This window comes from Ammospiza nelsoni, chromosome Z (assembly GCF_027579445.1).
Source record: "Ammospiza nelsoni isolate bAmmNel1 chromosome Z, bAmmNel1.pri, whole genome shotgun sequence".
NCBI classification, from domain to species: Eukaryota; Metazoa; Chordata; class Aves; order Passeriformes; family Passerellidae; genus Ammospiza; species Ammospiza nelsoni.
In genome coordinates this window covers 31,108,508-31,685,223 of record NC_080669.1, presented here as the reverse complement: position 1 = coordinate 31,685,223, position 576,716 = coordinate 31,108,508, and the positions used below count along the sequence as shown (strand labels likewise).

Sequence of the window (576,716 nt, the reverse complement as noted above, 5' to 3'; positions counted from 1 at the left end):
CATTCAGCACAATCAAGTGAGAGACTCACAGTTTGGAACTCTTTCTAAAAAGCCTCGCATGATCATGTCTCCCCTTGACCAGTTAATATGACTGACCCCAGCCATCACTCTGTTGCTGCCTGTTATTGCCTACTTGCCCTTATCAGTTGTGCATGATATGAAACAGTATATGAACTGACAACACACCTGGGTGTGTGTTTCTTCAGCAGCATCACTTGGATGAGCTACTCTGGACATAAGACTTCTGTTAATCTTCTGAGTACAGATACTTCTGTGGTTTCGCTGCACCTTGTGCTGCAATTTCATGTTTGTGGCTACAAATAATTTGCTTTTATTTCTTCCTGTGATGCCAATCAGACCGAAGTTTGCATGTTACAAGATGAACTCTGCCTTGCGTGTGATAATTACTTGCACCAGGACCGATACCAGTGTACACTACAATTGTGAAAGTGACAGATTGCTGGGTGATGAACAAAGACTTGCCTCCAAATTGCTAGTTGCACCAGGAGTATTTAAGATCGCAACAAGTTGGTTGTTTGTTTTGGGTTTTGTTTTTAATCTCAGAGGTTCTAAATCTCTGAATAAAACCGAAATGGCCATATTGATTTCTCCCATGTTACAACACTTTCAGAAAAACATTTCTCAGACTATTTCCCTGTTTCCAGGCAACCTCGCTGAGAAAGAGAAACTGAACATTGTGCTAACAGATTGACATAAAACCTTGACAGCTATTTTTAACAATTGTGAATCTAAAATGCTGCACCAAACAGCTTCATTCAAAATCTGTGATCTCGGCTACTATAATACCTCTAATTTATTTCTTTTCACTTTTGCCTGACACACACAATCCACAGAAAGCAATCCAGATTTACAATTATTGGCAGGATCATATAGGGCAAGCATGGTGCTTGTTAAAAAAATATCTCTGACAGCTTTTTCCCCATGTTGGGAATAATCTAAACTAAAAAGACAAATTGATTGCAGACCTGAAGATAGCTAAGAGAAACTGTGTCTGGAGTTAACAAAAATACTGAAATTTAGGGTTTTTTCTCTTTTGTAGATGCTCTGGAGCTCAGTGTCTACACAAGTGTGATCTGTCATAGGTAAAGATAGGAGAACAACTGTGAATCCATTGTCAAGATCAAACAAAAGTCCTGCTTCCCTCCAACCCAGAACAAACATGAGTAGGTGGTTCACTTCATCCACATGATTGAGACCTGAAGAGCAATTGTTTGTGGGTAACTGATAGTAAGCCCAGTCGCCACTTCTTGGCCTGTCCGAGGGGACATTTTGCCAGGCAGGGCAAAATGGGGATCAGCATCCCCAGCTGTGGCTGAACTTCTTCTCCCAGTTTTGTGACAACTAGAACATTGACTTACATGAAAGTATTAGCTAGTAGAGTATACTAAAATTATATTAAAAGTATATTAAATTATATTAAAACAGAATAATGAAACATAACACAATATTTTATTCTGCTGAATATCTGATTCAAAGGGGTCAGCCAAATACTACATATGGTACCTTAGTGTGAGTCTGTGGAGCAAGCACTTCAGCACAGGTAATCACCACCAAATCCTGTGAGTCTGATTCTCTTGCTTCTGTCCTGAAGGCAAAATTTCCATGAAGTAAACCTAATTAACACACAATGAAATTTTGTTTTATTTCTATGGTGATTACATAACTTTTAAGTCTAGCTAGGTAACAATAAGATAAACACTGAATAGAAATGAGCTAACAGGGGTGCTGCTTGGATCAGGAGTCAGTGAAGATAATTTCACAAATTTTGCCAATCTGTTTCTCTTAATGTCTGATCTATTTCTCCCTGGTTTTGGTTTGTTGTTGTCTATTTCTCCCTGTTGTTGGTTTCAATGTCTTACCTTTGCCTCAGATGTGTTAGCAGAAATCTGCTTTTGGCCTGTTGAAAAGCAATTGTGCCCTATTACATGTGTCATGTTTTGGTAGACTTTAGCTACAGGGCCTTCATGCTGAATAATACTTCAGAAACTAAGGTGATCCTGTTTTTGAATTGCTGTGTGGTCTGATCAATGACACTGGATGGTGTACAGTCTCTTACCTCTCCTGATGCAGCAGTTCACAGCTTCGGGTCCTGACATTTGGATGGGCCTCTACATTAGAATGGGCAAGGGTTCTCCGTTCCCCCAGATCCCTCAGTTGGTGGTAGTTGATGCTGCTTCAGTGGTAGTTGATGCTGCTTCTGGGGTCTCATCACTGTTCATACATTTTAATTGAGAATTACTTTTTTAATTCAACTCCTTTGTTCTGTGTTCATCAATAGTTTGTTCATAGTATCATAGTTACATCTTGATCTTTGTGTTCTCTTTCCCTCTATTTCATGGAAACTGATTTAAAGTAATTGCTTCCAAGTAACAATGATTGAGAGAATGTCTAATATGACCATCATTAAAAGGAACATGTTTTTCATTATTACAAGAGAAAAACACAGAGCTGTCTTTTAGCCCTGAAGAATTTAAACCACTTAAAACAAGGGTCAATTTGGTGGCTATGGAAACTGTAACTATTCTGCTCTCTAATAAAATGCATGTACCATGCTATCAAGTTGGCTGGGTAACTGCATCTTAATGCTTACCATGCTTCATTAATGAAAGCAGAAGTGTAAGCCAGATGTGGGGGCATGTACTTTGGCAAAGTAGCTTCAAAGGATACACTACCTAACAAGACAAGAGCAGCAGCACTTTTGATGCTGTTTAAGAGTACTGTTCTTCTAATGATCAGGACATGAATTCAGGAATGAGCACTCTTGCTTAAGTGGTAGGGCAGTATGAGCATCTGGTGTCCATGAGTTATCTGGATGTGTGCTACAGAAAGGGGTTTCATTAATCATAGCAGAATATTGGATGTCATTTACAAAAAGCTGCACTTTCACATGAATATGGAAATATAGGTATCATAGTTATGCCTTATATTAAATAAAAAATCCGTGAGTGTCAAGTTCTTTCACAGGTCAAAATAGAAACCATTAACAATCTGCTAATTGTTTCTAACACTGGGGAGATATTTTACATTTTCCTTTAAAACTCGAAAAGCTTTCCAAAACATTTTAAGTGCCTAATAATTCTGTTTCAGTAGTATCATTTTAATTTTCAAAACATAAAAATTACTTGTAAGGAGTTAGAAGTGCAAAAAGCTTTATTATCTAATGTTAGTGCTCCCATGGACAAGGAACATGATCTTTAACATGCAAAGCACAGCCATAAGACACTTGCAACTTCTGCAATGGCAAGAGAGACCTTTCCAGTCCGTGGGAATTCCTCTTCCCACATTTGGTATTAACTATCATATGCAGGTAAGTAGAACTCAAGGCTTCCCAACCCTTATGTTTTGATTTTAGAATATGTAGCCTCACTTTAGATAGCTAAGTGTTCAGTCCACAATTAAATACCTACTGGTCTTAGCCTTCCGAGGCATGGGTCATTCATATTTCCCTTTTAATGCCAGTGGAAATTACTCATCACTGTTATGTAAGAGTCAAGTGCATGGAAAGTTCAGTATCCCAGTGGTACCCAGGATAGGTGTGACCCAGGTAGTCTGAAGTGCTGGATGGCCTATGTCCCACTCCTTAGCAACATTTCATTTAGACAGACTTCTTCATTTTTGGAAAAGTACTTGTGCCACATTGAAATATTATATCATTTGGTGTCAAGATGATTCCAGTGGATCTGCTTCAAATAATCAGTTTGAGGTATGTAGGAAAATCGGGTTTTTTCTTGCACTACACTGTCAGGAATAGAGAGGCCAGTGGGTGGCAGAGCAGTACATCAAAGGGCAGGAATCAAGTAGCACTGGTGAAGAATGAAGGAGCTCAGGCTGAGGCAGAAACTGTCACATGAAACATGATGCTTAAATGCATCTGTGTGTCTGGGATTCAGAGAAAATGGTACTTTGCACTGAGCATCCAGGTTGTTTCTTCATTATTCTAAGATGGCTGCCTAATGTTTACCTAAATTAGTTTTTTTTTAAATAGAACTCATGGTTTTAAGAGAAGTTTCTTCTTTCCGTGATTTACCTGCTTAATGTGACAAAGAGACAGGTATAATAGCAGGTTTCCTGACAATCTAAGGGAGAAAAATATTGTGAGATACTCTTAAGCCTTTTGACAAGTTGTTGTATTCAGCACAGTGTGAAGACCTTTCTCCAGGATACCCTTTGGCTTTTTTGTGCTGAGTAGAGTGGATTAAAGGTTTTCACAAATAGTGTCACTGGAGCATTAGATGTTAAATTAAGTACTGACTTCTATGAAATAAATTCAATTTTTGTGTTAAACTCTGAAAATACTAGTTTTTACACACTCTCATCTATATATCTGCACAAGGGAAGATTTTTAGTGGAAATCTGTATTTTTCACTGGTTAACAAAAAAATAAAACAACCCTCTAGCTGCAAACATTAAAATATAAGCACTTCATTCACATATTTGTGACAGAAAACAGACTTCCTTCACCTGCCTAGTTCCATGGAAAATATTACCTTGAGTCATCATTTGTCTTTTTCTCTCTTTCTCTTCCTTAAAGACTTCTGGTGGTTCTTACTACTCTTCCCTACCCTGAAATACAGGATACCTGGCAGTATGTTTAGTAGCAGAAAGGAAGTTTGGTAGAAAGACTGAACTGGATGCATTCAGCAGTCTGAAATGCTTCTTGAGGGAGTGAGGAAAAGCACCTTTACTTCCACAATTAAGATCATTTAACAGATAAGTCTGTTCTGGTTTGGAGGAAAATCTGTACTTGAGAAAGTAACTGAGCTTCTGTTACTTGAGAAAGTAACAGAGCATAGTGGAGCACTGATGTCATCCTGCACTTTTTTGCAAAAAGTGAAGAACAGTATCTTTACCTTAACCTGTACCTCTAGAGAGTTGCAGTACACAGGGTGCAGCACTCAAGGCAAGACTGTCCAAGTGCAAGTGGGAAATGCTACAAAAATTCCATTTGTCAACATAGATCATCAATGAAAACATGTCTTAGTGAACCAATTTCAGTAATGCTAAATGATCTTTTTACCCAAGATTTGTTTCTCAAGGGTGTTTCTGAACAAAGAAGATACTGCTTTTTTAATTTCCAGTAGAAGAACATGTCCATTTCCAGTAATCCATGCACTGAGAAATCCACTTATAGAGATCATTGTGAGTAAAATACACAAGTATTCTTGGAACACAGCTGTACCATGCAAGTGTCTGTGCTATTTAGGTCGAACTGTAATAGGAATTTCTAATTTCGCTAAAGTTCTTCTTAGGAATCATTATGAAATATGGAAACAGATTTTTCTGGCTTGAGATAAACAATAATTCTATATCAGATAGGACCCAGCAAAAGTAATAAAGATTATTAAAACCCTAAGGATAATAAAAAAATCTGCAGATAAAACATCACATACCATATTGTATAATATTTATTACATTCATTTTCTTAGGGAAGACTGGATTATATGATTTTATCAGTTGCCCACAGTTAGAATGCAATGAGAGCTTTGAGAGCAGAATTGCTGGGGAAGATCCTGAACTGAACAATGCATACTGATGATGAGAAAAGGAGCAGTTTAAGGAACATATATTGATATTTTTGCCTGGGCAGAAGTCTCCTTATCACTGACTGACAAATCAAGAGCACTAAGGCATGGCTGATTCATATCAAGGGGAAGGATGCAGTCATAGAATAAGCAGTGAATTTTCCATTTTGAAATCAAAAATTCCCAGTTTGTGCAGCTACAGATGCAGACAGCTAACTAATCCAATTACCTGGATCCTACTTAACCAAAATTCCCATGCTTTTCACTTTAAAGAAGTACGATTAATGAAGCAAGGCTTTTACCTTTGATGTTTCACTTCGTATAAAGTTCCTCAAACTTCTGTGAGAAGGGAGGCACAATTTATTGGTTAAAAACCTGCATGGCCTGATCTGCAGTTCAGCTAATGCATTTTATGCCACCGGCTTCCAGACTCTTAACACAATTAGCATATCTTACAATGAAGCACATAAATAAGGAGTGCAACTTGAAGCCAGAAAATGAAAAAATCTATCTCAAAATACATGTTTATTTAGGAGTGCAATCACATTGAAAGATTGACATAATAGAAATGTGCCCCTCTAGTATTCTGTGACTTGAAAATTATTTGTGTATCACCGGCTGCTATTGCCAATGGCAAAGATTTGTTGTCATGACATTTCAATTTTCATTATCTTACTGCCTTTTGGCTATTTAAAAAACCTTCAATAAAAAATAAACAAAACCAAGCTCTGGACCATAATAGCACACTATACTTCATAAATGTTGCAATTTTCAGAGACAAATAATTACTTGTATCATTTGTTATTCCAGAATGTGTAGAATCTGAGCAGAACACTTTAATTACTGGCTGAGTTCTTTGGTCTCCAGTTTCTAGTATGTCCAGTTGTTGATGTGTCAAGTTTATCAAGACTGGAGATGCTCATGCAAGAATTCTACAGATTATATATTGGAAACCTAAGAAGTTTTGTACTTAATGCACCATATGACTGTGGAAAACTGTCCGTGATTTGCTTTAATTCTAGCTTAAAAAGCTAAGATATGACCACCCCACAATTCCTATATCATTCTTGTGTGTATTCTGAGCTGACAAGCATTTTAACCTGTATTTTGCAAATTGAAAAAAAAGAGCTCTCTTTTTAAAAGTGGAACAATAGCAGCTATACATCTAAAATGCTCTTCACCTTTGATTGTAATCCTTAATAGTCAGCGCATAGAGCTCTTCATTTAGCCTTTCCTGTACTCTGTGAAATGCAGAGGATAAACAGAACTGCCTTTATATTATATTTCAGGAAATTTGCAGTGACTTTCCCCAAGGCTGTTGGCTAGCCAGTCCGGAATATAAAAAGCAAACTTCTATGTGACACTAGAGAACAGATTCAGCTGTTAGCTTTTGTCGGCTAGCATTCTGCAACTAAAGTCTGTTGCTGAGATCCTGTTGAAGGACTTGTGGAAAGTTGTTGCTTGGATCTGGGCATCAAGATTAAATGGGACAACTCTGGAAAGACCAGTCCACCATTTTGGTAGCTGTTTTAACAGGTGGGTTTACTTTGTCAAACCAAGCCTACTTGGCCAGGGACCATTGTCTGGCATTGATAAAAATTTGCCTTAAATTCTTATTACTGAGCTTTTTTGCACTCTGGAGTAGTTTATTTTCATCTGTGGGGCCCCTTTAGAGAAGTTCATATCCTGTGGCTATTCCAAGGCATGTGAAAATATTGCTTTGGAAAGGACTAGCTGGTGGCAGACAACTCATGCCAATGCTCAGACACTTCTGCCCCAGCCTTGTTGGGGCAGCTTTTTCATTCAGGTCCCACTCTATATGTGGATATACTATATAGAGTGGTTGCAGAGTAAGATGTTGGATATAATATAGTGTTCATTTTATTTTCTTTTACTTTTTTTGAAATGTAAGCTAAAAGACTAAGTGAAAAAAAGGAGCAACACCTAATAATCTTTCCATTTCTAACCTTTATAGTCAGACTGGATGTCACAAAAATGGCAATGAGATCTTTTCAAAACATTTCCCCAGGGTAGGAGCTGCTTGGCTTTAAAGAGCAAGAATGGATATTTTTCCTATTAAAAAAATACTCAAGGCAATCTTGTACAATATTGATATATTAAATTATAATCTTGTGAACATGTAAAAGATTTCAGATGGGTATATGGGGTCCTGTGTACTAAATTCCAGCCCTTTGGCAGTGGACATATTTCCCTCACCTTTTCAGATCCTTAGAAATAGTCCCTAAATCTGCAAGACTAAAATACTGAGAATAGAATGGAATGGAATGGAATGGAATGGAATGGAATGGAATGGAATGGAATGGAATGGAATAGAATAGAATAGAATAGAATAGAATAGAATAGAATAGAATAGAATAGAATAGAATAGAATAGAATAGAATAGAATAGAATAGAATAGAATAGAATAGAATAGAATAGAATGGAACATTTCCATTGGAATGGACATAATACAATCATCTAGATCCACTACTGACCAATTCGGGGCTGTATAAAAGCAAATTATGAAGAGCCTTGTGCAAATGCCTCATAAACTCTGCCAGCTTTGGCATATCAGTTACCTCCTAAGGAAGCGTGTTCAAGTGTTTGACCACCCTCGTACTAAAGAAATGTTTGCTGATATCCAGTCTGAACCTCCCCTGATGCAGCTTTGAGCCATTCCTGTTCCATGTTGCTGGATGCCAGGAACTCAGCAGCATTCCCTCTCCAGGTCCCCTGCCCAGGGAGCTGTACAGAGCAATGAGGTCACCCCTGAGCCTCCTTCTCTCCAGCCCAGACAGACCCAGAGCCCGCAGCCCCTCCTCACAGGATGTGCCTTCCAGCCCTTCCACCAGCTCTGTTGTCCTCCTCCGGACCATTCCAGGACCTCCTTCCCACCCTTCTCAGAGCGTGGGGCCCAGCCCTGCACACAGGACTCAGGGTGAGGGCAGCGGGGCTGAATCCAGCAGGATGATCCCAATCCCAGCTGGTGATGCTGTGTCTGCTGCCCCCCGGGATGGGGTTTGCCCTCCTGGCTGCCCGGGCGCACACTGCTGGCTCACCCTGAGCTGCTGCCCACCAGCACCCCAGAGCCCTTTGGCAGGCTGCTCCACACGCACTCCTCTCCCAGCTTACACTCGTGCCCAGCCTTACTGCATGCCAGGGGCAGAATCTGGATTTGTTCTTGTTTAATTTCATGCCGCTGATAATTTCCCAGTGCTCCAATCTATTTCAGATCCCTCTGCAAGGCTCTTGTGCCTTGAGAGAGTCAGCAGCACCTCTCAGTTTGGTATGATTGGCACTCTTGCTAATGGTGCATTCAAGTCCTGCATCCAGATCATGGATAAAGTTGTTGACCAGAACTGGTCCTAGAGTGAATTCCTGAGGAATACCACTGGTGATTGCTCACTGGGCAGATGTAGGCCCACAAACTAAAACCCCTGAAGTTCTGACATTCAGCTGGTTTTTTATCCAGCACCCAGTGAACCTGATCATTTCACAGCTAGATAACTTGTCCAGAACATGCTGTAAGTGACAGTATCTAAGGCTTTACAAAGATCTAGAAAAACCACACTCACAAATTATGATGAAACCCAGTCATCTAGAAGCTTTCTCAAAACCCTCTAATTTTATAGATTCCAACACATTTTACTGACTTTTCAAAGCTTTCTGAATTAGCAAAACAAAGAAACCCACATGAATTTATTACTTATCATGTTTTGTTACCATTTATTTCTGGTGCTGTGCTGCAAGAACAGTATCTGGCAGTATTTTTACCCAGGTGCCTAGCTTTCATGTGGTTTTCTCTCCAGAGCTATTACTATCTGACTGTTCTTTCTTAATTTTCATTTGTATTACTGACCAAACAGATGCTCTCGGAGCAACAGACCGACAACACTCAGAGAGTTCATGGCGTAAAACCTTGGGACCAGATCAGCCAGGAGAGTGGCAATAAATAAATAGGGATTGGAATGACTGAAGCACCTGAAAATCAAAGTTTAATAAAGGAAAATAAAAGGGTGCGAACAAAACATAAGCTGTACACTAGGTAGAGCTACTCCAGAAGACAACAAAATAAAGCAAACATAACCTTATATAGCCATTAAGTCAGGGCAGGGAACCAATGAACAAAGAGAAATAGAAACATTACATATGGAACCAATCAGAGGGCAGGGTTCAGAACATAACCTCATAAGGAATAACTTAATTTAGAAAACTGTTCCCATCATTGTTTTCTTCTCACCTACCTCTCACCATAACCTGAGTGGATATTATCTATCCTGGCATCCCAGTGTCCATGGTCCAATACTGTTACCTGTGGTGTGGCTGTTTCACAGTCTGTCCTCTCCAGGATAGACCACCACATCAGAGAAAGATTTTTTTTGTCAGTGTTGGTGCTGAGAGGGGAGATTGTATCATTCAAGAATGAACAGGAGTTGATTTCATCTCAAATATTAACTATTTACTATGAACTAAGAGACTGTGATAAATGCCAGGAAACAACACATTTCTGTGGGAAATAAGTCTTCATCCATGGCATAATAGAAATAGCTTTTTTAGCAGTGGCCTTCCTTCGTTGGCATTGTTCTCTGTGCTTCCCTTTCATTTCTGACCAAGCTGTCAGAAACCTGTAGGTTTCTTTCATATTTTCCCCTTCAAATATTGCTGTTCTCCTACATACTCCTCAAAATACATTCCCTGAGTAAAAGTAGGAGGTGATTAAGATACTGATGAAAGAATGGCTTTAAAGTATAAATAGAAGCTTTTGTATGTTACTCTGACCAACACACTAGAAAGTTCTGACAATGTAAATTTCAATAACATACCATAGCATCTGGTATATTCCATTATATTTAAAACAGGCATCATTCTCCACATGAAGCAGTCATATGAAGATTTGTTTCAGAAAATAAATTCAAAGCATTTTTCAATGGTTTTGGGATCTATTCCAGAGTCCCATTGCAAGGATTATGCTAAATAGGCCAAATAAAACTCTGAGAAACTCTGAGAAAGAGAATCCAAGATTTAGAATCGTGTTGATGCTTAAAGAAACTATGCATGCAGTTAAAACAAGGCATTCCTTAACATTATTCTGTTGCTATGTTTTCCACCTTTGCTAGGGCTTTGGTTAGACAAGCCCTAGCAAAGGTGGAAAACACAGCAACAGAATAATGTTAAGGAATGCCTTGTTTTAACTGCATGCATAGTCGAATGTTTGCAATGGTGAATGTTTGCAATATTGCTCTTTTACTAGGTTCTCTACAGCTTTCTCTTTTTAACTTGGGCTCTTCTCATACATGGATCCTGTCTTACTAGATACAAGACATGACTGGAGAGGAACAGCTGCATAAGGAGCTCTGGCCCAGCAGTTTCTAGTGGAGCCGTGTGCCACAGCTCCTGGTAGACTTTTCATACATGGCTGCATGACAGTGTGTTGCAGTTCTCTGTTGCCCCAAGTAGCCAAGCTGCCCTATTGATCTACTGCATTTGCATTATCCATAGTACAGGAAAGATGATGTGACCCTGCAAGTACCAGGGTGATTGTGGTCAAGGCCACTAATATTTTTATCTATCTGCAGCTTTCAAGAAATTAGATTGTATTTGTGTGAGGTAAAAGGAGCCTTATCAATCAAAAAAGGCAAGGCTCTGAAGGGAGGTCAGAATGTGTGACTGCTCTACCTTCAGAAGTACAGGACATTGAACTGGAAATACAGAAAATGGAGAAAGAGGAACATACACTATATTGGAGCACTTGTTTAAAGCAAGGCAAAATACTGTGGGTTAAGGCTCTAGGGTCTGAGCGTAAAGCCTTAGTTTGGGAAGATACTGCATATGTAGCTAGGTCTGATAGGCAGTGTTTGCTATTTTACACAAGTATCTGTGCAAATTTCATGGCTTGGTATCAAGGTTTGCTTGTCAGCAAGGAGGTAGCTCTTGAAAGGATTTTTTTCCACGAGGTTTTGTCTAACCTGGTTCCTATTGTTGTAGCGCAAATCTGGAGGAGAGATGGTGAGCCCTGCAGAACGAAGCCTTGTAAAATCACAGCTATTTTATGAGAAAGTTGTTTATGAAGTGCAAAAAATAGAACAGGGACAGTACAAGCAGAAAGCAGTGCTGTATATCCTTTAATCTCTATGGATATGCCTTCATGCTCAAGCTACATTTTCAGTAGTGAGGGTAATTCGTACCATGTACAGCAGATGCACTTGTAATGAAAGCAAATTATTTGTATGGCTTTCATCTCTCTTTAGCATTAGACCTTTTTTGAACTTACATAACCTTAGTCTTCTGAATTGCTTTCTGTCTAGCAGGGTTTTTTCCATAGCAGATCTGCCCTGATAACATTTTTTATTGATATGCACAAAGAATTTGGTTTTTATGATAATATCTCTTGAAGGCAAAGCACACACAGTGCTGGGGCTTTTTTCCCCCCATTTGCCTGTGGTTTTTAGCAATTAATAAAATGCTAGGGTATGTATGAGGTTGGTAGATCTTTAAGGAAGAAATCACTCACCCAGTGACCATCTTAGGCCTGGCATAGGTCTAATAAATAATGAATTACAATATGAATGGTAGGTTATGGTTGCATTATATGTAGAAAAAAAATCCTTGTATAGTATTAGGGAGAAAAATCCAGGTAAAAGAGGAACCTGTAACTCCATAAGTAATTTTTTAAGCAATTCAGCCAACATACCTAGCCAAGAGATGAGGAAATGTGTGCCCATGCCAGCTGGTCACTCTAGACTTGGAAAAGTTAAAACTCTGCCGGAATACAAAGTTACATGTTGATAAGGCACAGCCACAGTAACTGCTGCCATGGTTTCTACTTAAGTCTTATGGCAAAGGTTTACAAGGTTTTCTCACCTCAGGGCATGCTGTGTTAGGGTGGTCAGAGAACTCCCACAACTCTTGGGATGGTGCCGACCAAAAGCCTCTTTGGTCTGTGTGGTCACTTTGGTCTGTATCACACACCTTTTGAAATGGCACATTTCCATAAGGCCTGCTGCTCATGATATCATTAGGGCAAAAATCCTACCATCCTCAGAAGTTCCGTGTGATGGTTGACAATGTGATTCACCTTCTGTCATTGTTTTTTGTGCATCTTCTGTGCTTTGCAAAACTAAATGTCTCCAACAGCAGTTTGCAGTTACCCATGCCAGTGTACAACAGTTTCTAAATTAAAAAACAAGACAGGATTAAAAAACAAGAGCTATCCTCATCTAGTCTTCCAGGATAAAAAAACACAGATCAGGCTTTAATTACCAAGGTTAATTTTACTTAAATTTCTTTACTTAACCCCTGCTTTGTGAGCTGGGTGGATGGGAACAGAACCTAGTGTGCTATCAGCGATCCTTGCAAGGGCACCCATCTAGCCAAGAACTTTTAACCAGCTTGAGAAGTATATTGCAAAAGCTGTTTTGTCTGCCAGTGTTTCCAGCATGTCTCATTGGAAGCTGGACATCCATATACAGTCTGCTCAGATCTCTGCATTGCCTTTCCCATGGCTTCCCATGGGAGGTGGAAGCAGGTTGTGGCTTCTCTGTGATACTCCCCCACTCCCTAATACATGCACAAACTTTTTTTTTTTTCCCCCTGGCTTGTATTCTAGCATTGTGTCTTTGTAATTTTGGCTTTCTGGCCTTCAAGAAAAAAAGGCTGGAGGGTCTAAGGTGTTGCAAACTTGTTTAATCCTTTTATGTTTTTAAAAGAGTATTGTTACCTGCTAGTTATTTTGTTGGGGGTTTCTTTCTGGAGTCAACAGTCTCTGTCAATATTAGTAAAGTGTTAGTAAACTTCTCCTCCCATGTGTTACCAAGGTCTGGCTTCAGAATACAACCTTGCAGATGCAAAGCAATCAGGCCAGTTTTTAGAACCAGTGTTCTGGACTTTGATTCATGTGGGACTGCTTCCTGGCTACTCTAGAGGCTGGGCACTGCATAACAGAATTAATTTGTAGCACAGTACCTTTTATTAAATGATATACTTCAATGAAAATGTTCATCAGCAAGCCATAACTAAGTGCTTCTTTGGATGCAAGTGAAAAGCCAAGAATTTTATAGGAGAATTCAGATGCATGGGATGATGGAATTTTCCTATTTAGATCATGAAATCATAGAATATCAGATTTGGAGGGGACCTCAAGGTCCAAATTTTGGCCAATGCACAGTCTAGACAACATAGCACAGCAACTTGCCCCACTGAAAACTGTTCAGTGTTGGGAAATCCAAAACTTCCCTGGGGCGATTATGCCAATGGCTGACTCTTCTCATGTGTTAAATGCGTGTCATATATTAAAACCACCCCAGGAGTAACTTGTACATATTATGCCTTGCCTGTTCTGTGTGACTCCTTGTAAAACAGAAGTCTCCATTTTCTTTGTAGCCAGTGCTTGAAATAGTGGAACAGTTACTAATCCTGATGTATCTCTAGGAATAGATAGAACTTCAGTATCTCTTTCATGACTAATTATAAAGCATGTGAGGAAGCAAGGGATATTCTTCTCTTTTGATATTAGCATGTGAGATTGAGTAGGCATCATTGCAAGGCAACTTTGTTTTTGTAATCACATCACATTTACTTACAATTTTCCAGTCTTTTTTTCTTTTTTTAAACTCGGTATTCTGGGTGAAAATAAAATTTTCCAGCATCTTGCATGACAAAACAGATACTCCATTATAAGATGAGATATGGAAAGGAAGTGTTTCTCTACATTCTTATTGCCACAAACACTTGTTCCCATTATGGTGGTTACTATGGTCACCATCTTCTCTCTTAAAGGCAAGGAAGGCTAGTAAAAGACTACATTACTCAATATCCTCTGCCTGATTATTCGGCAGGCTGCAGGGTAATGACTGAGGAAGCAAGACATGGGACAGTGACCAATACAGCAAGCATTCTTGGAAGAGAAGGATTGCAAAGGCAGGAGTGCTGGTTCTGTCTTGTGCAATAACATGTTACATTTGTCAGCATTCATGCTGAACCGATGCTGTCTGCATAGTTGCTGATGTACTTCTCATCTTGAGCTTGCATAGAGAGAAAACTTGCCTCTTGACCTACTGCCAGAGTAAGAAAAATGTCTCTGTGTGCATTAATTGTGTATCTTAAAAGAAGCTGATCATCCTTTTGATGATGGTACTGTTGTTTCCGGGAGGCAGAAAATACCATATCTTGTCTACTTTAAAGCTGAAGGTCTGTGACAATAAGGAAATAGAAACGACTCTAAATTAATCCAAATGTACTATCACTTTACTGAAAAAAACAATAGTATAGGAAATTTACCATCATTTTGATTGAAGGAGACAGTCTTTCCTCAGAGCAGCTGCACTGTATGGACTTAGAGATCAACAAATACCCATATTCTATAGTTAAAAATGCTACTAGCTTCACTCTTGATGAAAAGAGAGCTTACCCAAACAGAAAAAAACGTATATTTCCTCTCAAATATTTACTTTTTGCTATCAAATTGTGCTGAAAAGTCTCAGCAAACAATACTTGAACCTATGTAAAATGCCCCTACTAACAAACTTTAAAAAAATGTAGCTTGTGTTTTTCTGTATTTCTGTATTTATGTGCTACTCATCTTTTCCAATAAACAGAAATAAATAAGTATGCTAAATACTAGCTCTCACACAGTACTATTGTGTTTCAAGTGTGACAATTAAAGGACCAGAATTAAAGCATTTACTTAATTTCATAGGAGTGTTGACTATCAACATGGAATGCACAACATAGAAACAGCATTTGTCTGAGTAACTTATTCCTTCTGAAATATTTATATAGAAAAAAGGATTAAACAATAAGTCAAAGTATAAATTGTTTAATTGTAAATTTATACACCCTCAGTGTCTTTTAGTTTTAGAAACAAGCTTGGCACAATGAGTGAATATTCATGCTCCAGAGCAAGCACTTTTGAAGAGAGTTGGAGTAATGCATGTCAATGAACAATAATAGGATTCAAAGCATTTTCTCTGACATGAATTGATAATCCTGCTGTTTTTAAGAGCAGAGTTACATACAGAGACAGAGTTGCACAGTTGGTACCTTAGGATTTATCAGATCCAAACTGATTGGTGGGGAGATGGCTAACTTCCATGTGCAGGAGAGAGGCCTGAAAATGAAGAGTATAAAGCTGCCTGGAGTCTTTCTCAAAGAGATGCCTTAAGGCTGATGGTTGCACAGACCTCTTTGGACCCCAAAAGAGAATGAGCTGAGGGTTGATGCTTCACATAGTTTTCTTTCATTCAACAAACAGACAATGCTGACATGACAAATAGGGATCAAAGGGCTCCTTCCATTCAAGCAGCAAGAACTGTATATTGTGAGCGGAGAGAAGGAGGCAGAGTAAGTCAAAAATACAGTAGGTCTGGATAGAAATAACTCTTCCTGAATTGACAGAGTACTTAAAAGAACGGGATTAGGAGTATTGCACACCCCACAGTTTTTTGAATCCTCATTTTTTAATGCATACATGTCAGAGCACTGCTTTTATAAAAGCAGAACCTCAGTGTCCAGTGAGCTCTGAATCAAATCTTAGAATCTTACTAATGAAAGAACTTTCTGAATTCAAAGAATATAAAATAAATCAGCATATATGAGTCTTCCAGCTTTACATTAGACTTATTAATGAAATGCTATATTTACTAAATGTAGCAGTTATAAGGCAATAATCCACTACTTAGTAGGGATCAATCTGTCTTTGTCCTTGTGTTTCCTTTCGATTTGCTTGCTCTGGCTTCCAGTTAGGAAAAGTGTTAAGGCTTATATTACGTATGCATTTTCTTCTAATTAAATATTTATATAATGAAATTCATAGAAATACAGTATTTGAAAATTTACCTCCTTGTAAATGACACTTAGGAAGAGTCCAAGTAAGCACATAATAGCAACTGATAATAACTGTCTAGATGGTTACATCATTCTACATTTTATCCTGACAGTATGCAGAATATTGTATCAATTTATTTTCAGTGTGTAAAAGTATGACTAAAATCACCTGAATCGAATCCTGTTTCATTTTGAATTAATTCTGTCACATTTGTAGACCCTTGACTTAGATTTGGAAATAAATATTTAGAATGAAATTATAGATTAAATAGTCACACAATAGTTGTCTATGCATAATAGTCAAATGACTGTTTTCTGACCTTTGCATCAATAGTACTGTAGGAAGTGTTTTGGACTTACATTCAAGTATTTTTTTAAGAGCAGCTGAACAGTGTTACCATTATCTTCTCATAATTCTGCACAGCAAGTCAGAGAAGAAAATAATAACTCTCAATCTCCAAGATAAATCCTCATTCAGGAATGTCTGGGACTTGTCCCACACAGTTTGTCTGTGCACTGTGCTATCCAGGTATACTTTGATCTGCATGTTACATTTACAGTGGAATCCATAATTACCTTGCACAGCAGAGATCACTTGCTGAAAGACTTGTAGCTTTCTGACACCCGCTCAGATAGCCTGTAAACCACTGTCAGATTTGGACTTGGGAAAGATTTTCTCTCTTGACACTGGCAGGACCTATGAGGAAGAGGAGCATTAGCTACACTGCTGTGCTTTCCTTCTTGGGCATTTTTGGAATAGCAAATGCCTCCTTACCACACAGCTGACTGGAGGGCACAGCAGCAGCCTTGCTGTTGAGGTAGAAACTCCCATCCCTTCCTTCCTGAGACACTCAGGAGTGCTTTTTTGTGAGGATATACACAGGCCAGACTTTTCACTGGAGAATTCACTGGCCTAGCACTGCTGCTCTTAAGACCAACATTAACTGTAGATGATCAAATGCATAATAATTTGCAAAATGCAAGTCTTGTTCCACCCTACTTTGTGTCCTGAGCTACTAAGCAAGAACTCATGCAGAGTTCTTTCAGAAACAGGGAACGGTTTTTCATAAAAGGCATGCCTCAATTTGTCAAAAGATCTTAGAAAACAGTAAGTGAGCAGTACATTTTTGCCTGCCTGCATAAAAGAACTGCATTTGGCACTATGTTTCATGTTCTTTCAAACCCGCATAAGCACAGTGGGGTGGGTTTTTTCTTATCAAAAGAAGCACAAATTCAACAACAGGCCTTAAGCCATAACAATTTTTGAAACATACTGTGAATTGTAAAAATAAAGAAGATAATGCCTGTTCCTCCGGCAAATGTAAGTTCGAATTTCTTCCTAGGCTACAAGCAAACACAAACATGTGGCTCTGATCCTGTTTTTCCTCTTTTGCATATATTACAGAGCTGTTGCAAACCAGCATGACTTGGAACATCTATTAAAGGCACCAAATGCTAGTTAAGAAGGGCAGTTTGTAAAGGCCAGGGTGCAGTTGTAGTGAAATGCCCTGGGGATAGGAAATAAGTGGTCAAGGAGAGTGAAGGTACAGAGGGAGTGATGTAGAAAGTAAGTGCATGTTTTTTGCCTTCCACTGTAAACATTTAGTTGTCTTCACCAGTTAATGACCAGTTTTGCAGAGCTTGTATTTTTTAATCCTTTTAGTTAACATCCAAACCTGAACATTCTGTGCTGGCAGCAAATACTGCAAACTGCCTTGAATTATAGAGAATTTCCTTTGAATTTCTGCCTGATAGTATTTAACTCTTGCAGACATGAAGTTGTCATTTTTCTGCATCTAGACACTAAAACAAACTTGTGAACAATTTGCCTGAGAGCACCAATGTTTTACCTTGATTCCTTAATTCCTTATATCCTGGGCAAACTGCAGAATCAGGACTTGTCCATCCAAAAGCTACATATGCATGAAAGCACATGTGCACTGCTTCCAGAACTGACTGTAGCATACTAAAAAAAACTAAAGAAAAGAAAAAGAAAAAAGGGAAAGAGCTGCTAGATCCTGCATTCTACAATTTGTCTGGTTTTTGGTTTCATGTTTTGGAAAAACCTAAACTTAGGAATATGCACTTAACTTCGTGGCCCAATACTCAGATCTCTTCAGACTCCCATTTCCAATTGTTAGAGTTAGGCACCTGAAATGCATTGGAACAGAAATCTGGAATCCAAAAGTGCAGAATAGTTCTAAAGAGAAGTAAACATTATTTGGTAAGGGGTAAATGATATTTGATGGGAAGTTTAGAGGGAAGTAAGAATAAGCAATTTTTAGACATTTGCCTACCACCAAAACTTTCTCTCTCAAAATCTCACATTTGTCAGTGGAGAACTGAATGAGCTCATTGACATGGCTCCTCGCCTTATTTCTCACCCAGTTAGGTGGACTACATGGGTCCACCTAGAAGTGGTGCTAGACATGGGTTTTATTCTTTTATAAAATTGTTTCCTTGCAAGTAATCTCCACAAGGATAGTGTACAGTGATGAAGAAGAGTAAGAGATCCTCAGATTCAGAAAGCAAAATGTCTTAATAAGGCAGCGTGGGCAAGTTTCAAGGCCAGGTTGTGCCTTTCCCCATTGCTACAATTGTCTCTTTTTTTTAAAGGCAAAACAACTGCAGGATTCCATCTTGTGTCAATAGGTAATGGTGAAGACAGAATGTGATAAATATTTTCTTTTACAAGCTGTTGTCCTGGACCATGTAAACAACTCTGATACTGTAATGCTAGGATTGCCTCAAAAGCAACAAATGAGAGCAGGATGAGGCTTTCTGGAGAAGCAACCATCAATATAAAGATATTACACAATCTCATCAAGCCATATCAGGGGTATAGTTTCTTGGAAGTCGAACCAACTCATGATAGTCCCATGGCAGGATGGGGGTGAAGTGCCCCAAGCCAGCACTGACAAACCTTTGTTAGCCTGGATGCTAGTTCCGTGCACAAATACGTTAGTTGCAGATGTCTCCTTTCCCTGCTGTTAGATCTTCAGACTGCATTCCCACTTTAGTGCACTTAACCTGGAAAAACATATAAATAACTCATGCTTGAAACACAGTAGCATCTAGCAATGAATCGCTGGAAATGCTGAAGGCCAGATTGGATGCAGCTTTGAGCAACCTTGTCTAGTGGGAGATGTCCCTGCCAGTGTCAGGAGTTGAAAATATATGATCTTTAAGGTCCCTTTCAACCAAATCCATTCATGATTCTACTATATGAAGAGACATGAAGGTGCTGGAGAGAGTCCAGCAGAAGAACACAAAGATAATTATGGGACTGGAGCATCTCTGTTCTAAGGAAAGGCTGAGGGAGCTGTTCCAGCTCAAGTGATGACTGAGAGGGGACCTCATCAATGTCTGTGAGTATCTGAAGTGGGTGGTTCAAGGGCATGGATCCAGGCTCTGCTTGGTTGTGCCAAGCAATAGCACAAGAGGCAGTGAGCACAAACTGATGAACAGGAAATTCCAGCTGGACATGAGGAAGAAATTCTTTACTGTGCAGGTGAACAAGCACTGGAACAGATTGTCCAGTGAAGTTGTGAAATCTACCTCACGGGAGATATTCAAGAACTGGCCCGACACAATTCTGTGCCATGTGCTCTGGAATGAATCTGCTTGAGCAGGGAGGTTGGACCAGATGGCCCATTATGGTCCCCCCCAACCTTGCCCATTCTAGGACACACAGAAGGTTAACAAACCTCTATATTAAGTTGATAGATTCCACTGTCACTACAGCCTGGACAGCCAATTGTTTTTTAGTTCTCAGTCTTTTCCATTACACACATTTAAACAGATCTTACACTTCCCTGTAACAGAGGTGGAGGCACTTTCTGATCACTGATAATTTCCCCAGCAGGAAGCAAAACTTTTTTGGCATACAGAGTTATCTGTGTTTACACAGTCATACAACTTAATTATTGACCATGACAGCATTTCTTTCAAGGCCTTACCTTTCTTAGATGGATTCACCTTCTCCATCATTATGATGTTTTGCTGTGTATTAAGAGATGTTCTACTAATCTGGGACATAGGATTTCTTGAGTTTGGATAGTGAGGGGTTAATGAATGGCCCATTGTTTTTTATTACTTCAGCTTCCTTTTCACCTCCTCAGAAACAAACATATGTTTCAAAGCATCTCCATGGAAGAGTATTCCATTGTCCTTTACCACTTTTCTGCTTCCTGTATCACACAGTTTTTTTCTTGAGCTTTTTCAGTGCGGAAGGGCGTACCATCCTCTGAGATTCTGTTAAGTTCAGATCTATCACAAGACAACAGAGTGTAGAAATTTGCTGTAAATAGAAAGGCATTGAGTTCACTGCTGGTGAATAACTTTGCAGTTGTAAAGTATTTGTCCCAAAACAACAACTAAGATTAGCTTTCACAGGAGGAAAGAGCGGGGTGACTCACCACTAAAAGGCAAAGGTACTAATCAAAGGCAACTTTAGCAGCTTCCTCAGTGAGCAATCTTTTCTCCTGTTGGGAGAGAATTATAGAACCTGACATAACCTACCTCATTTGGAAGTGGACTCCATCTCACAATCTGAACTGCACAGAAAGTAGATGAAAATGTGATGTAGAAAATGTAGTCTAGCTGAAGAAAGAATGAAGCAGACTGAAGGGAGATGAAGTTGTGTGTTGGGCTGAAGGATCTAAACTGTATAACTGAGCTACCTGTAGTGGTCACTCCCTGTAACTTCTAAATACCCAGAATCAAATTATGAAAAGATTCAAGCCTTACTACAAGGAGAGGCGCTGTCTTCCTAAAGCCCTGCTCTTGGAAGTAAAGGGTTAAAAGGGGAAGAATGGCAAGGAAGATGGTGGATTCACTTGAGTGACCTTACAGCTGGGAATGCCAAGGCCTGGAGAATATCAGTGTTAAACCACATGTTAAACCTACTGCTGTTTACCCCCTGTCTGTTTGGAGAAGTAGAATTTCTGTGTAGAGATAACAAAGATGTTTACAGAGACTTGTAGGCCCTATCCCAGGCATGCTTCAGCTCCCTGTTGGGAGAAAGATCAAAGCAGAGACCATAAAAAGCACAGGGAGGCCACTGCACGGTGCTAAACTCCGCGTGCTCAGGCCCTGGAGAAATGGGCACAGCAGCAGCCCTGCCGCTGCCAGGATTGGACTGAGCCTGATGGTGCCTGTGCCCTCACTCGTGTCACTGCTGCCCAGCCTTGTTTCAGGACCCTCCAGTTAGAGACGTCATGGAATAAACTTATTCTCTGCATTTCAGCTGCAGGGTTTTTGTGGTTACCCTAAGTCATCTGTGTGATGATTCTGTTGATTCACACAGCTGCGAACAGGTGTCAGGGGTCTATTTATCAGCAAACTTTCTCAAACAGACAGACCTCATGAGCTCTTAGATCTGGAGCAGTTCACAAACATAGTCTCATTCTGGACAAGGAAGACCTTTCCCTCTCATCCTTTCTACTCCTTCTCCCTACCTAATGAATGAAAGTAAGACACTTGTTTTGATGAAGCATAACTTTTCAGCTCTTTTCATAAGTGTTGAAATAAGAGTACTTCTGTTTTTGCAGGCAATAGCTACTCTATCCACTAGCAGCTGCTCACAACAGTTGAGAATAGGGAAAATGGGAAACAGACGTTACTGTCCTCCTTTCCATAAGGAAGGTCCACTGGGGCCTTTTAAGACTAGTATAGGGGTCTTTGCTGGGAATCTCAATGGCTAAAGTAGTCGAGAGGTAAATCCTGGCAACCATGGGTATGACTTCTGTTATCTTGTTCTTTTATCCAGAAACTGTGGGGGAAGGCCTTCTCTCTCTTATGGTCTGCAAACTGGGAACATTTTGTAGAAACAGCAGAAGTAATCTCTTAGGTCAAGCTCCTGGTGTTGGCCATTGATCTTTTCTCTTCTGTTGCAGGTGCCAACTCCATTGTTATATGAACAATTGCATGAAAACCCCAATGGTCCAATGTTTTGACTAATCTGCAAATGTTTAACTGAGGTTGCTCTTTGTGTCCTTTACAACTATATCTGAGGCAAGAGATTCCCCAAAAAATCTCTTGCTCTCAAAACATATATAACTGCTGTGGAAATCTGCTTCATTTGATGGATTTGCTTTTGTTACCAACTTCCTGGATACTATCTACTTTATTCAAGAGGCAACACTTTTTTCCACCATCCCATCATCATTTCAAGCACCTGTTTGTCTCTTTTCCATTTATCTGTCAGTGGCATTGCTCCTATGTTTCCCTTTAGAGTCATAAAGAGCCAGGTGCTACAGTGGTCCCTCATTTTGTGATCAAGGACAGCAGCATCATATAAGACAAATAGGTTTTCATGAGATGTAAACAAATTACCACTCAGTGATTGATTAATGTCAGGAAGAAACAAGGTCTGGTGTCTGGTGCTGCCAAGCACTGCAAGGTCCCACTAATGAGCCCTGTTAACAGAGGAAATCAGAGGCCAGGAATTCATTATTGTCTTTGAGAAATAATGACTGCAAAGTAGAATTAAAATAGGAAAGGTGTCAACATCCTTTTTACTAGGATTTTCACAGAAAAATCAGACAGATGCTGACAGTGTCCTTTCTAATTTCTAGAATCACTGAAAAGAGAAAGAGGATCGCAGGCCAAGGCTCAAAGTTCCCTGGTCCCAGACTGATAGAACAAGAGCAGTTCATAACTGATGGTCCAAGGCCATAGGAAGGAAGCACAGGGCTGTACCAGGGTGCAGCTCTGGCCCTGGTCTGCCCACAGTGCACTGAGACAGAGCCCAGGTGCTGGGAAGTGTTCAAGGCAGAAAGAGCCTCTAGCAACCAAAAACAGCAACCGAAGTTCAGGAGAGGAAGGCAAGCCAGATGAAGAGATAAAAGGAGAGTAAACTGGGTGAAATGGATATAAAAACAAGCTTACTATAGAAATAAATGAATAAATTTCAAAATAAAGGAGGGTTACACAATGTTAGGCTCTTCTAGATAGTCCACCTGTAATTCCAGGAAGAAGAAATCCCAGGGGAATCAGCAAGGGCACACATTCCTCCCTGGAAGACTTCCATAATCTCTACCATTTCCTCAGGATGCCCTACCTTGTTGAGAAATAATATAGATAGTTCAGACTGTAAGGAACTGTGGCTTACTTGCCAGAGCTGTCTACAATATTTAATAAAGATAACTGATGCAGCATATATACTACATAATACCATGTAGATAAATCATGTGAAAAAAAAAAAATGTTTCTCTTACCAGTTTCACATTAGGGTAAGGGAGAAAGAACTGCTAAAAATTTAGAGCTTTGACCTGGACTGCTCAGCAGTAAAGTATGTTAGTATTTCCCTGAAAGCAAAACACTTGGTTCAGGCACAAGGACAGCATCACTCACCTCTTTTACCTCTCTGTTAACAACACAAATGAAAGTGTGAAGTATGGATGTGACTTGACCACTATAGAATGCCAGGACTAATTTTTAACTACCCATAGCCCAAACTTCCTGAAATTCTGGAGGTTACTGCATGCACATGTGGAACCACCACCTATCTCTGCACAAGAGTGCATAGAGATTCTTTCTTGTAACACTGACAAGAACTTACATTTCTTTCCATGTTCTTTAGTTATGATCTGAAGTACTATTTCTTTCACCTACAATGATATTATATGCCTCATCTTCATCTTTACTGTAATTTCTGAACCCTTGTAGTTTAGCTCAACTGTCTGCTGTATCAAAATTAGTTTATTGTCAAAGGCCACATTTTGAATTAGGATCAAAAATGTTCATGTTCCCAGCAAACCAATTTTCATTTGGAGGATGAAGAACCCTGAGGCTTTTTTGTGTCTACAGCACTCTTTGTCTGGCAAAGTTGAGCTCTTAAGTTAGCACTAGCTTTCTCTTTGCAGTAGTATCTATGTTGCCATATGCCAGAATCAGTAATTTAAATTTAAGTGTCTCTTCCATTTTATGAAAATTTATAATGTATTTGATGTAATATTCCCTCTGTTTTATTGCACAAAGTCAGTATGTTTTTGTTGCCCTCTACATTGCATGAAGATTTTAATGTGCATTTTTCCTTTTCAGCCAATTTCATCTAAGTGCAGTGGCTTTAAGAAGTGGTATCCTGGTTCCTGGTTCCTGTCCAGATCAGTGACAGCAGGCCATGTTATTAAATACCATCTTACATCAATGCCAGGGCAGAGGGAAAGGCACTCTCACTCTTCTGAAAATGGTGGCCCTTTCCAGTCAGGACAGCAAGCATGGCCATGGGTGTGGCAAGAGTCCTTTCACCATTGTTGTCCATGTTCCTGGCTTTGGTGAGCAATTTCCATGTATATCAGCCTCTCTTTGTACACTTTTGTTATTAATATTGTTGCTGTAGCTGTTCGTTTTCTTATCTCATTGCTGTTTCCCATAAATTGTTTCTATCTCAACCTGCAATTTTCATATTTTTGTGCCTCCAATTCTCAATTCCATCCCCAGAGAGAAAAGGGGAAGGGGAAGTAGGGTGAGCAAATATGTGGTGTCTCATTTGGGAGAGCCTTGGTGGGGGACACTGAATTGAGGAGTGCTATTCCTAAGTCATGGCAACTGGTTATTTTACACTTTGAGCAAATGCATGAACTAATACCAACAACAGCAGACAAAATGAAATAAATAGATATTTATGGTTACCTTGTATTTTCCTGCTTTGTCTCCTCTCTGTGCAATAGTTGACACTGTGGTAGATAATTTCATAGAGAAATTGTTAATGAAAGCATTTCCTCTTGCACAGAAGTTTCAGGGCCAAATGGAAGCAGTAGCTCAACCAAAATTTGTAAGATCAAGGACTCATGCTAAAGTTATTCTTCTACACTGTCAGCATTGTCTTTCTGTGTTGCTATGTACGAGCAAATTCCAGCACCATCTTCTATGTGTTTACCTGCCAAAGCAGAGGATAACAAAAGCCTCACTACACCAATTTCACCCCTTTGCTTTCTTGGTAGGCCTGATTGAGAGCAAATTGCTGTTCACTAATTCTATTGCATTTGTGAGGGAAGAAGTGAGGAGTGTGTAGACCTGAGGTTCCATTCTCTAACCCGAGAAGAGCATAGGCAAAGCAAATCGCTTACTCTCAGGAGTAGCACTGCTCCTTCTCTGGAGTTCTCCTGAGCAGTGCACACAGCGTGACCTGGTGAGCACAAAGAAAAAGGCTAGCCATAGGGCTTTACATTGTTCAGGCACAATAACTCCCTACATTCCTTCTTATTCTTAGGAAAGTACATTTGAAAAGTATTATTATAAGTGTTATTTCTTTATTTTCTATGCCATTGCACAACCAAGGCTTTCTGTGATTAAAGCTCAGTGTGCGCTAATATCTGTACAGGCACCGAGCACAAAGTGGTTCCCACCACAGAGAACTCCCCCGTGACTCACACTGAAGCTGGTAGGACCGCTTTGCAGTCCTTCTTTTCACTGTGGTGAAGAGTAGAAGGGCAGGACTCATACTGACAGTGTTTTTTGTATAAACAAATCTCAGAAAAAAAGATTGTCACTCATGGATATTGCTATGATACTAGAATCACATAGGCTCAGTGTCATTCAGAGAAGTGCAATCCCTGAATGTACACTAGGGTTTCCTGCAGCCCACAGGCAGACACAATCCCAGCTCTCACACCACAATATTTATTAAAACCTACCTAAAAATATGTTCATTTGCTGAACCCTAAACAATAATCAATGCTGAAGTAGTGTAGCTGTACAGTATAGTGTGGGTTGTATTGTTGTTTTGGAGTTAAAGAATGAGCATCCTATTTATCTTCTTTCTACCAGGCTAAAGCTGTGATGACATCCCACGCATTCCACCTTTTCTCCCCCTGTTACACTGGCACTGCTATGGTGCCCCACTATAAAGGAATTTAGATTTTGGATTGTCTTTTGGTCCCAGAAGAATGATACCTATGTAAGGCAGACTAAAAAATAACTTTTAATTGTCCAGTAAAATTATGGTGCTTGCAATGCTTAGCATCTATTTCCAGTACCAATAGCTCAAAAACCAGCATTTAGGGGAATTTTCTATGGAGTTTAATAAGGAATGACAAGCTTTCTATTGAATGCTCAAAACAACCCAGAGAATGCTGTAACAGGGATGTAATTCTCCATTCATAGCTATTGGCTGCACAAAATTTTTATGGAATATTACTGATTTCTTTCTTGTTAAATTCAATAAGAATTTTACATAGAAAAAACATGCACACTTACTGCAGCCTACACAGATACAAGGCAGAATATATCTGTATTGTTTAATAGAAGGTAAAATTGCTACTGTTCTGTTACATACAAGGTGGGAGGTTTCTGCTGCATAAATTCTAAGCATTTGATATTCAACAAAAATCAGTTCATACTAAACACACTTTGTTTCAAAAAAATATTATAACTTAGGCTTAACTAACAGCAACCTCAAAGTACTCCACAGTATTCACTGAGGTCTCTTTATTATCAGCCTTAGAAGAGGAAAAAGAGTGGATTTGTGCCGGCCATATATTATTGCTAGGGTGTAGTTATAGCACAGGTGAATTTAGGTGCTCGTGGTTAGTGCTTAAAAAAAAAGTCAAGTACAGCTCTGAAAAAAACAATGTGAAGTTCTGTATAAACACATAGGAAAGCCATGCTCATTTAAAGCTCCATTAGCAGCACAAAGGGATAGAAGAAGCTGATACTCCACTTGACACTAGCAGCAGTGCCAAGGCTCACTCACATCTGAGGGCCTGGGCTTCCTGCCAGAGGGCCTGCCAGCAGGAAAACTGGTAGTGATGTTGTGAGAACAAGAGCACATAAACATTAAAAGCAGATACCAGGCCAAAAAGCACATAAGGTTGTCCCTGTTCTTTATGCAGCAAGAACTCTGAGACCAAGTTTTACTTCTTCAGTGTCATAGACGTGTAATTCAGTGCCTTTCCATCCAGATACAAGTATTGCAGTTTCTGTGAGCAGTAATTCTGTGGCAGAATCTTTGTCTGCCAGACAGAGTACTTTGATTGAAAATTCATAATTTATAGGCAAGACACTTGAAGAGAGAGTGAAAATTGAGCTTAGAAAATATCTCAGCTGATATTTTCTGGTCCTTGCAGATGTTTTTTTCTGGACAAAGGCTGACACTGCATAATATGCCCTAAGAGGACTTCCCTCTTTGACAGAGATTTTCATTTCAGGACACCTAACACATGCTAAGGTTTGTTTGCAGCCTTGTTTGCCAACAAAGATGAGGAAGTGTGTGCTCCAGAGCTGTATGAGTAAGGTCAATGTCAACCACAGGTTCCTATCCTCAACAACCACAGATCCCTCTATGCTACTCAGGTCCCAACAGCTTTTTGAAATGGTCAAAAGGTGAGTAATGCCTGCCAACCTAATCTGCTATAAATGCATGCTAAATATAATGAAAATGTGGTAAATTAAATTTCTGCACCTCCCAGCTTGGTAGGTACTTCTAAACCTAGTTTTTTAACAGAAAAGCATCCTTCTTTCATCATCATATTGGAGGGAAAAACCCCTTAGGGTCCTATATCAAAGCTAATATATATTAGCTTTGTCTTCTGTCAGATTGAGTCCCTGGCTCTTATTTGTTCTTCTCTGTTCTTGTTTCAGTTTGGGTCTGGTTTGTTTGTGTTTTATACAAATTAGTCATACAAAGAAATTGCTCTGTTTGAGTCAATGTCTCTTGTCATAGGTGTGCCGACTTTCTTCACTAAATTTGTATTTTAACTATCAATGTTATTGGTGCTCCCAGGGTTTTTTTGTTCATGGAGCTTAGGGTATCTCACAGCAGCAGATACCTCTTTTGGGAGATCTGTGTCAGAAAAAAAAAAGTGTGGAAAAGTATAATTTTAATATCATACAAAAACTTGCAGATATTTCAAAATACACAATATAATAAAAAAAATAGAATTACACCTGGTGTAGGGCTAAAATAGTATAAACATGAATACACAATTGAAATTAACATTGTTTCTGAGCAAAGATAGCAAATTTTTTTCCATAGTGCAGGCATTAGGAGAACAGGGTGAGATAAAGCCTAAAGTCGTGAAATGAAGATGCCTCAAAGGGGAAACAGGGGAGCAGATCTCCAGTAAGGCTAATCCTTTGCTCATCTAGCTAGTAGATCACAATCCTCATTTAAACCCTGAAGAAGGAAGAAAACCCAGAACTGGTCACTCTTCCTTGTGTCAGCAGCTTGTCTCCAACAGACAGAGTGGTGATCCCAGGGCTTTGGCAGGCATTGCTGGCCCAGAGCCATGCAATATTAATCTGGCATTCTGATAAAAGGCTTTAATTCTTCCTGAAGAGGCACGATTAGAACTGCTCCTTCATTTAATGTTGTTGCAGAGCTTTAACCTTTCTCACAGAGAAAATGTAGAAAATCAGCTCCCTAAGCACCTATTCATATCCCAAGCTGCTGCAGTTCCTAAAGAGAATTGTTGCTGCCAGGGTGTCTTGTAATGGCCATCAAAACCTACTTCAGTAGCTTTAACCAGAAGTAATCATTTTCATTAATTTTTTATCTGTATAGAATAGAAAATGGTGCAGGCCAAATTCTGACCTCAGTCACATCTTGTTAAATCTCAAGAAACACTTCAGTAGCTGTTAAAGAAATGTAAACTGTAAGTGGTCTATAGCCTGGACACTGAGAACATAAACAGGAAATTTGCTGTCACTTCACACCAAGTCAATAAAACTAACACAACCATACTTTATTTCTTTTAAGAGAAATATTAGTGGCCACAAACATTTATTTTTCATATTTACAAATATTCTGTACAAATTAATACAAATACAAATGAAGAAAATACAAGCAAGGAAGAGGAAGGTTTTGTCAAAAATGTGATTTCTCCTTTTGTGATACTTTTGTATTGAACCCTATAAAAGAAAAAAAAAAGAAAAAAAAAATCTGTTCTTTGTTGCCATGGCAATAGATTCCCAGGGTGAAATTATATCATACTGCCTTTCTTCTAGGTTTCTGCTATGTGCTATCACCACCCACTCTCCTTCATTAGAGTCAATAATCAGCAAAACCTCCCCACCCCCAGCCTTTATTCATCTGCATGTTTTGGGGTGGAGGATGCAATAGTTGTTGTTTTGACAGGTGTAGAGAAGACAAGTGAATTCTCAGTGTGCTGAGGAAGCACAGGATGTGCTGCCTGAAATGTTTCCAGTCCGGTCCCTTTTGACAATGCCTGTGAGCAGCCGTCCATCCGCAGTCTCATATCTCTTCTGCACATGCACTAACTGCTGGTGTCAGCTCTACAGCACTGCTCTCTGTCTCCTGGGAGAGATGGAAACAAGCACCTGCACTAGCCTCGCATTGCCAAAACAACATCAGATTTGAAGTACAAGCCTGATTTTCTTAGGTAAAGTGCTGTTGCATTAATTCAGTGTGTCACCTTTCCTTTGCACCACAGCAACTTCAAAATTAACACCTACATAGCAGACAAACAGGCCAAGAAGAGCTTGCAGAACACACTCCAAAGTCTGAACACTGGAACACAATGTAATCTAATTTTAACAGGCTTGTACCAGGAAAGGAAAAATCCTGGCTTCCATGTAATTATTCTGAAACAATGTACCATTTCCACTCTCACGCTCAGTATCTAGCCAGGCATTTGAACTGTCTGGATATTTCTCCAATGCTGGATTCATACACGCCTTTTCTTTAGCACTAAATCCTCCTAAGTCAAGTAGTTAAGTTAAACAGTTAATTCCTGTTAAATACTGACCTTGTTTAAATTATCCTGGTTCCATTACTTTACCGAACTGAACCAGTTTATCATACTGATTAACAGCAGCTGAAGAACTAGCCCTGGACAACTTTCTGATGTTTAATATTACAGAATAGTTTTCACTTCATTTAGAATAGACACTAGTGTTCTCTGGTGTTTCTTCATGTTCTCACTACTCATGAAAGACAATGCACCTGCAGATTTTCCAAGGCCATGGCAGAGACATGAGCTTCCTCATTCTTCCTCCTCTGGTCCCAGTCCTTTTCCATTACCACTGCTTTTGCTCCAGAGCCAGAGGTCTTGTTTGTGCAGCTGAGTCACCAACCCACCTATCTCGCTCGCTTGTGTTCAAGGCAGTCTCTCGCCTTGAGCAGTACTCACTCAGGTTTTAAATAGTAATTTCTAGTATTTAATCTGAATTTACTAATATGTCTTTGTTATTCTTTCATGTATCATAACTAGATTTTTTTTTCTCGTTGGCCAGATTGTAAAATATCTTTGCTTGTTTAAATACTGGTATCTAATGTTAAAAAAAATAAAATAGAGAGAGAGAGAAAGAAAAAGAAAATGGAGCTTTGGAAGTGCTTCACATAATATTATGCATTAGGTTTTTGCAACAGCCTGATAGCTGAAGGTCATGTCTGTACGACAGAACTCTTTCTCTTTGCCTGTCAGTTAAATTAGTTGCTAAATATGGTTTCAGGTACAAGACCCATCGTTGTTAATGCGTGTCTTTGTTAATTCAAGAATAAGATGTTCTGAATGCTTACTAACCATTTAGTAATTCTTTATGGATACAATGGTATCTATTTGAGCAATACGCATATAAATAATGTATGATTTTTGTAGTGTGAATAAGAATGAATCATGATGCTACTGTTCTTATGAGAATGCTATAATGACATTCTGTATTTAAATGGTGGACCCATGCTGCTCCCTATGTCTTGAAGTCAGGGTGAGATTCTGGATTTGAAAAGCAGTCCCTTTATTTAAGCACATAAGTTTAACTTTCACCCTTCATTCTACAGGATACTGCACACTGAGATGCCTGCCCAGCAGAGTGATTACAAACTCTCCAGCCTGTACTAATGTAAGCTGTGGTTTACTCCACCAGATTAACAGCTTATACTGTTATGTCTAACATCTAGACCTCCATACTTGCTTTGCTGAATCTCAGGTTCAGATTACTGTTAGAAGTTTCCATACCATACTAATAGGGAGTTGTGACAATTATTAATAAATAATAAAATATATATATATTGGTTTTTGCAATACAGCAGTACCCTCACTTTTCACACCTGTTCTGTTTGTAGCTGAGAAGCCTCTAGGGTATATGGAGAAGGAAAATCCTTCAGGGACTCAGGATGTAAAATCCTACTGGGACAGTTGAGAATGTATGTATATGGCTGCTGCTTTTCCTTTGAAAATTATACATAAAGAAGATAATCACTAAAATATACAATAGTAAGCCATCCATTGTAGTACCTGAACTCATTAAGTCATTTGTTCAGCTTTATTTGTGATACAATAATAAATCAGTTTAAGGGATGAAGTACAAAATTATTTGAAGGCATGCTGGAAAGGATTCATTCAGCTGAGAAAAATGGTTTTAACACTCCTTTTAACACACTCTGAACCACACATCATGGGAAGTGCTCAGTACTGGTCCTCAACATTACACATACACCCTGTGTTAATTTTGAAATTATTATTTTATCCCAGAATCCTTCCTCAACCATTTTTACTCCCGGCTACACCAGAAAAGAGGTGCTATGAGGTAAACTGTCTGACTCTCTGATCCTCATCAGGCTTTTGTAACCATCCAAGCAAGCTTGGACATATCAAGGTTGTGTTACCTTGAACTAACAATGCAACTAGGTAAAATAAAGTGGAGGGGGAGGGTCTGGGGAAACAAACTTCAGCAGGCAGTGGCTGAGCATCACAACCAGTACCACTTATACCAGGCAAACTTAAAGATCAAGCTCTGAAACTAGAATTTCATCAGGACAGACTTTTTTCTATACCACAGGAAACTTACAAGTGACTTGATTAGAGTATTTGAACAATATACAGAATCTCTTAATCAGCTCTCCAAGATTATGTGTCATTTACATAACAGAAGCCTTTTGTGGGTTTTTTTTCCTCTTGCTTGATGAATCCCCAGTTTGCAGAAGTTTAGTTGTGCTTCTGTCTAGCTCTCTGTAAGACATACACACACACAGAGAAGCACTTAGCACAATCAGATTGTGTTGTGGGCAATATCTGGCAAAGGAACCTCATACAAAGGAAACTGAACACAAAATTCCAATTTCTCTCTTCAGAAATTAAGCACAATTGTTTCGTTGTCTGGTGTACATGTAAGCAAGATAGGCAGATGGAATGTATGGGCATGAAACATGCCCAAGATAATTACTTTAGCTCCCTAACATCTACATGACAATTCTATACAAGTTCTGTTTGTTGGAGATTCATGCTTAGGGTTGATTTGTTTTCAGAAATGCCCAAATACACAGAGCAAAGGCTGCAAGACAGCTTTTTTTTTTTTCATATGTCAATGATTTCACACATAGGCATTTCACAAATAGCTGGAGAGTGCTACTCCTTTAACACAACACCTATAGCTTCTCAGGGTGCTGGGCAGCTGATGCATTCATCCAGTTCATGATTTTCAAACTGCTGCCCTTGATTCCCCAGTATTTTGAGCAACCTGGATCCTGTACTAATCCCACAAAAGAAGTCTCCCACATTTCTACCTTTACATATCACCTGCTAAATCTGTTCTGGTTTAGCACTAGTCTTGCATTATCAGCTTTTCTCCAACAAAAATTGTGACAGGCAAATTCAAGCACCAGTGTGAAGACTGAGGTTTTGATGAGTGTACAGATTTGAGATTCCTGTGGTAAATGTGCTTTCAAAACCAAAGAGATAGTAACACTTGCTGTAGTAACAAGGTATTTTTTATGGACTCAACAGTAGTCTATCTGTCAAGCCAGATCTGCTGAGACAGGAAAAATCCAGGGCAGCATTTAAAAGCATTAATGGCTTTAAATCCAGATTTTCACAGTGCATCCTTGAAGGAAACACTACTGTGTAGGTGTCTTGTCTCATGGTATCTGACAGAGACCGTCTTAGAGTCTAATTGGAATAAGGAGTTAAGTGTTAGGATAGCATCTTTTTTCAATCATCACTTATTTCAAGTCTTATACTGTGCACATCATGCAGATCCTACAGACATTCTTCATGTACATTTTAGTCATGTTTAGCTAAAAAAGAAAAAATATTTTCAGCAGCTAAATATGCATCCATGGTTTGGGGATTAAACTCTATATGCAGCCTGCATTTCCCATGCCTTATCTGTAAAATTATACATTAGACACTACTCAGCATTTATTTCTAAGGATAAGGTTATGACCGCCACATTACTTTACCGTGCCAAAGGAATTTGAACCCACAGGTGGCTTTGGCAGGCAACGAGCCAAGGCCATGTGTCAGCAAGCACATTTACCTTCTAACACCCGACATCAGCAGGAAAGTGGTGTGGGAAGTTTGGTGAGTTAGAGCAGCAAAATAAACCACCACAGGCACTATCCCACCAATCTCTTCTACCGTTCACATGGATTTCTCTAAAGCTGGTTCTCATGTATGGTGAATACATGGAGTACCTGTTCAGAATTTACAAGTAAAATTACTTTACACCTAACTGTTACAGAGGTGTAGGAGAGGATAATTAAAGGAACCAATGCATGCAAAGTATTTGAGAAGCACTGAATGAAAGTAATTGTATAAATTTAAGTTCTCTTGTTAAATGTTTTTTTTTCTTTTGTACATATGTATACCTTGATTTCTTTGTTTCTATACTGATTGGAACTGTAGAGATTCCCTTAAAAAAGAAAAGAGAATAAATAGACAAGAATACAGAACAGCAAATGCTCCCTCATCCTGTCATCCATTACTTCATGAAACTTACTGATCAGTGCAAATAAGTTTTTGTTGTATCATACATTACTGATAGGCCTGATGAACTTTAATATTTCAAAACTGAGTGGCAGGAAATCTAATGCATATTGCATAAAAGCTGATGCAAAGCTCATGGTTTTATCACAGCAAATGTTATAAAATTTATTATTAAACATGCATATCACAATATTGAGATGCCAGTCAAGTTCAAGGTTTATAGTGCAATATACAGTACAAACAAGTCCCTCATGGTCCCTGTAAATTTCTTGAGGTAGCATGGGAATTACCTGTGTTTGGTTGACTTCTTCTTTCAAGTGTAGATTTAGAATATCCTTTGGCCTGACTGAAGAAAATTTATGAAAAATATAGTTACATATTTGATTTATTTTGTTTTTGTAGGAAACCAACTGTTTGAGCTCAGAATTAAAAAGTCAAAAAACCAAAGGATTTAGTTGTGCTACTTTACAACATATATATTTTTGCCCCACAGAATATGTTATCCAATATGCAACAAAAAGGTATACTATTAAAAGTGATATTTTGACTAAACATAAGAAAATATACATCTACCTTACTGAAATGATAGATTAACACAATCTTTGTCAAAATGTTTTGATTTGGAGTAAACATTCTTTTCAGAAAGAAAAGTTCTGACAAAAAAATTAAAATCAAGCATTTGCAGATTATTTTGCAGATTATTTTGTATTAAAGAAACATACAATAACACAGAGACCAAACCTACAAGTGAGAATTATTATAATTCAAAGGAATGTAATTGCTATGTAGCCCTGATTTTGATTAGTGATTATTCTTGGGTCATTTGTCAAAGGCTTTCATGATCACAGTTCAGCTTCAGGGAAAATGATCTCTCCACCACAGATGTAATTCTTCCTATTTTCATCAACAGCTTGTATTTTTCAGTAGAGAAGAGCATGTGTTGGGATATGTACATGGTACAGGTCCCTCATGAATAAACACATGAGTTGACAGGTGCTAGGTTAGCTGTAAGTCTCTTGGGAGATGAAAAAACTTTTTTTTTTTCTTTTTTTTTTTCTGAGGAACTGACCTAGAGAATAAAAAAGGCACTAATCACTAAACCTACTTAGAGAATAAAAAAGGCACTAATCATTCTGAGATGCTTCCAGAACAGTGATGCTGATAATTTTTTATGAACTTTATTTCTATGTGTCTTTCAAAATACAGCAATTAAATGAACTTTTGCAATTTTAAACAACATAGTGGGGTTTTTTTACTGATTGAAAGGCTAAGGAATTATTTTCCCACCTAGAAAAACTTACTCTGCACCACTTAGTTACTGCCCTAAAAGTACTGCCTTGTGAGGCTAGAGGTCCTAACTTGTCAGCAGCTTCAGGCCTTTGTGAATCAGTGTTTTCTGTCTACTTTCTGAGTGATGCAAGACCTAATCACAAAATGCACTGGCACACCCGGAGCAACTTTTCTAGGAGACGTGCTTTGTGTTTACTAAATCTGAGTGGCTCTATGACACTGATTGTCACCCTTCAATTGTGCTATCATTCCTGATGTTTATGATGGATAGAGAAGCTCAATTTTTGAGACCAGTAATTAGACTGCTTTGTGAGAAATTAAAATAGGGATGGAAAACCTATAAATCAGAAGAGGTTATCACACATAACCCAGGAAATTGCTTCTGTAGTCATGCTGAAAACAAATGCGGATCTCAAAAGGAAAACTATATGCAGAAGAAGTAATATCCAGCCTAAGTAATTTATGTTCTTTGCCATAATTGGGATCTTACATTGTTAGGAGAGATATGTTACCTGGATGCCAGAAAATAATTTGACAGTGATATTGAAAAGACTTATCCTGAAACAATACACTTAATATGCCTCCTCGTCTGTTGACTTTGTGTACAAAAGGCTGGGTAGGTTCAGGAGCCAAGTGGCTGAAGAGTGCCACACATCACTTGACTTGCAGAAACAATGTAGCTTTCTTGTCACTTAACACTGCTGGGAGATACACATATTTGCAATTTTGATTCTTTGTAATATTTACTGAGAAACAGAACACTTGCTTTTCAACACAGCAAAACGTACGAGACACTTCACGTAGTAATCTGGCAGGCACAAATCATTCCTTTGAAAACACATTTGTTGTTACTAATCTTGTCGCTGAGCCTCTTTAACACTGAAATAATCACTATCACTCCTGATTTACAATGGTGTTAGTAAGGAGTTAATCTCACTTTATTATTTTTGCTATATTACAGTAAGTGAAAAAATCACACTGACTTGAAACCATGGAACTATGAAATCATGGAGATTCTGCCACCAAGTTTATTAGGGCTGGACTTCATCCAATATGCTATTAAACCTGTAAGCATAAACCAAAATCACAGTTGCTGAATTACATTTGACAGCAATTTAGAATTATTTATTCCATTTACTACATGTACAATCCAATAATTCTCATAAACGTCGATGAGCATTTTGAAGGCACAGCAATGGGACTGGGTTCTCATCTGGACTAACTATTCCCAGACTGCCAGATGAGTCCCACCAGGAACTGGCAAGCCCTTTAAAAGTTGACGGCATCAAACAAAACCAGGTGAATACTTCTCTGAAAAAACAGGAATGGCGCTTCTGTTGGCAACCTCTTCTTTTGTACCTGTGTACACCATGGCAGGGATACGGCGTTGTGGCTGACTTCAGTCACGTGGAGCATGACTCTCCCTCATGCATACAACGTGGTCACCTGTGCTGTTGCGGCTGCCACAAGAGATTCAAACACAACCCTGTGGACACTGAGGGGCTGGACAACAGAATTCAGGCATCCCAGAACTAGATGGACAGATGTCAGTTGCAAGATTTCCACCTTCTGATAGAGTTATTTAATGAACGGGGAAAGAGAAACATTTAAGCAATTAATTTTTCTGCTGTTCCTTTGCATCTTGGTAATTATCTCAGTTGTTGTGTATTGATTCCAATGTGCACATGCTTTACTTGCATCAATGGCAAAATTCCATTTCCTTCAGTTGAAGCAGAGTTGGTACATAACGAGTACTACTCAATTGCATGTTTGAGCACTGCTTGCAATGCAAAATACATACAAGGTACAAGAAATGCTATTCTTCTGTGAGCTCAGGGCTCTCATAAAACATCCTGAGGTAATGAAGTTAAAAAGCCCTGAAGAATCAAGCAAGGTTGGAGTGTTGGAAATTCCATGGACTGGCTACACTGGTTGTCCTTATTTTCAGCAAAGGAACAATCTCCAAAACCAAAGCGAACTTTTGAACCTGTACCCTGTGTTTGTTAAAACCCTGGAGCTGTGTTGAAAATCTGACAGCATAAACTGTGCGAGTCATGACTTTGAAAACCTGTTAAACATGTAGAAGATGGGCTGAAGAAAAGGCAGAGCATCCATACTCCTGCATCTTTGGCTGCAAATGAAAGAGGGGTGCATAGTTCTTGATCTAAACTCTTTGCATGTGGTGTTGTGTAACTCCACATCCAGCAATCCAACCAAATACCCTCCCTTCAATTTACAGATAACTTCAGTGCAGGTGAAAAACATTTCTGACACTTCCACAAGGTCATGCTGTAACTCACTCAGAAAATATCGGGGATTCTGTACTTGTTGACCTGTATCTGAAGGTTAGGCTCTTTTGAAGAGCTAAATCAAGTAGGAGTGAAATCATATGAGTGCATTGAACTTCCTGTTACCTTTGATGAGCAATTCTCTCTCTGAACACCTCCGAAGTTCAGATGGAACTTTAAAGTTGCTCAGTTATGTGACGTCATGTACTTTTCAAAGGCTGAACAAAATGGATGGGAGGAAAATAGAGCTACTAGGAAAAACACTTGTGTCCAGAATGTAATCAGTACTCAACTTGGCATGGGATCAATATACTACAGAAAATGTGAAGTGCTGGGAAATCTGAGCCAGAGAAGTGACAGAAGCACATAAGATGACACGAAAACGCCAAATATAAGGTTCAACACCCTATAGAGGGAATAGACTGTATCTTGTATTTTGGAAAACAGTGATTATTTTGTCCTGGTGAGAGAATACCTGCAAACAACACGTAAGCATTTGCTTTGTGAGGTGCCCGAAAGCGCTGCCAGTGGCTGAGGCTCCCTTCTCCGTGCGGGCCGGGACCATTCGGCGTGGGCACGTGTGCCAGACAGGCTACAGCCACCCTCCTGAGCTCGCCGCTCCTGGCGCGGCCCGGAGGCTCCGGACGGGGCGGGCACTGGGCTGGGGACCTTTTTTTCGGTAGAGCAGGGAGCCAGCAGCGGCCGGGCGGAGGGCAGCGGCCGCCGGTCTCTCGGGGCTCAGCCTGCCCGGGGCGCGGGCTGCGGGAGGGCGCGGCCGGCGGCGCGCACACAATGGCCGTGCCGGGAGCCGCCCGCAGACCGCGCTGGGCGGGTCCCGCCGCCGCGGGCTGGCCGTGCCGGGCCGTGCCGGGCCGTGCCGCGCCGAGAGGGGCGGGGCGGGCGCACCTGGCCGAGGCGGCGGCGGAGCAGGGGCGGGAGGCCGCGGCGAGGGGCGGAGGGCGGCGCGGCGGGCGGGCCGCTCCCCATTGGCCGCGCGGCCACACCGCGAGTGCCTGCGCGCCCGCCGGGAGCGGCCGCGGCGCTGTCGCCGCTTCCCAGGGCGCGGAGCGGCGGGAGGGCGAGCGGGTAAGCGGGGCGCGCCGCGGGAGAACGGTGCCGTTCGCCCCGGCCCGGCGGCTCGCCCGGGGTCAGGTTGCGGAGGTGTCCGGGGCGGGGGGGGCTCCTGCCGCAGGCCCCGCGGCACGTCCCGGTTGACAGGGCAACGGGGCCACTGAGGAATGCGGCGGGCGGGCGGCCGGGCTCCGGTGGCCGCCGCGGCAGCTGGGCGGCTGCCGCTGCCGGGGAAGGGGCGGGGGCGCGGAGCGCCGCTTTCTTCTCCCGGCGCTCGGCAGGGACAGGGGAGGCGCTCTTCGGCTCTTCGGCCCGCGGGTGCCGCTTCCCTCGCGGGTGAGGAGAGCCCCCGGCGCCGGGAGGGACCGCGGGCAGGGGCGTTCACCTCCGCGCTCCTCCGCAGGGCGCGCAGCCAGCGCGGGGCGGCTCCGGGGCGCTGGTGATGAGGGCGCCGAGCAGGGGCTGAAGCCGGCGGCGGGCGGCGACCATGACGGTGTTCCGGCAGGAGAACCTGGAGGAGCACTACGAGACGGGCGAGGACCTTGGCAGGTGGGTGCGGGCGGACGGAGCCGTGGCCTCTGAGCGCGGCCGGGCAAGGGGCGAGGGCAGGCTCACACCCGCGTTGCCTTTCCACGGTGTCTGAGGTGCCCAAAGAGAGAAAGGGATTGGGATTTGAAGTTACCGCGCCTTTGCCTTTTTAGCACGGGTCTGATGAGATTTTTGGACAGGGACAGTTCCGAGGTGGGACCTGCTCAGCCCGACGCCCTCCCGGTGCTGTGGTGGGCTAGCAGGGGCGAGCCCGCTGTCGGCGGCGCAGCTGTGGCTGTGCGAGCCTGGCTGCTGTTCGCCGGGCGGGGAACTGGAAACGGGCTGGGCTTGCAGGAGGGAAGTTTGCATTGTTCATGGTGTGAAGGACTACGTCTGTATGGCGTGTTGGATTTTGCTTTGAGAACGCGATTAAAGCAGTGAGAGAAGCTCTGTATTCCATCTGTATCTGTGGCAAAGATGACTGTCTGGGCATCGCTGCTGGAGCTGGAAGTCAGATTAAGGGATGAGCAGAGCGCTGCAGATGCTGAGCTGCCTACTTGAACCTTGATTCTTGAATGCTGTGTAATAATGAGCCCCTCCGAGCCCACAATATTAGTCATGCCTTGTTTTTTCAGTGCTTTCCATGTTGTCAGACAGTTTAAACCACTGCATTGTGTTACATGAGAGCCTTTTTCATGTTCTGTCCCCTTTCTTTAAGGAGGAATCCAATGGCATTCTTGCAAACCAGTATGGCAGAATCCCGTTCTAGTGTTCATCCTGGTGATTTCAAAGCAGAGGGTCAGTGTTCAGTTAGCACAGGGCATTCAGTACACATGGAGCAGATGCCCCCATCTGCTCTGTGTACCTTCCCAGTGAAGCGTCCAGTCATAGCAAATGTTGCGAACAAGTTACTTGAATAGGCAGGAACTTAGAAATATTTCATGATTTCTTAAAAATAAATAAAAATACGAATAAACTAAAACAGAAACCCCAAACAACAACAACAAAAAACCAACCAATGAACCAAAAAAAACCCCCGAAACCCCACCCAAACAACAACTAACCAACCAAGAAGACCCCCACATTATAAGGAAGTTAATTGCACTGTATTTTTAGTAAACTTCATCCCATTTTTAGGCAAGTTTTTTGATGTGACTTTGACAATATACACGTACTTTTATTTCCACATAGTATTTTGGGTTGACATTTTCATACATCTAGAGTAACGTACTAGGACTGTGTTAGACTATGAAGGAATATTAACTTGCTGGACAACCTCATAGGAAGATGTATTTTCATGCTAAGGCATAAGTTTGGATTTTGTGATCTAAACAATTATTTTGGCTCCTAAGATTGCTCTATTTGATTTCCAGGTTGGTTTTTTTTTTTTTTTTTTTTGACACGGATACACAGTATTCCAAAATTCAGGTTTGGGTTTCTGGATTTTTAAAAATAAAACAATTGTTGTGCTTACAGATACTGATAAATTATTGGCTTCATGGAAGACAATAAAGACGCACATATATTGTGGGGTTTTTAAGATTCTTCAGGGAGAAGACAATGTCTAATAATGTCAATATTAGAAGGTGCTAGGGTTTATGTAATTTCTCCCGTATTTTTTTTAAAGAGGAAGTATCAGTGCAGTGTTTGGTCTCTGATGCATATTTATGAAATAGAACAATTGCCCTTAGGCCAGTTACATAAGAAGTGTTTAAATACATGCAGGTTTTTTTTCAAATAAATGTTCTTTGGAAGTCACAAGTCACAAGCTCCTGAGCACAGCAGTGGAAAGCAGGCATTTCGTTTTTACAGTATGAGAAGTGCAAACACTGAAAACGTTAAATAGTAAAAGAACAACCAAAAAAACCAGAACAAATGGAGGGTTTCAAACTGGCAGAGTGTTAGGTAATGGCATTCAGTTTAAAAATGGTATATTCATTTTATCATTTACCAACAGGTTATTACAACACTGGGGGTTTTATCCATCCTAATGCTATAGAAGCTTGGCATGCATTCTAAACCTATAATATTTTATGAATTTTAAAGAATGTTAAAATCTACTCTAGTTTTCACTTGAAAAAGAGTAAAGAAATCTAAGAATCTCATCAATTTTATCTACACATGTGAGAAAATACCAGTGGATGGTAAAACATTGTGATATGTTTGGCAGGGTTTTACTTTTAAAATGGAATATAGCTATTTAAAAGGGCCAAAGCTTTCACTTCAGTATCATTTTAAGAAATTGGGATTATTCCAGTGAGAGTTGTCATAAAACCATGAGAGTAAACAAATCTCAGGATATGGTTGAATGGTTTATTTCAGTGGTGTTTTAAACTTCTTTTTGAACTTAAATGTCTAGGGTTGCTCAAACTACTTTTTTGTAAATCTGTCACTTTCCATTCCTCATTTACCCCTTAGCAGGTTTCTGACTGTTAGGTTTGCGTATAAATGTAGTTGTCCTGAGGCTCAAAACTCAAAAAACAGTGAATATTAAAAACATCTTTGACTTTAAAATTTATTGTATTCATTTGGGAACCCAATTTGTGAATTAATACTTCAGCTAAGCAATGATGAAAGGTCCCCTTTTGCAAAATGAACTGATTTTCCCCCTTCTCCTGGAAGAATGCTTTATTTCCTCTTACTTAGCTGCAGGCATGAAGCAAAAAAGGTGAATAAATTAACAGGTGAGTTTTTATTGACAGACTTGTGTTTCAATGAAAAGATCCCTAAGTTCCTAGGCCAACCTGCCTTTTCAGAGAGCTCCGTGATTTTAATTTTAATAATCTACATTGTTTTCCCTTGTAAATTATTTTAGTCTTTGTTACATTATAATACTTCTGACAGTAACTAGAATAAAAAATCATTTAACTATGAAAGGCGTCTTGAAGAAAGCAAATGGGCTGTGTAAATTAAATTTTTGATAGAAAGTAATAAAAGAGGTTTAAGTGTTGCTTAGCATAAAACCTAGCATTATTGAAAATAAGAAGGGATGATGGTGTGCCTTGGCTAAAAAAAAATTGTGTTCTCTAGTTTTCTGGTATTCTACTGTGCTTTTGCAGAAAAGGCAATAAACAGTCATAGTCCTATTACCAAAAAAATCTGAGTTTTCTTCTAGTCTTTAGTTAGTTTTCACTTATGCCTGAATAAGAGAGAATAAGAAAAAAGAAATTTGCAAGTGTGAATACTGGTAGAATCAACCTTATTTACTTTTCTTGCCCACACCTGATTTCTCCTGACAAGTTCATGGCTGTTAAGGTTGGTTTATCTTAGGCTTTTGTACCAATGCAGTCTTGGGAGACCTATGGATCTAATGCTATCTTTGGAACATATAAGATTGCTCTTGATTAGCCTATGGTGTGTTGCATACACTTTTTTTTTGTTTTCCATCTTTCTTGCAAATATGAAATTACATGTGTTACTTGTTCACATGCAGGCTACCTGCAGACGTGTTAAGTAATCATCTAACCATGAAGTTTCAAGGGGTGGTAAACATTATCATGCAAGAGCAACGAATTCACTAAACACAGTTTTGTCATTTTAATTCTGCCTGCAGTTGCAGGTGGTGTGACTGTGCATTTTAAATACCTTGCTGCAGTGCTTTTAATTCAGTCCTCCCAAAAGTCAGGAATTCAAGTTCAGCAGTATTAAAAACCTCACTATGGTGAGCAAGCAAGTAAAGACCTTCAAAGTACACTGAACCTTTCGAGGTATGTTTTTTACCATGACTGGCCTTGCTTGGGAATTCATACAGTATTGTGAGAAATGTGGTGTTGTTTAAATAATTTAAGGGAGAGCTATCCAAAGCTGTGTTATAAATACATACTGTGTTTGTCTGTGTGAGTTCTTGATCATATAGACAGCTTCTTCTTCCTTCACCCCCAACACCCACACTTGGTATTTTTGGTTGTTTTATTTTCCTTCAAGCTTTCATGTGCTTTCTAAAAGAGATGCAGAGTGTTAGGGTAAAGTTTTGGAACTGAAGAATGGTATTTGCATTGCACTGTGGTTCACAATTTTTAGACTCTTGTTGATTCAGAAAGCAGGAAGAGATATCTAACAGTTTTGAATGTCAGGCTTGTTTGGACCTGTTGGAGTCACTAGGGAAACACTTGTAACTTGTCAGAGGAAGGCTACACTGAATCTTGCCAGTTTTGGAGACTGCTCTGACTCTGCTTGGTAACTCACTAGTCAGAGATGCTAAGAGTAAAAAGTAGCAACCTAACCCTGCTACCTAATGTACCTAATGGCTTTATCAGTCGTGAGAGAAAAATGCCTAGGCTAACATGCTGAAGATGTTGATAAGAGAGAACAGAGAGCTGTGCAAATATGTATGTACATTCTGTTAGATGTTCCTCTACCTTTCAGAGTTGAGTGAAAAAGGATTGTTTTTTTATTTTTCCAGGAAAATTATTTCCATTGTAAACAGGGAGTATGTAGGCTGAATATACAAATATATATATATATGGGCATGAATGTATGTGGTTTTGATTATTCAGATATTGGATTTTGGTAGCACTGCTTTTTACAGCTGCAGAGGCTGCCTGTCATCTATCCAAACACTGCAACTACACTGCTCTTCTGTATTGGGAGGAAAGTAAAAGCACTGAAAAAACCCCCAAACAAACGAACCTGAATGGCAACTAGATTTTAACCTTCATGGCACTTTTCAGGCTTGACAATCTAAGTTAATCTTGCTAACTAGCCCATGTATTAAAATTGCCAGGCTCTGTTGTGAGATTTATAGGATGTGAAAGACATCATGAATATCACAAAGGGGATACTTCCTTTCAAAACTGTCACGTTTAAAATCCATGATAGCCATCTTTAATAATCTTATAGTGTAACATTTTTTCCTATGTATCAGAAAGTCATATGGGGGAGGGGAAGGAGAAGTGTGAAGGATGGTTTCATAAGGCTAAAACTAGTGCATGTGAGCTACAAACGTTTTAACTGTGGTACATTGAAATTTCCAGTTTCTGTTTACTTGTGTTTTCTTGATATAAGAAAGAAAATAACATTGCTCCATTACAAGGCATGTGTTAACCTTCATTTTCATGCAGCAGTAAAATGGTTAAACTGCAAAAGCAGAAGGAGCAAACCCCTGCAGTCCCATTTCCTGTTTTTTGTACAGGCATGGTGATAAATACTGCAAGTGTATAATTCACTGGTTTTACAACTACTTTATTCACATTTTAGTAGTACATGATAATTAATTAAATTGAGTGGACTATCGGAGCTTTTCAGGGAAAAGGACCTAAGAAGGAACTCAAAATGTTGATGGCAAAGTCCCTGACCAGGAAACTTGGTTGATTGGTGTCTCTGTGTGCCCTTTTGACTTTTTTCGAAGAATTGAAAATGTAATTTCAATGATGTAATTCAAATTACATCAAATAACTCTTTTTGTGCTGTTTGTAAACCGTGGCCATGATTTATCAGTCCACTCTTGGAGGAGAAGTTGGTTGTTCCATGCTTGTCTTTAAGTCATGGCTTTGATGGTTGCATGGATAATGAAAAGGAAAGTTTCTTAACTGGAAAGCATAGTTGCAAAAATTATACATCTCAACTCAGTTTGCCTCCCAGACATGCCTTAAAATGTTTCCTTTTTGGAAATGCACAATAACCTGCAAGCTGCTGATTGCGCAGCCTGCAAAGCTGTCACCATACAATGCCACTGGTGACAATTGCTGCCGTATAAAATGTGCTGAGAGGTTTGCTTCATGAAAAGCACAAGAAGTGCTGATGCTTTTTTGGGTATAACTTGGTCCTGCTTACTTTATTTCTTTCTCTTGGGAAGAATAATGGCTGCTTTGTATTTCCTTTAAAATACAGTGTAATAAAAACTAGAGCTTGCTGATTATTCGGTGCTCTCAATTTAAATGCACAAATCTTTGTAAATCTAAACTCATCAGGAAGAAGATAAAAATGCTTGTCTGATTTTTCTTCTAGCCAGGCTCAGTGAGGCATGACCAGTACCAGAGCAGGTGTGTTAGGGGTGTGCTGAAGCTCCAATCTGTCCTTCTAGCTTTCCAGGTTAGTCCTTCTGTGTTGTGGGGATTTTTAGGTGTTTGTTTTTTTGCTCCCCATTTTCTCTCTTTACAGATGTTGAGTATGTCATTTGCTCTGTTGGAATTATGTGTACTGAACAGAAGTTGGCCCCTTTAGCCTAGGAAGGGGAGGCTGACACCACTGTTTCATGAGAGCTTTGTTCAAAGCTGAGGCTGCATGCAGTGTTGGTGGTTGAAAGGATCAGTATCTCTTTCCTCTGCTGTGTTTCTCTGTAGGCTGTTTTGTTTCAGGGTTGGTTTTTTTTTAGGTTTTTTTTTAGTGCTGCTGTCAAAGGGGAAAAATACCTACCTTGTATATAATTTATGGCAGGTGTACACTCTCAGATCAGCTGAAAGCACTGTGAGATCTCAGCCTGCATGGAGTTGCGATTGCCTCCATAAATCTACTTTGAGTTAAATATGCAGGAGGGACCAAGATAAAGAGTCACTTTGCCACAAAGACAGAAGAGCATAAACTGACAACAAGGAAGTATAAACTGGAAATTAGGAGAATTATGGGAGATGCAATAGCAGTTGAAGTAATCTTCACAAATGGTTGTTGCAGTTAGTCAGAGGTATTCAAAACTGGACCAGTTTTTGGAGGAGATTGTGTGTTTCTCATGAGACCTTGGCTTAATGTCCAATTGTCTTTCTGTTTTTAACTGGCTTGGTTAGAGTACCTGTGCAACTTGTTGATACAATTTTATATTCTGAAGAAATCATGCCAGTTAAAGCAGTGGCTCAGCACCTTGTGTCCTGGATGGTAGTGGCTTTGAAGGAACTCTGCCTCAAATAAAAGTGTTTCTCAAACTCTGTTTTGTCCCCTTGCATGAAGATAGGTGACACAAAGGAGGGATATGCACTAAACCTGAACAGCATTCATTGACTTGCCATGCAGTATAATAAGTCATACTTAACTATGATGAGTAAGTGGCTGAGATGGGTGAAGCTGAGAACAGTGCCAACAAAGCCTAAAGATCTTCAAGCCTTTACTGTTTAGTTGCATGTCTACCTTAAGCAGTCAATTTTGGCATAATGTGAAATTTTGCAGAACTGTGTGCAAAGGCCAGTGCCAAGGAGTCTAATACAGGTGATGTTACTAAACTCTGAGATCTTGTCTAGGAGGTGACACAGGAGGAGTGGAGCCTGGAACATTTTGGTTAGTTGTTGGGTGACATTTCTGTTGGTTTTGGTACAGTCATGGAACAGATTAGTGACAGAGATGAATTGTCGGGGCAGGAATCTCTCCATATCCTTGTGAACCTTGGTATGTCCTTCTTCACATGTTACTTGCAGGTCTTGTCCCTCCATTTCAAAGAGATGACTGCTGTCCTTTTCTAAAGTGAATAAGAGGTGCTAAGCTAAGGTGGTGAAGCTGTGAGATGAAGCTGCTTGAGAAAGAATATTTAAGACTTCAGTACATTTAACCTTGTACCACTATGCTTGGAGTGGTATGATATTATTAATACGCTGCAAAAATTAAAATGGTTGGTGAAACAAACTTTTGAAACTATATTTACATTTGCAATTTTCACAGATGGCTCTGCAGGCTGGAATTGAAAGGCTTCCTGCCTCAAGGAAAATGACCTTATGGGACCTGTTGAAATGAACCAGTATGAACAAGGAATCTAAATTGTATAAAGATAGAGCTTGTGAAATTAAAAGAAAGAATTACATGATACTGGAAAAGGAGAAGGCTGATAAGGATACAGTCATTGATGATATTTTGGATCAGTTTAAACATTGTCTTTCAAAGTTTCCAGGCATATTATAGTCCTTGAGGATGTTGTCCTGTTTTATTAAAAGTGTGACGTTGTTAGCATGCTGGGGTTTTGTGTTGTTTTTTTTTTTTTGTTGTGGCACAGGTTGATGTTGGAGGGAATATCTTGTAATGAGTACTTTTCCCTCAGTCCCAGAACAACTTACATGGTTTACAGCAGTGCTGTAAGACACTACAGTGAGTAATACACATGGTGGCCTGCAGCCTTACTCTCTTGGTATCAGAAGTTTAATTTCCTTCCCCTTCTTCCTTCCCGTTTGTGCAAGCTGATGTGCCAATCCATTTCTGCTTCCAGAGGCAGGGGTGCTGAGGAGGAAGCATGGCTGCGGGGCTGACCATACAGGGACCCTGGTGTGCCACTCTACTGGAGTGGTGTGCCACTCTTCTAGACCAAACCTCCCCCAGTGCCATCTGCCTACAGGTGCAAGTCTCTGTTTGTTATGAAGCTCAGGTGGTCTTCTATGTGTTTAACAGAAAGAACAACTGGGTGGTCATGAGCTTATGGGGATCTGTAAGCTTTATCCAAAGCTGGAGATTTCATTGTGTGAATTATAACTGTTTACATACTGATTGAAATTACAGTTTGAGATTTATTTTTTTTCTGAATTATACCAAGTAGTGAGGTTTTGGAAAGGATGAAAATTACTTGGGGCAATAGCATTTGTCTGTGCATTTGTTCCCTAAACAGGAGGATAAGAGCCTGTAACTGAACCAATGTACTGGAAATATTTTATTTCCACTATGTATTTATTTGTGAGCTATCAATGGTATGCTTCTAAGTTTACACAAGTTACTTGGAGTCCTGCTTTCTGCCTGGTATATAAATTGGCTTCTGGACTCTTGTACCTTTCCTCAGTCTTCTCTCAAGTGTCAGTGGTTGTTTTAGCTTTGAGATACTGGCTAGGTGTGCCTGTAGAAATATGCACTTAGAGTGCCTGCTCCTATGCCATGGGAACTGATAGCAGAGGGACATTTTCCCCTGACCACAGTCTGTTGGACTAGTGCTCTGAAGTTGTAAACACTTATGGGACAGAGAAAGGCTGTTCATTTTTTGGAAACCGGTGCTTTTAACTGTCTTGTGCTTATGGAGAAGTGATGCGGACACTCATCTCTTCCCTCCTATTCTTTCTGTTTGCTGAAGTTTTTAGAGAAGAGAATTGAACTTCACTGCTGATATGGTATTTTGTAATCCTGTATTTCTAAAGGAGACTAAGAAAACTAATGCATAGATTTTCAAATCATGTCTATCCTTTGTGGTGGCTGTTATTTGGCACTGTGCTTACTTTGCCTAGCTATGTAATAACTAGGCAAAAAGGTATAATAAAGTGCAGCTAAATTCTGTGCTAATTGATAATGTTTTATTCTGACATCGTTTACAATTAAGTTATTCTGCCATGTTAAATCATTCTGTCAGGTTTAGTGGGTGACAAGGTGTGTGGCTGCTGTGAGAAGCTGCTAGAAGTTTCCCACCATGTCCAGCAGAGCCCATCCCTAATGGCTCTGAAGATGAACATGCTGTTGGCTAAAACTGAGCAAATTAAAGATCTGTGATGACATATTTAAGAAGAAAATGAGATCAAAGTGGGGCACAGGTTTGGGGTTTTTTTCCTCTAGCCAGAGGAGGAGGTGAGAGCACATGAGAGAAACAACATGGAGGCACCAAGGTCAGTGGAAAAGGACGGCAGGAGGTGCTCCATGCACTGGAGCTGAGATTCCTCTGCAGCCCCTAGTGCGGACCATGGTGAAGCAGCTGTGCCCCTGCAGCCCGTGGGGGATGCAGAGATCCACCCACAGCCCGTGGGGGATGCAAAGATCCACCCACAGCCCATGGGGATCCATGGGGATGCAGAGATCCACCCACAGCCCATGGGGATCCATGTGGGATGCAGAGATCCACCCACAGCCCATGGGGATCCATGTGGGATGCAGAGATCCACCCACAGCCCGTGGGGATCCATGTGGGATGCAGAGATCCACCCACAGCCCGTGGGGATCCATGGGGATGCAGAGATCCACCCACGGCCCGTGGGGATCCATGGGGATGCAGAGATCCACCCACAGCCCGTGGGGATCCATGTGGGATGCAGAGATCCACCCACAGCCCGTGGGGGAGGTGTTCAGGCTGAAGTGGGTGGATGCCTGGAGGAGGCTGTGATCCAGTGGGAGACCTGGTGGAGAGGGAGGGCCCTGATTCCAGGCTGGAGCAGCCTGTCCTTGGAGGGCTGCACCCCATGGAAAGAGAGGCCCGTGTCACACCAGTTTTGGTAGGACTGCATGCCCATGGGAGGGACTCAGTTCCTGCAGTTTTGGGAGGACTGCTGCTCATGACAGTGGACCCATGCTGGAGTAGTTTATGGAGAACTGTCTTCTGTGGGAGGAAGCCCATGTCTCACAGGGGAAGGACCCTTCTCCCAGAGCAGCGGAAGAAAACCGTGGGTGGTGAACTGACCAAAGCCCCCACACCCGGTCTCCCTGCTCTATTGGTGGGAAGGAGGGGTTGGCTGGGGGAAGAAGTGTTTTAAGGGCTTATTTTACTTCTCATTATCCTCCTCTGATTTTTTTGGTAATAAATTCATTTTGTACCTCTAAGTTGAGCCTGTTTTTCCCTTGGAGGGTTTTCTCATAGTTCTTGTCAACTCATGAAGCCTTGGTTAATTTTTTTCTCTCCTCTACCCATCTGTGGCTGGAGAGGGTGACTTTTGTGGGTGCCTGGTGTTTGGCCAGTGTCAAACCATAACGTGGCTTTTGTCCACCAAGGAAAATAATACTACTGTGGATCTTACTTGGGTCCTAGAACTTGGAGGCCAAGAACTCAACATTGAATAACTCTGTCAACAAGACTGGGAGTTTATTATTGTATAAGGCAAAAAAAATATATGAAAGTCTTGAATGGTAACAGATTTTGTCTTTCAATACCTCTCTTCTTGCTGACTTGGACTCTTTTGTTAGGACACTTGGCCCCTGTTACCTTTAAGTAAGGTGATGCAGATGTAATCCTAAAGATAGATACTTCAAATTCTCTCCTTCAGCTTTCTCTTTCTTTTAGGGATTTAGTTTTGTTTGCTTTGGGTTTGATATGTGTTTTTGTTTTGTTGTGGTTTTTATTCCTTGCAAACGCAGACTTCAAACATTTTGGTACGGGAGTGTTGATTTTGTTGGTATATTATCTGTCTGGCAATATTTTCTTATCTCCATGAGCGGGACCATCTGCGTAGAATTGCCGCTTATTCCCTGGTGAAGGAAAGCACGTCAGGGAATGGCTCAGTTCCTTATATCTCATCTTTTCTCATGGTTTTTTATTTGAAAGGGCCTTCTGATACTATTTGCTTCACATTCTTGTCTGAAAGGAGGATATCGCTTTTCCTGGCTTTGCTGCCAGTTCTAACATTAGCTGAAGAACAAACCATTCCAGATTCTATCTTGCAAAGCTGGTCTACTTCTGCTGCCTCTTTTGTTCCTCTAGAAAGAAACCTTCACATTACTGTTCCTCATGAGGGTGTGTTAGCTCCTGGTCGGTGCTGCTCTGCCTGCCTGCGAGCCCCCCCGGCGTGGCTAAGCCAGCCTAGCGCCAGGGTCAGAGGATGGGATGGTGCTGTTCCTCACCCTCCTGTTCCTCACTGAGCAGCATTCTCCCGCCCTAGCGCTGGCACCATCCTGAGCACAGCCTGGAAGCGGGAGGGGATTACAGATTGAGCTCTCTGAACTGGGTCAGCACGGGCATGTCAGACGAGGATCAGTGCCAGCCAGCAGCACAGCACAGGAATGCAGGGCCTGCAGGATGAGGAAGCCTCTGTTTGTGACAGGTACTGGCTCGGCCCACTACAGCACGCTGAAAGGCCTGCACCGATGTGCTGTGCCTCAGAGCTGTGCAGGTCCGGCCAGCCAAGGCCCTGTGGAAGAGCTGCTCTGAACTGGGGAGCAAAACCTGACCGTGATTAACCCTGGACAATGAGACTGGTGACAGCACAGTCTGAGTATGTTTTCCTGTGGCAGCAGCTAGCCAGACAAGCCCTCCTTTGCACAGAGGTCAGAGAAGACAACTTGGAATTTTTATTTTTTTTTTTTTTAAGTTTTTGGGGGTTTTTTTTAATGTTCTAAATTCTGAAGTGCCCAAGCTCATCTACAGACTTGAATAGCTGTGAATCTGTGAATAAAAGCTGAAGATCTGGGGAAGCGGACAATTACTTGGTTTTAATTAGTGGCTCATAAAACCCTAATGTATATGTGAGTTACTAAGGCACTTAGCATGAGAGCATTGTGTTTGTGACACAAACTGCTTTGTTTGTTATGCCATGTCATCTTAAAAAGCCACCTTTAAGTCACGGAAAAGCATCACTGGCTTAAGTGATCTGTTTATAGCTCAGTGAGTTTCTTACATATTTAACTAACATCAGGTTAATAACTGGAAGAGAAAATCCAGGATTTTTCTACACAAAAAATTATTCCACCATCTTCTGTGGAACATAAGTAGGTTGTTTCTCCTTATGCTCTAATACTAAAAGGTTAGTAATGCACCTGTGTATTTTAGTGATTCTTCATACCTGGTAGAAGTAGAAAGTAACCAAACTTTACATCATTTCCCACCTTCAGTTTGTATAATTTCTAGACCTGTATAATTTTATAACCTGCTTGCAGTCCAACCTCACTTCTGCTCCTAGTGATTAGGTTTCATCATTTGTCTAGCAAGCATTTGAATGATCCATACTCTATGACTGCATTAAATGGGTTTTTTCAATTATACTGAAAAAAACCATTTTCTGACATTAGCATTGTTTAATGTATTTACAGCTGTGCTGTAAAAGTGATGAATTTCTGTGTTTTTGTTTGTGGCCATTGAACATAAAAACCTCCTGGAGTAAAACTCTCCATAGGAATGATGCTTATAGGCACAGTGTTATTGCTCATAAGGATGGTAGGTCATACACCACTAAATAGGGAATTTCTGAAAATGTGAAAGGAAGAAAGGCTGTTCATTGTGATGAAAGAGTGGATCACACAAGTGAGGTCTGATAAGAATTATCATTAGACTTTTCTTTCCCAAGTTGAAGGACAAACACCGATTCAGGCATGCTTCAAAACCCATTGCTGAAAAGAGAAACGCATAACTGAAAACACTAGTTATGAAATAGCAGCAAGAACAGCCTTTAGCACCACCAAAATCAAATGTTTGTTCTGCTCATATGTTCTAATATTCACACCAATCTCCTGGTTTAAGATTTTCTGAGCTAGTGATAACTGAGCTTTTATGATCAGTTCGGAGTCAGACTTATGTCACGTGTCTTTAAACATTTAGCTAGATTAACTTATGATTTAATGTTAATTGCTGAGTTAGTTTACAAATTTCATGAAAAGCCCTAAAGAAGGGGAAAATGAAGTATTAAATAACACTAAAAGCATTTAGACTAAAGTACTCACAAGGTATTTAAAGTTCTGTATTTATATCGCAATACTTAGGCATTGATTCTTAAAGTAGCTGTATGTGTACATGTACTTTTTAATACTATGAATGGTGGTTGCTTGAAAATCTCTGGCTTTCTTTGCATTATTTCTTGTTTTTTCTTTTTTCTTTTTCCTTTTTTTTTTTTTTTTTTTTTTTTATTTTCCTGTATGTTATAGCTGTAGCTATTACTTCAACTGCTTACAAGTGTGAGTACTCCACTTTTTGTAGTGCAAGATGATTTCTGAAAATACTTTAGCAGATGTGCATGTATTCAGACCAAACAGGTTTCTACAAACTCCAGCCCAGGCATCATTAATAGGAAATGGGTGATATACACATTCTTCCAGGCTGTACACTAAATACCATTACATTTTGACATGGACTTTACAGCTGTGTTTTAAACTCCTTTGTCTATGAGTAGACTTCTGTTAAAACTATTTTCTCTAGCACTTTCTAGCTCCTCACATTCTGTAGTTTGATAATTACTTAAATATTTTGTTAAGGCATTTGAGGCATAGGGGCATCTCACATTTTCACTTTTGTGTTCTTTTTACTATCCTCAAGTTTTACCCAGAATCGTACCTGTGTTTAGACTGAGTTCACTTCCATACTGATTGTGTTCATTTTACATTTGTGACGTCATCACATTCAGTGAATTATTATTGTTCCCACTGTAACTGCAAATGAGCAGTTCCAAATTCCTCTAGAACAGGTCAGTGCTTTTAGCAATGCACGTGTCAAAGGTTAGTGACTCAGAAGTGTCGCTTGGGAGAGAACCACAGAATACTAAGATTCACTCAATCTAACATGACATTTCTTTTTGTGGAAGTGGGAAGGACAGCACTGCTGTGAAAGTGCATTGCAGCCCTGCTTTTGTCCATATATGAGAAAGCAAAGAGCTCTTGAGCTTTGCAGTATTGCTTAGTCTCATATTAAAAGAAAAATTTAAAAAAAAATTGAACATATCACAGAGAAGACTGTATATACTAACTCAACTTCTCTGTCTGTATCACGCCTCTGCATTTATGTCACATTGAGCTATATTACATGAAACTCTAAAGTGAAATGTAATCCTATGGTAAAATGAATTCTCAGGAAGGAACTAAGAAAAAATGTTTATCTCCTGAGCAGTGAAAGGTTTTACTGTACCTGAGGTGTGGAAGTTACAGCCGTTAGATATTATGCTTTTGCTTGCAAAGTAATAGCCAACAGCTGGTTTTTTTTCTTTTTTTTTTTAACCCTCCTTTCCCTCAATAATGTAATTGCTGTTCCTACTAGGCAGTAACTGGATTGGACAGCATAAAAATAGTGTCTGACCACTACTCAGTCTTTTGTAGGGGGTTTCGGCAATGTTGATAACTTGCATTTCTTGTCTTGTATACTGGCACAGTGACAAGTATGCATGTTTGGTGTTATCCAGACTGTACAAGTGAGTGCTGGATAGACAATATGAAACTGGAGACAGAGCTGAATTGTTTATATACATACAGGAAAGAGGGAAGGTTTTGTCTCTGCCTGTCTAGTGTTTGCCTCTCACCCACCTATTCAACATGTTGTTTGTTCAAAGCTCTAGAAGAAGCAGAAAAGAGAATTTAATTTTTGGCTACTTTCAGAAGAATAATTCTGTCAATTTCTTGCAGCCATGGGTAAAGCTGTTAGTGTGTCTCTGTTTTGTATTTGCAGTAATCCATGGGTTTCCAGGAGAACAGAATCATCAAACCTTCAGTAATGCTTCCAGCTTTTGAAAAAAGTGTGTGCCTTTTCTTCTGAACATCTGCTGCCAACATAGACCCAGAGCACTTTACTCATTCAAATTTGCATTCCAAAACCCAAATGTGAATATAAGAAAAAGAATCTGACATCAGAATTCCTGCTTATGTAAAAGAATCTGGTTGGGTTTTTTTCCTAAGAATTACAGAAGTCTGTAAAAGCGTGTAATATCTCTTTGTTCTGGTTAAAAGTAACAAAAATCTACTTATTTGCCTGACAACTAAGCCATTGACAAAAGTGTAATTTAGAATGAACAAGACAGTACTGGTGAGCACATTGATGTGAAAAAGTTCCTTTTTGTTTCTGTGTACAGCTTCTGACTTGGAACACTTTTTCTATTTGTACACAGATGCCAGGTTTTCAGTGCCAAGAATGTTCCTTTCATACACTACAAAGTTCTAGCAACTGTGCAACTCCTCTTTCTGGCAAGGGCTTTGTATGTGCTTTAGAGTTAAATCCTTCTACTTCTTTTCTGCTTCATCTCCCGCGCATGCCTTCATTCCTTGACCTTCAGTTGCACTAAACTAATTTTCAAGAGCACGGTTTGACCTAATTGCTTAGCAGAGTATGATCATGGAGAAACCCATATATTGTCTGATAACCCTGTGGTCATAACTTCTTTAAAGTCATGTGCTCCTTTGAAAGAAGAAGACCACATTGATTGCAGGGAGGGCTGTGTGCTGGTGCTGTCTGTGGAGGATTTAGTAGCTGCAAGATCTTTCCTTTCTCTTTATTTTTAGTCTAAAATACTATTGCCATGCCACCTTTTCTTCTAGAAAATCCCTGTCCTTCATGCTGCACACCACTTCAGAAAGACAAACTCTTGAATCTGTGCCTGTGTTTCTGCACATTGTTTTTTATAAGGCTTATGTGCAGGCGTAATGCAAATTTGCAATGCTGTCATGATTTGGAAGCAGGTAACTAATAAGGGGTCATAAGTCAAAGTAGAACTAGAGATGCAATGACAGCTATTAACCCCTATGTTCTGAAAAGGTTTTAAGCACAGCAGCAAGCAAATGCAGGAGGAAGAGAGGGAGCATGATTGCCTCATGTCAGCAGTGCCTTCCTTAGCTGCACCTTGCTGCAAACCTTCTGGTGCCTTTTCAGTACTGGTGGTACTTTATGTCTAGCTCATCACGGCCATCTCTATAAAAATCTTGAAGGTGTATTGTGCTGCAGAGTGAAGCTTTCATCTACTGAAGCCTGTGTTACCTACCCTTGCTCACTGTATTGTTGAATGTGGGGCTGCACTGTAACAGGGCTACCCTGTGAAGAGTCCCTTAATGCACTTCTGGTTTAAGCTTTGTGTAATGGTAACGTAAATGAGAGAGCCAAGTGAAGGAATGTTTTCTCTCTCTTCTTTGCAAGGCAGATGGAAATTGCTTTCAATTTCCTTGTGTATGTCTATCTGTACTAAAACAAGCCACAGATTAAGTGGAGGCACAGGAGTTTTGCAAGCTTATGGAGTAGCCTAGTGACAGGAAAATTCACTTGCTAAAATAAGACTTTTACTATCAAGTAGGAAGTGTTTTAGGATTATTAAAGTTGATGATCTGTGATGTAGGGTGCAAGGAAGAACATCATCGTTTCTGAGCTGCTGTTGGATTCATTTGTTAAATTAAATAATTTTGAGATACTAATTTTTATCTTTTCTTGCAGAAACAGTTGTGCCTCTGTAGGAGATTTTATTGCTTGAATTGTGCAGAGTTCAAAGTAGGAGCTTTGAATTGTATTGAGTTGTACTTGACTTGTAGCACTTAGTAGTGTCCTTTATGCTGTCACCATGACTGCTTTTTGCAGGGAAAAAGAAAGCTGAGGCAGGAGAGCTCTTCTGACTGTCTCTTTAATTTGAAAAGTAGTAAGCAAACTATAATTTTTTTTTTTTGTTTATGTGTTCCGGTATTAGACAGTTTTTCTGTCTTTTTTGTAACTTCTTTTTTAAAAAGTTAGGGACAATAGGATGATGCACTTTAAGTGTCATGTGTGTACTGCATGCTGTGTGTTGCCAAGGATGTCTTTTCAAATTAATATTATTCATTTTATACAATGCTGTTGGTCTGTAATTTATGCCGTAAGGTTTACAGCCCATGGCCCTTGAGCATACAACATTAAATACTCTTGTAGCTGGTCTTTTAGAAGCAATGAGAGGGTAAAAGCAAGTGGGAATATATTTGTAAGGCAGATGACTCCCTTTTTTCTTAAAAATAGAGGAGGAGGGGATGAGGACTGTATGCCTTTTTGTAGAGACATGCAGAATGTATGGTAGTTGTGTTTCTGTGCTTGGATTTTCATCAATTTTTACCATACATGTACTGTTATTGGTATATTTTGGGAGGTCTAGTGTTTAGTCAGCTGCACAAAATTACTTGATAATGAAGTTCTGTTCCTTCACCCAGTTCTCTTGCTTGTTTGGAAGGACTATGAATTTTTAAACTGCTTTTAACATTTAAACACAACTTTCTTCTATCTGCTAAGTAGTGTTATCTTTAATACTGTTTATGGCTGGTGGTTTTTCATTCTCAAGAATGACAAGTAGCTGGCATAAAGAAAAAAGAAGGATCTTTTGAAACAGTTTCCTAGTTCATTTGGACCTGAAACTCTGGAAAAAGCAAGATAACATAATGTGATATCTATTGAACTGATAATTGAATCCACCCTCAAGGGAAAGGGGTGAGCTTTATGGATATGGTTGCTACCACCTTGTTGTAGTTACTAAATGTGCATGAGAGTGTTTGAGTTGCTTGTAGCTGCATGGAGGTAGTTACTGCACATTTCTCAGATACACAACATAGCCTTATGCTGGCATGAGAGCAGGTTTGCTCTGGCTTTACTATAGGTATTTATAATGGCTTTTCCTTGTGTAGTGTGGAGCAGGGGGCTTGCTTTAACAAAAGCAAAGAACTGCAAGTTTCATGTCTGCTGCCTGGAGTGCTGCTTTCGCCTTATCTTTTCAGTAGATTCCTGTATTTCAAGATTGCACGGGGAAGAAATGGGTTAATCTTTGTAAAGCTCAGACTAGGTTGTTAAGCACATTTGACAGCTTGTTTGTGTGTAGCTTTTTAAAAATCAATTGTGTTCTCTACCCATTGTTCTTCCTTCTCTTTCTTCCTCCTTGTATTAAGGTTCAGTTTTTTCTATACACCATCAGAAGCAACACATCACTGCCTTCTGGTCTGCCTTGGATGTTATCTTTGCTTACATTTGCTTTTTGCCCTCTGCACTTTGGCAGCTATTCAATGTCAACATGATATTCACTTCCTGATGCCTGTTGGATATTTTCCTTGCCTTTATCTCCAAGTGTCAAAATGCACCATGCTGTCCTTAATCACTCAATAAACAGACAGGAGCTGAGATTTTCCAGGATGTTAAAAGGTTGAAAACATCTTCAGATTTAGTCTGAAATAATCTCTTCTGCCTGTGTTGTGCTTTTAGCCTATTATTTTCTTCCTCAGAAAGCTGACTCATTTAGTGACAAGCACACCTTGGTACACAGTGAATTCCTGTCAACTGAGTTTTGTGGTTGCCTAAAGTTTTGTTTTCTTAAAGTTGATATAGCTGTTTTTACCAAAAGTTATTGGAATATTAAAAAAATCCATCTTCCCCAACACCTCAGCTTAAAAATCAATCACGAGACAATAGTGGAGCTAGGATCATTGTCATCAGAAGAAATATTACAGGGAAATCTTATGTATATTAATTTTTAAATTGCTAATCATTGTTTCCCTTGGTTATTCATAATTAAGTGATGGAAATTTTATTTTCTCTTTAAACAATTAGAATCTTTGTTCTGAAAATTGGACAGTAACTGTTTTTGTACAGGGTAGGAAGCTGCTGAGAAAAGAAATAGTGCCAATATTTTAGCATTTTTCAGATTCATCTGCATTTCATGTTTTTTGCATACTTTGAGAGGTCTCTAAAGGTCAATTTACAGTCTCTTCTTTGCCCTTTGCAGTTGCTGCATTGCTTTTAAGCAGTGCAGTTTAGGTATTTGGAATGAGCATTCCATTGTGGTTCTAGTTGGAGGAGGTCACTCTGCTTCTGTCTGAAGAGCTATTTCAGAGACAGAACTATAAAGTGGCCTGTTGATCTGATCATAATGAAGCAACTGTTGAATTAATCACTTTTTTCCTTTGGAGACACCAAAGTTGGTCCTGCATACAACATCACTATTGTCTGTTCAAGCCTTCCTGCTGAAGTTCCCAAGCATTTAAGCTGCACATCAATACTCTTCTGGGATTAGAAGGTGATGTAATACAGGAGTATCTTTATTGTATTATGCATTTCTGTTGAATTTCAAGTTACAGGGGCAGTTATGCAGTTTGACTATTCTGCTCACTTGACAAGGTCTTCACAACCATTGCATCATGGCCCCTTAGCTTTTCTGTGGAATTTGGGTATAACTTGTCAACAGGGAAAGCTGATGAAAATATTTGGAGTTGACTTTGTACTTTTTGACATACGTGGTTTGGTGCTACTGCTGTAAAGTTAATGTAACAAAGTGTAATGTTTTCAATTCTGTCCGCTCAGCTTCGTAGCTCAGGGAGCAAATCATCTACAGGGAAAATTTTCTGACCTATTTTGCATATTCTTTCAGTCTTAATTTAAAACCACGAGCTTATATTTGATTTTAGGTGATCCATCTCTGTCCTGTATAAAAAAAATCAAATTTGATGTTTCCATAATATTATCCCAAATGTAGTGAACTAGCTATAATTAATTTCAGTTTTGTTTCTTAACCTGAGAATAATTAATTTTCTGTGGTTGGAAGAAACTGAGCTGCCTAGTTGCAGTGACCATGCACTGGTGGAGTTTGCAGTCCTGAGGGATATGGGTTCAGTTAGGCTCCTGGACTTTAGGAAAGCAGACTTCATGCTCTTCAGAGAGATAGTCACTGGCCTCTCCTGGGAAACTGCCCAGAGGATCAAGGGAGTGGCACAGAGATCTCTGAGGAAGTCTTCCATAGAGCAGAAGAGCTGGCAATCCCCAGGAAAACTGGGCAAGGAAGGTAAGAGACCAGAACGTCTAAGTAAGGTATTGCTGGTCAAACTGAGATTTGAATGAATCAAATGCAGAGGCAGTGGAGACAAGGACAGATGAGCTGGGAAAGGCATAGAGATGAAGTTCAGTTGAGCAGTGATGAGGTGAGAAAGGCCAAGTTGTACCCTCTCTGATAAATAACACTGGCAAATGGTACAAAGGATGAGGAGAATCCTACAATAAAGATAAAGATTTTACAAGAGCAGATAGTCACAGGACAAGGGAGAATGACTTCAGACTGAAAAAGGGTTGGTTTAGATTAGACACTAGACAAAAACTCTTTGCTGTGAGGGTGTTGAGGCACTGGCACAGGTTGCCCAGAGATGTTGTGGGCGCCCCTTCCCTGGAAGTCTTTGAGGCCAGGTTGGATGAGGCTCTGAGCAAGCTGGTCTAGAGGGAGTTATGAATGCCCTGGGTGGCAATGGGGGACATCCCAGGACATGTGGTATGAACAGGGTTTGGGGTTTTTTAATTATCTTTTAAGCTGGATCATTGAGCATTAATGGTTAGAAGTAAATCTTGGTTTTGTGAGATCAGTTTAAGAAGAGATATGATAACAGGAAGAAGTAGCTGGGCATGCAGAGGCTAAGTAGGGTGTGCACAGATATTACCTAGGGCTTCACTTCTAGGCAGACAAGAAACATGTGAGAGACCCTTTCCAAAAAGCCATGCGCTTGCTGCAGGATTGTCACTGTGCTAGCAATCCAGCTGAACAAATGTTTATACACTGTATGATGCTAGTAGGAAAATTAGTTAAACTGAATTGTGAAAAAATACTATTTTGGGAAGACTGTGAGTGGAAAAAATTATAAATTAATGATAAATTGCGTAGAGAAGTCTCATAGGTCTTGATAGTACTATTTTTTAGCCTAATTTGATGGACTCTCCTGATTTATTGTAGATATTTGTTTAATGTGTGGCCTACAAAGGCTTTAACTTTGAAGCAGAGCGTAAAATTCAATAGAGTTATGGTCATCCCTTCTTTCATTTCTTGGAGTTCTGGTAGTATCTTTTTTGTACTACCCTGGTGATATTGCCCGATGTTTATTCCTTCTGTTAGTCACATGGCAGATGGGGAAAAGAGTCCCAGCATTATAGCACGCAAAATCACGTGAGGCCCGAAAAGTGGCTGTTTTGTGGTGGCTGTCTAGTTTCCACGTGATTGTCAGTTTCCTGTTGCATCTGCAGAAGATGTTGCTTGTGCTCGCTGTGATTCTGGTGACCCTGTACTTGTGAGAACACTCTGTGTGTGCACAGGCAATGCCAGTGGTTCATGTCTGCAGTATGCTCACTGTGTGCCACCACCTTTCATGTGGGTGCCGCTTCAAGCCCTTCTGTCATCTTGTTTAATCTTACTATGTTCCCATCTCTGATAAATTGTATTCTTTTAGCACATGCTGAAATGGCTGTGTACAGGGATGTCTTACAGCTGCATGGAAACTTGCACCATGCAGCTGCTGCTGGATTGCATCTTCCAGAGGGACCTGGATTTCTGAGGAACCTTTGTTGGGAGGTGTTGATACTCACTGTGGAGTCAATTTATATTTGTATCCCTCACAAAGGTTGTGTCTGGCTGCTTGCAGCAATGCCTGTGCTTACCGTTTTCACTCTCAAGGGGAAGGCTAGACTCACACATGTATTAGGATTTCAATTTGTTTACTCAAATGGTCTTTGATTCACAGTTGGAGAGAAGTGTTCTCTGATGCTGAAGCTTTGTTTGGTTTGTCTTTTTGGTTTTTGGGGGTTTGAGTTTTTTTGTTTCCATGCTTTGAGGAAGCTTTCAAAAAGAGCAATAAGTGTCTTCAGTTGTACGTAGTGAATACATTAAAAATGACAGTGAATTTAAGCCTAAAAGCTGTTTATAAAACAGCTGAGACTCTATGGTGGTGTTGCCAAGACAATAAAAATTAATTCAGAAGCTTTTCTGACTTTTTATGTGATTGTGCAGTTTCAGAAAGGAAGGTGTTGGAGGATTCCCTATTCCATTTGACAAATTCTCATGTCAAGCCTACAAGCTGATTTTTGACTGCCAACCCTGCAGTAGTGTACTTGCAGCAGCTGAGCTCAGCTCTCTGCCTGTCACCACCAACACACTATCACTTCTGCCAGCTAGACAGTCTTATGGTTACACTTGGAGTAACACCTGTGCAAACTCATTAATTGCTAGAAAAATTTCACTGATGTCGCTTTAGGAAACAGGAAGAGAGCAGTCTGTATTTTCTGGCAATCTTTTTCAGTTTTGCCTCTGAAAACTGATTTTCCTTCCATTGTTGGCATTCAGCCATGAGGAAGCTGTGAGGCCAAAGCAGCTCTTGCTGCCAGACCTGACCTGTGAGGGGAAGGAAGACTTGAAGAATTGTTGCTCTGCAGATGCAAACTTGGGTGCCCCTACGTTTTCCGGACGTGCTACCAAGAGTGTCTTCCATTAGTTTTTTGTGGCTGCCAAGGAGTAGCCACATGGTTGTCACAGCTGGTCAGAGTAAACGTACTGCACAGGTTGCCATAACAAAACAGCATTTTCTGCAGTGAGAGACAATCCATCCTGAATCCTGAATTGCATGCCAGCACACTTGCCTTCCTGACATGTTAGGAGGCACTTCCAAGCGCAAGACAGTCAAGGGCAGTTAAACCAAAATATCCTGGGAGCCCAGTTCTACTTTCTTTGGGCAAATGGGGGTTACTTTCTTTGGGCTCCAAACTCCCAAACTGCAGAACAATGAAGATGATCCCCTGTTGTGGCAGGTGCGTGTCATCTGGCACTGAGGGCAGTGTCTCAGTGGGGTAGCAGTATCTGTGGAGGGCTGGCTATTGCACCCTTGGCTCCTGCCAGCCAAACTCTTCGTTGCGTTCCACGGAGAACGCTGGGCACAGCAGTCCCAGCAGAAGGGAGTGATCCAGAGGTGATACTGGCCCCATCTGCAGCTCATCTCCCCTTCACCAGTAGCTGGGCCTGCCTCAGGACCTCCAGCTCTGCCAGCTGCTTCAGCAGCCCCTGATCAGTGCAAGGAAGAAACAACCATTTTTGGCATCCAGCATCTTGGAACTTGGTGAAATTGAGCAGCCAGAATAGTTTCAGAAACATGGTAGTGTAGAGGGGTAGCGGGATTCTGGTTTGAGTTTTGCATGCTGAGCAACTGAGAAGAAGTACAAAGTGGCCTTGAGGCAGGTTAGTGAGACATCATTAATAGGAGGGAGCCATCCTGCAAGACCCTGGGCTGTCTCCTGGCTTCATGGAGCTGCGTTTGAGTGCTGACTTCCTGACAAGTAGCTACTGCTGCCTCCTCTAGCTGGGCATGAGATCTTACGGGAGGAGAAACATGAAAATGCTCCCTGGCACACTCTGTCTCTGGCAGCACAGGTTTTCATACCCAGTATAATAAATCCTTCTTAAAAGATATGTTTCCCTAGAATAAAAAAGGACTATTAAAATTTGTTGTCCTTCATCACACTGTTTTGCAAGGCCATTTGTGGCAAATATACTACCACACTGGTCTCTTTCTGAAAGCTCCTCGTTGACATTTTAATGTGAAAAAGAACAAAACTAAGCTTCTCCCCAGGGGACAGCACATTGTGCTGGCCTCCCTGAGACAATTTGTGTTGGACTGGAAAGCTGGTGGCTGGCAGAAGGAAAGGCAGGCTGCTTACAGTGCTGGCACAGGAGGTCTGTGCAGGAAGCAGTCATGAGGCACATTGTCCTCTGACACAGTGTTTTTATTAGAGTTGGGCTTCTGTGGAGGAAGCAATAGCAGTCCCTGCTAAGGGAAACCTTCCTCCAGGTAATGTTTCGAGTAGATGAAATTTACACAGATAAATGCTGCTTGATGGCAGAAAAATGAAGGAAATACATAAATGGAATTTGTATTCTTGAAGTCAAAATAAAATGCCCTTGTGAAGTAACAAAAAATTAATAAACATTAGTTACGCCTTTGTACTAATTGAGCTTGTGTCATTTCTGTTTCCTTTGTCAAGGAGGCACCAGATACAAGAAAATTTCAGGAATTTGTGCTGTTTAATATTTGAAATCTTAACTCAAAAACTCTGTCTATAAAATCAAAGATCGAAGTAGCCTGTGGTTTGGAAAGTGAAATATTTCAGGATTGTTTGCCTCCTATTTCCGTGTGCAAAACTGTGTAGTAACTACAACAAATATATCTTCCACAAAGCAAACAGTCAATTGTGGAAATTTTTTTTTTTATTTATTTACAATACCATATACTGAAGGAACCCAAAACTTTCCAAACTTTCTGAACTTTACAGCTTTGTTGTAGGGTTAAAATCAACTAAAAGCCCTTTATATCCTTCCAGCATGTGTACAGTACTGTTCCCTAAACCTCTTTAAAGAGTTAACACTTTCAGGAAGTGAATTTGTAGTTAATTTTTGAGGAAGTTATAACAGCAAAAGAGAATGCAGTAAAATACCTCTGGAAAGATGGAGAGGGAACTGATGTGCAGAGAAAGTTCATTGGGAGCACTGAAATGCCTCTGGGTCACTGGTTCTGCTTTTTTTTCCAGGGCCTTGGTTATTTTCAGTTTATATGTGGGGGGCTCCTGAGTAGAAGCAAGATGAGGAACTGAATCTAGGGACTCACTGCTGCTGATAGCAATGAGAAAAGCTCACAACTCCTTGCTTATACCTAACTCTTAGGCAGGATGGATTTGGATACTGCTTTCTACAAGCGTGTTACGCTTTTGTTTGAAAGCTGTAAAGAAAAGACCAGTTTTCTGGAAAAACACACTCATTGAAGCTCCATTTACAATGTAATTTATTAATTCAAAAATCATTGCTTTGTTTTGGAGCTGTATTTAAACACACTTTATCTCTCCTCCAAATATGTCCAAGTCTCTGCGCTTGCTTTATTTCTGGTGCAGTATTGCTTATCTGTAGCTGATGAAGCACAAGGATGGAGGGTGGCAAAGCCAGGTTGTGTAGGTCACTTACAATTCCACACTGCAAAATTCTACAGAAATGCATCTAGATTAAGACTATAATTTCTAAAGTGCTTCCTTGTAGTTTGTAGCGTCCTTTTCTCTCAGCCCTTGCAAGAGGAAGAAAACCTTTCAGCTGCAGTGACTGCTAAGCTGAAATCCATGTGAAAGTGTTTTTATTCTGATGCCTACCTCTTCATCTGAGTAGGAAGAGCTGAAGCACTGAGAGCTGGAATTGGTGCATTAGAATCTCTTAGAGACTGACTGTTAGCAATTCTAAATATGCAGCTGTTTGGATGACAAATTTCCTTAGTCAAAACTAAATGTAGAAAAAAAATTATATTTTGAGAAAGAAGCTGAATTTAGAAAACCACTTATTTTTAGTAATGCTGATATGGACTTGCAACATTTTCTTTTTCCTTTTTTTTCAGTTGTATTAATTATAACTGCTAATATTTGTTGAGCATACTCCTTGCATTAATAAAAGTGTCAGCATTGTTTACAACAGTCTCCAGCCTTTCCTTCAGTGTAATAGTTTTTCTAGTGTTTGTAAAGATCACTGAAATAGGCATGTGGACTTCTGACTGTTTCAAAGCCCTGACTGCTGAGGTCAGAAATGGAGGTGGTGTTAAGTCAAACCTAACTTTCAGGGGAGAGCTTCTGTGCACAACATCCAGTTGCAGAAGTGGAATGCCTTCATGCTCTAGCTTCATACTTTAAAAAACCATCTCTAGAAATCACTTAATCCATTTCTCTGCTTTAAAAGAAGATCAACTCAGCTACCTGTAAATATAAAGGAAGGTTAATGGTACTCTCTGCATAACACTGAAAAATGAAACATTCAGTACTCTTTTCTTGACTAAATGCATACTGCTAGCTTTTTTATGATAAGTCAAAGTAAGTTCTTATGGGGAGAAATCCTATTAAAAAACATGCAAGGAATATTTTATGTTTTTTGAGAGAAAGTGTATGTGTTGCTATTTTTTTCATGCAATGAAAGAGGCCCAATAGATGAATAAAGTGATGATGCATCTATTTCTCATATGAATTTCATACAAGCTTTTTAATTTTCAGTGATCTGTTCTTATTTTTCATTTAAGTTCTAAAAAAGTTAAATAATCAGACCTCCAAAAACTGGATGCTTTTCTGTATTCTCAAATTCCCTCTAGGAGTCTGGCTGGAAACCTCATTCTTGTTCCACAAGGAGCACTTATGCAAATAAAATGCGTGCTTAACCTGGGCCCATGTAATTATTCAGCAGTCATGCTCCAAATTTGCTGTCTCTCTAGTGCTGTACAACAGCACTTCCAAATCCTACCAAAGGAAGAGAACACTGTGTTTTTAATGAAGTGAGCTGTTTTGGCACCGGTGAATTTCATCCATTACTTTCAAAAGAATGCTGTGATTGTTGCTGTAGCACAAAGTTCTAACAGAATGTATTTCCATGTTAAACAAAACCATGTTATTACCAAAGTAATAACAAGCAGCCATCTTCAGTTCAGCATATTTTAACATAAAAGCTGCGTAGATTGAATTGCTAGGTCATAGGCTTTATTTTTCCTTTAAGAAAGGGGGTTGGAGACACTTAGAGGGATTTGGCTAGCAGTTAGCTATATAAAAAGAAAAATAAAATCCTTGTCACTGTTCTCCTGGCTCCAGCGATTGAATCTGTGCTGTGTTCTCAGATTGAACAGCATTCAGGTGCTGCAGTTTTCTCTGTCTTCAGAGTTAGAGCTATATGCATGCACTAAGCCAAAGAAAAATTATTTTAGTGTGTTTTTGGATAATTATGCCATTTAGTTCAGTTATGGTGAGACTGTTTATAAAGGAAGGAAGTAAAAAAACCTAAAGCTAACTGGAAGGAGTGATATTTACATCTTTGAAAGAATAGTGGATTGAAATTAGAAAAGAAATGTGAAACTTCCTACATAACAGAATTTCTGTGAGTGAAATATCTTGGCAAATGCAGGAACTTCAGAAGGTTTGTACTTTGAAGTAGGGGCACTACTTAAAATGAACTGAGTTGGACCCAAAAGCAAGTGGGTAGGTAAATGTCCAAGAATTTCTCATTGAAATACTATTGCTTAGGGAACAGAATTTTTTTTAATACATGTGAGAAGGGGAGGATGTTGGGGAGGGGGAGATGGATAGTTTCTATATTGATTCTGGTTATCCAGCAAGATTTGTAGAGCAGTCCTTTTACCCATGTTGCAGATTGATGGGTAACTGTGTGATGTGCCATCTGCTTAAGTGTTTAACATCTGTTTAACTGTTAAGTTAAACTTAGTCTTTGTGCATATATGCTCTTACTTTTTATTTATTCATTAAAAGACCTCTAACAAGTACTTAAGCTATCTAAATAAAAGGGAGTAAATAACCTTAAAAGCAGCAGAATTGCGTTTTTAATGAGGTGTATGGAAGCTTCACATTAATGACTTGGATTACTGTTTGATCCCTTTTTTTGGTAAAGTATTTGTTTAAAACTGTGTGTGTTAACGGGAACATGCAATGAACATCTATTTCATACATCCATAGTTGAGAAAATAATAGGTGCTGAAGAACTGTTTCTATCTACATACTGAATAAACCCTACTGAGTGTTAAAAGTACTGGGTGAGTGTGAACATAATGTTTGGGATTCAGCCCACTGTTTAATCCAGAACAGAAGCATAATTATCAGGATGGTTTGGGTTTGGTTGGTTTTTCTTTTCAGTTAAGTTTTTGGTGTGCTTTGCCATTTTATTGTGAAGGTGAGCTAGGTAAGTTGGGAGGAAAGCAAGTGTCAAGCAGAGAACACAGTATAGGCAGCCAGAGAGTGATTTGGAGAAGGGTGTCTCTCCAAATCTCTCTCATTCATCTCTCATTAGGAGAGAGATATGGGGACTACTGATTCATTTCTTTAATTGAGCTTCTGGAAGAGGTCTGAATACCTGGCCACTGTGCTGGAGTCAGGTGAATATGTAGAGACAGGAAAGAGCTGTAACAATGAGAGCAGAGCTGAAAGGAATGAGGAGAAATTTGTAATTTTCCCTAGTTTTGGACAGCAATGACTTGAGGACTGAGATTTATTGAGATACTAGAGAAGGTGGACTTGCAAGTGCTGAATCTGCAGATGAAGGAGGAGGTCTTAAAAATCTGGAATTTAGACAGCTGAGTGAGGAAGATAAATACAGGGGACTGACAGTGGTGAAAATTAGAAGGAAACCTTCCTCTTGTATTAAAAGAGCACAATGAATGGGATGAAGAGGACTGAAGCTGGTAAACACCAGAGGTAAACAGTCCATGAAAGCATACAGCTTGTTCAATAAGAGGGAACAAGTTTTAATAAGAAGGGAAAGGCAAGCAAGTAGTAATTCATTTGTACTGCAGAATTTTGACCAAGAAAGACCACAAACCATAGAGCAGAAGAAACGGAGCACATTGCACAGCGTGGCACCCATTGCCACCGTGGCGAGGGAGAACAAGGCTGGGGTACCCAAGAACAAGGCTGGGGTACCCAAGAACAAGGCTGGGGTTTCCAAGAACAAGGCTGGGGTACCCAAGAACAAGGCTGGTGTATCCCAGAACAAGGCTAGGGTATCCAACAACAAGGCTGGTGTATCCCGTGTACTGTAACCAGGGATCCCGGTTAGGGCAGAAAGGATGGGAGAGTGGATACCAGGAGGTGCTATGCTCCAAACTCCCTTAAATCTTGGGCTTGTCAGGTTTGTTGCCCCTACCATTATTTCTAATCAGGAGGTGGAATAAACTCATGGAACGGTTGCAGCTGCGTGTTGAAAGTAACAAAACACTTTATTCAAAGGTCTTCATTTGAAAGCAGACACAGCATTGCATTTAACAGATGGGAGCTATTTCTGTGACTCTTCAAGTGCTTCCCAGAATGATTCCATTGTATCAGTGTTGAAAAGAGAAATCTACCCAGAGAAATAGTTTGAAGAATTCTGTGTGATTTTTTAAATCTTATTATAGTATTCACCGACTTTAAGTTTTACACTTTTAGATAGCATTTTGTATGAAGTTCTGTCATGTCTTGATCATAAGGTAATGATTTCATGTGTGGGTTTTTTTCATTTACTTTGCACATGAATTTTACAGATCACTCTTTCATTGAATATGAAAAAGAAAATTTAAATGTTATTTTTAATGCCATAAGAGGTTTGAAGAAAACTTGGGAAAACAGAAATCAAATTAATTTTACAATTATCTAAACTGAGAGAAATTGAGTCATTGGAAGTTCTTCTTGCCCTTAAAAAATGAAAAGTCAATAAAAATGTTAACCTGAATTTAAGAATAATGAGGCACAGAGAAATACAAAATTTAGGCACAATCAAAGCTTAAGCTTAAGGACTGATCAGAGCTTAAAGATGCCTCTTTCTCACACAGCATTTTCTTCTGAGCAGGTGGTTTCTGAAGGGCTTAGTGAAATTTTTATTACATTATTGAGTTGTTACCTGTCAATTTGAGTTTATGGGTGTTAATTCTTATTTAAAGTCCTAGGCAAACTTCATTGTCTAATAATTTTAAACAATTATGAAATGACTTCATAAGCCTTGACTGTCTCACAATTACATGCTTTATATGGCAGTTTAAATAAGAAATATTTGTTGAAATACTGTACATATTGGAAAACAGAGCTTTCCATTCTTTGCTGTAACCCCCATATTCTTCTTCCTCATTCTTTGAGCAATGGTAATTTAAATAGAGTAGATATTAGGAAGAAATTCCTAACTGTAAGAGTGGTGAGGGACTGAAGGAACTGGTTGCCCGGAGAAGTTGTGGATGCCCCATCCCTGGAGATGTTCAGTGCCAAGTTGGATGGAGCTTTGAGCAATCTGGTTTAGTGGGAGGTGTCCCTGCCTATTGCAAGGGAGTTGGAACCTGATGTTTAAGGTCCTTTCCAACCCAAACTATTATATGGTTCTGTTAATGTGTGACACAACTCACCTAAACATTCCTTTAAAGAGGTGAAGCAAACCACAGTTCAGCCACATCTAATTAAATATAAAGGGGTTGAACTAAAATACAAAAAATTTCTGTTTTGAACCGTTAATCAATGCATGCCCGTGACGGAGAGCAGCCAAAAACAACCACAGCTGAAATGCAGAGAATAAGTTTATTCCATGACGTCTCTAACTGGAGGGTCCTGAAACAAGGCTGGGCAGCAGTGACACGAGTGAGGGCACAGGCACCATCAGGCTCAGTCCAATCCTGGCAGCGGCAGGGCTGCTGCTGTGCCCATTTCTCCAGGGCCTGAGCACGCGGAGTTTAGCACCGTGCAGTGGCCTCCCTGTGCTTTTTATGGTCTCTGCTTTGATCTTTCTCCCAACAGGGAGCTGAAGCATGCCTGGGATAGGGCCTACAAGTCTCTGTAAACATCTTTGTTATCTCTACACAGAAATTCTACTTCTCCAAACAGACAGGGGGTAAACAGCAGTAGATTTAATATATGGTTTCCCACACTGATATTCTCCAGGCCTTGGTATTCCCAGCTGGAGCAAATTCACCATCTTCCTTGCCATTCTTCCCCCTTTAACCATTTCTTCTGAACACAAACTGAACTTACATCACTTTGTTCAAGTGTTTTCATAGCTGTTTTCACATTGAATCACATAATAAAGCATCTCTGACTCTACTCTTCATAATTCCTTCCACTCTTCTCCCCTCTTCAAGGTCACCTGCCAACACTTGGGAATCACACTGAGCACATCTACTTGTAGCTCCATGGGACAATTGGTTAACCCCATCAGAACACAGGATTTCACTGAAATCCTGTTCAGTTTTGAGCTGTGGATTGAAGTGAAGACATTTTTAAAAGGAAAAAATGGTGAAGGCATTCTCCTTGGATAAAAGAGAGGACTGCATTCTCCTCTGGTAACATAGCAGCCATACCTGGCAAGGGCTATGCATTAGCTTTCAGACAAACTATAGCAGCAGGATGAAAATATTGCAGGCATTTTGACTTTAAATTTCTTTTTCAAGGTGCTATATATCTAATTAAAACCCTTTTCAAGGACAGAAACTCAGTTACTTCTTATGATAAAATGTATCTGATATCTATTTGCTTCACACTATAATGTGTATAAAATAAACAGTAAACAAAATATAATCCCAAAATATCATCCATTCATATTTTTTATCCTGTTTAAAATCCTCATATTAATGTATATAGAGATACTGTGCATATTTATATGCACACAGAGAGTGGCTGAAACTTGTGCTTTATTCTTCTTTATGAAGTTCAGCCTAATGGTGAGATTGCATTATTTCTAAGCTTCTTATTTGTAAATGCGAAGAGTTTTTCAATCATCTGCAATTGATGTTTACTGCCAAATTGCTGATGCAGGAGCCTCATCTCTGCCTGATGGCCTGTGCTAGTTAATAAGTGCTCTTCAGCTCAACAAATGTGTGCACAGGTGCGTGCATGTATTCTTGCTCCAGCTGTGTAACTTTTTTTACATTAAGTATGTTGGAAAAACTTGATCATGTTTCTCTCAGTGGAATAATAAAATCCTGAGCAGATGCTGATCTTCAGGTGAGGGTGCTGGGGAAAGGACATGCAAAATTTTACAGGCATGCTTGGTCTTACTTTTGACATGGAGGCACAGTATGTAGCTGTCTTTCTGCATCCCCTTCTCTCTGGGCCAGCCAGAGCCATCTGATTATTCTGATCAAGCTTAACTAATCACTGTACTGAGGAGCTGTGTTCAGTGAGATGTGATCTTGACCAAATCCAGAAATGGATAAACGGGCACCATAGGAAGCCTTGGCAATGGCAGGCACTTGCCTTTTTAAATGTGTGGCACAGAAAGCAGTTTAATTCTATGATAAACCACCCTCACCGTAAGGAATTAAAATACCTTGTTGCACTCAGTACTGCATACACATCCATATCTGTACACGGACAAAGTAAAAGTCTCTTGTCCTTTCATCACTTTTTCTCTTCTTCCCAATCTCCAGTATAACTATTTCACTAAAATTTTTCCTACACTTCTTGGATAATATGAAGCATTTAAGAAATAATAATAAAAACCAGTAAACAATGTATATTTTTCTGAGATACCTTATTTAGATCTGTCATAAATTTTTTTGTCATGCTGTTATGTCATCCCGTAGGACTAGTGGCTCTTCTGGGTATCTGAGAAAACAGTGAAGAAAATCACTTTTCTGTAAGCTTAGCAAACATCTAGAGAAGTCTGTTAGCAACCTAATGAAATTACAGAAATCAGCAGAGCAACAAAAATTTCCAATTTCATCAGTTTTAGGTGCTGAGGTTGACAGCACAAGACAATTTCTGCAGGATATAAATACATAGCTAAAAGGCATGATTTGTTTTTAAAATAACCAAACCACAAAAATATGAGGCACAAGCTTTAAAATGTCGTGGAAATTAATAGATTGGACAAATTCTCTACTTCTTTGTGTCTGGTTTCAGCTGTAATAGGGTTAGTTTTCTTCTTAATAGCTCTTACAGTGCTGTGGTTAGGATTTAGCATGAGAATAAAGCTGGTAACACACTGAGGTTTCTCAGCAGCGCTTACCTTAAGGCAAGGACTTTTCATCTTCCCATGCTCTGCCAGCCAGAGTCTGCTCAGCCAGGACAGCTAACCCCAACTGGCAAATTTTGGGCCATGTTATATACCATACCATGAAAATCATACCCAAAATATAATCCAGGGGGAGTTTATCATAAGAGAGGGGCAGTCATTGCTGGGGGATGGATTTGGACATCGGTTTGTGCTGAGCAATTGTATTGTGCATTACTTTTCTCTCTTGGGTTTTTATTCTTTTATTCTTCTCTCTCTTGGGTTTTATTACTCTCTCTCTCTCACACCCTCTTCTTTCCATTGTTACTGTTGCTGTAATTTGTTTTATTAGAATTTTTATTATTATTGCAGCTATTATCTGTTATAGACTGTTCTCATTTTAACCCTTAAGTTTTTAATTTTTTTCCTGATTCTCCTCTGCATCACAGCATGAAGGGGCTGGGGAGAGGTACCTGACTGCCATTCAATTGCACAAAGTTATGGTAGGCACTTTAGTCTATAAATATGTTTTAAAATTTAACTTAGCCCACCTGCCTCTTACATGGCTTGAAACCTCAGATTCTGAGTGCTTCATGTTGACATGTCTTAGATACTCTAAAAATGCTTCTATTAATTTTTAAGTTACCAGTTACACCGTTCCAACTGTATTTGTATAGATAGTACAAGAGAAGTATCAGTTGATATATAGAGACAAAAAGATATCTAAATAAATTATATAGTAATAATAGAGTTCCTTTTGAAAGTTGAGGTTTTATTCATTTAAAGTATTACATAAAGGTATGATTATTTTTTATACTTTGCATATTTTGGGAAAATAGCTTTCAATTAAATATTTGATATATTAATAGTGAAGGGTAATCAAACAGCATCACATACATACATTGAGTCTCTATGGTGGAATCTTGGAACTTTTGGAACTTGGTAATTAGACACCAAAAATTATTCTAAGACAGAAATAAAGAAAAATAATTTAAAAGATGTATTATAAGTGTACAAATTCATCTGTGCATAACAAGGAATTTGGAAGTTGGGAGTTATCAGAACTCAGAAATACCAGGTGTTAGTACACTTGGGTTTTTTATAAATGTCTGGTTTTCCCCTCTGCTTCTCCTTCCTTGCTGTTGTTCTTTTTGTCTTTGCTGCTTTTCCAAAATATTTCTAAGGAAAGTGTATTGGCATGCATTATATTGATGGGTGTAAATTGCAATTTCATTTTAACTCTGCACCTGTTGGAAATGTACTGCACAATTGCCTAACACACGTTCCTTTCCTGCCTGTGTACTTGCAGCACTCCACTTTTTATTGTTCTACAGTCAGATCTAGATAAACCCTTATGTTTGCTTTTCTGTATTAGTTGTACTTGAAATAGCCAGCTCTTAACAGTGATCTCTGTGGCCCACCATCAGTTTCCAGCTGATTGTTCTTCTGCTTAGTTACTCATATATCATTTGAGGAGTATTTTCTCTATAGCTTAAATACTGTATCATGTTTAACTTCTCTTTTCTTCTTTTCTTTAGTACTGCTTTTTTTCATGCGACTCCCAAAATTATTACTTCTGTTTTTCTATGGCCACTTTGCCCTTTCCTATAACAACTGTTTACGTGCAGCCTGAAACAAGTTTGTGGTGATTAATAGGCTTCAGGTGCTTCCAGCTCCTTCACCAATCAGGTATATAGATGCTGTTCCTTCATGTTGCCAAGTTTGTGGACAAGTGCTCTTGTCCTTTGGAAAAGACTTGGACACTGTGAGTTTTGTGGGAGCTAACCTTATTAGCAGAAGCAGGTCAGCTGCCTTTGGTGACAGGCAGTAATGGATAGCAGTGGCTGCTGATGAGGCTGATGCTGGCGTGCTCCTGGGGCTGCACTTCCACGGCTCCATTGCCCTTCCCTGCAGGAGATCTCTGAGGAAAGACAGACGTGTGTGTAGTGTGCTGATAGGTGTTCTGTCGGAGGAAACAAGTAGCCCCATCGTCAAGTTGCAGTTTCTTCCACAGGCTAATCTAATGGTATTATGTAAATCTCTTTCTGTTTGATTAGTGTAATTTTAAAAAGGGAAGTAGTCAAACAAATAGTAAAAGTAGTTGAATCTCAGTACATTATGTTTTCAGAGTTGTGTACTGAATATCAAATTTTTAAATAGGAAGAAAATGCCTGCATGTCAGAAACATACTGAGGCACCTTATTACTCTGATGGCAACTTTATGCCTTTTCCTTACTCCTATTTCCTGCTCCCATTAAACTTTGTAAGGCAGTCTTCTGGACCAACTCTGTGTCCAGCTTAGAACTCTTTCACCAGGTTCTTGGAGCAAGAGTTTTACTCTTCAAAGAACAAACTACCTGAATAGAGCTGGTGCAGACAGCTGTGAGTGGGAAAGAATACAGGGTATCTGCCACCCCTAATTACTATCATCGTTGTGGAAAAAATGGAAGTACTCTTTTGTGTTTTCCCTTTGATTCTAAGGGAACTTTTATATTTCTGTATTTAAAACTTTCCTTGATTCATGCTGATGAGCAGTTTTTTTGTGATCCCACTAAACAAGGACCAATAAAGGTTGACATATAGGGGGCTTTATTGGTGCTTCCATCCCCTATCTGCATGACTTTTGCTTTTACATATATTTATTGTTAAGGGCAGTATGTCTCATGATGTAAAAAGGATACAGAAATGTCATGATTAGGTAATGGGTAACTACTTGTTCTGAAGTGAATCTGAAAAAATCACTGGATGTGGATGTATGCCAAGTGTCCAACAAAGAGTAGGTTTAAGGTAGTAATTAAGGGCTGGTTGAGTTAAGGATTACAAGATCACAAAACAAATTACTATTATTAGCAGAAGTATTTGTTCTTACATCAAGCTGTCATCCTTCCTTGCTGTTTAACCTGATTCTGCTATGTGGAAAAAGAATGATGTCGGACACTTTATTAAGTGTGAATTTGTGATTTACTTCGGGAGAGGGTGCAGGGTGGTTAGCGTGATTTTCTTCTAAAATGGCTGTCATTTTTTGACTCCTTGTGCTTTAAATCAAACCTACAAAAGCAAGGAAACTTAAAAAACTAAAGGACTTTTCTGACTTTGAAGATGCTGTATGTATGAATGCTGAATCTGAAAATGTAGGATCTTTGGGAAGATATTACTGGATATTATATGAGTGTTATGTGTGCAAAGCTGATTTATACCAGCTTGTCACTGCAGTTCTGCAAGGGAAAGCCCAGTAAATACATTTTGATTTACACATCTCCTCTGCTTTTAAAACAGGAGTTTAGAGAGAGTTGTAAAATGGTGTGGCTTAGGGATCACAGGCATGAAACAGCCCCTTTGATTGCAGCTTAAGTGTGATCTGCATGTACAGCATTTAATAACAAGCAGCTAATTGTGCGGTTGTGTGCTGAATAAGTACCACAACAGCAACAACAAGAAGGTTATTTGGTGTATAACTGGCACTTACTCACGATACCTGTTAGTTGATGAACTTCTTACAGTCTTGAGCAGTGTCAAAGATTTTTGGAGCTTCACCTCCTGTCAAACCGTGGATGAGACCAATCTTTAAAGTAATATGTTTTAAACAATGTATTGGACTTCTGATAACACTTTTATATTGAATAGTGATAGGTCAGGGCATCCTTCCAACAGGTGGTTGTGGACAGAGAAAATAGTGAACGACTGAAAAAATAAATGGCATATCCCAGGAGAGAGGAGATCTACTTGTTGTATGTAGCCCCCTTTGTTCCAGGATGCCAACCTCATGCTGTAACGTCATAGTTGACCCATTGCCAAAATAAGATTAAACAGTCTTAGCCTTAAAGGCATTGGAAGCATGAAGTGGCTTTGGGGAATGGTGTAATTTGAATATGCATAATACTATGTAAAAATCATCATGCCAGTAAAACACAGACAACTCTTAATCCCCGCCAACTTTTATAATTAAATCTTGGATATCAGAATATATTGTATGTCTGTGTAGTTCTGATTTGTTTTTCCTTTTTCATTCCAGAACTGATGTTAGATGTCATTTTGGTTCTAATATTTTATTTTGGTGGTTGTTGTTTCTGTGTTTGTTTGATTTGCATTGTAGGGATTGTGCAGGGATTACAGGGGGGTGAGGGTGGGTAGAGGGGAGGGTTGTTTCTTTTTTTTGTTTTGTTGATTTTCCACTGTGAAGCAGTAGCTTTTGCTAAACTTAGATAAGACAGTGGTTAGCCATGCAGCATTCAAGCCTCTGGATGAATCATAAGCAGAAATATTTTTCTTCCTCTATCAGACGTTTTAGATTTCTAGCCTGAAAGCCAGCCAGGTGGTCAAAATACAAACAGCAGCTTTTGACTTCCTTGTGATCTGTGAGCTTAAGTAGCTGCTTGGAGTTGTGATGATGTCTGCATCTGTCTACTACTCCACTTTGTTTTTTCTTTGAAACTGAATTTTCTGCAAAACTGACTGCTTTTTAAATAAAGCTTTGTATCTCTGTGGAGATGTGCATGCTGTGGGGGAGAGTGTGAGACAATCACTTCCTTTTCTCACTGGAAGCAAGAGCCAGAAAGGCTGTGTTTTCAATTCAGCAGTGCAAATACCTCTACTCTGGCAGTGCAAAATTGCTCAGACCATGGAGATCAAACTCAGTTTTTGTGAAATTGGACTGAACCAGGCAGAGAAGGCTGATGACCTTAGGATACCATGTCTAGCTCTCTGCTGTCAGTTTAGGATGACATGGGTATTCCAGAGGTCTGTGCTTTCTCTTTCAGTCACATATGAAAGTGTTACATGTCAGAGAGTGTCTCTGATAACACTAGCAGGCCGAGTCTGGGCAAGTGATGCAGGTCTTCCAGCCTGTGTGTGATGGAGAAGAGGATATGGTGTGGTCTGAAGCACTGCTCTGTCCCCTGCAGTTTGTAATAGTAATGTGGGGGTCCCCATTTGGAAATCTGATCCTTAAAAACTTTGCGTGGAATTGAGGGCAGGCAGAATTTAAGGCAAAGTCACTTTTCATGCAATATAACATCGTCTCACAAGTTTATGAATTGATTTCATTAAACAGTGAAGAATTAAACATGAATAGTGATCATAATACTGAAACAAATCTAAACCTCACTTTTAGACTGTTGAGGTTTAAGATTTCTCTCAAAGTTTACTTCACTCACTACCCATGGCTGCATTCAAAGATGTCCCAGATGGTGGTGGCTACTCTACAGCGTCTTTCTAAGAGTTCACATGAGAGGTCCTGTCTTTGCCCTGCCCTTCCACGAGTGACAGTCATTTAGCCTTGCCCAACTGCATGTCCCAGTTCAAGACAATGTGTCATCACTCAGGGTACTGTGTGGGATCAGCGTAGTAATGGTGGCGTGAAATGTGTAGCTCTGAGTGCTTTATGGCTGTTCAAGTAGTCAAACGTATTAAGGCTAGCTCTGATTTAATTGCTGTTCTAAATCTGCTTTAGAGAACAGATCTTCTTCAGTTACCAGGGTAGGGTAACTTCAAAAAATGTTCTCCTTAGTATCATCCTGTAATTCTATTATTCCTTCATATGGTAAAAAAACCAGAACAGAATTTCCTGAGAATTCTCAACAAGAGATTAGGGAAACTTAAAAGAAAAACACTTCTAGAAATCTTGTTCTTTCTTTAAATCAACATTAGGCTCCTGGAGATTTCTGACCTACATCCGTGTGTACATCTAGCAACAGCAGGCTTGTACATCAATGATGGTGTGCTGGAGCCAGCAGCTTCCTGGAGTTTCTTCTGTTTTGTAATACAAACACAGGTTTTGTTTCTCAGTGTCTCGGTACTTTTCTCATCTTCAAACTTGTCCTTAACAAGATGAGTAATTCTTGATACTACTGTATTTAGACAGTGCTTTCAAAATCCAAAGCAGTGTCATGAAACCAAGTTTTGTTTTAAATTTTTTTTAAAAAACAAACTTAAGGATAGAATATATATAGAATAAAGTGAATATTGACAAATAATGTAGATTGTAAAAACTACTAATTGTCCCAAATGAAGAACAAAGAAAAAATATTCAACAAACATACTTTTGCCCAGTAATCCCCAGTGCACAGATTTGTCAAAAATCCAGTGGTCCTCACTGGTAAGGTGCTACCTTTTACTTACTGATGCACTGAAATGTGTACATTTGTGTGACAATTTAAGATTTAATTAATCTTAAATTACATTTCCTGCCTCTTCTAGGTTTTCTTCAAGTGTTATTCTAGATGGCATAAGAAGCAGTTATATACTTAGCCAGAGTTAAAAGCTGATTTCCCCCACCACAGCAAACAGGCTACTCTTAACTCTGAATTGTCCTGAACTGAACCCTCGTCATCTCTTTGTTTTTCAGTGGGCAGTTTGCCGTAGTGAAAAAATGCCGCGAGAAAAGCACCGGCCTGCAGTTTGCAGCAAAATTCATCAAGAAAAGGAGAACAAAGTCCAGCCGTCGTGGAGTGAGCCGGGAGGATATCGAGCGAGAAGTTGGAATACTGAAAGAGATTCGGCATCCCAATGTGATAACGCTTCATGACGTCTATGAGAATAAAACAGATGTCATTCTCATTCTGGAGCTGTAAGTAACTCTGGAGACCCACTGACTAGTAGGAGAATATTTGTTTCTTTGGTTTTTAAAAACAAACCAAAACTTGAGAATTGCAGTGATTCAATGGAAGTTCCTTATCACCCCAAAAGAAAATAGGTAATAGCCTTAGAAATCTTTGGGTTTTAGTCAGTGTTATAGTTTCCTGATTTCACACATATTTTTCACTCTGAATGCACTATGAAGTTGGTTTTTTTTTAAATCAGCATATTTAGCATTTCTTTTTTTCTGCTTTTTACTTTAATCACTGTTGATGTTATGGATCCAAAAGAATAGCCTGGAACTAAATATACTGATTTGAAGATCAGAGCACAGGAAAATAGAGATTCTTTGTGGAGATTAGTTTAGGAAATTTCACTGTTTCGTGTTGGTGTAAAGTGGCCTCAGTGAATGCTTTTTGTCATTTTGTAATCCACATGAATTTTCCCCACAGTTGTCTCTTGTTAAAATGAGAACTGAACTTGCACATTGTTTCATACTGGTTTAGTTACCAATTTTTCACCCAATGTCATTGCTAATAGATTGAGCGCCAGCAGAAGCTACTTCTCCATTTTTTAGTCTGGCTTCCAGTTTCTCAAAGACTGCAATTGCAGGAGTTAAGCCTTAGTCACCTGTTAAGAGTTTGTCAGTGGTGCTGCTGGAATGTGCATATCTTTGCACACTTGGCATGCCTGGCACTTTTTTATTGCCATACCTGCTCAGTATCAGTTAACCATACTGTACAGTAAGAAATTCATGCATGCAGAAGACTTGGTACCAGAATCTTGGGCAGCACTTTTGTCTTTTTGTGGGCTGTTCATGTGGTTTTTCTTGTGCAGGTTTTGTCTTCCTGTTTACTAGCTTTGATAAATTGTATTTCCACTTTATAAAGATACTTCAGTGTTGCATGGTTTCAGTAACATGTATATTTACAGTATAGATTTAAAAAGGAAACTGGGATGTAGCTTTTAGAGTTCCATTTTTTTCTATGGTCTATATATGCATGATACTACTTTGTTATGTTATGTGTTGTTATGCAAACATATTTTTACACTTCTAGTCCAGCGTATGATATTTTATTGTAATAGTTGTAGTCTGGCTTGGTTTTTTTTAGTTCCAGTTGTATACACTTGAATTAGTTTGTCAAATGTAGGTAATTTAAACAAGTATTTTTTTCCAAACTAAATTACCATCTGGTATAAAGTAAAAGTTCCTTATATTCTTACTGTTTGTTACTTGGATTTTGTTCAGAATTCTTTGAAGTGTGAAGTTGAATACACAGCAAAATTAGTGTGATGCTTCTTCCTCTCCCTACTTGGTACTAACTCTCATGTTCTCTTGCTCTACAACTTTGCTGTCAGAGTATTGCTGCTTCTGCAGCTCTTTCTGCTCTGGAACCTGTGCAGATGAGATCAGGCCAGTGTCTGTACTTGAAAGCTGTGAGGGAGACTTGGCGGTGGTAGGAGCAGTGGGGCTGCCCCAGCCACCCCCGCCTGAGGCATGGAATGGGAGCTCTCTTGGCAGCAGGGCTGCTGTGTGTGTGTCAGTGTGCAACCACCCCTGTCCACTGAGCAGAGGAATGACTGTCTGCATGTTTCATAAGCTCAATGCCATGAAGCTCAGCAAATTATTTGTATTGCAATTTAGGTAATTGTTTTGCAAGGTGAGCAATCCCTATATAGTTTCAATCTGAGATTTTTTATTTTTTTTTTTTTCCAAATTGCTTTGTGAGTCTTTCAATTGAAGAAGTGCTGTTTTGGATATCATAAAGGTAATGCATTTATTTATTTAGACAGTCAAAGAGGAAAAGATGATGTTAGCAATCCCTTTGTAAACTTGAATATGCTAACTGCTACAAAGTTTTGTAGTTCTCAAAATCACTGTGATGTTACATAAAGCTATTGAATAGACAGGATTGTCATTTTAATCGCATGCTTTAGACATTTAGACATTAAATATGTAATCCTTTTTCTCTAATGTTCTAGTATTCACATTTTGCCTAGGGACCTACCCTCTTGACAGTCTTTGTTCTTACAGAGCAATTTCGTATGAACAGAAATAAAGCTGAAATCTCATTAAATAACCTGTTTATCTTCAGAATCTACCCTAAGTGTCCATTTTCCATTTTGATTAGAACATAGTGTATTTCCTGGCTCTTGTGTTCTGTTCTGACTACAATTATGAGGCAGTATACCACGCAGAGACACAATTTTGTATAATTGAGCAACCACAGCTGCCCTTTTGTTGCCATATGTCAACATGCACAGTCCCAGGGTGACAGGGTCTATGGCCTGTTCACTATTGATTTTTATTTTCTGCTTCAGCAAGAGGTTTGCTGTATTGCCTACAGCCTCCTAAACATTTTTCTGCCTTACTAATTGGCAGTTTCTCAGAGGTGAGCAATTGACTGAACAAGGGGGGATGGCATCACATTGAAAAATGGCACACTCAGACTGGTTATTAGAAAGAAACTCTTAACTGTGAGAGTGGTGAGGCACTGGAACAGGTTGCCTGGAGAACTTCTGGATCTCCACTCCTGGAAGTGCTCGTGGCCAGGTTGGATGGGGCTCTGAGCAACTGGTCTAGTGAGAGGTGACCCTGCTCATGGCAGGGGAGTTGGAGCTTGATGATCTTTAAGGTCCCTTCCAGCACAAACCATTCTCTGATTCTGTTCAAGGTCATGATTTATATGCAGGAATATGGGGGCAGTTGGTTAATTATTGCAGTGCCAAGTAGGTCCTCACAGCACCGAATACAAAACAGAGCTACTTTATCCACGTAGGTGTTTGGAAGTTTTTCTTTGAACTGCTTTATATCTGGAAACTGATTTACAAAAAAAACCCAAGTTCTACGAAAGATTTAATTTATGAAACTTTTAAAACCAAATCTTTCCTTAGAAGATTCAGTGGCCAGGGACAAGCGTGAAATATCCTTGAAGAATCTTACTTTATTGCAGTATTTTGGTATATTTAGAGCAGTCAGACATATTTTCATAACTCTAGGTCTTAGTGAAAAATGTCTCCTTTCTTGACTTGGAAATAACCTTTTAAATTTGCACTCTGTGAAATTTTACATCATCTTGAAAGGAATGTTATGCATATTACATACAAACTGGAAGCCACTGTCTTTTCCTCATCTAACTTAAAACCTGAATAGTTTTCTTTCTTTTTGCTTTTATCACACAAATAATTGAATTAGTCTGAATTTTTAGGACTAGTTTAAATTTTTCTGTCCAGCTGCAGCTATTAGAGTCTGTTATATGTTAGTTGTACTAAGCTATTTCTAGTGAGCTCTGCTGAAGCCATCATTTTTTCAGACTTCACAGACTAGAAAACACAGATGTCTCTGCAGTGATAATTATTTTCTTTCCTCAAGCATGTTTTGCACCTACTTGGTTCCTCTTTTCCTGGCCCTAGATGCATAATTTCTCTCTTTCATTGTATTTTCTCTTCCACTTTATTAGGTCTTTATTTAGAGTGCAGATGTAAAATATACTCAGTTTGTGATTCTTTGTGGAGCCTTGGTTATGGTTTCTTGCTGCAACACAAAAAATAAATATTTTCATCCTATATTGTACAGTAGTTCCTTAAAATTAACAAAAGGAATGCAGGTGGCCTGTTTTCTAAAAATGCTTGATAGCAATACCTGACTCTTTTTACTCGGTAGCATGGAGTTAGGTATTTGTACTTTTCTCTGCAAAAAGCATAACTTCATTTCTGAATTTGAAATCTTGATTTAAGACAGTTATCTCTTCCAGCATGGTTCTGAGTGACAATTATCTGTTTTATAATTTTTTTTAAATAGAAAGTTTTGAAAGTATTAGAAGCATTTGTGCATTAAATATTAGGATTTATACTTCATTTGAAAGCATAAACTTTATTTTAGACTTAGTCCTGTATCTCACACTGTCTCTGACTTTCTGCTTTGGTGGTAGCTTCATATTGTTAATTGAAACAGAACAATTCAAGAGGATGATACATCCTTGTGTAAAAAATTATGACTATTTCACTAACTGATCATTGAAGAGCAAATAAGAGCAAGTAACTGTGAACTCTTGAAATTCCTTTTCTGTCTTATTTGGGCTTTAATTTAACTTTTTACAGTTATGCTTGGGAAGAGACTTAAAGCCTGTCTTCCAGAGAAACTTGAAGTCTTCACAGAGCTTCCTTAATTTTTAGTTGTCTTTTGGTAGAAATACCTCTGAGATTTTTGTAAATTTTACCCATAAGTAAATAAGAAAGTTATTATCAAGTGGCTTTGCGCTGCATTTGAGAGGAGGATTAAATATTTGGTGCTTCTGGCACGTAGCAGGCAGTTAGCAAACCCTGTTACACCAATTTGTAGATCTTGTACCACCTTTGGATTTCAAAATCCTAAATTCCAGGCCCACAGATAGATGCACAGAGAATATGTCGGCAGGTTGGAACAAAGGCTTGACAGGGCTGACAGGACAGGCTCGAGAGCTGGTGTGACTCTGCCACACAGTGAGCAGGTCTCAGAGGGAGAGTTGGTTTCTATGTGCTGCATTCCCCAAGCAAAATCATCGCCCCTCCTGTTTGGTAAACCCAAATGCTCCTCACTTATTAATCTGAATGTTGTAGACGAGATCAAAATACTAAGGCACTCTGCTGGGCCAAGGTAGCCACCTGCTGTATGCAGACTTTGGGCACTTCAGGAATTTCAGTGATGAAGACCTAAATACCAGTGGTGTTTGAGTGCAGAAAAGATTCACAGGAGTTCTTATGCCCTCTCCCACTCACCCAACCCCCCTTAGTGAGACTTAACTGCTTAAAATATAGTCCATGTTTTGGTGCATGTGTTCTGGCTGACCTTTGAGGCCAATGCTTCTTGTTCAGTATAATTGAAGAATTTAGGCACACTAAAGAGAGGATTTCATGACAGTTGATGTCTCTAATGGAAGCTGGACAAATGAAAACAAAAAGGCATGATGATGCTGGAACATGTCATCATTTTTCTGATAGCTAGATAAAGAAAAATGTAAGTGCAATGTTGTTCAGCCAGTAGGTAATTTAATGAGCTAGCAGCCCTGTTCTGCTGTTTCAAAATGTTTGGTACACTTTGTACTTCTGAGGAGTGGGTTGGTAACTGCACAATTCATAAAGGCAGTGAAATGAAGTGGATGCAAACCCCCTTATTCTTACGTAAAACAGAAGTAAATATATAAGTCTAGTCTTGGGCTGACAACTGTATGACTGGATGTCATATAAGGCAGATTTGACCAAAGAATCCCTAGGGAAAACATTTATTTTACAAGTTGACAGAATAAATGTTTGTACTAGAGAAGAATTCAGGTAATTTATCAAATTGCATCTGTTTTAAAAGTGGAATAAATTGATGGCATGCTTCTTTAACTTTATGTTGTTTTGAAATCTAAGCAAGATAAATGTTCCTTCAAGGGGTTTGGGTCTAGATTTTAGGGTTCATTTGTAGATTTTAAAATTCATTAGAAATCCTTTGATAATCATTAAATATCATTTAGGTGCTGCTGTTGCATAATAAGCAGTGTGATCATAGCATATGACTGAGTCATTACGAGGTGACCATGCTGACTTTGAAGGTTAATTGATTCTAAGTTCCCTGAGTAGGTTCCCATAATGACTTCCTCTGAGATCTGGCGATAGTTCTGTTTCATAGTTAAGAAAGCCTGGCAACTTGCAAAAGCACTATACAGAAATCCTTTTTCCATGGGCGTGATGTATTTTATTTCCCAGAGGGAGGTGTGTGGGTTGCAATCACATCTGTCAACCTTCCTTTGGGGAGGCTGGGAAATGCTTTTACCACTATTGCTTTTTGTAAGAAAGAACACAGTCAGCTGAAAGCTTTAATTTACTTCTCTCATTTCAGGAAAGATAGCACTTCTGCCTAGAAGTATCAGTGAAATAACACATACCAGCTTTGCTCTTAGTGAAAATGTTTATACAAAATACTTCTAAAAACATGTGCTCTGCTACTTTAAAACAATATAAAGAGTTGTGTTATAATGATGAAATAGATTTTCTCAGCCCTTATGACTTTCTGTGTTATAACATGGTCAATAATGTGTTAGAATTAGGTGGTATTAAGATGTGACTGCCACAAAGCACAAACTCTTACTTTATTGAGCATGATATTTGAACAGCATATTATGACTGCAGAATTATTACTAAATTTAAATGTAAACAGAAAGGTTTTATACAGGAACATTGAAGAATTAAAGCTTTAGAGGAAAACACCATGTGAAAGAGAACATGGAGGCTTTGCAGCCGTAAATGAATTTTGCTGTGACTTGACTTGTAATTAAGTTTCTCTGTTAATAGGTTGCTGTCCATCCTTTACATACTGGCATTTTGGCATTTAGAGTTGTCTTAGGGTACAGAAGAACTGATCAGGAAGCTGTCTGGTAATTCCTACCAGCAAACTGAGAAATTGAACAGAGAAAAGCTCTATGCTTCTTAGGGATACCAGGTAGAGATACTCCAAAGTCCTCTATAGGAAGATGGAGTAGTGCTTGGTGAACCTCTTGCCTCTGCTCCCTTCAGGAAGCGCCTTTATCCAGTTGGTGGTTGGGGGCAGCGGTCTTTTAGGTGTTGGTTGTGTGGGCCCTCTGTAGAGGCCCAAAGGCAGGCTGGGAGCCAGTTTGTGTGGCTTGGGAAACTCACACAGTGGTCTGGTTTCAGTCAGATTTCAGCAGAGTGTTTGTGCATCAGCATCCCCAAAGCCAATTTAGAAACAAAGGCCCATTGTGATTGAGGTGGAAGCAGTGTTGTTCTTGGTAGAAGATGATGTTCATAAAGACCAGTCAAAGGGGCTGACATATGGAATTACCTGTGCCGCCTTCTTTAGATTAACACTGGTCCTGTGTGTGAGATGGGATATCCACATTAGTGGAATAGGGCTCTCTCCTTGCTTCTGGCTCCACTTTGAAGATGACTCTGATTTACAAACACATGCAGTGTTTATGTATTGTGGGACTGTGTTACGCTGTCTGAGGCACAGGACTGGACTTGATGCCCCAACAGCATTTTAGGAGGCTTGTGAAGGCTGCAATAGCTTACACAGCCAGTGTCTTTACTGGCTTCTTCTAACCAATTTCTTCATCTGTGATATCTGGAAGTCTAGTAAAGATCGTCTAGTTATTCTACACATATAATCCAATTACAAAATCTGTGAAACCCGGGTCTGCTGATAAATCTGAGGACATTGTATTTCAGCCAATTAACTGTGGAAATCAAACTTGTAAAGTATGTTGAGTGTAGACGTGTAGTAACCCTCCACGACTCACTTGAAGCTTGCCCTGCAGCGATAGCATGGGTTTTTGTATGCCCATGGTAGCGCAGCTTAACATCAGATATTCCTGAGTCAGCCAAAGGGTAAGGAATAAGCAGTCTCCTGACAAGCATGAAGAGGAAGCTCAAAAATGCAACCTCCCATGGGGTCACTGCCTTACACTGTGAGAAGGGCCTCCCTTGGAGGTTGCCTGGTGCAGAGGAGCCAGGCATTTCAGAGCTTCCAGGTGAAGTTCCTTATGCATGCTGGTATAACCTTTTACTCACCATTGCTATAAAAACCCTTTTCCCTCATGCTTTATGTCTCTACCATAAGTAGCAGCAAGAGCAGCTAGATGGGCACTGTGCTTTCCAGCTATGGCAGCCCCCCAGGGGAGAACACGGCTTCCAGAGCTCGCCCCCACAGCTGAGGAGCTACCAGCAGGAGACTTCACCACGGCCCCCTCTCTGAGGCGAACCCACGCAGGATCTCCTCCTAGACATCAAGAGTGAGATGTGTAACATGAGGGGGCACACCAGAGTCCCACAGAGCAGGAGTACAGCTGCTCCTGGAACAACACTTTGAGTGCATTACAGCTCGTCCCTCCTCACTCGCCTACTCGTTCAGCAAGGGCTGCCAAGTCACTTAGGGTAACACTTAGTGCTTAAGCATCAAAGAAGCACACAACAGATTGCAAACATCTACCACTTTTGCTAATCAACTTTCAGTTTTAAAAAAGAAAAAAAAAAACATTTCAAGGCTTTTACCTTCCCAGGCCCTCAGTTTTGAGATTTGCAAGCACTAGGTATATCACCTGTGAAACACAGATAATGTTTTATTGCACACAATTATAAGGCTTATGGTGTGTCATTAAAGAAAGGTCACTACAATTAATCTGTGGTAAAGACAGAATAATAGTACTCAGCAGTATAGAATCAGAATAATTGCAGATAAGAAACTGAGGAGACTCTTTCTGTTTTACACAAATGCAGGTATCTTGAAAAGTTGCAAACTTTATGAATTAAATCTTTTTTGGGGGGGGGTCTATAAGGAACGTGTATAATAAGTGACAATCATAGATGACTATTAAGTTTTACAGACTGCATGTCTTTAAAGTGCCAAGCAGAGTTAAGAGCAGGTTTTGCCAGCCATGAAGCATAACACCACCTCTGTGTCACTGTCACAGTCTGCTTTAGACTGCAGGGTGGACAGCACAGTGCTTGGAGAGGCCATGGCTGCAAATGCCTGCCTGAGCACTTCTCTGGTATTTGTGACAGCTGATGAAAGGTTTAAGCACCAGCAGGAGATTTTGCTGTTTTTCAGGGTTTCCAGCTGCTTGAAAAGTGCGACCAGATGCAGTCTTTTGGTGCAGTCTTACAAGCTCTTACTCAGCTGAGGATCCATCTTCTCTGGTTCCCCATACTGATAGCTAGCCCAGTGCCAAACCACGCTGAGTGCCTACATTTGATGGGTTTTGATGGGGCAGTAGCCACAGTGAGTCTGCCTGCTCCATGTGGCAAGGCGGTGCTGCAGTTCACAGCCACTCAACAGCTGCAGCCAACACCGTCATGTAAACATGGGGGAGCAAGCTTCACGTGATGCTAAGGCCTTTAGCCCAGTAATTGGAAATGAATGTCACCTTTCAGTGCAGTGCTGCAGATACAGACGTTATCCTGAAAATATTTTCTTTTTTTTTCTTTTTTTTTTTTTTTTTTTTTTTTAATAGTCAGAAGCAAACAATGAGAGAATATGCGTGTGTGTCCATTTGGAAGACAATTCTGACCAGTCTCTGTAAAATAACAAGTTGGATTTAATCATTAGGAATTTCATTTTAATGTCCCTACAACAACAAAAAAATCATTAAAATGACCTCTCATCCTTACAGTCTATAATTCTTATATTTTAATGGCACTTTGTTTCAATAATTGCTTTCATGCAGAAAATATTACAACACAAATAATACCCTAAACAATACTCTTATTATTGTCTAGGCAGCTCAATGAAAGCTTCAAGAACTCATTAAAATACACTTTTCATGCAATTTGCATTACAATAATGCAGATTAAGTCCCTGAAAAAGTAGACATGATAAAGAAGTCAAATGTATTTCAAGAAATTTGCCCAAACTGTTTACCCATTGTTATATGTTAATCACCACCTAATGTTTCATAATCAGAGCTTTAAATCGTGAACAGATTATTTTCTTTTCCTGCAGAAAAGCAATAAGAATTAGAGTGCACTTTTGAATTTGTGTTAGTATCATTACAATGAAAAACACAGGAGATATTATGACCATTTTTGCAATCTCTAAGACTTTTCTAAGTAGTATCCTTGCTTTCACAGATGGGAAAAGTAGTTTGCCACAGTGGGCAAACTACTGTGTCCTTCAGCTGAAGTGTGTCTGTTATTTGGGAACAGTTGTAGTTCTATCACTTCAGTATCTCTTCATGCTGTTGACTGGGTTAAGAGCTGCTTGACTGAGCTGAGAAGAGGATCATCTTCTCTCTATTCCTCTCTCTCTCTCAAATGCAAAAATCCAGATGTGCTTATGTACTCTGTCTTACCTCTTTTTGTTCTGCTGGGGGGGGGCTAGAACACTTGCTGGAAACAGTCTTAAGGACATTCATTGTAGAAAAGGTTTCTCCGTGTTAGAGTACAAATACAATATAGGTGCTGCATGTAATACAGTATTTCAAAACCAGAATCTATTTTCAAAAGTTGGATGTAGGACAGTTGCCAAAAATATTTCAAAATAAGATTTAAAATGTTTATTTTTCAATGAGGGTGTAGAAATCTGGTGTTCTACTGATATGAGCCAATTCATGTTTTATTTTCTAGATAATGTCATGTCCCATTGTGTTGGTATGTTTTGAGTCTTGTTACTTCATATTTAATGGTATTCTTTTAAATGCACATACAGAAGAATAGGAGGCTTTTACTTCATTTAAATTTAAATACTGTTAACTATATTTGTTCGGGTTTTCTAAACATTTTTTAGAAAGTTTTTTTTCTGAAAGTAACACTCTTTTTACTGTATTCTTTTCAGGGGAAGGGAGGGAGCTATTAACTCCTTTGGGTATTGAATTAAGTACTTTTCATCATTGCTTCTGATATTTGAAACATTTAAAGCATCTGGATCCTTTTTAAGGCTCTTCAGGGTTTGAGGACAGCTATACTAAAAGGAACCCACTGGTTAAAGCAAGCTTGTCACTAACTCTGCTTCTACTCTCACAGTGTTGCAGGTGGGGAGCTCTTCGACTTCTTAGCTGAGAAAGAATCTCTCACGGAGGAGGAAGCCACAGAATTTCTCAAACAGATACTTAATGGTGTTCAGTATCTCCACTCTCTGCAAATTGCCCACTTTGATCTTAAGGTGTGTGGAACAGATAAAAACTTAAACTGTAATCAACATCCATTGAAGTCCTTTGTAATTCTAGCCACAAATCAGTCATCATGATCTTGGCCACAGTTTTGTTTTGCTAGCTTATGTAGACAGGGGGAAGCTCAGCCATTGGAAAGAAGTTACTGAACTGTAAATAGTTCCCGTCTGGGAAATGTTTCTTCAGGGGAAATGGCACCTTCTGACAAAATTAAACCATTCTGAGAAAACAAACCTGAAATAAAAATGAGGACTATGATTTTTATTTTTTTTTTTCAATGTGAATGGGATCTGGGTGAAATATTCTGACCTAGATGCCTTTTTCAACTGTGGGGTTTTTTTAAGTGCTTAATTGAAACTGCACTGAGTTAAGTACAAGGATTTTTGTGGAGCAGGCAGCAGATTTCCACTGACGTCTTTTTCCTTTTTTGGGGCTTTTTTGTTCATTTTCAGAGAAGTTATTAATTGCATCCTTTTGATAATAAAAGCAGAGCTTTTTGTATCTAAATTCAGCAGCTGCTTTTAAATGTTTCAATTTCAGCACATTTTCCCCCAGAAGATGTTATTTTTCAAAGGTAGACAGCTAAACATTCCAGAAGTCTCCTGAAGTGTGCAGCTATGTCTGTAAGAGAAAAAGGAGGCATGATTATTTCATTACAGTTGAAATGTAGTTCTGAAAGGGGGATGAGGTAGGGAAGGGAATGGATTTCAGTGTAAGCATACCTTTTCCAGTTTCATCCTCATCACCTCAGTAATATATTTGGTCTTTGTATGACAGTCAGCAAGAGAAAAAATTTGTAAAGCTAGAAAGAATGGTATTTCTTAGAGTATGAAATGTGAATTTTTGCCAATCTGTTTGTAATTGAACAAGTCATCCTTGGATACCAAAAATTTGTGCATTAAAGTAGGCAGTAATGTGTAGACCAAAAAAAGTATGGAACAGAAATGCAGAAATTACTTTTGCACGTATCAGGTCCTGTGATTGGGAAAAGAAGGTAAAAGAAGGGTGACGATGAAGAGCTGTACTTTATGACTCCAGAAGCTCCTAACACTCTGAACAGGATAGATGTAGCTACAGAACCTCTTCAGAGTACACCAGCTTATGGGCATAACAGGACATGGTGACTGAGTAGCTGGTTCTGTATGCTCATTAGAGTGCTGCAGTGTAGAGACAGCCCCCTTTGCTGATAATCCTGGCATTTCATCTTCTTTGTTCTGGATTTGCAGATCTTTGGTGTAAAGTAATGTGAAGTCCATATTTCAAAATTAGCTAGAAAAGACAGGAGAACCTGCTCTTTTGCCTTCCTTTTAAGTATGTTGAACCTTAAAATCTGGGAGCTGGACCACTCCAGAAGTTTCCCTGGAAGATCCAAAGGCAACAAGATACACGTCCCTGATTGCTTATGTGGTGTGAAAGAAACCTCTCTCAGGGACTAATGTAAACCAGACCCAGTAACTAGTTTATAGGGTTTTGTTTCCTGCAAGCTCCCAGCCGTGCTGGAATGGCTGTAGCACAGGGTCTGTGATTTTTGCTGGGGGACAGTGTGTTTCACTTAAGGTCAGTCCACATGAAAACTGCAACTGTGGTATCTACAAGAAGTAAAATCTTGGCCTTGTGGAAATCATAGCGCTTCAACATCAACATGGAGTCCTAATTTACTGTAGTTATGTTAAGCATATGTTTCATCATAATAGGAAAAGTCAGGATTTTTCTGCCTAAAATACAATTCAAGTGTCTAACAGAGGTAAAAAAGAATGTTCAATGGTGAAGAACACTTGTCCACAGTTTGTACCTATATGTAATTTCTCTTTCTCTCCCCCCTTCCTCCTTCTCAAAGCCTGAAAACATAATGCTGTTGGACAGGAATGTACCAAAGCCTCGAATCAAGATTATTGACTTTGGTTTAGCACACAAAATTGACTTTGGAAATGAATTCAAAAATATCTTCGGAACGCCAGAGTTTGTTGGTGAGAAAACTGTTGTTTCTTCAAACTATTCTTTTTCAGTCTGTGAAACAGTATTTATGGCTTATCTTGGTTTGGCTGATTTACAGAGTATGAAATTTGTGTGTAATTTGTGACATTTTGAAATTTAAATAAGCAATTTGTAGCATTTGATTTCAAATTAGACTTGCATTAAGGTGTTTTAATCTATCAGCATCTTAGCTTATTATCTCTGACATACATGGACTCAGAGTGAGACTTATACCTGTTCTTTGACTAGGTACTTACCTTGCTGCTTTTTCCTTTAGCTCCTGAAATAGTAAATTATGAGCCTCTTGGTCTTGAAGCAGATATGTGGTAAGTTATTGGATCTTACTTGAAATAAATCTCTCATGATTATGCTTATGTTCTAACCTTTTTTTTTTCTCCTCTCTCTCTTTCCATCTATTTTTCTCTCCTCTCCCTCATCCTTTTTTTGTTTGTTTTTCCTTCAACCCAGGAGCATTGGTGTAATAACTTATATTCTGTAAGTACCAAAATCTATGGGTGTTTCTTGCAAATGCTGTTGTTTTTTAATTCTTATTCTATCCTCTGGGGTGTTGGTGGTGTCTGTACAAATCAAACCATTCTGATTGCACATCATGATTCAAGTTGTATGATCTTAAAAGCAGTAGAATAATTATGGAAAGAATTGCTGTCAATCAGCATTGAGCTAGGATGGGAAACTGTCTTCAAATCTGTAGGTGACTTTCCTGCAGCTATATCTTAATAGTAGTCTTTGAAATTACAGCAAAGTTTTTTGCCCTGCTACATCACATCTTCCTGAAAGTAGATCTGCAGCCTTAAAATGGAAAAGAAAAATGTTCTCTTTCTACTGTTGTTTGATCTCAGAGGGCCAAAGCAGCAGTGTTACAGTATGTACTGAGAGGAATGTTCTGTCTCTCCTGCAGTCTAAGTGGTGCATCTCCATTTCTTGGAGAAACCAAACAGGAAACACTGGCAAATGTGTCTGCCGTGAATTATGAATTTGAAGAAGAATTCTTCAGTAATACCAGTGCCCTAGCTAAAGACTTTATACGAAGACTTCTAGTCAAAGACCCAAAGTGAGTTGTTATTCTTCTGCATGGCACTTACATCTCTAGTATTTAAAATTACATGATATTAGGAGATGATAGTTTAATAAACATAAACCAGTATGTATTTTATTAATATCTGAAACTGTTGCATCTTTTATTCTCTTAAAGGAAGAGAATGACTATTCAAGACAGTTTGCTGCATCCTTGGATCAAGGTTAGCATGTCATTCATTCTCTGTTGTCTTGTTTTTAATCATTCTTCATTTCATGCTTTTCGAGTTCCTTAACATGGAATATTTTCATAATTGTTTAATGTAACTTACTTTATTGGAAAGCTGCTTGTATGAAAGCTAACACATACAGAATATGGGCTTCATTAATATATGCTCTATGTGAATTAGCAGTAGGGAAGTAGCCCCTTGTGGGAATTAAAGTCATGGTCAGACAGAGAAGCTAATCTTCACAGAGCATTGCACTGACAAACATACAGTCTCTGAATCCAGTCCAATTCACACTAATTTTTCTTCTTCTAATGCCCTTATTTAGACTGGTAAAAAACTAGTAATTTCTCTTCTGTCCTTCCCCTTACATGGAAGAGAGCAGTTGATGTGGTGGTCCACTTGCTTCTTCAGTGTTTCAGTGTTTGGTTTGGATTGAGCTGTTGTGAAGCTGCCAGGGTGAGAGGGAGGAAATGGCACCCATCATACTTCTTAATGTGTGTAGTGCTACCTGGCAGTTTATTGTTTTAATTCCTATCACATTCTAATTTGATATGATATATATATATCTCCATAAAAATGACTTCAAGGATGGGACCATAAAATGCAAAATTTTGTGTACTCCACTAGTCATTGGTGCTTAGTATCAGCCCATGAAAATTTGAAAGGATGAGGGCTTTGAGCTTGCTGCACTGGTAGATGGGGTGTGATTTTGTTTGAGGAGGGAGTAATTTTTCAGCAGTGTCCAGGTGATTACACTGAGACTATAACAAAGATTGACTGCATTTAAAATCAGTCAGGAGATCTTCCCAGAAGACAGGATTTATCTTGGAAATCAAATGCCTCTATCAGAGAGGGAGGTGAAGGACAAGGCTGAATGTTCTGATGTTTGAAGGGGTTTTTGTTTAAAATGAAAAAGCACATTTTAGTATTGCATTCTTAGGTCTTTCCCTTACAGCATTTTCTTAAGAAATTCCATCTGTATGCCAGACTAGACTCTGAATATTAAAAATATGTGCTTACAATTACTTCATTATTACAGTATGATTGGAGTACTATTATAATGTAAATGGAAGTCATCACTGAGGGACAGAGACATGCAGAAATTATGGAATTTTTTGGAACATCTTTATTTTCCCTTTGCTCACAGCCAAAAGACACTCAGCAAGCACTCAGTAGAAAAGCTTCTGCAGTGAATATGGAGAAATTCAAGAAGTTTGCAGCACGACGAAAATGGAAAGTAAGTCTTTCAATGACACATCAAATGCTGGTGACATACAAATGCAGTAGAATTGACTGTTCCAGGGAAAGGTCAGCACATTTAAGAGTGGAAAGGAAGGAAGAAGAAACATGTTCTTCTGACACTGGGAATAAACTAAGTGCTTGAGTATGCTAGTATGGGAGAAGACCTTTTTGTCAGTGAGGTCCAATGCTTGAGTGTGAATTGTTTGCTTTGTGCTTCTGCTGGATTATAATAAAAAAAGGTTTCAAATTCAATATAAAAAGCAGATGGGGTATTGAAGTCAAACTTCAGTTTGTTTTGCTAAGTCCTTTAAAATCACTGCGATAGCATCCTATCAAAATTTCCTAATTTTTTTACATGTAGCTTTTTTCTTGTTATTTTTGTAAAGCAATCAGTGCGCTTAATATCCTTGTGCCAAAGATTATCAAGATCTTTCTTGTCCAGAAGTAGCATGAGTGTCGCTAGAAGTGATGATACTCTGGTAAGTGTGTTCTTATATATTTAGAAAGCTTTATCACATGTGAACTTTGCCAGTTTCTAGCTCACAGAAATATTAGTCTCTTGAAAATTTGCATAATTAACTAATATCATAAGTAAGAAGAAATAGATTTTAGGTTACGAAGGTCAACTTTCCATAGTTTGATCTTCTGCATCTTGAAACCTTGACATTTAACTTACGGTGTTGAAACCTTGACATTTAACTTACCTGGTGTCAAAAATTCATTTCTTGGTCTTGAAACTTGATTCATGAGTATTTTTTTTCACCATAACAATTATATGGTGAAAAAGTGTCATCCATAACAATTATCTGGTGAAAAAGTGTAATCTGAATTTTACTCATTATTTACATCATCATTTTGTGGACTAAAATAATTTTTTTTTTTTTTACCAAATATTCAAAACCATTGAGGCTGTTTTAAATCCAATGAATGCTAGACAGCAGTGTCACAACGAGCAGTTATTTAAGGAGGAAACTTTAGAGTTGGCCAGTATTCACTTTGTGGTATTAGATATGACTACAGTTGCAGTTAGGAGCAATTGCTATATGTTTTGTAATTACAAATACTTGTATATCCAAAAGCATTCTTCTTAGCTTACAAGTTTTAATACACAGTTCACAAATTCCCTGTGATCAGCAAGGAATATGTGTTAATATGTTTAGACCTGGGGAATATAATATTTTCTGTGCATTAATAGGATCAACTTCAAAAATTCTGCAAAGCCCTTTTTTGCATACGGTCTTCCCCGTGTCCCTCCTGTGCGACTGCATGCTCATGTTTCCACTTTTTCTCCTCTTATCTTTTGGCTTCTGTGCTCTTTGTTCTCCTCTTGCTCTCCTTTCCCTACCCAACACCCCCCCATTCAGCTATCTGTATGCCTTTTAACACTGGATCAGCTTTTCACACCTGTGTTCCAGCAGAAAGGATTATAGCCCAATGTCAGTGTCCTAAAAAATCTGAAACCTCGGGAGAGAGGGAGGTAAGAGCAATCCAAATAATGGGCTCTGTGAATTTCAGCTCTTTGAAATTCTAGTGCACAGAACAAAAACAAAGTTACACCTGCAGAGGTATCTAGGCTTATTACTTAGGTTCTAGATTTTTAACTGATCCATTTGAATAGATGACAGCTTGGACCAAAGCACCTCTCTTGCTGATGGCACAAAACCTGATACTTCAGCTGGTATTCATGCACCACTTGGGTTTTTTAATCGTCACATGTATGCATGGAATAATTTCATTTTGTGCGAGTATTGCTTCTGTTGAAATCTATCATCTACGTTTCCTATGAGGAAAAAAAATGCACATAATTAAAGAAACCTGTGTGGAGTCTCAGCGATTAACAGGCTTGCGTGTGATGAAGAGGGAAGTATACCAGAAAACATGTCAGGGGATTTGGTGTGGGTTTTCAGATAACATGCATACATGCTAGCCATATGCTTCATGAAAGATTACAACTTGTAGCTGAAGCGTTCTTTTACAAAGAAATTTCAAAAAAAATTTTTTTTTTTTATGTCTTTGCATCTGTTACATACAGATTTTTTTCCTAAAGCTAACAATTTTTTTTCTTTCACATTTAATTGCAAGGATGAGGAAGATTCTTTTGTGATGAAAGCTATTATTCATGCCATCAATGATGACAATGTTCCTGGATTACAGCACCTTCTGGGATCTCTGACAAATTACGATGTCAATCAACCCAACAAGGTAGTGTGGGTCTGCTTTGAGGTGTGAGGTGTGGGGGGGACTAGCTAACACCCTGTTGAATAGAGCAGTGTGGTTGTAAAATAGAAATGTAACACCTGAAATTAAAAGGCAAGGGAATGGGAAAAAGTTTTGCCTTTTTTCTAGGAGAAATTTTCACATGTTTTATGTTCAGCCTTCTTGAGATTCATTAAAATGGAGCCCAAATGACCCCAAATTTTTTTGCCTAGGCATTTCAAAAGTGTAACTCAAATCTATGGTCAGGAACTGACCATAGATTTGTGGTGTATCAAATATCTGCCTTCACTCTTGGTGGCAGTTGCTGTTTCTTGTGGTCAATGAAGATGGCAGAATACTTAAGAATAACCAGACTGCTAAAACTGACTTTGCAAAGCAGTGTTAGAAACAGAAGTTGCAAACTGCAGAAGTGGGATATGTGAACATGTTAGATGGTGGTGTTCACTTTCAGTAATGAAATTGCTTGTCCACTACAGTATTTCAATGCATCAGCAACATCTAGGAAAGTGAAATGGGACTGTCCGTTAAAACAAAAAATACAGTGATTTCTTAAATGGCTCAAGACAAGGTCATGCTTTTTTGCATGGTTATAGTGACCTGCAATACAAAGTACTTTCAGAAATGTGAAGAGCAGTATAGAAGTAAAATGTTCTTTGACTGTGATAGATATTGAACCATTTAAGAAATCACTGGGTTTTTTTGTTTTATATGTGGTCCCATTTCACTTTCCTAGATGTTGCCTATGGCTTGTGTCTGAGGTGGTGTGGTGGCTGCAAAGAAATTGCAAGGGGGAATGTTCTTGCCAAACAAGGCTAATAGTAAGAGCTTAACATTGATATTCCTAATTTTAAAAGCATAAATGTACTGTGTGATATATCATTAATTCATCTCAAAAATATGGAGAATTGTTGTGCAATAATTTTTTTTTAAAAAGGAATAAATTCTTTCCATGCACTATTTCCTACAGATTTAATTTGAAGGTGGAAATCTGAAATGCTATTCAATGCATGCCTTCTATTCCACTGTTTCCTTAATCCTTCAACAATTAACTATATAATTCTTGCTTGTATTTCATTGTTAGCATGGAACACCTCCACTACTGATTGCTGCTGGCTGTGGAAACATTCAGATGCTCCAGCTGCTGTTAAAGCGTGGATCTCGTATTGATGTTCAAGATAAGGTTGGGGTTCTGCTTTTCAACTGCTCTTTATAAGTTTTTTAGTACAGTTAGCAGGAGACAAGCAGTTCAGAACAAGTGGTATTGGAAATTAAAAACTCTGAGCTGTAGATCCTGTTTTCTGCCTTCCAAAGCAAAAAACATAAGACCAAGTTTTTAACAATGTCATTTGTTACTAATACATATCCTCTGATTTTCATCACTTTATTAGCTGAAATAATTTGAATTATACTAATCTTACAATGTAGTTCATGCTTACAAAACCACCTCAATTAGTTCAAATTAGTGATTTCCCTAAAACACAACGGTGAGCTTTATTTAATATAGATAGATAATTTAATATTTTAGCCGTGGGGAATATAGCAATTAAAATTCATATTCGATGGAGGATACAATAAGCTTTTTTCCCCAGTGTGCTGTAACAATTCATTTAAAGCAAGCTTGAAGAACTGTCTGCCTCTCCATTTGATAGATGGTAAAGCAAGCAGAAGAAAGGTTTTTATCTCATGACTGTTCTTTAGAAAGTACTCCCTAACAAGGGAGAAGAGGATTATCCTTGCAAACAGTTAGTAATCCTGTTAATCATCCTTGCATAGAGAGGTTTTTGTTGTCACTGTTGGTATGTAGTGTTGTTGAATCAATTTGAAATTTTTTTAAAAGTGAATGTGTTCATATAAGCTTGAATAGCTTTTCAGTGTGTCTGTGTACATCTAAGTGCACATGTACCTCAGCTGAAAACCTAGAATTAGGATTTTAACTTGATCAATAACATCTGAAATGAACCTTTTTTGATAGGCTGGATCTAATGCAATCTATTGGGCTTCTCGACATGGACATGTAGAAACACTGAAATTTCTCAATGATAATGAATGTCCTCTGGACATTAAGGATAAGGTAAGAAAATAACTCCTTTTTTACACAGAGGGCCTTTTCCTATAACTTTATCTTAGCAAAGAGAGAAGTCTTTCAATTGAAATGGTTTTCAGCTCTGCAATAATTCCAAGAATTTAACTGGCTCTTTTAGTGTGGTTTTTTAAGTTGACTTATAGGGCTGTGATAACCGAGCTTTAAAGTAGCTGGATGTACTGATTATTTTTATGACAAATGTTAGCCAAGTGTGCATGTTAAATGTGGTGACTACATGGTGGGTAGGTGGGGAAGTACAAACCTAAATTAATTTTCACTTGAAGAGTTGATTTCTCATTGGAACTCAGAGTGAAATCGTGATTTGGTTTTTCATTCCTCGATTGAAAATCACTTTTGTCTGACAAGTAAATTTGACTGTTATTAAGTTGAGTATGAGGAAGCCTAACAATTTATAGCTGATGAACACTTATCTTGTCTTTAGCAGTGTTATTTGAGCAACATATGCCCTAGAAACTAGTTGCTGTTAAGTTTTTATACCATAGCAATGATTTTATACTAGCCAGAGCTCCAATACAGAAGAAATTGTACTCGTGAAACACAGTTTAGTTTGTTGAGGGAACTAATGTAAGGCAAGGTACATTAGGAAAATTGTTGTATGACTCCTAATAAGGCTACTATGAAAGAGGTTACTCTGTTAATGAAAATACAGTTTCTGTATTATATAATTTCAAAAAAGCAAGTGTTGCAAATAGTTAGACATAGTGACCAAAATGCACCAGGGTATACAAATGTGTTAGGCCAGCTCCTTACCTTGAATAAACAGGGGAGGGGGGAGCATATGGAAATATTATGAATAGAAATGGGATATCTGTTTCAACACAATTGCACACACAGCTTCCTCCTCATATTGCTCAGAAATCCCATCATGTCTGTGATCTGGAACAAATAAAGTGGAAAAATAAGTTCTGGGAAAAGAAAGCCTTGAAGAAATAACCTTCCTGCCAGGTGGTGCTGTGTCTGTCACGTACAACAGCCAGTAAGCTCTGCTGACGGAGCTGTGTGGCTGGGCAAGGGAGAGGGAGGAGTATCCTGTGCAGGATTCAGGGCATTCGGGCTGCACAGGGTGTGCAGGCAGTGTGCATCACGGTGTGACACAAGGAATTACACCGGAATTACACCGGAATTTCACCGGAATTACATGTTCTCCTGTAATTGCAGTCCGGGGAGACCGCGCTCCACGTGGCAGCTCGGTATGGGCATGTGGATGTGGTTCAGTTTCTCTGTAGCATTGGATCCAATCCAAACTTTCAAGACAAGGTGAGTCATGAACACTGTCTGCATTTTTTTCAACAAATAAGGCTTTATGTAAAGTGGTCAAAACTTCGAGTCTCGCGTTTAGCCTCTGGCATGTTTGCAAACCAGAATTATGGAGGTTTTGGTAGCTCTTAATAAATAGATAAAGATTATGTGATAAATGAGAGAACCAACAAGTGCTATAAAACACAGGTTCTCTCAAAACTGAAAGCTTCACAGAGAAACAACTCTGTGAAGGTGTGGGTGGTGTGTACTCTTTGAGTTCAGCTAAAGATTTTTATTCATTTTTGCCTTGAATTCTGCTTGGTTTTAGCAGTTATAGGATTTTTCTACAGTGTCAAGGACTCATTTTTGAAAGTGAGAGGAGAGTTTCTTTAGAGGTCTGAACTCTTGCAAGAAAACAAGGAAGAAAAGACATAACAGAAAAAGAAAATCCATTTGACTCAGATTTGACTCTGTGTTTGTGAGTTCCACAAGCCTCTCCAAGTGCTGTATTTTCTAGGACTTCCTTTTCATTGTTTAAGGAGCCCTAGGCTGAGGGAGGAGAGAACATGGTCTCTGTCTGTTTCTTCACACTCAGATTTTTACAGAAACCTTTAATACGGTCCAAGTCCTCTGCTATTATCAGTCTCAATTGTCTCTTTTTTGATATTTGCCAGGTACAGAAAGGCTAACTCATTTCTTAGAATTTGATAGAGCTTTTAGTGGATTTTAATTCTCCCTGCTTTTTCAGTAGGCTGCTTTCAGTATATTTTTGTCAAACATTTCAGGTTTTTAATGGTGTTCCATGTAACTGCTCTGACATACAATGAATTGAAGTTTAATGCTTTGAAGTTTCCTGGGTTCAAGCAGAAGGCAAATTAGTACTTCAGTCAGAAGTGAACTCCAAATGCAGACAGTTTCAAAGGCATGTTGTGATGTGTTCCCTAAAGGACTTGGGTTTTTAAGTATCTTCACTCCTAGAACATTGGGGTGTTCTTTCTCAACATGGTAAGCAGAGTGACCTGCCTCAGACTGCAGGTCTAGTGGGATTTGCATCGTCGTTCTAATCACTCTGTTGTAGACACTGGATTAGTCACAGCACACAGGATATAGAAGTTGTTTGTGAACAAGGGTCTGTTTACAAGTGAGAGAACCAAGACAGTTAGCCTCAGGAACAAGGATAGATTTAAACTACTATTGCTGACAAGGCACCATGATCACATGTATGTCAGCTGAAGTTATTCTTGGTTTTAGAATGTCAGCATTAGAAATTACAATATCTTTTCATGGGACTTACTTAGTAGACTGTCTTTTCTTTTTCATACTGTCTTTGTGTATTTTTAAGCTGGGGAGTTGTTCTTCCTGAAGTTTGGTTCAGTGCTGTTTTTTTGATTTTCGCTGTTGATAGGAAGAAGAAACCCCCCTGCACTGCGCTGCTTGGCACGGCTACTACTCTGTGGCCAAAGCACTCTGTGAAGCAGGGTGCAATGTGAACATCAAAAACAAAGAAGGGGAGACCCCGCTCCTGACAGCATCTGCTAGGGGTTACCATGATATTGTGGAGTGCTTGGCAGAGCACAGGGCTGATCTTCACGCAACAGACAAGGTCAGTTATGTCTGGAGATCGCAGGGCTGTGTCTCTCAATTGCTTCGTTTGAGTGCTGCAAGTCAGCATTGTTTCCACTATGTGAATTTTCATAGCAGTTCACAGAGGGCCTATTGATGGCTGAAGCAGTCTTTAGGGTTGTCCATTGATCATTATTATTCCATGGTTGGGTTTTTGCTGATCTATCATCTCCTTATCATTTATCACCTCATGAGTAACACTCTTTGAAAAATTACAGGAACATTAGGTTCTGTAATTGGCAACAAACTGTTAACTTCAGAGAAAAAGATGGATTTGCTGTTGGCCTTTGATTACTCTGGGTTGGATAAATCAAATCCATTTCCAATAAGAACTGTTTAAAAATTTGACTGTATTTGTTTCAGAATAAATTTTTGTCCTTCATGATGTAATCCAAATGAATCAATTTGGAATTTATTTGCTTGTATTTTTGGTATGGCGGCCCTTTTAGGTACCTTTATTAGTAAAAGTTAATTAAATAGTTATTAAAGCAAGTTCAGCAGAAAGTTTCTAAAGCTTCTAAAATAATTAAATTGTTTCTTCTGGTCTCTTTAAGTTGTTCCACATAGAGAAAGCTCTGTCTTTAAAGTGACTGATCAGAAGGCAGATTGCATGACTTTTGCATCACTAATTTCTCTCTAGTAAACACTAGAGTTTATAATAGTCAGCTGGTTGTTACTATTGATCACTCTCCTCCCTCCAAGGAAAGTTGTTAGAAGAAAATGTGCATTTGTATTTCATCCATTCCACTGCAAAGACCAGTGGCCTAACAGAAATCTGCTTTCATCTCATGGCTTATTTATTCAGACAGATATGGTGCAGCTCCCTGCCTCCACCTTCAAATTAAAAACCACTGTGATTCTTGAGGCAAGGAAATGCACCCTGTTACTTGAGATGGTTGTGAACTTTACTAAATGTTTTGATTTTTAGTATTATTAGATCTCACTTACTAGCTGTCTCTTTATTTCAGGATGGTCATATAGCCCTGCATCTTGCTGTAAGAAGATGCCAAATAGAAGTAGTTAAAACTCTCATTAGTCAAGGATGTTTTGTAGATTTCCAAGACAGACATGGCAACACTCCCTTACATGTGGCCTGCAAAGATGGGAATGTGCCTATTGTGACGGCACTCTGTGAAGCAAATTGTAGTTTGGATGTCACTAACAAGGTAAATGGAATATGGATGCTGAATTACATTGTTTATTAGCTCACCTGTTGCATTAGATGACCTTTTCAAGTTCTCTGATATGAAAAAGTCTTTTTCTAGATTTTTCTGTCTCTGAAAGTGGCCAAATGCAAAATATTAAATGACTCACCTCACAAATTTACCAAAATCCATTTCAGTGGAAGAGATCATTAAACATCAATAAAGAAAAAACCCAGGTGAATTATTATTATTTTGCCAACCTTCTTCCCTAGCCATTTAGCTTTGCATTATGCAGATTACATCTAGTGCAAAAGAACAGAGAAAATGCATTGCAGCTGGCTTTGATTTTGTATGTAACATTGAGTTATACACAGAATTGAAGACTGCTATGTTTTCTGCTACAATATTGTAACTCTAAAAATGGTGATTGCAATGGTTATTGGTAGATTAATGCCAGCTAAAAATGCAAACAATCTGTAGTTGGTTCCAAAAAGAATATTTCATTACATGCTCCTTAATTTCAAGTCCCTAGTGCCTTTTATGTTGCTTCTGTTGTGCTCATGCTGCAGTGTATGGGATGACTAAACATAATGCTTTGCAGGTTTATATTATGTCTTTTATCCTGGTCTTTAAGGGAAAAGTGGGCTGTTTCAGGATACTTTCTTTACATAGTTTATATGTTTGAATAGGTCAAGGTCAGCCACTGAACTCTGCTGACAGGCTGTGATGCTTATGGCTTGATATGTAGCTCTGAATGTCTTTCTCTGCCCTATTTAAATTTTATATGTGCTACAAAGTTTAAAAGTTACTTATAGGAATCTTTATGTTGCTATCTGCAATTGCTTTGATTCAGGTAGTTAGCTTCTTTGTGTTTTTTCCTAGTTAAGACTTCCATTGATTACCAAAGCATTTACATTGCATTGACCAGATAAAAGCCAAAGAAAATTAGTGAGTTTTTTGAGGATTGTCCATGCAATCACTTCTGGTTTCAGCAATTAAACTCATCAGCTGTCTAATGAAAAAAGTTAAAATAATGAACTCCCCAGTCCCGCTTCTCAGCTCAAATCTGATTGACTAGGCAATTAAATCCAGATTCACAGATAAGAGCACATTTTAGAGAAGTTGTGTTAATGGACCACGAGGCTCTTGTCCTGTTTGCTAATGGCGAGTGCTGAGCTAGGATCACCTCTGACATGCTGCGGAAAAAATAATTAGCCCTAAAATGTTCAGTGAGATCCTGGCTACAGAAGCTGTGGTTATAGTTATTCTGATTTTTATTCTTTATATTATTTTTATTCTTTATTCTGCTTTTTATTATTTATATTCTGTCCAGAATACATTATTCTTTTAAGAATAATGTATTCTGGACAGATTTTTAAAGTGCCCTTTATTTGAAATGGGGAGTTTGAGTGTTACTAAATATAGAATATTAATTTCTACTTCCCCTCTTCAGGAGCAAACCCTGTATTAACAGGGCATTAACAAAAAACATTTGGCTTTGTCCTACATGTATGTAATACTGATTAAAGGCATTGCTTTTTCTTTCAGAGATTCAGTACAGCAGACCATCACATGCCTTTAGAATCATAGAATCACAGAAGCATTTAGGCTGAAAAATAACTGTAATATCAGAGTCTAACCATTAACCCAGCACTGCCAACCCAGCCACTAAACTGTCCCAAGTCCCCACATCGATGTTTCTTAAATACCTCCAGGAATGGTGACTCCACCACTTCCCTGACCAGCCCATTCTGGTGCTTGACAACCCTTATAGTGAAGAAATTTTTCCTGACAGCCAATCTAAATATCCTCTGGCATAGCTTGAGGCTATTCCCTGTACTCCTGTCACTTGTTTCATGGCACAAGAAAACCAATACCCAGCTCACTACACCCTGCTTTTAGGCTGTTGTAGAGAGTGACAAGGCCTCCCTCGCATATCCTTTTCTCAAGGCTAAACAATGCCATCTACATCAGCAGCTCCTCACAGGACTTGTGCTCCAGACCTTTCACCAGCTTCATTCCCCTTTTCCAGCCATGGCACAGCGCCTCAATGTCCTTCTTGTTATGAGGAGCCAAAAACTGAGTACAGGATTTGGGGTGTGGCCTGCCCAGTGCCGAGCACAGGGGGACAATCACTGCCCTGGTCTCGCAGGACACACTGTTTGTAAAAGGATGCTACTTGAGTTGAGGGGTAGGGTCTGGAGGAACCTGAGCATCTTTTCAGATTCCAGTTGTCAGAAAGCTGGCTTTGCTCTCCAATACTTCTTTCAGTAAATGTTATGGGTTTGTTGCTGATTGTAGACAGGAAGAACAGTATTGAAAGCATAAAAATGCGAAGTAATAGTAGGCTACCAGCAGAGAATATATGGTAGTTTTTGTAACAGTAGCTCTGAACATGCAAAACCAGAAGTGGGTGTCATGAGGACCTGTTGTCAGTGAAGAGATTGATGGAAAAATGAAAAAATTGGATAAGCAATACTTTAAAGCACTTTCCCTCTTCACTGAAAAAAATATATTATTTCATGCTGACTTCTTTCATTCATTCTTTTTACTTCTTTGGGTGAAAGGGGGAGATATTTAATCTTCAGTAGCTCTTGGGATGAAGTAGAACCCAGAGTTCTAAAGGTTATGAAATTAGTGTTGTTTAAGTGGTTCATATTTAATTAAGTGAAAAGGCAATTAAATTTTCTGGAATTAAAAGACATTATCAAATATAGCCAAAAAAACCTCTAAAGGATTACTCCACAGCTGTGAGGGATTTAGCTAGAAAATTGTTTCCCCATTTTTTAAATAGTCATCCAGCCTTTGTTTTTAATTGCACTTTTGGCAGTTGTGCTTAGGCTGCAATCACAAGTACTTTTTCTTGCAGTTTTTGCAAAACCTGTCCTGTGTATCAGTATGTATAATTGTATAATGTGCCTGATTATTACACATAAAATTTGAAGTGAAGTTCTTTGACTAATGTAGTGACACTTCTTTCCTCATGTTAGTATGGAAGAACACCTTTACACCTGGCAGCAAACAATGGCATCCTTGATGTTGTCCGGTTCCTTTGCCTGACCGGTGCCAATGTAGAAGCATTAACCTCTGTAAGTACTGACAGATGCTGTTCTTCTTTTGTGCATGACAGTTGAAAGAGAACTCATGAAAGAGACAGGTGTAGGAAAAGGACATTGAAATTTTTTTTAAAAGGCCTGTTATATTTTATACAGCATGAGTTGTCTTCTATCTTTGGGAATTGTTCTATCTCTTGTCTACTTGTTCACTTCTTGCAACTGAATTTGGAACAGTACAGTTCCAAACTGTATTAGTTGAACTGGATTATGGTACAGTACAGCTACCACTTTGTCTAGCCCTAATAATTTCTTCATCTAAGAATTACTTGTATCATTGCATTTTCTATAAGTTTTGAGTCACTTTCTATATGTTCTGAGTACACTTAAGAGGGACGCCATTTCACATTTGAGAAACGTACAAATGCATTGTATGTATCTTAAATATTTTTCTTGCCTTGAGGGGGTTGCAAAGTTCTAGTTTTATGGTGGGAGATGTGTGGTTGCATGGACGAGGGAACTGGCGTGAGAGTATCCTTGTAAAGGAAATAATTCATGTCAGATCAGCCAGCACCACTGCTTCCCGTTAGTAACACAGAGGGCATTTTTCATTCTCAGTAGGGTGAGAAACATCCTCCTAATGACATATCCACAGCAGGAGTGAAATGTCCTTTGTCACATGCATGATAAACTATAGACATCGCGTACACCACTACGTGTGTTTTGAACAAACTAATCATGTTTTGTACTAAGATGCAGCGGATCATTTTACATTGCTACTCACTGTAACCAGTGTAGTCTGCTTAGAAATAACTACTGGTACATATGAGAAAGACATGTCATTAGATTTTAGTTGAGTCCACATTTTTCAGAGTTCTTTTCCTAACAATTTTTTCTGAGATGGCTGAAATGGAGAGGGGAAAAAAAGAAAATTTCTATTTCATTTGCTATACCATTTGGTAGAAAATACTAATTTTTGTGGTTTTTTCCTCTAGATTTAGCACTGCAGTTTTTTCTTTTAAGCACAGATCTTATGTAGGAGGAGAATGCCAATAAACCTGGAATTGGGGCTTAACCAAGTTTATGACATAATAATTACTTTCCTATAACTATTGGATTGTATATTGCCATGTCCCCTATTAATAATAGTGAAATGTGCATGCAGTGGACTTGGTAGGATGCTCTACAGATTTCTTTTGTCATCCGTTTTTGTCTTTTTTGTTTCTTTGTGTGTTACATCCCGTTGTATATATGTATTTACACTACTATGTAGTGTAGATGAGATGAAAATAAAAGGGTGATGAGGGAATTCTTCAACTGTCACACTTCATTTATGTCACGAGAGCTGTGTTGGTATAATTGCCTGCATGGACACTGTCCTTCCATGGTAAAAGTACATTTTGTCTCTTCAGTTTAGGTTAGTTTGAAGGACATAACAAAATAAATAGTGCTGATACTAAATATATCAGGAGCAGTACACTGAATATACGTAACCATCCATTATTCCAGCAGCGTGGTGGCAGAGAAAAGGAAAAAGGAAGAGACGACTAAAGGAGCTTGCATGTTGTAATATTAATATTTCAGTTTTCCATTGGTTTGCTAGAAGGCTATTAAACTGTTCTGAAAAGTTTATTAACAGCTCTTTCTGAGCCAGTGCGGTAGAATTAATGGCCTTTTTTTCCTCTCATTATGCTATTCCTGTAGGAAAAAGAGCTAACTTTTCCAACACCATTAAGTAACTGGGCTGTATTATGAATTCCTTGCCTTCTTCCTGCGTTGAAGCCCATTTTGGAACTAGTCTATTTTTAATTTGATTTCTTGGGTGGTGTTAAGTGATCTTAGAAAATCTCCCCCTCCTGGAGTATACAACAATTTCAAATGTTTGAAAGGTGCCCCAAAACATCTGTTGTGATCACATGTTAACTAGCACCGTGTTGTTGGATTCTCCTCATGGAAGTTTCTAAACCAACTTTGAAATTGTCAGTGATTAAAAGTTTTGGTACTTACAGATGCTTGCAAATGTGATTTGAACTCAGGATCAGCTCTTTCAGGCTGTATGATTTGCAATATAGGAAGCCAGTCAGCAATTGTAATGAAATTTACCAGTAGGTGTAAAATACACTTTCATGGATCCTGTAACCAAGCCCTTTCTATATGTCAGTTTTTTCCTACCTATTGCTACACCATTGTGTAGAAACTCTGTACTTTTCAGGAAAGCTTGAATAGGAAAATAGCTTGCTATTTTTCTTGTGGATGTATTTTCTAATTCTCTTATCTGAGATAGTGAAATAAGCAAAGTACTCCTAAATTACCTCTTACCAAAATTTAGAACAATAGAATAGCGTAAAATAGCTGAAAGAATCAAAGTAGTGGGCAATTTTTCTTTTAATATTAAACTGCTGATCTGTGAAACATTGGTAACTAAATGGCAAGACCAGAATACTGAAGGCAGCTTTGCTTCTCCTTTTAGACTTGCTGATGCAATTTAAACTGCATCCCTTACAAGTTTCTTGCTTTCTGGAATCCTCCAGTGGCTGATATGCCACTGTCAGTCTTTATCCATTGGTAAACAAACATTCACCTGCTATTCATGTGAGTCAATATGCTGATGTGTCCCTTCTTTGTGACCTTTTAAATCTATTCAGTGGGCAATACTAGAAATCATTATCAGTCTCTAATTGCTAAGAAGAGAGATGGAATTCAGGGGGAGGAGTGTTGACTTTGCTCTCAGATTCTGAACTCAAAGTATCTTGTTACAGTGGCATCCAGATGCCCATTTGTAAAAGAAAATTAAGGAACTACTGCTAATAATTTGTGTTTTAACAGGATGGGAAAACAGCAGAAGATCTCGCCAGAGCAGAGCAGCATGAACATGTAGCCAGTCTGCTTGCAAGACTTAAAAAGGTTGGGAATACATGAATTTTAAGTGAGGTTTTCATCAAAGCCACTCTAAAAACTGTTGCAAAATTCCTTGCTGCAATGCTGTATTTTTTTTTCTTTTTCCTTTTTATATTTTTAATTTGAAATTATGCCCTCAATTAAAGCAAATATGCACATATTCAAGAAGCAAGTATGCACCACTGATTTATATCTGTCAGTGTCTGACAGTGCCTGGCAAAGCATCTAAGGTATTTAGTAGAAAATAAGCTATTAAGATTATCACATCCCCTGGATGACTTATCTCCTCACCATCACCATTTCACTTAGATAAAGGTTATGAAGAATGGGAGGTTTGGGTCCCTTACGAAAATACCAATACCATGTGAAATAGTTGCATAAGTTCTCAATGTCATCTTTTAATTCTGCAGTTTCCAAATATCCAAATGTCTTGCTAACTAGAACAAAAAGTGATCTGGGCTTGTTGTAAGGCAGCGTGTCGGACACATCTGATACACATTGATTAGTCAGATAGGCAGCATCACTCATGCTGGGAAGGTTCCAGAGCCTACTTGCCTGGAGATTGCAGGCAAGAGCCAGGCCAATTAAAATAATCCTGTTCTAATTACAAAGATGAGTCTGTGATTGGAGAAACTGAAATAAATGACCATTTCTATTGCTAATAGAAGATGTTACACATAATGTATTGCCAAAGTAGAAGTAAAATCATGTCCTTTAGGCCTGCCAGCAAATCTATACTTCCTAGGAATATAAACTATATGTGTGTGAAGATGTGAGAAAGTGCAAAGTTCAGACTTCCTTTGCAACGACAGCATTGGTAAAGTTGTCATAATAGGCTCCATTTTGCATTGTTACATCCCCACACCAAACTCTTATTTGTGTCTGCATGCAGGCAGATAAATTAATGATTTATTCATAATGTAAATATGCAAATAATACAAATTTATCTAGAACAAAGGAAGAAGGTCAGATAGATCTCTTTTGAAAGAAATATTAGTCAGCTGTAACTCTCTTCTTGATTGTGGAACATAACATCACTGAAGGCCTGTCTCTATATATGGGGAAAATTACTAACTTGCTAAAGAAATGCGTGCTGGTGAGGAAGGAACAAACTTGCATGACTACTGTTTCTGTCAAATTTCTCAGCTCAGTTGATGCATGCTTATAATTAAGGGGGCCTCATCCTACATGTAAATTAGGTGCAAATGCAGAACAACAGAGCCTCTCTCTCAGCTCCAAATGGGGGAATGAAGAAAGGAAAGATTAAGCTAGTTCCTTTGCCCTCACACTTTCCTGCTTCCTCCCTGTTTCCTTGAAATTCACCCAAACATGAGGAATTCTGAAAAAGTTGATGTAAAGAAAAGAAGAGAAGAAATGCACATTGAGTTGCTGGATGGTTCAGGTGATAGCTGTCACAGCAAAGTTCTTGAGTTCTGCTTGTGTATTCCATAAGAATATGCATATTGGTTAACCTTCTGAGACTGGTGAGTTAGGAGAATGGGCACTGAAAGAGACTAGTTTTGACACCTTTGCCCTCTCCATTGGATATCAAAATAATTCCATTCACTGATTTGAGCCTCAAGACAGGGGATTTTCATGAAACGTCAAGGTGGCTCTTGAGAGTGAGCATGAAGCTCTCCTGTCTGCCTGTCCAGTAGCTCACAGCTTGCATGATGAACCAGGTGAACAGCAGTCTGGCAAGAACGTGTATCTAAACCCCACACTGAGTTTGTTGGGAGGCAGAAGTTCCCTGCCACATGTTCTGATTTCTTCTTTGTGTTGAATTTTAGGATGCCCACCGGGGGATTTTTATCCAGCAGCTGAGGCACACACAGAACCCACAACCCCGGATCAAATTGAAGTTGTTTGGATACTCTGGCACTGGGAAAACTACTCTGGTGGAGTCCCTCAAATGCGGCCTGATACGAAGCTTTTTCCGAAGACGTAGGCCTAGGCTCTCCTCCACAAACTCAAGCAGATTCCCCCCATCACCTTTGTCTTCCAAACCTTCAGGTATGGTTTTGAGCTATAATGCCTGTATGAGAAAACAGTTTCCTCTTATTCTCTAAACTCCTAAGAAGAAGCTGTTGGCTGCACTGCAGAAGACAGGACAGCCTAATCATGTAAGAAACAAAAGGAAAAGGGAGAAGAGAAGGGACTGACTTCTCTGTGCACAGGTTTGTACCTAAAGTAAGAGGAAGAGGACCAGCAAGTGTGAAGGATGCATGACTAGTTAAAGGTTTGGGTTTTTTTCTTATATGCTATATAAGTGAACTTGTACAGCAGAGGACAAGGCTTGCAAACACTGCTATTTATTTGTCACAAAAAGTCCTAGGCTGCAAGCATCACTAATAGCTTCCTTTCTGCTGGAGGAACTTGAATAAACAAAATTGGAACATCTCTATGTGATTTTTAAGTAGTAACAGGTTTCAGAACTGCCTCTGATGCCTTGGAGTGCTTTTCCCTAAGATACAGGTTTGAATTAGACCAGTTAGTGGTGTCTAAAATCATCTTCAAACAAGCTGGAAATGGAAGTTTTCCAAACTGAAGTAAATGTTTACCAATATTAGGGAATAGATTGCTCATGTAGCACCAGCTGGCCTGTGCAAAGTGGGAAGAGCTAGAAAGTGTAGAGGAACTGGTTAGGTTTACACTTAAGCCTGTGCCCAGTTTTTGAAGAACCCACAGGGGGACGGTGGATAGGCCATGCCCAGGTCCCTTTTCTAACACTGGGAGCTTACACTAGCAAGTTAAGCATGTTGAGCAGCTCAAGTTTAAATTGATATTTAGAAGTGGTCTTACTGTGTAAGTTTTAGATGAGGCCAGGGTTGCCTTAAAAAAAAAAAAAAACCCTTTGGATAATACTTGCAGGTTTGGATTTTGTTCATGATTTTTAAGTAATATTAGAACAGTGCTAGTAGTAGTTTTCATCTCTACTTTCTCTCTATTCACCTGAGGAAGCTGTAGGGCATTCACAAAGTGGCTTAACAAGGCAAGACCCATACCACAGAGATTGTTACTGCATTTGATGATTACTTAACACAAGGGCCTCACACCTGTGACAACAGGAAAAAGAACTTGATTAAATTAATCAATCAAAAGTTCTTGATTTATTTATCTTAATTTACTGGGTCATACAAAGGGTGATAAATTACTCAAGGAATATCAGTTCCTGGAGGCAGTACAGGAAGGTTTTTATTAAGTTAGATTTTTTTGTGTTGGTTGGTAACAGAACCAAAGAAGAGGTTTTATGTTGCTCACACCATCATAAAATCAGAAAGACTGCCAGTCACACTGGCAAATCAATGTAAAAATAAAGGTGAATTTGAAGCACTTCAAAAGAGCTTACCTATACAAATGCCAGAAAGACATGCTGTTGTATACATACAAAGCTACTAATGGGTTGTTTTAGCATCTGGAAGTTTGGGTTTTGCTTCTTTCGGTATACATTCTTTTGGGACGTAAATCATTATATAGCATGTAAATTATATTCTAGGCTGAGTGACATAATCAGATAAATATTTAAATCAGCACAACTTGATCTATATTTGGTGATATAAGATTTGTTTGTTTATGTGTTTGTTTAAATTCTGTAAAAATAATTGTGTGAATTCACGAAGTATTTATTTACAACAGCCAAAAGATGTAAAGTATTATCCTAGGAGATCAAACATGATAGTGTAGTTTGACAGCTAACTGGTAACCTCTTTCAATTGTAAAACCCAGATATTAGAAATTGCCAACTAGTGGAGGAAAGAAATCTTTATCCACTAGATGGTGCACGTCAGTTAAAAAGCCCTTTTGTTCCTCATTTGCACTCTGGGAAGCTGAATAAACAAGGAATTTAAAATTTGCTTATTAGTAAAATCATTTTGGTTAAGGGCCTGCTTTTCTCCTCCACCACCCCAGTGACACTTGTTACACAGTGATATATTTTTTATCATTACTTACAGGAAGCAATAATATGAATATGTGACATTTCCATGCCAATAAAAAGTCATGCAATGAAACTGTAGACTTTAGCTTAAATAAAATAAAATTTAAAAATTTAAAAGGCAGCATATTTTGCAACATAGAACTTAGGACATAGTTTGCGAAATAGAACATAGGACATAAGTGCTTTATAGGATCATTCTAATATTCTCCTTTTAATAATTCAGAATAAGAATGTAGTTGTGTACACCCACAGCTTCAGAGACATCTCCTTTCTTTGAAGAGCACTTTGGGCTTTTTAATCTGCTTTTATGGCTTGCATACTTGTTTTGAAGTGATCTTGTTGTGATTCTCACATGGTTTGTAATCTCATTTTCCTTTCCCTGACCCAGTTTCAGTAAGTATTACGAATCTTTATCCTGGCTGTGAAAATGTCAGTGTGAGAAGCCGCAGTATGATGTTTGAGCCAGGCCTCACCAAAGGGGTATTAGAAACTTTCGTATCACCTGCCCATCACTCTCCCTTCTCTTCTGATGACCAGTCCACCAAGGCCATTGACATCCAGAATGCCTGCTTACATGGTAAGAAGAGCCCTGGGCTGGGATGCCTCAATGCTGTAAAGCAGTTAATGCCATTTAACTTGTTTTTTAAAAGAAAAATGGGGGGAAAGTCTGACTTGGCATGGTAGTGACTGTGTTGACAATCCAGCACTGGTGGGATTTAATTTGTTTGAGAAAGTAAATCTGCCTGAAGTGCTGTCGCTGTTGTAATACACAGTTCAATCACTCATGTCAGATCTTTACAGTATTACGTAGAAATACTGAAATTCATTTCTGAGGTGAGTAAGTGGGAGAGTAGGAAAGAGGAATTTGGTCTGACAGGAGCAGGTCAGCAATGTGGCTACTAGTATGAAGGCTTCTTCACCTATACTAGAGGTCATCTGGGGATTTTATCAGATTTAGCCTGGTCCCATTTAGTCCTCACTATTTAAGTATATTCCCAGCTATGCAAAGGACATACTGTTCTCACTTTGTGTCAGGACTGGAGCATTTTCACTAAGTCCTGGAGCTCATCAGTCATTGTGAGTGGAGCTTCTGATTTAATTTATGTTTTTGCAAGGAAACTAAGTGCTCTGCACTTGAAGCCAGTTAGCAGTAAGAGGGGTCAATCACAGAAGGTGTCGTAAGTACACATGGCTTTTGGCTCTGAGACCACACAAATTGTCTCCACCAGCCATATTAATTGTGATTTATATCGGTGGTCAGATCTCTTCTTCATAAGGAAATTGCATGCCTTAGCAGCTGCAATTTTGAAGCTGAATTAGTATTAATTAAGAGTTTACTTTGGAAACAGAAACCTGCTTATCAGTGCATAATAATGAATGCAGTGACAAAGCTTTTATCCTAGATGCTGAAGACTTTGCCAAGTAGCTAAAACTTGTTCTTTCTGTAGGGTAATTTCTTCCTTCAGTATAATTTGAAGTCCAGTCAAATTCTGGGAAGGAAACAGAGTTGTGCCATGGACTGTCAGAAGGACTTTTTTTCTTTCTGTGTTCTGTACTATACAGACCAAAGTGTACACACAGATGAACTCTGAGTAGCTTTACTCATAACAACAGGCTGGAGTGTTCCGACTTCTCTCCTTCTAGAAGTCTGAGGTGCATCTTAATCACCATGTATTTAATTAGAAGCAGAACAGGTGAGGCAGATATCACCCTAATCAGATGGTGCATCTGGGAAGTGCAACATACTAACACTTTTCTTACTCAAAGCTAGAGATGGCAAAAAGAAGCAGGGAGCTCTTGGAACCCTTAACATGGTGATTCTTCATCCCTAATTTACCAGCACAATGTGAATAGTCCAGTTCTGTAAAGCAAAGTGGCTTCTTTTTAGAATGTGATTCAGTGGTTTTTGAAATCAGTGGTGGCTTGTTAAGAAGAATAATTAATAAAAATATTAAGTTTTTTTGAGATGAACAGGGAAAAGAATGGGAGCCATTATTCTTGGTTTTCAAGACAATTACAAGATCTGCTGCTGTTGTTCAAGGCAAAACTCAATTTAATTGCATAAGACTGTATGCATTTAACACAGGTGCTTACATATGAAATCAGGCTAAATGTCCTAGAGAAGGAGCGTGAGAGAGGAACAGACTTTGAGGGCCCAGCTGCTAAGCCTCTAAAACTGACTGAAACTTGTTCCCTTTGTCCAAGATTGCATTTTCAGCCTTGCTTTCTCACATGCGTACAGTTTATGTTTGTGACAGTTTAAATTAGATTAAATGTTTTGCTTGTATTTCCATGGCCAGAAGATATTTCGTGCTTACTGATGATCTCTTCATATGTTTGTCTGTTTTTCAGGAGTTGGGGATTTCAGCATTTGGGAATTCTCTGGGAATCCTGTGTACTTCTGCTGTTATGATTATTTTGCTGCTAATGATCACACTGCAATTCACATAGTGCTTTTTAGCCTTGAGGAGCCTTATGAAATCCAATTAAACCAAGTGACCTTTTGGCTCAATTTCCTGAAATCATTGGTCCCAGTTGAGGAGCCAATAGGTATGTTCTTGTAAATGAAGTATTAGAGATATAAAGCTTCTTGTATTTCTCTGCAACTCTGTACATCATCCGTGTTTGGTGTCGTCATCCCCATGTATGCAAACAAACTTGACATTAGGTTTCTTGGCAAAAGGGAATTTTATCTGTGGAAGAAGCCAGAAGCATTTCACACACCACTTAGCTCAATTTAAAATGTCACGAAGTACAGTGCAGTATCTTGTGGCACTGGGATTTACATCTGTACATGGCAGATGAAGTTTTATGTCAGATAAGCCATCAATAGTGTTTCAGAGGGCTGGAACCATTCAGAACCAAGCTTAGACACTTTTCTTGAATTCCTCTTATATCTAGCCCCAATAAACAATATTTTCAGCATAAATTAGTCTTGTCAGTGACAACAGGACAGAACAGTATTATGGAACAGTGTTACCCCTCAGTACGTGCAACTTTCATGTGTTTAACTAAAGTTCTGTTTGGACTTCAAATATGGTAACTTTTTGGTGCTGATGCACAGAAATCAGTATTTCTTGTAAATTTCACATATGCTCCAATTTTGCACAGGTTTTAAGTAATTTTATTTGTTTTTATATTCAGGCTTACTGAAAGTTACTTGGTGGGCAAACTTAAATTAACTTAAATAACATTTTTCTCAAAAGGTCTGGTAGTCCAGGTGTATATACAGTAACTTATTTAAACATGTTTGTGTTTGTAGTTGATTACTGGTCTGCAGACTGTTACAGTCTCTTGGACTAAGCAAGCTCTGTCATGTGTCTTGGTTCTGTGATCTGAAAAATTATTCCAGCCAGTGGATCTAACTCAGCACTAAAGGACATTTTTAGCAACGCTAGGGATTCACCAGACAAATGTGTTAAGTACTTAACATTGTGCAACGAGTTATTTTCTCTCCCTTTCTGTATGCATTATCTCAGCCAGACAACGAGCCAAGGCCAACCCTTGGTTTTCAGTTCAAGCATCTGCATTTTTTTATTTTCTGTTTTAGATAAAATCACAGTGCTAATAATATCATAATTTGGATCTAACCAACAATAAATGACCTGTGAAAGTTAAAGCTCAGAAATTTGCAAAAAAGGTGACAAAGCTGCAAATACAGCTAATTTGCAACTGCTGAAAGCTTTTCACTGCTCCTCAGTCTCAGTTGATTTTTTCTTCTTGCTTATCTGATTATCAGCATTATTTAGGTACTTCACTTAAATCTGTGTTTATACCAACCAGCTCAGTCTGGGTACCCATCCATCTCTGTACTGTGACAAATCTCTCAAGTAATATATAGTAACTGATGTGTGCAGAAAAGTTAAAACTCTTGGAATTACTTTCCAGTTATTTTGTCTAAGTCCTTAGCTGCCAATTAAAAAGAAAAACAAAAAGAAGATAATTGCAAAATACTTGCCTGGAAGTGTTATGCAGAGATTTGGGGAAATGGGGCTTTTTATGATTTAATGAAGATTATGTAGCTCTTAGTTGATGAGAACTGAGCAGTGATGTAAGCATGTGACCTTTTTTAAGGCTAAAAGAGCATGATAGGGTGTACTGTCTCTTTTAAAAATAGTTTAATGATGTCTTCTATTTTCTGGAATATGAACATGAGAAAAGAGTGAAAACTGTGTTCTGTACTGTCGCCTCATTCATGCCATTTGTATATTTCTTTCTTTCTCATTCTTTTTCATGGCTTCTGCCAGGCTTTCCTACTTAACTCTCACCTAAGTGAGAGGTCATTGTTTGTGTAAGTACTGCAAAATAGCATTCATATCAACATATGAATGCTGTAAACATTTTGTGTTCTTACAATCTTCTATTCTGCACCAGTAATATTAAGGACTATGCAAACATTATGCAAAAATCCTTTTATGAAGCTGCTGTTTCTAATTTTTTTCCCCTCATGCTGTCATAGTTTGTAGTTAGTAGCTATATCTTAGTGCTTCTGATTACTGTTTTTGTTAAACCAATAAAGTTACACAATATAAATGTATCTGATGTTATTCAAATTGTCTAGCTATTAAAATTGGGCCTTTACAGTCCTATAAGCAGATAATTGCCAGAGCATCAACAGTTACACTGTTAGTGGCTGTGCTTAGAGTTGGTAAATAACTACAAAAGTGGTTGGTATGAAGAATGTAAAATGTATTTCTGCTTTTCTGGGTCAGTGTCAGCCATCTCCATAGACATGCCTTGTAGTGAGAGAGTCCTCTTGTTTCTCTTCTAGCATTTGGTGGAAAGCTGAAAAGTCCCCTGCGTGTTGTTCTGGTTGCCACGCATGCTGACATAGTGAATCTGCCCCGGCCAGTTGGGGGAGAGTTCTGGTATGACAAAGACATCTCTTTGTTGAAAGAAATCAGGAACAGGTAAGTGGAAAGTATACTTATATATATATAAGTGTTTAAACAAGCTAATTGGAAAGAAAAATACTAAAATGCATTGGAATAGGTAAAAGGTTTTTACATGGCTTATATGATATTATGATATTTTGCATATGTTTAGGAAGCATATGTTGTGCTAAAATTGAAACATTTACCAATATTACAGTGAGTAAGCTGCCCTGAGTGAGCTAAAATGAGCCAAGTGGTGTCAAAATTAATTGTGGTGTTGGCAGTGTCACCCTGTAAACACTGGGCTACATCCAAAGACCCATTCCAAATTTCTGTCTAACATTTTGGTTCTCAGGTTTTGCACCAATCCCAGAAAAGTAGGCCATTTGCAGCTAAAAACCTTGGATGCAAAAGAGGAAAATTTACCTGAGAACTACCCTTAGCTGTTTACTGATTTAGGACACCTATGAAAAAAACTTAAATGAGGCCTTACTCCCCACACTTTGCAAAAAGCTGGACATTGTGGAATCACACAAGTGACAAGGTCATCCAGGAGGTACACAGAAGTTAGTGAAACTTCTAGAATTCTTCAGCAAATGTCTGGAGCACATGCTAATGGTAGATGGAAATGGGGAACTTTCCATAAACATACTATTGTTTAAAGCAACAACACCTTCTATTCAGAGTGAGCATGTAAGCAGGAGCACTGGGTGTGAGAAATCATCCATACCTGTGAGTATGGACGCTTGTCTGGGCTGTACAAGAAACAGATTTAGGAATTCCAGCACAATAATTGGGGGGGGGGGGAGGCAGTATTTTAATAAATTGAAATAAACCAACAGAAAAAAACGTTGTGTCATCTTTGGTGCTGGAGTCCTTTTAAATGCAAATCTCCCCAGAGCTAGGCAAACTAGCTTGTGTGGTTGGAAACTCAAAAGGAGTGGAAAGAGAGCAGTCAACAGCAATGACTACTGAGCTATTTAAAGTGAGAAGAAAGCAAGCAACAGACATTAAGATCTTAAAAGAAATAAATTAATGTAGTCTTTTCTCTAGTAAAATGTTTTGGCTTGTAATTACAGGTCATGTGATGCAGTCACAATTTGCTTACACATTTTCACTCTTCATCCTGAGAGAAAACAGTTTTCTCTCAATACCTCTGCCTATTTTCAAGAAAATTACACAGCAACTGTAGTGTCTGTGCTTATAAAATATCTCAGTATAATCATTACTTAAACTTCATCATTCCAACTCTAGTGTCATTTAAGTAGTACAATTTAATTTAATGAAGTACAATTGTATTAAGAAATAAACTGGATTTCGGGCTAAGTTAATAATAATTATTTTTTTTAGATTTGGAAATGATTTGCAAATTTCAGAAAAGTTGTTTGTCCTGGATGCTGGAGCATCTGGGTCTAAAGATATGAAGCTTCTCCGAAATCACTTGCAAGAAATAAGAAGCCAGATAATTTCTGTAAGTAATGTCTAATAGTCTGGGTTGGATGAGCCAAAATGTGAATGTCTTGTGTAATGATCTACCGTAAATTTCAAACTTAGAATAATGAAGCATTCAGAAACCACTGTTGTTCCAATGTTCTAACAGCACGCTTGACAGGTCTTGTGATAAACAAAGCCTTGACATCAAAGATTCAGTCAGCATTTTGAAAATAGCAGTTGCTCCAAGCAGATGACCAAAATAGTCTCTGTTGAAAGGAAACAATTTGAGATATCAGTTCAAAGTCATAATTTTGTTTTTTGATTGGCAGTGACTGGATTCCAGCATTGGTCCCCCCTTTTTGTTGTTTTTTTTTACTCAGCAAAGTATTATAAAAAACAGAAGTATATTATAAATATATTTCAGGAAAACAGGTTTTTTCACTTAAAAAGTCACCAGAGTAGAACAGTTTTCTCAATTGTTAGAAAGATAATTCCAAATATGGATATGTAAACTGAATATGTATTAACTTTTGACTGCATTTTTAATTGAAAAATATTGCTTGCAGTTGTATCTGTATGTGTAGGTATGTGCATATGAGACTAAAGGTAAAGTGTAGCCATGGTTTGATGTTATCACCCTGAATCCATGGAGACTTTCATAATAAGGGTGACCAAGTCAAATTTTTTGTAGCCTGTGCTAAATGGAGTAATATCATGTTACACACCAACAAGATTTTCTGTAGCTACTTTTGAAACGTATTTTTTGTAATTGATTAAAAGTAGATGTAATACAGAGTTAATTCTGTGGGTTGAGGAAATTATTTAGATTCATGCAAAATTCAGCCTATTTTACATTTCTGATATTGTCTCTTGATTTTATAAGCTTTTCTTCTCTAAGAAAGCTTTATTATAGCTATAGTCACTAGCTTGAAATCTGAAGGGGTTTACTGCATAAGAAGTGGAGGCTGTGGCTTGAGGATAACAAGAAGGCATCAGTGAAGACTAAGGCAATCAATACATCAAAGAACCATTTTTGCTTTTTAGTCGGCACCCTGCTGTCTCACCTTTTGAAGTAAATTGGTCCTGTAAAGATATTGATGAGTACAAATTCTAAACAAATTCTCATTATTTCAGAAATAAGCATTAACTTACAGATACATGATATCAACTCATGGTGGTATTTGGAAAATTTGCTTATTTCAGTGAAAAACTAGTTTCTGCAATTCACTTTTTTAAGAAAAGGTAGATAGATCTTATGGCAAGTGAATGCCAGGTGAAAGAGTAAGGGTCCAGCACAAAGGGAGCTCTTTAAGTCTGAATATTCATTAAAAATGCATTAAACCTCCATATTAAAAAAAAAATAGTACCCCTATTCTCAAGTGGATATTTTCTGTGCTTTTCTAAGACTTGCCCACCTATGACTCACCTATGTGAAAAAATAATCTCCACACTGCCTTCCTGGAGAAAAATAAATGGGCCCAACCAGCTGATGTCCTTGCAGCAGTTTGTGTATGATGTACAGGAACATCTCAATCCCTTAGCCAGCGAAAACGACCTACGGCATATTGCACAGCAGTTGCATAGCATAGGAGAAGTAAGTATTTTTATCTAAATTCCATTTGTTTATTTACTGTTGTGGTAGAATATTTCTTTATGAGTTTAAGCAAATGTCTAAAGTTGTTTGTTTTTTTCACTTCCTCTTAAGACATCATAAGAAGTAGAGAACGCTTTCTGTTATCATTATGTCTTGTAGCTTCTATTTTGTTACCATAATCTCTTTGAGACAGGAAGAATTACAGTTTATTGCTATAGTTGTAATATAAAATACTCAGAAAGGATCACTATGTTATCACCTTCAATGCAGTGTTCACTGCTATTTGTGTCCACTAGAAACTGAGTGGTAGGATAACTCCTTTGCATAAACAGCTTGCAGGGCATGACTAGGCTTTCCAGCTGTTAGGCTGTAACCATCTCGTTAGTAGTGGAAAATAACAAGATCTGTTTTTTGTTCTAAGTACTTGCCATATATTTAAATGCACTGTTGTTTTTTTTCCTGTGAGCAGTTTTAATCAAATTGTCCGGTCAGTGTGTTAGGAAGGTGAGAACGTGGGCTATCATCTTGTACTTCACAAGATGTAAACGGTAACTTTCATATTTATAAACAGATTAACATTATGCAGAGCGAAACTGTCCAAGATGTTGTGCTTCTGGATCCTCGCTGGCTCTGTTCTAATGTCCTTGGAAAAATCTTGTCAGTGGAGAACCCAAAAGCCCTCCATCACTACAGAGGTCGGTACACCATGGAGGACATCCAGCGTCTGGTGGCAGATAGTGACGTGGAAGAGCTGATACAGATTCTGGATGCCATGGATATTTGTGCAAGGGACCTTAGCAGTGGAGCAATGGTGGATATTCCTGCTCTCATAAAGACTGACAATCTTCACAGGTCTTGGACAGATGAGGAGGATGAAGTGCTGATTTATGGTGGTGTTAGAATCGTTCCTGTGGAACATCTTACCCCATTTCCTTGTGGAATTTTTCATAAAGTTCAGGTGAATCTCTGCAGGTGGATTCATCAGCAGAGCACAGAGGGAGATGCTGATATACGTCTGTGGGTAAATGGATCAAAGATTATGAATCGTGGAGCTGAGCTTTTAGTGCTGCTGGTCAACCATGGGCAGGGTATAGAGGTTCAAGTTAGAGGACTGGAAACAGAGAAGATCAAGTGCTGTTTACTTCTGGATTCTGTGTGCAGCACCATTGATAACTTAATAGCAACAACCTTACCAGGTCTTCTGACTGGGAAATATTACCTTAGTCCTCAGCAGCTGAGGGAACATCATGAACCAGTAATGGTCTACCAGCCCAGAGACTTTTTCCGTGCACAGAGTCAAAAGGAGACATCACTAACTAACACTATGGGGGGATATAAAGAGAGCTTTAGCAGTATACTGTGTTTTGGGTGTCTTGATGTTTACTCCCAGGGAAGCCTAGGAATGGATGTTCATGTTTCTGATCTGAATCTACTTACCAGGAGAAAACTAAGTCGACTTTTGGATCCACCTGATCCAATGGGCAAAGATTGGTGCCTTCTTGCCATGAACCTGGGCCTCCCTGATCTTGTTGCAAAGTACAATACAAATAATGGAACACAAAATTACTTTCTTTCAAGCCCAGTTCATGCCCTTCTGCAGGAATGGAGTAATGCACCTGACAGCACTGTAGGGATACTAATGTCTAAGCTGAGGGAATTAGGTCGCAGAGATGCAGCAGATTTCTTACTGAAGGCATCTTCTGTATTCAAAATTAATTTAGATGCTAATGGTCAAGAGGCTTATGCCTCCAGTTGCAACAGTGGCACATCTTACAACTCAATTAGTTCTGTAGTGTCACGGTAAGAGGAGGTGTTTTGCATGGATATCCTTTCAAAGTGCAGAAAGGATAAAAAATACATAAATATAAAAGTTACAGTGCATACTAATTTATGAGCTTTTGCATCAGAGGATCCTTCTCTGGCACCACCTTTTTTTGTGCATAAACTTTCTACTCCTAACTGTGAGTTGTTGCTCTTTATTAAAAAGACTGGTGTACTTCTGGTGGTTTAGAACTATTTCTGATTGAGAATGTGCTGCTTAATACTGCCATTTCAACTGGAAAGTCTTAACTTTTAGATTGCGTACTGCAACTGTTTTATATAATTCTCCCCATAAAAGGTAGGGGGAGAGGAATAGCACATAGTACCTTATGTGTCTGTTTCTTACACACTTTTTTTTTTCCTTTTCACTGTGTCCTCTGCTTAACTTCTTTTTATATTTGTAAGGAGAGAAATCCACCATTTGTGGTCAATCTGACCAAACTTAAGTGCATCGTTTTTAGCTGAAAAAGTGAGTGCCTTTTGCAGGAGGGAGGGTGCAGTTGATTTGAATGACCCTGCTGGAGTTACGAGAACATGCTACCTCTGTTTCACTTAAATTGTCTGCATGCTTATCATTGCAAGTGGTGCTTGCCTATTAATTTTTCCTGCACTTCTAAGTCATTGGTGATGACTCACGCAGAGCATTCTTGTGCCAGTACTATAGGTATAGGTGTGATACCTAATCAACTTCAATTACAGTCAAATCATAATGTGAAAATCTCTTAAACTTGCCAATTATCATGCTTTGTTATTTCCATGCACCTCAGGTAAAAGTTCATATCATTATAATAGAGTTCAAAAAATACAAGTGTTGGATACTGCAGAATAATATTGTCTAGCTGTCAGTTGTAATTTGTGTATAACAAAGGTTTTCTACTATTAGATCCTGCATTACTTACTTCCTGTACTTGAAAACTTTGATGGGGATAAAAAAAAAAAAAAAGGAAGCAAGGTTTCTTGCAGTGATAACTTTTAAATTGATATGAGGGAATATGACCCATTCTCTGTTCTAAAAAGCATGTAATTTTCATGGTGCGATATGTGTTTGTTTATATATATTGTATGTATATATATTAAGACTATTTTTTCCTTAATCTTACATTGTAGTAAATTTTAAAGGATTTTTCTACAAATAAACTGTTGCTTGTTGCATCCTTGTTGATCATATTCAGTTGCTGAAGGGTATCAAAACTTCTTTTCTTTACAGTCAGAATTGAGGAGAGGCAATGCCTGCCTTCTGAAGTTCTTGGCACCTCCTGTTTGACTTCAGGGGAATTTCTTAGTATGCTGCAGGAATATTTATGGGGGTTTTTTAATTGCAGAGGTGGTCCCTGTACAGCAGAAGAATCTGCATTCGTTTTAACAAATGGCAAGCCAAAGCAGTTTGCTACATAGCTTTTCCTTTGTGGTTTTTCATAATGGAAACCAAAACAGCAAATGTGAGTCTGTCATCAGGAATTCTCCAGATAATGCTGTGATGCAGAGAGAGAGGGCACTGCATTAGAATTTGGGCTGCAATAATTGTCCTTTACATTAAATTTCCCCTCATCACACAAGGGACTCTGTTGGTGCTGCTTATTTAAATCTCAGCATTATTCCCTGATAGCTGCAGACTCTTGGTGTGGCACACTCTGCAGGCAGCTTTGCACAGTACCTCTGCCCTATGTATGCTGCAAAGGATTTAAGAGAGATCTTCTTAAAATGCTAATGCTTGTTTCCCCCTGCCTTTCTTTGCCTATTTTACCCTTGCTTAATTAAATCTTTCCCGAGGTCCCAGCTATTGCTGGACTCCACAGTTAACCATTCCTTATAAGTCTAGTCCTCAATAGGAAGTACGGTTTATGAGCAGTCTTACCCTGAGCTGTCTGTGTTTTGATGTTCTGCTTCTGACAAACTGCATTCAGCATCTCCCACTGCTGCTCTAAGTGGCCCACTGCAGAGCCCAGCCCTACACAGCCTGTATTTACCGCTGTCAATTAATGGCCACTACCATATTTCAGCTTCCAGCTGCGGACACGTTCACTACTTCTGTCAGATTCTAGTAAGTGGAGGGGTGTTTTTCATGTCATAAAACTTCCCAGGTTTCTACCAGAAAAGGTTTGCTCACCTGCCCACCCACCCAGATGCTTTATGCACACTTGAGATGTGTGGTCAACTTACCAACACTGATTAAACTACTCCTTTTACTATATTTTTGTTTTTCCCTTCCCAACAGCATGTTTCTCATAGTTCCCTGCTTCCATTTACTGTGAAGTGTAGACCTGGGAGAATAAATTACTTTGTGGACTCTATGATGAACCTTTGACTAGCAGTCACAGCCTATTGCATCATTTACAGTTTTCATGGTAATAGACTCAGGAAAGTGAATCAGAGTCACAGGATAGCTTTGGATTCCTTTCTTATAAATCCTGTGCTACTGATCAAAAAACTAAAAAATTTGTTTCCTAGATGACAATTTGGGGATAAAAAAAGGCTAGCCAGATGTTACAAATGAACATCTCTTCTGTTGCTTCACTTTTATTAATTGTTTCATTTTATGAATGCAGCTAGGAGCAGAGCTTCATTCTGTGGTTTTTAGAACTGAGTTAAAAGATGCAGTTTTTAGAACTGAGTTAAAAGATCCTGCCCTTCAGAGAAGAGCTGCTGAAACATAATTTTGAGGATAAATCAATGAATGACAATTTTCATTTTGTCTTCAAAATCTATAATATATACAAACTCTGAAGTTTGCTGCTCAAGGCCCAGAGGCATTACAGATTATCCTGCAATTTAGGAAAGTATTCTACTGGCACTCAGATTCAAATCTTGAAAAAATTTTCTGAAGAAGATAGGGAAGAAGCAAACACTTTGATGCAGGCTATTTTTCCAGTGATTTCTCCCCAGCATGCAGCAACATGCATCAAATAAAAGAAGTACTTCATATGGCTGTTTTTACTGGCTGTTATTGGTTGTACTATTTTCAGAAGTTTTGTTACTGACCTAACTGCTGAGTTTAGAAAGCCAAAAGAGATCAGTGGTTACATGGAAATGATTTTAAGGTAGGCCAAGGGCATCCAGAGACAGCATCAGGTGGAGGTGGATATATATTATTTTTCTCACCTTAAAAGGATGAGGAGACAAGGGTAAGATGAAGATAGTCACACGTTTTAGGACCTTTGGGATTCAAGTGATTGAAAAAGTTATGAAACTACAAGAGTTTTGAAACTCCCAAATGTCACATGATTGACAGAGCCAGGAGGTTTAGAAAGGAGCCAGTTTCCTAAATGGTCAGGTCATTATAGAGAGCAACAGTGAAATTTTTAGAGCAGCTGTGATGGAGCCAGTTTCAGGTCCTAAAACTTTGTTGGCTGTGTTCTTCCCTCAAAGGAGAAATTACCTCCCTAATTCATTGCAACCTGTTTATTGCAGAGATGCTGTGTTACAGCATCATGTAAAACAGTGCCTCAATTTGAATTGCATAACTATTTCAGCTTTGACAATGAAATGGAGGAGTAATGCCCAAATTGTAACTCCAAGAAAAGTAAATGAAGCCTGCTGTTGGCTAAGTCAGAGGAGATGGATTGCAGTATCTTTGAAGCTAGCCTAAAAGCACTGTGCTCAATATTGAAATTTATTTCTATTTGATTTTTTATTTGTTAAACTCCGTACACTGTGTCAAACAAAAAAAAAAAAAAAAAAGAAAAGAAAAAGAAATTCATTCACATTTCTTTTGAGGCATTGTCTGACTCGGAAGACAAGGCAGTGGGTGGAAAAAGAGAAAGAAAACTGGTTTTAAACAATGCCTAAGGTTTCCAAAAGGGTTACAGCCAAGCCACTCAGACTTTGTAGGTAGAAGTACTTGGGTCTTCAAAAGTCAGATGAGCGGTATATGGAAGGGAATGGATGGTATTCCTCTGTATGGCTACACCATTCATCATAGCAAGCTTCACAGGAGCAGTGGGACCAGCAGATACACTGCCTCAAAGCCAGCTGAGGACCTCGGTGGACCTGGTTCAGTTTTGCATTAACCAAACTGACCTAGTGTTCCTGCATCAGCCAGACTACTTTGGGTGGGTTCCAAATCCAACACAGGCATATTTACAGATCCTTTTTCAGAAACCAATTATGTTGCTGAGTCAGTTTGATGTAGCTTAAAATTCACTGGCCTGCCCTGAGACAAGGCAGACGTGGACCACCCTGCCCAAACTCTGGCTCCTGCTGTCACCAAGCCTAGGACACCTACACTACCAATATGCACTCACATATGCAAGGCAGAAAGGAAGACTAAGAAGAATTTAGGGCAGGGTGACAAGGGGGGTCTCAAACAGGAATGAATGCTTGGACATGCTGCGTCTTACATGGACTTAGCAAAGAGATGCTGACAGCCTGAGCCCCCACATGCTCCTCCTGCAGAAATGTAACTCCTGCTGCAATGGTCTAGGCATGTCTGGTGGCTCTGTGTCCAGGCTCATGAATATTCTCTCTGTTGTATCTGCACAGGATTCAGAATGCAGCTTGGTGAGGTATGTTCCCTATGGATTCAGGCACGGTCACAGGTGACTGTAACACACCTGGACACTATATGTGGACTGGAAGCATATGTGTTATCTGGAAGGTAACTGGAAATATGTGTTTATTTCCGGACTGTATGTGTTGGAAGTATAGTCAGGATGCTTCTGCTGCACCTCAGCAATTGAAGGCTGGAGGGCTGGGGGAGAGGGTTGGAATCTGCATGAGTAAGGACTGAGTGAGACACCAGCATGTGGTGCACAGGGAGGGGAGGATGAAGTTGTGCTTTTCAAAACTGCTGTCAGAGAAACACGGGAGAGAGGGGAAGGCTCTTGCATTAGAGGGGCCTGACTGCTGATGTTAAAAGACAGCCTGTGTATGACTCTCTGAGTCATCCTGTGCTTCACTTTTTAAGCTGCTCATTGCATTGCAAAATCAACTTTTTTACCCTGGCTACAAAGAATTATAGTTTGACTAGTCCATTTCCCATGAAAGATGAATCAGCTTCACTTTCAGACCCCCTACACAGGACTGCTTACAAGTCAAAACAGATGTAGCAATCAGCTAAGCAAAAGAAGCACAGAGAGAAGGTTAGCAGCGAATCCCATTATCACTAAATTTACCTACAAAGCTCTATAACTTTCTATGATCTTTCTATTAGCTGCAAATGCAAGAAAAAAGTATTCTGCAGAGCGCTGAGTGCAATCAATTAGTGCTAAGCCAAAATTTTTATTACTGGAAAAACAACAAGTACAAGTCTGGAATTTTGTGCCAAAGGCAATGTGTCAGTGCATATGAAAATCAGTGTAGGTCTGGATGAGTTGTAAGACAGAAACATCTCTTACTCTCCTAAGCCTACAGTATGGATTATTTCATCATTCCTAAGGTATGTATCTGCAGAAGAAGCAGGAAAGATATTTCTTTAGAAGTGTTTCCCAATAATACCTGATAGCTAGGATTAGACTCAGATTTAGTTGTACTTAAGAAATTAACCACCATCCTCTACAATTAGAACATATAAAATAAATATTTTCTACAGACCCCTGGGGATTGTGTTGCCTGCTAGAGAATGTTGTAACAATTACCCTGGAAAACATGCATGGAGGTGAGTCACCATAACCAAATTAGAATCAGATAGGATGGGCTAAATTTCCTCAGGTGCTTACAGTCAGAAGGAAATATCACTTGCAGCTGCTAGATCTGGTAGTCAGGTACCAGTATAGGTTTCAGAGGCATCATCTGCAGTATCAATCTGCTTATAGAAGCTCAGAAAGGGGCTGCATGAATGTTTCAACTGATGGATTAACACAGTTTCCATGCAGGCTTCAAGAACCGAATCAAGGCACAAAGCTTGCAAGTGCTAATGGAAAGAGGCCTTTTTATCCCAGGTAATAACACCTGCCTGAGAAATGTTTTGCAAATCACTTTTTGCTGCCATTCCAGGAAAATACAGAAGGAACCTAATCAGCTGCCAATTTGGTTCTACATCTAATAGATGAATACAAAGCTACCATGTAGCTTCCCATTTGCCATTCATTGTCCAAGACATACTGTTGGTTTGTACTTAGCAAAACAGGGAGAATATTCTTCAGCAGAAGGTAAAGGAGACTTACAGGATGAACAACCTCCCCAGCTGTGACTTAGCATCATGCAGTTTCCCTATTTCTCACTCTCATGGCTAGGAAAGCTCTACAGAACTCCCACAGTCACCAAAGAAAAGCATGCCAGAGAGAAATTCTGCCTTGTTTTATACATTCATCTTCTATAAGGATGTTCAGTTATTTAATTGTTCAGTCTTCCATGCTAGCATAGTATTTTCACAATTCCCTTATCAGACTCACCTTTCTGCTTTAAATTGCTCACTGCAGGAAGGAGTACTACATCAGTCATGAGAAACACTGTCTGTGGCACCAGGTGAACCAGGCATTGCACAGGAGAGCACAGGTCAGAGTGAGTGCATTGGGTGCCTGTTAGATAAACATGATAGTCCCAAGGGCCTCTTTCTACCACCAGCTCAACCATGTGCCCAACTCCAGCAAAATTCAGCTGCACAGTGTGGATGTGATCTCTGAATTTCCCATGGATATACCTGTAAATACCAAAACATGGCATCTGGTGAGGAGAAGAGAGGTCCAACTGTTTTATGTTTTTCTTTATGGTGCGCTAGACTTAAAGCATCTTTCACATTCCACTAGTGAGATCAGGGGCACACTTCATAATCACAAAGGGGTCTCACTAAACTTAAGTTTGATGTTTGTCTGTAGTTGTACTACATTAAACACTAAGGGAAACATTCCTGCCTCTTTCACTGGTCATTGGGCTACACCTTTTTATTTCTAGAAGTGAAGCCAATATATATAAAAATTGTTGGAAAACACTTGTTTTCGGCAAATATTTATCATCATCTCTGATGCACATTGTTTTTAATGTGTTTCACTGAAATCTCTAAAAGAAAAGTTTTCTCCAATGGAAAAACAGAAATTGTCCATAATCTCCTAAAAGAGACTTTTCTGCCAACTGTTACCTTGACTGGTAATTGAAGTAACAATTCTAACAATATGCAAATTGTTTCTGTTGTTAGAAAAATTAGTTTCAAAATCTGGTATTAAAAAAATCCTGTAATCCACTATCAGTCTGAAGCCACAACCCCTTGATACACATCTACCACAGTGGAGTCATGGCTTCAGTGTGCCTTTGCATAGCAGACAGAAGTCGTGGTGGTTTAACACCAGCAGGAAATTAAACCCAAATAAACCACTCCCCTTACCTCCGAAGCTTCCAATAAGGGAGGGACAAAGGCAGAGGCAATGGGCTGAGATTACAATTTCCTGAATGCAGAAAACAAAGGAGTGGAAACACACAGTAACAACAAAATGAATACCAAAAGTATACCAAGAGAAGAAGGTTTTTTACCGACAGAAATGTACTCGCCCTCAGGAACACAAACAAGAGGGCAGGTGCTCCCCAGAGGTCACACCCACATGACTTCCCAGACCAAGGCACTATGGCAACCTTCCCATGCCCTGCACCACTCCAGAACAAGGGCCAGGAGAAGGGCGGGGGACTCCCACAGACAGTGCTTCCCAACACCTTCCCACTGGAGAGGGGCAGGCAAAGCGAGACCCTTCTGCTGGGGCAGCTGCCGGGGTTTTCCTGCCAAAGCCGCGCTCCCAGGCCTGCTGTGGGAGGGGCGGAAGCACAGCCTGGGCAGGCCCGCTGCAGCACTCAGCCCCACCTCTCCCTGCCCCCGGCACAGCGTGAAGGAACACCACCTTCCCTAAGAGGAATTTAGTGCCTTGCATCCACAGGTACACAGCACGTATGAAGACTGTTATGCCACTGCAACCTTATTATTAGCATCCACCCGGCCCAGAGCCGCATTTTGCATGAGCTAAAGCAAATTTCCATTTGTAGCTTGGAGAAACTGATCTGCTGACCTAATCTCAGCCAACTCAAGGGCTTACATTTCTATGCCAGTGCTGAGGTTGACCTCAAAAAGTTAAGTGTGCAAACAGTGCTAATGACAACTTTGGGAAGCAGATTAGTTGCGTATACAGTAATTTTAGTTGTAACAAGAAGCTGTTTGTATTCTCTTTCTGCAGTTTCCACTTTTAAAACTTATCTCCCACGTTAATTAATTTGTCTTTTTCAAATCTAGGAAACATAATGAAGTATGGGAATCTTATAGTGTAAGTGATTTTGGCTATATTGTGAAACAAGACAACTAAGAAGCTGGGCTGGAATTGCTCATTGTAAATATTGTCCAAGGACACAGTCTTTCGATCCAAGAGAGTCTGATTTCTGCCTCCTCTGCTTAGTAGAAGTGTTTCCTCTGTGTGCCCAGCAGAAGACTCTCTACTGTGGACCAGGGGGTGCTTCCCAGCACTTAAAAATCCCATCTGGAGACATACTGTGTCATGTTTGTATTTCTGACAAGGCCTTTATTAGCACTGCCAACAACAGGGATCTTTTGAGTGCTCTGTTGCCATCAGGCGGGGTGTGGTGGAAGGTTATTAAACTGCCTCTGCCACTTAGTTTTCATCTGACACATGCTTAATTGCGAGGATGTCCTTCCTCTTATTAGTGTTTGAATCAGTCCCACTGTTGATGAGAAGTGTTGTCCAAATCATGTTATATAGTAAAACATATTTAAAGCCACAGCCATAGTGTTCCACAGTATTAGGGTAGAGGGAAGTTCAGATGACACGTTGTATCCTCACATTTCCCAGCATCAGCCAGGAATATCTCTGTCTTATTCCTGATGGGCAGAGATGCAGTAGGTGACATGACAAAGGGACTGGCTTGGATGCCCCTGTGGGGAGAGGAGGGCTGCAGTGTAACCCTTAAGAAGGACTTCATTCAATATTCTCTGTCATCTCCTGCTATTTCTATTAATTACATGGGAGGAAACTGGTGTTGAAGGTAGAATGGGAATGTGAAAAATAAGGAAATCTGTGAATTATGTGGCTTCTCAACCTTGTTGATGTTTGGGAATATTATGTACTAGTAGCTGTTGATCAAAGGTGCAGTGTTCAGATGCTAAGGACTGAAGTCAGAGTTTAGGGTCAAAAAAAGGTTGATGTTCTTGCATGAGGAACAAATTTCACAAGCTGTGTAGCTTTGCTATATCATAAATAGCTATAGTCTTTCCTTCCAGCTTTTAATCTATCAGGGCATTGAATTACAGTGACAGTTTCAAATCTTGGAAGCCAGATGTGATTCTCCTAACCTCCACTCCCTGAAGCATACCTGTGATTGCCAGCTCCAACAAGCCAAGTAAATAAAACGCTCAGGGGAGTGGGAATGGAATAATTAAGTGTTGAAATAATCAGACTAGAAAATGGCACTCACCTTTGGAAAACCTACACTGCTTTCTGCAGGGAGCAGAGACAGTTTTAAATGGCAGCTGGAGGCAAATACAAGTCCTCTTCATTACTCCCCATGATGTAGAAAGAGTCTTGGGAAACGAAAGGCCCTTGTTCATCTGCAGTCCGGGTAAACAAGGCACTTGGAAAATAAGATAAGCCACTCTTTCTAAAGCCAGACCACGTTCTGGTATGGTTTCCTGGAGAGCCCTGTACGTCCAGTTCTGACAGAGTCCCTTTGGACTGATTGCAAGAGGGAGTCTAATTCTGCCAGCTTAGTAAGTGCTGTGTTCAGCTTACCTAAGTGTCCTGTAAAAGTGTAGTTAGTGGGAAACAGTAAATAAAACTAAGCATGCTGCAGCTAACATAACTACATATTTGGGGCAGAGAGGAGCAGGTGCTCTTCTGGATGATAGCCACAGTTCAAAGCCTTAGTCCATGTGTTTTGATCAGGAGACTGCTGGCAACTGATCAACAAATGTGACCAAGGCTGACGTCTCCTGTTTGGTGTTGGTGTGAGAGTGCATGTGTGTTTACAGCTGGAGTCAGGACGGATGGCAGCAGTTAGGTACTCTGTTGCAGCAACTTCTGTGCTTCTCATGTTTTGTTTTTTTCTACTTTTTAGTTTTACTTTAGTCCAGTATGTTTTGGCAAAAATTGAGAGGGAGTAATAGAGAGTTTATATAGGATGTGTATATGTAAGGCTAGGTATATTAGATTCTGGTTGGTGTGAATCTCTGTTGCCTAGCCTGCAACAGAAGAGATTTTAACCAGGTTCTGCCATTAGTCAGCACTCTAGTCCCAACACTGTAAATTTTGATCATCCACTTTTCCTGGGTTTCTTAAATTAATCTAATGCTGTATTGCACTAGAAGGGGAAGACCTGTCCTATCCACCCTTGCTTTGCAGTCTTTTGGGTGCTGACTAATACCTGGCATGCTCAGCCAGTTCAGCTCACTCATCCAGCAGGAAGAAGCTGTCACTTGGCTTTGAGGGCATTGTTTGCAGCCCAATGAGCTTGCTGCTACAGCTTAGAAGAGAAATGAGAATTGACAGAAGAGGGAAGGGCCAGAATGTAATTTTTTCAGCACTAATCCTGGTTCAAATCAGACAGAACTGCTTGGTAAACAACACCCATAAATACTTTCAAACTATATAAAGGTTTAACTTCGGTATTTGTTTTAGCTAAAAGTACTTCCATAAGCTCTGGTTAAACTGTCTAGATGCCAGTGGCTCTTGGCAGAATATAAAAGAGTCCTCTACCCACTTCCAGGGAAACAGCAGCTATCCCAAATCCAGGAACACTAGCAGATGTGAGCTGGGAAAGCCTGTACCCTGGAAAATGTCCAAACAGGAAGGCAAGCCCTGAGTATCAGCTGTACCCGCTCTGGAGAGGACAGCACCACAAGTGCAGCACTGTGGGACTGACCTCTCCTGACTCACGGTGCTCTCTTCAGTACCAGGTTACTCCTGTTAGAAAATGGAGAGTGACATCCACAGCCCTTTCCTTCTCTCCTCAAGCTCCTGGGTACAGCTAATTCTGGTCCATTTGGTGATGAAGGCAGGGTTAGTACTGAAGAAAGGAAAAGGAAGTTTTCTGTGTTCTCAGATTTCTGTGCCCTTCTGTGCCTGCAGGATTCCTGTGCTGATGTTGCAGAGTCCTTCCTCAACCCAGCTCTCTTGTGGGGTGCTGACAGTCCTGCCCTGCCTGCAAGGGCTGGGCTGCAGCTCAGCTGAGGGAATGTTTCTGAAAGTAGTTCAAGTCTCAGTGCTGCAGCAGCTCTTGGGCTTTTAAATGACCATTACTTTTGCTAAGCTTCTGAGAGTTATATAGGCTGTGCACGTCCTGCAGCGCTGTCATGGGTGCAGGACCTGAGCAGATGTGAGCCATTGCCACTCTGCCTCAACAGGCCCTGGACTTTACAGGCTGCGACAAAACAAGCACTGTCAGGAGAGAGGCCAGATGGAGGTGTGGATGAAAAGGCACAGAACATGAAGAAGAAATGCGGTACTACTCACTATTAAACATTCTTAAGCAAAACTCATCTGTGTGTCATCTGTCTCCCTTCATCTTTTTCATTATATCCATCAGATATTTTTAGTCTATTGGCTTTTGGATTTGTTATTTTCCTTTCAGTCTGAAAAGAAAAGGGAAAAAACACATGCTTTTATAGATAGGCAGCAGCTGCTGAAAATGTTGCTTCCTAAACTAATATAATCAGCAAGTTTAGTTTTAAATTCAAAGTACTGTTATAAGTTGAGCAAGATTCAGTTTTCCATTTATTGCACAACTAATACCACTGGTGGTTTCAAGACCTGAGCCTACATCACTCGGTCTGGGTTCAGTTATCCATTAAAAAAATAAGCCAACAAATCATGCTAGTTCTGTCAGTGACTCAGAAAGCATCTTCCTGTATTTGAACAAATCCCTGATGAATTTAAGGGATATTCTATGATCCTGCTTCTGAAGAACAGTCTTCATTTAATCTGTTCACTCTTTGCCCTCAAAGCAGTGAGGTTTGCCATGCTGAGGCTGGCACATGGCCCCAGGTGTCTGCAGGGACCACGCTCCAGGACCAGCCTTCCAAGAAAGGCATCACACCCTGAGAGGCAGAGCAGAGGTCAGCCAGCTTGGACCCTGATACCAGGTCAGGTATGACCAAGGATTAAGGCTTGCTTTTGGATGGTGGGTTTCCCAGGTATTGCAGCTGGATGCCAGACTGTGGACAGTGTCACAGCTAAACTGTTTCTGTAGATCAGGGTGAACTTATTCTCTGAGTGCTCCAGGTTTTCTTACTAAAGAACTTACAGCACCTCTCTTCTCACAATTTGACCCTGCTTGCTGGGAAGAAGGCATTTTTTTGTGTAACAATATCAGCTGCAGACTTACTAATGATGCATCCTCCTCACATTTTTCCCTGTCCTCAGATGTTTTCTGCATGGTGGGGAAGATACGCAGATTGGGAAAGTGACACTTCATGTGAGTGGAGGATGGTATTCATTTTTACAGCTTCCAGAGTCTTTGTGTCTCTAAATCATATGTGTAATAAAAAGGAGTACAGAAAGCTATTTGTAATTGTATTAACATGCATGTTTTGTCTTTTATTTACTTTTATTTACATTAATTTATCACGGCTCTGGAAATCTGAATTTGTGAATTATTTCCTCCTCATGTATAAAGCAAATGTACAGACCCATCAAAATAAATAAACAGAAAGGACTGGGCTGTGCTGTGGGGAAAAGGTGCCCAGTTCACGACAGGCAAAGGATCTGTCATTGCTTCAGATGTAGATAACAGCAGCCTTTCAGCCCGCTTCCAAAGTGCAGAGGTACAACTTTTACCTCTCCAGCAATTAAAAAAATACACTAGCGAGGATATGAAATACATAAGCAATGACTTAAAAGACATAAACCTGAAATGGAAATTAAAAGAAACAAGAATTGTTCAGGATAAAGAAGGACGGGGTCGACTGAAAAGGCATTTAAAAGACGGTTTATTTCAAAATCAGTCTCATGGAATAATCACATTAGAAGCCATACATTAGAAACCTTGTATCAGAAGCCATTATAATTCTAGTTAAAATGTCTTTCGTACATTTCTTATTCTAAACTTCCACAAAGCTCACTAGCACCTTCATAATCAATTGCTAATTGCTGCATTTTACTTTTTCTATCCAATCATATAACTCTACAAAAACTTATTGCTGTATCTTCTACTTTTGATCAACTCTCTAACAAGTTCTATTGCTAAACTTTAATTGTATTCTACTATTTTGCTTAGCATAGTCATTCTCTTATACGAGGCCTATATCTACTTGCTTAAAACATATTTCTGCTTAAACAACAAATCTTTATTCTTATTTAATCTCTCTGTTCTAATTTTAGTCTATTCTAAACCTTCAAGCCTTCTCCAAGGTCTAAGGTCAAACACTGTATCCATCTCTATCTCTGAGCTTGTTTGCTCAAGGCCTTGGAAGCTTTCTGTGCCTGCATTTCCCACAAAGAATTCCTTCAAGTAGAAAACTAGAGACAGGTGAGAAGTCAAAATGTAAGCAAGCAGGTTTGTCACGTAAGCAGTTCTTCCAGGCTCTAGATTAGTCATTTTTCTGTTTTAAAAACTGTGGCTTTTCTTAATTTTTTTCCTGCCTAAATGTTTATGGGTGTTTTCTTTAAACAGTTCAAAACTAGCTTCAATAGTTAAATAAAGGGAAAAACTAAGAGAACAAGTAATGCTAAGCAGAGGAGTCACCCAACCAGCCAGTGTGAAGATCCTTCCCTGCACAAGTACTTTAGGTAGGAAAAACCCACTAAGTACCTTTGAGGACTAGACTGAGAAGTCCAATGTTGAAGATTTTGTTGGAAGCAAAGATCTTCTTGGAGGAAGTAATCTGTAGGCGCCCCCTTTCTGATCTCATATTCCCTTAGTAAGACAGCCAGTAAGACAGGCTTTTTCTCTAACCAGGTATTTATCATTATTATTAGGGCAGGAGAGGAAGAACAGTCTCATATTCTGAAGCTGAGTTTCTCTAAAGAAATAGGAACCTGACTTTTTGATTCCCTCAGAAGAGCTGTTTTTGTAGTGTAAAAACATGCAGCTCCCACTGGTGTCCCCTGGAATTTGCTGAGTTTCTAGAAACTGCCTTTTGACAGCATCAATAACCAGGCATACAAAGCATCTCTGATGTCTTCCTGGCTGTAGCAGTTTGTTTATCCAGTAGCACTGAGAGAATAACATGCCTGTATCTCTCTGTAAGGAGGCTTCCAGGAGCTGCCTGCAGCTGACAGACACAGGCACTGTAGCTGGCCCTTTAGCATAGATGCAGGTTCAGTCTTGTCATCAGTGAGGAGTGGGAGGCAGTGTAAGGGACTTTCTGAGAGCATCCTCAAAGGGCTCTAATGTGATATATGCCAGCTAAGAGTTTCTTGTAACAGCAGCTGTCACATAAAGAGAAGAAAAACTGCAAGTGAATACAGAGAGATAGACAGTTACAAGTAACATGCACCTGGCAGTGCAGATGCTTCCAGCCAGCTCTTACACTACTCTAAATCAATACCGTTCCAGAGCCAAGAGCAGCTTTGATGCTTGCTTGCTCATTATTAAACGTTAGAATAGTATTTGCTGCTGGTTCTATCCTAAAAGTCATCCAGACTAGAACTTCAGGTGCTGCACTTTGGTATGAATCATAGCGTAAATATTGCCACAGTCACTGCTTGTCACAAACAGGTTTATTTCAAAATGACCATTGCCAAATTCCTCCTTTGTTTGGCTGTTTTACAATTCTTCCTTGTGACAGCACACTTGCAGCTGAGAGATGAGAGGGTCTTGGTTTTGTCCCTCATCACCCTTGGAGGCACAATCTGTACAATTTACCGGTGAAAGGTGAGGGCTCTCTCATATGACCATTCCATACGATAAACAAACATGCTGATTTCAAACAGTCTTTTTTTTTTTTTTTCGTAATATAACCACAAATCTATTTCATCGGATTTCCTGCACAGCCCGTGTGCAATGCATTCTGGTAAAATAAGGGGAGGTGTCTGGTGCAGGGAGACCTTGGAGTGCACTGCTGCACTGGCTTAAGTCTCTGCTTGGGGATGCAGCATTGCACAATCATCAAACTGCATAGCAAAGCTTGCCCTGACCCCATCTCCTCCCCTCTCTCACCTCCTGTCTGTCTGTACAGGGGCTTCTGGGGAGATACAAAGGGCGTTGCATCAAGAGGGACATATCTCTCATCAGACCTCCAGCCATCCCACTCTCCCTTTGCAACACCGTGCCTTCAGCCTGTCAGCCACAGTAAGAATCCAGTAAACAAGAGCACAAATCAAAAAACAACATTGTGACCTATTTAATGGGAAAAAGACTATGTCGACTCAAGCTACTGGCAAAACTAGTTTCATTTGCCATAGCTGCTAGCCAAGTAAGTAATGTGTGGGCACATGCATTTAAAGTTACTGTGCTAGCAGGGCTCCTGCTGCACAGTTTTAAACATCTCTGTGAAGGCTTGGTTGGATAAGAATGCATCTAGGCACATGCTGCTTCTGCAGCAGCAAGAAGAGTCTGAGAGCTGTTTCTCGAAGGGAAGCATAATGCCTTTCTTGACCAAGCATTCTCGGAACCCTATCTGCCCCTGATGGTGTGTGGATGTACCCCTGTGACCAGGCTCCGTGCCAAAGAACACACTATAGAGGACACTGCTCTCCACTCCATCTTCTGCAGAGTGCTTTCAGTTACCTCCTCCATGCAGACAGAGAGCTGGGCAACAACATGAGAAGAAGGAAAGGTAAGGTTTGCAGGGATGTTTACAGCACAGGGGATGGCTTTTGAGTCAAAGAGAAGGGGGACAGGCAACAAACCAAACACATCTATTCCAGTCTAAGGAACCTCCAAAGAAATCAAATTATTCCAGCGACAAAAGAAAACTCAACGGAGACAGTAAGACAAGAAAGCCTAAAGCAAGGCTCAAAGACAAGTGAAAAAAAAAGCCATAAGAAGGTCTGTGTAAAGCAGCAGCTTTGATCTTCTGCCCTAACCCTGCCAATTTCCATGTACAAGTAATGTGACTGCTAATCTCATCTGTGAGCAGCATAGCTTCATCAGCTCTTGCCTGAAGAAAATGTTCAGCTTGTGATGCTAATTTAAGCCCTCAGTTTGGATCTTTTGGACAGTGGAGATACACACATACATACATACACACACACACACACACACACACACACATATATATATATATATATATATATATATATATATATATATATATGAAATATTGCTGTAACACTTGTACAGGTTGAAACAAAACACTAGAGATCCTCATACACTTCATTGCAGAAAGTAACCCTGGCAAAAGCTGCTGTGTTGCTGTGTGGTCTTCACAGTAGCTTTGGGACAGGAAGAAAATTTCTTAACAGTTCCACTTGGCCTCTGTAGTATACAATTTGCTTACACAACTCTTTGAAATTTCTTAATTTCTCAAGTCAGGTGTCAAAAAATGTCAGGTTACTCTCCTTTTAGTCTTCTGAGAAATACTGTCTTAAATTATACACTCTTCAAAAGACACTTTATTTAGTAGACTGCATATATGTGCCCTATAATTAGTTTTTTAGTTTAGTCTTCCTGGAATTTAGTACAGGGCTGGGGAAAAAAAATTATATAGCACATTACAAGAGCATAAAAGACTTAGTGTTATCAGCTATTCCCCGAGCAGGAAAATAATTCTTCCATCCCACTGAAGCAGAGTGCTTAGGTATTTAGGGCTTAGTCCTGCAAACATTCAAAAGTGTGTGTGTCTGTGTGTGTGTATTTATTCATGTGAATAAAATGTGAATTGACAGAATTATATGAGATCGCTTCTGTGGATAATAATACAAGGCATGGTTTTTCAGTGTCTTCAGAAAATGACTGGGGGTTCCTGCCAAGTGTTGTAGAAATGCCATCCATGGAAATGGGAAAGTTTCTATCTCTTAAAAGTGTACTGAATAATACACTTTAATACACAATAATAATACTAATTGCATACTCAGGCAATATATTGACCTTTAGTGACGATTCTTTAATCTTAACTGCTTTTCTAAGATGCTTTCTTAGGAAATCTATTTATGTTTATTGTCATCGTCAGTTTCTACTACTGATGAGAAGCACATTGTCACATCACACCTGGCAGTCCCAGGATGCTCAATCTTTAGTAATTTCACTTACTCCAGATTTTACCTAATCAGAAGCAGCCAAAGAGAAAAGCAAAACTCATCCTTCCTTTGCCTCCTTCTTTGTGTGTAGGATGCCTGCTTGCACTGCGAAGTCTTGAGCTCTGCAGGAGCAAGGATATTGCACTGCCCATTTACTTCAACTTATTTCAGTTTCTTTACATATTGTTCTTCTTAGCTACAGTTCATCAATTCCAAGAATCCATCAGACTTCAGTAATAACACAGAGGTATCTGTGGGATCTTTTCCAAGTAAATGAGAGAGCAGCTGTGGAGATAGAGATCAACATGGATGGCAGAAAAAGTAGTGTAAGGGCAGAACCAATGCATTTTCTTTATGTTGGGACTCACTTTTGTCTCCTATTCATTCTTTTCTCTCTGTATCTCTTCCCATCCTCACTGAGCAAGCTGTGCCAGATTGGAGCTATAGATGCTCAGATCAGGAACACTGCAGTGCAGCTGCCAAGCACTGGTTTGTGGCAGCCGTGGTCTCCCTGGCTTTCCCCCAGCAGAGGCTCTGGTTTGGTTTCTTCTCTCCTATCAAAAAGCTGCCTTCCAGGCAAGTTGGAGATTTCTCCCTTTCACACCTGACTCGTGATGGCTAATCACAAGATACAAGATATCGTCCAAAGATACAGCAGGGAAATGGACACGTGGATGATAGGTGCCCTTGGTCTTACATTCTCTATGGGAAAAACAAGCACAAGGTACTGATGGTCTGACTAAGGGAATGGAAGCAGGACAAGTGTGAATCTCACCATTTATTCTGCATTGCCTACCTAACAAAACTCTTACTCAAACTCTTACTCACACACTTTCAACTCAGCCTATGTTAGGATGCAGGGTAAGGCACTGTGTGCTTCACTATGATTCATGTGAAACTTGCAGATTTTCTTGACTAGGAAGGTTGTTTGAGAAATGTGAGGTAGCCCTGTGGTTCCCAGAACCAACAGGAGAGAAGAACAAAATGGAAATACAGAGAAAACAGGCAACAAGCAAGTGAATTATGCATATACACAATTGCAAGTACATAACTGAATGTAAGGATAAGGTTGTCCAGGGACCTGAGGATAAAACTGTTGCTTTATATCTCCCTTGCTTAGCATTCATAAAGAGCACCCACAGCCCTAGTATCTGCAGTATTATTAAAAAAACTCACTGCACGCTACAGCTGGGAATGTACCTTTGGTACATTCGCTAGCTGTCACTGTACCTTTGCTCCAATATGTGAGAACAGTATACTCTTGGATTACTCTGCTTGAGGAAGAGAACAGCAAAAGGGCAGCCAAGACCTCACTGGGCCATGTCTGTAGTGAATTTAGGATGTGGAACTACATCTGAGCTGAACCGAATTAAAAATGCAGTAGATTAATTTTTTATTTTCTTTCCAGTGTTTTGCATAAAAAATGCTTCAAGCCCTTGTTAAACATACTAGCAATTCACCTTTAAAAAATTAAAATCAAATTTTGGCTTTCATCTTCTTCCACTAAAGTTGGGCAGTACTGCAGCAACACATATGCTGATTTGTCAGCCCAGAAAATTTGTTTCTGCAAGCAGGCTCTATCTAGCAAAATATGTAGAAACAAGTTCTGACAGCTGTGTGAAGGTCTTATAGAGACACTAGTCCTGAATTATTCTCAGGCTTGATCCCCTACTCCCTCACAGGTCTTGGTTAACAAAATATTTTTAGTTAATGTTCGTGGAAGAGAAATTCAATCAATGCAAAATATTGCCTTTAATAGTGATACCACTACAGTGAGGTGTTTTTTCATCTCTTTTTTATTTTGTTTTGATTATCTTCAGTCAAGATCTAGCCAAAAGCACACAATGTGCATTAACACAATATCTAGGGTGGCTGCTGACCTCTGCTTTTCTCAAAGGATAGTGATAAGGTAAGGCTAACACTTAATGAAATCAAATTTGACCGAGTGAATGGTCTTGGTGATAAAGCTTGGGGACAGGGGGGAGGAAGAGCTTATTTTTGCTATTTTTATTTTGAAGAATTTGAGGCATAAAAGAGCTCTAAAAAGGACTATGAGCTGACTTGATGGGTGGAAAAGTCAGGGGAAATATTAGAAAATCACACATCTTCTGCTTAAGCCAACTATCAGTCACTTCTAGCAACTCTGTCCTTTGTCTTCATTTTCACTCTGAATCAGGAGCTGTCAGCATACAACTTCAGTCATCTGAGGGAATATTAGGAGAAAGACCACTGGCGGCAGAGGGGCTCAGGGCTGAGGAGATGGACTTCTGCCTCACTGAGGTTACCGCAGGAGGAGCAAACAACCTCAGTGGCACTGGGTTCATACAGGATCATCAGACAGGCACAAAATCCTCCTTGAGTCCAGGTGAAAAGGGCATGTTACAGCCAGAGCTAAAACATGCAGACATATCCATGCTAGACATTCTGGTATCATTTAAAAATATGTTCATGTCGATTCCAGTTTGAAAGCTAACAAGAAAAGCCAGACAGTTGTCTGAGTCAAAATTTTCTAAACTATTTACCATGGTTTGCAGAAGCACAAACATCATAATCAAACACTGAAAGATTTATACTTCTCTGAAAGACTCTTTTTGATGACTCTTTGATTTAATGTCTCCAGTCCCCTTCAAACAAGGCAACTGAAGACTTGCATACTGGGCAATAGACAATGTAGTTCTTAAATGTGGCCAAACACAGGAAGAAGTATAGGCTTGTTCCAGCTGGACTTTGCCACTTCTGCTTGGCTTTTTTTTTCAGTGAGAAGTAAAGAAGAGAAAATAGCTTTCTGTATGGTATTAGAAATCTTACTAGAGAACTCAACTGAGTCTCATCCAGCATATGATTACAGAATGGTGTTGTTTTAGTTTTAAATACTGCTTCAAGGGGAGACATTTTTATGCTCCATTTATGATGGAGAATTTTAATTGAAACTATTATAGTACACTAAATACAGAACATCACTGAAGTATATTTTTCCATTAATAACAAACCCTTCTTTCTAGGAAGTTTAATTTACAATCTGTGAATGGTTTAGGATAGTACAAACTCAGTCTATTGAACAACAGATGACATAATATGTGATCTCAAATATGAGTTCTGGATACATTTTTTCATGAAACCCAGGAAGAAGATAGCTGTGCCAGTATGGAGTGGGTGTCCTTGCTTTGTTATAATGTAAGACTATTTAGAGGGGATGTCCAGCTGTGCTAATGTAGTGCTAATACTGTGTGAAAAAAAAGTACACAATTCAAGCTTATTTGCTAGGGGGGGAAAAAATTAAAATTTTTTTTATATGCCATTGTACATATAATCAAAATGGTCACAAAATTAAGGGTGTTTTAGGTAAACTCTAGATGGCTAGTGTGTTGATTCTTTTGTGTATTTCTTCACTGTCTTTCACCCTTTCTTCCTCTATGTCTCTCTTTATCATAGTATTTGGGGATTAACCTTTTGCAGATAGCTTGTGAATGTACCTAGTTCCAGATCCAAGTGTCAGGATTGAGGGCCTCTGAAAATTTGCACTGAAACCTGCACCAAGGAAAGCTTTTGTTAACAGACATGGTAGCTGGAGCAGACTGGAAAAACCCCTAAACACAGCCTCTGTTTTGAGCAGTTACTTGTTTAGCCAAAAACAAAGTCCTTAAAAAAAGTCAGCTGGGAGAGAGGAAACAGGCGGATAGCAGTGTGTGCTCAAGTGTCTGCCCTTCATGCTAATGGGAGAGCTTGGGACAACTATCAGGGGGCCGGAGAGCAGAAGGCAACCCAGGTACACAGCACTGGGACAGCCTCTGAACAAAGGGGTTTCATCATCACCTTTCCAGCCATGAGCAAAGGCCAAATTTTTCACATTAGATCATGGATATGGTCAGTAATGAGTTGTTTGCGGGTCAGTGTGTAAAACAGCTTACTTAGCTAATATCCAAGTCTGACTTTGAGCAATAGAGCTTAGGGAGGGAGGAATCTGCAGGTAGAGTACACTGTAATGTGAATAGTGAGGCTTGGCTTGAGCAGACCCCAATATTAGACAGTCCAGCACAGCTGTAAGCTACTGTAGGCACCATCATGACCACTCCAGGTCAGCCCACTTTTCTGGTAATGCGCACCCACCATGCGATAGCCTGCTATAAGAGCAGAGGAAGACTCTGGTGACAAGGATGAGAAGTGATTCTATGAATACTCTGTCAGTCACTCACTGTGCTCTTCTGCAAGCCCAAGGGCAAGGTCTAGCAAAATCCCTATGGATGTTTCCCTATGGAGCAAGAGGAAATTGCATAAGCTTATATATAGCTGCTCATGAGACAAGTTTGAGAAGCAGCGTTCAACCTTCAGCTCTGCAGCTGCTGCACTATATATGGCCTTGTCATGGAGCCATCCAGACACTGCTGTGATGTGAGAGTTTCCAGAAGTATCTTGTTTCATGCTGGCCACTAACTAAATCAGCTTCACCTCGTATCCAGATGAATGTCCTCTTGCACACACTCACTTTCAGTGGCAAATGAACAATCAGTGCAGAAGTCATTTGCCTTCTGCTGTGCTGTCCTGAAGCTTGTGGAATATATTTAGGATGCGTCATGGGCTAAGGCTGACCAAAGGAGAGATCAAAAGAAATTCTGCTCTACTGATAGTGCAAAGACTCAAATCAAGAAAGTCCTTGGTGGCCATAAAAGTTCTACAAAAGACCTGGTGTAGTGTCTCTGCCACAGTGATTAAGAAGTTATTAAAATATTTGAAATTATAATGTAATTTTGTCAGCAATTGCCAGCATCCTGAGGATCAATGGGCTTACAATGCTTCAACTGAATTTCAGAGACTGACAAGCCAATGCATATTTCACTCATTTATATCACCTGTATTCCCCAAACAACTCTGGCACTCGTCATGACTGGCAGAAATAGGAGAAGAGATGTGATGCATTACAATTTACCATTGCTAATCGTGGTATTGAAGAGCCTACAGTGATTTGTTCATAGTCATTAATTTGATTTCAGTGGCCACAGCTGCACATTACTACTTCTCCTTTCCTCAGTCTTTCTGTTTGTAAAGCAGAAATAAAGGCAGGTGTGAGTCACCACTGCTCTTACCACAAAAGCACATGCAGTCATTTTGCTCTTACCTGATTTTCAGGAAAACAAACTTTAGACCTGTATTCGATTGTTTCAATAGCCTCTCTCCTCTTCTGCAAGCAGCTTTTGTTTAACCTTCTCTCACATGATCTGTTAATGAAGCGCAGCCTGTAACTTTTAAGGTTAAAAACAATTCCTCACCTCACTCACAGTCTCTAACCTTATCATGGGAAATACTTTCCAGCATGTCAGCTTGAACTTTAGACACTACAGGTCTAAGAGACAGATTTGTCTTTCATGCTGTGCAGCTGTTTACAATGGTTTGCAGAAGCACAAACATCACAATCAAACACTGAAAGATTTGTACTTCTATGAACTTTATTACTGTTTCCATCTCAAAATAGAAATGTTGGATCACTAAACCAAAACAAAATGTGATTTCAAATATTAAATAGTATGTGAAATCCTACCCACACCTTCTTTGAAATCTGTTAAAATGCTTTCACTGTGATCTGTAGAGTACTGATGGGCAGTAAAAAATTTATCTTGATCAGAGGAATCTTACAATACTGACTGGATTTACAACTTCCAACTTGTTAGAATAAAATTTTAAATTGGGAGAGTCAGGAAGTGGTAAATACTTTCGAGAAATGTTTAAAAATATCCTTCTTAGTATAAGGAGGAAAAAACACCATTTACCTTTAAATTTTAGACAAACATCAATACAATGTGAAAATTATTCTATATTTGTAAACTTCTGTATCAACAATTCATGACCATACTTCCTTGCATACTCCCACTATTTCCCTCCAGTTAGCTTTCAAATCTCCCAAAACACAAAACACAGAAATTACCACCTGCCAGAAATCAGGAAGAGACATTGAGTAATGAATCAGGAATCAATCAAAGTTTAGAATGTGAGTTACACAATGGTCAAAGCTTCAAAACTGACTTCAAACTCAGTATTTAACCTCTATTTTAAAAAAAGGTAAAAGAAAAAGGAGAACAAAAGAGCTCCTTTCCCCCCCAAACACATACAAAAAATACCTTCATCAAAAAACCTCACAGAAACAGAATATTGCTTATGAGAAACCCTAACCCTGAAGTAATGGAGGACCCCCACCCGGTCTTTCTTGCCAGGCAAGCAATCCCTTGCATCATTTCCCAACTCCCGTGACTGGGTGAGACATTGAGATGCAAACGAAGTCGTCTCGGTCTTGTGGGCCAGCAGAGAAGCTGGAATGTGGTTTCTTATCTAGCACTTGAGTGAGGAAATGGTGATTCTGATAGATCACAAGACCACTGGAAACAAAGAAGTTCAGAAGGATTGTGTCACTGCTCCTCAGCCATCTCCCAGGTCTTCAGAATACTCACAGAACTCTATCTGGGTTCCCTTGAAGCAACTGCCGCTTCTTTTCTAACCTAATAATGATGCAACTAACCTCATTATGCTCCAGCTGAAGCAGTTTGAATCTTATATTTTACTAGGGAGAATCCAAAACAAAGATTCTTAAGAGGCTACTTACGAACGAATGTTGTTAATCCCAGAGGGACATTACAAACTCAGGAGCCACCTCAGATCTGTGGTGAGGAATGTCTAGGCTGGAGGAGAAAGTTGGTTATTTTCATGGAATTGCACAGAAGAGGAGAAACATCCATGTTTATTTGGTAGCCTTTTTCCCAGGCATGCTCAAGGTAAAAAATATCTGCAGTTCCTAAAACTTTTCTGAATGTACCACTAATAGTAACTATTAAAGCAAGGACATAGGGATATCCCTACTGAAACTGTTTTCTCACATCCTCCCACCTTTCTGAAGCAATCACTCTGATTTTGGAAGCTTACAATGCTTTTTCTCCTGCAAGAAGAACAGTTACTATAAGGCAGAAGAAAATCATGATTATTTTTTGGAAAAGAAAATTGCCCTGTATTTTTTAAAGTTTCATTTTCCTGAAGACAAATATGACTGGCATTTCTTACACACAAATCCAACTCTGGGATGTAACATCAGCACAGTGTTCTCTGCAATGCAACTCTGATTTTCTAAACTGGATCAATTTTTGGCTAAACAGAAGTACACATGAATTTTTAAATTTGTTTTTATTTTCTTTTTTGTTTGTTTGTTGTTTTGTTTTGTCTTGGTAGCATCTAATGGAAGCTGGTCAGTAAAAGCCTGCTATGAAATAAAGTAATTTGCATTTTAGACTATAAAACACTGAAATACATCTTGACTGAGACCATACTCCTGTAGAAATCTATTCTTAAGCCATAGTGTAGTATGGTGAAATGACAGAAACTGAATTGTAAGCTAGAGGACTTTAATATTTGTATAAACAAACATGTACACATGCATAGCTTTTTAAGTAAGCCAGTTCAATATTTTTATTTCAGGAACAAAAATCCTGAATTTAGTCTCAATAGTAATTGAGATCTCCAGCATTTTGACTAAATAAAATAAATATCCTACCTTTGCTATTCAGATAAAATAGAATGCAAACAAGCCACTTGTTTTTACTTCAGTAAAGATCATGAGTTATCTTGAGATTGCTGGTCTAGGGGAGCTGCTTGTTCACACAGTCTTGTCACAGTTGAGTGTGACATAGCTTATTTTGCTTACATTGCTCAGATGGTTTTCACATAATGCCAGTCTCCAGTAGCTTGGCAAGTCAATTGCCATTACAAAGGAGCTTAGCTTTTCTGATTGCTGGGTTGTCTTCTGGCAGATGCAGATTGGTCCCTTCCTCTGTGTATTTGTACCAGGAGAATGAAGGCAAGGATTTTAAAGTACAAAAAAGTTTCTAAAATCCTGGATTCAAATAAGTAGATTGGTTCCAAAGGGGGAGAGAGCATTGTGCTACACACTTTGAAACAGCAGAAGCACATCTCGTGTTAGATCTGTCCCTGGAGATTCAATGCTGAATTGACTCCTTCAGCTTCAGGGGCAACACATGGCTATGCAAGTTCTTGGCACTATTTAGAAACTTATAGACTCTGTTATCTGGTAACTTGTAGGGCTTGATAGCTGCAGTGGAGTTGGCAAACTTTTTGGCTGTTGCAATGGTGACATGACTAGTTATTAAAAGGTGTTGTTCCTGCCTCTTAGAAGAGTGGTATGCCTTTGGCAAAATACCTGGAGTTGTGCATATGTAGAGTTCCTCAAAAGCTGGGGTTTTTAAAAAAACAACTTGGAAAGTTATCCTCTGAAATTGAGAGATTTAAAGTAATGGACAAATGTCTTCCTTCCAAGTTTTGATCTTTGGATTACTGCAGACACTTCGCTGACTACTGTGATTAGCATAGGTAGCTACATCTCTTCTGGACTGGAAGGCTTCAGCTGAGCTTTTAAGCAGAGGAACTGAAGGAGCTCTTGATTTCACCCCTTCTCTCTGCTAACATAGAAGGAGCGCATTGCTCAGTCCCCGCACAGAGGTTTACAATATAGCAAAGGCTGCTACAGCTGGTGTGACTGCAGCATACTGTCAAATGGCTGCCAGTTAGATGGAAAATTACTTCTACCAGAATCTGCCCAGTTATTACTTGTAACTGCTGCCACTGGCCCTCTGTTCACTTCAGCAGACCAACACCACACTGGGCTTACAGTTTGGCTTGTGAACACATCGTGGTACACAGGCAGGAGCAGCAGGGACAGTAACAGAGGGATGCCTAGTAGCTGTGTAACACAATGTTTTTACCTTGCCTGAAATAATGAACAGCTGCTGCAACATGACTGTCAGCGTTCATGTTGATGCATTATAACAAAATTCTCAGAGAGGAAATGTGCATCTAGGAGTTGGAGAGTTGGAGGTGGTCCTAGTTCAACTTCCTATCACAGGCTTCTAAATGGCCACTCTTGTGATGACCAAATTCTGACCATGGTGGTTGCTGGGCTGATTTCCCTTGCATATGCTCACATTTTTCCACCTGGGCTCTCTCAAATGTCCTTAGCAAAATATCTAGGGAACTGCTATATCCACACAACACTTATGACTCGGTACAAGCCTAAGTCAACATGCTGAAGGTGAAAGTATTCCTGTCTCCTCCAAGGACTTCAACAAATTCTCAGCTAAGATTTCCCTATGTACAGTAAATAAACTGGTAGGGTGAATTTATCTTCATATTAAAATAGTATTTGACTCCTGTGTGCGTGCGTGTACGCGTGTACGTGCACCAAGAGTGCTCAGGAGGAGAGAATAGCACAGTGGTATCATATGTTAGCTGACTGCACGGTAACTTCCCCAAAGAGACAAGACCTCATATCATCTAGAAAAGCATCAGTTTCTCTTCGTGCATCTCAGGGCACATTACGGAACAGCAGACATGTGACTTATGGTGCAAGACCTTCTGTAATTTAGACATTACCTCCTGACATGCCAGCTAAACATCTCATCCTTTAAGAAAAAAAACTTCTTGTCCATAGTTCATTGATAATGTACTTGCAGTCTTTCAATGCTCAGGCAATACTAGATACAATTGCATAAACAAAAGTAACTTAAACAGGACTGAGAAATCCAATTGCCCAAAAAAATATCAGCAAAAAGCTGTTAAGTAAAATATTTTCAAATGCCACACATCTCAAAAAACCCCCAAAACTCAAGAAAAAAAAAATCCCTTATTATAAGTTAACTGAACTAGATGATATATCTAACTCTCCTGAGGTATTTAAATGTGAATTGATTATGAAGTGAAAAGTTTTATGGTGGAAAGACACAAATGCATAGAGGACTTCCACAAGTACTTCCAAAGACAAGACAACTCCTTCAGTATATCTGTATGTATTTCGGTCTGTCCAGTTTACTTAGGCCAAAGAATGCTCCTGAGATTATCTGGGTAAAGAAACATGCATTGCTTGTTTTAGCAGTACACTGTGTGTCTTAAGACATCAAGAAAGTGAGAAGTATGTATCATGATTTCTTCCTTTTCACTGTTGCGTAACAGTCTGCAAACCCTGATTTTTACACTAACTATATGTTCTGAAGTTTATAAGCTAAAGGCATCAGCAATGCTGCCTCTACAAGGGTTTAAGGGTGAACCTCACACAATCTGCACTTATTCTACTGGTGTAGACAAGTTCCCTGTTAAAAATCAAAGTTTGTCTACTACTGCTTACATGAACACCAAGTCCATCCCACTAGTATCTCATCTGTGCATCAACTCTTGATGTCACAGTGTTTTCCAGTAGGTATTATTGGATGTTATGCACATAAACACTAGCCACCACTGCTGTTAAAACACCTTTTACCGAACTTCAGTCCAGAAGCAGAACAAATAAAAAAGCAAAACAAACAACAAAAACCAAACAAAACCAAAACCAAAATACCCACCAAAGCAATTTTCAGATACTAAAACATGGGGGAATAAAAGGACTTTCCTGGAAATGTTTCTGGCAGCAGTGTCACCGCCATGCTGCTGCACCCAGTGCGGGGGGATACTTTGCCTGGTGCCAGCCTCATGGCCATGTCCCTGCCGGCTGTGTTCTACAGAACCTGTGGCAGATGTGCAGAGGCAGCAGCTGTCCCCGCCGGGAGGAGCGGGCTGGGGCTGCGGGGACAGCCACGGCCAGAGCCCGCCGGGGCAGCACGGCAGCGCCGCAGCAGCCTGACCGGGCAGGAGCCCGCACCGGAGCGCACGGACGACGCCGGGGCTGCCCACACCCGCCATGCATGTCTCTTTGCCTCCAGTCTTAATTTTCCCTTCGTTCTGCCAGCTGCCTACGGTAAGGCCCTCCGGGTTAAATTCCACCAGCCTGCTGCCACTATCTCCGACCCGACAGCGCTCGGAGTAAATACCTGGACAAACATTGCCCAACCTAGCGGCTCCGGCACTAGGGAGGGCCCCCAGGGAGGCCCCGCATCGCCCCGGGCGCTCCCGGCCCCGTCCCGGGGGTGATGCGGGACAGCCTCGGCAGGCCCGCCCCGGCCCGGCGGGAGGCGCGGCCCGGCCCGGCCCGGCCGCCAATGGGCGCGGCGGGGCGGGCACGGCCGCGGCCGGGATAAGAGGGGCCGCGGAGGCCAATTGTTGCCGGGCAGAGGAGTTGGGAGAGCTGCGGAGATCGTCGACCGTGGTGAGCATGGGATGCGGGATGGGGCTACGTGGACAGGGCCGGTCTCGATGGCGTCCTTGTCTTGCAGCGGGGCGGTTTCTGCCGGGAAGGAGCCGCCATTCCAGCCGCTTCCTCGGGAGGCTGCCGACTGCGCACTCCGCGTCCTGGCCCCGCCGCCCGGGCTTGTTTACAGGCGGGGCGGGCAGCGCGGCGTGCCCGGCTCCGGCCCATCGCTGGCGGAGGACGCGCGGGCCGCCTCGGGTCTGGCATCCCCCGCGCTCAGAGCGCCCTGCCTGACCGCTTTCCTCTGTCCTTGGCAGATCGGCCAGCATGAACCCGTTCCTGACCACGCTGTGCCTCTGCTTGGGCGTGGTTCTCGGCGCGCCGAGGCTGGACCCTGAGCTGGACGACCACTGGCAGCTGTGGAAGTCATGGCACAAGAAGGACTATCATGAGGTGAGCCCCGGGCGAACGCACGGAGCTGGGCCTCACCAGCTGAGTCATGGCTGCTTTGTTACAACGCCGGCTGTGGGCAGGGCTTGGGAAGCATAATCCTTCTCTTCCCAGGTTCCTTTCCTGTGTTTGTGTATTGACTCAGCTGCACTCTGCTTGTTGTTTTTCTTATGAGGGCGGCAAAAAGACCACCGCTTAACACCGTTCGCGCTTCCCATTCGAGTAGTGTACATTTGGCCGGTATTATGAGCCTTAGAAAGCTTGTTGTGCAAGCAAACTTGTTTTGAAATGTCTTCTTGAAGTACGCTGGTTTTTTGTCCCCTTAGAGAGAGGAAGGCTGGAGGAGAGTGGTGTGGGAGAAGAATCTGAAAATGATTGAAATCCATAATCTGGATCATGCATTAGGAAAACACAGCTACAAGCTGGGAATGAATCAGTTTGGCGACATGGTATGTATAGACATGTAATGTACAGGTCTTAGTAATGGTGTGTAACAGATACAGCAGCAGATAGTGACTGCATATATTGATTTTTTTCAGACAACTGAGGAGTTCAGACAGCTCATGAATGGTTATGTACACAAGAAGTCAGAAAGAAAATACAGAGGATCCCAGTTTCTCGAACCCAACTTCCTGGAAGCACCACGATCAGTAGATTGGCGAGAGAAGGGATATGTAACTCCAGTTAAAGACCAGGTACTATCTGATGGTGAATTTCTAACCAGTTGTAGGTTCAGTTTCCTGAATGCTACATGCACTTCATAGGAGAAAAACACTGTACCTGTTTGATGGTGTCTGGTCCAAGCTTACTAAACTGAGCACCATTTTGTAACTGTCTGGGTTTGTAACTTATGATTGCACTTTATACTTCAGGGTCAATGTGGCTCTTGCTGGGCTTTCAGCACAACGGGAGCTCTTGAAGGGCAGCACTTCAGAAAAACTGGGAAACTTGTTTCACTGAGTGAACAGAATCTGGTGGACTGCTCTCGCCCTGAGGGGAATCAAGGATGTAATGGTGGTCTCATGGACCAGGCTTTCCAATACATACAGGATAATGGGGGCATTGATTCAGAGGAGTCCTATCCGTACACTGCAAAGGTAAGTGGAATAGCTGAACTTGTGTTGCAGGTGTCATGTCTTTTGTGTGGAAAAAGTTGTGTTGGGAAATTCAAATACCTAGAAAGGAAAATGTCTGTAGAGATCAGTGCATCTGTAATTCCTATTGTGTCTTTGCTAAGACAACTAGCATGACTGCTAGCCCCGGTAGGAATCACATATTGCACGGGTCTTTGAGGTCAAAATCTTGACAGACTAGTTAGAAAAACTGGAGCAAGAATACTTGTTCCTCCCCCTCGTTGCTCCTCTTCTATCATCCCTTATCTTGGTTGCCACACCAAACCAAGAACCCAGCCCTTGCCAACAGTGCTGCTTAGGGTTAGGACAGCAATTCATCTTCCTAGAACTGACCTATTAGAGAGTTGCTACCTATAGACCACCTAATTCTTGTGGGTCGTGTCAATTGGATTTTTAACAACAGTTGTTAATGCCTTGAGTTCTGTTTCTGGACTAAGTGTGCATAAGTGGAGATAATGGACAGGCTTTTAAAATCCCTGTAATGTTAAAGAGATACCACAACTGACTACTGCTCTTTCATCCTCTTGTATCACTTGAGAGCCAGTAGTGTGTGATTTTTCACCTTTTAAGAATTCTGCTCACTATAGAGGATCTTTTCTTTCAGCTTGTTTTGTGTTGTCTGGGCAATAGAAATACTATTTGTTGTGAACAACATGGGATCTGAGTTCCTGTTCACCTGTGTCCCTGTAATCTCAACTCTTTCTAATCTTGGCTGTTGTAGAGATCAGTTGATTATAGGAAGTGCCTAACTTGCTGAGTATGGAAAGTAAGCAACTGAGCTATAGTCTGTGTTCCTTTAGTTGGAGAAACAATTTTGGTACTAACCTACAGTGTAGGTAAGGCAAGGATATGCTTGCTTGAATCTGTTTCAGTTTCACATGACCTGACTTCCAAACTAGGCCTCACCTTTCTCCTGCTGTAAATGTACATGACATCAGCAGTTCAGGCTTCACTTTAAAAATCAAAGAAAAAAAATAAACAAAAACAAAAAAAGCCTAATAAAACCAAAACCAGCACTCTACTAGAAATACCTCAAATACCACCCCCAACTGTTGTATGTAAGGTCATGTAACACAAATTCCTAGCTTTCAAATCATTCTGTACAGCTTTTTGAACTATGACATGTTAAAATTGTGGATTTGAAGTGCTTGCTCAATGAGCAATTTCTGGATTGCTTTGTAATTAATGATACTTGGCTTTCTTCCATCGCCCATTAATGCATTCTGGGCTTCTTTCCTTCCTGTAAAGATACTTGTCCTGCCAACCAAGGAGGGCAGTGTTCCAGAATGTGATGGCCCTCTGCAACTCTCATCAAGTTGGTGGGGACTTTTTGGGCCCCCATGTCATCTACTTTTCTGTACTTTTGAGAAGCTCAGAAGCAGTTCTTCTGTATTCCCTGTAATCCTTGCAAAGTCCTGCTTAGGTAATTGGATCCTCTTCAGTCCCATGCTCTCAAAGCAGCAAAGTCACACAATGTATGGTAGTTCTGTGCTCGCCTCTGTGTTAAATGGAAACCTGTGTAATAACTACAGCTTTCTCTACTTAGGATGATGAAGACTGTCGCTACAAGGCAGAATACAATGCTGCTAATGACACTGGCTTTGTTGACATTCCTCAAGGACACGAAAGAGCTCTCATGAAAGCAGTTGCAGCTGTGGGTCCAGTGTCTGTTGCTATTGATGCAGGCCATTCTTCATTTCAGTTCTACCAATCAGGTGGGGATTTGTAATTAATTACATTTATCCACATAACTGTTTTTTTTTTAATTACTCAGTATTCATTACCCTGCAGTTAAATAGATGAAAGAAAAGCCAGGTATGATAATTCAGAAGTCATTTTAATTCTAGGTCACGTTTTTTCCCACATGTATTTCTCTTGTATATGTGTCTACTTGTCCCTCAGTTTCAAGGAGCTGTGCAATGTTGGAGTCAAAACACACAAAGCTTCTTGTGAGGGAATAAGGGTTTTGTACAGATAATTTTGCTCATGAGTGAATACTTTGCAGGTATCTACTATGAACCAGACTGCAGCAGTGAAGACTTGGACCATGGTGTTCTGGTTGTAGGTTATGGCTTTGAGGGGGAAGATGTAGATGGGAAGAAATACTGGATTGTTAAGAACAGGTAAGATCTGTGTCATGTGTCTGGGGGAGAATAAAAGGAAGTTTGTCACTTGTAAGGGAAGAGGTGGAGACACAACAGTAATTAAAATCTGTATGTGGGAAATCTGGAGATTGATTTTACCATTTGTCATACCATACAATCTCATGCTGCTGGCAGCCTAATAAAGTAAGCCCAAAGCAGCCATCTTATTCTGCTTGTTCAGTTAATTTAAGGGAGCTCAGTGCTGAAACAGCCTGTGAACCTAGTAGATAATAAAGCAGTGGAGCAGAGGGGGGAGCAGGAAGAAGCCTGCTTGTGGGGGTGTAATGGATTTTTTTTATGGAAGCGGAGTGCTACTCACTCCTGTGAAATAGGATGATACTTGAACTTTAAAAATGACATTACCTCCTAGGTTGGAGGGAATATAAATTAATGCTGAAGGGCACATCACATGAGCTTGTCTCATGTTCTCAGCATTATTGGGGCACCACCCTCAAATGCTGTTTGCAGCCTTTGACTTCCCTTAAATTGCCTGGGAGCAGTGTCTGAGCTTCAGGCACCTGTAGTCAAGGTTTGCACATCAATGTGACTACCTTGTGAGAGAATGACTACGTTCTTCAGGTCTGTGGACTCAGGATGCCTCCTGGGATGATTTTAATTGTTGCAAAACACTTAAGGTTTTGGCTGCAGCTATCTTGGACTTTCTCCACAATATGGAAGGTAGCAGTTTTCAGTTTTAAACACTTAGAGAGAAAGGCAGTAAATAAGTAACTTCTGAATGTATAAACAAGCCCTTTGCTTTTGTTTTCAGCTGGGGTGAGAAGTGGGGTGACAAAGGATACATCTACATGGCCAAGGACAGGAAGAACCACTGTGGAATAGCAACAGCTGCTAGCTATCCACTAGTATAATTTGAAGACTGAACATTTCAGTACAAGAGGGGATTTTAACTGAATGACCAAACCCATGTTCGCATGTGGTAGCCTTGTGTCTTTCAAAACTCAACTTGATTTTTAAAACTCTATTTTACATGTTGGTGACATGCCACTTGTTTAAATTAATGTAAATGTTGGTATGTAAACAGCTTGTAATATTGCTAGCTTTTGACTGCTTAATCCAATAGATTCTTTGTATTTTTCCTTTTTTTTTTTTTAATTGCAATGTGTCCAAAGGTTTACTTTTTAAATAAATACTTAAATTCCACTACATACATATGACTTGGCATTTTGGTCTTCTTTTCTACTTGGGACTTTTGTCAAATAGGCATCCTAAATCGTACTCTTAGGTAGAGTCGATATGTGTGTACTTCTCTCTCCATTGGTCACTAAAATGCAGCCCTGTCTGGGAATGGCTAGTAGCTGTTACAAAAAAGAATGTAGAATTCGTGACACAGATCTATTTAAAATGAGAAGTGGAAAAATATCCCTGGTTCCTAGTGTCTCATAGCAAAGATCTTCAGTCATGTCATCTTCTGTATGCAGCAGGTGATCTTCACTTAGCTTTTAATTCTGTTAATTTTCTTAATGGTGCCTCAAAAGCAGCACATGTGTGTAGCTTGTGCAGTCATGTCCTTTTGAGCATTATGGCAGGAGCACCCAAAACACACCTGGCCTGTTCAGAGGGCTTGTTTCTGGAGATATGTAGGACACTAGATAATTGTCTTCCCCATGTACCAGCTTCAGATTGAGAAGGAAGAGGGGGGATAAGGGAGAAATTATTTCAGTATGGAAAGTGACATTGGGCTGCTTTGTTACCTGTATACTAGCTGGCTGACTGAAGTGAGGTGATTCACACAGTGCCCTTTATGTCTTTTTCTCTCTGCAGGTATCAGTGCAAACATGAGCATTAGCTATTGCATCCTACTGTTCAGGTGCCAGTAGCCAGGTTTGGGTACCTCCTGTGGAGGATGGTAAATAACCAAAAACAGCAAGGGGAGAAGGCTTGGCTTGGCTTTTGGGTATTGACATCAACTCTTGCTCTTGGGCAAAGGACGTGTCGTTCTGTAGCATAACTACCACAAGCACCAAATTTATGGACCCATAGTTTTTTGTGCACAAGTTTCAGAAGCTGATAGCCATTGATAGGAATACTTAGACCAAAACTTATGGATGGGTAATTTCCTTATTGTTGATAATGCAAGTCTTTAAGTTGCATTTAATAAACTCTTTTAAAGAGAAAAAAACAAGGTGAGTTATCCATAATAATAATTGTGAGTTGTTCATGTGCTGCTTGCAGATGAATTCTTTCAACCTGAATTTCCTGACAAGTTTGCTTTATTTTTTTTAAAGGAAGAGCCTCACTCATCCCAGTGGCTATATAACAAGCCACAGAGCAGAAATACTGGTTAGAACTTAGCTATTAAGTTGACTTGCTAAGCTAGTTATGGAAAGCATCCAAACTGCTTGTGGAAACTATGGAGTAAGTATTGTGGAGCTCACCAGGTAGTCCTCTAAGGGCTGATACTCAGAAGGAAATGGCACTGGTCTGTATATTCAGAATGAGAGCCAGGAGCAAAATGCTGCTGGAGAAGTGACTGTATAAGCTCCTTACGCAGAAAATTATTTTCATTCTTGCTGCCAGAACTGGGAATGGACTGACACTTGTCTCTCCTAACACTTTCTAATCCTGGAAGCTGATGTTACTGTGAGCCTGGTAGTGCTTCATGCTTTGTGTTTTCTTTATTGGCTAGAACAGAAGTGAGACCAGTAAAAAGCCTGCTGGGACTTGAGCTGCTAAAAAAATGGGCAACAGGGAAATGTGTTTGGTTGCAAAATCCAGGGTTCAAAAAAGTTGCTGGGAAAACAAGGTATTTTTTTATGACCAGATGGGAAATGAAAAGGAAATAACTTTCCAAAGTATCTGCATGTGAATGGGCATGTAGTTTGCAAAACAGCCATCAGCCTTTAGCTTTTTTAGAAAAAATGTGATAATACGGTTATTTGTGGATTAAAACTTGCTGACTCTTCTGGCTGAACATCCTCCTGAGAGTGAATAATAAAGAGGGGGACAGGGTAAGTCAGGTCATGTAGATAACTCTGTATTTATACAACCTGAAGTAACAGCTTCACCCAGAATTGCCTTACATGACGCCATAAAGACTAAAATTTTTGTACAAGTTGCAGTCAGTTTGTGTAAATTTTTTTTTCCCTTAGGAATATAAAGAAGACATTTCAAGAACAATATTGAATCTGGTTTTGTGATTCCATTGCAGTGGCCTTATCTTTGGCAAAGCTGTTTAATTTACTTCAGAAATACTATAGTAAAGTAGCAAATGATTCCATAGTGGTATATGTTCCAGTGGGGGAAGTGTTGTCTCTGTTCAGCATTCTTCCTTTGGGAAGATACAGCAAATGCACATTATGTGTGGTCATGGAAAGCTCCAGAGTTGCTCCACAGAAAGCTGTGGTAGTTAAAGCTCTTGATTACTAATCGAGTGTTTTCTCTCAAAAGCTTCCACTGGTTATATGTTCCTGATAGCTGAAGCTGCATTTATTAAAAAATGAGTGAGTTTAAAGTATTCTAGTGCACATGCATTATCAGTAAAAGATACACTAGTTCACATTTTATTATCAGTAAAAAATCCTATCTATACCTGGTTCGGGTCCTGTCTAAATTGCAGCTACTGTTGTTACTGGGATCTTACACCTATTGAAATATGTGAGCTGGGCACTATTGCAGTTCTGTATAGTGATAAACCTTTGCAGTCCTTGTTTGCTAGCATTTTAATTGTGAAAATACGCTTTTTAAAGGGAAGAAAAAAGTTTTGCATTTGGTTTTCATATGCTGATGCTTCTTCGACTGTTCTTGTTCTAAAGGTCTCTTAGCAGTTTCTCTTCTCTGCTTGTTGTATTTTATCCCTCACTGAACCTGAGCTTTTAAAGGCATGTATTCTTGAGGCAAAGAAAATTATGAAATTAAATTATTTCACTTACACATAAAGTTCTTATTATTTAGAGTCTGGTGAGAAATTAATGTTAACTGTCATGTAGGAAACTATTTTCCCTTAAAAGCACTCAATTTTTCATAATATCTGTGACTGCTGAGTAGAACAGAATTTTAGGGGTATTTTTTAAATTTGATTGGTTTTTGGCTTTGCTAAAGTTAAATCAATTTCCAAACATTGACAGTGAAACAAATAATTTTATTATTCTGCTTCACAAGCCATGCACTAAAGTAATTTTCAAAATGCTTTGAAGAACTATGGTAAAAAAATACTTATAATTTCATGCAGTGAAAAATTTGCAGGAAGGGCAAACATGATTAATTGTATCATTGAAGGTTTTCTGTAATGAAAGATACACTGTTGACCTGCATAACAGCACTACAAAAACAGTTCTGAGACAACCAGACACACAGGAAAATGGGAATATCCACTTCAAAAAAAACCCAAAATGAGCCTCTGAATATCAGTTATGCAGCATTTGCTCCTTAATCTCCTTGATAAAATAACAAATATGTCATATATGTTTTAAGCTTAATGCCAGCTAATTAGTTTTGGCATATTAGAGATTGACAGCAGTTTCTGGCTATTAACCAAAGAATTGAACACAGCCTGAAGGGTGTCATAATGTAACCCGATGTTTCTGCTTTCTAGCTCTCTTTGAACTTTACCGAGATGCACGACAGAGTGAGCACCTGTTTTTACTTGCGGTCCATCCAATGCTCTTCAGTCTTTTTGCTGGGAAGTCATAGCAGGAAATACTGGCTCAACTAATACACTGTTTTGAAGAAATAATTGTTTAAATCAGTAATGGGGATTTTATTATCTTGTGTGCTAATCACAGTTTTGTCAAATCATGAGTGAAATTTTGGGTACGTGCAGGGGCACCTAAAGCATTTGGAAGAAAGACTAAAATCAAAAGCAAAATTTCATTCACAATTCATAGAACTGAACTTAAATGATAACAAGGCTCTTCTGAAAACAGACAGGGAGCCCAACCAGGAATTTAGTTTGGGGTTGAAAGGGTTGGCCACAGGGTGGAGACCTGATCCATGGATTGATTAGTTTAGATAGATTGGGAGTTTCAGAAGAGTCTCAGAAGATGCCACCTTCATTTGTGTTCATAAACACAAGTGACTGTTTTGGGTTCTTTTTAAAGCTTGGTTGTGCAAAGATTTATTGTCCAGTGGCCTTAAGATATGATTTCTGCAACATTCTTTGCTTCCATCCTGCCTGTTTTCTGCTGAAGAGCTACTGCCAACCTCTGTGCGCAAAGGAGCAAAGAAACCATGGCGATGGCCATTTGCAAAATACTGGATTCTTTTTTACAATCCTTCTTCCTTGTTTTGTTCACTGATGGTTCTCACCACCTCTAGAAGATCCAAAACGTACTTCTGAGTGAGACCTGTTAGAATTTCCAAATAAAATGAATGCTGGGAAGCACATTGTAGAAGTAACACTGTATGTTCAGGTGTAGTGCTGCAGTGCTGATACCTGGTACCTTCTGCAGTCCAGGTTTGGGAAGAAGTGGTCAGAGATGGAGCAGAGTTGGAGAGGGAGCTATTCCCCTCCCTCCCACCTTAAGAAGGCTGTTCTGGTTAAGGGTGGCTTTGTGAGGTCCTCTAGGTTCTCTAGTCCTATGGTCTGAGAGCTCAGCAAGGAAGAGATGATTTTCAGGCCTTGTGTTGTTCGTATGCTTAGTGATACTTTGGACATTCACCTGGAATTAGCATTGTCTTTCAAAGTGCCTTGTCTGTACTATTGTGTGTTCTCTCGAGGTGAGAATGGTTTAGGTGTGCTTCCCTGGCGTGCCACTGAGGGCCCTCTGAAGCTATTACCACTAGTTGCTGCCTCTTCTAGGAAAAACTATAGTCTCAGAAACTACGTGCTACTAAATGCCATGGAAATATTCTAATATTCTATAGAGTAAGAGCTTTTATTAAAAATTATTGATGAAACCCTCCTGCACAGCATGCATGCCATGACGTAGAACTGTTTAAAATAAATGCGGGGCTACTAGATGGTCAAACTGGCTTAGAGTGTCTGAGAAGTTGATGCTGAAATGGGATGTTGAGAACTCCTTGAGGTTGTAGGATGTCTTGGAACATGCTTGATTTTGCTGAAAACCGAAGGTCAGATGCCATGGCTTCAGAGCTGCCAAGTCAGGTGTTTTTTCCCACAAAGGGTACTTCTAAGCATATCTCTGTAATATATCAGTTTATGCTGCTGGTAACAAGGCACAAAAACACCCCTAGACAGGACTGCCCACAGAACTCTTAAACCAGTTCATTGCTGTGTGTGCAGGTGCCCATTTTTGCTAGATATAGCAAAACAAAAAAACAAAACCAAAACAAACCAGAAACAAAAACAGAAAAAAAAAAAACCAACAAAAAAGAACAAAAACCACCAAAACAAAAAACCCCAATAAAGCCCCCAGTCAAACCCACCAAAAATAAAACCACATAGCACAATCTGTTACCATATTAGCACAACAATGCTAGAATTGTAAATGCAAGTTCTTCTCAATAGCCATCTTAACATTCCTTCTACTCAGCATGTTTAGCAGTATTGCTTTCCTCAGTCAAGCATGAAGCACAGACTGACAGCTGCGTTTTTTTGGAACAGGAAATATATACTGGAAACATCAACTGTGTTGTAAATTGCATAGGCTTTTGGAGATTTCTCTTGTATCTCTGTTTATACAGAAATTCCAATGCCTTGTGCAAAGGTTAAGAATAAATCCTCCTGTCTTTTTGCTATTTGTTGCTTGCTAGTCATGGGAAGAATTGGAGAGGACCCGTGTTTTCTGCTTCAGTGCTGTTATGAGTATTTCTGTCACATTTCTCTCACAAAGTAATAGAGCATTTCAGAAACAAACCTTGTGTACACAGAGTGCCCATCAGGAATACTTTTGAAATGGTATTTCTGTAGCATTACCAGACATTTCAACGAACTTTATAGCCCCTTTTTGTTAGTAATTCTGCAAACCAAGAGCAAAAGAAACTCCCCCCACACTGAATTTTTAATCGAAACTGGCACACAGCTGGAAAGTGGGAGAGGAAGAAGGCCAAAAGCAGTGAGGGCGCCTGCCAGAGGGCAGGCAACTGATTAGCAGCTGTGGGTGTGGATTTGCAAGAAGGCTAGCCTCCCCCTTTGGCTTTGTTTTCTCCCAGCATATCTTAAAAAGAGCTAAAAGTAAACATCCCCATTCTCAGCATTCTTCTGCTGAGTTTAAATTTCAGGTCTACGTTTGTCTGCATGGCCCTTCCCACTTATCCTCCCTGCTTTTGTTTGAGCAGTCTCCTTTGTCTCTTTCTGTGCCAGAATAATAAATCATGCTCTGTTGTTAAAAGAGGGAGAAAATTGTCCACGCAGAGACAAAACAGGAAACCTGGCGATCGAAAGGGCAAAGGACAGATGGTGTGTCACCCGGTATGGTGTCTCAGGGCTGTGCTCCTCAGAGCACACGATGACAAGGCCAGTGTGGCAGCAGCTGGGCGTGGAGACAAGCTGACCTCTTTTTTCCCCGGGCATGTGCCGACGGTGCACTGGAGTGACTGCTGAATCCATGAGACACCGGGAATGGTCATGCCCGGGCCGGGGCTAGGCTGGCCACACACGTTCAGCACCAGCATAGCTGACCCAGCAACTGAGCAGGCACATTATCTCCTTCAGAACTGTCCCTTCAGAAGTGATAAAATATTCACTGGGTGATCTGCTCAGCAGCTGACAACAATTCTTAGGCCAAATTCTTGTTTATTATCGTGGGAGTACACAGCTCTCTTGGCTAACACCCTCTGCAAGCTGGCTCACCAAACTGCCTTTACTGAGTGCAGTGGTCAGAACTACAAAAGCTGCTAGTAGAAAACAGGTTGCTGGGCTCCTGATGAACAAAGTCTTGCAAAACCACGATGCAAATCATTGCATCGGATGAAAGCAACCTCCTCAGGGCAGATCGCAGTGGGAAATCCTATCTCTATGAAGTATTAAAATTAGTTAATTAACTACCTCATAGATTAATTAAAATCACTTGAATCAGATCACATGCTTAGTTTGAGGTTTTTGGTTTTGTGTTTTCTGAAACCACAGCTGTATTTGCAGAAAGCTAGGAACAAAAACCAAAGGTGTTTTTGGTACTGATACATAGGGTTTGCGAAAGCTGTCCGTGATGACATGAAGCCTGAGTGGCAGGGAATGTCTCATCAAAACTTCAGGTGTTCTGTCCTTTTGGGTAACTGTGTGCAGATCCTCTATCTCAATGTTCATTTACTCTCTGCTATTCCCACTTTTGGGCCCTGGATGTCTCTGGAAAATAGATACTTTTACCTTTGCAGTCCCACAGAAGTTACTGACATTATAATCTTTCCTTTTATTAAACCTCTTCTCTTCCATGGGCACCACACCCCCTTTTTTCACAATGAGTCTGTGTGGTATAATGCATGTAAGCTAAAAGCTCTTGCTTGTTCTCTGTCTCTAAATAGCTGGCATTTTATAAATGAATAAAACTTTTGCCTGACTTTTCCAGAAATATGAGTTGGCTTTATTGAAAAACCAGCAAAACTACCCATGTGTGTGTGTTTTCTTGAAAACAGAATAAAGTATCAACAAATGTTCAGACACACATTTGACCCTACATTTCAAAGACCATCTTGCATTTCAGCTGCCTTGCCTTCTCAGGGTGGAGAGGTCCTGCTGCAGAGTGTCCAGGATCAGCTCCTCAGCGTGCTGGGCTGGCAGGGAGCAGCACAGGCAGCCAGGGTGCCACGGGACTGGTGGGAAGCCTGCCAGCCCCAACCTGTTCTCTGATCCCCCATCTTGTGATTGCAGTCACAAGGCCACCTCTCTGCAGCTGGCTGCTCACACTAGCTCAGTTTCCAGTCAAAGTGATTTGTGAACAACTGCTCATTTATTAGAGGCTGGTGGTGGACTGGTTTTCTTGTGTTATTGGACGCCACTAGGTTTAGGTAGTTTGCCTTTATTTTACTTCTGAAATAGGTGCAAAGTTCCCAATAATTGTAATGAAGAAATAATTGTGGCAACAAGTTTGACAACCGGTGCTTTAACAACAATCACATGTATATATATGTATGTATATATATATATATATATGTGTGTGTGTAAATATATATATGTGTGTGTGTGTGTATATGGTACAGTACAAATAGTATCATTTCTGCATCTTTCTCCAAAACTAATAGGAAGCCAAATGGGCATTGATTATTCATGTTTTTATAATTTTATAATTTTATGCCGAGAAGCTATTAAGTACTGATACAAAGGCACATATGTGAACTAGTATTTAGCTCATATATGTCTTACTTGGCGCTTCCATGTATTTTTAATTTTGTATCATGTTGATGAGTATCTGAAGAATAATATCAGGTATTGCTGCCTTCTGCATCTGGAGGCAGTCACAACATCTTCATCATGAACACTGCCTGATTCTCTCAGCAGCCTTGATGGCAGCTTGTGGTGTGTAGCCTTTCACACCAGTCCACTAAATAACCACTAAATAGTCTCTGATTCTTTAAAAAAAAAAATCTGCCCTACTTTCTCAGCAGCTCTCAGATACCTTGCAAAACCGTGATGGGAGGCCACGGAAGGAAGTTGTGGCCTGGTGTTGCAAAGGCTTTGTAGGTGGTGTCCCCTCACCCCACAGTTAGTGTGAGAGAGCTCTGCAGAAATGGTCTGAACTAGTCTCACACTGCAGAGGGAAGCTTTAAAACTCACCCTGAGCCTTTGAGAAGGACTTTGTGAGGGGTGTGCTTGCAGGGTTGTATGTAGCAGAATACATACAAGTACTTAGGTAGGTTAGGTAGATCAAAGCAGGACTCCAGCAAAGGGTATCCACTGTTCGCACTGAATAAAGTAGCTGCTTTCTTAATCTGCATTTGAGGTTTGTATGGGTTGTTTATACAGAGCAGGTATGGATCTCTTTGTAAGCACCAGCCATCCAGCAGCCCACAAACTAGGAGAATTTTCATTTATGTGTCAGCGGCCCCCAAGCAGCAGTTATTAGTCAGAGCACTAGCCCCTTCACTATTGTGTGCTTTTGGTGCAAACTGAGGAAAAAAACCAAAATGTGGGGAAAATAGCAGCTGGGATTAGATCCAAGCTTTTCTGTGAAACTATACTTCAATGGAGGCAAGTGGGGTGACAGTAAGTAGGGCACTGAATGACTGACGCGTTGCAGTGTGCAGTGTATCAGCAGAAACACAGCTCTTAGCCACTAGACTGGGTACATCCACTGCAAACAAACTTTCAGCATGTGCCTCAGTGGTGGTTTTAGAGGTGCTGTGGTTACGCTGAGGAATGCCACATCTCTGTTCTTGCCTTATCATCTCTCCTGGCCCCAGGGGACAGGACCAAGTGACCAGTGATCCTTCTGATGTAAAACTAGTATTGTTAGCTTACTTAGACTGGCCTCACATTAAACTTGGCTTTAGGTTTCCAACTTAAAAAATGCAGTGGAATTCCTCGATAAATTAGTGACATCAACCTCTCTTTGTGTATCTACATAGAGCTCTGAGAGAGAGAATTACTATATATGTATGTGTGTGTCTAAAAAAAATATTATGTATATGTACTCTGTGCACATTTTTTTTCACAGGGAAACTGATTTATTAGTTTCCGTAATCAGGGTGCACAATTCCATCATGCAGTAAAAAGATTTTATTATTACCTAAACCATCTTTTTTTTTTATACTTCCTCTTCAGTCTCCAGGATTTAAGTGTTGTTTGTGTTCTGCTGCTGATAGCAGAGCTTTGGGAAGCACGTGATGAGGAACAGAATAAACAAGTACACGCTGTACTTGCTGATCCTGGGCAGTTGTCACAGCTTTAAAAAGTGTCAGATAAACACCTGAATGAAGAGTGCTTTGATACCTGAGGCAGCACTGAAATCACATCCTCACCCCCTGTGATAGCAGTAACTAAGGGTAAATACTCATCCTGAATAATTTTCTGTCTGCTTTTCTTCAGCCTGCCTCTTCTTTAGAAATATTAAAACTCATTTGTAAGTTAAAAAATAACTTGGATTTTCTTGGCAGGAGTCTTCTTAACTCCTCTCTATGTCCTAATGTAATTCACAGAATGTTCTTAATAAAGTTTTGTACCAGCACAGTGGGAGGGTGTGGATCAAGGGTGAAAATGAGAAGAGGGTGCAGGAGTTGTTTACATCAAGGAGTAAAAAAAGTTCATGAGACAGGAGAGATATAAAGGGAGTTAGATAGAAGGTCTAATACTTAAAGTGACCTAAAGCTCAGTTTTCATATCCTTATCATTTAATGTAATCACACATTTCTTTTAATTGCTAATTTTTGCTCTCATTGGCCAATGACTGCTAGATTCACAGTGAATTTCTGATCTCCTTAGGCAGTGTCAAGTCTGAGATCTAGCCCCAGAAAACCTAGAGGATGGATGGCTATAGAAGCCCAGAAGTGTGAGAATCACAGAATCGTTAGGGTAGGAAGGGACCCCTGGAGATCATTCAGTCAAACCCCCCATCCAAGGCACAGTCAGCTATGGCAAGTTACACATTGACCTGTTCAAATGGATTTTGAATGTCTTCACAGAGGAGGACTCCTGGACAACCTGGTCCAGTGCTCTGCCACCCTCAGTTTAAAGAAATTCTTCCTCATGCTGAGGTGGAATGTCCTGTGTTTTAGTTTATGGCCATTGGTCCTTGTCCAGTCCCTGGGCAACACTGAAAAAACTTTGGCACAATCCTCTTGGCACCCACCTTTGAGATACTTACATGTGTTAATTAGATCCCTTCTCAGTGTTTTCTTCCCCACACTAAACAGACTCAGTTCCTGCAGTCTCTCCTCATAAGAGAGATGCTCCAGACCCCAAATTATCTTTGTAACCCTCCACTGGACCCTCTCCAGTAGCTCCTTGTGTCTCTTTTACTGAGGAGCCCAGAACTGGACACAGCACTCCAGGTGTGGCCTCACCAGGGCTGAGTAGGGACACAACTCCCTCCATGACCTTCTGGCCATGCTCTTTCTGATGCACCCCAGGAACCCTTGGCTCTCCTGGCCACAGGGGCACTGTCAGCTCATGGATGGCTTGTGATCCACCAGGATCCCAGGTCCTTCTCCACAGAGCTGCTCTGTAGGAACAGCCCCTGGCTGTGCTGGCACTTGGGGCTGTTCCTGCCCAGGTGCAGGACCCTACACCTGCCCTTGTGGAGCTCATTAAGCTTCTCTCTGCCCAGCTCTCCAGCCTAGCAAGGTCCCACAGAACCACAGCAGAGCCTTCAGGTGGATCCCCACTCCCTCAGTTTAGTGCCATCAGCAAACTTGCTGAGGATACATTCCATCCCTTCATCTGGGTCATTGATAAACAAGCTGAACAAGACTGGTCCCAGTATTGATCCCTGAGAATGTCACTGGCTGTTGGTCTCCAGGTGGCTTCTGTTCTGCTGGTCATGACCCACTGACCTCTGCCCTTCAGCCAGTTCTCCATCCACCTCACCATCCCTTCCTCTAACCCACATTTCCTGAGCTTACCTGCCAGGATGTTATGGGAAACAGTGTCAAAAGCCTTGCTGAAGTCAAGGCAGACAACATCCACTGCTCTCCCCTCACTGGCCCATCCTGCCATGCCACCACAGAAGTTTATCAGATCGGTAAAGCATGAGGTCCCCTTGGTGGATCCATGGTGACTACTCCCAATGACCTTATTGTCGTCTACATGCCTGGGCATGACTTCCAGAATGGGCTGTTCCATTCCCTTTTCAGGTATGGAGGTGAGGCTGACAGGACATACCTTCCCAGGTCCTCCTTCTTGTCCTTTTGGAGATGGCAGTAATTTTGACTTTGCTCCAGTCATTGGGCACGTCTGCTGCTCTCCATGCTTTTGCGCAGATAATGGAGGTTGGCTTATCAACATCTGCCAGCTCCCTGGGCTCCCATGGGTGCATCCCATCAGAGCCCATGGATTTATGGATGTTAAGTCTCTGTAGCTGATCTCTAACCCAACCCTCTGTGATCACAGTGAAGTCTTCCTTTCTCCAGCCTTCCTCTCTTTCCTCTGAGGTCTGGGACTCCTCAGGGCTGGCCTTGCCAGTAAAGACTGGGACAAAGAAGGCATGCAGTAATTCTGCCTTCTCTGTGTCTTCCATCACCAGGACACCCATCTGATTCAGCAGTGGCCCCACATTTTCCCAGTCTTCCTTTTGCTGCTGACGAACTTGTAGAAGCCCTTTTAGTTGCCCTTACCAGATTCAATGCCAAGGGGGTCTTGGTCTTCCTCATCTCATCCCTGTATGCTCTGATGATGTTCCTATAGTCCTCCCACAGGGTCTGGCTCTTTTTTCACATCCCAGAAATTTCTTTCTAGAAACTCTGTGCTCATCCATCCGGATCTACTCTCCCCTTTGCCTTATTTCCTGCTCATAGGGCTACGCTGATCTTGAGCTTGGAGGAAGGGGTACTTGAATATTGACCTGCTCTCTTGGGCCTCCTTATCTTCTAGAGCCTTATCCCATATGATTCTTCTAAGTAGGTCTTTGAAGAGGTCCAAGGTGACTCTCAGGAAGGTCATGCAGGATCCCGATTCCCTCCCTAGGAAAATGGGCCAATGTGTATGTCTCAAACAGCAATACCCAGATAGTTGTGGAGCCAACCAAGGATTGTTGGTAATAACAACCAGTGATTGTTGGTAACACACGCTGTGAGAAAGAACGGGGTGTGGCTGGAGAAGGTGGCCCTACAGAAGTAGGGCAGCACCTTTCCAGGACAAACATCCTTGCTGTAACTCTTGGACATAAGGACAACAGAGTGCAAGCACCAGAATGGGACTGAGAAGGGGGCATGCATGGACTATAGGGAGGGATCAAGACCACCCAAGACACCTGAAGCCCTCTGATCCATTTACAGAAAGGTCTGAAAGAACTGATTGTGCATGATGACTAATTTGCATAGAAAATGAGAAAGTTGTATTCATGGCAGGGGTAAAAAAGGTATCCTCACAAAGACCAGGCACATGTGCACCACCTGTCCCTGGACTTCCCATCAGCTGGAGCCATGCTGGAAATAGGACTCTCTCTCTGGGTCTCCCCACTCCTCTTTAAATCACCTCTCTCTCTCTGTCTCTCTGTCTTCCTCCCTCTCTCTCTCCTTGCCTCCTGCTCTTTCCCCTTTTGCCCTACCTCTTTATCCAAACTCTGCTGCTGTGTGTGTGTTCTAGGAGATCAGGGACTAACTTGTATCAATTCTCATGCCAAGTGTGGAATTTACTAATAAGCTTTTGTAAGCTTCTGCAGACCATCTGACTTTTGTTGCTCTCTTTGACCACAAGCGTCTACAAAACTTGGGTGTTCCCTTCCACTTAAGGACAGGACAACACTGTGACTAGTGATGGCAATATAACGTGTAAAGGGGCAAGCTTCAATCTGAAATAAGAACCTTTCAAAGTAAGAGAAAATTGAGGTATAACAGTGTCTTTGTATCCTCTTCCAGAGGACAATGGATCAACAGAATAGGCATGATTTGGGTGTCACGTTCATGGTTTATTATAATTTGTGCTTTGAAAGGTGTGTGTAAATAACACATTATATTTCCTGTTCTTGTGAGAAATTAAATATCCTGGCAATGCTGCAGCCTTTTCATCTCTATTAATTACCCAAAATTTATATAATTTGCAGCTAAAAATATTGTTTCAGACAGCATAAGACTTTTGCTCTTCTTAGGGCTGTCAAGATAAAAAGCATCTGCAAGAAAGTCTCTGACAGAAAATCCAGATAATGACATTGCAAATACTGATGCAGAAATCCCGTTGCAAACAATATCATCCATGTAATGTTAGATGTAAAATTTCAGATCAAATGGGGATACTGGCACAACTCACTTCCTTTTGTTAATATTATATAAAGTAAGAAGTTTCTGTTTGTCATGACTCTGTCTCTGCACTTGCCCTGAATAAATCAGAATTAAAGGATTTTTACACTTGCCTGCAAAGAGAAACAAAATCTCACTATTTTTCCTGCTCTTGTAAACTGGGACTTTCACTGAGAGATTGGTGGAAAATGCTAGAATCCACTATTTTGAAAGGTAAAGCTTTTCCTGAAGACTGAAAATGGGCAAGCAAGATCTGATGTGGAAAGCCTTTAGCTGCTCTTCTGGTGTCTCTGTACACAAGCAAGGTATTCTTGCACATCGTCTGGAGAGCCAAGGATAAAAGGAACTCTCTGGTGAATATTCTCAGGTTTCACATCCAACACTGCTTCGGTCCCTGTAGTTGCTATGCCACCTGCCTGCTCAATGATGAAAGCCATAGGGTTGCATTCGTAGAGAAGTCGGAGCTAGAAAGAAAGAGGAAACACCTGATTGCCTATGGGGGAAATTGTATCAAAGGACTTGCCAAAATTTAGCATTCTTTTTGTGATTTTAGAAAATTTTGTACCAAGCTGCAATTGATCTAAGTAGCAATGTCTTTCAGAGAGCCCTTTTTTCCCTCTCCTCACCTTTCCTAAAGTCCTCTGCTTGGAGGAACAGTGTGCTGACCTTACATCCAGGCATCACCATATAATTTCCAAGCTGACATACGGACGTGCACCACCAGTGAAGCTGTATTTTGTCAAAAATGTCAAAAGTGGGTGTCCCACAGGCATCAGCAAAACAATTAAGCTGGCTAAGCTAACAGTACTGGGAAAGAAAAGCCAAAATATCTTCTCATATGGAGTCTTTACATGTTAACTCAGAGCTTGGGATAATCATGTTATGTTTAGTCAGGATATTTTGGAGTTTGAAACTTGATGGTCCCAGTTTCAAATTTCAGGATTCTATTGCTTCTCTTCAGAAATGTAGATAGATATTAGTGTCCTGAACTTATCCAGATTGTGGCTTCAGAAGGAGCTGCAGTTATTTATTAAAGGCAAAATTTCCCTTTTGGTTTGGACCCTGATATCTGTTTACGCTTTTTTAAAATGTTACCTCTTGGAGTGAGTGTGTTCTGGTGGAATGCAAATTTATTTAGGACATATGCCAAAGGTTTCTGTGTTTAAATGAACAGCAGCGAGAGCTGGTCAGTTCTGAACAAATATTATTTCTGTAGGTTTATCTATGAAGTGCTCATGTTCAACAATATTAGCACATGTTTTGTTTAAAGGACTCTTGACGTGTTCAAAAGAAGAAAAGTTTTCTGGGAAAAAGGAAGTGTGACAGAATGCTACTGTATAGAGAGACAGAGAAAAGGGTTGGGCACACAACTTCACTACCCATCACACCTTTAGCGCACTCCAATAAAACCATGATATACCACAACTTAAATAGCACTGTATTACCTTCTTTCTTATCTTTAAAGCCCACTGAAGTGCTACTTCTGGTACAAGGACTCCATCTCTGAGGCAACATAGGACCAGTATCTTTCACTCTTCTTCCTACTGCTTGGCCCAATTCTGGAAGGTCATGAGCCAGCAAAGAGCAGTGGTATCACCATGGAACCACGTTTCAAGTGTCTTGTTGCTACTGTGACTATGCAACTTGAGGAATGCAGTTTTTCATCAGGTAGCAGTGCAACTGCACTTAGGGATCTTCAGATGGGCTCTGTCTTCAGATAGGTTTAACATTTTCACCTATTAGAGAACTATAAGCTTAAAGTTTATAAAAAATATTATTCAAAATATACCATTTGAAAAGGAGATTTATTTGTTGTCTTGTCCTGTAGTGTTTATTGTGTATTGTTTATAACGAAATAGCGTTTAGTTTTCTTTCTTTAACTTAAAAAAGTATCTGTAAATTTTAGGGCCTACACCCATGTAATTTGCATTTACTCTAAATACTTTTGATCAAGTCCTTTTGATAATTCCAGTGACATTTATTATTTTCAGCTCTTTAACCAAGTGCATAGACTGTCTTTCAGGAGAGAGATGATCAGGGCACTTGCCACAAGAGTATTATTTCTCCAATAAGAAAAGATACCTATGAAAAGAACTATATACACCTGCACTCTGAGACAGAAAGAAAACTTATTTTTAATGACAGCATGTTTTGCTTCTTCCATTACTCTCTTTACTGTGGCAGTTCAAGCCAGAGCAATCCAATAATAAATGTGGGTTAACTCTGTGGAAACGTTTATTTCTATAAAGTTATGTAAGTGCTTTGTTCCTTTGTACTTTTGTCCTGTTTTTCATTCTCTCTTTTCAACAATAGTTTCGTACAGATTTCAAAACAAAAAGTTTCATTTGAAGAGGCCAGTCAGCAAACTCACTTTTTTCACATACAGCAAATTCCTTTTTTGTCTCTTTCTCCTATGTACAAACAGATCCACATCATTTAGTGAGGGCTTTTTGTAGTGGTGTTTTGGGTTTTTTTTCTGTGGGATGGTGATTCAAAAATTTAAATAATTTTTGCCTGGACTAACATGCGGACATTTTTGGTTGTATATGTTGAAGATAACTATTTTCCTGGTTTTACTTTGAAGACCATTTGGATCTGCTGGTATTTTGGTAAATACAAGCTCACCATGATGAAACCAGTAGTCCTCTCTCCCTAAAGACAGTAGATATTGGGATTTTCTGAGACCAGTGTGGGAGATGAGGCAGATTCCTTCATGTACCAGCCATGGATGCAAAAGCATTTGAATAGAAGACTTTAACTATGGTGTAGATCAGGAAAGAATTCTTGGCGTCAGAACACCAGGTCCAACCTATTATGTACTAGGACATTGATTTCCTAATGATGACCTGGAGGTTACTGCTGGTCTACACATCATCTGTATGACTAGGTCTCTTAAAAAATAAGTGTTTAGAAAGTTGATAATGAGGGTATTTGATACTGCAGAAGAGAAGTTGAGGTTGACAATGGTCCGTGGCCCATCTCTTTAAAGACTGACTGCATTGCATTGCCCTGCATTGTCACAGTGCATTTTGTACTGGTGTCCAAATAGGAAGTCATATTTTCCTAAAATACTGAATGAAACCAACCTTCCACTATAATCACCTTTTCTGACCAGGTAGTAGAACCCTGAATTTGCAGAGCTGGTGATGTAAGTGTCCTTTGGAAACACAAGGTAAGAAAACCTTTTTTTTTAGCATTAGACAAAACCCTTTCTGGGGCTGAGCATGTCCCACCGGCAGGTGAGATAACTCTAGCTGCCAGTTTAAAGTGCAGAGGTTTTCCTTAGACCCGTGTTGCATCTGCCAGCCATGCACAGGTGTCTCAATGGTTTTCTATGGCGCTGAAATACTACCTTTAGAAAAATCATTAAGTCATTGGTTGCTGTGAAAACCACTTGAGTATTTAATAATATGAAAACACAGAGGAAGATTTCTGGCCTAAATTTGCAATTGCCTAAATTTCTTTCCTAAACTCAATCGCTGAGCGTAATTTTCATTAATAATTTTTTCCGCAGTGGAACATTATTATTTGTTTATTTATCTAAATTATTGCTCTGGTAATACCAGAGATATTAGGTTGCCTAAGCTCCCCAGAAAGGAATTCAAATTACATACCTTTCCTTTAGGACTCTTCTGATTAGCAGGATACATGAAGATCCCACCGTACATCAATGTACGGTGAACATCAGCTACCATGGAGCCCACATACCTGGCACCGTATGGGGAGCTGCCATCCTGAAAAACATACAGCAAAGCACTATGTTTACCTGGCTAGACAACTAGTAACGTGGTAAAATCTAATTTTGGTATGAAGCAAGAATCAAAGCTGCTTAAATCAATGGCTGCTTATGGATACTGCAATATAATTTAGTACTGCAAAATACCAAAATCAGTCCGAAGCTCAGCCTTTTGTAAGATGTGATTGTCTACAGCGTTCAAAGATAAGAGTTTTAAAGAGCTGCATTCACAGTATGCAAACCAGAGTGCCTGTAATTTGGGTGCACAATTTGGAATCAAACCCCAGCCTGTGAAAAAACAAGGGACTGAAAACTTCTTCACCTTATCAGAATAAGAATAATTTGATTTTTGGTCTTTTACGGTTCCTAAGCCAGAGCATGAGGAGTGGTGTCACTCCTCTACATGTCCAGATGGTTCCAAGAGGACTCCAACTTTTACCTTCCAGCTTATTTGTCAGGTAGAGAAATTGGTCATAGCACTCATTCTGCAGCTTAGTTTGGGAGATTGCAATTTATTAATGAATGATTTTCCTTGCTTTTAGCTTAGAAATTGATGTCATTGAAGGACAGGCCATTTTAACAAGGTCAGTCAAGGAAGTATTCATGTCAGTCCCAGGTCTGCTGGTCATGAAAATGGGTAGGTAGAAGATATAGAAGACAAGCAAGGTGTCTCGAACAGATAGAAGTTCATATGGTCGACCAAATAAGCTTCACTGAAGAAATTTAACATGTCACTATACCTTTATGAAGGGGAGATACAAATACAGATATAAACAAAAGGGAAGCTTCTTAAGAAAATAATTTTGCTGGTCTTTTCATGTCTCTCAGTCTGTCTTCAATAAAGCTGAGGAAGAATTTTTTATCTTCCCAGAACATTACTAGAGACTGAACTTCATGAATGTTTAGTGACATATGTTTTTTATTACAATGCTAAAAGTCTGAAAAGATCTCAGTGGGTTTTTTTTCCTGTCTGGGTCAGTTTTCTAATAAAAGATCTCAGCACTTTCTACAAAGCTCATCCTGTACTGATATTCCATCTAGAAAAATACATAGAAATCTTGTTCAGCAATGCCAACTCCAAGACCTTCAGACATTACAAGTTAGTCATCTTTCCCTGTAAAATCATAAGGTAAGCTGGGGGAAAAAATCCACAACTGGAAGGAAAATAGAGAAAAACATAATTCTATATTGAATAATCTTCTCAAATTGTTCAGTGTGACTGTGAAGTATTGATAATTACCCTCTATTAAAATGGAAAAAAACTCACATGAAATTACATAATATAAAGCAACAGAATGCTAGGAAGTTAAGCTCTATGCTGCTAAACATAAGATTTAGATTTTTGATATGGCTGATAATAAAATTAGAAAACAGACCTATTCCAGGCCTTGTTTATATGTTGGTTTTTATGATTCGTGTTGCACACATAAGAAGAACTATGAAAAATTCAGAAGAAAATAATGCAAACTATGAAAGACTGATGGATAAGGCACAGCCTAGAGCTTTTACATTTAGTTTTGTTTAAATCTGGTCTATTAATTATAGGCATAAATGAACAAAGCTTTAAAGTATTTGCTCCCTTGTTTTTCATGGCTGATGCCCAAATAATTGCATATTTAGGCTTCATATGATAGCTTCTCCATCTCACAGCTGTTTGTACTTGTGACTTCACAATTGTAAAAACCTGACATCAGGAAAAACCAAGCACCTTAAGAGGTATTAAAGAGAGACAAATGTGAGTTTTCAGTTAAAATCTGAAATATATGATTATGATCTCAAATTACCTTTAAAAATACAATAAAAAGAAGAACTTTGTTTTGTGGTTTTAAAAGGTAATGAACTGAGTCTAAAGAAGAGTTTGTTAAACACCAAAAAAAGCCATAACATATTAACAAGCAGCCCCTGAACCAGACTGCTAAGGATTGCTTCTATTATATTATCAAATAAGGACTCTGTAAACCACAGAAATGAAGTTTAGTGACCATGAGCTGCACAGCTGAGCCACCTGTGTACACATCATCTGACAGGTTTGGAATGTGCTAGATTTCCTATTCACTTGCAGATTATTTACATAATTCGTGTGTACATGGACTGTGTTATGCAAAGGATGCTTTGTGGGTTCCCTTCCAACTCAGGATATTCTAAGCTCTAAGCATGAGATGCCACTGACAATTTTAGTTGCTTCTTACCCAGATAGATATTCACCAGCTAGAGACACAGTGCTGAGACTGTGCTGAGAAAAATACAGATAAATTCCTCCCTTCTGATAAGGTTATCACTTGAACCACATATTGAAATAAAATTTTTACTTCCCTTAGCATACAGCTGTCTGCATAGAAGATTAAATACTCATTTTAGTTAGTGAAATGTTATTTCTTGTTTCTCCAGTTTTGTTGCTCATGCATTTTTTTAAAGATAGGAAAGTTAATAGGTGTTGTATGTACATTGGCATATTGCCCAGGTGTTCTTCTCAAACAAAATAATAGAGCATAAATGCTAGACAGGTTCATCCCAAGTCCTCAGTAATGCCAAGCTCTGTGTTTGCTCAATAAGCACTTCTGATTGCTTAGTTGATGCCAATGAAAGAGCTGGAGATCCTTCATGTTCCCTTGGTCAGCATCCATGTTGAGTAAACTTGTGGCTACTCTTTGTTTTACCCCTTCTGCTGCTTTTTCTTTTTTTGCTTGACTCAAAGGAACAAAAATTATACATAACAGATAGGTCCTGTGATTTTTTTTCCTTCACATTCTGATAGCAGTCAATTTTTCATTTCTTTCTTCTACTGTTTTTGACAGCCCTGCTCTTCCACAGCAGAACAAGACCAGGTTTTTCTTACATAAATATGATGACTTGGGGGGGGGGGGGTGGAAGAAATTTTTTTCTACAGACTACAACAGCAATACCCTGCATCTCCTACTCCACATACAGACGTGGTGACAAAATAATAGTAGTTTAACTAGTTTTTTTGTATCACTTGGACACATCTGGGCTTCATACTGAAATGTGTTGTTAAGGCCATTTTTAATGGCACTGCTGAGACAAATTCTTAACGAGGGAGTCTCAATTGCATAGCTCTCATCATCAGCAAGCTGTGATGAGATTCAATTTCTCTTGTGCCTGACTGTAGGAAGCAAAGATAAAAGTAGGTGTCATAGCAAAGTGTGACAATGTCCACAGGGTATTTCAAATTCTACCAGTGCCAGAAAAAAGCTAGGGGGAGGAAGAACCCATTTTAGGGAGGAGTTGTAGTAAAATTTGTGCAGAGATGGTTTCTGGCCCAGCAGTGCCCACTAAGCATTGCAGACTGGAGTAAACATGTTGCATTACAGGCAACTTTGCAAACAGAAGCTTGCTCTTCAAACTGGTTAAGCAGCAGTGTGATTTTGTCATGCTAAATAAAAAATCAGCTTCACTCTCATACCAGAAGAGATGTGGTTAGACATATGTTTCCCACTACATGATAGTAGTAGGAGGCTTAGTCTGGCCTGCAGAACATCTGCATTTTTCTAGTGCTTTTTATTCAGAATTGATGCCTTAGGTAAATGGTGATCCACAAGAAAATTTGAAAGTCAATGTGGTTTTGTAGTCCAAACTGTCTGATGTTAGATAGTAAGGAGCAATCTGTCTTCTACTCATAAATGGTTGATTTTTAGTGTTTTGTTGCTAATGACAATGATATATAACATAGGATATCTTATGGATTGCATTGTACTTTTGATTCCCTGTTATATTTTTAACTTTTCAGTTTTTCATGGCAATGTCAGAGAGTCATCTGAACAGCATGTTGACCAAGAACTACAGAAAGGAGTTAATAGAGGTAAGATCTAAGAAAGAAAAATGCAAAAATGTGACAGGTAGCTAAAACTGATGCCCGAAGAGTATAGGGTGAATGATCTGCCTGAATAAGAAGGTGTTCCTCCATGCCCATGTCAGCTCCTCCTCATGCTACAGGCATATTCAGCAGACACCCTCACTACCCTTCTGCATGCTGCAGAGAGGGGGACAGAGACTGAAAGTGTGAAAATCTCCACCTGGCTCCTGTAGGGACATCACCAACGTGGCTGCAGCTGAGTAGCCTTACAGATGAGGCCAGGAAGCACATTTCATGCTAAGGAAAAATGACAAAACCTCTCTAGTCCTCCCCACAATGCAACTATTATGTCCTTTCCAAATCAAGGAACTGAGTTATGCTGGTTCCAAAACTCAGGTTCATAACAAGCTTCTGATGGGCAGGGCACTTCCTTGTGCTTTGTGGCTATAACATTCTTGCGTCAGCCCTTCTCATGCTGACAGCTGTACAACTCAGAGCAGCAAAAAATGTGATTGTTCAGCACAACTGAGAAGATTTCCTGTGCCCCAAATAACCCATGCACTTCTGTGGTGCTTGCTTTAAAGTAACAAAAATATCTGCCAGCTTCTCTTCCATTAGACAAACAATTTCAATAGACTTGCATCGAATGATGTACAGATTTGAGATAAAACAGTGTTTGCAAATGAGTTTTTTCCAGTATGTCCTAACTTTAGGATTTAGGAAGTCACATGATAGAGCAGTCCTCACTGATCCTGTGGGGAAATACCTCTGTCTGGTCTTTCCGCTGAGTTTGAAATCTCTTCAGTCTTTTCCTCGTTGCCTGGGGTTGATGCATTTGTTCAAGAATTTTACTTTAAACAACACTTTGGTGGTTTCCAAAAACCACAAATTAATAACTCCAGTCTTAGTGCATGATACTGAATACATAGCCTGGTATAACATTAGCAGAATGAGAAGCACAGATGTTCTTCACTTTCCCAGCTGGATTTAGGGAAGTATGAAAGTTGTGTCACGGGCTTCTGCTTCTCTCACAGCTGAACTGAATGCAGACTTTGAAGACTCAAAATAATCTCAAATATTCAAAGTTAATATATTTAGAATGCTGTGATGTTAGACTCTCTGTAGCTACAATCTGAGTAGTATGCAAAGGAGGGTTTGATATTTAGTCAGTAGTCTTACAGCTATAGCTGATAAGCTAAACACAGATTTTTTTAGCTCAGAAGGAGGAGCTTATCATGGGACCACAGTTTAAATGCTTTCTCATTATATTTCCCTTTTACTGCACCCTGAGGTTTTAATGAATCCATTTATTTAACACAGACCATATTACAAGTATCCTTGACAACTAATAGCTTAAAAATAATATTTTTTCTTAATAGGAAGAGTTTTGAAACCAGCTTCCTAACCAAATTAAGTCCTGACTTGATCCACATGACCATATTTCATTATAAATTGCTTTTCACAGCCACACATTTTAGAGAGCTTCCAGTTTTCCACATTGAGAGCTTGTGTTGTCCTCCTAGCATTGATAAGTTAATTCCAAACTGTATTTGTCTAAGGAAGTTCATCAGACATGGGATGTCTTTCTCCAAGAAAGTTCATCAGACATGGGATGTCTCTCTTTTAACCACCAAATATAGTTAATTTGTGCCTCACACCATTAGTTTTGGTTTTCTCCCCAGCCTATAGGTTGTTCATGCTCAATATGATGCAAGTAGACTGTGCAAGAATGATACTGCATTTTTCAGATGCAAGAGGGTGCAGGAAGGAGAAGGTGATGCCACCCAGATTCCTGCAAACACAGCACATGGACAGCACATGGAATCTAGCCCTGAACACCCAACTGCACACATTACTGAACTGCATATTCAGATAAAGCTAGAAAATGAGAGTATCCCCAAATTTGGCATGCATATTTCTGGAGTTTTGTTGAAAGATCTAGTTCTCCAGCACATTTCCCTTCACACAAACAAGTTATGATTTTATTTACGAAAGTCTAAGTTATAAAAGATGTCAGGATGCCAAAAAAAAGTTCCATTACACACATATCCAAAATAGACCAGCTGCTACGAAAGGGTTACATGGGTCTGAACTCAGGAAGACCTTCAAATCCTTTTCCATCAGGCAGGACTGCATGGAATGCAGTGCTTGCCAGTGCACGGTACGCTGGGTACAGTGCTAATATTTTCTTACCTCAGGGAATTTCTTCTTTTGTAAATATTCTGTTATTGCAGGATCAAAATACTTTGCATAACCTTCGTTGAGACTGTATACCTTCCCCTTCTTCTTGATTTTAACATCTCTGTCCACCAAAATAAATTCACCAAGACCCTGCAGGACAGGATAAATTAGGTATTGGCATACAATTTTGTTGGCTTTCTGTAACAGTTGTCACACTAGACATGGCAGAAATACTAGCACAGTTTGATCCTTTCAGTACCAGTGTAGTGTATAAACTTACAATATTTCAAAAAGAGCAGAAAGCAGAGAACTTACACTAACTTAATGAAAACTTGTCACATCAGTACTATAAACAAAATCTAATTGGAATAAACCAGCAAAAGAACACAAATCAGCCCTGAAAGCAAATGGATCATGAATCTCTGTCCTCAAATGAGAAGACTGCAAATCAAGAAATGACACTGCCTTCTGACTTCTGGACTCTTTTTGCCTGCCTTGTCCAAATAACCTAATGTGAATGTGGTCAGCTACACCCATTTGTTGCTCTCTGCAGTTTAATTGCAACTTCCACCTTCTCTTACTCTGTCTCAAGCAGAGCAGTTCATCTCCCAGTTCTTTCCACTTGGAATGAGACTATTTACAAACATTACAATAACTTCTGGTAATAATTCATCCTTTTATTAAAAACAACCCCACAAAACCATAAAAGACCACAGTATGTTATTCCCCACATCTAATTCTGATTTTACAAATGAATGATCTTCCTAGCATTCCCACAGTAAGACTCATTGTGTTCTGGGCATTCAAGAGTGGCACATGTTCAATTATACAGGTGGTGTTGTGCTTTTGCAAATTTTTGGGCACGCACCTTAGGTGACAGCCATAAAACTCTACTGCACTCAGGAAATGAAACATCACTTGGCTCAAGCTATCAAACAAATGGTCCTTGCTTCAGGCTAAACAGTGAACATGTTGATGCTCTTATTCAGACAGAAAAATCAAGAAGAAAATAAACACAGGTTCCTTTAAGTGAAGACAAAAACACAGTACAAATTAAATTTTTTAAGTGTTCGTTTGAATGAAGAGGGTTTCAGACACTTAATTTAAGAGAATTTAAGTTAATTTTACTTCTATTGAGCAGGAAAAAGCCAAGCAGGTATTGCAACCAACATGCTCATATATTATTAAATATTTATAAAGAAAAGGTGGGATGATCCAGGGTATGGAGAAAAGAATTGCATAAAGTGGATAGATTACAGAGACAAGGATTAACAAAAACAAGTAAAACTGAGCACAGAGAGCTCTAAAAGACAGTGGCAATGTGATTAACACCATGACTGTACCGGATCAAGCATGAAGCAGTCCACTCCTTGGCCTGTGGAGAGGGCAACCAGCGTAGCACTACCATACAGGGCATAGCCTGCAGCAACAATATTGCGTCCAGGCTGTAAAGCATCTTTTTCAGAGGGCTCATCATCTGTTTCCTGAGGAAAAATTACCATTTGAACCAAAGGTTAAATTCTGATAATGAACAATAGAAACAACTTTTCAATAATAATGTGCGACAGATTTCCTTTTTCTGTCTATGCAGGCCTTTGAAGCAGCAAAACCAGAGATTGTTACTCCCCCCACCCCTCGTTCAGGGCAAGCTTGGTATTGGTACGTGTACATGCTGGGACAGGATGTTGAGAGTTTGTTATTCTATACATGTCATGCAATCAATATGATACATGCCACAAAGCTGATCCCTTAGCATTATATCCTCAGCTATTAATTGAGGATCATCAGAAAACTGAGACAGAGCAGCGATACTAATCTTCTGTAAATGTAACATAAGCTATGATGCTGACATCCCTCAGAGGGAATAACTGAGAGATAAATGCTGTAATTAACATTACCAAAAAAATGCTCCCATAGTACAGAATAAAAGGGTATATGGTGCAACATGATGTAACCAAGTTTTTGCATTGGTCTCTTGTAGTGAAAGGATGCTTAACTGAAGGAATATAAATGTTCATCTATTGTGTACAAATGCTCATCATATTTTATACAAAATAACAAATGCATTTGGTTATGTAAAGTGTGCACGTGTGCAGGTACTCACCTATAAGTCTACACAGAATATTCAGGTGGCATTTTACTTCAAGTTTTTAACCAATTTCTGACACTCATCTTTTGATTTGGCACTTTGGTTATCATGGAGCAACAGTAGCCCAAGCACACAAGGTGCAAATATTTCCAGCCAGCTCTAGGGCTGTGCCTCAGCCATGGCTTACGAGAGTTTGTCTGGTGGGGTGGGTAAGAAGGACAGCCAACAGTACTTGGGAAGGCTGGTTAGAGCCTTCATGTCCTGCTGCTACAGAATGGGCCAGGATTGCTTGATATTAATGTTTCTTTAAAAGTTCATCTGTTGTGATGATCTCGTATGGATATTTTGGTGGTGATCCATGGGGAATTGAAATGAAACACTCCCCTTTCTTCAGACCATGGCTTAGTATTTTATTGTTCCCAACTCAGACAGTTTCTCAGTGATTGTATAGGCTTATTTAGATTGAGTAGCAACTAAATAGAAACAGCAAGTCTAGCCCTGAATATTTGGTTGAAAAAAATTAAAATCCATGAAGACTGTCTTGTGTAGAAAATAAGATATTTGCCCATTAGGGTCCTAGTAAGGTGTTCCCTTTCATCGTTGTATGCCAACACCTCAAGGAAAGCTGATATGTGGGACACTAAAACAACACCTTCTTGGTACACAAAGATAGCAATTTCACATCAAAAAGTTTTCATTTTCAGGTGAATTTGTTACTGAAGTCACTTCACTCACAGTCTTTAACTGTATTTTGCTCAAATCCTTTTATTACTATTTTGCCAAGTCCTTCTGTGGAAATAAAAAATCCAGTTGACAACCAGCTTTTCATGAGAAGAGCTGAAATATAGCACGTACGAATGTATGTATATATATTTGTATATATATTTGTACATACTGGGGGACTCAGTCCCTCAAAACTATGTCAAGCTGCCTATTCTGGGAGGTTATAATGAAGACTAGTTTAAACTTTTGTGTGCATATTTCAGAGCTTCAAAAATTGACTAATATTAGCTAATACTTTGTGAAACAATCCTTACAGTACCAACTATTATGGCCTAGGTAACTTCATCTATTTTAAAAATACACCCCTATGGTACATACATCTCACCATTAAAACCAATGGTTGTCTATAGGAGACAAATTATTTGCAAGATCAAATGCAGAATTTAACATTCATTTAGACAGTTAATTTCAAACATATTTTGGTTGTCATAGCTTTTTGTATGCTCCTCTCATTAAAGAACAAATAATTTTGTATGGAGCAAAGTGGTTTGTTTTCTAGAATACAGTATACATAAAATACATGCAACTTTGGGTTATATACGATATTGTTTTAAAATATATTTTTTTCTGAGATGAGCTTTTCAGTCCTATTTCTTAAATGCATTTTTTATGTTAATATGACTGAGAAACTATATATAATTCTGAAAAAAGCAGGGGAACTCCTCCCTCAAGGTATAGTTGGGCTGAGTTCACTTGTTTTTTCATCCTTATTCACAATTGTGTTTCCAAGAGCTAGCTTCCAAAAAGAAGAATTAAAAAGAAAACATTTTGCAGAGCAAGTCAAAATGTGAAAAAGCTACAGATCAGCTGATACTTCAATGTTAGGACTGCAGGAATTTTGTCTGCCAAGTACCATGTACTGATAAACAAACCAGGGAATTAAGATGGGCAGTGCACTCTGATAATTGCTATTTTCTCTTCTTTCTGGTGCACAGATGGATTTCCTGTCCATTATATTTTGACTATGATGGTGGTAGTGAAATACCTTTAGAGGCCTTTATGCAAAACAATAAAATAGACAGATGGACTGCAAAGAATGAGTTATAGTGACTCTGTCACTATAACTCATAACTGGTGTGAGGTAGATGAAACAAAGGCTGCAGTGTTTGGCTATAGGGGTACCCTCAGGTGATATCTGGGTCTAAATTTTTTTTTGTTTGTGATTTGCCTGACATCACACAAGGGAATTCTCATCAGCACTGACAGCAGCACTAAAATGACTTGATTTCCAGGTCTCCATTTTGTATCATGTGTTTCATGAGTAGCCTTTGTGTTTTTACTGTATTCTTACACCTTCTCTGTGAGGGACCACATGAAGGGGAGGACACTGTACTCACAATAAGGAAAGGTATCAAATAAAATACATCAGAAGCATTGGGCAGAGTTACAAATTAAAACCAAAATGAAACAAAGCGAGAGAGTTTCATAGCATATTTGTGCAGTATGAATTAAGGATTGTAGATTTAGCTCAGTGGCATGAAAACCTGGGAAGAACCCAAGTGAAAAGCATTTATTGTCACTATATCTTGACACTTTGGCAGCTGAGAGCCCCCTGCTCAGTGGCAGCAGCTGCCCAATCCCCTTCTGATTCAGCAAGGCTTCTCCCTCAGCCCCACTTTTCAGGTGTTTCTGATTTTCAACTGCACCACTCTGGTTTCAGAAAGCAAAGGCCAGGTGGAAAATTAAATAAAGCTGAGATACTATTTATTTCCTCATGGATTTTTCTAAAAAACTGATAGAATGCTTTTGTGACACCATGAAATGGTCTCTCCCACTGTGGTGGAGGCTCTGGATTGGAAGCAATCAGACAACTGTTTTCAGGATTGAAATGTATTGTCCAAGTCTGGCCCTTCTATAAGAGTGCTTATTATCTGTTTTGTTTTTTTTTCTAAAATAAGCCTAACATTTCTGCCCTGGAAAGGGTGCCTTTGGAAATGAAATTAAGGTGAGACATGGTGAGAAAATCAGCTCATCTCAATTTTCGAGGCTAAGGTTCATCCTTTGGAATCACAATGATTTTACCTTTTCAAAAATGTTATTCATTAATCTTAAATGGCCTAAAATTATGTTCTCTTTCTTAAGTGATATTTATCAACTGGAATGAACATCTCACTTTTATTCTTATACACTGCCCTTTAGTAACTATCAACAAAGCACTTCTTATTTAATAATTTCAAAGAAAAATGCAGCTGTTGTCTACTGTAAATATTGGGAGATGCTGTTGTCCTTTAGGGTATCTTTGGAGAGATAACTGAAAAGGGTGGAGGTCCCTTAACATTAGAGCACATTTAATGGATTTCATGAACACAGATAAGATCTTTTCCCTGCAAAAAGCAAGAAACTGCATGGTACTGGAGGTAGTCCCAGGAATGCTCTTTCAAAAATCATACCCAGGCACCATCTCAGTGCTGTCTGGCCTGCACGGCATCTGTGGTGTGGGTTTGCACTAACCATTAACAGTGTGGACAGCCAAATTCCAGGACTTGTGCCACAACCCGCTTGGCTTGTGTCATAACTATTTGATTCACTAGTAGATGCATATTCTCAACAGTAATGACTATTGTATTACCTACAAGAAATGTAAAAACCAAGGACTAACCAGTTGAAAATTATGAGCTAAAAGGAGACAGACTTAGAAAACATATCTTCATTCGCTTGAAGTGTAACATCTGAGTCTGCAAAGACTTCTTTGAAGTCAGAAGTACTGTAAACTGTTGTTTCACAATAGCAATGACTGAGGGTCTCCCACAGTCATATGACTGTGAGCTCAGGCTTTGGAAAAAACACCAACTGCTGGGAGATTAGCAAACAAATCACAAGACTTGGCATGACTGGAGCTCTCAGTGTTTGTTGCTGTACTGTGCAGCCATAGGGGAGCAGACATGCTACCGGGCCTGATGACTGTAGGTGAATGCTTCCTCCAGCCCCCAGCGTTTCCATGCTCACGGACTCCCTTCCATGGCACGCACAGCAGCTGGCTCTGGCAGGTTGCATGGTCCCGTCCATGGCAGGCACGGCAGCTGGCTCTGGCAGGTTGCATGGTCCCGTCCATGGCACGCACAGCAGCTGGCTCTGGCAGGTTGCACGGTCCCGTCCATGGCAGGCACGGCAGCTGGCTCTGGCAGGCCGCACGGTCCCGTCCATGGCAGGCACGGCAGCTGGCTCTGGCAGGTTGCACAGTCCCGTCCATGGCAGGCACGGCAGCTGGCTCTGGCAGGCCGCACGGCCTCGTCCATGGCACGCACAGCAGCTGGCTCTGGCAGGTTGCACAGTCCCGTCCATGGCACGCACAGCAGCTGGCTCTGGCAGGTTGCACAGTCCCGTCCATGGCAGGCATGGCAGCTGGCTCTGGCAGGCCGCACGGCCTCGTCCATGGCACACACAGCAGCTGGCTCTGGCAAGGCACACGGTCCGGTCCAGGGCTGCCAGCCGCCCGCAGTGCGTGTCCGGGAGGACAAACACTGCCATTCCTCGGCACCTAAGGCTGAGTCAAGCATCACTGAAGGAGCTAACCAGCTGCCCTGGGGGTGAGATCACGTTAGTTAAGTGCCTTTGTGTGCCGAGGAAGGAAGTGCTGTCGCCTAACAATTTCATGGGGCTGGGTGTCCCCTTCCAGTGAATTCAGGCAGCATTTTAGCACACGTGAATATGGAAGTGTTTGTCTATCCTTTCTAAGGCTCCCTTTTGCCCAGAGACACCTAAGGGACCATGGAAAGAAACTAGGCAACATGATGAACTCAAGACATTTTGCTTTCACCAAGCAAATCATGCCATGTGTGATTTGCTCCTCTTACCTTTTTGTAGATAGCAAAAATTGTTCCTATTGGTGCCAAGCAGTCTATATTGGATGAACCGTCAAGGGGGTCAAAGCACACCACATATTTACCCTAAAACAGAAGTGGCAAGGGAACCATTTAATTGGAAGTTGCTTGGTATTATTACTTCCTTTTACTTGAAAACTCCCTTGTTTTTATGTCTGCATTTAGCCCTCCAATTGTGCCTGATACAGCTCGTCAGAGAAGGCTGCACTAACCCAGCTGGCCCTGCAGCACAACACCGACTCCCCAAGGGCCTGCCAGAGAAATTGGAGAGGACATGTTTCTGCTCAGACAGCACAAATGGATGTTACAGAGGAGCAGTCCTCTGCTGCCAAGCAGGGCAAGAAGTTGTTTTAAAGCAAAAGGATTGACGCCTTTTGGAAGCAAGCATCTTCCTCTAATGAATATGTTTTCTTTTGCTACTTTTACTGTGAATGAGAGGATTTCTCTGTGTTGTGAGGTTTGAGGGCAAGAAGGCAGAAAGAGAAAAATCTTCGGGAAAGGGCAGGTTACATCAGCATGAACAGTAACTCGCTGTAATAGGATCCCCTCCAGGGGGAAGCCTGATGAAGCAGTCAGGTGTTTCCTTTGAATATGTAACATAACACTCCCTTCTGCCAGCTTCTCATCTCATTTTATCTTTCTAAATACTAGTGTAATCCAAAACCATCGCACCAGCGGTCAGGGAATGTAACAGTACACTTCCACCTGAGATTTGGGATGTGTTAACAAGCTTAAAAATAATTATTCTCCCCCCTTCACAAAACTTTAATAATAATTTTACTCTCCACATCTCTTTTAGCTGTTGAAATCATCCCACCCACTACAGTTATTAATCAAAACAACGCAGAAACGGCGCAAATTTTCTGAATTCCCGCGGGAAGGGTTGGGTTTGGGGGCCAGGGCCAGGTTTCATACTTGAAGCAAGAGTGCCACCTGCTGCTGCCTGAGCCGACAACCCCCCTGAATGCCGGAGCTGCACAGACCCGCTTGTCTTTCGGGGTGATGATGGCCTCCTTGTTCTCCTCCGTGACCAGGACACAGGTGCTGTAGGAGGACTGGAGCATGTTAATCACCAGGGAGTTGGATAACACATCCAGCTTCTTCACCTCATCACCTGTCACATTCACTGTGCCAGCTATACCAAACCTACAGAAGAGTAACAATGACAAGAAACCTGAAGGAGGCAAATACTACAGGTTTTTACAAAAAACACCTCAACAAGTCAAGGTTATTCCTTCATCTTATCTTCCTACACCTTTAGACAATCTTTGAATGACACAGCTGAGGTGCATTATAAGACTGTTGCTGCTGTAGAAAATAAAAGCATGTGCTTTGAGGCCTTACCTGGGTCCTCTTGTTTCTGTGTAGATGTTCCCCAGGCCAGAAGCAGAGCCCACAGCCCAGGTGGTGAGTACCAGCCTTCCCCAGCAGCCCCATGAAGCAGCTGGCTGCAGTTTTGAGGAAGCAGAAAGTGCAGTGAGCATCTGCAATATTTTCTGTCACTAGCTGCTCAGAGCTCCATGGTGGTCCTTTAAACCACATTCACCCTGCCAGCCCCAAATCAGGACTTTAAAGGCATCCCCAGGGAATTTGCCAGATAGAACCGTATCTCTGGACCAAGGTCTGTTTTATTTGATGATCCTCAGCTGAGTTAGGATGACACTTTTCCCTATCCTGATTTTAGCAATATGCTAATAACATGGTATAGTAGTATATATGTTTCTGAGACTTCCAGTTGAAGAAGCACTGTTGAGGCCCAATGTGCATGTTCTGGGCTTCTTAAAAAAATACAAAGACCTTACAGGGAAAAGCTACAGCTTTTTTTATTCATTAAGGGAAATTAAATGGGGTATTTTGGGGAGTGTGGGGGAAGGGGAGGGGTGGTGGTGGAGTGGGGATGGATGTGGGAAAGAGGGGAGGAGAAAGAAGAAAGTAATTAGTCCATAGAATGATATTGGTCAGTGGCAGGCCTGAGCTGGGAGTGGAGTAGGTCTTTTGTCTTTCTCAAAGCTGCCTGTGCCTTTCAGCAGTATTGAGTGTTTGGGATATTTTATTTTTGGGTGCCAAATTTAAGGTTTTGAAAAGGACTATGATTTTCAGGGAATGGTAAGTGCCTACTCTCCAGTTAGTGTGTTTTCACGCACAATCACAACTCAAGAGCTCAAGTCTATGACTTGGAAAAAGTTCTTCACTTTTGAATTTAAAATTTGTCAAAAATTCATGCTTAGTACTTTAACATTAAAGAAGACACTTACAGTCTCCTATTTGGAGGAAGTAGAAAAATCAGGGCTCTTTAACTGCACAAATGCAGATGAATGCAAGCCACTTTCACGGTGGTTGAAAGTTTGCCATGGGAATCCCTTAAATTCCATGGTTAGTTTCAGTAATTTGAATGGTGGAAATTACTAATTTGTATGTTTGGATACTTTAGATATTTCTGAGATAACATCTGAAGCTTTTTTGTTCATAAAAAGAAACATTTTCTCCTTAATGTAATGTATGCTTTGGGGTTTTTTCTGAAGGGGAAGAAGGATTACTATTGTTATTATTAGAGGCTATTCCACCAATAGCCTAGCAGTTTCTCTGCTGTTACAAACTATTTCAAAGATTGTCTACATAAAAATAAAAATTATATAAGGTAAACTCTTCCTTTAAGTCAAGGAGGCAAAATTGCTCAGTTTCACCTAGTAAGGAAACTAAGAGACAAAGCATAATTTAAGAGTAAGAGCATAGGAGACTGAAACTGTGGTTCACTTTGAGTATGTCTCATGTCCTCTCTAGGCAAAATAAAGTGAGTGCAATAGTTCTGAGACATTGAATTCATGATTTGCCAAGATGATATAGGACTTTGACCAAATAATCAACAGAAGCACAAAATCCCCCCCCAACTCCTAGGATCACACATTTTGGTGTTTCTGTGGAAGGAAAGAAAATCCAAAATCCCTAAACAAATAAATGTTGTCTTCCTTTCACAAATATATTCCTGGCCTCTTTCATGCATGCAGGTGTAAGTACATACTAAAGCATGTTCAGAAAAATATCTTTTGATACATATCAAGAACTTTCTATTTGAAACACACAGTTTTATTAGGGCATTCCATATCTCTGAACTCTTTCAGATAGATCAGCATTAAAAGACTTAGACTGAAGTCTATTGCACTTGTCCATGTGGAACAGCTCAGTACATTCCAGGTTTTGGTAAGGCCATTTTTTATTCTATCTGCAAAAGCACTAGATGCCAAATTGTTATGTTTGGTTTTCCTAGAGGGCCTTTTGAGACCTCCTGCCTGTAACCCTACACGTGGGATACTGCTTGAGGAAGAAAAGAGAAATGCAGCCAGGCACAGCAGCGCATGGGGCTTCTCTCAGGGCTGTTGCTTTAGAGCATTGCTTATTCAGCAGACAGGCAGAAAATCAGCTTCCCAAGATAAGCCAAGCCCTGACTTGTACAGTTCAGCAGAGGGCTTGGATGCTAGCAGAACATATCACAGTGAGATATTCTGCATTAAAAATATAATGGTGTGATTTTTACCAAATTCACAGTAGATATAAAAATAGATCAGTTTCAACAAGTGCAAGAGATAACAAGGTGAGCAGTGCATTGAAGTTCTGCTCTGACTTACATTTTTAGAGTAAAATATTACAGAACAGCAGTTAGCTTAAATGTCTATCTTGCACCCAATATTAGAATACTCCAGAAAGAAAGCTCTCCTGCTTCCCACTCTTGATAATCCAAACTCTGACCTTGCTCAGCTTAAAAAAGACACTTCCAAGCTATTTATGAATCTCTGCCCACTCCCCAGCCTTGCTATGCCAGTTGCTATCTCTCTGCCTCCACTTCCTCCCGGTAGTGCAAGGTAGGACTCACATGTGGGCAAGGCCTGCCTTTCTGACAGCAGCAGAGATGGCCTTTATGGCAGTCAGCATGGAGTTGAGCAGCTGCGTCAGCTCCCCCGTCGCTCCCTTCACGCGGCGTCCCTTCTCCATGACAAACCGCGTCAGGGTCAGCATATCCGTCTCGAAGGGGCTTTTGTCCGTCATTTTTGCGGGGTACCAGAGCTCCTTCTCAGCTGGACAAAATGCTCTCTTGCCGTATTGAGATCCTGGGCAGCTGTTTTATTTTGAGGCAAAGCTGTGTTTGGCTCTGTGGCTGGTCAGAATTTATTAAGATGTTTTTGAGACCATGTGATTGAGTGCTCAGAATAACTGCAACCCAGGCTGGCTCCACGTCTCCACTGGGGTGCAGGAAAGGAGCCTGAGACAGGACTATAGCTGAGCAACTACTGCTCATCTGGGCTTCCCCTGTGCTGAAATTAGCTCTGTGCAGATCTAGCTACATATTCTCACTGTACATCAGACTGATTATAATACAAAACTCTCACTGTCTGCGTTCTTGGAAATGGCTTTCCTGTAGATCCTGTTCAGCAACGGGTTCAGCATAGCCAGGGCTGTGTTTACAAGGCACCAGAAATGAAAGCACCAGACACCAGTAACCATATGTGCCACAGTGTCCCACAGCACTGTGACTCCAGACAGTGAAGTTCCCTTCCCATAAGTCCTGTTTTTTCACTCTCTTTTGGCCTCCACCCTGAAGGAGGGTTTTGAAGGGGTGCATTGAGACATGCATTTTTAAAAGTGTTTTATGTTGCTAGTTGGTCTGCTGCAGTTCTATTTTAATGATTTAATTCCTGGTCTGGGTTGTTTGTAATGTTATAGCGCTTGAATGAATGAGAAGTACTGGTTAGCTGTGGCTTGACTAGTTACAAAGTAATTATATCTTAAATAATTTACAAATAAGGCTCCTCTGATTGAAGCATATCAATGGCATAACTCACAAAATGAAATTTTATGTTGGCTTTCATATTGTAGTGCACCACGCAAATGTAGGTATGTCCAAATTTGCAATTATGCTGCCAGTAACTCCTTACAAGCAATATGCTAGGAGCACATGATGCCAAGTGAAGGTAGGCAGAAACTCTCCAAGTAATGTATTAGATTTTGCATTACATACATGCTGTCGGAATGCTGGAGTTATGGATTTCAATTACAGCACTGTCTTCCCACTCTGACTAGGCAGTAAGAGAAACTATATGCTGCTACATGCTGTAGCCTTCATTTTACTTATTAGCAGCACTCTTATTTTAAAGCAGAAGATATGGAAAGCCCCCCAGCAAAACAAGAAAAGCTGGAGTAACAGCAGAAAAATTTTATTAAGTTTCACTGTTATTCCTTTAACAAATTGCTGCACTAAAATCTTGCCAGGAAGACAGAAACAAAATTCTGTATCAAAACATATACCTAATGTGTTTTTGTTAATAGGAACTTCAGCTGAAGCATTTATTCAGATTTTCCTAGAAGTGTCTCTTCATCTAATGACAAAAATACATTATTTGTAGGGTTTTTAAAGGGATTTGAATGCTAAGGTTTTCTACTTTGAAATCATCTGCAAGAAAGGGTTTTAGAGATCAACAGCACTGAACACTAGCCACAAGCAGAAAGACAGAGTTCAGTGCTGCTTCCATCCCATGTGCTTAGCTTTGGAGATATTTTTCCAGTCCTGTTCCAAGGTGGAGAAAGAACTGGTGAGTGAAGTTGCTCCGATGGAGCAACAGGCAGGTTTTATACTGCATCCTCTATAGCAATGGTTGAAGAAGAAAGAAGTCTTGAAGATTTCTCTTTTCTACTACAACATATAGTTAAATGTACTGTTCACATCACGAGACAAAAGTTACACAGCATGTTCTGCCGGGTTAGGAAGCTTTCTTCTTTTGAACAGACTGTGTAGAAAACCAAAAATAAAATATGTGGAGCTTTGGGATAGCACATGGTAGGATCAACAAAAGAAGGTTTCACGTTATACATGCAAAAATACCTGCTGGCCTAAAGTACAACCATTACATTCTGCACATTATTTCATCATCATGGCACCTGTCAGCCTGACCCATACTAGAATGCTTTTAGTGCCAAATCTCTCTGCTGTGTTTCTGGAATACCATGAGCATACCAAATCAAATTAGTAAATAAGAAATGGGGTAGGGGTTGGCCTATGACTTCTAACTTCTGTCAAAACATCACATGCAGACTTTCTGTTGATTCCAAGTAATCTTTTACACTGGTCAAAAAGACAAAGTTCAGATCATCTTCTAACAGAAAGTTTGTTTTGGAGTTAGTGGTTCAAAGAGTGTTTTCAGAGCTGATAAGTCCACAATTTGCCCCCCCCCCCCCTTTTTTTTTTGGTAAAATAATGGTCCTTAAATAAGAAGTTAACTTACACTATTATGTAAACACAAACTCTTCAACCAATCTTTCCATAAACATTGCACTCAACAGCACAGCAAAAAGAGAAAAAATACTGGATAAAGGCACAAGATTGGATTGTATGAAAGCTTCACCTTTTATTGTTTTGTTAATACTGTGATCCCACTGAAACATAGCAACCCAAATGATTATACGGAATTATTAGGCTATACAAATAATTACCATTTTATGGAGGTGGGGAGAAATCAGATTGTGGGAAAAAAGTGTGATGATTTTCTATAAGCCTGAGAACTTCTCAGTACAAGGGTTGGAATAATATAGGAAGGCCAAAAAAATAAACAGCTCAATTTGACAGATCTGGGAGATTTGCCCTTTAATATAAAGAGCTCTTGGGGATTATTCCCACTTGCACTGGTGCATGGGCCAGTCTTGAGCCTTAAAGGTGACACCTTTTCTAATTGATATGAAATGTTAGTTGCTTGGATGGCGCCAGCTGAAACTGGAGCCAGTGACCTTTCACCAAAGGGCACAATGCAGCCACTGAGGAGGGCAGTGGGTAAAAGTGCTGTGGGGGCTGACAGCAGACCCTGTGACAAATCCACCTTCCAGCTCTGCACTGACAGGAGGGAGAACTCTGGAAAGGGGGATATGGAAGGAGATTGCTAAGTAGTTTTCCCACTGGTGGCTAGACAGAGATGTTTTTCAAATATGGGCTTACATATTACTGATTAGAAGATAAACCCATCTCACAATAGATAAATTGCTAAGTATGAAATGTCAGCCCACAGGCAAAACCAAACCACTGAGTACTGACCCAGCAAGCATGGACAGTATTGACTTTCCTCCTATAACCTTTACATGCTGTCAGAAGGGTGTATTAAAAATAGATATATGCAGTCCAGGATTCCTGTAAAGATTGAGGGCAGAATACAGACAAGGAATTCTGGTAAGACGGCAAAAATCACTGCTGTGGATTCTGTCTGCTGAGTCATGACAACAGACCACCGAGGCACTGTAGTCCAAACTGACTACTGCCGGCACTCTCACAGCCTTTTAAGGGCTCAGGTCCCTGAAAGTTGTCTCCACTAGCAAAGTCTCATTAGAATTGACATTTTCAGTAGAAACTAGGCCATTCAGTCCTTGACAGAAACATCCTGTCCCACCAGTTTGGAGAACAGATGCATATGTACAACTGTCTAAGGTTTGCCTGTATGACTCCAAATGCCCCAGCATGACGTGTCAGAACGAGGGTCCTCAGGTTTTTGTCTGTCTGAGCCCTCACAGAGTATGCCCTTGCACCCTGGATTTCAGCTTCCCCATACCTCTCTCTTGTTTCACAAGAAGAACCATGCTCAGTCAGGCCATCTGCACTGATGCTACAAACAGGCAGGTTTGTAGCTCATGGCACCCCTAGACAGGACCTCCCAGACCACGAACTTAGTCAATGTACGGTGGCAGTTCACCCACAGAAAGACCCACACGATCCTTACTTTGAGTTTGGGGAAGGCGAGTGGGCAGTGAGAAATATCAAAGATTTGCTGATTTTAATAGACTCAAAAACTGCATCCACACAGTGCTGGACAGCCCATCCAGCTCCCAAGCACTAACATGCTCTCACCAGCAGCATGCCCCGAGTGAGCATATTAAATGTCAGTATGCTTTGGGGGGATTTTTACACCTCCCAAAATAACACAAAGAACATCTGGTGGAGGTTGCTAGCAATACAAAAGTTCATGTTTTCATCAAGTAAGGAGGTTACTTTTGGCAAAGATAGTCAGATAGTCATCACAGAAGAATCTGTGTATGTACGAGCTGTCTACACATACTCTTTATCCCATTACAACCCCTCCACACTAACATGTCATTTTCCATCCTTGTGTAACTGGATCTGATAGAGTCTAACATCATGTGTCAGAATTAACATACGCTACTGCCCATGTTTCACAGACATTAATTCTCCATCAGAGTAACCCCAGTTCAGTGAACAACTGCTGCAGTGTAAACACTGGTCAGGAAAGGTCACTCACTGTAAGAGGCTGCTGAATCTTCTTCCCAGGACTTTTAAAAGAGGACAGAGTTAGCTGTATTCTGATAGTCTGTAACTTGTTTGAGAAAGGAGAGATTCTTTCCCCTAGATATTGAATGCACACAGTATTTCCTTGCAGCACATGTGGTTCTTCTGTAATCACAAATGATAAATGAAGAAAACATATTTTTCCATTGCTTTAATTTTAATGCTTCCTTTTATGCAATCTTTTAATGCCTTTCATTGCACAATGCAGTTGCACAAGATTTCACTTTAAAAAATCTTATGAAAATACGGCTCATTTGCTCTTTTGCTACAGAAGTCAGACAGCTCAATCTCACAGTACTGCAGCATATTCTTTGGTTCAGCTGTAAGACATTTTATCCCCTGTGCACAGTGAATTCAGCAAGCTTTGTTTACTTAGCTGAATGTTTCTTGACTATCTCAAGGTACTCCTTCACATCATCAGGAGACCCCAAGACAACAGGCACTCTTTGATGGATATCCTCAGGCACTATATCTAGTACAGCTTGATAACCAGTTGTAGCTATGCCCCCAGCCTTCTCAATAACAAAAGCCATAGGATTGCATTCGTAGAGCAGTCTCAGCTAGAAGACAAAAAGTCAAAATTGCAGAAGTCAGGCCAGGCAATGCCAAAAAACATGCCATGCAAATATATTTGGCATACAATCTTAAACCAATCAATATTCTAAGTACTCTTTATTGCATATAAACATTGATGCAACAATGAAATTGTGTGGATTTTCCTTTCAAAAACACAGTGAATGCTGGATTTTCCCCAATCTGAGCGCTTTCTCCATAGCCCATGTTGGCATTGTGCTATCTACAGAGAGATAAAGCTTGTATGTTAAGACACAACTGTTAATGAGGCAGACCCACATAGAACTGTGTGAAAATAAAAACATGAGCTCTGAGCTTGCCACTGGGGTTCTCTAATGAATAACTGTATCTTATCTGCAACCTGAGGCAATATTTTACGGAGAATTACAAAACAGATCAAAGGTCTTTGCTGAATAAACAGTCCCCTTGTCAGCCTGTAAGTGCGTGATCTTCCCTGACTGACCATTATCCTGGCAGATGCAGCCAGGCACAGTTCCTCCAGATGACATCCACACACAAGATGCAGATGGTTTTCACTTCTCCCAGTGGGTCAACTACATTTAGGCTTCTTACAAACTACCTTGTGCTAGAAATCTCAGGGTAATGTGGATTCTTTGCTTTGTAATGTTCTACTCAGCTGGGACCAGAACCACCAGTTCTAGCTGATATGGTGCAGGGGAGCCTGTTTGAGCAGCCCATCCCTGGTATGTTCCAGTGGATATGTTTGCAGGCAAAGAAAGAGAAGTCACTGCAGTTGAAATGGGTGAGTAGCAGCCCTAGAATAGGTGTCTGACAACAGGCTGCTGTCCCTTGTGACAGCGTGCAAGGGATGGCCATATCCCCACACACAAGAAATACAAGCTACCAAGTTACAGACCACAGGCTCTGTAATCAAAATATTGATCTTGATAGTGAAATGCCTAGGTAATGAAATATTTTCTATAACTGGGCTTATTCAGGCTTACCTTTCCTTTGGGACTTTTGGAGTTAGCAGGATACAGAAAGATTCCTCCATACACTAGTGTGCGATGCACATCTGCCACCATAGATCCTACGTACCTCCCACCATATGGTGAACTGCCATCCTACAGAAAAATATTCCAATAAAAGTAACTGGACAGCACACCAGGTCAACCTCCCCCACATGCCCCTTTAGCAGTCCTAGCATCTTTCATCTCCATGTTGTGCTTCATTGATAATACTCAAAGTAGTTTTGCAGAGTGTGTCAGTATCCTCTTCATTTCCTAACTAGGAAAATCCAAGGAAAAGGAGTGACAGAAGACTTCAGCATAGATAAGCAGTAGTATCAAAACCAGAAAATGTATCCCAACTCTCCACTGGCTCTAACACTTGGAAAACACCACTTTTCCAGTAGCAAAAACTCAAGTGCTAGGAATTTATACTGGGGCCTTGTCTTTTTTAGCAGAAAAATAATCAAAGAGCAAAAGAAGTGATCTTCAATACTTCTTCCAACCATTTTTGCCAGCTTCTGCAATTTTTTGTTAAGAATAAGTTAATAGTTGACTTCTGATGTTACTTCCTTATTCTGCTCCCTGGACTACATTTTAACATCTACACAAACAACAGCTGAAGCCTGGAAAGATAAATGATGAAAACATCAATCCTCTTTCAAAGCAAGATCAGGAAGTCAGGATGGGACACCAACACCTGACAAGAGTAGTTCACATGTCATTTCCAGTGAAATAACTTCAGTGATGAAATGTGTAAGGCATGAGAACCATTCATGGGCACTCCTTGGAGCTTTGGGCCTCCTGACACCAGGAAGTAGCACAAACACAAAGCAGGCCTCGAAACTACACTAGATTTTCAAGAGAGAGGCTCTCCGAGGACACAGCTCGTGTTACCAGTGCACAATAGCCCACTGTCATCTCCATGCTGCTCTCCAGCCACTCAGATGTTGCAGTGAGGAAGCAGCAATGCAACACGTGTTGATCAAATTTCTTCATCACCAGACAAGATTTTCTCTCTACTTGATTACCAAATGCCCAGTTTTGCCTCCAGCACCATTACTCAGATCCTCATTCAGGAAAAAAGATTTGAAAAAAGATTCAAACAAAGAAAAAAAGGAAGAAAATAAAAAATGCAAAAGAGGCGCAGTGCAGTATTTGGAGAATGCTGAAATATCTGGTTATATCAACTGTTGCTCGCATTAGCAATCATACATCAAGTTATATTTTAAATAGATAGGAAAGGAAAACTAGCTCTGAACAGTTCATGAGAGAATGAGTGATTGATGAGTTGGAAATCATTAATGGTGTTTGTCATCAGAGAGTTTCTCTGAAACAGGATCTTTTACCTCAGGGAATTTCTTCTTTTTGAGATACTCTGTGATGGCAGGATCAAAATATTTAGCATAGCCTTCATTGAGACTGTAGATATTTCCCTTCTTTTTGATTTTCACATCTCTTTCCACCAAAATAAATTCTCCAATTGCCTATCAATAAGAAAGAAAAATATTTGTTAACTTAATTGCTCACTTATTTGCAAACCAAGGCAAAATGCAATAACATGCACAATTTAATAAAAACTTACTACCACTGTCAATTTTTAAAATAATTCAGTACCTACAAAAAAAGTAGTCTTTGCAGTCTACATGCAAAGTATTTTGTTTATACATAAACAGAGAGAGCATGAATCCTGTCATCATACAAGCTTCCTCATACTACCATTCTCTATTTTCTACGCCCAAAAAATGCTACTTGTAAATTTCTTTATCTCTCCATTATTCGGTTAGACTTAGAACAATATAAGTAGTTTCAGAACTCCTGGGAGTTTGGAAATTGAGAGTGCTGGCTGAACCATGTATAAACATCTTCAAATTGCTGCAGATACTCCAGTTCTTTTTTGCTTGGGCCAACAGGAAGTGTGTGACCAAGGGCTGGTCTGTTTAGTTTTCTCTAAAGTAATTTTCCAAGTTAGTGCTAAGAGCAAATGAAATAACATTCATGCATACTCAAAGTCAGATCTGTTACTTGAATAAAGTGAAAAACACATGCATATATTTAAGCTGCTACTAAACAGAGAGTACAAAGTTATATTTCCTGCAGCTTGATCAGTGCAGGTCATAAAAATTTAAGACTAGCAGGTGGCACCCTGACTGATCACAAAGAAACAGGCCTCTAAAGCAAACTACTTTCTGCTGTGATCAACATGACTTTTGTTTTAAAACTCACGGCAAATGCATGCTAGAAGGTCACATCACCCATACACATCACTTACTCTTTTACATATCATGGTGGGATCTCAAAATACAGAAAGATGGTTAAATATTTATGCTCCTCTGGTTTACTAAGGTCCTAGCATTAAGGAAAAGACAAATAAGACTTAAAGGGTATTTTGTACTGCAGAAAACTGCTTATTTTAAATATCACATGGTTGCACATGCTGTGTATTTGCTCTGCTGACTCGGCTGTCTTCCTGTTGTTCAGTCACACATGACACTTCTGCATCAGGCAGGTGGAATGCAAGTCTCTTGACTTTATTGCTGGTGGGTTATAAGTACAAGATTTATTCACGCTACCTTGAAAACTGCTCCTTTTGTTGATTTTCCTGGGGTCAGACAGTTCTTATAGACAGTACCTGTCAATCCCTAACACAGAAACAAAGAAAGAGAAGATATTCTCACCGGATCCAGCATGAAACAGTTGACACCTCCAGCAGAAGTTGCCAGCACCAGCATGGTGGCACTCCCATAGAGTGCATAGCCAGCTGCCACGAGATTGCGTCCAGGCTGCAAAGCATCTTTCGCAGAAGGTTCATCAGGAGACACCTAGAACAAGAAAGAGTATGGTCAATTTTACTTCATTTCTCCTGCTGGTACATGACAGGACTCTGGGATAGGGACAGTCTTCTGCTCTATATCCATGCCATGTGGTGGCACAAATGTTTCCATGATCCTCAACTAAGATTCCTACTGGATGCACTAATACAAATTATACATAGGATACAAACACATCGATCTAGAAGTGCACTTCTAACTAAGCCTAGCAGGAATGCAGGAAGCAGGAAAGGATTAAGGAGATAATAAAGAGCTATGCACCTCCTTGTAAGTGATGATGAACACAGCTCAGAGGAAAACTCAGAGGCGCAGTTGAAAAGAAATGAAACGTGACTCATGAAGTTCAAAGTTGATCAAAAGTACTTGGGATTTTTTTATTTTCTTTTGCTTCACACAAAAATGAATTTGAAAATAGCTACTTTGGGATATATGACAACATACAAAAGATGACTAAAATGGACAGTTGGGTGTGTTTTATCTGATTTGCTTTTTCCCCCATGTTGTGACCTGTAAGTCTAGTATTTCAACCTCCTTCAGACTGCGTTTCTGCCTTTCAGAGTGAATTAGACACTTCAAATGCATATGACATGTTTCAGCTCTGGTTTGTTTTTGAAGCCTGTCCTCAGGCCAACAGAACTATTAGCACAGAGAACAAGAAAACCTGAAAGCACATTCCCCAAGTAGATGACAACCACGTGGTATTTTGCCTCAACACAAATATTCATGAAACTTAAGACATGATCTTTTCCAAGGGGTAATTTCATTAGCTGGCTAATTAAATATTAGCTAGGCTTCCATGTACACACAGGTTCTTCTTCTTCTAAGAGACTAATTCAAATTCAAATTCATGTGTCTGTGAAATACCAGATCTAAATTAATGCTGGCCCTGAGTCTCTTTCACAAACAAGTTTAGTTAGATTTTATTGTCTTCCCACGTAATTTTATTTCACCAAAAGCTGCACAATAATAGTTTTTCCTATCCTACATGAAAGAATTTTACCTTTCTATAAATTGCAAAGATGGTCCCAATGGAAACAAGACAGTCAATGTTCGACGAACCATCTAGAGGGTCTATGCAGACTATGTATTTACCCTAAAAAACACAAAAAAGGAGAACTAGATTAGTGACAGCATTTATCCACTTCCTCCAAATAAAAACATTTCAGTAGGTAAATTTTCTCAGAGACTTACACAGCAATATAAGCTAAAACACCTTTATCGATTATGAAGGAACCAAATTCAAATGTCAGCTATTCTTTGGCCCAGATTTCAGCCCTTAATTACAACCATGATTTGTGCCAAACCAGAGGAGAAGCTAAGAAATCTTTAAAGTACATCACAGATGATAACACAGGAAAAGTGAAGTTTTCTCATACACTTTTAAATGTGAGGAAAAAAAAGGGAATACTTTTATTGGTTTGTTTCATCTCTGTAATTGAGGTCAATCCTCTCATATCCACCGTCTAGGCTAGGCTGCACTTTCTCTTTGGTTACAACATGTCTTTCTGAATAGTAAGGAGAAAAAACAAAATGAAAATCAGCCTTTTTCATGTAGAGCTAAAAACCATATTTTACCTCTACCTATAGAGGTACTAAAAAGCTCTTTAATGGCTGCCATGCCTAAACTATAAATTTTCCTTAATCTGTGCTCTGAAATGGCCAGGTACTACTTTAGACAGACTGATCTTACCCTGGGTTTTGGGGGATCAAAAAGAAATCTCTACCTTATTGCTGGATTAAGGAATCCAGTAGGATTCCTTAATATAGGAAATTGACAGTACAGGGAAAAGCTGAACTAACTGTACCTTTTAAATATTTTGTTCTCCCATCATTTTATTCATAGTTGTCTTAATAATAATATGTAACAACAGTGTTCATTTGTTTTTCTTGGATTTTATCCTGCATGTCAGAAATTTAAATTTAAGTTCAGCAATGCTCTACTCTGCAAGTAGGAATTCCTGGTATGCATTGATAAAAACAGTGTATTGGCTCACATTTAGTTTAGAAAAGCATTAATACTTAGACTCCCTCAGTGACCTTTGAGAATATTTGTTCAGATCTAAGGAAATCCAATGCCTAGAAAATAAATTTTGAAGATTTCTTAACAGGGAGAGAAAGAACTGCTTAAACAAAGCAAGCCTCATTATATTTTGTAAACTATGTTTTTGCTGATTGTTTTGACTAAATTTTTACTCAGGTTTTTACATGATCAGAATTTTAGCTGGGAAATAGAAACTATCCCACAGCAAGCAAAGGCAGGCTTGTGAATATAAAGAATAATAAATGTAAAAAATGCTCTTTTTTTCATTGTTGCTGAGTCTTTCACAGCCTTCAAGGAGAATTTTCATCAATTAAAGACCTCGAGATTTGACCTGCAGAGAACAGCTCATCAGTGTCCCACTTCAAAAGGGCTTGACTGACTCAGAGCATAGTTCCAGAGATCAGATGGGGATGAATGAAATGCTTTCCCCACAATAAGAAAAAGGTGGAAGAAAAAGAAGGTGGGGAGGAACAACACCTAGAAAATAAATAAAACCAATAAACATCAGTCTAGAGAGCAGAAATGATAGAAAGAACCAATGTTGACTAACACTCTCTCCACCCATCACCTCCACCTTCATTTCCCAGTTTAGGAAAGTACCTGTTTTCTGAAACTTTTAGTTCAGTTTTACCTCTTTAGATGTGGAGCAGTACACCTGTACAGGCTGATCTGAAATCAAGCAGGGAGAACTTTTAAAGTTACTAACCTGTTTTTCAGTTTCCACTATCACAGCATCTTTGTTTTCTTCAGACACGATAACACATGTACTGAAGGATGACTTGAGCATGTTAATCACCAGGTCATTGGAAAGAATATCAAGCTTTTTTACTTGATCTCCAGTCACGTTGGTAGACCCAGCAATTCCATAGCTAGAGCAATTGCAAGAGAGAGCATTTCATGAGAACGGAGCACTGCATCTTCTAAATGGTTCTGTTTGTTACACCAGTAAAACCTCCTGTAAACATCCTGCATTTTCAAATGACACGGCAGCTCTCTAAACCTCTTTTATATTTACTGGCCAGTGAATTTTTGCTGAGATATGTTTTCATTAGCTGTGTTTGCATATCTAGAAGTTGCTAAGAAATACAAAACAAGGAATTGCATTTCAACAGTTTGTTAACTATAGTTAAACACAGCCAGACCTGTAGGCTGAGTTACAACTGTGCTTTTTAATGAGCACTTAAGACCTATGTATTATTCCTGAATTCTAGGCTCTGCATACCCTAAAAGCTAGGAATTCATTTGAATATTTTATGTTTTAAAAGCATATGTATATGTATACTTTAAAAATATGAATATATATATATGTGAATCTGACCACACTAGTTATGCTATATCCTCTGTATGCAATATACTCCTGATGAGCAATATGACGTGGAAATTGCAGCAGAAAAAGTCTGTTCAAGATAAATCAACCTATTAATGATTTAATGTTTTCAGTTTTGATTTGAAGTAAATGTCTCCTTGGGAAAAGAACTGAGAAACAAATAAGAAATGCAAATAAAATGTTGCAAGCTAATCAGAATCAAACCATCTGGCATACGGAAATATCAGGAGACCTTATGATAGGTGATTACAGAGAAAGGGGAAATTTAGCTCTTTGAAGGGGAAAACAATAGCCAGCTCAGCACACATTCAGATGACTCTTAGGTCTTTCAGCTACAGTTCATTGATTAGACTGAACACTGGTATTTCAGGTTTTAGGTAATAACACTGAACACATTAATTTAGCAATGCATTTCTTCAGTTTTATGCATGAGACAAAGACCTGGCATAGCTCTATGTCTTTCTGTACCTCTGCTACAGGTAGAGAATATTTTTCTGCCACTGTGAAAGTGCTTTGAGAAAAGAAGTACTTGGAATATTGAGTGGAGGCACAGCAGCAGAACAGCTTATGTACCTCATCTTTTGGGGAATCCTGGGAGGAGGAGATGTATCAGGTGTAGAACCTGCAGCTGGGAAGGGTCTGTATGTCTTCCACAGCTGTTCTGCGCCTCCCATGCTGAGCAGCACTAAGCACATAGTTGAGTCTGAGGATGCTCCAAAGAAATGGATTGCAGGGATCCCTACTTGCTCACATTCCCTGACAGCAAAGCAAAATCTCACCACTGCTTATAAAATGCAGTTCTACAGCAGGAGATGTACTGTTCAAGGAGGCTTATGAATCCAAAGCCTGTTACCCCAGCATTGATGGAGAGTGGAACACACCATGCAGGGGATCACCAGGCAAGTCTATGGGCACAGATACCAAACCTGTGGGCAGCTGCCAACAGACACACATGTAAGACACTAAAGGAATAGGTCCCTAAGCTTACCAATCAGATTAGAGCTGGGACACCCTGGTCTCTATTGATAGATACAAGAGGCATATAAAAGGACTAGCACATCACAATTAAAAATTACCGCAGTTACATGCAGTCTGAAGTCAAAACAGAAAAATAGCTCAAACATACATAAGGAGTATTTTTGCCTTTTTTTTAAATATATTTTCCTCTGAATAGCTTGTAGAGGCAAGTTCATTTTCTCTTTACAACATTTTCCATTAAGTAATGAAGTAGTCAATGTCTAAAGCCTTGACCAGCACACAACGGGGCATATGAAGACACTTAGTAATTTACTTAGTAAGTAAAATACTTATGAGGAGTAGCTACCTACAAGTAGTTTCAGGGATTTCGCATTTCAAGAGTTCCAAATTCCTTCTGATGCATCTCCAGAACAACATCCTTCTCACTGGCTGATTACAGACACTACTGTTCCTAACCAGTGCACTTTCTAAAAACCTTAGATATCCAAAATTTCATAAAGAAAGTCTAGTTGCTATGATGCACTACGGAAAAAAAAACCACTCTGAATTTGATTTGACACCTCAAAGGATAAAATGATGCTTTGTTATTAAGCAATATTCAATGAGCAATAATTCAGCCTTATTTTGCTAGGCTTTGTCTTTCAGTATATTTGGTCTTATGGCTTCAGGCACCTGCACCTACTGAAAGTATTAACTAAGTTCTAATATCAGCAGGCATTTCGCAAAGACTGGGCATCTTACACTGTTGAAAAGTCAAAGGACCTGTGTCACTTGAAAAAAATCAAGGATGGGTTGACGCAACCCTACTGACAGGCTTTTCTGGTGAAAGAAATACCCATTCCCATCCTCATCCCGATATCCACCACCCCGGAGGCACCAGGATGCCCTGGACCCGCGGGGATGCGGAAAGGCTGGGGGCGCATCCCGGGACTCACAGGTTGGCAATGCCCGCTTTGCGGACAGCGGTGGAGATGGCTTTGATGGCCGTGCAGAGCGAGTTGAGGAGCTGCGTGAACTCCCCGGTGCCCTTCGCCCGCCTGCCCTCCTCCATCACGAAGCGGGTCATGGTGATGACATTGGTGTCGAAGGTGGAGCGGTCCGTCATGGTGGCGGCGGTGCGAGTGCGGCCGCGGCCGCCGGCACTGCCACTTGCCTCCGCGGGGCGGGACGGGACGGGCCGGGCCGGGGCGGGACAGGCCGGCCCCGCCACCGCCGGGGCTGACCGTGAGCAAAGCGATCCCACCCCTCCCTCCCACCGACATCCTGAAATATCCGCCCTGGGAAATCCCCGCCGCCGCACCCTCTTTTTTTTTTTTTTTTTTTTTTTTTTTTAACCAGTTCTTGTCTCATACATTGTGCGGGGAGAAGCGAGGGGGATGCTCGGGGCACTCATTATGTGAAGTCACGGCAAGGAGTCGGTCGAGACGTGATGGGTGCTGGGAGTTCTGTTCTAGTGGTCGCACTTCAACGCTAACGGTCCTGAAATTGTGCCCCAAAATTCATAAGTCAGCTTGGTTTCACCACTTGATTGCAACACTCTGTGTGTGTGATTGTAGATTGTAGCGAACTGCACACGGCCTACAGAGCAAGGTCAGTATCTTCTGCTGCACAGGAATGCTCTCATCCTGACTCTTCAGTACAGGAAAACCACATATTCAGTAACCGATTCTATCAAGTATTAACTTATTCAGTTTACAGAGGTCATGTTAACCCCACCTGTCCCAGCCTTATCCAACACCATAAAAAAGCTGCAAGGAAAAAGCCCCTGGCAGCTGGACCCAATGAGACTTGTATAAAAAACTATCCAAACCTGTTCAATAGAAAGACATAGGTTGAGTCCCACTTCAAAAGCTAGAAGTTAAAGCACCTCACACAAATACTGCTGCAAGAGAATCAAGATCCTCCTGAATCTCATTTCTTTTGGTTCTAGCCTTTCTGATTTTGCAGCAAAATCAAGCAATATGTTTTGCTGCTTATGTTTGATCAGAAAAATCCAAGCAGTAGTAAAGGAAACCAGGTTTGTCTAACACCTGACCCTAGATACACCCTTTTACATGATAATTTGAAAAACACAAACCTGAATACAAGTGTACTACTCAGATTTTTTTGTACTAGCTATTATTTTATATTCATATTATCTAAGAAGATGAATATTAAAAAATATTTTTCAATAGAATACATTCATGAGTTGAATAAGCACAGTCTCAAATCCTAAATTGAAACCAAAAATTGAAATAATTCCAAATAGTGTCAAACGCAGGGCAAAAGTCTTTTACAAGATGCACATCTTTGCATATATGTACATTCTATCTTCATGCAAAGTACATTGCGTATCTACGCGTTAAATACTTGGAAGGCATGCATAAATGTCTTCTCCTAAAAGTGTAAACAACTTTGGCCTAATTTGCCCATGCCCAGTATTACAGACACTCCTGAAGATATTAGATATGAGTAATAGTGCTTTTCTGAACAAGACATTTTAGTCTTTGGCAAGTGGTCAACAGCCCAGTATCATAAAGATTTTCCTTTAGAGGCAGGTGAGTTTGGGAAAATTTACAAAACATAGAAATTACCTCATTCTTTAAGGGTAAGCAATAATCTAGAGCAGCTATTGTAGTCTCAGTAGTAGAGAACAGCAAATAGCAAAGACTCAGTAAAATTTTGGATGAGTGCACTGAAACTGGGTAGCCGCAAGGAGGCAGAACAACCTGGGGATATATGACTTACAGTAACAAACCACCAAGTCTCTGATTAGGGACAATTTGCCTTAAATGTGGAGGCTCTAACAAGCACAACAGTAATCTGCAGAAAGAGCTGTACTTCAGTATAAAATAGTCAAGATCAGTTCAAAATATACCTAAGGTTTTGGTATCTATGCCTGAGGATAACTATCTTTTATCTTACAGGGAAGATATACTGTCCATGAGTTGATGATGAGATTTTATCTCTGAACTTTTGGGATTTGTGAGATGAGTGGGAGATGAGTTTTAGTCCTCCATTCCCACTATGGAAGACAGGTAGAAAGAAGTATTGTGAACTGAAATTGCAATCATTTGAAAGGTTAGTGGTTTCATACAAGTCCATCCAAATGTGCATTTTCTATTGTGGAGAAGGAGAATTATTTTCAGTGTATTTAGCATGTCCTTAATCTTCTGTATTTGAGGCAACTCAACAGAAGATTGAGACTAATCCTCCTCCACACTCCTGGCCTTAGAATATATGCATACATTGGTCATTTCTGGGATAGTATAGTTTCACTCTTAGTATAGAAAGCTGACATGACATAAATTATTTAATATCAAATGGTTGAGGGTAGAGAAGCCATGTAGCCCTACAGAAATCATGCTGTTTGGTAACTATAAAATTAAGATTAAAAGATTAAGATTAAGATTAGGCTTTACATGTTGTGAACCTTTGGCTTTAGAAAACAGTAGTTAAACATTTATTGAAAATGAATCTGTGGATTTGAGAAGGTCAGTTAGTACTGGTTGATTAAACATTGCTGAAACAGCTCACTTCTATACAGAAGAAAACAGGGACTTGTTTGCACACAGATGACGTCAAGTAGACGTGGTTCACAGCAGTTTTAGAACTCTAGATTGCAAATCCATGTAACTACTTTGAAACAAACTTTTCCCCCAGCACACAGAATCCCAGTTGCATAATTATCTTGAAAATAGGACAAACACAGATGAGAAATCCTCCATTATAAAGGTTGCCTCTTTTAGGTTCAAATGCCAGACAAAAAGACAACAGGAGTGAAACCCCTTCACAAAGGACATTTTTTTCCCCTGAAGTAAGAGTGTCCATGTGGGAAAACCAGCTTTAGATTCCACCTTTGCTGAAGAAGAACTTTCTTTGTGCAGGAGTGTCACAACTGCAGAAGTTTTGTGCTGGTTGGGTGGACAGAAGGTAAGATCAGGCAAGTTACATGGAAGTGATTTGCAAGGCAATGCCACTCCACCAGTGCAGGTGCTCTCTGCTGTGTGATGCCATGATGATTAGGGTTGGAGCAGCTTCAAGGGCATTAATGAGGCAGATACTGCCTGCTGCAAGAGATGGTGAAAGGTGAAGGTGAAAAGGGCACATATGAAGATTTCTAGATGTACAATCAATTTTTTGCCTTGTTTGTTTCAGAAAGTGCTTAATTTTGCCTATGTGAATTTCCTGTGTGAGAAAGGGTCCACACATAGTCAATAGACTGGAACATCGATTTACAACTGTGATAGCAAAGTACCTCTCTGGACACAGGTGAAATATAACAAGTGTCATAAACCGATGTTTAAACATAGGTAATTAGGAGTACAAATTGGCTAAAAGGTAATTTCTCTGTGTAGTAGACGTAAAAGGGGCTTCATTTGATATTATGCATTATAGTACTATAAGTGATTAAGAAGTAGAGATTAACTATAAGGTTGATGTTAATGAATGTGAAGGGATTTTCCTGTGCCTGGTGCCCTCTTGTGGGAACACTGTCAGCATTTCAGTGTGAGACCAGCTCATGTGAGAGTACCTTTGCAGTATTCTGGAGGGGGACAAAGCACTTAATGCGCAGGCAGTAGGTCCTGGAAATAAAGTCTATATGCCTCTGAAATACAGATATTGAACCATAAGTTTTAAATCTCTCTATTTTTTACTTATTCACAATAAGATTCTACCAGGCAAGTAAAATTAAAACAAGATATCAAATTTAAGTTATTGCATTTGCTATGACTTCTCATCTTATAAAATGTATGAACTAAAAGTATATTAAGTAATCATGCCAACTCTATGTAAAGAAAAAATAAATTTAACTCCCCCAAAAAAACCAACAACAACAAAACAAAACAAAACACAAACAAAAAATAACAACAACAACAACAAAAAAAATCAACCAAAAACCCCCCAAAAAACAGAAAGAAACCCAAAACCACAGTTAAAACCAGATAGAGAATTCAGTGCTGAGAGATGAGACTTCAAAACTAAGCTAAGAAAGTAATTAAAGTGGAGTTACAATTATATAATTATAACAGTTCCCTTTGTGGAAATAAATAACTTCTGTCAGTACTGAGTGATATGTCATGATTACATGACACAGTTTGTCAATATAACAATCAACTAGAAAAACAAAAAATATTTGTTTAAAATTTAAGCTGTAAACCTGCAAAAATACTTCCATTCAAGGTGGATGGAGGAAAAACATATAAATGGTCAAACTCCATTCTCAAACCCTACTCATAGGTTAGATTGCTGGGAGACATTTTCCATTAATGTCCTTGCAGATTTATTTGCTGTGTTAAATAAATATTTATATTGTAGTATTTCCTAGTATAATCTGTCTAGATTTTCAGATCCTGTTCTTCTGGAAGCATTACATGGACAGTGTTACAGAGGTTCAGAGGTCCAACTCATCATTTTTTAGCTATGGTAATTTTAACTGTACATGATTCAATGCAGAATTTCTAGATAATATGTGTTAATCAGCATAACTAAAACTGTTTTCCTACATAAAGGTTCAGAAGACTGGATGGCTTTTCCAGGTTTATTGACAGTGTGAGGAGGATCAGATCTGAATGCTTCTAGTAGTGATATATGTACTATGAAGAATGATGCAGAAATGCAACATAATATCCACAAAAAAACCCCTCCTTTTGTGTAAGTGATGAAACACATGGGCAAAAAATGAATGAGTGATGGTTTAGAAGCTCATTCCCTGTTCATCTCTATCATAAGTATTCTGTTCCATGCCTGAAGTACAGTCAATAAACCTATTTAAAATTACTGATAACTATTGCATTTTAAGAAATCATTTTATCCATTGTTTGCATAGTCTGCCACAGCTTCTGAATTCTGAATAAGAATTAGCTAATCCTTATAATCATGCTGTGATGTAGGTAGGCTGGTAAGGAAAATCAAAGGAATAACTTTATCCTGTGCTACAGAGAAAAATTGTGATTTCATGAAAGCTGACTAGTTACTTTGGGAATTCACTCTGTTTGAGAAAGAATGAAGGGAAAAGGGATTATGATGTATTTAACTCAAATATACAAGAATTGCATTTGCGTGTATTTTCTTTTGCTCTATAAACTTGATATTTCTTGGGAGATACAACTGTGAACAGTATAGAAGAAAGTGGAGAAGGGACACAGAAAGCACATACCAGGCCAGATCCAGAGAACTGAAAAGAAAGTTGAACACATACAGCTAGGACATTACTGCAAGTTGGTATGACTTTAAAAACAGGGATGATAGGTGGGTAGCAAGAATACTTTAGGTTGCCTAAGAGTCCATTTTATTGTGATAGGATTAAGAAAGAGTAGCTCAAAATCCTCTTACATTAGCTAGTTATTAGGATAACTATAATATCCAGTTCTAAAGTGAGATGTTATCTTAAAACTTACCATCATTGCTGCAAATAGTCTTTCCTACTGATGGCAGTAGTAGCAAAAACATTTACTTTGACAATGAGAGTATCAGACACACATGGCCATTTTGTGCATCCCGTGTACAGCCTTTAGCATGTGAGTGATCTAGTCCACAACTGAATCTTGTAGGTGACAGTGCAATACAGAAAAGGCAGTCATCACTCTCGCTTGAGATGCACGTTGAGCAACTTTGTCTTGACATTTGTAGTGGGTTTGGGTATATGCTTTTGTTCTTACCAAATGATCTATTGTAAAATCAAACTCACCCATCCATGAGTACATGTACAGGTTTAAATGAAAAGCATATTTTTTAAGACCACTCAAGATTCAATTTCATTACTCACACACACATGGAAGGTTGCAACTCCTGCCCTTGCCTTGCATGGTCCCAATGCCAGTTCATCACAAGACACAAGGCTGATATCCAAAACAAAGTATGTGTTAAGACAGAAAGAACTCAATCAACTAGATGGCAATGTCAGAATCAGGCTTTTGATCATTTAAAAAAAAAAAAAAAAAATTCCATTTGCTCAAATTCCAGCATCCAGGCATACTAGCTCCCATTTGATTTTAGAATGTAGATATGAGCGCTGAGGGGCAGATCCACTTAGGGCTCACCTCCTGCACATACCAGCTAGAGGTGCTGCATAGAAGAAGGTATGAGCCTGGCCTGCACACTTTCCCTTCCTACTCCTTCCTTACATATGAGTAGCACTTCTAGGAGGTGCACCCCGTTGCTGTAGCCCAGCTATATTTGTGACCAATAATCTAATAGGAAGCCATAACTTAAAACACTAATGCATTGCAAGATATGGCTCTGCCATCCTAGGAGCCTGTTACATTATTAAGCAGAGGTATCTCTTTCTGTGAATCTGATGAAAACAGCATGACCACAGAGAAAAGGCAACCAGGATGCCAAGGATATGGCTGAAGAAGCACTTTTTTAGTGTGACTCAGAGGAAATCACAGAATCACAGAACGGGTCGGGTTGGAAGGAATCACAGTGGGTCATATGATGCAACCTTCCTGCTCAAGCAGGGTTATCACAGAGCACATGGCACAGGATTGTGTCTAGATGTCCTGGATATCCCCACTGAAGGACTCCACAACCTCTCAGGGTACTCATCATAAAATGGTGTCAGAAAAAAAGAAGAAATCAGGTGCTCTGTCATAGACACTTCATTTCGGAGCAAGTCACCTGGTTTATTTCCGGCTTGCCCTAGGCAGAGACTGTGCAGTTCCAAGGCTCTGCCATCAGATGGCAATGCCTATTTAGGCCGAGCCACTGCGGAACCAGGCCCGGCAGCTCTCCGGGGGCAGAGGAGGAGCGTGAGCAGCTGCGAGCAGCTTCACATGTCTCTCTTCTGGATGGAGGAAGTGAAGCTCTTAGCACTGATAGCGACCAAGTAAACGGAGGGGAACCGGAAGGTCGGCCCTCTCCGTCTATACCAGAAGACAAGAGACTGCCACTGTATTTCAACCCTACTGTTAATACAAAATCATAATTTAAATCCTACTGGAAATGTGCATTCATTATCTCGAGGTCTCTCTTGTGCTCACTGAATACTTCACACACCCATCTCTGCATCAGTCCTCCCAGTCTGGTTGCTTGCAGACAGTTTCCAGTGGTTCACCAGTACATGACTAGACTTTCTGCCTTTGACATCCTTACACACTGCTGGTGGTGATGGCTGTGATTTTTATTTTTAGTACAGTAGTTCTTTAGGATGAAGGGTGTGATTTCATGGAAGCAATTATTGGCAGTGTACAGAAAGAGAAGAAAAAAACAGTGTCTCTCCTACATAGTCCACAGTCTGAGAAGAAAAGAAAACAGAAAAAAAGAGTAATTTAAAGATGTCCCTCGCTTTACAGATGAGCTGCTGCAATGCTTCCACTGCCATTCAAAAATTTACTTTCAGTTTTTCACCTTTTCATCTTTGCATGGTGCAGTCTAATGTTGATCTGTGAATGGTATTTTGCTAGTATGTGCTGAATATATCACCTTAGGGAGAGAAAAAAAAATAGTTTTGGGGGAAATGAAAAATAACGGACAAGAATTATATACATTGAGTCAAAAAAATAAATTTCAATGCTCAAATTTTGTGAGACTGCCATGTAACACATTCTTAACTTCCAGCTTAAATAAACAGAAACCAGAAAACTGTCCCTGTACATTCAGTGCTTCCTTCTGTTTGCAAACCCAGGTTTCAGGTTTGGTCATTTGCAGGCTGAATACCAAAACCAATTAAGGAGGCCCCATGTGAGTTTTGTGACATAAAATCCTTATGAGACAGAGGAGTCAAAACATCCTGTCCTCAGCTTCCACTATGTCTTAATTGCAAAGGATGAGCAAGCACTGTCAAACTCTAGGCGCAGCTGGAAATTGATAGACTTAATTTTCATAGGGGAAAGAAGATACCTGTTTTTATCATGACTAATAGGATTTCTCCTTCATGACACAGATACAGGCCTTGGTAGGGCATATACATGTATTTAATTCATTACAGATGTAATAGCTGCACAGTGGTTAAGGTGATCTAGATGGCCTAGAGCAGAGGTCTCTAAACATTTTTGTCATTGTGCACCCATGTAAGTGAAAAGTTCTTGAGTGCACTCCAATATATGTATGCTTATTTATAAATTATATATATCTAATACTATACTAATTTTAGACACAGTAATAAAATATACACAAAATAAAAATGAAAAAATTATGATATAAACAACATTTCAAAGTCTTTCAAATTAAGTCTCCTTAATTTAATTTAATTTATTTAATTATTTATTGATAGAAATATGCTTTCTTCCTGCACCACAGTGTCTTGTCTTGTGTATCCTGTGGGGTCCAGGAATGGGAGATCACTGCTCTACAGACAAAAGCTGTGAGGTCTAATATCCATTGTCTCATATCCAGCCAAAAGGATACTCTGTTCTGATTTACACAGGATATGGCATGTCCTTCCATATCCATTTAACTTTTATGTATGTGGATGTCTGCAAGCAAAGGTGTTCATAGGTGAAAAGGACTTAAAGAGCTATGTCTAGATTGACACCTACAGATTAATAAGATCTTGGGATCTTACAGAGCAGACAGAACAGGTTTTGAGAGATAAAAATATGTATGAGGCTGCTTGTTTATGAAGTATTTGAGCATTAAACCAGTTTCATGCAAGTGTTTTTTAATGGCATTTTGGGAAATACTTCCATTTGAAATGTAATGGAGAAGTGCTTTCAGAAACAAAATAATTAAATAATTAAAAAATTTAGTATGAGATTTAATCATATAAAAAATTAGATATTGAGGAGGGAAAAAATAAGAAGGGGACAGGCAAACAAGGGAAACAAAAACAGAAAGAAAAATATTATTGCACTATTTTAGAACAGAAACCACTGCAGCTTATGAAAGATATTCACAATAGCTGTGAAAATGTCATGGCAGAGTAGCCCAACTGTAGCCGAATGCCAACACTGTCTTTTAAAACACTTTATTGCAATCCTGCACAGGAACTTCATTTTCTGCTACATAAATATAGCAGATTTATGTAATACAATCTTCAGTTCCCAAACTTGAAAACATTAATATTTAATCATAATTTATCATGGTATGCTATATTATTGCCCTAGTAATACCAGGATGATATTAAAGTATAACAAATGCAATATTATTGCATGACTAGAATTTTAAAATATGCCTTCTGAGAAACCACTGAGACATTCTTACTGGTTGACTTTTTCAAACAAGAAATTATTGTTTATGGTAATTTAAGAAGTTCCTGCCACTCTTCCCAATTTTTTTTCACATAGAAATGGCCTTCCATATGAAATGTATCCCTTGGATCAAATTCTAATTGATGTACCAAAATCCTTATGGAGATGTTTCAGCCAGGAGTTTCAACATTCAAAGGCAAAAGACCTTGAGTTCCCAGTCCTGTTTCCACTCAGGCAGATCCGTTAATGCACTGACTCCTGGGAGTCCCCCATCTTAAGACAGCTGTGAGATACCTGCTCCCACCTCTCACAGAGTCGCATGTTCTGGCCACATAAACCTAGCTGAACAATTAGAACTGCTGTGAGACAGAACAGTACCCCCATGTCAGATTTAACAGTCTGAAAGCTTTTCAACTACAAACCTAGGGCTACTCAAGCTTTTGATGAATAACTCCGATTTATCAGTGTTTGTCTGAAGTTTATAGGGTCACATTTCTGCAAGTAACTTGAAGGCTGCTGTGTGCACCAAATCTTAAAACAAATCATAGCCAATAGCCTCTGCGTATCCTACATCATACCATGGTTGTTTGGCTTTTAACCAGTTCTGACATTTATACAGTGTCATTTGATCCTTTCATACTGGAGGATAAACTGGATGAACCACTCTTAGAGCTAAAAATGAAAACAGAGTTAAGCAGCAGATAGACTTCTTGACCTCCTGCATTCTTCTTAAAGACAAAAGCTGCAAATGAGCCATAGACAGCTGTGGCAATGAAGAATGTCACAGATTGTTTTTTTGGCAACTTTCAGATCTATGAATGTTTAAAGACACATTTGAAGTAAAATAAACCCATTTCTCACATTTACTCCATTTTTTTCTTTCACTATATTAGCTTTTTTTATCTACAATCTAAACCAAGCAGTTTTGGACCTGGAAAAGGCCTGTGATGTTCTGCTTTCTTTTTCTTTTTTTTTTTTCCCACCAATAATCTCATCATTTCCAACTAATAACATGTATTTAATTCACTTTAATACTTTAATATACTTTAACATTAGTGCCAGAGAATGCAGGTTCCATACACAAAGGCCTGTCTGAATAAGTACAAAATTTCTGAGTGGGCATGAGTTATGGATATTTTTGCTTAATATAAATGAATTTTGCTGCAGGTATACCCTGTTGGTAGAGATTATATCCTCATCTCATCAGCAAATTTGTGTGCCCTGATTTTGCATTAATTAGACAAACATTTAGCAAGTGAGTTCTTGCTTCCCACTGAACTCCTTTTGTTTGACTGTTTTTTATAAAAGCATTACTACCTAAAATGGCTTAGGGAATGTATGGCGTTACTTTTTTAATTATGTAAGAAGCAGGATATTTGAATGAATTCATGGGTAGGCATCCATAAATGTTAGTCTGTTTCTCTGTATTTATTGAAGGTCAAACCATCAAATTATCAGTGGAAAACTCCACACTCTGAAGTAACCAAAAAGCCAAAGGTCTCTCTATGATGGATTGCCAGAAATATCCCTTGAGCCATCAGTGTCGCATTTAAACTTTCAGTGGAATTAAAAATGAAGACAAATGGAAACAATACTTAGGTGAAACACGCTGATCTGATATGTTATTAAAATTTTTCAGTATCTTATACAATTATAACAGTCAAAAGGTCAGGCTACAAAATGCCAAGAGCACTCCTTGGCTGATTTGTTTATCCTGGAAATGCTTAAGAAGGACTGCATGGGCAGTCATAAAATTTTAAAGAGCTAAGGTAAATCTCTCTGCAAATAATGCCTTCATTTTTACCGTAAAGTAGTTCAGTCAAACAGAAACATGTCATTCATCTCCAGTCATGAGCCTTTTTAGGCCCTAAGAGTACATTTTATTTCAATCCTTCTCTTCCAAGGCCTTTTGCCTTCCCAACTTACCTCCGAAAACACAGCTGCCTACTGTGCCAGTTCAGAGGTCTAAAACTCAACGGCAACTTAGTCTTCAGCTGACCAAAACTAATTCTTTTGTGCTAAGCAATAAGTTCTAGTTCATACACAGCATGAAACAGGAAAACAAAAGCTAGGAGAAGTAATATTGTCCCAGAATTACAACCAACAGAGATCTCACATACAGACTAACAATTACATTTACAAGAACAGCAGAGGATTGAGTAATGTTTTTCCACTGAAAAGGGTCCTTTTAAGCATTAACTCTTTTTGGTTAAACTTTCAAGAATAACTGTTTGTGAATGAAATTGCACAAAATTGCTGTCAATTTTTACTCTTTCTTTAAAAATGCATAAATGGATAACAAGAAGGTTTCTTCTTGGACTTCCATTGAATTCCCAAGTTATCTGAGAGTTTTAGTTCCCTCCCCAGCATCCATAGTACAGATTTATACAGGTACATGTCAGAACTGAGACAGGTGACTCCCTTTATCTTAGCATTTACAGTCTGTGCCACTTGTCCAGCAGTCAGATCCACAGGAACTGATTTTTATACAGAAGAGTAATTCAAATTCTGTCAGCATGGCTGTGCACTGACCTAAAAAGACAACCATTAGATTATGTATCAGGTGTATCAGATTGTGGGCACTGAATGAAAAGGAAAAGCCAAGGTAAAGTAGTTCTCCCAGCTAGAATTCAATACTGGAAAGATCTCTGCCTGACTGATCAAGTTCAATTTCCTCACAGCTGCACACCACAGATAACAGTTATCAAATGGACAACCATCTACAGATACCTGCTTTGACACCTGCAATCTACCACATGCTCATTTCTGACTTGCAACAGAAAGATGATGTTGGCAATTGGCACAGATGATGTGCTAAGAGCAGAGGTCTGGGTAGGCAAAAAAAGCTCTCCTGGTGTCACAATGCAGACCCACACCTGTACTGTGGAAAGTGACAAAGAAGCCCATCTGATTCCGAGGGAGACATGGACAGCAGTGAAAGGAGTGTATGACAGAAAGAGAAAAAATCCCAACATAATGTCACATGAATGAACATGGAAAATTCAGGATCATAAATATAATAGAGAAGTCAGTTTCACTAATTCCCTCATATACTGAAGAATGTATCCCATAAGGTACACTAAGCAATGGGAAACAGAGGGGCAAGAAATGTCATCAGGTGCCAAAGTTGTGTATGAATCTATTAACCAGAGTGTTTGCAATTATTTGCTCCTGAAAACAATGTACACTTAGTGGGTTGCACGACAAGAGAATCTTACCACTTGTTCATATGCTGCCTGGAAAACATCAGCTCCATTCTTTACCTTTGTTCAAGTTTCTATCCTGTTAAAACCAACAGAAAGTTATGAGAGGAAACACATCAGGAAAAGGTCTTCATACCTCTTCCAGGGAGTTTTTTCTTCTTTGTATAGGCAGAAAAGGCCAGGAATCCAAAAGTCCAAAGTGTTGCCTAGTTCTAGTGGAGACACATCTTTCTTGTGCTAGAGAAACATGGGGGTGCTCACCAGAGAGATATGAGCTCCAATACAGAAGGAAATCTGTTAAACATTATGGGAGATTTCATAAAACTCAGTTTTGAATTTTGTCTTTAGACACAGGATTTTACAATATTCTTTTGTAAAGTCATTTGTTCAACTTACCTCCATTAATGGAAGAATTGTCCCACAGACTTCTCTGAGGTGCTTATTTTATTAAAAAATCCAATGAACAGAAAACATAAGGAAAGGAGGAAATGAAGAGATTACCAGTATCTTTGATTATGGAAAGAGAACAGATGAAAAAACAAATATATAATATGGCAATAAAGAATGAGCAAACACAGCAGTTTTGAGTTATTATAAGAACAACTTATTTTGTGGTTATTTCTGTCATAGCATATGTGGGTGATCCCAGTATGAACTAATAATAAAATGGTAAGTTCCCAGTATGTGACAGTTGTCATTTGCTAATATAAACTCAACAGAAAAAATTCACCACAAATATAAGCAGATATTCTGAGCTATAAATCTGAGATTTCCAGAGCTGTGCTTTACTATATTAGGCTTGATTTGGACACAACCAAGTGATTATAATTCCCCCTGGAAAAAATATATAGAGAATTTGCATAAGCTAAACCTGGTGTTTTGCAGATTTGCTCTTATTTTCTTACAATACTTGTAGTACAATAACACTGAGTTAGTGCCAAATAAGTTTTATTTTAATGTATTTGTTTATATCTTCATTTTTACAGTCTAATCCTAGCATTATATTCACACAGCATTTGTGAGCCTTCAGTTCCCCTGGAAGGGAAACATCTAGAGACACCTGGAAAGGAAGCATTTTTCCATAGTTTGAGTCTGACACTGCAATATAAATACTTAATAATAAATTAGAAGTTCCAGAGCTCCCATGACAGCTATTGCCTATTTCCAGCAGGGAGCATGGGACCTGTAGCTATTAATAGCCTGTGTACCCAGGACACAATACTGCCTGTGTCTTTATGCAGATTGTTATTCAAGTTAGCACTCAACTAAAGCATGACAGATGAAAGTAATTTGTTCTCTCAATATTAGTCTTTTACCCTACATTAGTTAGATCATGAATAATTAGTATTAAGTATGCAGTTATAATAGTTTAAGACAATGCTGTAAAATAGCTTGAGTTATTTTAGGATTTTCTAGGTCTGAAATTGTACTTGATTATATTCATTATAAATGTACACACTTAGATACAGATTTTAAAGTGCCATTAATTGTGTATAATATAAACATGGTTTCTATTGGTAGGGGATGAGATTTTAAATAGAGAAGGATGGGGTATAATTTAGTGGACCTTATGATATAATAATGACAGACACAGAGGCAATGTAAGTGAATTTTTGATTAGTATGTGAAAATTAAACCATGAGTGACTTACGCCATGGCCCTCAATAAATCAAATTACTACCATCATTGCTTTGCTCCATTGTGTTTTATTTATCTCAAATGAAATTTTAATTTATGTGCCTGTTTATTTTTTATTAGATCTTTCTTTTCTAGACCTGGAGGCAACTTAGTTTAATAAAACTATTTGATTATTCTGCCAAATTTAAGTCAGAATGATGGTACTTACATTTACATCGACCTAGACTTGCCTAAATATTAAATTTTGCTTGCATTTCTAAACAGCAAGCACTCAAGGATTTATCTAGATTCATTTTATCAAAAATTTAACATCCCCACAGACAATGTACATGCAAAAACAGTATCCTTCCCAACTAAAGGTTTTTCGCAAGTTGCTATTGATCATGACTGCAAACCTGAACATATTCAATGCCATATTTCGCTATGATCTAGAAATATTTATTACCTGTGATGTCATTTCCTAGTGCTAGATTTTAAAGTCAACATAGCAAGGGAAGTCACCTCTTCCCTCAAGCACAAAAATGGCAGTAACAAACCACTAGTCAGAGATGAATCTGCCTACCTAACACCTCCTCACTCACATAATTTCCACAACCATCAAGTTCTCTTACGAGCTCTGACTCAAGGAAAAGATATATCTATTAAGTAGAGGTCCTAGGAAAACACAAAATTCTCAAGGGTTATTTTCACATGTATTTAGATCATAAAAAAGCTAAAAAACGCCTTATGTGCAGCTGCATTTACTGCATTACAAAAAACATGGTTACATCAATTTGCTTAAGACAAGAAAACAAAATAGACATTTCTTAAAGAATCCCAGATTCCCCATAAAATGTGCTTGAGTGGCCTTCTTGGTCGATCCAATCCTTAAAATGGAGATGGAAGGACAGTTTTCTTAAGAGAAAACTTCCCCCAGGAAAAAATCATATCACTGGGACTGCTCACCAGTTCAAAACAGGGCACTGAGTTGTATCTGCCACCTACAAAGCCAGACCTCATCCTACAAAAGCAGTGAAGTGAAATGGGAAATATCAACTGTCCTTGAGAAGAGAGTTAGCCGGGTCATCTCTTATAAAGGCAGGTTGTTGAATACTGTTAAAAGAATATCACAGGCTAAAAAAAGCCTGTATGTCAAGGAGACTTACCAAATGACACCCACTTTCCAGTCTTCTTCCTCTCGGTAAGATTGTTGAAAGCTTGAACGCTTACAACATCACCATAATCATGCTGGGCAATCTCAGCATGATGGACTGATTGCCCAAGATGACCAAGTCATGGTTTTAACCCATGCATACAACAAAACAGTCTCAGAACAGTACTTGAACTTTTTATTTCTGATCCTCATAAATTAAATAGGCTTCTTTGGTGATATTTTCAGATATCTCTGCAACCATTACTGTATGGAATTGGAGGCAAACATATGCTTTGCCTGGAGAGTTTACAAGACAACACACACAATTAATTTATTGTTAACCTACAGGTTTCAGAGATGGCCATTATGGTCATGTTTTCCCTGCAAAAATTTTCAGTTCTCAAGTTATTACTATCCTATATTTACCTGTTATTGACAGTCTCTTCTCAGCTGGGAACACTAGAGAGACTGTACTTGCACAGTAGTTTTGGGACACAGATTCCGATCTCTTGTCTACTTTATCAAACTTAACCACAAAAATTTAGTATCAAAGAAGCACAAGGCTTGTAAATTAGGCAAAGCATGAGAAAGACAGTGGTAATTCTAATTACACTTATTGTTTTCAAAGATAAAATGATGATTCATAAAGAATTTGATAAATGACTGCGATGGTTTAACCAGCCCAAACCAGCCCATTCCTAGACAATTGTTTACATTTTATTAGCAAAGGCTGAATTACTTGAATTAGCCTTAATACTATTCCTAAAGTATGTATGTTATAGATGTTGTCGTTTCCTTTCTTTCAAATATTAAAACATTTCACATTATCACTGCAGATGGTGAATCATGGTTCAAGATTTCAACAGTTCCTCTTAATTGATGTTCTTATAATTTTAGAGTAGCTTCAGAAAAATTTCCAAACTTGCAACATTTACAAATGACATGCTATATATGAATGTGTATATATATATATGTATGGTTGATTTATTTATTTAGTTAGCTAGTTAGTTAGTTAGTTAGTTAGTTACTTTGTTAGTTATTTATGTGCATGTTATAAAATTAGAAACAAGTGTGCATGTTTTGTGTGTATTGCTTCTTGGTAGATAATGAGTACATTATCACACAAGTCTAACTCATGAGAATAAAACCTCTAGTACAATGCTAACTTGAGAAAAGTTACCTTTCAAATTTATAGCTGCTAGTAGTAAGAGTTAGAAACAGTTAAGTCATTTATGGTTAAGCCTATAATGCATCTATTACAGAATGATGTGTTGAGCAGTATGTCATCTGGAAGCTGCAATGTACACTATTTGGAAAAAGTATCATACTACTGCTCTTGTGAAAACTGAGATTAGTACATAATCTGAACACTTTTTCAAAAAACTGTTTTCCAGATCATCCTCTTTCATGCAATATAATGTTTTGGTGTGCATTTCTTTGGCCTGAGTCATGCTGAATACCCACATAAAATGTTAAATCTTCCTCATATGCAAGTCTACAATTTACTAGGCACATATCACATTAAGACAAAACCTTGAGTCCTGTGAAAGAAATGCTGAATTTTGCTCTTCAAATTTGGTGCTTCTGAGATTTTTCCTTAAGACTCTGGTGCTGAGATGATGGACTGATTGCCCAGAACAGGGACAAGGTGTGCAAAAAATCCAATGCACACTCCATCAACCTCCCCAAACACAGACTTACAAGAGCTAACAAAAGGGTTTCCACAAACAGTTGATCCAAAATGCCACTTTGAGTTCTAAATGACAACAGCTTTATTTGATAAAAAACATATATATATTTCCCTCACTAAAACTGGCACAGCATATTTATATATCACCCATCACCCTGATATCTCAAAATTTTTAAAATGTTTTGAAGCAGGAATTCTGTCTTCACTACATGTACTCTCTTCCTTGCAAAAACATGGAGTAAGAACCTCAACTAGAGAAACAGCTTAGTTCCTAGGGTAGGAAATATGGTGAAGATGTTGAAGAAAGCAGAAAAAAAGAATTGTGCTGTTTTTTTAGAAATTAATTCTTAATGGAATCACTTTAATTTGTTGTATTCTCAGTCCAGTTCTGAGATCTTGGTTCACAGACTCAGTAACCAGAGGACAGTTAAGAAATGGGGAGACACCTTTGTCACACTTCTATGCTAAGTCACTTTATAGTCAGTTTCAATCAGTGCCTTCTCAGGCCGGTGTTTATCCTACTTAAATATTGAGACAGTGCTTACTGGCCTGAAAGAGACAGAGAGTTTTACATACATCTTTGTCAGGCTCTCCAGCTTATGTCCTCACCATCCATGTCTGCATAAGCTTTCTTGTAGATTTTGAATCAAATTACGTGGGAAGCTGAATCTGCAGATCTGAACTGCAGCTGAACTGCAGATCCGAGCCCTCTATCATATTTACTTTTGGTGTTGTCTGAAAAAAACTACACAGTTTGCAGCTAAAGATTTGAGTGCATTCCTGTAGCTTCTTATGGATGTGGCAGACAGAGCTGCTGATATGCAGGGGCACAGCTGGCAGGATGCCAGCAGAGCTGAGGGGTCAGCAGCTGCATCTTGGACACCCTTTGCACCTCAGGGGCCCCAAACCCTGACAGCAGACAGCTGGCTTAGGAAACTAGACCTTGACACCTTTCTACAAATTCTTGCTCAGAAAAGGGAAGATACACTCTACAAAGCTAAGACATCTCCAGGCAACAAGTGAAACTTATTTTTGCACCAAGCAACTTGTATTCTCAAGGGATGCAATCATATTTCTTTCTGACATATGGGGAATTGCTGGGTTACAGTACCACAGGCCATTCCATGAATTCCCTGCATTTCCTGCAGCCATTTTCCTCTAGTTATGTGTCAGAAGCTTTACAGCCTATCTGTCATATTATAAAATATTCTCTAGACACTCATTTGCTTATATTTAGTTCTACCCTGTAGCAATTTTTGTGTTCCTGCCCTTTTCTTTCATTTTGCTAGTGGCAAGTCACTATTAAATTATGCATAAGTTTACTTAAATTCTTTGTTTACATTACATTTGGAGTGAACAGGAGTTTTTAATGATGATTCAGTCCATTCAACTTCTCCTTTGTATACCAGCTGGGAGGATTCACAATGAGCTGATCTCTCCATTAAGCATAATGAAACCCACAGTCTCATGGGCAGCAAATAATTTTCTTGTGCTTGCTGAGAATGGTTTTCTGAAGGCAAGACTTTTCAGTCTCTTTCTCCGATATTTAAATGTTACATCACTCTGTCCATGCCCACAAGGACTGGCAGCAATTGCAAAGGGTCAACTCAGAAGAAAAAATTTTTCTGTGGATGACAGAAAAATCCGAGGGTCCTTTATTTTCCCACAGAAACAGGAGTGCTCCCGAATACAGCCAAACACTAAGACCTCCAACAAGGGGCAATCCCAATTTATACACTCTATCATGGAACATTCTAGCAACATTCTAACCAATCACAACGGCAATGTAACTCATATTAAAATAGCAACTCCCATGATACCCCTTGGAACAAACTTTAACTCTCACAAACTTGAAACAGTGTTCCCTAGCTTAGGGTGCTGCTTTCCGTGGCCTTGGGTTGATCCCGGCTACAGCCGGCTTGCCGGCAGGGCCAGGCCACTGGACCTCCACATTTAAAACTATATTAAGATGTGATCAGGCCAAATTTGTATCAAAGCACGAGGCCAAATTAAGACAACCATTATGTGTGGCATTTATCTGCACAGCAGGGTAAGAATCACTGCAGCTGAAATAACAGACTGGAAAAAAGAAATAATGATTTTAGGAAAACACAAGTTAAATTCAATAATCAATTCAATTGAATAATCAGGCCACAGAAAAATATTACATTTAGCAGCTTTAGCACTATCTAATACTCAAAAGTGATGAGCAGTAGTCACTGAATTCACATAAAATTTGATCCTAAGATCAGGAGTCCATTTTTATCTTTATATTTGCTTCCAAAAAGGTAACTTCATGTGAGAGATATTTCTGGAAACCAAAGCATTCAAATGCTGTATGTGTCCAGCTAAGATAAAACACAGCATCTGAATTAATTTTTATCTTCTTATATATTTTTTTTTAATGTTGCTTCTTACTGTTTCAAATGTGCAGTCTGGCAAGATATAATTCGTTTTATCCCTGCCTCTCCTGGAGCTTCAAGGGTGCCTCCACAGCTAATTGCTTTACAGCCTTTCACAGAGGGTATACATAACACATTGATTTTGAATACTTCAGAAACCATTTGAAGAGTAGTCTCCTTTTATATACTGACAAAGTGGGACAGTGGCTCCCAACTTCAGCTTCAGGAACAACTAAAGCAGAAAGGGCTTCCTTGGAAGAGGACAAAGCTTAGCTGCAGCAGGGCCCTCTGACCACTCTGACCTGTGCAGGCAAATGCACCTGTTTTCATGTCAAGCAGCATACCTGACAACTTAGGTTGGAGAGATGAGCAGAGATAAACCATCTGAATTTTATCAAAGGCAAATGGAGGGTCCTGCACCTGGAGAGGAATAACCCCAGGCACCAGCATAGGCTGGGGGTGGCTCTGCTGGAAAGCAGCTCTGAGGAGAAGGACCTGAAGGTCCAAGTAGACAGCAAGCTGTCCATGAGCCAGCAGTGTGTCCTGGTGGCCAAGGATGTTGTCGTGGGGTGCATTAGGAAAAGCATTGCCAGCAGGGTGAGGGGGGTGATCCTGCCCTTCTACTCAGCCCTGGTGAGGCACATCTGGAGCTGTGTCCAGTTCTGGGCTCCTCAGGACAAGAGAGACATGGAGACGCTGAAGAAAGACCAAAAAAGACCTACAGAGTTGCTCCAGTGTCTGGATAATGTTGCAAGACAAGGCTTAGGGAGATGGGTCTGTTCAGCCTGGAGAAGATATGACTGAGATGGAATGTCACCCCTGTCTGTGAGTATCTGAAGGGGAAGTGGCAAGAGGATGGAGCCAGGCTCTGCTCAGTGGTATAAAGGCAGTGAGCACAAACTGATGCACAGGAAGTTCCATCAGAACATGAGGAAGAACTTCTTTACTGTGCAGGTGACCAGGCACTGGAGCAGATTGCCCAGAGAGGAGCTTCCTTCACCAGAGATAATCAAGAATATTCACTTGGATGCAATCCTGTTCCATGTGCTCTAGGATGACCTTTCCTTCTTGAGCAGGGAGGCTGAACCACATGACCAACTGCAGTCTCTTTCAACCCGATTCATTTTGTGATAACCCATGATAATTTTAGTAGTATTTACTCTTTTTTCTTAAATATATGGCACTGGGAGGAAAAAACCCATGACAAAACAAGTCAAGAATTTAGTAGTAAGGACCCCTGTGAAAATCATCAAAATAAAAAAGACTGAGGTGTGCAAGGTTTTAAAGATGTTTCATGCATACCTGCTTTTATACCACCTTGTTCATTGTGCTTTCTTACTCACCCTTTTATTTCCTATATTAAATTTATGTAAGTTTATAACAGTTCTTACTTACATACCACTGTTAGCACTGTGAAGATGTGTGGGAGGTCCTTGCTGCCATCACACCATTCCTGCTGCCTCTTTGTTAAAACCTTTCCCTTGATACTAAGTGTGTCTGCTGTTTCTTTACATGGTAACTCTCTGAAATACATGATGCCTCTTCCTCTGTATTGGTAGAGCTTTTAGCTTAACTGCATTTTAGGCCCTATTATCACAAAAAATAATTAACAGTGCAAGGCAAGTCATATGTTCAAAGAAGGTTGAAAGCAGCCAACATCAAGTTTCAAACTATTACCAAAATTTTGCACAAACTTCATCAAATGCATCTTCAATGTCAATTGTCAAATATAGTCTTCAACAGATCTTTAACAGCACAGTTTGCTATGTCAACAAAGTGCCATACTCACATGTACAATTTCTTTTTGTGGCTCTAAAGAAGAAGTCCATTTTTAACATGGGTTCATACTATTCCTGAACAACACAACCATATAGTGTAATTGAAAAAGAATTTATACACAAGCTCTAATCTGCTTTGACTTCACCGGATGGAGCAAATACTAGTTACAAGATCACACTAATTACAAGATAATGGGCATAGTAATTAGTATTATCAACTATGCTAGTTAATGGCAATATTAGTCACTCCAGAACACAATCTTCATGTCTTTTATTTTTTTGTCATTGGCATCTTGTGATCAATTAAAAGGTGGTTTGTAAATAGAGTTTATTAATTGTAAGCAGTCCAGACACCACTTGTTAGAATGAGTTTTGTTCTCTTCTCAGTGTTTCAAGTACTCCTTACATATAGCAACTGCTCCAAATAATTGCCACTGATGTCAGGTTTGGCACCAAAATACTAGTGATGAATTCTTTTTTAAAGTATTCAGCAATTACTTGCAGTATTTTTTACTTTTAGGATTTGTCTACTGACAAAGTGTGATTGTTAAAGGTGTTAAATATGAATAGTCTTGAAATATTGCCTGAATAAGCTGTATAAAAATGCCCCTTTATGTAATCTTGATTTTGGTGAGAGTCACGGTAGTATTTTTACACTAAGCTGTTCTTTTTAGTAACAGATAAAATTCATTAATGACTCACAAGCAGGTAACTACTTGGCTTATGTTTAATGTCAAATAAAACAAGCCTCCAAAACTCATAAGTATCAGGCTATCCACTGTTTTCACTTGACGAGAGCAATCCACAGTGATTTATTGTAAATAGGAAGGATGATGACAATGGGCCATGGTATATGGATTTGGACAGATGGTATTTGTCAGAGAACAGCTCTTCTTTCAAGAAATAAGTAGATTTTGGGTAAATATAGAGCAAGAAACAGGTTGGTTAATGGTCATGATGATATTCTGGCTTATTTTCTTTAGGCTATAATGGTGCATTCTCTCAGTCCCTGGAAAAGCTGTCATGTTTGCAAGTAAAAGTGAGAATAGTCAACAGTGATGACAATCCACAGATCTTTAACAAAGTGAAGTTAAATTAAAGAGCTCTGTACATCACTATTACATCAGTAGGAAACTTGAACCATATTGTTCACTGAAAACAAAAAAACCCTCAAAGGCTGCTGCATTTGCTTAAGCCTATGGTTTTCCTGATCAGAAAAAAAAAATATTACTTTTCTAGTATTTGCAAAGTAATGTGTAGTTTCATTGTTTATATCTATATATCTACATATATGTATCTGCATATCTTCTCAAAATGAACTGCTACAATAGTGGTTTTATCTGGATTCAGGACACATACTTTAACCTAACCAAAGTGGCATATTGATGTTAGACTTGGCCTTCCCTTGGCTACTGCAGATAGACCTAGTCAGGAAGTCCTTCTGGAGTACGGGTAGTGTGGATGCAATCCTCAAACAGAAGACCCTCTACTGGATCTGGCTGTGTCAGAGATATTTTCTTTTATGCTCCTACCAGTTGTTATAAACAAAAATTCAGTTGATTTTTTTCTGTGAGAAAAAAAGTTACCACTACTGCTGGGCTGCTGGCTGTATTATGGTAATTACGGGTCGTTGTCGTTAATGGTTGTTTTTGTATTAGTAAAAGCCCTGGCTGGGGCGAGTTAATGGCCCTTCTCCTGAGACAGTAACGGGTGGGGACCTTCCCGAACAGTGAGGAGAAGAGACCTGGAGGGGGGGGGTTATGCAAAGGGACTCCAGGACCAGCATGCTGTGTGGGTCCCCCGCTCCGAATGTACTGAGAAAACCTCAAAAACAACGAGCCAAATAAGAGTTGAGAGACTGGAGTGATGTCTGGACGTGAGGAGCCGAGTGCTGAGCCTGCAGAGATGCGGAACACCTTCGGAGCCCCTCTCGCCCTGACTCTGGAGTCGTCCCCGGAGATGAGGGCCTACTAAGACAGCCAGCACAATCAACATCCAACGGGAACACCACACCCTCAAGGCTCCCACGAGGGCGTGATTCTCCAGCTCTGCTCCTGGTGGACAGAGCTGTGCATATCCTCCTCCTCTGAGTTGCTCTGGGAGAGGCGATGGGAGACTGCAGCCCCGCCGAGCCGCCCAATCCTGAGCTGATCGTTTTTAACAAAGGCATTAAAAAGGAGAAGTCTCCTGGCCCTGTTTATTTCAATGTGGTTCCACAGGCCAGTGGTTTTTGAAGACTAAGCATTGTATTAGCCCCCCGGGTGCAAACAATTTTTCATCTGACAACACACTCACAAACTAAGCCAAATCCTTCTCCTCAGGATGATTTTCAAACTGCATTCACAAATTCCCTGCCTAGCATAATTTGTCCAGGGGGGACAGGAAATCTCTGTAATCCAAGGATAACAGCAATTGCTTGATGGGACAGAAATTTGTTTGCTATTTCTGCTGGTTTGCAAGGATCTGAATCCAAATTTCCTACTGCCCTTCAAAATGCCCTGGAAAATGCGACTGGAAATTCTGGGAGAGACTCCCAATTTTTGCTGTCAGTGGTTTTCCATGTTGCGTAAGTAATTAAATGTTAATGGGGTTGTTTCAGTGCTCAAAATCACTGGAAATGTTTCATGTCTCTTCATTTTACTTGCAGGAGTAACAGAACAACTTCCCATTGAGGTGCATCCCTGGAGCTTGTACCAACCGGCCCTGTCAGGTAATCAGTGATTAACTGCTCCAAGAGCTTAATTATTCATTGCCAATCTAAATGACTGAATCAAGTGTCTAATCATATATATGATGTAAAAAGAAATGCTTTTATTTATGCTCTACGCAGAGGCTACTGGGATTTTGGCTGCCTGCATATCAGTCACATGTCCCCACCTCAGTGTGAAAACAAAAAGTGTGTGTCTCCAGGTGGATATTTCAATGTGCCCACCAGGGCTGGTGCAAATGGCTGGGCAATCCCAACACTGAACATCACCACCAGCGACTGCACCAGTACAATTCCTGCCCTGGCCCTCTTACCCCACACCGAGGGAGAGGGAAATTCACCGAATCACAAAATAGGGTTGGAAGGGACCTTTGGAAATGATCCAGTCCTACCCCTCCACCCAGGTAGGGTCACTTACAGCAGATTACGTAGGAATACATCCCTGTGGGTTTTGAGTATTTCCAGAGAGGGAAGCCCTTCATCTTCTGCACAGCCTGTTCCAGCGTTCTGCCACCTTCAATTTAAAATAAATTCTTCCCTATGTTGAAGTGAAATTTCTTATGTTTATAGCCACTGTTGCCACTGTTTATGACCTCTTCCTGTTCTGTTGCTCCTCGTCTCTCTTTTACTGGGGAGCCCAGAACTGGACCCAGCACTCCAGATGCGGCCTCACGAGGGCCGAGCAGACGGACAGCACCACCTCCCTCAACCTTCTACATTCTTCCCGATGCCCCAGGACACCCTTGGCCCTCCTGACCACAAGGGCGCTGCCGGCTGATGGGCAACTCGTCATCCACCAAATCAGCCTCTAGCTGGGGAGGCGAGGCCAGCTCTGCTGACAGCAGACGCCTCACACTGGCTAGCCCGCACCCGGGCCGCCGCAGGCCGCGGGGGCGCCGGTGGCGGGGCGGGCCCGGGCGGAGCCGGTGGCGGTGGCGGGGCGGGCCCGGGCGGATGAGCTCATCCGCGGGCGCCGGGGCCGCGCCGTAGGGGCGGGGAGGTGAAGCCGGCGCGGCGCCTGGCGCGGGTGGGTGGCGGTAGCGACGGCAGCAGCAGCTCGGGCGCCCGGCGGGGCCGGGCAGGGGACGGCGTGTCCACGTGTGTCCCCGCACACGCCCCGGAGCCGGCACGCAGGCGGGGCAGTGGCCGCCGCTGTAAGTGTTCCTTCCCTGTCCGTCGCCCCCGTCCCCGTGCTTCCCGCCGGGTCCCGCCGCGCTCGGCTGGACGGGCCGGCATCCCTGTCCCGCAGCGCTCCGCCACGCCTCGTGCGAGGGAGGCGCTGCTGGAAGTGACAACATTTTCCATCCCTGCCTTTCCTCACCAGCTAAATGGCTGCGCCCAGAGCATAGGGAGCAGTGGAGGAGGCGGAATGCAAGGCAGTAAGGAGCCTGCGGCCGGCGATCGCTGCTGTCCTTTTTCACGCAGCTTGGATCGATGGCATTCTTGTGGGCTGCTGGTGTCCTGAAAGAACTTGAAACGTGGATGTGTTCGACCCTCTCAAATCTGTTCCACTCATTGTCCTCTTTGCAGTGGAAACACGTAGGTGAAACTCCTGTCTTAATAAATGGTGGCGTGTAATTCATCTGAGGATCTCAGTTTAGTTGTATCCTTTACTGAGGATAATGGTTAGATTTCAGAGATCTAGTTAAATGGCTGTGATGGCTTGCCAGTGTCAACATTGAAAAAACTTTTTCTGATTCCAGCCTTAGGGATTTAGTTCTTTGACATTGTAAGTATTATTCATTAACTACAGTTACATTAAACTGAAAACAGTTATTCTATTTCAGCACGGATTTTTTTTGGGCGATTCCTATATATGAATATCGTCAGACATGCATGCTCCATGTCCTGAAAGTCAGTCGCACAGAACCTTTCCTTGTGTATTTTGAATGGAAATAAAATCCAAAGTAGTTCCTCTTTAATGCTGTTCAGCATCTCTATAGAATCACTCGCTTTGGAGGGACCACTGAAGATTATCTAGTCCCTGTTCAAGCAGGGTTAGGTATAGCAAATTACCCAGGCCCATGTCCACCTTGAAATAGTTTTGTAAAATAAAAACTGGAAAATTCTGTCCTTACACAAATGTTGGTCATGGGGTTGTTTTGTTTTTTAATTTTGGTGGATTTTTGATAAATAAAGTAATGGTAGATTTGGAGGCTGAAAATTGTAAAACATATATTTCGTCTCTCTTTAAGTATTTTATACAAATAATTGTCAATGGAGTAAGGATGGGTTAAGGGTAATATCAGGATCCTCTACCATGCTTCTTTTTTGGTCTTGGGTGTTTTTCTTTGAGAATTAGTCTTTTGGGAGCAGAAGAAGGGGACTTCTTTTTTTTTTTTTTTTTTTTTTTTTATATTTATCTTAATATTTAAGCTGGAAGATGGAGTTTTCTCTCTTGGCTTGTCTTTTCACCTCATTGAAATAAATTTTCCTCTCTGCTAACTTGCTGCTGTAGTTGGTAAAGAAGGTCTTCCGTTATACTCATTATTCGTATGGTTTTCAGACTTAAAAGGAGACTTCTGGAATGGTACCAATTGTTTTATCAAGGAATTTCAGTGATTGAATTAATTTTCACATTAAAGCCTCATTACAAAATGTGCTGTTTCTCTTGTGACGCAGAGTGAGGTCTGTAAACTCTCTTCTGTGGATTGCTTTATAGTAGTTTAACATGGTCAAATGTTTCTGTTAGTTTGTTTAAGCCTTACTTTCATCTATAGAACCCATTATTGTCTTAAAAAGGCTTAAGGTCTCTTAGGTATTTGTCTGATGTGTGTGTAGGGAAAAAAAGTTTGTAATTACCAAAAATAATGTGTACATATTTCTTGGTATCTAAAGAGTAAAATTATTGTTGATACTGGTGGTCAAAACTGAGTTCTTAGTAAGATCTTAGTGTCTTATATTGAGTAGAAAATGTATAAACCTGGATTTGGAAGGAGCTGTCTTGAAAGCAGTTTAAATGGCATTAGTTATAAACATCTTCTAATTATCAAAGAGAATGTTTATCCAAAGGGTGCTTTTTTTTTTTTCATTTTAAAGTTTCTTTAAATGTTAAGTACAGAGCATTATAGCCTTAATTCTAACACCTGCTTGTTGAAAGCAATTGAATTAGCTTTTTTGTACGGATGAAGAAAATTATGCTAGGCTGAAGGTGAAGAGTCCAAACATGGCTTAACTTACTTGTATAAAAAGGTGGCATTTAAATGTGTCTGAATATTGGCCATTGACCAGGGGCCACAGGAAAATACAGGAAAAGTCTGTGTCACTGAAATTCTTCTACACCTTTTGAAGAATAGCGTGAGTACATAACACAATCAAGTACTCTGTGCTTCGGAGATCCTTGTTTGTGGATCAGGATATTAGCTTACATTACCAGCTCAGGTGCACCTGCCAGGCTGTGTGCTCAAGTGGCTGGGCATGGAAATAGCTATTTCTGCTGATCAAAGCAGATTATTCTGGCAGGATCTTCAAGCAGGCTTAGCATTGGTAGGGTTCTTCTGACCATCCTTAGTTTGCTAGAAAACTAAATTTGTGTAAATTTCTGTGGAGTTACTTAAATTGGACTGTTATTTCAGGGAATGAATTTGTGTGGGGTGTGAAAAACAGAAAAGCTGAGATAGAAATGGGCACCATCTTAGGGGTTGATGCCTGCTACTTGTGTCAGCATTTGGGTGTTACATTGTGTGACTTTGATTTTGCACAGTAAAAAACAGTGGTATGGTTTGCAAGGCATTAACTGGTTTATGTATGCAAATATTTGCAACAACTCCATGCTGGGAGTTTTCCAGGGCCTGCTAGATATCAACTACAGAGCTGTAACTGCTTGGATTGCCTGGAGACTTGATTTTCTATTGTACATCCCTCTTTTCATTCATTTTTGCTTTCTAAGATTTTGGAAATGCATGAAAAACAACAACTGCAGTTGCGGTCTGAAACAAGACGTATTTTGTATATGCTTCATGTTGGGTGTATGCCTTCATGAGAAGATGCAGAACTATCTTAGGCAGCTGTGTTTGCCTTTCACAGCTGTGTAAGCCATGACAATGTCCCATGTGAGACAATCCTTCTCTGGCTGGTGTAGCAGGAGTGCAGGGAAATTAGGTCTGTGCTTGGAAAGGGAGTAGATAATTCAATACATCCTTGATAGTGTGTTTCTAGCTCCTGACATTATATTATGAAGCCATCTCTAATGACCACGCATCTTCTGTTTTTTAAGGTGGGTTTGTTTGGGTTTTTTTTTAAGTTTGTAAGCCTCTCACTTGCTTCCACCTAGTAGTGCCCCTGATGGACATTTCAACGAGTTCAGAGGCTTTGCTAATTTTCTTATCTGGATTATTACTGTAAGAGTGGAGTTAGACTGGAGTAGTTAGCTATTAGCATTTAAAATAACAGCTTCTTGGATTACTGAAATATCAATGTCAGTTATCATAATTGATCACTCTAGTTTTTAATGTGCTGTTTACAAGTTTAACTAGACTCCTTTGTATAACAGTGCTCCTCTTCCCCCTTCTGGTTCACTATTTGAAATGGGTATTCTGTGGAGTTCAGCTGTCCCTGGGTTTTTTTTTCCCTCAGCTTTCACTGGACAGAATTGTATTTTGAAGTTCTTCCCCATCTCTTTATTTCCTTGTTACTTTTAACTTTAAAACTTGAGACTTTGAGTTACAGTGTATTGCCTATCAAAAAGAAACTTCCCCCCTCCCCTCCCCATGCATATTTTTAGGAAGCTTAATCTTGTCTACTTTTCAACTGTGTTTTATGTTGCCTGGAAACTTTTTTTCCTCATATTTGCTTTCAGAGACCTGTGTTTCTAATTCAGGCTGATGCTTTTTGTATTGAGTGGAAAACAATGTTATACACATATAATTCCCCAAAGGATCATATCTCTCCTGTTTCCCATTCTTCATGTCTTTTATGCAATGCTATTATGTGCTGCTGATCAAGATTGACTCTATTAAAGTTGGCCACTGTCTGCTGTTACTGTTTATTGTTTTGTGAACATCTGTCTACTAAAATATTAAAACATAAAACCAAATAATCAGCTTTCCATGTAATTGTATTACTTGTATTTCTTACAAAATGTATTTACAAAGTAAATTTAATAAGAAAGATCCATTAAATTTAAGGTCTATCTTTAAAATATACTAGTATTTTTTTATATTTCTTAGTGTGAAAGAAGTATGACATTAAACACTGTTTATGAAATGATCAACAGGACTTTGTAGCAGCATTACAATTTCTATTTTTTTTTTTTTTTTTTTTTTTTTGCCTGGAGTTCACCGAGTGAACCTCCTTTTCTAAAGGTGAAATGCGTTAATTGCACAGAAATTAAAACCAGATACTCATATTATGGGAGTAATATAGCAAAAAATATTACAGAAGACAATGAGACAATGTTGAATAAGAGACATATTTTAAAAAAAAGTCAAAAAATGTATCTTTTCTGTGATGCCAGTACCTTAATATATATGTAAGATAGTGAACAACTTATCATACCAAATTCAAAGAATATTTCCCAGAACAGCATATTTATGAAGCAGTAGTAAAAGATTTATTGTTTACATACACAAAGCTGAAATATGTGCAGAGAACTTTCAAGGTGTACAGCAAGGGGTTTGCTTCAGAAGGTGAGGTAACATGTTTCCTGTATTATATCAACACCGTGATTAGAATTTGTTCTCTTTACCTATTAAGGAAAAGTGAAAAGAAATACAGAATGAATGGCAAATGCTAGACTGAATTAGTTATGTGATTGTACACAGTTTGGGAGTTAATTTTTTTACACTTCATCTCAGTCTATGCTTAATTTGTCACATAAAATGTAGGAAATTATTCTTCCTTTGTCAGAAAGAATGCTTTATTTTTTTACCTGGGCTTGAGTTGCAAATTTGTGTAGCATTGCAGCCGCTGTTGATCCTGCCTAGTACTTCAATAGGCTGTATTTTATACCAGCAGCAGTAACTATGTTGGAGGGATAATAATACTGTGACTTATTTACAATTTTTGGGAAGACTTGATTGAAGAAAAGACACCATGAAGTTATATTTAGTCAAATGCCGTTGGAATCAAATGGTAAATAAAATCATTATTTACAACTTGTTCAGTTAAACCACCCAAATTATCATGTATTTATGAAAAGACATCACAGTCTATACAAAGAAGAGGATGGGGTTTACATATTTGATAGTTGCACAGCTACCTTTTTCCTCCTCACCAGTCCCTAGTATCTGTCATTACAACTTCTTTCTTCTGTGAGTGCGCATGTAATTTCTCTGTATGTCATCTCAGTGGTTTCATCCTGGTGCACCAATGAGGGACAGTTTATGTGTGGATGCTAAATTTCAAACAAAGCATCAGTATGTTGTTTTACAACATTGTTGAACTAGCATTACTGATTGAAAGAAAATGTACAGATACCTAGACTTGAAACAAATGTTGCAAAATATATACATATAAATAATTTTGGCCTGTTCAGTTACATGTTCTGAGAATGGTCCTTTAAAAAAATTTGTGAAAAAGTTCATTACTTTTTATGATATTACATTCTGTTGTAATTTTTATCCTCCTCTTTTGCTGAAGTGCATCCTTCCTTTACCTTTTTTTTTTTTTTTGCTTGCATTTTTTTTTCACTTGCACTTTTTTTTCACTTTTTATTTCAGGTTTGCTTTGATGTGATTCCTGTTTTATTTGTTTCATTGCTACAGGGGTTGTGTGGTCATTCGGTGCATGGTCATTTGGTGCCCTGATCTTTTGCTTTTTCCTTGGTAATAAAAAGCTCTTCTATTTAAGTGTCCACTGTCTACTTCAGTGTCCAAATAAACAGTTCATTCGTGTATTTTCTTGAATAAAACTGGTAGTTTCCCAAGGTGGTTGAAGTCCAATATTTGCTAAGCCAGCCAGAGCCTGAAGGAGAAGTAGATGTCCATCTTGTCTGGGACACAAGCATTTATCCACGTATTTGAATGTCATAAAATTAGCAGTGCTGTTCATGACAATGACAGAGAATGCTGTTTCCTGGGAGTATATTTTGGTATTCTTAGACTTAAAATTGTATATTTCTGTTCTTATTCTTTATTTTCTCATTCCCTTTTCATTTAGTGTTTCATTCCAATAACAAAAAAAAAAAAAAAAAAAAAAAAAAAAGCAGCTATACAGAATACAAAATCCAATCAATTTTTGCAGTTTAAAAAAATTAGCTCAGTGTAATGCCTTGCAGTGCATGGAGGACAGTTGTATTTGCAAGACAGCTTAGATTTTTTTGCTTGTCTTTTCCCCATGCCCCTCTAGGGGGAGGCTGCCTACATCTGCTGTAGACACCCAGTCAGGACCTGGGCTACAGCCGGTATCTTCCCTAATTCCATTTTCCCAAGGCTGGCCTCATCTCCCTACAGTTGTGTGCATAGGATAGTACTCACATTTTATAAAAGGTGTCAGTGTTATATTACAAATATTTACAAATTAAAAATGTGAATTTGAATGTTCGCTAAGTGTTGAGGTTTTCCCCACCAAGTCACATTATTTCTTTACTCTATCACCAATAATTACTTGACCTGCTGGCCATCATGAGGTGTTGGTAGTCAGGAAAAAATCCAGGTAACATCAGGTTCAGTCCACAGCATTACATAGACATCATAGATGCATTGTTCATGATGCCTGAATTTACTGAGCTATTTCAGTGAAAGAACCTTCTGATGTGAGCTTGTTGCCCAAGTATGTTTGCAGAAGTACTGAAAGATTGTTATATGTTCAAAGGAAGGTTTTTTGTAGCTTGCCATCAAAGACAGCCCTAAAAGAGCTGTTTCTGACAGCTAGAAAGCCACTGAGGTAGGGAGATACATGCTATGTTTTTGTGCCTTGTGTGAAACTAGTTTAGGGAACTATATGGACATCTTTCCCTGGGTTTCTTGCCCTGAGTCTTTCACGTAATGATAGTAGCTTGATAGTATGCCCTGGACTCCTATAGAAAAGATACAACAAGTCTTTGGGGAGTGATTTTCCCTCTGTGCTGACTTGGAGAACTATATAAAAATTTGCTTTGGATAGTTGAAGTCTGTGATGAGGTGTAAAACTGTGAAATGGATTGTGCATGTCACAGTGGAGTATCTGTTCTCTTATGGCACTTAGAAGCAGGCCTGGCTGCCTATCATGGTGAGTGTCACTGAAATGCCAGGGAGAGAACTCTGTATTTCATCCTCTGATACCTATTCCTTATCTAGAAAGCAAACAGAAAGGACTTAAGTGGGCTAAAAGTGCACGACTTAGGCAAAACAGAGAATGCATGTCAGTTCAATTTTGTGATGAATTTCTGCCTATTGTTGCAACAAATGTTGGTGCATTTTAGTATTTTCGTGCCTTTATAGGTATTTACTTATTTTCCAGTAAAAAGACTTTTTGTTTTCTGTAAGGCACTATTCTGAGTTGTTGTTTCCAGCTACAAAAATGTAATTATATACCTCAGGTATTTAAGATTTTAAAAATCTTGATGAGCAATCTCAAAGGAATACTTGGAATGCACTCCTTGTAAGTTGGCTCATTTTCTTGTAAGAGCTGATCTGGGAGCGGTTGTAATGTGGAAAGTAAATTAAGCGGTGGGCAAGCATTGCATATAGGAATTTATTACTCTAAACATTTAAGACCTATGAGGTGATTTAGACTTACTCTTGTTATTTAAAATATATCACTATCTTTTGATATATTTGGTTGTTTCTATCAGTTTATAAAAGCTGTCTAGAAATACTTTTGAGTTTTTGAGTTCTTCTCTGAAAGAACAACTGAAATGAAAGTATTTGAGTTCTTATCTGAATTTGAATTCTTATCTGAAAAATACAGCCACTGGTCCTTGACAGCAAATCCTGAAGCAAGCAGATGCTATTCTGGTCTGATGCCATTATGTGGAGATACAATCACCCTTTAGCTGTACTATTGTCATAAAGGGAGCTGAACTTTAAATAGATTTAGAATCAGTGCATTTCAGAAATGGTTGTGAGATGATTTTCTTTTTTTTTTTTTTTTTTTAGAGTGCAAGAGGTGGATAAACTACAATTTCAATACTGTAATCTTATTCAAAATTATTTTTAGCACCGGGAGACTGAATATTCTCCTTCTGGAGTCATCATATGTCAGAATTGTTCAAGGCTTTGTAAAACTGTTGCCCAATAGGTGAACATGGAGACACAGCTAGACCCCATGAAGGATGATTTGCCTTTAATGGCAAACACCAGTTACATGCTTTTAAAGCACTATGTATTGGACTTGGATGTAGATTTTGAAAGTAAAGTTATTGAAGGCAGCATAGTTTTGTTCTTTGAGACTGGGAGCCAGTACAGGAAAACCATCAGTGCCGGCAAAGAATGCTGCCAGTCACAGTTTGATGAAACCTGTAAAATGAGGGCATCTGAACCCTGCCACATTCCTATGATAAATGTTAGTACTTGTTCATCTAAAACGGAATGTAATGATTTTGCTGTCAGTGGTAAAGAAGAGGAAGCTACTTCTGATGAAAATGGTAACCATAGCAACAATGAACAGGCTTCTGGGATTTCTAGTTCAAAGGACTGCTATGACATAGAGGATCATGGAAACAAGGATTTTCTGCTGGTATTGGACTGCTGTGATTTATCTGTGCTAAAGGTTGAAGAGTTAGATGTTGCTGCTGTGTCAGGCATTGAAAAATTTACAAGGTCTGCCAAGCTAACTGGTGTTTCAAAGGAGCTGGAAAATATCCGGAATCAGATTGTACATGAACTTGTGACTTTACCTGCAGATCGCTGGAAGGAACAGCTATACTATTTTACTCACTGTAGCCAGGCACCTGGCTGTGGGGAACTTCTGTTTAGTACTGGCACCTGGAGCTTGGAGATAAGGAAATCAGGAATTCAGTCTCCAGCGGACTTTCCTCATGCAATAAGAATATGGTACAAAACCAAGCCAGAGGGAAGATCTGTTACATGGACTACAGACCAGAGTGGCAGGTATGTAACTGTTTGCTGAAAGATTTGTATGCAATAAATTTAAATAGGTGCAAGAATGGAGAATCATATAATTGCTGAGCAACTGTGAAGATGATGAATACACTGTTCCACAGTTTTCATTTCATCCTTGATTTGAATCCTTTTCCTGTCCTGTAGAAGAATAGACAATTCTCTGCTCGTGAAACCCTAATGGACTTGAGGATCACAGGCCTGTCTTAGTGATTGTGTTTGGTCTTTTTGGGTGGGAGTAAATAACTTGTGTGTACTTCAGTAAGTGTGTGCAGGGAATGGAGAATTATCATTTGGGGAAAGAAAAGGTATGACTGACACGTTACTTTGTGCTCTTTTTCCTTCCTGGCTTACATAGCATAATGTTCAATATACGTAACATTTAATAGAATTACAATTAGTCCTTTGTCAATAATGTAATCAGCTTAGAAATACAGTCTTTTCCTGTTTAGTCTGTCATAATCAGCTTTCAAAATCTTCTTCATCTATAATGTTAAGAACATTGATGATAGCAAATGAACTGCAAACTGAAGAATTGGCAATTATATCTAGTGTTAGTGAAAAGGACATGGTATTGTACTGAATATTTCCCTTTTATAGAAGAGAAATTACAATCCACTCTTGACTTCTAAAACTGTAATTGTTTTATTGGAATGTGGAAAGGTGGATTTTAATGGCTGTTATTTCTTTCTGATGTCTAAAAAGCAGGAACAAAGTTGGAAGAAAAGGAACAAATGTGATCTAATTTAATACTTGCTTTCCTTTCCCAGTCAAAAGATAAATGGTCATCTTTTATTTCAGTTATATTAATATAAATTAAGTCTTTTCACTAGCTTCTGTGTTGATGAGGAAAATGAGGCCTTTTGATTGTTGTGGTTAGGGAATTCTGCTACTAATCTGTAATCACCATCAAGTCCAGAAATGCCTAAGTCATGTTCGTTATTAATTTCCCTTCTTTTCCTCACTCCCTGAGGAGTTATTTTTAGTATAAGTTTAGGAAATTTAACTTGATATAGTACCCTTATATCTGAAAATTCTGAATTTTGACTGCATGTGAAGGTAGAGCAATTGCCCATGATCACATGTCTGTGCCCAACTAACTAATGTTGGCAAGACTCAGCTGGTATAGGACTCCTCCTCTCTGTGGTTTGAGCATTTGAGTGTTTCTTTTAAGCATCTAAATCATGAACAGTTTTGACTCTTTATGAGTCTTTTACTGCAAAGCATTATTTTTACTTTAGTGGCATTTCATGGCAGTTGTACACTAATGAATAGAATTTTATGGATCAGTAATGGAGCAGAAAAAGCAGGCTTGACATGAATCCAGAAGTTTGATGGTATAAAATAGTACAAACTGATTTATTATCAGGCCTACATTAGTCCAAAAACTAATGCCTGTCAGAAAATAAGTTTTCATAGCATAATCATTACAATATTTCTTGGTATCTTTTTAAAATCAAATTCTGTATGTGATGAGCCCATAAAGATAGTGATAAATCTCATATTGCCATATGAGGATTCTTCAAATTGTTCCAAATTATGTATCTGGTTCTTTTTATTTTAGATGTCAAATCTTTTGCCAAAGGAGACTATACTGTGGTTCCAACCCTGAAGAAAAGTAAATAACAAAGTACACACATTGTGTAACCACTTCCAACGTTTCCTGTAATTTAATACTAGTACAATGTTTTGAAAATTAGCCTATGCACAATTTTATCAAGAGCTCCATTTTATTTGTTTTAAAGAATGATGTATTATAATACACAAACAACACCAGCTGAAACAAAGCTTTGTGGGATGAGCTTAGGCAAGATCAGATATGTGTATACAGACATGTTATCACAGCAGGACACATTTCTGTTTTTAGCAGAGGAACTGAACATGCAGAATTTCAGTATTTCCCTGTGCAAGCTTTTGTGGCCAAACAAAAAAAGCAATGTCAGAGCTGACTTGTGCAAATGGAAAGAGGAAAGGAGGTAAAGTATAAAGGACAGTACAAAGGACGTATGTATGACCAGGACACCTACCAAAATACACTTTATGAAAGCTGGTGTGATGACACAGGTGTGCGTACAGCTGGGTCATAAGGCATATTAGGGAGGTAATCTAATTGAAAGTAAGTACAGCAGGGAAGAGAATAGAAGGGAATGTGTTTGAAAAATACTACTGAGGATAGTTTGGAAGGTAAAGATATTTACTACAAATTATAAAATGTGTCATGAAAATAGATGTTTGGTTTTTCAGTGGTGTGAGTTAGCATTGTTCTGTGTTCTTGGAAGCTGGAAATGCAGGAAGAAAAGTATTTGGTTTTCTTCACAGGCAAGGTTGGATAGAATAAGATAGTCCATAACCCTGGTAGGTCACAGACCAAACCCTAAGAGGCTCTCCTCAACTGTGGAGAATCTCTACTGTTACTTTGTTTAATTTTGTTCCCAGTAACATTAATACGGGAATATAAATATTTGATAAATTAATGAAGTATTTTGATGTTTGTTGGATTATTCATATGGTATGCAATGAATTCTAAAGACTAACAAATGATATTAATAGAATGGAAATTAAAACAAACAAACAAAATAAACCACAAAATAACCCCATAAGCACAAACAAACAAAAACCAAAAAAATCAAATCAAAACAAAAAAAGTAGGCAAACCCTGAGTAAAAAATAAATGGACTTGATATTCCTGAAATGTGGAAGGCAACAAACCAATATTTGCAAAAAATATAAATTCTGTCCTCTGAATTAGTTGTCCTAACTAAAAGGAAGACAATGAGGAACATGAGTATTATTTCAACAGTAAAATGTAAACAAGAATACCTGCTCTGGTGGAATCTGATGACAGTCACTGGAACCTTGCAGATATATAAATTGATAAGGCAGACTAAAACGTTTCTTGTGATTTAGATGCCAGAAAGTCCTGCTGCTTTGACAGTGGAATTTAGAGTAAGGAACAGCTACCAACAGCAGTGCTTTCACAGGGATTTGCCTTGTAGTTGGAGGGTGCCCCCTCACATCCTTAAATGGAGACAGCCTTTGCAGAAATAGGGAATGTAATTTTTCAAATAGAGGAAGGGAATAGAGTTTCTGAGGTGGGCTTTTCCTTTCATAAAGCCTCAGACATTAGGCAAAGCAGTTTGACTTGGGTGAGCCTTAGAATATATTTCAAGTGTTTGATGTCAGGCATCTCAAGGTCTGCAGATTTCTGCTCAAAGAACAAATTAGCCACTGAACATTTATTATTAGTTTGAAGATCGTGTTAATACATTATTATAGTATAGTGGGTAGGCTTACATGGAAGAGGGAGATCTGCCAAGAGCTGGTTTGAACTGATTTTGTTGAGTTGTAAAGATATCAGGACTACTGATGAGTTACAATTGCATGAATCAAATTTTCATCAGAGAGATTACTGAACAACAGACAGTCTCCAGTCTCCTCTTGGGGCAAACCCAAACATTACCACAACTAGTACTTTATTTCTCCAGTAGTCTGGATGGCTGTTTACTTGGGAAAATTTACCCATTTTTCTCATAGTCTTCCTTTTAGTTCGGACAACTGATGGAGATAATTTAAATTTTTTACATATATTTGTTTATTGCCTTCTACATTTCCAGGAATATCAAATCCATTTATTTCGTACTCAGGGTTTGCCTATTTTTTTGTTGTTTATTTTTATTTTTTTGTTTAATGTCATAAAGTTCTCCAAAGGAGTGACTAGAGATGTCACTCCTGTGTTTTATGAATCTTTTGTGGATGTTTGTTCTTCCAGTGTGACAAATAACTAGATAAAAATTCTGAGTTCTCTGCTTATCTGTCTTTTGCTGCATGAAATTTCCTTAACTCTTGAAACCTACCTTGGCAAAGATTATGGTTGGCATAAACATTACATAAGTAGATGATTTGAGTATTACAAGACCATTAAAAGTTAAAGACTGGGGTGGAAGGGGTAGGTAGTATAAAGAGGAAAGGAACTGTGAAGTTTCTTGCTAGGAGCAGTAGAGATAAATGATTAAAAAAGGGCAAATACAGGTATCAATTGACAAGAGCAGTCTAAACTTAATTATTTGTTTTTGCTGTTCTATCATGTGCTTAGATTAGCTGTTTTTTTTTTTTCAGGATCAAATGAAGAAACTGATTGATACCAGGATAACAATTATATTTCTGGTCCTCTTATGTGCTGAAATTGCGCTGCCTGACCCCAAACAAAGACAGTTGTCAGCTGCAGTGGATATCCTAAAGTAACATTGCACAATTACCAATTCTATAAAAAGAAATTACCGCTGTAAAACAAGTATAGCAAATATCTAACTAAAGGCTTACATAATTGTTTTTCTGATAGTTTCCTTTAATATTTACAACCTGTCTATTTCATTACTATTTTTTAGCAGACTGACATAATTGGGTATATTTAGGAAAATAATGAAGTTAACAAATATACCTAGTCAAAAATTGTATTAATATGGGTGAGGAGTGGAAAGAAGTCCTACTTCTGAAGAGATTATGTATGTGACCAGTTTTTCTCCACTTACCTAACTCACTTTCTACTTGGGCTTTTATGGTAGAGACTTGTGACCATCCTGTGTGTGTATATTTTAGAATTAAGATGTCTTAGGGAAAAAAAAAAGCTACTGGACAAGGAGGCTTAGAACTAAGCCTGTAGGAGGAGCTTGAGTGCTCTCAAGCATATCTGTTCACTGAGTTTCATTTTCTCCATCTGCAAAATGGTATTGGCATCTGTAAAATACCTTATGGTCTGCAGGTAAAGGTGCTCTCTGAGAGCAGGTGACATAAATGTTCTTGGTAGCATCTATTATCTGTAATGTTGATATTGTATTTGACACAGCATTATAACATTCAGTTTAGCACTGTTCTGCCAGTTTTCTCTGTCATTGTGGCATTTCCCTGTACAGAATATGAAGATCCCCTATACTGCTCCTAAGAGGGGATTGTACCAATGGCACCTGGCAAAACAGCCTTCACTGTGCATGGCTAATCATTGGGAAAATGTGTGTAGCAGTAGTCATTAATCCCACCTTTCCTTTTTGCTTTCCATGTCTTCTCAGCACGAATGTGTTTTAGGGTAAATAATAATCCCACTAGCTCTTGACTAACATTACTAGGGGTAAGCAGGTCTTCCTAGAAGGTGAAAAAACAGGTTCTTCTTTTTTCCTGTGAACTCACTGTCATGCACTCTTTGTTTTTACGGGAGAAAAGCCAATTATATATCAGATAGGTTACAGATACAGTTTTAGGAGTTTAATTCTAACTAAGTAAATTAAAAATCTGTGCAGATTAGTGGTCTATTACATTTAGCTATACATTATGTTTTACTGTTTAAGAAATAACCACCTGGCTTTCTCTCCACTGCAGTTACCTGAACTTCACTTAATGTCTAGGTCCTACTCTCTTCACTCTGGTACATGACGGGGGAAGTTAGACCATTTTCTTTTCCTACTTGTGTGCATTAACAATAAGGCCTAATTAAACTGCAGCTTTCGTCTCTCATTTGCTGGAAGATCAACTGACCTGCATTAGTTAAGCCACAGTAATTTAATGTGCCAAGACAGTTAAACCACAGTAATTTAATGTGCCATGGGATCCAATAGCAGAGATAGCAATGACAAGAGGGCAAAAATATCTTTGGAGTATATTTAATCTGTGACTCAGTATTTCCATGTTCTTTCTCTCTGTATAGTTTGAAGTTGGCTTTGGAGAAGGAATAATTTGAAAGCAAAAGCAGTTTGGAGGGGAGTAAATAAAATCTTATGATTTTAGCCATTGCAAAATCAGTTTTGCTCTAACAATTTGTATCCTACTTTCTGAAGTGCTTTGATAATTTTTCAACTCAAGTAATGAAAGATACTGATCAGAATATTTTTAGCTTCAAGAGTTCACAAAGTAATGTATTTTGCTCCCATAATATTTAGCTTTAAATATCGTAGGTTTTAAAAAGTTCAGTGTAGTGACGTGATGATTTCAGGACTTTCTTTTACTGGAGAAACCTATTGATTGTGGATTTTTTATATAATTTATAGTTTTAAAAATAGCCTTTTTTCTTAAGATAAGTGGCATTGTTATGCACATAATAGGAATTTAGGTAATACTGCAAAATGAAACAAAATAAGTAAACCAAGAATCATTAAGTCCATCCACCAGCAATAGCAAGTTAGAAGGAGCTAATGAAAGGCCTTGTTACCTTCCCAACTGCAGCTAAATGGTTAATAAGAAATTTACTGTCATGAAATATTGCAGCTGAAATTGGAAAGGGGTAGATGACTGAGAGGTTTGGCTGGGAGGAGATTTAGAGTAATTACAAAAAGAGCAGTACTACAAGGAAGATTTCTATGTAAGCAGCAAGAAGGAGGCTGAAGCTAACAGGGTAGAAATTAATTCTTTTTATAAGCCCTGTGGCTGAAATTTCCAAAGACAAGTGAGCTAGGATGCATTACCTTTAAGATTAAATGTAAAAATGCCAGGATTTATTGAGGCTTGGAGTAAGGAAGACTCAAAACTAGATCTGCTGATTTTGCTTGAGCCTCGAGGTTGCTAATGCAGGAGACTGGATTCATGATAGTGAAAGCACTACTGGAATGATAGCAGGGAGGTGTCACAGGTGTTGGGGAAGCCCTGCAATGGCATTGTCAGAAGATACTCAGAAGCCTTCTTTGACCTTATGGGATCAACTGGAAGCTATTATATGAGGCTGGGAGACTCATGCAAAAACAGGAGAGGGAAGAGAGTGGAGTTACTATTTTCTAATCTGAAGGTATGGTAGTAATCTTGCTTTTCTTGTCTTTAATTACTTAGATTGTATTTTGATTAGTTTATGTCATACAGCTTTGTACCTGCAGAACTGAAGTTAAAGGAAGAAACCACCTCAGTACGACAGCACCTTTGATTTTTTTATGTAGAACTTAATTCAGTCTTTCATATTGTAATTCCAATGTCAATCTCTTTTCCTTCCATCTAGGCCATGTGTTTACACAATGGGATCACCAATAAACAACAGAGCCCTCTTTCCATGCCAAGAACCACCAACTGCCTTGTCAACATGGCAAGCCTCAGTTCGAACAGCTGCAGGCTTTGTTGTGTTAATGAGTGGAGAAAACTCAGCAGAACCAGTACAGCTTCGAGAAGGTGAAATACATTTTTCAAGGCAAATTATTTTCCATATTTTTGTAATTAGAAACCAAGCTTGTAATTCTCAAGGCCTCAGGATAACTTCATAAATATTTGAAGTATTTGCATTTCTGCATTTCACTGTGTTGCTTTTTTCTCCCTCTGTATTTCCAAACCTAGATTTAATTTTTCATAAATTGGCTTTATTTTAATCACAGTGTATTCAAGTTTTGTAGATGCAAACCTTATCAGGCTCTCAAAAACTTCAGGCCTTGGTAGATAACTATCTTTCAGTTTTAGTTCTCCAGTCTGAGTGTAGCATGTGGTTAGAAGCAGCCATTGTGCCATATGTGTTGCCTGGAATACATGGAATATCTGAAGAATATCTGGTCAGTGCCCTGAAAATCTGATCTCCATGGGTGTTTTTGGCATTGATAAAACATATCTTTTTCAACAGTAAGCAAACAAGGATTTCTTCTGTGTTGGCTGTACTTTGTTATCTAAATGTCTTTCTGCACAGAGAAGGAAGTTTTTAAGGCTTGTGTAAGTTCTACGTAAAATGAAGTGGGTCTTGTTCTTGTGAGTTTTGATATAATCTGTCAAACTGGGTCAGTATTTTCTAGTGTGAGTAGTTCTGATGAGGCATAGCATGCAATAAAAGGTTAGAATTAAACTTTTCTGGGGAAAAATGTCTTCTCTTCCCCTTTAAATAGACAGGTTTATTCTTGAGCAGAAAAAATAGAGAAAGTCTCTTGATTTGCGAATCATCAGTTAATCCATTTTCATGGAATTGTCTGGTTATATTTGGCCATATATGGGGCCTCTTTCAAGGTTTGTCTCTGCTGCTGAAATATGGAAAACTGCTATGATAAGCTGCTCAGTTCTTTTGAAGAATAATACTTTCCTGTCTCAGCATCAAAAAAGCAAGGACCCTCTTGACTTCAGACTAGGATAAAAATTTACAAAACTAATACAGAGACAAAAAGGGAAAGGGGTAATATTCTGAGGAATGTTTTAAAGTCCAAGTAAACCCAAGATTTTAGTGCTAATCTGAAGCCTTGGATAAATTCTTAATTAATTTAGGAATAAAAATTCATGAGTTTAATTAATGGGTTCTGATTTATATAACCTCTAAGAGTTAAAAAGTTTAAAAATATTCTGTTGTTTTAAATAACCTGTCCACACAGATCTTGTTGTTTGGCAATTCTGGAAGGTATATGAAATGTATTCATCTTAAAATTTTGTCTTTACACAACAGAAAGCCTTCCAGGGTAGCTTCAATTTAAATAGGCTTGCCAAGTTGTTTGTATGCAGTATGCTATTACTAGTGCTGCATATTTGTAATATCATACATAACTGGACAATTAATAAAATCTATTTTTAAAAAGATGCAATTTATTGGAATGAGTTAGCATTTTGGTAAGCAGTTGTGGATAAATTTATTTTGAATAGAATTACAAGTTAGCTGAATTTTTTTTTTCCTTTAAAAGTTGTATTTCAAACCAGTGGACAGGTAGACAGTAAGAGAACACCAATCTGAGTTTGATTCCTATGAGCTTTTAGAGATCTGCATCCTGCTTCACAGACACGTCTCTACATGTACGGATCCAGTGATCCAGGGCATAGCTGGGCTAGGTGTACTCTTATATGCAGATTCCTCATTTACCACTTGTATTTGCAGGTTTTGGCAAGAGTCTGTTCCCTCCCATATGTGCCACTTTTGCATTCTGCCTCCTACAAAACTGTGGTTGATCCTGTCATTTGAAATAGAGGGAGCCCAGGTTTGTTTGAAAATAGTGAAAGAAAATTTGCACAAATAGAAATGGTAACTATTTGAGTATGACCAAAAGTGCTTAAAATACCTTGCATTCTTTATGGAGTACTTATAGAAGTTGATCAGAAAAATGCAATTATTAATACCTTTGGGAGAAAGCTTGATGAGGAGCATTACATGTGTGTATAAAGTGAGCCGTTTAAACATCAGATTTACTTTTCTACATTTGTCAGTTTTACTTTCCTTCAGCACGTTACTATAATACATAGAAGCTGCAAATACGTTTAGTCACAAGCACCTTTCTATTTGTTCAATTCATATTCAAGAAGCAGATTCTCAGCCATTAAGTGTGAAACGGACTGGCTCGCTTTTTGTGTGGTTACTCTACTACTGTGCAATCCTTGATCTTGTTTTGACACCTGCATCGTGAGTGAGGAGTACACTGGTAAAAAAAACCAGAGTGCTAGATTTAGTTAGCAGCAGCAACCTTTGCTGCTAACTACACTACTGTTTCCTTTGCTTCTGCTCCTCACTGTCCACAAGGCGAAACAAAAGAGTGCAGTACTTGTGTTGGTTATCTCCAGGATGTATCAGGGTCTGCAGCATGGTAGTTGAGAGCTTGTCATGTGCTACTCATCCCTCTGACCCAGTGCTGAACTAATGCTCTGGCATGAATGTGAGGGAGCTCTGTGAGGAGTTCTGGTTTTCAGATGAGATCAAGAAATCCCTACAAGTCACAAAGAGTTTCTGAAAGCTGGAGGGTTCTTAGGCCTGGTGCTCCAGCCAGAGAGTAGTTTTTTACATAACTACTTATTTAGCTGCATGTTTATGTATTAGCACTAGATAATATATAAATTAGTATATCTGTTGCTGTTGGGCTATTTCTCCTTTTCTGTAGAGGTAGTCAAACTTTGTGGGTTTTAGTAAACAGTAAACATCAGCTGTATTTTGTGGTGTTTGTGTTAGTGCAAGCTATTTGACAAAAAATATACTGGTAAGTAAAAATGTTCATAATGTGCTTGCATCTGGCATTAACAGATATACCTTTGGCATTTTTTCAGTTATAATGAACTCTATAAAACTCAAACAATTTTAGTGATCTCAAAGATAGCTGAATGCATTAAAAATTCTAGGAAGTAATTACATAAATTCCTGCTCTTGTTAAATATTTGCATGGAAAGTTTTTCACTTTTAACTCATAGAATAGGTGATTGTTGCTGCATGATTAGTGCAGTTATGACACAATAGATTTGCTTTTCAAAAAAACAAATCAGAATTACAGGTCAGGAAAATAACAAAATATTATAATTGCCTAAAAGAAGTATGTGTAAGAATCAAGTTGTTTTAAAATTACATTACAAGTGCAAGGACTGGGGTGATCTATTTTTCCCACGGACTAATCCCAGCCCAACCTTTTGTTTTGCCCAATGTGTTCTCACTTAGTTGGAAGATGTTTTTATGGTACGAAATGCCGTGTTTGGTAAAGAAAACCACGTTTCAGCTGCACTGTTTTCTGTTACCCTAGAGATGGAGCTGTCTCCAAGGCTGACACTGAAAAGCACAATGCAGCCAGAGGATGGGGAGAGCAGCAAAAAGGAGTTGAGTGAAGTTTACAATCCCAATCTATGTGCTGGTATAGATCATAGGATACAGATGAAGGAAAAAACAAAACAAAGTCCCCTGATGTGAAAACAGTGTAAGGAAGGAAGTGAAGTTATGGGAGAGTTCAGGCTGGGAGACAATTTTACCAGTAGTGAGAGAGACACAAGATTACTTGAGTTAGTTGAGCTGTCTTTCAGACAATGCTTCATGGTTCTCTCCAGAGGGAACTTCTGCCCATAAAAAGACCTTTTCAGTCACTGATCAGGAAATGCACTGTTTCTCAACCTGAAGGATTCTATGGTTCTATAGGGAGAACTCACTTGTCATGCCCATGCATGTGATTTCAGTCAACAGCTGTAGGACAAATATGTTGGTATTCTACATAGTTCTTGACATCAAAAAGCGTTGCAGGAAGTGGACTGAGCCCTGGGTAGATATGCAGAGACATTGTAACACTTGGATCTTGCTCTAGGAGGATCCATAGTTCACATGATTTCTAAAATCCTTGCAAAGTAAAAGGAGCTTTGGTACCTTCACTCTTTTTGCATCAGGTCAGCTCTAAATATTCTGCTCCTTGCTAATTTGTATAGATTTCTGAATGCAGTACACGCTGTTCTTCTCTCTGGACTGTTAATCTGATTGCCTTGCCTTTTCGACATTCTATTCTGTTCAAGCTGTTTGTGGAGTGTTTTTTAGGGAAAAAAACCATCTTACTTGCTCTAGCCTGTCTTACTAAACTTGTTTCTCACTGTAACACTCTCTGATCTCTACCTAGCACAGGCCAACACCCGTTCCTTTTAGACAATCTCACGGTTGTGAGAGCCTTCTCCTTTATACCTCGTGCCATTTGGAACAGTTTTCTATAACAGCTTTTTGACTTCCATGCCTTTTTCAGAACATAGTTGAAAACACATGACAGCTTTTCAATTACAGCTTTCTCTGATGCTATTTAATTCTAAAGTTTTTACAATTAACATAACTACATGGAGCTTTTAGTAATATTTTATAGCATTTAGATGTTACACTAAGTGCAGAACCTCTGAGCCTTGTCCTGTATGTATGTAAGTTAATGGCAAAGTTGTTATTAACTACAGTAACAACTGTGTAGGCTTGGGCCTTTAGCCCAGTGTCTATCAATGACACTCTGTACATCAGGAATTTGGTATTCTGAAATAATATGTTGTTGCTGCCATGGATGACCTTTTTCTCTCAAGGTGGAATTTGCTTGTCTTGGCTTATTTGTAGTTTTGTTAAGTTAATAATAATCAAAAAACAAAAGGCGGAGTGAAATTTGGCAAAGTTATCCTCCTTATTCTTAATGTGTTTGGAGCAAATAAGTCCATTCTGCTTACATACTGACAGGAGCTTAGGAAAATTAGAAGAGTAATATATGTTCACCTGACAATACTGACAAAAGGTTTTTGATGGATGTTGCCTAAAGTGGAATGGGGTGAAGGAGTATGAATGGTTTCTAGTGCATATAAGAGGCAAAGACTTTATCTACCTCCCAGAAGACTTCACTAATGGTATTGCTTTGTCATACTAAATAGAAGGTGGAAAACTTGTCAAGGCTAAACTAAAGATTTTTTTTTTTGTTCTTCCTTTGGACAGCCTGACCTTCTTAGGTCATTAAGGTAGGAAATCAAGTGATGCTTTGTAGCAGTTGTCTATTTCCTTTCCTCTGTGCCTTGGGGTTTCCACTTAGTTGTGTTTTTTTTCTTTTTTTTTTTTTTTTCCTTTTGGTAGTGTATCATAGTCCTAGTCAGAGTACTTTTGCAAAATAACAAGTACTAAGGTTCTCTCAAAATAACTGAAGTTTGTATGTTTTCATGTTGCCCTAGCTACAGTTATTTGCACATGATTCATCGGATTGTAACTCATGCTAGGCTCACTTCAAGATAATGAATCTGCTAGTATGGTGTAGTAACTGTGTTATGACCATAAATTAATACATGAATGTGATTCTTAAGCTATATCCTTTTTAAAGGGACAAAGAGAAAATCTAAGCAACATTTGTATTAATGGAAAGTATGCTGTTCTAAAGCATCCACCTTATAAAAATGTGTTTGTACATACAATAATCCTATGCCATACTCCTTGTCTCCCCACATTCTGTTCTCGTAATGATAGAACTTAGCATATTTTTACTTTCTAATAGATTCTTGTCTTGTTTTAGCACCCTCATGGGGTAACATGGCCAAGTTGCTGACTTAGGTAATATCTCATCAGCCTTGATTTCTTACTGCCTGGTTGATATATTACATACCTCAAATAGCTGGGTCCAATTCACAAACATTAGTGTTATTTGTTAGAACTTGCCTATCAGTTTGGTACTGCTCAGAACACAAAGGAAAGATTTTGGGTTGTCTGAAATAATAACACAGACAAGACAAAATCATAAGACAGTAGATACAAGGCTGAAAGAGTTAAATTTTAATATTGTGTATTTAAAGGTGTTACTAGATTTCATGTCTGATGTAATTCTTGGGTAGTGACAGTACAATCATGTTAAGTTGCATTAATAACATCCCACTTATGGATGATTTATTTACAGGTAAAGACATCAGCAGAAAGAGCAAAGTTGCAGGTGTAAGTAGATAGAACACAGAATCCGGGGTGGTTACATACAACTGTTCTTATATTTCTCAATGCAATTATTTTTATTTCCTCCGCAAAAATACCAGGATGTAAGGTGGGAGGTTTGGCCCAAAATCTCAAGTACATGAAAATGTCAAGTACCTAACATGTGCTGTAAGACTCATGAGTCTGTACAATTGTTCTTTTGTTTACAGGTATCTTGAGCTGGTACTACTATGTGTCTATGCCAATGCCAGCATCCACCTTCACTATTGCTGTGGGGTGCTGGCAGGAAGTTAAACAGCAGTCCTTCAAACAAAAAGCTGCTATTGGAACAAACACTGAATTTTCCTTGCCATCATCACAAACTGATTTAAGGTTGGTGTTTATAATATTATTGAAAAATTAAATGTATGGGTAGCATTTCCATTTACTCTGTGGAATGTAAAAATGAGTCATATTGGCACAGGAATCAAAGCAGAATTTGTTTAATCTGAACAGAAAAATCTTGACAGGAAAATAATTCCAAAGGCATTATTTCATGGGAGTGGTTCTTTTTATGTTTTGCTACTTAGTGAGCAACAGGGTTTGTAAATTCCACTGTCTGCTAGATTTGTATCCTGTATACTTAACACTCTGCTGCAGCAATGCCAGGTGCTGTCTTGTTTCTTAAAATACTTGACTCAGTCCATTCTGGATACCTAATGACTCCTACTATAATATCGCCTACTTTTTTGTTCTGCTCCAGTCTCATTGCCCAGTTAGAGCTGGCCTGTGCAGTGGTTTGCCTGGGGTGATGTGAAATGACCAGGTACATGAAAGATCTAGTACAGTGGTCCCATAAAATAGAGTTGGACCAATGATTCTTAGCTGATTTTGACCAAACTAGTAGAAATGTAATTATTTTGGACACATCTATTCCTTCTCCCAGTCTAGTTAAAACTCATTAAGTTTGAATTATGACAGAGTGGTAGATGAGCAGAACAATATATGCCTGAAAATAAGATTTGAAGACAGAAAACAAGCTTCTGGAAAAATACCATTTGCTTTCACATGTATTCACCTTAGTTAGCAGAAGTCTCAGACGTGGGACTTGATTTCCTCATATATTACTCTCACCTTTTCAAATTCGTATCGTAGCACCACAGAATAACCCAGGTTGTAATGGACCTTGAAAGTTCATCTGGTCCATTCTTTCGTGGGGAGGAGCTTAGATAAAGATATCTAACACCCATTGGCCCTTGTCTGGCCATGTGGCTCCTTGTGAAGAGAGCGACTCTATGCCCTTTGTAGATGCCCTTCAAGTACTGAAACACTGTGATGAGGTTCTCTTTCCTCTTCCCTGGAGCTCCCTCTGTCTTTCCTCACAGGGCAGGTTCTGCAGCCCTTTGTTCATTTTTGTGTCTTCCTTGAATTGTGAAGCCCAGCAGGAGAGGCTCTGCTTCCCGCGGGCACTGCCCGAGGAGCCGTGCTCGGGGCTGCTGATCCACCCTGTCCCTGTGTGCCAGGGGTGCTGATCCACCCTGTCCCTGTGTGCCAGGGGTGCTGATCCACCCTGTCCCTGTGTGCCAGGGCTGCTGATCCCTCTGTCCCTGTGTGCCAGGGCTGCTGATCCACCCTGTCCCTGTGTGCCAGGGCTGCTGATCCCTCTGTCCCTGTGTGCCAGGGCTGCTGATCCCTCTGTCCCTGTGTGCCAGGGCTGCTGATCCACCCTGTCCCTGTGTGCCAGGGGTGCTGATCCCTCTGTCCCTGTGTGCCAGGGGTGCTGATCCACCCTGTCCCTGTGTGCCAGGGGTGCTGATCCACCCTGTCCCTGTGTGCCAGGGGTGCTGATCCACCCTGTCCCTGTGTGCCAGGGCTGCTGATCCCTCTGTCCCTGTGTGCCAGGGCTGCTGATCCACCCTGTCCCTGTGTGCCAGGGCTGCTGATCCACCCTGTCCCTGTGTGCCAGGGGTGCTGATCCCTCTGTCCCTGTGTGCCAGGGGTGCTGATCCACCCTGTCCCTGTGTGCCAGGGCTGCTGATCCCTCTGTCCCTGTGTGCCAGGGCTGCTGATCCCTCTGTCCCTGTGTGCCAGGGGTGCTGATCCACCCTGTCCCTGTGTGCCAGGGCTGCTGATCCCTCTGTCCCTGTGTGCCAGGGGTGCTGATCCACCCTGTCCCTGTGTGCCAGGGGTGCTGATCCACCCTGTCCCTGTGTGCCAGGGATGCTGATCCCTCTGTCCCTGTGTGCCAGGGGTGCTGATCCCTCTGTCCCCGTGTGCCAGGGGTGCTGATCCCTCTGTCCCTGTCTGCCAGCGGTGCTGATCCACTCTGTCCTGGTCTGCCAGCAGAGCCCCTGCAGCTGCAGCCCAGGGCCTGGTTGCCCTCGTAGCTGCAGTGCCACTGGTGACTCGTGGTCAGGAGATTGTCCCCTGAACCTCCGTGTCCCTTTCAGCAAGGCTGCTCCCCAGACAGGCAGGTCACAGGTGCCCCCCCAGGTGCAGGGCTGTGCCCTTGTCCCTGCTGCACCTCACACTGCTCTAGCCAGCCCCACCCTTTCAGCCTGTACAGGTGTCTGAGATGCCTCTCCCTTCTGATGTGTCCACCTCAGCAGCAAACCTGGTGAGAGCGCTTTCAAATCCATCACCCAGAATGTTTGTGAAGATGTTGAACAGTGTGGGCCCAACACAATTTCTTGGGGAACTCCACATGTGACAAGCTGCCAGCCTTAGTGAAAACCACTGATCACCACTCCCTGAGTGTGCCCTGTGCATCAGTTTTTGCACCCATCTTGCAGACCAGCTATCCAGTTTGTATGTTGCCTGTTTGTCTGTGGCCAATGGTTTGCAAAAGTCCGGGCAAACAAGGTCCACTACTCTTCCCACATCAACAGAAATTGTTATTTTATTGTAGAAGGTGATTTGGGTTATAAGTTCTTATATAGTTAACTTCATTATTTATTAATTTTTTAAACTTTATTATTTAAGTGTTTAACATTTTCCTGTTACTCAGTTTGAAACTTTGCTGGAAAAATACTTGTCTTTTAGACAGCTGTTTTGAAAAATACTTTGTTAGCATTAAGACAGTGGAACCACTGAGACATTGGAACTTGAGGACTTAAAATGGATGTTTTTGTCGGAATTTAAAATTAAATTATTCTAACAGTTTGCAGCTTGACTGATTTTGGTTAAAAAATGCTAATTAATCTTGAGAAAAAACAATTTCTTTACATAGGATCATTAAGAAATATCCGTTCTAATTTTGAAATAATTTATAGGTTTGATGAGCTTCTAGAAATTGCTTTGTGCTTATTTCTTTGCTACTTATATGTTTATAATACGACTGCCTCTGCAAGAATAAGCTGAAGATGTACTCCTCTCCAAAATACAGCACATTTGGTAATAGGAATTTATTTATTTATTGATTATTAATTATTAATTTATTTATTGATTTTGGTGCAAAAGATTATTCTGGCTCATTGTTAATAGAATGTTAGGCATGTGTCTCAGATAAGGTAGTGGAGATAGTCTAGGGTAGCAGGAAAAGAAAGGAATTGTGAAAGAAACTGTTGAAATGTGTAATGTAATTTGTGTCCAGGTGCCAGTGAGTTTGACCTAAGGAGGCTGTATCAAAGTAAATGTTAAATGGAGATATGATGTTTATAACTTTTTATATCCTTGTGGTCATTAAGGAATTGGCAATCTTTATAAGAGATATAGTGCTAGCTTTCATGTTCCTGCCTAATCTCAACTCTGATAATAAAATGCAAAGTGACATTGTTTTAGAGTAGAAATATACTAGATTAAACCACCCTTGTAAAAATTGTGTGCAATGGATGTGGATTCTTTGCATATGCAGTCAATGAAAGGACACAGAGTCCACTTCTTTGACAGAAAGACTTATGTAAGGTGCTAGAGTGTTAATACTTCAGCCAAATCTCATCCTTTTCTACATGTCATCATTTTGTTTTCTGTGTCAGCACAATCTTCCAAGCAAAAGTGCTTTGAGCAATGCTAGGTGCTTTGCCTGTTGAGGCATTGTAGAACTAGATTATTTAAACTGAAGTTTCAAACCAAGGAGAGGCTGTGCACTGGAGAGAACATAGGCTAACAAGTGAAAACATGAAGCTGATTTCTGTTTAGATAAGAATCTATTTGGGCAGATAACTTTTTGTGAAGGTATATGACTCAGTGTTTAGAAAGGATTTGATTTACCCCTCCTTTCTTCTAGCTAGAGCTCTAAATATCCTGTAAAAGTTCTATAAAGTGAGGTTGGCCTTATGTGGTACTATTGAATGTCTAGCATGATAGGCCTATACTGGGTTTTTTTACTTAATAATAATAAAAAAATTACTTGAAACTTTTGGAGAATTTTAGTAAAAACAACAACAGAAAAAACCCCTCCTGGAATTATATTGCAATTGAACCTAAAATACTTGTATTAATGTTATATTAATATGCATAGAATTTTATTTTCATAGCCAAGTTTGAATAGGAATTTTCAGAGTAAATATTTTTGTATTCTTATTGGTTCTTTTTACATATATTTTGAGCACTTATTCTTTTGATACATATCTGTTATAAAAACAGGGCATGACTAGTCTCTCTCATTAGTTATGAGTTCTACTTAGATGTAGTAATGAGTGTTTCAATGACCTGCACATGTGAACTGGGTGAGGATGCAAATGAGCTGATTCTATGGAAATTAATTCTGTCATTCTGATGTCCAGAGAATATCCTTGTCTTAGCATAGTTAGTTGTGCACATTTCTGATAACGCAATTAAGTATTGTTTTGTTTTGTTTTCTATTTTCAGGTGGCAGGAAGAAATCTGTGGTCATGTGGAATATCCCTGCCGTTTCCAAAATGCTGCTGCCAGGTTGCAAGCAGTCATTCCTTATAGAGTCTTTGCTCCCTGGTGCCTTATGGAAAGCTGTGAAGAATATTTGCTTCAGCTAGTTCCTCAGTGCCTCTCAGCTGCTTATGCCACACTGGGTACCCACCCCTTTTCCAGGCTTGATGTTCTGATAGTTCCTTCCAACTTTTCCAGCCTGGGAATGGCTAGGTAAAGAAACTTATTAGTATTCAATCTGCTGTATTTTGTTAGACTCTTTCTTACCAGCTAGTTAAGAGTGTCAAGTTGCTGTCAATATAAAGTTGCTGAGCTATTTTTCTTAAACCAAACTTAAAACTCTTGTTCTAACTTCATGTGAGTAGGTTTGTTTGCCTCCTTTGTGACCTTTAATTTTAGTTTTTACCGGGCATAGGGAAGGGAAATTTAAGCTTATTAGAAATGCGGGTGTAAACTTTTACATTTGTCAAACTGAAGTTCTTTAGTTTGTTCTGTTGATCTAAATACTTGATGTCATTGTCTTGTTTTCTTTTGGCATTGATTTTAGCCTTATATTTTGACAGAATAGTAGTATGTTGAAATCCAAATCTAGGGTTTCTTCACAAGCATTTCCAAAGTGTGGGTTTCTAGTCAAACACTTATCTTCAGAAGCAGAGGGCAAATAGTAAGGATTATATTATCAAGTTTTCATGGAATTGTGAAGGTTTTAAAGCCTGTGAAGGTTTTCAAGCCCGTCCATGTACCAAGCCCATCCAGGCTTGAATGGATGCTCTGAATGGCATCTGTTCCCTCCAGAGATTTGACTGTACCACTCAGATTGGTGTCATCAGCAAACTGGCTGTGTGCATTTGATCCCATTGTCTGCGTCTGTTAAAAATATACTGAACAGGGCCAGTCCCATTACTGACCCCTGAGGATACCACTCCTCACTGTTCTCCTCTTGGACAATGAGTCATTCACTGCAACCCTTTTGAGCGTGACCATCCAACCAATTCCTTATCCACTGAGTGGTCCTTCCATAAACTGTCTCCATTTTAGGGACAAAGATATTGTGCAGGACACTGTCCAATGGTTTTCATTCAAGTAGATGACATCAGTTTCTTTTCCCTTGTCCACCGCTGTTGTAACCCCATCTTAGAAAGCCACCAAACTTCTCAGGCATGATTTGTCAGTAGTACAGCCATATTGGCTGTCACCAATCACCTCTTTATCTTGATGTGCCTTGGCATAGTTTCCAGAAGGATCTACTCCATGCTTTTCTGGACCTTGAGTAGAGACTGGCTGGCCTGTAGTTCCCCAGGTCATCCTTCTGTACCTTTCTAAAAATGGGGGTTGTATTTCCTTTTCCAGTCACTGGGAACTTCACTGATACCAATAAGATCACGGCCTTGCAGGCCGTGTTTGTTCCCCATGCTGCATGCATTAGCATGGAGGCTTTTAAGTTGGGCCCTTGAGGAAACTGGCTTATTGGATGAAATTCTTTCGTGGTGCTCTGCAGGTGCCCTTGTGCTGACCTGTGACCTCTCTCCAGGCTCTGTGCATAATATCAGTGTGGTGGATTGAAGTTCCCCTTCCCCAGCAACTTTAGTTTAAAGCTACCTTCTCCAACCTGGCAAACCTAGGACTGAAGATGCTTTTACCCTTCTCTGACCAATGGACCCTGTCAGCAGGCCAGGTTTCACAAAGCGGGTCCCATGGTGAAACCAAATCCTGGTGACTTTAACCTGTCTGGTTAAAGTCACCAAATTCCTGGTGACTATACCCAGTCTTATAACCTTTAGCTGATTGGACTGGCCCTTTCAAGCTGTAGACTTTTTTTTCCTATATCTTTCCTCTTGCAATCCTCTTTTGGGTTAGAAGTCAAAAATTATGTTGGCACATTTACAATATTGTATAGGTTTTAGTAGAAGTTTACTTGCTTTTTATATTTCATCTAGATCTAGAAAATGTAAAATTTTAGCATTCAGTCACCCTTCTCTGTCATATAAGGCTCGCTGCTTTCTAGATCCCTTTTGCTGGTTACTGAGTTTTCAATGATAGTTCTTCACTCAATGAAGGCATCAAGTTGGTTTGTGCTCCTACCACAGGTTCTTCATTCTTTGCCTGGTGGTTTGATTTGAAGTGCAGTGTGGTACTGTGTGCCATATTCTTTAAGCCATATGAAATTTGCTGCTCCTCAGCAGTCTTCTGTGACTTCAAAGGCATGGTACTAAAGGGTTGGCACAGGGCCTTGCTATAATTGGGAAAGAATCCAGCCATTTGACTTAGCTGTGAGATAAGAGCAGGGATCTGTGGAATCCTGAAAGGCAAGACACACAAATAGTTCAAAATGAAAGAGAAAGCAGAGAGTGATGTCTGGGCCAAAATTACAGCACAGTACAGTAGGAGAAATCTTTATGATTTAGTTGTTGATATGCTGTTTCTCTATGGGAAATTTTCAATGCCTTCTCTGCATGTACCTTTACCAGAATTTATAGGAAAAAGGTACCTGCAGAGAATTGTGTTGCAAAACCATCTGTCATTATCTGAGTCCAGACTACGTGTTCAGAACACTATAATTGTGTTTTATTTGTGAAGGACATGAGAAAAAGCTGTGCTTTTATTCCCCTATGCTTCATCTAACCACTGTCAGTTCCAAGCAATTGATATTATTGAAAATAAGGATGAAAGAAGGGGTGTGCATACTTCCTGATGCCTGTCATTTAACAGTGCATCAAGCCAAACACATACAAATTTTTAAAAATTTAACTAATGTAAGAACTAATTTAAGATGTTTAAATGTCAAGTTGTATTTGGGCAGAAGATTAAGTGATTCATAATAGCTCATTTGTTCTTGTTGTATGTGATTTCTCCAATAGAAGCTTCTGTGTATGTAGCAACTTAAATGGTTAATTCCTATGCATGCAATGATAATTGCCTAAATTGCTTAAGCTAACAATAAGCTGTGTGCAAATCCATGTCAAAACCCATGCAAAGAAAAAAAAGTTAGCTATTACCTTGGATTAAAAAGGTTGCTATAGTGTTTATTTTTTTATCTTCTAGTCTATCTGTAGCAGTACAAACATAATACAGCATGCCAGCACATAGAAGCTGTTGTTATGAGAACTCTAATTGGACTCCTGTCTACCAGGATAGGAAACAGACATGAATTTTAGTAATTACCTGAAGTATTAGGGTTTTGCGGCATTTGGTACTTTTCTTTGTTCCTCCATTAATTATACTTACTGTGTTTTTCGCATCTCAAAATGCTTCTTCTTATTTAGGAGAGATGTTTCCCCAACACATTAGATTGTGGTATGAAATTATGATAGTTCTTGCACTATCATATTAGAATTATCTAATTAGGTGTTTTGAACTGCCTATTTCAGTGGCAGCTACTGTGGGTCAGCTGCATTTCTCTTGAAGTCTGACAGTTGCATTATGAGCAAAACCATAGTTGAAAGCATATTCATTGTACTTGTGTTTTCTGTTCATATTTTCCTGTGTTTTTAAATTTTCTATGAACTTGTGTATGGAAATATATTTATAGAGGAAATATAAAAATAATTTCCTCTTTCTTCCTATAGATCTTTGAAGATGGAGGGTTTAGTTTTGCACACTTTAATTTTACACTGTTTTAATTTAAGTGATTCTGTATAGTTTCTCCTAAATTCATGCTAGTAAAAGCATGATGTGGCCTACACTTCTTTGTTGGTGATATTACATTGAACTGTACAGAAATTAAAAGCATTGTGTGCCAAATTTAAGTAGCTTAAAAGCCTGAGATTCAATGCCTTCTCTAGAATGTTGAGAATCTCATGAACATGTAACAGCAGTTAGTTATCTAATTTTAAGTTCTTTCACTAGCAGAAGAGAGTGAATTGGAGTAAAAGGAGTAGGGAAGTGTGTCAGACTACAAGGCCCTAGAGATTCTAATTAGGTTGTTCATGGAAGAGATCCTTGACCATACACTGCATTGAAAGGTGCATATAATTTATGCACTCAGAGAACTAAGAGGTTAAAATCGGATTAAAAGTATAAGTATGTTTTGATGCTGTTGATGATATGGTACTTCCCTGAGGAGTTGTTGGCCCCACTGGCGTTTAAATATCAGAAGCATTTCACATTTGCAGATGCTCTCATAATAGCCAGCAGTTGCACATTAACAGAGCTGAAGGAAAGATTTCAGATGAAAAGTAGGGTATTCTGTGTACTTGCTGGTTGTTTGGGCTCTTCAAATCAGTTCACTCCCAATCCAGTTTTGTTGATCCCATTTGAAATCCTAGTGTTCAGATATCTCTTCTCACAATTCTTTTTTTCAGAACCTGAAGAGACTCTGAATTCCTTTTTCTTTTTCATTCCCTGAGGAAAAACATTATTTTAAATACAGAAACTCTAACTTTTAGTGCCACCTGAGCCTGCACTTGAGACTTTGACTTTTCTTGTAGTGTTTAACTATTTTAGCTTTTTCAGTCACACCAATTCCTTGTGTTTCTGTGGTGTTAGAAACTGCTTAGCAGCTTTCTGCTTCTTCAGAGCAAATGTGCTGATGTTTATTTTACCCTCCTGAGAACTGCAAGCCTTTGCATTCAGTTGAAATTCTCTTTTTGAAACAATGGTTTTTAAACTTTTGTTTCCAGCACACATTGTTTGAATGATGTAAGATTACTGCTTTTTCTGTTTGAATTAATGTATTAATGTACTAGTTTTGTACCAAGTGCTTATCCTAGTACCATGTACAAATAATCTTTCTAAGTGCACCACATGTTGCTGGGATCTAGAAGAGTATGATGAGGAAAGTGTCATTTGGTATATACCACACTCCTAGTTTTTCCTGAAACTCTTAGTACTAATAGTGACTGTGAGATAGATGGAGATCTGGTCTAATCTAGTTCATCTGTACTTACAGACGATTTTGCCCAGCAAAGCTAGTGGAACCAAAGAACTTCTGAGCAAGATTCTGACATTTTCAAAACAGGGTCCTAGTGTTAGATAATTTGAATTCTATTTAGGCTCTAAAATTAGTGGCCTTATTTTCAACTCTGCTGGACACCCTTGAAACGCAAATGGTGTTTGATGATGAGGATGCTTAGAATATTTATAAATCAGGTCTGCTGATTAAATATGGATTTAGCAACCCAGCTTTAAATTCCTGTTCATAAAGATCTTACTCTTCTCCTGTCATGTTAAAAATTGTCTTTAGTACACATACCTTTCTTCTTTGAAGAAAGAATATCTGTTTCTTCAAAAAATGTTGTATCATCAGAACTCTTGAGTCTTTCCAGTCTTTGTCACCAAGGTTGTTAACTTCTTAAATTGAAAAGAGAAGGCTGAAGCAGCCTCTTTCATCAGTGCATCTGTAGCCATCATTTGTCTGTTCTGTATGTCTGCAGAGTTATGATGACAACTGATAAGCCCACAGAAAATCAGCCAGGACTACTGGAAAGCATTCAAATATCAAAGTTAAATGTAAAACCTTTAATATTGTTCAGTCTTGCAGAACTGCATTTTACCATGCAATACTACTGTAGAGGCCTTTTCTGAGCCAATATAAATGTAGACACACTTTTTTGCACATTTCCAGTTGTTTTAATTTGACAAAATATTCACAAGAGTAATCCTTTAACATTTAGTTTATTTTTTGCATATCACTTGTTGGTTATCCACACAGACATAATCATGTACAAAAATATCAAGCAAAAAGTAAAAATATGGTGGAAGAAAAATTGAGTCTTAGCTATGATAGTAGTAAATCAGAGTATGTGGCTGTACAACACAGACATATGGACCTAGTGGCATTTAGAAGTTGCATGAATTGACACAAAGAGGTAACCCGGGCAACCACCACTTTGCAGCTGAAATGCAAAGAGTAGATTTATTTCATTGACCTACGAACAACATTGGGCAGAGACCCAGAGGAACACAGGCTCTGTTAGGCTTAGTTCATCCCAGTGCAAAGAGGCACACAGGAGCACAGCCTCTGCAAGGCTTGGTTCGCCTGAGGGCACAGTGGGGTGCCTGCTGCCTGCCCCAGTCTATCTCATGCACACACCGCTCATTTCTAGGCAGTGTTTTTGTGATCTTGCTCTCCCCCAGCAAGAGGCTCAAGCATGTGGAGCGTTATCTCTGCGCAGGAATTCTACTTCTCCAAACAGGTAGATAATGAACACTTAGGCATAATAAATGGAATTTTACAAGAGTAACAGTTGTAGCATTCCCACCTGCAAGGTTACTTAGAGAGAAACTATTCTCTCCTTTCACCAGATCTTCTGGATTTAACCCTTTCTTGAAGATATTTGCTGAGCCTTAGCTGAAGTCTGAAGTATGCTTTGATACCACTGCAATCACTGTCCTCCGCCCAGTTGTCATTTTGGTATCAAAACAGGATTCGGAGTACATGAGGTGTAATGTATTTCCTTATTAATGTGCCTTGTTGGTCTGTTAACTCATTAGCGTTAAAACTGCTGTTTTAACAGAGAAGCCAGATGTGTGTTCTGCAGCATCAGGTGGGTTTATTTTTTTCAGCTGTTCCAAGTCTTTATTCTCAGTTCCTTAACATTCACCCCCTCTATGCTATTGTACAGTTAAGTCTCTTTTCCTCATATATTGTAATTTAGTACTAGCTTTGATCATGACCATTCAGTTAAGTCTCCCTCTGCTTAATGACTCGGATCCTATACTTCCTGTATTTGCTATTCTTCCTGTTTCTTTGCTGTCATACCAATCTGTCATTTGGGAGACTTCATTCCTGAAGGACAGTTTTATTTAATTTGTAACGTTAAGCAGCTATTTGAAGTTAGACTATCCTTTTCACTTGAACATTTTGCTAATCTCTTTCTTGCTATGCTCACCAACATCTGCTAGAATGGGGCTTCTTAGGGGCCTAGGTCACATTTCAGTTACTTTTGGTGAGAGGTAAGAGCCAAAACATTTCAGTGCCTCATGATCAATTGCTAGTTGTCTAAGCAAAGTTCTGATATTCACTTGCCATGTAAGGTCTGAGGTTTTCCTCTAATTTTGGCAGCAGTGGGCTTCAAGCTCTTCTACGGGCCTTTTCAGGTCTGAGTTTGGCCTATCATCTTCAGGAGACACCAGCATGTGTCAAAAGGCATAATTTTCATCTGTCACATGTTCTGTGCTTTTAGAAAAGTTAATCCAGAGTGTTTGGCTAGTGTTACTGTTTTGACATTTTAATGGTGATTACCTAAATTTGCTTCTGAAGCCACGGCTTAGCGGTGGTCGTGGCATTCAATAAGCTGTTGCTCCTGTTTGGCTAAGAGTGCAGTACTTATTTTTGAACACTACCACCATCTCATGCTGGCAGCTTTGGACCTATTTTGCCAAGGAATATAATTTCTTCTTTTGATCTGGCTTCTTTCCACTGTGTGTCACTTCCAGCTGCTTTACACACCACTGTAGTACTGTGTGGTTTTTTTCCTTTGAAATTAAACAGCCTTCTGCTTATTTGGTTTGTGCAAGAACATTTGGACATGAGTGTTTAAGTGGTTTATCACACTTCCACAAGAAAGCTTTTTATTTTTAGATGAGAAATTCTGTTTGCTTACAAGGCCTGGTGGATGACAGGACTGCTAAGAATAGCTTGAGCAATGTAACATTTTTAGCAAAGTACACTTTTTTTGGTAGATACTCTAGGAAACACTTGGTCCAGCAGCTGTAGAGAGATCTTATGATCCTTCTCTGTTATTTTTGGAGTGTGTATGTTGAGAGGATTGGCTTACCTTCTCTTTTGATTTTTTCCCTGTAGTAAGACAGGAAGGGACATAGTTAGTACTGCCTTGCACCTTTTGCTTGAAATAAACTCCATGGATACTGAGTCACAGATGTTTTGTCCTGGAGGCCTATCAACCTAAGAGATTTAGTTGAGCTAAGTGATTTTCATGATAGGTTTAAGTCAGTCCAGCTTTTAGGCAGTGATTGTATTATGTGCCTGTTTTGCATTGAAATCAGTCTCAAATGCTAAATGTTCACAATGACAGTGTTGAACTAATTTCTAGTTTATAGATCAGCTTGCTTAGACCCAGGCCAGTAACTTTACAAATTGTTCTAAATGTCTTTTTATTTCTGCCTGAACAAAAAGTAGTCTTAAAAATCCCACACTTTTAATGGAGTTGACCGTGTTAACAAGTAATACAGCACCAATGTATTGGATGAAGAAATAGTCTGAAGTAGTCAGTATGGAGACTCCTACATCTAGAGTCTGTACAGTTGGAGAGATGTACTTTTTACTTGATTTAGTCCGACTCCCTGAGCCAAATATTCCTTCCTCAGCATTGAAGCTGTTCGTAAGAGTGCTTATTTTTTCACACACTTATGTTAGTTTTGGATTGAAATGGTGCACAACTGGAACAGAAATTCCTCCATAGTTTCCACAAGAGATAATCCAGTTTGCCTGCACCTAAGTCTCCCTGAGACCTGAAACAGATTGGAACATGTGAATGACTGAAGGACTTGCTTTAGAAACACACTGTTGATCCAACTGAAAAAACGAATGGAGACTTAAGCATTATCATCCTCAGAAATAAACTCTGTTACCAAATGAAGTAGTTAACATACAAAGTGGAATGCTGTTTTACTCTACTATTTAAATGTAGTAACCATGTAGTTAACACCAATGGGGATATTTTATAGGTGGGAAGGTGATTTTAGCTAAAACAAAGCCTGAAATAAGGTAGGTTTAATTTGCTCATTGTCACATGAGCACCAGAATAGGTATGATGTCCAAGAAGTCTGTCCAACAGTCTGGCACAATGATATTTCTGTCCGGACATTAGGCTGTGGATTGATTGCCATGACACAAAGGGCATGCTTCAAGTCTTGACATCTCCTGAGTTCTTAGCTTGTAGGTTGCCTTTATGGAGATAACAGTGTTTTCGTTATTTTTCCCTTTGTGAGTGGTCAGGCTTTGATCACTGCTCTTTGTCTCTGGATCTGGATATCTTTTTGAAGCCTGAGTGACCTGGGAGCTTGATAACCTGCTAAATTATGTGCCGTTAACACAGAACATTTTGAGAGCATTGTCTGCCTGAGTGTTCCTCCTCGTGCTATCACGCCCAGGAATTCCCACTCATTCTCCATTCACGCATATCATTGTAGTTTTCAGCAGTTCTCCTGCCAAAGATCAAACGCTAATGAGATGTTATATTCTGTGACTTAGTTTTTATTCTCTCTATGACGTTTTTTCCGAAAAGTTTTGTTAAAAAGTTAATCCTGTGACAATTTGTGGCTGTGTATTGAATTTGGGCTAGGAGAGCACAGGGCAGTTTTTGGCAGGATATGTAGGCCAGTGTCAACCTTATAAGCTACAGGTATTTAAGGCATGTGGAGATACAGAGAGGAGGTACAGAGCGATTCTGAATCCTTTGTCTTGTGTCAGCAAGATAAAGATGCTGATCAACAGAGTACACTTACTTTTTCTCTGAATAATATATACCACTAAGTTAAACAAGCTTACTCAGGAGCCTGTGTGACCCAAGAAGACTCAGACAATACAGAAGAAACCATAACAGAACATGTGATTACATTGAAACTAGCACGGCAACCTGGTGATGAGCCAATAATACTTGCAAAGCCTCTTGCTTGGCAACAATCAAATCAACTTGGAGACTACTGAGACTTAGCTAATTTTATGTTCAACTAACTGGAACTCCTGCAGAAGGCAGTGAGTAGAAGTAATACTGCAGAGAAAAGGTGGTGAACTCAAAACATAATGAAAACCAGCACATTGATATCATACCCATGTCTAAGAAGCGTGGAATGACTATGCCAAGAAAGGATTTTGCCATGAGAGCAGGACCTAGCAGAATTAGATTAGTAAAACTCTGAAGCAGTGTCTGTTTCCTGAGAGCAGCTTGATATGATTAAACTTTTTGTGAGTTGACATTAGCAGTAGCTAGACACATCACATAGATCTGGGCCAGTGTTTGAACCAAGTAACTTCGATCTGAGAAACTGATAATTTAGATTTTTTCTTAAGTATCAGCTAGAGGATATAATTGATGGAGAAAAGAGCTCAAAAAGCTGGTAAACCAGACCTCCTAAGCTTTCCTTGCTCAAGTCCAGCATGCGCAGTTTTCAGTTTCTTCCCAACTCCCTCTTTCCCTGTATCATTGTAGTGAGCAGTAGAATCTACCAAATTGTCATGGGTGCTGTATCAAAACCTTCATGAAGTGGTTTCTGGGTGAGACTGACTGATGCTTTGAGAGCTGATGGAAGCAGCTTTAAGACATGTGAGGCAGAGGAAGATTTCAGAAAGTTTGAAGTAAGACAGAAATTACTTCTTGTATATGTTCTGGCTGACACTTTGTTCTTTAGCTTTTTTGTTAATGCTATGTTTGTTGGAAGGCATTTTCCATCAAGGCTGAAATGTTTTCTTGGCTGGCCTGGAGACAACATCCTGTGCTGATAGGTGAAGGCTGACTTTCAGCTGCTTACACCAGTGTGACCTTCTGGCTGGACAGTGCAAACCACCTGTATTCAGTATGCACTGTGTAAAACTGGAAGGTTTGGTTTTTTGCACAGAATTTGGATTAGGTTTCAAGGCTTTCAGTATCTCTGTCATACACAAAATCCTGAATGACCCTGTGGTGACATGCAGCACAGGGAAAAACTGAGGAACACTGATGTTTATCCGGGGAATTAAATGTCAGTCAGATTATTCCAATTTTGCCACATGAATTCCTCTAGGAAATAGGAGACAGGATGTATTGTACCACCTTACTCTCAAGAGCAAAAGGAATGTTGTTGCTCATGCTTGCTTATCATAAATATTTAGTACTGCATATATTAATAGAAATGTGTGTGTGTATATATATATATAGAGAGAGAGAGAGAGAGATATAGGTATTGATATAAATACATATAAAACCCTCAAACCCTATCAAAACAGGAAACATCTTTGCTTCTGCTTTTTCCCTAGAGGAAGGATCAAAGGAGAAACAATGTGCAACAGATGTTAGTCACATGGCTTAATGCAGTATGATGTATAAAATACATACAGAATACAAAATACATGCAGAATACAAATTTGCTTCCAGTTTGATGGTTGTTAGTAGATTATCACAACTGAAATCTGTTCAAAATAGTCCAAAATTACAGAAATATAAGACAACTTAATTACTTCTCCTCACACATTTAATTGACTTTGAATGGTAAGCCTTGAAGATGACTTTCCAAACTTTGTGTATGTTACTTAAACCAGTGCTGTTCAGTCATGAGCTTTTGTTTATAGACTCTGTATTTCATGACTGATTTTTTGAAACGTATAAAGACTGTTAAAGGATTAAAATAATGAGTTCTGTAGCAGTCCATTTTCATTTTATGATTTATACTAATTTATTAATGTTGCTGTAAAGCTTAATGAAAGTAAGATTTTATTTTCTACAGTTGCAGGAAACTGGTATTTTTCAGTTGTCAAAGTATGGAAAAATCATGTTTTACCAGTAAAAGTGTTTGCACTCTATCTCAATTGGTACTGCAGCAATAGTCAGTTGAAAATTATGTGTATTTTAACAGTCTTTCTTATGAATTACATGTTTTCATTATGATAGCATTGGTGTTATAGTTAACTAATATTCAAGTGGGAAGTGCTTCAAAGACTAACCAAATCGATTAGGACATGCACATTGGTACAAACCTTATACCTTGTGTAAGAGAGTGTAAACCTGCCCCCAGAGACTTCATAGGGAACACAGTAGTGTAATAAGAACCCCTTTAGAAAGTGACTTTAATGGTAAATAGTTGGGTTTACTGTTTAGTTGGACTACAGAAGTTAATAAAACTAAATCAAAAAGGTGTGTTAAGGTAACTCTGCATTGTGCTTTTGTTTGCATAACATGCTACCTGTAAATTATTAACAGGTATAAGCTATTGAATACATTGCATATTTGGTGTGAAACTGTACTGTGCAAGATTGGATAGTACACTCGAGACACTCTGAATTTATTCTTTTAAAGAAGAGTAGTTGTGTCTTCAATTAAAACCTGAGAAGATAGGTGGCAACTTTTTGTAGAAATGTGCAAAGAACTTTTCTGGTGATTAATAGCAGTGTTACCAGTTTACTTAATGCAAAAGAGAGAGTCCCCTTTTCTGAGAGTATTTTCGGTTGTCTGACATTAGGGGCAGAGCATGCTGCTATTTTAAAATAGAATTCAACAGATAAATACTTTATCCTTAGCAATGTCTGGCATTTACCAGCAAAAGAACTTTTAATTAACATCTGCATAACAAGTCCAAAATGTGCTGAATTTGTTACATTTGCACTCTAAATTGATTATTAATATAGTATTTCAGGAGTGTAGAACAGGAATTATTTCTATTTTTCTCCATTTCAAAGCAAATCAGTTTTTTACTTGTGTCTTTCTCTTTAGTCTTATATTATCATAAATATGATCTATCGTGAAAGGAAGGAATGGAGTTTGTTATTATTTTGTGCCAGCATCATTTTTTAATGACTTTTAATATTTGTGGGTGTTGAAATATTTAAACTCCTATGTAAAATTATATTCCAAATTGCTTAACAGGTATGCTGAATGTGTCAAAACAAAAATACCTTTCCAGTAATAACCAGTATAAGTAGAAAACAACACAGCTGTCAGTTTTTTTACTTGATGCAAACATTCATCATTATATTTTCCCTCTACTTACAAATAATGTCACGCATAAATCACATTATTGTGATGGCAGACCATTAAAAATTGTGCAAGCCAAAAGATTAGGAGGGCTTCACTTCTCTTTTTTTTTCTCTGTGGTTTACTGTTACTAAGAATGAATTTTAATATAGATTAATTTTAAGTTAAATGGATGACACACACTGAAGATGACATAATCTTGTAGCTATATTTCCACTAAGAGAACTCTTGCCATCTTTAGATGTACTGCCTCTTCTCGGTCTATTCACATTTAGTCATCATTACTCCCACAGGTTTTCTCAGAATTGCCATAACTTCCCAGTCTCATAAAAAAGTCAACATTCTCCACAGTTTGCATTCTTCACATTTTGAGTAATACATATTTGGTAGTTTCTGAAAGTATTGCTACCTAAATGCCTGGCTGAGGCGTGACCAGTGTTCTGCTGTGTGAAACTTGGAAGTGAATATGTTCTCTGCTTTTCTGAAAGTGCTCAGCCCTCCTCAGGTCACTGCACATGCTTCCTAGCCAGAAGAAATTTCATAAATGTAACTGGCCTAAAAAACTTTGATTCTATATAATATATCCTGCTCTTTTGAAACACCTGCAGAAATCTTGTTAATGGTAATGGGCATTGCATGCTTACAAAGAGGGAGAAGGACAACCATGTGTCTGAGCTTTATATCGTCCTTGTGATGTCGTTTGTAATGATTTCTGTCTTGCATTCAGGCACAAATTTTTCTTCACAGGGTTCATATTGATGTCAGTAGGAGGAAAGCTTTCATAACTGCACACTGTAATTTTTTGTTTTTAATTACATATCCATACTATATAACATATGGATCAGTGCTCAGAACCCAAGATTATTTGAGCCAGAGAAATACCTAAATAGAGAAACATGGGCAAAATGGTTATAAGTATGCACGTAAATTTAGATATCTTAATCTAACATAATATGTCTGAAAATGCAAGGCATACTTAAGATGTTGATCTTGGCACTTGGAAAAATAACAGAAATGTGAGCATTCCTGATCAGTTTATAAATATAACTTTTCTTTGGGTAAAAAAACCCCTGAAATCAAACCTTGAATTGAACTATCAGTCAATGGGTAGATGTTCTAGAAAGCTTACCCTCTACCTCATATTTTTTGCATAGCCAGATGTAGCTAAGCACAAATCATCCAGATCTGAATGTAATATTGTTGTGCTGTAATCTTGTTGTGAAGCTAATGATCCAAGATCAGATTTTAAAAGGGCTGTTATTATATTAAAGTTTTCTTAGTCTGCCAGCTTGTTCCTTTTGATTAGATTTTGCTTTTAGTATTTCATATTCATACAAGAATAAATCCTTCATGTTTATAAACTGTTATCACACTGATCTTTTATGTTTCTCTTCTTGATTTGACTGAAAGTGTGAGATGTATTATAAATCATAACTAGCCACTTTCTCACAGCATTTTAGCATTCTGTTTTCCACGTGTATGGCACTTTGTCCTGTGATTTTTTGAATAATCAGTTTTATGTCTCTTCATGTGGATTGAAAATGAATCCATGATTTGCGATATACAGTATTTCTACTTCTCTGTATCTTTTACATGTGCCATCCATATAGTTACCACTAACTATATGTGTATATAGTGAAAAAGATTGCAATATATGTGTCCAGTGTGTGTTTTAAACAGTTAAAATGTTTGGTCACTTTCTTCCTCCAAAGGTATGGGTACTTCTAGTAGTTGGGCTTTTTGAAATTAAGACTCCAAAAGAAAGAGATTTTTTGATGTTGCTTTTTTTTATATCATTTTATAGAATGTTTTTCTACATATGGGCAGTATGGTCCAAATTGTCTGCTTGTGTTAATAGGTATGAGATTGTATTATGGTTAACCTAGGTATTGTATTGTATTATGGGTAACCTGAGTAAATCATATGGCTACATTCAAATCTGATTTGTTTACCTATTACTATTCTCATTTCCAAAAGCATTGCGAAAAGTGTGGATGAATTTAGTTGTATTCTTTGTATTTGGTATTAAGGGACCAAGATTTTTCATCTTGTGTAGAAGTTCCTTTAAGAACTAAGGGACTAAACTAGCAAATTTTGTCATTTCAACTGCTTCCTCACACCCCAGCTTTTCATCTGACTTGGCTGAGTTCACTTGACTAATCTGGCAATATTGGAGTTACTTTAGGTATTTGCTCTGTGTGGCTAATCTGTGGTGCTGTCATCTGGAAATAATCCCAGGATCTCCTAGACACTGTGGTCTCAATACTTGTGCCAGAAGAACAGTTAGCTGTCTGTGGACTCCTGAAGGAGAAAGAAAGAGGTGGCATCCAGGATTTTGTTTATGGTCATGCCTGACTTCTTGGGTTCTGGTCAAAAGCCATACAGGTTTGAAATAGATCACATGGTGTCTCCTCTGAGTGACTGTCAGTGCACATGTCCCACTTTGGAGTGTAATTGCACCTGTGCAACTGAGCTGATACAGCATTTTCTAGGCGAAAGAATCTATCTTCCATCCATCTAGGGGTTTTTTGTGCTCTGCACTGAATGCAGGGAGAGCAACGCACATCTTCCATTCTTTAGCATATCTGAATTCTGACTTTTGCTAAGTTTCCTGTAGCTTCTAGTCTGTAGGCTTACCTCTTTTAAGTTTATGAAAGTAATTTTTTAAAAACCCAAGCAAACAAGCTTGTAAACAATCTCAAATTGCAAATATCTAGACCTTGCGTGGTATTTTAAAATCTGAGTTTGCAAAATCTGTGAATATGTATAGTATACACATGCATTTGTCTTACATTAAATCTAAGTGATTGTGCTCCTGCAATACTTTTGTTCATGATTCTGTTTCACTCTTTCCACAGGAACTAGACAAAGTTGAATTATATGCAGCATTTTAAAACCAAACTGCCTTTTCCCAAGTGCATAATTCAAATGAAGAAAAAACCAGTGCTCAGATGGAAAGAATTGTGCTGATATAGTCTGATGTTACAGTTCTGTAGTTCCACTAGAGAGAGACAAGGAATCTCAAGATAATTTACTTTTCTAGATCATGAATAACTTGTTGCTGCTTATAACTAAGAGAAATTAACTAAGAGATATGGATGTGACACTGGCAGGCTCATTAAAACTTTTCAGTGGATTGAGGAGTGCCACGTACTGGCTTTTACAAATAGGCTGGGGTTTTTCTGGTTAAATTGTTGGTGTTCTCAACCTTGTTAAAAATATCTGCTATCTTAATTTTTTTTTATTAAGTCAGAAGAGCACAGTGAAGGTCTGGCAAAGGCCAACGTGTGATGGTTTCTTGCTACAGAATGTTTAAATTGAATGTGACCTGGATCATTCACCAACAAGGAACTTGCATATAAGGATGGGTTCTGTGGGGTTTTTTTGCATGTTACTAATTGCAGAGAGCAGTGTGCTGCTCCCGGAGCTGTTGAAGAAACTGCAGTAGTTTCTATCACATGTTCATTTATTTGAATTATGTGGTTTTTTATTTGTGGGGTGTATATTGTAATGTGCTTTGCACTGCCAATTTTTTTTGTGTAATGTTTGGGCACAGTGAGGGAGTGTTTGAGATGGTCTGTGCTTCCATGTCCTCAGGATGCTGCAGATACCCACCTCCCAATTGTTTTACTCAAGTGGTACAGGCTCTGCTTTCCCACTGTTTGATTCATAGACTAATGTAATAAGGAGTTGCTGAGGTTCAGCTGGAGACAATTCTCACAGGAAGCTATGGAAAATTTAGTGATGTGTTATCTGATTCCACTGGTGAGAAAGAATGCTTGCTTCTTTAGGAAGTCTCATCTTCTACTGATTTAATAGATTCTGCTAATGCTATGACATTATAGTTGGAGACAGCTTTTTGTAAGAGGCACATTTTTATTAATTTGTCTGAGAATTACTGGTCAATGAGTGAATCTTCTCAATTTAGAGCCTTCTGTTTTAGTTTGGGGTATGGGTATTGAGGGCCTGTTGTCTGTCATGACAAGCCAATTGTTGGATATTTTAATGTATTTAAATGGTAAACTTGTCCAAAGCTTTATGTGTTTAAATGCTGTATAGATGTGAATATCATAATAAAATTGTAGTCTGAGATACATGGATGTCTCTCTCCCACTGAAATATCAAGAGTTATATGCACACATGTGAAGGACTGACCTAGCCTTTAAGCACTTTCTCAAATAGTTAAAAAACATGAACATAATTTGCTTTTATTTCTCTGTATGAGGATCCCTAAAAGAGCTCAAAACAGGCAAGAACAACTTCTTCACAGATAAGTACTGGGATTATTTCAAGTGTCCACCTTCTACATTGCATTTTTTGATTTAATTTTCTTTCTTTTCCAGCTTTGCTATTGCCTTTTAAAAATTATTTGTATGCAGGATATGCTTTTGACTGGCAAGAGATCCTAAGCTGATGAACTGTTTTGAGTCTGATTAGAATCTTGCCCACGGACAGTAACATAAGCATCAAACCTCTCATGCAGCCAGCCCTGAGGCCTCTAGGGAAAACCAGTTTGTTAATGGCTTTGCTTATGCTTTCTGCATTTATAGCATACTTGTACTGCTGTTTCTGCTTTGATACTAAGACCATTTCATATTTCATCCAAATTATCAAATAAAGCAGCAACACTGCAGTGACGAGGAAAACAAGAGGCTGGACAGTAACAGGTTTATGACTGAAATTCTTCCAGTTTTTCAATTCTTAGGCTCATATCTGTGTTCAAGAGTTGCCAGCAGTTGTCTACAATAACTGGAGAACTATTTATTTACATATTTATTTGGTTTATTTTATTTTAATTGAAAGAAAATCCTTCTGAACAAATAAACAAAGCTGATAAAGTTTGAGAGTTAGTAAGCCAAATTATTCTTGACATTCAGAAGAAGACTACATTAATTGGGTGATAGCATAGCTCAGCCTTTCTGCATATCACTGCTTCATCTTAACCTAAGAAAAAACATGTATTTCTTCACAAAGTTTCAGCTTAGAAACAGTACAGTATTCCTTGAAGAAAAGTCTGCTCTGCATATTCAGAATAAATCAGCATTATAGATTAGGGATTTCCTTTACTGGGCTATTTTATGCCTAAACACAGATTTCTCATGCATGCAGGACTTAAGATGGGGGCATGTATGTGGGGGAGCATTTTTCCCATCAGCTGCCACTTCCTTTCTCAACTCTGTGTCTGGTCCTGTGTGTATATATTAATTGTATATTTCATTTTGGTCTGGAATACTCCCTGATCCTCCTGACAGAACTGGCAAATGAGACTTGATCAGAGTCCTTGTCCTCTTTGTGGAATGTGGGTTAAGGCTTCATAAGAAAATCTAAGATGGCCGCACAGGAGAGCTCTCCTAAGAGCTTTGTGCTCGCAGTTGTGTACACAACACAGACACCTTCGGAGTTTGCCAATGTTCTTGGATAAGTTTCTGCTTGTTAATGCAGCAGAATTAAACTGCAAGGACATTATTAATAAGAGCTTGAAGGAAACAGCTGGTAGTTGAGGATCTTACTGAGGGAAAAAGAGCTGTTTCGTGGTCATGTGTGTTACTTCTGCCTTACATCTGGTTCTTGTAACAAAGCTGAACATGGAAATACATGGATCTGAAGGATGCTTTGAGACCTGTCTTTTTTGGAAGAGTGAAGAGGACCACGTAATTTATTAATAAACTCACATATGTAGATGTTTTAGCCCTTTTGTTGTAAAGCTGGGATTTAAAAAGATAAAGGCTTTAACCCTGTTGGCAGATGCTAAGCTTTGTAACAGAGTCAGTTTGAGTATAAATGTAAAATATGGTTGGAGGGTCCTGTGCTGCCGTTTGCCACAGTTGTTATACACTGGCAACTCTTGTTGTTGTCATATATAGCAGTTTTTACAGCTTTAATAAAAGGCAGAGAAGTGTTGGTAGTGCACCAAAACAGCCCAGTATTCCCCTCACTGTGAGGCTCACATAAGTTGTTTAGTATTTACTTGATAGATTTAAGACACCCATACTGACACCAAAATTCTTGAAAATGTCTGCAAGCTGGTTAATTTCTGTTAATTTGGTGGTTGCTATCTTTATCTGTTTCATCATAAACCACAGGAAAAATGCTTTCTCACTATTATTGTGACTGCTTTGAGCATAGTCCTATACCTGTGATCACAGAGGAAATTGTAGCAATGGTCTGCTGTTTTATATGTGATTCTGTGGGAGTTTTTTAAACTTTCTATTTTAATCTTATTCTTTATTTATTACCTGCTTAGAAACCACCCTCTTGATCACATAATTTTCAGACTTCTAACATTTGAATGCAATGAATACATGGAATTCTTAATGGTGGGTGATTTTAATCTTTACAAAACCCCTCAAGCAATGGCATGGATTTCTTGATATTTTGTTCCCTTTCTCCTTTTTGAAAAGGTTGCTCGATTTAAAAATGTAAGGCTGGTTACTATTGTTTTTATTACTAATGCTCAAATATCAAAGCAGGTGTTCCAACAGACTTTACTTTCAGCTAATCATTATAACCTGCTTATTGTAAGCTCAACTGGTGTGAGTTAGCTCTCTTTGGCAGTAGATTATTTCTCTTTCCTGAGGTGTTGGAAGCTTTTCTAATTTCTTCCTTGACGTGCAAGTACAAGCAGAGAAGACTGAATATGACTGATTTGATACAGTGTTTAGTCATGACACGAATATCCACATGCTTGTTTTGACAATGTTTAATGGAATACATAAGAACATTGATTAAATCACAATGAAAAATGTGTTGAAAGGAGAGGAAACATTATAGGACACATTGTGGGGAATCTGGGCTGTAGTAATATTAATGTTTTAGTTTATCCTTGTACTGAGACTGTAGCACCAAATGCACTGATAAGGACAATAAAATGAGGGATGGTTATTATAGTTTACCTATACTAAACATCTAAAAAAAATTTATTGCTAGCTTTTGCACTTTCTCTGCCACTGCCAAAGTTCTAAGGTTTTTGTATTGTATGCAGAGCAGATTTCTCTGATGTATCTAGGTGATGTTCAAATTATTCTGCATCCCTCTCATAGGGAAGAATATGATTTGAAAGGTGCAAGCAGATGCCTATGCCTATATGAGTAAAGGAACAGTTTAGTTAGAACTCCTAAAATACACTAAACTACATCAGTTGCACTTTGCAAACAATTTCATCTGAAGTCTCCTTCCATCTGTTCTAGCCAAATAATTGCAACATTGTTTAATTTTTAGAAAAAAATGCTAATGACAAGCATCCATGCTTTTCAAAGTGGATCTATACTACCATTAAATACTAAACATTTAATACAGCTAAAAACAGATTTGCCTGCCTTATTTCACATTTCAGTGATTGAATTTCTGATATAGATTTCTTCTGATTGTGCTGACTAAGGAAAAGTTGGGTTGTTGGGTGTTTCCTTTGAGAAAGGATGAATAGTTGGAAGTACAGAATTTTTCAGTGTTTTGTCAAAATACAATAGTTTGTTCCATAAAAGTTAGCACTTCTTGCTTGGGGATCATTATATTTGACTGGAAATTCGAATTTTTAGTTTTGTTTTCATTTTTACAAGAGCTGCTGTGTGATGCTTTACAGTCAGAGTGTTGTCATATGTATTTTCTCTGCACACACTCATGCTTCCCACCAGTTTGTGGCTGTTGTAGATTCACTTTTGGACCAATGCGAATCTTGTGATATAGGCTGAGAGTTAAGCTGTTAAAATAGGTGGAGGCATGTTTGCAAGAACAGTTTCTCCTTAGGGAGATCAGAAGGAGAAATATACCTCTGAGTGTGCTGCCAAGGACAAGAAAAGGGTGCAGTGTGTTTCCTTTTACTGTGAGGCAATTGGGTCTGTGGAGGATTTGGCATAAATGAGTTGGGATGAATAGGTTTGAGTATATGAAAAATCTGCTTGGAGATTGTGGTTTATTAATAAAATACCAGCTTTGTTTTCTCAGATAGTTTTTGTGTTTCCTTTGTCTGTGGTAGCATGAAGGAAAGAGGTGGTTTAGTGTCTTTCAATTTAAAGACCAGTCTGACTTTTTGCTGGGTGGCAGGCATCTGGTTTGTGATGACAGTCTGCTCTTTCCACAATATTGTGTAAATTCTACCTCTGCTTAATGAAGCAGGTGTATGTGCTTTGTCTATAATTATTTTGACTTCTAAGTCTAGTTTTAAATGTTGAAATATTTTGAATGGTGAAGTGATATTCATTTGATAATGTGACATTTGTGATATGATGCTGCACTGGTATTTATTAAAGTTTCATTTCCCTTTAATTATAGAATAATTTTAGATCTTCAAGTATCTCTGAGATTACTTGGAAAATTGTTCTCCTCTGCTTAAATTGTTTGAAAGTAAAAGTTAAGGTGATGTTTTGAATTATAAGAAGCCAGCTCAGTGAATAAAATTTATGGTATACAGAGCTATTTTGTCTAATAAACGTAAAGGAATTTGCTCTTAGGCATATGGGGGTTTTTTGTATGATCACCAGGTTGGTAATGACAGATAGTGAGTTAAAGCAATGGATAATTCTGAATAGCCTTGTTAGTCTTCTTGACAATAACTTTATAGATCACCAAAAGAGAGGTGCATATCATTTGGTCACTGAACAATTTTTTAGCAGCCTTAATTAGACTTTAGCATGTTGAAATGTAGAAAGAGATTTGTTGTCAGTGATAGAAGTGGCTTTGCTATTATCTTCTACATCGTACCTATGTATCTTCCAATATTTAGTAGACTTCTGTCTTTGCACATAAAAGTTTTTGCACTTTTGAGGGCTAGCTGAAGCACCATTCTATTTTACTTAAAGTACAATGCTACAGAAGAAAATGCAGCATATCAGAAACAAAATTGTTAGTTTAGGAAGAATACAAAATTATTCCTAAGTGGCTGCAGAACATGACTTTCAACTGTTTGGGGAAATTCTTTCTCTTTCCTACTGGCTTCAGTAGCATAAAAAGGTAAAATAATCTTCAGGGCCGGTGCTGCTTTTTTTGATCTTGTGTGATTTATTTCTAAATGCAAAACATTACATATTGATAAGTACATAGTATGTATGTAAAGGCAGTATGTGCAAGTTATGTCTTGGAACAAACAGATAACAGAGAAATTCCTCTTTCTGAATCCTACTATTAAGTTTGAGTTATCATGTTTTCTTTGCACAAATTTGATAGACTAAATATGTGCTGAAACAGTGCTAAGAAAACTGGTTTTATTCACTCACTACTCTAGAACAATTGGAATACTATAATAATTCAGTGGCACGAAGATGCCTGATTTAAAAAAAAATCTGCCTTTGTTGCAAGGAAAGAGTTGAGGATAAAATGAAGTTGTGCTATTGATCTACAGTCTCTGTGAACTCTTAGCTTCACATAATTTTCTGAAAAAAAAATCTACTGGCAGAGAAACTAGAATTCAGCAAATTATATTTATGCATTAAACGACTTCCTTTTTCTTAAAAGCGAGAGTGGACACGTCCTCATACAGCTGGTATACATACAAACAGTCTCTGCATAACAGCTGTTTACCTTTTTTCTTACAATATCTGAAAATATCTGATTTTCATCAGTTCCTGTTGTTACTCTCTTGTCGGGTAGTGCCAGATTAGATAGGTTTTTTTTTTTTTCTTAAAACTTAACTTTTTCCATGGCCAGTTGTTCTGGGCTAATACAGTGCACATATATACATGCAAATTTTTTTAGCTCCCAGAAAATAAAATGTACCGCAGTCACAGAGGTACTTCTCTTTGTGAGGAAAAACAGCTGCACCCTGTTTGTATATGTCTGTATAACTAATATTTGTGGTGGATTCTCAGTTAATTAAATTTAAACCTGCTGGAGTTATAGCTGTAGAGTGATGGCTGTCAGCAGGAGCAAGGTCACTGAAAAGCTTATATCTCCAGAACTTGGAACTGAGCCCTGAGAAATGCACTGAGAGATATTGTCCCTTGGAGAGACAGGCCATGGAGAAAGTAACAGGTTCTTATTTCTACCTGTGTGTAAGGAGTGGTGAGGACAGCATGGTAGACCTAGAGGTTTGAATCCAGTGTATAACCTCAGTACAGAATTTATATTTTTAGTTGTTTTCTACTCTAAAACCAACAAGCTATATTACGGTTGAAGTTTCAGTCAAGCAAGTGTGTGCAGTTTGCCACACAGTCATACTCAAAGTCTCAAGGAGTGTTTTTCCACTTTAAAAATGTAAAGCAATTTAAAACTGTCTATGGAGATTGACTAGATTTACAGCAGAGTGACTGGATTTGGCTGTCAAATTGCTAGCTGTTTGGCAGCTCACATGGTTCTCCCTCAAAAAATTACAGTTTACATAACTTTTTGGTCCTCAGGTTCATAAATCTAAATTGATGTGAATGCCAAATACCATTTAAGGTTTAAAAAAATTTATCAATGCTGACAAGACAGAGTAAGCAGCAACAAATTTTAACTGTTAGGCAAGATGTAGGCTTAAGTCTTCAGGGAAACATCCAGGAACTACTGGTTATGCAACTGGTATTAACTGAATTTAACTGTAAACATAATTACCTTTGGTCTTGGAAGAAATTTTGGAATATATTCACATCCTGTGAGTGATCAATATCCGCATGCAAATATGATGTGTGGTCTCATGAAAAGAGAGGTTTCAGTGTACTAGGAGAACTGTCAGGAGAATACATGGAAAGCAGTCAAAATTTTTCTGCTTATATTAAAATATAAAATTTATGGTGATTTAAAAAAAAAATCTGAAACGACTAAACAAAACCACCTCAAAATTATTATCTTTTGACACATGGTAGTGTAGTCACTATGATCCTGCAAGATGAGAAACCACCTCATTGTAGTCTTTTGGAATTGGAAAAATACTTACTTATTAATAGAATCTGTGTTAGCATTTTGCCAAATAATTTGGCATTATCAACAACTTCAAAACCAAAATTCTACCTTCAAGGTTGACTGGGTAAATTCACAAAGCAGAAATTATCAAGCCACAGGGAAATGTTGGATGCAATAGATGTTTCTAGAATATAAAGATGTTGCCTTCTTTTTGGCATCTTTGAAAAGAATCGTAAATATAGCCTGTGGCAGCGTCCTGGACAACAGGAAAAATATTTATTTAGTCCTTCGGATTGCCTGAAACAAATCTGGAGATGTAAAAAAAGTTAAATTAGTAGAAGATGCAATGGAGTAGAAGTTCATTTATATGTGATAGTTAGTATTATAATTAATTAATGCAGTCTTTAGTTATGCTAGCTATTTCCTATTAGACTATCCCTTGCTGTGTGTTTCAATAATAATAGCCGAATGTCTTTGTATAATTAATGTTGTAATTCACATGCACACTAGCTACTTCAAGTTTAACTATCCCTTTGGTATATGATTCTACATTAATAGCTGGATGTCCTGTATAATGGATAAAGTAATTCTCAGGCACACTGAAGCTCTTCTATCACTGGATATGATGTAATTTTATCTTATTTCTCCATCAGCACAATAAATGGGACTGTGTGTGAAAAAGAATCTGTGTTTGTTTGTAAGATTTTACTTGGAAATAATCTTCCAAAAAGGAGAAGAATGAATGCATGGCAAAGAGTCCCATGTTCCCAGCAGATTCTGTTTATAGTTTTGTTGAATTTATTGTAAGGATGGCAGATTGTTCTAGTTTTAATAATCATAGTGCTGTTCTGTTTTAATATTTCATGATCTGTGGGCTGCCATAAAGTTGTTACAAATTGAAGAGCTGATACAACATGAAATGAAGCACCTCTTCTGAATGTTCCTTTTGTTCAGTATTTAACAAATTAGTATGTTGACATTTGTCACTGATGGATTTCATTATTTGGTGAAAGGGTTTTAGGGGGTTTGACAGCATGAATGGTTTGTCCTGCAGACTTTCGAGAATTGATAAAGGCATCTTTGTTCTTTGTGTAAAAGCACAACAGATATCTTATTGACCAACCCATACAAAAAAGAAGGCTTGTATAGCTGCTGTGCAGAATAAACTAAGAAAATGAAGCCATTACGTATTCTTCTATGTTCTTCTCCTTTTTTTTTGGCTCACAGCTTGTATCTCCTTAGTCAAAGTAGCCAAAAGCGTTGGATACTCATTCAGTAAAATGAAACCATGTAATTTTTATCAGTTTATATACTGTTTATCGATGACAAAAATAATGAAAACAGGTTATGGATAGTAGTAAAGCTGATTTTTTTAGATAAATTTCAACATTTCTAAGAGGAATGTATATCTGTATAAACAGATGATAAAGGCATATTAGAAGTAATGCATTTTAGCAGTAATGCTGAAAATCAGAAAAGACATTATAGTGTTGGATTTGCACCATTCTACATCAATTTTTAAAGTAAAATGAAAGACTTCAGCAAATAGAATAACAACTACAAATTCTTAGAAACAGGAATTTTCTATTTTAAGATAATTATCCAAATCCCATAGTAATGGGATCCCATGCAATCTAATTTTTGCCCATATGCAAAAATTAGATTGCATGGGATCCCATTACTATGGGATTTGGATAACTATCTAAATATTTTTGTTTGGTTCCATATTTATATTTGGTGCAAGATTCAAGAGTGTAATAGATACTAACTGAAAATTTAAAAGAATTGTATCTGTGCCTCTTGTATGATCTGAGAAGTTCTGATATTTTTTAAAAAAATATGAGCTTTACCTTTTTATTTGTTTTTTTTCTTAGAAACATCAAGGATTTACAGCTCTTTCTTCTCCAGTAATGTCTGGGGTTTCCTGAATTATTCAGATACATATCTAGATTTTTCTCGTTCTGCAGATTAAGTATTTGTCACAAAAATCCTTAAAAAACAAGTGTGTTGCTAAGGTTTGATTTTGTCTGTGATGCTACCATTACTGTAGCTCATAGAGATTTAATAAGAACCACTTCTGCCTTCCAGCAGATTTAATTTCCTTTAAAAGAGTGATACCACAAGGCCTTGAATTGAAAAAAGAATACTGGGAACTCAAAGACCAAGCAATCTGTTTTAGTTTTTTCATTGATTTGGCCTTTTTGTTGTGGATAAAATCTTTCTTGTATAGAATAACTGAATAAAAAGTTACTCATTCTTTACTTTATTTTGGTCTTGTCCATGTCACCTTTTGAGAGCACTAATGTATAGGCCCTTACCTTGATTAATTTTCACTGAATATGGTGAAGCATATAGATATATTGCTTTCTGTCTAATTATTTATCATAGCTGGGTATTTGTACTGTCTGTCTCTGCTGTGTTAATATCTGCCAGAAACTTCATTATATAGTGTCAGGAAGTCCAAATCTTCCAGTAATAACAGTGATAAATAACAAAATCCATTGATGATCAAGCAATATCATCTATCAGTGACAAAATCAGTCACCACTTAGACTGGAGCTGAGGAATGTTAGTGACTGTTCATCACATTAACCATTTTTAGCAAGAATTCAAATAGTTTGAAAAGTCAATGAAACAAATGCTATATTCATTTCTAATATAAAACAAGAGAATCTTCTTTTTTTTAAAGCTTCCCTTTGGCATACATGAAAACAAAAAAGAATACAAAAAACTATTTTTTTATTTATAAAGTAGAAGGTGTGAGTACCTGTACAATTTCTTTCCACTGCTCATTTCTTGCAGAAACAATGTGATGAATTAAAAGATTTCATTCAAAGCCTATCCATTGCTATTTTCTGTTCACTTTTCTTCATTTCATCAAGTATGTAAGATTAATTTTGGGGTCCTAATATAAATCACTGTTAAATGAAAAGAAATTAATACAAACGCGTGATTCAAATAGAGACTTTCTACACTATTATTTGTTATGAAGTATTTTCACATGGTTAATAGTGTAACTGTTAGGTGTTTTCAATATTTTCTTCAGTTGACCAATTTCAAATATTTGGAAGTACTCAGAAATGTGGTAAAATTTTCACATAAAATCTGGAACATATAAAATTCTTAATGTAAGCTGAATATTGTGGTTTTTATTTGTATATAAAATTCTTGCTGAATTTAGTGGAACTGTGATATTTCCTCAGTCTACTTAGATATGAACAGAATTTTTTTCTCAACCTCTGACCTTTTGTGAAGCTACCTATAATCAGCAAGAGTAAAGATGTTTTATCATTGTGGTCTATCATCTCTCTTATATCAAACAAAAAATACAAGATAAAAAATCCATATCCAAAGATACATTGCAGAGCAATCTGAATTAGAAATAAATTTATTTTCTTCATCTTTCTTTCTTGCTCTATAATTGAATTACTGTAGATTGACTTCCAATCTATCTGGTTTTTAAGAAAAACACAGCCAAATTCACTTGTGTAGCTTTTAAGATTTGTTTGGAAATGTCTGCCATGATACAGTGTAGTTTTATACTATGAATATTTAGTAAGGGATCTGGAAAATGGTGTTACAAATTATTTTCACTGTTAGCAGTGTCAATATTTTTTTGAGGAGCAATTGGAAGTGAAGTGTGAAGGTTAGAAACTGAGCTGCATAAAATACAGAGTTGGCTTTGTTGGCTTTTTTTTTTAGTAGTGAAACAGGTGCTTATATTTATTGTAGTCACTTAATTTATACTTAGCCATAAATCACTTAACTAAATCAATTAAATATGAAAAAGTCATGGTGTGACATGCAACATGAAAAGCTGTAGGTGTTTCTCTTAGAAAGCTGGAAGATTTTTGACAGTGTTGTAGCCATTTGTTACTAGGAGGTGTTGTGTAATTGATTTTTATAAAAGTTTGTTACTTCATGGGGTTTTGGACAAGAGGTTTCAAACAAATCTCTAAAAAAATCTGGATGGGAACTTGAGGTTTTGAAATTGTAATTCTTTCTCTCCCTCCACCCCATAATTTTCTATGTTTGCTTCTCTTTACCATAGCAGGCAATTTGCTGCCTGTCACAAATTTTGGGATGATGGAACTTTCTAAATGAACAGATGTTGCTGAGCTTACATATGACATTAGTAAACAAAATATGGAGAATCTAAAAATATGTTCATGCTCTGCGATTTCCTCATTGTGATACAGAATGTGGAAGATGAAAAGAAGTGAGCTAAAGGTGTTGTTAGGCATCCTGGGTGCATCACAGGTCAACTGATGAATAACTCTTCAGCTCTACAGTTCTTACTTGACTTGACTCTTGGTTGTTTTTGTCATATCTAGTTGCTAATGATCTTGTTACAAAATTGAGTTAACTTACTGCCAATACTTGAGTCTTGGATATCAGACTGAAGTTCATATGTAACATAAACCATTCTTTGTTTCCTTCTTGCTTTACTTCCCAAGTCAGGATATTTTAAGGAGATAGGATATATTACCATGATACAAGTGCAGCAGAGTATCAGCCGTGGTTAAGTTGTTCTATGATTTTTTGTAAAAACACAGTTAAAGGTTTTTGACTTAGCACTGTCAAAGAGTGTGTGCTCTGTGTTAGAAAGAGAATTAGACATAATTTGAGAAATTAGTTGTATTATTACCAGACTGTTCATTTGCAAACAATAAGAAGTTGGATGGGTGCGTTGATCTGCTGGCGGGCAGGTAGGCTCTGCAGAGGGACCTGGACAGGCTGGATGGGCTGAGGTCAGTGGTGTGAGATTTAACAAGGTCAAGTGCTGGTCCTGTTGTGTCACAACCACAGCCATGCCTTTCACTATAGCCTTGGGGCAGAGTGGCTGGGAAGTGCTCATTGGGAAAGGGCCTGGGGTTACTGGCTGACAGTGTCTGAAGATGAGCCAGCTGTGCCCAGGTGGCCAAGGAGGCCAATGGCATCCTGAGGAGTACCACCAATAGTGTGGCCAGCAGGACCAGGGCAGTGATTGTCCCCCTGTGCTGGGCACCAGCGAGGCCACCCCTGGAATGTTCAGTTCTGGGCCCACCACTGTAAGAAGGACATTGAGGGCCTGGAGTGTGTCCAGAGAAGGGCAACAGAAGTGAGGCAGGGTCTGGAGCACAAGTCCTGTGAGGAGTGGCTGCGGGAGCTGGGTTATTTAGCCTGGAGGAAAGGAGGGTCAGGGGAGACCTTTTTGTTCTCTACAACTGCAGAGAGGGAGGAGCATGCAGCCAGGTGGGCTCAGTCTCCTCTCCCAGGCAACAAACAGGACAACAGGAAATGACCAACTTGCCCCAGGGGAGGTATAGATTAGAAAGAAATCTCAGAAAGGGTGGCCAAGCATAGAACAGGCTACCTGGGGAAGTGCCAGAGTCACCTTCAAGGCTGTTAATTTGGTGTTAATACGGGATCGAAAATATTGAGAAGAATCAAGAATTGTTGCAAACCATGCTGTTTGTATGGTGGTTTTGAGCCTAGACTCATATTATCTTTTTCCTTTCACTTTATAAATTCTTCAGAGTTATGGCAAGTACTGGTTTTGCTGTTGAACAGTAGTAGAGTTTCTCCTGAGAGGGTTTCACCCTTGTTTATACATATCCTTACTAGTCTGGCTTGGGGCTGCAAAATATGCAAAACAGAAGAGATAAGTTCAGAGAGCAGCTGCTGCTTGGATGTTCAGATCATTATTTAGGCACTTGATTGAAATTTACAGTTTTGATTTTGAATTGCAGAACTGAGTTGAGTGTTTCTATCCTCCTTCCAAAACATGGGGGTTATTTTTCTTTCCATGTTGCCTTCCCTATTGTGTTGCTGCATGACTTATGGAGTAAAAATTTAGTAATTTGCACTAGAATGACTTTCAGCTGTAACTTCTGTCAGTTTTTGGTTTCTCCCTATGATGGTAGGAAGGCAAAACTTTAAAAATTAGCTTCCATTACTTCTGGAATAGTGCTCAGAGTATTCTACCAGATCCTTGTCTCTACAACTGCATCTGAATATATATTTGAGTTTCTGGTATACTGTAAACCTGTGAAGTTAAAAATATTGTAGTTTTCTCAGTTCTGCACTGTAACATACACTCAACCAATGGAGATTATAGAGGTGAGAAAGTGGATGTTGAGTGGTCCTGTGTCTGTATTCCAATGGCACAAGTACCCACAAAGATAAATTAAGGTAACATTCAAAGTCTGATATAGATACTGCAGACATCATATTGATACCATTCTTTGTATCACTGGAAGAATGTAGTTTTGACATGGTTTGACACTGGCCAAAAGCCAGGCACCCATGAAAGTTGGTCACTCACCCTCCCCTACCACAGCTAGGCAGAGGAGAGAAAGAAATTAATAAAGGGTTCATGAGTTGAGATAAGGACTGGGAGAAAACACTTCAAGGGCAAAAAAGGCTCAGCTTAAGGGTATGAAGTGAATTTATTACTAACAGACTCAGGAGGATAGTGAGAAGTAAATTAAGACCTTACAACACCATTTTGTCCCACCTTCCCCCCCTCCCTCCTTCCCACAGACTGTGCAGGGAGGCACTAATTGCATTTTTTCTAAATAGAAAATTCAAATTATTACTGTATATACATATATATATATATATATATAAGTAGCATCTGTAATAGTGATTTTTTGGTGCTACTTTTGACTTCAGAAGCATTATTTCTTAGGTGGCAGTAGTCTTGGCTCTGTTATTTTCACAAATATGTAAGAAAATGTATGTTCAGGTCTCTGTGTGTTAAGAGGGAAAGATTTCTACTTCAAAATAAATGGAAAAAGTTTGCTAGAAATTAACTTCAGGCTCCCATATTAAATGTCTATTTAGGTTCTTGTGCATACATTTGGCTAGGTTTTGTGCTGTGCTGTGTGTCTCATCTGATTATGTGTGAGCAGCCAAAGATACCACACTCTTGCAGACTGTATGCAAAGCAGCACTTGCATCTAAGTCATGAGTCTAGAGAAAGTTTTGAAAAATTCCTGCTGCAGATTTGGCTTCTCAAATGGGCAGATTGCTATTCAGAGCTTAAGGATGCCTAAATCAATTAGAAACCTTTTATTTGTTAAAGAGATTATCTATTAAGGATGTGTACACGGGTGGTTTGGAATGATTGGAACATCAGGACTCTTTGGTCATTCACAACAACAATTTCTTTCCCTTTGGGACACAGTTTTTTCCCTTATATGCATTCATGCCACAGTTACAGTGTCGAGATTTCCTTTAACTGCAATTTAACTGGGAGGGGGAACTTGTTCCTTCTTCCAGTCAAATGTCTAAGTTATGAGCATGGGATTCTGGTCAGAATAATGTTCTTTTGCTTTAGAAGGGTAACCAAGTGTATACTTGTCAAAAACAAGTCATTAACTTCTTTTTCTCTTGGAGCCACTGGGAACTTGTCCAGCTTCCTGGGAAAGACTGGAAGGATTGTTGTTTTTTTTGTTGACTGGGAGAGGTTTCCCATCTTTTTTACCATATTCAGCTTGCCTGTTCTGGCCTGCTTTAGAAACTTGGACCCCACTTGCTAAAGGCATTTATAAGCTGCACAGTCCTTGTCAGGTCTTGATGTGATTTCTAAGGTGAATCATCTTTGCCCGTTGCTAATGTATGGATGGATTTCTTTCCTATTCAATTAGAATCAAAGAAATGGATATCAAGCCTTATAATTTGTTTCTAGTAAATCAAACATCTGGTGGGAGGGCCACTTTTCTCTTTTGTTAAAAAAAAAAGGTAAAAAAAAAGCTTTTGGGTCTTGCAATTTAGTTACCCATCAAATTATCTTATTTTTCACTTAGACACTTTCTTAAATTATGGAGTGCTTTAGGAGCAGCACTGCTAAGTAACAATGTGCAATTAATAACATTCATAACATTTTCCCAACACAGAGAGGACATCAAGCTGTTCAAGTGATCGAGAAGGGTCACCAGGATGATTAGAGGGATGGAGCACCTCTCCTGTGAGGAAAGGCTGAGAGAACTGGGTTTGTTCAGCCTGGAAAAGAGAAGGCTTTGGGGTGACTTAACTGCAGCCTTCCAGCACTTGAAGCAAGCCTATAAGAATGACAGAGAAAGACTTTTTGCAAAAGCAGGTAGTGACAGGATGAGAAGGAATGGCTTCAAACTCAAAGACAGAAGGTTTAGATTAGATATTAGGAAGTAATCTTTTCTGGGAGAGCGGTGAGGCTCTGGAACAGGTTTCCCAGAGAAGCTGTGGACTCTCCAGCCCTGGATGCACTCAAGACCAGTCTGGATGGGGCGACCTGGTCCAGTGAAAAGTGCTCCTGCCCACAGCAGCAGGGCTGGAACTACATGATCTTTAAGGTCCTTTCTGACACAAGCCATTCTATGATTCTATGAACATTGCACATCGTAGATGATATTAAAAAGGTAGATTTGGTTTGCATAAGTGGAGCAGAGTTTCTGGAATTCAAATATTTATTGAAAATAGAGAATCTGTGTTCTAAACAAATGCATAGATGTACACTTCTTCCAAACTAATATGTCTGGACATCTTCCAGAGACATGTTCAGTCTTTGATAAAATTACTCTTAAGAAAAATGGGAAATTTTCAATGGTTTGAGTTGGAGATAGTACTGCTTGTTAAGGGCAAACAAAATAAAAGAAATAATGTAAGTTGTTCTCAGGAAAGGAAGTTGCTGGCTCTACTCAGAATCTAAAATTAAATTCTGCTGCAGCACATAATCTTATTTTAGCCTCATAGGAAGCTGCACTCATATTCTTTGGCCAAAATTTAACTCATATACATTTTTCTTACTGAAGTGATTTGTAACCCATCTGTAAAAGAGAATATTGTCTAAATGTGGCATTTCCGTTTTTTAAGTGATTGAAGAAAGCAGGAATTACAATCTTTATTGTATATTTTTCTGCAATAGACCTAAAATGCAAATGCAAACAGTTATGTGAGCCTATTTATGAGGCATGAAGTTACTTTTGTTTTGCTTAACCAAGTGGCTGAAATGTTGCCACCAGTATGTCTGGAATGTTATTTACTTGGTCTATTTCTGCAATTTTTCTTTGTACCAGTGTACACATGCCACAACTAGGGGTCATTTACTTAAAACTGACCAAAGTAATACTCTCAAAATTGCCATTATTATTTTCATCAGGGGCTTTATAATAAAAGATTTATCATGTTCTGCACCTTCTGTGCTCACACTTTCCCCCATCTCTCTCTCCCTTCATTCTCCTAATCAGAATTGCTTTTGGCAGATTTGGAGAGCTGCTGTTTTTACTTGCATTTTTTGTGTTATTTGATTCCTTGATTTAGTACTTTAACTTCTTACATTGTGTCTTACAATGCTGTCTGATTGAAATGTATTAGCTTTCTTGGCTGGGTAACTACTTTTTTTTATAAGGAGATAGTTGTTGAGTATGTTTTTCTATCTCCATGTGTATCATATTTTGTGGTCCCTAGACATCCAACTGGTTGCAAGAAAACTGTGGGTGTTTTAACATTTCCAACGGAAGGGTAGGATGGGTGGGGAAGCTTTTTGGAATGCTGACAAATAATATCTGACTCTTGGAAATGTCTGAAGGCCATAGACTCCCCTCCCATGCTTGGAAGGCTAGACTTAAAGACCAGGTATGCTTGTGTTTTAACATTTCCTTTATAACTGAGAGAAAAGTGAGAGAAGAGTTGAAATACAGATCATGGATATCACAGACTAATGTAGGAACATTCTGTGGATGGTGGTCACTGTTTGTGTCCTTGCTACTCCCATCTGTGACATGGTGCCCCATTAACCCCTTGGATATTAGTCAGAGGGCTTAATTCTGCTACTTTTATTTCCTAGATGTACTTAGTTTCAGAAGTTGTATCAATTTTGAGATGTTAAGTTCTGTAATGTGTGTTAGCATAGCAAAAATTGCCTTACAGTAGCATATGAGTTGGGAACTGCAGCAACTTGCAGTTCAGGGTATTTTCAATAGCGCAGTAACAATTCGTAACAGTTTTCCCCTGCAATTTCTTCTTCTTGTTTAAGTACAAAGCAGAGTAGATACAGACTGGGTTGTTCCCCTGCTGTTGTGAAAAGCAAATATCTAGTGCTTCTTACTTCTGTGGTTGTAGTAAAATGTGTTCTCCTATCCCTGCATTTGCAAAAATTATCAACTTTTATCACAAGTTGGTATCTTCATAGCTTGTTTGATGTTTTGACAAACACATGTGCTTTACCATATATGACACCTTTTACGTTTCGATACTGATTTGTTTTCTTTATTAAATGTTTCTCCTTTATTTCCATCTTTGATCATTTAGCTGACAAATACTTGTTTTGAATATTAACACTGCTCATATTATCCTGGCTTATATATAAATGTTTCTACTGAAATAAATCAGTCTTGTAACATGAAAAATATTAAACTTTGGTTGAAGTTACTTCTTACAATTAATAGCTGTTTGATGGTTGAATACCTTACAGCTGTAGGGTGGAATTTTAGTTTGATTTTCTGCCAACCAACAATAAAGTACAACTTAATTCCTACAAATTCCTGAGATATAAACTATTAGTCATGACCTAGCATGCATACACTAATAAGAAGCTAAAAGGCCAATAAAGCCAACCTGAAAGAAGGATGGAGAGAGACTATTTATGGAGCACGTAGTGACAGGACAAGGTGGAATGGCTTCAAACTGAAAGAGAGTAGGTTTAGGTTACATATTAGGAGAAAGTTCCTCCTTCTGACGATGGTGAGGCACTAGCACAGGTTTCCCGGGAAAGCTATGGATGCCCCATCCCTGGAAGTCTTCAAGGCCAGTTTGGATGTGTCTCTGAGCAACTGAGACCAATGAAAGGTGTCCCTGTCCACAGCAGGAAAGCTGAAACCAGGGGATCTTCAAGGTCCCATCCAATTCAGGCCATTCTTCAGTTCTGTTATTATTATGTCCATGCAATACACGTTGTAACAGGTCAGCAACAGATTCTGTCACTCATTTCTCTTGTGCAGCCCACACATCATCTTTCTGTCACAAAGCGTACTGCCAGGAGGAAGCCATCTCTGTGGAACTCGTCTGTGCCATGAAATTGCTCATGCTTGGTTCGGACTAGCCATTGGTGCTCGTGATTGGACAGAAGAATGGATAAGTGAAGGGTTTGCCACTTTTTTAGAAGATATATTTTGGGCTGGAGCACAACAGGTAAGGTGATGACACATTGCTTCAAAATTAATGTGGAAATCAAAATCATATGTGAATTAGATGTAAATTAAACCTCAAAACACAAACTGTGCTATTAAGTAACATCTTTTAAAATGGTATTGGAATTCACATGCTTACTTGATTAAAAAAAAAGTAAACCACAATGAATACAAAACTTTACAGAGGTAGGGCTCAGTACAAATGTGAATACAAACATCTGTTTGTCAATGATTACCTTCCCAAAAATTTTATACTCAATCATTAAAATTCAATTATCAAACAATTGCTGTGAATTCTTTCCACTTCTGTTGTATACCTGAAACTGGAAGAATCAACAGTCTTACTGCATATTGTAATATTCTAGGTATCTAATTAAAATTGTTTGGTTTCGTCCAATAGATGACCAAGAAGTGTACCTCAAAGCAAAATACAAGATGATTTTAAATGGGGCACACTGGCACTTACACTTTTTTTCCCTGTTCTACTGCCCAACAAGTTACTGTCCTGTCAGAGACTTAGAAATCACTGCCTCCCTTAAGATGATAATTTCATAAGTTGCATGCCAGCTAGTAAAGTGCTTTTCTGATGCAACTCTTACTTTTGTAGTACCTCTGCTACTTCAAGCATTTAATGTGTCAGTCCTTTCTACCTGTCCCTTCATCACGTTCCATCCCTTTAGTCTGCAGATTTCCACCGGAGTAAAAGCATGGTAGAACTGGGAACTGATGTAATACACTCCTCTGAACCCCCATTTTATTAAGTATCTGGCATATTTATAGCACCAAACTAAACAGAATACCTTGTTATGTACCATATTTTTGGGGGGGAAAAAAGAGAGAAAGGGTGTCTAGACACTTGGGTTTTCCCTTTTGGTTCTAAAACTAATTTGTGCCCTCACATTGAGAATAACTACACTGCTGTGAGCTGTTCACATTAGTTCTTTGCTTTTGTTAGTGACTTGAAAGCATTTTGATTGTAGTAGACATCCTTCTTGGAGCTGAGTGTAAAGGAGAAAACAAAATAGTGTAATTAGTTCCCTTGTTATAATGTAAAGCATACCTTTTGAACATTATTGACTAGTTTTGATGCAATGCAATCATAGAATTTAAGGATTGTGAGTGTATTCCATAGTGTCTGAGAATAATTTCCGTTGTGATTGAACATAATGCAGGGTAGTATTAGCTGCTTTTGCTTTCCCCATTTTCCCATCTATTCTTATAATAGAGAAACATAAACTATAATTATGTTCAAAACAATTGTTTGTCAGCTGGCAACCTGGCATTTATTTCATAAGTAGGAATCTCTGTTAATGTTATGTAAATGAGGAGAAACACAACAGGGAGCTTTCAGGAGTATGGCAGAAGTAGTAGGAAAGAGGAGTGAAGCCAGGACACAGTGTAGCTCTTTGCTCTCAATTTGGGAAGGCTTAAGGATGCAACCAAAAGCTCAATGCCAGGTATCTCTACTGTAAATTCAGTTTGTTTCTTGCCATTTACTGAAAGGAAAAAAACATGCCCATGTCTCTCCTCAGTCAGAACTATTTATCTGACTATTAATTTGATGTGCACAATGAGGCTTTTGTTTTTCTTAGTGCTGCTATTATCTCTCATAGCAGCAACTGTTATTTTTTTATCATGGATATTGATACCCTTTCCTCCCTCTTCTGCACATTAAAGAGAAACAAACCAAGTTTCTTGTTCTGCAAATTATTATTGTCTGCTGGGAAACGGCAATCAGTGATCTGTGTTTTTTGTTTACTAAGCAGCTGCCACATGATGAAATAAAAGAGCAACAGGAATTGAAAGCTTTACTTCGCTGGCGCAGACTCAGAGATGAGGTGCAAAACTCTGAAGAAGAGCTGCAAGTTTTAAGGTAACAATATGATAACATCATCATTGCTGTTGTATTTTCACTCTCTCCACCTTTTCTCCCTTCAAAAGATATACTTCCAAATCATCTGATTATATCCACTGCATTTCCTTATTTCCTTCTAATAAAAAAAGAAAATGCATATTAAACTGACTGGGTTGTACATCTTGACTATGATACAATTGCTTTTCCTTTTGTTATAGAAAGCTTTTAGAAAACTATGGGATTATCTTGATATGAAATGTCTCTGAGCAGTTTACAAGAGCTTCTATTCAGGGAAGAAATAAAAGACCATTTCCTGAAAAGTTCACTGTTAGAAGTCATAACAGAGTCATTTTCTGTAGCTGAAGACAAGTACATACATTAGTATGGTATTTAACTGCCAAGCTGAATGAAGCTTTAAAAAACAAGGAAAAAGTATAACATATAAACTTTATAAACCTACTTTCTAATTAGAAATTTCTAATAGTTATATTTAAAATAGATTTTTAGTCTTTAGGTATCAGTTGCTAAACTCAAGGCTCCTTTATCGATAAAGACAGTCTTCCTTTGCCAGTGATTAATATTCTATTCTGATTGGTGTGTTAGGAATTTTCAGTCTTTGATCTTGAGTGTCTGTCTAATTCAACATCCACGGAGCTTCTACAGCTTGTCTTCTCACCATCTTCAACCAAAAATAATGAGTTTACTAATCCTAGTTCAAATTAGCCATGATTTCTGACCAAATCATGGAAGTGCAGGGACAGATTTCAAACAATTATGTAGTCTATTCTCCTGCTCTGAAATAAAGGCAGTATACACAGACCATCCTAAGCAGGTTCTTACTGACATGTTCTTAGAAGGCTCCAATAAAAAAAATTTCATAAGAGAGACAAACTGTCTCAATCAATAGTGTTAAGAGTTAAAAATTGCTTCCTAATGCACAACTGAAATCCTGTTTATTTCAAACAATGTACATTTCATTTCTTTCTTTCACCAAGTGGAAGTGAAGAATAAATTGATACCCATCTTCTAGATTATCAACTTTTAAATATTTTTGGAAGACTGTTGCCATTTCATTCATTTAAGGTCTTCCCTTCTTCTTGTATTTGTCCAGTAGAACCTAAAAGGCTCTGTTATATTTGGACACTCCAGTGCTCACCCAAGACCTCGTGTAATCCAAAAGCATATCACCATCTGTGTAACTGTAGTCTTCCACTGATCTGTTTATGTTTACTGATGAATTGTGTAAGCAGAGTCAATGAAGTTACACAGTTCTGTAAATATTCAGGTGCGTAATTTGACCATAGTTGTAAATGCAAAAGCAAGCTTAATCACTAGTTGTTATACAGCTGCTGCCAACACAGCTACCAATTTACATGCTGAGGTTTTTGTTTGCTTTAAATATTAAAAAAAAAAATATTTAAATATTGGTTCTTGGGATATGATGTTTATCTGGATAAGTGTTTTCCATTTTCAAAATCACATTTGTTGTCTTTTGTATTTATATAGCTGTTACTTTTAATAAAATGTTATGTGGTGTAAACTTTCAAAATAATTTTTCTAAGGGCCATAACCCTTTGTAGTTTGAAACTCAAGAAGGATTAATTTTTTTTGAAAATGAAACTTATGCTTTCTATTGACTTGCACATTTATTCGACATAATAATAAGCATTTTTCTTACCTTTTGGATAGTATTATTCCTAATGCTAATACAAAAGAGTGAAAAGTTAATTTCTCATTTGAAAAATGTGTCTCCAATAAACACTTCAGGCCAGGCACATGATACCACTTCATGATTCTGGCCATTTCTTCTTCTCTGATATCTCTAGCTCCTTGTGATTGCATTTAAGGACTTCTTACTGATTTCAGTCAGATATAAATATTTTCTACTATTTTTGTGGCATGGACGTGAATAAATTATCTTTTTGCATATTTACTGGGTTTTTTTTCCTTTTCTTCATCCTTCTGAAAATATGTTCTCATGCTTTCCAAAACTGGCATGTAAGAGAGAAAATCTCAGTCCTGGCCCTTGGTCTGGGTTGTGAGTCTGTACTGAGGCTTGGGCTGGTTCTAACTTGTGTTTTTATATAGAATATTAAACATAAATTATAACTATTTGTTTCTTCTTGCCAATCATTTCAGGAAGGAAAAAATCAACCAACTCACTCTTCCCAAGCATAAGCTCATTCTTCCATTACTTTTTGGTTCCCTCATGATCATATGATCATTTGTGCTTTCTCCTGACAACTGGAAAAATCTGGCCCAAACTTACCAGCTGATCCTATCAATTTTTGATCCATCAAATGAATATCTTTTTAGACTGGGTGAAAGCCACTCAGCAAACTGATGATCAGCCTGATGTTTCTTCTTATTATGGGTACTTGGTAATATGTTATAGTAAGTAGCATGTCATAAGCTACCTGTAAAAAAAGAGGTCAAGTAAGAAAGAAATTAGATAACTGTCTTTTCAACAGGCAGCAGCTCTGAAAGGCAGCATGAGCAAACCTTAACATTGAAGAAGGAATTTGTGACACAGCCATGCTCATACAGGTTGAGACTTCCAACACATCTGTGCATCTTTTCTCACAGAATTAGAAAGAAACCTGCAGGGATAAAAGCACCTATGAAAAAGATCTTGGCACACGTTTTGCTGGTGATCACGAACACCAGCACTCTCATCCATTCTGTTAGGAAAGCAAAGAAGAGCATTCTGTTCTGCAGAATAAAGCTGGTGTTGACATTTGTTTCATCTCCTGGGCCTTATGGCTGAACTGCATCTTGTGGTTATTCATTAAGTCAAGCCAATGTTGATATCTAGCTCCAAATTAGTCTCTGACTTCTCTCCACTTGTGTCAGGTCCATTCTGTCCTGAAGCAATACCTCTGACTGCTCTGTAGGTGTTTGAAGAGTTTTATTCTATCTGATAGGAAATGTGGTTTCCGATGATCTTTCACAGTCTCTGTGTAAGTTTTCATGACCACCTGGCACATCAGAGCATTTAATTACCAAGGACATCCCAGTGCATTTTACTTTTACTAGGGCAATGTACTCATCTTCCCACCAAACAGAGCAGCATCTTCTACCTCCTTCAGAAATTTTCCAGTATCTAAAATGTGCCAGATAGCATCTTGAATATTTTGAGACAGCTTGCCTTTAGCATTATGGTAGACTTTAGCTTCCAGGTTAGATGCAGCTTTTGTAGGTCAGTGTAACACATTTTCAATCTTTGTACTTTCAATGTCTGGTAAATACAATAAGCGTTGCTTTAAAATATGGTTCTGAAGTCCTGATAGCAGAGAACAGGGTTACATTCTAAATAGTTACATTCCTTTACAGACATTTTCTAGAATATATATACAGCCTTTGCAGAGGAATGTGTATATGTTTTCTGTATGGAATTCTTCACTATCATCATCCAGATGCAATACTTCTTTCTGGTCAGTCCTAGGATTTACACAGGCACAAAGTCAGGGGAGGAAGGAAGTATGGTTGCCTAATTTAGAATAATTGTGATTATGAGAAAGATTTCAATTTAGTGTGGATTCTGTAGCCTGTGCTCAAACCCCATTTTTCAAAGTCAATAGGCAGGGCTATTTCTTAAGAGAAATGAAGCAGTTTTTGTGTTTTATGTATGCAGAGAATGATGAAAAGTCATGTATGGAATGTCAGCAGGTCTTCTTTCCAGGAGACTGATCCAGAAGAGAAATAGCTGGATTTTGCTTTCCTACAGTGGGTCTGCAGCATTTACACAGCCTAAAAGAACTGGAGTTGCCATAGAATAAGAAAACAATTATTGGCACTGTTCTTTCAATGTTGAGGGAAGATCTTACTGGAAAGATATTTATGAATGATAACATGGAAGAGGACTGTGTCAGAAACACAATGTAAAATTCAATCTGTTTTTTTCTCACTTTTATTTCAAACAGTTACATTTTATGAAAATTTTGTGTATAGTGGATTTCATGTGCACAGGCATGAAATAATGTCTGTCACAATAATGTCTAAAAAAAATACCCTGATTTAGTACTCTGGACAAAACTTTAATAAGAAACTCTGACACAGATATAAAAAAGGAAGAACCCCTCCCTCAAATGAGACACAGATATGGAAAAAAATTTGATCACGAAGTTCTTGAAATCATCCTGCATGAGTGGTGTGGTTGGAAGGATCTTGCCTTGCTGTGGCCCATATTTCCCCTATTCTGCAGAAATGAAAGGAAAGACATTTGGTTTTGAAGACTGGCCATTCAAAATCTACATTTAGAATTGGAGAGGTTGTTTTAGTCACAGCATTAGGCTCCCAAGACAGGCAACTGTTCTCAGACTACTGTTAGTTGGGATGTTTTCTGAATGGAAGAAAAACATCTAGATGTTCTTCAGTACTATGCCTGTGAAGGCACTTCTTACAAATGAAGAAAAATGCTTGTACAGTTTCTCTTTAGTTTCAGTCTGTGCTCTTTAGAGCCTAAAAGTCCTCCACACTGTTGTAGATTTGTGGCATACCAGATACTGTATTGCATTTTAAATCAGGCAGTAAGTAGTATTTTTTTTCCAGACATTGTTGTCTGGAAACCTCAAACCTGTGTGCAAAATACTTCCTCTTTTAATATTTGAACTACATTTCTTCCAACCCAAATGGAAAAATGAAAATCAGAACACTTTCTGCAGCAGTCTATTGCATGCAAATGAAAGAGGTTATTCTTGCAAGGATAGTCATGTAAGCTGTTATGCCAAAGTTCAGATAAAAAAAAAGAGAAAACTCTAGTTGAATGTAGTGACTTCACTGTCTTCCCCTGCACTTCCCCTTTCCTTAAAATGTTGGTTTTGTTTATTTCTTTTCTCTTGGTTCATAAGGTGTCTGCACTGGAAAATGACATGCAACCTGGTGTGATGCTGGCTGTAAAAAGACTACACCAACCTACTGATGAATTTTATTTAGAAGAAAATTGACTTGTTAGACTGTCTAAGTTAATTTATATACTTATGGTGAAGAAAAAGACTAAACCAGTCACAGGTGTTTAAAGTTACTATGCCACACAATGCTTTCAACTATCAGAACCTGTAATGTATGACTTATTTCTTTACTTACTTATCCAAACTTAATTAGTATGTTTCCATTTTAGGCCCAAAAAGGAGACCACAGGAGAAGTGAGTGAGTCTGGAGCCTCTGTTGTCAAATATGGTCTTAAAGCAGAAAAAATCTTCATGCAGGTTCACTATTTGAAGGTGAGTTTTGTCAGCTGATTTTTACTGAGATTGCTTTATGAATATAATAAAGACTTCAGTGTTCTAGATATCAGAAAATTCATAGCTTCTGCCTTAATTTTTTGCAGGGTTATTTTCTTTTACGATCTCTGGCAAGGAAAATAGGAGAGGTCTCATACCTTGCATCTTTACGGAAATTTGTCATTAAGTTCCATGGGCAGCTTGTCCTTTCTCAGGTATTGTGCTTCTTCCTCACCTTTTGGAAAAACAAACAACCCAAATATTTGGATTGGCTGCCTAAATCTGGTTCTGATGTAAGGGGAGAGGCAATTGTAATTGGCAATATAGGTAAAATTCCCACCTGGTAGAAGGCAGAACGTTTTTTACCAGTGACACTTGAATCACACCCTGCTAGTATCCAATAATATAAACAAAGAGGGTTATTTTTTTAACATTATATTTCAAAAGGCTAATGTTAATAGGTACTGATGTTCTCAAAGAAAAGATCATTTACCATACTGGAATTACTGCCTGTGATCTTTTAGCTTGTGGTTTTTGGTTGTGCTCAGTCAAGTCTTTTCCCTGATTCCTCTCTGTTTCTGAAAGAGAAGAAATTATACTTCTGAATATATTTATTTAATTTATTTTCTTTCTCTGTGCATGCTGTTTCATTCAATGCTTCTAATTTCACTATATTTCTTATAAGGACAAAGCCAAGTAGGGTTATAAGTAGACCTGCTAGATCTTTCTGTAAAAGTCATGTAACTACTGGCTCTAGATTTGTTTTGATATAGAAAATTACGTAGCTCTCTGAGCCCAAAGTTCTAGGAATCCTGTCACTAATGATGAATCCAGCTTACACAAACAGCAGTGCAGCTTCATTAATGCTGTGAAAACAACCATTCATGGGGGTGTCTGTGAAGCAGGTCACTGAACTCATTGTGGTAAAAAACATGCCTGGAAGAAAACCCACAACACAACAAATATTTAGCATTGCTGGAAGAGCAGTGTGATTGCAGTGAGAGGCAAGGGAAGAGAAGAGAGAAGGGCTATGAGAGATTTTCTGAAACCAGCTTCTTTGCTGAAGGTTGAAAGGTCTTATGCTTGAAATTTTTGAGGATATTCAGGACAGTGATAAATGTTTCCTTGAAACATTGAGTAAGGGCCTCTGATTTTGTGTAACTGAAGTCTAACACTTGCTGTTTCTTCCAGCCACAGTGTTTTTTGCTTGCATGCATTCTGTTTTGAATCTTACTCTTATGCAGTGAGATGTATGCCCAGGTATTTTACAAATAGCTTATGGACTTGTGATTTCTTTTGTATGTGAAGTCACCCAGAACTTAGGAGCAGTAGCTCTTAACTCAGCATTTCTGCCCTGTGGAGGAATGTTTGGGGTTTTAAGGGAGTTAACACTGCTGCAGCTGTTTCCTGTGCCATGTTATTGAGACTGTAAGCAACTAAATTTGGCATAGTGTGGAAAATGCCAATGACTATATAAGCCTTGTCTATATTAGGGTGTCCAAAATCATAAAAATTATCCCTCACTATTACACAGCTGGAAGAATTTTGAAAATTACAGAAGTCATAAGACTGCTAACAACAAGAAGAAGCCCAGTGTTTTAAGCTGGTGGTAAGAAAGGTGCTCAGATTTTGGTGAGAAAGTGTTAGCTTGTTGCTCCTGGTTGGTGTGGGGTGAATTATGTCAGTAGACTGAATGCTGCAAAGTTCAGCAGACTGTGGTAGCTAGCTACCACATACACTAGAGACTTTTCCCTTTGTCTAGCTATGAAGTGTCAATTCGTAGCTTACCTACTCTGGTCTCCTAAGATTAAACACTACACCCAGAAACATCCACTTTGGCTATTGGATAAAAAAACTGCTCTGTGTTTTGTTACTGAATTATTGGAGCAAAAGTTAAACTTTTCCTTCTTCAGCTACTTTTTTATTTGGATACTTGCAATATGTCCATAACTATGTGCTTAATATGTAAAGAAAAAGAAGGGTACTTTTCTTCATTTAGAAATACAATATGGTGGAGAAATAGTGTGGTACATTAGAACTTCTATTCGCTTTTGTGCTTTTACCTTGTCTATCAGCCTAAATCTATCTCCTAGTGAAATTATTGGGAAAAGCACCTTAATGTAATACTGGTTTTTGGTCACTGAAAAATGCAAATGTGATAGGCCTAAATCCAATTAAAATGCATTTTCTGTCCTTGTAAGAAATGTTTACCATTGTGGTTTTTGTTGGGGTCTGGTGTAGGTAGATAAGGAATCACAGGAGGAGTTGTAAATGCAGAAGCAATGAAGTCAAGTTAGTACAAAGTTTCTTATTCAAGATCTTTCTTGAACAAACATGCTGTCAGTGATTAAATGAATAAAACATTAAAAATAAATAGAGGTGCAGATGGCAAGTTTAAATATTATAGTGCTATACTTTCACCTTGTCCAGAATAACTGTAAAAGTACCCAGGTTTAGGAATTCTGGGAATGAGGGAAAGTAAAACAGTGAAAAATTGCCCACGTTTATGAATACTAGTCTTGTTTTAAACGGTGTTTGTAGTAATTTTCCCAGATGGGAGCTGCAGGTGCAAGGAAATTACTTCAGATGTTGAAAATTAATCAGTTTGCCTTTTTCCTTCATTTTGCTTGCATGCTTAGTAGATTTTTAATAGTAGCTTTATTTTAGTTGAGTTAGCAACAGATGAGTAATGCAAATCTGGAATCTTTGAGAAGGATTAAAAAAATATTCCATTTTTATTTTTATGACAGAATTCACTTACTAATTGCTTTGAGTAAACTTTTAAAATAATGACTGGAGTGTTTTGACTATAAATAGAAAGAAAGAAGTGCAAGTTGCTGGTACGCCTAACAAAGTTAAAGCTGTTGTTCGATTTCATCTTGAAATAAAAACACCTTGGAAACTAAATTGTTTGTGGAGTTTGATTTTCGTGTGGTTCTGTCTGTTATAATGGGCAATAAACTGACTTTTGACTAAACCTAGACAGAGGTTGCATTACCTGAGGCTTACACTGTTAAGCTGTCTGGCTGATGATTGTGGCCTGATAATAAAACACATAGTGGGGGGAGTCTTGCTTGCTCTAGACAGGAAGTTGTCTCTTTGGAGGTGCAGTATGGGATTGTCAGCAAATGCCAGAAGAATGTCTAGGGAAGGAATTCCAAATAAACAGGAATCTAGAAGGAAATCTAAATCTCACTGTTTATTTTTCCCACCCAGAAGGGACAAATTAAAATTTGCCACTTAGTTATGTAATTTGCAAATGGCATATTTTTTTAGGAATAGTTTGAGTGGATAATTCCTTCAAGGAACTATTCCTTCAAGGATGTACATGTAGTCAAAGCTTTTTTGTTGCCAAGTGAATGTCCATTTGGACTATCACTTTCAGTCATGACATCTCCACTGTTTTTATTCACCCCATTATATTCCAGTCAGAGAATTTGAACAAAAGTATCTGTTGGTTGTAGAGTACTTGAAATGTTTGGATTTGAGGTTTTAATATGAAGACATAATTGTCTTTTAATATTGAGTGTTCTTTTTTTGATATCAATATGTGTAATCAGGGAGAGGTACTTGCCTGATGCTCCAAACCAGTTCAAGGGTAGAAACTTGCTGGCCATTGCTCAAGACAAAAGTTGGAGTAGTAATAAAACATCTTTTGGTATGAAACACCACATATATCTAGTCAATGCTTTAACTAGTCTTCATTTCCAGTTACTTCTTTCAACCTACTTTTCAGTTTTTGGGTCCTGGCTCTTCTTTCTTTTAACTCAGACACAGTTCATCCATTAACAGAGCAAAGAAAATTTCTCCTTGATGTCAAATTCTTGTCTGTACCCAGATCTGATCTGCCCAGAAGAAGCCCAGAGTTAAACTGAGGGGCTAGCAGATCCTTAGTAAATGTGTTGAATTAATTTTTTAAATGTTTTTTTCAGCTTGGCCAAATGTCAATAGAATTCCACAAACTGCAGAATAACAGTTTCTTTATATAGAGAAAAATTGTTTTCTAGTCTCAGGGTCTCTAGCCAGGTAAGAACAGGAATATATAAGAAAGTGATATTATTTAATCAGTTTGTTAACACTGCAGCACAGTGGTAGCATGTAGTTTATAACTCCTATATTCTTTATACCTTCGCTGAATTACTTGCAACAAAAAGAAAAAAACTCCAAACTATGATTTGCTTTATAGTCTGATCCAAAATTTATTTATGATTACCGTAGTCATCCACAAGTGTTTCCTTCAAAATGTAAAATAACTAAAGCATCTTAAAGAAGTGGCATCAAATCTTAAAAACCCCCACATTAGCCTCTGACTTTTCTCCTGGACACTTCTGAACCATTTCATCTGTGGAGGAAGAAAAAGTAGCCTGAGAGTAAAACTCACTCCAGATGGTTAAAATGACAAAATTATAAACAGCTGAAAAGTCAGACCTATAATGAGATGCATCATGCAGACTTGATAATAGGCAAATGTTAAAACCCATGCTAATATGAGGTAAGTGGTAATTTGCTATCCTACTCCATTTTGGAGCGTTGAAATTTGAACAGTTAAAATAAGATATGATTGATTAATCCTAATTTTAATAAGGCCTGTAGAATGCCAATGCCTTTTTCTTGATGTTTGGAAAACAAAGGAGATGCTTAATTTCATAGTATAGTATACAGATTAAAAACTATCTCCTATGTGATTGATGATGAAAAGTTGATGGAATGTAACCAGGGAATCTAGCTGCATTAATGTATACACAGTGCAAGTAGTGTGAAGGATAATCACTTCAGTTTTACTATTCACACACTTTTGAAATAGCTCTAACTATGATCTTTCTTATACCATATCCTTTATTTACATGTAAGCTTACTTTGTGTCTCCAGCAAAACTTCCACAAGTGGAAGGAGACAGTATTTCTCAGTTTATATACAGAATAATGTATGGTTTACATACAGCAAACTACAAGTAGTTGTATGAAATAAAAGGATTTCACACAGCATCAGCATCATGTCTGCCATACACTGTCACAGTTAATGATGGCATTGTGGCCACAGCAGCACTGAGCCCAGCACTATGTAGTTTACTTTTTGTTATAAGCCAGTTTTGCAGTCACTGCAATGCAGCCTGAGTCTCATTTATAATCTAAAGAAGGAAGGCTTAACTGTGTTACCGGTAGTTTCAATTTGCAGTCTTTGTTTCCCTAACAATGCCATACTCAGACAGAGAAACAGTATCGCTTGTTGACTGTTATGGCATGGTCCATAAAGAAAAGATTTCTGCCTTTTAGGAAACATTCTTCAAGACCTTAGAGAGCAACAATTTGCAGTTGTTGTACAGTACAGTCAGTCTGTACTTGTATACCGAAGTGAGGAACATTATTAGCCTATGAAACTTGTCTCCACAAAGATTAGTATTAATAAAGCAGATGCATTGGTTTTATGAAACAGCACATAAATTAATAATTCCTATTAATAAATCCTATTATTATGTGATTGTTCAAAGGAGAGCATTCTGTCAAAGTGATTGTCATTAAAATCAAGTTATGTAGATACATAGGGTGCCAGAGAACCTTTTATGATGTCAGGTGTAACTTCTTAAGAGAGCTTATCATACTGGCATAAGTGAGGATGATAGTACTGTTCTTCCATTGGCATTGCATTGTCTTTGTAAAACCATGAAAGAAACTCTTGCTATCTTTTATTTGAAGAATTTACTCCTTAGTTAATGTGGTTGTCAGCAATATTGCAAATTTTGTCATGGAATGAGGAGTAGATGTCTAATCAGGCATGTGCACTAAGGAAGAAAAAGCTTTTTGTAGTTATGTAATTGAAGACAACGTGATAACATAAGCACAGTGAAAAGAGTGTAAACACACTTAAATTTGGTGTTTCTTAAGTTTTGTATGTAAATCTGCAGCCTTTAACAGTTTTAAATATAGTTTGTATGTGTGTTAAAAAGTAGGAACATAGAATTGTGTTAAAATAGTCAGCAGGCTTTTCAAGCCCATTTTCTTTCAGTGTTGACACCTTGCTTGAGAGGGTTGGAAAACTGACAATATAATATATATTACATAAATAACAATATGAATTATGTTGTCATTATATCACCATAGTGGATATATAAACTTTTTCTTATCATTCTGTTATCTGTGGTCTTAAATCTCTCACTAGCAGTGAAGACACAGGGTTATGGCTTCATAAACATACTAACTGGGCTCCTCTGTTCATTTTTAGGATTTTCTTAGCATGCTGTTGGAAGACATTCCTAAACAAAAACAGTAAGTAAGACCTGGGCTAGAAAAGCCAAAGAAATATGTAGAAATAAGATTTTAATATGTGCTAGCCAGAAATAGTGCTAGCCTGAAGATTCCTATTACATATATACACAAAAAATTATGGGACTTGTTGTGGTTATCCTATACCATGCTCTCCCCAGTCTTGCATATCATGTCAGAGGTGATGTCGTGTGTTCACTATGCAATCTGAAGTGCCAGGCATAGCTGGCTGCTCAAACTAACCTGTGATTCTCCTGCCAGCTGCTTTTGGCACGTGGTGCCCTAGAGCAAGGATGCCAGAACTTTGCTGAGAGTCTGGGATATCAGAGAAGATGGATTTTTTCACCTAGTCTGGTACCATCTCCTCTCAGTCATAGATTGTGCTGCATGAGGAAAGATGGAAAATGTGAATGTAAATTGAGCGTTAATTGCCTGACATGTCCTTCAAAATAGTCCTATGTGTGACTGTGACTGATTGAAGATGATAGTAGTTAGCAGCACTTTGAGGCTTATATTTTGGGTTGTTCTGTGCTATTCTAGACTGTGCTACAAATAGAGAGTCTTTTGTAGAGGACTTTTACATGTTACAGTTTTTAAAAATATTCACTTGAAAAATACAGTGTTGAAGGCCAGGATTGGAAAAGTGTTCATAACTCTGTGTGAGTGCTTTGGAGTGAAAAAAAGATTATATTCACAGAGGTCAAATGTATTGAGTTTTTTAGTGAAATACTTCTCTTCCTGATGGTTGAGGAACAGAGAAGCTAGTTACCATTGAGAAAATATGTTTTGTGGCATCTCAGGTTTAGTTTGGGTGCTTTTAGATTCTCCAGTGATTTAGTAGATAATACTCTCTCTGTATGATTCAATATAGTTTCTAGCCCAAATATAATGAGGTATATTATATGGAATAAATGTGAAAATGATTTTTATAGATGGTATGATTATACATTGGCATTTTAAAAAAACTTCTGTTTTCCTTCCTTTTATTTTTCACTTGTGTTTCACTGAACTCTAAACCCAGTAAAAAATGTTGTTGCATAAGCATCCATTTTTCTGCCTAAAAACCGTACTCAAACTTTTAATGAGACTAATGGAAAAGAACTGTGGCTCCATTTGTGATGTATCACATTCCAGAATGTACGAAAGAAATTTCAAATATATGGTAATTCATTTTACAGTCATATATATAGCATATCTGAACTATTTATTGTCAAAATTACTTGACAGATATCAGCAGCAATGCAAAGAATCTTGATATACAGAAGGCTTTTATTTCTTATCTGCTGGGAGGATTTTTTTTTTCATTCTTGAATACATTCTGTAGCTAGTACAGAAATACTCACCTGAGGTAAAAAAAAAGGGAGGAAAGATAAAAATAAAGTATTTTTAGGGACCATCTGCTGATGACTGGTTTTTTGCATCAAGTTTGATGTAGGAATGAAGTGCATTTCAATATTACAGCAAAAATACTGTGTAGCACATAAAACCTCTCAGGCTTGTGCATACAACTGAATTTACTTTTTAAAAGTAAAAAGTAAATTTTAGTTTTAAATTTTAAAGTAAAATTTAAACTGTTTAAACTACATACTTCAAACTTGAGAAATATTTGCACTCTAATACACTGTAATTTGTGATGGAGGCTAGTCTCAATCATAAAACAAAACAGAAGTAAAGAGACGTTTGCAGTAGGTAAAGAAACCAAATCTAGCCCTCAGCTGTGGCAACAGTTCTATGTAGAACTTGGCTTATGGGAGACTTTTGTAATGAGAACAGGATGAACACTGGCAGAAAACGATCATGAAACGGTGTGGAAATTTTCTGTAGTTATTACACTGTAGTAGTGTAACTTTAGCTTTCTACTATTGGATACAGACACTCGATCTAAAAGATTCTCACCTCCAAGTACTTAATTCCTTTAGTTTTTATTCAAAGGAGATTTTTTTTTACTACATTCACAGTGATGAGTAGCTCCAGGATCCAGATGTGACTTTTTATTGATTTTTCCTGCCTTCTGTACTTGGAGGAGGAGAGTTCTATGCCTACTTTATAGGGCTACTTCACTTCCTGCTCTGACTCAATTATAATGGCATGTTAGCTGCAGGAATCCATACTGTGAGGCAGGGTTCTTCTGTTTCTGGACTGCAGCTGAATACTGACGTCAGATAAAGCCGAGCAGTACCTTCTGGTCCTTTATAACTTCTTCACTTGCCTTTAGGACTCATTATTTATCTTAGTGAAGGACTAATGGAAAGAACAACAAACAAATATTGATCATTATCTTTCTCTAAAGGCTATTTACAAAACCTTTTAAAATACTGCATCCACCAGCTAGAGTCTCACATTATCCCTGCCTTTCTGTGGAAAATCTACAGTCCTTCCTACCAAGAAGTGTTATTTACTTTTTATTTTATGTCACCAAGGCATTTTATGTACTCATATAATTTGAAACCACTACATTGAAACAAACAAATGAAACACCAAGAAACTCCCTTATGTGTCTGTATATCAGAATGCACTAGATTTGATAAAACTCTAGTGGCTCTATTCTCCCTAAGGCTTGCACCCACAGTCTTTGCTGCAAGTTGATCCCTTCCACATCTGCCCAACATGTGAGCTGTGCAAAGAATCAGTGTTTACCCTTGTAACTGAGGGTTTCACCAGTCTTAGATAAATCAGAGTTGCTGCTTATGCAGCTACTTTATGATTGCAAAATATTTTTAAGCAGATGGGTTCTGGTCATAGGGGTTTTCTGCTGGTATTTTTTATTTCATTTCATTCAATAAAGCAAGCAAATCTACTAATAAGCTGTGGTTTTAATAACACATGATAGACAAAGGAAGGCTTGTGTTATTGCTCTGCTATTTCCACTGTTAATAACCCAGGTTTCCTAACCACATTGCTTGGATGTCTTCACAAATAGTCAATTAAGTACTAAAATAGTGCTGCAATTTCAAATTACTCAGCTATATAGTTTTATCTCTTTATTTCACATTTGCTTTCTTTGATTCACATGTACGTTGTTGTGAATGTGGTGATTTTGACTGAGACAAATGGCTCGTAGGCACCTAACTACTGAAGAAAATAATTGTGAAAAATTATTCCCAGTGGTTTTGATTCCTCTTTTTTTATTTTTTTTTCCTTCTTTAATAAGCCAAAATATATATGCTGGATAAAATCCAAATAAAAGTTATTTGTAGGAAGGTATGTCTAGTTGACAGAATCCCTAACTACTGTGTTTGAATTTGCTCTAATAATGCCTCCATATTTAGCTGGAATTTCTCACTTTGAAAATTACTGACATGTATAAATGTATGATGAAGCAAATGTACTTGTTTGCCTATTTTCAGTTGGATATGGTAGACTTTTATATCTTCCTTTACCTAAAAAAGAAGTTGCACAGTTTGATGTTTTTTCTCCTTGATTTAGGCATTAAGTGGGTTTATGTTAAAATTTGTAGAGTACCTTAGAGACTTCTGCAGTGAAAACTTCATGTATAGCCATCTTTTATAATGTCAATTTTCAAATTATCATTAATGTTAGTATTTTACAGAGTTTCTTTTAAAATGTTGAATCTGAACTGTGTGTGTGATGTTAGGAGATCATTCCTGGGCTGATTTGGCTTATCATCTAAACAAAAAGGCAAGGGATGAGATAATGGATGTAACCATGTTCTCATTTTACAGTAAGGAGCTCTTGTACAAAGCAATTGAAGAAACTTGGTCTTGTAAGAGTTAGTGCTAGTCAACTCCACGCAGATCCCACTGTCCAATACCTTATCCAGAAGGCCATTCAGGAATTCACACAAACACCAGATTTAAGTCCTTACAGATGCTTAACTGCAATGTAAGCAGGTGGTAAATGCCCTTACTGAACTGCAGCCTCTACAAATATCAGGGTCTCTGTTCTTTCTCTAGGACACTTGTTTTGAGATGGCAGTCTGTTTGTGATAATTTTTGGGGGGTTATTTCTAAGTCAAACAATTTACCAGAAGCGTTTCCAACATCATAGTTCTTCAGCACTGACAATTAAGAGATTCAGAGTAGATCTTTGCAATAGTCTGCTCATTACTATTGTATTTTTTTAAAAGTGAATGCCTCTGAAACAAGTTGGTTTTGTTTGATAGGTGCCAAAAAGAATATCCTTGTGTGCAAGGACAAACAAAGAAGATTGCATATTGTCATATGACAGGTGGTTTTCTGAAACTGAAACTTTGGGTGCTGCAGGCAGAGAAAAAGCAGTGTTATTGGTTTTGCTCTTGAGAAAAATGCCAAAGTTTTAGGAGAGACTGAGAAACTTTCTAGTAGTTAATGCCTGGATTAGTGTGGTGTCAGAACAGTGTGGTTCCCCTGAGTGTCATAAGCTCATTTCAAAGTCAGTTTTTGAAATTAAATAGAGGGTATATTAAACAGCTGTACATAGCAAATATAACATCGGTTATTTTGTGGAGATTTTTTTTCTCACACTATAGGTTCAGTTTCTGGGGATGGGGGAAAAAGGGATTAGCTGACATGGTGAAGCTGTGTTTCTTCTGCCTTGGTACAACAAATTAAATGTGCAACTAAGGGAATTTTTCCCAGCTACTAGCTCTGCTTCAGTATTAGAACACTAAGCTGTATTGGGTTTAATTCATACAACAACAAATAACAAAAAAATTTATTCTGCTTATGTTTCTTGAGAGAGAACAAATGGTACAGTCCAAGTGATCTACCTTTGCCTATATAACACTTTGGTATCCATTTTTAAGCTAGCTCTGTATGCACCCTTTTTATCAGCCAGACAGAAATAAGAAATCAAGACTATCTTCTGGGGAAGTAAACTGACTGACTGGAAATATTTCTCTTTATCACTGTTTCCAGTCAAGAGACTCAGCTAATCTGACTTAAGACTAGACACCAATTTTTAGAGCACAGTGGTAAGATGAAGATAATTATAGTCTGAGGGATTAACAATTAAATGTTCTAAATTTAATAAGCTTGCACAAATAACACAGAACGAGTCTAGATGTTTAGTCTTTTATTTTAATACATTACACATGCATCACATATGTTCAGTTTCCTGTAGAAAATTGACTTATAAAGTGATCTAACGCACACAATGGTGTTTTCCTGAAAATTCAGAATCCTGGCTACGTAGAAATGCTTCTTCTTGACTGCTGATTATTTAAATCATCTGATCAGTTAAAATTGTTTACTGGGTTGTTTGCCTTCCTGATTCAGAGCTTGGAAATGGATGTTCTTTTCATGAATGCTTTGTTTGTTGACTCTACATTACATATGTGAAAGTAACTGCAAGCATTAGAATGAATCTTGCTGAGGCATTACCATGCACAGGACCATACCCAAATGCTCTGTTTCTCATATTTATATTCATTGAGGGCTTACTCAACTTCATTTTTTCAGTACTTGCATGTGTGAATATTTTTTCATTATTTTAATTTTTTTTTTTTTAATTTGGCTTCGCTGCAAGCAAGGGAAGTCTTCCACCAGAGCTGAAGTAAATACCACAATAGCTGCCTACAAAAGTAAAAGTGCAAACATAGTTTCTGAATTTACAAATACTTATGTGTGTGGTTATTTCAGTATCACACAGCTTCATAATGACAAACTATTTCCTTTTGTAGGGAAACAAAGTTCCAGACTATTCTATGACTTCACTGTGAATCAGGATATAAAGGAAGTGGAGAAAGGACTAAACTAAAGTATATTAGACATTTAGTAACTTTGAGAATTAATATCCATCAGTGCTTTTTATAACCCCAAGTTTATCCATGTAACAAGAAGTAGAGCACCCCTTTATACTTTACATGTTTCACAGATGTAGTTTCCCACATAACACTTTCTCTGTCAATCCTTATTAGCACTAAATTTATGATTTGACTTTTATGTATACAAAACCTGATCTACCTTTAATTTGCTCATAGGACCTCTGATGGTTTTATTCATTAAAAAATAATCCAAGAATTTTGTACAGTTCAACCAATACATGAATTTAGAAGGTTTGCCTATCCTCTAAGGGTTGTTTTTCTCTTGAAAAAAATTGCTGTTTTTTGCATATCTTCTAATTTTATTTTTTTTAAAGGTCTGAGTTAACTGTAGAAAGTATCTTCCAGAACTGGCTGGATACTTCTGGAATACCGAAGGTAAATATAAAATACCAGGTCATAGTTCTTTCTAAACTCTTATATATAATGATTTTCTCATTATATCATTTATTTTTTAAATCACTACCTGATCTTATAACAGATATGATATTAAATAAACAGTTTTGATGATGACTGTTTTCCACATCTTTGTATGGCTTTAGCTTTTACGAGTTGCAGGTTTTTTCTTCTGTAGTGGTTTCAACAAACCTGCCAAAGGGCAAATCTTACAAAATTTATCCTGTAAATTAATATTATAGTCATATGATAAGTATACTTTACAGTATAATGATGGAGCCTACTAAATGCAAGGTCCATTGTTCACATTTGTTGGAATATGAATTACTTGAAAGCATTACTGACAGCAGTAATTAAATGTTAAATTATTTGGACTTTGATAACTTGTGTATTTTGTAACTTGCTTATAAATCTGCTGCATAGATAACATCTATTATTGGTGTTCCAGCATTGAGACTAAGCTTTGCTTTCTGCTTTTAATGCTAAGAGGTTTTTTAATGTTTTAAGTTCTGTGAACTGAAAATGCTTAGTTGCGTCTGTGCTGTGTGAAAGTGTCTGATTATTCATTTTGGACTAAAACTGGGATAAGATAAAAAGTGGTATCTGTACATTAATCTTCATAAACCCCAATTTTTTACAAAGTAATTTTTAGCATACTCTCAGGACTTGTTTTCTAACTGATTTCCCCTAAGCAGGCACTCCCTAGGATGCTTGTGTTCTGGTTTCCATGTGCAAAAGTGCAGATACTTAGGCAGCATGACTGAGTGAGCATGTTTGCAGGTAGAATGGACAAAACTGGAGAGCTCTGACAGTGCTCAGAGAACCTGATCTGCACCCAGACACTGTAGTTGAGCTCTTCCCTTGACAGCTTGAGAGATGTGCGTGTCCACTGATCCCTGTATGCTGTAGAAGGCTTTTGGGAAAGATGTACTTTGAGATCAACATGCTTTGAGACTGTTTGAATAGGCTGTAAAATCAAGGCAGAGTTTGTTTTTTGTTGTAAAGTTATTGAAAATAAAGATAACTTTAATTAGAAGAGAGGAAAGGAAGGGATAGTATTATCATGCATCTTGATGCTCAGTCATTTCCTAGAAGAGGACCTTGATTTTAATTCTGTGTTCAACCAAGGTTTTATTTTTGGTAAAAAAATGGCACACGTTGTCAAACAGCTGATTCAAGCATATGGAAGAGATTGATGTTGCATAGCTGTACCTGTAAGAGGCTGAACTGGCTCCTGAAATGTAAGAGTTTTCTTGCATTTTATCTACACATATCTTTTTGAGGATGTGCTTTATTAATGTCTGGCAATCAACTTAAAATCACAAACTAGGAAGATAGGAGCAGATTAAAGAACTGGAAATGGTTTTGACTAATGTGCAAACCAAACTGTTTTCCTGAGTAGCACAAGTTGCTCAGAATGAATAGTAAGTAGTTTCATTATACCCTGCAAGTATCTGTTGCTTGTGTAAACAAGGCATGTGTCAAAAATATTTCCAAATCCAGCAGATTTGTAAGTTGTTTTAAATTTTCTTTAATGACTTCAGAGATATCCTTGGTAATTTGGTTGTTCTGTATAAAAGATGTCAACACAAATTTTGCTAATTTTGTATTCTACTTCTGAGCAGCAGCCCGCTGCTGCTGACCTCTTCTCTCTCTCTCTCTCTCTCTCTCACCCCCCCGCCCCCCCAATAATATTGTTGATAATAAAATTGTAAATGTTTTGCGTTGAAAGGGACATTAAGATCATCTAGTTCCAATCCCCATGCCATGGACAAGGACATCCACTAGACCAGGTTGCTCAGAGCCCCATCCAACCTGGCCTTGAATACTTCCAGGGATGGAGCATACACAGCTTTTCTGGGAAACCTGTTCCAGTGCCTCATCACCTCACCACTCTCATAGTAAAAAACTTCCTCCTCATATCTGATCTAAAACTACAGTCTCAGTTTGAATCCATTCCCCCTTGTCCATTACTACATACTCTGTAAAATGCATTTTTCCATTTTTCTTGTAGGCTCCTTTCACATACTGGAAGGCTGAAATTAGGTCACCCTTTCTCTTTTCCAGGCTGGACAAACCCAGCTCTCTCAGCCTTTCTTCACAGGAGAGGCACTCCGTCCCTCTAATAATCTTGGTGATCCTCCGCTGGACTCACTCCACAGGTTCACGTCCTCCCTGTGCTGGGAGCCCAGAGCTGGATGCAGGTTCCAGGTGGGCGCTCCCCAGAGCAGAGCAGAGGGGCAGAATCCCCTCCCTCCCCTGCTGCCCACGCTGCTCTGGATGCAGCCCAGGACACGTTTGGCTCTCTGGGCTGGGAGTGCCCATGGCTGGGTCATGCCCAGCCTCTCACCCACCAGCACCCCCAAGTCCTTCTGGGCAGGGCTGCTCTGCATCTGCTCATCCCCAGCCTGTGCTGGTACTGGGGATTGCCCTGACCCATGTGCAGCACCTGGAACTTGGTCTTGCAAAACCTCAGGAGATTCACATGGGCCCAGTTCTTGAGCTTATCCAGGTCCCTCTGGATGGCATCCCGTCCTTCAGGTGTGTCAACCGCACCACTCAGTTTGGCATCATCCACAAATTTGCTGGTGTGCACTCGATCCTTGTGTCTGTGTCATTAATGAAGATATTAAATAACACAGGTCCTAATACTGACCCCTGAGGGACCCCACTTGTCACTGATCTCCATTCAGACTCTGAGCCATTGACCACTACCCTCTGGATGCAACTGGCCAATCACTTTCTTATCCATCTAATAGTCCACTCATTGATTTGCTCCCTCTCCAATGTAGACAGAAGGATGTTGTGTCAAAGGCTTTACAGAAGTACAGATGAATTACATCTGTAACCTTCACCTTGTCCACTGGTGGAACTAGAGAAGGCCACTGAGTTGGTCAGGCAGGACTTGCCCTTGGTGAGGTCCTGCTGGGTGTCTCAAATCATCTCCCTGTCCCCCATGATCTTCCCAGTCACAGAGATGAAGCTGACAAGTCAGTAGTTCCTAGGATCCTCTTTTTTGCCCTTTATAAGATGATTTATACTTGTTGTCTTCATCACTTGCCAGGTTCTTATGGGAACCAACTTCCATTTTATTGGAAGAACTGGAGTTGTCTTTCAGTGAATAGGAAACCTTATTTCCTTTTTGCTTTATTAAATCATTAGAGGAGCCTTTATTCCTGAAATCCAGACTGTAGAGGTTGCTTAGTAGCTCTCAATATGTTAGTAGCTACAGTGTAAGTATGACTATAATTACTCATTGCAGAACTGTAAATATTGTAGATCTACCTGTGTGGTTTACAGGACCTTTAAAAGTATTTAGATTATTTCAGCAAACTAATAGCCTGGCTTATTTGATGAATCTATATGAAGGCACATAAGAACACAACTTACATGCAGATGAATTACATTGTAAATTACATGAACTACAGATGAACAGCATTCTAAATAGCAGTCCAGGAATGGCACAGGAATTTAGTCTTTCTCACATGGTTTAGGTGAGTGGACTAGGGTGTGTTCACAGGAAGGTTTTTGTCAGCTCCTTTGGGCACAGTCATGCGACAGGGGTACCCACTAAAACTGACCACCTTCTTTAAGTACTGAAGGAAATGAAAAGCAGCTGTTGGATATCTGCTTCAAAGATGTCCCAAAGGCATAGAAGCAGCATCCTACAACCTACACACAAGATTCAACACCTTTCTGCTTATAATCCTTGTTATACTGGTTCTGGAGTCCTGGAGCACAACACTCTTAAAACTGCAACCCCTACTCTGAGAAATTACATGACTTTTAAAATTACAAATACTTAGACTTCACTGCATTTGCAGAGGAAACCTCCTTACTGGAAAGACTATACTTTGTGATGAAATTGGGAAATGTGCATCATGCTGTACTTAAGTCCCAACATGGTTGCTTTATATCTCTCTCATACAAAAATTTTTGTATTTTATACTTGCTGTGGTGTTTCTGTGGTTTTGTGGTGGATTTTGGATGGGAAATTCATGTTATTCACTGAGTATAAAGAAAATTCACTTCAAATGGTTCATTTATAGCAGTAGCTATCTAGGTGGTGTCAATAATTCTCTTCTGTGTTTATATTTAAATCTATCCCCTGTATGCAACTGGTACTCTTTAAAATTCAGTAACCAAACAGTCACTTATAACAAGAGTTCTTAGCCCACCCCTTAGTTCACTATCTTCACAACAGTGTCTAGCTTAGGGACACTGTAAGGGTGCAAAAAGGTATGCAAAAGGTATGCACAAGGGTAAATACTTTACACTCCCCAGACTGCTGAAGCAATTTCACCATCTTCCTTGCAGTACAGGAATCTTATATTCTTTACATTTTGTATTCTTTACAGTCATAAGTCATGCCATCTGTCTAACTGAAGATCCTCTACTCCCTTACTTGTGCTTTGTTACATTTGTCATTCCAAACTCTCTCTCCAACTCTGTCCAGGGAACTGCAGATTTATAGATATAGATTATATAGACATAGATATACACATATGCTCCTTTATACTTGCAGCTTAAAACCTTTGAAACTTTAATATTTTTCAGTTTCTATTACTGTTTCACTCTTGGAGAAGTTATCTGGGCTAGTTTCCAGGCTCAGGTATATACCAGCAGTAATCAAGAATAAATTGATGTAAGGGGGTCATATGAATAAATAAAATCAGAATTTGGCTTGCTGCCATGAAAAAGTAATTCTGCACACTACCTAACATTTTCAATTTGTTATTTTCTAAAGCATTAAAGATTAATGTTATGAAAAAGAAAGTGTGGTTATAAGCTGGCCAATTCTTTCTTACACAGAAGAGTGCCCCTGCACAATGGTTGGTTTCAGGCTTGCTGAGCAGGGTTTTGTCACACACAAAACAATAAAGAGTATAAAACATTAAAAGAAAGCAGTTCTCAAATACAAGCTTTCATGAGGGCTTTTTCCTGGGGATGCATCGTGGTAGTGTTAAATAAGGTGAAGCATATTGCGTGGTTGAAAATACCTTTTACCAAATTATGCAACCTTCAGTATGTGCTTCTGTCTCAGCACTGACTCACTGGGGGATTATGGCAACTTTTCATCCCATGCAAATAGTAGTGAGTTAATACCACTAACTTTAGACAATGAGTTAAGCTGGCAAGGAGTAGAATCAGAAGAACCAAATAGCTTTACAACTGGAAAACACCTATGAAATCATTGAAGTCCACTTCATGCCTGCTTATGATGATTTGCTTTCCTAAGTACTTTTCTATTGTTTCTTTCAGCATGTGCAGTGTTTAATTAGAATTTAAGGCTAAAAGGCTATATGCCTCTTTAGGAAGATTTTCTCAGCTCTGCACAAACCTGTCTTTGTCTTATATTGCCCAGTTACTATTACCTGTTTTTTTTATTCTACCCTACGTAATTAACCTTTTAAAAATAAACTTTAAGTCTTTCCCCCTTTTTGAACTCTATTGTACACTGTTTGACAAGTAGATCAATAAACATCAGGTAGTCTCTGCATTGCATGAACTTCTAAATGTATTTAACTCATTCCAGTTTGAGTCACTTTTGCTTTTGCTTTTGAAGTGGTACGCTATTATTTACTGGTAAATTTCCAATATTGTTTCTTTCTGCCTGTGTATTTCAGCTGGTATCTTGTGTAATAAAAATCACCTTCTCCACATTCACTCTCCAGTTCAAAAAAACAAAGGGGAAAAAAAAGTAGAGTGGGTGGCCTCCTCCTTCATGATTTTTAGTTTCCAATATATCCTACATTGTAATGTACAAGTCTCAATATCACCTAATGAGTCAGGTTGAAAGGAACCACAGGGGGTCATCTGGTCCAACCTCCCAGCTCAAGCAGGGGGAACCTAGAGCACACTCCACAAGATTGCATCCAGGCAGTTCTTGAATGTCTCCAGTGAAGGAGACTCCACAACCTTTCTGGGCAGCCTGTTCCAGTGTTTGGTCACCCACACAGTAAATTTCTTCCTCATGTTCAGATGGAACTTCCTGTGCATCAGTTTCTGCCTATTGCCTCTTCTGCTATTGCTCAGCACCACCAAGGAGAGCTGGATCCATCCTCCTGGCACCCTCCCTTCAGATACACATAGACATTGATGAGGTCCTCTCTCAGTCATCTTTTCTGGAGGCTCCCTCAGCCTTTCCTCATAAGTTGATGTTCCAGTTCCCTACCCACCTTCTTAACCTTTCTCTGGACCCACTCCAGGACCTCCATGTCTCTCTTGCCCTGAGGAACCCAGAACTGGACACAGCACTCCAGATGTGCCTCACCAGGCCTGAGTAGAGGGGCAGGATCACCTCCCCTGACTTTCTGGCAATGTTCTTACTCATCCAGCCCACACCACCATTGGCCTTCATGGCCAGCAGGACACACTGCTGGCTCACAGCTTGTCCAGGACCCCCAGGTCCTTCTCCTCAGAGATGCTTTCCAGCTGGTTAATCATCTGGGGTTATTCCTTCCCAGGTGCAATAACACTTGAATTTGCAGACCCTGAATTTGCCTTTACTATCAGATGGCTCATCTCTGCCCATCTCTTCACCTTGTCCAGGCCCTTCTGAAGGGTTGCACAGCACTCTGGGGTACTGGCCACTGCTCCCAGCTTTGTGCACCCAGTGACCTGCTGAGGAGCCTCTGTCCCTTGTCTGAGTCACTGATGAACCAGTTGAACAGCACTGGGCCCAGTGTTGACCCTTGGGGGACACCCCTAGTGACAGGCTCCCAACTAGACTGTGACAACGAACACAACCCTCTGGGATCTGCCATTCAGCCAGTTCTCAGTCCACCTCACTGCCCACTGATGTAGTCTGTACTTCCTGAGCTTGCTGGTGAAGTTGTTATGGCTGATGGTGTCTAAAGCCTTGCTGAAATCCAGGTAGACAACACCACTCTTCCCTCATCCATCCAGGTAGTTGTCCTGAAAGCATTAAGGTTGTTTACGCATGATTTTCCTTATGTCATGTGATCAAATAGCTTCCAGTTTTAGGATAAACACCCCAAACATCACCTCACAATTACAAAAAATTGAAAGAAGCTATAGCAATGCTGTATCCTTCTCTTAGTCTCTTTTGTTATTTTATCCTCCCAGTAAAGTTTAATTCTCATCCACTGTTCCACCAGTATTTCCTGATTAAGGTTGGAATTGCCAACAGGTATTTCAGAGTATGTACAACTCTTAGTGTATCTTGCGAGAGTACTATGCCATGTTTGTTTTCTAACGGGCACTGGAGTACAGCTTCCAGTAGTTACAGCAATAAAAATTTTGCCACTTATTTTTTGCCAGTTCTTTTCTCCTATCTGCACTGCTTTTCATGGCTGTGATAAAGCAGTAGTTTAATGTCCACATACGTAATAATGGACTTATTTGTAAATCACCAACATGTCTGAAAATACACAGTCAAAAGAAATCTTCTGGTGGTGAATATTAGTTTATTAATAGTATTTCTGGTTTTGTTTGTAAATGGTTAACTCTTGGATTTGAGCAACCTGATCTAGTGGAACGTGCCCCTATGGCAGGTGAGTTAGGACTATATAGTCTTTAAGGTCCCTTTCAATCCACACCATTCTGTGATTCCATGATTGTCCTGTTTGAAGAAGAAATGGATTGCAAAGGAAACTCATAGCAAAACTGTTTAAAAATTTGAACTGAAATGTAATTTTTGAAAGTTTCTAAATCAATGCAAGTAGAGTACTTCTGTGGTTTGATAAATTTTTGGAGGATGTTACAGCAGCAGTTCAAGTACTTAATACGATTTGTGATAAAAGCAACATGTTGTTAAGAAGGGCCCTGGCTTTTGCCCCAGTAACAAGCTTTATAGATTTCCTGTTTCCTTTTACTAAGACAAAAGTACAGATGAAGGGTAGGTCTACAGGAAAATGCTTCACAGGTTAAGAGTTATGGTCAATAACTAACAAACCAACCACACTGAAATATTTTTTAAAAGAATGGTCTTACTAAACTCTTGAATTATCTTTAGCACATCTTCACCCAGGTTTTACAGAGGGTACCCGAACATTTTTCTTGCATTAAAATAATTGTTATTGGATCCGAAGGTAAGTTAAAGATATGGATTGTTAACACTTGCTATTTCTTCTTGTTGTTTGTTATACTTTTTCTTGCAAATTTTTTTCTTGAGGTACATGACAAACACATATTGGTAGATGGCAACATTGGAACCAAGTACACAAGTGAAATGAGCATTTTTTGTTGAGATACAGTAAATTAGTAGGCATTGGCAGTGAGAATGATCTGTTAAGGACAAAAATCTCAAACATAAATGATTTGGAGAAAAAACAGGAAAGGGGTATCATTTTCTTCAGTACTTAATAGAGTTCAGTAGTGAATCTGTTAGATTACTTTCAAAACTGGTGTTAAATATTAGTCCCAAGAACAAAATATTGCTGTTTAAATAATGAAGTTTGAGGCTTACTCCTTAGTTAATTTTTTACCTGAAGAGAGATATTTTTGTGTATATTTTGTAAGAATGCAGAAAATGTAAGTAAATGTAACTGATGGTTGAATTATATTTGAGAAATAATTTGAAGAAAGCATAGCAGCTACCTTAAGATATGTGCTTATTCTTGTACATGGAAAACACACTTTGAATAACAGGCACTTCTCCTCAAGAAAATTGGTTTGTTTGTTTTTTCTTTTTTTTATGTTAGCAAGGTTGCAGATTCAAAGATTAAATGATCTTTCTAAATTTCTTAAAAATGTAATTGGGTATAGGTCAACAATATAAATTATTTAATGTATTCTGTAATGATAACAAGCACAGTAAGAAAGTTTTTGAATATGAACCACCAGTGCTGAGGCTTTTCTGAAATTATTAGTTATACTGACAAGACTGCATCTTATTTTCTTAGAAGAAGGGATTTAGAAAAATATTAAAATGTAATCAAACCATGCGTATGATACAACAGGATGCATAAAAGTTGTATGACGATAAATCAAGAGAGACTTCGTCTTTATGGTCTTGACTCTTTCAAAAATGCTTTAGGTAAAGACTATCCACCTGAAAATTCTTCTAGATAGATCATAGTATACAGAGAATTTGGTATTTTGTTTGTAACAAGCTATCAAAAAAGTTCTAAGGTCAGTTATTATTTAAATAGATTCTGAGTTGATCTAAAGAAGGTCATCAGCATAAATTGTAATTTACTTAGCCATTCCTATAAATTGCTCCTAAGATGTGCTAAATGAGACACAACAGTGGTTTATTTTAGTTTCTAGAATAGTTCAAGAAGTTCAAGAAAATCCCTTATATTAAAAAATGCATCATTAAAGGTCAGTAAGGACCCAAATTTATTACAGAGCTCTTCAAGTTCAGGTGTGGTTTAGTCTTGCTATAATTTTAGAAGTTTTGATGTGGGTTTCTTTTGTATTGTATATGATTGCTGATTTAGAGAAAACCAAAGACATTCAAGATCCAAGTAGCATTGCTACACAGTATTGTGTGATCACATTTTAAAACTGGGTAACATGCTGCCTCGGGTGAGATTCTCACATAGCACTGAGTAACTTGGTGTCTAGGCTGAATGTATATAGTTGTTTTTAAAATTTAGATTTGAAAACATTGGCCATAAAATTTTAGTGCCTCTGTTGTTCTAATTTCTAAAACTGAAGTTTTAAACAGAATTTTAGGAGTCTCCATTAATTGAATAATTAAGAAAAAAATGCTTTTGAGATTATCAGCTGGAACCCTTAATCTACATTAAGGATGAGAAAGATGCTTTACTGGTTTTAGTTTGATGACCTACTGAAACACTGGCTTGCCTCTCCATTTACAAGCCAGATTTTCACAAGTGTCCTGTTTTACTTTGACTACCTTTCAGTGTCATGCAGCTTAGAGGTAAAGTACTTGTAGTAGGGTAGTAAATCTGCACAATTTCAAGAAGTTGAAGTGCATTTGAAACAAATGTTCAATTTCTGAAATAATAGTGGACTGGATTCCATGTGTTTGTTCATTAGAATCTCTCTTAAGTTTAATAAATCTCAAGCAGTCATTTTCATTCCCTTTTCCTATTAACTGCACTGCTGAACACAAAAGCTGTGTTATGTGCAGAATGACTGAGCTTATCCATTCTAGAAAGGAGTTATGTTTGGTATCTAAAGAACAATAACAGTTTGCTGCCTGACTGATCAATGCTGGACCAAGTTCACATTTCCAAGTTCCCACTCTCCCACCTACGTACACAGGAGGTGGAAGCATAGCAAACAGAGGGAGGACAGGCCCTCTTTTACACAGAAATACTGAACTTAGACTTGCCTAATAAGGACACAACTGCATAGCAATAAACACAAGTTTTAATTACAGCTTGTAAAAACATCTTAAGAAAAGCACAGAAGTTAGCACCAATTAATTTTTAGCTTGTTCATTGTTTTTTTTACTCAGTGGAAACAAACCATAAAGGTTTAAAATATTTTTCATGCCACCTTGCCAGAAATTTTTTCTGTATTAGTGTATAATTAGGAAAGAATAGCTTTTGAGATATCTGAAACCTCTCCAGCTTCAAGTTGGTTATAAGTAATTTGAGTGAATTGGAACCAGGCTATGAAATAACAAGAAGTAAAATGCTACTCTAGGAAACAACATCGGACATCTTTTTAGTTCAGAAAGATAAAGAATTGGGCCTGAAATTGAGGTAGAAATCTTATGTGACAGGGACAAGTTGCTATATACCCTCCAGAGTGGTCTGTGATTTTTAAAAGAACGCACATTTTACTTCCTGGAAATTTCCCCCAGGCTTTTACAAAATTTTGTATGTGACTGGAAGGAGTGAATATGTGGGGAAGATGTGTTGCAATACATATTCTGTAAGTGAAATCCATGCAGCCCTCTGTGTGCTGACCTAAAAACTGTCACCTGTGCATTCAGGTCTAATGATTCAGTCAGAAACTCAAAGTGATCCTGAGAGTTCAAATGCTGCTGCATTTCTGTGTTTCTGGCTGGCTAGACTTGAGGATGGAAGTTCTTGCTTTTGAGCCCTATGCTTTTTTTCAGACACTCTGCAGAAATGCTGGCTACTGAATACTTCTTGAGAGCAGATGGTAAATAAGTTTGTGTAACAGTCTTCATTCCATCTCCATCAGTTCATTGTATTCCACAAAGTCAGTAGGAGCAATGTTGAGATATTTCTCAGTTTACAGTACCTTCCTTGTCTCCTTTTGACTTAACTATGCTTTAGAATCAGACTGAAGACAGAAATAGTGATCACCCTCTTTAATCATGAAAAATAGGTGATTTTTCTAAAACTTACTCCATCTCCATAAAGAAGGAATGCTTTATATATTCTGTCTACTCCCTTCTCAGGTCAAAGAGGAATTTAAATGCTGAAATGAGAATGTCCAGAAAAAGATAGGTTTGAGAAGTCTGTTGGCTGACAGAGCTAGTATATGTTATGGTTCAGTTTATGGTTAATTGTCCTTAACATTTGGGTAAGCAGCATATCATGGCCAGAGCACTAGAGAACTTTTGAATATGTTTCATTAGTAAAGCTGTCAGAAGTATTTTTGACTACTTCAATGGATCAGTAAAACTCAAATTTCAATACCTCTGGAAGGTGTATTTTATTTCTTCAACAAGAAATTCAACAAACAAGTGAGGTTCTATGAAGTAATATCCGGTCCTTAGCTGCACACTTTCCCAGCTACTGCAAAAAATTAACTCTTGGCTGAAACTAGGACATTATCCACCCATTATTCTTTACCATTTATATCACACCCAGATCCTATACCTTCGAACTATATACACATACACGAGCACAGGTATAATTTCTATAGTCAAGACCCATCTCTCCAAGTTGTCTATTGAGTTCATTTAGTCCATAATTGTGGATTCTATCCATCCTAGATGTCTTCCAGGGCAGGAGAGCTGGTGTACTGTTGGGGTTGCAGTCTGCATCAGGAGCTCATGGCTGCTGGAGCAGTCCATACTCATTGTCCGTGCTAGTTCTGGCGTACACTGGCAGTGTCATTCAGCAACCAGTATTATACAATTCAATATTACACATTCTCCTCACCCCAAAATCAAATCCCCTTGAGGTACACATCATGTTTCCTGCTCCCTCTGCATTACTCACCAAGTGCACTCAGGTCCTTGAGCAAAAATAATCCCAAGGATGGGTTTGCCTTTGCTTGAGGCAGGACTAATCCAAACTGCATTCCCTAACACTTTTCTTGTATGAATTATAGGGACTTTATCCCCTTCTTCAGTACATGGAGGTTTTGGGCAGGGACAGCCCCACTGGTAAAGCCTGGTGTGTTAACTAAACAAGGTGGCCTTGGCTAAACGTAGGGCCCAGTGGCTGAAGGCCCCCTTGCTTTCAATGTGGTTTTTAACTGCACTGTTCAATCTTCCCAGAGGCTGGTGAGTGATAGGGAACATGATACAGCTGCTTGATACTGCGTTCCTTGGCCTGGTTGTCCAGGAGGTTGTTTTGGAAATGAGTCCCCTTGTCTGACTCAGTTGTCTCAGGGGTGCCAGGTCACCACAGGACTTGCTTTCCAAGGCCCAGGGTGGTGTTCCAGGCAGTGCAAGGCACAGGATACTTCTCCAGCCATCCAGTGGTTGTTTCCAAGAGCACATAGCACTTGCCTTGGCAGGCCTGCAGGAGTGTGAGGTAACTCATCTGCCAGGCCTCATTTCTGCTTTGACCACTGTCTACCGTACCACAGAGGTTTTTCTTGGCCTGCTTGATCCCAGCACATTTCACAGTTATGGACAACCTGGGATAAAGAGCCCATCCTTTCATCACAAGCCCATCTGGGTGTTGCATCTGTTCCCTGATGGGGCATCACGGGCCCACCAAGTCAGAAATAATTCACCCTTATGGTGCCAGTCCAGCTCCTCCTGAGACATTTTAATCTTGGCAGCTCAATCCACCTGTCCATTATTGTGATGTTCTTCAGCAGCCCAACTCTTGGGCACATGAGTTGTGCATCTCATGTACATCTCATTACAAACTTCTACAGCCAATTTCTTTATCCAGGCAGTGACATCTTGCCACAGTTCAGCAGCTCAGGTGGGTTTGTCTCTGTGATCCCAACTGGTCTTTTTTCATCCTTGCAGCCACCTCCACAGAGCATCTGACACCATCCACAAGTCAGTGTAGTCTTCTCTCATTCAGCAATATCTAAAGCCAGCTAGGCAGTTTTCAGCTCTGCAAGGTGACTTGATCCACTTTGTCACTCAATTGCTTCTGCGACTGTGCACAGGGCTCCATAGCTGCTTTCCGTTTTCAATGTATCCCTACAATATGCAGGAGCTGTCAGTGAAGAAAGTGTATGGCTTTTCATTTTCAGGTAGCTGCCTATATTGTGGGAGCTCCTCAGCACTTCACCTATTCCTCCTCCAATGATGAGGGTCTGAAATGTTTGTCTTCAGGACAGTTAGTGATTAGTTCCAAAATCCTTGGGCGATGGGTTTAAAAGCTCGTTGTTGTTCAGGACTCCACTTAAAATTATTTTTTCTTCTGCAACACATGATAGAGAGGGTTTACAATCTGTCTGTAATTAGGAATATGCATCTTCCAAAAACCTTCAGCACCTAGGAATGACTGTGTGTTTCCTTTTTGCTAGTCAGTGACGACTGTCTTGGTTTAAGACAGTTTAAGGGGGACACTCTAAAATGAAGTAGTTTTATTCAACCCCTTTCCACCAATAAGGAGAAATAAATACGAATAGTTGTTACAAGTGAAAAAAATAATAGTTTACTAAAAAAATGAAATAACAGGTAAAAAATAACAGTAATAGTCACAAGTTGGATAGTTACAAAGTTGGTGAAATCTCATGGACTCCCTGGCAGCAAAGAGAATCTCAAAATGGTGGCATATCCCCTTCCCCAAAACAGCATCAGGCATGGGCAACCGCTGTAGGGAAACAGAGGGCATATGGTGGCCACGCTCCCCACCTTGGAGAGCAGGCAGCAGCTCTGTTGGCAAGTGCAGCCAGCAAACTCTGGCAGCTGGGACTCGGCTAGGGGGTAGAACTCATGGGGGGCCTTGGCCTTGCTGTTGGCACAGATGGCAGTACAGCTGGCTGGGGCGCCTCTCACTCACCACTTTTTGCCTCAGCCAGACACTGCTGGTGGGCTGGGGTGGCTGCACAGAACGGGGCCGCTCTGCTCCTCTGGGCCTGAAGGCAGGTGTTGCAAAATTCCCTCGGAAACAGGTGTTGATTGTGAAATGAAGCTGCTTGACTTGCTACTGTTGCAAGTAGAGGCAAGAAAAAGCCAAGAGGCAAGCTAAGCAGCCAGAGACAGGCAAGAGTGAGATTCTGCCTGAGTGCCGTGACTTTTAAACGTCCTGGGACAACCCTAGCTTCTGCCCTGTCATTCTGTTTGCCAGCCACAGGATCCTATAGAGATAGTAATAGTTTTTTGGCACAGACAGGTATGGAATACAGTAACATTTTGGGTTACCCAGGACAGAGACATAGCTGCTGCTTTGCTAACCATGTCTGTTGGACTCTAACGATGTACATCTTGCCATTTCACTCCTAATTACTGAATTTTCTGTGCAGATCCCTTGACCTGACTTTGCTTTATAGCAAAACTAACCTTCAAGAGGATTTGGATTATCTTTGCCCCTTTCTCAAAAACTTCCTCTGCTGTGCTGCCCCATACTGCAATGCCATCAATGTACTCCAAGTGTTCTGGAGCCTCATCCTTTTCCAGTGCAGTCTGGATCGATCCATGGCAAATGGTGGGGCTGCGTTTCTGCCCCTGGGGCAGTTGATTCCAAGTGCGCAGCCCTCCAGCTGAAAGGAAACTGTAGCCTGACTAAACCTCTGCTGCTAAAGGAATGGAGAAATGCAGATTAGAGGTGTCAATGGTGTCACCACTTTGCTGCTTTGGACTCCAGTCCACACTGAAGTTCCAGCACATCCAGCACAGCAGTGCTCAGAGGTGGCGTGGCTTCATTCAGGCCCTGACAGTCCACTGTCAGTTTCCATTCTCCACTGGACCTACACACTGGCCATACAGGGCTGTTAAAGGGTCAGCAAGGCTGGCTGGCCACTCCCTGGGTCTCCATCTCACAAATCACCTCATGGCTGGGGACACAGAGTCCCAGCTGTGCAGTTTTGCTGGCAGTGCAGTGATGTGGTAGCGATCAGCACCTGTTGCTCTTTGACCCTCAACAGCCCCACAGCAGAAGGGTCCTCTGAGAGACTAGGCAAGGTATTCAGCTGTCTAATTCCCTCTGTCTCCATAGCAGCTATTCCAAAAGCCTAACCATGACCTTTTGGGTCCTTGAAAAACCATCTCCTGAGGTAATCTATGCCAAGGATCCATGCAGGTTCTGGGCTAGTCACAGTGGGGTGTTTTGCCATTCATTCCCAGCCAGGCTCACTCCAGCTTCCAGTGCAGTCAGGTATTGGGATTCCCTTGTCACCCCAGAAACAAGAGATGGATGCTACCCCTACACATCTCAATGGCATGAGATGTGCTCTGGTGTCAACTAAAGCTTTATACCCTTGCGTGTCTGATGTGCCAGGGAATGGGATCCTCACAGTCCAACAGATCTGACTGTCCCTTTCCACTAGCTGGCTGGAGTCAGGGCCCCTCTAGTCCTGGTCATGGCTCTCATTGTAAATATAAACTGAGGTCCCTTCAAGGGGTCCACAAGTAACACCAGCCCTCCTATTCTGTCTGAGGGAGGATTTGCCCACTGGAAACTGGAGTGGCATTTATCCCTGAAGAACTTCCTGTGCTACTTCCTTTCAGCTCACATACCTGTGGTACTAGTGCAGAGGTGGGCTTTCCATCCCACTTCCTCATGTCCTCTCTGAGGTAATTCAGGTAAAACCACAGGTTACCTCATGGTGTGTATTCTCTCTTGAGCTGAGAGGTGCTTGCTGCCAGTAGCAGAGACTCTGTTCCCATACTAGTGAGGCATGGGACATTGCCTCTCTAACTTGCTTGAGACATCTGCGTAGTAGTGAGAGCGCCTGGAGAAATCAGGAGCAAAAATTTTTAAAAAAGAGCATTTTAACACATCCTGAAAATATTATCATATTCTAGATGATATAATCTGATACATGAATTATTTCTTTTACATGTTATATGAGATTATTTAGTAACAAGTAATAAGCCTATTATTTAGAGATCTCGTAGTCATGTGGTCAGAGATATTTTCTTTATCAGATTATGGATCTGATCATGCAACTAAATAAGTGGTTACAGTGACTCATCTGTACCAAGGAACTCTCTTCACAAAGCAGAGTTGCCAATGTGTATATGAAGGAAATATTTGCATAACCACTTTAAAAAGATATTCCTGCCACAATATATTAAATCATGTTGCAGTGTACTGAAAGTACATCCTCAAAGTTATTGTTTCAACAGGTTTTTGTCTCTTAGAGGTAGAGATATCTTCAGGAGGAGCAAGTTTGACTTGATGGAATTTCTCTGGAGGGATGTTACATTGAAAAATACCAGACACAGCATGCTCATCTGTGTTTATACCAGCACACTTAGATTTACAACTTTTAGATTTATGATATCAATGTAAATTAGCGTCTTTCCTAAAAATTTGATAATGTCAGAAAAACTTGATTTTTCAATTCAGTGGATAAAGCTGTATACATGAAGATGGCACAGAATCAGTTGGAGAACCTGCCATTCTAACAGGAGCACGTTTTGGGCTGGATTTCTTTTTCAGTAATTTTTATGTGATGCTTTGGTACTCTTGCAATGTGAATGTACCAGCCATCTTGTCATTTTCAGATGTAACCCACTGCCTCCTCAGTCTGTCTGCAAAGTCCTGGTAGCAGTAGTGTTTTAAAATCCTTGCAATTTTTTCCCAGTCAAACATTTCAAGCAATACTTAATCATCCAGTGAGCTACCAAATAAAATACTTTTCTGTATTTTCTTTTTTAACAGAAGATTAGAAGTCACATTTTTCCTGCTGAAACAATTTTCAGGTCACACAGATTATTCTGAGAAAATGTATTCTTCGTTTACAAGTAAACTAATTTCCTAATTTAAACTATTGTCCTTTTTCCCCCCTATAAATTATCCTCTTTATTCCCCTTTAAATTATCTTTTTCTGATGTCTGAGAAAGTAGTCTGTGCCATTCTAGTATGGTAGAATGAAACTGATGGGGGGAATCTGTATTTTGTTTTCTGTTCAATGGAAATGTGTAGAAAGGTACAAAACTGACAATTTGTGTACTGGTGAAGTTAGGTATATTTTGTAGGAGAAAATGACTTCTCTCCAGATTTGCTGGTGTCTATGTAGATCTAAACATACAAATGTTGAGGTTGTATGTGTGATGTAAAATTCAGTAATTTAGATTCTAGAAATGAGAGGTTGGAAAATGACTGCATTGGTTGTCAATTTCCTCTACTTTGCAGGAGCTCTTCCGAAGTTCATTTACAGTAAAGATTTTTATTCCCGCATTTTCCATTTTTTCTTTTTGCCTTCCATTATCTGAGGACTGTTGGAAAGCCAACAAAATGGTATACATTCAATGTTCACCTTAGGTAAAACTACCTTCTTAGTTTATCAGTACTGGTTGTTTTTGCATAAGAGTAGCACAGAGGAGTTGAAGTTACAGGCAACCTATGTAAAGTTCATGATTATAGTTTTTCACTGAGTTATGAAATACCATTAGTAGCCATCACAGCCAGAACAATTTAAAAACAGTTTGTTTCAATGTAAAATGCAAGAGGTGTTTGCTGCAAAAATACTCTCTGGTTTTCTAGGCTATGTATGATTCTGCATGTTCATTGTACACTTGGGATCTGGTCTGACCTAAGTAAGAGCTGGTGTAAATCACTGCCCATGTCCAGCATATTTAGTCTGTATTTACCCAATTTGTAGAAAGTGCTACCTTCTCCCCCATATTTTCAAAATTCAGTTCTATTTAATCCTGCTGCTGCAAGAATGAGGGATCCTAACATGATTTGACATGTATGCTTGTTCCCCATCAGATCTGTTTATAGGACAGATCCATTAGCAGTCTCTGAAAGACAGTCTTCCCAAGGACATGCAGGATGGAGTAATTTCTAAATTTCTATTGTGAAGTGATTCAAATATGACAGCCAGTGTCATGGACAGCAAATAGGACTGTTGATGGAGGGTAATGTAGTAATTTTCATTCCCATTTTAAATTGGGTGTGACTTCACCCTTTTATCTGGTGTAAGTAAGCTTTTCAAGTATGGAGGGATACAGTAGGAGACAAAATGTTCTTAAAACATCCTTCCTCCTCTCCTTTTCTTTGCCTTGTTCCCTCTTCTTTCACGGCTCCCCTTTTCTTTTCCTCTAACTCCTCTCCCTCTTACCTGCTCTCTCCCCCTCCCAGCAAAAGTTCTTGCTCTGGTTATGAACTCAATCTTATTGACACACCAATAAGCAGAGATAAGAGTTGACTGATAAGAGACACTGCCAGTGTGCTGTGACCACCGCTTGTTAAGCCCACCCTATTTCCGCCACTGCTTTTTGTTTTCTTTAGGCTATCTGTATGGGCAAGTTGGCTCTTACCTTACACTGCAGTGCTATCATCTTGTAGGTGAATGTTCAAGTTAAGATGTGCACAGCAATCTGCACCAAGGGTCCCCAGATGTTGGCCACACAAAGTACTTTACCGTAAAAAGTCAGTAACAATTCCTCTTGAATTTCCTTCACTGCTATGCAACTACTAACAAGAAAACAGGAGCCTTCTCTGAGTTTGAACACACAGTATATTTGTGTGTTTGTGGATTTTCATCCCAAATCAGCCTCAGGATCTGCAGGTCTGAAAATCAATGTCTCTTGTTACCTTTTCCCCCCTAGTTTTCTCAAAACGTTTGACAGGAAAGGAAGTGCAATTCTTTAAAGGACTTAAAGTATAAATATGTTTCATTGTTTCTATGGTCCAGTGTTTCCTATAACTACTTCTATGGGAATGCACAGTCTAATCTGTTAACTGATCCAAGGAAATATTGCTTAAGCAGTTGCATTGATTTGTGTTTGCCATTAACATATTTTTTTATTCACTGCCTTTGAACTATGTTCTGTTCTTCTTTCTTCATTTAAATACACTCAGTTCAAGAGTCAATTTATAGGCACTTTCAGAATTACCATTTAGTAGAAAAATCTGTTGTGGCTTTACAAAATAAAAACATGTTGTTTATACTTGTTTCAAGTAGACCTGTTGTAAGTGTGAAATAAAAAACTACAGTAAGATCTTCTATTGTGATATCTCTGTTAAAAAGTTCTTTGTTTAATGCTTCATAGTGAAGTTGCTTCTATTTAAAGCATTGAGTTTGATCTCAGCTTTGATCTAAAGCTTTTGATCTTAAAAAAAGGATGTTGTGGCAGTAAAACAAAAAGGCTAGGAGAGATTTTTTTTTCAAGTGATAAAAGGATACTCTCAAGATTTACTACACACTTGCTGGATCTACCTTTATTTACTTATCTGTTTACAAAGTATATCTAATTTTATGTATTGAGGGTTTGCTTACACACATACTTTAATGTGCCCTATTTTTTTGCTAGAGCACAGATTTCTTTTCAAAGCTTTCAGAGATTATAGCAATATATAGTATAAGAGCACAAATAATTTTCAAAAGAGTATCAATCATTCTTAAAATACTGACTTTTGTAATATAATTTTAACTATAACAAGTTTTATACACTCTATCCTTTACTGCCTCTTGTTTTTTAAATATAAACACAAAAGCACTTGATAAAATCCTGATTTAGGATTTAATAGTATTTGGATTTTGCATGGTTGACATAAGTATCTCCCAACATGCTGGAATTTGAATATCCTTTTCTGAGCGTGCAAGAATACCTGAAGTCCTATGCCTAAATTTAATTACCTGCTCACAGCATCTTGTTGAATAAATAAAGCCTTTAGCCGAGACCTCGATCAAGGGCTTGCTGTGGTGCACTATACCTACACAGCTGCTTTGGATCTCGCTTTTAATGTGCATTTCAGACCCTCCAAGGCAGTTTAGTGGTTGGATTCTGGAGGCGAGAGCAAGTACCAAGGCCAGTGTTGAAGCAGTTAGTGGTGCTGATGCTTTCTTGAGCTATCCGCACTAGGCCATTCGTCTGTCCGTAAAGACCTGTGACAGAGCATGTTTATAGGAGGGGTCATAGGGAAGCGGCTTCCATAGTGAGAGTCTCGAAGAGAGAGCGTATCGTTAGTAATTAGTCTGCAAACCGTGACGAGCATGGATGTGGAGGTTATGAATGGCCGTCCCGTCGGAGACGCTGTCGAAGGGAGCGCGGGTTGGCAGCAGTACCGCCAGTGCCCGGGCCGGGCGGGGCCGAGCCGGGCCGGGCCCGCGGCCGCCCGGCCGGGGCTGTCTGAGGCGCGGTGCCCCGGCCGGGCCGCCCCGGAGCCGGCGGGCCCTGACGTCGGTAAGGCAGGCTCCTCCTCCCCGCGGGGCTCCGGGGGCCGGGGCGCGGGGGCGGGGGACCCTGCGGAGGTGTTTCATTTCCTAGCGAGGGCTGCGGTGTGCTGCTGCCGAGCCCGGGAACGGCGGCATGGCGTGGGACGGAACGGGACGAGGCGGAAAGGAGCGGGCGAGGCTCCGGGGACCGGCGGCAGGCGGACCCCGCTTCCCCCGCGCCTGCCGCCTCGGGGCCCGGGGAGCGGAGCGCATCGCGGATCCTCCGCGGACCGTCCCGCCTCACCGTGCGCTTTCTCCCCCGTGTAGCCCCTGCTGGAGGAGGGAGAGACCTGGAAGGAGTGTCAGCTCGTCCAGCAAGTGAGCGGCGAGGTGAGGATGAAACCTTTCGCAGCTGTTATGTTGCACCCGCTTCTTCCCCTTGCAGATCTGCTCCTGGAGTTTTCTGCCTTACACACCATCCTCACCCTGCCACGCTTTTGCTTTAAAAAACAGTTGCTTTCGTATTAAGAATAAAAATATTGGTATGGGGGAAAAAAGCCCCACCAAGTGTTACTACTTATTAAATAATAACCATGCCATCCAAATTTGGCGTTGGCAGTCTGGAACAATGTTCGAGTGGGTGGCTGGAAATAAATCGCTTACTTGAAATAGAAGGTGCAAGGGATAAAGCGCAGAGGTTTTCCCCAGGAGTTTTTCACATTGCAACGATAACTTCCCATTTGGCAACCCGGTCTCACATCAAAATGTTCTTTGTGCAAAGCCCCTTAAACCAAAAGCTCTAAGATGAAGAACATCACCTCACATTTTGATCATGTACAGGTATAACCAGCTTACCTCCGACCACATCACTTAAGAGAAGAAAAGTGCTTTTTCTTTTCCAGTGAAGCAATGAAAAAACTTGTCTTGAGTGTCTTTATAGATATCTAATGCTGAGTAACTACAATCAGGTTGCTTCTTCTACCTAAAAAAGCACCATGATTTTGAACTCCAGGTCACAAAATGGATTCAGACAAACCGGAGGATCAGAAAAAGCAGCAAAAAGAAAATGAAGCAGGATGAAGTTGTTTTCCAGCAGGTAAGCAATCATGATGTCAGTTTGTGTAATGGGACAAAGGGCGGAAGATCCAGATAGCTTCCTGATTATGCCTTCTTAAGCTTGGTAGAGATGTTACTTAGTGTCTTCAATAAGATGATTGTAAATGGATGTTACAAAATAAAGTTTCAGAGTCATTATGTAGATATAATGGCAATAAATTAATAGCCTTTTTAGATGTCTGTGTTCAGGAGACAGAATTTTCATCTATTTGTATTTAACTGGAACATTCTAAGGAGGAAAGAGAAGGGTGTTTTCAAGGGTGCAGAGAAATACAGCCCTTAAGAGCTTTTGACAGGACCTGAAGCACTATTTTCAGATACTGGTAGACGAGAGACAGTTTTCATGGTAGATTTTCGGACAACAATAGATGTGATGTGTACGTTGAAACAAAATATTTGGACTGTGTTGTTGACTCTTCATTCAGAGGGTGAGTTTGAAAATCATCGATTTGTAGTATAGATTTCAATTTATTAAAATGTGATGATTATTTTAAAAATTACTACAGAGGATTAAAAAACCTGAATATAACTGAATTTAAACTGGTTTTAAATCAGTAAATTTTAATTAATCTGTTGTGAAAGACCTGTACAATAAGTTTGAGTTGAAAATTTAAATTACAAGTAGAGAGGTAAGTAGTCAGTTGATACTAAATAGCTGTGTTCTGCCCCTTGAGGGACAAAATGGTGAATAAAGATGCACTTCCAAATGTGTTATTACAACTGTGATTTTTTTTTTTGCTTGTTTTGATTTTGAAAAAAAAATTATTATTGTATTTGAAAGTTCTTGTAACCTTTAAAGGATTAAAATAGTAGTGTGTTGATTTGCTGTTTCGACAGTGCTTCTAAAATGCATAATGAATCATTGCTGTTTCTGTAGCTAAATTCTTCCTGGTAGAACGATTGCCAGCTCCTCTGATGTGTTGCCTTAGTATGGGCATTGCAAGTTTATGACAAATGTCCACAAAGTGCATTGTTGTGGGTGGATGATTTACCACCTTCATGATTAGTTAAAAACTTCCAAGTAGCGTCCTTTAATTCACAACTTTTATTTTGTAAGTGGAGTACATAATTTAGGAAAGATGTTCTGTGATGATGTACTTTAGAATAGTGTCATCTAAATAGAGAGAGATAGCATAAACTGTTTTACCTGGTAATTCCATTTCTGTTTATTTTCTGTATGTCAGTGTGTTTGTGTGTATATGTAGCATTTTTATTTACAATCATTTTATGCTAAGATGAAGAAGATTTTTTAAAGATAAAAATTGTATTGCCTTGGTAATTTGTGAGCAAACTGCATTGATGGTACAAATAACCATCAATAACTAGTGCAAACCAGACTGCATACATTTTGAAGCAGTTTATAAATGGTGCATTTAAAAGAGGATGGAAGATCCTCTGGTACGCTGAACAGTAGGTTTAAAAGTGCCTTATGCTGTTATACCAATGCTAGTCTCTTTCTATAGGAGAAAGCTTCATTAGTGCAAAATTCCTTTCTACTGATAAAACTCCTTTTCTGTTAAGGATGTTGTTCTCCAAGTCTTCCACAGTTTGTGAGAGAGAACTTCAGCATATACCTTGCAGTGATAGAAATGCAAAACCTGATGTGTAAACATAAGATATACTCATTGTTTTTTCAAACAGTAATTCTAGAACAAGGTCTGTTAGTAGACATACGAATTAAAATTGAAGGCAAGCATAACCATTGTCTTCTGATATCTATAAGTATCAATAATTTATGGAGATCCAATGAAGGCTGGCAATACTGCATTTGCAAGGTACTTAACCACATGGGAAGGAAGAGGCGTAACAATAATCTTTTGACAGTCAACCACTGACTGTTCACTGAGTTTGGAATTCTTTATGTTGCCTAAAAGTTTGGCCATTGCAATGGTGACTTTTTCAATACAGTTACAGGTAAGAGAATAGAGGAGAAAAAAGAGTGAGGTGCTAGTTGAGCTTTATTATTTGGTTTCAGAGTTGGTTGCGCTAGGTTTCCAACCCTGACTTGCCAGTGCAACTCCTACTCAGTGTAGGTGGTGGTAACCTCTCTTCTATGAGAATTCTTGATTTTTAGTTGTGTCCACTTATAGAAGAAATGGCATTATATAGAAGTTAAAGTATTTTCAGAGATGAACAAGAGAACAAGAAAGAGAAAAGCATGTAATGGAAAAGTAAGGCAACCTTGAAGATAGCAGAGAAATAGAAATAAAGATGTTGAGTGGGAAGAGGGAGATGAGAAGGCAAGTGATAATAAACAGAGAAGCCGTAGAGCTGATAGCAGCTCATATTACAACTGTGATTAAAATAAGGATACTGATATATTTTGCTACACCTTGAAAACTGAGCTTTGCTTTGATCTTGCTTATCCTTCCAAAACAAGCACCAGCTTATTAAATGTGGCTTCTAAACTTTCAAAACAAGCACTAAATTTTTATATGTAGTTTCTAAACTTCCATCTGCCTGTACTGTTGGATTTTCCTCTAAGGTTTCATGTGCCTATGCTGTCCAATTTTCCACTGTTATTTTTCTTCTTTGTGATTGGAACTCCTATTTCTAATATAAGGTGGATGACACTGCTATACTGAGTCACCACCAAATCAAAGCACCTGTGTCCAAGTACAAACTCTAGGACAGAAAGATAACTATATGGAATAAGTGAAACAGAATGGTGAAGGAAAGGTTGCTGACAACTGCTGAGGAATTGCTTCTTGAAAGAAGTTGCCTTCTAAACAGTTAAGTTTGTAGGAGTTGACTTTACAAACGTTTATACGTATTTAAAAAACGTTTGAGAGTACCATGTGCTAGATAAAACTATGTGGCTGCAGTGTTAAGTGTGCTCAGGAGGAACCAGTGGAGAAGCTTGTGTAGGAAGGTGTGGTGCTGCTCTCCAGTGTGGATCCGCACGGCGGGTTACGGCAGCGGAACAGAATCGATGAGTGTGCAAGACTTCTTGCCGAATAACTCAGGGTTCTCATACTTTTGCTCTTCTTCTTTATTTAGGTTTTTGTTTGTTTGTTTTTAAGCTTTTTTAAATTTCTAACCTTTTTGCTGTCCTCTCTGAAACTGCTGTTCTATCTCTGAAATGGAAAAAGGTGTTATTTTCTTAACACCTTTTATGCCAACTTTTTCTTTCCTACTTCTTTTTCACACCTCATGTCTTTCCCTGTCTTCTTTTGACTCATTTGGTCACCTTTGGTATTGTTCACCCCTTTTTATTTACTTTCAATCTCTCTATCTGTTTGAAAAAAATGGAAAAACAAGCTGAAAAATTGAAAAAAAGTTACCTTTTGCTCACTGTGTTTTCTGCTTATAGATCTCTGTAGCTACTCTTCTTACAATAAGTGTACACGTACACAAACTTAAACACACTCACCCTTTGCATTTCTACTTTTGTCCTGCTTTCTATTCTTGTACATTTTTTACTCCTCATTTAATATTATGCTGTCTCTCCAGGTTGTCATTTATCTGGTCAGCACATTTAGCAGCCAGTATGTGAATCAATACAGAGTGCTGTTTGTGTATGAAATTTAGAGAAGGTGTAACAGAGTTGATAAGAATTACTTGGTTAAAATAAGCAGTGTTTTGTAATGAAGAGTATGATAGAAGTGTTAAATAGTGTTGTTATGATGGTGATGTTTGTTTTAATAGCTGACTGTGTCTGCTTGAAAAAAAAGATTCTGTTGTCCTGTCCATGTTAGGCAGAATGATCTTCTAGTCAGACTAGTGGAATTGTGGTGTGCCATCTCTATCTACTGGGGAGAAGCATCTTTTCTCTAGAAGACTAATTCACTTTTACATGACGTTCAGTGTCAAAACATAAAAGCTGATTTGATCATATTTCAGTAGTATAAAAAGTGTCATTAGATGAGAGAACAAGGATACACAGGATTTAGGAAAAACACTGAAATAAGCATGCATATATATTCACACTAGATAAGGGACGTGTTTCCTGCATATGATCAAAATTGCATTTGACTGTTTCAGTTTTAGTTTTGATTATATACTGAAACTTCAGAGAGTGAGTCAACTTTTCTAGAATAATTTCTGCTGCTTTCTCAGAAATAGTTTTCTTGTGTTAAAAGTTTGTCTGCTAGTTTTACTAGCAATGTGACTTTGAATTTTTTTTCCTATTGGTTGTTGCTATTGATCCTTTGTGTCACTCCAGAGACTTATAGTTGTCAATATTTAAGCTCTCTTAATAACCTGAGCATAAATGAGTTTGTTGATATTGCTTTCAAGTTTTAATAAAAAATAAAAACCCAAATCTAGTTGTCGTATATATGACTAATGATAAATGCTATCTTTGCCCTTTAATAATGAATTCACCACCATAAGTGAAACACAAGAAACAAATCTTGTAATTCTCTAAAATGAGTTGTCTTGTTATACTTCAAGTAGAAAATATTTTGAAGTCTCATAAGAAATACTGATAAAAAATACCGTGTCGTATAAAGGAGCTCTTAGTTAACTATAAAATTTATTCAGGATGGTGTGCTTCTGCTAATTCAGGTAACAACTATTGTCATACAGTGCATAAAAATTACATTAAATCTTTAATGGGCATTTATTTTTTGTTTGTCAAAATGAATTTTTTTATTTGAATCTACCAAACTAAGGTTCAAAGCAAGGATCAAAACTGAAATAATGTGGTGATCTTGTGCACTGCTTAACAGCTAAGAGAAACATGGTGAAAAATCCTAAATTGTTGTTTAGAGATGCTTCAGTGGTGTTATTTGCAGTACCAAATTCTGTTAATTTCACAGAACTTTCTAGGAACCCTGTACACTGGGCTTCACTGATTACAGAAAACATTTAATTCCTTTCTCACTCAGAAATTTGAATGGTAAATTTTTCCCAGCTCATGTACAAGATCTGATTTGCATTAAATGTTGTTAAGCTGCCTGGGAAATACACACTGTCATTTAAAAGCTTTTTTTAATGAGTACATAAAAATATAATTTCAGGCCATTGGAACTAAACAATTTTAGTATTTAGTTCTCCATTTCTAAAAATATATTTGTATTTGTGAATTATTTAGAAACTTTTTAGTTGTCCTTTTCTAAAGAACTGTTGTTTTTCAGGATAGTGCTGCTTCAGAATTCACCTAAGAAACATCTAATAGAACAAGAAAATACTGTGTCTGTGTGTAAAAAAAACCCAAACCAAAACAAAACAACGAGTGTGAAATTTTTGGTTTAGTATTTTTTTAATAGTCCAGTCCTAACCACAGTATCAGCTGTATCTTATTTCCAGTAGTGGTATGCCAGAATCATAGTTTTCTTTACAGTAGCACCCATTCCTCTTAGTAAGGAATTGCTTTTCATATGGAGCTTCCCAGATACGTGTTGTCAAAAAGTGAATGTTCTCATGAGGCTACATTTTTAGATCAATGAAGCAATTTATCCCCATGCATATGTGAATGCTTCTGCTCCCTTTCTGACTCTGAGATGACCATATCTAAATTAGGAGACCTCAGGCCGGCATGGCTGTGTCTTGAAATAGTTTAAAGTTTGCAGATATTTACATCACTGTTAATTATAGTTGTCCAAGTAAGCAACTATCCTGTGCAATGGTAGATTAAGGCCACTGTGTTGTAAAATACAAGGTTTGTCCAGAAAGGCAGAAAAAGGCAGTTTCAGTGGAGGGGTTTATTGCTTTTGATTTGTAGGAAGAATTAGTTACACGTTTGTGATGGAGCACTTTTAAGGTTGTGTTTGTGTATGTTCCCATATGATGCTATCTAGAGCAACACTACTGGGATTGACTGCTGCCACTAACTTTTTCAGTCTGGTGCTGTTTCTCGTTATAAGGCCCTATTTTTTTGGTGGTTGAAACATGATCATTCATACCTTCGCTTAATAAAAAGAAGTTTTGTCTTTAATAAGACGGGAAATGGAAAATGTGAGAACAGTTTTATTCTTTCTCAAATAGAAAAAAAAGCCAAAAAGCACTTGATAGTTTTTAATACTTTGCAAGTGTATGCCTCCACCAATGTTTACACAGTGATTTCTGAGTGGTGATGTAGTGAGCTCTGGGAGCAGAAAGAAGGCTGTCCCTTTCAGGGCATTTGCAACTGGAGCAGCATACCACATTTGGAAAAAAGTGGTGCACTGCATTCAAACACTCCATAAGTTTTCTCCTACAGATTTTTCCTATGGATTTTTTATTAGCTAAGAATATACACTTGTGCATGCCAGCTGAATAATCTCCTTGATTTAAATGTCCCCAGGTTCTTCTTGATGTGATTGACTATAATGACTACTAAGGAAGCTTACTGGTCTGCTGGCTCAAATGTGTGCTTTATTTCAGTTTTACATGTGTTTTATTTCAATCTTATAGTTATTACACATTGACATAGATAGGCTTAACTATTTTTTGAGGATTGATCTTAGCTATTGTCCTCATTGTATGTCTATTTTCAGTTTGGTTTATGTTCACATGCTATATAGTAAAAGCACATGTGTAGTAGTCAGTAAGTGCAGACATTGTTTTTTTAAAGTAATGTACAAAAGGTAAAGGCTTGGCCTTTTGCATAACCTGTTAAAAAGGTTTTGGTAGTTCTCAATCTGTTTTTTCATGGCCATAGTACTAAAAGTAGTCATGGGTACAACTTAAAATACTGTCATTCTCTCCTTCCCCTAGAGTCCCGTAAGAAGCTCTTTTGGAGGAGGAAGGTAGCTCGCAGTTGAAAGCAAACGCATTCTTTGTTGCTTTAACTAAATGAACAGGATTAAATTCTTAAAGGTGTGTAAATTGTACTGTACTCATTTGGTCTGTGCTGCATATATTTTCTTGTGTTACTTTTCATGTGGACACAAACCGAGTGACTGATCACGACTGTCTATCTCATCTCATCACATGCTTCACATGCAGGTTTTGTGAAACCTGTACCAACATTTGAAACCAGACTACTTCTTAACATTACTGTGTGTTTGTTTGTGTAGACATATATATATGTGTGTGTATATATAGAGTGTATATACATATATAAGTATACACACTATATTAAGTGTATATACATATATATATGTATATACACTTAAATTTACATACTTTTGATTTAAAAATTATTGCCAGTGACAATTTGCTTAATTAACTACAAGATTTTTTTTTGTCCTCATTATGTGCTGGAGCTCAGAGTGATTTTTCGAGAAAAGCTTTTATTTTTATCTGGAAAAATTGCTTTCTGAAAATAAAGGTTAGGCAATTACCTTGCTCTGGGTATCTTTTCCCCATTTCTGCCTTAAATATAGGCATTCACTGGGCATTTTCAATTAAAGTTATTAGAGCTCTACATCAACCATGTTCCTTTAAGAGATGTTGTGGGGAAAGCCCACAGAAAAGCAATGCAGATGTGTGAGCTCCATCATTTTTGGTAATCCTAACAGATGTGTAAAGAGGAAGGTGATATGTCTGTCCCAACCGCAGGAACCATTTTTTGTTGCCACTTCGATTCTATGAGATGGTTTGGTCATGAGACACAAGTTCCGTGTTGAAATTTGAATTCCAATACTTTTGCTTCTTAAAAAATTTAATGTTTTGGTTTTATGAACTATATTTTGCATACTCTTCAGGCTGCATGCTCTAAATATGCTGGATAACGTGTAAAGAATTTTTCTTAGAGTTGGTTTTCTTCTTCACTCATAAATACTGGAATGAAAAATGGTCTTAGCATGGAACATTGATGAAGGCCTCATGTTCTGTCATCCATATTTCAAAAGAAAATTAAGTACAGCTAGAGAGTATTAAATGTTTCCATGCTCAGGATCCTGTTTATTTCAAAGAAAAAAATTACATGTAGTGCCAGTTATGCAGTAACTATAGTTGTATTGTTTTTGTTTACTTGGTTTCTCTGTGCTTTGGCTGTACTTCTGACAAACATGGTGAAGCCATTAATATATAAAATGTTTTGCTGAACCAGGCCTTAGTCATTCATCCTCAAGATTTACTTTTGAAGTGATCACTTCCTCACTGAAGAGGTTTGATTTCTCCTAATTGCCCAGAGAGTTTTTAACTGGGGGATATTTGTCAATATTTTTAAAGATATCTATTTATCTGTGTATCTAAATTTCACAGCATAGATGACACCTTTGGCAGAGGGCAGATAATGTTTGAGAGACAACAACTGTAGAATTAATTTGTTGAAAGCTCAGTTTTCTATGTCCTGCAATTTCTTCACTCCTGTTTTGCTTGTTAAAGGGAGACTGCTTGTTAAAGCAAAAGTAGGTTCCCTTCTGAGTGTATGCCAGTTCATGCAAGATGGAATTCTTGGTGTATCACCCAAATATACTTTCATTGTTGCTTGATAAATATGGCCTATTTTTTGACAGCATATGTTACCCTGAGTAAACCTTTTAGGTTTTCAAATACTTCCAGAAGGAAGTAAAAAAATGTTAATTTTGTCTGATGTGGAACACAAGCAGCACATGTGTTCATATTTAGGACAAGTGATTGCCTGAAGGGCTTGGGAAGCCAGGGAGAGTGATTTCAAATTACCTGTTTTTATAGATGGGAATATGTGAAAGGAAGGTGCATTTTGAATCTCTTGATGGTCAATATAATTAATATACCATACTTTTGTTTCAATACCCACCCTTATTTTATAACCTACATAATATTTTCCAAGGAATTAAAACTTTGGTCTTATTTGAAAAACTACTATGCTTATTTATCAGTAGAGGAGAGGAGGTGTACCTGAGAACAAAATGCATGTCTGCTGTACCACATGCATTGCTCCTAATTTTACAGCAGCTCAGAGTCGCGTAAAAGAAACTGAGACATTTAAGAAACTCAAAAGATATTGCCTAGTAGTGTGAAGATAATTTTTATGGAACTTAGTGTTTACAAAATGTCTTCAACTAAACAAGTGCCAACTACTTTTTATATAAGGACCTCATTAGCATTGTGTGAGATACCTCAAAAACACATAATATATTTTAAAATTTTCTGTCCTTCAAAATTGAAATAAGAATGTTTATCTCAATTTTGCAGGTCATAATCCAAAGCATGGAGATAGTAGATAGCTTGTCTGCAGATACCTAAGAAAGTTGGGCATGACAAGGATACATGACCCAACACAAACCTTAAGTTGAAGGCTGTCTGTATTTCAGATAAGAATTGAGCCATCCATTCTTCCATGAAGCAGTTAGTCTTCTCTACACCAAAATGCATACAGGTTGGTGATATTTTAGCCTGCAGCATAGATGAGAACAGATCAGTCATAGCTAGAACTGTGACTTCACTTACTCAGTACTATGAAGGGACCAGTGCATACAGCAAAGCAGTTGAAAAGATAATCTTGAGAATGGGAGGATTATAAATAATAATATTGTAATAGATCATACTTTCTAGTAACGAATTTCAGCTACAGTGATTTTAGATTATAACTACCAATATATGTGTTTGCTTTGAGTCTGTTTTAAGTTATAATAATTTAATGGACAACTGTTTACCTTTTTGTTTTTGTTTGAATGTGTGTGTGCAGCCTGTAGCCTTTAATGCAAAGGGAGAATAAAATAATTAATAAAAGATTGCTAACTCATGGGTTTTTTCAGTCCAAAAATTTTTGATAGTAAAACTTTCAGGCATAGTGTGATAAGGTGTTGGAGGGTAAGATAACAGCCAGAAGTCAGAAATGTTCCCGTGTGTTGTGTCTTCACAGCATAGAAAGAGTTACGATGGCAAGTCTGTTCCTGTTTTAATAATTTGGAGGTAATAGAGAGCTGGAGCCCATGATAAAGAAAATAACATACATGGCCCTTTGCTACAGAGGTGTATTTATCCTAGTGATGTGTGTTGCTTCACAACTTATGTGAGAAATGCAGAATTAAGTGTCTTGTGTGAATGTCTTGTGTAGCTATCCAACATTCTGATATAAAGTGGCATGCGAGTAAATATTTAATGAGTTGTATTTAATAGAAAGTATCTGGTCAGACTGTCAGATTCTCTTTTGCTTCATGAGGAAGACAGGGCCTTTTTCTCAAAAAAGACCTGTTTTGTACTTCCAGAGGATACTTCATATCTTGCACTTGTTTTTAATCAGTTAAAGCCTGTGAATATCCCATATAGGAATTTGTTTGAAGTGTTTTTGAAAGGAAGGTTGTGCAATACCAATGACCTAGATGGCATGTAGACGCTAAGTCTCTTCATTTGTTTTCTCTTGTCCAGAGAATAGAGATGGGAAGCATTCTTAGAATTATTTTTAGATTTTTAGAAGTCAGCCTTGATTTCTCTGTGTAACGGTAATCCCTTGGCTAGGCCTGAAAGCAGTATTGTTTATTCTTCAATAGTGCCATGTGTTTGAAATTTTTTGTTACATTTTGATGCCTCTTTTGGGGGTTTTTTGTGTGGGTTTTGTTGTTGTTGTTGTTGTTTGTTTTGTTATTGTTGTTGTTTTCAATAAAAGTACTCAGAGACTTGAATTTATACTGGGTTTTCATACATTAACTGCTTGGGGACAGAAGAAAGTGCTACCCTGTGTATCCATGACTCTTCTCATAGTGTGCCTCAATCACAAAGTGTTTTGATTTATTGCTTTCTAGTTTGCACGTGTGTAAAAGATCACTTCCTAGCTCTATAATTGTGTTGTCTTTATTACATCATATTTGTTGTGACCGAAAGATGGCTGAGCAGTTAGGAGCCAGTGATTCTGGTTTCGTTTTTAGTTTATATTATGCTTATTTTCTATTTACACATCCATCTGAGAAGTGAGCTATTGCTCCCAGTGCATCTTTACACCTCCATGATGGAACTGCTGCTGTTTTAGTTGATGTCTCCCTTTTACTAGAATAAAAAGAAACTGAGTGCATCACTGTTTCTCTAGCACCTACCATTGCTCCTCATTCCATTTACAGCCTTAAAATGTGTGAAACTTCTACATAGATGTTGTCTTAACCATGCGTAGGCTGCTGAATTACAGAATATTACTATCCTTTCTTCTACCACACAAATGAGCTGTGCTATGCAGAAGGGTAAGAAGTTTCAAGTTCTGCGTCTTTGTAAACTAAAAATATTCTTATATAAGTGTTTTGTTACTTGTGACGGTAAGATAGTATTTGTAAAACATACTGATTTTGGTGAATGAGAGAGTTCATGGAGTTTTCGTTTGTCATTGCTGGTGTTAGAGCAAGATGTATGGTTTCAACTAAGGGAATTGTGTTCTTTAGGCTATGCATAAGCTTTTCACTATCATACCTAAATCTATGTTCAGTACAATGTGATGGTGTCTAAATCATGTGGTAATCAGTGTTTGACTACATTCCTTTCATCAGTGAAAAGTTAGGGCTTTTCAGCTTATCTTGAGTCATCTTGATCTGAATGTTTCTACTACCATCAAAACAGAATAAGCCAAATGCATAAAGTGTTATAAAAATGTCTTTTTATGACAAAATAAAAATCCCCTGTGACCCAGAAAATCTGCATTGGAAAAGTTACTTTTGAAGACTAGTGAGTTTTACTTGGCCAGGAACATTGTGAATATCTGTTAAAATTTATAAAAATCTTATTATGGATGCTGAAACATGAACTCTAGATTACTCATTTACAGGTAGAAAATAAACCTCCCAACAGAATAGCTGAGTATTGATGATACAGAGGAAAAACAGGAAAAAGAGAAAAGTTCGATCAATATACCATCATCTTCATTATTGTGATTCTGATTATATTTAAAATTTTAATAAATTTGTGAGTCACAATATGTGAAGTGACTCATTATTATCAACACAAATAATATCCTTGAGATTTCACAATGCTCATTGCTACTCACATGTTGTCTGAGGAGATCTAGGTAGGCATAGGAAAGGAAGAAGGGAAAGGATAGGTTGGCCAGGAGGCTACCCTGGGGTGCATCAGGCACAGCCAGCATTGCCAGCTGGGCAAGAAGGGGGATTGTCCTGCTCTGCTCTGAGCTGGGGTGGCTTCACCCCCAGTGTTGAGGGTTTTGCTATACGAGGAGCAGCTGAGGCTGCTTGGTGTGTTCAGCCTGGAGAAGAGAAGACTGAGGACAGACCTCACTGCAGGTACAAGTTCCTCATGAGGGGAAGGGGAGGAGCAGGCACTGATCTGTCCTCTGAGGTGACCAGTGACAGGACCCTGGGGAATGGCTAGAAGCTGTGTGAGGGCAGGTTTAGGTTGGATATTAGAAAAAGGTTCTTCCCCCAGAGAGTGGTTGGGCACTGGAACAGGATCCCCAGGGAAGTGGTCACAGCACCAGCCTGGTTGAGTTCGAGAAGACATCTTCGGATAATGTTGCCAGGCACATGGTGTGACCTTTGGGAATGGTGCTGTGCAGGGCCAGTAGCTGAACTTGGTCCTTGTGGACTTTGTGGACTTGGTCCTTCTAGGTCAGGGTAATCTGTGATTCTGTAACTATAGAAGGAAACTTGAAGCTCAAGGTTTTCGGTTTGTGTTCAACCTCCCTAGCAAGCACCCACGTTTTCCACTTCCGGGTTCTGTTTCTGTGGGAATTTTGCAAACAACCCCTACTAGTGCCTGTAAAGCACTTCAGAACAGGACACAGAAGTAAAGTTGTTTGAAGTTACAGGTAAGGAGAATTTGTCTACTTACATTGCATTTGATTTCAATGTTAGGAGTTGGGGGATGAGAATTAAAAGATGTATGAAGAGAATGTCCATTTGAAGATGTCCTTCCTGTTCTGGAAGCTAGCTTATAGTATAGTGCCTTTTCTTTTTCCAGTTTATTGAGTTTATTGCCATCTTGGCTTAGTTAAGAGTGGATTTGGGTGGGTGTTTTGCTATGCAGACTCTTTCCAAAGCACTGGCAAAGATTTACAGTAAATCCAGCTGAGTTTCCCTGAGGGTTTGAACTGAAATTCTGACTTTCATATTAAATCAGGAATGGTTACAACACAAGCATTATTTGTGAAGTTTTTATGAAGCACATGACTAGCAAAATGGGCAGCAGTGATGCAAATCATTGGTCAAAAAATATATCTAGGATACAAAGAGCTCTTATATGATTTGAAGGGACATAGATAAAAAGACAGCCTTAATATGTTTAAAATAAAATAAACACCCCTCCCTCAAACTTCTTTGTGCAGGTTATCCTTGTTTGAGGATTTCACCTCAAAAAAGGGCTTCCCTTTTTTTTTAAACACCTGAAATTTCAGGCAACTATTCCATGTATTTCAACCAGACAATGTTTTGGGGTTTGGTTTTGGGTTTTTTCTGTTCAGTTGTGTTTTTGCAGTACTTTAACATACTTTGGCAAACATCTTCTGGTGTGTGGCGGTGATCAAAAGTACTTGCTATTCATTTCCATGGCTTTATTTAGGTGTATGTTGCTGCTATTCTTTGTGGCAGGCTGCTGCTGATATTTTTGCTAATATTTTGAGTCATATCGTGAATGAGAATCATGGCATAATGATTGTCCCATGCCATTCCAGGCAGATGTCTCTATTAAACATTGAAATGACCCCTCGAATGTGATTTTTTCCCCAATATGAAATTGTGCTATGCTTTGAAAATAGCTCTTTGACAAGTTGAGATTGATGTGTGATTAGGGAAAACAGTTATAAGTTCTGGCAACTGTCTATCTACTTAGTCTTCTTCATGGTTCCTGCTGGATTAATCACTTTCTTATGGCAGAATTAGCATCACTGGGTTCTTAGAAGGAAATGAAAGATAGTGACATAATCATGAAGTCAGGCTCTCCACTTTGCAAAAGCAATCCTTTTATTTTCCTTTCCCGTCGTGATTATATCCAGTCTGTCTGCACTTCCACATTGGTTCCTTATGATTTTCCTCTTTATTTTTTAGGGAAGATTGAGTTTCATTGTCCCTCGCTTTGCAGAAAAAGGCTATAATGAGTGAAAATCCATCTCTAACCAGGGAATGTTTATAGATGTATTACTGTAATGAGAAGCTGTGTTTTACCTGATATAAACCTCTGTTATGCTCAGGTGTTTCTGGTTTGCCTGTGAAAAAAAGGGAGATGATGAAAGGTTAATCTCTGCTTGTTTTGTTATTTTTAATTGTATCAATGGGAAGAAAATACACTTTTTGATGGAGCAACTCCATGGTACTACAGCTACGCTTCTTTTTTTTTTTTTTACCATTATGTGTCTCTTCTTGTGGAAGATAATGTTGTCATATAAGATATATTGCAGAGACCTGATTCTTTGTATCTATGCCTGTTTTAATGTGATGAAGCATTTTTGGATGTGTAGAAAATGCTAAAATTGAAATTCTATTAAGAATGTGATGGATTAATTTTAGCTCAAATATGAATGAAATCTCATGTAGCTATCTTCACTTTGTCACAGATGGCACACCCTACTAGTGTTGAAGGTGCACTGTAATTCCCAGCCTTCATAGCCTCTTAGCTAGTTCAAGAACATTTCTACATAAAATGTTTTATGTTTTGTGGTTTTTTCTAATGTCTTGGCTCCCACACAGAAGCAAAATATTAAAATGTTCTTTGACTACACTGCTTTAAGATTAGGTAACAGGGTTTTTTTTTAAGTCTTTCCAAAAACTTCTATCTTTGCTCCTGAAAAATCTTAAAATCTCCTGAAAAGCAGGAGCAAGAAGTTTGGGGGGAAAAGACACCTTAAAACTGACAGCAAAAAATGGAAACTGTATATACTTGAATCTCTGATAAAGTGGATTTTGATTAAGTGCAGGATAAATTTTAACAGAAAGCTAACTGGTTAAACTGGGAGTTCCCACTATTAACATCATAAAAATATTAAAAATAGAATCCGCAGCAAACAGGATGTCTGGTCATAACAGAGCAGCTTTGGCTGCCTGGTATTTATGCAGCTGACCTTCTGTGCTGACATCAGAGAGCAGTGAGGAGCCTCGTGACTATGAATAAGAGTCCTGTTTAATGTGCTCACACCAACATGGTAGCTCATGGAAGGAATGAGCTAGCCATTAAGGAGTAATGTGAGGAAATGAATTTATACCTCCAGGGAGCAGCACATACGCCACTCCTGCTCTGTAGCTGACACATCGCTTCTGTAAAGCTTTAATTTTGCCTCCAGTTGTAGCCAGTGGAACTTTTCAATTTCTTTTTAACAGTTGTGTTATTTTTTTTCTCTAAGATTAAATTTGGAAGTAGGGTATGTGGTATGTAGGTGAGTAGTATCGAGACTTTATTCCAAGTTCCTAAACTACTTGTACCAAATGGATGAACAAACCAATAGTTATGGGAGATGGGCTGTGCTGCCCAGGCAGAAGGACACAGTGAGCATTCTGTGCATCATGGAGTTGACCATTTACAGTAGAACTATTAAGGAAACATCTTCTTCAGCACAATAGGCAGGTGAGCATCCCTGCTGTTTGAAGCCTGGACCAGACTGGCTGGCACTTTAACATAGAGAATATTTTGTGCTCACAATCCTTTACTATCATGTGATGGCTTATGAGAGAATCGGGCTGGCTCTGGATAGCTGCAGCACATGGGGCTCTCATTATTGCTGTATGCAAATATATTATTTGCATTCATATTGTTATGAAATGTGGTCAGCCATGCCAACTGCACTTAGTTGAAATTAACCTTCTCTGTTGTGTTCTTTTCTGTTGCTCTTGAAATTTGCATCTCTTTCAACTGAACAGCAGACTGCCCTAAGTTTGAGGAGAAAATCTTTGTGTACTAAATATGTACATACAGATTATCATTTTGGCTCACTGCTGAGTTCTTAGGCTTTTGGTTGTACTCTACTTTCTGATTTTTCTTCCTCTTACTTTTAAAGAAAAATGTTTGCTTACAGCACCAGAAATTCTATTGTGTATCATCATATGTATTAATGGCATATTTGAAATAAAAGTTATAAGCCAGGAATACCTATTTCAAATATCTCAATACCTTTTTGCCAAGCCAATTGTTTAATGAACCTTTGAAAAGAGAGATATAATGTTCAATTAACTGAAGGAATGTACAACACTCAAATACCACACCCAGCCTGCTGAGGAATACAATATTTTTTTTGTGCCTACATGCCCTTGCATAGTTATGGGGAAGGCTTTGGGTTGATGTCAGTTTATAGTGGAAAAATACAAGTCTGAAGCTATTGTTTGTGAAAATAAAATGTGTATGTGAATGCAAAATGTTGGAAGAGTGTATGATACAAGAAATGTATCTATTGTAATGAAGTGGGATTGACAGAAAGCTCTTATGAAGTTTTGATGGCTTCTCAGACTGTGGGAATAAGGCACAGGATGTAGTGTGTGTGTGCATATGGTTTGGCTTTCTCCCCTTCTCTCAAAACCAAAAAGAAGTGCTGTGTTTTAAGAAATGTAACTCTACACTTTTAATTGTTTTCATTACAGTTCTTTTTTTAGTTTGAAAGAGGTGGTTTTAAAAAGAAGCTTGGCAATGCTGCTTTTTTGACCTTGTTGGTAGGGTGTTATTAATTCCTGTCAAGTCCTTGCTTGGTCCTCTTCAAGAATCATCTTTCTATGCCTTCAGTATCTCAGCAAAGTTAGGCTTGCAGAAGACCAAACATGTTTGGGTCTGTGACAGGAGAGGATGTGGATTAGATTTTGAAAAGGTGGGTTGGTCTACAGCGAATGTACTTGATGCCAACAAAGGCTTCCTTCCTCCCCACCTGGTGATGTCCTCACCAGCTGTCCTGACTCCCTGCCTGTTGAGGTTCGCATGCCCGGGTGTGGCCAGAGCTTCACTTTCACAGCCTGCTTGTTTTCTCTGCAAAGGTATGCTAGGGGTGCAGCAGCCTTTTCTCAAGAGCGTGAGGAGGCATCCCACAGCTCAGATGATTTGAGCATTAATCATCAACTAGAAGGCCAGGCCCTTAGGTGCATGAGGCTATGTTGAGGGTGTGGGCATTGTCTGCATTTCTCCTTGCTGACTCTGAAGCTATACAAGAGCCAGCCTGCCATAATCTCCTTGCCTCATCCATTTTGCTTTGAACAAGCCATAGTAATTCTTTAGAGAATGCTCTGCCAGTATCATGCCAGCATGGAGTATGCTGCACCTCTTCACTGCAACTAATGCTAAAAGACTGGAGCTGGCATGTAAAATTGGCATCAAATATGTTTTTGAATCCCTCTGTTACCAATTTATGTGCTCTGAAGTGATCAGGTTGATAAATTGCGTGACTCCAGGGTGAGACTCTAAGAAAAATTGAAGAGTATTGCTCTTTCATATGTTCTGTCCACGAACTATCACAAAACGGAATTTTTCTTATCTTCTGTGCATGTGTCAAGAGAACAGTGAAAAGCTACAAATGCTACATTGTCAATCATCAATACACATTATTGATAGTAAGTTTTCATAGGAAATTAGAAGGCACTCATCTGTCATGGATTGATAACAGCTTGGCTGTATTTTAATGGGCAGCTTGGATCACTCCTTCTGCTTAAGCATTAGTAGATACTTATTTTGTTTCCAAATAATGACCTTTATGAAAAGAAGAAGAGGGTGACTAAAACCGTAAACCATAATCTATTCAAGATTTAAAAAATTCTGGTTTTTGGAGTCAGAAGCTCTATCTTCCCTTCTCATTTTTGTGCATACCAGGTTTCTACACATAGGTGCATAAAGCAGAGACTCTGCATGTTTCTGTGAAACAGAGTTCCCAAAAAAGTAAAATCAGATTTTTCTAGTCCAAACCATATTTTGCCTTTTATTGGTCAGTTAGACATTTTAATACTGGACAAATTTCAAATCTAAGCAGCATAGTTTTGTAGCAATGTGCTATTCAGAGAGTTCAGTCCTTAAGCAAGCTCACAGGAATGTGATGTCTATGTCCACAACACTCTGCAGTTGGTCAGGTGAGGTGAAATACCAAAGGGTTGAAGAGTTCAGACTTAGCTGAAATTAGTAGAAATTTTTACAAAGGTGGGATGCACACAATTATTGTTCTGAGAATGATGCCACTGAATTAGTGTTAGCAGATCTGTTCTTTTAAATTATTTTTTGTTGTTTAAGTTTACTTTTGAGTTTGGAACTTAAACTTGAGTAAAACACATATGTCTGTCAGCTGTGATGGAGGAGTACTGTAAGTTTTGATGAAGCCCTTTTTTTTAGTCCCATGCTGTATTTTAACTTCAGTAGTTCCATGTTTTATAAGCTAGAATGCATTACTCCATATAACAAAAAGCTAACTGTACACTTGCAATGAATCTGTGCTGGTTTAAAATACATTTTCTCATATATTTTCTCTAATGGAAATCTGAACTGGTATAAACTTCGTGTAACCTGAAGAAAGCAATGGTACTGTACTGGCATAAGCAATACAGAACTCTACAACAGCTTTTGGAAAAGCTCAATAGTTTTGTAATTATTCTAGTTCACCTACATAAATATCTGCACTACAGTGGCAGGACAAATAATTGTCTGTTTTAAAAGGTACTGAAAGAGTAATTTAATGTCCATATACATTAGCTATTGTTTTACTTTTTAGAGAATTCAGCTACATAAATAGAAAAGTCACTGAGCCTCTTCAGTAGTTCACTGCAGGTTCAATGTTTGTGCCTTTCAAATTACAGTGAGTTAGGTGTAAGGAATGTAAATTGTCCTGGGACACTGCACAGTATGTATAGACAGAATGCTGCACCCAGCAGTATCTGGATCTTTTCCACAGTGCAGCAATACCACTTCATTTAGTGATCTCAGGAAGATGTGTTTGGAGAGATTAGTGAAGAGTAACAGAGGGTGTGTTTGTCCAGCCATGTTACCATAGCGTGGCTGGAGGAATAGGAATGCTTATTGATTCACATTACTTTTCATAGGTGTTTACAGATACGGTCCGTACTTTGCTTTCACAATAATAAAATTTGGTGTAAAGATATTTTTAAACAAGTTTTCTTCTGCTGACTGTTGAGCCAATGACTCAGAGTTCTTCTGCCATCATGTTTACTTCGTCATGGCTGTTGTTCCTTAGAATGAAGGAACTTTCCTGGGTGTCCTGGAGGTTCCTCTGGACTTCACCTTTTCCAGATGAAACAGTGCAGCTCTGTGTAGGCTTGGGAGGGGAAACTATGGGTTTCTGCATACTTAACTGAATGATGGCCCTCAGTGAAGTAGGCAGCTCTATGTAAGAGTCTTGTGAGGCTTCCCACTTCTGAATGTAAGAGTTCAGTGACTGTCCTCACAGATCTGCTCTACAAATAGCTCTGTAGACTGATGTTTCCCCACTTACTGTTAGCCAAGATATTTTACCCAGTTTATAGAGAATGAAATCTAAAAGGACTGAGTTCCTCTAAAACTTTTAATACATGCTGACATATTAATTTTTTTTTTTTAATTTGACCTAGTACAATCTCATTTGTATGTTACCAATGGATAGGTCTTAGAGTTTTTCTTCACAGGGGTTTTCTGTTTTTTTTTTTTTTTTTACTTATTGTCAGAAAGATTTGCATTCATTGTGTAGTAATCTTGTTATTCAGGGTGACTTATTCCAATTCTCTTTTTTTTGAGCTGCTAAACACTGACTGCCAGATAATTTTCTACATTGTGTATTCTTCTCTTTTACAGGCAGGATGGCATTGCATGCAAATACAGAATGTCAAGGCATGATCTCACAGCCCTTGGAGTTGCTGTCTATCTTCAGGCGAGGCTAAATTCTTTAGCCTAAGGATCCTCTAGGCATAGAAAAGTTAATAGTTGGTAGTTTGTACTTCAGTTGACTTGAGAAGTTATCCTAGTGCCACACAGGTTTTTCTCTCCTTTCTCTCCTTTCTGTTCAAGTCCAGGCCCGGGGCTGTGATCACACTTCTCTAGCTCAACTACCAGAGAAGAGGTTAGATATGAAAATTGAGTCTTCTACCACTATGTTGCTTTGAATGGCAGTGTAGGGTCACTTAGGCTAAGGCTTTTATCTAAATTATATGTAATTCTTTTTTACCATTTACCCTTTTCCTTAGTTATAATTTCCTACAATGCTATATTTGCTTCAAGGACATTCCCATCTGATTTCAGAGAAGAGGAAGAAAGCTGATCAGCTTCCAGGAAATTCCTTTGGTAACTGCAGGGGCAGGGCTTGTGATATTGTGATATTAATAGTTGCTCCTCAGAGATTTTATGGATGCTGTCTTTCACCTCCTGAAAGAATCAAGATTATTTTAGTCTTGTTTCCTGTAACACATGCTCACATAAATCTGATTTCAATGCATATGTGTTTACCCACATATGTTTTCTCTTGTAACTTCACTTGTTTTAATAAGGTGTGGGAGAAAGGCAGATGTCAAAGACAACCAGTAAACACTAGCCAGATAGAGGAAGGAGAGTCAGTAAATCATGAGATTGAAATAAGGTTGTGAATTGTTAGACACAGGGGATCTCTCTCTGTAAAAAGATCCTAGAAGTTTCTGAATAAGAGTTGACAATCAACCACACTGAGGGGAAACATGGACTTCATAGATTCTTATGTTTCTGGGAACAACACAGTCTGGCTGCATGATGCTTCGTTGTGATGGAATAAAACTCTTGCTGGTGTGACCTTGTATCATTCTCAGACAGTAGTGTCAAAGGGACAAGTAGGATGCTGGGTGCAACTCATAAGCAGGAAACAGGATGTGTAAGTCAGTTTCTCCTTTTGATGCCAATGAACTGAATGCCTTTAGGCAAACTAATTCCCCTTAGGTTTCCTACAAATGACTCAACATAAACAACGTGCTCCACACTCCATTTCCAATGTATGATCTGTGGACCTCTGCCCTTGATTGGGCTGGTTCGACACACATTAACTGGTTTTATCTTCCAGCCTTGAAGATCTATCCATTCTCTCCAGGAATGACTTTCATGAGCATAAAAATACAGAACTTGTTTCAAAGAGGAGTTTTAGAGATCATTCAGAATTCTTGGTGTGATAACCATGGTTTGTATTGCACTGCAGTTACTGCATGCCCAGCTGTATAAGGGGGGCATAAAATTGTATTTGTTGTGATGTTAGCCACTTGGTGCTCTTGTTTCACTGCAGTGTGGCATGAACAAGACTTCCTGATGTATCTTGCTTTTTCACACTTTCAAATAGGATAATGTAATGTGATCAGGCAAAGCTGTGTATGATAGGACAAATGCAAAGGTAGTAAATACATTCTGATGAGGTTTTTACATTAATTAAGCTCTAGGGCTAACTGTTGAAATATCTTGTGAGGGGATCAAAAAGAATGCAAAATCTGCCAGTATATATTTCCTAGTTTTTATTGAATAAAAGTCTTAAGGAAAGTAACATCAGAGGTGTGCAGGCTGTTCTTTCAACATTCTGAAAAAGACTGGTTTTATCTTTTGTTTTACTCAAAGTTAACTTAGACTGACTGTGTTATATTGATTTAGACAAAGTTAGTGATGAACTCCACACAGCTTGTCCAGTTGTTTTAGTAGTCATGCTTGCTCTTTCCAAAGCTGGACTAAGCCAAGTTCAAAAGAGGCTGCTTGGCCTCTCCCACAGAGTGCATGTGCATAATACTATTAACTAGACAGAAATATTCTTTTCAGACTGCCTTAAAGACCAATTTAAAATATAGGTGGAAACTCATTCCAGCTTGTTTCTCTTAGTCTAGTAGTTGGCAGTAATCAAATATGCTGTGTCTGCATCATTAGATAAGATGAATTCTACTTTGGTAATGAAGAACCAATTTATTTTAACTTGCCTAAAAGTAAACAGAAATAATTTTAATTTCAAGTTATTCTTGATTCACCTGGTTTGCTGATTTATAGCTAAAAAAACACTCTGTGTTTTTCACTTAATATTTTAAGTAAATTGTATATTTTACTTAATTTCCTCTTTGGGAGAAGCCTGATGAGACAGGAATATTTCTGTTAATTAATTTCTGTCAGTTAATCTTATTACATTTTACTAGTCTCTCTTTCCCTGCCATGAACTTTAGCATGTGATGAAAAAGAAGGGACAGAGCCAAGACAATATTCTTAAGGACTTTGGGTAACACAACTGACATCCCATTGTAGCAGCAATGTAGAAGTCTTGTATTGCCTTTGTGGGCAGAGCAAGTTGTGATGATCTCTCTTGTTCCACCTGAAAGTACAGTGGCCTGTGAAGCAGCTTTTGCTTGGCATTGTCTTAAAGGACAGAAAGCACAGTCTTAAAGGACAGAAAAATTTTCATTCTCATGGTTGGTAATTGCATTAACTCCATTCCAAGATTTTTCTGGTGCTGATTCACACCTTGCTCTGGCATCTTATAGATAAGGAAGAAAACACTGTTTTTCTTTAAGTGTTTTGCTGCAAGGTACATATCTGCATATGGGTGGTATGTATCTACATGCATCATAACTTTGAAAGTTTTCACCTTCAAGAGGCCTGTCTCTGGCTATCATGGATGCTGCAGCTGTCAGCAAAAGTGGATCAGTGGCTGTTTAAGTAAGCTCAGCTCATTTTGTTACCTGCCCTGTGGATAATTTTTCATGGTATTTTCCATCTTAGCAAACTTTCAGAATTTTCAGAGTTTACAGGCCATTCTTTCATGAGTATGAACCGTCCTTCCAAGTTTCCTTACAGAACTTGGAGAAATAAGTTGTTTGATTAGCTCCCCCAGCCTCACTGTGGTTTTCCACGATATGAACCAATAAAGTCTTTAGAACAAGGGGAAAAGGAGCATCAGAAAGGAGGTGTTATGTCTCTTCTCCAGTCCTTTCATTCTCTGGGGATCTGATAGGCACATAGGAAACATAACAAAGGAGGAAGGAAACATAACAAAGATTTGGGGTTTGCAGTCATGATCCGTCCCTCTATTTGTTTCTGCTGGCCCTTTTCTTTTGTTCTCTTTCTTACTTTTTTTTGTCTCTTTGCCTCTCTGTCCTCATATTTTCCTCCCTTGTAATATGCGCATAGGATGTGAAGAATGGCTGCTTTTAATCAATCCTTGCATTCATCACAGAAGCACTCTGTAGTGATGTCAGCTGGCAGATTCTGAGTGCAGAATGCTTTATTGCTTTGTAGGCCAAGAAATTGTGCAATCGTGGTTGTCTTTGTTGTTTTATTTTATACCCTGTGTACAACATCAGCTGATGAAGGTGTGTCCTTGAAAGGCCAGGCTCTGATTTCTAACATTGGTGGGGAAAAATAGAGGCCATGGATTATTTTCCTTCTTGCAAATGAGGGGAGACAGTGCTTCTTCAGGAGTGCAGGAGGAATCTTGGTAATGCCTGGTGCTGTTTTATGGAGTAGCTGCATCTGTTGTAAGAGCTATTGTACATGGTGATGTGATGCGCCCTGCACTGGAAGATTTTCAGCTTTGACTGTGTAGTTTGGCAGTATTTTCAAAATAAGGGATCTGCAGTAGCCTCTAAAAGTAAAATACATAGAAGAAAATAAATCTTGAACCTAAATTTTAAAATATTTACTCAATTCCTGTTGAATGTGTTCAAGTGATTGTCTGAGGATTAGTTGGATCTCTTGTGGGGGCTGTGAGAGAAGCCTGAACTATCTAGTGGAGACAGCCACTAGGAAAAGTAACAAGTAACTTTTTATTTTGTGTTATAATATACTGTGATGGGATATTAGTTTGTGATTTTTAGAATTGAGACAGGGCCAATATATTTGCTATTGGGAAGTACATGCCTTTGCTCACTCTGCTTTGCAATGCACATCTTAGAATTTGTGTTGATCAGATGTGAAGAATTTTTTTTCTTCAAAGTTACACATCTAATATGAAAGACTGTCTCATGTGAACTGCTCTTTAATATCACAATTAAACTATTTCAAAATATAAGCTTTAGGATAGGAGATGTTAATATAGTACTTTCTTTATTGATCTTAAAGTTAAGATAAATTTAAGATTAAACTTTAATCTTAATCTTAAAGTTAGCTTTCTAATTAATCTTAAAGTTTCAGCAGGAAATAAAGAAATTTTACAGTCCCCATTAAGATATTTCACAATTTACCCGTATGTGTTGCACCTATTTCACTACATCCTAAGCATGTTGGTTTTGGATTGATGCTGAATTTGTAGCCAGGATTGCAAGTGTACACTGGGAAACATTGCTTAGCCTAACAGCAGAAGCAGTGGTGTCTGTGTTTCCTTTTGTGTTCAGGTAATCCAAAGTTTTTCACATACTGAGAATCTGTTCTTAATCATTCAGTTTGTGGGAGCTGAAGGCAATGTCCAGCTGAGCCTATAGAGTAGATCAATACTCTGTACTCAATCATAAAATATTTCCTTGGGAAAGAAGAAAAAAAAGACAGAAAATTTAGATAGCCATTGATTTATTTATAAACCTTGTTCTAAAAAGTATCTGCTGTGTCCATTTTCCAAGTAACATTGATTTTAGCCCTGGAAAGGATTTGGTGGATAGGTGGAAATAAAGTACAGTCCTGAGTATTTTAATACATGAATACTTCTAAAAAGACAAGTGAGTATTTTAATATACTCAATGTTCACATCATCTCTTAAGCTCAGGCGTGTACTCTCTTGAAATAAAGTGTATTGCTTAGAAGTTGCATGGACTTGTCATTATCCCTTTATCCCTCCTGCAAAGAACAGTCATTGTTAACTGTAGTTCCTTTCATGATTCTTTGGCTTTCCTGGCAGCTTTTTTGGCATCTAAGCTAACCTTTATTTGTTTTGTATAAATATCCAGAGTATGCCTAAAAAATCTATTTGTGCTGTGGTCTGGACATTAACTAAGGCATTTAGACAAAAATAACTTTGTTTTGCCCTAAAGCAGTGTTTCAGTTGTCTACTAAAACTTCATCATCAGTTGCAAGATGTCAGGGACTTTGATCTTCAGCAGAAAAACTTCAGAATCTCTTCAACTGCAATAAACAGACAGTGATCTCTGTGGTAAAATTTAGCTGGTGCATAGCAAAATGGCATTGCTGTGACACATGTGAAATCTGTGTCAGCTCATGTCCATCCTGCAAGTGTGGACACAAATAGAACTGTATGTAATTTGTACTGTGTGAGGGATTTAGATTACCCCTCAAGGTAGGGTGCTACTGTGCTCAAGAATAGTTAGCATATATTTTGAGTAGTAAGGCTCAGAGCAGAAAGCTCTGGGGAAAATGTCAGAACTTCTGCTGAATACTTTGGTTTGGGGCTTTGATTTTAGACAGAGCTTACTGGGGTGAGTGGGTAGGGAAATTAAAATGAGTGGAAAAACTCAGAAAAAAATTATACTGCAATTCTGGTGGCCTAGGACAGGATGAGGTGACTGCTTTGTTGTGGTGTCAGTGAATGCCTCAACTGAAATGAAGCAGTGGTGTTCACAGAGCAGTGTCCAGGGGTCTTCACCTGCCTGCACCATTGGGCTGTGTTTTTCTGAGAGGTGTACAAGGCAACCTCAGCATATCCCAGGCAGAATATTCAGTAGACTCCCTTTCCTCTGTGCTTGGGTGAAGGTTAATGGCAGCAGCATTGAATACATCACCATTGTCTCTATTTATGTTCTTAGCTGGTTTCTTTAAGGCGAAACCAGAAGGAAACACTACATCTAAGTTAAATTCTGGGAGAAGGGCTTTGTCCTCTTAACAGAAAATGTACCAAGACAGCAATATTTTATTGTTTTGAGATCTCTTTTTCTTTTTTTGCGAACCATGCAACTGTTTAACTAGCTGTAGTAATGCACTTTTTGCATTAATGTCAGAGCACATTGGTCATAAGATCCATGCTGAAGCAGTGAGTTCAGTCTGATCAAAGGATGTTCAGCTGGGTATTTTAATTTACTCTTTTTAAGTGTATACTTTCTCCCAAGACGAAACATAACAGATCCTCGATGACATAGGGAGTCAGTGAGTAGTGATGCCATCTGGAAATATATCTTAGTTGTGGATGAATAATCTTTTTTCATGTGATAGTGTTCTGTGAAGGTAAAAGGAAAAAATTTTTGTAGTTTTGTTACTGATCACTTCACAAAGGTGGTCCTAGAATTTTTAAAAATGCCTAAGGTTTTTATGGTTTAGTTGTTCATGTTAGATAGGTACTATGTTTTAATGACTTGCGTTATTTGCCCCACAGGCCGAACAGCACAATATTACCCACCTTATCCTATGGCTTTTTCTTTCCCCTTGTGGGGAAAGAAAACTCGTTATGGTTTAACTAGTGTGTATTATTTCAAACTTCTTTTTGCATAAAGAATGTCTGTAAAAGAGAGTGTGGAAAATGTCCTTTGAATACCAATCTGTTAAATTTCAGCAGTGGAAAAGGGTCCCGTCCAGACCTTAACTGTTAAGCAGTGTTTCATAGTTCCAGCTGTTTTGATGTCAAAGTATGAAGATCCATTACTGAATTATTTCTTTATTTCTTTCTATGTTACTGACACAAAACAATTTTATGCCCATGATATCAGCAATGACTTTGAGAAATAACTTCCATTTTATTCCATACTTTAGAGCTCTTCCTGCTACAAATGTAGGATTCCTCTCAGTTTGGTTTTGGTCTTCTTGTGCTATGTCGAAAACCAAAAACCCAAAAAACTCCAACCAACAACAACATACACACAAAAAAAAAAAAAAAAAAAAAAGAAAGGTGGGTTTGGGTTTTTTTTCAGTGTTGCTTCAGCTTACCGAAAACACCAAGGTTTTCCCAGTCTCTTGGACTCTTTCTTTATAATGGAGGGATTGTTTGTTTTTTTTTCTTCTGAATATGGTCATGCTAGAATCTGAGGACAGAAACCTAACTTGTTCTCTGCTGTCTTTAATTGACAATGTGAAATAATTAACTGTGGCTACCCCAGTGGTAAGGTAGTGGCAGATAAGTAGAACTTCTGTGAAATTATTTTCTGCTTGAGAAAAAGGGGTTGATTTTGATGATGTGCAGAGTGTTGCACCTGAAATTTTACCCCATGAAAAGAGTGGTGGCCCAAGAGAGTTGACAGCTGAGCCTTTTGCATCTGCAGTTGTTAGTGGATTCCAGGTTGACACTAGAAATTACCATCTCCTTGTGTTATTGAATGTGCTTTGTTCTGTGAGTTTTATGGATGCTCGACTGCATTATGTATCAAACTTGATGGTTTTTAAATGAAATATAGTGCTCGGATTATGCACCATAAAATCAGGAAAATCAGGTTAGATAGTAGGAAGAAATTCTTTGCTGTGAGGGTGATGAGACACTGGAACAGGTAGCCCAGGAAGGATGTGGGTACCCCAGCCCTAGCAGTGTAGGATGGAGCTCTGAGCAACCCTGATCGAGTGAGAGGTGTCTCTGCCCATGGCAACAAGGTGTTGAGGACTAGATGTTCTTTAAGGTCCATTCCAATATTTTAACTTTTTATGAATTTATTATTTGAATTAACTTATAAATGTGGCTTTTGCTTGGTTGTCTTTACACAGAGAAAATACAGAGTCATATTCATGCAAACATATCCATATTCAACATATCCATGTTCAATGGTGGCTTGAAAGGACTGTAGAGAGGAATGGCCACATCTAAGGAACCTGCTCTGATTTTGTGTTCTGTGCAATCCTAGCTCACATATACAGCTCAGAAGTAACAGGAAGGCTAGCTGAACCTGAGCTAACAGAAAACAGGGACTTTGTTTCACATATTCTGGAGTGATTTGGTTGCTAAATTAATACCTACTTATCTGGCTGCTGACTCATACAAGAATTGAAGTCATCCAAAAAGAGATGCTTTTGAGCCTAATTTCAGCAAGTTAATGTGGCCTAACTATAATTGTGCTTTCTATTTCTGCTGAATATGCTGCTGCAACAAAAGGGAGCTAGAATGCAGTAGTCAGTGGGTTAGATTGCCAAAGCTGGAGTTAAAACACAGTGCTAATTAAGATTCATGGTACTTTGAAAAATCATGGAATCACCAAATGGTTTGGGTTGGAGGAGACCTTTAAATGTCTTCTAGTACACCCTTCTGCTGTGGAAGGGACATCTTCCACTAGATAAAAAGTGTCAGTGCTTCCTACACTGTCACTTACCTATTTGCTGCAAACGTGTCTTCATGGGCTTAATGAATACTTATTACTGATTTGTTAAGCCACAGAAACGTAAAGCCAAGCCAGAGCAGAGAGGTTTTAATTTCCAGTAGGGTCCAGATTTAGTTTTAAACTTTAAATTAGGACTGAGGCTTTGCCCAAACTGTCAATACTGTGCACCAGATTATGCTTCTGGAAGGAAGATCCCTTGGAGGCAGGTTGTGCGCGGCTGTGCCAGTTCTCCTGTAAACAGGCTCCCAAGAGCAGAAACCCTTCCTTCACTTCATCAGAGTGATGCAGTGCAAAAAAAGGATCTGACTGTATGTTTCCATTGCACAGAAGGTTTCTGTGGCTCCTTGTTGTCTTAGAAATAAAATAGTTTTACTATGACATAAAGCAACACGATAATTTCCTTTGAGCAGATGTTGGGACTATTGTGGTTTATTTTTCTGAGAAGGAAACTTCTGTTAACTTCAGGTGTTATGAAGGCTGATACAACTTGACATGGAGAGAAAGCCATAGGCAGGGAAGCGGTAGGCTATAGGCATGGCATGTAAAGTTGTCTTGGTAGGGCCATTCTTATATAGTTCCTTTGAGCGTGTCTGTGTTTTGGTCTGGCCACCAACACTGCATTTACAGTCATGGCCACATGAATGATCTGAAAGATGATGTGATTGTCATGGGATTAAATGACTCACTGAGATTTGCCGTGAATAAATCCTGGATCTCTTGCTTGCAAATAAAGTTATTTCTCTGAAAATACAGTTAAAAGCACACAGAATACATTTTTACCTAGTTGCACAAATTTGCCTAGCTGTGTTAATTGGAAATCAGGAAATCTTTGGGATCACACTGGAAACTGCTATAGCATGCCTCTGTAAAAACAGTGTTCAGTTCTATCTTGTTGAACATGCTTTTGTTAGTAATGTTACCTATGCCAAGACAATGTTCTCTTTCCTTGCTAAAAGGAAAAATGCACTACTTCCAGGAAGGCAGGTTAAAAAGATACCTGGATATCTTGATTATTGTGTAATAAACAGAGGAAGTAATTTTAGTTCTTGCCACTTGCAAGAAGTATTTTCAATGAATGAATATATTCTCTGAATTTTCAGACATTAGGTAATAGTATCTTTTCCTGTTTATTTTGGGGGGTTAAACTGTAATTTACAGGAAGATGCCAGTTTCTACTGAAACTTTAATTTTTTATTTCTAGGAGGTCAGCCAGCTTCATCTTACCATATTTCCTGAGCTGTGTGTTAAATTTTTGTTTTAAAGAGAAAGCTGTGAAGAACATGAGAGCAGGGAGTGGGGGTCAGGAGTGGGCGCGTGTCTGTGTGTGTATGTGGTGGCATTGCTTAGCATCCATAGATAGCAGTTTGTGAGTTTAAATGAAACACCACCCAGATGTCTAGAAACAGGGAGCAATTCAACTCGCAGTGTTGATTATGGTGAGAGTACTTTGGCATTCCCCATGGCTGTTTTTCTCAAAGTGACGGAAATATTCCGTTGTTTTTTCTTGAAAAGAGTGGTAACAATGCACTAGCCATGCCATTAATTTTTGCATAAGAACAAAGCATCTCTTTCTATCCTGCTAGTAGATTGTTTGTTTGTGGGTTATCTCGGAATACATGTGCTCAAGTGTATAGCGGAAGTGGCATGCAAAAAGGAGCAGACTTGACCCTCTGAACTGAGTTATTAATCTATTTAGATGTCCCTCGATCAGTGATTTTGACTATCTTAGTTCATTTTTTAAATTTGGATGTCAGTATTTACTTTCCATTTTGAAAGGAATAGTGGAAGTCCTAGAATTAGGTAATTTAACAGAGTCGTGTTTCTTGATTTTCCAGTTGTCTTAAAGGAGTCCTCCATTTAATTATGGAACAACTGAAGGGAAGAAGGGCCTTTATTCAAAAACTGTTTTGAAAGCCTCTGAAAAACATTGTGAGACAACAGTTTTTGCCTCATAGATTGCCTGTTTTGACATTTTTCATCATAGTTTCTGTCCTGCCTGTTGTTACCCACAAAATGAAGTCTATGCACAAAAGGAATTACCAACTACCACTTTTAAAATGAAAAGTAGTCCTGGACTGCAAGTTCATAGACTCGTGATAGCAATAATCATGTATTAATTATTAGTATATTTATTGTCACTGCTATTAAATGCCGAACTTGAAAGCAGACAATAGCGGAGAAAACACATCAGACTTCTCAGTGTTGAGCTGCATTAATGGCAGTCTCATCAATGTGGGGAGTACACCAGATATTTTCTCGCAGATGGTAATCTGGCACTCATGAGGATCTGAATTGTTACGCTTTTCAGTCTCTAGGCAGTCTACACAAGTCTAAAAACTGAATGTCATTGGATAACAGTGTAATAGTAAAAATTCCTAGTGTAATTCCTAAGCTAAGGCAAACAAATTTTCAGCATACCCTAACTGTGTAGCAAATGTGGCTGTGGAGCTAGGAATTGTGGTTGTGAGCTACTGGATACTTCATCTTTCCGTAGGAACACTGTTCAGGAACAGCTAAATTAATTTAAGCTTCCTGAGTGGAAACAAAATCATGCACAAATCTGATTAGTAGGAGCCTGCAATGAGAGTTCCTACTGCAAATGTCTGTTACAAATAGATGTTTATCTTAAATTGCTGCTTCAAAGAGAGATTTTTTTAAAAATGGTATTTATCTCCTTGAATAACATCGTACTGAGAAAGCTGCAGTCTGAAGGATTGTGTCCAGGGAACATATGCATCATGGACAGGAGTGGTGCCGACTTCTACAGTACACTCATCCATAAGGACCACCTACAGGGAGGGAGGATGGAATTCAATTTCCACACTCATTCATTCCCTTGTCTTTCAATGTTGATAGTTGTGAGCACAGCTTTTGCTTTATGAATGGCTTTTCCAGTAGGGGCTGAACCAAGGCAAATAAGATAATTTCACCTAGCTATAGTTTTGCTGATTGCCTTTGTTTTTTATGTTGTGCTTCTTCAGAAAGAGGCTATAAATAGTTAAGTCTCTCTGTCCCATTCAGTAAATAGGTTTTTGCATATAAGATCATATGCCAAAAGTACATGTATCTTTTTCCAAAGCTGGAAGTACATAGAATAGATACTGTGAACATATTTCCTTTAACTCAGAAGCCAAGATTGACACAGCTTACAGGGGGCTTGTCTGTCTGTCTGCATTTGTTCCTAATTCCACTAAGGAATACTACAAGAAGTGGAGAAGATACCATTTTGCCACTGCTGTACAAGCAAAAATATTGGAGATACAGCTATGTAAAAGTGTCAGGACTGGCCTCAAAGTGTGTGTATAAATAAAAACCTCTAATTTTCCTCATGCAACAACTTATTGTAACAGTATGTTGTTATATTTTGGGTAGAGCTGAGATGTAATTTTTAAGCCTTTCAATGTTCCTATTTTCACAGCTTCCTCATGCAAATCTTGCTGTTTCCAGTTACTGAAGTCAACGCTTAGCATTTGTCTGTTTACCTTCATGGCCACAAATAATTTCTCTAAAGCATTTAAAGACATCTAAAGTCAATTTACTAGAACAGGGTTTTTTGGCACATCTCCAGTGATCAAAACATATGTCAGAAAATAACGCATGCTTGATAATACATGCTTCTTATGCACTGGTAACTTGCTTTCTTGGTTTGGATTACACAGCACCTTCCTGCTGATTTCTAAAAACCTTTTGTGTTGCAGTTGGAAAATATAACTACTGAATTTCATAACTTTATTGGCATGTAGGTTACATAATTTTGTGCTGCTCTGCACATATATATTATTTTGAAACCTTTATATATATATTCCTATATATAAAATTAGTTTGACCCATACCAGTTTATTTGGTATTGCCAAATAAGAATTGACACAGTGTGCAGATGTCATCAATAATAAAATCCGTGAACAAGGTGTTTGGGAGTGTGTAATGTGTTGACTTCAACTTCTAGCAAATTTGAGCAAGTCTGTTCCCTGCAGCACTGTGCTTTATGTTATGCTCTTTAATGTATTCGTGTTTCAGCACTGCACTGAAAGTTAAAAGTTAACCAAAGAATATAAAATGTCAAAATAAATTTAAATGATCACAGTGTGTGTATTTTAAAATGATTACTCAGAAGGTGTGCTCCACCCTGCAATCCTTGCAGATGAGTTTCACTGAAATCTGTGGGAATTTTGTCTCAACAAGTTCTGCTGCTAAAATCGAGTTTGTTATGTCTGAAATACTTAACATATAAATCTAGTGCAAAGCAAGGCAGTTGCCGCTCAGATTCCCTAGTTTCTAAAAACTGTGGACAAGTCTTGTTTAGGTAGTCCACACAGTGTAACAAAACATTTTTGATGTTAATATTACCAGAAATAACTTGTCACCTATTTTCTTTTTCTTTTCTTTAATTTTGTTGTTACAAAGGGGTTCTCTGATGTCCTTTTCCAGAGTTTTAGCCTGAAGTCAGTTTAGTCAGATCTGTTCTGTCAGAATTTATCAGCTCTTGGAAGTATCAGTCAATATATTTTGTTTAAAATTCTATATTGCTTATTCTTGAAGTGTTTGTATGGATTTACAGTTTTCTCAGTTACAGCATAGCATTGTATGCACACCTGTCAGAAAAGCAGTGCAAAATTCTTTTAGCATTTTACATCAGTCCCTGCTAGTTTGCTCTGCAAAACACAGTTTGTTTGCAAGTTGTGGTGAAGCTGCAAATGTGCAAAAAGAAAAGTACTTTTTAGACATCTGAACATTAATTTCTCTTGTTACTCCATTCAAGGAGTAATAAAATCTGTATTTAAAAATGTATAGGAGTTTTTCTATATATTTGTTGATTTGTATAAGTGGGGAAATTTGATTTATAGTTAGATTCACTGTAGCATTTTTTCCGGAGTAGTAGTGTATTAGGAATAGCAACTAATTTTAAATACATGCCCAAGCTCTTATGCTGAATTAAAGTGTCTGCAATGTTTACCTAATGTGTTTTTTGAAGTGTCACATTATATAATTTAATTATGAAATTGTATGGGTAAGCTAATATAGCTGGAAAATTAGCATCAGAGTTAATGAGGAAAAATGCAGAGATTTGATTTGAGCATGTAGTATCCATGCTTGATTTTCTTTCTAATATTGTTTTTCTTCTTAGTTTTTATTGAGTAGTAAATGCAGTTCAGTGAATAGTACTTCTATCTGCCTTTTGCAATATGGTAAACACACCTTTGAGCATTGTTCAAATAAAAGCTAATTGTGAACTACTGAATGTTTTTGTTTAAGAAATAGAAACATGGGGTTGCTTCATAGTAACTACCAAAATTTTGCTTTTGTTTATAGACACCTACTATTTTTATTTTCTTTTTATTTATAAATTAAAATATAATAGAAAATGAATAACAGCAAAATATAGTTTGAGAAAATCATTCTGTAGGTGTTAGACGGCATCATGTTCTGCCTTGAATTGTGCATTTTTCTGTATTACAGCTTTGAATCACAACTGAATTCAATGGTTTCAACCACAAACAACAAAAATTTAATTGTACTGATTCCCGGTTTCCAGGGATGTTTGTCTGTCTCTTTTAAATAAACAACACCCGCGAAAGCCTTTATGCAGAGCTCAGGAGAGTGGCACAGGCGGAGTTTAGGGCTGCTTTGGAGGACCAAGGAGAAGTGTTTTCTGCACGCGTGAGTGCCGCTGGGCAGGTGGCCTCGTGTGCACACACACAGCCTCTCCACGGCTGCAGTTTGCTTTCTCAGTTTTGTAGCACAAGTCTTTGTTCCTACTTCTCACTCCCTCTACAAATCCTGGGTTTCAACTGTGCGAAGTACGTTCATTTTCCTTTTTTTTTTTTTAAACTTCAGCTTTATATAAAACTATGTAAGGTACTCATCTGCTTTGACACCCTGCCAGATTTTGTGGTTTTACAACCCAATTTCCTGGAGAGGGTTTAAAAAAAAAAAATTACTGGTTTGGGGTTTTTTTTCCCTCTTCCCTATTGCTGGGTGAGTAGTTTAGAAACAAAACAAAACAAAAACTGACTGGAGGAACTGACTGTCTGGAGGAAACAGTGAGATGTCAAACATTAAGTAAACTTTCCAAAAACAGAGGAAAATCCAATCACGAAAACCAAAGGAAAACATCCCAACCAAGCAACCCATGTCTATATAATGAATAAATACTAAAAAAAAATTAATGAAAGGAAAAGTATGTTAGTATAATGGAACTCACATTTTTTTTCTTATGAATAACCTACAATGCATTCTTTAAAAGACAGACAATATTTGATTTAAACAGTAGATAGTATAAGTGGAAAGGGGGAGAGGCATTCAACAAACAACTGGCTAAAAGCCACCTAAAAGTCTGTTTTCCCATTATTTTGAGGTCTCAGAAGCCTGGCTCAACAGCTTCCATTCTATCCTTTGCAATTTTGCATACCCAAAATCTAGATTAAACTAATCTGTCTTGCTGTCTACTGCTGCATTTAGAGCTGTGCTGTGATATACAGTACATGTGTGTATCACCACATTATCGTGCATCTACAAAGCAAGCACTTACTGGTGGAACTGGAAACCTGAGCCTTAAAAAAATAAATATATAAATGGCAGTATTGTATACATTGAGAGGCCCTTAAATTGGTTTCCTTACTGTGAGCAGCAAGGGTTGTCGTTTGCAAGGTTGCTAAGCATAAATCAGTAATTTTTAGTGTTCAGACCAATAAGCTCAAATTGGCTTGGCAATACAAGTTTAACCATGTAAATGCTGAAAATGCCAGTCACGACAGTTTGGGTTTTGTCTGTCTCCTGCTGCACCACCACCCCTTTCCCCTGCCCCTCCCTCCTCTTCCCCTGCTTTACTTTTCAAGTCAGTTCGAGCTGTATGGTCAAAGATCCCTAGGGGACTGCAAAAAGGGAAAACAAGTCTTCCAGAGAAAAACAGTCTTAAGCACTGCATGGAACTTAGGCAGCTTTGTGAAAAAAATTGCTTTCTGTTAATATCACAACATGTCTTTGTTGTCACCTTCCTGTTCTTCCCCTTGAGACACATCTCAGAAAGGTTCAGATCCCCATTTTGCTCCATACAGATACATTCAAAACTAATCAATATTGTAAACACTATACTTCTATTGGGCCAAACTATTTTTTGACTACAAAGGGTAATACAGAAAGGTGGTATGTACTGGAAAGGCTGCTTATTTATACTGGCTTTATTACTGATACAGACCTGGTAAAATACCATTGCTGTATTTGTTTCTTCTAGCCAGACTGCCTATGAGCTGGGCTTGGTGTTGTGAAATCAGAGACCAGCACTTGTCAATTACTGTAAGCCGGCAAATTGTATAACATTCATAATTAGCAGAAATTACAGTTGCAATAGACTAATTCCTTTCATTGATTTTATTTGCATTAAAATTTTATTTACAATAAAACAAAATGCAGTTCTTTTGAAGATTGTGAAATATGTGCTGTCCTTGGCAAACCTTGGTGCACTTGGTTTTTCAGCTATTAAAGTAAAAGGATGTGTTTATTGGCTGTGCTTTCTGGAAGTCAGTGCACTAGTACCTGAAATTAAGAGTCCTTCTGCAAATGGAAGCGCTTATCTTGTTATAGAAGGCAGAGGGTAATGATTCTTCTTTTGGTCTTGACTTTTAAAAATGCAAATATATTAGGAGGCAGACAAAAAAGTGGTTTACTTTTACGTTGTTACTGCCCCTGGAAGTGTAAGATTTGTCAAAACTAGTTTTGTGTTGTTTAATGCCAAAATTAAAATTTCTAATTAATGTGATTATTAGAGGAGACATAATATTCCCAGAAGAGCATTGAATAAAAACGGCTACACTATGCAAAGGGAATAGGGAAGGAAAGAAGTGGAATATGATCACCAACAGCAAGACGTAATTGCAAGGGTGGAGCATATGCAAGACTGGTTTGTGATTGGATTTAGATTAAGAAGAAGAGCTTGTGTATTTAGTCTGAGAGAAGACAAATATTAGAGGCACCACAGCACAGCTGTAATCAGGTTAAAGGACTTTGTGCTCTTGCTAACAGAGTGGAACTGAAATTGCATTTGCAGTAAGTATGCTCTCGTCTTTTGGCCTTTTTAGAGTAACAGTGCATTTTTTTTTGTCACATGCTTACCAGTTCTTGGAGTGATTCAGCTGTTATGAGTTACAGGACTCATTTTGAGTATCAGTGAAAAATTCCTTTCATGTCGCCTTCTTGCCTCTATTGTCCATTTGCAATTAGAAGTTGATAAGAAGTTGGATTTATCATTAATCTCTTGTTTCAGGTGTGTTTATGAAAGAATGTCAGTGTCTGTTGCAGAGTTCAATTGCAATATTAAAACTCAGATGAGAGTGTTTTACCTGTCAGTGCCACTGAGCATTTGCAGCACAGCTGGTATCTGTTCGGTGACTTTAGGGGTATATGAAATACCGACTTAGGAAAACTTTACTGGGGGAAAAATATTTCTAATACTCATGTCATCAGCTTGCTATGCCTATTCAGATTTTTTTTCAAGGCAAATTTTGTTTTAACAGTGAAATCTGTGACAGTTTAACATGTTTTTTGTTCTTTAGAGTGGGCCTTTCTGGAATTTATGCAGAGATAATTGACAAAATGAAGACAGACACGCTGGTTCGTAGCTAAGCTGATTGTGGGCAGCAGTTTGCCCACAATCAATGGTGAAATAACTATGAAGAGAAACATATTTTGGTGTACAGTGCCTGCTTTTCTTAGGCATCTACAATGTACGCGCTCTGGCTGGGAGGTGTTTAATTTGCAGAGGTGCTGAGTGTGCCTGGTTCCTAGCTTTCTGGGACTTACAGGTATATATCTGTCTGAAAGTCGGTGCTGCAGAGGCTTCCCAGGCTAGGGTCGGTGGTGCACAGAAACTGCAGCATATTGTTGGAGCTGAGATGTCTGTGTTTGAAAATGCCAGGCTGGTAACATGCATTAAATTTCCAATAATAAGTTGTTTATTTTAGTGGATTTTCAGGCTGGGCTGGACAAAGTTTTATACAAATTAATGACTTCTGTAGATTCTGCCGAGAATAAGCTGCTTTAACAGAAATTCTTCTAAAGTCCTTATAACGTGTTTTGAGCTAGTTTGAAAAAGCAATAACTATACTATCATTGCAAAATTCTACAGGTTTTTTTGCCATTCTTTTATTAAGCCCTCTAATGTCATTGTGAAAGGCACATTTAAGAGGGCCAAATGCATAAACTAGAGAGCAAGAATAGGCTGCTTCTTTCTGTGGAGCTACTCGTGCAATTACACCTGAGTGTTTGCAGCATTATGCACGTAAACTGTGGTTGTCATGGGGTATTGTTGGTGTAGGTGATTAAGTAGCTGAGATTTTGAGGCATATTCAGGGGATTATGTTAAAGCACGGGGGGAAAAACTGCACAACAACTTAAATCTCTACTGCTTAATTTGAAAGAAAAGGGAGAAATGCTTTAGGTTTAAGGGTTTTTTTAAGACAGTACTATGAAGGGTTATTTTTGCCAGTGGAAAGTATTCCTTAATCATAGCTGTTTGCTCTATGTTACCATAGCTTTCCTAATTTTGAGGACTTCCAAATGTCATTAGACTCAAAGTAATCAACTGTCAAGTTTTCATTTTTAAAAATAGGAGTTCAGTGATAAGAGATTTGTCTTAAATCAATAAAACACCTTGGAAATTTTATTTGGAAAAAAAAATAAAAATACTATTTTTACAATCTTTTATAAACTGAGAACTTTAATACGAAGTTTCTCTCCGAAGAGAAATTTTTATAGTGAAGTTATAAACACCTGAGAACTGCAGTTTATAATGGAAACTTAAGGTCTGTTTTTGCTGCAGCAGCACACATGTTTCTAAAATGAAAGAGACTGACATAGTTAGAAGAAAAGAGCTGGTAGAGTAGCTGCTTGCCTTTGCTTCTTAAGAACAAGACCCATACTAAACAGATATTTTGCTTGTACAGTGGAATAGGTTGCCTTTCAGTATTCAAAAGCATTCATTACTTGCGTTAAATTATGTTTAAATGATTGTTATCCAGCCATTTCTTAAATTAGAGTGGGATTGCACTGTTTAAAACTTTTATATGAGTAACTTACATAGCAGTGCAGGTTCTTGCTAAAGCCAGCTTTCAGCCAACTGTAGATAAGATTATGAATTACTGTTGAAGTACTGCACTTAGTGGTTATCCAGCCATTTGTACTATAAATAACACTCTGCTGCTGTACAGTTGGCCCATTGCTCCCTGGCATTATCTGCTTGATTATTTTCACATTTCTCTGTAAATTCAGTGATGAAGTACTGGTCTTATTCTCCTTCCTGGAAAAAATAATCCCTTGAAGCTAATGGGAGCTCTCCTTCCATAAGAAGTATGTCATGAGCCCATAGGTCAGCAAATTTTATAGGTATCCTTCTTGGCAATCAATATTCTTTCTTCCCATCCTTTCCTGAGTGGAAGAGGTAGAAATGAAATAGCACGCAGCCTTGGAATTAAGTAAGTGAATGCTGTTTGGTGGAGGATGGGCTCCCCTGCTGTCAATAGCAGTGACTGTCTCGAATCTGCCTTTGAGACCTGTTTGCCAGGAGGTCCTGCTGTAGCCCATCCTGATTTCTCCAGGTCCATATACAAGGCCTGAAGTAGGGCACAAAATATCTGGAGTGGAATCCAAAAATGTACGGGGCAGGATATGGATTGCTCTCTGCTTAACATGTTTTATGTCCTTTTTCTAAGGAGAAAGGTGATATTGAAAGGAATGGCAGTAAACTGAATAGTTTCTCTGCACGTTTATAGAATAAAAATTACCAACTTTGTCTGGGTGTTTTGCATAAGGATTTATTTTAATTTTTATGCAACAACTGCTTTTACCATTGCTTTCTCAGTCATTTGTAAAGCATTGGAAATGTTCATGGAAAATTATTGATGGAAAATATGGTAGAAAATCTCTATTTGAAAATGCAGAACATAGGACCCTCTTTGATTTCAGCATGAAAACTTGCCTTTGTCCCTGCTTCTGGAAATCAAGTTGCAGGTTTTTATGTTAAATGATTCCTAGTACTCTATTTTATGCTGAATGATTCCTAATACTCTGCAATGTGATGCATAAACCTAATGGATGGAGGGCATGAAATCAAGTTATTTTAAGCACTTCACTGAATCTTCCTTACAGATACATAAAAACCAACCAAACAACCAAACCAAGGAAAAAAAAAACTTTAAACACCACCACCACTGTTTGGAGACAGGTAAAAAAATTGTTAAATTATTATGTGAGTGTATCTTTATATACTTACATGCATATACTAGTATTATAAATCAGCATAAAAAGTTGCATGCAATTAATATGTTTAAAGCCTCTAGTTTTACCTCTTCTGTGAGACTGAGTTTATAAGGGGGTTTATGCCTTAAATGTCATGTTTTTATTATTACTCCTTTATCAGCTTAGTAGTTACTTAGTATGTCTAAAATATTTTTTCTGTTCCTGTCATGTTTTCATAAAATCAACACACATTTCTATAATGACAAAATGTACTATTTTGGGGGATTTTTTTGAAAGAGAACTGTTCAGAGGCTAGTGTTTTGATGCAATTCTGTTAAATTGAATAGAGTTCCCCCACAAAGCTATATTTATGAATCAAAAACCAAATCTCTTGTAAAGATCCAAAAGTCATTAATAATGTTGTGTCAATATGTGAAACTATTGAGTAGTACATGAGATGAAATAGCTCCTGATTGCTTTTAATGATTCACCTATCATCCTAGACATTACAGAAGGTCTCATCTGAAAAACATGAGCAGAGTGTAGCACTTACGTTTTAAACTCATTTTATCTGATAATTACTTCTGAAAACATTAGTATTTCAACTAATTTCTTGGGTTTGGTTTGCTTTTTTATTTTTTAAAGTTCTGTTCCTGCATGCACTAATGGTGTGCAAATGCTGCCTCAAGCCACTTGCATTCCTTCAAGCTAAAAAATCCGTAAGTCAAACTGCAGTTTGGAAAAGTTCATGTCCAGCAAGTTTGAGCTTGGATTATTTTTATACTTAGTTTTAATGCTCCTGTATAGGAGAAATATAGATTTTAAAATGCAGGTTTTGAAAGAGAAAATTAGGCAGTGACATCCTTGCTAGTAATTATAATGTCTTTTTACATAGCACTGGGCATAATAACCATGTTGTGCAACACTTGTTCTCATATCTTTTAAGGGGTTGATTTTGGGTTTTTTTCCAGTGTTAGTTGTCTTTTGCAACAATTTAAATTAAAACCTTATCCATATTTTTAAAATCAGGAATAAAAAGTAGTGGGATACACTTCTGTTCCTTTCCATATCACACTCATCACAATAGGATTTGAGTAGCCTTCACAAAAGTATTAAGCAGTTAACTTTTGTCATGTATTTCATTGTCTTATCCTCTGCTCCTGGATAAGACAGCTGTATGCTCCTGCTGTATGCTGTGAAGCATTTTGTTTCAGAAAGGGTTTTTTGGGAGGTAGAAGTGGTGGCTTTTTTTTTTTTTCCTTTAAGTACACTTTGCTATGTATTTGTAGTAGAGCAGGCAAAACTGAGAAACTTGGCCTACATCTGGAGTGAGAGGTGGTGATGCTTGTGACCAGTCTTAGGCGACAGTGCCAGTTTTGGGACAACTCATTGAGAAGATCAGGTGCCTTTTCAAGAAGTTGGTGTGCTTTGAGTGGAGAATTGTGAAGTGGAGGAAGTGCCTGGCTGCGATCTTTGGGCAGCAATCTGCGGTAGCTGCCTCAGAGTCATCAGTGTCGTCTGCAGTGGTTGATTATATGGGTATTGGTGGGAAACACAAAAAACTTGAAAACCAGGTAACCATACACAATCTGTGTTGCTAGTCATGGTGCAGTGTTCAGTGCCAGTTATCTTCCAAAGTGCCAAAGGCTTTCTTTTGGGATGATGAGGCACTTGGGCTGAGAAGTGACACCAGCTGTGGAACTAGGTGACTTTCCACCACAGCAAAAAGAGTTCTTTCAGACAACTGATAGTTTTAGTCATGGCCATTGTGAGATCTTAGTTAAAAGAATTCTAGAAGCTGATGGTAGTGGCTTGGCATCTCTGCATCTTTGATCAATGGGGACAGTTTCATGACTGCAAATTCTATATACTGCTTTTCTAGGTTCCCAGCAGCACCTATTCTTAGGTTTAGACTGTTAGAAGTACATGTGTTTTAAGGTTGTCCATGATTAAGACTTTCTTGGTGGTATGTGTGTATTTCTGTAACTGGAGTTCATTCAGTCTCATCAATTGCATTCCCAACAAATGAAAAAACCCCCAAGACCAACACCCAAAACAACAACCAACGAGCAAACAACAAAAGGACTCTAAAAGAAAAAGGGATCAAATGTATGTGGTGTGTTGAAAAATTGTTGTGAGTGTGCACAGGCTGTGTTGGACACACAGTCCACCAGAGCCAGATTTCAGAAAAGAGAGAAAATATGGATCTGGAAATGCAGTTTCTCTACAAATGTTAAAAGATACAGGGCATAATTAAATATGAAAGCCTTCATTATCTGTTGTTCTGAAATCAGAAAGAGTAGAAAAGAAAATCAATTCTTGCGGATTCCAGTAGTAAAGGGTTAAGAAATGGAAGTGCAGGTTCCCATCTGTGCTTTAATGCTTTCGTCCAGGAAGGCTTGAGACATTGTTAGCGCTTTATGATGAATCTCAGACAGCCCTCCCTGAAGTGGTGGTGTATCCTGCAGCCCCAGCATGAGCTGATGAGTGGAATTGATAAAACTTCCTTCAGCACAGCCATAGTGAAAACTTTGAAGACAAAGAAAAGTTATTTTCTCTCCCTTTCTTTAGGTCTTTTCTCTGAATTCCAGCTGTTTGGGGCATCTAGTAGGTACTAGATGTAGTACCTTTATACTTGATTTACCAGAAAGGAATGTGTTCTGGTAAAGAAGCTGAGATTTTCCCAAGAGCTGACCACACCATAAGAGAGTTGGAAAACGTGTAGTGAATTCCTTGAAGATAATCCTAGCTGAACTCCGGGCATTGACTGAGTCTTGCTTTGGTAGGTATAGACAGAATGAATTTCTGTGCCAGGAATTGCCAAATGTGTACCAAACTTTCAAGGAAAAGGATTATACTTCTTCAAGCTGGCCCTTGCTCAGTTCTCTTGTAAGAATATTTCATTCTGAAGAGGTATCTTAATGTCCTGGATTAGTTTCCAGAGATGGGATTTTTCATTTTCAGTGCTGGGTGGTGAGGTTACTTGCCCAGTAATTTGCTAGAAAAATTAGTTAATTTCTCAGATTCTCAGGTTTTTGTCTTTTTCTTCTAGTACTTAGAATGAGAAGAATAAAGAAAATCTGTTTGGGTGCTGAGGGTGTTCTCGCTGACAATTGTAGCTCATATTCCATGTTTATCTTCTTCAGCTCTTCGTTGTTCAATATCTGCTGTAGTCTGTCACTTTGTTTAATGTCTCAGAGGCCACTTGGCAGCCAGGTGGTTTCAGAGGATCTAGGTGTTGGTCATACAAGGTGAGATGGTTTATGCTGCCACTGATCAGCTTAAGCGCGTGATTTGGAGCATTGAGATCTACACTGTTTTGGGTGGGCAAATTAGGAGGCAGATACTTGCACTTCAGCATCTGTTACAATGTGTGTATGAAATCTTTCCACCAATTGCTAGGATTTGGTGGTCTTTTCTATGAATCCTCTAATAGGTAATAGTCAAATAATCTGGAAAATAAAACAAATATTCTCCTTGGCTTTGTTCTTTGCAGTTAGATGAATAGTTCGCTGAACCCAGCAGTGCCTCTGCTGGGTGTGCTGTTAGATGAGAAAAGGTGGTCTAAATGCCAGCTGCTCACAGGTGGTGAGCACTAACCACAGGGCTGATATTCTAATCATTCCTCTGCATTGCTGGGGACTCCTGAGATCGAGTGAAGGGATGACTGAAGATCTTGCTGTTGCCAGTGTCAGCAACAACAGAAGCTTTGGTTTGTGTCACAGTAATGCTGTCTGTGAAGTGTGTTTTGAGATGTGGAATTTGGCTTTCTGTGTCAATTTTCTCTTGGTGTGGCCATTTCATATGAAAGCAGGAGCAGCACATCCTGGAAGCATCATAGTAACTGGCAGAGCTGGTAATCTGCGTAGAATAGAGAATGTGTAGCCTATTATGCTTGAAAGGTAATTATTATGCTTGAGGGCAAAGTTACAGTGAAATGTTTCTTTGAGAAAGCTAAGGTTGAGAAAAGCACTGCATAACCTGACTGAACCTGTAGTGGAAGACACCTGTTTTTCATTTTGCTGGCTCAGCAGAATTTTAGATCATGAAGGTTTAATCATTTTGGACATTTCAGTGCATTTATCTTAGATTGCAGATGTTGAATTTCTTTGTAAGTGGATCTTCTCTCCACAAAGTAAATTATGGGAAAATACTTCATACCAAAGCCTAAGAAAAAGTTCCAGTTCATGGGCTGGTAGCAGTGGCTGGCCTTTTAATAATATTACCAGTAATGTGTAACCAGAATATCAGACACAGAACGTAAACCAGCAATTTGTGTCCTTCATTCAGCAGTGTTTTCATATTTGCAGCCAGAACAAACCAAACCTTTGTGTTTTAGTATGTATTGGCCTTAAAATTATTCCTGACAGAGCTTATCTGCTTTCAGAAAACAGCCTTAATTTTGATATTATGAAGAGGAAAGTAACTGGGAACAAAATGCCAGTGCAATTGTTTATTAAATAAATTGGTCTGTGTCATTTTTATGTTCTACTAGTAAGAAGTAGGTGATGCCAGATATGAATGTCCCAGAAAAAGCATTTTGAAGTATAACACAAGTGAAATGTTGATCAACTTGTTGGAATTATTACTTTTTGAAATAAGGCCTTTTGAAGCAAAGTTCATAGGAATGTATTTTTCATTATGATTACCAGGTACAGTTCCTGGTTTGTGTTTTTAAAATAGTTGTGTTCAAAAATGGATTACTGAGCATAGAAAGAGCCAACTGAACAGATACAGATAAACCACACACAGGGAAGAGATATCATACAAGTGCAGTTCATAAGTAGATGAGAATATGTTACAGACTGAGATATTTTGCTTTTAAATATAGTGAGGACTAGTTATCTTTCATAAACATTGAGAGGGGAGCTGACTTTTCATCAAGGGAGAAGTCAAAAAACTGGCCTAAATGAAGTTGAGCAGAGCTGTCTTTTTCACTACATGCTTGTGAAATTTTGTCAGCCTGTGGCAAAGATGGGCTATATTTTGCAAGCCAGTTCAAAGCGTATTTCAGCTGCAGAATACGTTCCCCCCCTGCATATTAATCAAACAGCAGACTAGTTCTTTCAGAGTTAAACTCTTTTCACTAGTATATGGCACTACTGTACTTAACAATTGTAAATGTGGACATTTTTTAATTGATATTTATTTATATGCTAGTTGATATGAATACATTTTAGCCCTGGGGGGGGGGGGAAACATACCTTGTGTTCATTTAAAAGAAGTCACTGTGCTGATCAGCATCTGAAGAATATTGAGATAGACAATGAAAACATCTGGCTAAAAACATGGTTGAGTAAACAGTGCTTTTTTGAATTTTCAAGTTACCAATTTGCTTAACAGTTTGAGGAATAAGGGGATTTGCTCTACAACACTTTTATTTAGTTGCAGCCTGCAGAAAAAAGCATTCAAGGCAGTGGGGGAGAGTTTATAAAATGAGGTTCATTCAGGGATTTGTTTGACCATGTGAAGTAAATCTGCAGAGATGACCTGGACCTATAAATCCTGTCTCCTGGACTAGTAGCATTGCTTTCTTGACTGAAGTTTATGAGGAGATCGAACAGGCTGCACAAGGTTGAGTCAGTCTCTCTGGAGGTATTTAAAAAAAACCTTTAGACGTGGTGCTTAGGGACACAGTTTAATGGTCAACATTGCAGTACTGGGTTAGTGGTTGTACTTGGTGATATTAGAGGTCTTTTCCAACCTAAATGTTTCTGTGATCAATTTTTTTCTGAAGGGAACTATTCACAACTGAGCTATGGAGTGGGGGTTTTCCCTTTCTTTCCTAAGAGGGGAGTGGGAAGGAATTTGGTTTGACTTGGGAAAACCTTGTAAATATAAATGAAAATACCTTTTGTGTTTTTGGGGATAGGACACAAGATTATCTTCCACCAAGTACAGGAGAAATATACTTATGTGTGCCTTAAAAACTTTAAACATTTCTGTGTAATTTTTAAAGATCAAATTGCTTTAATTCTCTATAAGGCCTTGTTTTTCTTGTATTTCAGCCAGCGTTTTTCAGTGCACAGTAGTGATTTTTTTTTCCTTTTCCCCCCTGTTTTTTGCTCAGTGTAAACAGTTCCTTGCTGTGGTTACGCAGACAAATATAGCAGAGAACCCTTTTCTCAGAGAAGATTCTCCCTGTGCATTTTTTAACCATTTTTGGGAAGAATTGATCTATTTGTGCATGCGAGAGAGGGAGGCAGTAGCTGTAAATTGAAGTGACATCATATATATTACTCCCATTGATCCACTTTTAGACTAGAGCCAGGATAAAAGGAAATGGCATCAGGGAGGAAGTATGCTCATTTAGGCGCAGATCCCAGTGTGATAATGGAGTAATAATAGAAATCACGCCACTGTCAATCGGTTGCTGCATTAGTCTGAGGCAGATTTTCCCTCCAAGGAGGCTTTCAATGACTTCATTCAAGTGCAGGCAGGAGCAAATGGGATATTCAACATACCAGCTGTACAACTTTAGTGATTTGTGTCCTGGTGGAGGGGTGCAGTGCAAGTGCTGGTGCTGTGGATCAACTCAAGTAGATATATATGTGTCACATTTCATGGCTGAAAGGTCAGTAGTCAAATGTTTCAGTGGCAATTTTTTTCCTAGTATAAAGGGTGAATCGTGCATTTATTGTGTTTGCTAATTTAGGAATTGATAAATACTCTCTTACGTGTGGGTGGTCTTCGGGGATGTGAGATCGATGACCTCTATAGCTGCTATACCAGATCTCTGAAGGGAAAGATTTGTTTTCTTTGTGCTTTTTACAGATTAGGGGTTGTACTTTGAAAATTCATAGTTTTGTTCAAAGATTATTTTTAGAGGACCTTTCAAACCTACTAATCTAATAAGATACTCTTGTAACACACTATAATGGCTTAAGTGTTTTGTGTACTGATATGAATAAAATACAGAGTATGCTTTTCTTACTTACAAGAGATTTAATATACAGTGAATACCAGTTATATTTTCAATTAGTTTATGTTTTCTTTATTTCTTTCATCTTGCATTTTTTAAATACAGAGCCAGTTTTAATATTCCCTATCACTTACAGTTTGTTTTAAGGGTAATAGCCTCTTCACTGGAGTTGCCACATCAGGTAACTTAGGGGAAGCAGAGAACAAATGGTTGTTTAGTGGCAGGACAAAGTGAACTCTTTCAGAAGGCTGAAGAGTTGGAGGAGAAGTCTTACAGTCTTAAGGGCAAGATAATATATACAGTGCTGGGATACAGCTTTATAGAGGGGATGATGTTTAATTACATGGGACGTGACAGGCAACCTCTAGTGTGCTTGATTACAACATATTCATTTATATCCTCTTTGTAGTGTCCATAGTCACAGCTGGGGGAGGGCCAGCCCTGAGAAAAGTAATATGATTTCTATGCAGCAGGCATAGGTTGGGCAGGAACTATCTACTTTACAGGATAAATAGATGCTATTGCAGCAGTTTGACGTAATGAAAACTATTTCTTGATCCTTGCCACATTTCATGATTGAAACAATCTGCTTTCATAATTGCATATGTTTGAACATTTTAATTGTGTATATTCTAGTTCAGAGTATGAGGGGGTTATTTTTATTTTATTTTATGAGGAGCACTGAAATTTTGCATTTACGGTGTTATGGCTGTTTTCGGAATGCTTTCAGCCTGAAGACACAACTTGAGAGTGTGATGATTGTCCTGCTGTAACTTGCTGTGTCTGTGTTGTGTACTTTTCTGTGGGTGTTAGATATTCAATATGCATTCACAGAATATGCGTTGTTGTAAAGGAAAGTGGTTATACAGTTCTTGAAAAGAAATTTACATTTAGGTCTCTACAGTATTTATGTTTAGATAGCACTTAAGGCAAGGACCTCTTTGTATTAAGCATGAGGCAAACAAATTGAAAATTGACAACATGCACCCCAAACAATTCTCCTGGTATGAAAGATGGAAAGTAACAGGTGGGCAGGACAAATAAGGATGGTGGTAGGAAAACAAAAAACAGTGAGAGGAGGGTTTCTGAGAGAAAAGTCAAGTGCAATTTTTGAAGCTTATTTATAACCATTAAAAGACTGCTTTGGTGAGAATGATGCTCATATTGTTGTGTGTGGGGAAAAGAAAACGTCTGCGCCCCTGAATGAATTTTGTAGCAGCTGGTGTCATGAAACTCTGGTTGCAATTTTCTGTCTCTTGGCCTAAGTTAGGGTTTTAAAGCAGAGTCTCTTTTATTGAAATGAAAGGTTAAAAGTGTAGATGGGAACATTCTTCCTTTTCTGTCAGAAACGAGTCGGAGAACAGACTGTAATAGCGGCGCGCAGTAGTGCCTCTGCAGGGAGAGGTCTGCCCGCCAGCGCTCCCCTGCCAGCGCCCGCCCTCTCTGCCCGTGTTCACTGGCTCCTGCCTTGGACTCTCACTAATCCGTGAGATAGAAACTGGTATGGAAGGTGCCATCTTGGGCACCTGGAACGTGGGAAAACAGCAGAAGCCATGGTCTTATTCATAGAATCACAGCAGATGCTCAGTTTGAAGGGGCCCACAAGGATCATCGAGTCCAATACCTGGCCTTGTACTGGACACTTCAGTAATCACGCCATATGCCTGACAGCATTGTCCAAACACTTCATGCACTCTTGGTTTTGTTTGTTTGTTTTATCGGGGTTTGTTTGTTTGTTTTGCTGACTCTCAGAGTTTAGCCAGTAATTCTGAAAAAACTTAGCCATGATGCAGCACTAGACAGATGTAAATTCAGGGCATGGCTGCTACTCTGCTGTTGCTGTTTTGTTTGCTTCTGTAATGCTGCCTTAAACAATAGCTTTTCGTGGGTGAATCTGTGTAGCAATTATACTGCAGATACATTATAAAATACTCAGCTGTTCTACGTACCTACATATTCAAGCAACTGTTCCATAGCTTCTGCAAATTAAGTATTGTTCCTCTGTCTTTTTAGTTAACAGTGAAAACTGTCTAGATCAGAAGTTACCTTTCTTTGTGTGGTGTTCTGCAACATTTTGTATTTTATTAATGTTCAGAATTAATTGCTTTTCCAAGTAGTGTCACTTCCCAGAAACTTTCCCTGTTTTATTTTTTAACTTAACCCCTGGCAGCTGCTGTTAGACTTCATAATAAGTATTTAAGCTGATATTTTACTAGTTGTCCTGAAATGAAATATTCAATATTTTTAAATATTAACCACTTTAAAAAATACCATGTGATTGGCAGGCTTTGGTATATTACTTACAAAATATTTCACTAAGTGCTAGTAAGATGTGGGATATTTTCAGTCTTCAGGAATACAACTTTACCAATAAAAAATGGAAAGAAATCAAAATGCAAAGAAACCAAAGCATTACCATTATAGAGATGCCCTTTCCTCTTTATTCTGATTTAGATACTAGTCTAAAAGGGAAGAAAATGACATGTTGCTAAATTAGTTATTAATGTAGATATTTTACAGATTAAGACTTATCAGAAGATCCTGGGTATCTTCATGGACTCAGAGATCTGAGATCAGAAGTCTGGTCTTGTTCAGTGCACATAAACAGCCCTGGCTGTGGGATGTGTTGTTGGAAGAGGCGCTGCCTATAGCTGACTTCTTTTCATGCTTGCTTAGTGCGTTGTCTCAGCAAAGCAGACATGGGCAAGACAGCGAGGTGGTAAGAGAAAATCACCAAATGCGGTGAAAGCTGGGAGTACTGTCAAAGTAGCAGGATGTCTTTTTTATTAGTCTGTCTCAAGAACATTAGAAGTGAGCAGGATTGGTTTCTTTTTGTATGCAAAAGCTTTACTGACATTCTTTTGCCTTTCCCCTTCCTCCCCTGGTGCCCTGCAATGATGAATAGTGGGGAAAGTTTTGGGACATATAACAAACTTCTGACCTTGGAGCCTGAATTTCCAAGAGATGTTTCCTGGCAGCTGGTGCAATTTCTCTCTGAGCTCTGTTTGAATTATTTATTTGTTCATCCAATAAGCGTATTAAACAGAGCACTTAAGCACTGGCTACAACAGAATGTTGTGCTTTTTTTTTTTAGATTACATTAGGTTCCAGTTCAAAATGATAGGTCCATGAGTCAAGAAACTAACTGAAACTACTGAATATGTATCTGTGTGTAGATGCTGTACTGTGTGTGCCACAAGTACAACATTCATGCATATTTCCCATGAAAGGATGGATGGTTTGTGACTCATTGCACTAAAATATGCCTCAGGATGTGTTTTTACAACAGTTGTTTGGTGGGTCACTTATTTGTGTGGTGTTTCTTTGTTCAGTGCAAACAAATCACTCAAATGCTTGTATATCAGATAAAAACACCACTCTAAAAATTGTACGTTCATACGCCTCATTGATTTCTCAAATTATACACTGTAAATTATTCTCTCTTCAAACCCAAACAAAATAAAATTACTTATTTTATGCATTCCATAAAGATCTTACTTATCAAGCTATGATTCTATTTCAATAAGACAAGCATGTTTTAGATCCGACCTAACCATAGCAATGGAAACCATGAAAAATGAGTCCTAATTGTGCCCCAGCACAGTCCTCCAGAACACAGACACATAAACCCTGAGGTTTTTCAGAAACCAGCTAGAGATCCAAGTTGTATTTAAAGCACATGCTGGAAGTACACAGGTTACCACACACTTGTCCTCTTTAGTTTGTTTCCATTAACATTGCTCAGCCAGTAGAGATCTTCATTCACACATGGCATTTATTTTTCTTTTAGCTTCTCCCTGACCAGCTGGTCTTACTTCTGGAGTTCCTCTTGGAGGAGAAGACATTGTGTCCTAGAATACTGCAGTGCTTAGAGAGAACATACCAGCTCCGGGAGCAAGATGCTGAGGTAAGTCATGTAAAAATAAATCTCTCTAATGTATGCCACTGTGTTGTTGACTAGGAAAAACAGTGTTCCACTAGGAACCAGGCTCACTACAGGTTTTTTTTTTTTTTCATGTCTGAATCTGAAATTGAATGATCCTAACTCCAGTGTTGTTGCATCTTCATGTGCCATAATAACTCAGTGTTTCTCTGTGTTTTGTGTAGGTAGGTTCAGGTGTGTTTTGCATACTGTGGTAGTAAAATACAGCACAACCCAGATGTCCAAACTATTTTACATGTACCTTAGGCAGCACATTTGTTCAAGTGTTAAATTTTTCACTAAGTTTTTCTGTGTAGTGGAGCTTAGTTTGCTTTTGTTGTGATATGTCTCCAAATGTAATCATGTCTGTTTTAGTCTAAAATTATTTTTTCCCATTGTCAGCTTGTATTGTTCCTCTTTGCATGCTCCAAAGTCTCACTCAGGATTTAGGAAAGTTAGCTTTCCAGAGAGACTACAGTGTTTTCTGGTTTGGGGCCTTAATTTAATGTTTTTTGCACTTGCTTCTGCTAAGTACTGGTGACATTAATAGCCCCCAAGGAAAACACTGCTTTATATGATATCATCCCTGCTCCAAAGTGCTTTATGTCTTTGGGAGGCAAACCGGTAAATCTTTATTACCATGTGCAGAGAGGACTCTTTTAAGTCATATGGTTTTCTTGAGCTGGGAGAGTTCTGAAAATTAATGCAAAAGTGGTGGACGAAAGCACCCTTGTAAACAGCCTTTGCTTCAAGTATGTAGTATTTAGGAGGAGGTAAGAAAGTCAGAGATGAGCATAAATGAGTCTAGAGATGTGTGTGTGTTTATGTGTGTTCATATATATATATATATATATATATATATATATATGTATGTATGTATGTATAAAAGAAGGGTTAATTATGATGTAGCGTACAACCAAGCTACTGTGCAATGAAGGAATATGGTGAACTTAACATTTGGCTCCTGTTTATTTAAAAACTACCTTGCAGTAGGTTGCAGAAAGCCTGCTTGACTTACCCTGTTATTCCTGGAACTTTGTGGCAATTATTAGAATTGAAGGAGAGATCAAAATCTGTCTTATTACTCTTACGGCTGAAGTTGCTGTGCGGATGCTTGGAAAGACTCAGAAATCCAAACCTTTACATAAAGATTGATAAAACAGATATCTACCTTCTAAGAAAAAAATAAATTAAAAAAACCCAACATTTCAATTGCTGCTGTTTATTGGACCTTTTTACTTTTTGTTGATACAGTTTTCCAAATGCCAGATTTATTTTTAATTAGTACTTGAACCAACATTTCTTTTTATAGGTATTAGAATACATTTTAATCACATCTGAATACCAGTGAAATGTCAGAAGTTCTATTATGGGAAGAGGAATTAACAGGGACATAGATCAAAGCAATAGCTGTGTTGTTGTTGCTGTTTCATGCCTATGAATTGTAAGCACCAGGCCACAACCTTCAGTTTTTCAGTTTTTTCCTTCCTCTTCACTTTCATGCTTTCTTTTTTCCTTGCAGTGTTAATGTAAAAGTACGCAAACAATCTATCAGAATGTTTTTGTGAGAAACCTCCGCAAATCATCAAGATTAGGACCTCTATGAAATTAACATAATCTCTATTTTATTTTACAAGGGGAAACCAAGGGTTTAGCAGACAACTCACTTAGAAGTACACCTAAGATAACATTAGCATTAGTATTTTACCAGTCATCAGACCCCAGGCACCTACAGTCCTTTAAAGGGAAGCAGCTCCCATGGCCTCATCTAGTCTGAGGAACAGACTATTTGGGCCTCATTTCTTGTATGTGCACGGGGGATTTTTGTTGTTGTGACCCCAGGGCAAAGAACTGCAGTCTGCGCCTGTTCTTGTCTAGATTAAATTTGTGGATACACAAATCACTTCTAGTGGTCCTGCTGTATTACTGGAGTTCAAGTGTTCTCAGTAGCTAAACATCAGAAATGGATTATTAAAAATAAAAACATAAAAAACTTGCATGCAGGTCAATTTAAAAAAACCTCTCAGTGTCAGAGGGTTTATTCCAAGATTTTTGGAAGTGAGGTTGTCAGCTGTGTCCCATCTAGCAGCAAAAAGTTAAGAAATAAACTTGTTTCCTTATTTTTGAAAAGTAACATTTAAATTCACAATCATCTTCGAGTAGGGATAAGCAATGATATGGCCAATAGTGTGAGAGGCTACATACACAAAGGAGTTTGGGTTTTTTTTATGTATTTTCACAAATTTTGGTCTTAAAATTCATACATGATAATTTTGAAGATTATTGCTGGGGGTCCATCTGTCCTGCACAAGTACAGCATGGAAAGTCCTTGCCTGGAATGTAAAGGTTGATCTCTCTTGAAGAGAGATCTGCACCTACTCAGTGCAGCTCCTTTCCTCTCAAGTTAGGCTTCAATTCAGATACATAGGCTCAATGTCTATCTTCCTACTTGAACAGACATTTGAATGCTTCTTTTAACAAACAAAAAATAAATCACAGGTTAAGTAACATATTTGCGATTCATAATGTCTAACTTTGGAGCCACAAGAGCCAGAACTGTGAATGGCTTAATCACATTCCAGATAGGTCTGCCCCTAGTCTTGGATGCCAAGAGAGGCTTGTAGGGCATCTGCCAAATTTCATAATTTGTGACTCCTTTCCGCTTTTTGCAGTCCACTTCTGTAACAAATAATTATTTCATTTTCCATTTATTCCTCAAACCTTGGAACATCTGAGAAGACACAAAAGTACACGTTTGTTTTCAAAAGATTAAATTCATTGATCTGAGCTATTTGAATTGAGCATATCCAAGAGATCTTTGTTTTAAAAGCAATAAAGGTTTCAAAGTTTATCACCATTTTCCGTTCTTCTCTCTGTGCCTTCCGCCCATTGTGGCTCTGCCAAGTAGTGTCAGACAAGTGGGAAGCAATTGGATTGTGTCCTCAATTTTCTCTTCCTGTTCCCCCTGTCTTGTTGTGCTGCTTCCCACTACATAACAAAATAACTCATGCACAGGCTACATCTCCATGACATACCACATCCTGCATTGAAGAGAAGCATTATAGAAGCTGGCTGTATTTTGAACATGACAAAGTCCAGCTGTAAGTTCAGCTGGCTGAGGAGAAATGGGATATGTTATAAAGCAGCAGCTACAGTTGCCATCAGACCGCACAGTGGGATAATAAAATTTAAAGTGGGTCTGCTGTTGTTTTTGTCTTGTTTCTTTCCAAAGTGGCTGTTCTAGACAGCTGTTTCATTTATTCAATATCTAGCATCTGGCAGAATGTGGAGAGTTGGTCTACATGGAAAGTTTTGGGTGTCTAGTATTTTTTAAAATCAGTCTGACCTTTATGACATCTCTTCTGATATGACAGTGCAATCTTATCTCATTTGACTAAGCTATTGTGAACTTCCATGTAAATAAAGCGAGTAAATCATTTACAAAAGACAGCACCATGAGATCTGGGTTAACAGTCAATGAATCTCTTAGCTAGGTGAGCCCTCTCATTACTCCCCTTATTTCTGTTCTTCATTTGGCCAAAGGCCTGTAACTTGTGGGCACACAAGGACACAGAATGGCTGAGTAACCTGCAAAATAATGAAAAATGTGACAGGAAGAAGATCACAGCCATAGGAGAAGAACAGTGGGTGTGACACTTTCAGTCCTATTTAAGACTTGGTGATATTTCTGCAAGTGTGTTTTACTTGTTGCTGAATTATCTAAGTGGTGATAAAAAGTACGGAATGTGGATGGAGCAGAAATATTTATGGTGTACTTCCCCAGATTTTTCACTGTAGAGTTAGCTTTCCCTTCTTTCCTACTGCAGATATCACTTTTTTCTTGCCTGCACAGCATATGGAAAGCTGCTTTGTTGTGTTTCCTTGTCTCAGCAAGCAGATTGAAATGCTCTTCACTTATATAATGCTTTCCCTGTATTTGGGATCATAATGTGGTATATTTTGGGGAGAAAGGAGAAACTAGAACTCTTTCTGCTGTAAATGTGAGTAAAATGAGTTAAGATCATAATACCGTCATGTGGGTGGCATAAAGCTGTTCTCACACAAGTACTTCATTGTGCATGAGGTCTGCCTGTGTGACCAAGGCTGTGAAGTGATGGCATCTTATTTCACTGACAGAAATGCACACAAACCATCTAAGGTGCTTGTCATCCTACAAGTGGTGAGAATTCTGTTATGGCAAAAATAACTGTGGTTCATTGATCTTTCCTAGCCTGTGAAAAGCTGGCAGATGTGGAAGTACAAATGAATTTTTGTCATTTCCCATGTGATGGTGACTGTGTTGAGCTGAGCACATTCTCAGGTTATATAATTCAGCTGTCCTGCAGATTGTGGATGGGCATTGTTTGAGGGCATGCTTATGGAACAGAGCTCTGTGGACAGCACCGTAAAACTGGGTGGGAGAAGGGAACTGCTTGGGAAAGGTCAGTGCACGCTTGAAGAAGGCACTTGGTGAGCTTTACTTTCAGCACAAACACTGAGCCAGTCCTCCCTTGGGGCAGGGACTCGGAAGCAGTGTTCAGCTTTTGAGTTCAGTTAGTAATGTATTGCAAATACCTCCACAGGCTTGCCAGTCCTTCCTGACTCAGCTGTGTAGCAACAGGTAGGCACGTTTCACATAGTGGCATTGCAACCACAGGGAGAGAACCACGGTTCTTTTCCTTAACTGATGTCATTGTTGGTATGAACCACCAAATCAGAAGATAAAAAAGGTGACATCTTGAGCTGATGGCTCTATTACAGGGCATTGCTTTCTAGTGATTTTTTTTCTGCAAGAGTAAAAATAGTTTCTGTACTTATTTTGTATTTAAATATACAGGTTATTACACAGTTTCAGCTCAAGTCAGGAGGAGATGTGTTATTTTGGATAAGACAGTATGTTTTGCAGGACTTAGAAATCTACTGTGAAAATTTACCAGGAGTGCAAAATAAATTTCACCTGTCTTTTCCTTTCTGAATATTTTAGTTAAAGCATTATTGTGCTGCTAGACATAAGTATGGCTACATTGAATAATTTTTTATTTGCAATTGAATTGCAGTTATCACATCAGGAACCTGATATAAGTAGTCTAGAAAAGTATAATAAGGAACCTAGAAAAGGCTCTGTAGACGAGTCAGTCTGCAGGGTAGGTTTGTTTCTGGCATAAATCATATTTGAGGTTTGTAGACTCAGCCATTACTTTTCATTAAATGGAAAAGAAAGAAGAAATATATGTTTTCCCAAAAAAAATCTCTTTACTATTATCAGTCTGAGGCTTTTCACACACATCCTCATAGAAATACTATTTTTTCCCTGCTCTACTTCCAGTTCCTTATGCAAATCCTTGCAAATATATCTCTGTCATAGAAAGCCCTTCCCATTTTCACTAGAAAAAGGGCTAATTTCAGGGTATATTGTAGACTGTCCTCTTTGCTGATAAATGTGTTGACTGAAGCCACAGCCACTTGCAACATGTCCTCTGTGATCTTGAAAAAATTTCAGTCTTCACTATGTTTCATGTTCTTGTTCATGTTATATCTAAATACAATTTGCAGGCTCTTTGGCACAGACAGTATTGGTATTGATTTTGATATTGATATTGGTTAAGATAGTTTTTCAAAAGCGTGCATTTGCAGGAGTTGGATCTTTTCCCAGTGAAAGGAGCTTAGAAAAGGGTAGCTTTTAGGAAGGTGGCACTTGCTTCCCAAAGATGAGGTCCAAAATTCAAAGCTAAGAAAATTGGAACAAGATGAGGGAAAAACGCTTCCAGTGACAGCCATGGGAGTCCTCCCATGAGACTCTGGCTCATGTGCCTATTGTGACTGAGTGGATGTGTTGAGATGAATTTGTAAGACTGGCTGAAGGATAATCTCAAGTAGCTATAATTTGGGTTTGTTTTGTTTCCACATGCAAAGTAGGGGGGCTTTTCCAGCCACTTGAGAAGAACAGAAAATCCCTCCATCAGCATTTGCTGAAGGGTATGATCAGCACATGAGATTTGTGGAGCACTGGAAATAGCTCTCCACCAGTCAGCACTCCTAGTCCCACACACCTCCAGGAGCCAACAGCAACGTGTTTTTTCCAAATGATCTCAGTGGCTGCTGGTGGCATGAGCAGGAGTTTTTGTGCCCTGACTGCTGCCATTACTGGTGCTGTTCGCTTATCACCTGATTCTTCTAACCAGTTCTGAACTTAATTTTCTCTGTGTTGCAGTCCAGAAACTTAGCACAAGTTGGAAAGCAGAGGAGCTGATGGTAGGAGGGAACCAAATATGCAACTGGGTTAGTTTGGCATTTTATTACTGCTTTTCCAAAGAATCTGTGGAGGAAGGAGTTGGAGATAATTCTGTGTCCTATTGTCCCGCAAGGAGAATGAAGTAGAGTCCTCTGGGCTTCTGAACTCAGACCTAAAGGTTTTCTGAATTGGATGCAATTGCTCTACATAAAGTTTTACTCAATATTTCTTTGTTGGGCAGTATAAACCCGATGCTGTAATACAAACCACCAGCCTTTGTTATGAAATTTTAAAAGTTATTTTATTTGCATATATATGATAGCACTGGCATAGTGCCTTTGACAAGGAGGGGGTACTTCTAAAATGCAAACAAAATCCCCTAGCTGCCAGTAGTAGGGATGTTCCTCTGAGGTTTGCTTTCTTTGGCAGGTTTTTTTGGTTGGCTTGTTTTGGTTTTTAATTCTGAAAAAAATCTGAAAATATTTTTATTTAAAATAAACTTTTTTTGAGACTTCATCCAAATAGCTTGTCTAATACTTCTCATTCCTGTTTGAAGGCTGGCTGCAGATGCAGGGTATGCCTGAATAGGACCACAATTTGAAAACAATCTTCTGTGCCCTGTGAGGTCTAAATACTTCAAGAAGCAGGACAATTCAAAGGTGCAGATTCTGATATAATTTCTTAACCACGCAGATATGATTCCACCACTGAGTCACTGACTTAATAACATGTGGGTAAAATCTGCTGTCCTACTTTCAACCCTTGTGCCAGTTGGAGTTGCAGTGTTCTGAGAAAGAAGAGAAATTTTGTTGTGTTTTGTGTGGTGTAAGCATTGTCCTAAGCAACAACCATCACTGTATTCCAGCAGCAGGGAATAAAAGAAGTGGAGAAGACGACTAAAAAATGTCAGACACAGAGAAAAATCGAAATGCTCTCATTGCATGAATGAGCATATTTCTTCGGATTTTATAAAATCAATGCATTTTTCACTTAAGAATTTTTGCTGGGCATTGAAAAAGGAAGAATAAGAGTGATGCAAAAGGTCTTTGTCTTTGGAGTAAAAATCTTGTATGTAATTATTCTGAAACTGGAAATCCAGGTTTTAAGCAATGGGAGATTAGAAGGATATGAGCATGGACTGAGTAGACTGGCTGTGACCTAAGTTATGGAAAAAACAGGCAGCTACATTGTTCATTGCTTGGAATTTGAGTCTTATTTTCGTATGGAGTTCCAGATTCTGTCTATGACAGTAATCTTGCCTGGAAATAACAAATGTTTTGACCACAGTCACTGTGGGAGATCAAAGATAAAAGGTTTCTTGCCTCTAGCTACAAGACAGGTGAGGTAAAAGCAGAGGGATAAGAGAGAGGGGCATTAGGCAAAGGGGATAGCTTACTGTTGCCTTACAGCAGCCTTTCCTTTTGCTGAACAGGAGATATAATTTAATAATAATTTATAACAGACTGCTGGTGTGCTTATCTGAAGCTCTTCAGAGTTTAACTTCTACGTCAGATGTATATGTTTATGTGCTTTTTTTCCCATTATAAGTTTGGATTTATAAGTTCAGCATGCTTTTATGTGCATATGTAAATAATCTGTGTTGAAACACATATGCAGACACTATATAGATAAAAATTATAAGCAGACTCTATCTGGAGACAGCCAGAAGAGACCGTGGTAATGAGAAGTGTTTTAATTGCTTGCTATGGTGATAAAAATTTCTGCTGATTCCAGAGATACTGTTGGGATAGTGACAGCTTCAGACTGAAAGAGGGTGGGTGTAGACTAGCTGTTAGGAAAAAATTCTTTACTGTGAGGGTGGTGAGGCGCTGGAACAGGTTTCCCAGAGAAGCTGTGGATGCCCCATTCCTGGCTGTGTTCAAGGTCAGGTAGGATAAAGCTCTGAGCAACCTGGTTTAGTGAAAGGTCTCCCTGCCACTGGTGGGGGTGTTAGAATGAGGTATCTTTAAGGTCTCTTCCAGCCCAACCCATTCTATGTTCTGTCATAATCTAGCCATTATTGTAGATAGGTGTTTCAGTAGGCTGTTAGAGGGAATGTGGGTGGGGCTGTATCTGAGATGGCAGACAGTTGTGTTGCTGCATTTTGGCAAAAGTGTCCATTTGGATGTGAACATGTGCCGCAGCCAAGCTTACCTTCCTGAAGGCATGAGTCTTGTCCCTGCAGTACCCCTCTGATGCTGGCTGCACCTTAGGCTGGGACCTGCACCCTCTGAGGTGCAGGATCTCCTGACCCCCAGCACCCTCTCCATACTCACCCTCAGACTGTGTCTTCACACATGCAGCCATCCTCACCAGAGCACCCTGCCGGGGAAGGAAGGAGCAAGAACTGAGAGCAGGCAAGGTGGCACAAGCATTGTTTCTGTCACCAGCCAGAAGGCAGCCTTGCTCCTGAGAGCTGGCAGCACCACAGCAAAGTGAAGCTCAGCACACATCTCCAGTGAAATTGTTGAAAAGGCAGATGGTGACATCTCTTCTGCCATCTTCATCATGCTGCAAGCTGTGAATGGCACTGGTGCTCCAGCATGCTGAGCAGGCAATAGTGAAAATGCAGGCAAAGGCCTTTGGTTCCAGTATAAATAGTGTATCTATGTTTTAAATTAAGTCTTATTTTTTAAAACCTTTGTTTTTGAAATTATGTGAGTTAACATGCTGTGTTAAACATTTCCTTACCTTACATGCACTATGATATAGGAGCTGCTCTCCCCAGCGTGGGGACAGTGGCAGCACAAATGTGCGTGTTGTGAGAAAAGCCTTCAGGCACCATGTCAATGTGGTCTCCCAGACAGTGCTGTTGAAGCTGTCACACTGCTTTGCTGCTGGTGGCCTTTTCCTCATCTAACTGTTCTCCGGGTCCTTTTCCTATAATCACTTTGTTGGTTTGCTAGAGACCATCCTCTTTTGTATCCATCTCCTGTTAGACAGGGTAAGGAGGAGCAGGCTGAAGAGCATTGAGATTACACAATTAGGCATCCCAACCAAGCCTCTTATTCACAGTGACAGCTTTGACATCAGAAGAGAGACAGCCAGTGCCACCTTTGAAAAAGGATTAGACATGGTTTCTTAGTCTCTTGCCTTTTCTGACTTCTTTTGGAAGCTTTTTTTTTCTACCAACACAGCTGTCCTTGATCACAGATGGGGCCCACATAGGGAGAAGAGTGTCTGGTTTGTAATTGGGAGCTCTCTACTGTAAGCCTGAAGTGGGGGGAAAAATAGGATTTGTCTTCTCCGAACAAGTCCTCAGCATTTGCTGCGTTGCCAAGAGTGAATCCTCTCCTGAAGCGCTATACTTTGGTTGCCGTGCCTTTTTGATCACAGCAAGGTTGCCTGCTGCTCTGCCTGGGCTTTCTGAAGCAGCATGTTTTGTGATTTCTGGCTTCTGTTTGGTCATGTAGAAAAGAGCCTCTGTGCTGGCTGTGGGAAAGATTCAGGTTTTATTTGCAGGTGGAAGTGGAGTCATGTTCACAGCCTGTGGAAGCTGATGAGGTTGCTCTTGAGCAAGGCTATGGTACTATATAAACTTCTTAACATCATGTTAGCTAGAACTGTGTGACTGCTAGAACAGGAGCTTGTGGTTGGAGCAGAGGAGAAAGGTCAGGAAGGAAATACATGCCCCTAAGTCACATTTATAAATGTGAGAAGGCTCAAGTGGGCCCCTGCTGCTGCTTGAGGCTTGCACAGCAGCGGAAGCATGCTGCCTGGCCCATGGGCACACTAACACAGGTACAGGTTCAAATGCTGCCAGCTGCCCCACACTCTGCCATTGACCAGGCAACAAAATTTGCCTTTCAGACCTTGATTATGCCACATTTTTTCTCTTCTAATACTAGATATAGGCAGTTGCTGCATGAGCTCTACCCACAGCTCTTCATCAGTGCTGTTAAAGAAGGAGATGGGACTTACATGTCTTTCTCCATTGTTTCCAGCACCCTTCATATGTGCAATTGCTAGATCTCTGCAGAAGTACAAATCAGAAGAAGAAGAATTCATTACAGAAGTAGAATATTGCTACCAATATTGCCAAAATCTAATATCTGATATTCTGCTAAAATTAGCTTTTAAGTGACCTTTTAGTGACCAGCTCATACTACAGGTTTTAAATTATTTTAGACCTCTACATAGTCCTCCTCAAAATTACAATTAGCTCCTGACAAAGTTTTGATCTGCCAGCTCATTACTGCCTTAGGGTTTCCTGAACAACCATGCTTTTTTTTCTGTTTTGCTGGGGTGTCAGTGGGCTGAGATACTCATGCAGTGCTGCACAGCAGGAAGGGAGGTTGTCCAAGGGGGCAGGAATGGCATGTACAATCCCTTGTACAACCTGGAGCTGCTTATACAATCAGTCATGTCAAATGCAGAGCATGGTGGAGCTCCTTGAGCTCAATCTGCCTGAGGTCCAGCTACTGAACTGTGGTTCATTCTAGTACTCAAATAAGATAGCCATTTTTAAAATTAGAAATGTTATCATCATTTTGACTGTAGCTCTGGAAAATTAAGGGTTTTATACTGAAACAGAGCATTGGACTGTGAGAAACAGCATTAACTGAACCCTGAAGCCATGAGGATCTCAGGGAGAAAAATTGCCTTAAAGATTGCTGCTGCTGTGGTGCTGTATCTGGCCTTTAGATTCTTTGGGCTCTGCAGTACTGTCAGAGCAAGCGCATCAAGACCTGAGAGAAAACTTAGGCTGTGAAGAGTCCAGTTTTCAGTCTAAAACAAAACTAATTTAAGCTGATAGATGGCTTCTTTACTCAGTCTCCTCACAAACTCTTGGCAAACACAATAATCACAATTACAGAATCCTTGTAAAAATGATGAATCCATTCTGCTTGCATCCAGTAGGTTTTTGGCTCTTTGAGTACACTCTTTCAGATTGCCAAACTGATTGTCTCTCAACACAATTATAACACAAAAAGCTGGTTCATTCCTTCTGGTGAGCTGCCTCAGCATCCCTCACTTGCACAAGTTTCAATGAAATCAAATTCAGCTTCAAAAGTCTGTGTGTACTGTGACATAAAAGATAGAAGTGCCCACTTGAAATTCAGACTATATAGAATGAAAAGCCACTGGTGTATCAAAGAATACAAACTACTTCAGTTAAGATAGAGGGGAGAAATTGTCATTAAATGCCCTGTAAAATTGGCAATTCTTAGGTTGCAATTCTTCCATGCTAAACAACTGTAAAATCTGTTTTTTAGTTCAAATATTTTCTGGCATCATTTGTTCCTTAATTAGGTAGGCAAATGATCTAATATTTGAATCCAATTTATTTGTAGATAGGAAGAGACTGGCGATAAATGCTTTCAGATGGAACAGAGCAGCATCCAGGTGCTCTGGAATGCTTCTTTATTGTTAATTAAAATTAATCTGTTGTAGCATAGCTTGGTTATTTAAAAAAAATTCTCTATTTTTCCTCTGTGAATTAGAGTGGAGTCTGACCTCTGAGACTCTTTAATTAACATTTAAGACTCAAGTTGTTAAAATAATTTTTTCAATAGAGTCTCAACCTGTATTTGGTAAAGATCACAGATGCCCCACCTTTAATAAAGGTTCCACTTTTCTGGACAATAGTTCTTACTCTATTTCAAATGATCACATTCTTTAAGATCTTTTAAGTACATTGGGTTTGTTTTGTCATTTAGATTTGTTGTCTTATGGCGCCTTTTAAATTGGATCCAGCTATTAGCAAAGTGTACGAATTTTCCCTGAAGCTAGACTCCCATTCTGCAAACCAAAAGCTTAGTAAAGTCTAACTTTTTTTCTCCCTTTAATAAAGGCATGGTTTAAATTACTTGTTTTGTAAATCTTATGGGTAGACCTCAGAATTGGACTTAGTTATCCTTAAGGGTTCCTTCCAACTTAGCTGTGATTCTGTGAGATTCTCTGATTCATGTGAGGAAAGGCCAAAGACTTGAGTTTGTTCAGCCTGGTGAAGAGAAGGAGTGACCTAATTGCAGCCATCTTGTACCTGAAGGGAGCCTGTGAGAACGATGAAGAGGGACTGTTTGCAAGAGTATATAGTGACAGGACAAGGGGGAATGGCTTGAAACTGAGAGTAGCCTTAGATTAGATATTTGAAAAACTTCTTTACTCTGAAAGTGGACAGATGCTGGAACAGGTTTCCCATAGAAATTTCCCCTTGTGTGGAAATTGCCCCATCCAAGACCAAGGCTGCATGGGGCTTTGAGCTACCTGATCTAGTGGAAGGTATCCCTGCCATGGCAGCAGGGTTGAAACTACATCATTCTTAAAGTCCTTTTAAACACATTCCATTCTGTGATTCTGTGATTGTGTGGGCCAGGGGAGAATAACATGGATTATGCAAAACAATTTATCACCTGGGTCAAAACCAGTAAGTATCTCTTTAATTTAAGACATGTTCAAAATATATTTTAAAATATTTTTTCTCAGTTATGTATGTCACTGGGAGCTTTTCTTTTGAAAGTCAAGCCATCTATTTGGTACCTTACACAGCTTTAGTCTGTCAGCTTCAAGCAGTCTCCCAAAAGGTCTTGGCCCAGGTTGTTAAAGGGACTGCCTTAGAGCTGGATTATTAGAATATTTTATGTAAATTTTCCCCCCTCAAATAATCTCATGCAGCAGCTTGCATTGTCTGAAAACAGAGCAAGCAAAATTTTGCTCTTCGTATCTTCCATTGAGCTATCTAAATGCAGGTATTTTTGAGTTACAAAAAATATTGTGCAATACTGTGTATTTTTCTTAAATTAAAAGATATTATGAGGCTCCTGGAATTCTTTGTATAAGCTGCTGCTCCCATATTTGGGACTCTGCTGTCTGGCAGTAGCATCCCTTCATTATGTTTCCTGTAGGTATGTGCCAATACTTTAGATCTCAATGTTGTTGGTACTCATGAAAATTAAATTTTGTACCTGAGACATTGAGTCTTTCTGTCTTCATGTTACTGGACCGTGCCTCAGAAATACACTACTAATATGAGTATTGCATTTCAAAACACGCAGTTACAAACTTCATTTAGCTTAAAAACATGGCAGTGGAGAGGCCTCCCCCATCTCCAAAAGCAGGGTGGGAAGACAAAGCAATTTCCAAGCAATGAGGGTCCATCCACAAGGAGCCTGAGGTATCAGCAGGCCTCCGTCACTCCTCTGACCTACTTTTCCCCGTCCTTGGGAGTGCCAGCCATCAGTCCTGGACTCGGGAGGACGGCTCTCACCCTGGTATTGCAGGCTGCAAAAATAAATTTCAATTCCAGTATCAGCATGTGGGTCCTTGCAGCTGCCAAACCAATAAGAGCGTGAGTGGGTGGGTGGGTGAGCAGTTAAAGGTGTTGCTTCAGATCCAGCAAAGTCCTCTGTGCTTTCTGCCAGCAATAACAGGATGGATTGCTGTAAATTACCTTTCAGGTTTAGTTTATATTGTTTATGGTGTAACCAGCCAAAAGGACGTATGCTGTGAATCTCTGAACTGTAGAAGAGCACAGGGAAACATAAAGAGAGAAAACTGCAAGAGAGCTAATGAATTCTTATTTTTGCCACTGAGCGTTTGCTCCTGGGAGGAAAAGAAAAGCCAAGAAGAGCATGCACAGGATGTGGTATGGTTAGCCCAGTCCGACCACAAGCAACTTGGTTTTCTAAATTTCCTTTTGAAACTGTTTTGTTGAAAGTGCCTGTTCGCATGACTCATTCATTAGGCTGTGAAGCTGTGGGGCCCATTTTACTCTTGTCACTCTAAGTATTGGATGAGACGCTGGGAACTGGGGGTTTTTTTTGCACCCTGCCCTTATGTGACTAAAATTCTTATGTTTGTGGAATCAGCCTCAGGGGTATGGAGTATCAGAAAAAATCCTTTATAGTTCATGTGTCTGAGAAACTGTTTTAGCTGCAGTTTGGGCAGCACGGCTGTCTACACACCATATGGCGCAGGGGGCAGGAATGTAACCAATGTATTTCAGTCCACATTGTGCAAGGGCCCCCTGCCCCTCCTGCACTCAGAGCCAGCCTTGATTTCTGTGCTCTGCTTTCTGGGGTCTTGCACAAGGCAGAGAGCAGGGCTGACTGAGCTGATGGTTTCACAGGCCCTTCAGCAGACATTGGCTCTCCTGCAGTTTGCTCTGCCACGGGAATATTTGGGGCAGACGGGAGGCAAATGTGTAATCTGAGGAGAAGAGGCATGCTGTTCCTGCCCCAGCTGGCAAAGTGCCAGCGTTTCAGGTCTGGGAATGTGCTGGGATTTGTACTCACCCTGGGAAAGAAAGGGAAAAAAGCAAAAGAGAGAAAGAAAAGTGTGTGCTGTCTCAGATCTCACTCAACAAATAAATATTTTTCCTTTTAACTATTTGAATAGATGTTGGTTGCTAAGGACAGAAACCATATGGAGGAAGGAACAGTTAAGGGAATAGGCATAGCTTATTCTGTGTTTTCCAAAGCCATCGGAACTCAGGTGCTCAGGCCCTGATGCAGTGTCAGTCATACATGATGTTAATATGTCAGGAAGTAAGAATGCCTTCAGAGAGAGAGCTTCCCTCCTGCTCTCAATGCAGCTACAATGGTTGCACCAAGAAAGGTGTTTTGGGGACAAACTGGCTTCTGTGCTCTTTCAGCCAGGTCCCTGCTTGTTATAAAGAGAACTCAGAAATGTAGGCCCTTAAGTTTTGTGACTCCACCTCTACATCAATAAATACTTTAACAACTGCAGGGGAAATAACAGCTCCACCAGGAGGTATGAAGACAGCCCCATCCCTGCTGTTAAAATATCCTCACTGAAGGCACAGTTTGAGGTCATGAGCAGCCACAGAAGCTGCACTTGATTGCCTACCTCCTGGGTAAGTGCTGTAACTGCTGGATCATGAGATGTAGAAGAGCAGTGATCACAGGGGGGAATAACAGAACCTTTCTCCTCCTCATGTTTCTCCTCCTTGCTATCAGAATACATTAGGAATTCTGTTTGGATTGTTTGTTATGTATGGAAGAATCTGCAGAGTAAAGTGTACCTGCAGTCTTTTAAATGTGTTTATATTGGTTTACAGATAGGAGAGGTGTATAGTTAAGTTTTGATTCTGGGTAGTTTCATCTGGGCAAGGAGGTGCTTGGTGCTGAAAAACACCCTGTAACAAAGCTGGGAAGATTTCCTGGAGAAACATTTAGTCTCTCCTGAGAGAAGCAGCAGCTGGGTAGGGTTTTGAAGGTCTGCCTTATGAATATGGGCATCTACAGCAAAGTGAATTGAATCTTGGAAAGCCATTTCTTTTGTAGATTTAGCTGTGGTTCCACTAGCAGGGATCCTAGCAGCTGCTGGGTTTTTTTTGCTATATTCAGCAAAAAGCTGTAAGAGACAGCAGTTATTCCCTATCATGCACAGCACTGTAGCTGTAGATTTAGTATCTTTCAAAGCAGTGAGTGCAAAATCCACCCAGCCCCAAAACCTCAGTTTTTTGTTTTCCTAAGGTGTCTTCAAACTATTTTGTATAAGGAATCAGCTGAAAAAAGGTATCAAGTACACAGGACATGTGGGCATTTATGACTTGTTATTGTGCTAATAGGATTGACATCTAATCTAATGTAATTCTTTGAAATTTTTTCCAGAGCTAAAAAGTTGGCAGGGACTAGGATGAAAAGGAAATTATTTTCAAAATCTTATTTCCAAAAGCAAGAGTACCTTTTCCCCCATGCTCCCTTTCTGTCTTCAGTTCTCAATTTCATCACTACATTTGTCATTCAGAGAAAGGTTCCTATTCAGATACTTGATATGAACACAATTTGGACTCAGTGTCAAAAACTACTAAAACTGCTGACATTTCACTCTTGCTATGAAAGGTGATTTTCATTAGGTGCCCTGTCTTTTTAAAGATGGTAAGAGAAAAGGCTGAAACAGAAGCATTGGGAGTTATTCCACTTAACTGCTTTTGTTTACCATCAGTGCTGAATTGCTAATGGAATATAAAACGTTAGGCTTACCACTGCCTGCAATCAGGAAAGCCTTACTGGAGAGTAAGATGACACTTAGGCCACAAGAGTGGCTAAGAACAAAGTCTAAAATGTAAAGACAACGCACATGTAATTCATGTTCATACTACTTAAGTAAAAATATTTTTTCAGTTGTAATTTGCTTGAAAACTTTGTTACAGTGTGTCAATAACTGTTTTTATCAATGTGTATTGGTAGAACAGCATGACAGCTTTTTAAATGCAGATGAATTTTAAATGCTTAAGAATGTGCTTAAAATCTGTTAGTAGCAAAACTGATTCATTTAAGTGAAAGCTGTCTGTTTCATGGGTTGATATCTAACTTTTATCCTTTTGGCATGGATTTAATATTGATACAGAATTACATTTAAGCCTTTTTATCATGTGTATGATGCACTTAAATAGGGGATATTATCGGTTATATTTTGTGGCTTCTCCAGACCTTTGCAGTGGTAATCTGTTTCCTGCCACCCTCCTTTTGACACTATGAAAGAAATAACCTCTAGCCTAACTTAAAAGGAAGAAAGTCAAGACTAGAAACAGTGGCAGGGAAAAGATGCTGCAGATGTGTGCCTGGATCTGGGTTAGTTTCTAGCACCAAATCCAGAGTTTGTCTTTGAGCATCCTGGTTTTCTGAAGCCCGAGGGGCACAGAGTTCTGGCTCCTCTGTCCAGCTGACTGACTTGTCAGGCTGCAACCTGCCAAAAGACACAAACCCAACAAAGTTGAAAAAGCCAAACTGGTACAGATACATTGTCAACACTCAGACAAAATACAAGGGTTTGTTTGTTTGTTTGTTTTTACCTAGTTTTACTTTTCTTCTGAAAGGTTCGTCATCGGTGGTGTGAACTTGTCATTAAACACAAATATGAGCCTGGGTATGGAGACATTGAGAGATTCCTTAGAGAGGATCAGGTAAGTTACATTGAACTAGCATTTTGAAAACAATCAACTTTTTAACACCCTTATGCTGAAATAAAAAAAACCAAAAAGTATATTTTCTTGCTGCAGTTTGTCAAAAACTTGGCTGTGTATTCATCTTTTTCTTCTGTGGGCGTCTAAACATTTAGTTTAAGGAAGCCACTTAGGGTAGGGGTACTCAACGCCACCTAAACCTAAAGACTGCTTATCCTCTGTCAAGTGGGGAAATAGGATAGAATTCCTCCTCTCCTTGCATTTTATGCAAGCCAGAGGTATGAGTGATGCTAGGAAGATACTTCTCAGCAGGTTCCTTTTGCAGGATGAGGAAGTAAGTGTGGCTGTGAATGTCAATGCAAGTATGGGATAGGTGCAAAGCAGTCAGTGGTGTGGTAACCTTAGTTTTGAAGATGACAGCCAGAAGTAGTATAGCACATCCAGGGAATGCTAGCCCCTCCATGGGTAGGAACATTGTAAGAGAGGATTATGAAGGCATTAAGAGGGTGGACATACATAATTCCTTTACTATGGCCTTACATTTAGGCCACTGTGAACTTAGAATTCTGATTGCACTGCTGCCTTGTTCTTTTTCTGTTTTCCCTTTTATGTATCTTTATGCACTATGAGCCCTATAAAATCGAGACATTCACTGCCTAGAGTGAATTTTAAATATTTAAATATATGTTACAAAATAGAAGTTGGTGAAGATACATCAAAATCTAGGCAAGATATTAATGTCTTTACCTTTTATGCTGACAACGAACAGAGCTGTTTACAGCCAATGAGGATTTTCTGCTTTCAGGCAACACAGCACAACTGAATTACTGCAGTTTGTCATGAGTTCTTCTAGCTTGGAAGTATACCTCCTATTTATATCTGAGCCAATGAACAGGCCCCAGAGCTCTCGGCAAGCTCTGTATTAAAACAAACAAACAAAAAAGACATAAAATAACATTATTTCATAAGGAGTTACATGGATTGTGCTATTTATATTCTATGAAAGGATGGAGATGACCACCAGCAGAACCTGGGTGTTTGGGGTTCAGGAAACCCTTGAGCTGATAAAACCATACAGAATTATGTCAAGTAAAGACATTTTCTGCAGTGTAGGGAAATAATTTTTTGCAACTTTTTAATGTAATCTCCATTTCATTTACTCCAGCAGTGCATATAGTTAATGGCACAACAAGCTTCTGGTGTGATTAGTACTTAGAGCAGTTGCATGTCTGTACTGATCATGTAACATGGCATTTTTAAACGTCGGGGGGGAAATGCAAATGGACTGTTTAAATCCTTTGAAGTTCTACAAAACACTAGTGTGTTTACTGCATATAAATATTTAGACCTAGGGGAGAGTTATTAATGCTGAGTAGAGAAAGTACCTCCTATAGTAAGAAAATGTCACCATTTAAAAAATTCTCAATGAGAGCCCAGCTCCATTTGTGTGGCTGCCAGACCTTGGTGCAGCTGCAAACCTTGGAAATCTGAGGTTTTGGTTCTCTTGGTGTCACAGTGTGCTTAGGGAATTGGCAAGGAGTCTGGCAGGTTCTTGCCACTCTGGGACTTTCTCCTTTTACTTCTCTCATTTTTAAATTTTAAATGTCTCTTCTGGCTGAAGAGGTTTTTAAGGCTTACCAGCCAATGCTAGAAATTGCGAGGAATAGCATTAAAAATTATTTTTTCTCAATGCTGTCCAAATTTTTCTGCTCCTGCCAGTCCAAAAAGTAACTGTAAAAGTCAGCGTGCTAAGCTGCTAATATTTTGTAACATATGGAAACCTATCTTGGTAAGTGCAGTTTAACATTTACTGAATTCCTGTAATTAGCTGAAAAAAATGTATCATCAGAAAAAAAAAGACAATCTCCTGTAAGATTCCTGTTAAGCCAGAGCTTTGTTGGCAGTGGTCAAAGGGGCCCAGATCTCCTCACAAGAGCCCCATTACCTTTTTTTATAGCTGCTATGTCCAGAATAAATAGTTAGGAAAAGCCTGCCTTCATACCCAAACAGAATTTATGCATGTTAAACTGTATCTCTGATATAAAGGGAGTCAAACACAGATGTGACCATATTCAGTTGATGTCCAGTTACAGAATTGCCAAATGGGAATTTTAAAGTGGAGTACTTCAGTTTTTGCTCATGGATATGTGAGTAAACATGACAATTGGAAAGAAAATGTGTATCCTGTTGAAGGAAGGAGAAGCTTTTTTCTTAAGGGGCATTTGGAAAAAAATCAGATAGTTGGTAAAAGGAAACAGTATTCAACTTGAACAGTGGCAAGGGAAGTGGAGTGAGGAATGATTTTCTTGTCATGCCATAACACAAATCCTTACATTAATAATTATTAATCTGTTTTTGCAGAGTCAACACAGCATATAGAGCAGTGTCCTTAGACTAAACAGACACATGTTGCCCAATAGATAAATGACACAAAACTCGGATAAGTTTCAAGTTTTGTGCGGTGCTTTATTAAGGGCCCGGGGAGCCGGTGGACTAGCGTCCCAAGCTCGAGCCCCCAATTTCACGTATGGGTGCTTCTCTCTTATACATGCAATTCATAACAAAGTTTCTAAGGAACAGTTCCCTTTGCCTAGTCACAGACGCCTTGTGATACATTCCTTGGTTCATAAACAAGATCATTAATCTTGTTTATCTTATTCTAAGAGCATTGTATGCTGCCTCTAGATAGGTTAGCATTCTTACTTTCTTACAGTAGTTTAAATATTTATTAAATCTCTAAGACTACTTGCTAGGTTACACACAAAACTCAACACACACTTTCAACAGCTACAAAACTGCTTTTAACAAACTAATTCACACACAACTCACTATAATTAAACATTTTGCTAAATTTCATTTCTTTTCCAACAAACTCTATGTTCTTTTAACAGTAGCAAATCTAATGCCATTCTGTTTTGTAGGGTCATTCTTGATGTAGCTTGCAATTGCAAATTTAGATCTTTAAATCTCTTCTTAGTAGCTGCTGCTAACTTTTCTGTCTGTCCTAACAAATTGTTGAGCATTTCTCTATTTCGATATGTCGCTACCGGAGGGAGTAACGACTCTAATATCTATCTAAATTGTACTCTTTAGCTAGGCTCATGCTACTGCTCTTCTAGGGATTCTTCTCTCTGAGTCTTTTTTTTTTGGATCAATCTATTCTGTTTCTAGTATGGACACAATGTGGGAACCTTTAGGGTGATTTGTGTTACTGATCTATCTAGAGGTAAATGTGTGGTCCACTGTCTGTGTCTCAACACTCAGACTAAATTTCTAGGACTATGCACAGTAGTATCTCTGCAATCTATAGGTCTGTCTATGGACTCTCTGCTAACCGTGTGATCATACCCCCTACACTCACATCTCTACTTTAATGCCATTTTCACCGGTACTAATCTAACTCGGTCTTCCGGTGTATCACATGTAAAAACTTCAGTACAATTCTAATCTTCTTTCTGCGGTCTGAACTCTCGGGAAGATGTAAACATGATGAGGGCTCTATAATGTGACTGATTCTTTACTCTTGACCACTGGATGCACCATTGTACTTCTCTAAGGTAATTATAGTGTTCTAAAACACTGGGTCTCCATAATGTCTTCTAACTATTCTAGGTGTCAAAATTCTGTGTGACATTCTGACAACTCATCTCATTTTGGTGGGATTTCGTTCTTATTCGTACTGTATTGCATGGCTCATCTATTGGGGTTGCAATTAAACACCTCCTGGTATTTTGAATCTAACCATAATGATTGGATTTCTTTTCACATTCTTCTCTAGTCATAGCCCGAATGGTCATACACAAATCTCTCTATACATTTACTGGTTTGGAAACTGACTGGCAGGACTATGACACATTCTTGAATGTTTCAGGCATTTTGGTTACTGGTATTATTCTCCAGGGAATTGGTTCACTTGCAGCCTGTGGTAATGGCAGGCAAGCTGTTATTTTAGTCATGTTCTGCATGATTCCAAAATCTCTGATTAATTTTACCACTAAGTTTTCTTGCTCAGTATTTCGTTCTATTGTATCATTAACTTCTTGTCTACTCCTTCTACCGTGTCTCTGTAAGGATAACATCATTCTGTCATGCCTCCACCATGCATTTCTTATTCTAGGATTAGTGACATTCGACCACCCACAACTTTTGCCTTCTTTCTCTCACTAACTGGTCTCGTCCTCTATTCTGTCTCAGGTCAGTTCCCTATTTTGCTTCTACTATTTGACTTAAAGGTTCTTTTGATATTTTGATCTTACTAGGAAGGAACAATTTATTCTGAGAGGTGTCCTATCTCACATGTCTACTGCCATTGATACTGGATTAACTTTTATGTTTTCAGCACGATCTCTTGTCCATGGCAAAACTCTCATACTCACTCTTTTGTAATTAAAACTATCTTGTATTTTGACTAAACATGTATATTCTCCTGTATCGTTTGTGGTTACTTTGGTAAGATTCAGTACCGTGCTTCTTTGTTGTTTATCTTGATCTCAACTGACTCCTATCTTGCCTCGGCTTTTTTCAGCCTTCCGTTGCCTTATTGCAATAACTTCACCGGCCTCAACTTTCTGGCTGTCAAATATAACACAAGTTAATTGAACATCTATCTCTTTCATGACTGTTACCTTTGTTTCTTCAACCTGTACTAGAGTAGACCCTTGAACGGGTACTAGTCTCATGATTACTAGCAGTAATATAATTAAGAAGGCGGCTTTGCGCGGAAGATCATCCGGGTTGGAGACACTATCTGGGTTTCTCATTGGAACGGTGCCTTCTTTACCTTGATGTAATGGATCTAAGCATCTATCTCCTGGACTTTCAGCGCCGTGTAGGTCGTCATCATCACCTGGTGGGGTCCGCTCTATGATTCCTTTAGCAGATCTGTGATCCACTTCTTGACGTACACCTGGTCCTCAGGCTGGATGTCGTGGACAGAATTCTCCAGCGTGAGCGGTCTATTCCACTGTAACGTATTTCTTAAAGAATTCAAGATCTTATTAGGTGACATAACATACTCTGCAATCGCCTGGTCTCCACTCACATGTACCTCTCCTTTTAATACGGTTGCATGATATGGTTTGCCATATAGTATCTCATATGGACTTACGCCTACCTTTTCTCTTGGTTTAATTCGAATCTTGAGTAAGGCTAAAGGCAAAGTTTGAGGCTAGTGCAGTTTAGCTTCCTAGCAAATCTTTTTGATTTGTCCTTTCAGGGTTTGATTCATCTTTTCTACTTGCCTACTAGACGGAGGTCTCCAGGGGGTATGCAAATTCTAGGTTATATCTAACAATCATGTTAATTCTTGCACTACTCCGGCTATAAAATGCGGACCCCTATCTGATGACAATCTTAAAGGTACTCCAAATCTTGGTATTATTTCTTTTAACAAGGTTTTTACCACTTCTTTAGCTCGATTAGTTCTACATGGAAAAGTTTCTGGCTACCCTGAGAACCTACATACATACACTAACAAGTGTCTATATCTCTGTGCCCTAGGCAATTCAGAAAAATTAACTTGCCAGTAATCTCTAGGTTGTGGCCTGACTTGCAACTTTCTCATTTGTATTTGTCTCTTAACTACTGGATTATTTTTCAAACATACCGGGCACATTGCATTAACTCTTTTTGCCATTGTTAACATCTGATTAGAGATTATCTCATTCTTCAAAAATTTTACTAATACTTCTGCCCCCCAATGACATTTATTATGTTCTGATTCTAAAATAAATTTCATTATGCGAGTAGGTACCACTATTTGTCTCGTTGGTGTAACATACCACTTAAGTTGATTCCTCTGTGCCTCTAGCAAGTTTATTAGTTTTCTATCTTCTATTGAATATTTGGGCTCTTGATTCAGGTATGGGGTAGCTGGATTTGTTCTTACTGGTACTAATGCCATTTGAGTCTATATTTCTCGTGCCACTTGCCGTGCTGTAACATCAGCAAATCGATTTCTTCTGTAAACGTCTCCTTCCGCAGTCTGATGTCCTCTAACATGCATTACTGCAACTGCTTGGTGACTGTGTGTCGCATCTAGTAGCTGTAACACTTCTTCCCGGTGCTTGATGTTGGTTCTCTGTGAATTCAAAAGCTCTCTTTCTTTCTATAACGCCCTATGTACATGAACCACACCAAAGGCGTATTTAGAATCTGTCTAGATATTAACCCTTTTGTCTTTGCTCAAATACAGGGCTCTGGTGAGTCCAATCACTTCTGCCTTCTGGGCCGAAGTTCTAGGTAACAAAGCTTTTGCCTCTATTACTTGACCTAATGTTACCACTGCATACCCGGCATAGCGAGTCCCATTCTCGACAAAACTGGATCCATCAGTGTATAGTTCCCATTCAGGTTCTTCTAATGGTTCATCCTTTAGGTCGGGTCTGCTGGCATATGCTTGTTCAATTACCTCTATGCAATCGTGCACCAGTCTCCCAGCCTCCTGGTCACTGCGTAAAAACTCTGCTGGATTAACATGATTAGTAGTCTTTATTTCAATATCATCTTGTTCTCTCAGGATAGTCTGGTATTGCAACATTCGACTGGATGATAGCCAGTGACCTCTTTTTTGCTCCAAAACGGCCATGACCATATGGGGAACAAACACTTTCATTTTTGCCTCCAAAGTCAATTTCCGGGCCTCTTGAATAAGAATTATTGTTGCCACCACGGCTCATAAACACGAGGGCCACCCGGAACTTACCGAATCCAGTTGTTTAGAGAAGTATCCTACTGGCCTCTTCTAGGATCTCATTTTCTGGGTGAGGACCCCCAATGCTAGTTTTTGCCTCTCATTCACATACAACTGGAATTCTTTGGTCAGGTCAGGGAGTCTTAGAGCTGGGGCTTCTTTTAGTGCCTGCTTCAATTCCTGGAAGGCCTTCTTTTGATGTGTCGTCCACTCCAACCGATGCTGCTTCAAGGCCTCATACAGTGGCTTAGCTAGGAGACTGAAATTCATGATCTACAGTCGACACCATCTCTAGAAAAGATCTCAATTCCTGATGGTTACAAGGCAAAGGAATAGCACATATTGCCTCTATTCGGTTTACTCCCAAATGTCTCTGCCTTTGTGTGATCTCACAACTGAGATAAATAACACTATTTTTGAGCAATTGAGCTTTTTCTCTAGAAACTTGATACCCTGCTTGGCCAAGCATGTTGAGTAATTTAATTGTTAATTCCACACACATTTCTCTTTCCTTAGTAGCCAGAAAAATGTCGTCCACGTACTGCAGGACTACATACAAGGATGGGGATATTGTTACCTGGGTTATCTTCTATTCTTCTAGCTCCTTGGCCAGTTGGTTTCTAAAAATAGTAGGGGAGTTTTAAATCTCTGTGGGAGTCTCGTCCACGTAAGCTGCTTCTATCTCCTAAAATCAGGACTCTCCCACTCGAAGGCAAAATATTTCTTACTCTCTACTGCCAGTGGGATGCAGAAGAAGGCATCTTTAAGGTCAATCACTGAGAACCATTTAAACTCCTCTGATACAGATGTTAACAAGGTGTAAGGATTAGCAACAACTGGATGTATGTCTTTCACTATTTCATTAATAGCCCTCAAGTCTTGTACCAAACAGTACTTACCATTAGGTTTCTTTACTGGAAAAATTGGAGTATTATACTCCGATTCACATTCCTGTAATATTCCTTGAACTAAAAATTGTTTAATTAACAGGGCTACTCCCCTCCTTGCCTCAAGCTTCAAGGGGTATTGCTTTACCCTCACAGGTTGGGCCCCTTCCTTTAGTTCTACCTTTACTGGCTGCGCAGCTTTAGATTTTCTGGGGACCTCTGACTCTCATACCCAGGGTACTACAGCTTGCTCAATTTCTTCTGGAATAGGAGAGGCATCTACTACTTTGATCACAAAAATGCCTGCTATTTGTTCTTCAGGTATTTCCAATTTCACCTTTCTTCCTTCAAATATTATTTTCACATTAAGTCGGGACAACAGGTCTCTGCCAAGAAGGGGTGTGGGGCAGTTTGGCATATACAAAAATTGGTGATCTAATTCTTTCCCCTCAAACTTAAGATTTAAAGGTTGTAAAAATGGTTGTTCTTCTAGCTTCTCTGTTGCCTCTACCACCTGTACCGTTGTGTCACTCAAAGGTCCGAATCATCTATTGAGTACAGAATATGTGGCTCCAGTATCTAATAATACCTGTAAATCATTCCAGTCCGGATTCTGAGTCTTTATTACCATTTTAACCACCCTTGCCACCCTTTCAGGATCTTCCTGATAACTCCCTGCTGATTGCTTCCATATTACCAAATGCCCGGGGGAGAAAGGCACCTTTATAAGTATCCTTTCTCCCTGTGGTCCCACAGCTTCCTTTAACGGTGCAATTAAATGTGGCCCCTTCTGCCCCTTCTTTCCCTGGCGAGTCCGCCCTGCTAACAGAGTTCTTTTAACACTCTCATTCTTTTCACCATCATCACCATCACTATCGCTCTCACTAGATCTCATTTTTATAGCTATATCCGCAGGGGGAGCAGGGGGCACATTAGGAGCAAGCGGAGCCCTTGGGGGTGCTATACAATAGGACAAATCTTCTTCGATTGAAGGATACAAATTATGCTCCTTTCTTTCTTTACATCTCACACACTCTCTCTCATCATTCACTTCTAAAACCAAGATACCACACTCCTTTTGCCATTCCTCTTTCCGGTACAAAACGAAAAACAAATCTAAGTATGGTATTTCATCCCATTTCTCATTTCTCTTTAAAAATTGCATCAAAGATTTCATTATCTCTAATTCCAGTGTACCATTCACTGGCCATCTCGCATCTCCAATCTCATATTCAGGCCACCAATGATTACAATAATCTATCATTTTACTTTTATCCAATTCTTGATAATACTCCTCACTTTTCCATCGTTTCAATATACAACCTAATGGTGTATTTCCAGGTATTTTACCATTGGCTTGCACTAAGGTTTTAAAAGTTTTAAAAGACATCATATTACAGCCTTTAATTCCACCTTTAATCCTAATAAACCAATATACTTTAAACCAATATACCTTCTCGCTGTCCTTCCTAAAAAAAACAAAACAGGAGGCAAGTTCCGGTCCTGCGTCTTTAGACGTCTTATGGCCGGAGCCTAGGCTTTTCTACCAACTACTAAATCCAAATCCAATTATCGCCTTTTTCCAATATAAAGCACCTTTGGGCTTACCTTGGCAGTTTGTCCGACAGGCGCGGGGTCGGGCACGACCGATGACTCCCCGAGAAGTGCTCGGTGCTGGCTTGGAGTGGATCGAGACACGAACCGCCCCGGCAACCCTTGGAGTCCTGCCGCGGTCGCCAGAAAACTGTTGCCCGATTGATAAATGACACAAAACTCGGATAAGTTTCAAGTTTTGTGCGGTGCTTTATTAAGGGCCCGGGGAGCCGGTGGACTAGCGTCCCAAGCCCGAGCCCCCAATTTCACGTATGGGTGCTTCTCTCTTATACATGCGATTCATAACAAAGTTTCTAAGAAACAGTTCCCTTTGCCTAGTCACAGACGCCTTGTGATACATTCTTTGGTTCATAAACAAGATCATTAATCTTGTTTATCTTATTCTAAGAGCATTGTATGCTGCCTCTAGACAGGTTAGCATTCTTACTTTCCTACACTAGTTTAAATATTTATTAAATCTCTAAGACTACCTGCTAGGTTACACACAAAACCCAACACAGACTTTCAACGGCTACAAAACTGCTTTTAACAAACCGATTCACACACAACTCACTATAATTAAACATTTTGCTAAATTTCATTTCTTTTCCAACACACAGAGAAAATTAGTTCTTCTGGGGGACAGAATAGACATTAGAGAGTAAATGGTATTTTCTGTGTTTTGGATTGTCTGTTTTGTTTCATTTTTAGTTTAAATGAATACTAGAGGGTCAGTGACAAAAACCCAGCTAACTAGTTATTACTGGTGGTAGGATGCTTGTGTGTTATGTTCCTCTTTCAGGCTATGGGTGTGTATCTCTATGGTGAATTAATGGTGAATGAAGATGCAAAACAACAAGAACTTGCACGGAAATGCTTTGCTGCAGCACAAGAACATATGGATGCATCCTCAGCCAAAGTGGTGGCAGAGATGTTATTCTGAAAAGGTGATTTTTCATTTTAATCCTAACATCCTGATTTTGCTTCATATAGAAAAAGTATGCAGAGCTCAGTGAACATGGTAAACTATGGCATACCATACAACTTGTAGCTGCTTAGGCTGAGAAATAACTCTTGTTACATGTCTTGTTGGCTTGTTTTTTCTTCTTTTCCTTAAGCCCAGCAGCGGGAGCAGTGAGTTACATACATGTAGGCATAGCTGGAGAACGTGGAGAATGGCTTTATTGTAATGGACTATACAAGAGGCAACTGTAAGTCCAAATGGCCAAAGAAGGCCAGGCTCTGCCTACAGTTGTTTCCCATCCTGTATTCCTAACTCTGCTTACAAAAATTTCAATTGTGCAAGGACCATTTCTGTTTAATAGAGCTGCATTTTGACCTGACAGGCAGCATAGTCTTTGAAAAAAGCCTGATCCCACAGTGGAAATATGAAACTGTGGACTTTGAAGCAAATATCATGTGAGAACTAGCTGATAATTCAGGGTTTTTTTGTGTTAACCGGAGGTTTTAAAGATTGATTATGAGGTAAGAAAAGTAGCCTTAACAGGAAAAAGCTAGCTTGTTTATGAAATTAAAGGAGAGGAATCACCAGAAAAAGCAGAATTGCAAAAATATTTCTGGAATGATGATTGCCGTAGGCTATAAATTTGCAAAGATACTTTCCAATTCTCTGTCCGAGCAGTTGGAGGTAGCCTTACAGTGTCTGCACATGCATGTTTAATGTATAACCCATTAAGATTTGTATGAAAGTTTCTTAGAGTACAGCATTTTTGGTTAATCTTATGACTCATCCTACAGACTGATTGCTGTGGTTCTTCACAAACTTTACAGCTGATTTGTGGTATCAAAATTCAGTCTTCTAATTTAGCAAAAAAACATTGTCACCTAATTGATACCAAGCAAAAATCTTAATTTTCTTCTGTTCTAGCAGTACTAGAACTGTGAGTTCCGCTTGGTTTTGTAGTGGTTTTTTGCTATGTTTATATGAAATACAGCCAATGACAGATACTATGAAAGCAAATGTGATTATGAAAAGCCATGTTGTTCTTCTGTATAGACAAGAATTGTGCCTGCCAAGAAAACTTTTTGGGAAAGGTGGATCAGACTGTAGAGTGGCAGGATATCAGTGGTGGGGTAGGAGAGACACCTTTTAAAACAGAGCTAAAGAGACTCTTTAGTGTACTCCCAATTATCAAGGACTCAAAGGAATTTGAGTTACGTTCAACAGTTCTTAATCTTAATCTGGTAGGTGTCTTCAAGTGTCTGAAGGCCAGAAACAATAAAATCAAAATTTCTACAAGATTCTGATGGTAAGTATCTAGCACAGGAAAATTACATGGTGTGCAGGTGTTAGCAATAGTCTAGAATTACCCCTTTGACTTTACAGAGTGGAAGTGCATGGTTAGCTATAACATAAAACCTAAAGATACTGAGTACAATACTCTGTGTAACTACACAGCTTTCTTTTAATGTTATGGCTGTTTGGGTTCCTGGCATGATGATTTGTGACTTAAGATTAAAATCACATTGCCAGGGATTACCACGCAGCCATGACCACAGCTGCTAGCATGAAACTCACCATTAACAGTCTGATGGGTGCACAGCGTGGAATCCTCTCCATCTATCAAAAAAATAAACAAAAAACACACATACACACACACAAAAAAAAAAAAAATAGAGAGAGGGAGAGAGAAGCAAACCCCCAAACCCACCAAAAACAGAGGAAAGCAGCAGAGCATCATGGAAGAACCTCCTCCGAAAACTATCTCTGCTGAGACCAAGATCTCTCTGGTGAGGTGCAGAGCTTAGCTGATTGGTGAACAGTGATTGTTTTCCTCTTTGTTCACAGTGGCTAAGTTCTGCACCTGAAGAGAAGGGAGAGGAGACTCTCTGCAGGGCAGAGAGCGTTTGCTGGCAGAGATCCCTTGCTGCTGAACGGGCAGATTTGTGATGAAGGCATGTGTCTGAGGCTCAGTGTATGGAGAATAAGAGGCAGAGGCAACCTGGGAAGGACCAAAGACTTTTAGTTTTAGTTGAGAATAAACAGTGCTCCTTAAGTTCTCAGTCTGATTGCAGATGTAAGGCATTGCCTACAGTAATTTGGTTACCATGCTTTCCTGAAGGTCAGAGTAAATAACATTTGTGACTTTTAACCTGAAATTGTCAATAAAGATTTTGTTTTCTCTTTAATGGATACTGTAATGATCCTCTCTGAGCTAAGCTGTAGCTTAGCACTATGTGTCGTTTGCAGGAAATGGTGGCAGCTCCAGTCGGAAACAACTTACAGCTGCTGCTGTTGTTCCAGGCTGTTGATGGACCCGTCCTCCGGTGCCTACTGAGCTGATATCAGTTCTGATTTTACACACTGGCTCAGTTCAGCAGGAACAGGAGTCGAGCCCTAGAGCAAAAAACAAGATGTACCTTTCCTAAGAGCCTTTGAGAAATGTTGTTGCTGTTTTCTCTCAAAAATGAATCAGTACACCTTATGTCCTGATGTTAGACACTAAATGGCCTAAGGTGGAAAAGCTACCTCAGTACTGTTTAAGAGGACTGTTGGCTAAAGATGAGAAGGTATGTGAATATGTAGCACATCACACAGTATTGCTCTGGTAACTTGCCTCCAACATTATTTTCAGAGAAACCTGGTAATAACCAAAACATTAGTGCTTCCGCCATGGATCCCTCCCTGTCTTCTCCAGACCTTTTTGTGGTAGCTTTAGGAAGCTAAAGAGATCATTGTTAACTCTGTAGCTACAGTTAGACTCTACTGGTGACCTAAAATATAACTCAATTTGGAAAGCTGGGGCAATCAAGAATGCAGAGATATTCCTTCATTGTGACAGAGTAATAACTTTAAACGCTGTTTCCGTTGCAGGAAAGATCACAGACAACTCTTTTAATAGATCTTCTGCTAAACTCCGATGGTACTAGGATTTCATTGACCCAGGACATCAAAGGAAGGATTATGTGACTGCTAAAACAATCAGCTGACAGAAATATTAACCTTTCTGTATTTCTAGAGGTCCACTGTAACTGAGAACGCAAGACAAACTACACACACATGAGCTTCTCTGACTCTAGGTAGTTCTTTGATACAGGAATTTCTGGATTTATCCTTGTGCTTTGGTAATACAATCATTCTGGTTTGCAGATGCCAAAGATTCTTGATTTGAACAACTTTATTAATTTGGGCATTCTGAAAATGGATGGAGTTGTATTGCGTACTTAAAACTTTGTTTGTAACTTCTATGTCATATTTATAAAGCCTCAGTGTGAAATCAGCAGGGGCTGGGGTGGGGCTTGTAAGATTAGATAGAAGCAGAAATAAACTGTAGAAAGTTACCTGCCATCATCCTAGTGATGGGATGGGACTGAAGAAAAAACACAGATCATCATGCTCTCTCTGTCATGTTTAGGTGAAATTTTACTAGAAGTGTCAGACCTCCCATTTTCTGAAAATGTCTTTCATGCCCTTGTGATACTTATTTTGCAATGATATCTCAAGTGTATCCTTTCCTGATCAGTGAATCTCTAAATTTTTAGAAGACATCTTCATTGTTCCTTTCAGAGAGTAAGAATTTAAACCACAAAAATCTGTGAACTTATTTCCCTTGTACTCTATTGTTTTATATCAAATCCTCTTTGATAATAATAAAATTATTAATTTTTTTTTCAAGTATATATAGTCCTTCCATTGCACTGTGGTTCAACATTATTTTAAAAACATGGGAAGAAGAATGACTTCATTCCTTCTTTTGCAACAGGAGAAAAGAACCTGGAATTCATTACTTAAGGGATGTTAATGAGAAAAAAATAAATGAGGTACTTATTAAAAGTTCTTAGAATCTAAAGTGAAAGCCTGCCTCAACATTGTCTTCAGTACAAAGAGTACAGTTCCTTTTCACGTCACCACATTTTCTGACCTCCCCCTTGGCAGGCATAGTGTCAAAACCTGAATTAAGGGACACTCACCAAGTTCTTTCAAATGCAGCAAGAGTTAGGAAATTGTCCAGGAAGGCACTGAGACACCACAATGACTTCTAATGTAGTGACTCTCACAGACGTAGTTATTACAGGATCCTATTCATAACAGAGTTACACTTCATTTCACAGGTTTTTCTGCGAAGGCCAGCAAAAGAAACCAGCTTGCTTTTTGCCTTTTTCATTGTGTAAGGAAAAAATGCAGAGCTGGATAAGACTCTTGCACAAAATATGCAGAAATTAAGTACATTGTAGGCCTCTTCGTAGCCAGTACTGTTAAAGCTACAGGGCAAATAAGATATTACACATTTTTAAAATAGCAGCAAATATTTCTTCTTTCAAAACAATCTACTTGCCTTTTTTATTTTAATATTGAGCACAGCAGTAGTTTTGTTTGCTACAGCTCCTACAGTCGGCTTCAGCAGCTTTAACTTGAACATTTCCCCGCACTACAAAGTCGTGACCCATCATGTGTGGTAGAAACTGAGAAAAGCAACAGAAGATAAAACGCAAACACCAAAATACCAAAAAGATGACAAAGAGGTGGCAGTCCTGGCCCTTCATCAGTGCTTATGGGGCCTTTTGTTGCTAATCCTAGCATTGTGATATAGAGTGAGGCTCCAGATTAAGAAGAAAGCTGAAGGTGGCATTGAACAGTTATGGTCACCATAACTCATCAGAGAGCATAGGAGACTCACATATGTATTGTTTAGTAGGGTCACTAACATGATATAAGCATTGCCCTTAGTTTAAAATCCTTCTGAATCATGCAATAAGCATTGGAATGGAACCATATAATTGTTTACAGAATCACAGAATACGATGAGTTGGAAGGGACCCACAAAAATTATTGAATTCAGCTCCTTGCCCTGCACCGCACCAGCCCCAAGAGACACACCGTGTGCCTGAGAGTATTGTCCAAATGCTTCATGAACTCTGTCAGGCTGTGACCTCCTCCCTGAGGATCCTGTTCCAGTGCCCAAACACCCTCTGGGGAAAGAACCTTTTTCTAATATCCAACTGAAACCTCCCCTGAGACACCTTCAGGCTGTTCCCTCAGGTGCTGTCACTGGTCACCACAGAGGAGAGATCAGTGCCTGCCCCTCCCCTTCCCCTCATGAGGAACTTGTACCTGCAGTGAGGTCTGTCCTCAGTCTCCTCTGGGCTGAGCAGACCAAGTGCCCTCAGCTGCTCCTTGTACAGCAAACCAGCCCCAGCACTGGAGGTGAGGCTGCCCCAGCTCAGAGCAGGGCAGGACAATCCCCTCCCTTGCCCAGCTGTGATGCTGTGCCTGATGCACCCCAGGACAGGGTTGGCCCTCCTGGCTGCCAGGGCACTGCTGACCCACGTTCAACTTGCCAGGACCCCCAGGTCCCTTTCCATGGCACTGCTTACAGCACCTCATTCCCAGTCTGTCCATACATCCAGGGCTGCCCCATCCCAGATGCAGAATCCAGCATTTTCCTCTGCTGAGCTTGATATGGCTGGTGATTGCCCAGACCCCCAGTTTGTGGAGATCTCTCTGCAGGGCCTCTCCCTGCCCTGGAGGAGTCAACAGCTCCTCCCATTTCTGTATCATCTGCAAACTTGCACAGTATCCCTTCCAGTTCCGTGTCCAGGTCATTTATGAAGATGTTGAAGAGCAGAGGGCTGAGGAGGGACCCTGTGGAGCCCCAGTAGTGACAGGTCCCCAGTCTGATGTCACCCCATTCACTGTCACCCTTTGTGCCTGACCCGTGACCCAGCTGCTCACCCACGCCATGATGTGTTTATCCAGCTGAGGCTGCACAGTAGGTCCAGAGGGATCCTGTGAGAGACAGTATCAAAAACTTCACTGTCTTCCCTTGGTCAGCTGGGTGGGTTACCCAGTCATGAAAGGAAACCAGGTTGATAAGCAGGACTTCCCTCTCATGAGCTGTGCTGGCTGTGACTGATAACTGCGTTGTCTTTCAGGTGTTTTTCAGTAGCCCCAGAATAAGCTTCTCCATAACTTTACCAGGCACTGGAGTGAGACTGACAGGCCCGTTGTTTCCTGGGTCCTCCTTGCCCTTCCTGAAAATCGGGACTATGGTTTGCCAGCTTATAGTCATCTAGGACTTCTGGATTCCTAAGATCACTCAAAAAGAGACATTTTATGATTACATCAGCCAGCTCTGGAAGGATACTTGGATTAATCCCATCAGGCCCCATAGATTTGTAGGGATCCAGCTGGAGCAGTAGGTCCTGCACATGTAATTTTTTAATGATAGATTAGATAGACCCTACTATCAAAAGCCTAAGATGAAATTCTAAGGGGAAAAAACCCCAGCAAACCACCAACATTATGGTTTTCTTTCAGGTGGGTGTTCTTATAGAGTTCCCAACAGAAGGAAGTTGCAGAATCTAATTGTAGCAAATAGAAGTAAACAACAAAGAAATTTATTTCTAAGCTTCCTCTAACTAAATCATTACAGGAAGCAATGTCTTTTCAAACAATACTTTAGTCTAGGAGATGGACTCAGTGGTCCTTGTGGGTCACTTCCATTTCAGTGTATTGTATAATTGTATGTGGCTATGACAACACAGGCCCCTATATGGGTATGCCTTTGCCCTTAGGTTTCATTTACTTGTTTCATAGGCTGCCCACTCTGCATAAAATACAGCATTTTGTAGGAGTTTTTTTCCTCCTCCCATCTCCAATTCAGTCCTTTCCAAACACAGTGGTAATATTATTCTGAAGAGCATTGACAGCCCAGTGCTGGCTATCTCCCACTTACTTCATCAGTCCAGCATCTAGTTAGGATCTCAGTGTTTCTTTCAGCTCTGAAAATGAATCTCAGATGAAAAATTGTACTGTGTCCCTATAGTTAGGCAAGGATTACCATCACGCTGCTTACTGTGTTGCTTTTTCAGAGTAAAGGCAGACCATAACAAGGGGGTGGCCCTGCGAGTCCCTCAGCTTCTCAGAGTGGGAATGCATTCATTCCTTGCCATACACTTTCTGTTGCAAGTACAGAGCAAAACCATTTTGCTGACAGCTGTTTTCTGTCTGCAGCTTTGCTGGGAGGTGTTTGCAGCTGCTGCTGTCTCTGTGACGTCTCCTTTAGAAGGGAATTAGCTGTACCCTATTGCCCATGCTTCACACAGAATAGCAAAGGAAAATGGTCTGGAAACAAAGGTCTGACTGGAAATGCAGCAAGTGGGCAGCTTGAGGAAACAAGTTAGCATAAAGAGCCCAAGGATTTCTGACATGTAAAAAGCACAATGAAAAAGGATGCTACCAAAACAAAGTTATATGGAGTATTAAAATGTATCCTGCAGAGCACTGCAGCCAGTCAGTTCATCTCCACAGCTGTTGAAAGTCTTGAGAACTGGTATTTGTACTACAGAAAATGTCAAGTGTTTGTAGGCTCCTTTGCATACAGAGGTACATGGGAGGAAACCATGGTGCTTCTGTAAGAATCAGCAAGCAGCTGAGTTACCATGAGCCATTATGTCCCAAAGGCTCTATTAGTTTGGGGTTGATTCTTTCCATGCAGAAACTGGACTGTAAATGTCTGGAAAACCCACACCTTCCAGGCCCCCGTACTGCAGGCAAGTGCCAGCTCAGACACATGAGTGATGCAGCAGGTCTCACTTTCACTACACGTGATTTAAGAGTGACTAGCAGTACATGAAATATCTAAGGCCATTCAAATTTTTACCAGTAACTTAATGGTATTTTACTTTGAAAAAACATTCACATAATAATGTACTCAGATAAGAGCAACATTTGAAATACACCCACACGCTGAGCCAAAACCATCCTCTAATTCACTGAAAACCCTATTCCACAACACCAATTCTTAATATCTAAAAAAAAAAAATTAATACATCTTGTGGTTGTTTTAATAATGTATCTTGTGAGTTTTTAAAGCTACAAAATATCTACCTTTGTGCTACAGTTCCCAGTATTCATGATTCATGTCTGATGTCTTCTGTAACAGTCAAAGATTTCAACAGACACCTAAGTCCATTTCTCTTTCTGACCTCAATTGCTGATGCCCAGACTAGTCAGAAGGAAAAAAATTGCAAGAAAGGACAAGGAAGCAACCAAACAGAGGAGCTGACTCACCTAGAATTTCACAAGTGTATGAGTTTAGGCACATAAACAAAATATGAAGTGAACATATACACTTATGGCTATGTTCCTTTGTTTCTGTGGACACAGTATACTGGAAAATTTATTTTAAAATCTTACCTGCTGCCAAGCTGACATTTTAGGTCAGTGAAATATGGCAGTGTTTAAAGAAATTGAGACATTTGCACAGTCCTTGGGAGAGTAACTGCATTTGTCCGTTTGCTGTGATTTAAGCTAAGTGCATATTCTCTGCACAAAATCAATATTTTATAATACTAAAATATACCTGTTTTCCAGAAGAACAACAGGCATTTGTTCTGTTACCTGAAAGCATGCAGAAATTGCAGTTCTGTAAAAATTTGCTTTTACATGATCATTTACACATCGGAAATTATTAGCACAGTGGTAGTGCCCACAGTACAACCTGTGAAACCCTGGTTTTGCTCACATGCCCCAGGGCAGCAGCTGGACATTGCTGTACCCTTTAGCTAACGTAGCTCACTTCAGTCATCTCTGAAAACTGCCTATTTCTGAGCACATCCAGGCTTTTCCTCTGGGCTCATTGGGACTGCTGTCTCAGCACTGGAGCCCTCTGCTGAAGCTCCATCTGAGGCATTTTATTCATGGACCAGTGTTGGCTGCTTTGCCACTGGCGTCATCCCCAGTCATCATGACTGGATCTAAACAGGCTGGTTTGAGAAGCTGGTGCTTAGCACCATAATGTGATTCACTTCATCTCTAATCCTGAAAGGATGACAGTGCTCATCATCTACCACACAGAAAAAGCATATGTTTTAAAAAAATTTTTTAACCTCAAGTTGTTTCTTCACAGTAACTTTGTCCCACACTTACTTTTATATTTGGTAGTAAAAGTTATTTGCTCTCCAGCTGTACCTCCTTACAGTCAACTCTTGCAAGTACAATAGAACTAAAAATTACATTATCTCAGCAACCATCCTACTTCAGGCTGCATCTGTTCCTTGGTGTGCCTGAAACTCACCTATTTTAATTTAAACTTCTTCCCCAGCATGGCTCTGTGAAAATCAGAAAAGGCCTTGGTTCTGTGAAAGCCCTGCTCAGCAATGGCAAAAACAGCTCTTTTATTATCAATTCTGTGTTTAACAAAAATCTAAAACTCGAACCCACATCAGCCTTTGAAAAGGAAATTAACTCTACCAAAGCCTAAACCAGCACACTCTTTACACAGATGAAGAGTCAGATAAATGAAAGACTGTCAGTTTTATACAAGAAGAGGTAAGCACACCTCTTGACATTTTACAGTTTCTGCACCCACCTTCTCCCCAGCAGCACTTGCCTCTCCTTTTTCCAATTAAATCACAGGAATGTAAATTCACTTGATAGCTGGAAGGAAGGAATGGAAACTAGAAAGCTTCCAGACTAAGTAAACAGAAAGACCAGTCTTATTTATTTCTTAAGCTAGTTGATTCACTGTTACCAGTATGAAGTAATGCCAGCATCAGCTGAAGGACAGATGTGATGCTGAGAAAAGTTCTACATTCACAGAATGAAGGTCAATGCTAAAAGCTGGTGTGGCACTGTTTTTTTTGCATCAAGGGCATTCAGCATCAAAACCACAGGTTTATAACATGCAAAAACCAAGAATTGTTCCCCACTTGGTTTTGAAATACAGCTATTAAAGACTGCTTTTTGTTCAAGCTTTAGAGGTGGTAAGGACCCAATGCAGTCAGGAAGAACCTTCTGAATGGTTCTTCTTCCTGCTTACTCCCTGAATGTGTGAAAAATTATGAGCTAAACTGTCTTTCAGATTCACAAAAGAAAACCAAATTGATAGGAAAACTATGAAAATGGCACCACAGCAGGATGACACAAGGCAGTTCTTCTTATCCTTTCTTTAAATGCATGTGGATTGCCAGACTCTAAAATGCATTTTGAGGAACTGTCCCAAGGCCCTGTTAACCATTTAAGTGGGGCACCAACTGGGCTGTTCAAATGCATGATTTCTGAAGCAGTGGGGGACAGCATGGATACCAAATTCTACCCTTTCATTCTTCTACAACAAGTTTACGAAATCTGAAGAAATCAGGGCAGGGAACAACTGACCTACAGATTGCTGGTGGTTAGACACAACTCTGTGAGTGAAGGATCTCAGCAGATATTCAGCCCATACTTGATTTTATATGCAAGTTCTTAAACTTTGTTCCATGATGTTTACTTGGGTTTAGGGTATTACATTTTAAGAATATAAATAAAAAAATAAAGAGACTGGATCTACCATTCATATATTCATCTTGGATCCTGGCCAGAAAGAAGAAAAAAAAAAAGGCAATGCTTCTGCCTAAAGAATAGGCGTGTGTGGGAGCTTGCTCTGCCAGTACAACGAGCAGAAGGAGAACTCATGAAGTCAAGATTAGAAGAGCCACAATGAAAAACAGTCAACAGCTGTCATCTGAAGACTTTAAATCCCAATGAAATTATCTTTCCTAAACAGATGTTATTGCTTAATTCCAAGGTTTGGGCTTGACATTTGCTCAGTATCCACCGGCCTAGGACAAGCCAGTCACAGAAAGCAGCTACAGCAACTGGGTCTGGCCTGAACAGCATGCTGTGCAGCAAACTGCTCAGCACTGGCCATCTGTACCTCAGCAAAGAAGCAAACACACAAAAAAAGAAAGCTGAAACATAACAGTGGGGTTTGCAGTGAACTTGGAGAAATTTACAGGTCTGTGGAAAAAACACTGGTACTTTTCTTATGTTTCCAGAAAAGATGCTGCTATTGGTCCTCCCTACTAGAAACTTAAAAAGTGCCAGAGTTCATAAAAATGTATCACTGATTTCCATCTTATAAATCAATCCCGTGTCATATTTGAATACTTCTGTCCTCTTCCATGGAATCTGATACTGGCTTTTCTCTCTCTTTTCGCAGACATCTGAAGCTGATATGGAAGGGCAGCACAGTCCTTAAAAAAGATTAAAAGCACTTAAACAGTTACTGGTAGTCTCTACAGGGAACAATGGTTCAGATAGGAAATCTGTATAATCAGCTACCATTACAAGTTAGTTGGAAATAAAAAAGCTGAAATTCTGTTTTCAGAAAACCTATACATAGTAGAAGTTATGGCATCATTAGTCAAAACAAACAGAAGCTGCTTTCTCATATGCGAAATATTGAGTAAACTTTTAACAGTAGCAGGCAAATGACATTGCATGCACCTGTTTTGGAAGCCTCAAAATAAACTCACAAGCTAAGAAATAAAATCTTAAGGAGTGAACTGTACATGCAGGCTAACTGGCACATACACAAGACATCTCAACAGTGCAATTCACAATGTTAATCAAGAATATGTAAAAGCACAATCTCTTCAGGATGGCATTTATGTGTCTGCAAAAGTTCATGGGACTAAAAATATTTTTATTGAAAAGGATAGAGAAGAGAGGGTCATTGTTTCTGAGAGTCTACTTTTTTATTATCTATTATCCATTATCTGACATAGTGGAGAAGAGTTATGAAAGAGGCTTTTAAAGCAGTAAGAGATATATAGTTAAATATATAGTGAATACAGTTAAAGTTAATAACAGTTAGTTAAATATACAGACCTATTAGACACCACTGCTGGATTTTTTTCTGCTATTTGTTGACATGCAGGTTAATGGAATGTCATGTATGGAACTGTTGCTTCCTAATTCTGTCAGTATCGAATATAAAAATCACAGCTAGATTTCTACAGCTGAGTTTCAAACATGCTGGGTTTTATCTTTTTTGTCACTCCCTCCCTACACACATGCAAGAATATAGAATGCAAAGTAAAGCACCACCCTTGCCTGTGGTCTAGATCACTACAACTCAGCTAGAGCCAGCTGACATTTCAAATTTTTGTTTCAGCGGCTGCCAGCAGTCCAATGCTTATCCCTAGCTGGCTCCTGGCAGCTCAGACAACAGGGAGCACACTCAAGTCATCAGAAGGATCTTGTGAGGTTTATTCCTCCCCAGCAGCCAGACAGCTGGTTAAAGGAAGATGGCCAGTGCAAGCAAGGGAAACACCTCCATGGCATTCACTAGCAAACAGACCACCTAACAGCAAATTCCCAGAATAAGCTTCTCTCTACTAGGGCAGCAAATGGAATGTCTACCATGAACATATTTTTTAAATCCAGGCAAGCATTTTAGAAAAAATTCTATCACAAGTAAGGAAAACTTGCCAGAGAAGTGGATTTAAGCAGCCCCCATCTGAGCACTGCAATGAATGAAGTGCCAGAGGGATGCTTCCAGCACCAGAGCATTCAGCTACAGTGGTTTGACTACTGGTGTTGCCCAACAAAACATGCTGGATGCTTAAGAAACCCATTGCAGACTATCAGGAAAGCATAAAAAATTCAAACGCATGCTCTGTGTGCTCATGGAGGACTCCTCCTGTAACATTCCAGGTTTTGACTTTTCAAATTGGGGTCTAGTAGAAAACTCTGTTTTAATGAGTATGACATTACTCATTAACATTAGGTACTTTATTCCGACATTAGATAACACACCAATGAAACGGTACAAATCTGATTTAACAGTATTTTGTTTAGCAACTGCAAGTAATTTGTGCTAGATATTTTATCCTATACTTCTATAATGCTAATGCTTCAGAATTTTTTTAATTGTATCCCTGCTGAGCCAAACATATATCACAGTTTTCAGCTCACTGAAACAAATATTAACTCACTGTGTCTATTAACATCTCTTGACACTTACAATGCTGAGAGTACAGAAACTTAATCACAGATGCTAGCAGTAACGCAATAAATGTTACTGTTGGTCAGCTAAATTGCAGTATCTGACAACACATGACAAAATAAAATACATTCTGCTTGGTATAGGCACTGTACTGAGATCTTGATTAAATAAAAGCCACAGAAATGACCTTTTTTTCTGCCTGAAGAAAATCCACAGAAACCAACCAGCAAAGCTTGCAGAATCCAAAAAGCTCTAACTTAGCAGTCTTTGACTGGAAAGGAGCATAATCAACAAAGAAGTAAAATTTACTGTCTGTATTCTTATTCAAAAAACACCTTGAAGCAGAACAGTTTTGAAAAGTTCTCTATGCACTGAACACAACCAGGGTGTGTGCTGCAGACAGAATGCAAGGGAACAATCTTCTTGAAGTGATTTCAGGACTTGTTGGCTGGTTCAGCAAAGAAGTACAGCCTTGAAGGCCCCAAAGAACATTTCCAGAAAGCAGCAATTACAGAGGAAAAGATGCACATTGGATGGATAATGCAGAAGCCACAGCATGAGAAATCTTCCATTACTCAGATCTACCAAACTGCTCTGTAGCCTTCCACTGGCAAACTAACAAAAGTAGCTTCAACATCCCACAAAATCACAGCTTATATCAAAGTTAGATCATAATTCAAACATAGTGAAAGAGTAAAGAAAAAGAAACACCAACAATTTATAACCACTACGCTAAAAAGAGCTAAAAGAATGCCAATACAGATGTATCTTTTCTAAGTTACAGACAGTATCAATTAGGTTTCTTCCTTAGAGCCTCCTGAAACTAGCAAACCCTCCTTAGTATTTAAATCATTCAGTTTTTCTTAGGAAGCCAAACACAAGAAAACAAGAATGTATCAATTCACTACTAATTCTGGGCTTTTACTGCCTTCATTGTACACTTCCTTCCTGCTTAATTCTATTTATCCTTATTTATCAGCATAATGATTTTGTTAATTGAAGTTAGAAGAATTTTCATGCATTTTGTCAATGGATAAATAAAAACAAAGAAAAGATACTTAAAAATACCTGTCCAAAAACTTCCATATGCATCTAAATATTATACCCACAACATTCACCTAATTAATCTGCAAGAATTAGATATTGCAGTTCTTTGCTTATCTTTCTTCTACATAGTTAAAATTACATATAGGCACAATATGGAGAAAACACATCCAAAGAGCCTCACATCCAACAACCAGATTAGACATTAAACCAAAAAAAAACCAAAAAAAAACCCCAAAAACCACACAAACAAAAAAAAAAAAAATCTTTCTTCCTTTTAGTTAAAATTTTAGATTATTTATCATTCTAAATAGAGCATTCCACATCTGTTTTCACTAGACGAATACCTCTGAGTTTGTGACCAAAAAGCAATTTGGTTTAATCCCATGCTTTTTAGTTATGGTATTCAGGGAACAGAAAACTGGGTTGCTTGATTTTACTTTTTTAGATACATGTGGCTATTTAACAACAGAAAAATTGCTACTTATTTCTTTCTGAATTTTCATTTAAAAATATTTTTTAATCAAAAAAGAGAAAAAAAATCCTTTCTTTGCAGACCTACATTATGAATTTGCTATTTTTTCACTAGCAAACTGACTGAGAGGGCATGTAACTTCCGTAATATGACTCACTGGGAACAAAATTGTAAGAAATCAGTTAACAGCATAACAGAAAATATCTTTCCACTTCTTACAGCCAAAGGACATTAAGTACACTGTTTTTCTTTCCCCTTGCTCAAAACAAATGCTACATTCAAGAAGCTTTATTAATTCAAGATACATGCTTGGATTTTATATGCAAGACTAGAATTCCAAGTAGCATCTTTGAGTAGCATAGCACAGCCATTGGCATTACAGAAAAGTAATACAGGGGAACAAACTAGGGAGGAAAGCTAGGATGCTCTGTCACTACTGTTCTCCATGGTAATTTTTCCAGTTAAGCTAGAGACAGGTTCACAAAACTTCTAGAGATAAATACCTTCCTAAGAATAAAAAACGTAAGCCATTGCTATCTACCTATGCTCCTTGCAAGACTCAAAAAACCTAAACAAAGAAGTACGCAAATTACTGCTGGACACAAAATGAAGGCAATGAGTTGCAACCTTTATAGGAAATCTGTCCTTTTGAACTGGAAGATGTCCCTGTGTCTCTGCTTTGCTTGGCCTCTTTTGTCTGAATAAAAGCCTCATATTTCTTAAGTGAATAAATAATAGCATCAGTGATGGCACACTGTTAAGTGGGCTGTACTGCAAGCAATTTTATGCCTGCAGTATCTTTTGACAAAGACCAGCTATTGGTCTAGTACTTAGAGGAGAACACTGTGCTGTGAAAGCTGCAGTATTGAAAAAACCCCACATTTAGCAAATCTGGGAAGAGTTTCATTTTGGAAACATTTTCAAAAAGAAGGAAAGAGTTCAGGAAATATCACTCACTGATTTCCTGAGAACACTATGAATCACTTGAGATCATCATTAGTTTCAGCAAAGCAGAAGCACAGAACAAAACACTTCAGTAACAACTTACCAATCCAGCAATAGGATATTACTTACTTAAAAAACCCACATGAGTAATTTGGGAGAAAAACTGATCCTCAGCCAGATAAACAACAAGGAGATGAGCAAACTACTTTAAATGATGTAGGTCTCTTGTTACAGAAGGTATTCAGAACAAAATTTTCATGCATCTTTAATATTTACTACAACGTTTCAAAAGATTAGCAATTCCAAACAACAGATTATTTTTCAGTATAGATAAGGGAATATAAATTAGCAGCTATAGCTTATCTAGGTATCTTTCTGCCACTGGTAATCTGCAGCACTAGATGCTAATGGAAGTCTGACACCTGGATAAAGACCTGACTTGTTGGTTTGATAAATAGATCATATTGAAATTCTAAACTTTCAATGTAAATTTTTGAAGAAGTTCATTCAACAGTTTCACGGTCCTTTGGTTTTTTTCTCCACTATGGTTAAATCTGTAAGCAGTACGGATCAGAAGGTTATAAACTTCTTTGCTTGTATCAGTTATCTCAGTAATCTGAAAGAAAACACAAAAAGTTAAATTTGGCAACTATGTTGCTAAATACTAAGAATCCTTCCAAATACTAGCAAGAAAACCAGATTTTTTCCTCACCACTGAATATGTGAGAAACAGTTTCTGCCCAAGGTATCTCTTTCCATATATCCCAGTGGAGCCAAGCAACTTTGAGATTTCTGTTGTTGTCTCAAATTTAAGTGAAACAAATCAAGAGGCCAGAAAGTTTTTAAAGGAAACACAAATGGACACTATCACCATTTGTAAGTCATTGCCATGGAAAAGAACTAAAAGCACATGAAGGTTCTGCATGTACTTGGGGAGGCAATTCAATTCTGTAAAGCTTTCAAAAGTAAAAATAAATACTTCCCCCAAAAGATGGCAAAAAACAGGAAAAGACTCTAAGTTGCAATTTTTGCAGATCAGAAGGGACTTGACTCCTCATTATCTGTGTTAAACCTGAAGTTTGCTGTGCTAAAAAGAACCACAACCATGCATCCCAAATCAGTTCCACACCATTCTTCCTTTCATATATTGTCTTTAGTCCCTTTCAAATCACATGGAGAGCCTAGCTACACATTAGTGATTATACAGATACAGTCAAAATTAATCAGACTGATAAACAAACTGGCCTACAACAGTTCACGACCCCTCTGCACTGGGAAATATTCAGTTTTGAAAGTTAGTTATACTGCTATGTATAAGGAAGCAGAAGACTGTCTTTGGTCCTCCTGGAGGGATTTAAAGTAGCAGGCTAGTACATTACATCATCACAGCTCAACAGCTGCACTTTCTTCATGAAGAGAAACTAGAAATAGCAGTCTGTAAAAATATATACAACCCCCCAAACTTTATCGTTATATTCTTATGCTGAGAAAAAAATTGATCATTTGTGAACTTGCACCCTAGGATGTGAGGAATACCTTAGCCCTTCTTAAAGAGAAAAATGTTATGTCTCTTTAGTCAGCCAGCTGTATCAGAATGACCTTACACATGCCATATACCCTATACAGGTCTATCCATAAGACCACACAGCTGCTGAATTGAAAAACTTTTGGAAGTATTAAAACTACACACTGGCCCTGGACCTGCTTGGATAGGGAGCATGCACTTCTTACAAGAATATGGTTTGATAGTACGGAATGGGTTTCTAATCCTACACTGAGATTGCACTGTTTATCTAATTAACACAAATACATTTTGTAGTTTGCACAAATATACCTGAAGGCTGTCATCACCAACAGAAACTGTGACAAGCTTCCAGCCTTTTACTCCTCTTCATCTCTTTTTACACCTTAAAAGACACTGTCATAGCTCTTAATTTTCTCCTTCCCTCTCAATTACCACACTGTTTTCTTCACTGGCTTTGCCAACCAGGCTTCTGCCACATCAATGCCAAGACCTAGTAACCAGCTGTCCCACCCAATGGAAAATAGCAAGAGAGAGTTCCATCACATCTGCAGTAGCTGATAATTTAGGGAGTGATTTTTTTGGGGAAAATCAAAATGTTTGCACATGCTATGTATACCATTGTAAATGAACTGTAGATATCTCTTAACTGCAAACCATTACTTCAGCCGTTTCTGCATCTGTAGTGACATCAGTAACCCTGTCAGTGAGATCAAGAAGTGAATGGAAAATATTTTAACTGAATTTTAGCTGAAATGGATATGTAGCAAGTTAGATATGGCTGTTATAGCCACAATCTCCTTTAATTCTCTGTGTTTTCTTTATTAAGAGGTAGAAACTTAAATAAAAAATAGTACAATAAGTATGTATTGAAGTTAACCTGAAAAAAAGGAAAGAAACACTTACATGGTAAATACATTCCTGGGCAATCTTATGTCCACCAGAGGAAAAGAGCAAGAAGTTGGTCAGAAGATGTGTTGAGAGTTGCTGGTTACAACACTGCTCTACACCTGTTACCCTGTGCACAGCAGCCTCCAGGTCTTTGAGAGAAAGGTCCCTGCAGCTGAACAGTGTCATTAGATGGTTGTAGACTGCTTGGGCTTCTATCTGTAGGAAATAATTTCAAACGGTGCAGGATCAGAGAAAAGGTGAAATCTATGGTATTTTACTTTGGATTTATTCACTAGAAGAAAACCAAATCTTCGGAGAAACAATTCAAACATAAAAAAAGTTTGAATTTAAACAGCAGGAAAACCAGGAAAGGAACGGCTGTAACACATTTCTTTTATACTGATTCACACACACAAAGGTGGAAGAAATGGACATTTTTTTTCTTTGGTCTTACAAATGAAGCAGACAGGGCATCAAGCCAGGATTTTACCTTTTTGAATAATATAAGGAAATGGAGAAAATCCCTCAGAAGAACATGGTCTGATTTTCACATTGTGGGAAAAAGAACAAAGGCTCCTCAAGGGCTCATTTCAGTATAGCTGCTGTAAATCAATTAAATCCCCATGCAGTCTGACCTCAGCTGATAAAATGTTCTGGTAAGAATGTGCAATTTAACTTCTTCCTGTGTTGTTCACAATTTATGTTTTTATGTTGTGAGCTAGACAATAAAACCTAACTTTTACTGGGGGTAGGAAACAGAAGAGTTTGGCACCTCTAGAAAAAGGACTATGAGCAACTACTGAAAAAGAATCCTAACAATAATTCTGTTCACTGAATTAAAAATTAACTGAAAAAAACTTGTAGATGGAATGCAAATGAGTATCAGCTGCAACACTAGAAAAATACACCACTGCAGACCTAAAGGAAAAGAACACCTGTTTCTCAAGGATATTCACTGGGAAAATTTTTTTCAGACATTTGTCTGACATTGACCTACCCTTTCAACAATTTCACATAATATAGCCTCAAAAAGCTGCTAAAAGCTCTTGCATTAAGTCCACAACTACATGTGAGGCACAAATGATACCAGGATCTACAGAAAGGTAACTGGAATTCCTCATGATTCTTTATTCCTCTGTGCATCATATGAGCCAGAGACTGCAGATGGAGAGTAGCTGGTCCTGCTCCAAGAGCTCATGTACCCTAGAAATCTCATTCTTAGGGCCAAACTCCAAGTTTTGCTTCTTCAGCGTTTCAGGCCCTAAAGATATGAAAGGAGTGCAACAAAGTAATAAATATTGAGAAGTAGAATTTTTTGTCCTGTACATATGAGTGAACCTTAGTGAACAGCAAAACCAGCCTTTTTCTTCTTTAAATAATTTAAGCACTTTGTATTACACTCTGGCTAATATAAAGGTGTTACCTAAAGTACAGAGCAGGAAGACAAAATTCTAAGTCATAAGTGCAAACCTTTCCACACAAAAATAATGCTGAATGAAAAGTGCACCAGATTGACATCTACCAGAAGTTCCCATGGCATGCTAATCCTTAACTAGTGAAAGGTGCTGGGTTTGAGGTGGAAACCACTTCATTTGAAAAAGCTGAGAGCTTAATCTGCCAAAGGACAAATTTAAAAAAAAAACCCAAACACCTAACTAAAGGCAGAAGTTTTTGCATAAAGTTGGGAATCCTCCTGAAGAAGCCTGACTTGTCAAAAAAAAAAAAAAAAAAGAAAAAGAAAAAAAATAAAAAGAGAAAAAGAGAATTTTCAGTTCAAATACCTAAGAGAAGAATGATAATGAACAGAATTGTCAGACCTCTGGGAAAAGATGAGTCACTGCGTGGGCAGTCAGCAGAAAAGCTTTTTTGTTTCTCAAGTTTGTCTTATGTTATGACTGAATAACAAAATGGAATGGGGGACACACAGGGAGATGATTTCATATATGGAACAAAGTGATTCCCTTCTGTGGAGTTAGAACAATGCATTGATCTGCAGCTAGAGTGCAATAGCTTCAATCATTCATGTTTATTGCTCATATATTGCCTGCTTTCCCAAAACTACGTTCTAAAAACAACCCTGATTTCTTTACTTCACCCTAGCTCTTACATAACTCCACTCAGTCAACCCTTCCCTTGCCTTCCCAGCCAAACCATCCCATCCCTTGCTCCTAGACTATGAGAAGTGTAAGTGAAAAAAACAATTGTAGGTGATTGGGATGTGATCTTCTATTTGTAGTGCCATCTGAAAAGCAGGAGGGGAAGGAAATAAAATATTGGATAATTCACTGTTGTACGTGGAATATTAGATGTAAATTTAAAGCATGATTTTTACTACTGTGGTGTACTGAGCTGCATTTTTAAATCCACCAGAATCCATTTTAAATTAAGGTAAACTAGACAAGTTGCAGCCTTTTGAATTGGGCCTTTGTAGATCCAATTTCTTGGGCTAGTTCAGATTTGCATAATAAGTTTAAATTAAAGGCTTTCAAGTATCTGCTTGCATACACAGATGCACAGCACTCTTCATGCAGTACAGTGTGTAAGGTTAGAGCACTGCTCCTTCTGTTACCAGCCCAGCATATGGTATTATCATGTATTTGTTACTGTATCACATGCCAAAAACTGCAGAGAAATCAGAGTAGCTGGGGAAGACTAGGATTCAAGACTGTGATTAAGTATCTTCACGGTTTCAACTGCTGTAATTTCTCTTGCTTCCTTCTCAGAAGATGCCATAACACAGGCGTCCTGAATTCTGTCACACTGATTTTAAAAATACCATCACTAGGGTACTTTTATTTAGGACTAAAAACACCCTGGTTATCCAAAAGAAAGCCAAGAGGGTGCTAATCTATACCACATACTTAAAAAGGAGGAAAAAGCTTCTCTAAATGTCAAAAATAAGAAAAAACCCAACTTTCAAGTTGTCCACTGTGACACAGTTCCCAGAGACTTTGTAAAGTCAGTATCTTTCATTTTTCTGATGCGCACTATTTGTTTTACAGCAATAAGATATAATCAGACTATTAACTGCATATTCCCACTTACTATCACTACATTACCCACCATTGTTTGAGTCCTTTGTTGATTTTCATTCTTAGGACAGTAGTAAAATGCCAGCAGCCACAGCACAGGATCTGGTTCTACAGCAGCCTTCAGTAATTGTTCTGCTGCAATATCCAGCCATTCTCCAAAACAAGCAACCAAAAACCAGATTTCAAAGAGGTCAGTGAGAGAACTGGAAAACAACACAGATAAAATTAGGTACCTCTCATTATTTAACATTTTTAATTGCCTTAAATTAACTAGAAAGGATGCTGACAGTTAATTAAAAAAATATTTAAACCACTCTTCAACAGAGAATACCTTACCTGCTAATCATACACCCATATACTACTTATTTAGTCTATTATCTGAAATCACAATCAAATGAGACACACCCAGTGTTACTACAGATTACTTTGACAGTACAACAGACCATCCTTAACAGCAGCTTCTAATAAACTGTGACAAAATATTATGTATGAAAAGATACACTTCAGCTGCAGGACTTCAAAAACTTTAAAATATTATACTCTTAACATGCTGCTGCCTTTCACTTTCTCTCTGCTGCTTTCCAGGGTTATTTTCTGCTTTTTGGTAATTCATGAAGTGCATCTTTTTTTGTCATTAACAAGGAATTACATTTAGATGGACTGAATAGAGAGTTTTAAAGTATATTTTCAAGTATATCTCCCGACTTTTAAAATTCATGTTTTCTTAAATGAAAATTTTGAAGGTGTTTACAAAAGGATTATTGCTGTAGGAAAGGACCACCATTGATATCCATATTTTCTCATGTGCATTCATATTAAGTCAGAGAAGACTAAAGAAAAGAGAAGCAAACTAATGGCAAGTGTCTCAAAGCAAAAAGTTAAACTAAGCATGGAAGGACAGCTAGATTAAGAACTAGGAACAATTATTTCTAATAAATTTGGAAAAACTTGAAATAGATGAATAACTTGAAATAGAAATAGAATAGATTTATTCCTGGGGACTCCAAAAGCTGCTGTGCCACCTTTGCAAGGAAACTACAAGAAGATCTTAGAAATCCCAGGAATTGATGTTACCCTTATCTTGAACACTTTCTACCATTATGGAGCCTGTTTTGGAGTCATGTACCCTGCACTTCCATCCCTACTGCTGTTTCTGCCTGCTCTGTAGGGGCACCTATGCTCCACTGTCATTGACAAAAGTGTCCCCTCACTATTTTTGGGATTTTCCCCCACAAAATGTCCATAAGTTCATCAACTGATCAACCGATTTCTAGTTTAAAATGTCATGTAACATTCACTGCTCACTGAGAGTACTACATATAATAATAAATCTCAGCACAGAAGCAATCTGTTGATTAGAAGGACACAGAAAACATTTTCCTATAAGACTCACGCTTGATATAAAATAACCCCCCTGAAAACCAACCTATATAAGAAGAGAGCACTGAGAATCAACAGGATATACCGTGTAACAGAATTTTTTTCTCCTCTGTAAATCTTATTAAGTCAAAAAAATACAGAATCAGGAATAAAGCAATAAAAGAAAACTGAATATGGTTTCTTCATGGATATTAGTATTTATAACATGTTAGACCATTTTCTTTCTAACTGGGAGGGGTTTGGTAGAAATCATAATTGTTGTAGGAGTTCTAAAGGAAGTAGGAGTGTGTTCTGACAAGTACAATACTGCTCAAACTAGTGTACTGTTCAAAATAAAGGGGGGAAAAGACTATATATAAACCGAGAAAGGGCTGGGACACAAAAGGAGAACACACATGGTTATACTACTGTAATGCATTATGATTGATGGTATTTGTTTTATTTATTTGTTCTAAGCTCAAGTTACATGTTTCTTTAAAATTCAGGGTCAGCTATGGGTCACAGTCCAAGGACAGAAAGGTTTGACACACTTCAGGGAGGAACAGGCGAGCACTGAACTGCAGCTCATACAGAAAGTGAGAAGCTACCACCAGACAGCCTGGCCTCAGAGGGAGCATCAAAAAGCTTTTTTCTGCCACTCAGCAACAAAAAAATAGGCCCCTGTGAGTTAACTGAAACCAAGCACGGTTGCAAGTATCTTTGTTCCAGCACCAGGGGGAAATCTTTGTTCCAGATTTCCACGGGGAAATCTGGGACAGAGTGGCTAGACAGCAGCCAGGCAGAAAGGGACCTGGGGGTACTGATTAAAGGCAGACTGAACACGAGCCAGCAGTGAGCCCAGGTGGCCAAGAAGGCCAATGGATCCTGGCCTGTATCAGCAACAGGACCCGGGCACTGAATGTCCCCCTGTACTGGGCACTGGTGAGGCCACACCTTGGGTGCTGTGCCCAGTTCTTCCCTGAATTTAGGAGGGACAGTAACATGCTGGAGCAAGTCCAGAGAAGGGAAAGCAAGCTGGTGAAGTGTGAATCAAACCCTATGAGGAGCAGCTGAGGGAGCTGGGGCTGTTTAGTCTGGAGGAGGCACAGGGGAGACCTTACTGCTCTCCACAATGACCAGAAAGGAGGGTACAGTCAGGTGGGGGTCGGTCTCTTCTCACAAGCACCAGTGACAGAACAAGATGACAGTCTCAAGCTGCACCAGGGAAGGTTTACATTGGACATTAGGAAGAAGTTCTTCAGAGAAAGAGTAATCAGACATTGGAATGGGCTGCCCAGGGAGGTGATGGAATCACTGTCCCTGGAGATGTTTAAAAAAGACTGAATGTGGCACTTGGTGTTGACAATGTGTCATTAGGTCATAGGTTGGACTTGATGATCTCAAAGGTTTTTTTCCAGCCTAGGTGATTCTGTGATTCTACAATCTTGTTTTGCAAGTCTGGCTGGCCTTGGTGTTCTATGTTTATTTTTATATATTTCAAGTTTAAAATCAAAATTAATTTGGTTTTTTTTGAATTTAAAAGCTGTTCAACATTCTTTGGACAGCTAACTCTCAGAGCAGACCTAAGCAAGCAAATTTGTATCCAAGTGCTATTCAAGTCAGGTCTCATCACATTCCTTATAAGAAAGAATTACAAGGCAGCAGCAGATAGAGATGTATGCTTTCTCATTATTTTCATATGGTCCCAGAACATCCCCTACTAAAGCATAATTCATGTAGACAAACAAACCAACCCCCCAGGGCAGCAGGTCAGAAACTTGGAGTGACAGCCCAAAGATTAACACAACAAAAATGACACTGCAGTCTGGCAGTCATATTTATGAAAATAAGGAAGTTTGCAGTTTGGGCATTTGTACAAGCCTGCAGAAAGCCAAGCTCCTTCATAAAACAGGGTTAAAAGTTTTGAGGGAGAAATGGGAGAACAGACAAGTAAGCATTTCCATTATGCAGCTAGATGCTTTTTGGAAGGAATGACAAGATTTTGTTTCCTGGAGGCTTATTGGCCAGGTAGATAGATGTTATAAAGCTCAGGTTCAGAAAGTAATCCAAGTCCTATTCTTAAAAATAAAGCCCGACTTAAAGAATAATAAGAAAATGATGAAATACAACCACTAAAGACTTCAGATGACATGACCTTTCACAAATTAACATGAAAACGACAAAAATTTTGAAGATCTTATACTGCTTACCTAACATTTGTATCTTCTACTATTGCTTTGAGCATATCCGAAATGTGTTTCACGTGATGAGACCAATACGTAGTTGGGAGTTCTGAGGATGAAGGATGAAAACAAAACACTTAAAATCATAGCCTGTCTACTAGAATGTAACACTGAAGCATTACGGTAGCTACAAGATCTCTCCAAATTGATTATGTTATAATGAAGTATTGAAAATTTAATTTCAAAATTTCCCAATTTTAACCAATATCTGTTACTGTATTTCATACAACAATTCATTGATAAAGCCATGGAAGGAAGAACAGCTAGGAATATTGAAATGAGGCTTATGTTCCTTTGCTACCACAATATTAATATATAATCAGTGCAGTAGTATTTTTAGAGGCTCTTGTACAGATCTTTAATTATTGTCCATAAAAAAATCGTACCAAATTGAACAGTGGTTTCTTGAATGTATGTATGAATAGGAAACCTGAAAAAAAGTTGGGTTTGCAGCCTAAAATATCAGAATTCAAGACCCAGAAAGAAACAGAAAGCCTGTTTCCTGTGAAATACATGTGAATTTTTCCATAATGACAATTACTGATATTATAACATAACAAGATTGCAGTATTTTTACAATCTCTTAACATGGCAATCATTCCTACATAATTATTCTTTCTTTGTTATTCACTTCTGATTTAGTTTTCTTTAAAGTTACATCAGTAGTATTGTTACATAAGAACCAGATGTTCCTGCAGAAAAAATACATTAAAAGAATATTATGAAAATTGCTAAATCAAACACACCCTATAAAGGAAATGCCAAAAAGTTATCTCTATCCCTTTTAAAGTTATTTTAAGACATATACAGATCATGCAGACTCATAATGCTGCAAATACTTTATGAAAAAACTTACCAAGAGGATGTCTGACTAAACTTCTAACAAGAGGCTGGTGATGGTATGGGAAGTAGGCCTTCAGTGGAAATTTATACTAAGACACAAAATTGTTATTTTAAGAGGTTTCTGGTCAGTTTTCAAAACAAACCCACAATGAATAATCTCATCTAAGGCAGTAATTAACAATACACACAGAGGCAAGAAAACAGAAAATTAACTCTTCAGTTAATTTTAGGATTTGGCATTAAAAGGGGGATATTTAGGAAATGCTTGCTTATAAAAACTAATTATTCATAGATTTTAAACATATATGCATCAAAAAAGATTCAGAGCATGAAGAAAACTATGTTACTAGTCTTATATTTTTCCCTGTAATCACATAAGTTTTCATTCTTAATATGCAGAGCTTAAAAGAGACACTAGTTTAATTTCATTTTCCAGTGTAAACAGATTCACAGATGATATTAAACGAAGAAGTAATAACATCTACAGAATCTGAGTGTGTTGTGTAGATTATTGCCATCCGCTCAAAAATGGAAACCTAAACTTCTTAGGATCTGATCCAGCAGCAGGTAGGGCAGTCACAGATAATAGACTTGCCCTGTTTATCTGAGAATGTGTGACTTGAATGCTGTGAACACATCTTGTGTAACTGAGACTAGCAGTATTAGCACACCTCTAATCTGTTCTGCAAACATGAACTACAGGCAGGTCTAACATGGAGCATGTAGGCGCAAGTGCAACACCAACTCCCCCTGAGACAGACAGAAAGCCAGCCAGGCCCACATGGTGATCACTGGCACAAAATCTAGCTGGAGTCCAGGGCACAGCAGGGTCAGCACTGGGCACAGTCTTATTTAACATTTTCATTAATGACCTGGATGAAGGGGCAGCAAGTTCCCTTGGCAAGTTTGGTGATGACACAAAACTGGGAGGAGTGGTTGATCCATTAAAGGGTTGTGCTGCCATCCAGAGGGACCTGGACAGGCTGGAGAAATGGGCTGACAGCAGCCAAATAGATATCAACAAGGAGAAAGTATAAAGTCCTGCACTTGGGCAGGGATAACTCCAGGTATATGCTGGCGGACACCCAGCTGGAAAGCAGCTTGCAGAGAAGGACCTGGGGACCCAGTGGACACCAAGGTGAGTGTGAGTCAGCAGTGTGCCCTTCTGTTGTTATCTTATTGTATTTCATATTTCTAGAGTCCCATCTCAAAGCCCATACCTTCTAGCTGGTTTTCTACCATGTAGCTCTTCTCTGCTGTGCAGTTCCTCATGGCTTTACAGGGGCTCCTCCTGGGCTCTCGACCCACCCCCTTTTATCCCAGTTATCTTTGCAAGCCACAGCTGCTGCCCAACTAAGGACTTCACAGCTGTGGCTCATTTAGAGCAACTAGGACCCACTTATGCAATACATAGGACTCTCACGACATTTCCCCCTTTTTTCTATTACTAACAGATGTATTCAAATACAATATAGATATTCAGGTACAATATATTCATTTTCTTTACAATACACATTTTATCCCAGTACTCAAAGGCCTCATACACCACACACAATCTTCCACAGCTCTTCAGGCTGCTACAGCTCTCAGGCTGTCCTATTTTCCACAGCTCTTCAGGCTGCATACCTCCATCACATCGGGGTCATCAATTATTGTTGCTATCTTATTGTATTTCATATTTCTAGAGTCCCATACTCTTGTTATGATATTCTTAAAGTCCATACCTTCTAGCTGGTTTTCTACCATGTAGCTCTTCTCTGCTGTGCAGTTCCTCATGGCTTCACAGGGGCTCCTCCTGGGCTCTCGAGCCACCCCCTTTTATCCCAGTTATCTTTGCAAGCCACAGCTGCTGCCCAACTAAGGACTTCACAGCTGTGGCTCATTTGGAATAACTAGGACCCACTTATCCAACACGTAGATTTTGTAGGGACTCTCACTACACCCTTCGACAGAGCAGTGAGTGGCATCTCGAGCTGCCTTAGGCAAAGGATTGCTAGCAGGTCCAGGGAGGTGCTCCTTCCCCTCCCCTCAGCACTGTAAGCAGACATTCCAGCAGCCTAACCTGAAGTACTATGCCCAGTTAATGCTCAGTTAAATAAAGGGCCACAAGGATCATTAAAGGATCAGAGAACTTCTATGAGGAAAGACTGAGAAGGCCTGAAGAAGAGAAGACTCAAGGGGGATCTTACCAATGTATACAAACACCTAAAAGGAGGGTGCAAAATAACAGAACAAGGGTTTTGGCAGTGGTGCACAGCGACAGGATCAGAGGTAATGGCACAAACTCAAGCACAGGATGTTTTGTCTTTGTATCAGAAAACACTTCTGTAATTTATCTTTTCACTTCATTTTCACTGTGAGGTGGCCAAGCACCACCACAGTTTGCCCAAAAAGTTGTAGAGTCCCACCTGGACACAGTCCTGGACAATCCGTTCTACATAGCTATGATCTGGAGCTCGGGAGCTGGACAAGATGATGTCCAGAGGTCACTTCCAATTCTCAAGCAATCTATGATTCTCTCATTTACATCTTTGAATCTCCATACCATTAATCTTTCTGACAGCTGCCACACTGCAACAGAGATTCACTCTCCTATCACACAAACCTGTGAACTGCCAGACACGAGCCACTTCTATGGCAAATTTTATGGATGTATGTTTGCCAAGAGTTTTTTCAGTTAACTGTCTCTAAATTCTGAAGGTCTCAGTGAACTCACTTCATCTTCTGTCATTAATGTTTTTACCAGTCAGATAACACAAAGACAGATACCTTATGAATATATGTAATGATAGTATGACCAAAGGGGAAAAAAGGGATCTGACTGACTTAAAGTTTAGGAAGCAATCCGTACCCGCCTTTTTGCAAGTTAACTAAAATTACATTTGATTTATAAACTGTGAGACAAGGGACTTTTAATTCTATCATTGAAGATAACAACTTAATTAGAACTTCATTACTTAAACAGTATACAAGCTAAATAAATTAAACTCAATATTTAAAACCACTTTAGAAAAATGGGCTGCAGTCCATGTTAGCTGCTAGCTAGCAATGCCAGTAGGCAAAGCGCCTTCACCTTCAAGAAAATGTATCAGCTGCACAGCAGGATTAGCTCTTGGGAGTCTGATGGGTGTGGAACCTCTACGTTCTTTCTCACCCACTGATCCCCACCTGGGGCTACACAGTGTGTTGTTGCCATGCAGTCAGGGTGGCACAAGATCATCATGCACAGCACTAATGTATTAAGCAAGACAGCTGCCTGAAACCAGAAGACAAATTCAATCACACTGCTAATTAAAAGCCAGTATGTCACAAGTTTCAAGAAATCCCAGTATTCTCTTAATTACCATTTCCCTCAAAAAGATGCAAAAACTCATTTTCTTAAGTTTAAAGTGGAAGGTTTTAAATGACAAGTTCTTCCCAAACTTGCATCATACGAATTTGATTTCAAAAAACAAACAAGATGAACAAGATGGTCAGAATGTGGCCATGTGATTTGGGAATCTGAAGTCAAGTTTGCAACCTGTAAGTAAAGTAAGATTTTTCATATCTGTATTTTGAAATTTTAAGGTAAGAAACTGATCTGGCTCTTGTTTAAATTAGCACAAAACGAATTCTATTTAATTCAGTTCAGTAAGACCAGTACAAAAACCTGTGCAGCAGAAGAAAGACTAAGCTGTAAAATTTGAAAATTTAGACTAAGGAAAATTTCAAAGAGACCACTGTTGAGGGTAAGGAACCGAAACCAGTATGTATTCTGGGTCCCAGTATATATTTCTCTGTGTCTTTTACCTTCTGAACAGACAAATATGACTATTCAATATCCTTCTTATAACTATTTAAGGGACTAGAAATGGGATTGTTATCTCTGATTCATTTATTGTCAAAGACCCTGCTTCTGCAAAAGAAAAAAGCATTTAGCATTTTTCCTCCTTTTTATCAAAGACAAATGTTCATGTTCACTCTACAGGCAGAGACCTCAGCATCAGGGAAACAGAGCCAGGGAAAAGCACTTTAGGCTGATGGACTTGAGGGTTAAGTTAGGTAAACTGCTCTTACGTGCTGGTTTCATGCTATAATTTTATAGCGCAGGTGAAGATGTTTGAACTGAACTTTGGCATATCTATACAGCTACAGAGGGATGCTGTTATTTATATTCAGTACCTCTCTTAAGAGTAGAATTGGGTTTTTTTCTTGAAAAATTTTGCATTTTGTCACTGGAGAAAAATAAGAAAGAGAAAGAGATCTTGACTAACCTGTTTGTTTTTATTCTGATAAGCCTGAAGGAAGAGCTGTGTAAACACCTGTATAATTGTCATAACTTCTGGGGTTCCATCAGTTTCCATCAGTGCATTCCTATGCATTGAAAAGTTAGATATGACAGATCAGATAATTAGTCTGCCCATCACACCACTGTTAACTGAATGAAAGAAAAAGGTATATTCTTTGTATGCTGTAGATTCAAACTGAGTCTGAGCTCATGATACCACTAACAGAAATACTAACTTTGCGGGCTTTTTAGATTTTATTTTTAGTTCAAAAAAAACCCAAACAAACAAACAAAAAAACCCTCATACACAACTCCTACAAATAAATTAGACTTAGTAAATATATACAATATACATGCAGACACATAATTTACCCTACCTAAATAAGTATACAATTAAAAAGACTTGCACAACTTTATTAACCAAATTTGGTGTCTGATCAGTTTATTGCATTCAGAGCAACCACTCCCATGATTGAGTTCAGCATACTTTATAGTGTTTTGTGGCATCCCATAGGCCACTCTAGAGGTTTACAAAGGTAAGTGCTTCAACTTGCCTTCCATAGAGCAAATTAATCTTGAGCAAATGGAGCAAGTGGAGAAAAACACATAGCAGCAATTCTCATTCTCTTATTTGAAAGGCATATAGTAGAAAGGAGAAAAATTTTCAAAGTAAGTTGACAGTGAGATACAAGTATTAGAGAATTGTTTCATTCCTCCTAAAATATATGAAGAGTTAACACATTACTGTAACATAGAAATGTCACAAAACTACAGGCAAATATCACACTGGTAAAAAAACAAGAAATAGTACATGGAAACTCCAGATAGTCTAGGTGTATGGACTTCTGTATAGCCACACAAGGCAAGAAAACATAGCAAGACACATTGGGAAATAAAAGCAGTAAGTAATATCACTGTGATAAAATCATACAGAACAATTAATCTCAATATGTATGCAAATAGCAGGAGAAGTTATTACAGAAAGAGATACAATGCTTAGATCCATACTTCCAACAGAACACTAACCCCAAATATAAAAGAAATTTTGTGCCAGCTATAGAAACCTAACACAGTTTCCAAGCAAGTACATTTTCTTTATCAGCAGTTCTCTAAAATCTCATATGTGATTACAACTGGAATAGTAACTTAACATCTGCACACCACTTGATAATAGTTGTAAGGACATAGAGAAATAGAACAAAAATAAACAGAAGGCTGCATAAACCAATTGGTCTGCAAAAACCAGCTAACATATACAGCTTCATGTAAGTATCAAGAGAAGGTGAGACAGTATTCTTAAAATACACCAACATTTTAATACCAACAATGTAGAGGGACAAGCACACTAAGCAGAAACAATTCAAAGTAAAGAAACAGAGCAGAAATGTAGGCTTAGAAACAGGAAAACATCATTTTTTAAGACAATTTGAAACTCTGATAGAAGTGCAAAGTTTTACCAGGAAATGCTGTGTTGGACAAAGCCCTGCATTAGCTGAGAAACATAATTTTATCCATTTCTACATCTACCAAAGGGGAAGGATGCAAAAGAGTAGTGAAGTCATGTGTTTTTTTAAAAAAATATTCCATATAGCATGACCTTAAATAAGCCAGGAAGCCTGGACAAATTTTGTCTCCCTGTACTATCACACTATACAGTCTCCAGCCTAAGACACCAACACACATCTGCTGGAGTCACATCAATTTTTAAATGCATCTTGCTTTGGGAAAGTGATGAATCTCAACTCTTCAGAAAGTGCTCTCTGTGTGCAGACACACTGAGACCATAGCAGCAAAGGACTGCCAGGGCAGTGACTCCCAAGTGGCTCCACTCTCACCACACAGTGTCTACAGCCAAGCCTCTTCTGTTAGTGCCTGCACAAACCTGAATGTGCACACAGACACACAAATGCCCCCACACAAATGCACCTGGGAGCCCTGTTTTCATAAGAAAGGAAACACTCGATGAGCAAAGGATGTCAGTCACTAAATACATTATTGCTGTATTGGAATTGTTAATACTGATAACCCTGGCAGTAGATCTACTTAAAATTAGTAAGTATTCAGTCAAGAAGAGAAAAGAAGAGAAAAGAAGAGAAAAGCCACTGAAAACTGAGTATAAAGGATTTGAAGCCCCTGTGTGGTAACCAATATATTGGTTGCTTCAAAATAATTTTAATACATTCAAAACTGAACTCAGTATTAATAGGTGGATCAACAGTTGAAGGCCATTTAGAGCATATCTAACATAAATCCTGAAATATATAAGCAAAATGTAAAAGAGGCTACACCAGTAAGTGCAAAAGGTTTTGCTAAATGCTACCTTCATGTTGGCATGGGCCAAGCCATTTCAGCATTTAACATTTTCACCTCAAAACTGTATTTCAACCACAAATCTCTCTGAAGTACAAAATAAATGACAAATTTTACAGGCTAAAATACACTGTAGTCAACTGTATCAATGATTATTATGATGTAACTTTTACTTAAAGTTGATAAGATTTTTAACATTTTTCATTATTTTCAGTGTACTACACAGAAAGGGACTTTAGAGAATACAAGTAAAGAAAAAGATATCCTGAAATTATAATATGTTGCAGATTATAGTGCTGTTTCTGCTCTTGAAGAAAACCTCAGTGTTTAAATTTAAAGCCCCTCCCATAGTAATTTCAAAACTTACTTGAAAATTTCATTTACAATTCTGAAAATAGCAGGATGGCTTGCTGCTTGTGGCTGTTGATAATCAAATGAAAGAAAATTAGGTATTAATAAGGAGCAACTCACACAACTGTCATTGCATAATTTACAGCTTAACTCAGTGATGCTATTACACAGCCATTATTAAACTGTAACTCTAAGATCAACTCTCACTAAGCCCTCAGATTTTCTCAGGATTAGAATTCTTAGGATTCTCCATAGCAAGACCAAGCAGGCTCAACAGCTGACAAATGCAAACACCTGGGATCCCAAACTGTTTATGACAACAATCACTACAAATACTGAAGGCGGCAGACAGAAAGAACAGGTCGTTGCATGCGATTGCTAGAGGCTAGACACAGGGAGTATATTTTCAAAAAGCCTTCCTTTCCTCTCTGCACAAAATCCTCTCAGGATGCGCTTTGAGACTCTTGCTACGTGTTCAAAATTAAATTCCACAAATTAAATTGATTTTATCACCTTTGTCTTTAATAGTTTTGCATGCATTTTCATCCCTGATATTTTCTCACAGTATAATCTTCTTTTGTGAACTTCAGTGTTGCTAGTACAAGCTAATTGTCTCAGTGCATAAAAAAAAAATTTAACTAGTGAAGCCTTTTACCATGCTACCACACAAAAGACTGTTTTGAGAAAGTTGTTATATTAAACATGCACCAGTAAACAAACTGCTTTCTAATTCCATATTCTCAGGCTTTTATGGAACACCTAGAAAAAACCCCACTTACACATTTTCCAAAGTACTAAGTTAAAGTCTTAAGTTGAAAAGCAAATCCTCACTTAGTGTCTCTGATGTCAGTGCCTGAAGATTTAGTAAGAATATAGTTCTTGAACAGCCTAGAGTAAAGCATGTTTAATAAAATGCATTATATAAACTTTAGGAAGCATGGTATTTATAAAATTTCATTTATCAATACAGCTTAAAGTGCATAATGCACTACTGAAAACTTGTATGCACTCATTTCAAGCTAAAAAGTACCAAGTAGAAAATTAACATAACACTGTAATAATCTATATAAATTATGTTTATAAAAATAAGCTATAATAATTATTATAACAATACTAATAACGATTAAAATAATATCTTTTTAATTGTACACAGGGAGAACAAGGACTTTGCTTGCTACGATCCGTACATGATAACATCAGAAACCAAACCACCCTTACTAAGAGCTGTTCAGCGGAGCTGCTCCTGCCCGCAGCTGCGGCTGTACAGAGACGGCACAGCTCTGCCCCGTCCCTGCGCTATGGAACGGGCGCCACCTCCCGCTCCAGAGACGGGCAGCGCCCCAAATCCCGCCGCAGCAGCCGCGGAACCCCCGGCAGCGGGCTGCAGGAGGCACGGGCCCCCCCTCGCCTGGGGGTCCGCTTCTGCCTTCGTGTTTTGTTTGCTTCTTTCTTGGTTTGTGGGAAGATTGGACCGTGTCTCCACAGCTGCCTGCTGGATCCAACCTTCCTGAGGTGCTGGAGAGCAGCGGAAAGTGAGAGTGTGCCTTCAGTCCAGCTGATTCCGTAATTCCTCCCCTGCCTTTCAGACACTCTACCCACCTTTGCACGCACACTTCTCTGGTGAGGAACTCACTGTTGCTTATGACAGGCTGGATACAAACCAGAAAGGGTCCACCAGAGGATCAGCTGACAGAATGTGCTGTATACAACAATGAAAAACTCTGCACGTCTTCCTGGCAAACAGCAGCAATCTAACCGTATCCACTATAAGAAATCATAGTTAATAGCCCCTAGGGTTTTATCTAAACTACTGAAATCAATATGATTGATATCTCATCACTGGTAGTCAAAAGGGAAAAAACAAAAAAACAAAACCCAGGCCCAAACTCCACTGTTACCAAATTTCACAAGCTTTTGATCAATGGACTGTATGGAATTAATTTGCAAGCATTCAAGAACAAGCATGCTCTGATAATGCAAAATTCTGCCCCACAATTTAAAGATGCCCTTTGTGTAACAGGTCAAGAGCATGCAGCACAATTCTGCTGCTGCTAAGAGCAGTTCTGGAATTTGGGAGGGATTATCATTTTCAGGAGGGATTTTAATAAAATTTTCTTCTTGTTGACATTATCTCCTTACATTTTCAAAATAAAAAGGCATTTTACATTTCAATAATCTTGTCTGCAACTATTCAATGCTTTTCACAGAAACCAAACCCTATGTATTGTTCAATCACTTCTAAAACATGCACAATACAGACAGCATAATACACACTAAACAAAAAGATTCAAACACAGAGAATTGGAGCTGCACGTGTGGTATTATGATAGAAAAAATGTACTTTTAACATAATGTTTTCCAGACACTAGTCTTGAAGAACTATATCACTTATGTATCTGTATTATTAGAAAGCAGAATCTGAAACAACTTATTTATAACACAAAGCCAGAAGTGAATAAAAAAATAAGAAAAATATATCTGTATCTACAGTAAGCAAGTAAATGGGGGAAAAAAAGAGACAGAATTATCTGCTTTTTATTAATATCACAGAATTCTCTGTAACAACCACAAGAATAAACATGGGGAACTAAACATGACCAAGGTCATACAGATTTGAGGTGGTAACTCTCAATTTTCAGACTCACATGCAATTAATTGGACATGATACTTCTAGAAGTTAAGGATATCTAACTTCAGGAAACTACTACAGTGCTGTATTTCAAAGGTTGTCTGCATTTTCCAATTGTATATTTGTATTTCTGAATTTTATTTTATATTTACCAGTTTAAAATAGGAAATGTTACTTTTTTCTTATAGGAAATGCCAAATGTGTTTTTATTTTGAAGAATTTATTTTTAAAGCACAAATATATTTTTACAGAAGTTTTAAAAGTGCCTGAATCTATCAACATTAAGAGTAATTTTCTCTATCCTTCCTCTTTTCTTCCCCATTAATGCCTCTTTTATTGGCCCTGTACATTGGAGAGTATTTTTACTGTAGAGCTCAGGGACAGTGGGGATAAGGCTGAGTGCCTGTGGGTGACAGTCAGAGGGAAGGCCCACAAGGCAGAGATCCTGCTGGGAGTCTGTCACAGACCACCCAGCCAGGATGAAGTGAAATATTCCATCAGTGGATGTTTCGTGGTCACTGGCCCTTGTTCTTGTGGGAGACTTTAACTTGCCAAATGTCTGCTGGAAACTCGGCACAGTGGAGAGGAGACATTCTAGGAGGTTCCTGCAGTGAGTGGAAGGTAAATTCCAGACACAGCCTATAAGGGAGCATGCCCAGCCAGACCTGCTGCTCACAAACAGGGAAGGGCTGTGGGTCGTGCGGTGGTCAGAGACCACCTTGGGCACACTGACCATGGAATGACAGAGTTTCTCTGTTCTTGGTGAAGTAAGGAAGGGATCAACAGAACCTCTACCTTGGACTTACAGAGGGCAGACTTTGGCCTGTTCAGGACACTGGTTCAGAGAGTCCCTCAGGTAACTGTTCTTAAAAACAAAGGGGTCCAGGAAGGCTGGACATCCTTTAAGAAGAAAATTTTAAAGGCACAGGAGCAGGCCATCTCCATGTGCCAACAGATGAGATGGCATGGGAACTCAGAGAAAAAAGGAGAGCTTATGACCTTTGGAAGAAGGGGCAGGCAACTCAGGATGTCATTAGGTCATACAGAAAGAAAACTAGAAAGACAAAACCTCAACTAGAACTCAATCTGGCCGCTGCTGTGAAAGATTATAGAAAGTGTTTTTACAAATACTTTAACTACAAAAGGAGGGCCAAGAAATATCTCCATCCTTTACTGGACACGGAAGGAAGAGAATCCCCTGTTGGGGATGAGGAAAAGGCTGGGTACTTAATGCTTTCCTTACCACAGTCTTTAACAGAAAGCTCCATTATCCTCAGCCCCCCCTGAGCAGGTAGACAGGGATGGGGAGCAGAACAGAGCCCCTGCAACCCAGCAGGAAGTTATGAGTGACCTGCTCTGCCACACAATCACAAGTCTGCGGCTTCAGACAGGATCCATCCAAGGGTACTGAAGGAGCTGGCAGAAATGCTCATTAAGCTGCTCTCCATCATTTATCATTAATCCTGGCTGATGTCTCAGACGTCTGAAGGTTGGCCAGTGTGACACCCACCTACAAGAATGGTGGAAGGGTGGCCTGTCAGCCTGACCTTGAAAGGTCAAGAACCTAACCAGGAAAGGTTATGGATCAGGTGACCTTGTGCACCATCACACTGCACATATAGGACAATCAGGAGATCAGGCCCAGCCAACAGGGATTTGGGACAGGCTGCCTGACCAACCTAATTGCCTTTTATGACCAGATGACCTGCCTATTGGGTGACAGAAAATTTGTGGATATTGTCTACCCAGACTTTAGCAAAGCACCTCATTGCAAGGGCACTGAGGGGCTGCAGCAAGTGCAGAGAAGAGCAATGGAGCTGGTGAAGGGTCTGGAACATCCTGTGAAGAGCAGCTGAGGGAGCTGGGGTTGTTCAGCCTGGAGAAAAGGAGGCTCAGGGGTGACCTTATCACTCTCTGCAACTGCCTGAGAGGAGGGTGCAGCCAGGTGAGGATCAGTCTCTTCTCCTAGGCAACCAGTGACAGGACAAGAGGACAGAATGTCAATTTCTGTGTAGATCACTAATAATTTTGTCAGTTAAACATTAGAACAGGCTGCCCAGGGAGGTGTTGGGAGTCACCATCTCTGGAAATGTTCTAAAAACAACTGGATGTAGCACTTAAGAGTCGTATTTAGTTGACATGGTGGTTCTCTCAAAGATTGGACTCAATGATCTTGGAGGTCTTTTTCAACCCTAACAATTCTACCATTCTACACTAACAAGGTGGAAAATAAAATGCAGCAAGAACAGATGGCTCATAAATAAGAAGACGACAACAAATTTTAAGCCCTCTCAACCTATTGCACTTTTATTGCAACATACTTTTGAAACAAATAAAACTACTTTGGAAAGCTATCTCAGAATCAAACAGAAACTAAATGACACCAATTTGATCACATCTGTTTTTAAATACATGGGTTTTAAAAATCTGTGTATACACATATCTATCCATTCCTGGTAAAACATAAAATACTAGTATGTGTATTTACTGCACGTTTAGTTGTTAATGCAGACATACAAATCCTAAAGTTACTTCAGAAAGGAAGACATCCACTCACCCACTCAATTTCAAAGAAGCTAAGAGACCATCTGTGGTGGTCACTTCAATTGTTTTTATTACTTCTGAGTAACTATAGAATTTCCAATACTAATTTCAGTTCAGCCACAAACATACAAACATAATAGCATGCCATACAAACACAAGTTAGTGGACCATCACACAACAATTACTCTTGGAATTAAAATATGTGAGTAGTACATATCAAGTTTATTTCATCAGAGAAGTACAGCAGTTTACAACTATCTGTGTGCCTTAGATCTCGGTGAGGTTTATGTGCAGTATGATTATTGTATTAAGACACTTTATTTAGGTAAGTTACTCTGATAATGAAATTATGAAATAGCTGATTGAAGTTTCCTTCTTAAAATGTACTATAATCAAATCACTAACATCACTGCATATTTGTCCTCTAAAGGTTTTCTTCTAGGTAGGAAAGTAGAAATCTAGTTTTGTCTCGTGATTCCACTATTACCATATCCATAAGGTAAACAGAGCTTACATCCTAAACACCAAAATCCAACTGCCAAAAAGTTCAGCTCCACATTCCTAAAAAAGTATTTAAATATCCTTTAGGCAAGCTAAATTAATATACTGTTGGCTTCAAAGTGCTGACTAATTTAATGTCACACAAGTATCTTTACAGTAAAATGAACACGTTGTACAAAACACCATTACACATCTAGACCACTATTTCAGGATCACATTATTTTCCTTCTATACTGCCTCTCTGAAGCTTCTCATCCAGCTGTTTTTACCTGTTATGCCATCTCGCATATATGCACCCTGCCTCTTATCAATGCCTATCAATCCAGCTGCCTACTGCTCTCTTCTTTACAGCTCCATTCATTCCATTCTTTGTCCACAGGATGTCCTCTCTAAACCAGCTTTCAAAGCTGCTGCACTGGTCTTGTGAATATCTTATTTTGAAACCACAAAGTCTTTGGAGTAGAGTCAAGTAAAGGCAACCTAATTGTGCTAGCACAGTAATGTTCCATTCTTTTCAGAGATCAGGATGTGAAGGAAACTGAAGGATGAAGATTTTTATTAAATTACAAAAACCAACATTTGAAACAAGTATTTGACTATTTTAAAAACATATTTTATATTTATAACCTAGATTTAAATATCTTTTTTTCCTCAGCCAGTATATGGTATAGTACCAGACACTATATAAAGTTTACAATATATCTGATATAGAAAAATTATGCATAGGCCCTCTATGCAGTCTTGTTTGCTGTAGTACCTAAATCCCCAGATGGCATACGAAGAACTGCTGACACCAAGGCATTTATGATATTTGCAAGTATTGTAATGGATCCCTAAAATAGGAGATTTCCAGGTTCAATTAAAAAGGAAGAATATGTAACAGCAGCATTTTTTTCCTCACTAGAATATGTACTCTGTAAGCAGTTTCATAGGCTGAAAATAAAACACCATATGCCATTCATTAGTTCTGTCATTTTACGAAACATATAATTTGACTGCATAGCACACATGCTATTTCACACTGCAATTAACAATTATATTTACATTTAGCACTGCAACTAGCTCATTATTTTGGAAAAAGTACAGTGCCAGGTTTTCTCATAGGGAAGATTTTTGGTGCTCTGCATAACACAGCATCTGAAAATAAATTTTAATTACAGGTTAGCAAATGTTTTGCATTAAGAATTGTGTTCAGGCTTGCAAACAAAACCAAGTAACTAAGCAGTCCATAACAAGGGACTCCAGCTGTTCAGACTGCTGGACAAAGGGCACAGAGATCGAAGTAAAAACAGAATCAAATCCTTCCTGGCCAGAGTTCATAATTTTTTAAGACAGAGAAAGGTACTCAGCACCCTCACCACTGGGATTTGTGTTTCTTTACACATTTTTCATCACTGGATGACATCTTTTTTTCTCTTCTACCAATTCATTGTAAAAACTAAAAAATTAGTGATGTTTGTAAGACTCAAGATTTGGTTTGAATTAACAAGTTTTATGTCCCAAAATGGCCGTTTATGCTGATGCATGTATCTACGCTGACATATTTGAAAACTGTCACTCCTGAAGCATGAAAGAGCAGTATCAAATGTACCTTATATTGCACATACCAGCAATGAGTCTTTCATGACACGAGCCACTTCTTCCAGTGAATTCAACCGAATGGAAAACAACTGGTCTAAAAGATGTAAGGTAGCCTTTTCAAGGCTTGGTAAGTGACGAAGCCAAAGGCTGAAGACAGCTGATTCAGGAAGGGAGATCTTCTTCCTGGTTTAGAGAGCAAGATACTGTTTTACCTGAGTAACTAGAAGGAAGACAAAAAAAAAATTACTCTTTTTTTTTGTTTGTTTGTTTTTTAAATATACTGGGGAAAAAGTAGACACAAAGATCAACCTGAAGCAAGAGAGAGAAGATCTTGTTTACAGTAGCCTGTTCAATAGCAAATCATAATAGCAAAGAATGACAGGAAATCACCATCATCTACAAATGCAACTTTACCACATGTGTTTAAAACCTAGAAATTTGGTCACATTGCAACCCATCAAAGGGAAACAGAATGTTTAAGTCTGGAGTTCCCTCCCTCTCTCAAGAAAGGTCCTGTCCCTGTGCTCTCTCAAACCCAGATTAGTTCCTGCAAAGAGCTACTGACAGATGAACAAGAAGGTTTCTGCTGTATAATCAAAGCATTACCTATCTTTGCAGAGAAATAAGGAAGAAACCCAAAACCAACAACAACAAAAAGGAAAAAAAAAGATAACAAACAAAGAAAAAAATATTACTTAGAGGTAGCTAAGTCTTCAGCCCACCAGCACTGACCAGAGCTATACAACAGACAAATAGTTAAGAAGACAAGTTATCTCTTCACCTAAAGACTTCAGCTATTGGTGTTGTATCACCACAAAAGAAAAGGCACAGTGTGGACCAGCATGAATCAAAATATACTAAACTAACCTCCCAAGAAGAGATATCACAGCACAAACACCCTAGAATATTTTTGTAGCTATTGTGATAGTTGCATATTAAAAGGTGCAAAGCAAAACAATATATAAATAACAATAAATATTTGCCTTAGTCTTAAATCAAGTTAAGATTAAAAAACCTAAAATTAGGCTGGAGAATACATGCAAACTAAAGCTCCTGATAAAAGAAGAAAAACACCAGCAGAAAGAATACTAAGCCGTTTTAGGATCTATTTTCAATGTATTTATTTTGCCATACAGTTGTTTCATTATCAGCTCTCAGAATTCTGAATTTCACTTAAAAGCCTGTATTTTTTCCACTCAATATTATGTAATGACCTTAAAGTATACATGAGGAGACAAGAAATACATTGAAGTACCCAGAAATTCAAAACTGTAAAGCAAAGTTCAATTTCAGGATACTGTTTTATTAAATAATACTATTAAAGCACATACAGACATGAGAGTAAATAAAGAATGACAAGAGATTAGCTGATTTTGCCACTATCAACTTTCTTGTTGTTTTTGCGACAGCATGGTAGATATTATAAATATTATGTCAGGAAAAGAAAGCTAATAAGCTTACACAGAGGTGCTGCAACTGTAAGATATAAAAAACCATACAGGAAGTTCACTGTATGATTATACTCCCACAGCTGAACTTGCAGATGTCCCCACCAGGACAATTTTGAGTTCTTTGGAGCCCTGCAAGTGCTCTGCTCTCTGGGGCAGGTTCTACCCATGTTCAGAAAAAAGACATGTTCAGAACTCAACAGAGTAAGGGAAAATAGAAGTTAATTGTCAGAGAGGGGAAAAAAATAAAATACGAGCACATTCACATTAAGACCACATGAGTTCAGTGACAGTCCAGGAATATATCATGCAAAGCATGTGCGATCCTGTACCTCTCTCAGGGAAACTTTTGCAAACTGCACTTTTGTTGAGGACCCTGCAAGAGTCACTTAATCAAAAGCCATGTGAAATCAGGTATATTTGTTCACTTTGATAAGCAAGTAGCTCAACAGTTAATAAAAGAGACATTTCTTTCAGTCAGAAGAACCTCTTACTACCATCCAAAGAATGGCCTTACTCACGACATGAAGCGTCAGAATGGTCATGATGGACTGTCCATTAGCTTACTGATATGAGAACAAAACATCTGTACAGAACCTGTGAACTTGCTCTCAAAGTCTTTCAGACTTATGGAACATGAACAGTCAGAAGCCACAAAAGATGGACAAGTGGAAGGGTGAAAGACAGCTCTGTGCTTTTGAGCACATCTTTCACTACCAACTGCCACATTCACACTCCTTTTTAATTCCTTTTCCTCGACTTGTAGAAACATGCATGGATTAGTTATTGTACTTTTCCATTAGTTATCTATTTTTGTCTGGAGCCCTCAATGGATCACCACAAAAATATTCATTAGAACATCTCAGAAATCATGATGTGTAGAGAGGAAGCAAGTAAGACTGCTTAGAAAAGGGGAGAAATGGATAATTGACACAAAATGTTCACAAGGGACATTTTTTAGTATAAAAATTTTTTTTATAATACAGCATTTCCGGTACAACTTGAATAAAGCAATTCTCAAGTAAATGCAGGATGTGCTTTCCCTGACATTTTCCCTTCATGGCATAGCCAACCTTGATGTTTAGATTCACTCAGCTGGTTTCCATCCATTGACTAATTTTATCAGAACAGTGGGTTTAGTGGTAGCAAAACAAGCAGAGCTGTATTTCACAAATTGCTCCTCTTTCAGACTCATTAAAACTAATCTGCTGAAAACTAGGAGAATTAAAAATCTGGAGAAGCAATTTCACAAAAAAAAAAAGTAAAAACAAAAAACCCAAAAAACAAAAAAAACCAAAAACCCCACCAAAAACAAACAACAAAAAAACCCCAAAAACAAAACCCCAAAAGAATTATGAAAACATCAAACATAAGGATCTGTCTTACAGAAAAACTAAAATCACTCCCAAAATGTCAAGTTAGCAAAGGCAATACACTTCTATGACACAGAAATGACATTTCTGTGACAAGTTATCACAACTTCCACAAAATTCTTAAAATCTATTGAAGGTTTTAACCTCCTTTTTAGGGAATAGGTGAGACAAAGTCACAGTCAATATTTAAAGCTGTTACGCCACATTTTGTGCATAACAGCACAGTAAAATTCTGCTTTGGCCCACATCCTTAGCTCTGCTATTCGACTGCAAGGGAAATACCTTTCTAGAAAAGTATACAGTGCATTCAGCACACAAACCTAGAAAAAGGACATTGAATTGAATTTATAGTCTTTATGAAAAAGCAAAACAATACAAACCCTGCTACTTACTTTAAAAAGGCCTCATTCACAGCCTCTAGAAACTCCAAACTGAGAATTTCTTTTGATGACCCTCCATGGTAAAGAAGGAGAGTTTCCAGCAATGGAGTTAGATCAGGCAAAGTAATGAGAGGCACACAGAAAATGGAAATAGCATTCAGACGACTGGCTGAAATGCTGAGGGAAAAAATAAACACAGTTCATATTTCAGAAAAGTCATAAATTCTAAACTGTTAAGGAGATAAAAGAACATTAATAATTACATAATACTAAATGTAAGACATGCATACCTAACTGCTCAAAAATTATTTACTAGAATGACTGTTGACATATCATTTCTTATTTTGCACAGAATTTTAAGAAGTCAGATAAAATTTTGATATTTAAGTGCTCAAAGCAAACCATGTGAGGGATATCAACACAACTCTGAATTGAACCCAGTTGTGATGGCTCCACCACCACATCCTTACTAGTAGACACTTCACTGTCTTTCCCAGTGAAGGAAGACTAAAGACTCATAGCTCCCAGGCAAGTTTCCTGGAGCCCCAGAAGAGACAGCCTAACTGCTTTTCAGGCCTCCTGTTGCTTTCTTTAACCTTTCTTTCCTCTTAACAGAAACAATTTATGAATCCTGCTGTCTTCTAGTGCTCAGGTGGAAAATTTTTGTCTTACAGATCTATAGCTGAAGAAATATGTAACCCCTTTGGACCTTAATACATAAACCACTTGCTGGATCTTCTCACTAAAATTACATGGTTGGAAATGGTTAAAGACAGTGGAATCTGGAACATAAAATATGAAAATTATGGAACTTTAAGAAAATTAAAACGCCAGAGACTAGATTCGCAAAAAGAAGTCACAACTTTCCCAGAGAATATATATTGTTTCTAGCAGCTAAAATTGTAGCATTGACAGGAAGATACTTATAAAGACCAAGAACTACGAAACACTGAATTTCAGCAAATTAAAATATTGTCCTATATTGCTTGTAAAAGGCTTCCCTGAGTTCCTGCAAATTTCTCCTGATTCACTAAAAGAAGTGCATTCTCTGAAAAAATCTGAAAGTACTTTCTTTGAGGAGTCACCAATAGGACTTCAGGACCTATTGGTGAGGACAGGGAATTAAGAAGGCTGCTCAGCAGTATGGACATGAGGTACTAATCATCACTATTTAACCAGAGAGAGAAATAAAACAAAACATTTTCTAAGATGCACATTTCCGAGTAATTACCTGATTAAATATTTGTTTAAGGTTTCTTATACTGAAATACTTCAAAATGCACTTTTGTTACAAGTATTTTTGTAAGAATGGTAATTATTGGGATGATCTGATTGTGCAGCAGTATTTTCTAGGATACACAGACCTGAAACTCTAAATCTGTACCCTTTACAAAATTATGTTTCTAATTCCTTATCTAGGATTAGCAAAATTCAGCAGATGAATTTACTCTTACTTAACTTCAGAAGAAAAACCCTGTGAAGACAGTTTTGTTATAGATAATCTTCAAAATATGTTCTTGGAAAATAATGCACAATCCACTCTACTGTGTTCAATGAATTTGCAACTATGTTATCATCTGAATTTTTAAAATATCACTAAATGGAAAAAGGAGAAAATGTACACCTCTAAAAGCAAACTACTTTTGTCTCTGGAACTTGAATAAACATCCCTATCATAATTTCTACACTCAAAAATCAACCTAAGTTCAAAGTTTTCTCTTTTTTCCAGCAGAAATCAGGTATTTTTCTTCCCAACAGTCTCAACCAGCTTTACAGCTAAGTCTGTTTCACCCTACTTTTAAAAATGTTGACATTTAGTTTCTACATGAAAAGAAACTTCATGATACTCCTCATTAACTGCGTCCATAATTTTAATACTAAAATCAGTTCTAAACAAATTCAGCTCATTGAATCTTCCTTACCAAATATCTAGATGCAAAGAGGAAGGGGAGGATAACAGCCAAGTTAAGCCAAGAAAGGCATAAATCAGACAGCAAAAGGACATGATCATGTAACAAAGAGTGACAGCAGCACCATTAGCAAATGATCTTTGAAGGTCCCTTCCAATTCCTCTACTACTGCCAGGTTAAGTACAAACACTTACATGAAGCCAAGCTTACCAAGCTTGTCCACACATTAAATTATCTAACACATGTATCCAAAACTTTTCAACTGAAGCCTAATTTGCCCAAGACTGTAAAATGATCCTCACTGAACTGTAATGACCCAGACCAAAACATATCAAACCTATGTTTAGATAACACCTACCTCTCCTGCATGTTAAGTCCATTGCACTGGTTTTCTCTGAGTTCTGTTACTAATGAAACAACCATCTGTTGAACAAAATAAAAGTAAATAAAATACATTACATTTACTGACAACAAGCAGACATTAGTTGCATGGTTCTCTGTGTGACTGTAAAGGATGTACTGTAAAGGTTAATAACTTCCTTTGTTCATCTATTTTGATTTTTTAATTTTTTAACTATTGATGTCAAATTAAAGCTCTCCAAATCACTGAACAGACTGTACTGCAAAATGTTATTTTACACATTATATACTTTATACATTTTAAAACAAAGAAGATATTCATTTCAGCTCTGCTTCCCCAAGAGTAAAGGCATAACTTTCAGAAGGGCGTTACTAATAATTTTTACATACTTTGTCTAATTCGAGTCAACATATGAAATATTCTTCCCATTATTTTTATATATCTTAAATAGAAAAGTGACTTTAGCTAACATTTAGGGTTCATCTCCCATTTTAAATGCAGCAGATACAGTAAGAAAACATTCAGAAGTTATATACTAATACAAAAAATTATAAATATAATTTTAACTTCATGGGTAAAAAACAATGATAGGTTTTTCTTTTGTTATAGCGCAACGGGAATTGGAATTTTGTTTCTATGAATATTTATTATAGTGTAATCTAATAAAAATTTCTCATTTGTCCAAAGATCTCCCACTTCATTTTTTCCCTTAAAAGGTTGTAAAAGTAACTGAGGTAAGAAAAGATAAACAAAGTTCAGTTCATGTTCCTTATCACAATGACAGCTCCATGTAGGTGCTTATAAACTGGTGATTTATTATTGTCAAAATCTCAATTACACCAAATACTTACATTTTTAACCAAGTGACAGTAATAATCTGCTGACGTGTAGCCCAGAGCTGATATGAACGTACTGGTTTCCGCTTCATTACTTTCCCACTTAGAAGAAGAAAGGAGATGGCACAGCAAACTCTGAAAAATCAACAGAATGGCAATGAAGCTCCAGGCTAACACAAGCTTTGTAGAGGGATAGGACAGCTACTGAACTCTGCCTGGGGTAAGGCCTTTTGATCAGCTGTGCCCATTTTACACCATTGATACAGAAGAGCAATCAGCCCCACCAACCATAAGGAAAATGCTGCAGCTGCTACAATCAAATGTTGAGTCACACACACCACAAGATTTCAGCAGCTGTCCAATCTCAATGGAGACCAGTCACATCAAAACCACAGACTGTAGCTAGGTTCAGTTCTCTGAGAGCCATTTCAATCACCTGTAGTCTTGATCAGTACCATGATCAAGAAGTGCATGAGTGTAATTAACATCTACTTTTCCATATCACTTCTTCAAGATGCTCCAGGATTCAGAGTCTGGTCTCACACTGTAGTTTGCCTAATTTCCTCATTATTTTGAGAAGATGATGATAAAAATCTTATCTTGACATTTACTTCTCTACCAATTTCACTGCAAAATGCTTTATGTTTCATTAAAGCCTTTTAAATACATCATATGATAATCTAAGCAATCCTTTGATGATAGATTCCAAGTCAGATTAACAGATTTGGTACACTGGTTCTGCAGGCGTGCACAGGGGACTCTGAGCACAGTACTCATGCTTTCCTAGTTCTTCAGCCCTATACTACAGTTCTGCTGTCATTTGGACAGATATTACACCCCAGCACCTTTCCTAGCAAACTCATTATGAAAACCAAAAATGCAAAATCTTGAGCACTTTTTTTTTTTTTTAATCTTGGTGTCACAACTGAGCTGAGATAGTTCTAAATTCATCATCAAACTATCTACTCAGCATTTTTTACAGTTTCATTCCTGCTCTTGACTGCTACACGCCAACATAACAACAGTTATGTTCCCTTTCCAGAGTTCATTTCAGGGCTTTATGCACCACTGACACTTAAAGTATAAACTTTATATGTCACTAAGTATATAAAATTCCTTGTAACAGAGGGTCAGGATTAGTGTACACTGAAAAATGCCTTCATTTAAAAAACATGATTAAAGGAAAGTTCAGAAAAAAACTCTGTGACTTCCATGGCTTTAGGCCGCTTCATTCTGTGCATTCTTATTAATAAAAAGAGGAACCTGATGAAAGATTTTTGAGAAAAAAAAAAAAACGGAAATCTCATTAACTTATTTTCTCCTTTCAGAAATTCAAGTATTTATACAGTATTTATACATGCTTTTGTTGAACATCCCTAAGCAACTGCTTCAGAAGTCCTGGAATTAGGTATATTCAATCCATGTGTTCCATGTTTGATTGATGTGAGAGAGAAGAATCAGCAGAAGAACACCAGAGGTCTAAGAAAATTCACTGTTCTCAAAATAAGTAACAAGAATTTGGGATACCTTATTTATTGTACTTCAGAATTCTTTTACTACCTTGAAGAGTTATGTTAAATGTCTACATATCCTTTTCCTTCATAACTTTTTTCCTAGATAGCCCTCAACAGGAGCAGCTGCTGTTCTATTGGCATCCAGAGAATTCCCACAAATAAAAGATAAGGAAAAATGCTGTGTCAAAACAGTTTCAAAGTAGTAACTTACAATCAATTTTTGCATTCTTAAGAAAAAGACAGAAAACAGCAGATACTAAAAATGTATGAGCCTCTAAACATGTCAAAAGCAAAAGTTAAAATCTATTAACTCTACAATCTCCCAACAAGCCTTAATCAATTCATTAATAAAAAATAATAACTTTTATATATTTTTATTGTCTTTTGCAACTATTACTAAAGCTAAATTTTCTTTTCAGAACACTATCAAGGGTACCTACAAAACAGGATAGTTTGCCAAGCAGAATGAGATAAGGGATGAAACTGCGAGTCAAAAACAAAATAAAGGAGGTGTTACAACAGCAAACCTGGGATGCCACTTTCACAAGAGGTAAGGAAGGGGCTTGAAAGGTACAGAATCTGTTGGATTTATTAATGAAAGACTTACAAAAAAGCTTGACCAGTGATAATACACATAAAAATCTCTGAAAAGGATTTGGCAGGCCGACATGGCAGCAAATGACAGCTAAATGAGGGAGTGGCTTAAAATCGCACATACTCACCTGTACCACTACCAAATTTATTATCTAGTGACACTTTCTGTAACCAGAATTTTCCAAAAGGTAAAATAAATTGAATACTCTCTTTGTAAAGAGTACTTTTGAAATTATTTTCCCCCTCTGCCTTTGTGTAACAGCCAGTGCTAACCAAGCAGTAGAAGAAAAGAGAAGCAAAATGACTATACACCATCAGAGACTGCATATGTCCTGCAACACTTTCCTGTGATGGTTTTCAGTTTGGTACTGTTTTGGGGTTTTGCTTGCTTATTTACTTGCTTGGGGGTTTTTTGTTGCTTCATTTTCAATTTACTAGATCCATGCAAGGAATTTGCAGATTTTTTTCTTGAAATGTACAAAATCTCTGAGCAGCCAGAAGGGGGCAAGGGAAACACAGGCAAGGAGATATTGTAGTCAAAATGAAAGGAGCTTTTAAGTATCTATATAAGACAAATAAGTATAAAAGATGGAAAACATTCACAATTCAGCTCTGTGTCTTATGTACTTCATTTTACTGACAGTGTTGCAGTGGAAAGCCTGAGACATCCCTACATGCAACAAAGGTATTTGTTAAAGTAAGTTAAAGCATTTGTCTTTTTCAGTTTAAAAGCTTTTTTAATCTTCTAGAACACATACAGAAAGCTCTCCTTCTCTCTAGAAAAAATAGCTTATTTATTTCTTATATAATTCTGTTTATAAGTGATAATTCTTTTACTACTCTATATTAACAGAGAGCTGTCTGGAAGAAAAATTAGAACTGATGCTTCACTCATACTTGACAAATGAGTTGTTAGGATAAGGAACATTTAATGCCTTCATCAATGGGATGGGATTGAGCGGGCCAGTAGGATCGAGTGCACCCACAGCAAGTTTGCAGATGACACCAAGACACGTGGTGCAGTTGATTCCCTGTGGGAAGGGACGCCATCCACAGGAAGGAGGGGCGGGCCTGTGTGAACTTCAACAAGGCCAAGTGAAAACTCCAGCACCTCGACTGGGCAATCTCCAATATCAGTTATCAGGGATGAATGGATTGAGAGCAGCCTTGAGAGCAGAGAAGGGCTTGGGAATATCTGAAATTAACTCTTTCAGAAAGTACCACAGAGAAATATAAAAGATTTCAGATTTTCTCACATATACAGGAAGCAATACAAACATTCAAACCTTGTGACAGGTTCCATTATTACATTATGAATCCCCCAAGCATTTGGAAAATCAAAAGGCATGACATATTACAGAGCCACAGTATTGAACAGTTATTTGATACTGATGACTTTTAAGGAATCATTTCAAGATCAGTATATACAAGGTATTCAAGTACATGCTGAGAAAATTGTCAGTACTAAATGTACTCCTGTGGTATCAGCCAAGGATCCTACGCTTCCTCAGCAAAATTAACAACTGGTGATCTGCATAATCATCAATAATTATTCCTGGCAGTGAATCAATTACCACTCACTGTCTAATCCACTAATACCACATTCTACAAGCCAAGAAAGTGGATCTGCAGCAGAAATGCTGCATTCGAAAGGAAAAATAAGAAGGGGTCTTTTATTTTTGCATTTCCAGAATCCAGATGGCTGATTTTGGAAAACAAACACCAGTCAGGCACACTCTAATATCCTAAATGACTTTTTTCTTGACTTCTCACACCACTAAGTAAGGAAACCACCTTGGCTGTAATTGCAAGAGAAGAAATCCATCCCCTGGCCTGGGATTAAAGGCATGCTATTCAAAATCCCATTCAACCTGAAGCTGAATTAATGAATTTTTATAAAGCCCTCACAATGACCACTTCTCTGAACAACCTTGCAAGTGACTTTATTGTACTGATGCAATTTATACTGAGTAATACTGCAGATAATTCAAAATCCACTGCTGCAGAGAGATTTCTAATACCTTTAACAGGCAGATAATCCTATGAGCATCTCCACATAGACATAAACTCATAAACTTTCTTTATCAGTGTAAGCACACTGCTTCACATCTACAAGATCCTATAACATACCTCCACTTCCTCCCCACTCCCACAGCAAAATTCAGTGGCATATGGAATATGGCATATGGAATAGCATATGGAATAGCATATAATTTGCTGAGGCAAAGCAAGGGGAGAAAACAAATTTTCTCAGTTCTTAGACTTCACAGTAGTTCTTGTTCTGTGGATGGTCCAGAGCTGGGATATCAAGACCAGGAAAACAAAAGAAAAAGAGAGGATAAAGGGAGAAAAGAGAAAGAAAGCCAGAGAAATGCGGGAATGAGAGAAAAAATAAAGAGGGGACCTGATTTATTCCCTTTTATAGTTCATCTGGTGCATGCCTTTTATGTAAACTAGACTTGTCACACAATTTTGTTCACTCATGCACTTTTCCTGGAAGTGAGGTGGGGGTGGGGGACTAAGCATGAGTCTCAAGGCAGAGCAGGATCTTGGCTCAGAACAGCACTGCCCCAGCTCTACAGGACTCTCTCCTGCAATCACACCTTTCCTGTAGCAATACTCAGAATGTTGAGAGAAAACATGCTTAGATCTGATCCTCTACAGTGGCCCCTCAGTCAGTTTGCAAATTGAAACCGAGTTGGGTGGGAGATTTGATTTGCTGAAGTGTAGGAAGCCTTTACTGAGGGATCTGGACCAGCTGGATCAATGGGCTGAGGCCAGTGATATGAAGTTTGGTATGGTGAAGTGCTGGGTCCAGCCCAACACTGGGTCCAGTCACAACAACCCCAGACAGCACTATAGGCAGGGGCAAGAGAGGCTGGAAAGCTGCCCAGCCAAAAAGGACCTGCGGGGGCTGGTCAGCAATGGCTGAGCATGAGCCAGCTGTGCCCAGGTGGCCAGGAAGGCATCCTGGCCTCCATCATCAGTAGTGTGACCAGAGGACAGGGCACTGACTGCCCCCTGCACTAGGCACTGGTGAGGTCACACCTTGAATCCTCAGTCCAGTTCTGGGCCACCCACTGCAAGAAGGCCATTGAGGGGCTGGAGCAAGTCCAGAGAAGGGCAACAGAGCTGGTGAAAGGTCTGAAGCACAGACCCTATGAGGGGCAGCTCTGGGAGCAGGGGATGTTTGGCCTGAAGAAAAGGAGGGGAAACTCTACAACTATCATTCTCTACAAGTGCCTGAAAGGAGGGTGTAGCCAGGCAAGGGATGGTCTCTTCTGTGACACTTTCAGTAACAGCTGGCAGGACAAGAAGACATGGTCTCAAGTTGCCAGGGGAGTGTGAGAGTCTGTCCAAATTTTCCCTCATCTGCCTCACAATCATCCTTGGGAGACCACTGAAGAGAAGACCCCCCCCTGTCTATATCTGGCTCTGAAGGAGAAAAGTCACACACCACGGGCCCTGAGACCTGAAAGCTCAGTGTTGTTTTCACAGCTCCTGTGTTGTTTTCACAGGAGTGTTTGCTGTATGCTAAGAAGGGGCACCGTGCCCCGTTTGCAACAATAGCAGCTCTGGAAGCTGTCCCATCTCTTGGCCTGGCAGGACTTCTGAGTTTCAGGTGGTCTCCCACAGAAGATCCTCACCTGTTTTACAACCCCCGTGACAGACAGACTGAGATGTAAGAAGCTTCTCCACCAAGGACTGAGACATGAAACTCCTGAAAGGCCCCTCTGCTCCTTCCAAGGACTGGGACTGAAACCCCCAGCCCGGGGGAGGTGTGTGGGGGAGGCAAGCTGATCAAAGCGAGATGTTTGCCTGCAGATTGTGACCACTGAACCAAGAAAACAATGGCTCTCATTTACTGCTGAGAACATGGACTACCTGTTACATCTGTTCCCTATTGTATCTGTTTCCCCCCCCTCACAATTTTCAGTAATAAAAACCTCTGAGTTAGCTAGAGCCTTTAAGATCTCCCCAGTGTAGCAGGCGGACTCTCGACTGAACTGGACCAAAGGACTTCGTCTCTGCATTGGTAGCTATATCCCCTCTCCCCCCCTCTTTCTCTCTCTTTTTCTCTCCCTTAATCCCTCTATCGCATTTTTGCTGTGATTATTTCAATAAAACTGCATTTGGTTTGATTATCACTGCAAACCCCCTTGTACGGTGTTGGTTTTTGCACTCTGAGATCATTCCTACGAACCATCACGTCATCTGTCCACTAGGACGGACCCTGACAGGGAGGTTTAGACAGGATATTAGGAAAAATGTCTTCATTGACAGGGTTGTCAGGCATTGAAATCGACTGCTGTATTGGTGGTGACATCACTCCTGGAAGTCTTCAAAAGGTGCGTAGATGTGGCACTAGAGATGTGGTTAGGTGGCAATATGACAGTGCAGTGTTAACATTGGACTTCATGATCTTATAGGTCTATTCCAAACTCCATGATTCTAAAGTGGACTAAGTAACTAAAATACTTCTCACAAAAGCTAAGCTAACTCTTTTGATACTCCTCTTTAAGTAATGAAGGTTGATTTCCATGAGCTATAAGGGATCCGTTGAGTTACGCCGTAACTTTGTTTGCAACAACCATCTCATGACGCACATGACTCTGTGAAAGCCTGGAAATTACTTTTCTGGAGCAGAATTTGTCCCTCCACTGATTTAAGTAACAGTCCCAGGCAAACAGGAACTCAACTAGTGTCCATAAATCCAGCATAAAGGCAGGAAGTGCTTTAGCTTCTGATGCCATATTTACCAAGCAGGGATCCAAAAGCTCTGAACCATTTTACCCCTTTTCTTTCTGAAACAGCCAATACTTCCCTGTACACATCAATGGGGAAAAATATAGAAGCTTGAATTAAAGGCACAGTTACTTCTGAAATTAGACATCAACACATAAACAGAACTAGATTTTTATTACAGGATGGCAAGTTTTATGCTAGTAACTGTATTTGTGTAGCAACTGTCCTGGAATTTATGACACAATTTCAAAGAGATTCCAGGGGCGGCAGATAAAGCAGTTTATTTCTGGAAACTTCTCAACGCACTCTTTCCAAAATATTTATGGTTCTGAATGTCCTCAGAAGCAGATGTGAAAATCAATAGCTACAATATATTTTGAACAGTGGAGATGGATGGTTTCACTGAGATAAACCATTCAAACCTAACACTAATTAAGACTTCCCAGCAATGATACTGAGCTCTTTTTTGCTATCTTGGATGAGTCTATCAAAGCAACAGTAGAGCAGGATTAAACTGAATAATCTATCATTTATTCTAAATAAATATTTCTTTAAGTATATTCTGCATGAAAATACAAAGTGCAGTCATTTTTTGAGAAGAGACCATTAATGACATTTTGCAAAAAATTATGATCTATGTAAATCTGTTGGAGTAAGTACAACATGGATACTCAAGGGGAAATTTCTGAAATGTGGTCAAGTAACAGGTTTATTTCTGACCTTTCTATCTGCTTCAAGAGGAACCAGATTTTTTCGGCTCTACTAAAAGAAAGCAGGTATAATACGAAAAACTACATCTTATTTAGAGGAAGTTTTAGATGCAAGTGCTATTTCTTATTTGCATTTAATAAGACTTCGGAATGAGAATTCCTTGTATGTCAATGACTTCAAGAGTTTGTACGTCAGTGTTGCTCTTAGGCATTTCCTCTCTAGCCAGATGGCCCATGGCTTTCAATGCAATTCTAGAAGACAAGAAGTCAAATTCTATTTCCAATCTGGCATAAAAAGTAATCCAAAACGGTATAATTGATTGCATAACAGATAAACCAGACAATATGATTTCCAGCCATAATTTAAAAATATAGAAACAGTACATAATAGGGTTTTTCTTTAAAGGTAGGACTCACATTACTTCCTAAACAATTTAAACAGAGTCCTCAGTAAGCAAGATATACACATTGCTCTGATTTGTTTTGTAAATATCAATTAATTTTTTGTTTGCTAGCTTTCAGCAGCTCAAATTCCTGTAAGTACTTTTAGCAGCATTTTCCTAAAAATCCTGCCTAAAGGCCTGTGAGTTTTATCATGTCCCATGTTCTCTAGATTGAATAACTGACAATAAAACACAAACAGAGTTGGTACTTTTTAAACCTTCTTATTATGAAATAAGTAGCCAGTTCTGAAGAATCATAGTGGTTAAGTCTGTAAATAACAAAGTAGTATATTCATTTAAAGACCATTTCACCAACTGTTTACAAAATCAATTCTGGGACTGGGATGCTTACATAATACAGTTCATATTATTTCCACACACTTACCCACTCATAACAAAGTTTGTGACTTTTAATTTTGCTTCAAAGACCTCTTGCTCACTTGCTCCCCTGGTCCAGGAGAACACAGAAAAACAGTTTTCCGCAAACCAAAATCAAAATGTAAAAGAATATAAGGTGTGGGAAATGCAAGCACAGAGAGGAGCTCCCAAGGCCTCGCGTATACAAGCTCAGAGATTGAGATAGGTACAGTGTTTGACCTAAGACCTTGGAGAAGGCTTGGAGCTTTAGAATAGAATAGTGAAACAGACATGAAATAAGAATAAAAATGTGTAGTTTAAGCACAAATATGTTTTAAGCAAGTAGATATAGGCCTCATATAAGTGAACAAATATATTAAGCAAAATAGTAGAAGATTTTAGAGTTTCACAATAAAACCTGTTGTAGAGTTGATAAAAAGTGGAAGATACAGCACTAAGTTTCAATAGAGTTCAACGACTGGATAGAAAAAGACACATTGTGGCAACTTGTGCAAAACTTAGCAATTAGCCATTGGTTATGAAGGTGCTAGCAAGCTTTGTGGAAGTAGCTGATTGGATAAGAAATTTCTAAGAGACATGGTAACTAGAATAAGAATTAATGGCTTCGGATAAAAGTCTTCTAATGTGTTAACTATGGATGTAACAACCTTCATCTCACCCTTCCATGAGACTGATTTTGCAATAAATCATCTTTCAAATACCTCATCAGTTGACCCTGTCTTTCTGCATCCCCAACAACTGGTACCCACCGTGTGAGGAACAAGACTTTCATCTCACTTTGGGACCGCCCTGGAGGAAGATTAAAACAAGCCCTGAAAAGAGGGTGAGAGGCAAGTTCCAGTTGAAAAGAGAGTCAGAGTTGAGTTCCAATTGGCTGCTGGGAGGAAGCAGATTACCAGCTCCCACCAGCTGCTGAGAGGAAGCAGATTACTGTGCTTGCTGGACCCAGCCTGGCCTGAGCCTGACTTGGATTACCTGTAGACATCAGGTGAGCTCTGGGGAACAGGACAAGAGATGTCCACAGAACAGAGAGATATCTGTACTCTGGTAAGATCTAACTCTTGTGCTGTACCCAACCAAGAACTTAAAGATCTTTCAAGCTGGGTAGAGAAAAGTTTTGAAAATGCAGATTTTGAATTTGCTTTTACTATGTGTTTTTGGGATGCTGTTGGAGTTAAGCTATACGACTATGGGAGTTAAGCTATTGGATTTTACAGTTGCTAGGCTGCTCCCAGGATGCCATGTGCTTATCAAGGTATTTAACAAACAGTTCAGGCCAGCTGCACCCTTGGTAACTCCCTCAGCTCTGCTGCTCACTGCAGCTGTGCCTGCTGTGGCTCTGCCTGCTCAGGAAAAGCCCTCCTGCTCCTGTCGCCCAGACTGTGCCTGCAGGCTGTGTTACCTTCAGCTGCTTCTGATACTACACAGAAAGGGAAAGATAAGAAGGAGCTTGAAACTTTTAAACAAACCATCGAAGTACAATCATTTTCTGACTCTTGCGCTGCTATAGTTTGTTTAAAAAGTTTCAAGCTCTTTCTTATCTTCGCAGAGAGCTCCCAAAGCCTCCAGCATTCAAGCTCAGAGATAGAAATGCATACAGTGTTTGACCTAAGACCTTAGAGAAGGCTTGGAGCTTTCTGTGCTTGCATTTCCCACCATGAGGTATCAAACACCAATACAGATTTAAACATCATCTAGCTTTTAAAGTACTATTTTACTCAAAATTATTCTGTTTTCTCAACATTTTATAAAATTCTCAGTGCATCAACTAGGGGAAATTACATGGCATATATTTGTGAAAAACAATTAGTATGTACAAGCATATTACACTAAAAAAATGGTAAAAATCATAAAAAAATGTTTAACTAGACCATTGATAAGCTAACCAAAAAGTTCAGTCTCTCCTTTAAAATTAAAACTGGTTAAAACACATTTCAAAAGACAAAATGTTAAATCACATATACGCATACATTTCAACTATTAGCTACTGAACACAACCTCTCACTTCATCAAATTCAGTCTATTCCAGTAATCACTCAGAGGTTTTGCAAAAAAGAAACCACTTCAGTTTCAATTAACATTGGGGAAGCTTGGAATATTCTTCAGTAATTTAGTTAATTAGGGTCAAAGTGCCTAAGTACAAGGATAGGAGAGGTTTGCTTCCTGCATTTCTTTCTGACATTTACTGTCAGGGAGTTTTTTTGTTTCAGCACAGTTTATGGATACATGCATCTACAGGATGGTTTTCATTAGCTAAATTCTGTGCCAGCTCACTAAATAAAACTGATGGCTATGTTTAGGATTTACTGGATCTTCTCATTTTAGTCCTTCTTCACTTGAAACATAAGTCTGATATCTGCCTACATCTAAATCTCTGTTGACAACCATGACAGACTAGTTGATCATAAACAAATTATTCTGCTAAACAATCATAGAAAAACAAGGCTCTTGTCCTTCAAGCATGTGATCAAATTATAGAAAATCTACAGATAAATGACTAGACTGAACTACTTTTGAGCTAAAAATAAAACAAAAGAAAACCCCTACAGGAATAGTACTATTCTTTCAGAAAGTTAATACTCAGACTTCATTACGTTTCACATATTCCCAGACATGAAAACATAGATTCTCTGAAGTTCTCCACACTCTACCTGATGATTACCCTTAACCCTCTTCTGTCCCTGAAGAATTAAGCAGGCTCACCTTCAGTCAGTGTCTTCAGTAAAACTGCTTTAGGTGCTCTTATACTAGGCCAATTTCCTCAGTTTTCTTTCAACAGTCATAACTACATTTTTCTCCTTAAAACATTTTACAAGTATGGCAAAAATACACTAAAGGACCATGAAAACCTACTAGAAAAACTGAAATGAAAAAAATTTCAAAAACCCATTGAGACAAATATGCTTTTTCTTTAGAAATTAAAGTATGCTATGAATTGTATTACTCTTGCTGATACATGAGGCTTAGTAAAAAGACTAGTCTCATATTCTACTTCTGTTTCCTAAAATGGATGAAAAATGTTACATGATCCTAATTTCCAAATGAAATGTGGAAAAGAAAATTATGGGGAGGGGAAGGGAAGGCTGCACTTTTTTTCCCTCACCAATTCAACCTCAGTTACCTTCTGTGACACTGGTACAGTAAAAACACATTGCACTACTACTGCAGATAAGACCATGGAACTTTTTAATGGATGAGGTCCAAAGCCTAAGCTTCATCTGCAAATCACTAACAAAACCCTCAGAAATCATAAGAAAGAAGCTGAAGAACTGCTGGGCTGGCAAGCTTTGAGTCTAGTCTTGGCCTCAGACAGGAAAAGCAGTTTCAAATCTCCTTTCCTTTACTCTCTCCTTTCTCTTTAAGAAACACCCACCTAGAAAGTGCTATTACTCTTTGTATTAAAAAAGAGGAGACTTTTGATGCTGAAATAAAACACACATTTACACTAAGTTACAAAAGGAAATTCAATAGCTCTACCAGAGTAAACCATAAATCTTTTTTTCTTTTTTTTTAAAGCTCTCTGGTTTAACTAGCCAGTGATTTAGAATTAATTTCCTTCTTCCCGCCACAATTATCAAAAGCCAAAATACAAGCTTCCCACTGAAGAATTTCTTTTATCCACACAAAAAAAGGTGTGGAAAAGAGGGATGAATAAATTTCGAAAGAGTGGATGGATTTCAAGATTGTTTCACTTTTACTTTAAATCTGTGAGTTACATAATTTCTAGAAAAATTACAATCTAAAATTTATGCTTTTTTCAATTAATGTATGTACCCATTTTTATACTTCCAATAGGTACACAATGCAAATACTGCATCTAATTTACAATGATATTCAGGAAAAATTACTTTAATCCCTTTGGGCTTGGACTTCCTAAGTCTCATGCTGTTAAATGTTTAAGGGGAGAAAATTGTCCACTGAACTTCTTAGCAAAAAAAGCACAAAATAACCTATAATGGTGATACAAAAACTGCTGGTCAAAGTTATATTAAATTGAGCAAAAATATTTAATGCCAGTAGAATTTCTTCAAATAGAGACCTCTTTTTGTGTCTCAGTAACAAATCATTACTCTTTACTAGACCCACCTGGCAAACCTAAAGTGCTCTGAGAAATGTCAGCTGGCTAGCAATTTGTGACACTTGCTGTTAAAGCTCAAGCAGCCTTGCAGGAAAGCAGAATCCTTGGTTTCTTGTTTTGTTCTTTGACATACTTAGCCTTTGTTTATTTCGACCCAGAAGCTGAGAAATCCTTTATAATCATGTTAGCTTGGCATTGTTAAAGAATTATATGTGAAGAAGAGAGGTCTGTTTTTTCCCATTCATAATACCATTCTATTTTCAACCAGAAGACTACAGGAATGCTTGCACACTTGAAAACATTGGAAATTCTCTTACATCCTACCAATGCAATTGTCTATAGGTGACCAGAGAATGTCCAAGTCAGCTTAAAATACTGATTCTCAAAAGAGCTAGTGAGAAGATTAACTAACTATCTAGATGTATAATCTTCAAAATGTTCAAAATTACCAAGAACTCCCTCTGGCTAACTTTACAGAAGTTAAAGAACAACAGAAAAAAGAAAATACTGACAGTGAACTCAGTAAAACTTCAAGATAATAAGTATTAGAAATAGTTTATGTGCTGTATATGAAGAAATCTTCATTCTAAAATGTTTTCCATGGCAAACAGATCCAGCCCCAGTCTCTTCTTGCATGAAAAAGTTTAACATCTTTTATCACTCTCCCATCCTTTATGAAATAAATTGTTTTAGAACCTATTCTACTAGAAATCTCTTAATATATACTATCACTGTATCAATTAGTCATCTTTGATTCATCAGCCAATTCCCATTTCCAATGCAGTATTTCCCCTCACCCATACTTAACCATACCTAAGACCCTTGGGGTCTTTAACCTTTAACAGAACTGTACATTAGCAAGTTTAAGAGGCAGATGTGTCAAATTTCAAGCAAATACTGCTATGAGATGTGGGTTTCCTAAGGTGTGTACACCTTAGGAAGTACACTCACTTCAACAGGAAAAAGTCCTTGGTATCAGGGACACAAATTAATCGCACAAAGGAGAGAGAAAAATGCCTGAATCGCTCTTTACTCCCTTGGGACACATTGCAAAGCAAGCCAACTTGATTCTTAAGATTCAATTTTAGCTAGTAATTTAAAATTTGAAAAGTCTCTTAGCACATTAAGAGTTCATTAAGTCATTAGGCTTTAATTATTTATGTCAGATCTTAAACACAAGTCTGTGTTTCACGTAAGTCCTCTGTCCTCTGTTTTGATTCAAATGAACATTCACTTTGAACTATCTGTTACTCACCGACACTTAAGACATTTCTTTCAAGCTCATTCACACACTTGATTCTACATATGGCTAACTACAATGTAAAAAGTCATCTATCAAAACATATCCCTTCATGCACATGCACTTAAAAATAAAATTAAATTATTTGTCCTCAACTGCAGCTGATTTACACATTCCATAAAAGGCCTGTAAATGCTATGTAACAATTTTCATGACACCAAGTTTAGCTGCTTAAATCTATTCCATTCAACTCAGATTCCAAATGACTATATGTCAAACATCAAGGAGGGGAAATCAACCTCCAAAGGAGTGAACTGGCCACAAGGTTAAAAAACACAAGAAAGTTCCCCTTCATTATGGTTGGAGAAAAGGTATTGTGCTAACGGCTAGGGAGAAAATAAAGCATCTTACAGAAACAGCAAAATCACACTGGGCATTGAAGGAAAAAAAAATCAGGAGGATAAAAAAAGATGAAAAGCTTTTAAATTTAACATAACACAGGATTTAATGTAAGGCCAGAGGTTTTTTCTTCCTGCAAAAACCAACAAAACATTCAGGTTTTAAAGTAATATATATTTTAATAACAAAAGCCGCAAGTGAGCACAACAAATTTTTAAAGAGCCCATAGATAGTACATTATATACTATTTAGTTCAAGCAAAACTGATTTGGTAGGTAACAGCTGACAGAAGCAAGCAGCGAAAAGGAGGGGTGAAGGGAAGCTATATTTTTTCAAAATTAAAACCCCTTAATGGTCTGTGGAATGCTGTTTACTTCAGCTCTTTTTTACAACCACTGCTGCATGGAGAAAGGATTGACTGAAACGTCTGCAGCCTGTGGCCACCCACACTATGGGAAGTACTATGATTAAAGAGAATGCTACGTTGTTGTATCTGCCAGCAGTCTGTTCCATGCTGTAATTATTATACTAGCCGTCTTCTTATAATCTATTGCATCTGTTGTGGCAAGACCCCAGTGTAAGCACTGTCCAACAAGAAAACCATTGAACCTGAATAGCAAGTTATTTTTAATGCGCACAAATGGTCTGAAAACTGGATACTTTAAATACCTCTCTTTAAAGTTTATGAAAACATTTTGCCTTACAGGATAGCCAGTGACACAGAGAAAGCAGATCTACCACTGAAATACTTACTTTAACCTAACTACTTCAAGATACAGTGTGACACACCACCCATTCACCCCACATCTTCATAATGAGCTAAGATGTTGCATTAGATCTTAGAAGCACAAAAACTGTGAATTCTAGATAGGTATCTAGAAAATACTAATATATCAGAATATATCTGTCACTTTGTTATTACATCCACTGAATATTTCTGATGACCCTGTATTTATAAATGCTCCCTTCCTCTATAAGAACATTTAATAGTGAATATTTAATAGCAACAGCAACTTTGAAAATAACAAAATAAGCCCTAAACACCAAAATAAGTAGCAGTTCTCTAAGCAGAAATTTTATTTTGAATTCTGATCTCTGCATTAAGTGGTACAGGAGTTCAAAACTATACTACATGCATTCTCTTGATTTTTTTGTGTGTTTTATCACACAAAATCAAGCAGTACAACACTATTGTGCACAACACATAGCTGTTATTGCGCTCTTCTCTAACAAATGGTACAGGCAGTATCTGTTTCATTTCAACAATTTTACCAGGAGTTGGCTGCAAATGCTCCTGTGAAAAGCACAGACTGTCTACTGGCTGTAACTATGAGGTATTGCACTAAGCAGTGTGCCACCACCCAGCAAAAGAGGGAAAAAGGATATATCACAAGCAAGGCTGAATGAAAACAATCAAGAACTGAGTAAAAGCCCATTTGTCTCCAAGCACTCCAGACCACTTTAAGGAAATATCTTTAGACCCTCTTACATACAAGCCGTTGATGGAAGGCAAGGGTAAATTCCATATAGAGTGATTGAGGAAAACTGCTACAAAGATTCCTGAAGGACCAGTGAAAAACACAGAAAAAATTAACAGAAAAAGTATAAACAAGATACATACTTAAATCACCATCAGACGTCTTTCATCTGAAGGAACACACTATGATCTCTGCAGTGATCAAAGCTCCTGATGATTATTTGCACAGGTTAGAGGAGGAATGACAACACTTTTCCAAACATACCAAAAAAGCCATAAGATCCGTAAAACCACAAAACTGAGTCTCAGAAAGTGATTAAGTAACTTTGAACTACTTTGGCCTCCAGGAGACTTAACATTTTCCATTTGTCTCTTGGATGCATGCCTCCTGGAACACAGACGTCCCTCTCCCTACAACTGCCAGGGAAAACCAGATCCCCTGCTCCACGCCTTCTCATCCCTCTTACACTGACATTCTCTTCTGATTATTTTGTGTTTCATCATGGTAAAATATTGCAGTGATATTATCAAAAAGGTAAGAAATAGCCCAAAACAACAATTAATCTTACTCCAAATACTACTCAAACTGTTTTCCCTTTAGAGAGGAGAAATGACAACATAAAAAGTTTGAAAATTTTCTATTATAATAGAACCCTGCTAAAACCTATACTCTGTGACACAGATTCTCTCTCCTTTAACTTTCTCAGTAATAAATAGCAGGTGAAATATGTTCATATTTTAACTCAGATATCTCTGTTCAGCTCTTATCTCCTTCTTTCAAAGTTGTCTAGATAAGAAGGAAAATACATGTTTCTCAGTATGTCCTCTAGCAACTCATAAGCCTTTTAATAGACACATTACCCATATATGTCATTAAAGTAGTATTCTTATCTCATAGAGACATCCTTTATTATAAATCCAACACTATTTTAATACGTCTTCCATCAGATGATCATGGGGCCCATATCCCCCATGGAATGACAATTCACAAGTGATTTAGGCTCTAACATAAAAAAGCAAACTAAAGAACAGACATTGAGGTTCACTCTAATTTGCGCACTAGATATTTTCTTTATGTTACCTGAAATTCCTTTCTTCTAGAAAAATGTGAACTTGAAGACTTTCTTCTATAAAGAGTTAATTATTTAAACAATACCTTTTAGGAAAAGAAGAGGAAAGCTCTTTACATTATGTTTGGATTACTTTTAACATTTGTCCTTTCTTAACAATTTCTAATGTTCTCCTGACAATCTGACAAAGCATGCATACAAAAAAAAAATAGTAGGTAATGAGTTTGAAAGATGGCAAGTATATTGGCCCCAAGATCAAATCAACATTCTTTACCTAAGAAGAGAATATTGTAATTACCTGTACATCCTACATAGCATCACAGAATGGTTTGGGTTGGAAGGGGAAATGAAGATGATCTAAATCCAGCCCACCCATCCACCACAGGCAGGGAGACTTTCAAGGCATGTGGGCCTTGCCTGAGCTGCGCTGCAGCCGTGCCTGCGCTGGCCATACACCCTGCTGCCCTGGAGCCTGACCCCTGGCCATGGCTCACAGCCAAAGCTTGGCCTGCCTCGCCCCTGTGCGCCCGGTGTGGCAGTCACCCACTGCTGGCCCTGGGGACTGTCACTGGACTTGCTCTATATTCAATCCCACTAGGTGCCACTTGTAAGTCTTTTCAATTAGACTCTCTATTGAATACCCTCAGATCTTACAAGGATTAAGAGTTGACCTACACCTACATTTTGCCTCACTGAATTTTTTTCAAAGGCAATTCTGTTGAGGGTCTGAATTTACCTTCATAAATGCAATAATTAAGAGCTTAAAAGTGTAAAAGTGTTCCATTTCTGAATTTATTTACTGACCTTTTGGCCACAACTGGATTATTATTATTTAAGATGAAGCTCTATTTTCACAAAAAAAACAAACAAAAAAAAATCAAAAAAAACCACACAAGCATCTTACTGCATGAACTGAGGTCAGTGGACGACTAGGATTTCTTATTTTTGTTTATGTTAGGTCCACGACACAAACACCTGAATTTTCCCTTTTTAATTGACATGACTGCAGTCATACCATCTCTGGGGTTTTTTATTTGCAGAGATGGTCACCAAAACTGAGGATTCACCTTCATAAATTATTTATTCCATTATGTTCTGAAAATCTTTCAAGATCTGCAGATATTGCTTCTCGAAGAGTTTTGCACAAGAGTACACTTAAGGATGGTTCAGGCCACTTGATGAAGGATATTCAGAAGACTTTTTATACAGTGCATCCATATGCATGATATTCTTAGTACAATCTGTCTTGCTCTACTCTTCTCCACAGGTGAGTTATGCCTGTGCAAAACCTTTGTGCTTGTTTCACTTAGTTCAGGAATTCTGCTTCTTTCAGAAATTACTTGGATTTTCTGACTACATGCACTTATTTATATGCAGCTTTCCCTATGGTGAGGGCTGAACTAGGACTGTTTTTCTAAAAGCAAGCCTGATGCTATAGAAAACTTAATATCTGGCACCAGCCAGAAGCTTCCATTTTTGTGTTATTATCACATATTCTCTTCTTATATATTTAAATGAATAATCTTCATTGGTGTTGGGTTGGCTTTGTATATTGCCAAAAAAATACACCAGTTATTCTATAGAATAGGTGGCCTTCAGGATAGAGTCACAGAATATCTGGGCCTCTTCAGGTTTGTTCTGCATTTTGAGTGCTACTCTACTGAACTGGAATATTTTTTATGCCCTTTCAGCGCACCTTTCTTCCTCCCTCTCTGTCAGATTTGCTTTGATAAGTGGCCCTGACAAAATTAGTTTTCAATTTTTCCATGTTTTAGCTTTGACTGACATAACCTTTTTCATTTTCTTTTGGCTCTAATTGTCCAATTGGTGCTTGATGAATACAACCAATCACAACTTTGGTCTATATCTGCTAACATGTAGCTCACCACTTGTTCTAAATTCTAATTTATACTATGACCTATTGGCTGTGAGTCAGCCTTTAAGTTTTTAAGACTGGCATTTGTTGGACGCAATTCTGATGGCTTATTAACTTAGAAATGACATTAAAATCTGCATTTCCCACTCTCTCCATAGGATGCCTATGTGGCATGAAAAATTAGATAAAAATTTTCATGAATGTTAAGAACATTAATAATAGCACAACACAACAATAAAATTTCTAAAAATATATTGTTCCAGTGCTTCAAAGCTTTAAACAATCATAAATTATAGGAATAACCTTAAAAAACTCCAAACATAAATAATGCAATATGACAAAAGGGATCACTAGTAGCCTGTAATTATTTGGAATCTCTTGTGTGTTCAGAAGAGCCTCCAGAACAGGCAACCATTAGCAGCAGGAAATATAGAAAATGTTCTTGTTTCCTTTTTGATAAGACATGCTTATTTAATGACTGCTCTTAGTTTTAACTAAGAAAGGAAAGCTTTCAATACACAGAATAGCTGAAGATAATGTATATGTACAAGAGCTAATTCCCAGTTTTTATTTTCACCCTCTGCTCTGGTGAGACCCCACCTGGAACACTCCATCCAGCCTGCAGGCCCCAACACAGGAAGCACATGGACCTGTTGGAGAGAGTCCAGAGGAGGAACATCAAGATGATCAGAGGGATGGAGCACCTCTCCTGTGAGGAAAGGCTGAGAGAATTGGGGTGAGCCTGGAGAAAAAAAGGCTTTGGGGTGACATAAGCACCTGAAGGGACCCTACAAGAAAGATGGAGAGACTTTTCATGAGAGCATTTGGTGACAGGAGAAGAGGAAATGGATCTAAACTAAAAGAGAGTAGGCTTAGATTTGATATTTAGAAGAAATTCTTTACTGCGAGAATAGTAGAGCACTGGTACAGGTTTACCAGACAAACGGTGAATGTCCCAACCCTGGAAGTTTTCAAGCTGGATGGAGATCTGAGCAACGTGGTCTAGTGGGACCTTTCCAACCCAGGCCATTCTACGGCAAGTTTAACAAATTATCAGCAACCCACCGTATGATACTGCCCTTTTATCAAAACACATGCAGGAAGCCCTGGGAAAGGCCACAAGAGCATTGCATTAGGTGTAACACTGCATTAGGTGCAGCACCCCCCCAAGGCAGAGCCCTGTGCAGGCAGGGATGCGCGGGCACGCAGCCGCGAGCGCTCAGGGCAGCAATCGCCATCTCCCGGCTCCGAGCGCGCCCGTGCTGCTGCACCACGGAATGCTGGCTCCTAACCAGAGGCCACACACACACAAGAATGAGCAGTTTGTTGTTCCCCACATCACGGGGAAAGTCTCACACCCACGGGAAATAAACTCGTGAAACAGCAGCAATTTAAAAAGAGGTTACAGAATTAATTAAAACACGGGAGCAGCAAACCAAGAAATATGATGAGAGACATGCTACAGATATTCAGAATAGATTGGTTAGTTTGTCCTTAAATAATACAAATGAGCTACTAGGAAACCATGTAATAGGAAAAACAAAGGAGTGGAAATACAGAAAAACCTGTGCTGTTCAGAATACTACTTGTAAATTTACAACAGTGAGAGAAGAAGGAAGTGAGAGAAAAGGAATAGCTGTTTCTTTTTACTCAAGCTATTTGCAATGTGAGTTTTTCATTGTAAGTACTTCAGAACCAAGGCTTGAAGTGTTCACATGTAAACTGTTCACATATACTCTTTAATATAATACATCCTTGGATAGAAAGCCCTAAGTGCTAAAACCCCAAATTTCAATAAGCAGTCACTATCAAAAAAAGTGAAAACACAGGTAGAATTCTTCTACATCTGTGGAAAAATTATGGGCAGAAAAATTAAAAACTCAGCTCAACTGAATGCACTGTGAAGACAGCAAAGATAATGAAATTAATTTTCTTATTAGTGAGGATCCTGAACTGTTGCCAAAAATGTCAGGAATCTTAATACACGATTCTCATTACTGCAACCAACATTAGAAATGAAGAGTCGAAACAATGTCACACAATAAGGGCAGCAGGGAAGTTGACTTCTAAATTTGAGACTACTATTAAAATAAATATTCAGTTTTCCTTGGAAGTGTATTTATTAGAATGCTGTGAAACAGAAAACTGCGTACATATTAATAGAAAATTAGTATATGCATACCTGTATGTAAATAGGAAGAATGCCATCTACTGGTATATAAAAATATACATCACTGTTTCTAAGTTAGCAAACAGCTATCATCATAGGCAACAATGTTGTCATTACTATGTTCTACAAACACCAGTGTCCAGTTTCGAACTTTGCCTGACATATTCAGCATACTATATTTTAGCAAATACATGTAAGCCAGGTATTACATATATATCCTACAACATAAAACAGACATATATATCCTACATATATATCCTACCCATAAAACAGACAAAGAAGCAAATACAATCTTGTGTTAAAGTCTTTAGATTTTACTACAACCTACCAGTATTTAAAAGGGACTTATAAGAAAGATGGGGATAGATATGGCCATGCATAAGATACAGATTTGCAAAAGAAAAGCAACATTGGAAATAAATTCCAGAGACATAAACAACTCATAACCATAGCTCATAAACTGAGAGCAGAGAAGAGGGTGTGGCCAAGTTAATGAAAAGGAAACCTGCTTCAAAAAAGCTTTCACTTGCAGCAATGTGATTTCAAGAGGAATGTGCAGTGAAAGGAAGCTGTTCTAGCCACATCACAGAGAAGTCTATCCTAAACCATACGTACTTCACAGCTCCAAAAATCTCTGCTCAGAGAAGGCCAGCTGGAGAAACTAAGTAACTTTCCTAGAGACTGGTTTCACCAGGTCACGATCGTTTTTATTAGTGAGACATCTGTGGCAGCATGTATCTTGGCTTCCTGTGCTGTGTCTGGCTTTACAAAAGACCTGTGTAATGTGGATTCCAACACTAAGGCTCAGAGTCATAAACAAAACAAAAAATATCTACCATTTTAAGTAGCATCTAATCCTAAAAATGGTCTACATCACACACTTTATTTAAACATCACTAAATTCCTTTTCATATTTTATTCTTTTAAGAACTTACCGACCTGCACACACTTAGTTTCAGAAATGTAGTAATAATATATTTCAAGTGGGTAACTACCCTTCTTGCCATTAATAACAACACAGCTTCTATATGACAATGGCAGGAAAGTTAACAAGTAAGCCAGCATTAAATACACTCAACATTAAATACATTTTTTGCAACTTTGAAAATGCAATTTAATAGCTAAAAACAAAAGTCTTGAGATCAGCCCTGCTATCAATGATCTTAGCTAAAGGTGCACTGAATGGCCCCAGTATCCCTCAGGAACTCACGCCTGCCACCAACAAAAAAAAGCAAGGTGTAATGCCACAGTTAATGTACATAGCTATTAAAGCAACGGAAAGAAAAGATTCAACAATAACTTGACCCAATAATGTCATTTTCTAATCAAATACAGCTTTGGATTTTGTTTGTTTTTTAAAATATAAATCATTATCACAGATGGCAAAAGAAAACCCTCAAGAGTAGCAAAACATTTAGTTCAGGTTCTTCTGTAAAAACAAGCATGATAGTCCTTATCATACCAAAATTGCTGGTGACTAGAATGACAGTGATGATCAGGAAAGGGAAATAAAACCACTTTCTTCAAAAAGTTTTGTGATGACACCCACTGGGTAGTAAAAAAGTGAGAAGAAATTCTACTAACTCTAGAAAACAATTTAATAATACCCTTTCTTTTAATCCCAACTGCTGTATTCTCATGAGGTGCTGCATTCACCTTATACAACCAGGTAAGTGCTGAATGATAAAAATAGTGAGTAAGATATGTTTGTGTTTTGAATTCCTCCATGCCCTCTTTCCCTAACCTTTAGGTTAACTCTTGACCCATCAAGTCACAGTGGCTATTACAGGTGATTGAAACACACAGAGTAGGTGGAAAAATTTCTGCATATTACAGGGCAGTTTGAATCAAATACTTGATGTGTTAGTTTCAATACAAGACAAAACCAGCAGCCCCATCTCCATCCATCTCCAACTGTTTGTTCCTGCTTACCTGATACTTTTCCCTATATCAGCATCAATTCAGTTACATGAATCAGATGAGTCAGACGTTGTAGATTAAAACAATTGAAGTTTTTTTGTCTGTAGTAGACTGGGTACAACTCTCCCTCACCACTGAGCATCACTAATGCACGTTATCAACATGCATCATTAATGCATATGTATATGCTATGCTACTGAAAAGCAAAATGGACAAATTTTGCTCTGTTTAGCAACTAACTGCGTACCACTGTGCCTCTTCTATTTCATTACAAAGAGTACAACGAATCAGCAAGACTACATTTGGAAACGCAGAGGAGATTTTTGTGTCATTTTACTTTGGTACTCAAGCATTGCCACGCTTTGAATTAAAAGTATACTAACCTCAGTAAAAGCCTCCTGCAAAACATTAAAGACAGGAAAAAAATAAGGGTGATTTTACTCAGCACTAAATTGTTCAAATTTTCATGGTAAGAGGTACAGCCCACTAAACAGGTATATACCCAAGGCCACCTAAAAGACTGTGAGAACATATTTCTAAGACTACTGCTTCTATATTAACAATAGCTGTTTAATAACAACACAAACGTGCATTGTCATCACCATCAATTATTTTATAATAATTTGTACATGCTAGTATTACATGCATACCTAGATAATATGACACACAAAATAAACTAGTAAGTAAGAAATTATCTACCTACAGATATCTAGTAATCTATCTTCAGCTTTAGCAGAGCTGTACATAAATATTGATTAGGATGCTACATTCTCACAAGTTGTGAGGACTAAAAGATTTTTAAAAATTCCCTTTATATTTTCTACCACATTTTTACATGGAGCCATGGAAAAACAAAGGACACAACAGAACTGCACCCTCAAATTAGTCAGCCATGTAAAATATTAAGCATCAATATGCTGCAAGGTATTTACATGCTGATGTGCTTTGCTAATTCAGTGTGGAAATATGAAAAATTTGAACAGATATGCCATGCAAAACTCTAATTTTGGGACTAAAGTTAGATATTCATTATTCATTAAGTCACTAAATACAAATCCACACACAAGCACTGCCTCCTCCCTCTCTGACTGTCTTTGAAAAAAGTTCAGATACAATTAAATTCTTCATAGGCAGGAGATTAAACAAAACCCAAAAAGAATAAAAATTACGGAACAAATATAAGTTGCTTTCTAAACAAACCATGACATTTTTCCAGGTTATGTATTTTATCCTAATTGAAAGCTTCTTTATTTTTAACAGCAACACTTGCTTCCCTTTCTGCTCCTTATTCAAGGATACTAGACCTGGTGAATCTAGGAAGAACATCAAAACTATCAAACGTAAAATACCTCATCCTTTTAAGATTTAAAATGAGACTAACACTGACTCTGTTATAATTAGAATCATATATTCTTCAACACAATATGTATGCAAATTGTGTTTGGAGCAGTTTCTTGAATGACAGAATGACAGTGTATCTATGCTATAGATGTAGAACCTTTAAATCATCAATTTAATTCAAAGCAGCCCAGGGAAGGATCCATTCACTTACCCGTATCCAGCTGTTGGCCTTCAGTTCCACAGCATTCTGTGGTTCACTGCTGTACAGACAGCATAAGCACCACATCAGAGTCTTCTGGCTTTCATCTGCAGGGAAAAAAGCAAATAAAGATACACTTAGAGGGAAAAGAAAACCCCAAACAAAACACAGACAGAATTACACACAACAATCCCTATTCATCCACAGAATTGAGGCCCTAAATATCAGCCTCAACTCATGCTGCTTCTATTCTACCAGATTCATACCACACACTTAACTTTAATCACTATATACTTCTTGTGCAATCATTTCCTTCAACAGCAGTTTAAATGGTACCAAAGTGTTCAGAATCTATACAACAGTTAGATGATCTTAAGAAATTTGCAGGACCTAGTAATTCACTCATGTAAATAATACCTGAAGCTACCTTCAAGGAACTTTCAACACAGTAAATAATATCATTAATAAGAGACAATAGTCTAGAGTAGTAAAAATGTTTATTACATTGTGTCTAAAGCTTGCACAACTCAAGCATGCTCAGTTACAAAAAACTAAAGTTTGTGAAGTATGAAATCATTCATAACTAGAATATAAATTACCAAGTTCTCTGTAAAAATAGAGAAAGAGTCTCCATGCCTCAGGAATATGACATTTCTGCCGACAGCAGAATAGCTAAATGATAATGCAAAAAAATCCTATTCCAATTTTCTGCTAAGGACCAGATTGGGTTTTACTTAATTCTAAGCCACTGTTTGAAATTAGCTCTCTTCTTTAAGAATCTACTACAAAACGAGCACAACTCTCACTGCTCAGATGAACAGATATTATAGAGGAGCTGATTATCTGAAGTAAGCAGCGGAAGAGACATTTAGCTCAAGATTATTTCCCACAACTTTGTTTTCAATAGGCTTTGGTGGCTTTTTCCCTAATGTTCTTTGGCACATACTAAGATGTTCTACAGTGGATTTAATACCAGAACAAAATTGTGTGTGATTGAAATGAAAATTCTGAAAACCAGATGTAGTTCAGATATAATGTTCACTTAGTAAGCAATAACCTTCTTGTTAAAAATAATACAAATAAGTGATACTATCAGTTTTAGACATTATGTTATGAGACAATTTGATTATCAAGCTGAACAAGTAAATTCTTTTGTTTTCTGTGTATTTGTTATCCAGGATGCAATAAACAGTATTATTTAGAAGTGTTTTGTTGAGAAAGCCTGAGGAAAAAATAAAAGGTCCATTAAGTAATGCCTGTATTTTCACCAGGTGACCAAAGACGTTAACACTGATTTAAACCAGTATTCCTCAATAAATGTCCAACAAACCTGGAGGCCATTACTGACATTACCTCCCACTGACTAACATCTCTGCAATAGAAATGGCTTCCCAAGCATATACTTTTAACCCACCACAGTTCGGAGTACTCTGCCTTTGTGTGTTTGGGGACTTGTTTCAATATGGATTTTTACAAGGCTAATAATTTCCTGTGTTTTGTAATTCTGCAGTTAAAGGATGCATCTTGCATACCGCTCAGCAGAAGTTATTAAATCCCAATTACACCCAACTGGCATTCAGACATCAGCACCAACACACAACTATCTTCTTCAAAAGCACCTTCATCTAAACTCTACTATGACATTATCTGTGAGGAAAAAAAAATGAGTGGTTCATTTACTTAAATGACTAAATCACAGCAAATTCCTTCTAGGAAAATAAAAATTTTAAACATTATTAATTACTAATACTAAATATTGCCTGATTGTGAAATCTGGCTTTTGACATACCCTTCAATTATATAAATTACACAGAAAAAGGGAAGAAGACATCAACTCCAAACCTGTTATCTCAAACAACATATACATAGTTCAAGTATTTCTTCTTTTGACTCATACAGTTTATAGCATATGTCTACAATATGTCACTAAGTAATTTTATTTAAAGTTTGGGTTTCTTTTAACTTAAAAAATTAAGAAAAGATGTGAAGAAAATACATGTAACTGCTTGAATAGATTTCTGGATGAGAAGATTTTTTGTTACATGTGATGACTTGCTGCATACTATAAAATACTTTGCATGTATTGCTCCAATATGCAAAATGCCAATCAGTATGATGAAAGCTAAAATGATGAAAACAAAGCCTAGACAAACTGAGCTGGTACACTTTTCTAGCATAATAAATTTACACAGATTAACACAGATAGATTCAAACTTCATCCCCAGTGAAACCAACCTATGCTAGTCTCATAGATAAGTCAAAAGTTTCCAAAAAAATAAGGAACTGGTACAATTTCAGATTTTCCTAGTTCAAAAAATTACTTTTTGACCAAAACTGAGGTAGCCTCCCATAGATCTGTGAAAAAAAGAGCCCACAGTCTTGCTGATATACCCCATGACACACTCTGAGGGAAACTCTTGGTTCACTGTTTTCGCAGCTGCCCTGGAACAGGGGATGAAAGATGGGAAGATTAGCCCAGCTCTTAAAATAATTACAGTAGCTGCAAAATATAATCCTATCAAAAGACCAAACACAGAGCCATCGAAAACCTAGTGGTGGATTTTTTCCTCCCAGTTTTCTAGCAACTGTGATCTCAATGGAAAACCCATCATCATGATGAACACTGAAAAGCATTATCAGGATACAAACAAAGGCATTTGATCTTACTATGGCATGAAAGGTTGACTAATACCCAAACAACCAATTAATACATCCACAGAAATGAAATAAAAAACTCAAAGTTGGATACTCCAGCTCAAAAAAGGTTATCTACCACCTATCTACAGGACTCCTTTAAGGAGGTTAATGTTGTATTCCAACAAAGAGAATAAAAAATTTCTGTAGGAAATTTTAGACTGCTTGCAAGCTGCTTTGGGAAAAAAAAAAAGAAAAAAAGAAAAGCAAAACACCAACCAAAAAAGGGAAAAGAAGCCCAAAGAAATAAACAAACAAACAAACAAAAGATCTGAAACACCTCCAACCAAACAACCAGTCAAAAGTCCAAACCTTTATGATAATTTTGTACTTCTTTCTCACCAATCTCACAACGAAAAAGAACTATAAAAAAACCAGACAAAGAACCAAAATGTATGTTTTTCTCATAACACAAGGTAGTCTCAATCATCCCAAGCACATTCAGTTTATAAATACCCTGCGGCCAGACAGAAAAAAGAAAACCCTAATCTTAGAGCCAAAAATATTATTTTTAGAGTTTGTTGTAAAATTTTATTGAAACATATCACAAAATGTGGATTAGCTAAAACTGAACTTTCTGTTGAAATCAGTCCATTCCCAAGCTTGCCTGCTCACACACATTTACTGACATAGAGAGCCACCAAGAAACCTCCCAGCATTTATAGTATTAGTTTGGGATTCGAGGCATTTCGGCTTAAAATTCAAACCAGAAGGGTTCTACTGAGAAGATAATCACACAGCCCACAAAAAAATCAACCAAAACCAAGCAAACAAACAAAAAAAAACAAACATACCCCCCCCCCCCACAAAAAAAAAACAAAAAAAAACAAAAAAAAAAAAAACAAACAAACAAAAAAAAAACAACCCATACAAAAAAATCCCAAACAGAAAAAACACCACCACTGGAATTCCTAACCAAAACTGAATTCCTCCTGTATCCCTTGTGGTTCAGGACCGCAAGTACAGTCATGAGACTTTCTTCAGTCGTGCTCCCCTCACATTAGCATTCTAAATAAGGCTAACTTGGTCACCTCCTCCTCAGGAGTGTTTATGAGGAGATTGTTTTCCCTCAGAGACTATGCTTCCTGCACTGAGTGGCCAGCCATGTCAGCCTCCAGCACCAACAGACATTCATCTAAGGCGATAGGTATTGTGGTTTGGACATGATGCAAAAGTATAATGTTTTTCCTGCTCCATTTTTTAGTATGAAAGACTGAATTGAACCAAATTAGTTCCTTCTTCTGTGAGGGTGGCCTGATCTCGACACATGCCTGAATGAGCTATTTATCCGAATGAGAAATTATATGAAACCCACTTGAGAGTCAGCATCTGCTATAGTCGGCACTATCTTAAAGAATATCTTCAGAACCAGTGCCAAACAAAATGAAAAACTGCTGAATCTAAAATGCCACCAATCCAAAGAGTGCTCAGGTGGCCCTAAGAAGAGGAAGTGGTGGGAATGTATAAGCAGACATCTTCAGGTCTATTGATGTCAGAAAATCTTTAAGCATTAAAGGGCAGGATTCCATTTTCAGCAAGTAAAGCTCTCTGTTTTGTTTGCCACTTGGAGACAAAAAAAACCAAACTGTAGCAAGACTTCATTGTCAAGCAAACTTCAGAGGTAATGACCAAATTGCAGAAGAAGTGCAAATTGCAGCTTCAGAAAATGCTGAAGGAACACAAAAAAGAGGAAAGAAGTAGAGGAAACCAAGAATGTACGGCTGGGATTTTTGTGAAAAGGAGCCAAAAGCAGACAGAGATGGCTTTCAACTCTGATGAGAAATGTAAGTCAAGCTACTTTCTATAACACAATATAAATGTAAGTCAAGCTACTTTCTATAACACAATATATTGTCAGCTCAGAAAAGCTTACTGTCTGAAGACTTGCATATTCCAAACAAAAACTTAGAAGCAAAGCATGTCAACATTAATGGTTACCAACACACTCAAAACCTATGATTAGAAGTGAAACCTCTCCATAGTAAAAATAAATCTGTAAGTATGAAAAGGCTTTACAAAAAGCACACATTTGTTGCTCTGCAGAAGTGGTCTATGTCTAAACCTATGTTTCCTTCCCAAATTTTGCTTTCAGAGGTGCAATGCTGACATTACACACATCTACGATGTGTTTTACAGACAAGTTAATTTTGCCTGTGCTTGGAGCTGTCTAGAAAACAAAGCCAAAACAGAAGATGTATGCTGTGCTTGACTTAAAAAACCCTGCTAGCTGAAAAAAATTTGCCCTTTTCTCTATTTCCCCAAAAAGAAGCATAAAGCAGAAGACACATAATGTTATTTAATTTTTCTTTTCTTTCCCTTTTTTTTATCTGTAGTTGTAATAAGAACAAAAGACTGACAAAAAGTTATTTTAAGGGGCTCACAGGGAAGCTCAGAATCGCTTTTCTGCTTAAATGAGATCCCAAGTAATTGATCAAAAATTTAACATCTGAGTTCCTGAAAAATGCATCAGAACTGTTGATGACATAGCACAAGGAGTGCCTCCTCCCTCCAAACAGTTTTCCTATGCCAAATTTATTTTCTCTTCTATATTCTCAACCACACACATATTCACCACCAGTAAGAGCATTTTGTTTTTCCATATGCCTTTTTCCTAAGTTACTACTTTACTGTTTTAATTAAATGTGCATTGTCACTAGTTAAGGACAGAGAGACAGGGAAAATACATCCTAAGGATTCAATGAAAACAAAGACAACCATAACACAGACTAATTACAAAACACACATATCAGATAAGTTATTTCTTCTATCTTAGCATACATGTATATTCTGATACACATGGAAGGAAACGTCCATTGAAAGAATTTGAAGCACTAGATTTTGTACATTTTGAGACTCCAACAAAATGTAATTGATACAACAAAAAATGAGAATGGAAATCGTGATGCACATAAACACTCACTGGGTTTAAAACTTACTGGTCCCAAGCCAAGATTCCATGAAATTAATTAGATCCAAAAGTGAATTTAACATTTCTGAAGCCCATATATTTAAAGCACCATGGATAGCCTTTTCATCTCAAAAGTTTACTTCAGTAAAAAAGAATGCTGTGTTTTTTTGGAAGAAAAATCATAGTATATAACAACTCATATTTTCCTAATTTCTACAAAATAAAGTTATGGAATTGCTGCAGAAATATCTCAACACATTCTTACCATATCCTATAACAAAAGGATTCCAACAGAGCCTTCCTAGAAGCTGTCCAATTAAAGGGAACTGATGGATTGCTACAGTGGGAACCTGCTAAAACACAAACAAAAAGATAGTAAATATACTGCACATCAAAAGTAGGTTAAGAAAACTGTTAATGATACTCACTGCTGCAAATTACAATCCAAATTATTATACTGTGAAATGCTCTGAAAGCAAAACACATGCAAGTATGTAGATTTTCCATAATATCATCATTCAAGTAAGTTAAAATTTAGGTAATTTTCTTACCTAATACTTAACTATGTTAGAAAATTGTTCATTTGCCTCATACCCAGCAGATCAGTATTAGTAACCAGCAAGTATACAATGTCATTGTATTAAAAGCCTAATTAACACACATTTTTGTTGGTCGTCATTGTTATAATACACTGTTTCACAGTTTCTGAAGAGATTAATATCTACTGTGGCATAAACTTACTTTGTTACTTTTGTTTGCTTTCTTTAAGTTAACTTCTTTAATAATTAGCCAGTAACAAATTGACATTTAACTTCTAACCAAATAGAAAGACGTTTCACTGTAAAAGTAATAGACAAAGTAGTTTATATACAATTCCTGTGTAGTCAGTCTTATTTTTCCATTTTTGTAGCTTTACTAGCTAATAAATGAAGGCATTGAAAAATAGTGCTGCACTGAGATAACATACAAGTAGCAAGGATGATGAGCATCTCCTGCTATTACAATAAATTCCTTACATTGTCTCATGTTTGGGGCTAAACCAAGACTTTCTGGGGCCATATTCACAAAGTCCATTTCAGGCCATGTCTCAGATTACGTGAAGTAGCAACATTCTTTTTCCCTCTTAAGGAAAAAGAAATGAAAATATGGTAAGAAACTCCACTCCCCCAAAACCTTTTACTTAAAATTTAACATTTAAAGTCAATTCAGAAACAAACCTCACTCTGCAGTCTATAGATAAGAATATTTTAAAAAAATAACTTCCAGAAGAAGCAAGCCTTATGCCATAATGCAGTAGTTCTAGGGTTAATTATACTGAATATATACACTGAAAAAGTGATGCTCAGAAAAACATACTAGCAACTAAACATGAACAACTACTTTTACTCAAGAGTGCAGACAATAATTAAATCAATAAACAGAACAGGCAGCAGCTTATGCCAGTGATCTGACCATACTGCTAGAATTCACTCTGTGCCATAACAAACACTGGGGTTAACATGTCAGCAGACCCCATAAGATTTAAAGGATCAGTCACAGTTTTGCATGTTAAGGCCTTTAAATCATCCAATTTATGACCTGACAACCAAAATCACATTCTTCTTTACTTAAAGAGTTTTTTTAAGAGGCTAGAGCGTTGGCTGGGAAACTTCACGTGACATCAACTGATCAAGCTGAAAAAGCCCCTTTCACAATAAATCAGGGAAACAAGAAGCACACTCCTGTTTGCATTACCTGTGACTATTTCCCCAGTTTGCCCCCCTGATCCAGTATTACCTTAGGTCAACAAGATAAACCTTTTTGCTACTGTTACCTTCTGGTTTTGTCAAAACACGGTGCAGATTGTTTTGGAGGACCTCTTCAAAACAGGTCACTCTTCCTTCTAAAGCCACTTACCAAATGTTTTATTGTTTCATAAAGCTGATGTAGAAATTCCTGGAGCTGGGGCAAGTGAAGGCACACATCCTTCTGTGATTCCAAAGTAGTGGCTTGACCCCACTCAACAGCTTTATCCAACCAATACTCAAAGTTCAGTTTGGGCATTGTAGTGTCCTGAGCCATTTCACAATCCTGAAAAAAAAGATTTTAACTCCACATCAGGCAGCACTGAACACTGGCTTCAAAACAAGAGCGAATATACAAAGAGAGGATTTCTACCACCTTTTTTGTGTGCACACAAGAATGGGGTGTAGGGAGTGTCTGTTTACATCTCATAAGGCTGGTAACTTTATCTGCAATATTCAGAACTTAAACTAATAATCCCATCATGACGAAGTAGCAAAAGGGGCACAGTAATCAGTAAATTATTTTAGAATAAATTTAACATGCAGATGTGTTTCAGGCTTTTCTTATCCAATTTTGTCATCATCAATATTTCACTCAGAATTTTAGAATAATTTGAGCATGCATTTGTTTCAAATGCTATGCATGATGAAAAATTAAAAATACTTGTTCAAAGATAAATGAAAGTATTATAATTAGGCTTAATCAAAACAAAAGGTACTAGAAGGCCTCTGATCACTGTAATTTCTGTATTTGTAATTGTTCATTAGCTTTATGTGATAAAAAGAGTATTCTCCTCAATAGAAATGAATAAATTTAGTATTTTAGGTCTGTTTCTCCTTGTATACTATAAAGTAAGGGGGGAAAAATATAACCCGTTTGCAGCTGTACATGTAACCCAGTTCTGAACGGAACCTGTACTATAAATTATCTATATCCTATGGCACACTTCACTCTAAAAAAATGGTCCTTGTGGGATAAGCACTATCATGAAGACAGGACATTAAAATCTAACCAAACTGCATCAGTAAAAAATATCAAAAAACAGCACACAATTTTTTTCTAATTTACTATTATATTTTTCTTTGACAGAAGGACAGAGAATAGCACAGCAGGTAGTATAACAACCTTTAAATCTCTCTGAAATAAATGTCTCACAGGTTGGAAGACCAAATGAGCTCTTGCAGCCTTTAAATCATTGCTCTTTCTGCCAAAACTGTAAAGACAACTGTCAATTAACAGAATGTGCTGGCAATTTTCAGAAATGAATTGTTGCACACTTGGAGACAAATTCAGACACTCATAGATGCTACAGAAATGAATGAATATGCATCTTTGCAAGCTATAAACCAAAAAATAAACCAGAACCTCCACAGCAGTCCTGCAAGCCAAGCTTGCTTTATACAGCTAACCCTTACAAACACAGGATTTGTATAGCATGATAATCTCAGCCAGATAAAAATTGGAAGATAATTAATAAGCTTGTTTAATTACTATGAGAAATAAATACATAAATACATAAATACATAAATACATAAATACATAAATACATAAATACATAAGCCCTAGTGAATCACAACTATCATCTGAGTTTGGATCCTGTCCAGAAAAAATAAAGAAAAAAGAAAAAGTGAAAAATAAAATTGAGGTTAAGCTGTTGGATTGCTAGTGTACAATATGTATTTGCCCCAAACTTGTTCAAAGACAAGTAAGCAAAGCCACTGCTCTTGTATTCTTTACTATGCTCCCTTTTTTATCTGCCACTGTCTCTGTCAGCAGAGCTCTTAAGGGATCTGTGCAGTACCAAGATGTTACTGGTCTTCTCTGTAGAAGTCTGAGATCCTAGCTCTCCAATAAGAAAGGTGTTTTGTCTCCCTGGTTAATACAGCTAAATAAACTGGATTGCACATTCTTTTTTTTTTTAAGTACTGCAACTATTAAAAAAAAACCCAAAACAACAGTACAAATCATAAGTGAAAGAAAATCTTAGAAGTGTATCTCCTCTTTATGCTGATAACTGAAAGTGTGAATTTTTTACTGTTTCTGATAGCTAACTCCTTTAAAATATCTGAATATTTTGAGATGAGAAAAGTATTCTCCCATCAACAGACTTGCAATAATCACACACAAGACAAAGCAGCTCTATGTTCGGTGCTATTCAAAACCCTCACCTTGTTGCATGGAAGCACAAACTAAGGACCTGGACCAAAAAACCTCCAGCTACACAATCTAGGGTTCAGAACCCCTCCTCAGAAGGATCAATCCTGGCCTTGATCCTTTTGCATTATTTTCTCATGAAAATAACTGAGAAACACCGCACTGTTTCCAAAGCAGAGTTCAGAAATTTTAGCTGCAGTTTAATGCTCAATTCATGGATATATTTATTGGAAAAAAATAGAGGAGACAGTTCTATATGCATTTCCAAAGTGGATTAAAGGACAAATATATGTGGTTTTCTGTGCAATTAATTTTCTGCAACTGCTAAAAATCCTAATATATCAGCAATAAGGAACAAATGATCCCTATGATTAAGAGAAGATGTAATCTGCAGTGCACTTCTTTATCTTTGAATAACCATTTAGAGTGACATGTAAAGATCTTTGCAGTTTTTGGGGCAAGTGGGAGGACGAAGGGTTGTGCACTTCTGTAAAGCTTTGGACACAAACTACTCTTGTAGATTCAATGGTAGCAGAATCCCTTACAGGAACTATTATACAGCCACAGAATCCTCTGAGTTGGAAGGGACACATCAGGATCACCACATCCAACTTTTAAGGGAATGGTCTATGTGAGAATGGAACCCACGACCTTGGAATTGTTAGTACCATATTCCAATCCACTGAACTCATCTCAGGGTTGAATGCAGATTTTCAAGAATTATAATCACCAAAAATGCTAAAGGCATTTCTGGTCTCTGTTTTGGAATACTACCAATTCACCTCTTTTATAAAATTATGCTGAGATCAACAGAAGAACACAATAAAGTGGCATTTCTAGGAATTGCTGCACTATTCCTATGAGCCACTGGGAACATAGTTTAGCATTTACTATGTGCTTCAATTTATCCTGGATCAAGAATGTGATTAATTTAATATACATTAAGATTTTCAGCATCTCAACACCACATATTCCACACTACTTCCAATAGTGCTCTGTTTTCAATAGCATGACTTTTGACCTGTACTTGCTTGTTTTCACTGGAAGTTTCCAATTAGTTATTTTATTGATTGTTTACTTCAACTATAGCATCTAGTCCTGAAAAGAGCAATTTTATTAATATAGCTTACTCTTGTCTTCACCCCAACATTACTGGAAAACACACAGAAAAGCTAGTGTGTATATATAAATACTGTGAATGTATAAATAATCTGATTAAAAAGCAAACATACCAGAGACACAGATTTCATCTCAAAAACCATCATAGGATATAGAATATGGTTTATTAGAGAAATAGAAAACTGTTAGGTAATCAAAGGTAATTTAAATGTTCAGGTTCCAGTATCGTATAGAACATATTGGAAGAGCTACAGGAATCACGGACAATAAATACTTGATTAATAATTCGACTTACAATACTGACAAGTATATTCCTATAGTCTCTTTCAGATTAATTTCCATTCTTTTCAGTTAGTAAGGACTCATTTTAGCTGCCAAAAATCAAAAACTGATTCTCATTTTGACTGGGTTCTCCACAACATGGCAAATTCAGAAGCCAGATTTATTGTGAATCATCTTATAGTATCTTTTACTTTTAGAAAGAAGTCTTTAGTGCTCTTCTCTGAGAACACCCAGGCAAACCTTCTTGGCCTCATGCTTTCAAGCACACGGAACCTTGGGGAGCTCTGGTATGAGGGTACTCATTATACCTTTCAGAAGTTAATGGCAGCATTTCTAACAAGGAATTTTATTCTGTCAAGTGAGCTCTCTGGATAGTGTCTGAAATATACTACTTTAGTCGCTAACTTTCGCTACCAGATCTTGAGGCAAAGCCCCCAGATCTTGCTTTACTAGGTTCACAAAAATTACAATTAAACTTTCATTAATTTATTTCTATTTAATCTTGTAAATTCAGCTAGTAAATTTAAATTAAGCCTTTTAAGTAGAAGGATCTTTGAGGTACTGCTAAGGTACAATATTTCCTTATGTCACAGTGTTCCAAATAAACATGACTAAAACTAGTACTCAAGGTATAAGCTCTCACTTTGCTACTTATCAATGATAAGTAGCTCCATGCTCCAAATTAAAAATACTCTTATGATGTCAGGGCCCAAGGGCCCACAGCACAAAAAGTCACCATTAAGACAACAAAACATATAAATATACACTCCAAATTCCGAACTATTTTTAAGGGGTTTTAATACTTACAGAAGCAGTATGACAGTCCTTTTGTGCGTATTTATTACTCTAACAGATATTAGGAGACTAATATTACCAATTAGGAGCACTTCAGTATATTATATAATCAAAAGATACCATCATGTGACTCCTTAATCACCCTTAACTTGATTGTGATACAGCACCGTTGATACCGTAATATAAGAGTATTCACTTTTTCAGTTTATCAAAGATTATTATAATCATGTCACAAATTTACTGCCTAATGGATATTCTGAGGTTATGCCAAGAGGAAAAAAAAAGTAGCAATTATCCTGAACATTATTAGTGCTTTCTCATTTATTAATTCTCTACATAAAATATGTATTTCTTTAAATATGTATTTTCTTTAAAATATGTATTTCTTTACCTTGTTCTCAAGTATATTTTTCATCTTCACCTTGACAGAAGAAAATTCAATATATACTTAGATAGGAGGTAAGAGCAAACATAACTTATTTCCTATTGTAAAGACAGTCTGTTACCAGCCTCCTCAAAATAAATTTTAAAAATAGTTTATTAGGAAAAAAATCATATTTTTTAGAAACTTCAGAAAGGTCCAGGAGTAGTAAAGACTAGGTGAAAATTTAAAAATATTATTCGTTTTAATTATGAAAATTAAAAACTATTACTATAAAAACTATTTATTCCTGTCATCTTATTTTCCAGTACACAATTAGCTTCACAGACTGGTTTATAGGTTGGAATTAAGTCTAATCTACACACACTGGCAGTCCAAAAGTCAAGAATAATCAAGAGAATAACTTCCATCTTCATTTTAGACTGGTATGCTTACAAGCAGTGTTGATTAGTCTTCATTTTTAATTTAGTAACTTTTCACATAAAAAGAAGTTTGCCTATTTGTCTTTGTGCCTACATCTACAGATATTTTAGAGCAAGAAAAAACAACTATTATAGAAAACTGCCTGTCTACATGTGCACTTTCCAAATTAAAACAAATTGCATACTACTATATCTTCCCCAGGAAATAAAATTAAAGGACACAGTTTTGCCAAAACAAAGGAATCAATATTGGCTAAGCAATCCATGAAATCTGGCAAACTTAACAGCTGTCAACCAGGTGGCTAACATTATTATTCAATGTTTAGACTAAAAATTCTCCTGGAGAAAGTAATTAACTCTTCTCTTTTGCTGCTCTATCTTTGTTTCTTCTATTCACTCTGATAATTAGTAATTTAACAGAGTTGCCTTCTGAATTACATTATCAGGTCTCACATGAAAAAGAGCTCAGTTTTCATGTTTAAGCAATTGTGGCCTCTAGCACGGCTAATTTTGAGGCCAGCATATATATTAAACCTCTTGCACAGGTATCATCTGAGTATCATTGCAAACTGCAGAATTATATTTCCAGTTGCATTCCGTTGCTCTGCAGGTCTAGAGAAGACCTGATGCCCTGAGGAAGCAAACTTTGCTGGGATTCATGCAAGATCTCGCTTTCTCAGATACTCTGAAAACACAACATGTCCCTCTCCCCACAAAAGGACTGTGTGATCATGACAAAGCTTTCCTCTACCAGAGAGGGGCTGGGCACTGAACAGGATCCCCAGGGAAGTGGTCACAGCACCAGCCTGACAGAGTTCAAGAGCATTTGGACAATGCTCTCAGCACCTGTTGTGACTCTTGGGGTGTCCTGTGCAGGGCCAGGAGTTGGACTCGATGATCCTTATGGGTCCCTTCCAACTCAACGTGTTCTGTGATTTAATCAGGTTTCGTGACCCCCAAAAATACAATTTATTTGCCTCACACAAAAATTAATTTTAAAACTTTCTGGTTCCAATAGATCATCTTGTAGGAGCAGATCTTCCCTCTACTTTACCCCATTTCAAGAGGCTTAAAAACAAAGAATAAAACCCTCTTTAATGGGAAAAGCAGAAATAGTATCTCAGCACATCCATCCAACTCTTATCTTCTGCCCACAGGAACAGTGAAAGCAGGAGTGATATCACTGAATCCTACATATGTTATTTCCTACCTTTCCATAATGAATCTTAACAGGGCAAGAAGGCAATCAACTATACTTTCAAACACAAAATATGTAAGTACTAACCCACACAATGTATTTTTAGGAACAAACCAAAAAAAAAAATCTTATCACAATCCACTGTAAGACACTCCTGGCAAGGAACACACCAAAGAAGTTACTAATACTCCAACACCACTAGTAATTTTTTTAAAAGTTAAATTTAAGAGGAGAAAACAGGCAATAAAGTAAGGTACCTTTACATCTCTGGCAGAAGACTCGGCAATTCGGCAAAGTACCAAAACATACAATGTCCTAGTTCAGAAGAATTTCAATGTCAGAAGAGCCAGAACAATATCCAGCAAGACCAACATAAAGCTATCTGTACCAGAACATAGGGAATCAGATGGATGTGCAAAATCTAACTTGTTTCAAGGCTATTAGGCAAATCCCAGATTTGATCAGTGCACACTGATGTTAAGCAGATCAACATCACTTCCTAGAACAAAACCCACATTTGAAAAAAACCAGGAGCTGCTAGCTCACTCCTTAATTCCTTACTTGCTCTTCTGTATGTGGATTGCTTTGCTCTTATCGGTGATCTACCACAGAGGTAACAACAATACATCTCAAAATACAAAAGAAGCTAAAAATTTACATCCTGAAAGTGTGTGGCATGGTGAACAGAAGCACAAACAAGCACACACCTTCACACGTTTCTAGAAATGGAGAGAGGGAAGGGGGTGTGAAGCACATCTCCTTTCAATGTATTTCCTCAGTAAGGTTTATGTATTTTGTCTTGCAATCTAAATAGTACACCTTACAAGACTATTTGGTAACACTCAGGTCACTGGAATGTAGCAGTCTCTCCTAACGCTTGAGGAATTAAATTTCTGGGGGGATATCTCTAATGAAAATTAACGTTCAAAGATCCTTGGATTTAGCTTGTTAGACAGGGCCTTTTCATTCGGTCCAGGTAAATTTCAGCTCACTTCTATGACAACAATGGAAATAAAGATGACACATGGGAAATTGCAGCTAAAACAACTATGCAAAGAATAAAGGCAACTCTGGGAAGAGACACTAGGTCTGATCAAGCCTTCAAACTACAGAAGGCAGAACTGTCTCAGGTATCTGGCAACATAAAAATATTTTTACAGCACTTTGCAGAAAGTTCAATTATTGCTAATACCACTTTAGCTTCACTAACAGTTACAGTAACATCACACACCAATTGTGTATGGGTCTCTGATAACAGCAGTCTAAACGCCACATAAGTTAGATCTTATTTTGCAGCTTACAAGAAAAGGAATGAAATGCTGGTTGTGTTTACATCAATGGCAAAATTTTTGTTAGTCTCAATTAAGCCTAAATTTCACATTAAGCTTTAATGACAGTGAGAAACCCATCCACGTAAGAGCCTACCAAGTAACTACATTAGAAAAATTAAGCCTTTTAGCAGTAATGGTAAATTCTTGTTAGATTAAATCTGTTGCTTGTACCCATTCTCCTATACCAAATCTGCCAGCTAATGCATCACTCCCTATCTTGTGGGTTACCTAACAGTTATCTGGGTTATCTGGCTATAGAGTTTTCATTACCCAATTCTAGCAAACAAGCAATTTTTTTACCAATTAGAAATTCTACTTTTTCACTTAAAACTTTTACATGTGGTTACCACTGTCTCCCATAGCTTAAAACTAATATTAGATATTTATACCATCATTTCAAACATCTGAAAGATTTTCTTCAACTTCTTCTCTACAGAGTAACACTTCAGAAAAAAAACTGACCTGGGGGTGCTGGTGGGCAGCAGCTCAGGGTGAGCCAGCAGTGTGCGCCCGGGCAGCCAGGAGGGCAAACCCCATCCCGGGGGGCAGCAGACACAGCATCACCAGCTGGGATTGGGATCATCCTGCTGGATTCAGCCCCGCTGCCCTCACCCTGAGTCCTGTGTGCAGGGCTGGGCCCCACGCTCTGACAAGGGTGGGAAGGAGGTCCTGGAATGGTCCGGAGGGGACCTGGAGAGGGAGTGCTGGTCTGTTCCCAGGATTTCCTGGAATCCAGTAACAGGATATGTGCAAATGGTTCAAGCTTTATCACGGGATGTTCAGACTGGACACTGGGAAATCTTTCTTTACCAGGAGAGTGGTCAAACACTGGAAGAGGTCTCCTACAGATGTGGCGCTCGCTCCATGTCTGTTAAGTGCCTTAAAAAGAGGCATTTGGACAATGCATTTAATACCAAAGTTAACATTTGTTCTCTTGTGAATTGGTCAGGCAATTTGACTACATGATTTTTGTCCCAAAAAATAGTCCATTCTATTCTGGTCTGAACATGAACCGAACCAAACCAATCACCCAAATCTCCCTCATCACAGAACCTCCTTTTCTATCAACTTGTATACTGTTTGAGTGGAATACAGAGAAACCTATTTCCTTAAAATTCATGTCCTCTGGGGAAAAAAACAGGTAAAGATTAATTCAAAGTTTCACCATGGAATAGCAGCATTTTGTGCCAGTTACATCCTATGAGCTATCAGTGATGAGGATGTTGCATGTGCACCAATCCTTGGCACTTGCTTTTTTAGAAATTTAAGTTCTGCAATTAACAGATATATTATAAAATAATTCCTCCATGTCCAAGCATGAACAGAAGCACATATATTAAACTGTACATAGCAAGCTAGAACATTAATTCTCTCATCAGAGGAGTCACTTATGACCTGTAATATAGAAAAAAACATGTATTCCTTTGTATTAGTGTATCAAGGAATAGCATTTACTTCCACCCATATGTACTAAAATTACAAGGAGGCAACGGGAAAACCTAAAAATGTTCCTGCCAGAGCATAATCTTCCTCCAGCTAAGCTCTGGGAGTTGGGAGAGAAAGCAACAGGGACACAACCTGTTTACATGCAGAGAAGAATGACTACTCACCTTTCTTCCTTCAATTAAATAATGAATGAACATAAGGGGCTTTATAAGTCCAACAATGCTTCTATGATAGTCATGCAACTGCTAAATTCAAGCTTTCCCCCTGGCTTACACAGGTGTACAAAAAGAAGACATATGTTCCAAATTCTTTATCTCAAGTATTTGAACATAAGGTAAAATACTGACCGTGTTATTGATATCCAGAGCTACTCATACAGTTGGGTTCTAATTCTTATACTAAGAATTTTTATAAGAATTTCTAATATTTATTTAGTAATGAAAAACATACCTTTCATTGAAATCCCACAGTTCTATAGAGTTAGAGCATTTCTGCATTAGCATAAGGAAACAGAGGAACAAACAGAAAATAATTTCTTCAAAGTCACTGAGGAAACATATGACAAAAAGAGATGAAACACACAAATCTTATGTACTTTAGCCTATTAGGAAACACTGTTTTTCAAGGCTTTCCTCAAAGATAATCTATTATTCACCTTAAGCTCCTCATGCATGACATGACAATTTATGCAATGATGGTCAATATTCTACCAAAATGAATCCCAAAAAAGTATTTTCTTTTCAGTTTATATTACACATATTTACCTTTATATGAACTCTAATGACAGTTTAATAAGTGTAAGTAAAAAAATCTGTGAAAAGTACTCACAGTAAAAACAAACCTGTAAATGAAAGAATGCACTTCTCTGGCATAAAAGAAAAGAGTCTCATACTTTTCCCCCTCCTCTTTCTCAGACTACTCACACTCAGAAATAGCCACAAAATAAAATCTTCAGAATAAAGATGTATTTATGGCACTAAGTACATCTGACAGAAAAAGAAAAATGTATTCTTCAAAAGAATAAAAATAACTTCATGACATCCACATCAACATTTACACATTTTTGTTGTACATTATCTTAACACACTCCCACAGATACTTGTCCCTGGAGTCCATTGACAAGGTTTCATGCTATTCACAGGCATTAAATCAGGCCATTCATTCTTTGCAAACAAGAAGAGATAAGTTTCCTCAGAAACATCTAGAGCAAAGACTTTTGCTCATTCACTGTCAAACTCATACCGCAGCAACAATTAGCTATGTGGGCATTTAGACTGAAGACAGGGAACTGACATTCAAATCGATGAGACAATGATTTGTGGAATTTTCAGTCAATTATCACTGCATATTTTATGAGCACTTACTTTTTAATGTGCTACAGAGGATACCCTGACTTGTCAATAATGCTTGTCACATCCGTTCACAAAAACCTCCCAGTTTTGCCCCAGCATGAAATTAAAGACGTATTTTTCTCTTATCTTATGGGAAGAGAGCTTCTTATGAAAGAGGTCAGTTGATGATAAATAAGAACTTCTAATGTACAGCATAGAAAAAAAAATCTAGCTAGTGGTATGTCTCTTGGCCTCTTCTACTTGGACACTCATTTACATCAATTTAGTTGATACCTTATTAAAATCTTATCTGGAATACTTCATTACTGTCAAACAGTTAATCAAGATTTATAAAAAAAAATGTCCAATGAATCTATTAATAGGGAGGAAGGACAGCACTACAATTTGGCTTCAGGAGTCAGAAGTCTAAGAATCCAATTCTCATGTCTGACACATGACACTAAAGAAATTAAAGTTAGCCAAGCAAGGCTCATTCTGCTTCACCTCTGCAGCAGCTTGATTAGTTCTGCTCTAAGTTGAAAGAATAGTACATTTACTTATATATTTGTTTACTTTAAAAAAAAACACAAAAAAAACCCAAACTAAAACTAAATATCTGGTAACATCAGATTTACTCTATTTACAGTTTTTTTTATATTTATTACTCTCAAAGATTTACAAAGTTCCTTTTGCTGCAGTAGCCTTGTGGGCTTTATTTTGCAAGATTACCATAAATGATGCTGCGCAGATTACACTTGAGCAAGTAATAATGTGTCCTTACAGTGTGTCCAGTAATACCTGTACATCACTAGTAAAATCATGAAACTACAGCTCACAGTATTGCTTAGAAATACACTTTTACTGGAAGTTAAAAATGCATGGAGAAGTACTATGTCACAACCCTGCAACCATGGGCAAGGCTGACAGTTAAAAAACTAACAGAAACCTCTCACAAACAGCATCCGACATGAGTCTGCCCTTTATTGTTACACAGAGTAAAAGCATTTTACTCTGAACAAATTTTGAAGACACTGTAATCAAAACTTCCAAAATTCAGAAGAGTAAATAGTGACTGCTAATATAAATAATCTAGATTTATCTTTGTAAATTTATTATTTATGTTTACTGAGTTTATGATTAATATAATAATAATAAAGAGTATTTTGCACCCCCATAATATTTAACATACTGTACATTCCTGTAACTTAGAAAGTAGACTAAAAAGTAGACTAACTGCATGATCCTAAAGTGTTCTTGGGACTTGGTGTGTCTTGGTATGTGCCATCAAGTCTCAAACACAAAGAATTTTCTGATTCCCAAAATGCATGAAAGGAGTTGCAGATTTTTAATGAGTATTACCATTGTCTTCATTTTAATAACATTAACAATGACAGCAATTTATTATAGCATTAACTGAAAAATATTTTCTGGGAATACCTTTCTTGGTGAAGGTTTAATTGTTTAAGATTGGATTTTTGAGAGCTGTTCTACCACTTATGCATGCAGCAAGATCTTTACAATCTGGCATATTTTTGCTCATTGTTTAGGTCAGGTTGGCACAAAATATGCTGTATTCACTTAAAATATTTTTTTTTAAATCATCTCATAAAGACTAAAGATTTTTATTTGGGAATGATCTCTTGCAATATACACATCTTCCTGTAAATGCCAAAAATTACTCCATGTACATCAGGTGATTCTAAGGAAACAGGAACTTTCTGTTTCTGAGTTCCTGTTTCAAGAAAGAGTTGTTTCACCTACCTCTGTCACCCTTCTTAAGATCCTCCACCCAAATGTGTTTTGAAAGACATCTTTGCCATAAACAGCACGTTCACAACTGTAGGGCAGTATACTGAAACATACATCTTAGGGAAAAAGAAATTATAGTTTAAAAGTACACTGAGCACCCAAGGATGTCCCACTGACGGAACAACTGTGTCTTCATTGTTGCTTTAACTCCTCATAACACCACCCCAACTCCCCCAGTGTCCCTCATGAGCCGCGGTACTCTGTGGTTAATTTCATGTGCACTCACCCTGCTGGTCCATATGCATGTGCTGACCAGATGGAATCACAGAATCATACAATGTTAAGGAGGTAGAATGGACCTTACAGATCATCTAGTCCCAACCCTCCCTGCCACAAGCAGGGACAGTGCCCACTAGACCAGGTTGCTCAAGGACTTGTGCAGCCTGTCCTAGAACACTGCCAGAGATGGGGGCACCCACAGCCTCCCTGGGCAGCCTGTTCCAGTGTCTCACCACCCTCACTGGAAAGAACTCCTTCCTAATATACAACCCAAAGCTCCCCTCTTTCAGTTTGAACCCTTTGCCCCTTGTCTCATCACTACAGTTCCTAATGAGGAGTCCCTCTCCAGCTTCCCTGTAGCCTCCCTTCAGATAATGGGAGGTGGCTGTGGATTCTCTACACAACTTTTTTCTTATTCGAGCTGAACACTCCCAAATTTCTTTGCCTGTCTTTGTAAGGGAGATTATCTAGTTCCAGAGGACTCCTGCCTGAGAACATCAGTCTCTCTCTTTGACCCTGCCTTCAAATTTTAGAATATATATAGGAATAGTATCACCATAAAACCTTTATTCTGCTTTGAAACTTGGTTAAAACTACCATGTCCAATCCTTAGTAGCCAAAGACATGGAGAGGCAGAATCACACACACCTCACTTCCTGAGAATACAAAGTTCCTGAGAATACAAAGATAAAAAGCACAGAAGTTATCAGCAAAACTGGATCCATGCTTGTAAGCAAGAAGATAACCTCCGGGATCCTTTTCGAACCAGGTTTTCCCAGCGCCAGGCTCTCTGGAGTCCAGGCCCCGCGGCGGGGCCCAGCCCTGCAGCGCCACGGCCGCCCAGGAGGCGGCAGCAGTGAGCACCCGCCCCGCCGCGCCCGAGGCTCCCCCGGCAGGGCCAGGCCCGACGGGCAGGGCTCCATGGATTTGGAATTAACAGATATATTATAAAGTAATACAGCAGCGCCCCTTCCGCAACGTGCCCAGCCCTGCTTCAAACACTGTATGGTGATCAGATCTTATGACACAGCTTTCCAATCTTGAGCTAAGAAGGGGGGGTGAGCAAGTAATTCATGTAACTCAGAACACAAACTGAATTAAATTTTTTGGGCGCAGACAATAAAGCCTTCATTTCACAAAAGAGATGGGGGACAGCTTAAGAGCCTTTAATTACATATCAGAAAAAAACCCCAAATTCTGAAGGTTCTCCTAGTTTTCAGAAGCCCATCACTGGATTGTTTTATCATAGTAGTTTTACCTAAAGGATTCTTCGCTCTCAGAGAGAGAGCATTATGCCATTTTAGTTATTTTAGTTATCCTCCCACATGAAAAATGGCCATTTGGAAAATTTTTGAGAGGAGTGGAAATTTAATTACCTACATTTGTGAACAAAACCCAAAACTTAAAATGTCAAATTCTCCCAGCACTTATGGGACATCTGTCTTCCCTAATCTTTAGTTTAAATAAAAGGCCAGCTACATTCTCTGACAGTATTCCTTAAAAGCCTACTCCGCTGGAGCTCCTCCACCACAGCAGATGTCAGTGTCAGATTGCACAGTACAAAAGCTGGCAAAGTCTGCTGAATCAGAAACAAATCTCCCTCCCTCTATCAACCATTTAGGAAGCTTGTATCCGTGTATTATTGTTGCATCTATCTTGCACATACATCACAAAATGACCTTCTGTCACTCTGTTTCCTCCCTAGAAGGAAGGGGAACAGCACAGATGTTGATGTCTCTCTTCGCAGATGTTTTCAGTACCAGAGAATACCTATACGGGGAATACAAGAAGGATGGACACGGACTTTTTACAGGGGCATGTAGTGATAGGACAAAGGGAATGGCCTTAGACAGAGTAAGTTTAGCCTAAATGTTAGGAAGAAACTTTTTACCCAGACAGTGGTGAGGCACTGGCACAGGCCGCCCAGAGAAACTGGGGCTGCCTCACCGCTGGAGTGCTCGGGGCCAGGCTGGCACGGACCCCTCAGGAGCCAGGCACGCACCAGCAGCTCGGGCAGCAGCGCCAAGGACGGAGCGCAGGCCACGGCCACCTTCCTCTGCCCACCTCAAAGCCTCAGGGGGGGCCGGCCCGCCGCCTCGCTGCCCCGAGGTGCCCCTGTCACCTCTTCCCCGGCAGACTCGTCGCCGCCAGCTCTCGCGGAGGGCGAAAGGGGAGGGCGCGGAGCCCGGCGGCTCATCCGCACTAGCGCATCGCCTTCCCGCCACGACAGCCCCCGGCCTGCGACCACCGCGGCGCGGCCAGCGGGGGCAGGACGGGCGAGAAGCCGCGGCTCCCTGGAGCGGCTGGGCAGGTCCCGCCGGAGCTCCCCGCGCCCGCTCCGTCCCGCCCCTGCCTGGCCGCCGCTTACCGCGCCCGCCGCGCCGCGCCGCGCCATTGGGGTTTCGCGCGCTGCCCGCTGCCCCGCGCCGCGCCTGCGCGGGGGGGCGGGGCGGGGCGGGGCCGCCTGTCCTCTGGTGACCCGGGATAGCGCTCGGGAGCGCGCTTAGGCTGGGCTCGGGGAGGCGGCTCTGCGCACTGAGGGTGGCCGGCACTGACAGGCCTCCCAGTACTAAGCCTGAGTTAAAGAAGAGCTTGGACAAGGCTCTCAGGCACATGCTGTGACTCTCACGGATATCCTGCGCAGGGCCGGGAGTTGGACTTCCATGGTCCTTGTGGGTCCCTTGCATTTCAGGATACTCTGTGGTTCTTTGATTCTGAATCTGTGATTCAGCCCGCCCCGGCCACACACGCTTCGCCTCCCGACTCAAACATGGGACACCAAGAGGCAGAGCTGTGGCAGAAGCCTTGCCGGTCTTGGGGGCCAGTGCACTCCCAGCGGGTCCCTAGCGCCAGTGAGGTGTCTCGGTGGCCTGCACGCTGAAAACTCACTGAGCACACTGAAAAACACACTGAAAACCAGTGACATGGGCAGAGCCAGTCTGACCCGGCACGCGCAGCTCAGGAGCGGCTCCACAGGGAAGCCAAAGTGACAGGGACATGGTGGCCCCAGTGTGGGTCGTTTCTTCTCGGCCGTCATGCGCTGAACGCTGGCCGTGGCCAGGCCAAGGTGCCTGCCCACAGTTTTGTCCTTTGACCATGAATGAATAAAACCCTTCAGCTGTACCACTTTTTAAGTGAAAAATGTGTTAAACTTTTGCTTCTTTTCCGTTTTCTGAACATAGAAGGTCCTTGTATCCCTGAGAACAAAATGCTACCAGTATGAGTACAGACATAGAGTAAGTAAGAAATTTTGTTTTGAATAAACTTAGGCTTGGAAATAAATATTCAATTTACTGAAATTTGTGTTGGTGCCAAAGTGAGAAATATAGACAGGGTGAACCCTATTGTCCCTCAGTTTGTTATAAAGCATTAGTTAATAAAACTACCAAGACCTGTACTCTGACACTGGTCCTCAAAGCAGTCCTGAAAATGCTACACAACCTAACTACTTGGTGCATTTTTGCTCATCATTCCCTAGCCTACATATACAGTCATACTTAATTCTCTTCCTCTCATTCTTCCTCTTCAGCTCATCTCCTCAGCTCCTTCTCCTGTTTACCCTGGTAGTTCTTTCATTCCTGCCTGGTTTTACCTCCACGTTTATTATTTGAAAAATAGAGCTGGTGGAAATTTGCTACTATATTTCCACCTTTTTGAGAAGCCATCAGCACACAGAATTCTTTGTTTCCTAGCATCTTCGTCCAAATATGTATTCTTACACCACCTTGTCTTTATTTCCTCCGTGAAGAAACTGGATAGTAAAGCACTCATTGCATTCCTACCTATGGAAAACAAAACAGAAAAAAGCAAACAAAGTTACTAAGGCAAAACACTCTCTATCTTTAACCTAGGTTGAATTGTTACTTTTCATATGGATTTTAAGTTAAATTGCAGTGACAATTATAGGCTAGTTTGTATTAGACTTGTATTCAAGATTTAGTCTGCTTGACCATATGACAACCACAGCTGCTGAAGTTAAAATTACTAAAATTACTGTTTTTCTTTTCTCAGTTTTAAAAGACTACCTGATGTTCAGACTCCTTACTCCCATTTAGCTTTCATATTCTTGCATTCATTCTTGCATTCTTGCTTTTTTTTAGAGGTTGCCTCTTTTTTGATCACCTCTGCTTTCAATTTTCTATAAAATGAGACATCCCTATCAGTACAAAAACAAGTTCAACCTACCCATACTGTGAAGTCCCTATGCATTACTTAAATCACTTTTTACATTTCAGCCTGTCAAATCAGAAACACCTGATGAATTAAAAGCTTGTTTGTGAAAATTTAAAAGTTCTTACTTGGGAAACAGCAGCTGGTCATGAGGCAACCCATCGAGACAAACTGTCAGGAATGTTTCCCATACATCCAACACATTTGCCGACCATAACTTGGAGCTTTGTATGTAATGCCCATATTTACACAGTGAGTCCAGTTCATAACTCATGCAACTCTTCTAATCATTCTACTCCTCTTTTTTGTCACATGAAAACATGGAAGAATTTGTCTTTGTTTTCTACCATGAATTGTGTTAACACTTTCTTAAATGTCAGCATTATTAGTTGTTTCATTCATGACACTTTTTATGGTTCTGGTACACTGGAAGGAGCTTGAATGGAAGGAGTTTGATAACATAATTTTCCATGTTCCTGACTGAACATATTCCAGAGTTGTCCAAAGTATATTTCTGTTCCATAGTCAGAGTGGCACAAAACAGCCTTTGTTAATCAGCTTGATGAATACACCCTCAACTAACACAATTTTGCTGCTGCTCAACAAGCCAACCGCACAAAAAGTCCTCATGCACACCTGAACATATGGTGAAAGATCACTTTAATATATTAGGAGCTGTAAAAAATAAACCCAGGAATTAAAAAAAAAAAAAAAAAAAAAAACAAAACAACAAACCAGAGCATTTAAGGAAGTAATGGGAAAGGGTATAATAGAAAAATATATAAAAAATAGAAGCAAAAAACAAATGTGAAAGTAAATTACTAGTATTAATAAACCCTAGTAGGTGGAAAGAATACTTGGTAATATTACCTTCAAAGGACCCTCATTTTAAATAGTCAAAAATAAGTGGAAATGATGCAAATAATGAAATAGTAGTACAAATCAAGTGAATGCCTATACAAACGTTATATTACTTCAGACATTCTGTAAGGAGTTTTCCACTCCCACTTTTCATAAATGCAAAACACTTGAGGTTAAAACATGTCATGGGGATTGCTATTTCTTTAGCCTTGATCTTTAATAACAGATACTACTACATATAGAGCTAATACGGCTGCCTTAGAGAATTACTAATAGTAAATCTCTGACAGAAATAATATTTTAAATTATTAAGTCACCAGAAATAGCACTGCTACAAATGTAAAATTCCATTACTTCAAACCCTGAATATTTCAGAAAGGATATTCCACATACCAGAGAATTCCTGGCTGCTCTCTGAGAACCCTAGCAATCTCCTCTTTCCCAGGGTATGTTGCCAAAGAGCCTCATTAAGCCTTGCACTTTGATGAGACACAGCAGATACTATACTTCGGTTCAGAGTAAAATATCTACATTTGATCTTTTGGCCAGTATTAATTTGGTAGGAAAAAAAAGTCCAGGTAGACTGATGGAATGAACGGCAGGTGAGGTGCACAAAGGTACATGGTAAATATAATTATTAATGCACATGACCACGACATACATAATATATTTTATGTACATCATAACAATTAGCTACAGAGGACAAACTGCTCTAAGCAACAGACAAGTACCAAGCAAAATGCCCCCAGACCCCTTAGCTGAGTATGTGCCTTCATGTAGATCTGTGCCTAGCTCAAAATGGTTGGTACAGAGATAACAAAGATAACAAGGAGCTAAGGTAAATGCTGCAGCCATACTGTTGTCCTTTAGAGATGGGATGGGAACTACATGACCAACACAGTGGCCAGCAAAGCATATACTATATTCAAGAGATTTCCAGAGAAGACCACAGTGTGTTACAAGTCACCAATAGATTTAAGTGTATTGCTGTTTGCTAGCCACAGTAGAGGATTTCTGAATAGGTAGATATGGTATTTATAGATGCTGATTATGTATTTGAAAATTTACTCACTAAAATACTGTATTTTGGGCAGCTGTTGGCCAAATAGGCATGCTGACTTCCATGAGTTCCAGGTGTTCATTTTCTCCCATATCTCCCGTTCGATTTGCAGTATAATTTCATGGTTGCTTATGCTTTTCCATTAAAGAAACTGTCTTCAGTAAGGAGGAGGGAGTTGCTTCTTGGAGGCATCAGAGTCTGCAAATCCTTTTGGTGAACTTTGTGGGCAGTGCATACCATACAGTCTTTATGTTCACACTGAAATAATTTTATCTCTCCTTCTTTTTTTGTAGATTTGGTATGCAGTTCCTGTTGATTTGGCATCCTGGGGATGTTTACTTACTCCTGAGCAGAACAAGAACATTTTCTGTGTTCTGTATCCCAAGTAATAGATGAATATGTTTGGTTTCTTCTTAATGCAAACACCATTAAATCTTTAGCTGGAACCCTCTTAAGGATCCAAAAAAATTGGCCCTGAATTGGCCAGTGCTGTTAAATGTTCTTTAAACCAGACCTGAGGAGTTCTCCTACCTTCTGTTAAGGCAGGCCTCTTATCTCTCAGACTGGTATAAAACATGGCCACAAGGATAAAATTTGGAAATTGTACCATGTATCAGTCACTTAGCTAATCTTGGCAGAGTCAAGATTTTCGTAATTCTACTTACTATATATCTTTCTACTATACTACTTTCTACTATAAAAGTGTTATTAGAGAAGCTGAAGTGTTTAGGTAGGTGATTACATTTCTATCTATAGTTTATAAATTTTTTTGTGGAAAATAATCCTGAAAATAAATCCTTTTCCTGTACCTGTCTGCACTCACAGCAGGTGCTATACAAAGAAATCATGAGTTACATCAATTATTCCCAAGAACTGAGACAATAAAAATTTAAAAAAAAAATCTTTCCTTATTTCCTGCTCCTGTTGTGTCCTGCTGAACCCTTGAATGCTGGAGAGCATTTCCAAAGTTTATTCCACAGAATCAAGCAGTAGAGTACATTGAAACAGAGAGCTTAGTAATTTCTGTGGTATTACCTATTGATATTCTAAAAAGTTGCTGTAACATATACAGAAGAAGCATGAAATACTTGCTACAGATGCAAAGTTAGTGACTTTGCCTTGACCTGTTCTCTTACTGACAGCTGTTAACAGTATGAAATACTCCAGTGAGCATTTCAGTTTCACAAGTGTGACTATATTCCTTCCTGCTTTATATAAAATACTATCCTTAACTAAAAAAGGTATTTACACATTCTAGAACCTGTGAGGTTTAACCAAAATTTGCGATGATAAAAGGGGAAATGTTGTTTTTGCTGGCAGAAAGCAGGAGCCATAATAAATAGTCAGCAAAATGTAATAAAGATTGTGCTTAAATCAATTTTCAGAGGGTTGAAGATATGGGAAACTGACTGTTAAGAATTTGTCTTTCATGAATTCCATTATTATTCAAACTCATTATACGTTATGAAGCATTAAATCTTTAAAATTAAGTTACTATCATAAAGCAAACCACTGAACTCAAAGATATCACACACTGAAAGTCTTCAGCTTTTTCCTTTGCAAACCTGATTTTTACAGATGATATTTTCAAATTAAGCAAGTAAATCTCAATAAATTCCTTTTTCTTCACAGTTTAAAAGCATGAGAGAGCTGGCCACTACTTGAAACTGAAATTTCAAACAAGCTCACAACACTGTAAAACACTGCAAGTAAAACAGCTTTTAATTTCTAATTCCATTAAATACAGAAATTTACTAAATGTACTAGAAATATATTAAAAATCCATCAAACAGTCATTGTCCATGGAATATAAGACAAGTGTAAGATTAAAAGGAGGAAAGAAAAGCCTTTAAGTGAATAAATTTTTCTAAAACTGCCTTTTATCATATGGATTAAATGCTTTTGTTAAAAATGGAAGCACAGTTGCCACACTAACATAATTTTCCTTGAAATGAGAGATTGCTTCTTCATCTATAAACTTTGCCAAACCTATGTCTCCATCAAAACCAAACAAATCCCACATGAACACAAAGATTTTATACATCAGATGAAAGTGAGGAAATTACCAATATTCACTCAATAGATGGATTTCCATCATAGTACTCCTAGTGATGACTTTTTTAAAAAAAAGCCATAGAACAGAGGAAAAGAGGGCTGAATGAAAACTCATCTTTATGGTCTGCATTTTTCTATATTTGCTGAATGTGGTATATGATAATTTGTTCACAGCAACATAGACCAGTCTATGATTGTAACCTTTAAGCCTTTACAAATTACTTATTTTCAGTATTGCAGACAACAGCCTTACAGAAAAAAAGAGAAACCCCTCAGTTGGGATCCCATCAAAATGGAAAAGATCTCCCCTATTGAATAGCTTGCCTAAAGTAGCTACCAAAATAGTATAAAGAAGTCTGTAAAATCATTCCAGTGTTAATAAAAAAGTGGCTAAAACAGCTCTATGACAGAAAATAAGAACAGCAGTTTGTGGATTGCCAACTTTCCCCCCACAGTCTCTGTACATTACTGAAAACCTTCTATTTCTCATTCCTTCATTTAGCCTGTTAGACACAGCAATATCATGCTTCTCTGACCTCCCAAAGGAAGTATAACTCTCGTATTCCATTGCCTTCACTCCTTCTTTAAACAGTTTGTCATCCACACTCCTTTGCCTGCAGTACTCATATTTGCAAGTCAGTGGAATGCACTCTTTCATAAATCTCCTTTCAGTTATTTTAGCAATCATTCTTCCTTTATTGGTATTAACCTTTCTTTAACCTTGTTTATCTTCAGATTTAATCCCTTCCTTGTGACATCTCCGATGAAATACTAATTTGTTTTCCATCACATTCTCTCATTAATACAGTGTTCCTTTGTTCCCTTAATTTCTTGCATCATTAACTGAATATTTACACTGGGTCACCTTTAAATGATCTATAATCTAATACACCAAATCTTATTCACAACTGATAATCACTTGCATTAATATAATTCATAGTGTTCAAAAGAGCTTTTTACAGCTTTGTACAGACCACGTAAAGCCTGGTTGGAAAACATTTTTTCATATACCTCTATAAATGAAAGGTATATATGCAAATGCAACATGCAAAATGAAATAGCAAAATAAATATTGTATTGTGTTGATGAAAAGACTGAGAGTATGTATCTGTAAACTACAAATAAATACATTTTAAATTTGAATTAATTGAAATCTGAACATCTCAATGCCAAGTTATTGTCACCTATAAAATAAATTTTAATGTATTAAAAGTCACAAAGTAGTAGCCCAAAGGCTCATAAGGCTGTTCATTTAATCCTAACTTTAAGGCATAGAGTTTGTTTCTCCATAAAAGATTTTATTAATTTTGGAAACAGTTGCATCCCCCTGTTTCTCTTGTACGCACAATGTCACATTCCTTGTTTTCCATGTTATCTCTCAGAGATGTGCCCTGAATTTTGCTTAAGAGCTTTAGCTCAAACCTGAGATTTAACTATGTATTTCCTTACTGTTGCATATTTCTTTCATTCATTTCATAGGACATAAAAAAATATCTGACAGCAGTTACAATACTATTAGAGGTTCTGTCATATTTGATCTCACAAAATAGATTTTGTCATAAAATAATATGATATCAACCATGATATGTAGGTGAATTCCCTTTCTCCAAGTGGCTGTTTTTCTCTATCTAGTAAATGAGCAATGTCATACTGCCATTGTAAAATGTTGTAGAAAGGGGGACTAAGGAATATTATTAAAAAGCAAGTATAATAATTATTATAAATCAAAGAAATGCACTCAGATGATAGGACTGGTTGCTCTGAATCTTTGATATTTGGGTTTGTGTTTTCTAGGACGACATTAATCCTTGCCTTTTCCAAGGACTAAATAAATACTATAAGGCCATAATGTAAACAAAAAAAAATTAAAACATCAGTAACTTTAGTAACAGAGAAGGAAAATTTAAGTGACACTGGGCAAATATCTAGAATGCAAAAAGCCCTCTGTGTGATTTCTTGGTGTACTTACTGGTTTTGGATGCCACAATATAGAAAAGACAATAAGCTGTTAGAGAGCATCCAGAGGAAGGCCATAAGGATGGTGAAGGGCCTTTGGGGGAATTGGTATGGGTGGCTGAGATCAGTTGGTCTGTTCAGCATGAAGAGGAGACTGAAAACAGGCCTTACTGCAGTTACAACTTCCTCAAGAGGGGAAGTGAAGGGACAGACATTGATCACTTCTCTGTGGTGTCTCCAGTGACAGAACCCCAGGTAATGGCCTGAAGCATGAGAAGATAGGGAGCTTGACCCTATCTAGATTTTTTCTCAAGGTGTAAGGTGGGTGGAGCAAAAACTCCATCCGGAAGACCTTGTGCATCTTTTGTCAGAACTGCTCTTGCCAGGCACTCTGTTCAGTTATGGTTGCTCTGTACCACTAAGAGGAATCAGAAATGATTTAGTGCTGCTCTGAGTTGTGCCAGTGCATGAATGGGAACTGAAAATACGTATGATCTGTGTCTGGATAACAGTGTGATACCTGTTTGTCATGGGATAGAGAGAGCCTAATTAAGAAGCAACAGGGAGAAAGCACAAGAGGTCTTTTCAGAAAGTCTGCAACAAATGAAAAACAGATCTCTAACTGTCATTTTGCTAACTTCAGCAGCACTGTATATAAAATTATAATAAAATGTATTAGTGCTTGTTCAGAGAACTTGTAACCTAATGTTAGACCTACAAAATTAATAGCAGGCCAGTTACAAATTATGATAAAATTTAAAAAATCAATGCTGCAAAATATTCTTTATCAGACGACCTGTTTTTTTTTCTTTCCCTGTGGCTTTTGAGGTTGATTTCTCTAGTAGTTTTATCCTCATCACCAGTTTTTATTCATATCCACATTATAAAATTCCTTAACCAACATGACAAAAAGTATTTATCATATTATATTTAGCACTCTTACAAATCTGTAGTATTAGTCTCCTCTCCTGCACAAATGTGAAACAGACAGGTTTAACAGTGGGTTATGAATAAATTTCAGGTTCTAGAAGCTCTATGTTTCTGTGTAGTGTAGCTGCATACCTAGCAAAGCCTTCTGCACAGCCTTTTCTAATGGTCTGACAAAGTCTTAGGTCCTGTGCTTAAGGCTAGGCAGAGTACTTGGCAAGTACAACTGATGTGCCTGCTGTTAAACATGAGCTTACAGCTTCTCAGCATCAGGACTAAATTCCTTGGCACCTCACTAATGCTTGTGCTTGAATGGGAAATGGCCTGAATGTGCCATTCTGACCATGCTAGTGTTACAGAGTAAGCTAGAAAATCTGGCTTCCAGAGAGGTGCTTCCTCTGGTTTATCAGTCACTGGGTCTGACTCTTCATACTTCTAATGTCATACTTACTAATGTCATCGCAGGTGTTTTTGGAGACATGGCAGCAATCAAAAATTATTTTGTTTGGCTCATCCCTTTCAGTAATCACATTTTCCTCACCTGCAGCAAGCATTCACTGCAGATGGCTCTATTGCCTTAGATGTATTAGACGTTGTACATATGCAAAAAGACTTGATCACAAACAACTTACTTTTTTTCTTCCTTGCCATTCTGGTTCTCTGGTGACAGACATTTGCAGACGTTCTATGTATTTCCCCAGAAGACTTATAAATGTCCTCAAAACTCAGACTGCGTTGCCCAATAATCAACAGTAGAAGAGGATAATGCTGATGTTTCTCTAGCCTACAGCCAGAAACAGCAGCAGTGAACAATGACAAAGCCCCAAGGGTGTATAATTTCTCAGAGACATACTGGGAATATGCATCTGCTTAGACCTGTCCATTATGAAAGACTATTTTCCCAGGAATATAGTAATTTCTGCTTACCTTGTTTTTCAGAACCCTCACCTTGTAAATAGTTTGGAGTCTTTTCTGAAGGAAGGTACTATGTGCATTTAAGAATATCATTTTCTCTGCCAAGAGCTATTTACAGTCTAAGTTGTCATGCTGTTAGGCAGTAACAACCAAGGAACAGAGCATTTCCTAGGAATTAATGGCTTGCTAGGCTGAGTTTAAAGCCTGAGGTACAGCCAGAGGCTATTAACTCCAGCTGGTCATTAAAAATCCTTCGGAAATACCTTGCTCCAAGGTCAGTATTACTGTTAAAATAAATGTAGGCAGATGGATTTATTTCATGGGTTGCATTTTCGGCTGGTATGCACAGGGCTTTTCTGGAGAATTTACACCTTCTTAACATTAACCAGTCAATTATTTGAGTCACCTCTCAGCATTCCAGTCATACAGTTTTAATTATTCTTATTATGAAAAATGGAAGTGTAGCACTCTGGCAAATTTCATATCAGTTTATCTGATTAGCCTTTCCCATCTGCTGGCAAATATAGCATCTTTTTTGCCTACCAAGGAAACAAAGTCTCTGATATGAGCATTTATTCCCCAAGAAATAAGTATTTAATCTTCTCCTAAGTATCTAGTGTGTTTGCACAAAGACAGATAATTCAGAATACCAGCTGGCCAGCAGGCCAAAATGAAAATTTAACACAGGCAGAGTTTTACAGTCCTTAACAAGAGCCTATAAATAATAAATAGTTCAATTTAAAACATCTTCTGGGGAGACAGTGTAGTAGCAAAACACGAAGTCAAGAAAATACATTTGGAATTGATTTGCTGGAATGGAATAGGAGCATTCACTGGAATTATTCCTGTTCAGAAGTGGAGATGGGCACAGTTAGGAATAAACCATGGGTTGATTTAAACTCTACAAAATAAATCTTGAAACTTACGTATCTGATAGTTCAGGTATCTTTCAAAATAATCATCTGCACGTGGGCTTATATTTTTGTGATATTCAGATTTTAAAAAATAAAACACAGTAAAGACACTGTTATTGAAAAATTGCTATTGCTGCGGGGGTTAAAAAAAAAAGACATTTTATATGTTTAGTAAAAAACTATTATTTTTTACTGCCTATAATGTGTTTGTACTGTGATAATACAAACAAGTCCAGCTACAGATAAAGCCTTTTATGTTGCCAGTTCTCTAATATTTGCAGTTTTTACCTCAGTACTGACTTTTCTCAGAAGTGAAATGACCTACCTGAAATTTGTGACCTTTGTCAGTACATAAAACCTGTTCTGATCTTGTCAAATTACAGACTTTTTTTTCACTAGAGTTAACTCCCTGGGTGATTACACTTAGAGGGAAGAAACAGGGCTTTGGGATTTGACTTCACCACTTTTAATAAGACAAAACTAAGTATCAGCACATCCCTCGCAGCCACTGCTGGGTTCCTATCAGTAGATGGGGAAGTTTCTAAATTTTACTGGGCAAACTATATTGCAGCAGTGAAACTAATTATTTTCTTAAGGTACTCGGAGCTATGGAGTAAAAGGTGATTCCAGGAATACTGTTGATGTGCTTTTGCACTACAAAATCATGTATCTTTTCTGAAGCGCACCTGTAGTTACTTGCTTGCTTTCCATATGCATAGATACACATACAGATCCTGAGAGGTGTTCCATCCTATTGTTAAATTATTTCCACTGGCATATGAATATCTTCTACTTTCAAAAATATTTCAACACCTCAACAAGACTTTTAAATATTCCAGACTTGACCTTCATGGATCTTCATAAGATACAGAAAAGTCCTAAGGCACAAATCCTGCAAATAGTTACACATCTGCTTAGTTTTACAAACTTAGGAGTCCTTTGAGAGTTAAGCACTCAGTGAAGATTTGCAGGATTATAGCTTGACTATTTTTATTGTAATATATTGTTATTCATATTGGAGTATGCTTAGTACATGACTGTACTACCTGTTTAAATGTAAATTTTCTTTCTGTGTCACCAAATCCTGATAGCAATATTTGAATGCAGTTTGTGATGTCAGACTCCTAACCTGAATTCAAGGCAGTCTAAGAAATGCAGGTTTCTCCAACAAAGAAAAAGGTGCTTTCCCAACTTAGGCTGAAATAGTTGCAAATCCTGCCTGTAGCTGGGCATGAATTATGGACTTTTATAAAGTGTTTGAAAATCAGTGCTTTTAGCGTACGAGACAGTGTGTATAAAACCAAATTTTGTCCTTCTAAATGTGCTTCGAGATGAAACATCCACCCCTTCAACATTAACTGGATAAGTTGCAGCAGTTACAGTGAAAGGATGCCAAGACTAAACTATTTACTTAAAGGATTCCAATGTGTCCAAGCACCAAATGGTTTAAGTCTTTCAACCAGGCAATTAATAATAAAACCACTATTCCAAAACACAGTTATCAGCACGACAGATGTATACCCGAATTTAGCAGTATCTGATTGTCCAACATGTTGCACGTTACCCTGAACAAAAATTTCTCACCAAATGGATAGCTTCAGTCCTGAAATCAATATCAGATGGTCAGAAGGTATACTGGCAAAAAGATCTGCCCCAGGTTTTAAAATGCAGCTTGTCTTCCTGTGGACAAGTACTTGGAAAAAAACAAAAAGCCCCCCAAACCTTTGGAAATATTTTTTTCCATTGGGTTGTTCCATTAATTAGCTCTTCTTCATATTTACAGACTTTTTATCTTGTGAGGATACCTAGATATCACTCATCTGGGTAGAAAGGACATTTTTCTTGAACAGAAAATTTTTGCATCAAAATAAAAGGAAAATTTCTTGGGGCTTTATCAATTATTATTTCTACATTATCTGACACCTGTTTAGAAGACCTAACTCAAGTGTCTCTGTTTTCTTATGTGAAAAGAAGGGGGAAATTGGAGCAAATGCAAGTAAACATCCAAGTGAAAAATGTAAGTGAACATGTATAAGCAGTATGGAGCTCCAAAACAGAAACCTGGGAACCAGAAACAACCACAAATTTCTGTATTTTAATAAAAGAGGCATAGCCACTGCTGCAACATTCAGAAGTCGCAAATCCAAGTAAGCAACATCCATCGAATTCTGTTCACAAGTCTAAAGTCAAGTCAATTGACATAGTAGATATTCACATGATAGTGTTCAGATTCCACGGAAGATTAAACTAATCTATACGCAAAGTTGCAATGTTTTACTGCTGTGCCAGAACCACTAATGACAATTCCCAGAATAACTATTTGGGTGCATTTTATTCTTTAGAAAGATGATTTATTGAAGGTATTATACACTTCTTGGAGGCAGCATTTTATGGTGAAAGCAATGGATTCTCTTTAATAGGATTGCAGGTATCCTTTTATTTATTCCAGGAGTTTTCCTCTTCATTTGATCTCATGTACCGTAGAGATATTAGAGAGAACCTAACAAAGATGCTTTTGCATAAACTTCTGGAATGTGTATAAATTATTCTGCACAAAGTTGCACATTTCATAGAGGCAATGTCTTCTTTCAGCTGCTCGCAAACAACATGTAGTTTCAAATTTTGTATGCCATGGAGTGCTGTACATCATTGTTCCCAGGCTATGTCGAACTGCTTAAATGGGCAATCACCTAGACATGCCATTTTTATCAGAGGGTTTGTGATGACCAGCATTGTGGCTGTTTCTGCTGACCCAGGGAACATCTGTTTTCAGCAACATGTTTTGAGACACATATGAAGATCATGAAGTAGATACCTGACCAGACTACCTCATCTAAATTCTTTGCATTTATGCATGCACAGTAAATTCTGTGTATCATATTTCCACATTCACTTCAGCTCATCTCATCTCAACTAGTTAAAGAGAAATCCTTCCTCAATGCCTCCTCCTGAGTTACTAAGTGTGGAACTTTCCTTCCATGGAAGTGCACAAGGGAATTTAAACCCTGATAAAGGTACAGGAGAATAGGAGAGAATTTATATCAAGTTTAATTGTATGAAGCTTAGAGTCACACATTTTTTAATTAGTCTAAAGGATTACACAATTTGTCTCCTTATTAATTTTCTACTTCAGGGCCACTCAAAATCCATTTGTATTAAAGAAGCAATAAGCCATTTAGAAAAATGTAATGATAACAAGTTGGTCTCTGAAAGCACTGAGGTAACTACGCCAATAATGATGGCATAATTTTTGTTTAATATCCTGTAAGGGACAGATTACAAATCTATGTTTTCCATTACAGTAGTGGAAGAGATCTTAATAAAAGGGTGCCCTTATGAAATATGCTGCATCTCAAAAAGCTCTGGCGAAAGTGCTCTGACCCTATAGTGCCATTTAAGACAATCATATTGGATCAAAGGCCTGCTGGAATATCGAGCATCTGTGGTGGATGAAAGGCTTAGATTTTATCAGTTAGTGAAAGGTATAATCATAAAGGAATGGGAATATATTCATGGAACACATTAAATAGAATGTATAGCCACTTTTAATTTTGAAACATAAAGGACTCTAATATCAGTATTTTCCTGACAATTTACTACTGTAATTTTACTGTAGATTATACTATCCATTATGATTATCATATATTTTCAAGTGACAATACAGCACCCTCTCTTCTCCCAGTGATGCAGCACTGGGTGCAAATCTGAAAACAGAGCAGCAGTTAAACAGATGACCAAGGATTGAATTTAAGCCATGATTTACAATGGTGAATGTTTCCAGAACCCACTTCCCTTGGAACAGCGTATAGCAAGAAATAAAAGAGAAAAAAGCTTTGATAGTTCTTTCCTACCTCTGTAGGGTGAAACAAAGGCGCCAGCATCCATCCAACAGAGAAAACATAGATGAGCTATCTGCACTCCTGAAGATTCAGTTACCTCTTTTGGTGCCTAAATAAAATAGTATTATACTGAAGAGGACCATGGGATAAACCAAAGCCAGAGGGGACTTGTAGGAAGGCAGAATTCCCTTCTCACTTGCTTCAGTTATACCATGTCAGTCTTTTTTATTGTGGCTCTTTCCTGCTTGTTTTTAAAGAGTACTTTGTTATCAAAACTTTATAGAAACAAATATTTGAGATGCTATCTTGATAAGAAAGGTTCTTTGATCATAGATGTGAATCTATGAATTTGCAATCAGAATTTTTGAAGTTAAATAATATTTATTGTGTATTCTTAGTAAGGTTATGCTCTATATACAGCTAATCACAAAATCCTATTTTCCTTTTAAATAAATTTTATTTAAACAAAACCACTAAAAATTACAGATCTGATCTGTAAAAAAAAAAAAAGAATCTCCTTGTAGGCAAAACAGAAAAAAAATACAATAATACAATGCATTTTTCCTAGTTGCTGGTTTTGTTGTTGCAGAATTTCAGAAGAAAAGGATCTAGAACTGTGGAAATCCCACCATGGACTCCCTGATGGGGAGACCCCTGAAAAGTTCTGTGCCAGGATTGAGAGACGAATGGGACTTTTGGTTTTTTTGGTGTTCAGGTTGCTGTTTATTTTTTCTCTTATCAACAGTTCAGCATGCTGTCTACATACCAGACTTAGCGTACAAAGAGAAGGCAGCAAAAGTCACAAGACACACAGGTTCAAAGTCTTTTAAAATTATTTTGTCCAATTAACTCTTAGAACGTATTTTCTTTCTACCTTTCTACCTTTCTTTCTACCCTTCTAAAAGTAATAACTAATTATTTTTCCCTTCATACAACATCTGTATTGCGGTTCTTGCTTAGCAATCACTCTGTGCTATCAACACTGCAGAAAATGGAGTAGATAAAGAGCAAGAAGGAGATCAGACAATGCCCAAAGTCCTCCATTCTGTCTTTTATTTATGTCCATATTGAAAACCCAAAACTCTAAGTTTTTCACCCTCTAATAAACTACACTCCTATCTATTTCACACACTCATAGATTCCGATTCATCCCAAAGTCTTGGAAGCTTTCTCCATGGACGAACAGTAAAAGCAGTGTTCTCCTGGGGATCAGGACTTCCCAGGACAGGCAGAGAAACATTCCCTGTGCCCTGGGTTCCAATAGAGAACAGTACTAGCCACTCTTACATTTGGGGGTTTTCTTGTGTCATTGAAAATTTTTTACAAAATGATAGCAAAGCAGACAAAATGACAAACTGAAGCACATTTATAAGAGAATATAACCCAAGTCTGCCAACAAGACTATTTCTCTCAGTTCTATGAACTGCAAGTGCTTTACCTACCCCTGTGAAGGCCCTGCCTTCAAACAATCCCTAAGTCTAGGAGGTTCCCAGAGTTTTTGGCAGAGAACTTTCTGACACAGCTGGTGTGTGAGCCAACTAGGGACAGCAGCTCCTGGACCTGCTGTTTGCAAACAGAGAGGGTCTGGTGGGTGATGTGATCACTAGAGGCCATCTTGGGCACAACAATCACAAAGTTGTGGAGATTTTGGTTCTCAGAGATATAAGGAGGGGGAACAGGAGAACTGGTGCCTGGGACTTCTGGAGGACAGAGGTTCAGGTTTAAAGGCTCCCTTGGGGAGCAGTCCTGAAGGGCAAAGGAGTCCAAGAAGCTTAAGAAGGAAATCCTAAAAGCACAGGAGCTGTTCCCATATGCCGAAAGCAGCCAGGGAAGACCAGCTTGAATATAAAGCTTTGGCTGGAATTCAGGGAAAAAATGAGAGTTTATGGACTTTTGAAAAAGGAACAGACAACTCAGGAGAACTAGAAGGATGTTGTGAGGTTATGCAGTGAGGAAATTAAAAGGGCCAAATCCAGTGAGATTCTAATCTGTCTATCCCATAAAAGAAAATAAAAAATGTTTCTGCAAATACATCAGCAACAAGAGCAGATCTAAGGAGAATTTCCATTCTTAACTGGATGCAGAGGGAAACTCCATGACAAACATTGAGTAAAAGAGGCTGATGTACTTAATGCCTTTTCTCACTCAGATTTTAATAGCCAGATTTTAATAAAGAACAGTTGTCCTCAGGATACTCAGCCCCTGAGCTGAAATATGGAGACCAGGAGAGGAATAATCCCTCACAACCCAGGAGGAAATTATCAACAACCTGAAATGCCTCTTAGACGCACACAGGTCTATGGGGCTGAGTGGGGTCTACCCGAGGGCTCTGAGGACACGGGTGGAAGTTCTCAGAGAGCCACTTTTCATCATTTCCAGCAGTCCTGACTGGTAAATGGATCCAGTTGACTGGCAGTTAGCAAATATGACCCATTTACCATCCACAACAAGGGTCAGAAGAAGAATCCAGGGAACCACAGACCTGTTAGCCTGACCCTGGGGACTGTCCTGGAGCAGGTCATCCTGAGTGCCATTATATGGCAAAATACATGCAAGACAACCCAGGGATCAGACCCAGCCAGTGTGGGTTTGTGAAAGGCAGATCTTGCTTGACCAATCTGATCGCCTTCTGTGACCAGGTGACCATCTAACTGGAAGAGGGAAAGTCTGTGGATGTTGTCTATATGGACTTTAATAAAGATTTCACACCATTTCCCACAGCATTCTCTTGGAATAGCTGGTTACTCATCACCTAAGTGAGCGTATCCTTTGCTGGATGCAGAACTGGAAGAATGGCTGGGCCCAAAGATTTTTGGTTACTGGAATTCAATCCAGTTGATGTCCAGTTGCTCAGGGATTTCCTCAGGGCTCAGTGTTGGGTCCAAGTCCTATTTAACATCCTTATCAATTTTTTGGAAGAGGAGACCAAGTGCCCCCAGTCAGTTCCGAGAGGACACCAAGCTGGGTGGCAGTGTCCATCTGCAAGAGGGTAGGAAGGCTCTGCAGAGGGATCTAGACAAGCTGGATCGATGGGCCAAGGCCAGGGGTATGCGATTCACTGACAAGTGCTGGCTCCTGCCCTTTGGCCACAACAGCCCCATGAAGGGGGTTGCCGGGCTGGGGGAAGAGTGGCTGGAAAGCTATCCCAAGAAATGGACCAGGGGAGGCTGAACACGAGCCAGCTGTGCCCAGGTGGCCGAGAAGGCCAATGGCACCCTGGCCTGGATCAGCAATAGTGTGGCCAGCAGGAGCAGGGCAGTGATTGTCCCTCTGTACTCAGCACTGGTGAGGCCACACCTCGAATTCTGTGCTCAGTTCTGGGCCCCTCGATTCAACAAGACATTGAGGGGTTGGAGTGTGTCCAGAGAAAGGCAATGGAGCTGGGGAAGGGTCTGGAGCACAGGTCCTGTGAGTGGCAGCTGAGGGAGCTGGGGTTGTTTAGCCTGGAGTGAAGGAAGGCAAGGGGAGACCTCACCACTTTCTTATAACTACCTGAAAGATTGTAGCAAAGTAGGGGAGTGGTCTGCTCTCCCAGGTAACAGAAGACAGGACAAAAGAAAAATGCCTCAAGTTGCACCAGGGGAGGTTTAGATTGGATATTAGGAAAAATTTCTTCATTGACAGGGTAGTCAGGCACTGGAATAGGATGGTATAGGAATAGGCACTGGAATAGGATTGGTAGTGGCATCACCACTCCTGGAAGTGTTTGAAAGGTGTGTAGATGTGGCACTTTGGGACATGGTGGCAAACATGGTAGTGCTGGGTTACTGGTTGGACTTGATTATCTTAGAGGTCTTTTCCAACCTTAACAATTCTATAATTTTATGACCAGAGTTTAGGGATTGAAAAACACCCACCAAGATGCACATATTGCAAATTCCCACAGAAAAGCCAAAAATCCCCAGGAAATGCCAGCATAACAACCAGATTCCCAGCTGATTCATAAGCGATGGCTTCCTAAGCAGTCCTACTGCAGTGCGTCTTCACAAGGGCTTCCAGAGCCTTTGCTTTTTCACATACTTAGTCTGTCACATGGCATGTGAGAAATAATATGGTGCTTATTAAGGGCACGTGTGTTCTCTGGAACTGGAAAAAAGCACCAGCTGGGGCACAGCCCACTTCTGGGTCTGACACACAATGTCAGTGGGAAAAAAATTAAGTGTTATTCCAAGTATCCATGCAAAGAAGACCTGAAAGGGAAAGGTACTCTGAGAGAAAATAACTTTAAATGACATAGCAGAGTGTCTTCAATTCAAAGTCTGTTTCTTGTATTACATGTACATTAAGGAGGCTAACAAGGCCTCTTCCAGTAAGTCAGTACCCTTCTATCCTGTTTAATCCTATTTGTAGTCCAAAGAAATAAATCAGAACAACAGGAGTGTGGAAAGGAGGTCTAGAGACTCCCATGGTGTGTAGAACAGTGCAGAAGAAAACTCTTCATGGAAAGTCAGGGAAATTAGCCCCCAGACCTAAGATAAACACTTGTCTGGAGCCTCTTCTTCTATGGTTCCCTTTTGCTAAACAACAAAAATTAAAGCAGAATCAGAAAATGAAGCAATATGCTCTGGGAATGTCCACCCAAAGGAAAATGTGAAATCCAAGGTGCAACTTCCCGCATTTTGGAACTTTTAATACATTTCAAGACAAAAAAGCACATGCAAAAACATAAGCCTAACTGGTATTTATCTTGGACTCAATGCTAAAATAACTTGCCAGTAGCAAATTCCATACACTGAAACCACAGTTCTTACTACACACTCGCGTGTTTCCCATCATACACACTCACACACATAGACACACACACATTGCATAGAAAAACATTCAAAAAGCCAGCATCAACACTATAAAAAAATATCCCCCAAAGCAAGTTATCACCTCACCTCTGAGTAGGAACACTGGGCTCTTATGCTCAGCATGCAAGCACAGCCAAACCTCCTTGTCCATCAGAATGACACCCCTCGTCATTTTACACAAACTTCAAATGCACCTTTTAAAGAAATTTTTGTGAGTCCTCCTACATGGGCTCAGGTGTAGTTCTCTCTATTTCTCTTTCTGCTGTTTCCTTTATTTTCTGCTGTACAGCTCACAAGCCTATTTGCTCCTCTGTGTTTCAGCATCCCTTCACCCCGCATCTACCAAGGCAAACAAACCAGCACCACTGTGTCTGTGTGTACTGCTGCTCACAGAATATCCAAGTTCCATGTTGCCAAGCTGAAACAAGTCTCATTAGCAGTAAAACTCAACCTTTCTTGTATGTATTTTTATCATTTACAGCAGTCACACCTGATTTCTGAATTAATTTTTCCAGTTTGAACAGTCCTAGTTATTTGCAGTGATTGTGAAACAAAGGACTTAGCTGTTCAAAGGATCAGAGCCCATGTCACTTTTTGTTAGGGGAATCTTGGGCTTTCTCTATCAGTAATTTTTCCTCTAATGATGTCTGATAAAAATGGTTTTCAAAAATGTAAACTCTCCATTGGACTAATGCAAGATCTGAATCATAAAATAATTTGTTAAACATACACAAAACAAAAAGTAAACAAAACAGAAGAAGTACAGGTAATCATTTCCCGGGGGATACACTCTGAAGGCTTTTTACAGAGATTTAGTTTTTGGGATTCCTCAGGCCTGCCCAGCCTCAAACCAAAACTGTAATATCTTACTGATGCCCAAGAGACCTTGTATCTCTGCACAAGCTCTTTTCATTGGCTTTTTGCAACAATTCAAACTGCATCTTTGGTATCTGTGGGCAGAGCTCCATTCACAAGCTAACCATGAGCCATTCTGTACACCATGCTGACTGACATACCTGTAAGGGTGTACAAGGGGGAAAGCAAAGAAGAGGAAGGCTAAAGAAAGGAAAAGGTGTTGCAGTTGTGAGTAAAATAATATTTAAATTGAAAGGAACCACACCTCAAATACTGCCCTACATAGATGCAGTTCCACAGAGGTAATGGTGCTGTAATTTCCTTGACTTAGAAGGTTTTCTAAGATTTAAACAGAAAAAAATTAAAAGGTGATAAATTAATACAGAATGGCAAAACCAGAACAAAATTATAAAATATTGCAATAAGAAGAAAAAGACCAGTTATAATGGCAGTTACCTAGAGGTCTAGGTTAATGGTTCACAAGGCTATCCTAGCATAGTTCTTCTGCACATCTCAGGTGAGTGCGACAGGTCCCTTCCACAAACAAAATCAGCTCCTTGTTGTTTCTCCTTATGCAACTTTCTGCTTCAGATGCAGCTCAAAAAGGCTCCTGAAGTATGTGAATCCCTTCATGAAGTACCAGAGTACCATTGACTAAGTTACAATCAGGAAAAAACCCTGTACTTCTTTTTACTTGATTCTGAGCTACAGGCAACTAGCTCAAGAATGAGCTGAAGCCTCAGCAGTCAGAAATCTCTGTACCTCAACAACAGCAGAGGACACCTCCATAGGGATGACCCATAGCGTCCAAGTTATATACTGTGAATCAAAGGAAGGGTATGAACAGCATAACTAGGATGACGCTTTTCACTGTACACCAAATCATTAAAGATAAATACAAAGTTAGATTTGCAGATTTACCTTTGCAGATTTACCACAGATGACAATTTAAAAGCTGTATTTCCTTAAAGATCTTAAATGCCTTTGCTGACTCATGGCTTATTCCCACCAGATTTTTCAGAAATTTCCGTGCTCCATGTATACTTATTTAAGTAATGAAATGTTCAAATGTTCAGAATGGAATGGCATGGCACAGCATAGAACAGTATACAATAGACTATTTCAGTTGGCAGAGACCTACAATGATCCCACTGCCTGAACAGGGCTGACCAGAAAAGTTAAATCCCATCATTAAGGGCCTCTTTTCAAGTCACTGACAGGCACAGGGCATTGAGGACCTCTCTAGGAATCCTGTGCCATTGTTTGGCTATCCTCTCAAGGAAAGAAATTCTGAATGTCAGGCCTGACCTTTCTATATTGTGAGAGCTCCAGAAATACCCCATGCCTTGCAGCCAAGGACACGCCTCTGTGCCTCTGTGCAGCTCCAGGGTGGTGGTGCCTGGCCTGCCCTCGCAGCTTTCTGCCTGCCCACAGAGACTCACCAGGTTCTGCTTCTCCCGCCTGTTCCAGCTGCGTGCCTGGGGCCATCTGGAGCCATCTCTTGGCACGGGATTGGGCCTTCCTTAGCAGCAACTCCTGATATGAAACCCAGCAGCTGCCCTCTGTCCCTCGGCTCATTTTGCATGGCCAGCTTGGCTGCAGAAGGGGAGGAGCCCTGGGGAGCGCAGATGCAGGAAGTTGCACCTTGGATTTCAGATTTTCCTGTGGGCTGACATTCCCAGTGCATATTGCTTCATTTTCTGATTTTGCTTTAATTTTTGTTGTTTAGCAAAGAAGAGCTTTTTTGTGAGGTGCCCTCACAGCAAACAGCGTTGGTGGGCACCCTGCAGAGCTTTCGATGGGAGGGCAGTGGGGTGGTGGTAGGGGTGCTGGGGAGCTTGAATGAAGAGTCGCAGAATCACCAAATCATTCAGGTTGGAAGAGACCCTGAGATCACTGAGTCCAGCCTTTGACTGATCAGCACTAACAGCAAGATCATAGCACTGAATGTCACATCCAGTTATTTCCTGTACACCTCCAGAGACTGACGCCACCACCTCCCTGGGCAGTTCATTCCAAGGTTTAACAACCGTGAAGAAATTCTGCCTGATGGACAGCCTGAACCTCCCCTCTGACAGTCTGAGCCTTTTTCTCTTGTCGCTTTCTGCCTGGGAGAAGAGACCCAGCTGCACCATCCTTTCAGGAGAGTGTGGAGAGCAATACAGTCTGTTCTTGATCTTCCTTTACTCCAGACTAAGCAAACCCAGCTCTCTCAGCTGCTCCTCACAGGTCTTGTGCTCCAGACCCTACCTCAGCTGAGTTGCCCTTCTCTGGATACTCTCCAGCCCTTCAATGTCCTTCTTAGAGTAACAGGCCCAGAACTGGGGACAATCACTGCCCTGGTCCTGCTGGCCACACTATTGCTGGTACAGGCCAGGATGGCATTGATCTTCTTGGCCACCCGAGCACACTGCTGGATCATGTTCAATACCACCAGGTCCTTTTCCACTGGACAGCTTTCCAGCCTCTCTTCACCAAGACTGTAGCCCTGCATGGAGTTGTGGCTGAAGCACAGCACCCAGCACTTTGCTGTGTTGAATGTCATGCAATTGGCTTTAGCCTGTCCAGATCCTTTTGCAGAGCCTTCTGATCCCTGTAGATTGACACTCCTACCTGACATGTTGTCATCTGGGAACTGACTCGGGGCACTTTATCCTCTGATCCAGTGCATTAATAAAAATGTTAACCAGGACTGATCCCTGAGGCCCCAACACTGATCCCTGGGGAACTCCACTAGTGACAGGCCACCAACCAGATGTGCTACACCAAGGTGTGTGATCCTGTGCTATAATACCTGCCGTTAGCCTTTACAATAATTTTAAGTTTTACCTGTTAGCCTTCTAAAATGCTGCAACATGGTACAACAGCATATTAATTGGCTAGCAAAGTAAATATTCTGAAGTAAAATGAATAGCCTAATTAAATGGTTGCGTAATCCTGAAAGAGGGCTTGAATTCTCTTCCTGCAAATACTATTTCAGGATGAAAGTTGTGAGTTTCCTATTTATCATCAATATTATACTGAAATAAGGTGCTCAAATATTTTGCCTTATTAGTTTTAATAGCTGAAAAAATATCTGGTTCTTTGTCTAATGAGAAACAATAATCTGTTTGTCTCACAGGTGAACTCTAATTGTAGACGGTTCATAAGTTTGGTAACTAGGAAACAGAGTACTGCTTCATTTTTGTGCTTAATTAGCTGAAATTAACCAGTTAAACTGGGCATGTGTTTTTCCAAGCCACTCAAGCTAGGTAGTGCTGTTGCCTGGCACGCACCCTGTTCGAGCAATAAGATTCAACATGTTTGCAACAAAAAAGACAAGAATGATTAAATGCAGTTGGAAAGTAGTAATTGTTCTCATTGCTTGAAGCAGACATTAAAAATAATTACAATTTGGCAATGGTACATTCAGATATAAACAGTCAGTGTCTCAAATGCTCCTTGGGAGTAAAAGTTAACAAAAATGAAACACCTGTTCATATATCAGTGCTGCTGCAGTTTAGCAGCATGTAGCATTCCTGAAGCTGTTAAATACATGCATTATGCCAACAAAAATTTGGCCACATGTTTACTTAAGGCCTGAATAAATATGGCCAATCTCTGGCAAAAATCAGATCAAGTTCTTACCTGGGGTTAATCAGACTGACAGCAAAATGATAAGAAAACTAAACATGAAAAGTAGTATTGTGTAAATAACTATTGTTTTTGCAAAACAGAATGTTGAAAGGAAAAAAACCCATGTTCTGACAGACAGAATGTATTGATTTATTTACATGGTTTCCAGCTGTGTGAATGGAGCAGCTCCCATGGATCGCTGGACATAAAAGATGAAGTGAGTGAGCTGAGCTAAAGCAAGGCCTAAGTGAGCACTATTCTCATGGGCTGTATCCACAAGAGCCAAATCCGCAACCTGACTCAGGCTGGCTAATCCTGAGGGTGTGAGGGAGAGTATTTTGAGTAGTAAAAATATACGTGTTGAAGTTTTGCAGTTCAAGCCCTTTAACTCTGCTTTTCTCTTTTGTGGTTAAACTTCCAGAAAACATAAAATTGAAAATTATATTTGTATTTACTCTGGCCATGGAAAGTAAAGCCTGAATTATAAATTATCTCAAGACAGGTTTGGGCTTTTTCCTTATGAGACGTTTAGAAGTCTCACGTAAAAAGATCAAAGGGTTAAAGGACAAAGTGAAGGACTGAGGGCTCTGAGGCACTTGGAAGGATGCTGGGCAGAGTATCTGCACAGGAAAAACCACCCCGCGATTTGCGATGCAAATGACTTCAGACAGATGTTGTTACTCTGTTCCCTGCTGCCCACTGCAGCTTCTCCTCCCTGCCTAGTCGGGCTTGTGTGGGGCACAGGGACCTGCACCCTGGCTGGCAAGCAGTAGCACGCTTCCCAGAGGGAATTTTGTCAAGAGTCTCCCTTCTTAGGGACAGCTGTAGTTTTCAGAACTCAGAACACATTTATTTTTTCTTCCACAAAGTGGAAATACCGGACTGATTCTGTTATCCAATTTAGGGTGCAAATTCCCACAGAGATGGGAAAAAGACAAAGAATTTCCTCCCATGTCTAAGAAGAAATAACCTTTATATTATATAAAGTGCTTTAGTCAACAAATTGTTTCATTCAGACTGAGAAGGACATGCATAACCCAGTGCTAAACCTATCCCCCAACATGCAAAGGTAACAGAATCAACAGACAAGGGCCAGCATGCCACTCTTTAGACAGGGCAGCAAATGGCTCCTGCTGCAAATGGGCAAATCTGAATATCCCACACATCCCAAACACTGAAAGATCTCAGATTCATGCTCCAAATCAGAATGATTGCATGGTTGCATCTGCAGAGATACCAGCAGTAAATAAAGAAGCATTCCATAAACAAGCAAATCCATAGCCAGTAAGTTATAATATTTTTTTATTCATGTTAGAATTTCTATCAGTGTTTGAACATTAATATTTAGAGAGTTTTTACAATTTCCATTCAAAGCTTAAAATGAGAACCACGCTAGATCACAAATGGTAACTAAAACACAGTTCAGAATTGTATGAATAGTCACACTCTCTTTCTCTCTTAACACTGTTAAACACTTTCTTTTCTCCAGGGGGTTTACAAGGAAAAGTGTGCACTGTAATTGTATCTCAGCAGTGTTCCAAAACATAATGGTATCATCATTACATATAAACTCTTTAAAAATATACTTCTGTCGAAAGACTTGATTACTACTATGTACACTACAAAAATAAATTTTCATATAAATAAATTATATGGCATAATTTTATCTTTGTAACTGAAATGACACAAACCCACTCCTACCAAACAGGCAGGCAATGAGACCCAGTTTGAATATTTTTTTCCTTTTAACTCCTTACACTAAAAGCTACAAGTCCATAATGTAAATGTTATATACTCTTTCCTATTTAACATTAGTAAGCACTCTATACAAATAAAAATCCATTAAACAGTAAAAACATAACTGTAATAGTGTTTCCAATAGAAATAAAATCCCTGCATTTTGTTTGTTATAAACTGGCATGACAAATACTGTAAGAAAAACATTCTTATGATACAAAAATATAAATATCACCCATGATTAAAAAAGTTAAGAAAAAAAACCAAAAGAAAACAAAGGTTGCCAGCCACTGAGTTCTCCCCTTGCCAATGTGACTATCGAAGAAGAAGGTCTACATTGTGCACAAAGCAGCAGACAGCTCACCCACACACAAGCACGCAGGCAGGCTCGGGGCAGGGGCAGGTGGGAGACACTGCAACTTGCCCTGCGCCCCTTGCCTGCCGAGCAAGAGCAGGAAGCAAGGCAGCCTGCGGCACGGAGCGGTGCCAGTGGGAGCCCTGCCGGTCTCTGACACGTGAGCGCACAAGCTTGGTGGTTGAAGGCAGCTTCCAATTGGTATCATACAGTTTTGTTGCAGATTTGTATGATCTGAGGTCACTATGCTGCTCGTGCTAAATTGGGGCCCCTCATCTTTTTGTCATCAAGAGTTTTCATGTTAGACAGTGAACTGGACCAGTAGGCAGTTGCGACATTAACCCTTGGTGTGCACTGAGACAGTAGCTTATGTATCACGGGAATGACACCAGGCTCTCGCCACCTGCTCTTTGAGCGTTCACATTGGAGATCTGTAAACAAGTGCCTCATATCAAAGTGTTTTCAAGTGAGCAAAAAAGGCATGGAATTTTGTGCATTCTCATTATCCCCATTCGTTTTGCTGGCAAGGTCTGTAGGCAAAGATAGACTCCCTGAAGCCACTGGAGAAAAACACTTTCCCATCAAAGAATTGGCCACTGCTATTCAGGTATACAGAAAGAAAAGCCCCACCACTGCTGTGTTTAGAAACTGAATATTGGCTGTGTTTGGCTCTGAATACAAAACTGAACATCTACCTGCTCTAAAAAACAGCTTGGTGAAGGGCAGAAAAAGATAAAAAAAGAAGACGGAGATAACGAAAACTTGTGTTGCATTATTTTAAATTAAGGTTCTTTGTTCCTACGTTTTGTTTCCAGTGGGAACACAGATTGCAGTGTTTTTCCAGACCCTTCACCTGCAGCAATCCCCTTTTAGTTTAAAAATAATAGTACAAAAAGCTAAATTAGTTTCGCAAAGAGATCCCAGTTTAGCTGTTATAATTAAAAGTGCCAATGCAGCATGGGAAAACACAAACAATAAAGAAAATAACTACCCAGGCCTTAAGTGTCATTACCATCCTGGCCCACCAGAAAGCCATTTATATTTAAAAGTGAATGTACTTTTTTTTAATCCTTCCATTTGATTTATATTACTTACTATTAACTCCTTCCTGCCACAAAAATAAGGTGACCAGAGATACTGCTTTCAATGCTGTAATGACTCAGCTAAGCTGTGGCTCACCATCAAACAATCCATTATCCAGCTTCTGATCCCATTCAAAATTAACAATATCAAAATAAGGCAGATCAGATGCTCATTGTATTTCTATAACCACCAGCACCTGTCAATATCCAGCACCTTCGGAAGTGAAAAAATAATGGTCATAGTGCTTGCACTTACCTGGCATATTTTGCAAGGGAAAAAAAAAAACTCGAAGCACTATATGAACTGTAATTAAGCCTCACAACATTCCTGGGAGGTAGGTAAGTGTAATTATAACCATTTTACAGAATGAAAAATTGAGGCATGGGGCAGTTAAGTAACTTGACTAAAGTAATGTGAAACAAGTCTTTAAGGGTTTGGGAACTGAAATATAATTCTAAACCTCAACTCCCTGTCTTCTCTAGTATTTTAGTTGGGCCTTTGATGATGGCAGTCTATAGCTGTATATATTGGTAAACAACAACAGAGTTTTCACTAGTGCCTACTAACAGGGAAAGCCAGACTCACATCAGCATGAGTGGGTTTGCAAGCCCACCAAGTGTTAACATACAGCAAAAGAGAAACTAGAGTACACCAGGAACATACACACAAAAGCAGGCATGTTTCCAGATGCACGCTTGGACACATACAGCAAAACAAAACCTGCACATAGCTAAGTCTATTTAAGCCTCCCAGATTAACTCGCTTTTCTTCATATTTGCTTATTTTAAAAATTACCACGCATAGCGTGTTTGAAAGTTAACAGTAACATTTCATACTACCACAGGGTTGTGATACACAAATTTAAAATATTTTAAACAGACATGTACCTTTTAAAAAATCCTATTACATAAGCAATATTTGCATAGAATTATACAAGTAAATTATAAAATATTTAAGCAGCAGCAACTTATGCTGAAATTTAGAACTAGATTAAGCTTAGTTGTGGCACAGATACCAATGTACAAAAAGTACAAAGAGCGCACAATTTTGTCCCCATTCTATTGCCCAAAGGCAAATTACTCCAGACTATACTACTTTACATCATTCTTTTGTATATTACATATGTGTACATCTTTTAAATACTTAAAAGAAATATTTAACAAAATAATACAATAGGTTACAGTAACAGTGAACTGTTGTCCTGATGCAGCATGTTCTTTTCGACAACTTCAAGCAGTTCTTCTCTTCAAGCAGTTCTGGAATACAGTTTTCCATCTTTGGCCTCTTCTTTGCTTCAGTTATTACCCTGTACAAAAAAGGAGAGAGAAAAAAGCAAACAGTCACTGAATTTCAAGAAAAACAAATCAAATGAAACCAACTCATTTCATGATTCTTGTGGTTAGATTTAGTAGTCAGGAAATGCTGGCTCTACTTTCATCTCAGTTATTAATTTCCTGGTGAAGAAATACTGATGCCAATTAAAAAAATGTTGATGCTTTAATTTCTAAGTTCCCAGTTTTAGATAGCTGTGACAAATTCAGTCAAAACCAATGAACAGTTGAAGAAGTATGCTACATTGAATACTGAGTTTACTTAAGAGTCTCACATTAACATACACTTCAGCTTGAAAAAACTAAGCCCAAGTATTTCCTTATTCTGTGGATACTGTTATTTGTCATATTTCTAGACTGCAAGGCTAAAGGCATTCACTCCTATTTACGCTTTGGGATGTTTGGAGAGACATTTTATGATTTAGAAAGTGGTTTCATTTTGAATTATCATAGAAATTTCTGTCAAAACTCTGTGTGTGTGTGCATACACATGCATGCATGCGTACATGCAAAATATTCTAGAATCAAAATAAAATTACTTGCTCTGTTCAGACTGTTGTCTGTCACTGAAAAGCTCAGACAAGCAAAGAGAAAAATCAGTAATCGACAGATAAGTAACTATTCTATTCCCTGCAAGAGAACATAGTAAAAATAGTGAGAAATAGTCTTCATGTAAGAGCCCCAATAAGTTTTCAGTGTAAAAACTCAATGGGCAGCTCTATCCTGTGCAAACCTGCAATTGCCACTGCAGATGCCCCTGGCATGGCAGAGGTCAGCTCAGACACCTCCAGTGTACGAGGTCACTGGGGAGGTCTCTGAAGGCCCCTCCAAAGAGCAGGGAACACTCTGCTGAGCAGAAGTGCACTAGGCATGTAGGACTTCCCACCTCTCACCTGGCTCATCTTCCAGAGGGATTCAGTCCTTATTATGGACTTTAAATTTTTTCACAAATTATTTTATTCAAGAGATGACAACTCCTCAAGTAGCTGACAATTTTTACACTCTCCTAGACAATGTCATTTTATATAATGTTTTAGAGCATGCCTGATTCAGGGATCAGAAGACAGGACTTACACAATGGCATATGCAGTCGCACAGCTCTGAAGATGTTTATACAACATCTCTGCTTTATTTTCCTCATCAGGTAAACTGGGATTGTATGATTTTGCATGGCTCTTCAAAGTATGACTTTCCAGTGTTGGAGTGCTCTATCTTAGTCAATGTCATGTCCAGTGCAAAATGTACTATATTCACAGTTAGCAGATTTAAGGTGATCAGCGTGACCTGTAAGTAGCGCTGTCTGTGAAAAGTTACCCCTGAGAAATTGAATTTTCCTCTTTCTTTTGATCACACCATTGCCTGACACAGGCCAAAGCTTACAGTTACGCAGGATGGACCTACCTTATTGTGAGCTGTTGCCAGGTATCCTCTCCTCACATTCAACATCTTGCAGTTCTATAACTTCCACTTTAGAATTCCTTCTTTCACATCGCACATTAAAAGGCACGTGGGGGTCCTCAAATGGCACATGGCCAGCCTCGTGGTGTCCCTCGTAGGACGGAAAGCTCGCTCCCCGAGGGCTGTGGCTGTGCAGGGCAGGGTGGACAGCAACAGTGACTGAGGCTGAGGCAGTCACAGTAGTGATAGGCTGGCAGTAGGCTGCTCCCGCGGCGCCCGCGGCCCCGAACGCCGGGCTCCGAACGCTGTGCGAGTGAGCCTTGTGGCCCAAGCGATCCCTGCTGCTGCTGCTGCTCGGTGCCGAGGGCCCTTCAGTAGAAATTTCAAAAGCGTCCCTGCGAGGGCGGTAAGGAGGTGGTCGCGGCCCTTCCCTCGCTTCCCTTTTGGGCTGCCTGCCCTGATGCCATGGCTGCTGCGTGCTGGGCTCTGGATTCGGCTGGAGCCGAGGGCTCGGCTGATGCCTGGCCTCCGGCTGAACCACCTGAGAGAGACACACACGGTTACACCTCTGACACAGCAAAGCAAGCAAATACCACGCTTGCTTATGTTTTATGCTGGGAATAATTATAATACTGCTCTGACTCTACAAAGGCAATGTGGTGGAATCTGATAATTGATTTTTCCATGGTTTTTGTCTGAAGTTTTTAAAACCTGGAAAGCACATCTTCAGAAAACACAGGATGACAGCTGAAAACATTATTGTAAGCTTTGTACATGCTGGTCCATCTTTTCAAAGGGATGGGTGACAAGCACTTGGTCTTAACTCAACAAGCAGAATTGCAGGCATTTGGAAAAGGCCATTCCATGCAGGGAACATACACAGGATGTTAGTAGGGTACTTTGTATAGACTGTAGGAATCTGTTTTCTGATTTCCATAAAGAGCGTGAAGCACAGCAGCTACATCAGTCAATAAACCGTGACCAACTTCAAATGTGGCTGTGCTTGTACCTATTTCTAGGCCTCTGCTGAACAAAACCAGATCCGCATTGCAGCTCAGCATGCAACATCAGCAGGGGTAGGAGACAGAGCTTTTTCACTTTCCTTTGAAATCGCAATTATGCCAACCCAGTAGCAAGATGCAACTAGGCCCAAGATTTGGTACAGCACTTAAACTGCTTTCTTCTGGCTCTAATCTTTCTCTCCAAAATGTGCTGCCTCAGAGAGGTATATTACAGCAATCCACAAGGAGCTGTGTGAAAGAGGCTGGTATCTTGTAATGCCTCCCTCTCTCTCTGAAAACAGTCATCAAACAGACTGAGAGCTCTCTCTTGTGGCTGGTGCCAATAGGATGTAATAGCAATTACCCATGCCAAACGCCTGCTTTTGGCCCACCACTTTATCCCCAGCTCAGCTGTAAAGGAGAGAATCAGGAAAACCTTCACTTCTGCGAACAGGTTTTGGCACGAAGTCACAAAGCACAATCCGTCATAAAGAGTTTTCCATGAAAATAAATAGATCTTTTTAAAAAAACCCCAAAACCAAAACACACCAAAAAACTTCTTCTTGCCCTCCTGCTAATAGATATGAAAGATACTTACAGTGGATCTTGCAAAGAGAGGATTCTCAGTCGCTTCCACTATTACTTGATGGGCTGGTGCCCCAGGACCTCGGGTGGCCTCGTACTGATGCAGCTCTTCACTGATTCCAGACACTGTGGTTTGAGAGCTGTACTCAGAATCAGAGGAATCTGAAGCATTATTTGTGTGGCCAGGTGGCAGTGCAAACCTCACAGTACTGGGGGGTGGCTCAGGAGATGGTGTGGGCAGTCTGTCCTGTCCATTGGTTGGAGAAACCTGGTGACAGCAACACTTTCAGTTACATTCAGCTAGCTTTAGCCTTTTAATCACTAGAGCTTGACACAAGCAATGTTCTGCCAAATACACCCTGCCGTGCCACAACAAGCTTAGCAACAGTTTTCTGATGAACACAGATACTGAACTGAAAAAATTAATGGAAGTAGAAAAGATATGACCTCCATCTGCAGATACATATGTAAACAAGACTACACAGATATCATTTTATCAGGAAGAGCGTACATGCGTGCATGTGCATGCACTTGCAAATATAAAAACAAAAATAATATCTGGGCTCCCCTCCCCTTTCAGCAAGCATTAGCAGTGATTCCACAAAATCACCTCAGTGGGTCGGGACAGTGTTACTCCATGTCTGTTTGCAAAGAGAGATGGATACACACATCACACCAACATATATGGTAATAACACACACATTCACATTATTTGAGTAATAGACAGGTCATGCATACTGTTAGGAATTAGGAGAATACACATTGTTGTCAAAACTGTTTGTGAAATATACCAGTGAAATATACCAGTGCTGAATACATACCTTGTGTTTTGTTCTTGTGCACATACATATATATAGATATATGAAACATAGCACACTGATTCTATTGACACATGATAAAGATAACCCCAGGTAACACAGTAATTGTATTAACTACAGGGTAGGTAATAAATGACCAACAACCAAATATAAAGTTGGTATCCGTGAATCCTGGAGTCTGGACTCGGAGTTTGTGCTGTAAAGTCTCCAACATCTAAGTGAAGCCTTCCCACAACCAAAGCCTAAGTGAAGCCTTCCCCACAACAAAAATGCTACTTGAGGCAGGAGAATGCCACAGGGAGAGGTGGCTGGGCAGTGGGGACCTTCTGGCAGACCAATCCTGGTTATCAAGGTGTGGTCTCTCGACCACCACTGTGTGTGTTGGTCCACACGGGGCCTTCCTGGTGGTCTGCTCAGCTAAACACTTTGAGGAATGCAACAGAGCCGCTGAGGTAGGAAAGCAGAAGCTATGTGTATAAAACAAACTATCTTTTGCAAAATATTGAGGGAAATCCTTATTTTACAAACTTCTTTGCAGATCACATTACGCTAGTAGTATAAATAACCCTATCAGGTTTGCTTATTGTGACCTCTAAAACGAGACTTATTTAAAAAAAAAAAAAAAATTTAAAAAGGCGTAGTATCAACTATGTACCAAACAGCACTTTTAATAAAAATTTATGAAGATGCCTGAGAGCAAGAAACTTAATCCAAGAAAATTTTAAAAATATTTCCTAAAACCAGGGGGTGATTGAGGGGGACAGCAACACAGACATAGTATTATTTTTCTGTTCATTATTAATTTTACTGACCTCAGGGTATGGTCCAAAGAATGAGAGAAGAACAGGAAGCAGCACCAATCCATTGAGAACTCCCAGAATGGTTAGGATTGCCAAAACAGCAAAGAAATACCTGAAGTACAGTTTAAATAGTTTGGGGGAGAGAATAGCCACTGTTAGAAACAAGGGATCACAAATTACTCCAACATATGTTAAAATAATAAAGATCCTAAATTAACTCTAGCTTATTACTAACATCAAAGGAAACATTTATATCACTTTCCATATAAAATATTGGGGTTTTTACCTTTTGCATTAGAGAAGCTACGTTCCACAAAGTGTTAGTTGAAAAGGAAAGAAAAAAATTAAATTTGTTAATTTCCCAGAATTTGAAAGCATGTAATGTTATTTATGAATGTGTTACACAAACACAAAAATATGGAATGTGCAGGGAAGGGCTGAATGGATTGAAAGCACAAATACAATGAAAAGGGGCCCCCATTAGTGAAAACCCAGCAGAAGCAAACAAATGAAGTGAAGGGTGTAGAATTTAAACAATTTAGTGTAGAAGGAAAAGAAGCCCTCTTCTCCCAGCAGCTAATCCACTGTGAAATGCTTCTGCAACTTACAGCAGAATGTCTAATTAAATCTACAGTATATCAGGTAAGGGTTTTCCTTGCCGTTCATTAATCAAACTTAACGCCTAGAATTCTGTGAGTTCCAGTTTTACCAAATAGCTTGAATTGCAACTCTTTACAACACAGGAACCCGCCTTCTGCAAAGAAAATGCCCATTCTATAGTAAGCTTCAGCATTGTACTGAGTAAGAGCACTCCACAATGGCAGAGCTGCATTGCAGGCTAATCTTTTGTTGAACAATTTAGCATCTCTGAATACTCTTGTTTTGCGTCAGCCAATTCAAACATAAAGGCTGAAATACTATGGAAGAAGAGAAAAGTGCACAAGTAGTTGTCCTTTCCCACCACTGAGGGCTAAGGTCTGGGATCCTTCATGAATACCAAGGTAAACCTGTCAGTAAAAGGAAAGTCTTGCTAGTTGGTATTCGGCACAGCTGGGGCTCAGACTAAACTTAAGGCTGCGTTGTAACTAATTATTTCAAGGACTCAGTCTTGGTAAATTTCTGAAGGAGAAAGCAAAGGAGAAGAACAGAGGGCGAGTTTGCTAATGGGTCTGCTGATTACATTGTCTAGCTGGCAACAAACTTTACTGCCTCCCTGTTTCCACATCTGATCAAATATATCAGACTCCTGTAAAACTATAAATATCCTGCTATTGTAAACATTTGGGAATTTCTGATCTGCATTAACAAAAATCAGCAAGCCAATCTACTCTACTAACATAAACCACCAGAACTTTAAACTGGGACACAGATCAACAACAGACATTAAAAACATTTGCATCTCATCCATCTAATGTTAGAATAAACAGGAGGATTATGGCTTTGACCAGTTGGTGTATACAGTGTCTGTTAATTTACTTAATCTTCCACATTGCTGGACTAATCTGTCGCTTTCCGGAAGTTTAGGATCTTCTTCGCCCACTCTAACAATGCTCAGGCTCCCCATAGTTTATTTTATTATATTTTTTAAACACAGCAAACTGAAGTGAGATTGTGCTATAAAAACAGAAACTGATGGCCAAAAAAAGTAAAATAACATAAGTTGAAAAGTTGAAAGGCTCATTTTATAAACTGAGAGCACATCCAATCCAAATTTGGTGTGAAGGGCTGCTACAGTCTTCCATTTGCTATGACACAAAAATGTGTGCCAAAATCTCATCTGTTAAGTAGGAAAGTAGCACACCAAAAATATACCCCTGTAAATTTAGGTTAAATCTATCAGTAACCAGTATGTCAAAATGTTCTGACCCTTACAAAACCAGTTCCTAAAAGAAAAATTCTATTTCTTCAATACCAATTCAATAAAGTAAAAAAATAATGATTTTGGGGAAAAAAAAATTATTTCAGAACATAGAAAACATGTATAGTAATATTCTTCATGCAGGTTTCATGAGATCTAACTGCAACCCGCCTGCTTTCTTCAAATCTCTTTCATACATAAACAAAAAGCCTGATGAGATTTAGCAGTCATTCTCCCAGTTCCTGCCCCTGACATTTGTTGTTCTTGTTGTCAAATGGATGTCAGTTAAGTCTAGTCATCTATCCAGCTTATGTCTACCTAAGTAGTTTAGCCATCTTTCAGAGCATTTTTATTTGGCCCAGTTCTACCTCAGTTCCATTTTAGGGCTTGGATTATTTTTGTGTGTGTGTGCTATAGTTTACCACAAAGAGCCTGTGTTACTTCTAAGATTAGCCATTTTGCAGAGCTCCACAGGTTGTTTGGAGTAGAAGAGGATCTGTTTCATTGCACTTCTCAAATTCCCCTCAAGAAAAGACTTGCTTTCCTCGATACTTGACAAACACACATTCTTAATTATATTCACAAGAAACAGCCTGCTTGTAGTTCTAAACAGAAGGGCCTTCAGGTTTGCTGTACAAAATTTTAGTATGAAGTTCTGTGTTCATATTTATGGTTCCCCAGCTCCCAAACAGCACCTTGTCCCCCCACATCCCCCACCTCTTTTCCTCATTATGTAAAACCAACATAAGGATAGAAGAGGAAGGCCCTGAGAGAGTCACTTGCAGCACAGTTGAATGTTTGTAGGTTCACATGTCTTTTGCATACAAATTCTTGTGCATACAAGAAGTCTGGAGGACCTCAAGGCTAAAGGTCAGCTGCAGCTAACACTGGTCAATACAAGATGCTTTGAACTAATTCAAACCCAGAATCAGCAAACTTTCTAAAGAGCAAAATTTTTGTGTTCCTTTATGCTAAGTCTCAGATTTTCCTGGAACAGATTTTAATGTCAGCAATGGAAACACTACCACGTCTAGCAAGTAACAAGGAGTTAATAAAACAGAGGGAAAGCAGGACCATGACATAAGCATACTTGACACACCATGCACAGTAATAAAATGACAGATTCACTGAAGTGAATAAAAATTAAAAGCACAGTTATTTTTATTTTTGAAAGAAAGTCAAAACACAAAAATGCTTTACCTGACAATAAAATCAAACTCTGATCCTGCAAGCATTAACACCCCAAGCAGAGTGGACACGGCCCCATCCAGCACTGGTGCAAACATGTGTTCCAATGCAAGGACAGCCCTATGGTTCCTGTCTCCTATGGCAGTTAAAAACGCCTGTAAAACAAAAAAATCCATTTCCTTAAGCAGATGTATACAACCTTCCAAACAGCCTCTCTCCTAGCATACACAGGTTTCCATCAGTTAATTACTCTAAACTACAATTTATCAAAGTTATCTCTGTAGCTGCCTAACCCTTGAGAGAAGGCTTGATCCTGCAGATTTACCACAGCAGTTGCTGAAGTCACACAACCAGAGTAAGCACTGATAACAGTCAGCCCATAATAATTCTGGAAGCAATTCCTACTTGCAACAGTAGCCTTTTGTCTCTGGATTTGCCTATTTCCACCTGAAAAGAATCCATATCCTGGTGAATGCACTTCAGGTGTGAAAATTGCAGGGCTGCTCTTCTCATTCTTGTGGGTCCATGGCCTCTGTGACTTTTTTAACATTTTCATTTCACTCAAAAAAGTTTTTGAAACTTTTAGAACTTCAAAGCTAGCAGTTCTATACATAAAAAATTATCCTAGGAATAATGCTAAACATGGTAATGCCTGAGCAACAATATCACTAGTGAACTGTCTTCATCCCTACAACTCTGTATGAATAAGCTTTATCAAGAACATGCAAATACTGGTGTTATAAATTCGTTATAAATTTGTCTACTTTGTATGACTTAATGGTTTAAGAAAACAAGAACCTGACTGATCTTCTTACTGTGGTTTGTAAGGGCTCTCTTTAACTAATTCCCTACTGGCTATTAAGATATGTGCTGAAGCAGCTATCTTCCTCACAGTCCTGGAATTTAAGTCCCTCTTCTCTAGAACTAGAAAAAAACAAGGTCACAATTCACAAGCAATAGCAGAAAACTGACCCACAACTGCATTGTGAATCACTTTTAAACTCAATTAAATTTGGCATTAAAAGCACTACCTTTTTTGTTTATACAACACTGATTTTACTATTTATGTGTTCCAAAGTTTTCATCTCCAGTGTCAATGTAGAAAACCAGTATTTTCAATTTGCTTGGCATTTTACCTTCAGGCACAGGTGACCCATAAAGTCCTGTAAATTAAATTGGTTTCTTCCCAACTAGAAACAACTGTTTTGTCCATTTTTTTATTCTATTTTTCCTGTTTTAAGTCTTCAATACTAAGAAGCTGTCATTTCTTTCTTCCTCATCTACACTAACACTTCCCAAACAATCCAAAGTCCTAGCAAGTTCATTTGCCTCCAAAAGTCGATCTGTAGCAGCAGGGGAAAAAAGATGTCATCACTTGAGGAATTCAATTGCTCCTCTTTAACCTTACCCTACTTCCACTTTGGTTTTTCTCAAAATGATTCTTTTCATTTAGGGTGACTTTATGTGCCCTAACTCTGTACATCATCTAAACTACTAGATAAACAGTAGAAAAATATTTTCCTACAGACTGCATGTTTGTGCCCGCTATTAGTAGCCAATGGCTTCTGAAAAGAAGGTGAAGATTTTACAAATGGAACACTAATTCAAACATGTTCACATTCAAAAAGTCCAGAAATACCAAATGACACAATATCTGATCTTGAAAAACTCTTCTGAAGAATTCTCTTTTGCGAGATAGAGAACAAGCAAGAGGCAACAGAAAGCCATGTAATGTTGATGCACAAAACTGGGGCATCAGACAAGGATCATGAGAGTCTGGAATGAAGCAAGGTGATTTAAGATCTCTGTTTTCTCTATATAATTGCATTAATCAGACTAACAGGTATCATAGCTAATGATACCTGTTAGTCTGATAATGAGACTCTCTTGGCTCCTGGGAGACTGACTCAATGGCTAGGAATCACCTCATGAAGATCACCTCTTGTTCCATTGAGACAAATAGAAAGGTACATAAAACTGTGACCATTTTCCTTCTGAGAATCACGTCACTGACAAGAAACTGTAAGGATTTGTGATCTGAACATTTTATTTTAAGATGTTTTTGAAATGCTTCTTGATTTTACATACCAAAGCAACATGAACAGTGAATTCCACACCAATGCCAACAGAAGCAATCAGGATAACCACAGGCACTGCACTCAGCTTTATTCCAATTAGACCCATCATGCCAAACAGCTCCACAGTCATCAGAGCCAGCACCACCACCTAGATGATTTCAAACATCTGTTAGTATTTTCTTATACTCCAGACAATGAGGAGAAAGACATTTCAAAATAATGTGGTTACCATAGGACATATTCCTCAAAGCTGCCCTATATTCCCAAAGACAAGCTGCTCTTTTTTAATTATTCTCAATGGCAACAAATGCTGCACAGCCAGTCTAAATTACACCCTAAGAAACATTAACACATGAAGCACTAGCTTTGTATTGGTTGCAATCCATCAGTAAGCTGAAAAAACATTTTTTCCTCCTTATCATGGATACTCCCCAAAGGTACATTTTTCTTTTTCACCCATCTTTCAGACAGTCCTTCCAGAAAAAGAATCTTTCAACTATCTGTATTTGAACTCACTTTTGTAGAACTGCAAATATAAGCAAAGATGTCTAAAGCACAGAAGAAACTGAATGCCATAATCAGCTGATGTGTCTCAGGTTACAGAGGGACTCTCAGCTTTTAAAGTATTTGGGGGGGATTGACATGGACAAAGTGAACAGTTAAATATAAGAGGAAGCTTTTATTTTTCTTTCATCTACCTTGTAAAAAAACTGAGGAAAAGGGAGGGAAGGAAATCTGGAGAATTAACTTTAAAAGTAGCTAAAGCCAGGCAGAAGAAAAAAAAAATAGACACACTTATAAAAGCAATGGTGTACTCTGAAAATAAACTCTTTTTCCAAAGGAGAAAAAGTATGCACTACAATAAATTATTTTATAAGCTAATGAATCAAGCATAATAACATAAATTGCTTGATAAGGTGCTATGAAAAATATTCTAGACTAAACATTTACCTTTTAACATACCTGTCATATAAATGTACATTAAAAAAACCCTAGTAACTGTTTTATGCTTTTCTACTTCTGGCTTTTTATAAACCATATGATAGTTTATGGAATTTAAACATAAGGACATCATCATTCAATTTAACTTGAATGTTTACTGAGAAGCTTTTGGTGCCTTGCAGAAAGCATGGAGGAGTATTCTCTGCAGTTTACAATTTTATGATCTTTCTCCTCACTTGGTTACAGGCTTTCCACAGTCTGTACCGTACAACATAAGCATTTCAGTTTTTTTCAGAAATTGCATTCAGAAATGGCTGGGAAAATTTACAGACAAGCTAGTCATAAGCAACTGCCTTAAAAAATAATTATGCGTGACAAAAGAAGAGAAGGAATACAGAATTAGAAATTGTTTTAATAAAGCTCCTAATTTTTCTGTGTCTTTATTTCTTATATTAGTGTGCATTTGAGCAAGGGTAAAAGTTTATATACCTTTCTAAGAAACCTTTAAACCTGCAAAAAAGGTGGCCAAAAGATTAAGGTTATTAAGGTTTGTACCTTCAGCATGAACCCTACCCTCTCAAGTTGAATAAATATATAATGAATGATGCAATATACATACTCCACCAGAGGCCCAGACATAAACAAAACCTTCCCGACTACAGCAAGAGCTATGCTGAAAGGAATTTGACTTCAACAAAGACCCTTATAATAAACTTACAATGATCCCAGCTGTCCAGGGGTTTAGGAGGAAGAGGGCACACACCAGAAACGTGCAAGCCAAAACCACACTAATGGATAAGAGGAGCCAGTGACGAAGTCCAATGTACTGCTCCCAGAAGAGAAATGGGTAACCATTAGGGTAGCTGGAGATCCCCAAGCTGGTGTAGTTGTTACAGATAGCTCTCACTTTCTCAATAGCCTCCACAAAGTCAGAAGTTTCACGCAATCCATTGAGGTAGAAAGGAAACTGAGCATATTCTATGGGCTCGGCTGCTGGAACTAGGAAAATTACAGCAGTGTTAAAATGCACTTTTGGGAAGAGCATGATATACAGGTTAGCAAAATATTTTATTCTTCACAGCAAAATGCATAAAAGGTGGTGAATTTGAATTTACTTGTTTGGAATTAATGATAGTTTTAAAACTCACCAATAAAGAGAAACTGGAAACAGTACATGAGATTACTGTATTTTATCATGCAGCGTAACGGGATGAACACAGCCTCCACCAACTTCCCTAACAGTTACATATAATTTAACAGTTATCTTTCAATCCATGTATTTAATCCTAATCAGTGTTATAGTGCTTCTTACTGAATACCTAGTCAAAAATCCCTGACTGTGACATGAGTGGACAATCACATAATTAAAAATTTTACCCAAATGCTCCTCTTTTATGCATTTTCTTCAAATTCAAAGATCATTTCCCTAAGATTAACTGAGATCCACTGACACAAAATAGAGAAAAATTAGGCTTGAGCAGGTTGGTTGGTTTTTAAAGATTTCCATCGAATATTTGGAAATTCAGATGCAGAAATCCACATTCAGATGGAAATTAGTGGAGGAAAATTCCCCATAACATAGAAGTAATGGCTTACTGACTTACTTCCATAACTTTTTATCCCTTAATAATTTGACAAACCAACACTCTCCATACTTCTTTTTGAGTGTAATGCAAGGTCTACTCTATGACTAGAAAAGAAAAGGCTTTTTCAACAAGACTTTGGTTACTGCCACTGTGTGTTCCAACCCTGCACCTTCATTCAGTTGACTTGCTTAACATGATTTTCCCTATTATAATCTCAACTATAAATTTTCATTAAGACAAAACTTGGCTGACTGCCACAAAGCTCCAGGGTTTGGATACACTGAAGCATGGTTATCCAACCACATTTCCAAGTGCACCAGTTGTCCCCTGTATGCCCTCTCTCCTTCCCTACTGGTGTCCAACTAGCAATCCTCAACTGAAAGCTGAATCAAAGCCAGTTTTTGGTATTGGTGCCAGAAAACAGTGAATGGTGTGAAGTGGAACTTCTCCGCTAGTCCCTCTAGCTCTTGTATGATATCAGTGCAGTAGCTTAGTGTATAAGTTACCTTGGTAAAAATTTCTGAGATATTAGGAATTGAGAACAGCCATGATAGAATTTCAGTAATGAAATTTCAGAATAACTGAGGCAGGAATTTCATCAAATGCCCAGGTTTCTCACACAGACAGAACTATCAAGTAACACTTTAAAAAGCAATGCTTACTATAAACTTTTAGAGCTTTAAACTGTTCTATAACCCATTATTCAACATGATAAAACCCTGCAATGGTGTCACAGTCTCAGCGGTGCTTGGATCTCCTATAACTACAGCATAACACAATGTCTTCTCCTGCTAATGCTTCAGAGCCCTGTGCAGCATCGGGGGTTACTGGTTCTGGAAGGAAGGAGTGGGGGCACTCATGTAAACTGTAGGAAGTTAAGATGAAACACTACTTACTCCTCAGCCGTGTTTCTGGCATGTAGTCTGCTTTGTCGTGCACCCACTCTGGGCGATGCGGGCGGATGTTGGCCTGCGAGGCAGCGTAGGCCACAGGGTCATTGCTAACCCAGGCTGTCAGGTAGATGTAGAAAGCATTTGGGTTAATGATTCCATCCGCATCCACCAGACGCTGCTTAGTCAACTGCAAAACGGGGAAAAAATTAGAAGCCTTTCAGAGTAAGTTTTGCTTTCAGCAGTCTTGCTATAATGCTTTCAACAAATGGCCTGGAGATGCAACACACGTATAGAAGGGTAAAAGCAAGAGAAGATGTATCTCCACTTGAAGGGACTTATCTATTGTTGGACAACAAAAACAAAATCTAAGAAAATGCAGTGACAGTGGTTATTTATAAATTAGTGCTCATATAATATTTACAATAACCAGTAAATCAACAGAAGGTTCCAGAATACACTGAACCAATTAAATCCAAATTCTGAAAGACTGCAGCCAAGAATGAAAAACAACCAAGTTGGAGAAACATATTTAAAGACAGGGAAAGAAAACCTGGCAAGAGTCCCTATACATGTCTGTGTGCAGTTAACCTCTGTTGTTAACACTGAAGGAAATGCCACCCAGTAAATGGAGGAGAGCTATAAAAATAAAACAACATCTGTATAAATTTTGCTAACACTTGCCTCCTATGACCTATGTATTCAGAAAATGCCCAGCGTCAAAAAAGCAGACGACTGCCCCATATTATTTGGGTCACTGTGGGCAAAGCATCTGTGGAGTAAACAGCAGTGGTACACTTCCAGGGTTCTGTTAGCCAAATCCTGCACAGCTAGAGCTCTTGCAGAGGACTCCATGGGTGAAAAGTATTACTGGGGCTTTTTGTTTTGTTTATTTAAAATTCTGGCTGAGCTCCAGTTCCAGGTCTTTTTAATGAAATGAAAAACAACAGTGACAGCAGTTAAAAAAAAAAAAAAGTTGGATTCCAAGGATCTGGATTCAATTAGTCCACAGGATATGCAACAACTGTATGTCTTCAAGCTGTCTCTGGAACTGCACAGTACAGCACTCAACCCCTGTGGGTGCACCACACTTTTCTCCCTCCCAGGCACAGGAAATTATATCAGCAGCTGCAGTCCAATTGCATTTGTTCCACAGTGTACCTGGTACACTCTGCTAAACAAAGTCTCACTGAAGGTTTTCTCTTCTACCCCCTTTCTTTGCCTAATTCATTGCTGAAGCTTCATTCAGACCTGACAGCATGTTGCATGTTGCTATACGGCAGTGTGTTTCACACACTATAGTAACTTTGAACAATGTACTCTGTAAATCTGTCACCTTTAATGCCAGGAAGAAAAAAGAAAGACAGTAAGCAGAACTGCCAAGAAGCTCATTAAAACCACTTTTTTCTGCCTGAAAGCACAGTGAGTTGATGATGACTCTCAGAGAAGAGAGGGTATGTTATTGAAGAATTTCTTCTTCAGCATTTGAAATCTAATTTTAGTGTAAGGAGTCATTCCTAATGTATTTTCACTTACAAATGGCTACAGCAAATGCAGTCATATGCTGTGGTAACCTCAGGCATATTTTATTTAGTCAGCTTTAACAACTGCCATTGGTAGTTCTACAGCACTGTAGATGTATTTAGTGATGTTGGTACAAGAATATGATACTGCATGTAATCATTTCAGTCTCCCTCCTCTATAATTCATCAATACATTTTTAAAAATGCTCTTCTTTGAACCAATCAGTAGGAACAAAACAAATAATTGCAAGTGTCCGACACAGGACTAAACTCCATACACCTACGGATGCAGAGAGGTATTTTCACAACAATTTCCATGGAAACTGAACATGTCTGGCACGGGGGCATAAAATGCACACCAGTAACAATCTAGGACTGGTATTCGCCATGTGGATTTAAACACTTAACAACACAGGCCATACTGCATCTGAGGAGTGGCTTCAGCAACATCAGCAAGGCCATAAAAGAAAGGCACAATTCAGACATTCAGCTCCTTGAGATGGAAAAAAAGATACTACAACCTCTGTAGACTTTGCACCTCCCTCCGCTCCTGAAGACTTGTGTATTGTTGTGTAAACCAGCATGAACTCTGATACACTACCTGGCTGATGTCAATAGGCTTTGCATGGTTGCCTGTTTGTACCAAGAGTTTGTAAGCCAAAACAGCATCATCAGAACCATTTTTATAGTTGTTGTAAGTGATCTTCCCGGTTTCCCAGTCACTGTCAAATGCATCCTGAAGTCCTGAGGAGTTAAGAGAGACAAGGGGAAGACAGAATAAGCAGGTGAATAATCACTATTATAAACAAGTTTCAAAAGGAGAAAGAATAATGATGCTTTTCCATAACCGAATCAGGATGAAAATTATTGACCTGGTGCCTCCTAAATTTGGGGCTCCACACTGTCAGTGTGTGGGAAGTGTCTTGCATGTCCAATATTTTGCCCAAAGAAAGGCAGGGGAAGCAAGAAAATGCAAGAGAGAAGCCCCAGGAGTCTCCAGGTTGTGCAGACCAGCAAAGTTAAGGTAGCAAGCTGAAAATGCCTTGTGAACTGGCAAAAATGGCTTCCCCTCAAGGGAAATTGAATATCTTCTCCAAGCCTTCCACTTGGAGAAGTGTATGGGAAAACGTTAATCTTGTCTATAACAGAGAAGGGCTGAGCTCAGCCCTCAGCCGGCTTCACCATCTTACAACCAGAGGAGGCATAAGTCTGTTACCTAGAAGGGAAACCTTCTCCTCACTCGCCTCTGCCTCACCAAAGCCCTGGCTGAGTGCATGGAACCACAGAAGAAGACACACACCGCTCTCATTACTGTTTGGAGCTACTGCAGAGCACTGGGGCAATAGCTTCTACACTATAACCAGAAATTCCACTACAAGCAGGGAGAAAAACACACTCAAACTTTCAACTTCAAACAGCAACTCAGCTGCTCCTCAAGCACAGCGTGAGTGAACAGGATTTTGTCAATTTGTTCCATCTGTTCAACTTGTGCAGCTAATACAAGTCATGGGATCTGCTGCCAGCATATGTAAAGATCACAGCCAACACCTATTCACTCTGAACTGTTATTTTCCTCCTTGCCACCCTTCAAGGGGGAGGGAATACCTCACAGCAGAAATTTGGATCAGATTTAGTACAGGAAGCCACATCCCAGTGCAAGGAGGCTCTGTGCAAGCAGATGACAAACCGCATGTCCAGGGAAGGGAATAAAAAGGCTGGGGGAGTGGCGGTGGAGGAAATCATCGACCCACCTCACAGCTGGGCTGAGGAGCTGTAATGAAAACCATCGCTGCAGGCTGGATAGGTTAGCTACAGCTGTACTGAGATAAGAGCACTGGAAAAGAAAATGCACCCGGCTGACACTGTCTCCGGGACACAGTACCCATTCCCATTGACAAACTCATCCTCTCTTCCTTAGAAAACTGCCTCCCATGCTGTCTCACTAAACCATGTCAAATCATGTGAAGCCAACAGGCTGAGAACCAAATTATGAAAGAAGCCTGCCAGATCTCTGCATGCAGTCCTCTAGCACTGTTCTGGGAGGATGACAATTTGCCATCAGGTTTTCTGACATCACCAAAGGACTTTGAGGTTCCCTTTCAAAAAAGCACTGTTTGCTGGCACTGCAGACAGGGGAAACATTGGTAAGAGTATGCAAAAATACCAATCCATCCCTTCTGTCCCATGACCAGTTCCATATCAGTTTCTCACAAAGTGGCCAGGTGAGAGTATTTGGGCTATCATATCAGTGACAAGAAACACAATGACTTTGGAAAGTGAAGAGGATGCAGTCAACAAAGCACATGGAAAAGGAGATGACCTAAGAACAGTGTAACTTCCATTAGAAATGTCTCCCTTCCACAGAAGGAGCACACAAACTGCTATGATGCACAACATCTCAGAGCAGAGCTTTCACATAAACATCCTACCCCTGTCAGGGGGTTCCACAGACACAATAATAAATAAATTCATTGGCATCTGACATACCAGTTTGAGGTTGCAAAAAAGGGCATGTACTTGGAAACATTACTGCAGTGGGTGAAAACTCTCTTACGTCTCCACCACATCCCCCTGCTTCCCTGTTCTCAAAAGTTTGGCCATCCTTCAAACCCTGCTCCCTTTTACACTTTTACTCTTCAGCTAGCTTAAACACTATGTTTCAGATCATTTTATAACTCACCTTGCTGAAACTGAAAGTCTACAGAAAGAATCTTAAGAAACCATTGGCAATCGTACTTAATTTCTGAAGAATTTCAAACTTGCAAGAAGTAAAATTTGCCATTACACTTGAAGTTTGTAGTAGACTTTGCTGCCTTCAAAGCAAACATGTTCATAACAATTATTTTAGTAGATATTTAATCTATCATAAATGGGATAAACTATACATTTCTGGGCAGAAAGATGAAAGTATCTTGCTCACATCTTTCTGTAGAAAAGTTATAGAAATTAAAGGAATTTTTAAAACTTTATATGTGGGATTTTTTCACATAAGCAGTCACTTTTGCTTAGTGCTTCAGAAGAAAGTGACAATACAGAAAATTAGGTGAGAGTGGGGGTGAGGAAGGAGTTCCTACTGGCTCATGTGAGCAGCTGCCACCTTGAAACACCAGATAAGATTTCCCTTTGCAAAAACAAGCCTAATTAGAAGCCATCAGGGAATCCAAGCTACCTCATTTATATTTGGTCACTAACAAAAGCAATGTTAACACTTACAGCTTAAATGAATGATTAGTGTGAACTTTTCTTCTATTTCATTATCAGTAACAGAAAATACAGTAACATAAACAATACTAGAAAGCAAAATAAGAGGGATCTCTGAAAAGAGAAGTGCATGAGGCAGAAGGCACACTCCACTGCTCTTAGATGAGGAAGAATGCACAGCTAAACCAAGGGTGCCTTGTTGGTGAAAAATGGTTGTTCACATGTTGTTGCATCCTTCATTCTGCTGGACAAATGTGTGCGTGTCAGAAGGCCATCTTGAGCCATTAACCTCTGGCACTGGATTCACAGTCAAGTCAGCAGGAATTAGCCATGCAGGTCAAAGCTGTTCCTGCTTCGATTATCCAGCCCTTCCAACACATAAAACTATGCCAGTAGAACTGCTCTACCTCACAGAATCCAGCCTAAACCTACACCTTGTTTGCAAATTCTCTCTTCATCTTCCCTTGACTCTTTTGGCATCAGCCACAGCTGGTAACAATCAGGTGTTATCAGGTGTTATTCTGCATGTTAGTCTGCACCTTACAATAATTCCCCAACTATGACAAACATGGCAGCTTTTAGTCCAACAGTCTAGCTCCCCCCTGTAACATCAATTCCCTGTACCACTCGAAAATATAATCTCTTTCTATTGATACATCACAACATCCTCCTTTACAGCCCTGTGAATGAAGTATCACACCCTGTGCCTGCAACTTTACAAAGCAGCAGTGTTGCATTAATTGTGACCTCCTCAGAAAAGGTAGGGAGGACGGGTAAGGATACAGACCTAAAAGCTAATTAATAATCATAACTTTTAATTCTAAAGCTGTGTGTGATTAAAAGACTGATCCATGGCCTGTCACAAGACCAGCATGTCACATGGACCACAGCAAGTCACTACAGCTCCCTGGAGTCACCCTGACTACTCTACTGTAACATTTTATCTCCATGCAGCCCCTCAGTATGCCCCGGGGTACCAGGAATACACACAGCTCCTCTAGTGGAAGAAAAGCAGAGGACAAATAAGGATAGGATGGCTAATGTGGACTGGAGGGGAAAAGTAACTATGTGCTGAGCTAAGTACAGAGTAGGAACACCGCTATGATCAGAGCATGTCTGCAAAGAACACACACGAGCACAGACATACAGTGTGAGGGGACATGCAGGCCCTTGGCCACACAAACAATCCGTAGTGCAAGAGGGATGCAAAGGATTGCAAAGAGGACAGGGAGGCACCCAAAGTGAAAGAGGTTTGGGAAAGTATGTGGTGCGCCTGACAGAGGGGCACTGGGAACGGGAGTACTCCTGGGAGTAGCAACAAGTGGGCCAGCCTCCAGCATTTCACTTTGAGCAGCCTGCAAGGGAGCAGATCCAAGGGCACCTCCTTCTGATTTTATCGTTGGCAGACTGTGCTGAGGTTAAGCACTAATAAAGCTTCCTGAACACAATCTCAGATTTCCATCTCCCTCATGGGGGAGGGGGAAAAAGAGAAAATCAGGACACCAGATACACTTTTTCCTACTGTTTTGGAACAGCAGCAAAAATAACCACAAAAGAAACAAAGTAAACAGCAAAGGTTTAAGAGAATTTGGAAAAGCATGTAGAAGGACCGCTTAGAATTCTAGCAAGTATAGTAAGGTTCCAATCCAGCAAACATCTAGCTACGTTGAATTTTCTTCCCGCCAGTAATGCCATCCTTTACAGCTCAATATGCTTATGTGAGCAAAATATTTTAAATAAAGCTTCCAGTAAGTAGACTGCAATGAATGGATCCAATGTATTTAAAAAACATTAAAAAACCCCAAAGTTAATAGCTGAAATACTGCTTTGCATTATTTAGGAATGTATTAACACATGGGAAACCTCATTTTGTGTAGATTTGTCACTTACATGCGTCTGCTTTCCTAATATTGTTCAACATATTTTCAGAGGGAATAAAATACATCAGATACTGACAGTTACTTATATGTTCTCTAAGAATCACAGGCTGCAGTGGTCATCTGTACACAATTAATTTTAAAATTCACAGAAATTTACAGTCTCACCAGGTCGGCACAATTTTTTTTTTTTTGCAAACACTTCCTAGAAATTTTCCCAATAAAAAGATATAGATAGGACCAAAGCAATCCTGGGCAAGGTATGTTGGCTGTTAAAGTATCTTCAATATTCAATTACTTGGTTTCAATATAATTATTATCATAGTACCTGAAAGGCCATGCCTTCTCTTGTTTTTCCCCACCCTGTTACACTTCAGCACAGAAACGCAGCACCACAGAAAGGGTGAGTGTAGTTGATTAGAAACCTGGACTATGCAGTAAGTTCCTAGTCCAATAAAACACACAAGCCACACTGAGTTTTCTTCATGCCAGCAGTCCCAGCGGTAGCCAACAAGATCACTCAAGAGCTGAAAGTTAAGTCTGTGTCAGAATACATCACCGGATAGGGATTTTTCATTCACTGATCTGAAAACACTCACCAAATATTTATTTACCCAAGACACAGGGCCATATTTGGCCATAATGCATAACACCTCATCAATTGCTTACACATGACTGGCATGGATAGAATCCCTTAAAGCTTCATAACTGTCTTACTAGGGAGCAAACTTAAACACAAAGAAAATAAGTGACAAAGAGTGGGCCCACACATGGGTTCAAAGCAGCACCCAGGCATTCTCCCTACTGCTCAGAGCCTTTAACTGTGTGACTGAATTACAGCAATACCATTATGAACAACTGCTCTTTCTGAGCAAAACAAACTACGAAAAGTTTCTGTAATGCTCTCTTACCTTGCAGCCAGTCTCGAAAGTAGTGCAACCACATTTTGGGGAGCTGCCTATCCTCTTCCAACAAAACATATGCCACGTTGCTGAAACTTCTGTGAAGTTCATAAAGTAACTGCTGGACATTTGGATAGTCTGCTTTCTGTGTCACAATATACATGTTGTAGAATGAAAAGTACTTGAACTGTGCAGCAATAAAGTCGTATTCCCGTGTTTCCCGTGGTACAATGTCTGTGAGATCTAGTCCATCTCTTACCCGGGTAGTTCCATAAAGGCTGAGCCCAAGTAAACCCAGAAAAAGAAAAATAACCACAATCTGCAACAGAGAACAGAGATGTATTTGGTTTTAGGCTTCTAAAGGAACTAACAATTCATAATGTCATATTACAGAACCAAATTCAAAATTAACATCCATCAGTACTTTCAAGCTTTTATTTTTCTGGTGTTTTTTTCATGCATATACATACTACAAGACTAAAGTCATTCGTTCTTCCTTGAAGGGGCTCTGCATCATGGATGAGAAATTTCTATTGTAGTAAAGTTTGAAAGTGACAATAATTTCACTGTTCACAAGCTTATGTTACTCAAAGTCACCAGCACCTTCACTCGTAACATATATTTTAAGTATGTGTCCATAGCACTTGCAAGATAAAACTTATAAAATAAGAAACCAGCTGTAAATTATTAAAAACTGTTATTTCACAAGAACTGTATTTATTCCTTATATTTAAAATCATTGCTAGGATATTTTTTTAAAACCGGGCAAGGCAGAAATCTAATTTTGAAACCCAGGTAAATAGTTCCCCCGATTACCTTAGCTTTTGGTTTTAGGAGGAATGGAGCATAATGCTTTTCTGCAAAAGATGAGAGTGTCCACTTTGTACAGGGTTGCTCAAGGCAATGTATACTGGAGTCTGAGAATTGGGAAAGCAAATCCCTCGTCGAGCTTGTGCTTTCTGGGCTCTGGCAGCTCAGGTTATCTTGTGTCACTGTCACTGGCTGCACAGATATTTCTGAGCGGGGCTCTGCTGTGGTGTAGTACACCTGCGTGTGAGGATCATATTCTGTGCGCAGCTGCACTGTGGACTGCATTGTAATCTGGGTTTCATGTGCAAAACTGTGGCTGCTGTACGGGGGTGGAGGACTGTAGCAGGTATTGTCATTTTCTGCATACGCTTGAGGCTCAACCTGAATCACTCTAGTGACACACGGGCTGTAAGAGAAGAAAAAGCCATCTGATCGCATTGAGACAGATCTTTATTTTAATCGGGCTAGATAGGGTAACATGCTTTCATCTGAGATTCTTTTCTGCTTCTACCAGACAGTTTACACTAATTAGGTGTACCACTTAGATATTAATTGCATTCTGCGCATTTAGGAAACATCTCTCAGCTATGGTTCATAGTGTAAGCTCCTGAGAATATGTGCTAATTTCTTGTCCTTCAGGAAGAAGGAAACAGCATCTGTCTGAAGACATTGACATGTACACACATCACTCCAATAATTACACATGCTCATCAGGTAGTTGTACAGTCTGAATGCACACTAAGTCTGTGAGTCTGCATCTCTGTACCCACACTGAGAATTAAGATATTTAGATGAAGAGGGAAATGCATGACATAGCTAGTTCTTGTGTTTAGAAGAAATGAAGTAACTGTTAAATGATATTTGAACATTCTGGATAAGATCTCAGACTTTTGGGAGGCAGGTTGAAATTATTTGCCATATACTGACTGAATATTTTATAAATCAGGAAAACGTAAAGTATTAATGAAAGGATTAATTTCTAGGAAGGATGGGCCATATGAAGAGACAAAACCACAGAAGTAATTGAAGTATTCCCTTTATTTTAGTCTATGCAAGACCCTAGCAGTTACATAGTTTATATTAAAAAAATATAATTATCAGAGACAAGCCTATTCCTGTACATGAGAAATGACAAATGGACGATACTCAACAGTATCAAATATTTTTCATCAAGTGCACAAATCCTACAAAAATTAGAGGAATTCAGAATGTTGCCTACCTAATCAAAGCAAGCTCTCAATAACTGCATTTCTTCAGATGCAAAGGGGCTGAATTCTGATCCACATTTGGTGTAGCTTTGGATGAGGGAATAAATGGAAGGTCTGAGTGTCCTGAATTCTTGAGAATCAGGGCTCCAATACCCTAATACATTCAGCTGTTCTCTGGAAATATGACTGAATAAGAAATAGCTTGGGATCCACTCCCTGTTTTAACCATTATCTCAGAGACAAATTTAGTAAAATGTTTTCTTCCTTTGACATTAAATATTAAACTATTGGGTCCTGGATGCATGTAAAGGGTTAAAATGTCCCAATGAAGATTCTCTACATCTTGGTTATGGCAGTATGAGTACATGTGTAGAAGTGTAGCTCATCCTCTTCATTGTAGTCAAAAGCAAAAACTAAGGTAGAAAAGATGTTTGGTTTCCAAGCAGTGGCTCCACCGATGACAGCAGACTCCTAACCCCCATTATAGGCTCAGAGTTGGCTGTGTATCAGGTGAGAGTATGTTTGTACGTGCTTTAGAATGGCAGTATTACCATTCTGTATTACTAGTGCAGCCACAAAGGACACTTTATCAAGCATTATCCTGCAATGGTAGTGATTATTCCTTATAGTGCTATGAAAAGGGGAAGTAATTTCACAGTTTATTTATTTAAGTTTAAAGGCATAAATGCATAAAATTTAACATATCATAATTTACTGTAAGTCAGGCTTCTCAGTATCCTGAGTTATGTACACCTTTCCAAGATTAGCTAGTACTGGCACTGGACACCTTGCAGTAAGTCAAAACCTTCTAAAATACTTCAAGATATTCCTAAATAGTGGGTCTTTCATCTGCTTTCAGAAAGCTGTTCTCCAACAGTCAAAATGAACATCTATAGAAATGAAGGGAAAAGTGTGGGGGAAAGGGGGTATGGGGGAAGAAAGGGAGTCAGATGTGCTTCAGCTTTTCCCTTCAGGCAGGTAAAAAACAAGGTAGCAAATGTAAGCCAGTCACTAGCAATGAAATGGTAACAATAACATGCTGATCCCACTTTAGTGAAGAACTCCCACACTTGACAAGGAATGGATGCACTGATTGGTGACCACAGAGAAGACAAAGCTGCTGCTAACTCTCACCTTGTAAAACAGCAAAATATGTCCAGTCTCCTGTCCTCCCGACGGTAAAGGTCCATGCTCAGGATAGCAGGAAAAATCAGCAGAACCATAGCAAAATTGAACACCACCACAACAGCTGCCTAGAGACAATCACAGGATAAGTAACGCTGCTAAACTTCATCTAGGGCATCAGCTTTACAAAGCATAAAAATCCCTTTCAACTCTCATCCTCATTTACCATTGCAATCCATTTGATGCTTTCAAGCTTTTGCCTGAGCAAACTGGGAGATTATATTTTCCCATTTCATTATGGAAGGACTATTGTGATGAATTAATTTAATACTCAACCTCGTATTATTATAACACATCTGTGCCTGGATACGTGGTGATTATTTTTAAAGAGGAAAAACAGCCTGTTGACTCAGTAATCATATTTTTACATAAAACTCTGACATATTTTGAGTCTCAAAGCAAAATTAAATGGAAGATAACCTGAAACTAGAACTGAAGGTCTTACATTTATGGGATCTGAAGCAATTTAAGCATCACAATAATATTAAAGCATGTTATTAAATCAGAGAATTAGATCTCAGTAAATTTTAAAAAACTATCACTTTAGTGAAATACCGTGGACTTGATAGTCTTACTTAAAAGTTCAGCCAAGAAAGAGCAATATTTTGAGTTTATCAGGGATTATTTTTTAAGTACAATCAAAACTAAATCAACACCACACAGCAAATATATGTATTAATATGTCTGTGTTTAACAGAGCTTGATTTATAAGCCAGTCTACCAAAATGAGTCTTAAATTGGAACAAGAATACTTGATTTAATTTGTAAAGCAAGTATCACATAATGAAAAAAACAACCTCCCTGCCCACCCCCTTTCAAACCATACTCCAAACCCTTTCCCACACAGAGATTCCCAGAGAATTTCCATAAACATATGTGGTGCAGCATCTATCATTATTATTGATAGCATTTATTTGTAATGCAGAATTGTTAGGAGCCCTACCCATCACAAAGGGAAAGCTGGGCACTGGGAACTGGAAGAGGGTTGTAAGAGTAGGAGAAACACTGGGAAAAAAAATTTTCAGCCACCAACCAATGAAAAGAAAAAACCCTTTGAAAGCCTTATGTTTTACCCATTTGGTAAGCAGCAGCAATCTCAATGCTAGCCCAGTTTCATACATATAGATAGACCAGCTATCTATATATAAACTGTCAAGTTCCTCCACCTGTGACTTCTGAAATAATGGCTACGTGGGTTAATACATTCTTAAAGAGCAGCAAAAGTTAGGCTACAAAAATGACCCAATATAAATGTGATGTCCTTTTCCCCGAAAGAAATATATGGTTTCTTTTGATCTTGAGAGATCAGACCTCAAAATTGGCAGTACAAACAAATTTATCTGCAAAAATCAAAGTAATAACACTCTGAATGATTTTTACAGTTTTGAAATAGTCAGAATATAATAAAAAGCTTAGATATTGTTTTTACTGTTCTTAAAATGACAGAATTGACTAGTTATGTAAATATTTTCTAGTAAGTTCAATCATAAATATAGTGTGTACAAAAGCTGGTTTTATTGCTGTTTCTTTTTCCTGACCTCCAGCCTGCTTGAAGTAAGATTTTAGTACTGCTGGTTGTCTGCAGACATGGCTACTAAAACAGAATTTACCTGGTACTTGAAGCCAAATTAGTATTTAGTCATCTTTGCGAGAAAAGATCCAATGATTATTTAATGATTTATAAATATTCACACAGAAAGGCATGCAAGGTCACAGCCAAGACTTTAAAACTTTAAAATCACTAAAGACTTTAAGTGATTTGCTTTTGATCTGTTCTAGAATTAATTCAATCTGTCAGAAAAACAAAAGGCTGCTGTTGAAAGAAAGGTGTTTGTTGGACCTCGTTCTTACAATTGCTTTCTTTGCTGGTGCTAAACCAAAAAGAGGTTGAATCACCCATATAAAATGAATAATTAGTTGTGACTAACTAACATCTTGTATCAAGGATCAGCTAAGATTTACTGAGATTTGGAAAAAATAGCTGAGGTCTGAGTCAATAATTCTTACTCCTCTCAGCATGGCTGAAAAACTAACAGAAGTCCTCTGTTTCTGCTCTATAAACTGCAAATACTTCATGCCATATCAGTTCCCTTTCTAGACCTCAACATCCTTGAATCACCAATGTTATTGAATCTGAAAAGTAATACTTAACTGTGTGGTAGAGATGCCATTAAGGATAGGTATATTGACATTTGATTTTTTTAGGAAGCATCAAAACTAATCCAACAACACACAGTAAATCTGACTACTTACATCTCTTTTTAGAACAACTAGATTTTCCACTGTGCCATCCTAGTGCTGATGTACTAACTGCCCTGCAAGTAAGATATTTCAAAACAATCTCTGTTCTGATTTTAATTTTAATAGATTCCTAGTGCTTAATGTTGCACTACCTATATATTGCACGCTCTCTCTCACCCACCTTAACTCAGTGTTACAAGGATTAGTTGTTCTCAGCTTTCACAACTGAGTTCTTGAACAAATTCTAATACAGTGTCCCATCAAAGAAACCCCACCCTCTGACTTGATAAGGAGAGGAAAGGATGAATTACTGAAGAGTGATTCAGTCCCTGCCCTGATGCATCTGCCACTGCTGCCCTCCCAATGCCATTCATACACACAGTGCTGCAGAATAGGGAAGTACAAGCACTGAGGTCCTGACAGCAGCCACAACCTGTAAAGACAACAAGGAACTGTGGCAGCTGAGCTTCCTGAGCACAGACAGCACCCAGGCTGAAAGCATGCTTAGGATTTCTGAGAACAGGACATCTTCTCTCGCACCTTTGGAGACCAAATGGGATAGAAAAAGGCCTCAGACCTTTTCCTTGGGAAATCAGTGAAAGTAAGATTAGCCTAGGAAGAATAAAATGGGACCCACTCAAGGGTGTAAAATGAATGCATTCAGTGAAATGAGATCAGAGAGCAGTAAAAAAATTCCATTAATCAGGCAAAAATTATGTTGGTCACTTCCTGAGAAATATGCTACAGTTTTTGCATCTTTTCATAATGCACAGCTTAAAAATATTATTGCTGCTGCAACTGTTAACAGAGACAGAAGAATGGCAGTCTGTGCTGGAGGCAGCAAGGGAGCAGGGAGCCAAGCTGGTAGGTATGTGCTGGGGCCCTGCTGAAGTATGTGCTGCTATGTGCCATCCCTGGCAGCCCACCCAAGGAGACCGGGTGTGCTGTATAGCCAGAGGTGATGAACAGATGAGGAGGTCTGTCAGGAAAACTTCCACCCTACTGCTCTCTATCTGCAACTCCCTCCTGATATGGTACAGGCTCAGATCCTCGTCCCCTGCCCCCTTTCCCCTTAGGCTTTAATTCTGCTTGTTAAATTCTCATGTCAGGGGCAGGGAAAGGTAAATGGTGTGGATAAAGGTGGGGGACGAACCACTTCAGCAGAGTAAGATAATAGAAAGAGCTTAAAAGCATACTTTCTTTCCCTCCATAAACCCACCACTGCCACCTGGTAATGGACTTCTGCATTTAGGAAAAAAACTTGTCATTCTTGTGGTGAGGGAAAAAGTTATTACTAACACTCCTTGGGAAAAGTTCCACCTCTGCTCATTGGTGGATCCACACCACTCCTCTGCTGTTGGGGAAAGTAGTTTCTGATCTAAGACAGAGAGGTTGATAAATTTTTTTAACTTATCTTTCCTGGGAAGAGTTTACTGTGTGACAGTCTCTGAACAGTCTGTCTTAAGAAATAATACAGCCCAGAGGTAGTTAGACTCCACCATGACTTCCTTCACTTATACTCAAAACAAAAGGCTGTTCTTAAGACATTCCTATTGCAAACTTCAAAACTTTCAGTGGATTTCTCTCTTCCTTCACCACCATTTTAAGAAACAAAACACGTCTGAAATTCAGGAGCTACTCCTTTAGTGTCTTGAGCACTCTTAGAGATGATTCTTATGACTGAGTATTTAGGTCATATTCAGCGATCTCAAAGCCCTAAAACTGCTTAAAAAGGGGGCTAATAAGATTAACAAATTAAAAAAATATAGAACAGGGAAAGAACTAAAACAGTCCCTACTTGTGCATGTAATTAACTTCAAAGATCTCACTTTCAAAAGAACTAAATTCCACTTTTTAAGTTTTGCAAAGAGCTAACCCTAGCAGACTCTTAAGACACCATCCGACTTGCAGTGTTCAAGTTCCATAAAGTAAATAACCAGCTCAGAGGTATCAATGAACTGCTTTATCTGGCAGAATATGACAGAAGCTAAGACAGAAGAAGGCACTGATGTGCAAAACATGAGTTTCTAACTAGTTTATCTTACAGATGCAGGAAATTATTTATTCTCCCTCAGCAGCCAGGTTATTTTACCAATACTGGGCCTCAAAATTATGCAAAGGTTGACAATTACCTTGTAATGTCTTAAGAAAAGTGAATGAAGAGCAAAACAAGGTCAAGAGCAATCCTTCTTTTTCAAGCCCCTCTGTTAAAAATTCATTATCTAGATGAGAAGGTGGTAGTATCTGTGAAAAGTAAATGCAGCAGTATTTTATTGTTTTTTAAGTCTTGCTAGGAAACCATCAAAGACAGCTAGGACTTCTTGTTTAAACAAGTCTGAGTAAGAGGGAGAGAGAGGAAAGAGACTGTAGATAAAGAAATCCATACAAAAATACAGACGACCCACCAAAACTGCCATGATTCTCTGATTCCAAGCACTGAGATCAAAGCATCACCTGATTTTGATTTTACCTTGTGAAGCTAGGCAAAGCAACTAATAGATGTTCCTTCCTAACAACAAAGGATTTCACTTTAGTGGTTGCTAACTTACAAGTGTATCAGTCATATATGCAGCTCTGACATCAATGAATATAAATTGCCCACTGCTCTTCCTTTGCACGCATCACCTCTTATATACAGGGCTACTGTGTTCCAGCAAAGAGAAATTACCAAGAGAGAAAAGTTTGGGTAATTCAAACCCTAATTTCTGGACACTCATGTGGGTTCCTACACATAAATTCCGTATTAATCACTGCCTTATAAAAGACGTCAATATTTTTATTCTGAATAATATCAACATGTTCATACATTAATACAGCATGTTGAAATCTCACTGGAAGCTTTTTGTTTGTCATTTTGCTATTTTAAACTTTCAGTGATTCAGTCTGTAGCATGGCAATAGGCTAATAAATTACTTTAGGACAGGCATATGTAAGTTAGCTGATTATACTATCAATTACAGCTGTTGTCTCCACATATGTTCCAAAGACAACCTGCCACATTCTGATGTTGAAGAGTGAAAACATGTAAAAAATGAGCAAAATTTGATCAGATAAGAGAGAATTAATATTGGTGGATCACACTCAACAACTCAGCAATGGGATTACAACAAAACGGCCGATTTGTGTTGAATATTTCTTTATGAAATGCATTTAGGCTGATGCAACTTCTTTAGAGCAGGTACTACAGTCTGATGACCTCCTGTTAGCTGCTGAAGGTACCTGTCAAATATTTGAAACTGGGACACAGACTTAAGAGACATAAATAACTTCTTCGAGTGGAAGAAGTGATATACTACCAAGAGTATTTCATGAATAAAGTTTAGTCTTTACCATGCAAATGACATGAGGATTAACAAAGCCAAGTGCATGGTCCTGCACCTGCACTTGTATTATGGTATCAGGTCAGGCTGGGAATGAGCAGATGCAGAGCAGCCCTGCCCAGAAGGACTTGGGGTTGCTGGTGGGTGAGAGGCTGGGCATGACCCAGCCATGGGCACTCCCAGCCCAGAGAGCCAAACGTGTCCTGGGCTGCATCCAGAGCAGCGTGGGCAGCAGGGGAGGGAGGGGATTCTGCCCCTCTGCTCTGCTCTGCTCTGGGGAGAGCCCACCTGGAACCTGCATCCAGCTCTGGGCTCCCAGCACAGGGAGGACGTGGACCTGTGGGAGTGATCCAGAGAAGAGTCACAAAGGTGATTTGAGGGATTGAACACCTCTCATGTGATAAAAGGCTGAGAGAATTTGGATTACTCAGCCTGAAGAAGAGAAATTTCTGAAGGGACCTTACAGAAGCCTCCCAGTACCTAAAGGGGGGCTACAAGGAGGTTGGAGAGGGGCTTTTCACAAGGGCATGTAGGGACAAAACAAGAGGAATTACTTTAAACTGAAAGAGGGTAAATTTCAATTAGATATAAGAAAGAAGTGTTTTTTAAAAATTTGGGTGGGAAAACACTGGAACAAGTTGCCCAGAGAAATCTAATTAAAGATGTCTCTGCTCAGGGTGTAGGGGACAGGGTTGGGCTAGATGACCTTCAAAAGGTCTGTTGCAACTCAAGCTATTCTGTGATTCTATAAAATAAAACATATGATCATATGATCTGTAAGAAGAGACATCTAGGTTTTGGCAAATCAGCAGAGCTAAACACTGCTTACTATTCAAGGCTAAACATCTAGGTTTAGTTGCCACAGGCATCTGCTAAATGATAAAGAAAACCCATGAGGCCTGTACATTCTCTATTATTCTCCATCAAATTGCCTATTGAGAAGGAAATGTAAACAAATTATTAATGCTTCAGTTTTTAGCTTTTGTATTCTTCATATTCTGTATTATTAGTAACATAACTGCAATCACAAGCAGTTTACCATTTTACAGTTTAATGCAGGCATACTTAAATCTCTGAGAACAGCAATAACTGCCACATGTATTAGGAAAAATTGCAGCCCTGGTTCCTCTGGGTAGCCAAGGGCTCAATGAGAATAAAAATCAATGGAGAACCAGGCCAGAGAAGAAGAAAAATAACTACTGAAATAGTACAGTGCTATAAATTGCTAGTGTCAGGAGAAAAACTTCCAAATCTTTCTTCAGTCTTCACTTTTAGAAGAAATCCTTCTCCAATATCATAAATATTTCATGTTTATGAAGGTACATTATCACAAACAAATACAAGAAGACAGAGGAAGGCAGAGCAAGCAATGCATGGTTCAGCACATAAAATTGACATTTTCTTTGTACCCATCTGGAACACAATTATTAAGCTTTCTCCAAGTTTGCTAAAATTACTGTGAGTAAGGCAGTAAAAAAGTGCTACAGCAATTATTAAAATTACAAATTAATATGTACTGCTGCAATTGCACTAGTAGTTTTGAAGAGCAGCAAACTGGACAAACATGAATGAAAGGATTAAATTGCTGCTGAGAAACAGTACAGTACACACTACACCGCAGCCTACTCCTCTTGACTTTAGAACACAAATCCCTCTGGGAACTTGTTTCTTCTTAGTTACATACAGCTTGGGTTCTGCATTCAACCCAGCTGTGGTGGGACAGAGTATTCTTTCACTTGCTAGCAGGATGTGAGAGACTCTGTGGATGAGAAAAAGGAGCAGGAGAATGGAGAGCAGACAGCAGTTGTTACTGCCCAGGTCTGTGGTACTACTGCAGTGAGGTTCTGGCTCAGTGAACCACAGGAGCACCAAAATCAGGCTTCAGTGCCACCACCTAGTACCATTATCACACTTCCACAGGGCATCAGAGCTAACAATGGGTAGCTTACTTGGATATAAAGGTTATAAACTTACTTGGAGCGAAAATGCTCTTAAAGCTGGAATAGGAATTAAGGCAGCCATAAAGAAAGCAGTAACATTGCTGATAGATGTAAGGGCTACACTTGCTCCTGTTCGCTTCAGACATTCACCTGTTCTGTCCTGCAAAACAAAGGATGCATCTTAAAAGTCAGGTGAATAAGCTGATGTCCTGCAAATGATGGGGTCATCCTACAGATGTAACACAGTACCAGTGAAAAATTATCACAATTAAATTCTGAATATAAATTCAGAATATGTGAGAAAAGTACATATCAAGTTTACTGTTCAGTAGGAACATAGATGAATTGCTCAAGTTTTTGAGGGCAGAAGACATGACTAGAATCGATTCTAGCTTCAGAACGCAAAACTAAATGGGTGCTGACAATATATCAAATACATCTCTGTTGAGAAGGATTTTATTTTTACCAGTAGAATCACTTAGTGTTCTCATTTTTCAGACAAAATAAGCATGTATTAACAGCAGAGAGGCATAACATAGCCAAACATCTTGAAAAAATATGTAACAAAACAAACAAAAAGAACTCCACCAAGTCTAGGGACCACACACAAAACCCACCAAGAAATCAAGATAAACACATGACCCTTTCCTAACCCAAGAGGCTATTATGAAGCAGACAGAGATTATAGAGTGAGGTTGCACTACCTGCATACAAAACCAGCTGGAGAAAGCACATGGAAGACTGCTCATACAAAACAAAATTAGCAAATATGCACTAGGTTTTAAATGGAATGTACTTGGGATGTGAAAATTTGGACTGAGACTAAAAATATTAATAAAAGTAAAAGATCATAAAAGTGATGATGCCTTAAATTTCCTATTAGTTATATGTTATGCTTTGCAATGTCATGGTCAATAACAAACTTCAGAAAATAAAAACAAGAGAAAAATACAGAAAATAACTCAATTTTAGGGCCATAAAAAAAAGGTAAAGGTAACTGTCTTCCCTCTCTTTCCCCCTTATCTCTTCTATTCTATGTGTTCTTTTATTACAATCATTTTATCATCTCATTGTCAAGACTCCTATTTGAGTTTGTTCCTAGATTTGCATTAATTTTCACTGAAATTTTTGGCAGAATTTGGATTATGGAAGTTTGTCTTTATGTAACAGTTTATAAATTAAAATTTCAAGAGAAAATAAACCTAAGACACTAAAAAAAAAAAAAAGGAAATAAGAATATGAACATTCAAAAATGTCTAGGACCACATGTATTGCTATAATTTCGTATTTTGACAGAAATAAGAATTTCTAGACCCTAGGAAAAGTATTAAAAAAACCCAACAACTCCACTGATTAATTCTGGATATTAGTATCTGTTCCTATATGAAACTTTTTGTTTTATTTTCCTGCAAATCTGCATTTTGTCATTACCTCAAACGGAATTCTCTTATTCTGTCCTGTTTCACTAAATGCATGTGCCAGAAGGAAAACATCATCTACACCAACTCCAAGAGCAAGAAAAGGCAAAACCTTGGGAAAGAAACAAAACAAAGCCCAAATAGAATGTGTTATGATCTGCCACGCAGCTAGCCATTAAATGGCTAATTATAGCAACTTTTACATTACACTCTATACAAATCTAAGGGTAAAATAAAAATGGAAATGATGCAATACAGGTATTAACTTTTATTCTGGAATGTAGCTGAGGAATTTAAAATATACCATAAACAGGCACAAATTCTCACCAGAAGAAATTTAAGTTTCGGATAGACAAATATCTGATAATAATTCAAGTTACATTCCAAATATTTTCAGAATTTGAACATCTTGGTATATTCAGATGTAAAAAAAAATCTGCAGCTCCTTAGATACTTAGGATGCCTCCACTTGTACTGGGACACAGAAAAACCTAACATGAATTATACAGATTACATAATACCTGTTTTTTCTTCAGTATCACTTGTCAGCATGATAATTTAATTTATCACAGCATAAACTATGAAATAGGAAAACAGTAAAGTAAAAATCTAGAGCCAAAATATTTTTTCAGTACTTTACTTCTCAAAGATTGACTTGCGTTCATTCATTAACAGAGTACTTGCAATTTAACAGCAGACTTGTGTCTTCTAAATACCTGAGTTGTGGCAGCATTAAAGGAAATTCCGATCAACGAGCACAGGCCCAATCCTGCAGCCACAGAGAGTGCAACCAACAAGACTCCTGCCAGCCCCACAGCACCCTGAGACTTGGCACAGTCCCACCGCAGCATCGTCAAACAGGCATAGGCAAGCTAAGGAGAGGAGGCAGGGAGGGGAATTTGGGGGGAAAAAACCAAAATATTAGAATGGATCCTCATCTATCAGCTGTGTCTCCCCATCCACCTACAGATCCTTACACAATTTTTAATCAGAATAGACATGTCACAAAGGTTACAAAGTGGAACAGGTGAGAAGCCTGAGGTAAAGTTTACAAACTGTAGGTTTTACTTTAAATATTTGTAAAATACTCTGGACTATAAACTGGTAACAATAAAGTATATTTTTAAGCCTTGCTCTACTACCCAAGAAAATTAAAAAGATTTATTTTATTACCATTAGTAAGTAGCCACTAGCTACGCGGATAGCACTGACATCAGAAAATGACTTCAAGATGTCATCCAGGGTGGTCGTAGTGAAGGAAAGCACCTTCTGAGTAGAATTTTGTGCAACACTTTGATGAACAACCTATGAAAAGAAAAATAAAACTTTGTGTGAATAAAGAATTTTTTTGTTTTATTTTAGTCATTTAGTCAAAAAAGGTCATTACCATCTTCTACAGCACACATCTGAAATCAAATCTTATTTGCCTGAATGTTCCTGCTAAAGCCCATGCTCTACACAGACATTACGCTGATGCGATAAAACACTGATGGCGTTTCCTGATTTTTTTCTGGCAAGCTGCTGATTATGAGACAGAATTTGAGCCCTTCAGGAAAGCCTACTGCATGCCCAGCTCACTACAAATACTTAACTTGAACCCCTTCCTGTAACCCCACAACGCAGTACCAGTTCTCCACTTAACCCAGGCCAGCCATGCGTCTGCCCCTCCCTGCCTGGCCATTTGCAGAGGTCAGAAGGAGTGCAGTGGAGGGCAGGGCTTGGGACACAGAGGGCAGGCCTTTTCACACAGCCTCCTCACCTGGGCTGCTGTTGAGGGAGCAGCCCATGGGTGGCTAATATTTTCCAGACACCTTTAGAATAATCGCCAACCAAAAGCTTTTAAATTGCAGCTAGCACTTTGGTTTGTTCTCAGCTCCACCTAAACAAAAGTGTCCCAGGCAGCAAAAAGTAGAACCTTCAAGGCTTCTCATACAGGAATAGCCAAGCAGCTTCTTACTGGAAAAAAAAAACAACAAAAACAAACAAACCAACCAAAAAAAAACCCAAACCCAAAAAAAAAACAAAAAAAAAGAAAAAAAACCAAACCAAAAAAACAACCAACCACCAAAAGAACTCTTAAAAACAGGGAGGTAATGACTCAGTTCTGTTTTAAGCATATTCCTTAAGGAAATACTATAAAAAGCAGGCAGTGAACCTTAGTAGGACTTTATAGTATAGTATCTAAGTTATTTTCAATTTACCTCAACATACATCCTCTGCCAGGCTTCCAAAATTGCTGCTGCCTTGTCCTCATTCCAGTTGATATGTGAAACATATTCATACCCCTTGAAATGTTCATACATTTGCTTAGGGGTCATTAACTGAAACATGGTTTGTAAAGCCTGGGCACTGTGACATGGAGAGAAGAGAGAGGAGAAATAGGCATAAACTGAGCATTTTCAGGAAAATATTTTCATGGCATGAAGTGCCAATGCAATTCTAACAGGAGCTTACTTGAGTTCTTGACTTTATAGGGCACATGCTTGTATTAAAATTGAACAGAGTATAATTATTCTACTGTGTATCTGGTGCAGTTGTACTGCTATTGAGGCTAAATCTGTTTTCACTAAAGTTAATAAGAGTTTTGACATTATTTTCAGTAGGATTAATTTCAGGAAAAAAGAATATAACCCTACAAATCTGTTCTTAAGTTCATGCTTGATAAGACAGATTGCTGTGAGGATGCCACAGGAACAGTTATTTCTATGAAGTCTTGTAAATGCTGGCAAAATGTCATTTGAGACCTTGGTCTTTTTACCCCTTGGAGAGAAGTAGATTAAACTCCTCATGCCTAATAAACTGTGGGGAATACTCAAAGGCAATCCACCCTCAATTTCCACAATAGGCAACTTCATCCAACAATTTCAGAAGCTCTTATTGGTTAATAAGAAGGAACCATTAGTTAGTAAGAGAAGGAACCTTTTTCTCTTTCAATGGAAATGCCTTACTTGGCTCTTTCGTGAGAGAATTAGCAATGTGTTATGTGAAGCTAAAAAGGTTAAAAGTTCTCTGGAAAAAATTATGCTTCATGTTGTTAAGTATGGCCTGAATTTTTCAGAACAGTAAATCACACAGTTTCATTCCCCCACTAAAGTGCAGTGTTCTATGTCTTCGTTCAGAAGTCTAAAACAAAGGGTTTGAGTTTGTGTTACTACTCAAAGTTGTATTAACAACACAGGGACATGAAAATAGACTATTCTCTGTATTGACCCTGAATAAAAAACATTCAGTGAATATTTTGGAATTCTGAGAGAAGTCAAAGGAGTTAGTACATTACTCGCATTATTTTCCTTCCTTTTTCCTTTGATCATATTTTAAAATGTGATCAAAGGTGTTCAGTGCTTTACAGACTGTTCAATGCTTTACACATACATTCTAAACAACAAAGCTGTCAGTAAAAACTTTCTTTCTGACTGACATACACCATCATTCTAAGATGAGAAGCAGGAAATGATGACACCACTTTACATTTAAACAACAGCCAAAGCTCTCTTTTAAATTCTGCTCTCTTGAGACATGTCACCCTGAAGTGAAATTTATAATACACGTGAAGGGCAATAGAGTTTGCATCATCCTCCTACCGTGGCCCAAAAAATGAACCGTAACCAATTAAAACTGACATTTTCTTTAAATATTTTTTTTACCTGACAAGTTTACCAGAACTGTTCTTGACTGTACCACCTATAATCAGCTCCTCCTGCCAATGCATGTATTTTCTTGATAGTCCATAGCATCCACCACTCAAAACAAGGGCTACATCAAGAGGCTAGAAAAAGTTACAAAGAAGCAGTTAATAGGTTTCATAACTTTATAAATTCATACCTTAATTCAGCACTCAGTGAACTAGAATCATGGATGTTAAAAACCATCTGGGTAGTCTACTAGAAAAAGGCATTCAACAAATCAAGCTAAGAAAACACCCAGGTGCTTGTAGACCAGATGGCAATTTCTCCAAAGACTAATGTGACTGATAAAGGGATATATAAGTTCAAGTCTTATGACTTTGAATTCATCACAAAAAATCAACAAAACTGGAGATACTTGAGGAAAGGCTTTTCTGCATGGCATGGGGGTGCAGCAGCAGCTGTGTTCCAGCAGTGGCTATTGTCTGTCTGAGGCACCAGTTTGCTGAAATGCCACATCACTGCAGTGCCACAGCAACAGCTGACAACTGTACTTTCACTCTGAATGTACAGGATTAAGCATTGCATCATACAGGGAGGCAAAATCCATGACAGTGAGCTAACAGTGGTAATAGGAACAGAAAAATGACATCACGCAAGAGTACAAGCCATATACTGCTTGGAAGAAAATGGCACTTTCTTCTAGTCTGTTTGACCTTCCCCCCCAGCCTTCCCCACCCCCCAGCCTCCCTTGAAAAGACATGCACAAGGAGAAGCAAACTTACTTTGGTGGAATTTTTATTGGGAGCTGTGATTGGGCAATCGGGATCAGCAGGATTCAGGCAGGGTCGATCCATATAACCATGACCAACCTCTGCTTTATTCAGCATTTCTTCCCAGCTCTCCACTTGGTAGTTTATTTTCTTTAACTCTTCCAAGAATTCTAAAGGGTCAAAGTTGATCCACTGCAAAGGAGGCTTCCCTCTGCAAGAGCAACCAGAAGAGAAAGACACATAGAAAAAAGACAAAAGAAGTTCTGAAATAAACATACTTTAAAATTCACGTTTGAACAAATAACCAAGTTATTTTCTGCTACAAGTTAAAACCTTTTCTGGTAAAGCTGTTTTGTAAAATGTAAGGCATGCTTGAATTAGATTTGTTTATGTACTTTTCTTAAAGCCCAGTTATAATTTGAACAAAAAAAGTACTTGGTTCTTGTAAAACTAGTTAAAAATACTTTCACTTACAAACAAAGCAAAACAAATTATCAAGAACCTAAATAACAAAAAAGCAGCCAACTGATGCTTCAGAGAATTAGGGGGGAGGGGAAAGGGACAGAAGAGAGGGGACTGAGGAAAGAAAGCCTTTCTCATAGTATCAGATTACTTCTTGCTAGTCTAATAATCATCTTGCAAATGTAATCAATCAATATAACTGATCTTTGTTTATCGGTAACAATACTGTGCTCCTTCAAATGCCCTGGCAGCTTGACTATCAACCATCAAGCCTTCCTGCTACCATGGCTGTCACCACTATCACTGTCACGTCTCCCACCCCCCACTTCTGAATTTGTGATGTTGACAGACCAGAAAGGCTTTTGACTGCCTTATTCTGTGGTTCAAACCACACTGTATCTGCTTAACCAGGCTTAAGTCATTATTCTGAATCTCCCAACCAGAAAACACAAACCCCCTTATTTCCCCATCTAAAACTGTATACTAAAGGTTAGGAGATGGCCATTGCAAATTGCTTTTGCAGAGACATGCAAACCAGGACAGAAACAATAACTCAAATGCTAACTCTTGCATAATTAACAGAAAATGCCTGCACAGATTAACAATTTGCTCTTTAAAGAACTCAGGGCATCTAATATCACACTCGTAAATTGTGAGAAACCATCTATAAAAGATATTATATGGTTTCTTTACTGGTCTCTGAAGCAAAGGACTTGTTCTTTACTCTTCAGAAAGGCTTGGAAATTAACCCAAGACATTTTCTTAGGTCTAAAATTCCCAGCCAACCAATGTTTTTGTATTTTACGGGGAAAAAAAAAATCCACCAGAAACAACTTTGTTCCAGGGATAAAAAAAAAGGTAAAGCATAAAATTCTTAAAACTCCAACTCAGAATTTACATTTTAATTTGCATGCTAGCAGCACAGGAAAAATAAAAGAGGATTTAAATTGAGGTAAACCTTGTGTTAAATGAAAAAATATGCATATTTTTTTATGCAGATACACTACACTTCATATTTTATTTTCCTGTTAAATCATAATCTGAATAAACAATGGAAATGAAACTGAAGCACTGTACACAGTTATACAATTTGAAACATTCAGACCAGAAAGTTACAAAAAACACATGCTTACAATAGATAGGCCGTTCCTGACTGTAGCTTTGCTCCCTCCCAGAAGCAGTCCAAAGGAGTGATAATTAAGCAAGGATAAAGATATTCTATGATCTGTCAAAAACAGAAAGAGGAAAAACAGTCACACGAGAATATAATCAATGCAGCACAAGCTGAATCATGAAAATACACAAACCTTGTAATTAAATGCCTGCTACACATACCTGGTCCATGTAACCTGCTTCTGTGATGAGTTCTCCTGATTTGTAACACAAATGTTCCAATTTCCACTGTCTGTAAGAAATGTGAAGGACAAATATTTTCTTCTTGCACAATTACTGAGAAGTAATTTTGAAAATATAACAGACATTTAAAACTGTGACTCATATACACACACTGGGCTCAAGCAGCAAATCATTGAGTAAGGCAAATGTTATTAAAAAGAGATATATTAAACCTCACCAAAAAAAAAGTGCCTTTATTCAGTTGTTTCCCTATTCTCTGTAAAACTCATTCAAAATAAGGAGGGAGGTGCTTTTGTACATACAGGATAGTCAACATGTGTTCATGGGACAAAAACACATTTGTATTTTTGTAAGTCTCATTTCTATGAGACTGCTTGTGACTTAAGGTATCACTTGGTGACACCAGTAAGAGAAAAGCCACCTCCAGCTCAAAGGACTCAAATATAGTCAGCGGACCAACACATGCAGAAGCAAATGAACCATTAAGATTCCAGCCTTCTTATTTCAGTTGTATTGCAACTTCCACTACCATGGCTTCTAATGACTTAGGGCAGGAGCTGCGTAAAAGATAATTGGAGCCTTAGCAGTAGCTCATGGAGGAACCAGCTGGGTGTGCTGAAAAGATCTGCTGAAAGACAGGGAGCTTTGTGCCTCATAGGTAGGACTCCTAGGCACATCACTGTGTAAGTAGTAACCCTGGCAGAACCATTTTTCAGGGAGACATCCTAGCCCCGTGCTGGTACCTTCCTGAGGTGCAACTTTATTATTTTTCTGTGGGACAACACACAACTGCCAACCATCAGTATGCGGCCACAGACACTCTTTAAGGCACAGTCTGTTGTCTGTGTTATTAAACAGCTCTTATTCCACCTGCTGACATTTCTACCACATCTGCATTTCCCTTTATAGCCAAACTATTGGAAGAACACTAGCCTCTGCCACTGTGAAGTGAATTCAACTTTAGTATGGAAGGATTTTCACTGTTAGGAATCCTACCCATAAGGTTCTACATTTAAGATCACAGACATTATACCTTTACCTAAAGAAATGTCACCTGCTGTGGCATGCCTCACGTAACACCACTTCCCCCATCTTACTTGTTAAATGCCAATTTATCACAGCTATCATGCCACAGTGACAAGCTATCAGAAACCAGTGACACTCGAATCAAAACACAGCCCCAAGGGAAAGGCTCAGAAGTGCCAACTATTTGAAAACATATTAAGGAAAGCACGCATCCATTTTCAGCTACCACATATGATCAAGAAAATTTTTTATTTTCCCCTCACCTGTTGTACATATAGACATGTACTCTGCTGGCCTGAAGTGCAGACTCAAGGTGCTGTCGGAGTGCTTCTGTTGTTAGTACATTAGCACCATCTTCCTGTGGAGTCTGGATCATGAGCTGGGGGTTGAACATGGCCTCTTCTCCAATCTTCTGCCGTGTGTAATTTAACTCCTGACTCACTCGTCCACCAACTGATGGATAAATATTAAGGACTTTGTATTAGCCAATACCTGCTTATTCTGCATTCTCTTGATCAACACACTCTAGTCAGAAAACCCTGATTGTGTGCAAGGCCTATTCTTTCTCAATCTGATCACTGTGTAACTCTAAAACTAAGAACAACTTTTAGTATATCTGAAAAAAGCCCCACATTCCTCATTACAATACCTTTACTGCTACTGTACTGTAACATTAATGCATAAACTGGAGCCTCTGTTTTTTCTATATTATAACCAATATCCCAAGTGTAAAAATTAGAGAAGAGAAAGAAAAAAGGAAAAACTTTACCTGGCAGACCAGAAGAAATACTATGCTACAATTTCTTATACTTATATGTAGTCTACTCCAAAAGCACATTTCAAGACAATGGCTTTAATTTACACTCTTCTATTAAATAACTTGGCAAAGATAGAAGGCAAATGTTCCTCTTAGGTTTTTTTTAAAAAATGGAGAAGGGAAAGAGTAAGCAAGAAGAAGTATTTCTTTCAGCTTTAAATAAAAAAAAGAAAAAATGTCAGGTTCATACGAAGAGATGCAGTTTGAGTGTAGCAGAAAGGTCTGTCTACAGTAATTTACCCCAGTGGCCCACTACCTGGCTTAACATGCTGTGATGCAGGAGATTGCTCATATGCAACATCTGTTTCTAAACCCACATGAGCCAAACAGTGTGCTCCATATTAAAACATGGTGGGGAAAAAAAAGAAAAAAAAAACGAAGCAGAGGGAGACTGCAGAGTCGACAGGCTCTAGATGGAGCTAGACACAATTTGCCTTGCCAGAAAACATTGCATAAGAATGGAAAACTGTCTTCCCTTTTACAAAAATCCCAGCCAGCTAGAGTTCATATACTTCATATAACCTCCCCCGTAGTCTCTCTAGCCAAGGTATGTGGGAGGCAACGTCAATTAATTCAGCCTATTAGCTGAATCAAGACCACATCCAGATGAGGAGGACAAGAATGTAAATCCAAGCTACAGATCTGGTCTAATTTGTTACATTTTTCTCAGTCCTAGCAAGCTTGACACTGGCTATCTGAATTACTGCCAAAGTTTAGCTTGCAACAGTGTGAACAGAAATTAAGCACATATATTTATTTCTTCCTAGGTCATATAACAAAAGACTGATCCATAACCAGTTGGCAGAGAGAGAGATGAGATTCCTGAGCCTAAACAGGGACATACTTTTTCAATCACTTGGGCCCTCAACCCACCCGTAACACCCCTGGGGCTAAAACGACCACCAGGCAAGAAGCTGGGCCCCTGCATGCATAAAGCTGTCAGAATGAGACCCTCAACAATTAAACCATACAGACATTCTGGCACGAAGCATTGCTTAATTTCTTGTTCAAGAATTCTTTGAAGAAATAAGTGTTTCCACAACACACCCAATTTTTTTTCAGCCTGTCACATGTGGGATTACCTCCTTTATACCAGGGAACAGAGACTAGCTCACAGTACACAAAACAAAACAAATCGAAGTACAACCTTTTACCTAGAGTCCCTTCAGAACTTATTAACATCACTCTTACTACAGTGACAGGACAGGACATACTATCATTGAGACTGCATTTGCATGGTAACAAAATGTTATTGCTAATTCTTACCAAGATTTAAAGTCTAAAAATACTTTCATTCATCAGCCCCAGGTTTATGCTCACAGCTGTCTTTCCACAGTATTCCACCAATCAGTAGTCCTTGATACTTGGATTTTTAATTCATCTTACAGGAATATGAGAAATAAGGAGCAGAGTTATCCTAATCTGTATGTCTTGTAACCAGACCTTTCTTTCACAAACCTTTACACTGCAAGTGCTTCAAAGACAAAGTGACTCTCTCCCTCTTTTGTCTCTCAGTGCCAGTCAAGACAATAAAGCCCCAATGTTAAGAGGACTGGGGAGTCTACCATAAACTTCTACTCCTGGTACTATACTCTTTCCCATTCCACCCACACCTTCCTTCTGAATTTAACCAGAACTTGAACCAACAAATCATACTTCATGCAACACAAAGGGCATCATTCCCACCTCTGCTGAAAGTGACCAACTGTTTACTATCAACAGAGATGATCGCTTCCTAATCAAGGTCCTGTCAAACCACATTAACTTCACTGAACAAGGCAGATCTAGCTAATCAAAATTGCATCCTGCAAGTCAGTCATCAGAACAGAAGCTGTTTTTTCCCTTTTTTAACATTTCAACCAGGAGTAGCAAAACCACCCAAAAAGCTGGGCACAGATTCCAGAACCTATCAACAGATCTGCTTCACATTCTTCTTAAGGCATTACACCATTTAACTATTCCTTTGATGGGTCTATTATCTACCTTTCTTCAGCCAAACACAGTAAAAGTAGCTCCAATTATTGCAAATATTTTATACAATGTAGCAGTCAGGTAAAAAAAAGTCACAAGTGTACATTGACAGAATTTTCAGCTGCAAGACCAGGTTATGTTAAAATATATGGACAGACCAGAAGCAGTCTTTCAACATATTAGGAGTAAAAGAGAGCAAAAGGGAAGGAAAAAACAAAAAATGGAAGTTTTTACCAGTTGTGCTTCAATTTATTTTAATTAAAAGTTTGCAAAAATCACTGGAGCCTGCCATACTCACATATCTTCAACCCACACAATCAGCACAATTAGCTGAATAGGCATTAAAATCAAACCTCTTGTTGCTCTTTTTTTTTTCCTCCAATTACCCACAAGTAGTGCAAAAACTTAGGTAAAAAATGTCACGGAAATGTACTAAAGCCACTGTGCTGGATATATATATTACCTGCAAGACTCACACATTCTGCAGGAATTCATTCCTTACACTTAAGAAAAAAAAAAAGGCATTATAGTCATAATAGTATTTCCACACCATAGCACAAACAATATAATGGAAAATATGATCAATGAACAAAATGCTGGTGTTTTAAGGTTTTCCTTCATGGACTCTATTTTCTTCAGCTTGGTAATAGCAACAATTTACACTCAAAATGCTACTAACAGAAATTTTACGTATGGCACACATACTTCCAATTCTATTTCATATCAAAGAGAGACAAAACCATCTCACTTTAATATTCTGATGAAAAAATCAGGAAAAAACCCACATATCACTGTCCTTTTCTGATATACCAAAAGCCACTTGATCGCATTCTAGACTTTTATTACATGATTCCTTATGATTAAGTACACAGATGGCTGAATTAGTGGCAAGAATTCCCACAATCAAAAGATGATTTAAGTAACAGGTCAACACAGAGTCTCATGACTGGTGATAAGACAGTGCAGTGGCTTGTACACTACCCTTCCAGCAGTGTCATGGGTTTCTGCCTATGAAAAATGAGATACTATGCCGTCTGTGTGATTTAGCTACAATTTTTTAAGGAAAAAAAACAAACAAAACAGCAAAGCACTAAAACCAGTGTTATTACTTCGCATTTAATGTATCTGTTTCTAATTCTCAAGGATTTATTTGAAGGCCATTACTCAACATGAAACTGACAGCATCTCTACTGCTGAGGATTAGTTACTGTTAAAAAACTGGATTTTTTCCAGAGAAGAGGAAAGGGTCTTCCTCCTTCCCACCCTCTCTGATATCCACAGGCTTCCCTCTTAGCTCTTTGTCAGAACACTCCAGATCTGCCTTGAGCAAGTCAGCATCCTACACCATGAAACAAACTGCTGCTCCTCCTGAGCCTCCCCACCAACTTGAACCAGCTGGTCAAGGTAATTTGCACTAAGACTGGTGCATAACACTGATACACCCTTCAATGATGTAAGAATAAGACTGTGATTGTTTTCATCAGCACAATTTTTGACACATTTCCTTTCACTGACTTAGTACCCATTTTGAAGTTCCTGTGTCATTCAGCTCATGTGCTCATTCCACTGAAAATGCCAGTTTTATCTACACCTTTCTCACAACCAAAGTGAAAATTTACATGGCATTACATTAACACATTTACAAAGAAGTCTGGAATCCATCACTGCAGCCCCTTCAGTACCAACTAGCCTGAGGAGTAAATTTGACCACTGTCACACTTACAGATCAATGCTAGATCAAGTCATCAGGGATAACCAGAAGTCACTGCTTATTAATTTACTGTCCAATGGCTCTGAATGCATTAAATACTTATTTTTCACAGTGTCTTACAATGTTTCATTTCAGGTTACTGGAATTGCATCACATAGCCCGAGGTTTCTTTATTTTTCTTGGACGTGAACACTACCTCTATTAACCACTCAATAGTTACCTTGTGCACTACCACATGCAACCAGTAGCTTAGTAGACAGCAAGCTCTCTCCAAAAAAGAAAATTCCTGAGAGACAAACATTTGGGACAAAAATGTTTGCCTACCCAAGTGGAGGACAGACTTTGAGAAACCAAAGCCAAGTTTCCCACAAATACATACTGGTTTTGGAGCCTAAATTCTCAGACAAATTTTACGAACACAAACAATTTTCTGGAGAACCTCCCTTCCGAAGACTATGCATCTCAAGGCATCTGAGCACCTGAGGAGCAGACAAAGTTCTGCTTTGTTTGAGCAACACCACCTTTTTAATTTTTTTTCAGGACTATAAATGTGTAGCATTCGAGCAATTCAGCAACCTTGTGCCAGTGAAAACTCAAAGCAAGAGAATCATGCCTCTAATAGTCATGGACATCTCACATAAACAATGTTTTTGTTGTATGTCTTTGAAAGATGCTATCATTTTTGATAAATCAGGCATATGGATAAGTATCCCTTGCAGTGTTTATTTTATGGCAATAGCCAAGGCAGGGAACCTTTGCAATACCTGTAATCACTACTGCAGGAGGTATAAGAAATAAAACTCCCTTACAACCCAGTGATCACATACAAAGACTGAATAATATTCCAATGTGTTCACCTGGGTCTCAGCCTTCACCAATCAACCCAAAAAACAGCAATGTACAGAGAAAGATGCTAGACCTACATGGAGAACAGACATCCTGCCTCCACCCTGCCTTCTCACCCTTCAGCACCCTCTCTCTGCCAGGATGGGAACCAGAAAAGGACTTCATACCTCTCTCCCTGATACCCTGCACAGCCCATCTCCCTCGGCTTTGACTGCCATTATGGGCTTTCTTCTACTCCACTTCCTCATGGAATGCTGTTCCCATGTGCATCTCTGTAACACGTGTGTACAGGTGTTACTCAAACACCAAGCAATTAAGCTAGTTTCAGTCCATCACAATGGTACACAGATGAGGCCAGTGAGACACAGTTCTGCTTCCCCATCCTAACTGGGTACCACAATCACAAGCAGTCACATATGCCACAGAGCAGCAAGCAGTACCTAATGGCACCAGTGACCATCTCTGGTTTTACTGATAAAGAACACAGACCTCATGAGAAAAAAAATACAGCAGCCAAATACTATTCACAAAGGGATGAAACCTCCAATAAAGAAACTGATATAAAGAGCTGAAGTTCTACAGCAGATATGAAGACTATCCTGTCTCTTACAGGGCACAGAAAAATAATGGCCTTTTGATTTAAAGCTTCCTGTTGCTCTCTAGGGAGTTCTGTCTTCATGTTCTCTCATATGTTTGAGCTTGTCTGGTGCTGCTCTTTGTCAGCAACAGAATATAGTTTTTCTGCACACGGACAGTTTTAGTCAGCATCCTGACAGAAGATCTGGGAAGACAGCATCTTCCTCAGAATTATCATTCTTTAGGCCTGACAGGCAAAACCATTTGCTGGGAGAAAGTGCAAAACACCTTCTGGAAGTCCAAGTTTAGTTAGTAGCAGAAATGAGATTGGATTGGAATGTCCACTTCTTTAAACTTTTAAAATGTCTTCTGCTTGTAGAGCCACAATTGCTATTGCTCTACCTGGGTAATCTCTGAATGTAATAAATACTGTGAGATACTGATACATCTAACAAAGTATCTAATGAGGCTAAGGATGGCTGTCATAAATTCATCAGGATTACATTATAAAAACATAATGCAAAAATAAAGACTTCACAGAAAGTGAATGAAACTGAGCTACCAAAAAAATCTGTTGACAAATGGTGAGCTTACAAGAGCTAGAACACAGTGGTTAACAATCAGCATCTTAAAGAGATTACAGGGTCATTCAGTGGGCTGTGCAGAAGCTCAATAAAAAAAATCATATTAATCATGTAACTAGACATGATCTCTGCAAGCACTGCACTACAGGCAGTCAGAAATTGCATGCTGTGTCTGTCTAGGTTTTCTTGCACAGCAATCGCTGAATACACATTTCTTCATCTGTATAGCACACGCAGAGCAGCTGTTGCGCCTACCCAGGTTAAAAGAGCCTGCACCCTACCATCTCCCTTCCCAACAAACAGGCAGACACTCTACTCTTATCCCTCTCCCCAGTTATGATGTCCAACAAAAGGATACCATCTACAACATCATCACATCCCAATGGGAAGATATAATCAGTATATCTCTTTAGTGCCAAAGACTTTAGGATAATGTAAAAGCAGTATGACCGTATCAACCATTTCTATCACACTGTGAATAAAATAACACCAGGCTCTTCATTTTACTTTAGAAAAGTGGGAGGCAGAGGGGGGGGGCAGGAAGAGGCAGATATAAAAACCTACAAATGTAAAAAAAAGCTAACAAAGAAACACCCAACAACAAAGGACTTCAAAAGGCTGCTTTTTATCTCTCAAGCCATCATATGATATGAGTTAAGTTACTCCTTACACATGCTGGGGATGGCTCCAGTGTTGCTGTTACAAATTTCGTTAATGCTGACATGATTATGAATAGCAAAAATAAAAACACACATCAAAGTTGTCTTTTCATTCTGTCACAGTATGATAAAGTTTAGAGCTGTGACAAGGATACAAAGCTGTCTGCATACTCAGGAAGACAGCCCAACAACAGTTGCCACTGCTTGTAGTGAGAAACCTTCCCTGCAATTTTAGGAAATGAAATATTTTCTTTCTAAAAATCAGCTAAAATCCAATTTTACGTGTACACATCTGTATTGCCTATAGGCAGAAAAATAATATTTTTAATTGAGTAAAACAGATAGATTGCTAAAGGAAAAGAGATATTTTGATTTCTTGCTTGGTGTCCATCTAGGTTGAGAGAGTGGAAAAGTGCAGGGAAAAAAACAGCACACCAAAATGAACAAATTAAACAGTACAAACTTAAGGGAAAAAAAAAAGCAAAACCAACATGCAATGAAACATACAATAATATACAATACTGGTACATCACAATTCAAACTTTTCAATTAAACATAAAATGCAGTGGCTGCTTACTGAGCTGCGACACATGCCCTTGGTAACAGGATATGAGCTGTTCACCTCTGGGTCACCGTTTCTAATCCAGCCAGGAACAATAGTGACCACAAGTTGTTTACCATCTGACAGCTGTTTGCTAACTTATGTGAAATGAGTTGGTGGTCTCAGTCCATCTCCTACAGGGCAGGTGTCCACATTATAAAACAGTACTGTCACAACAGGCATCCTTGTTGACCAATCCAGCAAAGAAACTGAGGAATGAATGGGCATGGACAGCAAACTATACTTCCTTCCAAAGACATGGTCCCTTCACATCACAACTAAACCATAGCTTTCAGTGGAGAAGCCCAACAACTGAATTTTATGGTTCAAGCAGCAAAGGAATAGTAGCAAAAGTGTCTCAGACTATGCTTTTTCCTAGATATCAAGGAGACTGCCTTCAGCAGCTAATACAGATTATTGCAATTCTCCCAACAGTTTATGGTCACATGACGGTATATACCCCAAAAGGAGCAAACTGAATTCTTACTCTTCAGTAATTTAAGATAACAGCCAAGCATGCTTCATAAGAAGCAAAAATCCTCAATTGTACACAAAAGTGGCAAAGTTTAGAGCAGTTCTGCTGAGAAGGGTATGTAAAGGGCTTCAAGGTCTAAAGCTAAGGATTTCAAAACAGCTGAATATAATTTCTTTAAGTTACTTTAGGTTGAAGAGCTTCTGCTGGGTAATGTGTTACAAACAATTTGCTGTGTTGCTCCACAGCAGTCAGCTTTCCTCTAGGCCAAACTTTTCATTTAACCTCTCAGCGCCCTTTCCTCAAATATGTAATTGTTTTCCTGTGTGGTTAAAAACAGCATTTTCAGGTCTTTTCATCTGTACTCCTGGGATAGCACATATTTCATCTGTACACGGAGTAGCACAAAATTTGAATGCAATCTTTTTTAAAGGAACAGCAAACAGAAATGCAAACAGATGCAAACAGCATCCAGAACTTTTTAGAGGATACCACTTCCTAAATAGCACTTTTAGGAGATGGCAAAATTAACATAGAAAAATGAAAGGAATGAACATGTTACAACACAGGGTACAGCTCCTTTCAAGGTTTCCCTACCAGCTGCTTGCTGTACCATCTGTTGTTGCCTAAGCAGCTTCCTTCTGAATGGCTTTGCACTGAAGCAGAACTGCTCTCACTGTTGGACACAATCAGGTCAGGTCAGCGCTCCCCCCAGCACCGAACCTGCTGCCTGTCACAGCTTCCCCCACCTCGATATTTCTTACTGGCCACCAGCTCCCGAGGCCGTGCTGCATCTGTCAGGAGGCCTATTTTTCATCGCTCGCTCGCCATTGACAGCGAGCAGGACAGAGTGCGTCTCACTTTGTGCGGGATGCACTCCGACATTCCCGTCAGACACTCCGAGCGCGCAACCATATGGCCAGGTTTATGCTGAAGCAGGAAAGGTCGGGAAAAAAAGCCAAACAAATGGCTAAGCACACCCCTCAGCATGGCTTTTATTTTCTGCTTCGGGCCACCGTGACCGTGCTGGTGGCTTGTCACTACGGAGCCCGGCGCGGGGCTCCGCGCTCCCTCCGGACCTCGAGCGGCAGCTCCAAGGTTGGGGCGGGAGGAGCGGAGCCGGCAGCCCCGGGCCGGCAGCCACAGCCCTGCCCCGAGCGCACCCTCGGGCCCCGCCGCGCTGCTGCGTTCCCAACGCCGCTCCTTCCCGCGGCATCTGCGCAGGGAAACACACATCGCTGGGAGCCACTTTCACGATTTTGTTGCGAGCGGGATTAGCTGGATTAGGGGCCGATTCATAAGGACCCCCTGCGGCTGTGAGGAAGTTTCATCACAAGGTCAGTGTGGTGTGAACTATATTCTGTCAACACCACCACTCCTTATAGCCGGCTACAAAAAAATACAAAAGGGGGGGGTGGGTGGGTTGGACCGGGGGGGGGGGGGGGGGGGTGGGGGGGGGGGAGGAAATTGCAAGTGAAATATATGAATGAACAGTTTACAGCAACAAAAAGATACCGATTTCCCCCTCGAATGCTTAAAAAGATGTTACTCTTCAACGCTGCATTCCTTCAAAACAAGAAACCTGTACTAGTCATTTTTAATTTATAAAGAATTTAGTGGTTTAGGAGGTGGGAGGAACCTGGGGAATAAGTGTAGCAACCCACACACAAAAACCACAGAGGAACTTCTGGCACTTAGT

The 576,716-nt window shown here is 38.9% G+C and overlaps 7 protein-coding genes across 7 annotated transcripts in view; 3 read left to right on the top strand and 4 right to left on the bottom strand.

Annotated features, from left to right (window-relative positions):
• Positions 1 to 38,682: 38,682 nt before the first annotated feature.
• On the top strand, positions 38,683 to 122,517 carry DAPK1 (death associated protein kinase 1). Its single transcript, XM_059492518.1, has 26 exons — positions 38,683 to 38,697; positions 39,086 to 39,231; positions 78,073 to 78,294; positions 88,800 to 88,938; positions 90,783 to 90,912; positions 91,197 to 91,245; positions 91,388 to 91,414; positions 91,839 to 91,991; positions 92,133 to 92,178; positions 93,332 to 93,421; positions 93,813 to 93,905; positions 95,509 to 95,628; positions 96,725 to 96,823; positions 97,616 to 97,714; positions 98,906 to 99,004; positions 100,392 to 100,589; positions 101,578 to 101,775; positions 104,745 to 104,843; positions 107,634 to 107,711; positions 109,496 to 109,718; positions 112,031 to 112,219; positions 113,995 to 114,192; positions 116,414 to 116,552; positions 117,867 to 117,987; positions 119,356 to 119,544; positions 120,116 to 122,517. The coding sequence occupies exons 2-26, from the start codon at positions 39,170 to 39,172 to the stop codon at positions 121,346 to 121,348; spliced, it is 4,293 nt and encodes a 1,430-aa protein (XP_059348501.1). The 5' UTR covers positions 38,683 to 38,697; positions 39,086 to 39,169; the 3' UTR covers positions 121,349 to 122,517.
• Positions 122,518 to 149,435: 26,918 nt separating this feature from the next.
• Positions 149,436 to 154,403, top strand: CTSL (cathepsin L). Its single transcript, XM_059491953.1, has 8 exons — positions 149,436 to 149,526; positions 149,826 to 149,961; positions 150,285 to 150,407; positions 150,498 to 150,653; positions 150,831 to 151,055; positions 152,638 to 152,806; positions 153,097 to 153,214; positions 154,005 to 154,403. Exons 2-8 carry the CDS (start codon positions 149,836 to 149,838, stop codon positions 154,102 to 154,104), a joined length of 1,017 nt encoding a protein of 338 aa, XP_059347936.1. The 5' UTR covers positions 149,436 to 149,526; positions 149,826 to 149,835; the 3' UTR covers positions 154,105 to 154,403.
• A 13,225-nt stretch (positions 154,404 to 167,628) lies between these two features.
• Positions 167,629 to 188,517, bottom strand: LOC132086383 (fructose-1,6-bisphosphatase isozyme 2). The gene is made up of 7 exons (XM_059491996.1): positions 188,267 to 188,517; positions 185,382 to 185,544; positions 184,372 to 184,464; positions 179,049 to 179,189; positions 177,718 to 177,855; positions 171,592 to 171,711; positions 167,629 to 168,441 (listed from the first exon to the last, which is right to left on the bottom strand). Exons 1-7 carry the CDS (start codon positions 188,437 to 188,439, stop codon positions 168,247 to 168,249), a joined length of 1,023 nt encoding a protein of 340 aa, XP_059347979.1. The 5' UTR covers positions 188,440 to 188,517; the 3' UTR covers positions 167,629 to 168,246.
• A 4,351-nt stretch (positions 188,518 to 192,868) lies between these two features.
• On the bottom strand, positions 192,869 to 202,626 carry LOC132086925 (fructose-1,6-bisphosphatase 1). The gene is made up of 7 exons (XM_059492892.1): positions 202,384 to 202,626; positions 199,850 to 200,012; positions 198,103 to 198,195; positions 196,950 to 197,093; positions 195,621 to 195,758; positions 194,269 to 194,388; positions 192,869 to 193,290 (listed from the first exon to the last, which is right to left on the bottom strand). The coding sequence occupies exons 1-7, from the start codon at positions 202,551 to 202,553 to the stop codon at positions 193,099 to 193,101; spliced, it is 1,020 nt and encodes a 339-aa protein (XP_059348875.1). The 5' UTR covers positions 202,554 to 202,626; the 3' UTR covers positions 192,869 to 193,098.
• Positions 202,627 to 235,275: 32,649 nt separating this feature from the next.
• AOPEP (aminopeptidase O (putative)) lies at positions 235,276 to 410,333 on the top strand. Its single transcript, XM_059492960.1, has 16 exons — positions 235,276 to 236,081; positions 243,061 to 243,227; positions 249,378 to 249,540; positions 253,957 to 254,205; positions 288,395 to 288,584; positions 290,350 to 290,456; positions 295,558 to 295,660; positions 295,768 to 295,875; positions 301,880 to 301,923; positions 307,999 to 308,059; positions 328,736 to 328,798; positions 329,421 to 329,504; positions 379,287 to 379,403; positions 396,437 to 396,523; positions 406,497 to 406,641; positions 409,530 to 410,333. Exons 1-15 carry the CDS (start codon positions 235,276 to 235,278, stop codon positions 406,635 to 406,637), a joined length of 2,490 nt encoding a protein of 829 aa, XP_059348943.1. The 3' UTR covers positions 406,638 to 406,641; positions 409,530 to 410,333.
• A 10,380-nt stretch (positions 410,334 to 420,713) lies between these two features.
• FANCC (FA complementation group C) lies at positions 420,714 to 484,093 on the bottom strand. The gene is made up of 14 exons (XM_059492258.1): positions 483,929 to 484,093; positions 482,298 to 482,382; positions 476,443 to 476,537; positions 452,291 to 452,410; positions 451,437 to 451,501; positions 449,181 to 449,345; positions 445,994 to 446,150; positions 438,729 to 438,781; positions 436,038 to 436,137; positions 431,798 to 431,873; positions 430,909 to 430,990; positions 427,371 to 427,542; positions 424,323 to 424,523; positions 420,714 to 422,510 (listed from the first exon to the last, which is right to left on the bottom strand). Exons 1-14 carry the CDS (start codon positions 484,091 to 484,093, stop codon positions 422,367 to 422,369), a joined length of 1,680 nt encoding a protein of 559 aa, XP_059348241.1. The 3' UTR covers positions 420,714 to 422,366.
• A 39,541-nt stretch (positions 484,094 to 523,634) lies between these two features.
• The window catches only part of PTCH1 (patched 1), a 66,987-nt gene continuing 13,905 nt past the window's right edge, over positions 523,635 to 576,716 (bottom strand). The window contains exons 3-24 of the mRNA XM_059492937.1: positions 567,044 to 567,233; positions 565,734 to 565,803; positions 565,532 to 565,623; positions 563,949 to 564,147; positions 563,185 to 563,306; positions 561,742 to 561,889; positions 560,714 to 560,845; positions 560,257 to 560,412; positions 559,554 to 559,652; positions 558,157 to 558,282; positions 550,571 to 550,689; positions 548,235 to 548,634; positions 547,428 to 547,737; positions 542,040 to 542,182; positions 539,922 to 540,105; positions 538,158 to 538,438; positions 536,508 to 536,645; positions 534,432 to 534,574; positions 531,386 to 531,485; positions 529,769 to 530,023; positions 528,173 to 528,710; positions 523,635 to 526,746 (exon numbers count right to left, since the gene is read on the bottom strand). Of these exons, the coding sequence (XP_059348920.1) occupies positions 528,174 to 528,710; positions 529,769 to 530,023; positions 531,386 to 531,485; positions 534,432 to 534,574; positions 536,508 to 536,645; positions 538,158 to 538,438; positions 539,922 to 540,105; positions 542,040 to 542,182; positions 547,428 to 547,737; positions 548,235 to 548,634; positions 550,571 to 550,689; positions 558,157 to 558,282; positions 559,554 to 559,652; positions 560,257 to 560,412; positions 560,714 to 560,845; positions 561,742 to 561,889; positions 563,185 to 563,306; positions 563,949 to 564,147; positions 565,532 to 565,623; positions 565,734 to 565,803; positions 567,044 to 567,233 (3,944 nt within the window). The 3' untranslated portion in view covers positions 523,635 to 526,746; position 528,173. The remainder of the gene's footprint in view (positions 526,747 to 528,172; positions 528,711 to 529,768; positions 530,024 to 531,385; positions 531,486 to 534,431; positions 534,575 to 536,507; positions 536,646 to 538,157; positions 538,439 to 539,921; positions 540,106 to 542,039; positions 542,183 to 547,427; positions 547,738 to 548,234; positions 548,635 to 550,570; positions 550,690 to 558,156; positions 558,283 to 559,553; positions 559,653 to 560,256; positions 560,413 to 560,713; positions 560,846 to 561,741; positions 561,890 to 563,184; positions 563,307 to 563,948; positions 564,148 to 565,531; positions 565,624 to 565,733; positions 565,804 to 567,043; positions 567,234 to 576,716) is intronic.

What these genes read in the sequence shown, in the direction of transcription:
- LOC132086383 (XM_059491996.1), bottom strand. Translation starts at nt 188,439, where the DNA reads ATGACGGACAAAAGCCCCTTCGAGACGGATATGCTGACCCTGACGCGG. An exon ending in AAGGCAGGCCTTGCCCACAT is followed by an intron (nt 185,545 to 188,266) that starts GTGAGTCCTACC and finishes ACTCTTCTGTAG; the next exon opens with GTTTGGTATAGCTGGCACAG. An exon ending in AAAAGAAGAAATTCCCTGAG is followed by an intron (nt 171,712 to 177,717) that starts GTAAGAAAATAT and finishes TATGTTTTTCAG; the next exon opens with GATGGCAGCTCCCCATACGG.
- FANCC (XM_059492258.1), bottom strand. Translation starts at nt 484,093, where the DNA reads ATGGCTCAGGACACTACAATGCCCAAACTGAACTTTGAGTATTGGTTG. An exon ending in ATCAGAATAAAAACAAACAG is followed by an intron (nt 431,874 to 436,037) that starts GTTAGTCAAGAT and finishes TTTGTGTCTTAG; the next exon opens with TATAAATTTCCACTGAAGGC. An exon ending in AACAAAGGACTCAAACAATG is followed by an intron (nt 424,524 to 427,370) that starts GTGGGTAATGTA and finishes TATTTCCTACAG; the next exon opens with ATAGAAGCCCAAGCAGTCTA.
- LOC132086925 (XM_059492892.1), bottom strand. Translation starts at nt 202,553, where the DNA reads ATGACGGACCGCTCCACCTTCGACACCAATGTCATCACCATGACCCGC. An exon ending in TCTTTGCAATTTATAGAAAG is followed by an intron (nt 197,094 to 198,102) that starts GTAAAATTCTTT and finishes TTCTTGTTCTAG; the next exon opens with GTGTCTCCTGATGAACCTTC. An exon ending in ACTGTTTCATGCTGGATCCG is followed by an intron (nt 195,759 to 196,949) that starts GTGAGAATATCT and finishes TCTTATTGATAG; the next exon opens with GCAATTGGAGAATTTATTTT.
- CTSL (XM_059491953.1), top strand. Translation starts at nt 149,836, where the DNA reads ATGAACCCGTTCCTGACCACGCTGTGCCTCTGCTTGGGCGTGGTTCTC. An exon ending in ACAAGAAGGACTATCATGAG is followed by an intron (nt 149,962 to 150,284) that starts GTGAGCCCCGGG and finishes TTGTCCCCTTAG; the next exon opens with AGAGAGGAAGGCTGGAGGAG. An exon ending in TAACTCCAGTTAAAGACCAG is followed by an intron (nt 150,654 to 150,830) that starts GTACTATCTGAT and finishes TTTATACTTCAG; the next exon opens with GGTCAATGTGGCTCTTGCTG.
- DAPK1 (XM_059492518.1), top strand. Translation starts at nt 39,170, where the DNA reads ATGACGGTGTTCCGGCAGGAGAACCTGGAGGAGCACTACGAGACGGGC. An exon ending in GGTGTAATAACTTATATTCT is followed by an intron (nt 91,415 to 91,838) that starts GTAAGTACCAAA and finishes TCTCTCCTGCAG; the next exon opens with TCTAAGTGGTGCATCTCCAT. An exon ending in ATCTTCACGCAACAGACAAG is followed by an intron (nt 100,590 to 101,577) that starts GTCAGTTATGTC and finishes TCTTTATTTCAG; the next exon opens with GATGGTCATATAGCCCTGCA.
- AOPEP (XM_059492960.1), top strand. Translation starts at nt 235,276, where the DNA reads ATGGAGACACAGCTAGACCCCATGAAGGATGATTTGCCTTTAATGGCA. An exon ending in ACCAGTACAGCTTCGAGAAG is followed by an intron (nt 243,228 to 249,377) that starts GTGAAATACATT and finishes TTTTGTTTACAG; the next exon opens with GTATCTTGAGCTGGTACTAC. An exon ending in GGCAGCTTGTCCTTTCTCAG is followed by an intron (nt 295,876 to 301,879) that starts GTATTGTGCTTC and finishes GTTCATTTTTAG; the next exon opens with GATTTTCTTAGCATGCTGTT.